Genomic DNA, 511,038 nt, shown 5'->3' on the forward strand with positions numbered 1-511,038 from the left:
ACAAAGAGGCCACACATGTACAAAATAATAATAAAAGGAAAGATTCCAAAAGAGTTCCTGACAGCAAAATGTAAAACTTAATTGTTTTTGGATATATTACTTCTTATATCCTTCATTCAAAAACTTAAGAAGGCTGTTAGTTTAGTGTCTTCAAGGCATAATGCTGTTTCATTGAGCATCGCAACAATCAAGTCTGAGATAGTAGTGTACTATGATACTACCTATGAAGAAATTGATGTACTGGATGTGAAGCGCTACCCAGCAGGTGTTCCAGAAGATGGCCCTGCACTGTTCTATATCATCATGAATATACCTATACATTAGTGATATTTTCATCACTGACTGAAAATTGAATAATCACATTTTTGCTTCAAGTTTCTGAAATGGCAGTTGATGAGATCATATCTGAAGAGACAGCTATCAACCCACACTTTCAGCATGAGGTAGGACTAGCAATTACCAGAATTCTGAAATGTGGATCTTGTAAACCTAGAGTTGCTCTAGGAAAACAAGTAAGATGTGACACGTGTTCCAGATCAAAGATGAGAAGTATTAGTTATAGCACACAAATATGCAGTGAATAAGAAGTGTGAAATGACTGTGTTCGTCGGCCGGGGTGGCCGAGCCGTTCTAGGCGCTACAGTCTGGAACCGCGCGACCACTACGTCGCAGGTTCAAATCCCGCCTTGGGCATGGATGTGTGTGATGTCCTTAGGTTAGTTAGGTTTATGTAGTTCTAAGTTCTAGGGGACTGATGACCTCAGAAGTTAAATCCCATAGTGCTCAGAGCCATTTGAACCAACCATTTTTTGGCTGTGTTCAAAGCTATGCAGACTTGTTTAATTCCTGGTTTAAGTAATTCACATTATTTCATTGCTGTTTCCTGCTGTCATCCATTAATACCTCAATGTCAACAACTACTTTGTTACTTTAAAACCTTCACCATGTTCACTGTGGCTGACACAAAGGTCAATAAGAGCTACTAACACCGTGCTTTTAAGTGTCATCTGCAGTGAATGTGCAAAACAAGAACATTTTTGCAATTTAATTGAAAGTCCTAATTCAGCTTCCTTTTTCAGGCATGTTTATTTTTAAATATTAAAACTGATGAGAGTTTCATTACTAGACCACGAATTTTGAAATCTGGATCATCCCAGCATTGTAACAAAATGTGCACCATACACAACAGGTTCAATACAATCTCTCCTCTCCACAAATTTGCACCTCAGATGTGTTGTATGTCATAATACTACAGTTAATTTTCCATATATCTGAGCAAAACCAGTTCTTGCGTGTCCAAGTTTATCTCATCTAGGCATTGCACCTTTCCCTTAACTTTAGTGTGCTTTACAATAAAACTTGTATGAAAAGTTTTCTGTGTAAATTACCTATTCTACAGCTAATGCTTGTATAACCCAGTGTGCCATTCAGGTGGGTTTACTTGTGTGTCAATATAATTGTCAGGTTTGGTATGAAAGGGTTTCTTGAAATATATTCCCACATAAATTTTTTAGTATCTATTCTCAGTTGCAAAATATATTACGCACTGTCAGTGCCATTTCAATGCAAAAATTTTAAATCATGCTGGGGAATATACCAATAACACAGTTCCAGGACACCTCAGAAATTTGATTTTAGTTGCTTCAACCAATGAGAATTACGGACCAAGTCTTGCACTGCCCTGTTTTGTGTATTAATCCATTGGCTGGCATGAATGTGCCGGTGGTCACAGCACTGGGGCCAGCAGTGATATGGTAACAACCAGGTATCAGCAATTTTACACTTTTATCTTACTGAGGAAAAATATTTACTTATATTTAATATTCCTTGCCATTTCCAGACTATTTTTGGGTCTGCAGTATTTTTATTTAAATGTCTTGGAAAACCAAACGATTAAATGACTACAAAGTTATTCATGAATTCATTTTTAGATACATATTTAACTGTGTAAAGGATAATTCCTGAAACAGTAATTAGCATTCTAGCTGTTCTTTTTAGCCACGACTGTACAGATGCATATACTTCACATTCAAAGTTCCTAAATGCCTGCTTAACACATTGACTACCATGCTGCCCACAGCATAGCAGAACACTTAATGCTGTATGCCTGACCTGGTGGTGAAACATCCATTACTAATCATGTCAGGGTCAAGAAATGCAGAAGATAATCTCTCAGGGAGTACTATAATCTAAAAACGTAAAATTATAACTGAAAAGGTCATTTCCAATTATGTCTACCAAGCAAATTATGCTTTCAGTCAGTGATTTCTTTTGCCATAAATGACTAGTGAACGCACATGCCAGAGGATGGTAAATATTCATACTTTGCCTCTGAGAAGCAGCAAAGCCATTAGAAACAGCTATGCTAATAGTCCAATTTATGTTGAAATTATCACCTGGGTATTTTAATTAAATTTGTTCTACTATAAGCAACATGATAAAGGAATCAAAAAAACACACACACACACTGAATTAATTTCTTTATTAACAACGCTCGGATTTCCACATCAACATAGAGGTACCAAGCTTGATGCGTTACTCGTTTTTTTACATGGCGAGTTTCCCCAGTAGGCCTATAAACCATGAAACAGACAAAAAGCTACTTCTCGCTGTCTTCTCTTCTTTGGATTTTCACTTCAGAAACTGAAACATCCATTACAAAAACAGATTACATCACTCACAAATCTGGATTCAGTCACTGCAATTCATACCTATTTTACTGTAAAAAAATACTGATTATGATGAATGATGTAATTTTGAACATTCAAAAGTTTTCAAATGTGCAGGTTACTGACGTTAGAATATAGTTACTACACAATTTTTGATCAGGAAAAAGTTAGTGTACGTTTACACTGCCTGCGATGCGATGCGACGCGACGTGACGCGATGCGAAGCATAGTGGCCAAAGCGATGCAATATGATGGAGCGTTCACACTGCACACGATACAGCGCGCACGCGTGCGATCTGGCCAGCAATTGAGCAGTCTCGGCACGATGTTATGTTTCCTAGACCCAGTAAATTCTTTTTTATTAGAAAACAGTGCTCTGAGAATTCAACGCAGTCGTGAATGGGTGCATGAAATCAATAAGGAGAGGAGGGCTTTAGGAGAATTTCATCATTTGTACAGTGACTTGGGAAAAGATGAGGATAAATTTTGGAGTTATCCAGAATGAGTACAGAGACATTTGATTATATAGTGTCGTCTGTTTCAAATAGATTACAGAAGCAAAACACAAATTTCAAAATGGCTATTACCCCTGAAAAAGTTATGATCACCATTAGGTGTTTCTTTCTTCCTCTCTTGTTAGGTCCGAATTGCAACTGCTCACATCATTTCAGGTTAGTTCTACCACCTGGTTATTAATATTATATTAATATTAAGTTTACAGCAATCATTTTATTATGAAAGATTTACAAATTGTATTAGATTCAAACTTTCTTTTAATAAATTTTGACATAGTTGACAAAGAGAAGTAAAATACGTCACAGTTCACTCACTTAAGTATCAAAGTTTTCAGAATCTTGGTGGCTTGAAATAACAATGTCATCTGGTTGAATTTCAGAAATGACTATTTCATTCAGCGGATTTCCAGCAATTACGATTTCAAAAAAATGTTCAAATGTGTGTGAAATCTTATGGGACTTAACTGCTAAGGTCATCAGTCCCTAAGCTTACACGCTACTTAACCTAAATTATCCTAAGGACAAACACACACACCCATGCCCGAGGGAGGACTCGAACCTCCGCCGAGACCAGCCGCACAGTCCATGACTGCAGCGCCCCTGACCGCTCGGCTAATCCCGCGCGGCAATTACGATTTCAACTGGATTTTCAGGTGCATATGGTGACATCAACGAATGTGCAGTGGAAGTGGTTGATTGTTCCAATTCTTCCAAAAGAACCTGCTGAATTTTTATCCTGGCTCTCAACTGAGCTGCTGGTGATAGTTTTCGCATTGCTGGCAGCAAACTCACTACAAACTGATAGCTGTCATCTTGCGTTTCTGATTTCGACATTTGTTGCTCAATTAGCTTCAACTTTTGCTTCTCTATATTTAGCAACTCAGAGTTTGTCGATTTCATGGATCTCTTGTTTTGGTTTGTGTCTAGGGTGGGTGAGGGAGGAGGCATCGAAACGCTACCCTCTGAACTTACAGACAATCTTGAAGACCTGGCTTGGTTGGTTTCATCAGGTGAAACACTCTCTTTCTCTGTAAGAGCTGGTGAAAATGGTACGTCGTCGTGTGCGTCGTCGTGTTGCGATACTGTTCTTTTACTGTGATGAATATTAGTCTTGGTCTTCCGTGGCGTCATTATGTCAGTCAGGAAGGTCATTAGCTCGTACCACGGCCATTTGGATTGGAAATGCGGCATGCCACCTTCGTCTCCTGAACGTTCAGCACGAGTTTTTTTGAGTTCAGAGCGGAAAGTGTCACGTAGGTTCTTCCATTTATTCTTCAGTACCTCGCCTGAAAATATAGACGGGAAATTCCAAAATGACAGAGCAAACAGTAGTGCTTCAAGAAGAGCGAGGAGTGTCAGAGAGGCCTTCAAAAACTATGTCAACAGTCATTAACGCAAATATATTTCATGCCGAAATTATCAAATACTGTAACTATTGTGAACGTCATTTCATTATCAAAATACTGTAATAGTATCTATACACAATTAAAATTAGAAAATAAACGAAGTTGTTTGTGTTACTTATTTCTTGGAGTCTTGTAGCTATTTATTTTACTTTTTTGTACTTACTGTCTGTTCCACAATCTTCAGCTATTTCATTACATGCTTGATGAACAAAATCCCTATTTTGGTAATATTTATTTTTCTGCTCCCACAACACGGAGCGTTCACGCACACTGTTAATTAGTCTTTCAATGTCCATTGCAAGTAAGTAATTACTTCAGACGCAAGTGCAAGCAAGCAATCGCTCCAAACACTCGCGCGAAACGCAAACTCGGTTGCGACTACAGCGGAGTCATCGCGTCGCACCGCATCACGTCGCTCGGCCCAGCCTGCAGTCTAAACGGGCACCGCTCTGTTGCCACTGTTAAACCAAGCCTGCCCATTGTCACGCGATTTCAGCGCTTCATCGCTCCGCTCGGCTCGGCATCGCATCGCATCGCATCGCGGGTAGTGTAAATTTAGCCTTACGATGATTGCAACTTAAATAGCGAAGCCATTTGTTATGAGAATACGCCATTACTACAAATAATCCACATAGATGCATTGAAAGAAACTTTACTGGGTAGCATAATGCATCAGAATACTATTGGCACAAAGAATGAAATTTCTGTAGATTTACCATACACTTTACTTTTCTTGAGCACTATAAGATTACTAATGGAAGTTACTTACCGTCCATTATCTGGAATATAAACTATCCTTTCTCCTCTGCAAACATCTGCTTTTGCAGCAAGTATTATCAATTTTTTTCCGTGATTGAAAAGCTTTAACGCACACAAATCACAAAACCCGTCATTATAAACACACACCCACAATGCATTAGCATGTCATGTTCAAAGTATATCCACGTTTCGAAAACTACCAGCGATATTGGCTAGCATGAGGGACGACGTCATGTCATGATGTGACGTCATGATTCCTCGGGGCCCGCGAGACGCTTCTCCTCTTTGACACACATAATTTTTATCATGGACGTATAAGGAGGGGAGATGCCATGACGTCACAAACTTGAAGCCGACAGAAACCGAGCTCCGCCATTGCAGTTTGGTCAGAAGACTCGTTTCCGATTGTGCTACTGTGTAGAGCTGCTGAAGGTTTTTTCATTTTAAAATGCCGGTTTGCGTTGTTTACGGGTGTACTAACCGTTGGAATAGTGCTACCAAGTTAAAAGGAATGACGTTCCATGCGTAAGTGGCCCCATTCGTAAAATAATGTCGTTTATATTCGTGAGATGTGCGGCCTTGTTTACGTTTTGTGAAACTATTTTCTTCTTATTTTATTTCAGATTTCTGATCAATGAAGCTCGTAGGGCTCTGTGGGTTCATATGCTTATTTTTCTTGACGAAGCACAAACGATGTTTGTATTTACAAATGAAATTTTGTATAAGTGTGTAAACGAGTAAGAAATATCATCCGGCATGTAAACTAGCATAGCTTTCGGGTTCTGCTTTCAGTTTACATCGACACAAATACAGTAAAAGGTAATTTGAGTTTGAAAAGAGCTTTGTACACTGTTATTTTTCATCATTCGAATTTCGTATCCAAAAGAAACACTTAAGTTAACGAGACCAAATCAGTTGTATTGCTGGGGCAAAAACGCATTAAAAACAAAACGAAAACACCTGAAAAAGCTATTCTGACGTTGTGTTATGCATGTAAACATTGTAACACTCATCATCTGAAATAATTTCGCAGACATAACGTTAAATATGAAGAACATGCAATTCTAACAAGAGCTCTGTCACTGTTTTGACCAATCAAACATGGCGGCCCACCGGCTTCAAACAGACGTACAGCAGACGGCCATAGTGCCATCTCGCCTCCTTATACCTCCATGATAAAAATCATGGAGGTATAAGGAGGGGAGATGGCACTATGGCCGTCAGCTGTACGTCTGTTTGAAGTCGGTGGTGATACTTTGGTGTAATTAATGGAAACCACCCTCTAGGTCACCAAATCATGGAGGTATAAGGAGGGCCGTCTGCTGTACTTCTGTTTGAAGCAGGTGGGCCGCCATGTTTGATTGGTCAAAACAGTGACAGAGCTCTTGTTAGAATTGCGTGTTCTTCATATTTAACGTTATGTCTGCGAAATTATTCCAGATGATGAGTGTTACAATGTTTACATGCATAACACAACGTCAGAATAGCTTTTTCAGGTGTTTTCGTTTTGTTTTTAATGCGTTTTTGCCCCAGCAATACAACTGATTTGGTCTCGTTAACTTAAGTGTTTCTTTTGGATACGAAATTCGAATGATGAAAAATAACAGTGTACAAAGCTCTTTTCAAACTCAAATTACCTTTTACTGTATTTGTGTCGATGTAAACTGAAAGCAGAACCCGAAAGCTATGCTAGTTTACATACCGGATGATATTTATTACTTGTTTACACACTTATACAAAATTTCATTTGTAAATACAAACATCGTTTGTGCTTTGTCAAGAAAAATAAGCATATGAACCCACAGAGCCCCACGAGCTTCATTGATCGGAAATCTGAAATAAAATAAGAAGAAAACAGTTTCACAAAACGTAAACAAGGCCGCACATCTCACGAATATAAACGACAATATTTTACAAACGGGGCCACTTACGCATGGAACGTCATTCCTTTTAACTTGGTAGCACTATTCCAACGGTTAGTACACCCGTAACCAACGCAAACCGGCATTTTAAAATGAAAAAACCTTCAGCAGCTCTACACAGTAGCACAATCTGAAACGAGTCTTCTGACCAAACTGCAATGGCGGAGCTCGGTTTCTGTCGGCTTCAAGTTTGTGACGTCATGGCATCTCCCCTCCTTATACCTCCATGATTTTTATATCACTGGAACAACTAATATCTTTGGTGACCTAGAGGGTGGTTTCCATTAGTTACACCAAAGTATCACTCGACAGCAAAGATGATTTGTTGAAACGGATACCGTGTTCCATTTCACCCCAGTAGTTCCAAATCATCCCAAGTGACGGTACATAACATAGATAAAAGACGCGAGGGCTTTTTAATTGTAATTACACCCTTTACTCCTCAACGAATATGTGATAACGATGATGTGGCGGGAGGAGTTTGCTACTGGAAAGCTGTGGTAGGGAATGCAAAACGGCACCCAGATGTTATGAGTGTGGACAGACTATAATTTTTCGGACACTGTACACCTATGAATGATGATCACGCTACATGTCAGGAATGTTACGCTGTTGGAACGTGAAGTTACTGTGGTCAGTGTTCCGCCATATCGCCAGACGTGTGTGGGAAGTGATGAGACTACTATTCCTGTAAAAAGTTATGCATGTCCAGCCATGAGGGGAAGGGGGGACGGCAGATTTCGTGTGGCGAATTGTGACTTCAATGCATTGACAAGCATATCCGATCAAAAGGGGTCATAGATTCACTTCCTAAATAGCTGCACAATATAGCACTGCAAGGATTCAACAGGGTCTGCTATAGTGTACTCAGACGGCAGCCAATACTGCTGTAACATCATGGATACACAGTACGTCCTCTCAACGGCTCCAATAAGCAGATTCTCACATATCCTGTGTCACACTATCGACTGCAATGTTTATTACCGAACACCAACACATACTGGTGATATCTTTCGAACCCCTTTACCAGTAGATCTGAGGAGCATCGAGACACCTAGCCTGTATAAGTGTGGACATTTTTTCAGACGCTATGCACATTTAAACGATAATTGCACTGTTTTTCTGAAATATGTATGTGTTAGAGTATAAAGTTCCTGCGGTCAGTGTTGCGAAGTGTGCAAAGAATATGGTGTGGGTAGCACTATATGCGGTCATAAGGGGGATATACATTTTATGTGAGAAACTGAAATTTCAGTGCATTGATAGCCATAAGGTGTATGCAAGATTTTATGTGGAAAATTATCTCGTCATAACGAGGGTATAGATTTATGTGATAAATTGATATTTCCAGAGCCACAGCCATCATGAGGAGGTATTTCATGTACATCGCTCATTGTCAAATGCCGTCAGATTGACGCTGCAGTTGTAATACTTAACTGTAATTACACTGATAAATATGTAGCTGGTTTCCTATGATGACTCAGCTTGGTATCTGAGCGAATGTCGAAGGTAGCCAGCGGCTGGAACGAATAGGCATTTCCTACATAAGGAACAGAACACCACTGAGCCTCTTGAAGCAGAAAGGTGGGTGTAAGAGCGTATAGTTGACATAACTGTGTCACCCTCAGAGTGGGTGAATAGCGCACTAATACTCTGTGTGTGTTGGACAGCCTTCACAATTGTGTATGTTTCAAGTATTCTGCGATTTTTATGTGGAAATTTGAGAAGTTTCAGCATGACAAGTGTTTGTGCTTGACGATTATTCCCCCGCTGCCCCAACGTAAATTGACTGGTTGACTGCTCGGTGGTCACAGTAACAGGCTCTGAGCTTCCAGAACAGCAGGCTTGTGGCTGCCAGGGAATGAGATGCATCTGCCAGCGTGGCCAGTGTGCAGCAGTGGCCTAAGGAAGATTGTGTTATCTCCAACATCTAATTGTAACAGCTACTATGGAATCGATCATGATTTAAGTGTATGTGAGTCCTGTCCGTTGAGGATAGCTGCTGTTCTTGGTGTTGAGTGCTTCTTACTACATCCCAGTCTACTCTGTCTAGTATCAGAAAGGTGGAGCGGTATTTGTTTAAATAAAGATGGATTTGTCTTTGTTACTATCCTATCATGCAGCAGACCCCTTCCACAGAGAGAACAAACCTGGGAATTTTGAAGTGCTTTAAAAAATACAGTTAGCAGACCTGTAGGTGATTGGGAATTACAAAACCGTGACAGCACATATTCTTGGCAAAATTTTAAATTACAACTAGCATTTTATATAGCACTGCCCCCAACCATGACATCAAATTCCCAATTGATAAATTTATTGTTTCTGATAGTTGAAATGTGAGGGCACTCCAGTCGTTTGACTGCTATGTCCCCTACAAATTGTTTAAGGAATAGCACAACTGAACTGAAATTTGAAATTCTCACTGCCATTTTCAGCTACCTTCAACGTAATAGATTTCCCACTAAACGACCTAATGTGTCAGTATCCACCAATAGGGGACAAGGAAAATCCAGAAGGGAGGAAGAGTGGGGTTTGGAAACCAGGCATTGTGTGGTCGAATCCTAGATAGCCCCAGAATTTCCTGCCAAATACGCCAATCCTAGTATCCACCAACAGCAAGCAAGGAAAAACTGTTCCACACAAAGAGTGTCAATTTAATTAATTAGTCAATCAATTTCATTGAGTGGAGTTAGCGCAAATGGACTATTTCTAATGTATTAGCAACCCAGCATTTTGGGGAGGACTGGGGATCTACCAGGTATCTGCTACTTTGTTTACAACAAAATAAGGGTTAATGTGGTTTCTGGTGGCATACAACAAATGTTCGCTGGTGAGGAAGTAACCTCTTGAGTGAGAGAGGGAGAAAGAGAGAGAGAAGGGGGGTAGGGAGAGAGGGAGGGAGAGAGAGAGAGAGAGAGACCATGTGTTCTGACAGAAATTTCCCAGGTATCAATATCAAAGATCCACCTGATGCTTTGTCTGGCAGGAAGTGAGCAGAGACACAAGGAGGTGGATGGGAGGAGGGGATTGGAGACAGGAGTAAGATGAGGTTGCTCATCCTGGCATCCTCTGCTGGTGGTATTGTAAACTAACTCAGTCACTATCTGCACAGTGGAACGAGCACTTAGAGCAGCTACTTCCACTGACCTGGTGTGGAAGGTGTGTGTGTTTTGGAGCAGAACAGTAAGTGAATCTGGTATCAAATTTCAAAGGAAATGACATCCAAAATCACGTATTTCTCCACAGGTGACCAGGGCCTCCCAGACCAGGGCTCAGGACTCGAACAGTTGCTGGCTGTCTGATTCGTGTGGTGGAGCAAGGTGTGTGTTAAGACATGATTGGGAAGTTTATTACCTGATTTGTAACAGAGTAATTACATGTGATGAGTTAAGTTGATGTCGATTTCATGGTGGTATTCCTTGTCTGAGCGGAAAAAAGCAATGTATTTACATATTTAATTACTTCCTTTCGATGTATTTTACAAGATCTGCATGTTCCAAAATTAAGTAAACAGCAGAGAATGATGAGCTTTCCCCACCAAATAAAGATATCCAACCCCTCTTAATTGGTATGCATACTGAAATTTATAAATAAATAAAATATTATTATGTCTTCTGCAGTGTAGTTGGCACCGATTTCTATTTCATATCATGAGATCCTTCCTCTCCAGTACAGATTGAGTCTTTCTCCCATCAATTTTTTCTGGGAGGGATAGGATGGGATGTTGTGAGTGGTGGATGGTGGAACATCCTCTGGTGATGGCATTGTGCACTAGTTCAGTCGATCCCTCCATGTCAATGTGAGCACACACATGACAGTACCGCCAAATGGCAGCATTGTAATTATGTAATTAGGACATCTAGTTGCTGGACAAGATAATAGTTGTATCTTCCAGTCCAACAGCTCATAACTGACTAAACACTTCCCACCATTTCTCCATGTAGAGGAAGTGTACTTGAGGGGAGGGGAGGGCTGACCTTTTCACACCAATTTCCAACAGGACAGCACAAAAAATAAAGAAAATAACCTACCCCATGCCATCCTCTCCAGCAGCTATGCACAGATTTTCCAGATGATGAGGGAGGACTGGGGGAGGGGAGGGCTGTGGGATCTGCAGTGGGGGAAGGGTTAATTAATTAATCAATTAAATTGATTTGTAAAATAATTTGATATCCAGAGTGTGTTTGTATTGACGAGGGGAAGGGTTTGGGGATTTTTCAGAGGGCTGGGGGAAATGGAGGAGAAGGGGAGGCTTGGAGTATTTCTCAGAAGGATGGATTATCCCAAGGGGGTCATAAATCAATTAACAATGATTTTGCACCTGAATATATGTTTGCTCCTGAATGTATGCTACCTGCACAAACAAAATGCACTAGAACTCTCTTTCACCTACTACTCACAGAAAACACAATAGGATACCTGCAGAGACTGTGACAGTGGAGAGTTAACATCACAACCTGTAGTGAATCAAATATCTTAATGGTTGTAAATTAGCAAGTTTTGTTTCTGGTGGTGGTTAGAATGTAATTAGAGATCATATCTAGTAATTTAATGTCAACAATTCACATTTAAATAGTGTTTTTGAACATGCTTTCTGTTTGTCATTAGGTAAAGTTTTTGTTTTAGAGATGCAGGGTGACAGTTATTAAACTATGTGGAATGAAATCTTCTGAACGTTTTTTGTTGGGATGTTGAAACTGCACAGTTGGTCACAGACATGATGAGAATTAGTATGCACATGCACAATGAAGCCCACTTTCATTTGGATGGGTTTGTCAATAAGCAAAACTGGCAGAATTGGGGACTGAGATACCGCATTTGACAATCATGAAGTCTCTTAACCCTCAACGGATGACTGTCTGGTGCGCAATGTCCAGTCATTGAATAATCAGAGCTATATCCTTTAATGGCATGGTGACCAACAAATGGTAAGTGAAGGTTTTAGAGGATGATTTCATCTCCATTATCCAAAGTGACCACGATTTTGACAAGACAGAGCTCGAACCCATAGAAGCAGAAGAGTGTTTGATGTCCTGGAGGAGTACTTTGGGGACCACATTTTGGCTCTGGAGTACCCAGAGGCCACTGGCATGGGTTGCTATTGGCCACCATATTCTCCAGATCTGAACACATTGAGTCTTTTTGTAGCACTATACTAAAGACAAGGTGTGCAACAATTACTGCAAAACCACTACTGAGCTGGAAACAGCCATTCAGGAGGTCACTCACAGCATCAATGTTCCTACACTTCAGTGGGTCATACAGAATTTCATTATTCTTCTGTGCCACACCATTGCCTAAATCCTAATATCTATACTGACATTTACATGTTGAATAAAGTATTAGCATGCAGTAGTTTGAAACTAATTTACGTTTTTTTTATGTAGTTTAATAATCGTCACCCTGTAGGTGGGTCCAGTACTTAAGTTACTTTATACAATGTTCAACCCATGATCGATCATGTGGTTAGGATCCAAGATACAATATCTTTTTAATTGTTTGTTCCATTATATTTTAATTATAAACATTTTACATTATCAGCAACTGTGTATTGTATTGTTTTATTTGTATGTTGATATTATCTTACATGAATATATCAACACTGTACTGTAAAAGCTTTAGTGAAAGAAACCAATGGGGAATCATTTAGCATTGTGCACATGGAGTGTAGCAATAGTGCACAATAGTCTGCAGGGCCGCCTTAGAAGGACTCTGGATATAAGATACAGCCCCTGGGGAGCAGAGGTGGAGCCATCAGCCTAACAGCTTATCAGCAACTCACCACATCACTTTCCCCCTAGAGGGATTAGCAGCATGTAGCTGCTGAGCAGCAGTGAGAATGGGCACACCACCATACTTGAGCCACATGTTCCCAGATTGGCTAGGACAAGGAGAAGCACCCTGCGGTGGCAGCTACAATGCTCATTAAGGCAATCTTGGCAGACAGCCTGGCACCCTGGTGGACATGTTGCTGGGCTGCCCCAGTGAGGCGACAGTGGCTGTCTGGTGGAAGAGCTTCATCCAGGGCAATGGCAGCATGGAGCAATGAAGAGAATGGTTCTAGTACCACACTAATGTTGGGCTTTAGCTCTAGTAACTTTTAAGTTCTTGCAACTCACAAAATGGGATGGACTGCCAGAAGGAACAACTGTGCACATGTGGATTTATCTTCTATCCTTTGTTGTTTGAGTACGGATGACTTCCACAAATCAATGGGGTCACTCTAACAATACCGACCAATCCTCATGTGCTTGGTCTGCGCAAGACTATCCTAACAGTCTTCTGACAGCCAGTAATTAGTCCTGCTGAAGAGCCCTGAAATTGGCAGTTCCCAAATACACTAAGAGCTAAGTATAATACCTACCACCCTGCCCAGCAGAGCTTTTCTTCCATGATGGGCTGTCACTCGACATCGGTATCCTCCTGGTCGAACAAACGACGCCTCTGCCTATTGGCAAAGATGTCTGGAGCTGTTCACTGTTGCTCTTCATCCACCTGTACTGAGGCACGTCAGCTTGGTGGCCTTTGCCACTGGTCAAAGCTTTCCCAACAGATATGATCATGCCTATGCTAGCCCACATTCTCTGCTCAACAGACTCCTGTGAAGGAGTCCATGTGTTGAGTGTTGTGAGAACTGAAGTACTAGAGTGGCATACTTTCCATACTACAGCTCTACTTAGGAAAGCCCACAGTCTTGGACCAGAAAACACCATCGCTCCCCAAGCTTGTGAACACATTTTCATATTTTAATTTTAACATCTTATATGTTATTTGTTGTTTAATAGTCTAGGGGACACTCTCATATAAATCTTATTTAGTCAGCTTACTTATTTATCCCAACGAATATGACATTTCTTTCATTGCTCCTATAACATTTTAAATGAGTTTCATCTAGGTAAATATTTCTGTGCACATATTTCATATTCTTCACATAAATTATTGTGTTTAATATGTTATACAATATCATTTTCCATTTCAAAACTTACCAAATGTCAGGCGAATTGTGTCACATTTAAAATAACTGTATTTATGTGTATGATGAAGGATGCCTGTTTCTACAAATTCATGATAATCGGTTGCATGTAAGATGAGAGGACCGTCAGTCATCTACTAACATTGAACAAGTCATATTCCTTGATCAGGGAAACAAAATGAGAGAGTGACATGGTTCAAACCCAAGATCTTAAAAAAATGTATAGTCCACCATTTCACTTCATGGGAGGGTGTGATTGTGTTTCAGATGGGCACCAGATACGGAATTTTTATTTTCTAAATCGTAAATATGAAGCTTGCAAAGTCCAAGTAGTCGAATTTCTAGCTGCTGTTACTGGAATGGCCCTCTGGCCTGTCTCCAGTGATTGTGTGAATGTATGATTGCCCCTGTGGATAACTGAGGGGTCCCTGAGTGGATTTCTGTGTTGTTTATCAGTGGGAATGAGAAGTTGGCATCACCGTAATCGATTTCCCCTATTTGCCATCAATACTCGATTCATACTTGTTCTATGTAGTGACATGTTGGCAACTACTAGTCAGATTTTTTTTTTTGAGTGATTGACAGACTATCCTTACTCTAAGTTAGTCAACCACTATCAAAGACAAATCGATTGTGATTGGGGGGGTTATGAAAGGTTACAAGCCTCTTGTGGCCTGCCCTGTCTATTTTTTTAATTTTATTATTTTCTATCTTTTTATTGATATGTCTCAGAGGCAGCAGACCGAGAAAGAGCATTGTTATAAGCTAAACTGGTAATGGGGACTCTGATTTTCATTCATGATATTTCAATTGGTGTATGGACATTGCTTGCTACTCTGTCTTTCTTGTATGGATCAGGTGGGGCTGGATGAGAGCCACCTGCATTGAGTGCTGTTGGACCAGTTGACTTTTCTGCGAATGAGGGGAAGTGGACAATGATGTGTGACGACTCTTCAGTGCAGCCGACCTCGTACGGCTATTGAGCATTTTATTAGGCATGTAACGAAGGCAAGTTCGAGATAATAGAGCCAGTGTTAAACGTACTACTGATGCTCCCCATTTGGGCTTCGCTTGGCCGATGCCAGGTGTTACTATTGCTTTCAGGTCTAAAGCTATAGGACGCCTGACATTGGCGGCTAGCGTCCAGGCGATATTTTGTTCGTTTTTGACAGTGGTTTTCATGGCTGCTTTCGCGCGTTCCACAACATGCAAGTAGTTGATTGGGCAACTCAAGAAGATGCAATGTGACATCAGAGAGCTCTGCTGAGAATGACGGCAACGACCACAATTGCTACAAAAATGTTGCTATCTAGCTTAGTGGCATTTTGCGGATTTGCGGAACAAAGATGATGGCGCGTTTTCCCGTGACCTCCAACGACTGGAAACATCCAAGAGTGGTTGTTCGTGTAGCACTAGTTTATGTTGATGCGCTGTGCACAAGAAGGGTGCAGGGCGAATAGACGTATTGATAGTGTCTCCTTCTGGAGATATTCTTGTGCAGACACAGCAGTATGAATGCCTCAGTGACCCGAACAGAGGTTTGGATTCTATCTGACAATTATCTCATCTGGTTTTCTCCACAGTCATCGATCGTCAGAGAGATCAGCAGTACAGAGGTCAGCAGCTGCACCATCCGACTACTATTTGCTATCTACCCGCTGCCGGAGATCTTGGTGGTAAAAAAACTGAGCACAGATCAATCGAGAAAACAGGAAGAAGTTGTGTGGAACTATGAAAAAAATTAGTAAAATATACAAACTGAGTAGTCCATGCGAAGATAGGCAACATCAGGGACACTGGAAGGCAAGCTGCTCTGTGGTCTCGTGGTCAGCGAGAGCAGCTACGGAACGAGAGATCCTAGGTTCAAGTCTTCCGTCGAGTGAAAATTTTAATTTTTTATTTTCAGTTTATATGACAAACTCTTACGTTTTCATCACTATTTTGGGGGTGATTATCACATCTACAAGAAAACCTAAATCGGGCAAGGTAGAAGAATCTTTTTACCCATTCGCCAAGTGTACAAGTTAGGTGGGTCGACAACATATTCCTGGCATGTGACGCACATGCCGTCACCAGTGTCGTGTAGCATGTATCAGACGTGTTTTCCCGTGGAGGAATCGGTTGACCTATGACCTTGCGATCAAATGTTTTCGGTTCCCATTGGAGAGGCACGTCCTTTCGTCTACTAATCGCATGGTTTTGTGGTGCGGTCGCAAAACACAAACGCTAAACTTATTGCAGTGAACAGAAACGTCAATGAACGAACGGACAGATCATAACTTTTCGAAAATAAAGCAAGTAAAATTTTCAGTCGAGGGAAGACTTGAACCAAGGACCTCTTTTTTTTTAACGTATATAGACTTTTATTTACAAAATAATAATTTCGTTTTACAAAATACAGTTTACATTTTACTTGTAAAGACGAGACAATCCATTCTTTGCTTTTATTTTTCTGTTACTGTACTGTCCAGGTAATTATTTCATTTGGTGTTTTTTTTATATTTTTATTTTTTTTAATATTTTTCGAAAGTCTGTCAGTCAGAGGTTTTTTAGTTGTTTCTTGCACCGTTTATTGTTGTAGTTTAGCAATTTAGCTTTTCTGAGCCTTTGTACGCTACATTTATACGTATGGCAGAGTGAATTTGGAATAAGCATTGATTGTACAATCTAGTTATTTACAGAGAATAATTAGTATATAAGAAAACAAAGTTATTTTATGGAATTTTACTTATTACTAGTTATGGTATTATTATTGTTATTATTTTTGTAGATGTTTTGAGTTGAGGATGTGCTCTATTCATTTTAAAATAACGTTGTGTTATTACTATCCTCTTATTAAATCTTCTCGGTCTGCAGCTACTCACACTAACCACGGGACCACGGCGCTGCTGAGCTCGCACTTTCCTTGATGTTGCCTATCTTGCCTATGGACTACTCAGTTTGTATATTTTACTAATTTTTTTCACAGTTCCACATAACTTTTCTAGATTGATCTGTGTTCAGTTTTTCAAGGCCTATCCACTGTGCCAACTTATAACTAAATCTGAGGGGGGTGCGATGGGGAGGTTCCCTTGCCAGCAGTGTATGCTCTCGTTCTGGAGCTACAGTACTCACGATTTTGAATGTGGATTTTTAACAGAATTCTCATTTCCGATCGGCATTCTGTCGCACAAGCGGGGTTATCATTAACTCTGTTGATTGACCTACTAATAATAGACTGCCATATTCAGTATTTCAGTGTAGGTTTCCCTTTAAAAAATCTGCCAACTACTAATTCTCAACAACATTATTTTGGGTCCTTGTTCTGCTGAAGCACAGTTCAATGAATCGCATATTTACATGTTTATTACAAAAAAATAAATCTTTTTGTGGTACTTAATGTGTTTATCATTTAGTAGTCAGATGACAAATTTCATTTCCTGCCCATTTTCGTAACTATTGAGCGTAAAGATTGCTTAGTGACTTTATTAAATTACATTGTGTGTGTGTAACGCTTCTTACTACTCATCTATAGGGTCTTTTTATTGGTTCCCTTAGCGTTCATTTCTCCATTGTGCATTAAGGTGCTAGTTAAAGGGACAGTTGAGTATGTGAGCAGCTTTCATCCAAATTGAGTTGAATCCAAGTGTTGGACACACACTTCTCCACCCTGGCACCTGGCATCCTGTCATTGAGAGCAAGTAAACGAACTGAGAACATATAAGTCACCAGGTCCAGATGGAATCATAGTTCAGTATTACAGAGATTACACTTTGGTTTTGACCCCTTACTTAGCTTGTAATTATCGTGGATCTCTCGCCCAACCCAAAGAGCCATAAGACTGGAAAAGTGCAGGTGACTCTTGTATATAATAAATAAATAGGATATATGGGCGATCTTGGCCCAGATCATATGTAAGAGGTCCACCCACCATTGCATGTACACAAAACACAAATAAACCTATATTATAGATGAATATCTGCTCCAATAATTATAATGCCAAATATTTATGGTGATCAGAGACTAAATAGCGCAAGTACCACACTAAGATTATCTTAAAACAGTGAGGATTATGCATAGTGAGTCACTCAGCGAATGATTGTCCATATCCCTCTTATGTCGCCCATAAAGGGTGTTCTAGTTACACCACTACGATAATCACAGTCAAGTAGGAAAAGTATGGAGGGAATGAATCCTTGGTACTGGATGCGAAAAAACATGGATGCCCTTATTACTTACTTGAACACCATGAACTTCATTCTTTCTAAGACCTACAGTTGGCAGGGAATAATTAACTCTCTCATTAATTCCTACTAAACAAGCTGGACACTTATAAATACTAATTTCTCTTGATCTTGCAAATTTAACGTTATTTTTCCCACAAAAAACCGGTCACTTATTAATACTACACACTCTGGACTCTATTTATTTGGTGGGAAACAGTTACCTTCCTTACTTTCTCTACAATAAAATAAGCTGAAGAGCCAAAGAAACTGGTACACCTGCCTAATATCGTGTAGGGCCCCCCTGAGCACGCAGAAGTGCCGCAACACGACATGGCATGGACTCGAGTAATGTCTGAAGTTGCGCAGGATGGCACCGATACCCTGAAACCTGCAGGGCAGTACGTAAATCAGTGAGAGTATGAGGGAGTTGAGATCTCTTCCAAACAGCACTTGTGTAAGGCATCCCTGATATGCTCACTAATGTTTATATCTGGGGAGTTTGGTGGCGAGTGGAAGTGTTTAAACTCAGAAGAGTGTTCCTGGAGCCACTCTGTAGCATCTCTGGACGTATGGGGTGTCCCATTGTCCTGCTGGAATTGTTCAAGACTGTCGGAATGCACTATGGACGTGAATGGATTCAGGTAATCAGACAGGATGCTAACATACATGTCACCTGTCAGAGTCATATCTAGACACATCAGGGGTCCCATATCATTCCAACTGCACACAGCCCACACCATTACAGAGCCTCTAACAGCTTGAACAGTTCCCTTCTGACATGCAGGGATCCTTGGATTCACGAGGTTGTCTCCATACCCATACAAGTCCATCCACTCGATATAATTTGAAACGAGTTTCATCTGACCAGGCAACATGTTTCCAGTCATCAACAGTCCAATGTTTGTGTTGACAGGCCCAGACAAGGCAAAAGCTTTGTGTCATGCTTTGTGTCATCAAGGGTATATGAGTGAGCCTTCGGCTTTGAAAGTTCATATCAATGATGTTTCGTTGAATGGTTCACACGCTAACACTTCCTGACAGCCTAGCACTGAAATCTGCAACAATTTGTGGAAGGGTTGCACTTCTGTCATGTTGATTGATTCTCTTCAGTCATTGTTGGCCCTGTTCTTGTAGGAAATTTTCCAGCCTCAGCAATGTCAGATATTTGATGTTTTACCAGGTTCCTGATATTCACTTTACACTCATGAAATGGTCATACGGGAAAATCCCCTGGACACACTGAGTTGCTGTTCGGTTTGAGACGACATGTTATGGATTGCGTGGCCCCTCCCACTGGAGGTTTGAGTCCTCCCTTGGGCATAAGTGTGCGCGTTGTTCTTAGCATAAGTTAGTTTAAGAAGTGTGTAAGTCTAGGGGCTGATGACCTTAGCAGATTGGTCCCTTAGGAATTCACACTCATTTTGAAAATCCCCACTTCATCACTACCTCAGAGCTGCTGTGTTCCATCGCTCATGCACCTACTATAAGACTACATTCAAACTCATTTAAATCTTGATAACATGGCATTTTGGCAGCAGTTACTGCTGTAACAACTGCACCAGCACTTTTAGTCTTATATAGGCGTTGGCACCTGCAGTGTCATATTATGCTTGTTTCTCTGTATTTCAATAAGCATGTGTATACCAGTTACTTTGATGCTTCAAGTAGATTCACTAAATGGTCTGTTAATTTACACATGGATCAAGGATAGGAGGTGCCCTCATTAATCATTCATACACAGGCAATGTCTAGCTCACTAGCCTTAATATACCCCATAGAGACTGGAATAACAGTGTAGGAAAGCGTAAACTCTCAGATCATCTCAATGTGTTAACCACAGATTTTATGATTTAGCCAGATCATTGATCAATGTAAGATAAGTTTTTATCTCAGCCTCAGTCCCCACCAATGCAAACACTTCCACATGCACATACTTAATTCAAGTTCAATAAACTATTTACCCTCCAAAATAAAATCTTCAAACAAGTTAGGCAAGTCATATGCTAGATATATTAACATAATTGCTCTCACATTAACCTGGACTGAAATCAGATCAAGCCTAATCTCTTCTCATTGTGTATGCACCCAGCAACCATGAGGACTACTAAAGACAGTGGTTATTCAGTGTACTCACTCTTCGTTTGTGCTTGTCCATACAAAAGAATTCACACAATTGTATTCTCAGCTTATCCCACACTGTAGAAGCTCAACTTAACTGTACACTTCAGACACATGTAATCTCAACTTAGTCTAGCACACACAGGAATATTTCAACTTTAAGTACCACATGCAGCAATCTTACGCCACCACAACTGCAAAGCTTGCTTGTTGCAAAAGACAAGGGCCCTAGTGTAATCAAGTTGTCTACCCAATTTAATTAATTAAATCTATGTAAAAAAAGTCTCCCTCTGGTCTAATAACAGATATCACCTGAAAAAACTGGATAAATGTGTACTTCAAGCTAAATATTTAACATACAATACCCTTGTCGAGGACATCATTCACGGAGCACAATCATTAGTCAGCCATCCACCTTCAGTGTCAGCATCTGAGTGCCAACATGATGGTAGCAAAGACCAAATCACACTTTCAAAAAGCAGTGGGGGAGCTACCAACCACGGCCCTCCAAACTTGCAGTTCCCACTCATCTTTGCTCCTCATGCCTGCTTTACTCCCCAGGAAAGAAAATTCAAGTTGGCCACAGCTTGAGATTGCACACAATATATATAAGAGGTACCTCAAACATCTGAGCAGATGACACACTTCATGCCATTCAAACTTACAGACCAGCCACCAGATGTATACATAAATGAATCACATAAATAAAACCACTTGAACATTGACACTTGTGAAAAAGGGAGGGGTGCACAATCAAAAATAACATAACACATTTCATCTGACTCTCCCCCATAGCTCATTGGCACAACTACTCCGGAAAACTATTAATGTTATAAACCACAGTGTGCAGGTCTGTCCCAAGTGAACAAAAGTTATAGAGGAGTTGTCGTATCCTTTCATTGTTCACAAACACATGGATGCATCAAGGTGTTATTAATGTCACAGATGGCCTCTACTGCCATGGAAGAGAAACGTCAAATCCATCGGCCTTTTTATCGACTCAAAATTAACTATGTAACAAAGAGAATCATCCCTTATTCCACCTGTAACCTCACACAAAAGATAACTCGCTTACGATAAAGATCAAGATGAAAATACTCAAACTTTTTCTACTACCAACATTGACTTATAGCTCCGATATTTGGTCAGTGGATACTGACATCAACTTAAAAAGGGTTCAGATCATCTGAAATAAATTCCTCTAAATAACTGCAGATGCACTCCATTATTTACCTAACTCGGTTATCCACAATGGCCTACAAATTCTGAAACTTCATGACATTATCAAACTCCAGGTCCGAAAATTCTAAACCAACGAAGCATTTTCACCCTGTCACCTCATCAATTCCCCCATATTCCATGACACAAAAATCCTTATCTGATCCTAGACAATCAATTCACTTTTTAATTACCATACTCTTCTGTCTCACCACATAAACGTATACCTAAACTGCAAAACTTATAAGTTTTCTAACTTTAAGTCAGAGAAGAACTTACTGTTCTCGACCTTTGACGCAGTGGTTCTTGAGGTCTTCATGTTATAAAACATCAGCAGTGTTAATGTCAAAGCTTTCTTCCGTAAAAAAAGTCAATGTTGCGTCAACTTTGTCGTGAATGGAAGGGAACGAGATGTCAAGCAATGTTACCATCAAATGGTGGCGTATTGACACTAGAAGGAACGTCAACATGACAGCAACTTACGTGGCACTGTACTGAACAGTGAGAAAGAGTTAATGAGATACTCTCCATGTTACAAAAAGTTATAAATTAATATCTCAATTAAGGACCTAATAATGACAAAGCTTGCTAAATGTCAAAAAGTAAATTTCGTAAAGGTTTTCCTTGATAAATTTTGTATGGCAAATGCTGTGAAGTGAAAAAACATTTAAAAACATCGACATTTAATTGCTAAAGAAACAATATATATACAAACACATCACAAATATTTACAAAGCATTAAAGAGAGCGTGTTTATCTTATACAGTGTATCTAAATTTAAGAATCAACTAATTTGAAAACAAGTATATTTTTATCCTTCAATACAGCTGACTTTTCCTTCTGAAAAACGTTATTTAATGGAAAATGGTCTATCAATTAATTTTTTCTTATACACAGTGTAGGCTGTGTCTCTATCCAGGCATTGCAAAACATAAATCACCATTCATTTTCAGATAACTGTACCACTCTTGTGTAAGAACACACAGTGTAAAAATATCCAAATTCAAATGAAACCTTTACAGTGTGGCACGAAAACAAAGACAGTAATAAAAAAATAAGGCCCAAAACACAATATTCACAACTATATCATGAGTGAGAATGACACAAAGTGATTAACTTCTGATGTTAGCAGAAAGCGACACCATTAAATTTGATTTATACATATTTATTACACACAATTTGCAAACAATTTGATCTGATGTTTGGGAGACATGTCAAGATTTAAAATAAGAACTTTTTTAAAAGATAAATAGAAACGTTACATCATTTTATATACACCTCTCAGATATTACTAAATAAATACATTATATAGTTTCCAGTGTGCAAAAAATAAATGTATAAATCTCTTGTTAAAACTTTGAAACTGTCCTCAAAGAATTCTTCAATAGAATAACATTTTTTCCACCAGAAAAACGAAGAGCAATATTTTAAATGAACCAAGCTCTGTGTTAAATATATTGCTGTTTCTTATTTTATTATGGATTTTTAACTCTATTTTGGTGTCTGAGTATAGAGTTTTAAAACATGGATGGGTAGTTTAAAGTTATCTCTTTGGTGAATGCCGTAGGTGAAGTGGAAACAGAAAGTTTCAAGTGTATGTTGCATTTTGTAAACGAACGATACCCCTCATATGTAAATGAAGGGGAAAGAAAGTATTTTTAAGTTTTTTAACAGTAGATGATAGGATACCCATTGTTTGGCAACACCCATCTTCGTAATTATTTTCTCCTGTTAAACTAAGAACTCTATGACATTTCCTGAATTTCCCGAGAAGATTATCCCATAGTAAAATACCAACTCAAAGTAGCAATGACAGACCAACTTTCTGATGTCTATGTTTATGGTACCTGACAAAATGCACATAGAAAACGCTGAGCAATTCAGTTACTTGCGAAATAGTCCACGTATATGTCGCAATTTGCATTTTTATTCAGATTGAGGCCTAAGAACTAGAAGCTGGTCGTTTACAGATCAAAGGACAGAAGAACTCATTCTTTTTCGAGTCGCGACTTGTTCCTCATTCCAATTCCACTTTCTTATAATTATATAACTTAAAATAAAAGTAAGTTGAGTGTAATATAAATATTTTTTTAGATAAAAAAAAGAGAAATCTGCATATCTCTTTATGATTTTGATCAACTGTAAAATGTATACTTGTTACAAGACAAGTTATTTTTTATTTATAGATTTTTAGGATTCATCTTGTTGCATTAATGATCAGTTTGCAGGATAACTTTCAATATTTTTGTAAAAAACATATTGTACAGTAGTTTCCACAAAAACTGCTATTTTGCAGTTCTTCCAATAATAAAACATGACACCTTTTTCAAGATTAGTTGTTTCTTTATGCTGACCTCTAGTTTGGTTTCTTTGCACAAAAGAAATGACTTTTGCCTCAGTAGGTAAAGGATACCTCTCCATTTGAAAAATGGCCAACTGATATAAAATCATATTCACTTTTTAATTTAAAACTAGCACTTTCCACTGAATTACTAATGGCATATTGCTACATCAACTTTAATAATGCAACCTATAAAGCTATTATTTTTTTAAATTGTGAGAGAAATATGATGAGAAAATCACCTACTATTTTAAAAGTAGTTATTCTTCTGTAAGTTTCTTTTTTTGCCCTGCAACATAACTAGGATACTCAGACACAACGTGGAGATATGTAGCTCCTGCTCCTCGTTTTCTTGTAAGTCATGTATTACATAGTTCCATGAGTTTCATGCCTATCTCAACTGGATAATTTATAACTTTTAGTTCAGTAACCAGGCATAGATTCTTGAGATGTCTTCATTTTCATTGCTGCTGTTAAGAATCCCTCTTAAGGAACCTGTCACTTTCATCAAATCCGTTTAAGGATATTCTTATTTCGTTAGAAAGAACTGTTTAATCCCATTATTTACACGGTGATTCAAAAAGAATACCACAACTTTAAAAATGTGTATTTAATGAAAGAAACATAATATAACCTTCTGTTATACATCATTACAAAGAGTATTTAAAAAGGTTTTTTTTTCACTCAAAAACAAGTTCAGAGATGTTCAATATGGCCCCCCCCCAGACACACGAGCAATATCAACCCGATACTCCAACTCGTTCCACACTCTCTGTAGCATATCAGGCGTAACAGTTTGGATGGCTGCTGTTATTTCTCGTTTCAAATCATCAATGGTGGCTGGGAGAGGTGGCCGAAACACCATATCCTTAACATACCCCCATAAGAAAAAATCGCAGGGGGTAAGATCAGGGCTTCTTGGAGGCCAGTGATGACGTGCTCTGTCACGGGCTGCGTGGCGGCCGATTCATCGCCTCGGGTAGTTGACGTTCAGGTAGTTACGGGCAGATAAGTGCCAATGTGGTGGCGCTCCATCCTGCTGTGCTTCTTGTTCGAGCTGAGGGAACAGCCAATTCTCTAACATCTCCAGATACTGTAGTCCAGTTAAAGTAGCACCTTCAAAGAAAAAGAGACCAAGAACTTTATTGGCTGAAATGGCGAACAAATGTACAACTAAATGAAACTTTATAGCTCCCTTAATTCGCCAACAGATAGTGCTTAGCTCTGCCTTTTGTCGTTGCAGAGTTTTAAATTCCTAAAGTTGTGGTATTCTTTTTGAATCACCCTGTATTATTTTTGGGATTTGATCGATTCCTACATGAATCGTTATATATATTAGTTTATTGGTTCTGCTTCATGATTCAATGTAGTGACTCTTCTCATTTTTGATTCAGACGATTAAGGCAGCAGGACAGGGGACAGGAACCATAAAGGAATTTTCAGTTTTTGTAAATTCACATGTAGGATACCACTGTCGGTAATCTGATATATAAGTTTTGAAAGAATTCTGAAATCAAAACGCATTGCTTTGGCTTCTGAAATGGCACAAGATCATTCTCTGACTTACACAGTGATAAGGAAAATACAAATAGAGAAAACTGCAGTATGGTCTTGTGATTGTAATTCAGCTTCATATTGGAGTATAAACTTTTTCTGTATACAAATGGCTTTTGCCATTCACCTTGTATGATTGATCAACGTGGAACATGAAAAGATACTCCATGAGATGGTTCTTTAAGAAAATAGTTTGCAGTTAATTCAAAAATTATCAATGTAATCCTCTCATTTATATTATGCTTGCAAGGTAAATACACAAGTCCTATTTCCAAAATCTTTTCAGTTGATGCATACACATCTCTAAAAGTGGCCATATTTGATACTGCTGTTAGAGAAACCAGTGACTTTCGTAAAAGCCATCTGACATGAGTTGCATTGACAACTTTTTCCTGCTATTTTCCATAGTATGGTATCTTAAATGATCGAAATATGGGTAAAATTATCAGCAATGAACAAGTCACTGATTTTTCTTTTCTTTTCTCTTCAAATATATATGTTTGTAAAATATATTTTTTAAGTATGTTAATGCAAAATTTACTGAATCGTTGAATTTTATTTCCATTCCTCATTGTGAATGGCTGCCTGTTTTGCTGAGAAGTTTTCTTTCTCAAATAACTGATTCCATGCATGAACCTTTGGTCTTCTTTCAACTGTTAACTGATCAAGAACTGGTTATAACGATCAGCTGTAAAGGTCTTCAAAACAAAGAAGTGTTTCATCTTGTCAATAATACTTTGACAATGGTGTTGGAAAAAAGGCTTGTTTCTTTGCACTCATAAATTTTCGAATATCTCCCAGCATTTTTATATTAATTACCATCATTCATGGTTCAACACTTCTAATTTTAGTACACAGTGTCTCAGTTACTTTGTTGGGACTCATGTTTTTTCCAAATAAATATTTGCTTCCCATACAGATAGTATGATTCTTCAATGCATAGTTAACTTACACACCCACAAATTTTAAAAGAAAACTATTAATGGTGTTTTGACAGAGGATAGTTTACTTCCAGTTACTTGATGTATGTAATGTTCGCACAAATACATATTATTTTCTGCAAACGAACTGGAAATGAAGACACTGTACTTGTTACAATTTTAAGCTTTCCTCAAAAGTGAATGACGATTTGGGTGATCTGCCAAGGTCATAAATAGGCTCTGTAATGCATATCTCTATTCACCTGCTCTGGCCTCTGTCTGGTTTAAAATCACAGATTTGTCGTATCATCCAAGTAATGTGATGCTCTATGAGAATGCATTCCACTAAGGAAGTGGAAGTAAAGAACATTTCTACATTAGACAACCAATGAATTTATCATGTGGAAGTAATACTGGACTTACTTCACATTTTTTCTGGAAATTATCTAAAATCCATATAGCATCCAAAATTAGATAAAAGAAGGAATGTGAACGAATAAAGATGAATGGTTCCCAGACAGGAGCGACTACCAGTAAACTAGTTCCCAAAGACAAACGAGTTTTTCCATTTCTGCTGAGTACTTTATATTCTTTGGTTCTATGCATATGGTGCATAGAGATATTTCTACTCTATGCTTCTGTGACATCTTGATCCCTGCAAGTTATTTATATTTCATTCCATTCTAATGATTTAACTTCAAATTGCATAATTTTGATTTTAGTTCATTAGTTTTGGTCAGTTTCGATGAAAACATAATTCATACTTTTCTACAGTATTTTTGATACTTTCTGGAATTCTTTCAAGGACCTCGATTTGATTGGAGCTATCATCAGTAAATAAAACTGAATGAACTTCTAATAAGTGTTAGGTCGTTTATGTAGAAAAACAGCAGATTCAAAATAATCGACAGTGGTTGGGGAATGGTATCACAAGCACCCTTGATTAGATATGTCGAAATTTCATAACACTCATATGATGCTTTGTTTTTAAAAACAACATATTTTCCACATTCCTAAGGATGTCTTTTCAGATTGTTTAAAAGATTTATCCCAGTTGTTTTCTGAACTTATGACATTTCCCTTGTCATGACAGTCTGCTACATATACATTTGTTCTTGCCACATTTAAGAAGAATTCCTTGACACAGTTTGACATTTGAACAGGGTTTACCACATATCATTTCCCATATCTCTTAACTTTTTATTTGGCTTCCTCATCCTGGCTATATAGTTGACCACAGTGCTTTTGTCATATTTCAGATTTGGAGAATGAATGCCTTATTTGCCATTTTTTTAGCTGACACTACAGCTTTTCTGAATACAGCTTTATAGCATTTATAATACATAACAAAATCAGGGCTTCTTTTTAATTTTAACTCTTTGTGGAGCTGTCTCTTTCTGGCACTAGAGATTTTTACTTCTAGTGTAATCCATTTAAGTTTACTGATTGCTTCACTTTGTCAAGGTCTATGAGGAAACGATTTATTAACTACATCTAAGAAACCACTTAAGAAATTTTCATAGATTCTGTTGCTTGAACGTGGTGGTCTACAGTCCAGGTCAAGGTACTTATATTACTGCGGATAATTTTCATAATACTTTTGCTGAAATTTCTTTTTGTATACATGAATGGAAGCCTTAGTTTATCTTTCATTAGGATCTCAATAAACAGAGCTCTATGATGCGAAGTACTTATCGTTTAAGCAGTACTTAATTCCTTCTGCAAACTGGTAGTTTGTAATAATATTATCTCTGCAGGTCACTGGTCTACTGTTTTCTCTAGTATCGTTTCACCCACTAACGTCAACGCCAATAGTTTCTGCTTCATGACAGCCCATTCCGTTCAATTGATGGCCTCTCACTCTGTTTACATGGGGCCTCCAAAGCGGGGTTTCGTAAACTGATTTCCCAATACTGCTCCCAATGGTCTTGTAAACACTTCAGGATCGATTCTGCAAATCCGCTTCTAGCTGCCGGTTTTCCAGTTGTGGCTTTCCCTCTCATCTCATATAATCGCAACAGGTTTTGAACTGTGCTTGGATTGTCAAGTTACATTTTGTTTTCCGAAAATACGATTAATATTGACTTACTGTGCAGTGAAGGAGTAGCAGAAATATTAGAGTGAGCATGGAGCTATCTACCTGTAATATTTAAGCGGAGAGAAATAACGAAGTTTGTGGGAGATGTAATATGCAATCAACACGGCGGAAAATCATAGTAACTACCTTGATGTAAGATGGCGGCAAGAGATGATAGCAGTTTATGTGAAAAGAGCAATAAATCAGTACAACACACGGACGTAAGTGTGATTTGTGGACTACGATGTGAGTACATTTTTCATATTGAATGTCTGGAGCTTACCAATAGTGAAGTTCGTATGGTAAATAGCTCAAAAGAACGAATTAAGTTCTGCTGTGCTGCATGTGAACTTAGGTTAAACGCCAAACTTTCAGAAATTGCACCTCCAATGAAACATCGGCAGCCTTATTAACAGCGAAAAACTGAAAGTAAGTGACGATACAGAAAAGTGTACTGATCACAAAGGTTCTGATATTCTAGACAACTCGCTAAAACAACCTTTTAAACTATGTGGAAATGAATTTAAAGAAATAAACGGTACTTGCAAGGTAAATAATCCGAAAATACATTCGAGATTAATCACCTCAGTAGAAGATTTAACTGAAGCCGGCCGGAGTGGCCTAGCTGTTCTAGGCGCTTCAGTCTGGAACCGCGCGACCGCTACGGTCGCAGGTTCGAATCCTGCCTCGGGCATGGATGTGTGTGATGTCCTTAGGTTAGTTAGGTTTAAGTAGTTCTAAGTTCTAGGGGGCCGCAGATGATAAGTCCCATAGTGCTCAGAGCCATTTGAACCATTTAAATAAAACAATAAATCATCTAATAAAAGACAAATCGAAAATCAGAATGCAGCTCGATACAGTGATGGTCACAAATTCTAGGTTAGAAAACCTAGCGTCTCGCCTGAGAAAATTATCTCGAAAAAAAGTAAGAAAGTGCAGAAAAACATTGTATTTACTGCTAAAAATGGACGTACTAAATGCTTAAATGCTAATCAAGAACCGAGTATTGAGTTTGTAACACACAGCTCTGATTCAAATATTAAAAAATCTAATAAGAGTAAAACACAACTTTCTACATGTGTTAAAAAACAAACTGAGGATGGTCAAGAAAACAACACTGCTGTAATTCTGGGAGGGTCAAAACACGTAAATAGTGATAATAAACAGTCAAGAATCCATGGAGCAACGCAACATCGATGTGTGAACAATACTTCCCTTGACAAAACGACAACAAAACAAGAAAATAACATTGCGACCATGACAGAGCAACGTAACATATCGGAAAAAAGTTAATCACAATAGTGAACCTACAATCCCTGAGGCAATACAGGATCCACATGTGAACACTATTTCATCTTTTAACAAAACAAAACTGACACCAGTAATGACCAAAATACTCTTCATGACTCTGTAATTTTTAGAAGCGATGTCTACACCCAATACAAATACAGAATGGCGTGAAGTTCATTATAGGAAAAGAACTGATAGTTTTAGAGATAAGCATTTCTCATCCGCTTCAGCAGAACAACAAACCAACAACATCCATGAAATGACTTAGAATGTACAAGAAAAACACAAAAATACTATATAATATTGCACTTAAGAAACATGTAGAGAAAAGAAGACCTAAATACAAATCATCTTCCATAGGGTCAGTCAGACGTTCAAGTGTGAAGGACAGCAAAAAATCTGATAATAGGCACAGGTGACGAGCAAGGAGTGCTATTTGGAGAGAAAAGGGCATGGTTTCTTTTAGGAAAAGTGAAAAATTGCACAAAAACTGAAAATGTAATGAGATTTCTGGATAAAATCTGTCCAGGTTACAACAACTTTCAAGTAGAGAAACTAGAAACTAAGAGTGTGAACAACAGCCTCAAAATTGGTGTTGACTTCCATCTAAAAGATAAGTTACTGGACACTGCCATATGTCCCAATAATATTGTAATAAGGCGTTTTTTATTCTGGAGATCAACCAATGCCCCAGTAAAATAGACTCTGAAATCAAACATTGGGACCATGGATTATCAGATAAGAAGAACGTTAGTGATAACAGTAATATCACATTAGTTATAGCAAGTGTAAATCTACAGTGCTTATGAAACAAGGTGGATCGTTCTTTGTAGAAGAAGTGAAACCATGTTTTTTATGTATCTATGAGCACTGCTTGACTGAAGCAGAGGGTGATTATTACAAATATGTTGAGTATTTGGATATGGTAAATGCATGGTATAGAACTACTGCAACTCACGGTGGTGTATGCGAGTATGCAAACAAAAATCTTAGTCTAAAGATAATTGATTCAAAAAAACTTTTGTACAGATGTGGATCTTGAACTAGCTGCATTAATGTTACCAAACATTGATCTCACTGCTATCTCTGTATATCATTCTCTTGATGATAACTTCGAAAATTTTATTGCATTGATGGATAACTGTTTATCTTACCTTACACGCCTTAAGTCTAAACTCGCATTGTGTTGTAACTTCAGCAGACATATAGAAAGTGGAAGTACTAAAGAGAGGATTTTCCTGAACAGCTCTGGCTTGTATGTAGCAAACCAGCTCCCAACAAGAGGTGTTCCCTGTCTAGACACAGCTGTCACCAACCTCAGTACTTGAGAATATAATGTCAGTGTAGTTGAAGTAATGATTGCACACCACAGTGCATTAGTAATGGAGCTCAGTATGGAGAGCAAAAGTATACTGCAACCAAGTACATGGCACTCAAATTACACATTCACAAATGGGTTATCAAAGAGCAGCAAGAGCAGCAATGTCTAGTATAAACTGGCAACAGAACCTTGCAGAAATGGGGTCTAGTGACTCGTCTGAATGTCTGTTCCAAGCCTTAAGAACAAAACTGGATGACATTTTCCCAGAAATCTCCAAGAAGAACCCTGCAGGCATATCACAAGGAAGGGAAAAGGCAATTAAAGGGAAGATATGGTATACAACTGAGCTACAGAAATTACAATGCATCACCAAAACACTCAGAGACCAAATAACAATAGCTGTAAATCTTCCAGCTAAAGACCTGCTGCAATGTAACTATTTTAGATTTAAAAAAATCTACAAAAAGGCAGTGGAGGATGTATAAAAGAAACACAATGAGAAGTTCATTAAAGAGGCTCATAATCCATGTAAAGCAGCATGGAATCTGGTAAATGAGCACAGAAAGAAGCCTACTTCTGTCTTAAATTTCGGTAGTCCTGATGCCTTCAACCAGTACTTTGTTAGTGTAGTGGAAAGTACAATAGTGAAATTCCAGTTTCAGGATTAGATCCCACAGCCAATATAAAAAATGTAAGATGGATATTTAAAATCTGGGAGGAAAGGCACTCTGAGGATCTTGTAAAAGTAGCAAAGTCCTATAAGCATTCAGAGTGTCCAGATATCTATGCTATGCCCTGCACAGTACTGAAGAAAATAATACCAGAGCTTGCTCAGTCATTAGCCACAGTAATTAACAAGTGTTTATCTTATAGTGTCTTCCCAGATTTCCTGAAGGTGACACGGCCAGTACCAGTCTACAAAAAAGGCGACCCATGTAAAGTGGCCAGCTTCAGACCCATTTCAATAATACCCACTTTTGCTAAGTCATGCAGTCCATAGCGAACATCAGATACAAAATTACTTTGAAAACAATAAACTCTTCCAGGACATACAACATAGTTTTCGCAAGGGAAAGTCAACAGTTACAACGGTACTGGACTTAATCATGGAGATATGGGAAGAGTTTGAAGATAGAGAGTGTGGCTCTGGCGCTCTGTGATCTGAGCAAGGCGTTTGATTGCATCTTACACAAGATAGTAATTAATAAACTCAAGTGTTATGGTACTGAAGGTGCGGTCCTAGTTACTCTTCAATCCTATATTGAAAACCGAAGACGAATATTATCAGTCCATGGAGCAACCTCCCAAGAGCAAATATTGGAGCATGGTGTACCCCAGGGATTTGTCATAGTACCTCAGGGATCTGTGATAGGACCTCTCCTGTTCCTTATCTATGTCAGTAATATAGATTGTATCTACGACATTCTACAGTTTGCTGATGATAACACACTCTTTGCCAAGGGAAAACGGATAAGCAAGCTCTGTTGGCAGAAGATGTACTCTTTGATAGCATTAAAGAGTGCTTCATCGAAAATAAAATGAAAATGAATTAAGAAAAAGCACAACACATGACATGCAATCTCAGCTACGTTGGCTGCCAGGATAACATTGAGGCTGTCAAACTACTAGGCTTCGTGGTGAACAAATTGACAACGAACAAGCACACAGAGTATCAGAGTGTAGGTGTTCCGAGTTCTCTCGTGTTATACAGGGTGTTACAAAAAGGTACGGCCAAACTTTCAGGAAACATTCCTCACACACAAATAAAGAAAAGATGTTATGTGGCGTTAATGCTCAAAAGAAAAAAAAAAAAAAAAAAAAAAAAAGGTGTCAGGAGCCCTGCAAACCTATATTTACCAAGTTAGGGATAAAGACAGTATTCAGCCAATATGTGTTTCTGTGCCTCAGAAGTGTAAAGGAACACCAAGACAAGACAATCATAATCACGACACCCACAACAAGAGGAACATTGAAGTACCAAGTTGTCGACTGACTTCAACGCAAGACAGTTTTCCAGTTTTCCCTAAAAATGTTCAATGCACTGGACCGAGAAGTGCAGTCTCTGCTGCTAGGACTATCGAAAAGGACAATTGCACAAGACTTGAAAGAACACCCATCATATTCTATTGGAGAATTTTTCAACAATGACCAAAGTGAATGTACAAAATAATATTGTCTTAATATGTTACGTCTGCCCTTAATGTGAATACTTTTCTGTGTGTTGTATAAAGTTGCAACCAAATCTTATATGTGGAACCCTGGCGCAGTCCGTCCAGTCACGACTGATAAATGACGCTAGTAATAAAGTAATAAAGATTAAATCAGAAACTGGGTCACCTGTTTTTCAGGCGCCGTACTTGACTGGACTAGCAAATTCGCTTCAGATCTTTACATGTAAACACAACATCGAAGAATGGTTTACGAAATTCGGTTTTCGTCTTTCGAAAGATTTGTCGCACGTAAACGTAGTTTCTGTCAAAACTTCAATTTTAACGCGTGTGGTACATTTATATACGATATATGTTCCGAAAGAAGAAAATCGAATTTCGGAAACGGTTCCTCGTTTCGTGTTTATATTTGAAGGTGTGAAGGGGATTTGCTAGTCCAGTTAAATGTGACATTTGGAAAACAGCTGTTCTAGTTTCTAATTTAGTTGGCACAGTCGCTATTTCTCTCCATTTAAATATTAGAGATAATTTAATGCTCAGTCTAGTATTTCTGCTTCTTCTTCGCTGCACAATAAGTCACTCCGTCCATATTAGTCGTATATTTTGAAACCAAGTCTAACCTGACAAGCCAAGCACATTTAAAAACGGTTGTGCGTGTACATGGGAGCGAAAATCGATTGTTGAAATGGAAAACTGGCAGCTAGAAGCAGACTTGAAAAATTGATTATGTATTGTTTACATGAACAAAGAAAACTGGCGTGCTACGGATCGGAGCGTGGAATGTCAGATCCCTTAATCGGGCAGGTAGGTTAGAAAATTTAAAAAGGGAAATGGATAGATTAAAGTTAGATATAGTGGGAATTAGTGAAGTTCGGTGGCAGGAGGAACAAGACTTTTGGTCAGGTGATTACAGGGTTATAAATACAAAATCAAATAGGGGTAATGCAGGAGTAGGTTTAATAATGAATAGGAAAATAGGAATGCGGGTAAGCTACTACAAACAGCATAGTGAACGCATTACTGTGGACAAGATAGATACGAAGCCCATGCCTACTACAGTAGTACAAGTATATATGCCAACTAGCTCTGCAGATGATGAAGAAATTGATGAAATGTATGACGAGATAAAAGAAATTATTCAGGTAGTGAAGGGAGACGAAAATTTAATAGTCATGGGTGACTGGAATTCGTCAATAGGAAAAGGGAAAGAAGAAAACATAGTAGGAGAATGTGGATTGGGGGGAAGAAATGAAAGAGGAAGCCGCCTCGTAGAATTTTGCACAGAGCATGACTTAATCATAGCTAACACTTGGTTCAAGAATCATAAAAGAAGGTTGTATACATGGAAGAATCCTGGAGATTCTAAAAGGTATCAGATAGATTATATAATGGTAAGACAGAGATTTAGGAACCAGGTTTTAAATTGTAAGACATTTCCAGGGGCAGATGTGGATTCTGACCACAATCTATTGGTTATGAACTGCAGATTGAAACTGAAGAAACTGCAAAAAGGTGGGAATTTAAGGAGTTGGGACCTGGATAAACTGAAAGAACCAGAGGTTGTAGAGAGTTTCAGGGAGAGCATAAGGGAACAATTGACAGGAATGGGGGAAAGAAATACAGTAGAAGAAGAATGGGTAGCTCTGAGGGATGAAGTAGTGAAGGCAGCAGACGATCAAGTAGGTAAAAAAACGAGGGCTTATAGAAATCCTTGGGTATCAGAAGAAATATTGAATTTAATTGATGAAAGGAGAAAATATAAAAATGCAGTAAATGAAGCAGGCAAAAAGGAATACAAATGTCTCAAAAATGAGATCGACAGGAAGTGCAAAATGGCTAAGCAGGGATGGCTAGAGGACAAATGTAATGATGTAGAGGCTTGTCTCACTAGGGGTAAGATAGATACTGCCTACAGGAAAATTAAAGAGACCTTTGGAGAGAAGAGAACCACTTGTATGAATATCAAGAACTCAGATGGAAACCCAGTTCTAAGCAAAGAAGGAAAGGCAGAAAGGTGGAAGGAGTATATAGAGGATCTATACAAGGGCGATGTGCTTGAGGACAATATTATGGAAATGGAAGAGGATGTAGATGAAGACGAAATGGGAGATAAGATACTGCGTGAAGAGTTTGACAGAGCACTGAAAGACCTGAGTCGAAACAAGGCCCCGGGAGTAGACAACATTCCATTAGAACTACTGATGGCCTTGGGAAAGCCAGTAATGACAAAACTCTACCATCTGGTGAGCAAGATGTATGAGACAGGCGAAATACCCACAGACTTCAAGAAGAATATAATAATTCCAATCCCAAAGAAAGCAGGTGTTGACAGATGTGAAAATTACCGAACTATCAGTTTAATAAGTCACAGCTGCAAAATACTAATGCGAATTCTTTACAGACGAATGGAAAAACTGGTAGAAGCGGACCTCGGGGAAGATCAGTTTGGATTCGGCAGAAATGTTGGAACACGTGAGGCAATACTAACCTTACGACTTATCTTAGAAGAAAGGTTATGGAAAGGCAAACGTACGTTTCTAGCATTTGTAGACTTAGAGAAAGCTTTTGACAATGTTAACTGGAATACTCTCTTTCAAATTCTGAAGGTGGTAGGGGTAAAATACAGGGAGCGAAAGGCTATTTACAATTTGTACAGAAACCAGATGGCAGTTATAAGAGTCGAGGGGCATGATAGGGAAGCAGTGGTTGGGAAAGGAGTGAGACAGGGTTGTAGCCTCTCCCCAATGTTATTCAATCTGTAAATTGAGCAAGCAGTAAAGGAAGCAAAATAAAAATTCGGAGTAGGTATTAAAATTCATGGAGAAGCAGTAAAAACTTTAAGGTTCGCCGATGACATTGTATTTCTGTCAGAGACAGCAAAGGACCTGGAAGAGCAGTTGAACGGAATGGACAGTGTCTTTAAAGGAGGATATAGGATGAACATCAACAAAAGCAAAACGTGGATAATGGAATGTAGTCAAATTAAATCGGGTGATGCTGAGGGAATTAGATTAGGAAATGTGACACTTAAAGTAGTAAAGGAGTTTTGCTATTTGGGGAGTAAAATAATTGATGATGGTCGAAGTAGAGAGGATATAAAATGTAGACTGGCAATGGCAAGGAAATCGTTTCTGAAGAAGAGAAATTTGTTAACGTCGAGTATAGGCTTAAGTGTCAGGAAGTCGTTTCTGAAAGTATTTGTATGGAGTGTAGCCATGTATGGAAGTGAAACATGGACGATAACTAGTTTGGACAAGAAGAGAATAGAAGCTTTTGAAATGTGGTGCTACAGAAGAATGCTGAAGATTAGATGGGGATTAGATGGGTAGATCACATAACTAATGAGGAGGTGTTGAATAGGTTCGGGGAGAAGTTTGTGGCACAACTTGACTAGAAGAAGGGATCGGTTGGTAGGACACGTTTTGAGGCATCAAGGGATCACAAATTTAGCATTGGAGGGCAGCGTGGAGGGTAAAAATCGTAGAGGGAGACCAAGAGATCAATACACTAAGCAGATTCAGAAGGATGTAGGTTGCAGTAGGTACTGGGAGATGAAGAAGCTTGCACAGGATAGAGTAGCATGGAGAGCTGCATCAAACCAGTCTCAGGACTGAAGACCACAACAACAACAACATGAACAACCATAAACGGTATTATGAAATCGGTTTGGGAAATCCGGTTTGGAGATCCCCATATGAACATAGTGAATGTGACGTGTTTTGATGTTTCGTTCCGTACAGGTAAGACCAAGGGTGAATCGACATGCAATCACACTGTTTGAATGGGGCGTACAAAACCGGATTTCGTAAACCGATTTCCCAATATCGCTTCTTGATGGTCATGTAAACCCTTCAAAATCGAGTCTGGAAATCCGCTTTTGGTTGCTGATTTTCCAGTTCCGCAATCGAGTTGCGCTCCCATGTAATCTGAACTTCGGCTCTCAGGTTTCGTCTTCTTCTTACAAATTTTCGTCTAATGTGGACGAAGTGGCTTTTCGTAAAGCGAAGAATAAGGATATTAGACTGAAGCTGTTTACAGCTCGGCTAACTGAAGAAAATAGCGAATGTGCGACTAAATCATAAACTGTAACAGCTGTTTTCCAGGCGCCTTACTTAGCTGGGCTTGCATATCTGCTTCAGGCCTTAACATGTAAAAACACAACATCAGAAAAAGGTTTCAGAAATTCGGGTTTCATATTTCGGAAGATGTGTGGCATGTGAACGCAGTGAGTCTTTGGTGGTCCGTGCCAATCTAGGAAGTTAGAAAATCTATGAATATTTCGATAGTCGATTGTGTCGACAGAGCTGTCGCACTCGCATGTTTGGGTAGTGTGGCTGATCGAATGATGGTGTCTAGTGTGTTTGTTGTTATTTTAGTTATTGACGTGGGTGGCGTGCGTTCAAACACAAAATGGTGCAGAAAACAATGTGTTGACTGACATCAGTACTAATACCGCATAACAAATGTCAGTGAAATTGATACGTAGACTCCTTTTAAAACGACACGGAAGATGGCATTCGTGAAACACAAGTGTTTATAGAGGATGATGAAGATTTCATAATAATATTGTACATAGCCAGTGGAGTTTACCATGGCTCATTCTGGAAGTTCAGATCATTCGACAAGTTTTCCAGCGCCGATTTGGGCGCCATCAATTCCACCTCCACCCTATGTTCCATCGGAATGGGCAACATCAGAGGCCGCAGTGTTCCAGCCTGCTGTAAACACGCTATTTTCTTTTCCACCTTGCAGCAACGCTCCACCTCCACCAGTACCGCCATGTCCTCCACATCAGCAGGTGACGATACCCTTCAATAATCCTGTAAACCAAGTTCCACCTCCTGGCGCTCCTTACCGTACTTACAGTCAAGCACATGGACAGCAAGATGGAGATTGTAATCGCTTCATTAGTTGTCAGAACCAGAAGATAGAAGGAAACTCTCAGTCTGTGTATGTGCCACCGTATCCACCACCAGTACCACCAGGAACTTCAAGTATTTCAGTGTCATATCCTGCAAATTTTTCTCAGGTTAGTAATGTACAGAGTAATTCTCAGTGGTCAAATGATGTTCCAGTTCCAGTAAATCCCTGGTACAGTAAGGATCTTCCTCAGAATTCTGTTTTAAACTGTTATGGTATTAATGACTCTGGTTCCCACCAAAATTTGCCTTTTGGACCAGATGCGACGAAGGCATGGGGGTTACTTCCCAAATCGTTGGGCAAAAATCCACACATTAACAGTGAAGCAGAGAAAAGTAATCGTAGGGAACGCCGTCATTCTCCAGGGAGATCAGATCGTAGTAAGCCAGAGAGGAGAAACAATCGTGATGAAAACAGTGAAAGGCGACGAACTCGTGAAAGAAGTGTATCCAGTCACCCTAGTCCGCGCAGAAAACGATCCTATAGTCCCGATCGTTCAAATAAAAGGCGTAGTCGAGAAAGGTCCCACAGTCGTAAATATGATAAGCGAACTAGTGAACCTGACTATAGATCTGGATCTTCATCTAGTGACTGGCTGTCGAAGCGCAGTGATAGAAGTAGGCACCACCCTCACAGAGAAAGCAGCCGACATTCGAAGTCACCAGACAAACGCTTATCAAATAGGTCGCAAAGGCGATATTCAAAAAGTCCTGGGAGAAAACGAAGTGTGGATAGGAGGCCTAGCGATAACCCAGTCATTAATTCTAGTGAGAAAGAACTCAGTGTGTCAGTTTTGTGCAGCAGTACGGAAGAGTCAGCCAGAAGATCATGTTCCCCGAAGTCAGACAACAAGCAGGAGAAATCGAAAGAAAAAATCAAGAAAGTATATTCGGAAAGAGATGCTCTTTTACGGAAGTGGAGGTGAGTAACATGCAAACAAATTTTCTTATAATACTGATTACATAGGCCTACAGAGAAACGTCATTCTGTTGACAGTTCTTAAATACAAGAATTCTTAAACCCAAGAATAATTTCGTGTAGGTAGTGAGGAAGACTAGTTCATGCTTCTTTTTTTTTTTTTTTTTTTTTTTTTTTTTTTTTTTTTTTTTTAATGTAATTTCATTTGAACACCAGCTCTTATAAATTGTCACAGAAGTCTTTAACATCTATTTTATAAGAAACAGACATAGTGTCTTATAACTTTAAATAGTCTTAATGGAGCATGTAAGAAAAAAGCGACAACACAGCCCGTTGGGGTTGGTGAGAAGTAAGATAAAAAAAGATATATGTAGCTTATTGGCTTCCACGATACTTGTGCTTGTGAAATGTCTGAAAATTGGTAAATAAATGTCAGCTGAAGATCCTGAGAAGAAAACCAACGGGCAGTATGTTAACAAGAGGCAACAAATGGCTCAACAATTTTGTAAAAACATTGTTTGTTTACTTAAATGACTGCTAGAAGGGAGTAATCAAGTTTATATGTTAAACTTTGTGTCTTTTTTGCAGTCTGAACAACCTACCTGAAGATTTTATTTCCTTGCATGGCACATAATGTTACAATTAAGAATTATAGAAGGCAGTATGGAATAATTTTACTGTATAAGCATAATCGTTAACTAGTGCAAGTATTTACCTTTCTCAGGAACATGTTTGAGCAGTTCAGTTTACAGTTTGTAACTTGAATTTGTTTACAGCATTAACATGGATCAAAAGGGATGTATTGTTCTAGGCAGGTCTCTGTTGACTTTTTTGTGCGGATTCCTCAGTTTTCTTATCCTTTTGTAACAGTCAGTTTTCAGTTGATTTTCCCAAGTAATTCTCTCCAGGCCTCTTAATTTATTGCTTTTATTGATTTTAGTATGTTGGTTTACGTTGTTACATATTTCATTTTTTCAACACAATATTAAGTGCTATTAGTAAGACTAGAGATTGGAGAGGAAGGCATAATTGTAACTGAAATGAAAATGAAATGAAAGTGTGCAGGACATGTATGGTTTTCTACACAAGTGGAAGGTAGACGGGCCAAGAATGTTCTTTGCTGGATTCCCATATATAATGAAACACTGAGATGGGGAGTGGATAGATTACATAACAAAACATGCAGGAGCAGCATATATGTGTATTGAAGGCAGTAATGTATTGAAACTTTTAAAGGAGATCATCCATTAGTGGTTGGGTATGACTTAAGTGCTATTAGCAGAGTTCTTGACATCACACAAATATGCCCTATAGTTGTAATTATTTAGATAATCCTGATTGGAACACTTAAATACTACAAATGGGAAAAGAAACCTTTGTTTTAAGAAAGGTAGAAAATATTCAAAGGAACAGTTGCGCATTTTCATATTTTTAATTTTCTAACATGCTACTAGGCACATAACATTTCAGGCTGAAGTCATTTCATTTGTTTTATTAATAGTTGTTGGTCTTCAGAGCCACAGTCCATTAACAGTCTGTCAGTTAGTAAAAATACTTTTATATTGCAGAATGAGTTTAATTTAAAACATTGTTGTTGAAATGTTACAGAATAAATATGTTTCCGGAAAATAACCATCCTGGAATTGCCTAAAATTGATTTTTTTTTTCTGTCCAAACTATTTTGATGTGCTTCACAAAACCAAAAGTGAATACCAAGGTACTGTCCATCATATATGCTATGATCTCACCAAGAACCCAGAAAGTTATCATGTGTCAGTAATGGGACTTCTGTTTTGTACTTTTCTTCTTTATTTGCTTTTTCTGCTTTCTGCTGCCATTACATTGATTTCTGTGTGGTGCAGTGATGATTATAGCTCTGCAAGTGAGGGACAGTTACCCATACATAGTCAGTAACATTATATGGCATATCTTGAAGGCCTATAAGGTCATATGAAGGGCTAGGTAACTGGGATCCATCTTTATGTAGGACATTGTCCCTCAACTGTGGGCATCTGTAGAAACAGGCAAGAAGAGCAGTTGAGACTCTAGAATTGCCATTTTTGATACTATAAAACTTGATAAATTCTCATTGGTTATTAACAAAAATAACCAGCAAAAACATCACTGGTTAAGAAACAGGAAATAAATTTTACAGTTGCTTTCTCAGTTTATGCCATCAATAACACTACTTGCTTACAAAAATACACATCTGATAATTAATTTATTGCAGTATTTGAATGCCTTCTATATTTTTTAAAGTTGACACGCTTAATTAAGTTTAATAATACGTGTTTTCACACTTTTTTCCTCTCAGCTAGTGCATAAAGTGGTATCTTTCCTTCTTGGTTGATGAGTTTGGGTCCATAGGCGAAGTACAGGAGGATACGACTGTGGTACAGTAGATTGTGTTCTTTAGAATCTACTGCAATGCTAAATGTGGTATCAGTAAACCATGGTGGGTCTTCTTTGACTATGGACAATTGGTGGACTATTGTTGTGATAAAGGTGTGCTGCAGGAGGATAAGATGTCTTTGAGGAAATTGGGGAAGGATGTTTAGCAGTCATGTTTATCTTATGCTGAAAACTGGCGTTGAACTCGCTCACCAGCATTGTAGAATCTTCTCTTTCTGGAGCTGAATAATAACTGTGAGAAGAAGGGACACAGGATGGATTGGGAACAATGTTTTCATAATTTTCTGTAAATCTCCACATTTGTCTTGAATGAAGTTGTTGTTGTGGTCTTCAGTCCTGAGACTGGTTTGATGCAGCTCTCCATGCTACTCTATCCTGTGCAAGCTTCTTCATCTCCCAGTACCTTCTGCAACCTACATCCTTCTGAATCTGCTTAGTGTATTGATCTCTTGGTCTCCCTCTACGATTTTTACCCTCCACGCTGCCCTCCAATGATAAATTTGTGATCCCTTGATGCCTCAAAACATGTCCTACCAACCGATCCCTTCTTCTAGTCAAGTTGTGCCACAAACTTCTCTTCTCCCCAATCCTCTTCAATACCTCCTCATTAGTTACGTGATCAACCCACCTTATCTTCAGCATTCTTCTGTAGCACCACATTTCGAAAGCTTCTATTCTCTTCTTGTCCAACCTGGTTATCGTCCATGTTTCACTTCCATACATGGCTACACTCCATACAAATACTTTCAGAAACGACTTCCTGACACTTAAATCTATACTCGATGTTAACAAATTTCTCTTCTTCAGAAACGATTTCCTTGCCATTGCCAGTCTACATTTTATATCCTCTCTACTTCGACCATCATCAGTTATTTTACTCCCTAAATAGCAAAACTCCTTTACTACTTTAAGTGTCTCATTTCCTAATCTAATCCCCTCAGCATCACCCGATTTCATTCGACTACATTCCATTATCCTCGTTTTGCTTTTGTTGATGTTCATCTCATATCCTCCTTTCAAGACACTGTCCATTCCGTTCAACTGCTCATCCAAGTCCTTTGCTGTCTCTGACAGAATTACAATGTCATCGGCGAACCTTAAAGTTTTTATTTCCTCTCCATGGATTTTAATACGTACTCCGAATTTTTCTTTTGTTTCCTTTACTGCTTGCTCAATATACAGATTGAATACCATCTGGGAGCGGCTGCAACCCTGTCTCACTACCTTCCCAACCACTGCTTCCCTTTCATGCCCCTCGACTCTTATAACTGCCATCTGGTTTCTGTACAAATTGTAAATAGCCTTTCGCTCCCTGTATTTTACCCCTGCCACCTTCAGAATTTGAAAGAGAGTATTCCAGTCAACATTGTCAAAAAGCTTTCTCTAAGTCTACAAATGCTAGAAACGTAGGTTTGCCTTTCCTTAACCTTCTTCTAAGATAAGTCGTAAGGTTAGTATTGCCTCATGTGTTCCAACATTTCTACGGAATCCAAACTGATCTTCCCTGAGGTCCGCTTCTACCAGTTCTTCCATCTGTCTGTAAAGAATTTGTGTTAGTATTTTGCAGCTGTGACTTATTAAACTGATAGTTCGGTAATTTTCACATCTGTCAACACCTGCTTTCTTTGGGATTGGAATTATTATATTCTTCTTGAAGTCTGTGGGTATTTCGCCTGTCTCATACATCTTGCTCACCAGATGGTAGAGTTTTGTCATGACTGGCTCTCCCAAGGCCATCAGGTGTTCTAATGGAATGTTGTCTACTCCCGGGGCCTTGTTTCGACTCAGGTCTTTCAGTGCTCTGTCAAACTCTTCACGCAGTATCTTATCTCCCATTTCGTCTTCATCTACATCCTCTTCCATTTCCATAATATTGTCCTCAAGTACATCGCCCTTGTATAAACCCTCTATATACTCCTTCCATCTTTCTGCCTTCCCTTCTTTGCTTAGAACTGGGTTGCCATCTGAGCTCTTGATATTCATACAAGTGGTTCTCTTCTCTCTAAAGGTCTCTTTAATTTTCCTGTAGGCAGTATCTATCTTACCCCTAGTGAGACAAGCCTCTACATCCTTACATTTGTCCTCTAGCCATCCCTGCTTAGCCATTTTGCACTTCCTGTCGATATCATTTTTGAGACGTTTGTATTCCTTTTTGCCTGCTTCATTTACTGCATTTTTATATTTTCTCCTTTAATCAATTAAATTCAATATTTCTTCTGTTACCCAAGGATTTCTATTAGCCCTCGTCTTTTTACCTACTTGATCGTCTGCTGCCTTCACTACTTCATCCCTCAGAGCTACCCATTCTTCTTCTACTGTATTTCTTTCCCCCATTCCTGTCAATTGTTCCCTTATGCTCTCCCTGAAACTCTCTACAACCTCTGGTTCTTTCAGTTTATCCAGGTCCCAACTCCTTAAATTCCCACCTTTTTGCAGTTTCTTCAGTTTCAATCTGCAGTTCATAACCAATAGATTGTGGTCAGAATCCACATCTGCCCCTGGAAATGTCTTACAATTTAAAACCTGGTTCCTAAATCTCTGTCTTACCATTATATAATCTATCTGATATCTTTTAGTATCTCCGTGATTCTTCCATGTATACAACCTTCTTTTATTATTCTTGAACCAAGTGTTAGCTATGATTATGTTATGCTCTGTGCAAAATTCTACGAGGCGGCTTCCTCTTTCATTTCTTCCCCCCAATCCATATCCACCTACTATGTTTCCTTCTCTCCCTTTTCCTACTGACGAATTCCAGTCACCCATGACTATTAAATTTTCGTCTCCCTTCACTACCTGAATAATTTCTTTTATCTCGTCATACATTTCATCAATTTCTTCATCATCTGCAGAGCTAGTTGGCATATCAACTTGTACTACTTTAGTAGGCATGGGCTTTGTGTCTATCTTGGCCACAATAATTCGTTCACTATGCTGTTTGTAGTAATTAACCCGCACTCCTATTTTTTTATTCATTATTAAACCTACTCCTGCATTACCCCTATTTGATTTTGTATTTATAACCCTGTAATCACCTGACCAAAAGTCTTGTTCCTCCTGCCACCGAACTTCACTAATTCCCACTATATCTAACTTTAACCTATCCATTTCCCTTTTTAAATTTTCTAACCTACCTGCCCGATTAAGGGATCTGACATTCCACACTCCGATGTAGGGCAGTGCTGAAATCTCCTCCATTGTAAGCACAAGACTGTTGAATGCAAGCATGCAAACTTGTAGGCATTATGTTGTACATGTGCCAGATGTCAGTTTGTGGGGTCGACCAAAGCGTCCGATCCCACCCGTCACGTTTGACCCGTGACGTAAGGCTGTTGTGGTGTGTGACATCACGATGGCGCGGAATTTAGTTTGTGAGAGAGGCGTGTTTGTAGGAGTCGTTTTGATGCGATAGGTGGTGCTCTCTGGTGGTGTGTTAGGTGATGTTTTTGGTTTAGTTTGCGAGTGTAGTGTCGTGTGTGAATTTTGGTAAATTGTTTTTTTTATGTCTTTGGTAGGTATGGATATGACTGACAGGGTCAACGGTTTTCAGTTGTCGGCTATGGTGGGGGACAGTGCATTGTCTCTAATAAAATTTCTTCAATTATTCGGATTTTTGGATGAAGTCGTGAAGTGCTCAGTATGTCGTGAAGAAATGAGGCTTACTGAAAGTTCCGGCGTCTCGGACCAGGGACGGCTGTATGTGGAGATGTCGTAAGGATAACAGGTCAAGGGAAGTGTTCGATCCCAATGTGTGGCTGTGAATGTTGGTATTGGTATCGGGAGATGTTTTTGAGCTATATAGGTCAAGGGAAGTGTTAGGTCCTAATTTATGGGATCAGGAGCTGCTGTTGAGCTATATAGGTCAATGAAAGTGTCCGATTCCAGATGATATTTTGTTTAGTGGTATTTGGGGAGTTTTGTGATGTCTGTTTTTTGTCATTTTGCGTGGTTTTGTATGGAGGTGGGTGTCTAAATTTGTTTATATTTAGTTTGTCCCCACCCAAAAAACCCCTATTTCCCGCACTTGCCCCCTTAGTGTCATTAGGCTTTTGTGGAACGTGTGTGTGTGTTTTTTGATGTATTTTCATCCTCATAATGTGTACGTAACGGCTTAATATGCGCCATATTGGAATTGTGGTTTATGGTTGTTTCTGCCATATTTGTGACGTCATGGGTCAAAGCAGACGGGCGGGATCAGATGCTTCCGTATTTCCAGTTTGTGGGATGGAGTTCCATGCCTGTTGCGCTCCCTCAGTCAATACAGGGACAGTTAATGCTGTTTGTAGATGACGTTGGAGCTGTTATCTGATGATGTCCCAAATGTGCTTGATTGGAGACAGAGTTGATGACGGAGCAGGCAAAGGCAACATACTGACACACTGTAGACTGTGTTGGATAATAACAGCAGTACAAGGGTGAGTGTTATCTTCTTGGAAAACACCCTGTGGAATGCTGTGGCACAACAGGTCAAATTGCTAGATTGACGTATGAATTTGCAGTCATGGTGCATGGGATAACCGTGACTGTGCTCCTTACTGTCATACAAACCTGCACTCTTGACCATAACCCCAGGTGTAGGTCCAGTGTGTCTAGCATGCAGACTGGTTGGTTGCAGGTCCTCAATTCGCCTCCTTTTAACCAACAAACAGCCATCACTGGCACCGAGCCAGATCCCACCTTCATCAGAAAACATAACAGACCTCAATCTTGTCCTCCAAGGAGCTCTCGCTTAACACCACTGAAGTTGCAGAGGGTGGTAAAGTGCATGCCAGAGGGAGTGTGGCTCAAAGCTGTTCTTGAAGTAATCAATTTGTAAAAGTTCATTGTGTCACTGTGGTGCCAAGTGGTGCTGAAATTTCTTCTGTAGATGAAATGCAATCTACCGGAGCCATTTCTCAAACACAGTGGTCTTGCCCGTTGGTAGTATTACATGATTATCTGGAGATTGGTTTTCTTGCGACCGTACAGTTTCGTGACCACCACTGCCAGCAATTATGTACAGTGACCACATTCACACAAAGACTTTCTGCAGTATCTTAGAAGGAACATCCAGCTTCTCGTAGTCCTATTACACAATCTTGTTCAAACTCAGTGAGGTGTTGTTAGTGACATCTTTGTCGCCCTAAAGGCATTCTTGACTGTCATCAACTCGCGATGTCCAATCTCAATGATAATTGATGCTCACAACCATTACAGCATCTATTTAAACCAAACCTAATTTGCATCCTCATAGTGGCACTACTAGTGCCACTCTTATGCAACTGGTGCGAAATTTGAATAAACGTAATCTTTCAAATATAGAAACACGCCTACCAACTTTCATTTATGTCACATAACTCCTCGTTGGCGTTGCATTTTTTCTGTCAGTATATGATCATTGACTGAATTGTAATTTGAAAAAGCTATCATAATCTGATCATTAAGAGGTATTATTTTATGTTAAAGGAAGACAAGTATTCCAGTTAGAAACTGTGTGTATGTCTTCTGGGAGCATAACTCACTGCACACAAATAGCCAAACTATAATCGTTCAGTCCGCAGCTCGTGGTCTCATGGTTGGGTTCCCGCTTCCAGAGCATGGGATCCCGGGTTCGATTCCCAGTGGGGTCAGGGATTTTCACCTGCCCCGAGATGACTGGGTGTCGTGTTCTCTTCATCATCATCATCATCATCATCATCATCATCATTCATCCGCATTATGGTTGGAGGAAGGCAACGGCAAACCACCTTCATTAGGACCTTGCCTAGTACGGCCGTGCGGGTCTCCCACATCGTTCCCCTACGCTCTGTAAAGTATTTGAAATAAGAGCATTTAGTGACTTGAAACAAACTTTACACATAATTTCAAGCATTCATGGAACTTTTCCTAACTGACGCTCACCACAAAATGATGAAATGCAAAATGTTTATCGTATACTACATTTTTACTGTCCATGCAATAAAACTTTCGCATCAGGCAAGACATTTCAGTATATTTTTTCCTTATTCATAACTCTCTTCACAACACATTTTGCAGACAACATCCACATAGCTCATTGAATTTATGAGCAAAATTATATCATTAAATGACACATAGTTCAGAAGATGTGACATCATAAACACTGAAATGTATGAAAAACCAGCTTTTTGTTAAAATGGAGTGGAAATTACCCAGACTATACTGATCCAGTGTTTGATAATGAAAGCACATAGCAATAGCCAACAAACTTGAAACATAATTTCAGACTTTTTCTCATTTACATCCTTAGCATCAAATATGTAACACATTTACTCATCTGCAAAGTAATCAGACATCTGATGCTGTTTTATACATGGGAGTCTGATTCTCTAAAGAATCAATGGTGGGTAGGTTTACTAGTCCTTCCATAGTCATTTGACAGTCATAGGAGCTCAACCAATACATGCAGGACATATTGATATTGTGGCATGCAGTGTTATATGCTTGCAAATGGAGGTAACACAATACTTATTTTACTTCTACATTAGTTCTTTGCTGTGTAGCGTGTGGTGACAAGGTGATTTGAGCATAGATGAAGATGTATATTTGGTTTGAAGATGATAGTTTGATTGTGCATTGGTGAAACCAACAAATGTGACTACATGAGAGTAACAAAAGTTGTTATGGCATGTACTTCATGCATACTGGATTTCAGTGGCTTGCTTTTGTTTGCCATTTTGATGGCAATATGGATTAAAGCAGATTGGTAATCATTGATAGGTTCAATATTTCATACCACTCTGTAACATTTTGTGTGTATCAGTGCTTTCCAGGTAAGTAGCTTCAAAATATTTGAATCATATGTATCCTGTAATAAATTTGTGTAAGTATTTAAGAGCTCATTGCAGTGCTTACAAAGCTAAATTATTGTGGCCATGAAGCATAGATTACTGTTAACATTCTTGTAACTTATAATTCTTTTAGGCAGAATTATTGCTCCAACATTGCAGAAATGCAAATGAAGCTGGAAGAGTTATCCAAGTTGAAACCTGAACAAATACTGGAACATGAGAAAAAAGTGTGGACACGCTCAGCACCAGCTGATCTTTATTATGCAAGAGATGAAAAGTAAGTGTTGTAGCATAGTATGGTGTTCTGTAAACTTTAGTCATTTGTGCTTGGCTTCGGATTTTTATACTGGCTTCTCATGTTAGAGGCGTATAATATTGTGTATTGAGTCATATACTCAGATAATGATCTCTAGCCAAAAAAGTTATATTCTAATAAGGAAAAAAATGCAGAATGATAGTCTGCCCAAAATGATCTTCAAATACCTGCCAAATTTAAAAAAAATAATGAAAATAACATAAAATAACAGAAAACCTTGTAATCACAGCCTCTTTGTAGAGCAGTCGATGGTGTGATTATCTTGTGCAATCTCAGACAGTTAATGTATGCAACTGAGTCAGCACTCTTTTTGGCTGGTTTAATTTTGCCTTCTGTCTATGCTGCATCAAACTCATCAAGTCTCCATAGTTGCTACTCTTACTGTTCTCAGTAACTTGTGTAAAAAATGTAGATTTTTCTCTGCCAAACACTCTCTCCTCCTCCATCGCCTTTTCCTAGTAGCTAGCTCACTACTGGTAAGTGTCTTAAGATATGTCCCACTCAAATATCTCTCTAGCAGTAGACCTTTCTCCTTCTCTAATCATCACAGTACTTATTTGTTTCTCACTGTCCACTTAGTTTCAACATATTTTTGTAGCACCACATTGAAATGTTTTTAAGTCATCCTTATTTTTGTCTAAGAACCAGCTATGGTTATACAAAATAGATTCTTATTCAAAACAATGTATTCCTCATACTCCTTCAAACATCCAATGTTTTATCCAGTTTTTTGGAAAGTGATTCTGCAGTTGTTATCTCCGTGTGATTTAGTCTGATATTTTCTTCATGAAGTTAATGAAATAATATGTTGCATACTTCAAACATGACAACTTTTTTAGTAATCAGATCAAATTAGTTGGCTATAAATGTTGAAGGATACTGCCTTATTCACTATCCTGCAGAATGGCTGTAAAATTGGACCTCTCTGGCATCTTCTTTGTGCAAGGGGTGATCAAAAAGTAAAGGGGATTTTTGTTTTGTAATTTTTCAAGTTTTGTACATTCAATTAAAAAAAAACTTGTTGGCACACATGTTCCTGAAGTATGTTTGCATTTTCAGCCATTTTGAATATTTAGTTTATTTTTGACAGTGAATTTTTACTTTTGAAAAGGATAAATAAAAAAAATTACATTAAATTTTGCTTGGCAAATGGAATAAAGTGCAGCAGCACTGAATTTTTGCCAAATCTACTATGAATAAACTAAGAATTCACAAGTGGTACAAACATTTCAAAGACGGTCGAGAAGATGACAACCACCCTGGACACCCTAGCGAGTCATTTAGTGATGACAATGTGGAAGAAGTAAGGAAGTGGTTATGTAAAATTGCCGAATTACCATCTGAATGGTTGCTGATGATGTCAGCATATCCTTTATCTCAAGCCAAGGGAGTTTTCGCATGTTTTGGGTGTGAATTGTGTAGAAGCAACGTTTTTCCTGAAATTATCAAATTTCAGCAAAACACAGTTTTGCATAGATATTGTTCAGGAACTGCTGAATGAAGTCAACAGTGATCCATAACTTCTAAAGAGTGGTATAATAGGTGACAAAGCGTGGGTATATGGCTATGATGTCAAAACCAAAGCCCAGTTGTCCCAATGGAAACTGCCTGAAGGGCCAAGCCTAAAAATATTTGACAAGTTCCATCACATGTTAAGGTCGTTCTCCCTGTTTTCTTTAATTACAATGGTATAGTGCGTCATGGATTCCTACCTAATGGTTGTGTGGTTAATATGGACCAATACACGGAAGTTATGTGGGGTTGTATGAAGCAATTCGAAGAAAATGTTCGAATTGTAGCAAACTCATGGAAATTGTTTCTGGATAATGCTCCCACTCACACCTCAGTGCTTGTTTGTGATTTTTTTGGCAAAACACAAAACTGTTTTGTTGCTTCACCCAGTGTATTCACTGGACATGGTCCCCTGCAACTTCTTTCTATTCCTGAGGCTGAAGAGAACTGTGAAAGGATGTCATTTGGCCACCATTGATGAGATAAAAGCAGAATCACTGCAGGAGGTGAACACCATAACAAAAAATCAGTTCTAGAAGAGTTTCCAAGATTGGAAAAACTGCTGGCACAAGTGTAATATATTTGAGGAATATTACTTAGAAAGGAACAAAGTTGATGTTCATGGATAAATAAAGATTCTTTAAGAAAAACAAAAATTCCTGTTACTTTTGGTCATACCTCATATGTCCTTATCTAGGTATTGTAAATAAGTGTTCCACACTCCCAGATAATTCATACAACTGTTGTATGATGATCATGCATCCGATTTCAGGTGAAACTGTATGTCCACTTATAATTGGGTAGTCGAACCAATTTTCAAGTTAGCTGGTGTAAGGACACGGTGTCTCTAATAGTACCAGGGCCAGTTCAGCACTGCAGTATTCAGATTAACCTTTGAGCTGATGGCAACTTTCATATTAAATTGCAAATACTTATTGTTAACAAAGTCTGTCCACTGTGATCAGGCATTGAATTCTTTGTGCCCCATTTTTATGAAGCAGACACCAGAATATAGTGTTACCTGATACTACCATCTCTAGTTCCTTAAATAATTTCATTATCACTTCTAAAATCAATTTGACATCCTTTTGTATGAACTCTGCCACTTTAGTATCAAATTAGCCAGATGTTAAGTTTGATTAATTCTTAGCAAGAGATTCGTCATTGGTTAATGTGTTCTGAATGGTGTTATTGTATATCTCCTGCATGAAAGTGGTATTTTCTTGTTCATTTTTGTTTTTGCTTAGCTCTGACTTCTTGCTGTATACAAAATTCCATCAATGTCTATACAACTCTTCATTGCTGTCTTTACACTCATAATGGACCCTTTTTTAATGGTGCTGAATTCATTTATTCATGTCACTAAAATTTTTGGTTTCTTCTTTTTGCCTTTTTTCCCCAGTAATGTAAAAGTTATGAGAGCCACTCCAAAACTGACAGCCTTGTGTGACAAATTTGAAGATGAGATTGTGAAGAGGGCACAAAAAGTGAGAGAGTCTCAGCCACCTTATGAACCACCACCACGGAAAAAGAGGCTGCGCTTGGCCAAGCACAAGTGTAAGTTTTTTTTGTGTTGATGTTGTAGTAATAAGAAAGATTTATGTACAGTATAGAAATAAATAGGACTAGAATATTAGTTACAAAGCATGACTTACAAGTGGAGAAAAAAACACACACACACACACACACACACACACACACACACACACACACACACAGAGAGAGAGAGAGAGAGAGAGAGAGAGAGAGAGAGAGAGAGAGAGAGAGAGATACTGCTGTTGAGGTATTATGAGAACAAAGGAAAATAAGGATTTTAAATCATGACCAGTAAACTGCTTATCATCACTAACTTAGAAACGCTATGTACTTGTAAACTGGGAAGAATCACTTCTGAATTAAAGCAGTCAGAAATACGTGCCAGTGGAACACAAAATAAGTTAAATGTAATGGCAGAGTCAATAAACACAGCAAGTAAATCAAACTGAGTGCCAAGTTCCAGTACCAAAACTGAGTACAGAGAGAAAATTCTTAAATACAGCAACTGTGTTGGCTTTACCCAGAATTTGTGAACTACTGTAAGTCCCCACCCATACATGCACACAAAGAGAGAGAGGGTGGAGGAGGTGGGGGGGGGGGGGGGGGGAGAGAGAGAGAGAGAGAGAGAGAGAGAGAGAGAGAGACCCCAGGTGTAACACAGACAAAGGAAAAACAGTAATCATAAGAAAAAAGACAAAACCGAGGTCACTGTTCCACCAGTGACTGTCCAAGCACCTTCATGCTACAGTGATAATACAAGAACATTTAACAAAAATACACATAGGTCTTAAAGTTGTTCTGGGTAGTCTTGGCATGTGCAGTAGTCATTCGGCAGTGAGAGAGAAGGGAAATTTAGTTCATACGGAGTGTGGTCTATTCTGTTGCCTCAATTGTTATGGCTTCTCGCGTATTGTTAACCACTTTCAAGGAACAGAAAACACGACATCACAATCAAGTCTACTGTTCAGTAGAAACAAGAGGGTGGTCAAAACAAAGCATGTTCCAATATAGCTATTGACGTGGAGATCCTGGTATTATCAATCACTTGCAGTGTTTTCTATACATCTTGCTGTCGTGTCTCCGATGTTTGTTGGTGAAATATATTACAATAAGAGAGAATGTGACAATTTTATGCAAAAAAATCACAGCATAAAAATTGTTTTAAAGAATTAAAAGGATTTTGCTTTTGGAACCCAAATTCATATAATATATTCTTAATTGTTACATATTTTTTGTTTTAATGGTGTTGAACAGAAGTTGGTGAAGAAATGTGAGTTCTTGAAACCTGTAATTTTGTTTACGGTCTTGTTTTCCACTTCTGGCCATGGATGCATATTTCCATTTCCTCCTAGATGTCCATTTTCCAGTTCGTCTTTAAAGTATGCAGTACTTCAAGATTATTGTCTATTGCAACATTGTGTCCTATGTCATTTATATGCTTCGCTATAACTACTGTCTTAGCTTCATCAAGTTTGAAACAGTCAATGTATTCTTCAAAACTGGTTGTAGAATTTCTGCCCATTTGAGGACTATATATTTCTTGCAATGATTGAAAGCTACTTTATAAATTCCTGATTTGACAATATGTAGATATCAAAACAATCTAGGCGCTTCAGTCTGGAACCGCGCGACCGCTATGGTCGCAGGTTCGAATCCTGCCTTGGGCATGGATATGTGTGATATCCTTAGGTTGGTTAGGTTTAAGTAGTTCTAAGTTCTAGGGGACAGATGAACTCAGCTGTTAAGTCCCATAGTATTCAGAGCCATTTGAGCCAAAACAATCTAGGATTGTAAATATTTGTTTTATTCAATAACTGGTATCAGTCATTATGAACACAGATTGAGCTAAAATAGAATGTGCATGTTTATGAGTAAGAGCAGTATGATAAATTAACTAACGGCCATTTCTTCTTGAAGTTAATAAAGGACACACATAAAAATTTATAGCCTTGATTGACATCATCATATGATATAGAAACATGATAAAATTGTAATAAACACTTATTGTTGGGGATGGAAGCCCTTCATTAGCATACTGCACTTACAGCTGCAATACAAACAGCTGAGGTGGCTTTGCCACTAGGCAATGGTAACTGTAACGACTGTGTACAGTGGTGTGCTACAATGCCAGTGATATGATGTGTAACATTCTATATGAATCAAATCAGGATAAAGTTTAAATGTAATTAAAAAAAGAACTAGAGCTTAAACACACACACACACACACACACACACACACACACCAGTCGAAAAATAAAAATGCACAAAGAACAATAGCAGACACTACCACTGCCAACATAAGATAAGACAGTTGCATCCTGCAATATCAAAATGAAGTACATTAGATGGAAAAAGACTCAATATAGTGTGAAACAAAAATGTATTTATACACAAAGGAATTACAGATATTGGCTGCAAGTGGGCAGTGATTTCAATCAATGAGGAAAGTTAAAAATTTGTTCCAGTTTGGGATTCGAACCCGGGTCTCTTGCTTATTAGGGAGATGCTGTGACCACTAAGCCATCCAGACACAGTCGAATTGCAGCTGCACAGCCTACCCTAGCACTCTTCCCACCAGACCCAAATTCTCAACTTATCCACAGACTACTAATGTAGTGCCCTTTGCCTGTCATACTCATTACTCATGGCACTTCGCCAATTTCTATTAAGAGTGCAAGCTTGGTGTGCATAAGCACTGAAGAGATCATTTGCTGTTTGAACATATCCAAAAGAACAGACATTCAGAACAGAATTCATAGTGGGTGCTGGGTCAAAAAGAACGTCCGAAAGAACAGATGACGGTGAGGATGGGCCATGATCTCTTCAGTACCGATGCCCACCAGGCTCAAACTCTTTACAGGAATCAGCGAAATGCCATGAGTAATGAGGATAATGGGCAAGAGGCACTACATTAGCAGTGTGTGGATAAGGTGAGAATTTTGAGCTGTGGGAAGTGTGCTAGGGTTTGCAGCCAAGGTCTGTAATTCCTTCGTGTCTTTAATTCGTAGTGGCTGCTGGATCAAAATGGTGTGTCTTCTTGGGACATGACCAAAAGAAGATGCACCACATATATGCAAATATCTTTCATGTCAGTGGGAGTGCTCTGTACAAAAATGTAACACACGTGTATAGAACTACTTTAAAAATTAAGTAATAAACAAAAAAAACTACGAGTACTGATATCAGTTTAATACTGTTTATGGCTGTAATTCAGAGTATGAGAACTGTTCCTAGCAAATACAATTGGAGGAAGAACCATATTGTTACAGAGACTACTGAAGATGCTTTAAAATGAAGCTAAATATCACTCTCTGAAAAACTTTTCCATATTTTTGAAACTGTCACAGTCAATTAACAGTCAAAATGACTTTAAATTGAGGTACTTTTGACTTTAAGTCTGACATTAGTGACTCATAGTCTGAAAGCTGGAATTGGCACAATACATGAAGAGTGACACTACTTGCTGATGTGTTTTGATGTATTCTTGCTATTGCCCATTGCTCTAAGATATAAAAAATAATAATTGATTTTTGGTTCATATCTTAGTTGCTAATAAACATGATTTTACTTCCTTCATGTTATGGATCCTAAAAGTACAGCATCTTTTGACCTCATCTTTAAACTGTTCTCTTTATATGTGGCCTTTATGTCATTTCAGCTGAAATACGTGACTCAAGTTGCAGCTCTAGTGAAGAAAGTTCAACTGATGAAGAAGATTGCACAATGGAAGAACTAGAAAGAAAGAGGCTACATCCATATCGTTTGCACCCAGAAATGTGGTTCAATGATCCAGGAGAGGTATGTCAGATGAGCATACAATCTCATACTTGAAAGTATAGTTGTATTTTTTTCCTCTCTTGATATTGTTAAGGTATTCTCATGCTGTAAGAATTGAAAATGGAATATTATTGTTGTAATTAGGTGCACTCATGTGGAAAGAAGTCTCTCATGCTTAATGCATCATTTCTTAGTCATCTAGTTTAAGAAAGATGTGTTCACATTACTGCCTGCTTTCAGAAACTGTGCTTCAGTTGAGAATGTACTGTGTGTTTGTAAGTATTTCAGAAAAAAAGCAGTGTATGCATAGTAGCATGTACATCATTGTGTCATGTGACAGAAAACAGGCTTCACATTTGACAGGGCTCTAAAGAGTTGACTAATGAGATAAGTGAGGGAAGGAAGAGTCCTCAGAAATATGCAGTAAGCCAACAAATCTGTTGTTAGACTCATGTTCAGAAAAAAATGGCGCAGTAAAAAAGTGTGTATGAAAATCCTTCCAAGGATAGATGGTGCAATTGAACTTGTGGTAAGAGTACTGAAGAGTACAAAAGAAGAAAGAAAGTGTAGGAACAAATGAAAAGTGGAATAGGTAATAAAGATTTCTATAAACATAACACAGATTCTTAAGCAAAGTGGTTTGGTATAGATTCAAAAGGAATCCGATTGATAAACTAATGAATATCATTTTTTAATTACAAAATTACTTTTTATCTACAGAAACATGTCACATACAGGTGATCTGGTCCTGTTTTACTGTTACACTGGTCACATTTGATTCCAAAGTAATGATAACCTATACAAACAAGAGTAACATTCATTAGAAGCATGTAACAAACTGAATGTACCAGACATTGTATGTAGTTTTATTGGCTGAGCATTTATTAAACCAACAGTATCTGCCTGAAACCATGCACATTACATTTATCTGTGTTTGCCTTTGGTTCAGAGTTGTTTTTCTCAGTTTGTACAGCTTTAAAAAAATTATCAACACTGCTATGTGTTTCATTCTCACTGTAATGACCAAATCATGAAAAGTTACTAGAAAAAAAGAGGAAAATCATCTAAGAATGAATGTTGGCTGTAAGCCTGATAACTCAGGTGGAAACGTAAAGTGTATGCTGCTTTCATTAGCCCGTTAAGAGGTTGCACACATTGAGAATTTGCTGATTCCTCACACACTGATTGCAAATTGGTGTCAAAAAGTGATGAAGTCATGTATTATCTGTAAGCAAACAGTCTTTTTGCCATACATAGAGGCCTTCAAGTTCAAAACGAGTTGGAATTCAGCAGAGTACAAGGGTTCCAGTCAACGACAGCAGTCTCATATGAACCAGCCGAAAGTGAGTAGTCAGGCTCAATTAACTTTGTGCACTTCTGCTTGTTCATTGCTAACCTATAAAGTAAAAATGAAAAGCAGACCAGTAAACCAACCAAGAGTCTCATTTCACTATCACACCATATCTACCTCCTTTAGCCTGACGAGACACGAAAAATCTCACCTTGACTCCATTGCTGTTTCACTCCTGTACGCAAGTACTTGTGTACTAACAAATAGGTGTCCTCAAACTTACAAGTCACATCTGATCTCAGTGTGAGCTTCTAAATTATGTTGTGATCCTCTTCAGGTTACAACATATAAAACAGGTGTCAAATTTAGTGTATTGACTTTGGTACATAGCTGCACATGTTTACTAAGAAGTAAGATGCCTTAGAGTACAGAAGATAGAATTTTACGTCAGGAGAACTAGCTAGCCCTGTTTTAGGATGAACCAGATTGAGCTTTCAAGGTGGACCGGATAGGGTGCCCAGGCAGAGCAGTCCTATTTAGTGTAGGCAATAGAGAAGCAAGGAAGAAGAAGAAGAAGGAGAAGTCACCCTCCCGTGTCGAAGAATTGAGAGACAGCATCCAGCAGCCTACAACGGTAAACAAGACAGAACACCTTTGCAGCAGTTATGAGAGCTGAGTTTGAGAATGCTGACACGTGAATCAGTGGCACATGTGTGCTGATCACACTGAATTCAACCTCACACGTGTACGAAATGTGAACAGAGCACTGCTACCTGACTGAGAAATGCAGCATAGTATGGAAATGAGGTCCACAGTTGTGGGGTAGAAAAGAAAAGAAAAAAAAAAAAAAACAATGTAATATGATGTGACTTCTGAAATTTTCCCGGCGTAATGTAATATGATTCTGGAATGTAGTGAGAAACGTGCTCTGCATGTAGTCTTGTCTAAAACATTTAACTTAGTCCTGAGAACTTTTGACGGAATTAAAAATGAACGTAGGGAATTTGTGGACAAGCACTTGTATTTAAACTAATGCTGAGCCATAGTCATAGTATGCTATTAAAATTTGTTAAAACTAGGTTCGTGGATGCAACTTGAACTTCACTACTCGTATGTGATTTGACAACAGCTGGAGCAAATATGAAGGGAATTTTACTGGAGAACTACGAGTCAAAACAGACATAGGATTACCATGTGTTTTTATTGTTCTCTGGTAGACATAAAAGGACCAAAAGTATGGCCAAAAGTGCGAGACAAGTTGCAACACCAATTTCAAGGAATCATCTAGGTTGTGATTAGGGCATCAGACATTCTGGTTAGCCATGATCTAATTGGGAAACTTGTACAGGCAATCTTCATACTGTGAAACAAACATGAGAGTCATAAAACAGTGGTGAGAGGAAGAGAAGAGGATTTAGAGGTAGCACAAGAAACATCCATCGTGTCTTGTAAAGGAAGGTTCAGTGAATCCAGTCACCCGAGAGATCACCCTTTCAGGTGCAAGAGATGCTATCATGCAAGCAACTGCACAATGGAGAAACACATCAGAAAAATAAACACCATGCAGCTGAGTTGATCAGAGAAACAAGCACCTTATTCTCCAAAACTACCTAGAAGAATAAAGGGAACACTATGTGAAGGTCATCACAGGGTAAACAGAAGCTAGCGGCCAATGGTGTGTCATCAGTGCAATCTTCAAGGGTATCCAGGGGCATGTGATCAGGCAAGACTCATGATATGTTATGTTTGTAAACAATCGGGACACTTAGCTTGATGGTGTAGTACTGATTCTAGGCTAGTGAATACAAAGAATCAGAAACAAGGAAACAAAAGAACAACATGAGTGTGCAGTCAACCTGTGCCAAAAAGCTGTAGTCAGTAGGTTGCAAGGGCAGGAATGATTTTGTAAACATAAGATGTGTGCCGGGAAGTGCAGGAACCACAAGTTTCATTGTAGATAGTGCCACTCGAGTGAGCATAATAAAGGAATCAGCATTGGAGTGTACGATGGGCAGTAACTCCTATGAAAAACATAAAACTTAAAGGGATCGCTAAAGAAGTAGTAGGGACATGCGGAGCCACGATGTTAACACTGAGGACAGATAAAGGTGAGTGCATGGAATACAAGTTTCATATAGTGGAGGATGAGTTGGATGCCCGGTATGAAGGAATTTAGTCAGAGATTTCTGTAAGGGTTTAAGAGTAATCATGGAATATGCAACAAAGATGCTATGGGTCAATGGCAGACTGGTAAGGTTATGGGTGGAACAGGAGCCAAATTTGGGTAGAATCGGACTTAAAGAGCCAAGAGAGAAGAGAGACCTGCAAAGCGAGGAACTAAAAGGTATAAAAAGTGATAAGATTAGGGTGACCAGATGCAATTGTTTAAAAAGGACAAACAGCTTCAAAAAGGAGGACAAAGGAAGAAAAAAGAGGACATATCCAACGGGTCAACTGCAAATGAGGATACCACTCGCCAGCTTTGGACAAGTCCCGTGACTGCCAGGAATTACCAGTAAAACTAGTAGTTAATTGTTGCTGATGGTCAGGTGGTGGTTAACTGAGCAATATAAAAAAAATTAAAACATTGATTGTGGTGACAGTGTGGCGCCAACTGTTTTGTTATGTCAACAACACAGAATTGTTTACAAACCGAAAAACGTAAGCCCATTCACCTCCCTTCATTTGACGCACCGCTACCAACATCTACAATTCAAGCAGCAGCTGACGACATGTAAACTGCACTTTAACCTTCCGAATACAAATAAATTGAATGGCTATGAAACAATGAAATAAAACCATGACAGTTAATCTGTCGAGTTATTTCTTACCTTTATTGGCCACTGAGACGTACGTTCCAGCTCCGCATATCTTACATTCCGCTTCAAATTCATTTCTCCCTTTCTTGAAAGCCGGATATTTGCAGGAAAGGACATCAGAAAATGTACACTTTCGTTTCGACATAGCCAAATATCTTACGTAACTCACTCAGTTAAAAATTACACTCACCAATCACACGTGCACTACAGGAAGCAAAGCGAAGATACGGAACGAAAATTTTAAATATTTGATATTTGCATTCATTTATAGGTCAATCAACGATAACATCGACGATCCTGATGCCACCTACTAACATCGCCTTCGTGCGTGTTTATCATGACTGCTGTGCCAATAGTTAAAGTATTTAAGAAAGCAGCAATAGAACGGGACGAATTGTAAATTTAACTGTATTACGTTCAACTTTGCAAAAAAACCGGACACTGTAAAAATCCGCCCGTACCCCGGACAAAGAGCTAAAAAGGAGGACATGTCCGGATTAATCCGGACATCTGGGGGGAGACAAGAAACAAAGATGAGCAATAGGCAGAAAGGAAAGGGTGTCTTTGCAATGTTACATGAGTGGATCTATGAGAAGAAAAGATTTTAGGAATTAAAGTCCAGAATACAGATCTGGAGAAACAAGAGTTGCAAACAGAAGTATATTTGCCTGCAGCCTTGTTGACCTCTCTGCAGAGAAGCACTTGTGCCATGAATATTTCGGATACCAGAGGAGAAGAAGAAGAAGTCATATTGGGATGTTGCAAAGGAAGGATAGAAGCAGTGCCTGACATAGGAGAAGGCAAGGAATGCTACATAATAGTTTCAGTGGACCAAGAGACAAGGTTGTAAGCAGACTAAAGGAAATGAATCTAAGAAGAAAGGACCCATATTATTGACTTGTGTATTGCATACCATGTTGTATTTCATCTGCCTGGAGATAGATTCATGTACACTGAGATGTTGAAGCATGAAATTAAATAGAAACCACAAGCACAAGGAACAGTGGCAAATATCTATCACCAGAGATGCGAAAGGAAGACCTTCGTAATGGGATAGGTGTGATATTAAGGAGGATATCATTACACTGAGCTCAAATAGGTGGAATTTCCCTTTATTGATGATTCTGAAGAAGATGGATGCTTTTGGATGGTGAAAGTGGAGAACAGTTGCGAACTACTAGAGATTAAATGATATCTGCATTAGTTATCCCGTACTGATGAGATTTTAGAGAATGTAGGAAACACCAAGTACTTCACCACTTTAGACTGTGCATTGGCTTACAACCAGATACTGTTGAATGCAGATGATAGAGAGAAAACAGTCTTCTTTATTCAAGAAGGGCATTATAAATACGAAAGGTTACCAAAGGGCATAGTAGATGGTGGATCCACTTTTCAGACACTGATGAATACGGTACTAACCAACCTTCAGGAACACAAGATGTTTGTATATTTAGATGATAGAGTCATGTTTGGAGCTATGTTACAAGAGTGTAATGTGAGACTTGGAGAAGCATTTGGAAGGTTCTGATTACATCATTTAAAATTGCTGGTTGGCAAGTGTGAGTTCTTACAGAAAGAAGTAACTTACCTGGCCCACATAATTACAACACAAGGATTAAAACCTGATCCACAGAAGGTGGGCATGCTAAAAACATATCCAAGACCTAGTGCTACGAAACAATTAAAGAGCTTTCTATGGATCATGTCATTTTATCAAGGATTTCAGTTGGGTAATGAAACTGTTACATCAATTATTGAAGACAGGAGCAAACTGTGAGTAGTTGACTCAGCAGGAAGCAGTTATCCTGGAATTGAAAGACAAAGTAGATAGCCTCCCCCCCCCCCCCCCTTGTGATCTTAAAATATCCTGATTTTATGAAGCAGTTCATAATTACAAAAGAAGCTAGCAAGCAGTCGATCAATGCCTTATTGAATCAAGGAAAATTCAGACAGAGTTTGCCAGTAACCATTGCATCCAGAATGCTGAAGTGCGCCGAGTGTAGGTATAGTATGTTTGAGTGAGAGTTCTTAGCTATTGTGTGCGGAGAGGAGCACTACCAACATTACATGTACAGCAGAAAATTCTGTGCATGTACTGATCACAAACCCTCGAAATGATTGGCACATATAAGTGATCCATCCTCGAGATTAATGAAATTCAGGATTAAACTGGCAGAATAAGACTCTGAGGTAATATACAAAAAGGGATCATAAAACACAGTAGCAGATAGATTGTCACAGTTACCAGAAGACCTAAATGTAGTCATTAGGAATGTGGAAGGGATCGACAAAGAAGAACGAAGTGATATGCAACCAGCGATTAGTGAAGATGAGAAGTGAGCTATTATGAAGCAATTTCACAATTGGCCAACAGGTGGACACTGTGGAATCAGCTGGACGTATGACTGTATTAAAAGATATAGATCATGGGGAGATATGAATAAAGACATAGGAGAATATATTCAGAGTTGCAAAAGTTGTCAGAAGAACAAGATTACTCTTTGTGGTATCAACATAGTTGGACCATTTCAGGTAATAGAGAAGGGGAAGAGACACATCCTAACATTTCTGGATGCCCTAACGAAATTCATTGTAGCAGAGCTTACAGCACATCAGGATAATGACGCAGTAGCACGAGTCTTAGTAAGGAGAATAATTAACAGATACATAGTACCGTCAGTGTTATTGAGTGACCACAGAACAAACTTCCTAAGCGATATCTTAAAGAGGGTTTGTGTACTGAAGATTGAGAAGATTCAGTACTGTGTGTACCATCCGCAAACAAACAGAGCACTTGAAAGGATACATAAATTGCTAACAAAATATTTATCCTATTGTGTGGGATCAAGGCAGGAAGACAGATGAATGGATGCATTTTGCCATTTTTGTATAGCACACCACGCTGCATTCATCAACTGGATTCACTTTATTTGATTTATTTTTTGGGAGAATATGCAACATACCTGGGATCCTACAGTCAGCTCTGGCCAAACTACAACACAACTACTATGCTTACATAACATAACAAATTAAAGGAGGAATGTGCCGGATGTGTCAGATGGCAAGGTGTTTCAATGAGGAATGTACAAGAAGAAAAAGGAATATTATGATCCTGTTCAAAACCCCAAGGAATTCAAGACAGGGGACAAAGTATTATTACATGACAAAAGTGTGAGAAGAGGGCAGTCAAAGAAGTTAACAAGACCATGGAGAGGACCTTTTCATATTGTAAGGGTTCATAGACCAAATGTAGTACTCCAATTAATGAACAAAAAGTTTATAACTGTACATGTGCACAGATTAAAGCAGTTCATTTAACTTCAGACATTTGAGGTTATGGTTAAGTCGAGTTGATGTTTTCTGAAATATAAAGGGGAAAGAATAGGCTACATTCTGTCTTAAAATCTATGTAAGAGGGACCTATGTAGAGGAATTCAAAAGGTGTAGGCGAGGGAGACATTGTGATCAGCCCTCACTCCAGGCAGACCCCTGGTCATTTTGCCATTATTAAGCCTAACCCAGGCAGCAGTAGTAAACAGGATGATAGGACAGAGAAGGAAGACATCAGTGAGCAATGTAAAAGTTAGATGTGTAGACATTTCAGATGCTGTACCCAGTGTAGAAAGTGGAAAGAAGTGTTATGACCACGTATGAGTGAATTATTATTCAGCCCATGGAAAAATCTCACAAGAAGTGCACCCCCCTAAGCGAAAATATTCCTAACCTCAGTGCTTCGTCACCAAGATCACAGTTGAAGATTGGAGAGGATGTGATTATGTATTGTTCATATTTGTGTTACAGGGATGTATTAATTGTTTCAATGGACAAATCTACGTATGTATCTTTACATATATCTAAAAACAAAGATGATGTGACTTACCAAACGAAAGCGCTGGCACGTCGATAGACACACAAACAAACACAAACATACACACAAAATACTAGCTTTCGCAACCAACGGTTGCTTCGTCAGGAAAGAGGGAAGGAAAGGGAAAGACGAAAGGATTTGGGTAAAGAGTCATTCCAATCCCGGGAGCGGAAAGACTTACCTTAGGGGGAAAAAAGGACGGGTATACACTCGCACACACACACATATCCATCCACACATATACAGACACAAGCAGACATATACAGAGGCAAAGAGTTTGGGCAGAGATGTCAGTCGAGGCGGAAGTGCAGAGGCAAAGATGTTGTTGAATGACAGATGAGGTATGAGTGGCAGCAACTTGAAATTAGCGGAGATTGAGGCCTGGTGGATTGCGGGAAGAGAGGATATATTGAAGAGCAAGTTCCCATCTCTGGAGTTCGGATAGGTTGGTGTTAGTGGGAAGTATTCAGATAACCCGGACGGTGTAACACTGTGCCAAGATGTGCTGCCCGTGCACCAAGGCATGTTTAGCCACAGGGTGGTCCTCATTACCAACAAACACTGTCTGCCTGTGTCCATTCATGCGAATGGATACTTCCCACTAACACCAACCTATCCGAACTCCAGAGATGGGAACTTGCTCTTCAATATATCCTCTCTTCTCGCTATCCACCAGGCCTCAATCTCCGCTAATTTCAAGTTTCCGCCACTCATACCTCACCTGTCATTCAACAACATATTTGCCTCTGCACTTCCGCCTCGACTGACATCTCTGCCCAAACTCTTTGTCTCTGTATATGTCTGCTTGTGTCTGTATATGTGTGGATGGATATGTGTGTGTGTGTGTGTGTGTGTGTGTGTGTGTGTGTGTGTGTGTGTGTGTGTGTGTGCGCGCGAGTGTATACCCGTCCTTTTTTCCCCCTAAGGTAAGTCTTTCCGTTCCTGGGATTGGAATGACTCCTTACCCTCTCCCTTAAAACCCAAATCCTTTTGTCTTTCCCTCTCCTTCCCTCTTTCCTGACGAAGCAACTGTTGGTTGCGAAAGCTAGTATTTTGTGTGTATGTTTGTGTTTGTTTGTGTGTCTATCGACGTGCCAGCGCTTTCGTTTGGCAAGTCACATCATCTTTGTTTTTAGATATATTTTTCCCATGTGGAATGTTTCCCTCTATTAATTAATATGTATCGTTACACATAAATAGAAAAGAGAAACTCGTGTATTCTTGCATGTATATGTACACACCAATGTCACTTGTAGAAGAAAGAACTGTACAATCAGGGTCTAAGATTCAAGGGCAAATCATCCCCTGGTAAGGTAAATGTAATGACCAAGGTCATTGCCAGAAAAAAAGAGAATAATCATGTAAGTACAAATACTAGTTGTAAGCCCAGTGACTTAGGTAGATATATACAGCGCAAGCCACTTTCATCAACCCGTTAAGAGGTTACACACATTGAGAATTTATTGAATTGAAGGTAAAAAGCATAAGCAACCGGCCTCAAACGCTGTATGTAGAGGCCCTCAAAATGCCAAGCGAGTTAAGAGTTTTAGAGTTCCAGAAACAACAGCACCCTCAAATGAACAATCCTACAGCAGATGCTATGTAAGTGAGCATTCAGGCTCAGTTAATTTTGTGCACTAAGAAGGACTTTCAAAGATTGCCTGTAAATACCTGCGGGCTGGTGTTATTGGTTTCTATTGTATGTTTGTCTACATGTACCTATGTCTGTATGTCGCTTACACTGTGATGAGTATTTGAACCTAAAGGTTCGATTAAAGCGATATAAACTGGCACTTCCATAGTTCATGTTCTGTAGTACCATACATTACTGTGTATACCGGAATCTCAAAAGTTACAGTTTTAGGTGACCATTTGTTCAGGTAACAGATTGGAGATTCTGGTAAGCCTCATCTGTGGTTTTATAAACCATTTTCTGTGCTCTTCTGCATTTTCATTGCTAACACATGAAGAAGCAATAAAAAGCAGAGCATTAAGCCAACCCAGAGTCGCATTTCACTGTCATCGGCAAATCTTCCTCATTCAGCCTGATGTCCAAGTCTTTCTGTACTGTCTCCAACTACGGAGACCTGAAAAATCTCAGCTTGTCCCTGTTCACTCCTCTACACGACCACTCGTATACCAAGAAATTGACACCCTCAAAATCCTGTCACCTATATCATGCCTCATATCTGGTTACGACAGCACTGTTCCAAGACTTATAGTGGAACAAGTTCCCTGTACTCCTGTAATGGCATGAAATTATATTAGAAAGCTAGAAAGCTTGGCAATATTTTATTATGCTGTACTATTTACCTGAAGAAAAACATGAGTAGATAAATGTGTATGCACACACAGATTCATTTTTTGTATGGTTAAATATCTGGAGACAAAGCTGTTAGGTGTCTATTTTTCCAGGCTATGGTATGTGCTCTTTTTATATCTTCAGTGAATAATTTTTTTGTTCCTCCAGATGAATGACGGTCCCTTGTGCCGGTGCAGTGCAAAAGCTCGACGAAGTGGTATACGACATGGAATATATGCTGGTGAAAGTCACTTACTGAAATGTGATATAAATACAAATAATGCTGATCGACTTTACCATTATCATATTACTATATCTCCACCAACAAATTTTTTGGTGAGTATTGGTGCATCAAGTTGTATCCTTTTTATTTCTTCATACAATTGTCTTTCGCAGTTTATATTTTAACACAACTATATTTTATTACATTTTTCAGACTAAAACGCCAACAATCATTAAACATGATGAACATGAGTTTATTTTTGAAGGCTTCTCAATGTTTTCTCACTTTCCTTTGCACAAGCTACCTACATGTAAAGTTATTCGCTTCAATATTGAATACACTATTCTTTACATTGAGGAAAAGCTTCCTGAGAACTTTACAATACGAGAGCTGGATCTTTTTTGTAAGTAACTACAATTTTCTACTTTTATGTACTACCAACATGCCAATTATTTTTAGTTAATTGTGTCTGTGCTTTTGTTTCTGTCTGTTATTAGATACATATCTCTTTAAGGAGATACTGGAACTTGTAGACATGGATTTTCATGCCCATTCTGATTCATCTGGCTGTGCTCAATTCCACTTTATGCCAAGATTTGTGCGAGATCTGCCAGGTATGTTTGCATGTCTCTTGAACATTTTGTTTTGTATTTTATCATACAAATCTTTTGCAAAACTAAGCTCATTTGGTAAACAAATTTTTCTTCCGAGACAGATGCAAGCAGCAGTAAGCTATTGGCTACTAGTTTTTTGGTCAGTTTAATTCTTCATAAGATATCTTGTGTGCATATATATATATATATATATATATATATATATATATATATATATATATATATATATATATATAGGGAAACATTCCACATGGAAAAATATATCTAAAAACAAAGATGATGTGACTTACCAAACGAAAGCGCTGGCACGTCGATAGACACACAAACAAACACAAACATACACACAAAATTCAAGCTTTCGCAACAAACTGTTGCCTCGTCAGGAAAGAGGGAAGGAGAGGGAAAGACGAAAGGAAGTGGGTTTTAAGGGAGAGGGGAAGGAGTCATTCCAATCCCGGGAGCGGAAAGACTTACCTTAGGGGGAAAAAAGGACGGGTATACACTCGCGCACACACACACACATATCCATCAACGTGTTTGTTTGCGTGTCTGTCGACCTGCCAGCACTTTCATTTGGTAATATATATAGTGAGAACCTGTCAGCTTTGTATCTTCAGTGACATCATCAGTTTACTTCGTGATGTTGACTGATTTACAGCACAGTGTGGTGATAAATGTTCCCACCTCCCTTACCACCAAATGGGCCTTTGACTTCCAAGACTATGTGGATGTTTAAATTTTCAGTCTGGAGACCACCCAATTCACTGTGTGCAGTTGTCCCATCTCTTTCTGTCTTGTACTAATCTTTCACCTCTACCTACATATACCTATACCAACAGCACATTTTACATGTTCTAATTTTTATCTGACCCTAGTGTTTTTCTCCTCTATTGAACATTCTAGTGCATAGTTAATTATCAGAGAACATTTCAGAAAAATTCTTCTATACATGGATGCTGCAAAAGTGGGGACTAAGAGCTCAAGCTAGGAATTTCCTCATGCATCCCCAATTCCGTGTTCTTCAGTCAGCAAAAATCATTAGGCTTCGCCCAAAAGTATGTATGCTTTAGCACCTGCTCACAAATAAAATTTCAGATGCATCATTGTTTTAGCAAAATAGCCAGCACAGATCCATCATTGAACCATAATGAGCCATGTAACCATGACAGTGGCACACATTTGTATGGTAATCATTATTTCTTTACTATGCCATCTGAACAGCCAATACATTTGTAGCGACAATGCGACAAGAATTTGTGTTTACAGAAACAAACCAAAGAAAAAAAGTTACAGTAGAAGGCAAAGCATGGATTAGGACAACTGATATTCCCCTTCCACATGGTACTTCGATTGCTCCGCTGTATGGCTTCATCATGGTTACACCCAGTAGAACAGTAGATAAATTTGTGGATTCCTTAGCATACGTGTCACTTACCTGACTCATGTTGTGGCAAGCATTTTCCATAAAATTTCTGTGCTCAACTCCTCTTTCTGACAGTCTTTCACATCATAACTTTTTCAGTAGAACTCTGGATGTTTTTCACATCAAGTCACATAAAAATTTGTTTATTTCTTCTCGACTTACTTGAATGAAAGCAAAGTGAATAAGTCCACATTACTCATTATTTTAGTGTAGTCTTAATTCCCAATAAACTGAATTTCTCGCATTTTTCTCACTTTCTCAAATATTGAATTTTGTATGTTCCTAACCAAGAGGGAATTTTATAGTTTCATCTGCGTGCTTTGGTAGTTTGTGTCTTTGAGTCTCTGTGTGTTAATTTAATATTTAATAGGCACACTTCTTGCACTTTCATTTGCATCAGAAAGTAAGCGGATTTTGTGACAAATTACAAGTTCCTAATCAGGAGTGGATTATTTAGTCTCACCTGTGTGATTTGGTAGGTCAGTTTTTGAGTCTCTCCATATTAATCCATTTTATTGGACACAGTTCTTGTGTTTCTCTGTGTGTCCACTGTAGTGCTCTGTAGTGCATGTTGATTGTCTTTGTTTGTCCATGTAGTGTAGTTTCCCATGGTCTTTAGTATGGATGGGAACTGTGATGGCTGTGTGCAGATGCGAGGCACTGTCAGCTCGAGGCTGTTATGGCTTCAGTTACACAGCTTGAAGCTGCAGTGGATGTGCATGACTGTTGTGCGCTGGCGGTGCAGATCCAACTAACTTCCAGTATGTCTGAGTCTACTGATCGGTCGGCACTGGTGACCAGCCCATTACTGCACGCACTGAGGTTGACTCACCCATAGTCGAGTGGGAAGTTGCCTTGAAGCATGGCAGGTGTCAAAAGACTTCTCAGGGGGCAACATGTAAGGCCTCCCTGGTTAGTCTGACTAACATTCCAGGTGCTGACTGTGGCTGACACTGTCACTCAACCGGATGCAGTCACTTGTCTTGTTTCAGAGGGAACCTCTCAGTCTGCAAGGTCTGGGCAGTCATAGAGGATGGGATAATTGGTAGATGGAGCACCAATGTTGGCACATATGGGCCCCCTTAGGGACATGGCTGCCAAGGAGGGGAGGAAAGCCATTGTGCACTCCATGTGCGTACCAGATGTAGTCATTCCAGATGTGGAAAGGATCCTTCCCTATGCCATGAAGAGCAAGGGTACAGCCAGCTGCAAGTGGTGGCTCATGTTGGCACCAGTGATGGGTGTCACTTTGGATCAGAAGAGATTCTCTGTGGTTTCAAGCGGCTAACAGAAGTGGTAAAGGCTGCGAGTCTTGTTTGAAAGATTAAAGCAGAGCTCACTATTTGCAGCATAGTCGACAGGACTGATTGTGGACTTTTGGTAAAGAGCCGAGTGGAGGGTCTGAATCAGTGGCTCAGATGGTTCTGCAACTGTGTAGATGGCAGATTCCTCAACTTGCGCCATAGGTTGATTGGGTTTCGGGTTCCGCTGAATAGGTCAGGAGTCCACTACACACAGGAGGCAGCTACATAGGTAGCAGAGGCTGTCTGGCAAGGACTGGGTGGCTTTTAGGCCAGAGGGTCTTGGGAAATACAAAAAGGGTTTCAGTCTCAAAGGATGCATGTCAAACATAGGAGGAACATAGATACAGAAACCATTGGTATAACTGTTATAAATTGTTGTAGCTGTGTTGGGAAAGTACCAGACCTCCAAACACTAATAGAAAGCACTGAAGCTCAAATAGTCATAGGCACTGAAAGCTGGATAGAAGTTCGGCCAAAATTTTTGCGGAGAATGTAACGGTGTTCCGAAAGGATAGGCTAAGGAGAATTGGTGGTGGCGTGTCTGTTGCTGTTAGAAGTAGTTAATCTTGTAGTAAAAGGGAAGCAAATAGTTCCTCTGAGTTACTATGGGCAGAGATCATTCTTGGCAACTGGAATAAAATAATAATTAGATCCTTTTATGGACCCCCAGACTCAGATGATACAATTGCTGAAAGGTTCAAAGAGAACTTGAGTTTAACTTCAAATATGTACCCAACACATACAGTTATAGTTGGTGGTGACTTTATTTACCCTCAGTATGTTGGTGAAAATACATGTTTAAATCCAGAGGTATGCATAAAATATCATCCGAAATTGTGCTAAACGCATTCTCCGAAAATTATTTCAAGCTGTTAGTTCATGAGCTCATGTGTATATTAGATGGTTGTGAAAACACACTTGACCTCTTAGCAGCAAATAATCCTGAGCTAATAATGAGCATCAAAATGGATACAGGGCTTGGTGAACACAGGGTTGTCACAGCGAGATTGAATATTGTAACCACCAGATCCTAAAAAATATACCTATTCAGAAAATCAGATAAAAAATTGCTTGACGCCTTCCCGAGAGACAATCTACATTCCTTCCAAATTAACAATGTAAGTGCAGACCAGATGTGGCTTGAATTCAGAGAAATAGTATCAACAGCAATTGGAGGATTACACCAAATAAAAAACAAATAAAATGACAGAGCTGATCCCCTTAGTACACTGTTGCAGAAACACAGAAAAAAGCATGCCAAATTTAAATGAACACCAGCTCTCCAAGATTAGCGATATTATACATAAGCTCAAAATTTTGTACGGGCATCAATGTGTGATGCTTATAATAATTCCCACAACAGAACTTTGTCTCGAAACCTGGCAGAAAATCCAGAGAGATTCTGGTCGTATGTAAAGTATGCTCTGCATGATAGCAATGGAAATACTATTAACGACAGTGCTGTGAAAGCAGAGTTACTAAACACGGCCTTTTGAAATTCATTCACCAAAGAAGATGAAGTAAATATTCCAGAATTCGAATCAAGAATTGCTGCCAACATGAGAAACTTAGAAGTGGATACCCTCCGAGCAGTAAAGCAACTTAAACCACTTAATGAAAGCAAATCTTCTGCTCCAGACTGTGTACCAATTAGATTCCTTTCAGAGTGTGTTTATGCAATAGCTCCATACTTAACAATCTTATACAAGTGCACACTCGATGAAAGATCCGTATCCAAAGACTGAAAAGTTGCACAGGTCACACCAATATTCAAGAGAAGCAGTAGGAGTAACCCACTAAATTACAGGCCCATATCATTAACGTCAATTTGCAGCAGGATTTTGGAACATATACTGTGTTCAAACATTATGAATTAGCTGGAAGAGAATGGTCTATTGACACACAGTCAGCACTGATTTATAAAACATTGTTATTGCGAAGCACAACAGCTCTTTAGACACACAAAGTGTGATTGGATTAATGATTTCCTGTTGGAGAGGTCACAGTTTGCAGTAACTGGCGAAAAGTTATCGAGCAAAACAGGAGTGATGTCTGGCTTTCTCCAAACTAGTGTTATAGGACCTTTGGTGTTCCTTATTTATATGTACGATTTAGGAGGCAATATGAGCAGCCATCTTAGATTGTTTGCAGGTGGTGCTGTCTTTTATCATCTAATAAACTGATCAGAAGATCAAAAGAAATTGCAAAGTGATTTAGCAAAGATATTTGCATGGTTCAGAAATTGGCAATTGATCCTAAATAATGAAAAGTGTGAGATCATCCACATGGGTGCTAAAAGGAATCCGTTAAACTGTGGTTACACGATAAATCAGTCAAATCTAAAGGCTGTATAATCAACTAAACACCTAAGAATTACAGTTACGAACAATTTAAATTGGGAAGAATGCTTAGAAAATGGGGGGAAGACCAGACTTGGCAGAATACTTAGAAAATGTAACAGATCTACTAAAGAGACTACCTACACTATGCTTGGCTGTCCTTTTTTTGGAGTACTGCAGCACAGTCTGGGATCCTTACCAGATAAGATTAACAAGAGTACATCGAGAAAGTTCAAAGAAGAGCAACATGTTTGGTATTTTTGCGAAATAGAGGAGAGAGTGTCACTGACATGATGCAGAATTTGGGGTGGACACCATTAAAACAAAGGCATTTTTCGTTGTGGCTGAATGTTCTCATGAAATTTCAATCACTAACTTTTTCCTCCAAATGCAAAAATATTTTGTTGGTGCTGAGGGAGAAATGACCATCATAATAAAATAAGGGAAATAAAAGCTTGCACAGAAAGATATGGGTGTTCGTTTTTTCCACGCGTTGTTCTAGATTGGAATAATAGATCATTAATGTCAAGGTGGTTCAGTGAACCCTCTGCCAGGCATGTAAGTGTGATTTTCTGGGTATCCATGTAGATGTAGATGTGATTTTCACTTTCAGTCTTGAGGAAAAAAACTTTAATCTTGTGTTTCATTAGAACTAAGATGTATACTTCGAACTGTGTTAAAAATCAGTGAGATATTCTCTTGTAATACCAGTTATGCTCACTGCATGATTGGTGGCAAACTGAAAGGGAATTTGTACTCTTGCATTACCTTGAAATTCTGAGGATAAAAAATGTGCCACAATTTTGTCCACATTTGTCCAAAATTATGTGCTCTTCATTTTAGTTTGCTTGTCTCTGAAGAATGTGTTGTGTGAACCAACAGATCAGAAGTATCACTTTCTTGATATGTTCATTGTGCTAATTAATGTATATGTAATTGTCATGATAAGGCTTAGCTTTGAAACAAAGTCCTTTATCAGAACTCACACACACACACACACACACACACACACACACACACACACACACACACACACACACCAGAGAGATAGAGAGAGAGAGAGAGAGAGAGAGAGAGAGAGATTGCAGCAACAAGTGCGTGTTTAATTTTTTTTAGGAGAAGGACTTCATCCAAATACAAAGCAGTCTGTTGGTCACATACCTGTTGGCAGTTCAACACATCTTCTATTTCACGAGTAGAGATTTATCATTATGTACACGTTATACTCAATCTTGAATTTTCTATGTGTCTGATTTAATCCTTATATTGTTCTTGTTAATTTGAGAGTAGAAATATATATATATATATATATTCATCCTGACCCACAACTTCTTCACTTTTGAGGGCCAGACATACCAACAATTAAAGGGAACAGCCATGGGCACCAGGATGGCCCCCTCGTACGCCAACCTATTCATGGGTCGCTTAGAGGAAGCCTTCTTGGTTACCCAAGTCTGCCAACCCAAAGTTTGGTACAGATTTATTGATGACATCTTCATGATCTGGACTCACAGTGAAGAAGAACTCCAGAACTTCCTCTCCAACCTCAACTCCTTTGGTTCCATCAGTTTCACCTGGTCCTACTCCAAATCCCATGCCACTTTCCTTGACGTTGACCTCCACCTGTCCAATGGCCAACTTCACACGTCCGTCCACATCAAACCCACCAACAAGCAACAGTACCTCCATTATGACAGCTGCCACCCATTCCACATCAAACGGTCCCTTCCCTACAGCCTAGGTCTTCGTGGCAAACGAATCTGCTCCAGTCCGGAATCCCTGAATCATTACACCAACAACCTGAAAACAGCTTTCGCATCCCGCAACTACCCTCCCGACCTGGTACAGAAGCAAATAATCAGAGCCACTTCCTCGTCCCCTCAAACCCAGAATCCCCCACAGAAGAACCACAAAAGTGCCCCACTTGTGACAGGATACTTTCCGGGACTGGACCAGACTCTGAATGTGGCTCTCCAGCAGGGATACGACTTCCTCAAATCCTGCCCTGAAATGAGATCCATCCTTCATGAAATCCTCCCCACTCCGCCAAGAGTGTCTTTCCGCCGTCCACCTAACCTTCGTAACCTGTTAGTTCATCCCTATGAAATCCCCAAACCACCTTCCCTACCCTCTGGCTCCTATCCTTGTAACCGCCCCCGATGCAAAACCTGTCCCATGCACCCTCCCACCACCACCTACTCCAGTCCTGTAACCCGGAAGGTGTACACGATCAGAGGCAGAGCCACGTGTGAAAGCACCCACGTGATTTACCAACTGACCTGCCTACACTGTGATGCATTCTATGTGGGAATGACCAGCAACAAACTGTCCATTCGCATGAATGGACACAGGCAGACAGTGTTTGTTGGTAATGAGGATCACCCTGTGGCTAAACGTGCCTTGGTGCACAGCCAGCACATCTTGGCACAGTGTTACACCGTCCGGGTTATCTGGATACTTCCCACCAACACCAACCTATCCGAACTCCGGAGATGGGAACTTGCCCTTCAGTATATCCTCTCTTCTCGTCATCCGCCAGGCCTCAATCTCCGCTAATTTCAAGTTGCCGCCACTCATACCTCACCTGTCTTTCAACAACTTCTTTGCCTCTACACTTCTGCCTCGACTGACATCTCTGCCCAAACTCTTTGTCTTTAAATATGTCTGCTTGTGTCTGTATGTGTGGATGGATATGTGCGTGTGTGCGAGTGTATACCTGTCCTTTTTCCCCCTAAGGTAAGTCTTTCCGCTCCCGGGATTGGAATGACTCCTTACCCTCTCCTTTAAAACCCACTTCCTTTTGTCTTCCCCTCTCCTTACCTCTTTCCTGATGAGGCAACAGTTTGTTGCGAAAGCTTGAATTTTGTGTGTGTGTTTGTGTTTGTTTGTGTGTCTATCGACCTGCCAGCGCTTTTGTTCGGTAAGTCACCTCATCTTTGTTTTTATATATAATTTTTCCCACGTGGAATGTTTCCTTACCAAACAAAAGCGCTGGCAGGTCGATAGACACACAAGCAAACACAAACATACACACAAAATTCTAGCTTTCGCAACCAATGGTTGCCTCGTCAGGAAAGAGGGAAGGAGAAGGAAAGACAAAAGGATATGGGTTTTAAGGGAGAGGGTAAGGAGTCATTCCAATCCCGGGAGCGGAAAGACTTACCTTAGGGGGAAAAAAGGACAGGTATACAGGTATACACTCGCGCACACACACACACATATCCATCCACACATACACATACACATATATATATATAATACTTATTTAAACAAAGGCTACCAACAGAATAAGTAATTTACATCGCATGTTGCAATTGCAAGATAAGAATCTGCCTTTGTGCCAACTAGCTGCAAGATGGACACAAATTTGAGATGACAGCAACACACATTTTGATGTGTATTCAGTTAGGCAGAAGGCATGAAATCCATCACTCGCTTAAGATTCACCATTAAATTTGTGAAGTGTACTGTAAAGGAAAAATGATGCATGTGATTGGGAACTCAGTGGACAACTGTCTTTGGAATCACAGAAATTGGTCTAGGCTCTTGAAGGAACAACAAATGCATAACTTTGTGTGGCACCAGCTGAATTTCTAGTAATTCTGCTTCCTCTGGATCCCATCTTTTGTAACAGAAGATAACATGAAGTAGATGTTTCACGTTTTTGGAAAAGGTACTGTGAGGAAGGAAGGAAGATTAGGTTTAACATCCTGTTGACATTGAGGTCATTAGAGATGGGGTATTGCCAGGAGGGTGGTGACCTTATGAATCACATTCTTACTCTAAGTGCGATGAGGACATGCATGAGACTCTGGAAGCAAAATGACTACCTATAGAAAGGATCCACATATCCACAGCATGGAAGATAAAAATCTGAGTTGTTCTGACCACTTGTAAGCTTCTGTGTATGTTGTTTCATCACAAAGTTTACTGCTGATTTGTTTGTTGGAAAACAGTGGAACCATCAGTGTAAATGCATATTGGAACACTGCAAATTCTGTTGTATAATCAAAATCAGGAGACATGGCATGTTAGGATGTGTAGTTGTTTTCATGCATGGCAATACTTGTGCCTGTACTGTGGCATCAACACAATTTTCCCCATATGCTTTTCACCTTGTTTTGCACCTAAGGGCTTTCCTTGTTGGCAAGAAATTCCATAATAATAATATTGTCAAGGAAGCTGTAGCTGCTTTGTATTTTACGTCATGTGTTGACATGAGGATACAAAATATGGTGCCTCATTATGACAAGTGTTCCAAGCAGAAGAGTAAAGATAACAACTCACAATATAATTGAGGTGGAAACATTGATAAGCTTCCACACAATGTCCCCCTTCAGATATAATTAGTACAGAATACACACATACACATGCACCTGCATGATTACATTGTTTCAGCTGACTACACTTTACCTGAGACACAGCTTAACTGGCCAAATGGCTGTGTCCGGTGTAGTGGGTGAGACGAGTATGGAGGGGAGTGGAGAAAGGAGTAGGAGGAGGAGATGGGGAAGAGGGAGAGTAAGTGTTGGAGGAAGGAGGAGGGCGGATGGTTGGAATGGAGATGCAGCAAGTGGATGGGAGAGGAATGTGGCACCAGTAAATTCACCCTGACCCAGTCAAGGAGAGTTGTAGTGTGCCACACAGTGTTGTGGAGTAATGGATTTGGAGGGGGAGATAAAACAGAGAAAGAGGGAGACTGTGGAGAAGATGGTGTGTTTGTAGAATGAGTGAAGTGAGGAGTTTGGTGACAAGAGTGGAAGTGTTTGTGTGACAGGGCTACTTGAGATTGAGGCCAGGAGCATTGTGATATTGAAGGGCATGTTATAATGACGATTCTCACATACATTATCCAGAGAAATTGGTATTGGGGAGGGGGAGGGAGGAGGTAGAGGAGTATCCACTTGGCACAGATTGTCAAGCGGCCATTGAAATCAGCCATGTTGCACTCAGTAGTGTGTCCTGCCTCTGCATGGTCAGCTGTGCTTTCATGCTGGTGGACAGTTGGTTACTGGTCAGTTCCACATAAAAATGTCAGCAGAACTTGCAGCAGAGATGTTATATGATACGAGCCCTTTTACAGGCAGCCCTGCCTCTTAATAGATTGTGCTTGTGATGGGAATGGAATAGGACAGTTGTTGCACATTGGTCTTTCTCTGTAGTATGACCAATGGGGCACAGGGTTATCAGTAGGTGTGGCTTAAGGTTTGACCAGAATATTTCTTGGATTGAATGGGCAGGGAATACCATTTTGAGAGAAGTGGGAAAGATTTTGAGTGGGTTGCTCCTCGTTTCTGGGTATGATGAATGGTAGTTAAAGCCTTGGCAAAAGATGTAGTAAAGCTGTTTTAGTCCCAATCCCTTACCTCATAGCTTATACCCCTGTAATAGACCTAGATGCAAGACCTGTCCCATACATCCTCCTACCATCACTTACTCCAGTCCAGTCACTAACATTACCTATCACATCAAAGGCAGGGCTACCTGTGAAACCAGTCATGTGATCTACAAGCTAAGCTGCAACCACTGTGCTGCATTCTATGTAGGCATGACAACCAACAAGCTGTCTGACCGCATGAAGGGCCACCGACAAACTGTGGCCAAAAAACAAGTGGACCACCCTGTTGCTGAGCATGCTGCCCAACACGACAGCCTTCATTTCAATGACTGCTTCACAGCTTGCGCCATATGGATCCTTCCCACCAACACCAGCTTTTCTGAATTGCGCAGGTGGGAACTTTCCCTGCAATACATCCTAAGTTTCCGTAACCCTCCTGGCCCCAACCTTCGTTAGTCACTGTCCTCACCCATCCAGCCCCCTCCCTGTTCCCACTCCAGCACTACACAGCCGTCATTTCACCTCCACTCCCAGTCTTTTAATTTCTTTTGTTTTTATTTCTCTCCTTTCCGCTACTTACCCCCTCCCCCTCCCGCCTCCGCAACTTCTCTCCTACCCTTCGTCTAAACTGCAACACTTCACTGTCCGCTACCCCCACCATACTATCCCTCTCCCTCCCCGCCCCAGCCTCCACCTTAACCCTACCCAGTCACCACTCCCATCATGCACTTGTGCTACTGCTCACAGTGTAATTTCAGCTCTCTGATACTGCAGATGTGTGTGCAAGTTGTGCTTGCGTGAGTGTGTGTGTGCATGTGTGTATGTGTGTCTACTGCTGACAAAGACCATAATGGCTGAAAGCTATGATTGTGTGAATCTTTTTATTGTGCCTATCGCGGCTCAGCATCTCTGCTATATGGTGAGTAGCAACTTTCCTTCTCTCATATTGTTACATTCCATCCTGGATTTTCCATGGTTAGATATTCCTGTTTTAGCTGGAAAGGGGTGGATCGTTAAGGCTAGAATGTTGCTTTTACAGTTCTGGTTGTGGTTAGAAAACACTAGTAGTTATTTTACATTGTTTGACTATAGTTACTTAAAAAAGAGATTGGTAATATCCATTATTCTCATTGAAATAGTGTCAGCATGTTCTTCCTACTAACTGTTAAATTGCACAATTTACAGATAATGGAAAAGAAATATTATCAATGAATGAAGTGCTGATATATCTTATGAATAACAGTCATCCGCTCATAGAAGATGAGAAGTTAGAGAAATTGCTTAGTATGTCTCAGTACAAGTGGCAGAATTTTGCTGATGAAGTGAAAGGTAAAGTTTTTTAGATTTCATTTCTTTTCATAAATATTTTTCTTTCTTGTTACATGATTAATTCTAAATTCAGAGGACCACTTCAGTTGTGTGCAGTACCTAGAATATATTTTGAATTCTGACACTTGTATAATAGCTCTTTATACTTTACATTTCAGTGATTTAACTACTGTGTGATGAGTGCTTTGGCTGATAACATTGCTTCACATTTACAGAATAAGAAAATATGTCAGTTTGTTTTACTTAGTTACATAGCAGACATCTCAAACTATCAGTTTTGAAATATTTAATAATTATGTGTACAAACTAATGATGATGATAATAATAATAATAATAATAATAATAATAATAAGCGATGGAAAAACAGATGCGTATAAATATCTAGGATGCAGGCAAAATATAGGAATAGATAATACAAATATTAAAGAAGAACTAAAAGAAAAATATAGACAAAGACTAACAAAAATACTGAAGACAAAATTGACAGCAAGAAACAAGGCAAAAGCTATAAATACTTATGCTATACCAATATTGACCTATTCATTTGGAGTAGTGAAATGGAGTAACACAGAACTAGAAGCACTCAATACACTTACACGATCACAATGCCACAAATATAGAATACATCACATACATTCAGCAACAGAAAGATTCACATTAAGCAGAAAGGAAGGAGGAAGGGGATTTATCAACATAAAAAAACCTACATTATGGGCAGGTAGTCAATTTAAGAAAATTCTTTATAGAACGAGCAGAAACTAGCAAAATACACAAAGCAATCGCTCATATAAATACATTGGCTATACCACTGCAATTTCATAACCACTTCTACAACCCTTTAGATCACATAACATAAGATACGAAGAAATTAAATTGGAAAAAGAAAACACTACATGGCAAGCACCCGTATCATCTAACACAGCCACACATCGATCAAGACGCATCCAATACATGGCTAAGAAAAGGCAATATATACAGTGAGACAGAAGGATTCATGATTGCAATACAGGATCAAACAACAAACACCAGATATTACAGCAAGCATATTACTAAAGATCCCAATACCACAACAGATAAATGCAGACTTTGCAAACAACAAATGGAAACAGCAGATCACATCACAAGCAGATGTACAATACTAGCAAAGACAGAATACCCCAGAAGACATGACAATGTAGCAAAAATAATACATCAACAACTTGCCATACAACATAAACTAATAAAACAACGCGTTCCCACATACAAGTATGCACCACAAAATGTACTGGAGAATGATGAATACAAATTATACTGGAACAGAACCATTATAACAGATAAAACAACACCACATAACAAACCTGACATCATACTCACCAATAAAAAGAAGAAATTAACACAACTAAACGAAATATCCATACCCAATACAACAAATATATAGAAGAAAACAGGAGAAGAAATTGAAAAATACATCCAACTGGCTGAGGAAGTCAAGGATATGTGGCATCAGGATAAAGTTGACATTATACCAATAATACTATCAATTACAGGAGTCATACCACACAGTATCCACCAGTACACCAACACAGTACAGCTACATCCAAATTTATATATACAACTACAGAAATCTGTAATTATTGATACATGTTCAATTACCCGAAAGTCCCTAAATGCAATGTAACATATACCGTACAGTTGTTGTTGTTGTTGTGGTGGTGGTGGTGGTGGTCTTGGTCTTCGGTCCAGAGACGGGTTTGATGCAGCTCTCCATGCTACTTTATCCTGTGCAAGCCTCTTCATCTCTGAATAACTACTGCAACCTACATCCTTCTGAATCAGCTTAGTGTTTTCATCTCTTGGTCCCCCTCTACAATTTTTACCCTCCACATTTCCCTCCAGTACTAAATTGGCGATCCCTTGATGCCTCAGAACATGTCCTACCAAATGATCCCTTCTTCTAGTTAAGTTGTGCCACAAATTCCTCTTTTCCCCAATTCTATTCAGTGTCTCCTCATCAGTTATGTGATCTATGCATCTATTCTTCAGCATTCTTCTGTAGCACCACATTTCTAAAGCTTTTATTCTCTTCTTGCCTGAACTGTTCATTGTCCATGTTTCATTTCCATACATGTCTATGCTCCATACAAATAATTTCAGAAAAGGCTTTCTAACACTTGAACCTATATTCGATGTTCACAAATTTATCTCCTTCAGAAGGATTTCCTTGCCATAGCCTGTCTACATTTTATATCCTCTCTGCTTCGGCCATCATCAGTTATTTTGCTCCCCAAACAGCGAAACTCATTTACTACTTCATGTGTCTCATTTTCCTAATATAACACTCTCAGCATCCCCAGATTTAATTCAACTACATTCCATTATCTTTGTTTTGCTTTTGTCTATGTTCATGTTACATTCTCCTTTCAAGACACTGTCCATTCCGTTCAGCTGCTCTTCCGGGTCCTATTCTGTCTCTGAAAGAATTACAATGTCGTTAGCAAACCTCGAAATTTTTATTTGTTGTTCATGGATTTTCATTCCTATTCCAAATTTCTCTTTTGTTTCCTTTACTGCTTGCTCAAAATCATATTGAATAACATTGGGGATAGGCTACAACCCTGTCACACTCCCTTCTCAATCACTGCTTCCCTATCATGCCCTTCGACTCTTATAACTGCCCTCTGGTTTCTATACAAATTGTAAGTAACCTTTTGCTCCGTGTATTTTACCCCTGCCACCTTCAGAATTTGAAAGAGAGTATTCCGGTCAACATTGTCAAAAGCTTTGTCCAAGTCCACAAATGCTATAAATGCAAGTTTGCCTTTCCTTAACCTGTCTTCTAAGATAAGTCATTGGGTCAGTATTGCCTCGCATGTTCCAACATTTCTAAGGTATCCAAACTGATCTTCCCTGAGGGCTCTTGAAGTCTGAGGGCATTTTGCCTGTCTCATACATCTTACTCACCATATGGAAGAATTTTGTCATGGCTGGCTCCCCTGAGGTATCTGTGGTTCTAACGGAATGTTATCTACTCCGAGGCCTTGTTTCGATTTAGGTTTTTCTGTGCTCTGCCAAATTCTTCATGCAGTATCATCTTGCATTTCATCTTCATCTATGTCCTCTTCCATTTCCATAATATTGCCCTCAAGTACATCGCTCTTGTATAGACCTTCTAGATACTCCTTCTATCTTTCTGCTTTCCCTTCTTTGCTTAGAACAGGTTTTCCATCTAAGCTCTTGATATTCATTTAGATGGTTCTCTTTTCTTCAAAGGTCTCATTAATTTTCCTGTAGGCAGTATCTATCTTACCCCTAGTAATACATGGTTCCACATCCTTACATTTGTCCTGTAGCCATCCCTGCTTAGCCATTTTGCACTTCCTGTCGATCTCATTTCTGAGACATTTGTATTCCTTTTCGCCTGTTTCATTTGCTGCATTTTTATACTTTCTCCTTTCATCAGTTAAATTCAGTATCTCTTCTGTTACCCAAGGATTTCTACTAGCCCTCGTCTTTTTACCTACTTGATCATCTGCTGCCTTTACTAATCCATCTCTCAAAGCTACCCATTCTTCTTCTATTTTATTTCTTTCCCCTGTTCTTGTCAATCATTCCGTAATACTTTCTCTCAAACTCCCTACAACTTCTGGTTTTTTCAGTTTATCCATCTTCTTAAATTCCTACCCTTTTGCAGTTTCTCCAGTTTTAATCTACATTTCATAACCAATAAATTGTGTTTAGAATCCACATCTGCCCCTGGAAATGTCTTACAATGTAAAACCTGGTTCCTAAATCTTTGTCTTACCATTATATAATCTATCTGAAACCTGTCAGTATCTCCAGGCTTCTTCCATGTATACAGCCTTCTTTTATGATTCTTGAACCAAGTGTTAGCTATGATTAAGTTGTGCTCTGTGCAGAATTCCACCAGGCGGCTTCCCCTTTCATTGCTTACCCCCAGTCCTTATTCACCTACAACTTTTCCATCTCTTCCTTTTCCTACAGTCGTATTCCAGTCCACCACGACTACTAAATTTTCGTCTCTCTTAACTATCTGAATAATTTCTTTTATTGCATTGTACATTTCTTCAATCTCTTCATCATCTGTGGAGCTAGTTGGCATATAAATTTGTACTACTGTGGTAGACTTTGGTTTTGTGTCTATCTTGGCTAAAATAATGCATTCACTATGCTGTTCATAGTAGCTTATCCATGTTCCTATTTTTTATTCATTATTAAATCCACTTCTATTTGATTTCGTATTTATAACCTTGTATTTGCGTGACCAGAAGTCTTATTCCTTCTGCCACTGAACTTCACTAATTCCCACTATATCTAACTTAAACCAATCCATTTTCCTTTTCAGATTTTCTAACTTATGTGCCCGATTAAGGTATGATGCTGACCCTCTTCAGGAACCACATGTGTCTGGCCTCTCAACAGATACCCCTCCGTTGCGGTTACACCTATGTTACGGCTATCTGTATCACTAAGGCACACAAGCCTCCCCACCACCAGCAAGATCCTTGGTTCATTGGGCGAAAGGGGGGGGGGAGGAGTAACTGTTATCTACTTCATTTAATGTGGTACTGTTTATGCATCACACTGTAAGGTACAAACAGCAACAGGGCCCCAATGAAGCAAAGTTTTTTCTTCTTCCACACACAAGCGAACATTGGTTCAGCACATACACACAAATATAGAAATAATCCAGGTACTGATACAAGCAGTTGCTGACAATAAGTATGAACACAATGTGAGAGCGATTGCCTGCTCCCCTGCGCTCATAAAGGGGAGGCCTCTAATAGACAGGTGGGGGATGCCGTGCTGTGTGCACGAGTTGTATGGCCCACTGCAGGCACCTTCTTGTGGCCGACCCGCACAGATGCTGTTGGTGGGATATTTGAAGTGTAGCATGCGAATGGCCTGGGGCCATGGCACATATTCAGGTATTACATACAGGATTATAACATACCTCCCACTTTGAGGAAAGGGCACTCTGCCGATGTGGATATTGGGGTGACTGTTGAAACATCTGTGGCTTCTGCAGTATACGCCACAAGCACTGAAGGCAGCTTTGGAAGTAGATTGTGGGCCAGAACCAGTGAGTAGGGTCAGAATTGGTGTGGCCATGGACTCAGGCAGCAGCCACTTCATCGCAAAATACCATTAGAGAGGACCGTTGACAGTGGCGCTGGTAGCATCTTGACTTCTGGTTCCTCGATGTGGTGGAACTGTACTGCTGGTGAAGGCGCCAGCCACCCACTCAGGGGCACCATGGACACCAGCATGAAAGGACCCAATGACGCCGACCGAACCAGTGGTGGGACAGTGAAGCATTGCGAGAAGGCCTGACAGCAGGGTGTGGACACCAGAGGAGAGTTGTGAGCTGACAATGTCAACAAGGAGGGCAGGTCCGGCCCTGCAGGAGCATGCTGACAACCTGGAGCATCTTGGCCAGACTCCGATTCCCCACCAGAATAAACCTATAAGAACTCAAGAAGCATGTCAAGGCATTGTCCGTCGAGGAGACAGCGATTTACTTCTTCATTTGAACCTTGAACATGAGGATGTTACATTCTGCTCATTGTTAGACTGGGTGATGAAAAGGAGGAGCAACTAAGTGGCAAATGCTGTGACAGGCACAGAAATTGTGGAAAGTCTGAGAGGTCTGGGCTGTTATACATCACAAGTGTATAAGACAGTCCTTCAGTGGAAATATTTTTGAAGAGAGCCTGAATCATAGCTACAGCTGACATCATAGGACAGCAGGTAATGTATGGAAATTTAAAGAAAGCAACAGCAACCAACAGTCAACAAGAATTTAGGTAAGGCACCGCGAAATCAACACAGCTGCTTTCCCGTGGATGCTGCAGTGTGGGCCACAGAGGAAGCATTGCCCACAACGCTGTCTGTTGGGTAACATGCTGAGAGCAGGCCACAAAAAGGCGCATAATGCCACCATTGATGCTGAACTAAAATATGTGCCAATGGTACGTAACTTGGTACATGTGACCCCTGATGTAGGAATTTGAGCACATCCTACCATAGGGCGGCCAGGATCACAAGCCTGGGCAACAACATTCCATCTGTAGCTAAGAGAACAACACTGTCAAATACCATAAGGCTGTGGTGGAGGGCAAAATAATAATGCAGTGGATCAAAAGCCCTGTCCAGATGCCTGTTTAGCCAACCATGCTGAATGAGGTGAACAGCTTGACCGAAAATCAGATCAGCAATGACAACAGTTGCAATCTGGGAGCCCATAATAGGAAACCCATCCACCATGAATTGTGCCTCAACATGTAAGTGGAAACAAAGGGGTTTATCCTGATCAAAAGTAGGATCTGGCTCCATTGCAAGCTGGGACAGCTAATTGGCATAGGCATGTTGCATGATAGGCTGAAAATGTATTTTATAGTTTCAGATAGGCAGAAACAACCTTAATGCTGGAAGCAATGCTGCTTTGTTGGCTAACAAGAAGGAGGATTAAACAACAAAACCAATGGCTTGTGCTCTGTGATAAGGTGGAACTTAGATCCATACATGAACACATGAAACCTATTGAGGGCATAGAAGATAGCAAGCACTTCCTTTTCAACTTGAGAGTTGCACTACTGAGTGTAGTGGAGCATTTTTGATGCATGAGCTAATGGATCACGCTGCACTCCAATACTAAATTGGTGATCCCTCGATGCCTCAGAACATGTCCTACCAACCGATCCCCTCTTCTAGTCAAGTTGTGCCACAAGCTCCTCTTCTCCCCAATTCTATTCAATACCTCCTCATTAGTTATGTGATCTACCCATCTAATCTTTAGCATTCTTCTGTAGCACCACATTTCAAAAGCTTCTATTCTCTTCTTGTCTAAACTATTTATCGTCCATGTTTCACTTCCATACATGGCTACACTCCATACAAATACTTTCAGAAATGACTTCCTGACACTTAAATCTACACTCGATGTTAACAAATTTTTCTTCTTCAGAAACGCTTTCCTTGCCATTGCCAGTCTACATTTTATATCCTCTCTACTTCGATCATCATCAGTTATTTTGCCCCCCAAATAGCAAAATTCCTTTACTACTTTAAGTGTCTCATTTCCTAATCTAATTCCCTCAGCATCACCCGATTTCATTCGACTACATTCCATTATCCTCGTTTTGCTTTTGTTGATGTTCATCTTATACCCTCCTTTCAAGACACTGTCCATTCCGTTCAACTGCTCTTCCAAGTCCTATGCTGTCTCTGACAGAATTACAATGTCATCGGTGAACCTCAAAGTTTTTATTTCTTCTCCATTGATTTTAATACCTACTCCAAACTTTTCTTTTGTTTCCTTTATTGCTTGCTCAATATACAGATTGAATAACATCGGGGAGAGGCTACAACCCTGTCTCACTCCCTTCCCAACCACTGTTTCCCTTTCATACCCCTCAGCTCCAGAATTTGAGAGAGAGTATTCCAATCAACATTGTCAAAAGCTTTCTCTAAGTCTACAAATGCTAGAAACGTAGGTTTGCCTTTCCTTAATCTTTCTTCTAAGATAAGTTGTAGGGTCAGTATTGCCTCGTGTGTTCCATTTTCAAGAGTAACAATACTCAATGTAACCCCCTTCGGCCGCACTGCCACCTCCAGTCTTGTTCTGAAGTGATCACACACATTCTTTAAAACAGCGCTGTCCATTGTCGCAAATGCTGTTTTGATAGCAGTACTTAGAGATGCAACATTAGAGTGTCTTATCTTATCGGTAACTCTTTCAACTACATTCCAAACATGGTAGTTGAGGGAGTTCAAATCCGGGCTTTTCGGGTCCAGAACTCCTTTGACCATAAAATGTCAACATTCTCCGAGAGCCAGTTTTGGACTAATGGCTCTTATGAGCTGGTGCACTGTCCTATTGAAAGACGTATTGTCTCCCAGAAGCAATAGTTACCATCCATGATTTCTCAACATTCATCAAAACTTGCAGATATACTTCTTTTGTGATAGTTTGTCACTTTTCAAAGAAATGTGGCAGTATGATATCACCCTCACTGACAAGACACCTGGAACTTGAACCCCAGACTTCTCCGATGCATTATACTTGGCCACAATATCGCAAACAGTTGATCTCGGGTACCCGAAGAATGAAGTATTCCAGTGGGCAAACATCCAGTTTGCAGACTGTCAATAATCACAGCTCTTCGGTTGTATTCTGCACTTGTCCATAACAGCACTGCCATTTTGAGCTTTTGACTGTTTACTAGATGCCCATGGCTTTCAAGACCATCAATCGCGACCTCCAGCGGAACTACGATGTGGCCTTTAGAGCCGCACACCCTGTATATTCTACAGTTTGTGGCTACATTCATAGCAATTTGATTCATGATTTTGGTAACTGTTTATAATTTGGTTGGTTACCATTTATTTTGTAGCACTTTCAATCTTAGTTCTTTCAAATTATTAATACATTGCTTAAAGTATTGGATGGAATAAAAATAATGGAGGCGTAAAAGTAGCAACTTACCATGTAGTTCAAGGGTTGATCAAATTACAGGCACATAAACAAGAACTTAAGTAATCGCATAGTTTTTGGACAATTTCCTGCCTCAGATTTAACAGACAAGAACACACAGATGGCTACATTATCCCATCCACAACATTATCCCAGCGAAGTTGGGCTGCAGTGCCAGAACAGTGTAACTGCATAGGTTTTTGTTGGTCTGTCAACTCTGAAGAAGGACATTGTTCAAAATCTGAACGACAGTTTCATTCTTGTTCGTAAGCCTGTCAGTTGTTCAATGCCTCAACCATATGACGAGTGGTTACCTTCACCCCCTCCATTATTTATATTACAATATTATTGCCAGAACATTTTTGATCCTACTGCTGGATGCCTTTAAAAATATCATTTTAGTTGTGTTAGACAAACTCAGTGTAATTTTTTAAATGGTTCACACATATTAATAAGTATAAAGTAATAGTGCATTATTTTTGTTTGTTTGTAGGTATGGTTGTAACATATCCTGGTATGAAACCATGCTCCGTAAGAGTTGACCAACTAGACAGGGACCAGCACAAGAAAGCTACTCCATCTTACCCAGAGATAGTGCATTTTGGAATAAGACCTCCACAGCTCAGTTATGCAGGAAATCCTGAGTAAGTATGTATGCACATGTAATTAATCTACACATAAGTCAAATAAAAGTGAGCCAAGCAGAGTTATTTATTATTTGTTTGCAGTATTTTTTTCCTAATTTTGACTAGACGAATGCACACTGTTGTTAAAAATGATAGGGAAACACCAATGTAAATCATATGTTTCGCATGGTGTTTTAAAGTAATTGACAAATCTTCTGAACTTCATGAAGTCCCAACCATACAACTTCATGAATTGAGTACTATTGTGGTTTTATGTCTTAGTCAGATCTGTTATTTCAGTGCTCATTCGTTTCAAATGGAATCTTTGCTCCTCCATCAGCAGCTCTTCTTATTATTTTCCATAACCTCCTTTAAGACTGAGACTCATTAATTTAAAGCATACACCTGAATTTGCATCTTTTGAAAAAAGTTGTGTTCATAAGTCTGTGTTTGCCTGCTGGTGATTTCTAAGTTTCTATACTTGATATATCACCCACATTCAGTCCAAGTGTGGGAAAAAGTTTGGATAGACTGCCCCACATAGCTGCTAGGTCCACCAGATTCACACAAAGTATTATAAATGACTGGAATTCTTTAGACTGTGGCTATTTGTTTGTGTCCTCTTAATGATTTGTCTATTTTACTACATATTGCTCCGCAGAACAGAACAACTACTGTAAGCTGCTCTTGTTGTGTTGGTTGAGTGAATGTGCAGCCATGCTGTCTATATAGTATTTAGAATATCAACAACTTCAATAAAGATACAAGGAAATATGAGTTACAGGGAAGTAAACACCACATTTTACTTCACTATGTGAACAATGATGCTACAGACATCGTCATCCTCCTAGCACCAATGTAATCACTAGTAAATGCCAGCACCACTATGTCAGTTTCATCTTTAGATGTCAATCATCTCCCTGACAGTTAGTTGACTGTCTCCCTATGAAGAAATTTAACACCTGTATATATTTAGATGATAGATATATACAGACTCATTCACAGCACTGTTCCAGTAACTTGTAGATGAAGTAAGCACATCCAATGCTGTGTTCTATACTTCATATACCTTGGAAAGGCAGTGTTCCAATATAGTGAATGTTCTGGAAGTAAACATTTTTGGAATCCTTGCATTGATTCATGACTGTTATGTTGTGTGGATGATGTACAGCATACCACATTCACAAGAAACATGACATCCACTTTGTCAGTGATAGCACAAATCATCCTTGAATACACAATCCCAGGCACAGGATTTGGCTGGAAAGATGGTGACACACTGTGGCTTTCCACCTTGTACTTATTGTAAGGAGTATCTGTGAAAGGTATCAATAATATCACTGTTACAATCAGATCTAGCAGTTGCACATGACAGCTAAATGTTTCACAGTGAGATCAACATTTTGATGCAGATACCTTGTTTCTGGAACAGCTTTATTGTCTAGTGACATGAGGCAGTCACAGAATTTAGTAAATAGGTTTTGGAGCTTCAGTTTAAGCAAAACATGGGGGTGTGGCACTCTGTCTATTCAGAAATCATCAGAAAGTATTCGTGTTTGAGTTTTTAAGAATTGATGGAAAGAATGTACATATTATCATTTTTCGCTCTCTGTTCCAGGTATTGAACAAAACACTTTGTTTATTATGTCATTTTCTTATTGGTGTCTAGACAATTAGCATTTTTTGATTGAAACCATAATTTGCAAAATGAAACTCGTAGACATTGTAAATAGCCCATTATTTTTACAGCATGCAGACTAGTGTTATTTTTAGGAATTCAGCAATGTAGTCAGTTAAATATTAAGCAAACAGTAGTTGATATCAGATATTCATTTTAACTGAGGAGTCGGTAACCCCCCTCCCCCCCACAGCCCCCTTTTCTAATTTGAAGTAGGAACTTCACTGCTAATTATATTAGCACAAATATATTGTAGTATATCAATGTTAATAATTTTAAGCACAATTACAACATAAAATGTTAAACAATTTCAGTGTTAATTTAACTTAGAAAAGATGCTCATTTCACAAAACCTTTTTTATTCTGTGACCAAAATTTCCTGAATGCTGTCACAACATCAGAAATTCTTGACATTTAACATTGGAACAGCATTCCCAGCACCATCTGAGGGAACTATCACAGCTGCTCCTGTTGTATGTCCGCATGGGATTACCTATAGCGAAGAAAGAAACTCTGGATAACATTGAACATGCTCTGGAAAGGCCTTCTAGAAAATCAGTTCGACATCTTTCTCAACAAATAGAAATTTATTATGGCTCTGTTCAAATGGCTACAAGGTTACCAAAGTCACTCTGATCCAAGCCACCTGTCAAACCCTCATCTTCCACATCCCCAAAAACTTCCCCTACTCTCCATGAAATATATAACTCCTGAATGCTCATCCTGTAACACTGTTGTCAACCTTTCAGCCAAAACTCTGGTGCCTGCAGAAGTCTCAGTACTTTCTAAAGACCTCACCTTTAGCCCATAACATAATTTCAGCCATACTCAACTTGCAAAGGACCTTCTTTCCTTTATTTGTTCTGTACAGTGAAAAAATTTCTTTGACACACCCCCGTTCACAACAGTCATCCAAAACCCCACATAGAACCTTGTTTAAAACAGTTCCAGACACACTCCAACCATAATCCTCCTTCCCCAACCACCAACAAGTGACACCATGCTAATCTTTCAAGAATTCCTCCTTCTAACCTGGCCCCACCATCCTTTCCCAAATGTCTCCCCAATGAGTCCAGCATCACTGCCATGGAACGGATAGCTACCTGCAATCTGAAAAACGATCCAGACCTTATCATCCTTCCCACAGACAAAAGCTGTAGCACAGTGGTCTTGAATCATAGTGACTATGCTACTGAGGGTCTCTGACAACCTTCAGATACCTCTGCATGCACACCTTCGATCACAGTCCCACCCCAAAAGTCCAAAAGGACCTCCAGCAGCTCCCCAAGGCCTTAGGTCCATCCCCAAGGCCTTAGGTCCATCCCCAAGACCTTAGGTCCATCCCCGAACCTAACATCTGAATCCATCTCCCTCCTCACACTAGCAACCCCAGGCACTCCCACCTTTGACCTACTGCTCAAACTCCACATACTCCACAGGTCTCCCTACTGGCCATCCTATTGTGGCCGAGTACAATGCTCCCACAGAACAAACCTCTGCCTTTGTTGACCAACACCTCCAAACTGTTGTCCGTAACCTCCATTGTACATTCAAGACACTACTCAGTTCCTTCACCACCTTTCCACACTTATTGTTTTGTTACCATCCGACTCTTTGTGGGCCACTGTGGATGCAATGTCCTTATACACCAACATCTCCTATGCCCATGGCATTGCGGACTTTGAATGCTGCCTTTCCCGATGTCCTCCTGATACCAAATGCACCACCTCTTTCCTAATCCTCCTTGCCAACCATGTCCTCACCCACAGCTATTTCACTTTTAATGGCCAAATCTATAAACAGATCTGTAGTACTGCCATGGGTACTCACATGGTACCATCTTATGCCAACTTACAACTATGGGTCATCTGGAGGAATCCTTCCTATCCACTCAACACCTAAAATCTCTTACCCATTTCAGACTCATTGATGAGATTTTCATGTTCTGGACTCATGACAGGGGCAATCTTTGCTCTTTCCTCCTTAATTGTTATTGTAGTTATGAAAAGTCTAATATAATGCCTGAGGCACCCCTTCGTGATCAAAAAATAGCAGTGTGGTGCATTATTTGAGGTGAGAGAATAGTAGGTTCTATTTTTTCTAGGAAACAACTGACAGTGAGGGGTATGTGGAAAACATTTTGTGGCCATTTTTTAGTCAGTTAAGTGAGAGAGAATGTGTCTTTGTGACTTTTTAGCAGGATTGTGTGAAGCACATGCAGCCAATCTTCTTGTTAGAGGAAATTCATGATGTGATGTGTTTCAAGACAGAGTTATTACGAACAACATATGGCCTCTTCTTTCCCCCAATTTAACCCCTCTGCAGTTTTTATTCCTATGGTGCTTTAAAACAGAAAGTGTACAAATCAAATCTACAAACTTTAAATGAACTTAAACCTAACATTCGTCAAGAAATTGGTGTCATTTCTTAGAAGGAACTGTAGAGTGTAATGAATGGTTTTCTAAGAAGCTGTCAGTAATGCTTGAGCATCTTCTAGCTTAATATAAGTGAGTAGTTTACTTTTATTTTTAAGTGTTTATGTTATGCATGTTATAAATAACTGTCATGACAAACCGTAGTACAATTACCGTGGACCTCCTGTCGCCCATGATATAGACATAGCAGCTGGCCTCGCCACTCCGCCGCATACTGTGAAAGTGGTTGCATTATTGATTGGTTGCCCTGTATATCAGCTATGCTGCAATTTCTGTACAGCATTCTGTGTGTGCATAAAAAATAACTGACTGTGTACTTGCACGAATGACCACAGCCAAACTGTGACAAACTGCAGACTTGACCATCCAGTTGCTGAACATGCTGAACTCGATGACACAAATACCTTCAACAGTGACTTCACTACATGAGCCATTTGGATACACCTTTCAAGCACTAGTTCTCTGGACTACACAAGCAGGAATTGCCTCTCGCATCCTCCCTGGCTCAAACCTCCACTAACCTTTTTCCTGCAGCCCCATCTTGTCTTTTCCATTCTCTAATCGACCACACCACTCTTTCTCCATCCAGATCATGTACTGACTTCTCCTGCCACTCTCCTACCCCCCCCCCCTCTCCCATGTGGACATTACCTCCCCCCCCCCCCTTTCTCTCTGAACACACACACACACACACACGAAAGGACACTTGACTTCCTTTTTTCCTGTTGTTCCTGTTGGATCATAGGGCAGCAGTAAAGAGACCTTCCATCTGGTTCTGTTGGCACCCAAACATTTCACTTCACTCCATGTTTTACCAGCTTTCAGAGTTTCTTCTTCCACCGTTCTTTTCCATGTCTTTTTCGGGCGGTCATATTTACATGTTCCTTGTGGGTTCCAATCCAGTGCCGCCTTTTCAACAGCTCCTTGTCTGCATATTGTGTGACCAATCCACCTCCATTTTCTTTCCTTTATTAGTTCACGGATTAGTCATTTGAGATAATATCTGGCCACCTCACATTTATAATTTGCTGAAGACAACAGTTTATGAAGACTTGCAGCTGGTTTACAGTCATGTTTGTTACCTCTCACATTTCGCAACTATACGGGAGGACTGACTTTACGTTACTATTGAACAAGTGCAGCTTGGTTCGTCTCGAGATGTTCTTATTATGCCAGACAGGTTACAATTGTGCAAAGGCTTCATTTGCCTTCCGTATCCATCTCTTTACATCGTCCTCGGCCCCTCCATCTTTACAGACAGTACTTCCTAGATATACGAAGGAGTCTACTTGTTCCAATTCCTGCCCATACACTGTTAGCTTTGCTTGTTTTTCAGATCACATTCTTATTTCCTTAGTTTCCTGAACATTTATTTTAAGTCCTGCAATTTCTGGTTCCTCTTTCAGTCTTTCCAGCTTTTCTTCCATGTCACGCAATCTTTGCGAAAGCAGACAGATATCAGCAGCAAAGTCAAGGTCTTCAAGCCTGTCTTGCATTCCCCACTGAATACCTTTTCTCCTATTTTATTACGCTGTTCAGTACCAACAAGAACAAGGTAGGTGACAGAATACATCCCTGCCTCAACCCAGCATTTGTTTGGATAGATTCAGAAAGTTTCCCATTGTGTAGCACCCTGCATTCATATCCATCAAACATGGCTTTAATAATATTTATTATCTTTGATGGTATTCCATATTCTTCCAAGGTATGCTACATAACTCTCCTATTAAGAGAATCAAATGCTTTTTCAAAATCAGTAAATGTAAGGTAGAATGTGTTTTGCCATTCTGCACTCTGCTCAAGTATTATACGCAGTGTGTTGATGAGATCGACACAACTTCTGTGCTCTCTAAACCCAGCTTGCTCTTTTGACAGTCGTGCCTCGACTGAGTCTCTGAAAGGATACGATGACTTCATTTTCTATCCTTCCCATTCAGTCTGAGCTTATGCTCCATCTCTAATATCTTGTCATTAAGTAAGTTCATTCTCTCTCTTTGGCTATAAAAGATGTGACATATTATGGTTCACTTACTGGAATTGAAAATTGAAATAGGATGGACAGCACATCTAGAAAATAGCGAACTTCTGATTATTAAACCTGTAACATTTTTTCTGCTTCTTAAGTCGTCATGCCTCCTTGTTTGCATTAGATAACCAGTAAACACACTGAGGCAAATGTTAGTTTTCTCTTACAACGGGCTAGCATATTACAAATTATGTGCTAGCTCAAATTTTCTCAGTGTAATTAAATGTGGTGATCAGCTGAGTACTTGATTAGGTGATCAGTTGAGTAGTTGATTCTATTTTTCTGCATGATATTTTGACAACCACTCTCCAGTCATCTTTTTCAGATGTTGCGGACAGAGTTATTACGTGTTCCCACTGCTTGAACTCATACCAGGTTAGTTGGAGTACGCATAGTAATACAGCTCACTGCAACAGATTAAGATCACTGTGTCAGTTGTCAAAATATGCAGAAAAATGGCATCAGCAACTCAGCTGAACGGTGAAGAGCACACCACTAATATTACAGGTTTTCAAGATGTGTATCCATTAAATGATATAATTCTCTGATAAATGTAAAACATTATACTATTTCAGATATCAGAAAGCTTGGAGGGAGTATGTAAAGTTTCGCCATCTTTTGGCTAACATGCCCAAGCCTTCTTTTGAGGATAAACGAAAACTTGAAGCCAAAGAAAATAGATTGCAGGAGATGCGTACTCAAAGCAAAATGAAGAGAGATGTTACAGTAGCTGTTTCTTCTAAAGGTTTCCATAGGACTGGCATCATGTGTGATATCATACAGGTATTTGTGCATGGTTTGAAATTTTTTCATTTATTGTAATCTAACAAGGATCCCCTTAAGCCACAAACAATGGAGTATGAAATTCTGTTAATATATATATTACTGTGAATAATGTATTAATGTAGAAATATTTTTATGAACAAACATGTTATTCACAATCTTACCTATTACTATTGGTATCATTCATAATAGAATGTTGCTATGCAAGAAATGCTACCTCAGTTAATATCACAGTTGCTTATTCTGCAAGATACTTTGTGTAAATAGACCAGAAAAATAATTTATAAATCAGATGTCTTGTTCATGTTACAGATATTTGTTACACTTCATGGATTTTGCCTTTTATTTGAAGGTTATGTTCAGCAAGTGTTTGTCGATTTTATATGTAAAGATTTCTGTTTTTCATTCTAAACGATCACAGGTGGATCATCACTATTTCAGACACTTTGTCACAATTATGTCAAAATTGTTTGTTTCCTGACTTTTCTGACCTTGTTCTTGTTTATTGGTTGATTTGTCAGCACAACTGACTTTTTTTTAATGAAACTTATACATATTTGGAGGTGCCCAGTTTATCATGATAGGGTGGTTTGCTTGGTTGATTATTGTACCGAGTCAGCTTCCATCCCACGTATCGCACATTAAACAGCAACTAAGTTTTATATACGATATTTGACCGAAAAGTAATTTCACCAAGTCCATAAAAATTAATTTATTGGTCAGAATGGCAAAATGCTTCAGAATTCTTCAAAATAGGACTCTCCTGCACCAGTACATTTTTGACAGTGAGATTTCAAAGTAGTGTAAGCGTCCTGGAAGAATTGGATTTTAATGTCCTACAGGACACACGGAACAGCAGCTTTCACATTGGCTGTGGGCTCGGATCTGTGTCCTTTCAAGGGTGTCTTGAGCCAGGGAAGCAAACAGCGTGTGCTGGTGCAAGATCAGAACTGGTGAGGGTAATGTGACTGGACGAATTGTCTTAGTGGAGCTTCCAGGAACCAGAAGTGTCTGGTCTGACTTGCACTCCCTTCCCCCCCCCCCCCCCACCCCCCCCCCACCCCCCTCCCCTGTGAACATTACCACATAAAAGACAGCATTGGCAATCTGTCCAGTAAACACTCGGTGACTAAAACCACTAGCTTATAAAAAGACAGTGAATGTTGCCTTCACTTTGAAGCTGTTCATGAGTGGTTTCTTGTGGTGTGATGACTACAGTGTGTACATCCTTTTAATGTGTGGTTTCTTTCGGTCTGGTGACTGTAGTGTGTACACTCTGGAGTTCCATCGCTGTCTCAGATTCGTGCTCGAAAACCCATGTCTCATATCCCATTATAACATTGTGCAGAAAGTAGCATTATTTCTACATAGTTCCTATAGCTCTTCACAAATGAGCACTCGATTGGACTTTTAGTCAGTGGTCAAAATTTTTGGGACTACCTTTGCACACACTTTCTTCATCTGCAGTTGTTCTGTTGCTGTCTCATTGAAATGGTCTTTGGTATATCCAGAGACTGAGCTATTAGATGAACACTCATACTCCAATCTGCTCAAACATTCTTGCTAACGAGATACACTGTCTTCACCTTCCAGTGTTGAAGGGTGATCAGAGCAAGTTTTGTCTTCAGAGTCATGCTGGCCTTCCAAAAAAAAACTTTGCACCACTGAAACACTTGCTGCTTTGACAGACATTCATTCCCAAATTCGTGCCTGATCATTGTAAATGTTTTGGCAATTGACTTCCCAAGTTTCACATAGAATTTGATTGTATATCATTGTTCAAGTGAACACTGCATCATGGCAGGAAATGTAATGACACATCCTTGCCCTTCAGAAGCTCGTGGGACACTGGGATTGGGAAGCTAACAACCATCACCAACTAGCCTGGGTGGACAGACCATGCTCTGACCAACAGGAGTGTCAGAATAGAAGTGGTGAAAATCCTCTCCAGACAAGCTTTGTATACCCAAATGTTTATATACTGGCATGTATTTTATTCAAGCACAGCTTCATTTCTTATCCATTTGACTTTCCTCTTTATTCTGTTGCAGCATGCCATGTTGATTCCAGTGCTTGTGTGTCATTTGCGGTTTCATAGATCATGTGATGTGCTGGAGGAAAGTATTGGCTATAAATTTGAAAATAGGTTCCTACTTCAGCTAGCTTTAACACATCCTTCATATAGGTAAGTTTATGGTTAGCGCTCTGACATTGTAGAATACGCCATCAGGTCAGTTGATATTCTGTAATGGAGAGGTAATGTCATGAGCACCCAAACTAATTCCTTTTTTTGGTTAGCCGTTTTTGGTTATCTCTAATTTTATAACTGCTGTCAGTAAATATGAGGAGTTTAAATAATTTCTACTTAAAGGAGAGCACTTTCTCCTTCATTTTTGTCTTCCTTCTTTCTCTCAACCTGAGATCTGAGTGATCTGCTTTCCAGCCTTCCCCAACCAATACCTCTTTCCTACCCAAGAAAGGAACACCCAAGACCTGAAAGTTAGGATTAGCATTTTCTGCTTGTAACTATTTGTATCAGCAAAGCTTGGAGTTTTACCTCCTGAAAGTAAGAATTGATCAGCTGTTTGGTCTGCTTGTAATTTGATAGTATTCTCAGTTGAATGCTCACTTTGATACAGTAAGTAGTAACATAAGCAGAAATGTTAAAATAATGGTACATGGATTATTATATTCCTTATTCAAATATTCTCATGTGTGTTTATGGCTTTCTTAATGTAATATTAAATAAAATCTTGCACTGTAACAATGAGCCACGAGTACAGTTCTATGAACCACATCCATTGCGACTCCACCGAGCGAGGTGGCGCAGTGGTTAGCACACTGGACTCGCATTTGGGAGGACGACGGTTCAATCCCGTCTCCGGCCATCCTGATTTAGGTTTTCCGTGATTTCCCTAAATGCTTTCAGGCAAATGCCGGGATGGTTCCTCTGAAAGGGCACGGCCGATTTCCTTCCCCGTCCTTCCCTAACCCAAGCTTGTGCTCCGTCTCTAATGACCTCATTGTCGACGGGACGTTAAACACTAATCTCCTCCTCCATTGCGACTGGATATTGAAAATTGCATCACAAAATGTTCATTTTGAGAAGTGAAGTATAATTTCTATGATAATTCTGGAAAAGAACATTTGTCATTTCATTCTTGTCTCACAAAGAAAAAGAATACTATTCATTATTTCTTTTTTGCCATAAGGAGTGATCCATCGTCTTTATGGTTGTGAATGTTGTAAAATGTATGCAAGAAGATGCATAGTTATGTCTTACACAATTTTTACTTGTTTGTCGTAATTAACTCTTGTAGCTTTATAAGCTCTTTTGCTACATATTAATATTACCTCCTGTCTACTACTCTACCCAGTGTTATTGTCTCGTGAACACAGCGTACATTTGCATTTGTTTGAGAGCAAACATTAAAATGGACATGCTTCGAGAGAAGTTAGAAAAGAAACTTAATTCGTCATCTTGTAAAAGGGAATGTACAATTTCATCAAAAAATTGTGTTAAGTATCATACCACATTGACCATAATCTTTATTTCATTTCGGTGGCTTGTTTTCCAGAGAAAATTTTGGTACAAATCCAGACCATGCTCGAAATTCCTTAACAAACTGCGGCATAAGGCAGCCAGAATATGGAGACAGAAGAATACATTACATGAATACACGTAAGAGAGGTAAGAAAAAATATTATCCTCTGTAATACAGAAGTAAAACAGTAAATTTCTTACAACTCATATAATGTGTTTGGAGTAACAATAATTTGATATTTGCATGTTGACCCTATAAGGGTTCTAAATGGCACCATGGCAACTTACCTGGCAGCATGGTCTACCTTACTTTTATTCATGTCAAGAACTTATTTTCTAATGAATAAAAAAAGAATGGTAGTGGTGAATACGTACACGAGAAGAGAAAAGGTAACAATTATAAATGTTGGTAGGTTTCTGTGAAATAGGCAAGTAGTAGAATTTAGATTGAGATTTATTTTAAATGATGAAGACTGATACAGAAAACAAGGGAAGAACTGACAACAGCAAAAAAAAGTAATGACCATTTAAACTAGGTTTGGCTTCTCAAGGATCCAAGGGAATTATACACTAAAGTAGCTACATTATCTAGCATCTGTATTGGCATATCTGCCTCTGCAACCAAGCACTGATAACCTCACCACTGAGCACCTGGAAACTGCTTCATCTGCAACCAAGTAATCAGTGCAATTGACTCTCTTGTGGAGGACCCAGGTTCAATTCCTGATACTGCCAGGGATGTTTTGTTGGTGGGGGGACTGGAAGGAAGTACACTCAGGCTCGAGATGTCAGTTGAGGAAATGCTTGAATGAGATGTAGTGGCTACGAGCTCTAGAAATTTGACAATGGCCAGGAGAGCATGGGGCTGGCCCCACGCCTCTCCTTACCACATCTGCATAACACCACATGGCAAAGGATGACATGGCCATCAGTCGACCTCATGTGGGCCACATGTTGGCAGACTGTTCTGTGTTCTAAATATGAGAATGACAGTAAGAATAAGATTTCAATCACTGCAGCTGCTTGTAGAATATGCAAAGTGTAAAAATTTTCTGGAGTGATTTTGATTTAAGTTTATCAAAACTGAGCTTCCAGTGTGTCTGAAGAGGGAAGTTTACAGTCAGTGTGCAGTACCAGCTTTTATTTTATTGCAGTGAGACATTGACTTTTTATATAAAAACCAATGAAAAACTTTGGAGAGATGCATATTGGGAATTATTAGGAGAGATAAAAACAAATTCATCCCATCTGTAGCACAGTAGTTGCTCATTTGTTTTGTTTTGAAAACAACTGTCCATTCGTTTAGTAAGCCAGTCAGGCAGGCTCCAGCTCTGGGCTGTTAAACATCTACAGAGTGACAAGTTAAATGTTTGTCATTTCCTGTGTTTTCCATGTAGCATATTTATTAAATTTCTTGCATGTTTCTCTGTTTAAGAGGGTTAATCTCGCATTTTTGTAAGTGTAATTCACTCAGTCTGTAGTGCAACAGTTGCTCAGTTAACAGCCAGCTACATAGCTTTTTAATGCATCAGAAGGGTAGCAAGTTGCATATCTAGGATTGTATGCTTTTATAGTTCACTTCTTACAGTTAATCTTGCTAGGATGGATAGGATCTGTTCATGCTGTGTGCAGATGCAGGAGGAGATGGCCGCAGTTTGCGAACAGCTGAATGTGCTGTTGACTATGGTCAGTCACCTTCAGGCTGCTGCGTCGTGGTGTAGTGGTGGCGGAGAATCTTGCACGTCGCACGGGACACCTCAGGTGTCACTTGTTTTGCCCACAGACTTTGCTTCCGAGGCACCTCCTAGTGCACCTTTGGTGGGTCCGCCCTCACAGCAGGGTGAGTGGTGGGTGGTGATGCATTCACGCTGCTCAAGGCAGAGGGCCAGTGTGGAGACTGGCCACCTGGCCTTGCCCATTCACCCTGTGAGTAGATAGATGGCCACTCCTTCAGCAGGGTCCGAGCAGGCACACAGAGGAGAGGGGAGGGGTCACTAGGTATTGGGAGCTCTAATGTTAGGCACATTATGGAGCACCTTAGGCAGATAGCGTTAAGGGCTGGAAAGAAAGCCAATGTGTGCTCGGTATGTCTACTGGGGGGGGGATGGGGCATTGTCTGCTATGTGGAAGCAGCCATAACTGTGGCTATCGAGTGTGCAGCGTGCAGTCATCTGCATGTGTGTGGCTCACCTCAGCACCACCAATGCTTATCGCTTGGGTTTTAAGGTGATCGTCAGTTCAGATTGTCAGTTTGCACAGGTGGCTGGCAGAGGTAATGAAGACTGCTGGCTCGCCCATGGGGTGAAAGCAGAGCTCTCAGTTTGCAACATTGTTCCCAGAGTTGACTGGGGTCTTGTGTTTTGGAACTGAGTGGAGGGTCTCAACCAAAGGCTTCGTTGACTCGGTGATGGTTTTGGCTGCAGATTTCTAGACCTGCGTTATCATGGAGGTATTTGTAGGACTTAGTTTTATAGGTCAGGGGTGCACTACACAAAGGAAGCAGCTGCTCAGGTAGCAGAGTACTTGAGGAGTGTACATGGTTTTTTTTATGCTAGGTGGTAGTTTGAAGTGCTCTGATGAACTCTCGCCAGTCAATTCACAGCAAGGGAAGTCAAATGGAGTTCATAATAAAGACACTTTGACTGTCACAAATTTATCAGTAAACTGTCGAAGTATTCGTAATAAAGTTCCTGAATTTACTGCTCTCTAGGTAAGCTCTCACACAAAAATTGTTCTGGGGTCTGAGAGCTGGCTGAAACACGAAGTGGAAGGCTCTGAGATATTTAGTGAGCTGTGGAACATATATCAAGAAAGACAGATTAGAGGCCATAGCAGGGAGAGTGTTCATTGCAGTTGACAAAAATATTCTGTCTATTGAGGTAGATGTTGAAAGTGAAGTTATGCGGTCGTGTATAACAGGTGTAGTTGAAACTAAGTTAATTGTTGTATTTTTTTTACCGGCCACCCAATTCTGCTGTGACAGTTCTAGAGTCATTCAAAGAGAGTCTGCTGTAGTATACAGAGAAGTTGCAGCATTAGAAAATTGTAGCGAAATGCAGGAAGATCTGCAGCAGATAGGCACTTGGTGCAGGGAGTGGCAACTGACCCTTAACATAGACAAATGTAATGTATTGCGAATACATAGAAAGAAGGATCCTTTATTGTATGATTATATGATAGCGGAACAAACACTGGTAGCAGTTACTTCTGTAAAATACCTGGGAGTATGCGTATGGAACGATTTGAAGTGGAATGATCATATAAAATTAATTGTTGGTAAGGTGGGTACCAGGTTGAGATTCATTGGGAGAGTCCTTAGAAAATGTAGTCCATCAACAAAGGAGGTGGCTTACAAAACACTCGTTCGACCTATACTTGAGTATTGCTCATCAGTGTGGGATCTGTACCAGATCGGGTTGACGGAGGAGATAGAGAAGATCCAAAGAAGAGCGGCGCGTTTCGTCACAGGGTTATTTGGTAACCGTGATAGCGTTACAGAGATGTTTAGCAAACTCAAGTGGCAGACTCTGTAAGAGAGGCGCTCTGCATCCCGGTGTAGCATGCTCGCCAGGTTTCGAGAGTGTGCGTTTCTGGATGAGGTATCGAATATATTGTTCCCCCTACTTATACCTCCCGAGGAGATCACGAATGTAAAATTAGAGAGATTCGAGTGTGCACGGAGGCTTTCCGACAGTCGTTCTTCCCGCGAACCATAAGCGATTAGAACAGAAAAGGGAGGTAATGACAGTGGCACGTAAAGTGCCCTTCGCGACACACTGTTGGGTGGCTTGTGGAGTATAGATGTAGATGTAGATGTAGAGTCTGCAGTCAATAGTGTGTAAATACCCAGGTAATGCAATACTATTTTGAGGCGGCTTTAACTTGTCGAGTATAGACTGGGACATCTATGGATTCATTGTGGGGGGGGGGGGGGGGGATACAGACAAACAGTCATGCAAAATACTTTTGAACACGTTTTCTGAAAATTGTCATGAACAGCTAGCTCGGCAGCCCACACACAATGGAAACATCTTAGACCTTGTAGCTACGAATAGGCCAGACCTTTTTGACAGTGTCAGTATAGAAACGGGGATTAGCGATCATGATGTCATTATAACAATTATGATTATGAAAGTTTATAAATTGGTCAAGAAGGCAAGGAGAGTGTTTCTGCTAGATAGAGCAGATAAGCAGTTATTAACACTTAACTCAGACAGTGAATTTGCATCACTTAGTTCCAGTAAGATGGTTATAGACGAATTATGGCCAAAGTTTAAGCATATAGTAAATTGGAGTAAATTGGTATGGAGAGTTACATGCCCAGTAAGTCGATAAAGGATGGAAACAACCCACCAGGATTTAATAACAAAATTTTGTGGATGCTGAGGAAGCAGAGGTTGTTTCACTCTCAGTTCAAAAGCGAACACACAAATGATGACAAGCAAAGGTTAGTAGGGATTCATATGTCTGTGAATAGATCTGTGTGCGAAGCTTACAACTACCACCATCACACCTAAGCAAAATATCTGGCAGAGAACCCGAGAAAATTCTTGTCATATGTGAAATTACTAAGCAGCTTTAAGGCTGCCATTCAGTCGCTTGTTGACCAGTCTGGTGTGGCAGTTGAAGATGATGAAATGAAAACCGAAGTTTTAAGTTTCACATTCAAGAAATCATTCACACAGGAATAAAACATTCTGTCATTTGATCATCAGACAGATTCCCTTATGGACAATACAGTAATCAGGGGGTGTATATGACCCAGGAAAACCAGGAGATTTGGGAGAAAACCGGGAAAAACCTAGGAATTTTTCAGAATTCTGGGACTTTTTCATTGTTTTAGTTTTCAGTTAAATTTTTGTAAGACCCAATACTTTAACAAAGGATATTACTGTATCCTGCTACTGCAGAATAATACTGCAGGAATAAAACATGAACGAGAGAAAAAAATGAAAACAAAACTTAAATTGCAAGAAAATGTGCCATATGCAACAACAATCACAGTGCTCATGCAAGTGTCTGCAAACAGCAGAATGTGTCAAACTCTTTAGGAGGTCTATGCAAAGCTTCATAACAACAAATTGTCTTCAATTAGCGTGACATCACAACTGTTTACGTTAGATTCGTTTTAGCAGTTAGGAGTGGGCTCATGGGCATGTGCAGTTGTGTCGCATATGAGTAGTACCTTCTCCCGCTTCCAGCTACAGAAATGTGGCTGTTGGCTGTGTAAGCAGTCACAGCAAGAAGCTAGATACTACCAGAAAAATTTTACTGGCACGTCCAAGCTGCCAGATTCACACATGCGCAACAGGCCCAGATCTTGGAGGGTGGCACTTTCAGAGGGGGGCGGGGCTAAATTCGAGGAAAAAAAACTAGTTTCACAAAGCGCCTAGCGTCCAGTGCACGTTGGTCTACCGATTATTCATATGGTTTTCAAACGCATCCCTGTTGGTTTTTGAACACATTGTAAGTTGATTTCTGAATGAATCATGAGTTGGTTTTTGAATGTGTGTATACTGTACTTGATGTCTCTGTTAGGGGAATCCTCATCATATCTAGAAATAAACTTTCCTGCAGACAAAAAGGGATGGGGCTATATGACCTGAGCAAAGTAAAGGCGAACAGATGAATGCCAATCACTGTCTAATTATGTAGTTGGTTGGGTTTGCGAATGATCAGCATGTTATAATCACTAGCGAAATCCGTAGATTTAGACTAGCAGAGTGGAAATAATGACTAGCAGGAATAACAGGTAAGAAAGATTACGTATTATCTTCTTGGTTAATCCAAGAAAATGAAATTTTGACAGTAAATTTTTGGCCAGATTGCAGCACTAATAAGGGCCAGTTGTACAGTCCCGGGCTAGCAGCTGCTAAGTTCTATTCTGGAAGTAGCCTGGGAAACGTGCTGTATGAACATGCACCAAGTTCTAACCGGAGAATAATTGCAGGATAACTAAACCAGTGATTCTGGCAGGGTTAGTGAAGTTAACGGGCAAATAGTTACAGAATTAGTGATGAAAGATTGTTTGTTAGAATGAGGAAGGAAAATAAACGGGGATGTCACACAAATTGTGGAAGAGTATAACGATTCCAAATTTATATAAAAATTTTGTACTACTACTGTATGAATGAAATGTGAAACTATTTCGTAGCATAAAGCTTTTTGCTTGTAGTAGGCCGAATAGGCATTTGATATTGGTACTTCGTGTATTATATTCTGTCGAGTTATAAAAATGACCATTTGTGCCAAAATAGTCTCGTTTATTTGGTGTGTGTTACAATTGCTGCAATATTAGAAAGGCCTATTTTGTTTCATCTAGCAGACAGTGACAACATAGACGTAATCAGATTGAGAAACTACACCAGTCTTGTGTACTATTTGTATTAACAGCTGTTTCAGTATTAGACAATATTTTGATTTTTCATGTAGCAAAACATTTGACGAACTTTGATGTGGTAGTAGATTCTTTCGCAGAAAAGAAAAACACGCCATGTAAAGCTGTAGTAAGATTTGAGGAAAAAAAATGCTAGGAACTAAGGATTGAAGAAATGTGTGCTGTCTTGCTTGTCTCTTGTCTTTACTGGTTTTATGTACCCTGTGCTTAATTTTATGTCACACAAAATAGCAAGTTATTAGCTAATAAGCAATAAAGAGTGCAAATTTTCTGAAGAGTTCTTGCTCTCCAGATTATAAATAATCTCATCCAGTTGCAAAGTTCTTTTTTTAAGAGGGACAGGATGTCAAACTGGCCAACTGGTAGGAGTAAAGGCACCACAGGACAGTTTAATTTCCACAGTCATGAATATAATTTGATGGCATCCATTACAAAAAATACACATCTCAATTCCACAAAGCGAAATACAGTGATGTGCGATAGAGGAATACTGTGTGAAGAGGCATGGCACTACACTTTGGCACACTTAAGACCAAGTAAGGTGTCTTCCATTTCGTCGAACACATACGTTTGTGGATCAGACTCTTCAGAAAGATGTGCACTACAAAATGCCCCAGTTTGGAAATATTGTAGATCCAGGACTGATGCACAGAGCAGTCTGAGTTCAAATGGCTCTGAGCACTATGGGACTTAACATCTGTGGTAATCAGTCCCCTAGAACTTAGAACTACTTAAACCTAACTAACCTAAGGACATCACACACATCCATGCCTGAGGCAGGATTGGAACCTGCGACCGTAGCAGTCGCACAGTTCCGGACTGAAGCGCCTAGAACTGCGAGACCACCACGGCCGGCTAGTCTGAGTTATAATGGGGAAGTGGGTCTCCCTGTGACCCACATTTACATTTAGTGCTTTTGCTGTTTCCTCTTCGTTTACTGCTCTCACTTCAAATGAAAACGCATTTCTGTGGCCAGGAGCTATCAAATGAATTAAAATACATTCACATAATTGCGGAGGGCTAAAATATGTTATTAGTTTCGGGTTTGATTTTATTTCCACCTTTCTGACAGTCAAACATTAATCGCCTTACGGAACAATGAAGTTATTTTTGTCGGTTTGCTAAAGAAAGCTGACTTTTATTAATCTTTTCTGCTGGGGCAGTCAATGTATTTTAAATGAAGTGTTTGATTCCACACAGTTGGCTTGTTTAAACTGTTCGCTGCATTTCAGGTGCACCTTTCCATCTTGTAGCATGTAAGGCATTATCCCATAGTATAGAACCAAATGTGAAATAATGCAGCACTGGTATTCCAAGAAAATTTACATCCCGAAAAACACACTGAAAAGCTTAATATTAGGTTGAGGCCTACTTCAGTGGGAATCTGGATATACAAATGTGCTCTTTAAGTATGCACTTTAACTGTACACATTTTAGTTAGTATTGCTTTGAAATTTCGATGCTCTTGAAGTATGTCTGGTGTCTCATTTCTTTCATGACATAATGTAAGATCTTTTCATGTTTTTACACGTACGAACATACAGGCTTCCTACGTCATTGTAGCTGCGCACGCAGGGTTGCACCTGTTATCTGGCGACTGCTGAAACAAACCCATTTGTAACAGGTCACAAGAAAATATTGCGAATAGTGGTTTGAAAAGCGTTACTTTCAAAGTAAATTTACTTTTACGCAAATTGAACTACGTGTGAGAATGTACGGTGAATTTCTTAAATCACAGAGAGTGTGACTCTCATTTAAAAATCAACTCTTTGATGACAAGTCATTTATGTGAATTTCGGGGCCAACAGATCAGACAATTTTATGCTGTTATTAAAACTTTCCTAGCATGTTCGTGTGATACATCTTAAAGTGTAACGCGCTCAAAAACAATCTGCGTTATATGTGAAAGTTTAGCTTCTCTTGCAGCTTATTAACCTTAGAGACCAATATTACATGTGAAATTGTTGCTTTTCTTGTAGCAACACTATGAATATTAATTTAAAACATTAACTTTTCCTGTTAGTGTGTTCGCGCTACTCAACAGTGATGTTGCTATTGGCTGACTACATCACATGTCCTATGCTCTGAATATCCGCTGTCCTCGATGACGAGATCACGTGACATGAGCTATGATTGGCTTACAAAAGTGGATCGCAATCTCGATTTCAATGCTTCAGAAAGTAACATGCAGATTTTGGTGGAATTTGAATTTATACTTTTGTAATACGAAAATATGTACAGGTTGCTGCACGTCAAAGATCGTTCCAAAATGTGTTTTTCCCCAGATTTTAGTTTTCTAAAGTGCTTGGAAATTCTACACCCGTGTATAAAAAGGGTTGACAAGTTTTACAGTTCTGAGGTAAAATATACTGTCACTTAACCCGAGTGTTTTTTCAGCTGGGAGAAAGTGTATTTTTAACCAGGAAATCTAGGAGAAATCCGGGAATTTTTTTTTTCCTTGTCCACGCATACACCCAGAATAAGCGTACCTGGTGTAGAGAAACAACTTAAAGATTTGAAAGCAAATAAATCACCAGGTCTGAATGGAATTCCACTTCAATTTTACAGAGAGTACTTTAAAGCATTGGCACCTTACCTAACTTGGATTTATTGTGAATCTTTCACCCAGCACAGAGTCCCAAGTGACTGGAAAAGAGTGCAGGTGACTTCACTATATAATAAAGGTAAAAGATTGGACTGGCAAAATTACGGATCAATATCACTAACTGCTGTTTGCTAGAATCCTTGATCATGTCTCAGTTTGAAAAATAAAGGATGGTTTTAGAAAGTATTGCTCATGCGAAACTCAGCTTGCCCTTTTTCTCACACAATATACTGAGAACTGTGGTTGAAGGGCAACAGGCAGATTCCATATTTCTATATTCCCAGAAAGCATTTGACATGGTGCTGCATTGCAGGCTGTTAACGAAGGTATGAGCATATGGAATAAGTTCACAGATATGTGAGTGGCTCGAGGACTTCTTAAATAATAAAACCCAGTATGTTGTCTATGTGTACCCGTGGTCTAGGGGTAGCGTCTTTGATTCATAATCAAAACGTCTTCGGTCCCGGGTTCGATCCCCGCCACTGCCTAAATTTTGATAAATAATCAGCATTGGTGGCCGAAGACTTCCGGCATAAGAAGTCAGCCTCGTTCTGCCAACGGCCTTGTCACAGAGGGCGGAGGAGTGGATAGAGGTGCAGGGCACTCTCTTGTCCTAGGGGTGGGAAATTGCCCCTAAAGGCGGAAGAATCAGCAATGATCAATGACATGAGGATGCAGAAGGCAATGGAAACCACTGCATTAAAGACACGTAACGTGTATCCACAGGACATGTGACCTGTAATTGAAGAAGTGTCATGATGATCTCTCCATTGGCAAAAGATTCCGGAATAGTCCCCCATTCGGATCTCTGGGAGGGGACTGCCAAGGGGGAGGTTACCATGAGAAAAAGATTGAATAATCTATGAAAGGATAACGTTCTACAAGTCGGGGCGTGGAATGTCAGAAGCTTGAATGTGGTAGGGAAACTAGAAAATCTGAAAAGGGAAATGCAAAGGCTCAATCTAGGTATAGTAGGGGTCAGTGAAGTGAAGTGGAAGGAAGACAAGGATTTCTGGTCAGATGAGTATCGGGTAATATCAACAGCAGCAGAAAATGGTATAACAGGTGTAGGATTCGTTATGAATAGGAAGGTAGGGCAGAGGGTGTGTTACTGCGAACAGTTCAGTGACCGGGTTGTTCTAATCAGAGTCGACAGCAGACCAACACCGACAACAATACTTCAAGTATACATGCCGACGTCGCAAGCTGAAGATGAACAGATAGAGAAAGTGTATGAGGATATTGAAAGGGTAATGCAGTATGTAAAGGGGGACGAAAATCTAATAGTCATGGGCGACTGGAATGCAGTTGTAGGGGAAGGAGTAGAAGAAAAGGTTACAGCAGAATATGGGCTTGGGACAAGGAATGAAAGAGGAGAAAGACTAATTGAGTTCTGTAACAAGTTTCAGCTAGTAATAGCGAATACTCTGTTCAAGAATAGAATCACAAGAGGAGGGGTATACTTGGAAAAGGCCGGGAGATACGGGAAGATTTCAATTAGATTACATCATGGTCAGACAGAGATTCCGAAATCAGATACTGGATTATAAGGCGTACCCAGGAGCAGATATAGACTCAGATCACAATATAGTAGTGATGAAGAGTAGGCTGAAGTTCAAGACATTAGTCAGGAAGAATCAATACGCAAAGAAGTGGGATACGGAAGTACTAAGGAATGACGAGATACGTTTGAAGTTCTCTAACGCTATAGATACAGCAATAAGGAATAGCGCAGTAGGCGGTACAGTTGAAGAGGAATGGACATCTCTAAAATGGGCCATCACAGAAGTTGGGAAGGAAAATGTAGGTACAAAGAAGGTAGCTGCGAAGAAACCATGGGTAACAGAAGAAATACTTCAGTTGATTGATGAAAGGAGGAAGTACAAACATGTTCCGGGAAAATCAGGAATACAGAAATACAAGTCACTGAGGAATGAAATAAATAGGAAGTGCAGGGAAGCTAAGACGAAATGGCTGCAGGAAAAATGTGAAGACATCGAAAAAGATATGATTGTCGGAAGGACAGACTCAGCATACAGGAAAGTCAAAACAACCTTTGGTGGCATTAAAAGCAACGGTGGTAACATTAAGAGTGCAACGGGAATTCCACTGTTAAATGCAGAGGAGAGAGCAGACTGGTGGAAAGAATACATTGAAAGCCTCTATGAGGGTGAAGATTTGTCTGATGTGATAGAAGAAGAAACAGGAGTCGATTTAGAAGAGATAGGGGATCCAGTATTAGAATCGGAATTTAAAAGAGCTTTGGAGGACTTACAGTCAAATAAGGCAGAAGGGATAGATAACATTCCATCAGAATTTCTAAAATCATTGGGGGAAGTGGCAACAAAACGACTATTCACGTTGGTGTGTAGAATATATGAGTCTGGCGATATACCATCTGACTTTCAGAAAAGCATCATCCACACAATTCCGAATACGGCAAGAGCTGACAAGTGCGAGAATTATCGCACAATCAGCTTAACAGCTCATGCATCGAAGCTGCTTACAAGAATAATATACAGAAGAATGTAAAAGAAAATTGAGAATGCGCTAGGTGACGATCAGTTTGGCTTTAGGAAAAGTAAAGGGACGAGAGAGGCAATTCTGACGTTACGGCTAATAATGGAAGCAAGGCTAAAGAAAAATCAAGACACTTTCATAGGATTTGTCGACCTGGAAAAAGCGTTCGACAATATAAAATGGTGCAAGCTGTTCGAGATTCTGAAAAAAGTAGGGGTAAGCTGTAGGGAGAGACGGGTCATATACAATATGTACAACAACCAAGAGGGAATAATAAGAGTGGATGATCAAGAACGAAGTGCTCGTATTAAGAAGCGTGTAAGACAAGGCTGTAGCCTTTCGCCCCTACTCTTCAATCTGTACATCGAGGAAGCAATGATGGAAATAGAAGAAAGGCTCAGGAGTGGAATTAAAATACAAGGTGAAAGGATATCAATGATACAATTCGCTGATGACATTGCTATCCTGAGTAAAAGTGAAGAAGAATTAAATGATCTGCTGAACGGAATGAACAGTCTAATGAGTACACAGTATGGTTTGAGAGTAAATCGGAGAAAGACGAAGGTAATGAGAACTAGTAGAAATGAGAACAGCGAGAAACTTAACATCAGGATTGATGGTCACGAAGTCAATGAAGTTAAGGAATTCTGCTACCTAGGCAGTAAAATAACCAATGACGGACGGAGCAAGGAGGACATCAAAAGCAGACTCGCTATGGCAAAAAAAGCATTTCTGGCCAAGAGAAGTCTACTAATATCAAATACCGGCCTTAATTTGAGGAAGAAATTTCTGAGGATGTACGTCTGGAGTACAGCATTGTATGGTAGTGAAACATGGACTGTGGGAAAACTGGAACAGAAGAGAATCGAAGCATTTGAGATTTGGTGCTATAGACGAATGTTGAAAATTAGGTGGACTGATAAGGTAAGGAATGAGGAGTTTCTACGCAGAATCGGAGAGGAAAGGAATATGTGGAAAATACTGATAAGGAGAAGGGACAGGATGATAGGACATCTGCTAAGACATGAGGGAATGACTTCCATGGTACTAGAGGGAGCTGTAGAGGGCAAAAACTGTAGAGGAAGACAGAGATTGGAATACGTCAAGCAAATACTTGAGGACGTAGGTTGCATGTGCGACTCTGAGATGAAGAGGTTAGCACAGGAAAGGAATTCATGGCGGGCCGCATCAAACCAGTCAGTAGACTGATGACCAAAAAAAAAAAGTTGTCTTTGACAGTGAGTGTTCATCAGGAACAGGGGTATCGTCAGAGCGCCCCAGGGTACTATGATAGGATCACTGCTGTTCTCTGTATCCATAAATGATTTGACAGACAGGGTGAGCAGCAATCTGCAGTTGTTTGCTGATGACGCTGTGGTGTACGGTAAGGTGTCAAAGTTGAGTGACTGTAGGAAGATGCGGGATGACTTAGACAAAATTTCCGGTTGTTGTGATGAATGGCAGCTAACCGTAAATGTGGAAAAATGTAAGTTAATGTGGATGAGTAGGAAGATCAAACCTGTAATGTTCTGATATAGTATTACTAGTGTCCTGCTTGACACAGTCATGTTGTTTAAATATTTAGGCGTAACATTGCAAAGTGATATGAGGTGGAACAAGTATGTGAGAACTGTAATAGGGAAGGCAAATGATCAACTTCGGTTTATTGGGATAATTTTAAGAAAAACTGGTTCACCTGTAAATGAGACTACTTATAGGATGCTGGTTCGATGTATTCTTGAGTACTGCTCGAATGTTTGGGTTCTGTACCAGGTCAGATCGAGGGAAGACATTGAAGCAATTCAGAGGTGGGCTGCTAGATTTTTTACCAGTAGGTTCGAACAGCATGGAAGTGTTATGGAGATGCTTCAGGAACTATAATGGGAGTCCCTGGAGGGAAGGCAACATTCTTTTTGAGAAACACTAATGAGAAAATTTAGAGAACCGACATTTGAAGCTGCAAACATACATTGCATGTAAGGACCACCAAGATAAGATACAAGAAATTAGGGTTCATACGGAGGTATACAAACAACCGTTTTTCTACATTTTTGGAAGGTGACTATCTACAACCATCAAGTAATGTATAAAATGCATGTTTGGCCGTCAGCTGCTTTTATTATAAACCCAAACCCATATACTTCACAGGTAAGGGTTTAGATGACTGAAACTGGTTGATATTTGGGTTTAAAATAAAAGCAGGTGATGGTCAAGCATGCATTTTATACAGTCATTTTTCCTTCGCTCTATTTGCAAGTGGAGCCAGAGGGGAAATTACAAGTTGTTGTACATGGTACCCTCCGCCGCACACTGTACTGTGGCTTGTGGAGTATCGATGTAGATGTAGGAATGTAACAGACTGAGGTTACAGATGTAATTATGACAATAATGAAAGTCAACTGTAGGTGGGGACATGTAGTCAGGTGAACCAAGGAAGTTATTTGTTGGATTTTAAGACGGTAGCCTAAAATATGGGTAAATGACAGCAAAAATATAAAATTCAGGTGCAGCGTTTATATGTATAGGCAGAGGCTGTAATGCTTGGAAGAGAGTAGGAGAAATCTGTATCCAATAGGGAATATCAAATGGCTGCTGCTTCTGATGATGATCATGATGATGATGGTTGTGGTGGTGGTGGTAGTGGTGGTGGTGGTGGTGAATATATCATAAAATTTCCTAATTGAAAGTAGCAATCTGTACAGTTGAGCTGCAGTGCCACTTCAATTTAGCTCACTGGGCATCATGCCTGGTGATCTAGTGATAAAGCACACTTCTGGAAACTTGAGGTTGCAGGATCAAATCCTGGTCAAACCACAAAAAATTTTTTGTTTATCTTATCTTTTCAATGCTGTGGATATTTTCAGGGATGAAAAACAGTCAGCAAAATCAGTAAAAGTCAGCATTTTTCAGATTTGTCAGTTGTAGTCAGTTTTGGTCTGTAAAGTCAGTTTTATTGAATTGCTTTTTTAAAAAAAATGTTTGTGTGATATGTGGCTGGTAAAGTAATATTTTATGTGGCAGATGAAGTGAAAAATGCCGTTGAGAAGGGTCCAATTTACAACTGTGTTAATAACGTTGTACACCTAAGTTGATCTCTATTTTCAGAACGTTTTCTAAGTGCAAAAAGATTAAGTCTCGGTAAACTTTCCTCTCCAGATATAGTAATTTAGTTTGGGGAAGAGTTGTGTGTGTGCATATATGAGGTGAGTGAGAAAAGTAAAGAGATTGACAACACTGCGAGCGATCTGGCAATGCCATGGTGTTATACTTGTGTAGACCGATGTGTTCATTCCTTCCAGATGTTCAGTTTGAGTTTCAGCTCCATACAGCTGTCAGGTGATTTTTGAGAGTGCCATCAGTGAAATTGTGTTTTTGTCATAAGTTATGAAAATTGAACATCGGAATTTATAACAATTCTATGCCATCAAATATTGTGTTACACTCAGGGAACCCACAAGCGTGACCTTTGGAAAGTTGAAACAGGCATATGGGAAACATTTCTTATCAAAAGCACAAGTTTTTTTCTGCCACAAATCATTGGAGACTGAAAACACATTGAAGATGAACCTTGTTCAGGGGGACCTTCAACTTCAAAAATTATGAAAACATTGAACATGTGCATGCTCTTGTGAGAACAGACTGATGTTTAACAATAAAGATAATACATTACCAGTTAAACATAAAAACTTTCACCGTACATAAAATTTTGATTGAGGTTTTGCTCATACAAAAAGGTTGTTCCAAAATGGTTCACAATTGAAGAAATTTGTGCACTGATCTTCTTGAGAGGATTGCCAATGACCACAAATGGTTCAGTCATGTGATCACAGGTGATGAATTATGGATTTATTTAGTGCAGTCCTGAGACAAGAGGCAAAGTGAGGAGTGGCACACTGAGATATCGCCTTGACCAGAAAAAGCTCGAATGGGCAAATTAAAGATCAGAACACTGCTGACTTGGTTTTTTGACAATAGGTGAAGAATTTGTTCCTCCAGGACAAACTGTCAACCTAGTGTTTTACAAAGATGTACTTGAAAGGCTCAGGAAAATGATAAATTTAGTGAAACCAGACATTGTAGACAAGTGAATGCTGCATCATGACAATGCCCCATGTCACAAGGCCACTTCTGTCACAGAATTTTTGACCTCAAAAGGCATTCCTGTTGTTCTCCAACCCCCTATTCACCTAATCTGAGGCCTTGTAATTTTGTTCTCTTCCTGAAATTGAAAAGGTCGTAAAATAATGTCATTTTGGGACTCCAGAGAACATTCAAAAGAACATGACCAACATGTTAAAGGCCCTACCAATTGTCCCCTCTCAGCACTTCTACCAAGACTGAGAATGATGACTTCATCAGGTGCTGAAGAGAACAATATTGTTGTTTAAAAAAATAGAGAAATTAAAACTTCGGTGGATAAAAAATCAGTCTCTTTACTGTTCTCACAAACCTCATATGCAAACAGTGCCTCTACCCGTCCTATGTCTTTTTTTATATTCTGTGCCTTTGTACTGTATTTCATATATTTTTTATTATTACTTTCTCATACTTTAGTATGAGTAAGATTGTAATTGTGAAAAAATTCAAATTTGAGATTTTAATGAAAATACATGAGATCACCATTTTTGAAGGGTCTGTCTGTCTTTCCATCTGTTAGTGTGTCTGTCTGTCTGTCTGTCCGTAGTTTGTGTACAATATTGACAGCTCCAAGTATTAACATAGTACTATGAAACATTCCCCTCTTGAATTTGTAGTACAAAAGGAAGACTGAGATATTACTATTATGAAACCTTTTCCCAGTATGTCAAGGCAAATAAAATACAGATTATTATGCAAGTCTGTGATGGATGACGGGCTGAGAGAAATGTACAAAGATGGCAAACCTGAGCAAAAAAACATAGATAAATTAAATTAATTATTATTTTCAAAAGATGTAAATTATGGAGTCATGTAATTATCAGGTTACTATCTATTAATATTAAGCCATAGAAATGACTGCTGATGCCATTGTTCAGAGGTAACTGAGCAGCAAACCTGATTATTATTTAAAAAATATTTGTAAGGAATGAAAAGAAATGATTGGCTGCTCACTTTAGGGCGGTTCTGATTAGTGATATTGGATAGGTAATGAGAGAACACGTAATGTGTTCGGTCGTTCTACCCTCGAACAACTCATCACCAGTCATTTCTTTATGGCCTCTAAATATTCATACAAAGTTATGGTTATTATCATAGGAGATTATCAGGTCTGATACTATAATTAAATTCTGCTTACACATTCCAAAATAATTTTAATCATAAGATGTATTTTTACATAGTTATGAAGTTACAAAGGGGCAATGTATATATGTATTTCATGCCTGCTTTATACAACATTATACAGCCCCCTTGTATGCATGGAATTATGAGATGAACAGAACTGACTTATGCTTTCAACCAATTAGTAACTAGTATTTTGGTCCATTTAAAATAGTTTGCAGGAGAACTTTAGTTTTTGATGAAGGAATCAAGTAACACTATCCAACAACAAATTACTTTCACGAATGCTTTCATTTTCTTTAGTGATCCAATAGATTTTCAGTGATTTTGTTTTTCATTGCTGTATCAATAAATTATCCGCCATTGTTGCAAAGTTTTCTTTTTATCTAGCACTGGATGAGAATTTTGATATAGTTACGCTTAATTTTATGAGGCCCAAGTAAACAGTTGTGTTTACATACATTTCATTTAATTACATCTCTCCTCATTTGCGTGCAGCTGACAGGAAAAAGCCCCAAAAAACTGTGGCAAGGGATAAAATCTCTATTGTTTTAATTCCCATAAAATTTTTGATTTAAATATGGAATATTTAGTGAAGTTACTGTTGCATGAAACAGATAAAGTTTCATATTTGACTGATTTACTTTGTACCATGTTAGTAAATGTATTAATTGTGAGATAAATAAATAAATAAATATGTAAATAATGTAGTTATGCTGTGGTAGTGTACCTGGTGTGGTACTGTTAGACCTTTCATAATATGTGAAACTAAAATTGGACATGCTTAGAAACTTCAGAATTGTGTGATGTTAATCAACATTAATGTTCATTCTTTAAAATTCCACTGTGTACAAACACAGTGTCAATTTGTGGTGATCAGATTGGCATCACAATGTGGCTGAGATCTTGCAATGATGGTTCATGACATATGGTTGGAGACCTTTGTTGTCTTATGAGGCGGCCACCCCCTGCCAGCTGGTGGACAGGAACAGATGTCTGCCTCTTGCATCAGGGTTGGCATAGTGTCTCTAGGTCGTACCTCTTCTTACAGTTCATCATCGGTATATATAAAACAAATTAAGCACAGCATCAGAGAGACAAAAACACATTTGTTAAACGTTATGGGGTCCTAAAGAGAGTTTTGACTTGTACATTTGTCTCATTAGAAGTATCATATAGTTGATATGTGGTTATTATTATGCATTGGATTTGTGTAGTGAGAACTCGTGTTTCTCACACTGTTACTGATCTGCTCTACATATGGCTTCCACAAACAGTCACTGTTAGCCTGTTGCATATAGTTCAGCTCTCAGCAAGCTGTGTTTACAAAAGTGTCCACCACAAACACACGTTGAACGTTCTTGTAGGACAGAGGAAATTTGTATATTGATTATGCAAGCACGATCACATGTGGCAACAATGGTGGCCATGTTAAGCACTGTTGCTGACTACCATTATGACAGACATGTTTTGGTGCAACACCAGTTTTTGAAGCCACATAGGATTAAAATGTTCATGGATACTACATGCTATTACTTCCATATCGTGTCGCAGCAGAGGTGAGTACAAATTCACATAGGGGCTACTTAAGTATTTCATTCCCATGGATTGTGAAACTTGTTATAGTGCTAAAACTATTTACATGTTTAATATTTTTCTCGGTTTTAAAAGTATAACTACGTATACAAGATTTTTATATTCGCTTACTATTTGACCATGTTCATAGTTACTTGGTTCAGTAGCCTGATGTGTATGTATGAATTGTGTTCCATGTCATAAAATCATGTTTTTCGTCGTACAGGAGACCATTGTCCTACACTTACATGAGCCTATGAACGAGTTGAAAAGCCCAAAACAGGAAAGTGGGCAAGAAATTGCCCACTGCACATGCGAATCAATATAGTGTATCCAAAGATGTATAAAGAGAAATTTTGACTAACTTCGAGATTGAGAAAACATCGCGATAAGCAGCTCATAGACAAATCCATAGACTATTACTATGAGCTTGCATCATTTACATATGAAAATTCACAAAGAAATTCTGTATTACTAGGTTCTTAACAGAACTGAACCATTACATACAAACTAATAAAATCAAACACAAGCCATAAGTATTTACATATTTGTATCCTGCTAGCATAGCTACTGCTTTGTATTTACATGCTCTTTGTGTTGCTTTTCACCCATACTGTGTGTCTTGAGAGCAAAATTGTCATTTTATTGTTCATATTCTAGTGTTCATTCATGTACTACATCTGTCATAGATCACTATTCTCAAATTATTGAACATGAATGCTAAGCTTTCTGTGACACATTTACAGTTTGTGTCTCTACGTGTCATTGCCTAGTTAGTCCATGGAGAAAGAAATTATTTCTGCAATTGCAAAGGATGTGTTTAAATTTCAGTCAGTGTTTATACAAATATATTCGCATATCATTAGCATAACTGCATATCCTTCTTTGAATTTTGAGACTTAAACAAAGTATGTACAGTTTATACTTAATTACAAAAGCTCTTTCATGTTACAAGAAGTGTTCTTCAGATTTGTAGTGTAGATGAACTGTGTTTATGTACAGGTACTAAATATTGCTCGTGTTTCACACCTTGCTATGAAACAAGTGCCATACTTAAATACTATCTTTGCTTTAATCAGTACACTATGTGGTGACTTTGCACACATATCCAGAATAAGAAAACACTTATTTTTGTGCAGTTTTACACCTCAACTAAAACATATTACATACAGAATCATTGTAGAGAATAATCTTTCTAGACCGAATACCCTTTGAGATCCTCCTGGTGATAGCATTCTTTGATTTTATTTGAAAAAGATAAGTTACCAGAAAGCATTCCACACGTGTAATTATCTTTCATTTTTTATTGTCTCCCAGGGAATGGAATAGGTTACATGACAATACATCTGATGGGGGATTCCTCCATGTATTAAAACAATATTATGAAAAAGGATAGTCACGACTCACCATACAGTGGAAATGCTGAGTCACAGATAGGCACAACAAAAGGACTGTCACAAAATGAGCTTTTGCCGAACAAGGCCTTTGTCAAAAAAAGATACACACACACACACACACACACACACACACACACACACACACACACACACAAACGCAACTCACACACAGCCTCTGGCAGCTGAAGCTGTAGCCTTATGCGAGAAGCTATTTATATATCAATATAATGGAAGGAAACATTCCACGTGGGAAAAATTATATATAAAAACAAAGATGAGGTGACTTACCGAACAAAAGCGCTGGCAGGTCGATAGACACACAAACAAACACAAACACACACACAAAATTCAAGCTTTCGCAACAAACTGTTGCCTCATCAGGAAAGAGGGAAGGAGAGGGGAAGACGAAAGGAAGTGGGTTTTAAGGGAGAGGGTAAGGAGTCATTCCAATCCCGGGAGCGGAAAGACTTACCTTAGGGGGAATATGTCTGCTTGTGTCTGTATGTGTGGATAGATATGTGCATGTGTGCGAGTGTATACCTGTCCTTTTTTCCCCCTAAGGTAAGTCTTTCCGCTCCCGGGATTGGAATGACTCCTTACCCTCTCCCTTAAAACCCACTTCCTTTCGTCTTCCCCTCTCCTTCCCTCTTTCCTGATGAGGCAACAGTTTGTTGCGAAAGCTTGAATTTTGTGTGTGTGTTTGTGTTTGTTTGTGTGTCTATCGACCTGCCAGCGCTTTTGTTCGGTAAGTCACCTCATCTTTGTTTTTATATATAAGCTATTTATATATTTACATAGCAAGTTGGCTAGTTCAGCTTTATCGTGGTCTGATAAACACTTCAATTATCCCATTTTTGTCTGAATGTGTGATAAAATACCCATGGCACGCCCATAATCTAACATCTCAGTGCATTGTGAGTACAGTACAGGTCTCCATTAGAGCACACTACCTTAGTAGTCTTTATTACATTGTCCCCCACCTTCTCACAGTACCTACCAATATGTGCCTTTGTCCATGGCAAATTCAAAATTATTTTGCCTACCACGTATTACTAACTGACATGTTCCACTTGGAAGGGTGAACTTCGCATACCCTCCTCGCAGAAACTCCATGTGTAACAGACAGGGCACCGACAAATTTTTTACAATTAGAAACATACATTCTACTGTTCTGCCTTCAAATTCCATAGCTATCTGCGCCTGGCGTTTAACTGATTGTCCCTTTGTTCCACTAACACCAGAGACCATGCAGTTCTGGATAAGCAATGTCAGCACTTAAGTTTATCGACTGTCCTTCTAAAACAATTGATCTCAGGGTCATTTACACTCACAGCTGTCTAATACAACTGTTCTGGATATACATCCCACTTCGTGGTTCACTGCTGCCTGAACTAGTTCTCCCTTAGGTTGTGTGCATGATTCGAAATCTCCACAAAACTCTTCTCGAATACTGGCGTCTTCACTGTATCATAGCATGTGAAGCTGTTCATGCTGGCTATTTCTTCTATTCCATCCCTGTCATCAGGGAGCGTGATGAGGGTGGTGTTAGACTTGCGGGCATTATTGGAGGGCCATTCCTTGGACACCTCTACAACTCATATCAAGTGCTTCTGCGAGATTGGCAACCAATTAGGTGGAGGCCCCATGTTTTTATAGGTACAACAGGGCCATTGTTATTATTATAATTATTCTGCAGCATGCGCAAAAAATCTAGCTGTCACTAGCTAGAATACTGTGGTTGCCATCTACCATTGTTTATGTTATTGTGACGGCCATTGCATCTGAGAGTAAAATGATGTCCATTATTTTGATTTTGTTGTCACCTGTCTTCGTGCAGTGCTGTCTGTTTTGGAGTATGTTTCCATGATACAACACTGCACTGTTGACACACTGCCCTGCTAAATGCACTTGATTGTTGTTGCAGCCGGAGGCTGCCCTCCACCATTGCCGTTGCAATTCATAGAGTCTTCCTGGATTAGATCTATGAAATCCAAGATGGATAAGAAATTTTCCAAAACATTGTCCAGCACATGAATGAGTTTTTCATGTACTGGTGAGGGCAGTTCACTAGGTGTTCATCCCAATAACGTGTTTTGCAACATAAGGCTCAGAGCACTTTCAAAGACTTTGCTGTTTCAGATTATAACCCTTTGCAATCTCCTGAGCACATGTTGATCAATACTTTGCGAGGAAAGTCTTTTCAGAGTCATAATATGTTGTACAAGTTTGTGCTGCAATGGTTGCCCATAAGGCAGCGTCACCCTGAATGTGAGAAGTGAGAAATAGAGAATTTTCTGTCTGTCATTCCAAGACTGTAGTAGTAATCCTCAGAAATATTTTATAAACACAATTGGGTAAGGATCTTGTGTGAAAACCTGAAACTGTTGGTGTTTTAGGAGGCTTTCCTCTAATAAAATGGTTGTCAGAGTTGGACGAACCCCACCAATTTGGTTGAGTAGTGGGCAATATAGACTAGCCGGCCTCAGCACATCTCTGTGAAAATGATTACACTGAGTTATGTTAACATACAAGTCATCTTCAATTGTTGGTGTTGGATACATTGTGTCCAGTACTCTTTATGGTAATGACTCGGGACACATGTCAGCGACGTGTGCGTTTACACTATCGCGCCAGTCCAGTAATTCACTCTTTAACATCTTTTTAATTTGTGATAAGTTGACTTGGACATTTTTGCACACAGCTCCTGCTACAAGTGATGCCCGAGCAGCTATAGACTGCACAGCAACACATAACTCAGTATCGAGTTTTGTATTGACTAAGATATCCTTCTCCCCTAACCAGCAATTGAAATCATCCACCAATTCTGTACTATGAATCTCTCACTAATTTTCAATTCTTGGCTGATGGTTAATTCATTCAGCTGCTTGGTAAGTTGAGTGACATTTCCCTGCAGTGTATCGTGCGCAATTTTTAGCATGCTGTCATTGTCCAATAACTTTTTTCTGTTTCAGGTATTCCCTGATAAGCACATTTTAAAGCTACCATTTCGGTACAGATCACATCAAATTCTTCAGTAATCTAATAGGTTTGCTGCTTTGCAAACTGTTCAAAATTGACCTTTAATTGTTCTTTCGCAATACGATCAAAATCAGTCCTCACGTGTTCTGAGCGTTCCCTGGAAACATGCTCAAGAGTTGAGTTAAACTGTTCTGCTCGGTGTTGAAACAGTTTATAAAAACTGGCCGTTAATGGTTTTTCACTTCTGTTGTGTGACTCACTCAAGAGTCATATTTATTTGTTCTGCTTGTTTCTATCCAGCACATTGGAAATTATCATTCATCAACTTATGGAGCTCTGCTCTGCATGGATTGTGAGCAGCACACTTTTGCAGAATGTTTTCTGTTAATTCAGATTGCATGTTTTTCTCATCTTGTACAGTATGTAAATCTACATCAGGTGTTGTTGGATTGACTACATTGTTCCCATCAACATTTGAACTATTTTCAACATTTTCTAAATCTTCCAGCTTCATAACTTTTCCGATTTTGTTGCACTACAGAATGATAGATTTTTTAAAAACACATCATTGCACAGCATATATAAATATTTTGTTATGCAGGTGCCCAGAAAAACTAAATTAAGACACAATAAAATGATGGGTGCCTCTAATTCAAACATAAGACAGACAATCTCCATCCATCTTGTTCGCAGACACCTTAAAAGTGGCCATGTTGCTTTGACTTCCAGTATTACCATAATGAATTCCACACATACTAATTTTCTTAGTTAAAAAATCTTCAATAATTACGACAGATGTTAACCATAAGGTGCTTACGACATTGTAAGAAAATTGTAGCAATGCAAAAAATGTAAATGTAGATCAGTGGTGCCCTTACCTGATTGTCTTCGCAATGTATAGGCAAACACACACACACACACACACACACACACACACACAAAGAAATGCTATAATTTGGATAAATTCTTCCTTTTGCAATTTTTTGCCACAGTTTTTGTTTACATCAATGGCTTCTATTCACATAGTTACATGCAAAGGAAAAGAACATATATGGACATATATAATACAGTTCTTCATTTATTGCACCCTATGTTAGTGCCATTGAAATGTTTGCCTCTTGAATTTATATTACAAGAGGAAGACCTGGGATATTACTATTATGAAAACTTTTCCCATAATATCATGGCAAATAGAAACTGATTATTATGCTACTCCATGACAGACGAGTGAAACATACTGGCATAATGGCATACTTAAAAAAAGAAAGATAAATGTAATTAATGATTATTGTTAAATCATGTAAGTTATATATTCTTGTAATTATCAGACCGCCATCTATTAATATCAAACCATCAAAGCACTTGTCGATGTCATTGTTTGAAGGTTATTGCCCAACCAATCTAACATGATTCTCAAGTAAATAAATATACATAAGAAATGAAACGAAATGATTGACCACACAATCTGAGGTTGGTTCTACTTAGTGGTTCTACTTAGCAGTATTGAATAGCTAACGAGAGAACACTTGATATGTTCTGTTATTCTATCTGTGAACAATTCGTCACCAGTTATGACCTCTAAATGTTCATTGAAAGTTATTGTTATTTTCCTGGGACATTATCAGGTGTAATACCATAATTAAATTCCACTTACACATTTACAAAAAATATCTTGTATTTCATTTATAGATATGGTACGTAGAGACAAGTGCTCACTGTACAACAGCCAGACAAATGAAGACACCTCAGAATGGCGAGAAGAAATTAAATGCCATATCATTTGTTTTACAGCAAAAGATACACAGAGTTCATTTCCATTTGGCCTCTTTAACAAAAATCTTTGACCAAACATTTTTATTAGAATTTAATTATAAGATATATTTGTACATATTTGTCTTCTGACTGAAGATCACAATAACATTTTTATGAAGTTACGTGGGGACATTGTTTATTTGTATTTCATGGCTAGTGTATATAACATTATAAAGTCCAAAAATGGCCAAATTGAGTTATGATGTTCACCAGTATTATTACATCAATCTTTTTCTCCTCTATAAAAATCACATCCCTAGCTACGCAATCTGTAGCAGCAATAGCAGTCTTCAGAATGTTGTAAGTCATCTAAGGAATTTATTCACTGATGAAAACAATCACAGGTTATGTTTTTCGTAGGAGAATGGTAACTCAATTGACATCATAACTGCAGTTATGACATTTGTGCAGGGAAAGTGTACTGTTTACAAGTGCACGATGGTTATCATTGTTGCTATTAAGTTGGGAGCATTGTCATCTAAGGTAGCTTGTTGCTAATAATATCTATGCTGATTATAGATGTGCTCATCAGTACGAGTATAACCAGTGATTCCGCATAGAATAAGAATTAGTATGGAGCTGTGTGAATGGGTTTTGATTTCGCTGCTTTTATAATTGGTGTCAGTAATTAAGTTCTTCACTAATTCTGTAATCAAGTCAAACATTGAAAATAATGAGCAAGGTTCTCAACCTAATGAATGCTGTTGAACGTAAGTACTAATTTTCTCTTGTATCAACAATGATAAAGAACAAAATTTTGTATAGAGAATTGGAAACCTGAAAAGAGCCCTGAAATTCTGTAGATAGTAGTAAATACTCATTTTGTATACAGATTAAGAATATTTTTCATAATTTGTTGGCTGCATAGTTCTATTTAGCACCAAAAATAATAATGTGTGTTGTCGCAGCAATAATTATTATTTGAAGCCACCCATTTCTTTCTATAGGAGACCGAACTGTAAATGACAGGGAATCGTCTCCTGAAGCTGGAGGCTGTAATACCTGGTCTCCAAAAGAACACCCGAATAGTAGCACAGATTTAGTATCAAAAGGCAAGCTTATTTATGTACGTTATGTGCATTATTGTATCAACATAATACCAATTCTTAGTTTTGTTGTACCAACTGATCTAAAGCCTGGTGTACATGTAACATTTTGTGCTCAGTCTTACCTGATCATGCCAGATTAGTCAAATAAAACGTTACGTGTGAATGGAAGTTTGACAGTCTTGCACGAACTGAATCAAGTTTGACAAAGTTGCAAAAGACTGATGGGCTGGAGCTTTGCGTATATGAAAGATTGCTGACAAGTCTGTGCATGTTGACACATGTCAGTCTTATTGCTCAAACTTAGCTCTGCTGCCAGCCCATTCTTGGTGATGCTAGTGGTTCCAACTGTTATTTTAGTGCGTGTAGTAGCGAAAGAAAATGGCAGACTTATGACACTGGACTCTCAGTATTTTGGACTCTCAGTATTTTCATGGAGTTCATAGAGCTGCATGATAGTTTTCCTTGCCTTGGGCAAGTGAAATCTGAGGTTTACAGCAACCGACAGAAGAAAAACCAGGCATACATCGCTTTAATTAATAATACAAGGAAGGGGATTGTAAAGCAGCAAAAGGACTGCTTACCAAAAAGATCAATTCATTTGGAACAGTTTACTGCAAACAGAATGCAAAAATGGAAGTGTCCATGTAATCTAGAGCTGGAACAGAATAAATTTGGAAATATTCTATGTGCTACTTTGATTTACTTCCCTTGCATGTTGAAGACCAGCTCCCAAGAAGATCATGGTCAAACATATAAGACCATTCATTCTAACAATGAATTTGATGCTTATGGAAAATATGTAGCGCATAAATTAAATTATATGATCTTACAGAGAACCAACATGTACTTGCGAGAAAGCTGATTAATGATGATATTTTTTTAAGCTGACCTGGAAGCATTAACAAAAGACTTTGCAGTTGTTAACTGTGCTGGTTATTCCAGGGGACTGAGTGTAATTCAAGACAATTTTGCTTATAATTATCAGGAAAATCTCCCCAGTAGCATCAAAGTTTCCCACAACCCAGTCATACCGTACAGGTAGTTCCATAATAAATATATGTAATTCCTCAAGCTTACCAAGAATTTCTAAATATTAATTGCTAATACTAAATGGTAATTTTGGGAATGATACATAAAATTGTACAGATCCTAATTTATGAATACAATATTTTTTGCAAATTCTAGCTCCAGCCAGTCACTAAAATCCTTAATGTTGCTGCAAGTCTCTTGTGGCAGCTGATAGTTACTCCCATGTCATTGTCTTTCTTTACAGTTTCTAGGGTTACAAGCTTTAACAGTTTACAGTACGTTTCTGTGTCCACACATAAGTAATAATTCCAGTCACCTGGTTCCTACTGTAGTTTTCGGATAAGGTCCATGTAGGAGAATGTCCCTCTCCTCAACAACCAATTCCAGGACGACCTGAACAACATGTAGACTTTGTTTTCATGCTCAGTTTAAGGGTAGATTCTGCAGCATTCTTCAGTACCATAACTGTTTTCCTCCATGATGATTTCAGAATGACTGAGCAAGAGACTGATCAAAAAACTGAGCAAATTAGCTGCACGATTTGTGTCGGTCTAGTCATCAGTCTTGTATGATCATGTGAGACTGACTATAAAACATTATGTGTAGACCTGGCTTTAGAGAAGCTTTGTTTTTGTACAGTTGAACTGGTGACAACAGGAAAATGGCCAAAAATTATTGATTCCTCACATTCTGAGAATAGTGGTGACTCTGTTGCCGAGCCTGATTTTTATTGTCACAACAGCTGACGGTTTATCAAGCAGCAATGATGAGAAGGAGCAAAAGAGAATGCGGTTGAAAGCGAATCATAAGAAAGACAAGGGTGGAAGTTTTTGTAGCACATGTATTTTGGGAAACAATGTAATTTAAGCATTTCATTTTAACAGTACACATTTTTATTGCAGGAGAGAACTCCTTACAAACTGATGGGCAGCCCTTAAGTGGTTCTCCATCCACCTCCACAGTGGAACATAATGCAACACGCTCCTCCCCAGACTATGTTAAAACACAGCAATGCTCAAGTAATAAAAGGAAGAGCCCTGAAAGAGGTAGGAATCCTTCCTCCTGTATAGTAAATAGAGTGAAGGAATCCCTCAACAGAGGTTTGGCACATAAAGACCAACAAAATTACAGAAATCCAAGCTAGATTAATGAAGCCTGGATGTGATCCCAGCTTCTGCCAACTGAAATGGCATGATGAGTTTACCCAAGAAAACAGGCAGGGTATTTTTGAACAGTTTTGGCAGATAGGAGATCATAGCAGACAGTGAGAATTCATCTTTCGACATGTGATAAATGTTAGTAGGAAAAAGATCTGAAATGTGACTGAATCAAGAAGAAACATTTCAGGACTTTATTCTCTAACACTTGATGGGAATAAGATTAACATATGTCGGAAAATGTTTTTGCATACCCTCTGTATTACAGGTATATGGGTGAGGACTGCCATCAAAAAACTGGGGCAGATAGTGTTTTGTCATTTGATATGAGAGTAAAGCATTCCAAAAGGGGGGAATACACTACAACCTGAAATGTAAACAGCTTTCCTTTTGTAGAGTCACATTACACAAGGAGAGAAATAACCCAAAAATACCTTGACACCGAACTGAGCATTGCAGAGATGCATAGAATGTACCAAGAATGGATCAAGGAAAGTGTGTACGTCTCCTTGAAACATGGCACATTATGGCAAAGCACTGATATATTCAACCAAGAACATAATTTGTCTTTCTTTTGGCCTAAAAAGAATTTGTGTGACCTGTGCGAACTTTACACTAGTTCTTCTGGAGAAGAGAAAGCAAAGTTGGCAAACAAATATGCCTTCCACAGAAGCTATTGTCAGGGAACTCAAAGAAGAAGCCAAAATTACTTCAATCTCAATGAAACCCATTATAATTGCAGTGCAGCATTGGATACTCCTCAGTTTGATGTAAACCTGTCTTACTACAAATGGAAACATTTCATCTTCAGTTTACTAGTATACGACATGGGGAACAAGAGAGGGCACTGTTATATCTGGCATAAGGCCATTACCCATTGTGGTCCAAGTGAAATAGCCAGCTGTGTTTACCATTTGTTACAGATGCAAGCCAGTAAATGTAACAAAACATTCAGACTCTTATTTGGATAGCTGTGGAGAGCAAAATAGGAACAGATTTCTATTTTCTATGTTTTTCATTGCATTACTAAAGTTGAAATATCAATCACACATCACTTTCTAGAAAAGGGGTACTCCCAGAATGAAGGTGACTGAGTGCATGCTCTGATCGAACCAATCTGTGCACATTCTGGATCAATAAGTCACTTTAAATTGAATGAGTAAGGTCACTGGCAAGCCATACACAGCTAACAAAATCAGTCAGGACTTAATATACGACTCAAAAAAATGTGGTGCAAAAGCAACAGTGGATGTATGACACCAGTAAATATAAAGTGATATGCAGTAAAGTACCCTGGGAAATAGCTGTCCGAGAACAAAGAGCATACAAAGTGTACTTTAAGTGCACCTACCAAGAAGAAACAAAGTGCGTCTTTGTCCAGAAGCGATCTAGAGGAAGGCTACTATCACCCTGCGAGATCCTGGCACAGACATTTTACGGGCTTCTGCTGATCAATAAACAGAAGTTGAAGGATCTCTTGTCCTTAAGCGACAGCAATTGTATCCCAACTGCTTATCATCATTTTTATTAAAGCCCGTTTCAAAATAAACCAGTACACCAGAATGTACTCATCGTGATGTACAAAGTACTGATGAATGAGGATCTCTTGTAGAAAATGCATAAGAACATCATAATATATTACTTTCTCAGTTTTTGTTATCATAAAGCTATTGGAACACAACTTAAGGAAATATGATGTAGATTTTTGCCAGAGAAAAACATCAGAAGTCTGCCAAGTCCATTTTTGAAAACAGGTAGAGCATTTTAGAATAGGATATTTAAAACCCTTCATTTGTATATGTTTATCTGTCAAAAAAATTGAAATGCGTTTGGATTATACTGTTCATTTTAAACTTCTTATGCTTCTCATGCAAAACTGGCAGTTTGGAGTTATGATGTGAATACTTGGAGCCGTCAATATTATCTGATTAATTGTGAAGTTTTTTAGCTAATTAGTGCTGATTATTTTTTTTAGTGTAACATAATATGGAGGTGAAATTTGAATATTTCCTGGTAGTCCTCCACTGTGTAGGATACGGTGGAACCCTGTACCAGCAAGAAAATTTTAACCTGGGAATAGACAGTAAATTTTACTGTAGAATTTAACAGACATGCACAAGTGACAGTGCATGTGACTGTGTTGATATTCATATAATGAGTCACATTGCAAATGGGTGCCCTGACATTCTTTTCCCTGGTGTTATCAAGAGTCTGCATGAAGCATCCAATGATGCGCTCCTCTGGATTGGGTTTTCAATTATTCATGTGTAATCTGGGCCATTTAATGTTATGTAGTATAAATAGTTGCATATGTGTATCTCTTTGTTTAAATGTTTATTGAATTTGTTGTTGTAATTGATGCATACGTTGATGATAATAATAAGTACAAATGCTGCTTAAAAGTAAAAATCTCTCTCTTTCTCTTTCTTTCTTCTTCCCCCCCCCCCCCTTTTCCCTCTCTCTCTGCATATGTATTTTTTCTTCACTTCATACTGTAATGAATAGTAATTCTAATTTTTTTATTGTTTTAGGTAATGTAGCTGTCTTTATAAAATCATATGCTTTTGGTCAACTGGATTACTTAAATAAAAGTATGGGAAATGTACTGTAAAATAGTTTTATAACTTGATTACAATCAAAACAATAAGTAGGTGTGAGTTGGCTGGCTGTGGGGTTGTGGTGATGGTGGTGGTGGTGGTGGTCGTGGTGGTGGTGGTGGGGGTGGTGGGATTAAAAAAAAATGCTTTTGAGACCCCTGGAACAACCAGGAAAAACTTGTGGTTTAGATTCCGTGTTAAACTGTAGATCCCCAATAAATAGTAGGATTACTAGGACACATGCCACTCAGTGACCTGGAAATCACTGAGTTGCATCAAATTAAAAGACTTGCACCAGCCCATTGTGCCCCATGAAATTATTATTATTATTTTTATTTTTATTTTTATTTTTATTTGTAGCCTGGGACAATGTAGCCATGTAGTCGTATATGTGTGTATTATGTGTCAGTCAGCCCTGAAGAAAGATATAGTATGAACATTTAGGAATGTTTTCAGTCTTATTTATGTGCCTCTGAACACCTCAAAGTTTACCTTTACTTCTTTTGTCATAAATTACTTTAAATTCAGTGTTGCTTTTTCCAGTTACATTAATTATACTCTTCAAAGTAGTGGACAGGAAGCTCATTATCTTTAAATGCAGCACTTACTTCCTGAACAATTTGTTGAAGTAGTGGTACGATATTTGTTAAATGAGTGCATCTGTGTTGACCATTCTTCACAAAGCCACTGCTCAGTCATTTACAGAGGCACCATTTCATTGTACGGAAGTGTGACTAACTATTTGCCTTTAGCAGCTCTTGATGTTGATCTCAGGACTTAAGAATACTGTTGTCAAAGAAGTCTCCTGCACTTTTCTTTTCTGTTACAACATAGTTAGATGAAAAATATATTTATGCAAAATTGATTGATGATTCAGTGTAAATGTAGTTGTTTTCCAACTCATATAATTTCTTTGAGGTGGCATCCCCGGTTCTCTAGAAGAATTAACTACAATTGCTCATGTTCAGCAATGGAATTAACCTGCTATTGTCAATTTTCATTAAGAGAGTAAATATAAACAATGTAAGGAAAAACTAGATTGCTATTTACCATAAATATGACATGTTAAGTTACAGACAGTAAAAGAAAAAGAAACACACCCACACAGTCACTCACACAAGCAAGCACACCTCATGCACACATGACTGCGTCTCCAACAACCTGGAACAGAATTCAGCTGTAACATGAATGAAAGCAGTGATCTGGAGGGGTGGGGAAGAGAAAGGAATGGCGTTGTACAGGTGGAGGGACAGAAGACCGCTATCTGGTAGAGAGTGCAGGGCTAGACTTCCAAGATGACAAGGTGCCTGTTAGGTGGAGAGAGTGGGAACAGTATGTTACTGTAGGTTGAGACCAAAATAATTTCAGGAGCAGATAACGTGTTGTAAGGATAACTCTCATCTTCACAGTTCAGAAAAGCTGGTGGTTGAGGCAGAATCCCAGTGGCTCAGGTAGTGAAGCAGCCATAACCAAACATGTGTTATGTTCAGCTACATGTTATGCAACACGGTGACCTACTTTGCTCTTGGGCATAGTTTGGTGGTGGCTGTTCATCCTGGTTGGCAGCTGGTTGGTAGTCATACTAATGTAAAAAGCTGTGCAATGTAGCAGAGCTGGTACATGACACAGCTGCTTCCACAGTTGGCCCAGCCTTTGTTGGGGTCGGATAAGCCTGTGACACAAGCGGACTAGGAAGTGCTGGGTGGCTGGAATGGGCAGATCTTGCACGTGGGTCTTCCACAGGGATATGGTCCTTGTGGCAAGGGGCTGGGATTGGGAGTGGCGTAAGGATGGTGTAGGATGTTGTGGAGGTTGGGTCAGCGATGGAACGCATTTTTAGAAGGAGTCGGGAGGTTCTGGCGTAGGATGTTCCTCATTTCAGAGCATGATGATAGGTTATCAAAGCCCTGATAAAGTATGTGGTTCAGTTATTCCAGTCTGGGGTGATATGTATTATGAAGGGGGCACTCCTATGTGGCTGGTTCTTGGGGTGGTAGGAGGATTGGAGGTGAGAGGGAAAACAGTATGGGAGATCTGTTTAGTGGACTAGGTATAGGGATAGCATCTGTCTGTGAAGGCCTTAGTGAGACCCTCAGCATACTGGGTAAGGGAGTTCTTGTTACTACAGATATGCCGTCCTTGGGTGACCGGGCTGTGTGGGAGGGATTTTTTGTTATGGGAGTAACGACAGCTGTTGAAATGCAAGTATTGTTGGAGATCAGTGGGTAATGTGGACAGAGGTGTGGACGGAGCCATCAGAGAGAGGGAGTGTAACATCCAGGAAGGTGCCACATTGGGTTGATGAGGCCCAGCTGAAGAGGATGGGAGAGAATGTGTTGCAGTTATGAAGGAATGAATATTGGGTATCTTGGCTCTTAATCCAGATTATGAAAACATCGATGAACCTGAGCTAGGCTAGAGTTTGTTGTTTTGGAAGGTCTCCTCTAGATGCCTGATAAACAGTTTAGCACAGGAGGGTGTCATGCGGGTTCTTATGGCTGTGCTGCGGATTTGTTTGTATACCATCCCATTAAAGGAGAAGGAGTTAGTATAAATTTAGTAAGGTGTTTGGGAATTAGGGAGTGGATTTATAGTTTGAAGCACATTACAAAAGATAGTGTTCAATAGTGGTAAGACTACGGGCATGATAGATATTGGTGTATAGGGAGGTGTTTCCAACACTGACAAGTAGGGATCCAGGACGTAAATGGGTGGGGATGGTGGAGAGTCAGTGAAGAAGATGGTTGGTATGTTTGATATGAGAGGCTAGATTATGGATAATTTGTTGGAGGTGTTGGGCAATGAGGGCCAAAATTCTTTCACTGGGGCACAATAACCAGCAACAACGGGCCGTCCAGGATTGTAGGGTTTGTGGATTTTGAGTTTGTGGGTATCTATATGCATACAAAAAGATTCACATTGAAACATCTTTTAATTCATTCAGAATTATGTGTCGAATTGCAGCCTCCCCCTACACAGTCTTTTGAATAGTCGTGGAAAGATACTTGTGAACTGTACAATTTGTGATCAGTGTTATTGTCAGCAGTCCGTGCGTGTGTGTGTGTGTGTGTGTGTGTGTGTGCACACGTGAAAGAGGGAGGAAGGGGGAGGGGGGAGAGAGACGGGGGGGGGGGAATGGATAAACAAACTAGTCGGGGGTTGCAGAGAAACTGCCTGAATATTAAAAACTATGTTTTTGTGTTCTAGGGATTAATACACTCATCAATATTATGTCACGTTTTGGGAAAAAGACAGAAACTGAGTCAAATATTACTCACAATGAAAGGCTGGAATTCTTGGGTGATGCTGTAGTGGAATTTTTGTCCTCTATTCATCTGTTCCACATGTTTCCTGACTTAGAAGAAGGAGGACTGGCAACTTACAGAGCAGCTATAGTCCAGAACCAGCACCTTGCTGTTTTGGCAAAGGTTTGTAGTTCATCATATCATACAAATAGAAATATGTAAAGAGTAATCTTCTGTTTTATGTAAGTGTTCAGGTATGTCATATTTTTGTTTTGGGCTTGACTCAAATGTCACTCACTACAATGCTTAGCTGTTGTCTCATCCCAATACTATCTTTCTCTCCTCTCTAATTAGAGATTTCCGTGACTGATAGCCATGATATTGAACATATTGCTCATAGTCTTGAAATTACCATTTTGGATTTTTGCCAGTAAGCTGTTACATTGTCAAGAACATGGGAGCATTCAAGGAAGAAGATACCTCAACATTCTAGTGTCAGTAATTTTAAAATAACTGTAATAATCAGTCTGAAACATCTGCAACAAAAAATATCTTTCCAAAGCATCAAATTAAATTTGACACTGCAGAACTTCCATGTTTTACTTTAATTTCTATAACAACCATTTCTTGCATCCTGCTATGAAGTGATAGCAGTGGTAAGAGTTTTGGAGAAATATCCTCACATACACAAACTCGTACTAATCAGCAAGACTTATAGAACTTACAGGCACATATTATAAGCAAAACGGGCAAAATTTAGTGTAGAATATGTCAGATTTGAAAACTAGACATTTTTATTTTTGGACTGCAGTAATGTTTGGTGGAGCCTTTGCTTAATTAATAAATGTATTTATGTTATGTTTTACTGGCCTCTGTGTGCACAAATACAGCCATTTCATCCTAAACTTTGTATTTTGAACAAATCATCAGAAATACACGTTTCAGTCACAACAAAGTCTTGAATGAATAATCGTGAGAGGTACACATTTGCAAATTGCTTATGTTTCAGAACAAATAATATATTCCATGTAGACATTGATGCTACCAAATTTAAAAACCATACATGATTGTCTTTGATATATTGATGATGGAGTTTACTACTATCTACAATACATGACTGTCTGTCAAAGGGAGCATTACTCATTACACAATTTGTGGAAATGCATTTCTGTACGGTATAGGGGGACATATTGTCTTAAAAACTAGATGAATTGTATGGGCCGGCTGGCTGAGGGTGCAGCTGAGTGGTGAGCCAGAGGGACCCAGTGACTGACTGGTGCTTGAGATGACATCTTGTTGCTTTTAATGACAACATTTCTCCATCATCAGTGGGAGGTGAACACTTCCCACTTCGGCACAGCGATCAGTGATAGACAGCAGGTAGCTGTCCCCCAGTCGAGATGGAGGATACATGCATCAGCATCCAGTGATTCTGACATCAGACTTGGGAAGTGAGCCAGGCACCCATCATAGGCCAAGGCTCAGACATCAGCAACACGCTTCTTCTCGCTGTGTCGGGTCTCTGATGTCATAACTTCGGTATCATGAAAGTACTGTTGAGCTCGGAATACCTTTGTCTCAAAATTGACAGTTATTGATACTGCCCTGGTGCACACTTATTGCAGTATTGCCTGGCTTCATCACATAGCTTATAACATAGCTATAGCTCTGGTGTGGTGACACTCTCCTATGCACTCTATTACCACTGTACAGTGCAGGTTTCCCAGAGCATGGCTAACACATCTCACAATCCTTTTGCATACATGTTTCTATAAACTGTGTGTTGTCACACTGTGCTTACTGGCTAGCGGTAGTTAACACAATGTTCCATGGCACCTACTTACAAATGTCACTTAAGACTAGGTAGCAATGCTACAGAATGTTCAGAGGGAATTTACACAATATGTATTGATAATGATGATTATGATGATGATGATGATGATGTCTAGTGGTTTTGGACAGTAAATGATGTCATCACCACCCAGAAAAAGGTTTTATTGTACTTACAAGAAAATTAGCACAGGGCATAGAAACTTACAATTAAATGGTGTGTACAAGCCACAGAGGACTGCCTAAGGTTCTCAACAAAGAATTGTTCACACAATATAATTTGTGGAGGTGGCATTGGAACACGTTGAATAATATTCAATAATAAGAACCCATCAGCTTGCCCATGAACTTCACAGTCCGAAGAATACAGTGTGAAGATTACTGGTAGAGTGCCAATTACACCTTAGTGATCAATAATGTGTTTTTTATGTCAATAAAAATGCGGTCAAATGATTTTGTTCTCAGTGTTTAGTTCTGTCAGTTGATTATTTAGCACAGTAATGCAGTATCGAACTTCATAAGAGTTTGCATTGTTCTTTAATGAGGCCTCCCTCAACTGCAGTGGTGGTTTCAGCTGCCATCTGTAGTAATGAAAATCAATATGCCATGCTTACCTCAGATCACTAACAGGTATTCACTCTATCACAAGCGTGAAAGATGGACCTTGTTTGCAGTTACCTGTAGTTCATTTGACATGTGTAGCCTTGGTTGTTAAAAAACGGTATCACTTCTTGTCCCCAATATGTTATTTCAGCATTGCAATGCATCATCCTATTTCAGCATTAATGAGAGTGAGCACCTGCACAACACATATTTTAAACATGGGATTGGAAAGGGAGGTCCTGTCCCATGGCCAGTGTAATCACCAGATCTTTCTCCAACAATTTCTTTGGGTATAGGAAATCATTGGTGTTTTAAACTCCAATAGAAGCAGAAGAGAAACTTATTAGTAGCGTTCTAGCTGCCTGTCTCATTAAACCACGGACAACAGGGATATTTTGAAAGAGTGCATCAAAATTTATGCATTGTTGTATGCATTGAAATTAGCAATTGTCATTTCGAACAGTTCCTGTGACTTAAAATCTTTGCAATAAAGTGTGAGTGATTTATATCAATAAACAACTAAATATTATTATTCCAAACTTTAGGTCCTTATCTAAGAGTACTTAGTTTGGGATCCTCCACCAACAGTATAATTTTGACCCTACAGACTTGGGGCATTCTGTATATCTTACACAAAAGGAGTTTTGTCTCACTCTTACTTGTTATTAAATATCACAGTTCCGTGCAATATCTAAACAAGTTTCATATTCAGATCAACCATGCTGAATAGAAAAAGCTTGTTATCACAATAAACTATGTGCTCAAAAGTAAACAAACACTCAACTCGTTACACTTGTGTGATTTTGTACAGTGCTTACAAGGTCATTTTAATGGAGACTCCATGCATCAACATCATAGAAATGTTTCTTGTAAGAATGAATCAATGGAGATATAATCACTGCTCACATCTGTTGGATTTAGCTTCAGACTGCTGTTCACGTGTCCACTAGATGGTCGCAAATAAGCAAGAGTAAGTGGTGGCCAATCAACCAACATTTGTTGATCTCATGACCACAACACACACTGAAAATATTTCAGATTAAGATAAGGCTCCTTTTCAGGACAATCTAACAATGGAAATAGGATGAAGCATCCAACTGAACAAAGAGGTCATAAGCAAATCTAAATACCAATATGTTTTAAACCTCTCATGTAAATATAAGGTGGGTTTACTACTTATCCAAGAATATCACTTAGAGAACAAAGATAAAACTGAAACAAGAGCAAAATTTTCGGATATGATATTTTACGAATAACCTGACATCAATTTTATGCAAGTGTAATGTATATGTGAACTGACAATCAAGAATTATTTGCATTAACAATGTCAACAGATGATGACATACACATAATAGCAATCAGAGGAGGAGGAATGACAATTGTAAATGTATACAGACTGCCCACAGTTCTTTGGTCTTCACTTGATGCTAAGTTAGTTAGTTAGCTGCATGTTCCATGAATCATAATTGCGACCTCTAGCTATAATATTCATCAGTAGCCATCAGTTCCCTTTTTTGACTTCAACAGTCATTATTCTGTTTGGGAGTACTGTTTCATATAGGGATAATGCAATGCCAGAAATAAAAAGGGCAGAAACCAGAAAAATGATTTCGCTTGAGAGTAAAAAGAGAATACCAGGTGTTCGTGTAGACATGGCCAATTGCCAAGGTGGAGCTCATATGGAATCACGTGAAGAAGCTGCTAAGTGTGGCAGGGCATTGTTGTTGTAGAATACTGACCATGTACACACACATCAGGCCTCATAGGACAGTGACCGGAAACACCTATATGTAAAGTGGAACATGGTCTGCCACACAGTATAAAGACAGAGGCAGAGGTGCGCGACAGAGTAGTTAGGAGTTCACATTTGTCTTAGATGGACCTGTGTCACTTAGAGAACAAAGATAAAACTGAAACAAGAGCAAAGTTCTGGGATATGATATTTTACGAATAACCTGCCATCAATTTTATGCATGGGGCCAGGACATACAGTATTCACTCTGGCTCTGCTCATGTTCAAACTTAGCCTCATACGTCCCTCCAGAGGAACTTTACAGTCAGGAATAGTGTACTTTCATTCATTCATTTAGTTTTGCTCAGACAAGGATTAGAGACTGTTGTTCAAGTGTTGGCTTTTGTTTGTATATATTTGCTGACTGTGTTCCATAATTCCTTCAAAACATTCAATTAGCCATCACCACATTATCTAACTGAACGGATCTTTCTCAGTATCTGTGTCATTTAGCATCTAGATCATTTGCTGGACTTGACATAAATATTTTGTGCTGTTATATGGTGGAGATGGTCATGGATTAGTGTGTTCTCGTTGCCTTGCCACGGGTTATTGCAATAGGTGATCCTTCTGGAATACCGAAACTACTCTGACCAATGTCAAGCAAAACAACAAAATGACTTTGAGAGTCCTTTGTAATACTTTAACAAGCAGTATGCAGACCAGCAGCAGAGCCAGGAAAGCAAGCATCCCTCTTGCCTAGAGAGCAAGAGAGGGATGGACAGTGCCCAGACAAGAGAGTAGAGGAGGCCAGGACTAGTCCAGTGGACAAACTGTGGACTGGTCTGCGAAGAAGGGTTTTAAGTTTCCTGCAGATAAGTGTGTCTGTGTTCATTTTAATCATTCTTGTCGTACTTTTAATTTACGTAACTTGCATTTGAAGGATGCCATTCTACATTTTAAAGACTCCAGTGAGGTTTCTGGGCTTGATTTTTTACTCCAAACCATCATGGTTACCACACTGAAAGCCAGAACCCACAAGGTATTGAATATTGTAAACTGCCTTAGCCACAGGTCTTGGGAAGTGGATAGGGAATATGTACTTGTGTTTTACAGGGCTTTTGTCCACTCACGGCTGAGCTCTTGATGCACAGTGTATGGATCAACAAGGTCTTCTTACCTGAAAATTATTGACAATATCCACATTGAAGTTATTAGGCTCACCACAGGTGCTTATAGGACCAGCCCCATATCCAGTTTTGTACTGAGGCTGGAGAACCACCGCTCACCAAAATTTCCTTGCAGCTCTGACCTCACCTACATACATATTGTTGCTCGTCCATGAGCAATACTGTTTCGGATCCACATACAGTGTGTGCTGGAGTCACTTGGTGCGAAGCATATACAACCCCAAATTCAGGGTTTTAACTGCCTGCCACCATGGATACTGCAGCAGCCCAGAGTAATTTTAGATTTGTTGCAATACAGGAGAGATTGCACTCCTGCTTCTGTATTAACATGATATTTTCTGACACTTTGAATGAGCACCGCAACTATGTAGCTGTCTTTATGGATGAGTTTAAAGAGGGGGACTCTGTTGGTAGCTTTGTTGTTTTGCCGGATCATGTTGTCAAGGTCCAATTGCCTGGAGACTTTACCGTCTGTGATGTGGAATTATATGCGATCTTGTGGGCACTGGAACAGATGAGATGTTCGTCAAGTGCTTAATATCTTGTCTGCTCCAATTTTCTGTGCTTGTACTCAGAAAATAAAGTAGTCTAAATATACAGGACACCCTCCTCCGACTACAAGGGCTGAATTGGTGGTGTCTTTCTGCTGGGTACCCAGGTACATGGCCATTATGGGGAACAAAAGAGCAGATCTGGCAGCCAAGGAGGCTTTTCATTATCCTCAGTTATTTCAGTGTGCCATGCCCCTTCGTGTGCTATAGCCTCACTGTTGAGGTACAGAATCTTGCATTGATGGGAGGATGAGTGACTATAAGTGACAAATAACAAGCTCAGACTAGTAAAGCCCATATTGCGGCCATGGCATACTTATTTCCAACCACGTTGATGGAACGAGGTCCTCCTTACTTGTCTTTGCAAAGGCAACAGCATGACTTTTTGTTCAGGTGAGAGGACCCTCCAATGTGTGGTGCTTGTGGCATACGGATTACTGTATGCCATATTGTATTACAAGATGTTTTATTTTGCTGACCATAGGGCAGCTGCAGATTTGCTGATAAATCTACCCTTTATTTTAAATTATGACCAAATGAATGTGATGAGAGTTTTAAGCTTCTGTGAATTGTCCAACTTGTTTCCTAAAATTTGAGGTAGATGTCCTTAATGTAAGTGGTTGGCCAGTCACATTACCTTGTGGCTTTGTTTTAGCTCTTCCGTGGTTTTACTTCTGCTTTAATCATATGTATTGCAACTTTCACCCTTTCTACATTGTCTGAAGACATGTGAGATGAGTGATTTTGTGAGTGAATGCGAATGAGGTGGGGGTGAGTGAATGCTTGTCAGTCTATATTCCTCTTTTTTCACTGTGTGACAACAGTTTTCCTCATTTGCTCCATATTTGTTTCTTTTCATGTATGTCAGGGTGATAATCTCAGTGTTGAGTGCCCGTAAGCTCCAAACACACACACACACACACACACACACACACACACACACACACGGACAAACAGTCCCTGGGGACAAGGCAGAGGCACTTCAGCCTCAGCAGCAGCAAATGGGCAATGTCTGAGATCAATGCAGACATCGTAGAAAGGTGGACAGTGCAAGGATAGCATTGTGAGGATACAGACAGTATACGCAGGTGGTGCAGCAACACTAGCAGCAGCAGATGGCAGCACCTATCGTAGATGGTGGAAGGCTTGTCAGCAGCAGGATAGCAGCAGTGGATGTCAGCCTGAGTTTGCAGACAATGTCCCACAGCAGAAGGCACATGTCAACAGCAGCAACATTAGCAGTGGTGGATGGCAATGCAGGGGAGGACAATGCTACATAGCAGAAGGCAGGCACCAGCCATGAAGTATTTTACTTGTGATAAGCCAAGCCACCTGGCATGAGACTGTCATACAGACTGAATAATAAGAAAGGTAGGGATGGTTGTATCAGGGAAACAGCCACATCATGGGTAATCAGATGCTTATGGTGTAACTGTCCAAGTTTTGGGTGCTCAATGTGTTTTAAATGCAAATTAACTGATCACTACATGAGAGACTGCACGAAGAGCAGTTGCCATGCACAGAAGGAAGCCCAAAGGAAAAGATTCATGCCTATTGGGAAACCAAGTAGTTTAAGGCCATGCCTAGAAAGATATTAACAGTTGACTGCAAAGACAGGGAAGACTATATAAATTGAAGTGCCAGGTAAGACACTAAGAATCATCTGAGATTTCTTGTGCATAGTAGGACAAAAATAAGCCTAGTTCAGAAAAATAGTTTGAGAGACAGTAGGAGGCATAATCTAGCTGATCGTATTATGATTCAGGGTGTCGCTAATATGGGACAGAGGGAACTTAACTTAGAGATTAGGAATGAAAAGTGGAATGCAAGCGAGGCTTTGTTTTCACATATTCAGGAACGATATGGATCTTCGATTCGACAGGCTGCTGGGTAGAGACTTCTTCAAGGAAAATGGTGTCATAATCAGTTGTGACACTGTAAATCTGTGGATACATGAGGAACACATCAAAATGAAGACGGGGCAAGTGTGTGAGCCCTGCGCAGTGCAATTAGGTATTAGGATTTGGGGAATTGCCAGTATGGTTGCGCAGGTACAGGAAAAGAGAAGGCTCTTGCAGAATAGGCTCAGAAACAGAAAGCGAAAGGCACGTAGAGAAATGAAGACAGAACCACAGGATGAACTTCGCACAATGCATGCAAGGGAAAAAGAAGGCTGTTTCACAAAAAGCTTAAGTGCAAAGTGAAAAGCAAATAGAACTATGAGGGTGACTACACCTAGAAATATGATGGTGAGTAGGGGCAAAAAGTGAACTGTTTAGTACAACAGAAGCAGGCAACAAAGATGCTAGAGAAATGTTCAAGAGACACAAGCAAGTTGAAAGAAGAGTAACAACAGGACCTTGAGAGGAACGGGTGTGACAGATAAGAATAAAAGTGAATGGAATGAGAAGGGCTATCATTCTGAAACAAATCACCAAGGGCATGTGTCTACCTGAGGTGTTAATGGAAGTGGAATCAGAAGAATGAATAACAAGTGTACTGAACTCTACAGATGAGAATGTGTCAGTGGAATTCCCATAGATGGTTGCCAAAGCAGTACTAGAGCAGCAATCATCCAGGGTGAGTCACGTCTGTAAAGAGAAGCCGCAGATGAAAGTGCAAATAAATACAAAAAGAGAGTATCCACATGAGTCATTTGAAAGTGGAAGTGGAACCAGCCTTTATGGAGCTATGCATCATGTTCAGTGACCTTTCCATTTGCTGGGAGACAGTTTATAGAAACAGTATTAGGGACGAATTTAAACTGCTACTGGAAGTGGAAGGCAGGGTAATTTGTTTGAAATTCTACAGTATACCGCAGTCCCAAAAAGAGATGCTCCAGCAATAGACTGAAAAGATGTTAAAGGATGATGTCATAGTATCAAGATGAACTGGACAGAACTTTCCATGGAAAATAATCCTGAAAAAGATGGATCCCTCTGGAATGCAAAAATGGCTTATAGTTGCAGACAATAGGCAACTGTGTGATATCTTCCTACATCCAGCTTATCCATTGCTGAGGGTAGGCAAAATTCTTGATGATCTGGAAAAGACAAAAGTAGTTCTCAGCACTCGATTTACTGAAGACTATTATTAGATCTTATGAGGCCAACAGAATGGGAAAAACACTACATTCAGTACACGGTATGAGCATTACAAATACAAACAAATCTCCATGGGCCTTAAAACAGCTCCAAATGCTTTTCAGGAATGGATGACCTCCATTTTAAAAGAATTACAAGGTATAAAATTGTACATTATCTTGGATGATGGATGATATTTGGCTTTTCCTTGTTGTTGTTGTTGTTGTTGTGGTCTTCAGTCCTGAGACTGGTTTGATGCAGCTCTCCATGCTACTCTATCCTGTGCAAGCTTCTTCATCTCCCAGTACCTACTGCAACCTACATCCTTCTGAATCTGCTTAGGGTATTCATCTCTTGGTCTCTCTCTACGATTTTTACCCTCCACGCTGCCCTCCAATACGAAATTGGTGATCCCTTGATGCCTCAGAACATGTCCTACCAACCGATCCCTTCTTCTAGTCAAGTTGTGCCGCAAACTTCTCTTCTCCGCAATCCTATTCAATACCTCCTCATTAGTTATGTGATCTACCCATCTAATTTTCAGCATTCTTCTGTAGCACCACATTTCGAAAGCTTCTATTCTCTTCTTGTCCAAACTATTTATCATCCATATTTCACTTCCATACATGGATACACTCCATACAAATACTTTCAGAAATGACTTCCTGACACTTAAATCTGTATTTGATGTTAACAAATTTCTCTTCTTCAGAAACGCTTTCCTTGCCATTGCCAGTCTACATTTTATATCCTCTCTACTTCGACCGTCATCAGTTATTTTGCTCCCCAAATAGCAAAACTCCTTTACTACTTTAAGTGTCTCATTTCCTAATCTAATTCCCTCAGCATCACCCGACTTAATTCAACTACATTCCATTATCCTCGTTTTGCTTTTGTTGATGTTCATCTTATATCCTCCTTTCAAGACACTATCCATCCCGTTCAACTGCTCTTCCAAGTCCTTTGCTGTCTCTGACAGAATTACAATGTCATCGGCAAACCTCAAAGCTTTTATTACTTCTCCATGGATTTTAATACCTACTCCTAATTTTTCTTTTGTTTCCTTCATTGCTTGTCCAATATAAAGATTGAATAACATCGGGGAAAGGCTACAACCCTGTCTCACTCCCTTCACAACCACTGCTTCCCTTTCATGTCTCTCGACTCTTACAAGTGCCATCTGGTTTCTGTACAAATTGTAAATAGCCTTTTGCTCCCTGTATTTTACCCCTGCCACCTTCAGAATTTGAAAGAGAGTATTCCAGTCAACATTGTCAAATGCTTTCTCTAAGTCTACAAATGCTAGAAACATAGGTTTGCCTTTCCTTAATCTAGCTTCTAAGATGAGTCGTAGTGTCAGTATTGCCTCACATGTTCCAATATTTCTACGGAATCCAAACTGATCCTCCCCGAGGTCGGCTTCTACCAGTTCTTCCATCTGTCTGTAAAGAATTTGTGTTAGTATTTTGCAGCTGTGACTTATTAAACTGATAATTCGGTAATTTTCACAACTGTCAACTCCTGCTTTCTTTGGGATTGGAATTATTATATTCTTCTTGAAGTCTGAGGGTATTTCGCGTGTCTCATACATCTTGCTCACCAGATGGTAGAGTTTTGTCAGGACTGGCTCTCCCAAGGCTGTCAGTAGTTCTAATGGAATGTTGTCTACTCCCAGGGCCTTGTTTCGACTTAGGTCTTTCAGTGCTCTGTCAAACTCTTCACGCAGTATCATATCTCCCATTTCATCTCCATCTACCTCCTCTTCCATTTCCATAATATTGTCCTCAAGAACATTGCCCCTGTATAGATCCTCTATATACTCCTTCCACCTTTCTGCTTTCCCTTCTTTGCTTAGAACTGGGTTTCCATCTGAACTCTTGATATTCATGCAAGTGGTCCTCTTTTCTCCAAAGGTCTCTTTAATTTTCCTGTAGGCAGTATCTATCTTACCCCTAGTGAGATAAGCCTCTACATCCTTACATTTGTCCGCTAGCCATCCCTGCTTAGCCATTTGGCACTTCCTGTCGATCTCATTTTTGAGACGTTTGTATTCCTTTTTGCCTCCTTCACTTACTGCATTTTTGTATTTTCTCCGTTCATCAATTAAATTCAGTATCTCTTCTGTTACCCAAGGATTTCTACTAGCCCTCGTCTGTTTACCTACTTGATCCTCTGCTACCTTCACTATTTCATTCCTCATAGCTACCCATTCTTCTTCTACTGTATTTCTTTCCCCCATTCCTGTCAATTGTTCCCTTATGCTCTCCCTGAAACTCTGTACAACCTCTGGTTCTTTCAGTTTATCCAGGTCCCATCTCCTTAAATTCCCACCTTTTTGCAGTTTCTTCAGTTTTAATCTACAGTTCATAACCAATAGATTGTGGTCAGAGTCCACATCTGCCCCTGGAAATGTCTTACAATTTAAAACCTGGTTCGTAAATCTCTGTCTTACCATTACATAATCTATCTGAAACCTGTCAGTATCTCCAGGCTTGTTCCATGTATACAGCCTTCTTTTATGATTCTTGAACCAAGTGTTAGCTATGATTAAGTTGTGCTCTGTGCAAAATTCTACCAGGCGGCTTCCTCTTTCATTTCTTAGCCCCAATCCATATTCACCTACTACGTTTCCTTCTCTCCCTTTTCCTACTACCGAATTCCAGTCACCCATCACTATTAATTTTCGTCTCCCTTCACTATCTGAATAATTTCTTTGATTTCATCATACATTTCTTCAATTTCTTCATCATCTGCAGAGATAGTTGGCATATAAACTTGTACTACTGTAGTAGGCGTGGGCTTCGTGTCTATCTTGGCCACAATAATGCGTTCACTATGCTGTTTTTAGTAGCTTACCTGCACTCATATTTTTTTTATTCATTATTAAACCTACTCCTGCATTACCCCTATATGATTTTGTATTTATAACCCTGTATTCACCTGACCAAAAGTCTTGTTTCTCCTGCCACCGACCGTCACTAATTCCCACTATATCTACTTTAATCTATCCATTTCCGTTTTTAAATTTTCTAACCTACCTGCCCGATTAAGGGATCTGACATTCCATGCTCCGATCCGTAGAACGCCAGTTTTCTTTCTCCTGATAACGACGTCCTCCTGAGTTGTCCCTGCCCGGAGATCCGAATGGGGGACTATTTTACATCCGGAATATTTTACCCAAGAGGACGCCATCATCATTTAACCATACAGTATAGATGCATGCCCTCAGGAAAAATTATGGCTGTAGTTTCCCCTTGCTTTCAGCTGTTCGCAGTACCAGCACGGCAAGGCCGTTTTGGTTAGTGTTACAAGGCCAGATCAGTCAATCATCCAGACTGTTGCCCCTGCAACTACTGAAAAGGCTGCTGCCCCTCTTCAGGAACCACGCATTTGTCTGGCCTCTCAACAGATACCCCTCCGTTGTGGTTGCACCTACGGTACGGCTATATGTATCGCTGAGGCATGATTTTCCTTAGAGACCCATAATGTGCAGCCGAAGGATGTCTTTGTGTATAATACAATAATTAAATGTGCAACAAGCTATACACCACATGAATTGTTCTTTGGAAGAATGTGTAACAGTCCCGGGGTACTATAGCAGCATCCAGCCAGACTGAGGTATAATTTTGACAGTTATGTGTCAGAGCTAAAAGAGCACATGCAAGAAATGCACTGATGTGCTAGAGAACAGAATGCATAATGTAAAATAAGATGAAAGGAGTATTATGGTAAGGCACAGGATCCAAAATAATTCTGTTTCAGTGATAAGTCCCTGTTGTTTGATGAGAGTGTGCAATGAGGCAAATATCGCAGTGACGAGGTCTGTACACTGTAGAACAAATGAAAGGAGCTAACATAGTAATCTGTCTGAAAAGAAACAAGTATCTTAAACCCTCGACCGTGTTCAAAAAGCTAAGCCTGGCATCGATTTCAGCACTGGCCCCATACTCAACAAACTGGGTTCGGGCAGCACCATTGCCTCACTTTGCGTGCTTGACAAACTGAATTCAGTCCACCTGTCTGTGTTGCACCACATGCTCAATGAGCTGATCGTGAACATGTATTCATCCACATTTGGCAGGCTCCATGAAATGCATTTCAATGTCTTCATCAGCTGCTATGTTTGCCCTACGTGGTTTAAAGATCTTCAAACAGATGTCACTGCTTTCTGTTGTGCAAAACAATAATTGTGTTAAGCAGTAGACAAAAAAGTGTAAACATGTGTAAGCGTGGATCTTCTTCGTCTTTGTGTGATGACACTGAAAGCTTATTAAGTATAAGTGATGATGAGGAGTCTAGTGACAGAACTTCGAGTTGTGATGAAGACAGCAGTGATGATAACTATAATGAAACTGACTCAGAAACATCAAGTGATGCAGGGGATGTCAAAGAAGAAGTGATGACTGCTGACAGTGTCTCTAGTTCATAGTCTGGTAATTGTAGCATCGATAGGAGTCCGTTTTCTTTCACAGGAATTCCAGGTGTAAAAAGTTGTTTTTGGGGTCCTCTAAATCCGCTTAAAAAGTTCACTCTTTTACATGACACCTTGCCAAGAAAGATAATGAGCAAAATGAACAAATATGCTGAATAGTTCATAAATGCAGGTGCTGATGAAATGAAACAGCGAGTGTGTGTGAAGAAATGGGTAAAAACAAACAATGGGGAATTGTATTCTGTGTTCACCTTGTTATTACTCCAAGGAGTTAGTCAAAAACTGTACTTTGAAATGTATTATTCGAGGAAAGAAGTTCTTCAAGCACCAATTTCCCGGAAAGTTATATTGGAAAGCAAATTTCGTCTTCTCATGAGCTTCCTTCATTTTAACAATAACAGTGCTTATTCGAAAGACTGTGGTTTTCCTGCTAAAGTATATAAATTAAAACGTTTCGTTGATCACCTACAAAAAAGTGAAGAGGCTTATTCTACTGAACGTGAACCATCCATTGATGGTTCACTGTTACTGTGGAAAGATAAACTCCCTACCAAGCACTACATACCAATGAAATGTGCTTGCTTTGGTATTAAATCGTTTTGCTTGTGTGAAGCAAGTTATGGGTATTTATATTGCTTTATAATTTACACTGGGAAAGACACTGAATTTGAGGCACAGTGTAGTGAATAACCTCTAGCATCTAAAGAGGTTTTGTCCTTTCTTTATGCATATTTTAACGAGGGATGTACTGTGTTTACCTCCAGGCTTTAAAATAGTCCTCAGCTGTTCGATTTTTTTATTTTGAAAGCACTGACTACATTGCACTGTTATGATTGACAGGAGAGAGATGTGAACCATAAGACCTGTCATAGAGGGAAATTGATGGCAATGTGAGGGTGAGATAAGAAAGATGTCTACACCCTTTCCAATGTTTACAGTGATGAGCTGCAGCAAATGGAGAAGAAAAAAACAGTTAAAGCAAACGGAAAGTAATACTGACATAAAATGACAGAATGGGTGGTGTTGATTTAGCTGGACAATACATGAACAGTTATTCGACCGTAAGGAAATGTCTCCAAAAACACTATATGAAACAATTTTGCCATTTCATGGATGTAGCAGCTCTGAAACCATATACCTGTTGTACAAGGAACTTGGTGGAAAATTCGGGAGTCTTAATATCATTGAAAGTTTGCTAGATGTCAGTTCATCATTTCAGCATAGGAAAGTTGGAAGATCTTGCCACGTGTCAGCCCCAACACATTTGGTGGGATGACATTTTCTGAAATGCATGCCATCTTCTGCAAACAAGCAGGTGCAGACACAAAAATTCTGAGTGTGTTGCAGCAAAAAGGATGCCAACGGGGAAAAAGTAAGGAGAGAAACATGTGTATTGTAAAGAGTGCAATGTTGGACTTTGTGCAATACCATTGCTTTAAATTATACCAAACAAAAACTAATTTCTAATAAAGTCATTCAAGAAAACTGTGTATGCACTGGCTCTATGTATGAAATCTTTCCTCAGAATATCGTAACCAATACAAAATAATTTTATCTTCATAATAATATTGTTATTCAGAAAGCTTTGAGTTGTTATTTAATTATTGTTGTATCAATCATTTGGCTTGAAAAACTTGCACAAAAGCACCAGTGTTGTGCGACGCTGCAAGTAATTGGGTGAGCCATGGAAATAGTTACCCGTGCAGGAACAGCTAGAGGCACTGGAAACTCCACGCATTAGCAGCACGGCAGCCACCGACACTAGCACAGCACCGGTCACTTATCTGCACAACAGACAGCACGGTCAAAGGATTATGTTTCATGCAAACATCCTTGCATGCGGGTGATGATACTCCAGTCATCACCTGGGCATTTATCATGGGAAAGTGAGAATTTGCATTGTAACTTGGGGAATAGAGTGCTGTTTCAATTTGAGAGCGAAACAGAAATTTGTTCAAAGTGAGATTCTTGCAAGGCAAGCAATCGAATTTTGTAACAGAAGATTGGCAGTGCTTAATGTGAGTGCATCAGAATGTAAAAGTGGAGAACTTGCCTTACATTGGCATGTAGGAAACATGAAGGTGCAAGGTCTAATTGGACAGTTGCCCCAGTATGAATCGCATATAAGTAAGCAAGGGATCTTAAACTTCGTAGCCGAGATCAGTAAAATCTTGTTCGGAACTTTAAGATGAGGATAGGTATTCCCTTTCTAGTAGCACAACTAGGAACAGAAACAGCTACTAAGTCTTTAAAGGAGCAAGTAATCAAAGTTAAAGCAAGTTTAACTAATTTTAATCAGATGGTAAGCTTCATAACAAAAAAGAAGAAGAGTTTATCATGCAGAGGGTGAAGCAGTTGAGTTGACTGATAGTAAAATGTGAGAACAGCACAGACAGATGGTTGCAGAGGGCAGTGATTTTGATCACTGTTAACAAACATTTAATACAACTCATGGCCATTTGCAGTGAATTAGAGTGGGAATGTGGCATTTTAATACCAGCAAAAGTCAGTGCTCAGATAGGTATTCTGGAGTTGCATGTGATCAGTCCAATTCAGATTGTAAAGTATCTAGAACTGATAAAGAATGGCATCAGGACAAATTGTTCCCTGTCACCTTTATGGCAGACGATGGTTACCAACTGATCAGAGTTATTGAGTGGGTGTTTTCATTGCCAGGAACATGTTAACATGTTAAATAACCTACTAATAGGAGACAATATGTAAAACTTGTATAGAATGTTACCATTGCCATCAGATGTTGCTGGAATGAGGCATTTATTTATGTATATCACCCCAGAAAACAAGCTACTTCTTATTGATGATATGAAGCAGCAATGTGCAAAGCTAAGTAGTGAGCAGCTACAGTGTAAAACAGCAGATCAGAGTCCCAAAATATGTAAGCAAGTATTTATACTTTTGTTCACATATGACCGTGATAGGTGTGAGGTTAAGATGCTGCAACCAGTGAAATATGTTCTGAAGGACTGATTGCAGAACCTAATACTGTTGAACAAAAGTCTGTGGACACCACTGAGTAATAATGAATGGCTGTTTAGTGCCCAACTGGATGAAGGCATTCACGTTATCTGTCACGAAGTTGAGCATACTGATACCATGCTTTGGAGGCACAGGAAAAATAAAATTCATAGGAATATATCATGAATATACTTTTAAAATAGTGATATAATCTGGGCACATAATACAAACAAATGTTACCTGAAGTAACGTTGTGTTGAACCTAAACATGGAAATAGACTGCTGCATAATAAATAACGAGAGGAAAAATATTAGTGAACTTAAGCTGGATTTGACAAAACAGCCTGCAGTTAGATAGTTTGAAGACCTAACAACTGCTGGGCATAAGCTCGTTGAATTGAAGAGTGAGATTGAGTGCCTGCAGCAACTTCTCAATAATTCATTTCTCTTTCTGGAGTAACATGGGCTCTGGCATAGTGATTGTATGTTATCCATGGAAATACAGTGTGCTTGAAAAAGAATGCCCAAGTTTAAATGTGTCCTAGATCTGTACAAAGTGACATACACTATTCTAGTTTGTAGTGTCTGATTCATCAACTCTCCAAGTTTAGCTACCCAGCAGTTGGAAGGTCTGCTTGACCTTGAGACGCCACCAGTGCTGTTTTTTTTTCCTTTATTCCCTCAGTTCAGTCCAGGCGTGCGTGCATGCAATGCAGTACAGAGCAACTCAGCAACAATGTGTACTCTGCAGCAGAAAGTGCAGTGTGTTATTTGGCTTGTGAAGAGTCAGTTATAATAGTGCAATGTAATTTTAGACGTCAGTGTGGTGGTGAACCACCTACAGCAAAAACTATCCCTCATTGGCTAAAGTCTTTCAAGGAAACCGGTAGTGTTTTAAAAGCAAAATCACCAGGTAGACAGAGAACTTCTGAAGATGTTGTTGAACAGATCCGTGTTTTGTGTGTTTTGAGCCTGAAGAAGTCATTGGCCAGACGTAGTCTACAGTTAGGAGTGCCTAAAGGTAATGTTTATGATGTTGTACATAAAAGACTTAAGTTGCATGCCTACAAACTAAAACTGTTACATGAAATAAAACCTACTGATAAAATTGAAAGGTGTGAGGTTACTGTTGACTTTCTGCACAGAATTGATGAGGATGTCAATTTTTTAAAAAAAGATTCTCTTTTCTGATGAGGCTTCGTTTTATGCCAGTGGAACAGTTAATCGTCATAACTGCAGAATTTGGGAGGCAGGGCATCCACATGAAGTTATTCAGCATCCACGTGACTCTCCCAAAGTTGATGTCTGGTGCAGTTTGATGGAAGATTGTGTGATTGGTCCTTTCATTTTTCTAGAAAAAACAATAAATGTGTATGTTTACTGTGACATGTTGACAGAGCACATATTTCCCCAAATGGATGATATTGTGGCGGAAAAGAGGCTTGTGTTTTTCCAACAAGATGGCGCCCCACCTCATTACAGTAACCATGTGCATGTAGCACTTGACACTTGCTATCCAGGAAGGTAGATAGGCAGAGCTGGCCCAATACGTTGGCCACCACGAACCCTAGACTTAACCCCCACTGGACTTTTTCTTTTGGGGCCACAGAAAATATGTTGTGTGCAGTGGGAAAATCAGAGACATCAATCATTTACAGGAAAGAATGGGCGCGTCAGTTGGGACAGTTACACCTGAAATGTTGGTGAATACACAGCGAGGAGTGGAATATCGTCTCAACATGTGCAGGGCAACAAATGGATCCCACGTTGAGTCAACTAACATCAAACAAAACTTGAAGGAATTCTCTTTCATGATATGTACTCACTGATGTAATTTTTGATTAATTTCCCCATTAAATACATTCTTAAAACTAGGGAGTTCTTTTTCAAACACCTGAACTGTAAGAGTTGTAGAGAGTGCTTTAAGTTTGTGTTCAAAACAATAAATGACAATTATAACAAATAGAGATGTCACTTCAGTTGTAGTTTCATGAGAGTAGTATTGTATGTTCCTTGCTTTCTTGCTTCTCCCAGAGTCTGGAGACAGCATGACAGCTGTACTCATACTGATAGATAGCTGGCTGTCAGTAAGCCAGCAGAGACATAACTCATCTTCTGTATGATGAACAGAGCATTCTGTTAATCGCTCTCCTAACATACAGTTATATAAAAAACTGAGTGACAGGAATTAATTTGCTTAGCAAACATCAAATGAAGTGTGGTAATCACATCACCAATATTACAAGGCATTTTGTATTGGGTTAATGGCACGTCCCCTATCCCTCCCCCCCCCCCCCCCCCCCCTCCCTTTCTGCATTCACATAAAGTGGAACCTCACAGGTTTATTAGGCACAAAGCACATTACCAGAACAATCCATCAGTATTGACATGATTTGTTACATGTCTGAGCTGCTGCTAGCAAGTTATTGATCCCAGTTAATTATGTCTTAAGAGTGGAAAACATTACTGTCGTAGATCTCTAGCTGAAGGTTTTATAAGAAGTGAGTCACAATTAGTACAGTATTGCAATATTCACACTTTTTAATGTTATCATTGTATGGCTTGTAGACCATTACATCTATATTTCGGTAGGAGAGATATTAGAAAAGTACAGGGTGACTATAATTAAAGTTAAACTTTCGAACCTCTGTAGGAATAACACCACTACTCAGAATGATGTCAAATTGCAATGGAATATTATCGGAGAAGGGGGAAAATGTATGGCAGAAGAAAAATGAATAGTTACAAAATATAGCAATAATGGCCTTGTAAGCATCATAATTTAATAGTGGTCAACTACAAATGACAAATGAATCATACAACAGTGCCTGAGGTGTACGTTTGACACTAAAACAAACTGCACTACTCAGTGTGCATGGGTGTACAGGTGTGATACTATTAGTTATGTAAGCCCATCTACCATGGCAAGATCACGTCACATCAGATGGGAGAAATCGGTTTTTAACTGTGCTGAGGCCAAAAACCGCATAAAAAGCATCAATCACGTCAGTTTTTAATTGTCCTGAAGCCAAAAACTGCATGAAAATCATCAATCAAAATCAAATCAAATTATTAATTTCCATGTGACTGACACAAAACATGTTCTATATGCTATCCACTGTTTTCTGCAACAAGTTGAAATTGAGAAACAGCATGTTCCACAACTGATCGAAGTGTTTCCAGGGTCGTGTTCGGAATGTGTTGCGCAATGCAATTTCCATGTGACTGGTGCAAAATATGTTCTACATGCTGTCCACCGTTTTCTGCAACAAGTTGAAATCAAGAAACAGCTTGTTCCACAACTGATCGAAGTGTTTCCTGGGTCACGTTCAGAATATGTTGTGCAATGCGTGCCTTCAGTGCAGCTAAGTTTGCAGTCAGAACGAACACATCATCTTTCACATAGCCCCACAGCCAGGGGTCACATGGATTAAGATCAGGTGATCAATACGTCCAGGCTGTAGGGAAATGGCGGCTCATAATTTTAGCATTTCCAAAATAGCGCTTCTGCAGCTGCTTAACTGGATTTGCAATGTGTGGAGGTGTGCCATCTTGCATAAAAATGATCCCATCCACATTGTTGGAGTGCTGGAATGACGTGGCTGTACAAAAGACACTCATAGGACTTACCAGTGATAGTACAGGTAACAGGACCAGAAGCACCTGTCTCTTTGAAAAAATATGGCCCTATGATAAACAACAAAAGCAAAACAAGGATAATGTAATGTAGTCAAATTAAATCGGGTTATGCTGAGGGGATTAGATTAGGAAATGAGACACTTAAAGTAGTAAAGGAGTTTTGCTATTTAGGGAGTAAAATAACTGATGATGGTCGAAGTAGAGAGGATATAAAATGTAGACTGGCAATGGCAAGGAAATCGTTTCTGAAGAAGAGAAATTTGTTAACATCGAGTATAGATTTAAGTGTCAGGAAGTCGTTTCTGAAAGTATTTGTATGGAGTGTAGCCATGTATGGAAGTGAAACATGGACGATAACCAGTTTGGACAAGAAGAGAATAGAAGCTTTTGAAATGTGGTGCTACAGAAGAATGCTGAAGATTAGATGGGTAGAGCACATAACTAATGAGGATGTATTGAATAGGATTGGGGAGAAGAGAAGTTTGTGGCACAACTTGACTAGAAGAAGGGATCGGTTGGTAGGACATGTTTTGAGGCATCAAGGGATCACAAATTTAGCATTGGAGGGCAGTGTGGAAGGTAAAAATCGTAGAGGGAGACCAAGAGATCAATACACTAATCAGATTCAGAAGGATGTAGGTTGCAGTAGGTACTGGGAGATGAAGAAGCTTGCACAGGATAGAGTAGCATGGAGAGCTGCATCAAACCAGTCTCAGGACTGAAGACCACGACCACAACAACAACAACAACAACAACAACAACAACGATAAACAATGCCGTAAACCTGTGCCACACAGTCACCTTTTCAGGATGAAGTGGTACTGGTTGATTTGCGTGTGGATTTTCCGTTGCCCATATTCAACAATTCTGTGTAATGACATTGTGACAAAGCAAGCTGGTGTATTTTTACTTCCTCTCTTGTTTTGCCATTTGACTCCTTAAAATTCATTTTTTCATGTCTGACTAATTACGATTAACATACGTGAGTATATTCTGCATTTTCATAAAAGAGAGAAGTTGGCCCTCAGTTTTCAAGAATATAACACCAGATCTAATTTTGTTCTTAGTTTTTGTATGTAATAGATTTTCTAATTTATTTTGACTATGCCTAGTTAGTAACATTTGTTATAGGGTGAAATCTGTTTGGCTCTATTCGAAAACATGTTAGCAAAGCGCACCCTTAATTAATTCCAAAGTAATTACCAGTTTTTTCAAAAGTATTGTTTGCATAACTATATCTGTTAATTTCATCGTTTAAACAAATATTTCGGCCTAACCCTTGCAGTAGAAGAAACTGTTAAAAAGATGCAATTTTTTTATGTATTCAGTTAATTTAATGAGTTAAGTTTTAATTGTAATTTCTGTAAATTAAACATCAAACAATGTGCAGTTTCAGTGCCTATTATTGTGATGATATATAAGAGCCCGATTTTTGGTCCCGAGACAGTCAGTCCATGAGCCAAGTTTCAGACGAGGAACATGTATTGGTTAGATCAACAACAATGCATCCACTTAACTGTGAAATAAGTGTAATAGGCCGTGTGCTAAAACAATGAGAGTGTCTGTTCAATACATACCTTATTATGTGACAAGGACTGTGTGGTTAGGTTTTAACTGCTCATAGCTGTTCAACAGTAAACTATTGTAGCAGTATGTTGATGTTTGCTGGCAACCTATTAATGAGACTAGTTAAACAATAGTGCACTGGCGTGTAACTGTGTATTATTGGGGGGGTTGTGAACAGTGAAAGTAAAGAACTGTGAAACGCAAATGTACACCTGTCGGCTACATCATTTAAAGTAGTCAGTTTTGAACTTCCACCTCCCCCCCCCCTTCCCCCCTACCATTTTTCTGCCAGTGTAGCAACGCAGTACCTCAACACCGAAGACAATCAACGAAGAAATAAAGCAGGCAAACGTCACAACATATCCTGTCAGATGGAAGGGGGCTTCATCTGTCCACATCTTCCACAGCCAATCATTGTCTACATCCATGCAAGCAAGAAATTCTAAAGCAAAGGTATTGCTTGGTGGCAGGTCAACAGGAAGAAACTCATGCACATGAGTAATTTTGAATGGATAGCAAATAAGGATGTTTCATAGGATTTGACGCACCGTGCTCACCGGTATGTCCAATTTTTGGGCAATTCTCCATGCAATACACATTCACACACCACCACTCATCTCCTCCTGCATTGCTGTGGCCACTGCTTCCACTGATGTTGAATCAATTCATTTCCTCCCTCTACCATGTTGCACATCAAAAGAACCCGTCTTTTCGAATATCCGAATCATTTTCACCAGACATTGGACCAATGCCTTTTTTCAAACCCTTCAGTGTCCAGAACTGCTGCAGAGCAGTGTGTGCACAGTCTTCATTGTCGTAACACAGCTTTATAAGCAAAGTGCGATCCTGCATTGAGACAGTAATGGCGAACGCCGCAGATGCGAAAGGAGGAAAAGCCATGTACCTGGCATGTTTATACAACTTCAGTGGGTTGTGCGCATGACGGGTGTTTTCATTTACACATTCTATCACATACAGCGCCATCTATTCGTCAATTTTCACATTTTTTTTTTTTTTTCCTCTGCCGTATGTTTTCCCCCTTCTGCGATAATATTCAATTGCAATTTGATGTCATTCTGACCATGGTCTTATTTCTATAACGTTTTGAAAGTTGAACTTCAATTATAATCACCCTATCCACTTCCATCAGAAGGAGAATTACTCTTGCAAGATAAAAAGTACTTATAGTGAACTCAAGAATTTTTCCCAATGCAGTATTCCACAAATCATTCTTTACTGCAGATTTACCAGGACACATTTGTGGAGAAAGGCTGATGATAATCAGTTCACTACAACACCCAACAAGTCAGAAAGTATAGCAACTGTACAGTTCATCGAAATACACTCCTGGAAATTGAAATAAGAACACCGTGAATTCATTGTCCCAGGAAGGGGAAACTTATTGACACATTCCTGGGGTCAGATGCATCACATGATCACACTGACAGAATCACAGGCACATAGACACAGGCAACAGAGCATGCACAATGTCGGCACTAGTACAGTGTATATCCACCTTTCGCAGCAATGCAGGCTGCTATTCTCCCATGGAGACGATCGTAGAGATGCTGGATGGTAGTCCTGTGGAACGGCTTGCCATGCCATTTCCACCTGGCGCCTCAGTTGGACCAGCGTTCGTGCTGGACGTGCAGACCACGTGAGACGACGTTTCATCCAGTCCCAAACATGCTCAATGGGGGACAGATCTGGAGATCTTGCTGGCCAGGGTAGTTGACTTACACCTTCTAGAGCACGTTGGGTGGCACGGGATACATGCGGACGTGCATTGTCCTGTTGGAACAGCAAGTTCCCTTGCCGCTCTAGGAATGGTAGAACGATGGGTTTGATGACGGTTTGGATGTACCGTGCACTATTCAGTGTCCCCTCGACGATCACCAGTGGTGTACGGCCAGTGTAGGAGATCGCTCCCCACACCATGATGCCGGGTGTTGGCCCTGTGTGCCTCGGTCGTATGCAGTCCTGATTGTGGCGCTCACCTGCACAGCTCCAAACACGCATACGACCATCATTGGCACCAAGGCAGAAGCGACTCTCATCGCTGAAGACGACACGTCTCCATTCGTCCCTCCATTCACGCCTGTCGCGACACCACTGGAGGCGGGCTGCACGATGTTGGGGCGTGAGCGGAAGACGGCCTAACGGTGTGCGGGACCGTAGCCCAGCTTCATGGAGACGGTTGCGAATGGTCCTCGCCGATACCCCAGGAGCAACAGTGTCCCTAATTTGCTGGGAAGTGGCGGTGCGGTCCCCTACGGCACTACGTAGGATCCTACGGTCTTGACGTGCATCCGTGCGTCGCTGCGGTCCGGTCCCAGGTCGACGGGCACGTGCACCTTCCGCCGACCACTGGCGACAACATCGATGTACTGTGGAGACCTCACGCCCCACGTGTTGAGCAATTCGGCGGTACGTCCACCCGGCCTCCCGCATGCCCACTATACGCCCTCGCTCAAAGTCCGTCAACTGCACATACGGTTCACGTCCACGCTGTCGCGGCATGCTACCAGTGTTAAAGACTGCGATGGAGCTCCGTATGCCACGGCAAACTGGCTGACACTGACAGCGGCGGTGCACAAATGCTGCGCAGCTAGCGCCATTCGACGGCCAACACCGCGGTTCCTGGTGTGTCCGCTGTGCCGTGCGTGTGATCATTGCTTGTACAGCCCTCTCGCAGTGTCCGGAGCAAGTATGGTGGGTCTGACACACCGGTGTCAATGTGTTCTTTTTTCCATTTCCAGGAGTGTATTTTCCTTTATCACTCATTTGCATAAAAGAAATTGCGTGTATGTGTTATTTGAATGAAATGTATTGAGATATGACATAGTGAGTCTAGATCCAAGTAGAAAAGTGAAAGTTCAATTATTTTTTTCTTTTGAATGCATTATGGGAACAGCAGTGATCAATGTCTTATAAATAATTACTATTAAAAACAGTCTTGACCACAATTTATTTAATAAGGTGACCGGTTTCGACCACTACTGTGGTCATCTTCAGACCATTGAGTAGGAACCTCTTTGTTGGAGAATCACTACTGATTCTCCAACAAAGAGGTTCCTACTCAATGGTCTGAAGATGACCACAGTAGTGGTCGAAACCGGTCACCTTATTAAATAAATTGTGGTCAAGACTGTTTTTAATAGTAATTAATTATTTTTTCATCTAAATAGCTTATAATTGAAAATTATATTTTTGTAATTTAAAACTATATTCTTTATTCTGCAGACTCTTAAATTGGAGGATTATATGCTGTATGCCCATGGTTCTGACCTGTGTCATGATTTGGAGCTTAGACATGCTATGGCTAACTGCTTTGAAGCCTTAATGGGGGCCCTGTTTCTGGATGGAGGAATTGGAGTGAGTTTCAAAGTTGTTGTTTTTCTGTTGCAATAAAAAGTAATGGTAACATGTAACTAAGTTACTTTGATGGAAGTAAGAATTTTAATGATCATATTTCTTCATCCAATGTATTGTATTTTGTTAAATTGTGTTTCTTATTTCAAATAAAAGAAAATAGGAGCATTTCTTGTAATAGTAAAGGAAAAACAGAGTCATTCTTCTTGTGCTGCTTACAAAAGTTAAATCACACTGAGACACATTAATTAATCAGTTGGAGAGCATGAGAGATTACAACTTTGCTATTTCTCTTTTCCTCACTGGAGAGCTGGAGTTATGATAACAAATATTAAGGCTTGGTCTCAGTGGACGATAAGTAGAAAGTAAAGGGGTAAAATGTATTTGCTTGAAACAGTGTGATTTGTGTTCATTTATCATTGTTTGTTCATGGGGGGTACCAGTGTTTCCTTAAAAATATGCTGCAAATCAGTTATCAATAGGTGTAGCCAGATATATCCATATTCTCCACTTTTTGTTCCAATTTCACGTAAGAAATTGCATTTCATTTGTACATTATGGTTTGTCTCTTCCTTCTGTCTTTCAGTTGCAGCTGTCGTATGCATTCCTACTTGTCAGATTTATTTTTTAAAGGAAGGATGTCTTCTCTGGACGCTTCATGTTCTTCTGCAGTCTTAGTTTTCATTCTCATTAAGATCTTCCCATTCAGAATAGATTTTGTTTTATATTCAATGATAGTAGCTTCCTTCTTTGTGTTTTACTGCAACATCAGTGCTTATTTAGATGTATAAGTAAAATATCTACCTAAAAATTTAACAGTTTCTTCTTCATTTTTAGGTGGCAGACAAGGTATTTTCAGAAACATTATTTAAGGAAGATCTGGATTTGTTAGATGTGTGGGTGAACTATCCTCCACATCCTCTGCAAGAACAAGAGCCAATGGGGGATAGAAAGTGGATACCAGCTTTTGAGCTTTTGCAAGTGAGCTGACAAACATTGTGTTTGAGACCTACTTTGTCACTTATCATTTGTGATATGTATGAGTTTTTGCATGGAGTAACTTTTTTAAGTATGCCATGTGTAATTTTCATTTTCTTTGTTTCCAATAATTCAAATTGTATAAAAATTTTAATGCCTCAAACATTTTTCAGATGTTACTCAAATGTAAATATTTTTCAGTATTGTTCTACTTTTTTTCCCCAGAAACTGACAAAATTTGAAGAATCTATTGGAGTTGAATTTAAACACATAAGGCTCCTGGCTCGAGCATTTACGGACCGAAGCATTGGTTACACCAACTTGACACTGTAAGCACTGTTCCTCCTGTAAAGAATATATTTTAAACTATAAAATAAAAACAGTGGAGAGCACATGCTTCCCTGTTCTTGTAATAGCTCTGTTTGGTGTTGGGCAGGCAAAAACAAATTTGTAAATGAAAGAATGGTTGAAACATTGGTAGCATGTGAATGGTAGACAAACGTAGCTCACAACTTTTGGGATACACTTTGAATGTTACAATGATCCAGCCATGGACAAACTCATTACCTGTTATTCTTTATGGTTAGTAATGGAGCTGGCTGTGATATTTTTGCCACATATTCTGTAGTGTTCTTATTGCTTCAGTCATATTGCATGGTTCCTGTAGTTGAAGTAAAGTCTTTTTCCGAAAACAATGTCTAGTTAAGCCCATCACTATGGTCTTTATTTTCGTACAACCATGCATTATAAAACTTACACTGTGATGTACTTAATGCGTTTTGATACTTTGCATGAACATGGTTTGAAATATTCATGCTCTTTTGGAATAACAGTGTAGAGGGTGCAGAAAAACTGCCATGAAATCTTAACACTAGATAGCTGATGCCAGTAGAAACCAAAATTACTAATGTTGTGTAGGTTGACAGTGCACAATTTTTAAACTATGGAAACTTGGTGCCACATGCTCTGATTGGCCACAGGATTGCCCTGTTGCCAGATGCTCTGGACAATGCATGACCACAAATCCCTTGCCTGCCAGAGATCACGATGTGTCTGAGGCGGTCCGCATGCTTGGTTGTAGTGCGCCAGCCTTCCACTCTGGAAGCCTGGGGGTGAATCCACAGGTGTCCCAACACATTCATTGTAGTTTCATGATAAGACGTACTGGGAACAAGCCCATCAACAGCTGCTAGTTCACTTACAGAAAGTCTTTTACAAATTGTGTCGGCCCTGAAAAGGTCCTTTTTTTGTAGCTAGGACATTGTTTACTTAAAGTATGCGCTCGGACTGGTGACCCTCGGATGCGACACGAGCTTGGTAACGTCGAATGGTGTTTTGCCGAACTCTTTCAAAGATTCCTGGCATTGTCCTGATGTCACTGGCAGCATGGTGAATGCGATCCATTAATTCGTCTTTGTTTCTAGGTTGTTCGCATCCAGGTGGATGAACTAGAACCTTGAAGAGTCGCCACAGGAAAAAGTCCGGTGGCGTGAGGTCTGGTGATAGCGGGGGCCATGTCCTGTGAGCACTTCTGCCAATTGCCCGGCCATCAAAGAGTTCATTTAAATATCCGCGCACAGCACAACTGTTACGTGCGGGCGCCCCATCATACTGCAACCATATGCGTAGCCATATGTCCAGGAGAACATCGTCCAGTAGGCTGGGTAGAGTTACTTGCAAAAAGTGAAGGTAATTTGCCCCCTAGGTCGAGGAGGCAGATGGACTGGCCCAATCAGATACTCACCCACAATGCCTGCCCAAATGTTGAGCGAAAATGGTTCCTGGTGTCCATGGACATACGTGATGTGAGAATTTGCCCTTGCCCAGTAATGAATGTTTCGAGTGTTGTAAAGGCCATCCCGATGGAAGGTGCACTCGTCGCTAGACAACACAATGGTGGGAAAGTCGGAATCTTGTGTAACACGTCGCAGAAACCACCAGCAAAAGCTTACCTCTGTTCATAGTCCGCCACAGGATTTAGGTCTTGGACAGAGTGGAAACTAAATGGATGCTGGCCGTCATCCCTCAAAACCTCCCAGGCTAATTGATAAGTGACCCCAACACTGTGTCCAATTGCTCAAGTACTTGTCATAGGTGCTTCCTCGAAGCGATTGAGAACAGTCTCTTTAAATGCAGCATCCTGTCGTGTTCGAGGTCTTCCTCCATCACCATGATATCCCACTAATGAGCCTGTTTCACCAAGTCGCTGGTGAATTGCTGTAAATGTTCATGGGTGTGGGTGGCATCTTGATGGGTACTGTTCCTCATACAACCATTGAGCTTCATGTGCATTACCGTCGGCTAGTCCATAAACAAAAACGAATACTGTGCTGCCATGCTTACTGTATGACTAAATCACAGGTGATGTGTGTGTGTGTGTGTGTGTGTGTGTGTGTGTGTGTGTGTGTGTGTGTGTGCTCCAAAGCGAAGCTTACGTGTTAATACATCTGATGTAAGGTGGAGATGAACAGCAAGACCTATTCGAGATGTGGACATATCATGTTAGGGCAGTGGCGGGGCAAGGGATGTTTTTATGTGTGAACTGACAACCATAGCACTGCCAGTCAACTGACGAATGGCAACAGGGCAATCCTACGACCAATCGGAGCATGTGGCGCCGAATTTCCTTAGTTTAAAAATGGTGCGTTGTCAACCTACACAACATTAGTAATTTTGGTTCTTACAGGCATCAGCTATCCAGGATTAAAATTTCGTGACACAAATTGTCTCCACCCTGTATTTGGCTTGCATAGTTTTAGTCTATTCCGTGTTTAGTGACAACAGTAAGTCATCACTTTTCCTTCAGTAGATGAACAGCAATATCTTAAAAATGTATTTTTCAAAATGTATAATTATATTTCTTTCAGTAGTATGACTGTGATATTTCTTTGTGTAAATTCTACAGGGGTTCAAATCAGAGGCTTGAGTTCCTTGGAGATACTGTCCTGCAGTTAATTGCTTCAGAGTATTTGTACAAATACTTTCCTGAACACCATGAAGGTCATTTGTCTGTAAGTATTCCACAGTTGTTATTCAGCACATGGTGTGTGTGTGTGTGTGTGTGTGTGTGTGTGAGAGAGAGAGAGAGAGAGAGAGAGAGAGAGAGAGAGAGAGAGAGAGAGAGAGAGAGCAGGAAGGGGGAGAACAAAATACCTGGTTTTCAGTAGGGTATAGTTGTGTGTAAATGAGTTAGTGTGGGAAAATTCAGAGTGGGATTGTGATTTTGAACAAGATACAAATCACAATCATCATAAAACTAGAGATCTGTTGGCAGACTACCAGCAGCTCAAAGATCTCAACAGAATTTGAACCAAATAAGTTTTACTTTCCATATTTTCCACGATCAGTTGTGATAAACTGCTACCCTGCCTTACACCGTTCATAACACTAACTTGTCTTTGTTGACCTTCCCCTTTTTACTTCTACTTGGATTTCGTAGATGATGTAGGGCATGAAAGCTGCCCGCTTCGTAAACTACCAGCACTGTGGACAGGCCAGTGCCTGCGATGCATGTCAGCCCATCTATTGCTCTCAGATTTAACCCACTCAGTTTTGAGGTATTTTAACACATTTTTAAACAATGGAAACTCTAGGATGGGATAACAAAAATATTATGGAAAGCATAGGCTGCTATTCACCACATAGAAGAGGCGTTGAGTCACAGACGGACACAATCAAAAGAATACTAAACATTTAAGCTTCTGGTCAAAAGGCATTTTTTGGAAATAGAAAGCGCGCGCGCACACACACACACACACACACACACACACACACACACACACACACACACACACATTGCCACTGTCTCCAGCTGCTGTGGCATGACTGCGTACTGGAGCTGCGGGTCTAAGGCTTCTATTCAGTCCCTTGTTGAGCAGTCTGGTGTGGCAGTTGAAGACAGCAAAACGAAAGCTAAAGTTTTAAAATTAACATTCAAGAAATTGTTCACACTGGAGAATCATTCAAACATACCATCATTTGACCATCGGACAGACTCCCATATGGATGACATAATAATAAGCATTCCTTGTGTAGAGAACAATTGAACGATTTGAAAGCAAATAAATCACTGGATCCAGATGAATCCCAGTTTAATTTTACAGAGTACTCTCCAGCATAGGCTCCTTACCTACCCAGCACAAAGTCCAAGCGACCGAAAAAGCACAGGTTATTCCAACATATAAGAAGGGTAAAATAACATACCCACAAAATTACAGACCAATATCCTTAACTTCTGCTTGCTACAGAAGCCTTGAAAATATTCTCAGTTTGAATATAATAAACTTTCTTGAGACTGAGAAGCTTATGTCCATGAATCAGCATGGTTTCAGAAAACATTGCTCGTGTGAAACTCAGCTTACCCTTTTCTCACATGGTTTACTGTGAATTATGGCTGAAGGGCAACATGCAGATTCCATATTTATAGAGTTCCAGAAAGTGTTTGACACTGTGCTGCAGTGCAGGCTGTTAATGAAGGTACGAGCATATGGAATAAGTTCACAGATATGTGAGTGGCTTCGAGACTTCATAAATAACACATCCAGTGAATTTTTTTTAAAAAAAACTTTTTTTACTTTGATAGCTCATCTTTAGATTCTTATGAGCTGAATCCAAATCTAGCCTTAGTTTTCTTGTATCACCCATAGTTTTTGAGCAATATGCTTTTTATTATATGGTATAAAAATCCTATGCTATTTGGTAAATGGGGAAATTAATGAAATGCTTTGTTACAACATAAGCATAGTTCGTTTTTACAGTAAGCTACTTAAAACAATGATATACGTTAATAGAGGTTTCACTTGTCAGCTAGAATTGGTTTGTATTTTCTTTCTGTTTTTTTCTGTGAAGCTTCTTGTGCAGCATTTTTTATGATGATCAGTTGCTTGCTGAACTTCTCGGTGAAGTGACCAACAGTAGTCCCCCATCATGTTGGTGTTACAGCGGCCTTGATAGCATTTTTCCATCACTTTAATGTCCTGGTGAAAATCTACAGCATGCCCTACAGGTCGGATGGCAGACAGAAGGTTAGGGTGGCTTATTACCTTCTTGTTTTTCGAATTATGACCAGTAATATCAACACTGCAAAAGTAGCAATCATCAAAATGATTTCATGGCTCTCTCCATATTGTAGGAACAGCAAATCTAAAGGCTTTTTTTTTCTCCTTTTTGGACCATTTTCTCAGATCTTCAACATACACATAACATACCTTATGCAGTGCCCAAGATTTATCTCCATCACCAAGTTTAGATCCAAAGTATGATATATAAACATTTTTCACTCCGCTGCAGAGTGAATTCTCATTCTGGAAACATCCCCCAGGCTGTGACTAAGACATGTCTCCCCTATATCCTTTCTTTCAGGAGTGCTAGTTCTGCAAGGTTCGCAGGAGAGCTTCTGTAAAGTTTGGAAGGTAGGAGACGAGATACTGGCAGAAATAAAGCTGTGAGTACCGGGCGTGAGTCGTGCTTCGGTATCTCAGATGGTAGAGCACTTGCCCGCGAAAGGCAAAAGTCCCGAGTTTGAGTCTCGGTCGGGCACACAGTTTTAATCTGCCAGGAAGTTTCAAAGTCTGTAATGTTTCTTTGGTGTTTTTTAATCATTAATTCACCACAAATGTAACAAAAACCGTCAGCAGACTTTTTACAACCGTGATTAGACATTGTACTGAGCACATGTAAAGGAAACGGGAAATGGGGTTAGGTTGACAGTAAACAAAACACCATCTGTTAACACAAAAATAGAATCGACATTTTTTTGCCAGAAAATGTTTTTCAGCGGTGCTACCAATATCATCTATATTCATTACACCTCCTTTTAAAATTATTTTACCTATATAAAAGCTGTTAAATTGTTTAAATTTAATAAATTTAACTGTAAAATGTAAAGAAATGGTGGGCAATACAGTTTTTTAAGTATTATATTTGGATTTCCCACCCTAAAAAACAAAATAATAAGGTATTTTCAGAAAAAAAAGTTTTTCCATCGTTGACCTGTGTAATAGAACCCAGTATGTTGTCCTCAATGCTGAATATTCATCAGAGACAAGGGTATCGTCAGGAGTGCCCAGGGAAGTGTGTCAGAGCTGCTGCTGTTCTCTATATACATAAATGATTTGGCAAACAGGATGATCAGCAGTCTGCAGTTGTTTGATGGTGATGCTGTGATGGATGGTAATGTGTCGAAGTTGCATAACTGAAGGAAGATACAAGGTGATAGACAAAATTTCCAGTTGTTGTGATGAATGACAGCTAGCTCTATGTGGAAAAATGTAAGTTAATGCAGATGAGTAGGAAGATCAAACCTGTAATGAGCGAATACAGTATTATTAGTTTCCTTCTTGACACAGTCAAAGCGATATGAGGTGGAATGAGCATGTGGGAACTGTGGTAGGGGAGGCAGTTGGTTGACTCTGATTTATTGGGAGAATTTTAGAAAGAGTGGTTCACCTGTAAAGGAGACTGCATATGGGATGCTGGTGCAACCTTTTCTTGAGTACATTATTGAGAAAATACAGAGAACCGGCATTTGAAGGTGATTGGTGAACAATTCTACTGCTGCCAATGTATGTTGCGCAAAAGGACCACAGAGATAAGATACGAGAAATTAGGCCTCATACGGAAGCATATAGGCAATCATTTTTCCCTCACTCTGTTTGTAAGTGGGACAGGGAAGGAAATGACTAGTAGTGGCACAGTGTACCCTCCGTCATGCACCATACAGTGGCTGGCAGAGTATTCTATGTAGCTATAGATGTAGAGTGGGTGCTGGGGATGGGGAGAGAGGGGAGGGGGGATAATGGAGAGGGGAGAGAAAAGAGGAGAAAAGTAGAAAAGGGGAGGAGACTGTTGAAGCCAGGGGGTTGAGAGAACAAACGATGTGTTGTAGGGAGAGTTCCCACCTTTACATTACAAAAAGCTGGTGTTGATAGGAAGGATCCAGATGGCACAGGCTGTGCATCATTCATTTAAGAGAAGCACATTGTGTTGGGCAGCATGTTCAGCAACAGGGTGGTTCGGTTTGCCAGTGGCCATTCATGTAGACAGACTGTTAGTTGTCAGGCCCACATAGAAAGCAGTGCAGTGGTTGCAGATTAGTTTATAGATCACATGGCTGCTTTCACAGGTAGATCCATCTTTGATGCAATATGAGATGCCTGTGATAGGACTGGAGTAGGTGGTGGTGGAAGGCTGTATGGGATAGGTATCACATCTACGTCTATTGCAGGAATATGAGCCGTGAGACAAGGGGTTGGGAGAAGGGATGGACAACAATATTGTGAAGGTTCTGTGGGCAGTGGAATACCACTGTGGGCAGGATAGTGGGTAGAATGTTCCTCATTTCAGGGCACAGTAAAAGGTAATTGACTACTTCTCTAGTGTAATATCAGTTTCTTGTGCATCTCTTTTGACCTCTTCTACCCACTTATAAGTGGACTTTAATGATATGACGTAGATGAAGATCTTTTTGGTCAGCTGCTTTTTGCCTATTATTGCCAGGTTTTCATAAAACTTCAACTGCCATTTCTGCATTGTGTCCATGACATTTAGAGCTCCTCATTTTTCCTTTTCTTTCAAATCCTATTCAAGTCTTCTGGCCCAGAATTTTCCTGAGAATCTTCCTTTTCTAACTTTGTAGTGCTTCCAACTTTTTGATTTTTAGTTAAAATAAGATCTTCTGAAGTGCAGAGTCCTATTTTTATAACTGAATTATAGTGCCTGATTTTGACCTTGTAGGAAATCACTTGTTTGTTATGCCACTTATGTCTGAGTTTGGAAGCTAGATGTAATTTTCTGGCTCTTTCTTTGACTGCTTCTTTATCTAGTCTATTGGGTTGGTTGGGTTGGGTTGTTTGGGGGAAGAGACCAAACAGCGATGTCATCGGTCTCATCGGATTAGGGAAGGAAGTCGGCCGTGCCCTTTCTATTGGGTTGGATCCATTCTCCTAAGTATTTGAATTTATTTGTCCTTTTAATTTCCCATATTTTACCTCCAAGTATTTCTCTTCTTGGTGTCTGTGTTCCATACAGTCAGTCTTTTCACACAAAATTTTGGGACCCATTTTTCCAGCGACTTGCTGCAAGATCTGCAGCATCCTTCCAGTTTCTGCCAGACAGCAAAAGGTCATTATTTACAGTGTTGAAAATGGTTGTGATATAGGGTGTGAGCAGGGCACAGTCAAATGGGTGGTGCCCCAGGGATCAGTGCTGGGGTCACACCTGTTCCTTATTTTTATAAACAATATGCCCTCTAGTATTACAGGTAATTCTAAAATATTTCTGTCTGCTGATGACACTAGCTTGGTAGTAAAGGATGTTGTGTGCATCATAAGCTCTGCTTCAAATAGTGCGGTTCATAACATAGTAATGAAATTGAGTGAGTGGTCATGAATTTTGTTTTGAGTTTGTCAGGTGCATACCCCCATAAATGTTGTATCCAGCCATCCATTCCATATTACTCACAGACTATAATTTGACATCTGTCGAGAGAGGGGGACAGAGGAGCACACAGTGTTTGCTGCGGGGAAAGGTGAAGTGCAGGATGTGTGTGTCCAAGTACTGTATGTACACTGTGTTGGCAACACAGACTTGTGTTTTGAGCTTCCACAAAAGCAGCAAAGTGCAGGGAAGGATATAATCATCAGTTAAATACCTTCTAATGTCAAAATTAAGATCTTTGTTTGTACTGTCATGTCAAACAATGAAAAACAATGGCAAAAGTGGATCAAAAACACAGATAACAACGACAGAGTTCAGTGACAGAGCTGACAACAAGCAGTCTACACCAGTTAATTTTATGCTGCACAGCTGGCAACAAACATTGTCATATCAATACTGCTTGAAGCCTTCCAACTGCTGCTGCCCCCCCCCCCCCCCCCTTTTTCATATCACAGAGATAACATTGTTTTACACAATACAAATAGTTTAACAGCATTAATTTACAGCAATTGAAAAGAGGGCTATAAGTAGTTTGATTAATAAACAATTTCCTGTTGGACATTAGATGAGGAAATGGAAATTAAAACATTGGAAGACCCAACACCTGCCATCAAGCAAACAATTTCAGTGAAAGGTAGGACCTACTATAGAATTTTCAGAATTAACATGTTTCATGAACATGATTGATTGTGCAGTAATGATGTAAAAATACTCTGTTTCATTTTCCATTTGTACTATTTTGAAAATTTATGGAGCTATTTTAGTATTCACATAACTAAAGTCCATATATATACAGGGTGTCCATAAGGTCCCTTTACAACTTCAAAATTTTATTACAACGGCAGTTGTTGAAATGTTTTAACAATATTTCTTTTATTGTAATCAGTGTTTATAAAAGTTTTTTTGAGAGTGTTTAATAGACATCTATATGGGCGGCTTTAGTTGCACGAAGCACATCAAGATGGTACTCAATTTCTTGCCATGTTCGCTGTAGCATAGCGTCATCAGTGGTGGTAATGGCATTACAAATTCTTTGCTTCAAGTCATCAATGTCCCATATCTGTGTTTGATACACAATATCTTTTACATACCCCCATATAAAAAGTCCAAGAAAGTTACATCTGGTGAACGTAGTGGCCAAGGAGTTGGCCCATCCCCCCCAATCCGTGTCCCTGGAAATGTTTCATTGAGGAACCGATGAACATGCAGTCCCCAATGTGGTGGTGCACCATCTTGCTGGAAAATGATAGCTGGTCGTAAATCAGTCAATTGTGGGGCTACGTGTTTGGTCAGAAGGTTGAGGTAAACATCTGCAGTAATTGTTGTCTTGTTGAAGAAAAATGGACCAATTATTCGGCTGCACATGATTCCACACCACACATTCACTTTTGGACTATCCTGGTGACGCTCCATAGTCACATGGCGGTGTTCAGATCCCCGGATTCTCACATTGTATCTGTTTAATGTCCCAGAAACATGAAAAGTTGCCTTGTCATAGAAACAAACTCGCTTGAGGAATGCTTCATCCTCCGAAAGGCGTTCCAGCATGTTGAGTGCAAACTCTGTCCATTTTGGCTTGTCATTTGGCGAAAGTGTCTGTTACAGTTGCACTTTGTAAGCGTACAACCGTAAGTTCTTGTTGAGGACCTTGTGCACTGTTGATCGTGGTAGTTGCATTTGTCTGGCAGCAGTGCAGATGGACTTCGTAGGTGAATGAGTGAAGATGTTTAAAACACGATCAATGTTTTCCTCGGATGTTCTTGGTCGCCCACTCCTCCCTTTATCCAACACTGTCCCTGTCTCCATAAATTTTTTGTGCCATGCGTGGATTGAAGGGCGCGATTATGGATCTCTTCCATACTTCGTTCTGAAGTTTCGTTGAATCCGTACATCCGATTTTGTCTCAATAAACCAGAACACACATTGTGTCTTCTCTTGAGGCATTTCCATTTTATAGAGGTTCAGTTCCTTCCACCAACAAAAAACTTCAGTAAACAGTGATTACAATAAAAGAAATTTTGTTAAAATATTTCAACATTCGTCTTTGTAATAAAATTTTGAAGTTGTAAAGGGGCTTTATGGACACCCTGTATTTTGGAAAGTTGGCACCTAAAAATTGCTGTGAAGAGTAATTTGAAATTAAAAATAGTCAAAGGTGTCTCATGTTTATCAACCCATTATGCAGAGCTCTATTTTGAAAAATTCTTGAGAGACAATTGCATTGGAGGAATGTGTGCAAAAAAATCATATCACTTCATCAACAGCTGACATAGTGAAGAGAGAATACTTAAATTTTGTGAATATTCTGCACAACAACTGAAATAATCCAGCACTAAGAAGGATAAACTTTATCACTTTCTGTTGAATTTATTGCAGAGTGTGAAGCATGGTTTCATCAAGTTCATGCAGAAGCTGTTATGAATGTTTAATAGAACTGCTGCAGTCGAAAGATGCTTTCCTGTTAACAAAGAAGTTTTAATTGAAAACTTAGACGAAGATACAATTGTTGCAGAAAAAAGTTTTATAATGCAATACAGTCATTAGGTGGTGTACACAATAGGGAGGAACAACTGAATCAATGATACTAGCTGTGAAGAATGGTTTATCAAAAGGAGTAGAAGCCTTAAAAAAGAAGAAATCTGATGAAAATGTTGTGACCAATCTTAAAATAAGGAAGTTCAAGAAATAAAAAAAGCTCAAAAATAAAAAAGAATGATTGTAGAAAAGGCAAAAGAAGAAGTCGAAGTTTTAGGTGCTGAAATTTCAAGTTTAGCTAAGAAACTGAAACACTGAATCTTTTGCTACGAAGTTTAACACTTCACATAAATTTTGTGCATTTGAAATTGTTATATTGTCTTGGAGAAAATTATAAGGCTTCAGTACATTACTATGTTAAAACAATTGGTATTTTAGTTGATGTGATGATAAATATATCAGAAAATAGACATACCCTACCATATGTGAGTCTTTATAGCATTTGATGAATGGCATACAAGTCTACACAGTTACATTGTTCTTGCTGACACACATTTAAGTGATATAAGAATTATTATACTCAGCTTTGTTTCAATCAGCTTTCAGGTTCATAAAAAAGTGTTTTTGTCATTGTACCAGGCATATTTTCGAGAGGTCATGAATGTAAATAAGAACGTAATGAGGAGGTAACGAATTTGATCGTCTAAAAGTATGTAGACAGCCTCTATAGAAGGGCTTTATACAAAGGACATGGGTAACATCTCTTTGTTTTTGTCCTCTTGATGAAAAGTCATAATCCTCAACTTGATGTGTGACATCCAGCAAGCAGTGAAGGATATGATGCACCCCAAAGTTGCGCTTTAGTAACTTTTCTGATAGTTCAACTTTCTGCACAGAGCCATCCATGACAAAACTATTCTATATGGTGAGAAAGATGTACGAGACAGGTGAAATACCCTCAGACTTCAAGAAGAATATAATAATCCCAGTTCCAAAGAAAGCAGGTGTGAAAATTACCAAGCTATCAGTTTAATAAGTCATGGCTGCAAAATACTAACACACTGAACTATCAGTTTAATAAGTCATGGCTGCAAAATACTAACACGAATCATTTACAGAAGAATGGAAAAACTCATAGAAGCCGACCTCGGGGAAGATCAGTTTGGATTCAGTTTGGATTCCGGAGAAATGTAGGAACACACGAGGCAATACTGACCCTATGACTTCTTATAGGAGATAGATTAAGGAATGGAAAACCTATGTTTATAGTATTTGTGGACTTAGAGAAAGGTTTTGGCAATGTTGACTGGAATATTCTCTTTTAAATTCTGAAGGTGGCAGGGGTAAAATACACTGAACAAAAGGTTACTTATAATTTGTACAGAAACCAGAAGGCAGTTATAAGAGTCAAAGGGCACGAAAGGAAAGCAGTGGTTGAGAAGGGAGTGAGACACGGTTGTAGCCTATCCCCGATGTTATTCAGTCTGTATATTGAGCAAGCAATAAAGGAAACAAAACAAAAAAATTGGAGTAGGAATTAAAGTCCAGGGAGAAAAAAATAAAAACTCTGAGGTTTGCTGATGACATTGCAATTTTGGCAGAGACAGCAAAGGACTTGGATGAGCAGTTGAAGGGAGTGGGCAGTATCTTGAAATTAGGATGTAAGATGAACATCAACAAAAGCCAAACAATGATAATGGCATATAATCAAATTAAATCAGGTGATGCTGAGGAGGGAATTAGACTAGGAAATGAGACACTTAAAGTAGTAAATGAATTTTGCAATTTGGGAAACAAAATAACTGATTATGGTCAAAGTAGGGAGGATATAAAATGCAGACTGGCAATGGCAAGAAAACCGTTTCTGAAGAACAGAAACTTGTTAACGCCGAGTATAGATTTAAATGTCAGGAAGTCCTTTCTGAAAGTAATTGTGTGGAGCGTAGCCATGTATGGAAGTGAAACATGGATGATATATAGTTTAGACAAGAAGAGAATAGAAGATTTTGAAATGTGGTGCTACAGAAGAATGCTGAAGATCAGATGGGTAGATCATGTAACTAATGAAGAGGTGCTGAATAGGATTGGGGAGAAGAGAAATTTGTGGTACAACCTGACCAAAAGAAGGGATTGGTTGGTAGGACACATTCTGAGACATCAAGGAATCACCAATTTAGTACTGGAGGGAAGTGTGTGGGGTAAAAATTATAAGAGGGAGACCACGAGGTGAATACAGAAAGCAGATTCAGAAGGATGTAGAGTGCAGTAGTTACTCAGAGATGAAAAGGCTTGCACAGGACAGAGTAGCATGGAGAGTTGCATCAAACCAGTCTTTGGACTGAAGACCACAACAATATGCTTCATCCATACATTTGTAGTCAAATGTTTTATAGGGATTACAGAAATAAGTAGATCATTGCTGTTCTGAAAAGATATCTAATTTGTTGTGTATGAGAGTATTATGACACAAACAGAATTTAAATTTTCAAGTGGTTACTTGTCTAGTAATACTTTCATTTGGTACACATTTGTTTGCTTATCATGTTTAAGAAATGCATATAGTGTCAGCTGTGGCCTTTGTTAATACATATTACATAATATTGTGTTCTGTGATTGTGTGTGCAGTACACAAAGGAAAAAAAAACTCTGTGTATGGTTAATATAATAGTTAGTTGATGTTACATATATATATTTTTCAGAGTAAAATTCAGTTGTCAGTTGGAAAAATATTTTTATTTTACAGTTTCAACAAATTAAAAATCCTTAATTTTATAGGCTTCTGAAAATGGCAAATTAATTAATAACAAAAGGAGGGTCAGCATTGGTCTTTGAGGGACAAATCTTTATTTTGAAATAAATGTGAAAGAAATAAAGTTTTCTACTTCAACGACTGATGCTGACTCTCGTTTTGCTATTAACACTAGTGTGGTGGTCATGGTGCATGCAGCTCCTGATGGAGCCCCTTAAAAAAAATATTGTCAAAGCCAGTAAGGCAAAATAAAAATATATTTGCAGCTGTCGGCCAAATTTTATTGTGAAATATAAAGTACAGTTGCTGAAAATTACATCTATGAATAAAATATTTATTTTTCTTTCTTTTCTTCACAGCTTCTCCGCAGTTCACTCGTGAACAACAGAACTCAGGCAGTAGTATGTGACGATTTGGGCATGACAAGTTATGCCCTCTATTCTAATCCAAAGGCTGAATTGAAGACAAAGGACAGAGCTGATCTGCTGGAAGCGTTCCTTGGTGCCCTTTACGTTGATAAGGTTTCTGTGTTTCCATCTTTTTAAATATTTGGTTCAGAGTGAATATGTGTATTAAGATGTGTGTGTCATAGATTAACATATTTGGATGAAGCTGAGAGTAAATAGCAAGATGATTTTACTGCCACCATTCACTAATTTTAATTAAGTCCAGCATTACTTGGTTGTACAAAATAACTGTATAACTGATGAAATTCATTTATATTATTTCAAAGTGAATGTGTGAAACAATAGAAAGTATTAGATAGAATAACAATATGGAAAGAACAGATTGCTACTCACTACATAGACGAGACATTGAGTCACAACAGGCACAGTGAAAAAGAATGTTAAATAGTCAGCTTTCAGACTACGTGCTTCATCAGAAGTAGAAAAGAGACACATCTTCACACAAAAACAAGTCACACTTATATATGGTCACTGTCTCCATGCACCCGGGAACGATAGTGGTCTTCTGGTAAAGAACTTAGTCGAAAAACTGATTATTTAGTTCTCTGTCCCCCACCCTGCCATTGTCCCCATCTGTGACTCAGTGACTGCTCACAACAGGCAAAAATTTAAAAGGCTAACATTCAAGAATTTTTTTCATCAAGAAATATGACCATTTCTGTCATGTTAGGTTTAGATGGTGTGTCACCTGATGAATATACAGAGACCTGAGAATGCTGGAAGAACATACACAGCCTTGTAATCAAAGGAACTTTTCCTAACACATTGCTGAAAGATCTTTTATAGGAAATGCTAGATAATGGAGTCATGCAAGAAGTTGAAGTAATGCAACATATCCAAGTAACTGATTACTTTCATACCACACCACACATTTATAGAGAAGTTTTCTTGAAAATATGTATTCAGTAAGGGCTATGGGAATTTGCAGCACCGCCAATGTCAGTTATGAATGTTATTGATTCCAGCATGAGTGGAAGCGGAGTGATCAGTAAACAGTAGTAATGGGATTGCAATTAGCTAATGACAAAATTCCAGTCATCTGTCTTCCTCTTCCTCTTGAAGGTGTTGAGTCTATTGTAAATATTAACGATGAAGGCTGTTCATGCATGAGATCTGCCACATTCTTGAAGGTGAAATACCAATAAAGTGGAAATTCATGTGCTTTTCGAATTTGTACATTTTGCCAACTAAATACTGTCTTCTACATCATTCACACCCTGTTTATTTATACATACAGCTAGGAAATATTGTCACACTGAAACCACAATCAGGTCTAAATCTGAAGGCAGGGTCATCCTGGACAGAGAGAGTAGATTAAATTAGATTCTGTTTTTGTGCCATAGACCCAAAAATGAGATGATTCTCGTGGGTGTGGAACAAATCAGAAAGTGTAATATAAAAATCATAAAACATCACTACCCTGATCATCTGTCAGGAGATTGTCAAAATATGTGAATACGGTTTACATAATTAATACACTGGCAGAATGAAACATAGTTATGCACTTTTAATAAATTTGCCATACACGGAATACCTATTCTTGACTGTTGTGATCAAGTGCTGTCAAAACTGAAATCTAACAGACATTTTTGCTTAAGCTGATCTAACAGTCCTTGTTAAGATATTCATCTATGGTGTAGAATGAGTTACCTATCAAAAAGTCTTTCAAACTCTGTTTAAAGTGGTTTTATTTGAAACCATGTTTTCAGCCACTAATACAGTCATTGAATATTTCAGACATGTGGTATTTATAAAAACAATGGATAGTCCAGAAAATAAAAGCATGAGAAAACAACTATTTCAAGAACCGCCCACAAATGATAAATACTAAATAACAAATAATAGCTGGTGGTCGAATTTGAATTGGCAACGCACAGTGCATCAAAGCACTGAAGCTAACTACTGCATCACACTGCTCTCACCACAGTTTGTGGCATGGCTCCGTCATCTCGAGAAACAGCAACCAGCTGTTTCAGAAGTTCCTGTTGGTGCCGAAACGAGCACTCTGGATCTAGAGCTTGTCAGTGATCCTCTGTACGGCAGCACTAGAGGACATTCACATTCTGGTCATGTTGTTACATCCTCTTTACTGTGATGTGCATCAATAATAGCCCCTCTTGGTGAAGCTTCGTGATCATAAAGTGTGTCTCCAGTTTCCGTGAACCCTACATTGTCAATTTGTGCCTTTGGACTGTACTAGGTCTTCATACAGAGAGCATGGATAATGTATCTGCACTTTTGTCTTCTTGATGAAGGGTCATAATCCTCAACAATGTATGAGGCATCCAACAAGCCATGAAGAATATGAACCCTCCAAAAGTGGCACTTTAGTAAATTTTCTGATAGTCTTTATTTCTGCACAGGTGTAAAAATCCAATCTGAGACTTATTGGTTCTATCTCACTGGACAGTGCTTCACATTGTAGTGCTTTTGTTCCTCGTGGTCATCCATGCCACGCTGCTGTCTTGCTTCTTCAGTCCTGATGATGAGGCATTTCATGTAGTCATCCTGAGTATCAGTTAGTTGGAATGGGAACAGTGTATCCGTTGTTTCGGCCTAACAACTATGGAGCAGATAGAATAGGGTGAAGCTTGCAGTGTCTTGCTTCGCTTTGTTTTATGGAACGTCCTGACGGGGAGTATTGTATTCCAATCCCCTCTTCACCACTGGTGTACATCCAAAGCATATTTACCGGTGCCTTATTGAAGCCGCCTGTGGGGCCATTCATCTGTGGATGTTAGTCAGTTGCACAACGTGAAAGTACCTCTGACACAAGTCTCAACTGGAAAACGTTTCTAAGATCATAGATCATCACATGAGGTACTCCTTACTTCAAAATGGAGGAACTTTGCAATTTCCGAAGCTTCGGCTATCAGCACAGCTTTAGGGGCAACATAGCACGTGAGGTAGTCAGTGCAGACTATTATCCATTAATTCTCATTTGTCGACTTTGGAAACTCCTTTAGAGGTTGATTACAATCTGATGGTATGTCGCAGCTGCAGATGGGATTGGTACCAGATGTCCCAGAGGTAACCGTGGCACGAGTTTGTCATTGACAATCCTTACAGTGGCTCAAATAGTGTGTTAACAGATCAGTATAGACTTGGCCATTGATACCTGTGTCTGACTCTGTGTAGAGTTTATTGTATTTCTACAACCTGACACAGATGTTATCAAACTGTATAAGTATGTTTGTATTGTTCACCAATTGGGATGAAGAAGCATTTTAACCTCGTTCTGTCCATTTAAATCCACCAGTGTTGCATCAGAGCTGAAATGCGCTAATCATAGTACATTAGCAAAAGCATTCCGTTTCCAGTTCTGCACCGTGATTTTAAGTAGAAGGGAATCTTAATTTGTGCCATTGCAGTGCTCTGCATGGAGGGTGACCGGTTTGTTAACTAGCTGTAGTTACAAAATGAGACTGTATAATCAGATGATTTGCTACAGAGGCAAAGACTGTGATGCAGGCTCTGTTTATCCCATCATCTGTCATCCATCCCCACAACTTGTCTAGAAATGAATCTTTAAACATGAATACCAAGGTTTAGAAAATTGCAAGAAAACACTGGACGCATAGCTGAAACTTAATACCATATATCCTTAAAATCAGTCATAACAATCCCTAACAATCACAGATCAAAACTCATCCACAATCAGACATAATTCTGTCAATTACAAATTTATCAAGATGGCTGCCAACAATAATATATTCTGGCAGTTGCATCCAAAACTGCCACAAAAGCTAGTTCTTCCTCCTTCAAGGTTTCTATGGTTTTCAGTGGTGCTGGATATTCCCTCTGTTCAGCAGTCATGTCAGTGTAATGATGACTGAGGTTTCATCTACACTGCTGCATTCCAACAGAGGATTCCATAAAAGGCAGTTGATATCTCTGTATGTGTGTGTGTCAGCTTTTGTATACCACTGTCACGTTGTACTCCTGATGGCAAGGTGCTCATCTTGCCCCTCGACTCTTTAGACCTTTCAGGTTAGTCAGCCTGTGTAGAGAATGGTGATCCATCACAACAGTGAATAATTTGGCAAATAAATACAACCTGAACTTGTTGATTGGCAGGACAACTGCAAACCACTCTTTCTGAATGCAGAGTAGTTCATTGCAGACTTTGAGAGTACTCTGGAAGTGTAAGTTATCACCTTTTCAGCACCTTCCTGAATCTGTACTAGAACTGCGCCTATTCCAAAACCAGTATCATAGCCTGTATGGATGACCATAGTTGATGATGTTACATCTAGGGTGCCCACAGTGAAAATACCCTGGTGTGTTGTCCTCCATCCTCCAATTTTCTGACCGAGCAGAATCACTCAGTGGTTAGCACACTGGACTTGCATTCGGTAGGACAACAGTTCAAACTCCAGTCTGGTTATCCTGATTTGAGTTTCCCATGATTTTCCTAATTCACTTGAGGCAAGTGATGGGATGATTACTTCAAAAGGGCATGGCCACTTTCCTTCTCCATCCTTCCTTAATCCGAGCTTGTGCTCCATCTCTAATGACCTCACTGTCGATGGGAAGTTAAATGCTAATCTCCACCTCCTCCAGTTGTCTGTTTTTCTGTGGGGCATTATACTTGGTGAAAAGGAGTTGGTTGTACCTTCATTTACTGTCATTTGACATTTGCAACAGAAGTTTGAGTTGTCCAAGTCCAATCTTCATGCCACATTTGACTACTGGCACGTCTTCTTGGGCATACTCTATTACTTTCTGACATTAAGGGTTGACATTCATGGTTTTTATCTCTTATGTACTCAGTCCGACATTTCTGGCTGCCATAGGCTGGTGTATCTCTTTCCTTACTACCTGACGTGTGAGAGAGTCAAGGTCATGGTGATCTTCCACAATATCCATAAGAATGACATTCAGCAGTCGGTCCCACCTCTTTCATCCAACTCTTTTCTGTTGTATTTTCTCAATTAAGTGGCTCCACATGATGAACTCCTCTGTAGTGGTGACATCCTTTACCAGAAGATGTTGCTTCATGTTTTCTGCAATTCCTGTCATTAAGTATGAGATTTTGTCTGCTTCTGTTGTATTTGGCTTCATGATATGGGATAGACCAAAACACTCTGTATGAATGACTGTGTCATTTCCCCATTACATTGAGACCTGTTCTTTAATTGTTTGCAGCTGATTGTTGCCGAATGTTTTCTTCTGATGTGGCGTGAAAGTTGTTCTAGCTATTGAGCATCTCTTCACTGTTCTTGAACCACTGCTATGCTGTCCAAGTAAAAGTAAAAATACTCATTTGCCAAACATCTCATGTCATCCCATTTGCTATTTGGCAACTCATTTGATTCCTTTCAGCCATTTCATTGGGTCCTGTCCAGTGTGTCCAACAAACAGTGTCATGTTGAAACCACAATTGAGTCCAAATCCAAAAAAAGGGTCATCAATGAAGTACACTGAGATTATGAATTGAAAGCACAGTTATTTATACAGACATTGAATATTCCAGATTGCTTATATTTATACAGACATTGAATATTCCAGAATATACAAGCATTACAAACATAAGATATTTCAAGAGTATTGCAGAAATGACAAATACTAAATAACAAATAATTGCTGGTGGTTGGGTTTGAACTTGTACCTCCAGAATGCCAGAGAGCGATGCTAACGATTACACCGCACTGCATGCACCACAGCCCATGGCAATATGACTGCTGAGCAAAGCACCAGTCCCATGAAGTTTAGTGAAAACACAATACAAATAGCAGCAGTGTCTCCCCAAAAAACCTGTAAACAGATACCATGTTGACATGTGCACAATTGCAGATACCTGCAGCATGCTGAAACAATACAGTAGAATTGCTCGACAAATCAGAGTCACAGTCGAAAAATTCAAATACGTGCGCACTAGCACAACTTTGCAACTTGAACTTAAAAACAAAAATGACAGTTGATAGATAAACCTGTAGCAACTGGAGTACCAGAACATGAAATGAAAATTTATCTCTGTGGACAATAAACATTGAATGCATGTTATATTGAATGTTTTATTCTAGTCAGTGTATAGTCTCATCTCCTAAAGTATTTACTATTACTCCTGAATATTCTGTTCTAGTTGTTGTTGTTGTTGTTGTTGTTGTTGTTGGTGGTGGTGGTTGTGGTCATCGTTGTCTTTAGTCCGGAGACTGGTTTGATGCTGCTCTCTGTGCTACTGTATTCTGTGCAAGCCTCTCTATCTCCAAATAACTACTGCAACTTACATCTGTTTGAACCTGCTTACAGTATTCATATCTTGGTCTCCCTCTACAATTTTTACTCCTCCCCCCTCCATCTCACTCTCTCCCCCCTCCCCCTCCCCCCCCATCTCACTCTCTCCCCCCTCCCCCCCCCCCTCTCTCTCTCTCTCTCTCTCTCTCTCTCTCTCTCTCTCTCTCCCCCCCCCCCTCCCCCTCTCCCTCTCCCTCTCCCTCTCCCTCCCCCTCCCCTTCCAGTATTAAGTTGGTTTTCCCTTGACATTTCAGAACATGTCCTATTAACCAAACCCATCTTTTAATAAAGTTATGACACAGATTTCTTTTCTCCTGTTTTCTTCAGTACCTCCTCATTAGTTACATGATCTACCCATTTAATCTTCAGTAGCCTTGTGTAGCACTACATTTTAAAAAACTTCTATTCTCTTCTTGTCTGATCTTTGTATATCACCCACATTTCACTTCCATACAAGACTAATTACTTCAGAAAAGACTTCCCAATGCTCAAATCTTTATTCGCTGGCAACAAATTTCTCTTCTTCAGAAACACTTTTCCTGCCATTGAGACTCTACATTTTATATCTTCTCTGCTTTGGTCATCATCAGTTATTTTACTGCCTAAAGAGCACAACTCATCTGCTACTTCTAGTGTCTCATTTCCTAATGTAATTCCCTTAGCTTCGCCAATTTAATTTGACTACATTCCATTATCATTGTTTTGCATCTGTTAATGTCCATCTTAGAGTCTCCTTTGAAGACACTGTTGATTCCATTCAACAGCTCTTCCAAGTCCTTTGCTGGCTCTGGCAGAATTACGATATCATTTGCAACCTCAAACTTTATTTCTTCTTCCTGAACTTTAATTCTTCTCCAAATTTTTCTTTGGTTTGCATCCCTGCTTGCTCATTGTACAGATTGAATAACATCAAGGACAGACTACAACCCTGTCTTACTCCCTTTTCAACCATGGCTTCCCGTACAACAGTTGTCTGGTTTCTGTACAAGTTGTAAATAGTCTTTCACTCCCTGTATTTTACCCCTTGTTTATTAAGGATTTCAAAGAGTACATTCCAGCTAATGTTGCCCAAGCTCTCTGTTAGTCTACAAATGATGTAAACATAGGTTTGCCTTTCCTTAACCTATCTTCTAAGACAAATCGTAGGGGTCAGTGTTACTCATGTGTTCTTCCATTTCTCTGGAATCCACACTGATCTTCACAGAGATCAGATTCTGCCAGTTTTTCCATTCTTCTGTAAAGAATTGTTTTGCAACCATGACTTATTAAACTGATACTTTGGTAATATTCATACCTTTCAGCACTTGCTTTCTGTGGAATTTGAATTATTACATGTGATGTCTGAGGATATTTCACCTCTCTCATACATCTTGCACAACAGGTGTAAATTTTTGCATCGCTGCTCTCCCCAGAATATCAGTTGTTCTGACGGGATGTTGTCTACTCCCGAGGCCTTGTTTCAACTTAGGTCTTTCAGTTATTCTAGCAGCATCATGTCTCCCATCTCATCTTCATCTATATCCTCTTCACTTTCTATTATATTGCCTCCAAGTTCAGTTGCTTTGTATAGCCCTTTTACATAATCTGACCACCTATCAGCTTTCCCTTCTTTGCCTACTACTGGTTTACCATCAAAGATCTTGGTTTTCATACAGCTGCTTCATTTTTCTCCAAAGATCTCTTTAGTTTTCCTATAGGTGGTGTCTACCTTTTCCGTAGTGATATGTGCTCCTACATCCTTACATTTATCTTCTAGCCATTCCCCTGCTTAACCATTCAGCACTTCTTGTCAGTCTCATTTTTTAGATAGTTGTATTGCCATTCGCCTGCTTTGTTTGCTGTCTTTTTTTTTTCTATTTTCTCCTTTCACCAGTTAAATACAACATCTCCTGTGATGATGATGTAGTAGAAGTAGTAGTAGTAGTAGTAGTAGTAGCTTTATTCATCCATAGATCTCTTTTTACAAGGATATAGGACATGTCAAAGTATTTACAAATTTATATCAATTTAAAATAAGCTAATTCGTATAGACATATATTTACAGACTTATAGTTAGAAACAATCATTAGATTTACTCCTGGTATACAATACTTTTTTTTTTTTTTTTTTTTTTTTTTTTTTTACAAATAACTTATTAAATAATGTAATGCCACAGTGTTCACTCGTGTCTAACTATCAGTCATCAGTCACTGCATGCACTATACACACATTGTTTCTTAAAACACACACACACACTCTATATCTCTCTCTCTCTCTGTCTCTGGTGATCTCGGGGCCATTTTCTGTACCGCAACTTCCCATTTGCTATCCTGAAAAACTGAGTCAGCATCCCTCCATAGTGAGATGTTAAGCTCAGAAAGAGGGAGAGGTGATAGTATTGTGCTATGCATAGCTTGGGGTAAGTATTTCTAGAAATGAAAAAAAGAAGGAAAAAGACATAAAGTGAAGGTGTTACTTGGAATGTTGGATGTTTTATTATTATTATTATTATTATTATTATTTATTTGTACAACAATTTTTATCAAACCGCTACTCTCTTTTATCTAAGTAATCCTTCAGTCTTCAATAAAATTCTTCAGGGTATCAGACCGCATCGTCATAATTTAAAATGCGCCAACGTTTCGGCCAGCGTTGCAGCTACCCTTCATCAGGGCCTTACGTTAACTGCTAAATGAACACACTTGGTCCCTTAAATAGCTGCACGAGAAAACCGGTTGTACAGTTTTATTCCTTGGTACAAAATGCTATTTTGAGTTTTATGTTTATTTTTTCTTGGTAAGTGTAAGTTGAGTCTATCTGTTGTTGCATGGTCATGGACAGAGCTGTTTGTGCAATGTTATTTTTGATATGTACAACTGACTGGTAAATGTATCCACATGGAGCAGTTAAAATCCCCAGTGTTTTGAACAGATCTTTACAATGAGCTCAACTAGTATTTTTGGTTATTATTCTTATGGTTCTTTTCTGGAGTTTGAAAATTGTGTTCATATTTTGTGCATTTGTTCCCAAAAACGAATGCCATAGCTAAGAATTGAGTGTACATATGAATAATATGTAACTAAAAGACACTGTATGCTACACACTGATGATAGGATTCTAAGGGTGTAACATGCTGATGACATTCTGTTTGCAAGTACCTCCGTATGTTGACACCACATCAACTGAGAATTAATATTCATTCCCAGAAATTTTTCATTTGTTACACTGTCTATAAAGGTTCCATCTACATTTAATTTAACATTGTCATTTTTCCTCTTCATACTGAAATTCATGACATTAGTTTTCTTTATGTTCAATGTCATTTTATTGCTTATTGACCAATCATAAACTTCGTCGAGAGTTTCATTTGCTTTCTCGGCAAGGAGTTCTCATGTTTTCTCAGTGACTATAATATTGCTGTCATCAGTGAAGAGAATTTTTTCACCATGAGTGACACCACTGGGAAAGTGATATTGATGTATATCAGGAACAGTATTGGTCCTAATATGTTACCTTGCGGAACCCCTATATTAATCTATTTTGGTTCTGATAAGTGTTTTACTAAATGTTTAGATCTATTTGAAGTATGTGTTATCTCTACTCTTTGTACCCTATCTGTTGGGTATGATCAAAACCAGTCATTAGCTACCCCTCTTATTCCTAATGCTTCTGGTTTATTTAATAGAATCTTGTAGTCGACTGTATCAAACGCCTTAAAAAGATCCAAAAATATGCCTGTGACACATTCATCTTTATCAAGAGCATCAGGTACAACTTTTGTGAATTCTACTATGGCTGATGCCGTATTTTTGCCACTTTTGAAACCAAACTGTTATTCGCTTAAAATATTGTATTTATTCAGGTAATTCATTAATCTGTCTTTCATAATCGCTTCTATTACTTTTGAGAATGGTGACAGCAGGGAATGGGCTGGCAATTTTCAGTGTCTTCTGTATTACCTTTCTTAACCAAAGGTACAACTCTTGCCTGTTTTAACTGCTCTGGAAATGTCCCTGATGTGAAGGATTCGTTTATTATATTTATTATGGAGCGTTGTATAATCTCTATGCATAGTTTCAGTACACACATTGGTACTTCATCAAAAACCTACTGACTTTTTATTTTTTAGTTTTTGTACAGTTTTATTGACTTCATTCTCTGTGGTTGGGAGTAACATCATTGTATTTAGTGCAACATTATTTACAGGTGTTATATTTTTGGGGGGGAATTTTTGCTGTAACTTCTCTGCAATACTAGAAAAATGCTCATTTACATATTTTGCTAAGTGTTGTGGATCTTTTATTACCTTATCCTTCTCCCTTAGCAGTATGTTATTCTGCATTTGTTTGCCTCTCCCCATTTCCTTTTTTATAACATCCCAGACTGCTTTGCTTTTATTCTCTGCATTATATGTTTTTTGTCATTAAATGACTTTTTTGCAGCAATCAGCACCTTCTTATAGATCTTTTTGTATCTGTGATAGAAATTTAAGAATTCTGGATCATTGCGGATCTTTTTCATGGAACTGAGGTGTTTAAGTGTTTGGGATGAGTTCTTAATACCTGCTGTTATCCATCTGTTTTTGTGAGATGTTGATACAGACATGCATACTTTTGGAAAATGCCTTTTCAGAGTTCAATTTAAACAATGTGGAGAATTTAGAGAATTTCATATTCACATTGGTTTCCTTATATTCTTCATTCCAGCTTTGTTTTTCTAGTTCTTTTGAAAAATCTTTTATTTTGATTTCTGATATATGTCATTTGTGGGCTTGTAGTTTAGGGAATGATTCAATGCCTGATTTTACTGTTGTTATTTGACAGTGATGGTCTGATAGTCCTAGACCTTTTATAGCTACATCATATTTTTCCCTGTCCATATTTGTGGCCACATGGTCAATTACTGATGAAGTCATCGTCGTAACCCTTGTTGCACTATTGACCAATAGGGACATGCCAAAACTTTGAAGGATGTTTATGAAGGTGCCGCTGGATTCATTTATGATATTAGTGTTGATGTTAATGTCCCCACACAGAATTATGTGACCTTTGTACTTGATGCTTTATCTAGAACTTCTGTTAACTTATTGAAAAAAGTGTCCACACTACCACTGGTAGTTCTGTACATACACAAAATGATTAATTTCTTACTAATATCAAGCCCTGTTAATTCAATAGCTGATATTTCAAAGTGTTTGTCTTCTGTTACTGTACTGAGGTCTTGTTTTGTTTGAACTGTGTTCGTTTTCTGATATAAGTGTATGATCCTCCACCACTTGAAGTAGTTCTGCAGTAAGAGTTTGCCTTTTTGTACAATGATAATACTACATGTTGGATTTTTGTGTCTCTGCACTAGTGCTCAGTAATACAAACTACACTGCAGTTCAGAGATTGGAGCTCAACTTCTAATAGCTATATTTTATTTTTTATTGATTGCATGTTTTGATGGAAGATTGTTAAGTCTGTGAAATGCCCCTTGTTACTCTTTCCAATGGTGTATTTTTCTTTGTGTCATCTGGTATATGTGATATTTGAGATGTTAAAATCTGTCTTGTGAGTGATTGTTTCAGTATTTTTTAAAGTGATGGAGATACTCTTTAGACAGGGGAACCTGCTGTCTGGATTTATCCTAAAAAAGTCCTACTTTTCCTACCTATGACAACAGGTATTTGACCATGTGTGGCCCGAGATCCACCCCGTATACTTTCATGAATCAGATGTACCAATCTTCCCTTCCCAGTCCTGTTTAGGTGTAGGCCATGCCTAGTGAAACCCCATCTGTTGATAGTCCAGACAGGCACCAGAGAAACCTGAGCAAAGGGGGCTGACCTCAGAGCCATCCCTAACCCCACATTGATTCACCTCACAGCTCCATCAAAGTGTGGTTGATCATGACGGGAACAGCTCGTTGGTGCCATGAGTCAGGGAAGCTATCTTGTCCGGGTTACCACTTATGTCATATGCCCAATCCCTGTCCAAAATGTTTCCCGCTCCACCCACTATCACTACATGGTCCTCTTTTGTAAAGTCCTTACATAAAGACCCTAGGTCTCCTATCACATGACTTAGCCCTGCATTTGGCTTGAAGATACTGGTGGCCTGGTATGCTGCCCCTAAACTTTCCTGTAACTGAGGGCCTACACCTCGCCCATGGCTACTACCTAGCAGCAGCACTTTTAGCTGCAGCACTTTCTTCTTCCTAAGACTAATAGATATTCAAGGATTTCTAGTAGGACTCATCTTTGTAACTTCTTGATTCTTTGCTCCTCTCACTATTTCATCTTCTAAGCTACCCATTCACTCTCCACAGTATTCCATTCCTCTATTGAAGTTAATAATTGCCTGATGCACCCTCTTAGACTCTCAACAACCTATGGTTCTTTCAACTTATCCAGGTCTCATCTACTTAATTTCCAAATTATTTGCAATAATCGATCTGAAACCTTCTGATGTCTCCAGGTATCTTCCATGTATACAACCTTCTTTTGTGATTCTTATACCACGTGTTAGCAGTTATTAAATTATGTTCTGTGGAAAATTCTACAGGCAGCTTCCTTTTTCATTCCTTTCTCCCAGTCCATATTCACCTACTGTTTTCTTCTCTTCCTTTTCTTACTATCGAATTCCAGTTCCACATCACAATTAAGTTTTTGTTTTTGTCTGCCTTAACTATCTGAATAATTTATCTCATCATACATTTCTTCAATCCCTTCATCTGCAGAACTAGTTTACATATAAACTGTAGGACTGTTGTGTGCATTGACTTTGTGTCTATCTCAGGTAAGATAATGTGTTCACTGTGCTGTTCATGGTAGTTACCCCATCTCTTTGATTTTGTATTTATAGCCCTGTACTCACCTGACCATAAGTCCTATTCCTCCTGCGACTGAACTTTGCTAATTCTAACTATATCTAACTCCACACTATCCATTTCGCTTTTTAAATTTTTATCCCACCGGCCCGATTAAGAGATTTAACATTCCCCAGCCCACCCTGTAGAATGCCAGATTTGTTTCTCCTATTGACAACATCCTCCTGACTAGTTCCCACCCGGAGATCTGAATGGGGACTATTTTATCTGTGGAATATTTTACCAAAGAAGATGCCATCAGCATTTAATCATACACTACAACTGCATACCCTCAGGAAAAAATATGGCTATAATTTCCTCTTGCTTTCAGCCCACCGGCACAGAAAGGCCATGTTGGTTGATATAGCAAAGGCCAGATCAGTCAGTCATCAAGACTTTTCCCACCAACTCAGTCATCCAGACTGTTGCTACTGCAGCTACTGAAAAGGCTGTTGCCCCTCCTCAGGAAATGCATGTTTCTCTGGCCTCTCAACAGATACCCATTCTTTGTGGTTGCACTTACGGTACGGCTATCTGTATCATTGAGTTGAGACATGCAGTTGACCCCATCATGGCAAGGTCCCTGGTTCTTGGGGGGGAGGTGGGGCAACACCCTTTATGTATTCATAGAATTTATCATTATGCAATGGTGCTGAACAGTCCTGTGTGGCCAAAAGAGTCTTCTAGTAGCATCCATATAAAAACTGACATGTGGCTAGCATTCACAACTTGTGTAGAATTCCAAACTTGCTGAGAACAATGTCCCATGAGAGGGTTCAACAGCTTTTCCAGATGTTTTCAGAAATCATACATTGGTGAACATATTGTGCTTTTGGACATAGTATGAGGCTCACATTTTCATAAGACTATAGAGCCCCAATCTTTTGGATAATATACTGAACATACTTTTGTCTAAGACTAAGAATTCAATAATTGAAAACTCTTTTTAACAGAATGACAAGAAATAGTGTTAACAATAAATATACCTAAGTTCTTTATGTTCATAAATGTAATTCTTATATGTTCCTCAAGCATAGTCATGTGATAATAAAAAAGTAGTAATAGATAAACAGCACCTACAACATTTAATATAAGTGAGGAAGTTGCAGATATTGTTTTAATATTACTGTCTGCTAATTTTATTACATTAATTTGAATAGGTGTAAGCAGAAATGAGATATAGCAATTTAGTGATAGTCAGTTGTTAACAAAATGTTCATAATTAGCTTATTCGGATTAAAGGAGACCGCTTACTGAAAATCAGAAGCATGGTTGTGGTCAGGCTAGTATTGGGTGGACTGTGTGGAGGGGGACAAATGTGAGAGGCAGGAGGACAGACTGGGATGGTTGGCTAGCAGCTTGGAGGGAGGAGGCCTATTTGCCAGCTACAGATTTGGGAAGATGGGGTGGCAAATATAGGGACTGTTACGATTGTAGCAGCCAGTGGAAGCATCATATACTGAAGGTGACATAAGTATCTGAAGTGAGAGGGGCTGGGTGGACAGTGGAAGAGGAAACTGTTGGTTGGATGGTGTGGGGATAGTGGATTACCTGAGATTAAGGCCAGGATAATGACGGGAGCAGAGGATATGTCTTAAGGATAACTCCCATCTGCATAGTTCAGAGAACTCGATGGTGGAGGGAAGGATCCAGATGGCTTGGGTTGTGAAGCAGCCATTCAAATTGAGACTATTGAGCTCAGCTGCAACTTCGCTCTGAACAACAGTGTGTCAGTGGCCATTCATCCGGTTGACAGATAGTTGGTAGTCATACCAACATAAAAAGCTGTGCAGTGTTTGTAGCATAGTTGTATATGACATGGCTTCTTACACAAGTGACCCAGCTTCCGATGGGGTAGGAGAAGCATGTGACAGCACTGGAATAGAAGGTACTGGGTGGGTAGACTGGGCAGGCCTCGAATCTTTGTGTGCCACAGGGCTATAATCCCTATGGCAAGAGTGTTGGGAGTGGGAATGGTAGGGGAATGGTCTAGAATGTTATGTAGGTTGGGTGGGTGACAGAACACCACTATAAGAGAGGTGGAAAGGAACTTGGGTAGGATGTGTCTCATTTTAGGGCAAGATGAGAGAAAATCAAAGCCATGGCGAAGGTATGGTTCAGTTCTTCCAGTCCAGTGTGATGAGGGGGCACTTTTTCTTAGCTGAATCATGGAGTAGTGGGAGGATTGGGTGCATATAGGATATGGCATGGGAAATCCGTTTGTGGATTAGGTTTGGAGGGTACTGCCTGTCTGTGAAGACCTCTGTGAGGCCTTCAGCATATTGGGCAAGGAAGTTCTCGACACAGTAGATAAGTCATCCAAGGGTAGCTACACTGTGTTACAGGGATTTTTTGATGTGGAAGGTATGGCAATTGTAAAAATGCAGATGCTGTTGGTGGTTAGTGAGTTTAATGTGGACAGAGATATGGATGGAGCCATCAGAGAGTGGAAGTGCCAGGAAGGTGGCAGGTTAGTTAGAGGAGGACTTCGTGAAGAGGATGGGAGTAAAGGTATTGAGGTTGTAAAGGTATGTGAATAGGTTGTTTTGATCCTGAGTCTAGATCATGAAGGTATCATCAGTGAACCTGAACCAGACTGAGGGTTGGGAGTTTTGGGAGGCTAGAAAGGTTTCCTCTAGATGGCCCATAAACAGGTTGGCATAGGAGAGTGCCATGTCCATTGCTGTGTCGCATCACCCAGTATCTCCCTGGACTGGAACAGTTGAACAATATCTTTCACCAGTGCTTTGATTATCTCTCAACTTCCACTGAAACGAGGGACATCCTTGCCAAAGACCCTTCCCTCCCCTCCTGAAGTGGTGCTGTGTCATTCATCCAACTGCACAACATCCTAGTCCACCCCTATGCCACCCCAACCTCAGCCCCTTATCGCAGGGATCATATCCCTGTGGCAGACCATGGTGCAGGACTTTTCTAACCCACCCATCCAGCATATCCTACTCCAATCCTGTCACAGAGTATATCCTATCCTATCAGAGGCTGAGTCACCTGTGAAATCAGCCATATCATATCCAACTCTGCTGCAAACACTGCATAGCTTTTTATGTTGGTATGACTACTAACCAACTGTCCACCAGGATGAATGACCACTGCCAAGCTGTTGTTAAGAACAAAGTTGATCACCCAGTGGCACAACATGTGGCTGAATACGACATGCTCAATTTCAATGGCTGCTTCACAACCTGAGCCATCTGGATCCTTCCCTCCAGCACCAGGTTCTCTGAACTACGCAGGTGGAAGTTATCTTTACAACACTTCCTCCACTATTGACAGCTCAATGCCTGTGCTTTTGGGTGAGTGGTCTCCTTTAGTCCAAAAGTATTTGCTTTCTACAAGAACTTTCATACAACATTTATTTCTCATTATTTCTTGTATACCTTGACTTGTTCCACATCTCTGGAGGTTGTCATCAATAGAGCAGTGGAGAAGTTGGTCTTCAGCAGCTTGGCTTTATTGAGGATTAAGCAGTTCTCCTTTTGTTCTTCGTTACTACTATTTGAGAGAGACTCTGAATGAATGGGTGCTCAACACCACTGGTGATTTGAGATTTTGATAATCATTTTCGCAGGTATTGTAAATTTGAGGCCATTGGAGAAGAATGATATTAATTCATTGAATGCATCCTTAAAGTTATTTTATATCCTTATGTTAAGTGTGTCAGTGCTTTCCACATCCATTTATGCAGTCGCTGGATTTGAATTAGCTGTCCATTTGACAAACTTAATGATTAGGAGTCGTTTCCATGTATCCATTTCTACATGTTGGCCAATAGGCTGCAGGTAAAGTGCAAGTGATGGGTGAAAAGGGTTCTTGTATTCATGTTAATCTCTTTCTGTTGCTTGCTGCCCCACATAACTGTTCCAAATCCCAATTTTGTGGTCAACCTTATTTAAGTTTTCTCTAGCTTTTCCAAACTCTTTCTGAGCAGATAGCAGAATGGCTCTTTCTGTAATGATGTGACTAGGTTTTTCTCCACTCTTTAAAAGCAAAATGACCGATGGCCTTTGTAGTCTGGTTCCTTCAACCCCCACAAACCAACCAACCTAAAAGCAAAACATGCTTTAAATTTCTGGAGCTATTCCTGCTAGTGTGAAGCTAGATAGTAATTTAAAAGAAAGATGCAAGAAGAATGTGACCTTGTTCCCCTGAAGCACCTTCTTCACTTTAAGTTCACCATCAGTGGTGTGCCCGTTTACAGTCTGATATTGTAGGCATGCATTGTGTTTTCCATCTGCTGAAGTAATTTTCAGTTCAAAAGTTGTGTTGCTGGCAGATGATGGAGGACAGTCGCTTTAATGATACCAATTTATATTCAGGTCAGTAAAGCTGTTCCTTTTGTCAAATAAAATCAGTCATCAGCTGCACAAAAATTTTTATTTCACTTTAGCCGGATTAGGTTTCAACAGATTAATCTGTCTTCTTTAGAAATTTGATACAGGCTTAAAGCATAAGTAAGCTGACATCAAATAAGAATCAGATGATAAAGATGAAGAATGTCTGAATTAATGAAACTATATGCAGACTGAGTTGGTCTGAATTGAGAAGTAATACAAATATCACTGCTCCTTAATTTTCTGAGCCAAAAAATTGAAATATAAAGCAGAAAATGGATTCGTCAGCCATTTAACTTCCCCTACTGGGTAAAAGCCTTCCGTTGACTCTCTCACATATTACAGTCTTCTGCTACACTTGTCCACATTACTTCTGATTTTGTTTTTCTTCTAATAATTCTTTTCATACATGTCTCCATATTTCATTGAGCAAAATTCAGTTAAAACTGGCAATGTGCAATGATTATAAAATTTCTGTTTGAGACACATGAGAAACTTACTATATTTGCCCAACTATAAGATGACCCATTTTTTAAGAGGCTCGTTGAATAAGTTTTATTTTTAACATATTTTTGACAAATCCAAATTACAGAATGTTTATTGATGTAAAGAATCTGCTTAAAAACTTAGCATTGTACCTACTCCAAACTTATGCCACTGATTGATTTTTTACATTTTGATACTAAAAAAAGAAAGACAATCAATAAAAATAAATGGTTTACTTTAATTTTTATCTTCACTTTTTGCTTATTATGTGTGCCAGTCTCATGCAGTATCATTCTTTTTAATCATCATCATTATTGTCATCATAATCTAAGCCTACTGACATTTTCTTCCTTCCTGACCTGTTCCCATATGTATGCCATCCTTTGAACCATCAGTAGCATTGAATATGCAGCCTTTTTTTTAATGGTCTTTTCATGATAGATTCACTTGAGATTCATCATATTGCCTAACTCATCTTTGAACGTGCCCTGTTGGAATTTTAAAAGCGAAAATCTCCTTAACACACGTCACCACTCTTATGCATCTGCCACTGGAGTTGGTTGAGTTTCTCCATAATGCTTTTACACTTATTAAACATGTCCCACTCCTCACTGGATCTTCAAAACATCTTCTATAAATCTACCTTATTAAGGGTCTCTGGGTGGCAAGCAGTATTCAAGAACCAGTTTTGCAAGTGTAAGTGTCTCTTGCTTCATGGATGAGATAAATTTTCTGAAGATTCTTCCAGTGGATCTCAGCCTGGCATTTGTTTGCTCTACAGTTAGTTTTATGTGGTCATTTCACTTTAGGTCTCTCTCGACAGTTACTCTTAGGTATTTTAGGGTTTTTATTGTTTCCATTGATTTTTTTGCAGTATGAAATCAAACAGTAATGTAGCTGTTTGCTAATTTATTCACAATGCATACATTGATTTACACATCAGCTGTCTGTCCCTGCATCAGTTATCGATCCTCTTTCCTGTCTCTCACTGCTGTTCTATGACATTACAAACTTCCTAATGACAGCAGCATTTTCTGTGAACAGCCACATGGAGCTTACGGTGCTGTCTGCTTAACCATTTATATATAGTGTAAACAATAACAACCCTACAGAACCTCCTGTGAGCACCCCCGAAATTACCCTTACATCTGTCAATTTCATCCCATTAAGAATAAGTTGACTTTTTTTTCCAGGAAGTCCTGACTCCAGTCACATATCTAGTCTGCTGCTTTGTAAGTTTGTATTTTATTCACTAAATTACAGTGTGAAACTGCATTTAATGCCTGCTGGAAGTCAAGGAACACAGTAATATCCTGGCCACTTTTTTCTACAGTGCTCTAGGTTTGAAAGATAAACGGTGAACTGTTTACCACAACATATCTGTTTGTGGAACCTGTGTTGATTTTTATAGAGGAAATTTTTGTTCTCCAAAAATGTCATAATGTGTGAGCATAAACCACATTCCATAATTCTACAATTGACTGCCATCAGTGATCTTGGCCTACAGTTATGTACATTTGTCTGACAACCTTTCTAGAAAATGACCTGAACTTTTTACAAATTGCTTGGTACCATTTGTTGCTCCAGTGACCTAAAGTTAATTACTTCTAGAAGTAAAGCAAATTCTTTTGTGTTATATCTATAGAAATCCCTAAGTATCTCATCCTATCCAGTGACATTCCCACTATTCAGCTAATTTGGTTTATTTCTATTCCACAATCCCTTATCTCAGTATTTATAGTAAGGACATTCTGGCAGAAAATATATAAATTAGGAGTAGCAAAAGTGTTGAGTTGTCAACAGGTACACACCAAAGGGAATGAAAACTTTGATAGCTTTTGGAAGAAACCCTTTAGTAAGCTAGTTCACACACACACACACACACACCCACACACACACACACACACACACACACACACACACACACACGCACGCACGCACACACACCTACACTGCCATCTATACACACAATACCAGATACCAGGATTTCTGTCCAGGCATGTGGTCTGGGGTGGGATAGGAGTTGTATCGGGGAAGGAGGGGGATGGGGAGATATAGCTATTAGTTAACAGCTCAAAGGGAGGCAGCAGGTGTGGTGGCTAGGAATGTGGGAGAGATGGCAGGTGCATGGGCTAGGCATGAGATACATGGGTACCAGAACCACTGAGATGCAGCACAGGAAAGGTGGCATGGACTGGGAAGCGGTGACAGGACAACCAACTGGGAAACTTAGATAGACGGTGGGGGACAGTTGTTTAGTGGACATTGAAGGCAGGAGAATTATGAGAGAAAAGGATGTCTTGCAAGGATAGTTCCCATGTACATAGTTTAGAAAAGATGGTGCTTGAAGGAAGGATCCAGGTGGCATAGATTGTCTAACAGTCATTGAACATGAGCTTGTTGTGCCACTGGGCGGTCAACTTTGTGCTTGGCAACAGTTTGGCTGTGGCCATTCATTCTGGTGAACAGATGGTTGACTGTCATGCTGACATAAAAGGTTTTGCAGTGATTGCAGCAGAGTTGGTAAGTGACATCGCGGCTTTCACAGATGGCCCTGCCTCTGATGAGTTGGTATAAGCATGTGATAGGACTGGAGGCAGAAGTGCTGGGTGGTTGAATTGGGCAGCCTTGCATCTTGGTCTTCCACAGGGATTTGACCACTGTGGTAAGGGCTTGGGAATGGGAGTGGCATAGGGATGGACAGAGTTTTCATTCTCTTTGGTTTGTGCCTGTCGATAACACTTTTGCTATTCACTGAGTGGTCTCCTTTACTACAACATTATCACAATATCAGTCATTTCAGCATTCTTGCAATGATTGAAAGGAGAACTAAATTACAATCTGCAGTGAAACAATTTCGGAAGTCCGAGTTCAGTACTTCTCCTTCTCTCTGTCATCTTCCATTTTGGAGGCAGTGTGGTTTGTCAGTGACTGACTATATGATTTTGATCTGCTTACTAATTGTACATACTACCAAAACTTCTTGGCATTTTTTAGTCAAATCAGTTATCATAATTTTACTTTTAGATTCATTTAACGCTTCTTCCATTGCACCCTTATGCCCACTTTGGCCTCATTCAGGTTTTATGTGTCAAATAGTTCATGACTTTCCTTAAATCTCTGATGCAATTGTGTTTTTTCTTTCATAGCAACTTTCTAAATTAACTACTGAGCCCCAGTGCTTTCCTGCTTCTGAATGTTGCTCAGCACATATTGTTCTAAGACCCATTGTATGATGACACTTTTGAATTTTACTGATTTTTGCTCTGCATCTTTGATTTCAGAGCTGAATATTTGCTGTTCACTACTTAGAGACTCTATGGTTTTTGTCCTGTCACTCTTACTGGGCAAGAATATTTTACTACCTTCTTTAACATTTCTTGTAACCCATTGATGCCATAACAGCTCTATGATCAATGATGCCCTCCTCTACATCAGCTGATTCAAAAAGCTTAGGTCTGTTAGTTATTTGGAGGTCTACAAGAAGAGGTTTTCTAACTATCTTCTTGAAAAACACTCTCATATGATCTCTGTCTCTGCCACCAATTTTAATTGCCTTACTTTCCTAGTCTATAACTGCAAAACTGAATCACCCACTATTACAACAGTGTGATCAGGAAACTTGATGGCAGTGTTCTGCCATTTTCTCCTAAGTGCTATGTTACTATAGCTCCTAAAGCAAGTGGTCTATAAAAATATACAATTATCAAGTTTCATTATGTCTCCTAGATCTGTTATCTAATGAATCAGTTGTAGTTTTATTGAGTGTTTTTAGAGGGTGCACTCTTAATGTTGAGTGTCAACAAGTTGTTAATCCTTCCATTACACTAACAATTACAAGTATTCATTGTTTTGATGAGCAGTAGTTTACATCTTCTGATGTGACTGCCCCTCTGTAACATTTAAAGGTTCAGCTCTAGCCATATTTTGTGCTGTCAAGTGAACAAGAAAAGCTCCAACAACAGAGTGCAAAAAGTCACATATGTTTAGGTAATTTTCAATTGTAAACCAATAGATGCCTGTGCTTGATAAGAAGCAGCAATTGTAAAAATATGGTTGGATTGTATAGTAGGTCTCAATTTCTGGATTATGACTACGTAAACATGTTGTTTCACAATTCATGTTACATACTTACACAGATTGTGGAGGAGACTTAGTAGCTCAAGTTTTGCATTGGATCCAGCGTCCAGAAATGTCATACAAAGACTCTACAGAGCATTGGAGTTATAGCCAGCAACGCTTGTAAATGTACTATCTACAAGGTAATTCTGTGATGATCTTACAGACTCTCAAAGATGATGGAGAAAGATAAATGTATCAATTTGAGATAAGGTTCTCCACACTGGGAACGAATGCATCAGAACTTATAAGCTAAAACCATTCTCACACCTCTGACAGTGGAATACGTGTACTGGTACTATTGTTGCTAAGACTTTAGGGTAGAACTTTCAGAGGTGGTAGTTTGGATCCAAACAAGAAAAAAATGTCTAGTAGTTATGGGCTTAAAATTGCGTACCTTAAATGTTACAAGAACTTGTTCAATAGAGGAGATGTGTTTCACACTAGCAAAGATGAACAAGTGCTCGTAGCTCTTCAGGTATGCTTTTTATAGACCATATTTACTATACATTTTTTCTTGTCGTGGTCCATACTACTACCTCTGAAAGTTGCATACCCTACATAATTAGCAACAACAGTACCGTTACAAGTACAGAGGTATCAAAATGTAGAATGTAACTTTCAATTTGTTCATTTCTGAACCAGGGACCCTTGCATCAAATTGATACATACAAATTTATCTGCAGGTTGACGGTTGTTTGATACCTGCCTGCCATTCACGTAACGTATCTGTGGTGTACAAGTGGCCACCTTTGGATTATACCCTTCTATTCATCCTGTTTGTAAAGCCTTTCTTTTGTGTTATCTGATAGACTTGTTGAAAAGGAAGGTTTAGGTTGTGGAGGAAAAAAGTATTTCCTGTCACACAGCCATGAGAAATTGGTCCAGATGGGAAAAAAGGCAGGCCACTTAACAGAGCTGGTATTTATAAATTAGTTATCGCAACCAAATATTGCGAAGAGTAAATGTAGCAACTTACCAAACAATGAGGCATTCAATGGTTCATAGTCACACATACAAGACTGAAAAAATTACTAAGATCTCTCTCTCTCTCTCTCTCTCTCTCTCTGTGTGTGTGTGTGTGTGTGTGTGTGTGTGTGTGTGTGTGTGTGTGTGTGTGCGCGCGCGCGCGCGCTTGCACTGTTTATATCTGACCCAGGGTTTTCCAGTATAATAGTCACCATACTTCAGATATGTTGACATTCACGTTGCTTCCACCATAAAAGTAATAATGTTTCCATTTCATTGAGCACATCACTCATAGTAAACAGTAAATAATATATAGTTCATGTTGATTAATTCGAAGAAATAAGTGTGTTTTGCACAAAGCAATGAACAAACTTAAGGCTGCCATGCAAACATGATAAAATGAAGTCAGTTATTTTGTGAGAATTTCTGTGACGGTATTTGTGACATCTTCTTTGTGAAATGTTCTTACTGTTATTTTTGCAATAATCAGTTAAAAAATGAAACCTCCAGCTAGGAATGCATGCACCAGCCCTTTCATTCAGGGGTACTACTCAATATTGAATATGTATAAGTACCATCAAATGGGGTCAAATTGGCAGGTTTTGTACTTTAAACATAAGTGTTTCTGAAACCAATAAAATTAATATATTTATTTTTCTTTCAGAGCATGGATATTGAGCTATAATAATAAAATTTTTGGTCTTTATTACCTTTTGCTCTGACAGGTTGGAAAATGTGAAAAAAACTGCATTTGGCCGATTGTCTGTTATATGATAATTGTGAATTGTTTATGACTCTGGTGACTTTAATTGTTCTTAAGCTGTATCAGTAATTGAGCAAAAAATATAGCATAATAATGAAATGTTAGTACTAATTTCGGAGTAACACACAAAGAAAGTGTAAGGACGCAAAAAATGTGATCCCAACTCTGCTTTTGAAATTCTGAAAAAACTGTGTCTTCATTGTACGCTAAATCATGACATTTCAACTTCAGAAGAAAAATCCCCCCTTCATCCAAGTATTGGGTTTGATATTTTTTTACATCAACTGAAATCTCAGTAGTGTCTGTATTTTCATATACAGGCTACACAAAATGCGACTCATTTCTATAAAGGAATGTATCATCTAGCTGCCATTAACATTTCATAAGAACTTTCTCCCCATGGTGTTTCACTGTCTTCTTGGAGCAGTATTGAACTAGCACCCATTCAGATTGATTTGGAGTTTTGATCTGGAAAGACTAGAGAAGGAGAATGAAAATCTAATGAAATTTTTATAAGCAAAGATAAGACTGTTACATACAGCCACCTCTCATACTTCATTATCAGTTTCATCATCTCCGCCAGAGCTGGAAGACTAGCCCTGACACAAGTTCCTTCGACCCTTCTCAGTAGCTGAAGTACCACCTTTGGACTCATGGAACCGTTTTCCACTGGAGTGTCCTTATTTGCAATAGATCTTTCTGGAATTATATTCAGTTTCTTCTGTTTCACTGATGTGGTGCTCCTCCTGTTACTCTGTCTCAGTTCCTTCACTCTTCAACTAGTGTAGTGTTAACTACATTCTTTTCATCTACATCATTGTTATTAGGATCAGTGCCAAGTAGTGCTGGAAATCTCTGTATTAAGTGGGTGAATACCACAAACTGAAAACCCACTTATGGCATTCTTCTTAATTCTGGTTTCTCCTGCATGCAAAAGTCCCTTTTCAGTGACCAGTAAAGCTAGACTTAATTTGTTCCAGTCTGTTACTCTTGCTCTCCAGCATTTCGTGAGAGATACAAAGAACAAAATGTCCAGAGGTTGACAGAGATGTGTTGCATTAGGTGGCAAACATGCAAATACTACATTATGTTCTTCGTAGGATTTCTACATATCACCAATAAAATTTGATGACAGATTATTAAAACTTTTCATCCCTCAATTAATTTTGCATGAGGCAAAAATACTTTCTGAAACCAGTGAATGAAAGTGAGAGTTAAACTAACAATGATTGGAATGAAAAGTAACATGACCCTTTTGAGCAGCATTGCTTTGTGCAGAATACAGCACCTTTTGGACTTCCTTCACGCTGGGAATCCCACATATTGGCTGCCTTATATACACCGTGAGGCAGCAATGTTTCACCTGCTGCTAATATGCACGTCATAATAGTTACCAAGCTCTGAGTGGTTCACTAGATTGTCGGGATATTTGACAGCTCTTCTGAAAATAAGTTTCTTTTTTCTGGGGTCATAATTCTCAACATAGTTAAAAATGGCATTGGAACTTACCCCATCCAGTGTTTCTGTAAGTTTGTCATGGAAATCTGACAATGACTGGTCCACTCCAGCTGTAGCCCTCTTTTCCTCAGGTTGCAAAATTGTGAAATCCCATCAGTAGAGCCTCCACTTCTTTTGCTCTAGAAACTGGCTGACAATCTTCTGTTCTATCAGAGTTCTTTTGGAAATTTTATACACTATGCTAGCCTAGTTAATATTTATTTTTCCATTTAAAATTTCTGTGAGAGACAGTTCTAAGATTTCCATGCTATATTTCTTCAATTTACATGATTTACATTTGGACATACACGGCATTTTCTCACTATAAACTCTTACAATGCCAATTGTTTGTGGCAAATTCATAACTTAACACACAGACAATTGCAACAATGTCTTCCTCACTCCACCACTAGGCTGTTATAGACAGTTGTTATTGCATCCACTGTGCGACATTGTTGCTACATTTGTTATGTTACATTCTTGACACATTCATGAATGTTTCTTCACAAAAGACCAGCTTGAGAAAAGATGGTCAAATTCATCGCGTTTCTCATGTGATCAACTTCACCCTGATTTCACCAAGAATTTGCTAAGTTTTATTTATGTGACTATAAAAGGGTAAGTATAATAGATTAACCTTTATTATTACTCTACTTGCCATTGACAAGGGTCAAAGCACAACATACATACCATGAGAAACATCATGAGTTATTTTGTGTCAGTCACATGCATAAAAATCTCCAGTCATTAAAAAAGTTTAAAAAAACAATCCATCTGCCAACAATTAGTATTCAGAAAGAGGTTAGGAATGCTATATGTTTAGCCACTGCACAATTACGAACTTTTGAACAGTAAGTATAATAACTAAAATAAAAGAATTTTCATTACCAATATGTAGTTGTTTAAAATAAAATATTTTTGAACTTTTCGGTCAACTTCATGCCAGTGATCAACTTCACTGTGGCAATAAAAGTGTGTTACATATTGTATAGTGTGTGTTCACAGGCACAGTTTCATAAAGATCATATTCACAAAATGTAACAAATATTCTTTGTTAGATCATAATGAGTATATTCAAAGATAACTGGAAAGCTCAAAATGACATGTGCAAAGTGACCCAGCATGCACAGGAACTGGAATATTGTTTGTGATTAATGTACCTTCTTTTCTTTCTCTGTGCCGCCCCCCCCCCCCCCTTTTCCACCAACACCAGTTCATTTTCTCCTCAAAATTAATGTTATTAAGTAAATCAAATGTTTTGTGTGTCACACAGCACTACACAATATATTATATCGACCATAGTTTCTGATCATTGTTTATTTCCTGTGTATATTCAATGATGATCAGATTCTCATGCCTCATTTCTATGTATTTTGTTGTCTAAGGCCCCTTATAGTGAACCTTTATCTTAGCTTGCTGGTAGATAGATCATTGATGATTTTCTTTGTTGTGCCATGTATATATTTTCACCAAGCATTTAATTTTTTCTTGTTAATAGTTTATATGTTAGTAGGTAGTTACATCCCAAAGCTAATTTTTAATAAGATGATCATTTGAGCAATTTGTATGTTAACAGGGGCTTCAGTACTGCCAAGTGTTTTGCCATGTGTGTTTCTTTCCTCGTCTGCAAGACTTCATTATGAACCAGGACTGGAATGATCCAAAGTCTAAGCTACAACAGTGTTGTCTCACCTTACGCACCATGGAGGGAGGGGAGCCTGATATTCCTCTTTACAAGTAATAATATTTTATTATTTTGCTTAGAAAAATTATTTTTGTGTACAACAAGTTTTAGTGCCCTTTTTATCCTCATGATCTTTTGTTTCTCTACTGCTTTCATTTCATATGTGTCTACTGAACAATTTGATTATTCCATAATAAATGGCACAGTGCTTCAGCTGAAATGGCCATTTTTAAAAAAGCTGTTTCCTTAGTTAATTTTGGCACATGTTGAAATCAGATATTGAAAATAGCTGCACAGTAAGGGAAGATTTAGCTGTTTTAGAAAGCTTTAGCTCAAGTCAAGAAAGGATGAGAAGTGAAGTCCATTAAAATTCATGAGTCAGAATATAAGATAGTGGTTAGCTATTATGGTTAGTAATATAACAGAAAATTTCTTTTGAGCTTGAAGAAATATTATGTGAGGACACAACAGTCCATCACAGATAAAGAGGAAAATAAAAGTATCATAATGATAGGCATAGTGCAGTGTCTTTGATTAAAAAACCAAAAGTTACGGATTCAGTGTTCAAACCCAGCACTGCTTACATTCCAAATAAATGTTATCAGCTACGGCAGCTAAAGATGTCTGGTATAAGGAGTCACCCTGATTCTGCCAACAATCATCTCTAAAGAGGGTGGAGAAGTGAACAGAGGTTAAGTGCACATTCTTGTCCAGGTGGGAAACTGTCCCTAAAGGCAGAAGAATTGACAGAAGGCAATGGAAACCAGTGCATTAAAGAGACATCATGTGTATTCACAGGAAATGTGGCCTTTAACTTAGAAAGTATTATGTTGATCCTTCCATTGGCAAAAGATTCCAGATTAGTACTATGTTAGAATCCCTAAGTGAGGACTGATGAGGGGAAGTTTGAAAGCATCGCAAAGAAGTTATTTGGAGTTTTCTTTATGCTGAATCTCTTTTACCACCAATCATTTCTGTGTGTTGCAAAGTGGAATGTCATAAATCTGAAAATGGTAGGAAAAACAGAAAATCCGGAAACAGAAATGGAAAGGTTAAAGTTAAATGTACGATGAGTCAGAAAAGTGAAACAGAAAAAATATATCTGCGGAGATAAACAGAGTAATATACGTAGTATCAGAAAATGATATAAGGGTAATATAATTCGTTATTAATAGAAATGTAGAGCAAAGGGTGAATTAATGTGAGCAATTCAATTATAGGATTATTCAAATGAGAATTGAAACCAGTCAACATCAATTATACTGTAGTAACAAACAGAAGATGATGAGAGAGTATAGAAAGGAGCTAAACAAGTAACTTAGTATGTAAAGGGAGATGAGACTCCAGGTATCAAGGGGGATTGGAATGCTATAGTGAGTGAAGGAATAGAATACTATATTATGGGGGAATAGGGGATCAGCAATAGAAATGAGAGAGGAGAAAGACTCCTTGAGTTCTGCAATAAAGTTCAGCAAGTAACAGCAAATACACTGTTCAAAAACCATGGGAGGTGGTGTACTTAGACTCAGAGAGACATAAAAATACCTGCTAGATGAGATCCTGTTGAGACAGATATTATGAAATCAGATATTACGTTGCAAGGCTTACCCAGTAGCTGAAGCAAACTCAGATATTAATTTGATAATAATGAAGAGAAGGCTGAAGGATAAGAGACTCATCAAGAACAATGAACACACAAATAAGTGCAATACTGAATTACTGAGTAGCGATTCTGTGTGTTCATAGTTCTTGGAGGCTGTGGACACTGTTATGCTGACTACCATAATAGTTCAGTTGAGAAGTAATGGATATCTCTAAAAAGGGTAAACACAGAAGTGGAGTTGACAGATATAAGCATGGTAATGATAACTGCGAAAAAACTGTTCAGGAAAAGAAAGGAGTACAGTAAGACAAGAAACTTAGGAATAAAATCAATAGAAAGTGCAAGGAAGCTGAAGTGAAACGGGTGGGGGGGGGGGGGGGGGGGGAAGGTTCGGAAATCAGAAGGGAAATGATTGGTGGTAAAAGAGATTCAGCATATAGAAAACTCCAAATAACTTCCAGAGAATTCAAAAGAAAAGCACCAACATTAAGAATGCAAAAGGAATTCCGCTGTTACATTATACTCACAGAAGGCGGTATCAGTTGATGAAAAGAGTGCTCTGAAGAAAAAAAGCAAAAGCAGATAAACATGAGAAATATCATATTATCAGCACCATAATTCATGCATCCAACTATCTAATGAAAGTAATATACAGTAGGTACTAATCTGAGATGAATACACTGACACAGGAGAGGAATTGTGGCGTGTTGCATCAAACTTGTCAGCAGAATGATGATCCCCTCCACTCACCAATGTGAAAATGGGATGGAGGTGAGTGACACATGAAGCCTGGCAAATAGGTAGAGAATGGACCGTAAAAGTTCTTTCCTGGATTCCAAGAGGTAAAAAGAGACACAGCTGATGATCGAATGAAAGATGGTAGGTGATATTTGAAAACCTGCAGAATTGAAGCCGAACTGTATGGCTGTAGACAATAATGCATGGAAATACCTAGAGAACACCTTTATCGAACACTGGATGTCAAGCAGCTCACAGTGGCAATTAGTATGATAAAAATGAGAGGATACCAAATGAACAAATTGAAAGTCAAACTAGACATCTGAGCCAGGAACATATTGCTAGAGTGTATTGATGAATGTTAGCAAAGGTGTAATAGGCACTTCTTTTACATCAGGCAGCTTTAGTTCCTGGTGCCTTATCTGTCGAAGCTGTCATAGGTCTTGCAAATATCTACAGTTCTCAGAATGCATTGACATTTACCACATAGTGTTTGACTGGCTATCCATGTACTTTCTCGTTTCAGGCAAATTCCGGGATGGTTCCTTTGAAAGGGCACGGCCGATTTCCTTCCCAATCCTTCCCTAACCCGAGCTTGCGCTCCGTCTCTAATGACCTCGTTGTCGACGGGACGTTAAACACTAACCACCACCACCATGTACTTTCACTCATTTCAGAAATGTCAATAATCATAGATGTGTGTGTGTGTGTGTGTGTGTGTGTGTGTGTGTGTGTGTGTGTGTGTGTGTGTGTTTTCCCACACTATCCTGGCTTTTTGTCCCCAAAGGCTATGAGTAGCTCATAAAATTCTGTAATTCATTTATATTTTAATAATATTATGATATTTTAAAGAAATTTGCTGGTTTTGTTGTTTTATGCTGTCTTCATTTCATTGTGATAAGTTTACCATAAACATCTGCATTATCTCACACGTATGACAAGCATTACAAAACAATATCAGAAAAAAATTCTGTTGAAATGAATGATCATTTATAACAATTAGATTTGTTGTCTGCTCAATTTTGAGTGACAAGAGGAAGAAAAATGGATAAGCAACCTCTGGCACAGAATATACTTTCATTGTCATGGTTATGCTATGCCATTGTCAAGTACACTAAAGTCCATTTTATTTAATTTATAGTAAACATTTTCCATATCTGTGAGCAAGTAAATTAGTAACCTTTAAAGTTTTTGAGATTATCCGATGTTAAAAACGATTACATTTAGAAACCAGTATACATCTGGAAGATTTTTGAGCTGATGGAAAAACCACACAAGTTGTGAAGATGATCTTGGACACAAGAGTGAAAGAAGCAAACCAGTTGAGATATGTAGGAGCACTAACTAAGGGGAAAACTTCAGACGAAAAAAAGAATTTAATAAAAAATTTAAGAATGATCTCTAGTAGTCACTTTTCTTGTACAAATAAAGAAAGATGAACTCAAGAAATTAGAGTTACGAGCTGTTAAAAGAACTGATGGCATTCAGTGTCATAATACTTTGTGTTCTACGAATGGGTTCAGCTACTGTGTTTGCACCTCACCTGTCTGTAGATACTGCAATTGTAAAATTGCTCCAGTCATTGTAAAATATATCTATAACCAGCACGTGATATGCTTGAAGGACCAACTCTATCCAAACACTGTTTTGGCTGTTTTTTAATTCAAGAGGAATTTGCGTTCACTTGTTCATTTGACATTATGGACACTTCTTTCAGTACTCTTCTCATCATACTACATTTCACACCATAGCCTGTACAGGTTGATCCTCTGCAATGTCCTATGCATGCCTTGTGGTGCCCTGCCGATGTATTATTAAGCATTTCTTTCGAAATACTTTTCTTCTTTTGGAGACTTATTTTGTTTTCAGTATTTGTGTTATTTTGTCTTCATTATTTGCCTAACATCTGGAGGTATTTAAGTCTGTCACTCATGGGATTATCTTTGTGTTGCTCTCACTTTCTTCATTATAGACTGCTCCTCTGGTTGTACATCAATATCCTCTGCATATATTATTGCAAACAGTTCTTTTCCTGGGGCACTGTTGTTTAATTCTGCTTTATTCAATGAGCTGGATGTATATTCAACTAGCAAGTCTTCACCAACTTTCTTCCTTGCGAAAAGTCTGCCCCCAAATGAATAGCTTAATAAATCTGGATACTGAAAGTAATGTAATATTTATCAGCTTCTCCCTTAGTTTCTCAAGTGCATTATTTAGTAATTCTCCTCATACATATTCTACATCTTTCTTTAAAAGTTTGTGGTGTGATTTTGTAATTTTACGATAAATTTTTGGTAATAACAAACCAAACTAAGGAAACCTTTACATTTCCTGATCATCTTAGGATGTAGGAAGATTTCACCCTTCCCGTGTCTGGTGATATTGCTTTGTCTGTAATATAAAGAGCCAGAGAGATTACATCCTACCATAACAACTCACACTTCCCTAGTTGCAGCATTTAGTTTCAGCACTTTAATCATTGCAGACCTGTAAATACTGTTCATGAGCCCTGTAAGCAAAGGGGTTCACTTCGGTTCCTTAGTACATTAGTCTGTACTCAAAGTGTTGGTGGTTCAATCTCAATGCCATTTCCCCTTGCTTTCTTGACTGTCAATATTTGATGGTACATGCTTATAAGATGAAGCATAGGTAAATACTCAGCTCTAATTGGTCCAGGATTTCAGGGATGTGCTGTAGTGAAAACGTATTGCCTACTGCAATATATTTAACCATCTTCAATCCACTATTACTCTCCACTTCTGTTTGCCTTTGGCATCTATGTTTTGTGAATGTTCCACATGCTTCTATTTTGTCCAGTTAATCATGCTTCAGCACCTGCTATATTTACTTCCGTAAGCTTGCTTTTTGAGCATTCAAAATATGGTAAATTTTGATAATTACTATATTTCCTTCATTCCCTGGTGCTATTGGATACTACACTTCACTACAGATGCGTATGATGATTTGTCCCTTGGAAAATGGAATATGTCTCTGTATTTTGTACAGATCTGCAGTACTGAGTTTGCACTATACTAAAACATTTCCCACTGAGTGATAGTACTTTCTTAGCACTCTTAACTTCATGTACTTTCATTACTGTCTGTCTGTCTCTCTCTCTCTCTCTCTCTCTCTCTCTCTCTCTCTCTCTCTCTCTCTCTCTCTCTCTGTCTATATATATATAAAAACAAAGATGAGGTGACTTACCGAACGAAAGCGCTGGCAGGTCGATAGACACACAAACAAACACAAACATACACACAAAATTCAAGCTTTCGCAACACACTGTTGCCTCATCAGGAAAGAGGGAAGGAGAGGGGAAGACGAAAAGAAGTGGGTTTTAAGGGAGAGGGTAAGGAGTCATTCCAATCCCGGGAGCGGAAAGACTTACCTTTGGGGGAAAAAAGGACAGGTATACACTCGCACACACGCACATATCCATCCACACATACAGACACAAGCAGACATATTTAGGTCTAAAAACAAAGATGATGTGACTTACCAAACGAAAGTGCTGGCAGGTCGAGAGACACACAAACATACACACAAAATTCAAGCTTTCGTAACAAACGGTTGCTTCATCAGGAAAGAGGGAAGGAGAGGGAAAGACGAAAGGATGTGGGTTTTAAGGGAGAGGGTAAGGAGTCATTCCAATCCCGGGAGCGGAAAGACTTACCTTAGGGAGAAAAAAGGACAGGTATACACTCGCACACACCTACATATCCATCCGCACATACACAGACATTGTCTGCTTGTGTCTGTGTATGTGCAGATGGATATGTATGTGTATGCAAGTGTATACCTGTCCTTTTCTTCCCCTAAGGTAAGTCTTTCCGCTCCCGGGATTGGAATGACTCCTTACCCTCTCCCTTAAAACCCACATCCTTTCGTCTTTCCCTCTCCTTCCCTCTTTCCTGATGAAGCAACCATTTAAGGAGTCATTCCAATCCCGGGAGCGGAAAGACCTACCTTAGGGGTCAAAAAGGACAGGTATACACTCGCGCACACACACACACACACACATATCCATCTGCACATATACAGAGATAAAACATGCTTTACACCACATCCTGCACCCCATGTAACTAAAACCAGTGAGGATTATCGTTTCCATTTGTTTGTTGTGCAGAACCTTACGGTCTACTTTCTGTAACATTATTTTATCCTCTCACTGTTGTATTTCTACCTTGAATTCACGATCCTCAGGTTCCTTTTTTACACATAAAGGAGCTTCTTGCCCTCGTACCTACCATACTAAACAGGCATAACCCAATTTCATTCTGTTGTCTCAAAAAAGTCACCTAAACAATCGAAACTCCAGGTTGCAATATGAACGATATAAGGAAAGGTAGATTGACAGTATTGTGGAAAGTTTGGTTGCTACTTGCCATATAGTGGAGATGTTGAGTCACAGACAGGCTCAAGAAAAACACTGCTAAATAACTAAGCTTTCAACCAAAAGGCTGTCTTCTGAGTTAGGCAACATACCCACTCACATTCATGTGAACATGGCTCACGCACACGACCACTGTCTCTGGCTGCCGAGGCCAGACTGCAAGCAACTGCACATGCTGGGAGAAGCATTGTGGGTGGTGGGATAAGGGGGAGGCTGGGGCTATGGGGGAGGCATAGCAGGGTAAGGGGAGCATACAGGGACAAGGTAGAGAGAGGGTAGGGCAGCTAGATGCTGTCTGGAGGTTAGATGGAGAGAAGGGGATGGGAGTGCGGCAGTGGGGGTGAGAGAACTAAAAAACCTGTGAGTGCGTTGATGGAAAAGAAAGCTGTGTAGTGCTGGAATTGGAACAGGGTAGGGGGTAGATGAGTAAAGGCCAATGACTAACAAAAGTTGAGGCCAAGAGGGTTGTGGGAACACAGGATATATTGCAGGGTGAGTTCTCACCAACACAATTCAGAACATCTGGTGTTGGTAGAAAGGATCCAGATGGCACAGGCTGTGAAGCAGTCATTCAAAGAGGAAAGTTGTGTTGACAGCGTGTTCAGCAACTGTTTCTTCACATCATTTTATTGGTGGTCATTCTTGTGAACAGACAGCATGTTTTTTGTCATACCCATGTAGAATGCAGCACAGTGGTTGCAGCTTAGCTAATAGATCACATGACTGGTTTCAGAGGTAGCCCTGCCTTTGACGGGATAGGTAATGCTTTTGACAAGACTGGAGTAGGTGGTGGTGGTAGGATCTATGGGACAGGTCTTGCATCTGGGTCTATTACAGGGATATGAGCCATAAGACAAGAGGTTAGAAGCAAGGGTTGAGTAGGAATGGACGAGGATATTGTGTAAGTCCAGTGGGTGGTGTAATACCACTGTGGGAGTAGTGGAAAGGATAGTGGATAGGACATTCCTCATTTCAGGGCGAAACTGTGGCAAAGAATGTGAGTCAGTTGCTCTGTGGTACTGAGTCACAAGGAGACTGCCAGATGGTAGGACTTTGGGAGGTGGTGAGTGACTGGAGAGATAAGGCATAGGAGATCTGTTTCTGTATAAGGCTGTGAGTAAACTATGGTTTATGAAGGCCTCAGTGAGACTATTGGTATATTTTGAGAGGGCTGCCTGTCACTAAAGATGTAATGGCCAGTAGTGGCCAGGCTGTACGGAAGGGACTTCATGATATGCAGTGGATGGCAGCTGTCAAAGTGGAGATATTGCTGGTGTTTGGTGGGTTTGATATGGACAGAGGTACTGATGTAGTGATACAGACGGAGGTACTGATGTAGCCATCCTTGAGGTGGAAGTCAACATCAAGGGAGGTGACATGTGTTGAGAAGGACCATGTGAAGGGAGTGGGGGAGAAGATGTTGAGGTTCTGGAGGAATGTGAATAGGGTGTCCTCACCCTCAATGCAGATTACTGAATCGAGAGGGAGGGGGGAGGAGAGGGGTTATGTTCTGGGTGGTCAGGAAGGATTCCTGTAGATGGCCCATGAATAGGTTGGCTTGGATGGTGCCATGCAGTTGCCCATTGCCATACCCTGGATTTGTATGTAGGTAATGCCTTCAAAGGAGAAGTAATTGTGGTTAACAGTGTAGTTGATCATGCTTATAAGGAAGAGGCTGTAAATTTGGAATCCGTTGGGCGTTGGGACAGGTAATTCTCAATTGCGACAAAGCCATAGGCATTAGAGATGTTAGCATAAAGGGAGGTGGCATCAGTAGTAACGAGCAGGGCACTGTGTAGTAAAGAAACAGGAATTGTGGAGAATCAGTAAAGTAAATGATTTGTATCTTTTATTTTGAGGGTAGGTTGCAGGTAAAGGATTAGAGGTGTTGGTCTGTTAGAGCAGAGACTCTCTCAGTGGGGGCATGGTAATGGGCCACAGTGGGGCGTTTTGAGGGATTGGGAATATGTACTTAAGGAAACATGTAGAAGGTAGGTGTGTGGGAAGTGGTAGGGGTGAGGAGAGAGATGGTCTCCAGATAGAGGTTTTGGGATGGGCCTAAGGATTTGAGGAGAGACTGTAGATCCTCCTGGATTTCTGGCGTGGGATCACTGTGGCAGGTTTTGTTGGTGTACTAATCTGATAGCTGACGAAGCCCTTTTGCCAGGTAATACTTGTGGTTAAAAATGACAGTGGTGTAGCCTTTGTCAGCACATAATATTGTAAGGTTGGAAACAGTTTATAAGTAGTGGATTGAAGTTATTTCTGCGGACATGAGGTTAGCTAGCATGCTGAGGGATTTGTGCTAGCTGGATGCTGGTAGCACTTTATAACTCATGAGTGATTCCCTCCACTGATTTCATGCAATTGTTTACAATCAACCTTCAGAATGTTCAGCAGTTCATCTCCTTCAGTACATTGTGTCTACCTGGTCTTGGTTTAGCTGTGGTTATTCCTTCACATTTCCACATCACAATCATGTAACCACCGGCCATTGTGGCAGAGCTGTTCTAGACGCTTCAGTCTGGAATTGCGCGACCGCTACAGTTGCAGGTTCGAATCCTGCCTCAGGCATGGACGTGTGTGATGTCCTTAGGTTGGTTAGGTTTAAGTAGTTCTAAGTTCTTGGGGACTGATGACCTCAGATGTTAAGTCCCATAGTGCTCAGAGCCATTTGAACCATTTGTTGAATCATGTAACCAACAGCTACTTTGGGCAGCTCTAGAAGGATTGAAATGCCCCTAAGGGATTTGTTGCTCAGGTGATATCCAGTAGTTCGAAGTCACTGAGCTCCTCTGACCAGCACATTCTGCTATTACTGCTTCTCTACTAACAGCACAATACTCCCTACCTCCTACTGATGAGTCCATAACTCATGAAATCTAATGGTCAGTTCTTCATTACATACTTCATCAACAAAAATAATATAGACAGCCTTTACATATGACAAAAACTTCTTAGGGTTTTGAGACAAAATACAACAAACTACAAAAGGTTCTACAGGCTTTCTTATCTTGTAGTCAGATTCAGTTAACATTTGTTTATGTATATTTGTTGCTTTATTCCTATAGTGCAGCAGGCATTATTTTAAAAGAAGTTGAGTTTCCCATTACTGTTTCTATACAAAGGAGTCTCCACTGTTCTCTGTTTTCCTTTGGTGCATAAACATTTTTCTAGGGCTTCATGATCATTGATCCCAGTCTCTACATAAACTTCCTCAGAGCGATCAGGCCTGTCACCTGCACGTTAAATATATTTCTGTCATGAACAAGCTTCTGACTTTAGTGACAAGAGTGGAAAGTGTTATGCCATGAATCACCAGCCTTATATTTATCAAATTTTGTTCACATAATAGGTATTGAATGATTGAATGTTCATTCCACTTGGAAGTTGTATGAAATATGACCCCAAAGGCGTAAATACACTCGATGGCATGGAACAAACATTCTCCAAACAGTCTCTGAAACAGATGCTGTGTCAGTTCATGAAGCTTGCAAGCTGGTGGCTGGTATGAAAGTATATGTCTTCCCTTCACATCCCAGATATGCTTTACAGGTGACAGATCAGGAGAATGAGCAGGCTACCAATGATCTGAAAATTCCTTGAAGCATCAGCTTTGAACAGTAGTATTAATTCTTGTATTATCTTGCTGGAATATAACACATAGTACCCTAATCATGAAAAGTATGACAGCAGGGTTTACCATGCTTACAATACACTGGCAAGCATTCAGTGTCACTTCAGTGATTATCAAATCAGTCCTCTCGCCACATCCAATAGCATCTCACACCATGATTCTGGGAATTGGAGAGGTATGAGTTTCGAGAATAAAAGCTGCCTCCTGTGACTTTTCACCAGTTCATCCTCAGACATGTTGGCATCGACCTGACCATCACACACTGAAGCGGGACACCACAGAATGCTACACAGTGTTCCAGTTGACACACTGGCTCTGCACCACCCAAGTCTCTGTTGTCTCTATTGTGGTGCTGGTGATAAATGACGCATACTAAATCAAATGACGCTTACTAACTCAAGATCTCAACACAGCTGCCAGTAATCTGTCTCCAAATGTTCACTTCGATGCACTGTAAGTAGTCTCTGGATGGATTTCACCTATTGTCATCAGTCTAATCATCAGAGCTGGTCGAACAATCCTGTAATGTTGTTGTGGTGTAATCCTCCATCAAGGATCTTTGCATACTCTTCTTGCCATACTTTCATTCTGAGCAAAACTCACCATGTTTGGTCTGCAGTCATTGCACGATGACCAGTTGAAGGACCAGTAATATTAGACACATCCAGTAGTCATGACATACTAACATCACTCTTCACCTGTAGGAATGATTTTTTTTTTCTTTTTTTTCCCCCCTCTGTGCCGAAAATGTGCTTCCATAAAAGTGAAATTTTGATCAACATATACCATGACAAAGATATACTAACAGTATGAGTTTGTTAGTGCTCCATCGAGGTGTTTATGATGTAACAGTTCCCATTTCCAGCAATATACAAATGTGAGCTGAGTAGTAAGTGCTTTTAGAGAAAAATACTTAATAACTGAAAGTTAGTATATCAAATGAAGGAATCCATTCCCATTTTAAACTGTTCTGTGATTCTAGTAAAGAAAAGAGGTCTTTTATTGCCATGCCTTTCACATGTAGAGGCATATCCTGGACTCTCTTTTTTGGTGGCAACAGGAGAATTGCGTTTATTGATATACAGGGTGTCCATAAAGGCCCATTACAGCTTCAAAATTTTATTACAACGGCAGTTGTTGAAATATTTTAACAACATTTCTTTTATTGTAATCAGTGTTTATAAAAGTTTTTTGATGGTGTTTAATAGACATCTATATGGGCACCTTTAGTTGCAGAAAGCACATCAGGACAGTACTTGATTTCTTGCCATGTTCACTGTATCATAGTGTCATCAGTGGTTGCAATGGCATTACGAAACCTTTGCTTCAAGTCAGCAATGTCCCGTATCTTTGTTTGATACACATATCTTTTACATACCCCCATAAAAAAAGTCCAAAGGAGTGATATCTGGGGAACGGGTGGCCAAGGAATTGGCCCATCCCTCCCAATCCATGTGCCAGGAAATGTTTCATTGAGGAACCAACGAACATGCAGTCCCCAATATGGTGCTGCACCATCTTGCTGGGAAATGATGGTTGGTTGTAAGTCAATCAATTGTGGTGCTACTATTTGGTCAGAACGTCAAGGTAAACATGTGCAGTAATTGTCTCGTTGGTGAAAAATGGACCAATTATTTGGTTGCACATAATTCCACACCACACATCCACTTTTGGACTATCCCGGTGAAGCTCCCTACTCACTTGAGAGTGTTTAGATCCCCAGATTGTGTCTGTTTAATGTCCCAGAAACATGAAAAGTTGCCTTGTCACTGAAGCAAACTCACTTGAGGAATGCTTCATCCTCCGAAAGGCATTCCAGTATATTGAGTGTAAACTCTGTCTGTTTCGGCTTGTCATTTGGCTCAAGTGTCTGTAACAGTTGCACTTTGTAAGCATACAACCATAAGTTCTTATGGAGGACCTTATGCACAGTTGAACATGATAGTTGCAACTGCCTGGCAGCAGTGCAGATAGACTTCATAGGTGAATGAGTGAAGCCGTTTGAAATGCAATCGGTGTTTTCCTCAGATGTTCTTGGTTGCCCGCTCATCCCTTTATCCAGCACTGTTCCTGTCTCCCAAAATTTTTTGTGCCATGCACGGATTGAAGGGCATGATGATGGATCTCTTCCATACTTCGTTCTGAAGTTTCGTTGAGTCTGTATATCCGATTTTGTCTCAATAAACCAGGACACACATTGTGCCTTCTCTTGAGGAGTTGCTATTTTATAGAGGTTCAGTTCCTTCCCTCAACAGAGTATCTGAAACACAAAATTTTAGTATGTGTAAAAACTTTAAACAGTGATTACAATAAAAGAAATTTTGTTAAAATATTTCAACAACTGCCATTGTAATAAAATTTTGAAGTTGTAAAGGGACTTTATGGACAGCCTGTATGTCACAGTGACAATAGTCAACAAGTTGTTTTATTATGTAATTGAAGCTGGGAAAAGGGGGTGGGGGAAGAAAGGAAATGAAAGGACATAGAAGGAACTAATGATATCAGCTGCATCAGGACTTTGTGCGGAATGAGCAGTGACGAGTGAAAATGTGTGGCGGAGTGGGACTCAAACCCGGGATCTCCTGCTTACTACACAGTTGCGTTAACCACTGCACCATGTGGACACAGTGTTTTATCGCAAATGCGCGGACTATCCCAGCACGCTTCCTTGCCGACCCCCATTCCCACCTAGCGTCACGTATCCACATTCCCCATAGATGTAATCTGTGCTCGTTAATTGTTACATTCCTTCTGGAGTTTGAACAAAGTGTGCATCCACACTGAAGATTGTAGATTTGTTGTGCATCTAGGTGAATCAATTATGTCTGTTCTTTTGGACATGCCCAAAAGAATAGACATCACACATTCATATAAGTTGTTTTATATCTCATCAAGATGTTTAATTTGGATGAGGTGCTTAAAATCTATGAGATGCATGTTTTGCCTTTGCTGCATGTCTTACTCTGAGAGAGATAATATGTTTAAGCTTGATTTAAAAGATAATGATAAAATTGCAGCAGTTAGTAAATGTAGTGTTTGTTCATTTTCATACCTGAAGATTTTTGTTGTTGAAGTAATTGTTGAGTCTGTTTTTAACTTGCAGTTTGCACATGTTCTGAAGGTTTGCTATTAGTTAAATTATCAAAAATGTTGTTAGTTTGTTGTATTTTCATTAAGGCTGTGTAATTATAAGACTATTTCACATCGTGAAACAGTGCGATTCTGAAACTTAGAAATATTGTGGAACATTTCACACGCTAGAGCCATTGTAGAATTATTATGATACATCGCAGTTTGTATACAGAAAAATAAATTCTGTGTTCAAAAGAACAAGACACTCACATACTGCTCCAAATAGTATCATATCTCACGTTATTTTGAGCACACAAATTAATAATGTAATTCTGACAGAGGCACTGACAGAAGTAAAGCTGTGGAGATGGGTCATGAGTTGTGCTTAGATAGCTCAGTCGGTAGAGCAACTGCCCATGAAAGTTAAAGATCTCACATTCAAGTCCTGGTTTGGCATATAGTTTTAATCTGTTAGGAAGTTCCATGTGTGTGGCATATGCCTAATCTGTTAGGAAATAAATTAATTGGATAGAAAAAAATATACTCACCAAGCAGTGGAAGAACACACACATAAAAGAAGGTTATAATTATCCAAGCTTTCAGAACCAGTGGCTCCTCTTTCATGCTGAAAGATTGAAAGGGAAGGAAGAGGGGTGAAGGAAAAGGACTGGAGAGGTCTAGGAAGAGGGGTAGATTTCGGGAAAGTCGCCAGAACTGCGAGTCAGGGGAGATCTACCAAATGGGATGAGAAGGAAGGACTGATTGTAGGGGACTGCATCAAATGAGATTTGAAAACCAGAGAGCTTAAAGATGGAAGACAGGGTAATACGCAAAACAGAGATTACTGCTTAATCATTGTGCAAGAATCAATAAGAGTGAAGAGATATGTGCATTGTACGTAACAGAGATGGGAGGGGGGCGGTGAAAAATGGATGGGTAAGACAATGAAAGATGCAGAAAACTAAAAGGGAGTGAAGAAAAGAGTAATTACTATTAGTAAATGCTAAGACAGAAGAAATTATCATAAGTTAAGGCCAAATGGGTGGCGAGAACCGAGGATATGTTATAGTGATAGTTCCCACCTATGGAGTTCTGAGAAACTGGTGTCTGGAGGAAGAATCCGGATGGTGCATGTGGTGAAACAGGCACCAAGGTCACAATTATCATGTTGTAAAGTATGCTCTGCAACAGGATATTGTGTGTTGCCAGTATACACCCCCTGCCTATGCCCATTTATCCTAATTGAAAATATGGTGGTAGTCATGCTGACGTAAAAGGCTGAACAGTGTTTACATAACACCTGGTATATGACATATGACATGTATCATTTCACAGGTGGCTCTCCCATCCTACTCACCTTAATTGACTTTATACTTGCCAACAGCTACTTCACCTTTGAGGGGCAGACATACAAACAGTGCAGGGTACAGCCATGGGAACCAGGATGGCTCCTTGCTATGCCAACTTGTTCATGGATCGCTTGGAGGCAGCTTTCCTAGGATCCATAAGTCTTCAGACCCTGGTTTGGCTTAGATACATTGATGACATCTTTACCACATGTGCTCATGGTGAGACTAACCTGTTACAATTTCCAAAACCTCTGAATACCTTCTTCCAATTAAATTACACACTGTCCTATGCCAAATCCCGTGCCACTTTCGTTGTAGTTGATATCCTCATCGAAGGATAGCTACACACTTCTGTCTATATTAAACCTACTAACAAACAACTGTACTTACATTTTGACAGTTGCCATCCTTTCCATGTCAAACATTCTCTCCCATGCAGCCTTGGCATTCGAGGCAAACACATTTGTTTGGATGCAGACTATTTACAGCAATGCACCACCATTCTTACCTCAGCCTTCACTGGATGTAATTACCCCACCATCCTAGTTCAAAAGCAGATTTCCAGGGCCATCACATCCAATCCCGGTCCTACTGACCTTTACAAAAAACAGCTTCAGAGCACACCACTGGTCTCTCAGTATTATCCTGGTCTGTAATTTGTTAATCAGTTACTTTGACAAGGCCATGACTTCCTAAAATCATGCCCTGAAACAAGATCCATTCTCGGAAGGAGAATCAGCATTGATTGTATTTTTTGTTTTATTATCCGCAAAATCGATTTTCAGTCACCTAGTGACCATCCACAGTGCTAGAAGTTAAAAATTTCACATAACGATCAGAGAGTATAAAACAGAAATCACAACTACACTTGCATATGAACATAACAGTTGGTAGGAACATACCTGTAATATACAATTAAAATTGGTAGGCACTGGTATCAACAAGCTTAGAGCAATCACATAAGCTGAGGCCGCTGTTTACATGCACCTGTTGAGCAGACCTCGGTGTGACAGGGCTTGGAACGCCCTCTATAGGGGGGGGTGGGGGGGGGGGGGGACAGATCGATAATAAGTTGTCAGAGTGCAGGACAAGTAAAAGAGAAAAAGACAATGAAAAGAGTAATATATGAATAACATGAAATGAGGTATAACACAGGTTTTTTAAAAAACATAATACCCACCATCTGGCGTGGGAAGTTAGAAGTACAACGTTCATGATTTACGTCAAATGTTACTTTAAGACTAAGGAGTCAAATATATAAAAATAGTAATAGCACTAAGGATGGTCACTAAGTGACCGAAGATCGATTTTGCGGATAATAAAACAAAAAGTATGACCAATACTGATTCTCCTTCCAATTCTATCCACTATTTGGTCGTGGTGCACAGAACACTCCAAGGAGTCGCCAGTCAATAAGATCCATTCTGTCTGAGATTTTGCCCACCACACCTAGAACAGGTTTTTGTCGTCCTCCCAATCTCGGAAATAATCTTGTCAAACCCTATACACCATCTGCACCCATCTCCTTACCCTGTGGCTCCTACCCCTGTGACCATCCCTGGTACAAGACTTGCTCTATGCACCCTCCTACCACCATCTGTACCATCCCTTTAACTGGCAAAACATATACTATCAAAGAGAGAGCCACCTGCGAAACAACACATATCATATACCAGCTTTTATGTAAACACGGTTCGGCCGGCCGCTGTGGCCGAGCGGTTCTAGGCACTTCAGTCTGGAATCACCCTGTTGCTACGGTTGCAGGTTCGAATCCTGCCTCAGGCATGGATGTGTGTGATGTCCTTTGGTTAGTTAGGTTTAAGTAGTTCTAAGTCTAGGGGACTGATGACCTCAGATGTTAAGTCCCATAGTGCTTAGAGCCATTTGAACCATTTTTGTAAACACTTTTCGGCCTTTTACATCACATGACTACCACCAAATTATCAATTAGGATGAATGGGCATAGGCAGAGGATGCATACTGGCAATGTGCAATATCCTATTGCAGGGCATGCTCTACAACATGACAATCATGACCTCAGAGCCTGTTTCATCACACACACCAGTTGGATTCTTCCCCAAGACACCAGTTTCTCGGTACTCTGCAGGTGGGAACTACCGCTACAACATGTCCTTGGCTCTTGCCACCTATGATGTTAATTTCTTCCATCTCTGACTTTCTTCACAATAACTACTCTTTTCTTCACTCCATTTTAGTTTTCTGCATCTCTTATTGTCTTACCCATCTATTTTTCACCGCCTCGTCCTGCCTCTGTTACGTACAATACACTTAGCTTCTCACTCTTACTAACTCATTGTTTAAGTAATTATTCCTGTTTTGGATATTGCCCTTTCTTCTACCTTTAACCTTTCAAGTTTTCAAATATCATCCGATACAGTCCCCAACACAGTCTTTCCTTCTCATCCAACCTGGTAAATTCCTGACCAGCAGTTCTGGGTGACTTTCCCAAAATCTACCCCTTTTCCTAGACCTCTCCAGTCCGTTTCCTTCACCCCTCTTCCTTCCCCTTCAACCCAAAGAAGGAGCCACTGGTGCCGAAAGCTTGCCTGATTATAGCCTTCTTTTATGTGTATGTTCTTCTGTTGCTGAGTGAGTAGACTTTTATCCATCCAATTAATTTATTTTGTCAAAAACTGATTGTTTTCATTGTTATAATCTGTTAGGAAGCTTTATATTTCCGACACTTTGCCATGACAGTTAAAATGGTCAATGCTTATATATTAAGAAGTGTCTAGAGAACAAATAATTTTCCACTTGAACAAAACTAAATGTTATAACATGAGTGAAACATAAGCACTTTAGGTAATGAATATCCAGTGCAAGCTGAAATCTCAAAAATATTTTGTTTAGTGAATTGTTTTATATAGCAGTAAGTATGAAGAATGTCCAAATAGTAAGAGTACTCATTTGTTTAAAAATCGAAAAGCAGTATATTTCTGCTAAACTTGAATTTCAAATATCTACAGTAAACATTATTTTTTGACATACCTGTATTCATTCCCAGTGCACTGTGTGCGCCAAAGTTTGGCTTCTGATGCCTTCACCAAAGAAGTCATCCACAACCTCTGTGGCCCATTGTTTGACAGCAGTCCGTACCTCATCGTCAGTAGAGAAAAACTTTTTCCCCATTTAAACAACTTCTGAGTGTTGAAAAGACAAACAAATGCTGCAAGTTCAGTGCTGTGGTCAGGCTAGTTGTTGTTGTTGTTGTGGTCTTCAGTCCTGAGACTGGTTTGATGCAGCTCTCCCTGCTACTCTATCCTGTGCAAGCTTCTTCATCTCCCAGTACTTACTGCAACCTACGTCCTTCTGAATCTGCTTAGTGTATTCATCTCTAGGTCTCCCTCTATGATTTTTACCCTCCATGCTGCCCTCCAATACTAAATAGGTGATCACTTGATGCCTCAGAACATGTCCTACCAACCGGTCCCTTCTTCTTGTCAAGTTGTGCCACAAACTCCTTTTCTCCCCAATTCTATTCAATACCTCCTCATTAGTTATGTGATCTACCCATCTAAACTTCAGCATTCTTCTGTAACACCACATTTTGAAAGCTTCTACTCTCTTCTTGTCCAAACTATTTATCATCCATGTTTCACTTCCATACATGGCTACACTCCATACAAATATCCTCTCTACTTCGACCATCATCAGTTGTTTTGCTCCCCAAAAAACAAAACTCCTTTACTACTTTAAGTGTCTCATTTCCTAATCTAATTCCCTCAGCGTCACCCGACTTAATTCGACTACATTCCATTATCCTCGTTTTGCTTTTGTTAATGTTCATCCTATATCCTCCTTTCAAGACACTGTCCATTCCGTTCAACTGCTCTTCCAAGTCCTTTGCTGTCTCTGACAGAATTACAATGTCATTGGCGAACCTCAGTGTTTTTATTTCTTCTCCATGGATTTTAATACCTACTCCAAATTTTTCTTTTGTTTCCTTTACTGCTTGCTCAATATACAGATTGAGTAACATCGGGAAGAGGCTAGAACCCTGTCTCACTCCCTTCCCAACCACTGCTTCCCTTTCATGCCCCTCGACTCTTATAACTGACATCTGGTTTCTGTACAAATTGTAAATAGCCTTTCGCTCCCTGTGTTTTACCCCTGCCACACTTAGAATTGGAAAGAGAGTATTCCAGTCAACATTGTCAAAAGCTTTCTCTAAGTCTGTAAATGCTAGAAACATAGGTTTGCCTTTCCTTAATCTTTCCTCTGAGATAAGCCATAGAGTCAGTATTGCCTAACGTGTTCCAATATTTCTACGGAATCCAAACTGACCTTACCCGAGGTCGGCTTCTACCAGTTTTTCCATTCGTCTGTAAAGAATTCGCGTTTGTATTTTGCAGCTGTGACTTATTAAACTGATAGTTTGGTAATTTCCACATCTGTCAACACCTACTTTCTTTGGGATTGGAATTATTATATTCTTCTTGAAGTCTGAGGGTATTTCGCCTGTCTCATACATCTTGCTCACCAAATGGTAGAGTTTTGTCAGGACTGACTCTCCCAAGGCTGTCAGTAGTTCTAATGGAATGTTGTCTACTCCCGGGGCCTTGTTTCGACTTAGGTCTTTCAGTGCTCTGTCAAACTCTTCACGCAGTATCATATCTCCCATTTCATCTTCATCTTCATCTACATCCTCTTCCATTTCCATAATATTGTCCTGAAATACATCGCCCATGTATAGACCCTCTATAACCTTCTTCCACCTTTCTGCTTTCCCTTCTTTGCTTAGAACTGGGTTTCCATCTGAGCTCTTGATATTCATACAAGTGTTTCTCTTTTCTCCAAAGGTCTCTTTAATTTTCCTGTAGGCAGTATCTATCTTACCCCTAGTGAGATAAGCCTCTACAGCCTTACATTTGTCCTCTAGCCATCCCTGCTTAGCCATTTAGCACTTCCTGTCAATCTCATTTTTGAGATGTTTGTGTTCCTTTTTGCGTGCTTCATTTACTGCATTTTTAAATTTTCTCCTTTCATCAATTAAATTCAATATTTCTTCTGTTACTCAAGGATTTCTACTACCCCTCCTCTTTTTAACTACTTGAGCCTCTGCTGCCTTCACTACTTCATCCCTCAGAGCTACCCATTCTTCTTCTACTGTATTTCTTTCCACCATTCGTGACAATTGTTCCCTTATGCTCACTTTGAAACTCTGTACAACCTCTGGTTTAGTCAGTTTATCCAGGTCCCATCTTCTTAAGTTCCCACTTTTTTGCAGTTTCTTCAGTTTTAATCTATAGTTCATAACCAATAGATTGTGTCAGAGTCCACATTTGTCCCTGGAAATATCTTACAATTTAAAACCTGGTTCCTAAATCTCTGTCTTACCATTATATAATCTATCTGATACTTTCTAGTATCTCCAGGATTCTTCCATGTGTACAACCTTCTTTTATGATTCTTGAACCAAGTGTTAGCTATGATTAAGTTATGCTCTGTGCAAAATTCTACCAGATGGCTTCCTTTTTCATTTCTTACCCCCAATCCATATTCACCTACTATGCTTCCTTCTCTCCCTTTTCCTACTCTTGAATTCCAGTCACCCATGACTATTAAATTTTTGTCTCCCTTCACTACCTGAATAATTTCTTTTATCTCATCATACATTTCATCAATTTTTTCATCATCTGCAGAGCTAGTTGGCATATAAACTTGTACTACTGTAGTAGGTGTGGGCTTCATGTCTATCTTGGTCACAATAATGTGTTCACTATGCTGTTTGTAGTAGCTTACCCACTCTCGTATTTTTTTATTCATTATTAAACCTAATCCTGCATTACCCCTATTTGATTTTGTATTTACAACCCTGTATTCACCTGACTGAAAGTGTTGTTCCTCCTGCCACTGAACTTCACTAATTCCCACTATATCTAACTTTAACCTATCCATTTCCCTTTTTAAATTTTCTAAACTACCTGCCCAATTAAGGAATCTGACATTCTATGCTCCGATCCGTAGAACGCCAATTTTCTTTCTCCTGATAATGATGTCCTCTTGAGTAGTCCCCACCTGGAGATCCAAATGGGGGACTATTTTACCTCCGGAGTATTTTACCCAAGAGGACGCCATCATCATTTAGCCATCCAGTTAAGCTGCATGCCCTCGGGAAAAATTACGACTGTAGTTTCCGCTTGCTTTCAGCCGTTCGCAGTACCAGCACAGCAAGGCCGTTTTGGTTAGTGTTACAAGGCCATATCAGTCAATCATCCAGACTGTTGCCCCTGCAACTACTGAAAAGACTGCTGCCCCTCTTCAGGAACCACACGTTTGTCTGGCCTCTCAACAGATACCCCTCCATTGTGGTTGCACCTACGGTACGGCCATCTGTATCGCTGAGGCACGCAAGCCTCCCCACCAACGGCAAGGTCCATGGTTCATGATATCCCAAAAAACGAATCCAAGAATAACTTTATGACACTGCTGTTTTATGGGCTTTAGGCCATGGTCCAAGACATAATTCTCCACCTAATGTTTATTCTTCCAATGCTTCATCAGAGGCTTTAATGTCTCAGAAAGCTAAGTAGGCCAAAACTGTGAATGTATGCATTCTGAGATGAACTTTGTGGTGATGGATGTGCATTGTCATGCAGCAAGCACACTCCCTCTGTCAACATTCCCCTTCTTTTGTACTGTATCATTTTCCATACTTTTTTAGAGTTTCATAGTACTGCACAGCATTGTTTCCCCCTGGCACAAAAATTCAATGTAGAATCTCATCAGTCACACATGAGAGATGCCCACTCCTTGTTCATCATGAATATCTATTTCACCACTTCTAAACCCACAACAACATTTGTACGTGTTAATATTATTTATCCCAATAAAAAGTTTTGATTTTGCTAATAATCTGGAATGAGACACATTTTCCTTTGCAAGAAGAAATTGAATTATGCTTCATGCGTTGCAGGTGAAGGGATTTTGAATACACACAATCATGTCAGCATAGCACTAATGACAAGAGTTTCCAATCGACTGAGACAAACAAGCATACATTCTGTTGCCAATACCTTGTCCATGAACTCAATGCTGCTAACTTTGATGGAAGAAAAGAAGCACTTTGAGCATTAGAGACTCAGTGCTCTTACTTTCTGGACACGCTTTGTATAATGATAGATGAATATACTGGGAAAAAATTAAGTTATTGAATAGGGTTATCAGTTACAAAAAATAATAGTTGGTGTAACTCATTGTTTTGGCTTATAGCTTGAATGTTAAGTCTTTTGTTCTTTCTGTGAACCACATTTAATAAAGTTTATGGACAACAAAACAATTTTCTGCTGCAATTGTGAACTTTTCATTCACAGAATTGAATGTTTCAAATATATCACACTGTTTTGTTTGATCTGCTTAACAAGAAATCTTATTTTTGCATATGTATTGTTTTTTAAGAGAAGCAGTGGTCATATATTCTATTATACTCTTCCTTTTTCAGAGTAATTGAATGCAAAGGCCCAACTAATACTCGAGTTTATACAGTAGCTGTTTATTTTCGAGGCGAGCGGCTTGCCAAGGCTTCTGGACATAGTATTCAACAGGCTGAGATGAGTGCAGCCAAAGAGGCTTTGGAGCTTTCACATGGTACGTTGGCTAAAAGAAGAAAACAAAATAAATTTCATAATTGTTGATCATGTGTAGCTACATTTTTAAATTTATTTTGTGAGAATCCCATGAAGAGCTCACAGCTTCACAAATGTATGTATTAATGTTGGTATACTTAGAGACAATCATGTGTATAAAATAAGTGAAGCATTTCCACTTACACTTGGTGCTGTTTAACTTTTAAACAAAAATACTAATATGTATCTTCATTGTCAGTACCCTTCATATATGACAGTTCAGGAATACTCAGTTCAGAGAAATAATTTAACTGGATAGATAAAAAATCTACTCACCAAGCGGTGGCAGAACACACACATAAAAGGCGGTTGCAATTGGCAAGCTTTCAGAGCCAGTGGCTCCTTCTTCAGAAGAAAGGTTGAAGAGGAAGAAAGAGGGGGGTGAAGGAAAAGGACTGGAGAGATCTAGGAAAAGGCGTAGATTTCAGGAAAGTCACTCATAACCACTGGTCAAGGGAGACTTACCGCACGGGATGAGAGGGAACGTCTTTCTGCTCCGAAAGTTGGCCCCTCTGTCAGACTTTGTTGTGCTCTTTTTTGCCAGAGATCTGCATTCTGTTGATTAATTACTATTCCCACGGGTATCATGTGGTTGCCTCCAGACTCAAGTTCCAGCAATAATATAAACAACTGGGACAGTCACACACACATCTGAGTCACTGACATGCAAGGTCTCAACTGCAGAACCTTGCACAAGATCCGGAGGTCTGCACTGCAGTGCTGAAACTAGATAACCCCTTGTTGGAAGACATTTTGCACATTGCACACACATTTAAAATCACACAGGCAGCTAATGAACGACTCATGGCAAGGCTACATTTTGCGGCGATCGACGCAACTCCACACGCTTTACTCTTTGCACCACAGGTGTAGGACAGCTCCCAGGCAGCATCTTCGTGATTTGTCGTGTCTGACATTTCTGTGGCATCTGAGCCTCTGGTCATGCCTCGCCACAGATCATGAGGGCTGCTCCTTTCGGCCGCACAGTGTTTTCCCGCTTACTTCCAGGCAGACTGTCCACATTGCTGGAAGTCCTGTATGCTTCGTGGCAAAGAGGAGCAGCTTCAGTCAGTGTGTCATGCCCACACAATCTGCTCCTATCACACCCCATGATGGTATTAGGACACTGTACATGTGCTGCAGTTAGTAGTCCTGCTGGATGACCCTTTCATGCAGATGTTATTTCTCAAGGTTCCACATTTATAATGAGGATGTCTATTTTTAGGCGGACACAGGGGTGACCATCTCATTGACCGGTCTCTCAACGTATGCACAACTGGGCATGCTTGAGTCGTCTCCATCCTTCTGGCATTTGGTGACCTAAGATGACAGTTATATTCCCCTTCATGGGCAGTTCTTGGTCATGACAGCCTACAAAAATGTTACAGGGCTCATTACATTACTTGTTGTCGGCCACCCATTGGCTAATAATATTTTTGGTCTCAACACCTTTACACTGTTTGGATTTTTCACCTCTGGCAAAGTCAAGGTTGTATCTAATGCAGTCCCTTTACAGGAACTAGACAATATTTCCTCGACTTTTGCATCTTTATTAAAGCTGGAGTTGAACTGAGCCTCAGATTTTCAGAAGCACATCACATGTTGGCTGAATGCCGTGCATCATTTCTACCATGTCAGATGCACTTCAGTGGGCTTATGTACTATAATGAAGCAGGAACTGGACATATACATGCTGCTGGAGTTATTGAACTATGAAATCTGGGCCACTTCACTTGTAAAAATCAGAGGATGACTCTGAGCAGCCAATTGCATGTGTGCCCAAGACAGTGACTTCTGCACAGTGCAACTACTCACAGATCGAAAAGGAGGCACTGGCAGTTGTGTTTGGGTTAAAATATTTCATGTCTACCTCTTTGAGGTGAATTTCTCTCTAATTAAGGATTTAAGCCCTTGGTTACATTATTCGAGCCACAATCCACCGTCCTGGAGTGAACGGCTGGACACTTCTGGTACTGGGCATTGCTCCTGAGTGCATATAATTATACCATCCGGTTCAATTCTGCAGCACAACATTCCAACTCTGATGCCATGTTGAGCCTACGCTCTGGCCTGGTCCCTGTTTTCTACAACGTGAGGGCCTCTGCAACCAAGTTGATACTGCATGACAACATATGTTGGACAGTTTCACCATTACATCCACACGTGTCGCCACTGCCACATGCTGCAATCCCACACTGCGGCAGGTTCTATGACATGTGACCCATGGCTGGTTACCCTGCCTCACCTGCCGATTGTCAACCGAGTTCAAACCCTGGAATGACATTTCTCATAGGTGTTCAGTTGTCGATGACATCATTCTCTTGAATACTGAGACTGACATGCATTAGGTTGTGATTCCAGCCAAATTGCAGTGACACATCTTGAGCTTGCTGCACCGTGATGTCCCACATTAAGGAATTGGCTAGCCAGTATGTGAATTGGCCAGCTATTGATAGTGACGTTGAGAGAATGGCAGCATGGTGTGTGCTCGGCACCAAGCAGCGTCCTCACAGTTATTTACACCCTGGCCTTTACCCCATCGTCCCTCAAACTGTATCCACCTTGACTTTACAAGCCTATTTATTGGGTCCATTGGGGTTTACTCTTCCTGACACTCATTTTTCCCTATTCATTGGATATACGAATAGTGAACAAGTAAAGAATCTCACAGTCTGAGAGTAGTCCGGGTCCAAGTTGGTAGTTCTCATCACATGGCAGCCAATGTAATATGTGGATCATACGGAGCACCAACGAGAACAGCTGTTCCTGGCAGAACGCTCACTTATACTGAGCAGGACAGCCATGAGACCCCACCAGACGATGTGGCAATCGCTTCGAGGCCATAGCTTCGTCCCGGCATTTGTCTCGTGGCTACCACTCACAGTGCCATCACCGGTGGGGCGCAATTATGGATCAATTTCAGACAGTTGTGATAACTTGCTGTCTGAGTTGGTTACATTAGGGTTGATGTGATAGCTCTTCGTGGATGCCTACTCAGAGTAACCGTATGTTGTACGCATGGCGTCTACTACGGCCGACGCCACCCTCACAGCCTTGGCTCGTTACATCTTTCCTCAAAAGGTAAAGCAGAGCATATCATTTGGAACTTTAAGCAACAGATGAAGAAGGCTGTCTGATCCTCTGCCACTGCCTTGGCCCTCGCTTGTGCAGTTCTTAAAACTGGCAGATCTGCATTAAGCACACCATATCACATATGTACTCACTGCTATATTACATAGTGGGAAATCTAGGATGAAATGTAACAATATTATAAAAAAGAAAGTTGCTACTCACCACATAGCGAAGATGCGGAGTCACAGATAAGCACAACAGACTGTCACAATATAAGCTTTCGGTCAACAAGGCCTTTGTCAAAAATAGACACACACACACACACACACACACACACACACACACACACACACACACACACACGCTTGCAGCCTCTGCCAGCTGAAGCCACACTGCGAGCAGCAGTGCATGATGGGAGTGGCAACTGGGGGGGGGGGGGGGGGAGGGGGGGGGGGGTAAGGAGGAGGGCAGGGTTGGGAAACAGTTAAGTGCTGCTCGGGAGCTCACAGGGATGAGGTGAGAGAGGGTAGGGCAGCTAGCTGCAGTTGGTAGGTTAGATGGAGGGCAGGGGAGAGTTGCGGGATGTGGGGGAGAGAGTAGCGAAAAAGGAGATAAGTAAAAAGACTGGGTGCATTGGTGGAATGAGGGCTACGCAGTTCTGGAATGGGAATAGGGAAGGGGCTGGATGGGTGAGAATTAGGACTGAGGACAGGACAATTATGGGAATGTAGGATATATTGCAGGGAGAGTTCTGACCTGCGAAATTCAGAAAAGCTCGTATTGGTGGGAAGGATCCATATGGTGCAGCATGCTCAGCAACAGGGTGGTCCACTTGTTAGTTGGCCATAGTTTGCCAGTGGTCATTCATGCAGACAGACAGCTTGTTGGTTGCAGCACACGGGTTGCAGGTTAGCTTGTAGATCACATGACTGGTTTCACAGGTAGCCCTGCATTTGATGGGATAGGTGATATTTGTGACCGGACAGGAGTAGGTGGTGTTGGGAGGATGCATGGGGCAGATCTTTAACTAGGTCTGTTACAGGGATATGAGCCATGAAGTAAGGGGTTGTGTAAGGATGGATAAATATATTGTATAGGTTTGGTGGACGGCAGAATACCACTGTGGAAGCTATGGGAAGGATAGTGGACAGGATATTTCCCATTTCAGGGCGCGACTAGAGGTGGTCGAAATCCTGGCGGAGAATGAAATTCAGTTGCTCCAGTGCTGGGTGATACTGAGTTACGAGGGGAGTGCTCCTATGTGGCTGGACAGTGAAACTGTGGGAGGTGGTGGGAAACTGGAAAGATAAGGCATGGGAGATTTGTTTTTGTACAAGGTTGGGAGGATAATTACAGTCCATGTAAGTCTCATGATGCCTCATGGTATATTTCGAGAGCGACTGCCCATCACTGCAGATGCAACAACTACAGGTAGGTAAGCTGTATGGAAGGAACTTCTTGGTACGGAACGGATGGGAGCTGTCAATGTGGAGATATTGCTAGTAGTTAGTAGGTTTGATATGGACAGAGGTACTGATGTAGCCATCTTTGAGGTGGAGGACAACATCTAGGTAGGTGCTTTGTTTGTTGAATAGGACCAGGTGAAGCAAATGGGGGAGAAGTTGTTGAGCTTTTGGAAGAATGTGGATGGGGTGTCCTCATCCTCAATGCAGATTACAAAGGTGTCATCAGTGCATCTGAACCAGGTGAGGGGTTAAAGTTTCTGGGTGTTTAGGAAGGATTCCTCTAAATGGCCCATGAATAGATTGGCATAGGATGGTGCCGTGCGGGTGCCCATAGCTGTACCTTGGATTTGTTTGTAGGTAATGCCTTCAAAAGAGAAGTCGTTGTGGGTTGGTCATGGTGACTAGGAAGGAAGTTGTTTGTTCGGAATCCATTGGGCATTGGGAAAGGTTTGATTTTTGCCTGATGGGTTTTCTTCGATCCTAACCCAGTGCTGTTTTCCTTTGTTACTATTTTGTAATGCATTATTATACTCAGTGTCCATCCTTCTTTCTCTTCTTTTCTGTGTTTCTCTTGTCGCCTTATAAACCGCACTGCAAGCTCTACTTACAAGCCAACCTGTATCAACGGTCTCGGCCACTCACAGCAGATGGCTACAAGACCACGCTCATTGTTGGTGCAGTATCTTACTTTCCACATTATTCCCATCAATATCATTAATTATATATCTTCAGATTGACCACTCTCCCATATTTTTGCGTGTTACGTCCCGCATCTTTCCAGTTCCACATGATCTTGTATCTCATCCAAAGAACACCTCCCCCCCCCCCCCCCACCCCCCCCACTCTTTCTCTGTTCTATCTCAGTTCCCACCCACTAATTTCACCTCATCCAGTCTCATCTGCCGACCCCCTTCTTCACACTTATCCACCCTCAGACCTGCTACACACAGTAAAATATATACTTTTTAATAATTATTTTAATCTTTTGCTCTCATTGTGACTTCACGCCAATTTTAGTGAGTTTTCGCCTTTCGCTATCGTCGGCTCCCTCAGATTTTGTCCTGTTTCCTCCTTTTTCATCCATTTCTTCCTTCTCGTGATTTTTTCTCACATATTTGAGTGTATTTTTGTGAATTTTTTTTCCACACCATGAATCCTTGCTCCTTCCATCTGTGTCAATACAGAAGAGTTTCCTTATCCTTAGCCAGAACCCAGTCACACATACTGTTCCTGCGTTGTGGCTTGGCTCATGGAATCCCCTCAAATGGCCTTACCATCAAATCATCCATCTCCGGCTGCTGCCCCTCCTTCCATGATGAGATCCATCCACTAATAATCCACCAATCCATAGCCCTCACCAATGTAGTTCTGCAAAACCATCTCAACCAAACCCAAAACTTCTTGCAGTACCTTCTCTCCATTTGTAAACTTCTCCTGCTATGCAATCCCAAATTCCTGGATTCTGCATCACACATTGAAACCCTTGCCCTCCAGGAACTAGAGCAACATGCTTAACACAACCTCAAATAACTCTCCATCCTGTTCACTTCCTACTCTCACCATGGACTGCCACTATCCACTACCTCTGCAACAACCACCAAACCTCCACATCTCCTCATACCTGCCAAAGCCTGGCTCCCAGACCTACTGCATTTACCTCACCTTAAAACTCCCTCCTGCCACTATTCAGAATCCATAACCTAAACAGACCTGAAACACAGTCATGAACCTTTTCTCCAAAAGCCTTAGCCCCACAGAAGTATCAGTCCTTTCCAAAGGCTTCACCTTTTGCTTCACTCCCAAATTCAATTATTCAGGATTTATTAAAAACTCTCTTTTCATCTCCCAGTCACGACAGTGGAAACACTTTTCCACCACCAACCTCACCAATAAGACTCAACCAAAGACCAATGTTGAACCCTGCCTGACTCAGTTCACTCATCTATCCAACTGTGATCCACCTCCATTGACCCTGAATCACCCCATTAACTTTCCAGAATTTCTTAACCCCGAACCTTGCCTCACCATCATTCCCCAAATCCCGTAACATGCAAACTAATCTTACACCCACAGAAAGATCTGCAATCCACCACCTAAAAACTGATCCCGACCTTATAATCCTACCTGCTGGAAAGGCTCCACCACTGTTGTTTAGAACCGCAAGGATTACCTGGTGAAAGGACTCCGCCAGCTGTCAGATACATCCACCTAAAAACATGGCCACAGTGACCCCATTCCAGAAATCCAGAAGGATCTTCAGTATCTCCTCAAATCCTTGGGCTCATACCAGAACCTCTCCCCTGAATCTGTCCCTCTCTTTCCTGATCCCTGCCACACCCTTTACTCTTACCTTCTACATGCTTCCTAATGCCTGGAAACCCAACCACCTAGGATGCCCTGTTGTGGCCAGTTACTGTGCCCCCACAGAGAATCTCTGCTCTCGTAGACCAACACCTTCAGCCTATTACCTGGAACCTACCCTTCTATGTAAAAGATACCAACCATTTTCTCCACCAACTCTCCACAGTTCCTGTCCCTTTACCACATAGAGCTTGTCACTAAGATGCCACCTCCCTGTATACCAACATCCCTAATGCCCGTCGCCTTACTGCTGTTGAACACTACCTCTCCCAACGCCCAACAGATCCCAAAGCAACAACCTCCTTCCTAGTCGCCAGGACCAACTATAACTTCACCCTCAATTATGTCTTCTTTGAAGACATTATCTACAAACAAACCTGGGTATGGCTATGGGCACCCACATAGCACCATCTTATGCCAATCTATTCATGGGCCGTTTAGAGGAATCTTTCTTAAACACCCAGAGTCGTAAACCCCTCACCTGGTTCAGATTCAATAATAAAATCTTTGCAATCTGGATCGAGGGTGAAGACACCCTATCCACATTCTTCCAGAACAACAGCTTCTCCCCCATTTTCTTCACCTGGTCCTCCGCAACCCAACAATCCACCTTCCTAGATGTTGACCTCCACATCAAAGATGGCTACATCAGTACCTCTGTCCATATCAAATGCACTAACCACCAGCAATACCTCCACTTCAACAGCTGCTACCCATTCCGTACTAAGAAGTCCCTTCCATACAGTCTAGCCACCCGTGGTCATCACATCTACAGTGACGAGTGATCCCTCTCTAAATATACCAAGGGTCTCACTGAGGCCTTCACAGACGGTAATTATCCACCCAACCTTGTACAAAAACAAATCTCCCATGCCTTATCTTTCCAGTTTCCCACCACCTCCCAAAGTCTCACCGTCCAGCCACAGAGGAGCATTCCCTCATAACTCAGTACCACCAAGAACTGGAGCAACTGAATTACATTCTCCACCAGAGTTTGCCCTGGAATGAGAAATATACTGCCCACTATCATTTCTACGCCTCCTACAGCAATAGTCCACCGTCCACCGAATCTACACTATGTACTCGTTCATCCATACACAATCCCTGCTCCCAACCCCTTATCTCATAGCTCATATCCATGTAATAGACCTAGATGCAAGACCTATCCCATTTGTCCTCCCACCACCACCAACTCCAGTCCAGTAAAAAAATCACCTATCCCATCAAAGGCAGGGCTACCTGTGTAACTGGTCATGCGATCTACAAGCTAAGCTGTAACCCCTGTGCTGCATTCTATGTACGCGTGACAAACAAGCTGTCTGTCCACATGAATGGCTGCTGACAAACTGTGGCCAATCAACAAGTGGACCACCCTGTTGCTGAGCATGCTGACCAACACGATGTCCTTCATTTCAATGACTGCTTCACAGCCTATGCCATGTAGATCCTTCCCACTATCACCAGCTTTTTTGAACTGCGCAGATGGAACTCTCCCTGCAAAATATCGTGCGTTCCCGTAACCCTCCTGGCCTCAATCTTTGTTAATCATTGTTCTCACCTATCCAGTCCCTTCCCTGTTTCCATTCCAGCACTGCATAGTCCTTCTTCTCTTTCCCGCATTGCCCCCCCCCCCCCCCCCCTCCTTCTCTTTCCACAACCTCTCCCCTGTACTCAGTCTAACCTGCCGACTGCACCTAGCTTCCCCACCCTCTCTCCACCCCATCCCAGCAGCACTTCACTGTCCCCCACCCTTACCGTGCTATCCCTCCCCTCCGCACCCCAGCCTCCTCCTTACCCCCACCCAGTTGCCACTCCCGTCATGCACTGTTGCTGCTGCTCACAGTGTGGCTTCAGCTTCAGAGGCTGCAGTTGTGTGTGTGTGTGTGTGTGTGTGTGTGTGTGTGTGTATGTGTGTCAGTCATCGCTTTGTTGGCCAAAAGCTTATTTTGTGACAGTCTTTTTGTTGTGCCTTTCTGCGACTCAGCATCTCCGCTGTATGGTGAGTAGCAACTGTCTTTTTCATAATATTGCTCTGTTACACAGTATGATTCGCTTACTCCATCATATTATGATTTACTAATTTAGAGATTAATGCCACATTCATGCTGCATTCCACCCACTCACTCACTGACATAATAGCAGACAGAAGTAATTATTTCGAACAGCTGAAAAGCATAATCACTGATTAAGAATGGAACATCCCATAACTACACAGTTCTGAACAAAATATTGTTTAATTAACTGTTCAGCGACTGAGTGTTGATTGTGTTATCTTCTGATGCATTTAAAAAAACATATCAGTATGTCAGGACATTGTTTTCAATGGGAATTTATAAAATTTAGTGTTTTGGTTAATTTTAAACATCTGCAAAGTTATTTCAGGTACGGAACTGAAACTTGTACAGCAGTTCACTGTTGATATTCTGAAAGTTTCTGTAAATTTCCTCTTAATTGGAGTACATTAAATGGCTTCATTAATTCATTAATCGCTGGGACCACAATTAATGCTGACAGGTACTGTGAGACTCTGAAAAAACTCAAAGGGCAATTCTGAACCGGAGAAGAGGAATGTTGAGCAAGGGCGTACACATTTTCCATAACAACGCTCACCCACACATTACTCGGCAAACCATTGCTCTCCTGCAACACTTTCACTGGAACATAATCACCCACTCACACTATAGTCCTGATTGGAGCCCAGTGACTATCACCTGTTTCCTAGATAAAAGAACATTTGGCCAGAAAAAGCAATTTAGCTCCGATGACGAGGTGAAAGAAGAGGTTCATAACTTTCTGAACAGCATGGCGGCGAGCTGGTATGACATGGGCATACAAAAACTACCACTGCGTCTACAAAAATGCACTGACAGAAATGGTTATTATGTCAAAAAATAGCTAAATGTTCAAGCTGTAAACTGATGTAAACCGTTGTAGAAATAAACAGGTCTATGTACTTAAAAAAAAGAGAGAGACCTTTCTTTTGGGATTACCCTCGTATTATTGTAGCCAAGACAGATGCGAAGCTAAGACCCACCACAGTAGTACAGATTTATATGCCAACCAATTCTGCAGATGATGAAGATATTGAAAGAATTTGTGCTAAGACGATGGAAATTATTTAGATACTTAAGGGAGGCAAAAATTTAATTTTGATATGTAAATGAAACTCAGCAGTCGCAAACAGTAAGAAGAAAAAATAGGTGAATATTTGGGAGAAATGAAAGAGGAAACCACCTGCTATAATTCTGCACAGAGCGCAGATTAATCATCGCGATAACTTGGTTTAAGAATCGTGAAAGAAGGTTGTATGTGTGAAAGAGACCTCAGGACACTGGGAGGTTCCACATTGATTTTATAAATGAAAGATAGAGACTTCCAAACTTGATTTTAAACTGCAATTCACTTATGGGCAGATGGAACTCTGACCACAATTTATCGGTTAGGAACTGCACATTAAAACAGAAGAAATTGCAAAAACATAGGAAATTAGAGAGACAGGATCTGTATAAATTGATAAAACTGAAAATTGTTTTAGAGTGTCAGAGAGAGTGTTCGGCAACATTAGACTGAAACAGGAGAAAGGAGTACAATAGAAGACAAATGGACAATTTTGAGAGATGAAATAGGGAAGGCAACAGAGGATCACATACGTAAAAAGACAAGACCTAGTAGAAAGCTCTCGATAACACAGGAGATACTGAAATCAACTGACAAAAGGGGAAAATACAATGATGTAGTAAATGAAGCAGGCAAAAGGGAATACAGGTTTTTAAAAAATGAGATTGACAGAGAGTTCAAAATGGCTAAGCAGGAAAAACTTAAGGAAAATGCAAAGCAGTAGAAGTATGCATGACTAGGGGTAAAACAGATGTTGCCTACAGGAAAATTAAAAAAGACTGTTGGAGAAAAGAGAAGAAGACATATGAATATCAAAAGCTCAGATGACAAGCCAATACCAAACAAAGGTGGGAATATATAGGTCTATATAGGGGAGACAAACTTGAGGACAGCAGAAGAGGAGGAGGTTTGTGAAGACGAGATTGGAGATATGATACTGCTAGAAGAATTTGTCAACATACTGAAATATCTGAATGGAAACAAGACCCTGAAGAGGGTGACATTCCTTCAGAATTATTGAGATCCTTGGGAAAGCGAAATATGAAAAAACTGTTCCACATGGTATGCAAGATATATGAGAAAAATATAAATACTCTCTCACATCGAGGAAGAATGTAATAATTATAATTCCAAAGAAGGCAAGTGCTGACAGGATAGGTGTGTGTACTACTGAACCATCAGTTTAACAAGTCATGGTTGCAAAAAAAGGACACAAATTATTTATGGTTGATTGGTAAAACTGACAGAAGCCGACCTCGGAGAAGATCTGGAGAAATGTAGAAACACATCAGTCAAAACTGACCATACTTATCCTTGGAGATAAACTGAAGAAAAGCAAACCTACATTTATAGCATTTGTAGATTTAGAGAAGACTTTTGACAGTGTTTACTGACCTACACACTTTCAAACTTTGAAGATAACTTGGATAAAATAAATGGAGCGAAAGGTTATTTACAGCTTGTACAGAAACCAGACTCCAGTTATAAGAGTCGAAGGGTTTGACAGGGAAGCCATAGTTGAGAAGGAAGTGAAACAGGGTCGTGTTCTATCCCCAATGTTATTCAGTCTGTGCTCTTAGGAAACAAGGACAAATCTTGAAAGCCAATTAAAGTTCAGGGAGAAGAAATAAAAACTTTCAAGTTTGCCAATGTCATATTATTCTGTCAGAGACAGAAAGGAATTTGGAAGAGCAATTGAACAGAAAAGATACAAAGAGATCATAAGATGAACACCATTAAAAATAAAACAAGAATAATGCAATGTAGCTGAACTAAATCAGCCAATGCTGAGGGAATCAGATTAGAAAATGAAATGCTAGACGTGGTAGATGACTTTTATTTTTTGGGTAGAAAAAAATCTGATGATGGCCAGAGTAGAAGGGATGGAAAGAATGCAAACTAGAAATAGCAAGAAAATTATTTCTGGAAAAGAGGTAGGAAGTCTTTTCTGAAGGTATTTGTCTGAAGTGTAGCCTACTATGGATGTGAAACATTGAATGACAAGCACTTCAGACAAGAAGAGAATAGAATCTTTCAAAATGCGGTAATATACAGGAATCCCGAAGATTAGACAGGTAGAACAAATAAAAAATAGAGGGAGACTGAATTGAATTGGGGTAAAAGAAATTTATGGCACAACTTGGTTAAAAGAAGGGGTCAGTTGGTAGATCATATCCTGAGGCATCAAGGAATTGTTGATTTGGTAATGGAGGGAAATGTGTGTGTGTGGGATGGGGGACGATGACACTGTAGTGGAGGACTAAGGCTCAAATACAATTAACAGGTATAAGTCGATACAGGTTGCAGTAGTTAAACACAGATGAAAAGATGTGCACAGGATAGAATAGCATGGAGAGCTGCATCAAACCAGTCTTCAGACTGATGACTACAACAAGTATGTAAAATCTTTTTCACACTTCTGCTAAAACTCAATATTGCAGCTACAGTCATTCCATTGCTAAAGGTTGTAACTGACAAGTTGACATCTAATTCAAAGAAATTTATCTGTGCAACCTAATAGAAACTTATATAATAGTACAAAATACTGACTTCAGTGCAGTGCTTAGAATACACATCAAAATTTAATTCGCTCAAGGTGATACTTCGAAGTACCCACGTCGCAAGACCAGCTACATTACACTGTTGTTTCTCTGGTGAGACAACACTAAAGACATTGGTCCTCTGTTTCTTTTAACTATGAATTATATCTTCTTGTTCAGAATAATAAATACTGCAGTTTTTTTCTACTGTTGTCAGAACATGTTGAGAAAGGTAAACATCTAGGTATCACAGATTATACATTTACAAAAGAAATAGGCAAATATGTGATACAAAAATGAGGGGGTAAAAGAAGTGCAAGAAGTCAAACTGAACATCATAAACTGAAGAGACAAAGGAACTGGTACACCTGCCTAATACCATGTAGGGCCCCCACGAGCACGCAGAAGTGCCCGCAACACGACATGGCATGGACTCAACTAATATCTGAAGTAGTGCTGGAGGGAATTGACACCATGAATCCTGCAGGGCTGTCCATAAATCCATGAGTATGAGGGGGTGGAGATCTCTTCTGAACAGCACGTTGCAAGGCCTCCCAGATGTGCTCAATAATGTTTATGTCTGGGAAGTGTTTAAACTTGAAGTGTGTTCCTGGAGCCACTCTGTAGCAATTCTGGAAGTGTGGGGTGTCGCATTGTCCTGTTTGAATTGTCCAAGTCCATTGGAATGCACAATGGACATGAATGCATGCAGGTGATCAGACAGCATGCTTACACACGTGTTATCTGTTAGAGTCATATCTAGAAGTATCACGGGTCCCATATCACTCCAACTGGCTACGCGCCTCACCATTACAGAGCCACCACTATCTTGAACAGTCCCCTGCTTATGTACAGGGTCCATGGATTCATGAGGTTGTCTCCATACCTGTACACATCCATCTGCTCGTTACAATTTGAAATGAGACTCATCCGACCAGGCAACATGTTTCCAGTCACCAGCAGTCCAAAGTCAGTGTTGACAGGCCCATATGAGGTGTAAAGCTTTGTGTCGTGTAGTCATCAAGGGTACACGAGTGGGCCTTCTGCTCTGAAAGCCCGTATCAATGATGTTTCGTTGAATGGTTCACACGCTGACATTTGTTGACAGCCCAGCATTGAAATCTGCAGCAGTTTGCAGAAGGGTTGCACTTCTGTCACATTGGACAGTTCTCTTCAGCCGTCATTGGTCCCGTTCTCGCAGGATCTTTTTCCAGCCACAGCGATGTTGGAGGTTTGATGTTTTACCGGATTCCTGATATTCAAAGTACACTCGTGAAATGTTCGTATGGGGAAATCCCAACTTCATCACTACCTTAGACATACTGTGTCCCATCGCTCGTGCACCGACTATAACACCACTTTCGAACACATGTAAGTCTTGATAAAATGCCATTGTAGCAGCAGTAGACAATCTAACAAATGTTCTAGACACTTGTTGTCTTATATAGGCATTGCCTACCGCAGTGCTGTATTCTGCCTGTTTACATATATCTGTACATGCCTATACCAGTTTCTTTGATGCTTCAGTGTATTTGATTTGTTTATTACTAAAATGGGATAACTCCTCAAAAACTGAAAGTGCAGATTTTGTTGGTATTGGTTTCTCAAAACATAGATTTGAATTAAAAAGGGAGACCATGATTGTCTTGCTGCTTGTAGAGAGCATGTTTAATTCTGCATTTGTTTCTAATAGGGGTCAAATCTAGGAGTTGCATGTTTTAAAAATAAATTTGTGGCTGGCCTGGAATTATGCTGAACCAGTTGGTGATTTTTGTTGTAAACTTTGACTAACTATCCCAATTATAATATGGAGAGTTTGCAGTTTCAAATCAGAAAAAAAGCAATAGAAGTGTAAGCATGATTATTTTTTTAAGTATGAAATGGGTCTTTCATTTTGAGATACACAACAATGAGTACTTTGCCTCCAAAAGAAAACTCTTGCATGCAGAGGCCAAAATTGTAATCATACAGTTGTATGAATGTTATTGTTCTTAACAGAGAGTGACAGTTCCACAAAATCTACCATTGTTTCCCCATTGGAGGACTTAGATATAGTGAAAAAGAACTTACGAGGACTATGTGCTTATTGTATTTGTCACTTAGCATCAAATCCACCCACCTTGATCGCTTTAAGGTGTATGCAGCAAAAGTAAATGAAATAGTGAATTTTAAAACATGATAGTCCCCTTGATACAAAAAGATCATCTTGGCTGAAACAGTGTTAACAAGCACTAGAAAACAGGACAGAACATCATTTGTTCCCCATTAGTTTGTGTACTATGAGTACAGTTCAGAAAAGAAAAGGCAAGTCCTATATCGAAGGACTCGAAGTCTGAATCTTTACATTAGTCAAAGCCAGGACATATTTTCCTAACAAGAACACAGCTTCCACAAACCAAAGCTTTTGATGGAAGTGTTCCCATACACAAGAAGAAGAAAGACGGAATGAGAAACTGTTGTTGTTGTTGTTGTTGTTGTTGTTGTGGTCGTGGTCTTCAGTCCTGAGACTGGTTTGATGCAGCTCTCCATGCTACTCTATCCTGTGCAAGCTTCTTCATCTCCCAGTACCTACTGCAACCTACATCCTTCTGAATCTGCTTAGTGTATTCATCTCTTGGTCTCCCCCTATGATTTTTACCCTCCACGCTTCCCTCCAATACTAAATTGGTGATCCCTTGATGCCTCAGAACATGTCCTACCAACCGATCCCTTCTTCTGGTCAAGTTGTGCCACAAACTTCTCTTCTCCCCAATCCTATTCAATACTTCCTCATTAGTTATGTGATCTACCCATCTAATCTTCAGCATTCTTCTGTAGCACCACATTTCAAAAGCTTCTATTCTCTTCTTGTCCAAACTATTTACCGTCCATGTTTCACTTCCATACATGGCTACACTCCATACAAATACTTTCAGAAATAACTTCCTGACACTTAAATCTATACTCGATGTTAACAAATTTCTCTTCTTCAGAAACGCTTTCCTTGGCATTGCCAGTCTACATTTTATATCCTCTCTACTTCGTCCATCATCAGTTATTTTGCTCCCCAAATAGCAAAACTCCTTTACTACTTTAAGTGTCACATTTCCTAATCTAATTCCCTCAGCATCACCCGACTTAACTCGACTACATTCCATTATCCTCGTTTTGCTTTTGTTGATGTTCATCTTATACCCTCCCTTCAAGACACCATCCATTCTGTTCAACTGCTCTTCCAAGTCCTTTGCTGTCTCTGACAGAATTACAATGTCATCGGTGAACCTCAAAGTTTTTATTTCTTCTCCATGGATTTTAATACCTACTCCAAATTTTTCTTTTGTTTCCTTTACTGCTTGCTCAATATAGAGATTGAATAACATCGGGGAGAGGCTACAACCCTGTCTTACTCCCTTCCCAACCACTGCTTCCCTTTCATGTCCCTCAACTCTTATAACTGCCATCTGGTTTCTGTACAAGTTGTAAATAGCTATTCGCTCCCTGTATTTTACCCCTGCCACCTTTAGAATCTGAAAGAGAGTATTCCAGTCAACATTGTCAAAAGCTTTCTCTAAGTCTACAAATGCTAGAAACGTAGGTTTGCCTTTCCTTAATCTTTCTTCTAAGATAAGTCGTAAGGTCAGTATTGCCTCACGTGTTCCAGTATTTCTACGGAATCCAAACTGATCTTCCCCGAGGTCGGCTTCTACTAGTCTTTCCATTCGTCTGTAAAGAATTTGTGTTAGTACTTTGCAGCTGTGGCTTATTAAACTGATTGTTCGGTAATTTTCACATCTGTCAACACCTGCTTGCTTTGGGATTGGAATTATTATATTCTTCTTGAAGTCTGAGGGTATTTCGCCTGTTTCATACATCTTGCTCACCAGATGGTAGAGTTTTGTCAGGACTGGCTCTCCCAATGAGAAACTACGGAAGTATATTACATGTAGACAGTATCAAGTTCTTATAATCGGTTGGAAACATGCCTACAACAGAAGTGTACAAAGATGACTGAAAAATGAGATAGACAATATCAATTTATTATAATCAGTTGAAGACATAGCCTACAACAGAAGTGGACAAAGATAACTGGAAAGTAACTAGAACCAGTCATTTTTTGTAACATGTTTTGCACTCATTTGTACAGAAACCTGCGAACAAGCAGCCAGTCATAATTTGTGACACTTGTTGTATTAATTTTTTTATGTATTTACAGCACTTTTATGAAGAGTTAGAGTTATAAAGATGATAGTAAACATATTTTCATTGCTTTAGGTTCAGAAACATTTAGAAACAAAAATTTATTTGCCCATAAAATTGTTCAGGGTGTATGATCTCATTGTCAGCTCTGGTTATGCTTCAGCGCTACCGTGTGGCGCGGTGGTGGAATGTTGTGTGTCTTATGGAATGGTGACCTTCGCTTGACTGCCCGAATCGCGAAGATGGACTAAACCTCTTAAAAAAAATTCTCAATCTCAAGGTGTGCTGCGTGCTAATAAGGTGCATGGCTGTTGAGGTGGAACAGTCATTAGCAGACAACCTCTGGAGAACCTGCCACACCTCAGTTGTATAAGGCTTACTCAGGCATGCGGGGCTCTGTCTGAGTGGACCCTTACTTCCATGGCTGCCCGTGGGACCGAAATGGATCCTCCAAAATCTTCTTTTCCTCCTCCCAGCAGAAAGGGTGGGCCACTGGAAGGTACTAACCCAGTCTAACAAGAGGGCTCATGTAGTCAGTCCCCCCCAGCACTTGTTTGAAAAGTACAGTCTCTAGTAACAGAATGCATGCTGGTCCTCAGAATGTGTTTCTCATAGTGAAACGGAAGGAGGGTAGTTTTGAGAAGGTTTTGCCCTTCTATATACAAAAGGGTTTGGAGGGAATCTGTGGCTCCTTAAAATCGGTGAAGCGCTTGGGCAATGGGACCCTGCTTGTGGAACTGGAAGGTATAGTTGACATGCAACATATCATGAAGAGGGTTAATGGCAATCTTATCAAATCCGACTCCTTTATCCTGACCTTCAGTAGCACGAAACTTCCTGAGCATGTTAAGACTGTCTTCATTCGCCTTAGTGTGAGGCCTTATTTCCCAACCCCAATGCGCCATTTTAAATGCCAACATTTTGGGCATACCACCTTAGGGTGTAAAGGCGAAGCGACTTGTGGGAACTGCGGTAAGGCGGCTCATGGAGGAGTTGGTTGACTGTCTCCAGCCAGATGTATCAATTCTCTGGGAACCACTCTGGAGTAGGGACTGCCGAATCTTTTTAGAGGAACGTAAAGTACAGGAAATAAAAACTACCAGGCACATCCCATATGGTGAGCTGAAAAGATCTACAAGTCCGTGCAGCCTCCCACATTTGCAACGTCTTTTACGTCAATGGTTCAGAAGCCTACTCCAAAAGTGGATGCCTCTATGCAGGTGGAGGTGGTGAGTGTTGGCACTAACACCTACACATGTTCAGAGCACTTACAAGGCAGCAAGTGTTTCAGAGCCTGTAGCCATTATTCGAACAGCAGACAAAGGTACAGTGGCCAACTTGGGCGAACCCCTGGCACCTCCAACACCTGAGGCTGTTCAGAAGCCCAGCAAAGCCATTACCACTCCCATGTTGACTCCACCAAAGCCCACAAAATTACGAAAGTCTCCTATAAAGCAGCTACAGCAGGTAAAATCAAGTAGTAAACCATCTGACCATGTTGATGTGATTTTACCTGATACTTCATCTGACTCATCCCCAAAGCTGATGGAGTGTGAGGTGTGCATGGGGCAATCGTCTCACCCCAAGACTGCCCCTCCACCTGCTGCACTCTCCCCAACTCATCGGAAAGACAGGATGAAGGTGCTACCCCCATCATAGATGGCTCCCATACTTCAGTGGAACCTGCAGGGATTCAGGATGCATGTGGAGGAACTTCGTCTCCTATCTCAGGGTAGACCATTGTGTCTGTGTCTCCAGGAGACTTATTTCCATCAATCATACCCCCCTGATCCACAAGGCTATGCACTCCACATAAAGGACAACCTGCGTGGCGAGTGAGCTAGAGGAGGTGTAGGTATTTTCATTAGGACTGACTACCACTCCTCGCCTTTCTCACTTACAATGACTTTACAAGCCATTGCTATATCCGTGCATGTGCGTCATCCATTGACAATATGTTCCCTTTACTTGCCCCCACATGGTGCACTTGATGAAGAGGCCTTCACCAACTTTATTACACAGCTCCTTCACCCCTTCATCCTCTGTGGTGATTTAAATGCCCACAGTATGCTTTAGGGCTCTGCAACTACCTGCCCCAGGGGCAGAGCAAGACTAGGTCATTCTGTGCCATTGATCTCTCGCTTTGCTCTCCAGCTCTTGCCCACAGTGCTCAATGGGAAGTGGTCGATGACTTGCACAGAAGTGATCACTTCCCAATCTGGATTCACCTGCCAGATGGCATGGACCTCGAAAGGACACCACTGCAGTGGGTGCTCAGTAGAGCTGACTGGACACTTTATAGCCAGTTGGCACAGTTCGAACACGGCGCGAATATCGAGACATGGGTGGATCATATTACCAAAATGGTCCACGTCGCTGCTGCAGCATCCATTCCACAGTCCACGGCCCAACAGAAGAGGCAACCTGCCCCTTGATGGAGTGCTGAATGCTGCAAAAATCAGACAAATTTTTGGGAGAGGAGGGAGGTGCCCCATGGCTGCTGTAATGAATAACGGAAGTCTCAAAACGGAACTGCAAGACATTGCCCAGACTATGGCAGTGTATTTTGTCACTGTAACTGCAACAGCTAGTCAGGATCCACGTTTCCAGTGCCATAGATGTGTTTCTGAGAGATGTAGTTTGGACTTCCAGTCCGTCTCTAATGAAGTTTACAACTGCCTGTTCTCCAAGTGGGAGCTGGATTGCATTGTCTGTGGCTCATAACACATCCCCTGGCCATGACAGGATCCATTACAGTATGCTGCAGCACCTCACAAGGCAAAAAAAAGATTTCCTCCTCGCACATTTCAACACCATTTGGGCGTCAGCTCACTTTTCTGACTTGGGGCGTGAGGCAGTTTTCATTCCTCTTTTAAAACCTGGGAAAGACCGCACATGCCCAAGTAGTTACCATAGTGTTGCCCTCACTAGTTGCGTGGGGAAGATCTTGGAGCAGATGTTCAACCGCCGCCTTGTCTGGATCTTAGAATCCCAGCGACTCCTTAGTCGCTTTCAGTGTGGGTTCAGGAGGTATCGCTCAACCTTTGATAACCTTGCCCTCCTAGAGGTGGCTATACAACAAGCTTTCCTATGCTGGCATCACCTTCTAAGTGTATTTTTTGACACTGAGAAAGCCTACTATGCTACTTGGAGGTATCTCATCTTGGAGCAGTTTCATGAATGGGGCTCTCGTGGTTGTATTCCCATTTTTATTCATTCCTTCCTCTTGCCACGATATTTTAGATACTTAGACAGTGACATCCTGTCTGATCGCTTTGAGCAAGAAATAGTGCCCCTCCAGGTACCGTTTTAAGTGTGACTGTCTTTGACATAGCTATTAATAGCATTATGTCCATAGTTGAAAGATCTGTCCAGTTTTCTTTGTTTGTGAATGACTTCACTGTGTTTTGTTCCTCTTCAAGCCTCACAACGACAACGCGTCATTTGCAACTCACTCTTAGACATTCGGATGAATAGGCGCAGACAAGTGGTCTTAAGTTTTCCAACAAGAACTCCGTATGTGTTCTTTTTCACCGTTCTAGTTCGATTTTAACCTTTCCTGTGTTGAGGATGAGGGACACTGTCCTTACTTTTAAAGACACATTGAGGTTTCTGGGCCTCATATTTGACTCTAAGCTTACGTGGTTACCACATCTTAGGGACCCGAAACAATGGTCACTTAAGGCTTTAAGAATTTTAAAATGTCTTAACCACATTACATGGGGAACAGACAGGACTTGTCTGCTCCAGTTTTACAGGGCATTTGTCTGATCTCGGCTTGATTATAGGTGCATGGTGTATGGGTCTGCAAGATCTTCTTATTTAAAGATGTTGTACATGCACCATGAAGGGCTTTGGTTGGCCACTGGGGCATTCAGAACAAGCCCCATACCAAGCCTTTGTGCAGAGGCTGGTGAACCGCCACTTCATGTGAGGTGATGTTTACTTATGGTGCACTAGGCATATACAACAATGTCCACATCATACATACCTGCATACCATACTGTTGCTCAGCTTCCACAGGGACAGCTTTTTCATAACCAGCAACAAGCAACAAGGCCCCACAGGATTCACACACAGGATTGCCTTTTCGAGATGGATATTGCTGGTCATAATGTTCTACATGAAGGTTTGAGGAATTCCCACCTTGGCTCCTTGAGAGACCTAGACTTATTTTAGATTTGACTAATTTTAAGAAAGATAGAGCACCAGATTTTACATTCCAATCTCTATTTTTTCCACATTTTAGATGTGCATTACGGTTTCACTGTTGTTTACACTAATGGCTCCAAACAGGGGAATTCCCATGGTGGCTGTTCTGTAGGTTTGCCTGATCATGTCAACAGGTTTCACACGCCTGACAAACATACCATCTTAGCAGTGTAGCTTCACGCAGTCCTGAAGGCACTGGAGCAGATGCATCGTATTCAGGGCTGTTGGTTTCTCATCTGCTCCAATTCCCGTAGTGCTTTACAGTTGTTGCAGAATCTGTACCCAGCTGAGAAGTTGGTCCAGATGATATATGACCAACTGTACTTGCTCCAGTGGCAGGGTAGGCAGGTGTCATTCTGCTGGGTGCCAGGTCAAGTCGGCATATGACTCAGTGAACAGGCCGACCGGGCTGAGCTTTGTATTACAGCGGGAGGATCACTCATTTTGTGATGCTTATGGTGTGCACATCTCTATCCACCACATTTTAATGGAGTGCATTTTATACCATGATGCAAGGGCAGCAGCAGAAATTGGTGCGTATCTGCCCTCTATTTCAGCAGATGATGAGACAAGTGTATCTAGGGTTTTAAAGTTTTGCGATTTGTCTGAACTGTGGCCTAAACTTTTAGGCTGGAGGTTTTAGTGTGTTGCAGAGTGGCTGGCTCCTACCTTTCTTCCTTGCGGTCAGCCAGCCACATCCATCTTCTGTATTGTTTCAGCCCCTTCTACCACTTTCTTCCTGTGCCATTCGTGTTTTATTACTGACGCAATGCTTCATCCCATGCTTTGGTGTGGGGCCGCACGTAGTTTTCCAATCTTTTTTACCTCTGTCTTACATTCTGTTTTATCTTTCTGTACTCTGTATTTTCCTGACAATTGTCTCAGTCTCTTTTTGCGCAGGCACTAAAGACCTAGCCATTGTACACCCATACCAGACTCTCCATCCATCCATCCATCCTGTAAAATTTCTCCAACATTTTGGCCCACTATTGCAAATGGTTTTCCCCAGTAAGCCAAACACCCTACGAAATGTTGGAGGAATCTTACATATTGACAATGTATTTACATACCCTGAAGAATTTTATGGACAGTAACAATGTCCATGAAAATCTAAATGTACAAATAAGTTGTTTCCTTATCATTTAAATGTATTTCATATCATAATAATGTGCAATAGTTATTTTGCACTCAAAATACGAGGGTGGTTTGTAAAGTTCTCGGAATGGAATAGCAAAAAAGTACCTACACTGAATCTTTTTTTATATTCTTGGTCCAGTGATGTTCCATTGCCTTGATCCCATCTCGAAAATGAGTTTCCTCCAGGCCTGCAAAATAGTTGTCAACTTCGGCTATCAATTCTTCATTTGAAGTGAATCTTCGTCCACCAAGTAAAATTTTCAGTTTTGGAAAGAGATGGAAGTCTAACGAAGCCATATCAGGTGAATAAAGCAGGTATGGCAACAATTCATATTTTAGTTCGTGTAATTTTGCCATGGCGATCTCATGTGTGTGGGCGCGCATTGTCTTGATGGAAGGTGACTTTCTTCCTTGCTAAACTTGGCCTTTTATCATGTATCTTTTGTTGCAAGTTGTCCAGTAATTGTTTGCCTAGTGGGTAGGTAATCTACAAACAGAGTCTCTGTCACATCCCAGAACACTGATGATATGAACTTTCCCGCCAAAGGAATTGGTTTTGCTTTCTTTGGTGGTGGAGAATCAGCATGTTTCCACTGCTTTGACTGTTGTTTTGTCTCTGGGGCATGATAGTGCACCAAAGTTTCATCTGTGGTCACAAACCGGCGCAAAAAATCTTGTTCGTTTCTCCTAAAATGGGCCAAACATTTTTTCGATATGTCCATTCTCATTCATTTTTGATCCAGCATCAAGAGTTGCGGCACCCATCCTACAGATAATTTTTTCATTTCTGATTCTTCAGTTAAAATGTGATACACCCTTTCAGATGACATTTGGCAAGCGTGAGCAATTTCATGCACTTTCAATCAGCGATCCTCCATGACCATTTTGTGCACTTTTGCAATGATTTCTGGAGTAGTGACACATCTTGGCCAACCACTGTGCAGATTATCTGAGCTTTCCCGGCCAAATTTAAATTCATTTGTCCACTTGGCAACAGTTGAATATGAAGGAGCAGAGCCCCCAGTGCAATCTGTAAATCAACTTGAATGTCCTTTGCTTTCATACCTTTGTTTACGAAGTACTTAATCACTGCTCGAATCTCGTTTTTTTTTTTTTTTTTTTTGCCCCCCATCTTCACAAATCATTACATGGGATCAACAACAGAGCCACATCACCGCCACAGCTCTCTTCCAAGAGCACTGATGTGGGACGTGTTTACAGGCAACAGTCCAATGAATATCACATGAACAACTTGTTGCAATGGTGCTGACCTCTCGTGGAGATTCTGAGAACTTTTCAAACCGCCCTCGTACTGTCATTCATTAAAAATAAGTTTTCACTTTCATGTAATTTAAATAAGTGCCGTAAAATACATTGTCATCCTCATTTATTACTGTAAGCGGATTACTGCATGTGAGAAAAATCATCATGCTAGCCACAAGTATTTTCCAAACTACGAGTAGTTAATATCAGCTTGTGGGAATTCGGTTGGGTTGTAGCCCCAAGGAAAAAACACTTAATACTGTAAGACTCAATATATTTTGTATCGGTAAGTACAAATGTCCACATTACAGCGAGTCATACAGTGAACTGAATAGGCAAGATGGTGTGGGGCATTAGGTTAAAGACTCAAAGATCCTGCGATGGCGGAGGTATATTGTTCTTACTTGTCAACACCCCCACAGTGTAGAGCACAGTTTGAGTGCAGTGGAGGTGGAACTCCTGTAGGTTGTTGTGGGTGGACGTTGAGGTGGGATGTTGGTTTGCAGAGCCAGTAGAGGGGATAGCATTTAGGAGGTAGAGACAGAGGGCGAGAACGCAAGGAATGGCGTTGATGGTTATGCAGATGCATTTTTGGGTGAGGACTGCGGCGGAAGCTCTGAGGAGTCATAGCTTGAGCACGAGTCCTCAGGGCTGGGAGGCTACATGACGTCTTCGGGCATGAAAGATGCTGCGTCGAGGTGTTCCAGTTTCACACAGTGGAGAGAAACAGTGAGTAGCAAACCTTGAACCTGGGTGTCCATCGTGTTAGCATTGCGGTTTATGACATTGTATGGGCCTGAGTGTGGTGGGGCAAGTGGGGCCTGGACACTGTCATTGCAGAGAAAAACAAACTTGCGTGAATGGAGATTGGAGAGCACGTAGGAGTGGGGGGAGTATGGCTAGAAGGGGGGTCAGGGAAATGTTTGCAAAATGCTTTCGGATCTGGCTTTACAGTGTCAGGAATAGGAGAGGGAGCATCAGGGGGAGTAGGTTGTAACAGCTCCCCAGGGAGGACAGGGTTTTCACCATAGACAAACTCACTCGTGGTGCCCTCAGTATCTGGTGTGTATGATGACTGTAGGCCGAGGAGTACCCACAGGAGGTCCTCAGTCCAAAGACTGTCATGACACCACAGTGCTGTCTTGAAAGTGCGGTGCCACCGTTCTACCTGGCCATTTCCTGGGCGTGGTAGGCAGTTGTGCAACATTTGTTTGTACCACACAGCTGGCAGAATTGGGCAAAGGGTGCTGATTCAAACTGCCGACCCTGGTTGGTGGTGACGGTAGCGGGGCAGCTGAAGCGAGAAATCCAAGAAGAAACAAAAGCCTTAGCCACGGTTACGGCAGTTATGTTGGTGAGAGGTACGGCCTCTTCCCACCGAGATAAACGATTGATACAAGAAAGAACATAATGGATGCCCACTGAATGGGAAGGGGACCGATGACGTCCAGGTGTACATGGTGAGAGCAGCCAGATGGAATGTCAAATTTGCTGAGTGGTGGAACAGTGTGCCTGGTGACATTGTTGCGCTGGCAGGTGATGCAGTTCCGGGCCCAGGTCTGACAATCGCACTTCATGTCTCGCCACACGAAGACTTAATTCCGGGATGTGCTCGAGAATGTAGTGCGTCCAACACTGAACGGCAGAGGGGAGTGGGGATAGGGGGTGGAGGAGTCGCACCAGACCACCTCTCAGATCCTGGCGAATTTTACTTTGGTGAAAGACAGCGAAATGGAAGTTGTAGGGACACAAGGTTGGAAAGGTCAACAGCCATTATGAGGTGGCACTAATGCAGGAAAGAAAATCTGCAATGATGTCATCGGCGCCTTTGATATGGCCGATGTTAATAGAGAATTGAGAGATGAAATCGAAATGCCAAAAGAGACAGGGGAGAGAGTCGAGAGGGGGGGGTTTGTGTATGGCATCTGCTACTGGCTTATGATCAGTCAGGATGTGGAAAGGTTGCCCCTTGACATTAAGGAAGAACTGTTTCACTGCCTCATAAACTGGTAGAAGTTCACACTGGAAGGCTGAGTATTTTTGTTGGGCATGTGAAAGCTTCTTTAAGAACAACTAAAGTGGTATGACGACGTCGCTGTGGCATTGTTGTAGGACCATGCCTACTGTGGAGTCACTGGCATCCATGGTGATGAAGAGTTCAGCATCCTTGAATGAATGAGTGAGGGTGTCAGAGTCTTTCAGAGCCTGGAAGGCTGCACACATTGGTTCGGTCCACAGAACGGGGCACGTGCCTGAAGTTTGCTTGCCGGTGAGGGTGATAGTGAGGGCGGCCTGGGTGTCGGCTGCTGCAGACAAATGACGATGCTAGTAGTTTATTGTTCCCAGGAACCGACGAAGCTCTTTGTATGTGGTTGGGAGTGGCATGGATAAAATTGATTGCATCTTTGATTCAGGGGGTGTATACTGGCAGCCAAGACTGTATACCCCAAGAATTGGACAGATTGTTGGTGTAGTTGCAGTTTGTCGGTGTTAATCTCGACTAAGTTAGATGAGAGAGTGTCCTTTGCTGTAGCGATGTGGCATTCATGATCTTGTGTGGATCTGCTGAAGATCAGGATATCATCGAGATATACGAAACAGAAGTTGAACTGGAGTGAGAGAGAGTCAATAAAGCATTGCCACGTCTGGGCAGCATTTATAACCTGAATGGCATGAAATGGTAATCGTACAACCCAACAGGGGTGATAATCGCTATTTTCAGAATGTCCTCGGTGCGACTGGGATTTGGTGATAAGCGCATTTGCAATCCAGTATGCTGAAAATTGTAGCACCCACAAGAAGGTGAGAGAAGTCGGATTTGTTCAGTACAGGATAGTTGTTCATCGCAGTTCCAGCGTTCAACCGTCTGCAGTCGCCACACATACAAAAGGAGCCATCCTGTTTAGGGTTGAGGTGTATGGGTAACAACCAGTTAGTATCGGAAGGCTGTAAAATTTCCACCTCAAGAAGTACCTGTATTTGTAGGTGAGCTGAGTTTAACTTGGGTGGGTTAAGGCGGCAAGCCTTGTGGCGAATGGGTGGGCCCTTGGACGTTACAATGCAGAGAACAATTCCGTTTGTGATGTTGGAAACTGAATGTTCAGTGACTGTGTGGAAGCGGGACATGGTGTTGGTTGAATTTTTAGAGACACATGGCTTGGAAGTAGCATAGTTGTCTGCTCAAGAGGGAAATGGCAGTGAGAAAGTCCCATGTTTGTTATGTTTATGTTGGCACAGGCGGCAGTTTGAGAGTGCTGAGCATGTGGCAGGTGCTAGCGGCACGTGTAGAGACTGTCTATTATCCGTAGTGCATGAGAGAGGTGTGCTCGGCAGTGGCGGCATTGCTGGCACACATGGAGCTCTCGAGCAAGCCGTGCGAGGAGGCACGAGAGGTGGGGAATGTTTATCAACACACTGGGCGGGACGTGCGGATGGTGGTGGGGGGTGTGGTCGGAGACCAGAAGAATGTTTTTCATGAGGCACACGAGTGTCAGTTTGCGAAACAGGTGAGAGAGATGTCGAGCGGAACGCACTTGATGAGGTTGGGGGAGGCAGGGGTAACACTGTGAGGTTGAGACTGGATTCACACGAGATAGGTGTGGTATTTTTAACCTGTGTGCTGCTGTCATCGAAGCTGTCAGGTGTGGCGGATGAAGGCTCAGGTGTCAGCGCTGCCAGGTAGTGTGAATTGTGTGCGGTGATCGCGGCAAGCTCATCCTCGGTGCGTGCAATGCAATTTTCCAAAACGTCGTTCTCACAGTGGAGGGCACACGTCTTGACACTTTCCACCAGGATGTGATTCACAGCTGCACAAGTCCTGCTCATGAGACCCACGCACTGATGCACTAAACACACAACAGCATTTACACTCGGAGAAGGTAGCAGAGCATGTTCACACGGGATGTGAGAGTTAGAAGTGTGGTGAAACAGAGAACCTTGAACGACATTTGGAGACAGGTAGTGGTATGATGAGAAGTCGATTTCCAGCATCAGTCGTGCGACGTCCGCCACGTGGAAGATCGAGGGAAGGGAGAGGTCATTAGAGAGGCAGAGTTGAAGTTGAAGCTCGACGGAGTCGCAGGTCTGGAGTGTAGGTGAGTTCACGGCAGGAGAGAGCATGTGCATAAGAGAGGACGTGTGAGCATCAACCTAGATACAATTGAGAAGTCAGCCCTGGTGTCCATGCTGAAGCTAGAGATCCGTAGGCAGTTTTGATAGCCACACCGACCACTGGGTTTCATCTGAGATCATCTGCTCGCTGACCAGAAAGCGTAACCGGCGCCAAAGCTGGGACAGGTGCAGTCACCGAGATGTTCCTTATACAGTATTCGCAGAATAACCTCTTGTGGGGAACATGAGAGGCACTCAGTGATTGTCTGTTTTGCAAAATCATACTTCGAAGTTAGTGGCAGCATCAGGTCGCAGATGAGGTCTGTGTGCTCGTGCAGATGTGTCATGAGGTGCAGGAATTTTGGATTTGTCGTAGGTTACGTGGTACAGTTCAAACAAGTTCTCCACCAGTGCAAACCACATTTGTGGTGGGCTGGGTCAGTAAGCAGCCTCATGGTGGCAACAAAGGCACAGCTAGTTCTGTATCTGAGTCCCTCGTATCACTTGTGTGATGTGGGTGCTGGATTGACACAGACGGCACTGCATAGGGCATGAGCAGGCAGTTTGTCAGAGCTGATGAGAACGGGCACCGAAGCACTAGAAAATGATGCTGTAGAACTGTCCGATGCAACATTCGTGGTGTGGAAGTCCAACGCGGAAGTCATGGCTGGTGCCATGTGGAAAGCGAGCGGGTGAACAGCTGCAGCCAAAACCCCCTGACAGTTTACCTGCTGTGGCATTGAATTGGGGGGGGGGGGGGGGACATGTATGGAGGAGCACAGTGAAATGCTCCCATCGAGCTGTTGACCTGATGAGTCGGGGCATGTTCGGAGGTGCGGAAACCACAGTTAGTATCACTATGCGGCACATTGTTCACGTTAGGTGGGGGCCTGTAAAGTGCACTGAGGGACTGAACGGTCACTGGGGGCAGAAACATACCTGGCAATGTTCTTGATATGTTGCCCACTTTGTAAACCAATGAACCAGTAAACCACTCGCGCGTCGTGGGATCACGATCGGTGCACATGGTCTGTCCTAACAAAGGTGAGGTTGCACATGGCGCTGTTGTAACGGTCGCTCTGGAGGCCAGCGTGTGGTGCGTAGTTTGTGCACGAAGTGCAGAATCCTTGTTAGCATGATGAAATGCAGGAACTTTGCTCACTTCGTTATTGTTTTCGAAATGCGCATGTCAGTGCACACTTGCTGGAGAGGCAAAGCCTGAGCCTATAGTCACATGTTACACTGTCGAGTGGCAAATGTGTTGAGGCAACGAAACTGCAGAAAACATGTTGTAGAATCCATGTGGTGGTGAAGCGACGAAATGTCCCATTGTAGGTGCAGGAGCTTCGATATCCACCTGCTGCGTGGCAGGATACATGGCCAAGCGGAACAAACGAAGGCATAAACAAAGCCGGCGCAGTAGATGCGAAAATACTTGCACTACGAGGAAACAGTGCATGAATTCTTACTTGGGGTCACCACTACGGGAATTCAATTGGGTTGTAGCCCGAGGAAAATGCACTTAATGCTGTAAGACTCAATATATTTCATATCGATAAGTACAAATGTCCACATTACATCAAGTCATACAGTGAACTGAATAAGCAAGATGGTGCAGGCCATTAGGTTAAAGAGTCAAAGATCTTGTGATGGCAGAGACATGTTGTTCATACTTGTCGATGCCACAAGCCTTACATATTCCAGAAAATGAATTGTTTCACACAGCGGAAAGAAATTCTCCATTAAATTGTTAAATAAAGTTGTGGACTGTTTCTTCGACATCCTGAATAACTCGTCAATTATGAGTTGCCCCGTTTTAGAAATGGGTGATTCATTTGTCATATTCTCCTGACACAACATATTTTGATGATGAATTTCAAGCAAGCAGTAAGATGATGAATTGTAAGTAAGAAATTAGTGATAAATCGAATGACCTGAATGCACGCTGCCTGTCTGAAGGATCTTTTGTTGGCATGTGTGATGCATTGCTATATGTGGTTTTTGTTGTAAATCACATGTATACCATCTGTCAGGCAACTTGATTCCGTGGTTTGAGGTGTTCCTGTGCCCATGCAGTCTCTATATCATTGATGAAATCTGCAATAGTTTGTTGTAACCAATCATCAGTATGTCGTTGCACACAGCTGTTGAATATGGCACCAACAGTTCTCCCTGAATTGAGGTATTTATGGTACACTTCAGGCATTGTAGCATGTAAAGTGCCTAGTTCCTGCATGAACTTGGGATGGAGTTCCTACACTTCAGGTAGCCACATCTGGTGTGATCAAATGCTTGTGTATTGCACATGTTGCCTGTCCTACACTTGGCTCACATACCAGCAGCCAGAATAATGCCTGTTGGCCTACTAATATCCATTTCATAATGATTGATCCCTCACTTTCAGCTTGTATTCTGGCTACATCACATGACCAACATCAATGTGTTGTACCTTGGCTGAATCAAGAAAAAGTCTACTTTTATGTGCTGTATGAATATTACATTTTAGTTTAAATGTTGGCAACATACACTATTACGTTTAAGAGAAAGTGTGCTGTTTGGAACATTTCTTTGTGAGTGTCAACTTTGAGGAGTCATGGAAGTCAGACTGTAAGTAAGATAAAAATTTCCTTTGCACAGATTAAACATATAACCTTGTTCTATTTTCAGACAGATTTCTGTTATTTTCTGATTGACCATTGTGTCATTACAATATCAAGTGCAAGACTCTGCGATTGAGCTTACAATTGCAAGTATTGCAGCAGAGAAAGCACGGGTGTAAAGCATGAAGTTTTGTTGTTGCAGCGTAAGTCATTACCAGCAAATACCCCTTGTGTTTGTCAGTTAAGAGTTTGCAAAAAAAATTGCATTAGTAGCTGCAATATATATGCGTGGCTGTGGTGAAACATAGTTGTCATACCAGTGTGATGCCACTGTTGTAATGTGCGATAGGTGCCTATTTACCAGCAGAGAATGGCAACTTTATAGTTGCATTCCAATACAGCAGTGCCATGTTCAGTTTTTGTTACGAGTAGAGAGCAGTAATATGGGAAACTGCAAGTGATTGCTCGATATACAAGCAGCTCTCAGTAAATGAGCAATGAAAGGTATTGTAAATTTTAACAGTAAATGAAAAATCGATTGGCTTGAATAAATTTTGCAGGAAAGAATGATGAATGAAATAAAACCTGCCTTAATTGCTTTTGCTGCTGGCTGAGGCCTTGCTGCTGTTATTGCAGCTGCCTGCTTGTATCGGCAATGGTTCTGTTGCTATGTCAGTGCAATGGGCTCTTTGTGCGTAACTCAAGTTTGTGATTATGACTCATTGAATTCTACAAGATAGTTTGGGGAACGCATTTCAGAACAATGTGACACAACTGTAAAGTATCATTTATCTTAAAATTATTGTTCTCCTTTGCTACCTCATTCATAACAAATGGTCAGATAAGTTCAATTCTGTTGAATTCATAATGTGCCCACAGGCAACCACAGACATTTAAATTTCTTTTCCTTTGAGCACAGTACACTTTCTGAAGAATCATTCTAGTGATCTCAAGTGTGCTCGCATGTGTTCCAGTAGGTCAGTTTTAATAAATTCTGGAAGCTCTGCATTATTGCTTTCATCCATTCAATAATAGAATCCTTTCTCCATTTCATGGATGGATTTCATGATATTGGATTTATCATTGTGTGATATGGAGCCTAATATAAAGCAACCACAGATCTATATGTTAATTATTCAAGAACACTCCTAAAGCAGTCTTCATAGTGTTTGACATTCATCTCAAAATTATCTGCACCCACTTTTGCCCATTAAAACATAAGCCAGCATTTTGCACAAACCCTTCATCGTTCTCAGTTTGGCACATTATAATCATTTTTCTAGAACCAGACAGTGTTTGGATTCCTCCTTTCCACCCATTCCACTCTTAAACACTTCCTCTGTGATAATCATTTACATTTCCTGATTCTTAAGGCATTTTTTGTTCCTGTGTTTCTAACTTTCTGGAATGATTTACACCACACCAACTCTCAACATTTTAATAAATAGTTCATCCAGTGTTTCACAAGTGCCTTATTTATGCGAGAACTTGTCTCTTTTTCCTGCTAATCAGTTATTTTCTATCAGCACAGTTTATTTGTTAAACTTTGTCTGTCTGAAGCCCAATTTTTTAATAGCTTGCCAAAGGGTTATTTGGCTCATATCAGGTAAGTCTTCCACTTCAGTCTTCAACTTTTCTAATATGACTGCTACCATTGGAAACTACTTTTCCACATAGAAATCATGTATTGTCCTTCTTATGATAACCTGTGTAAATTCATACAGTGCAAACTTCTGTCACCTTCTGGAATTCTTTTTGCTGATACAAGACATAAAGTTTCTCTCTATCCTCTCAAAATTCGTCTCATTGTACTTTCACTAAAACCAACACATTTAAAAGTTCTCTTTATTGGTCGTGATACGGAACTGCTCGCAGCCTGTTCTTTTTCGGTCTCGAAGAAAGCACGTGCACTAATCATCATAGACTTTTCACAACTCCGTAAATGATGCATGGTTTCACACAAGTACAAGGCAACTAATTATGTTGCAAGGACTGTCTAACATGAGTACACTACAACATATGGGAGCATGGTTGTTTCCTATCTGATGGGAAGCTCAGAGGTAAACACTGCAGCAATGAATAAAGAACTGGAAATACAGTTCAGAAGTCTGGCAACAAAGCAAATGTGAGCACATGGCACATAAAGATGCAAAAGCAAATAATTAAAGATGTAATATTAGTACTTTATATAGATTTATGTGCATAAAAATGCAACAGCTGTGAAAGGCATCAACAGAGCTTGCATTAACACGTTTTGTCTTGTTAATATGAATCACTAATAGGTAACTGCAGCAATCTACATCCACCATTATTAGGACAAAATGACTAATCAGAAAACAACAATAATGTGCCTACAAAGAGAGAATGGTTGTGTCTTGAAATAGGGAAGAGGAAAGTTTTCTCCTAATTACAGTCTGACTTATATGACTATTCAAAGTTGACACTCGCCAAATAATGCTCAAAAGAGCACACTTTATTTTAAATACGCCGCCCCCCCCCCCCCATTGCAACTAAAATGTAATATTCGTACACCAATTAACAGTAAATATTTTCAAGATATTTTCACAATTCTGGCAAGGAACAACACATCGATGTTTCTTGTGTGATATAACCAGAATAAGAGTTCAAAGTCAGGAATGAGTCATCATGAAATGGATAATACATCACATGATGCATGGAATTTTACATTTGCTGTGGCGTCAGAAGTACTCTCCCACAAATGCAGCAGATATGTCTAATGTGTGCTAGCTTTGTGTGTGTGTGTGTGTGTGTGTGTGTGTGTGTGTGTGTGTGTACTGCTAGACAATGCTGCTCCCAACAACTGGTTCATAGCTCTAATCAAAATAATGGCAGATACAGTTTATCCCAAAAGTGATTACACAAAGCTGATAATTTAAAATCCCTAGAGGAAAGCCGTATGATTTCTAGTTTGTTAAACCAATTTTTACTTCCTGATGCACTTACATTTAGACTCAAAATTCCTTGAGGAAAGCCTTGTAATTCATTGTCTGTTTAAAAACAATTTTTTCTTTGTGGTTCAATCACATTTAAATGCAAAAACCTCAATGTGATTGTACCAGGAAATAAATGCTGTCTTAACAAATCATGGGCACCTCCACATAATCAAAATGTCATACTTCATAACAATATTTTTTTCTGTAACTAATTTTATATTCCAATAACCAAAAATTAAATGCAATGGTGCTTAATAGTTCTTCAGTACTACCTGGGCTATCATTGTCTAGTTACAGTTTTGTGTGGAGGACTGTTCTTGTAATTACTGTAGCATTTCTCTGTGGTACACCATTTTTTGCTCTACTGTATTTTTTACTCAACCAGTGAATCCAAAACTAGAGAGAAACAGGGAAACAGTGCTATTGATTCATGTATAGTTTACATTTGAATTCTTTCACAAAAATGATTCATCAGATGTTTTTGAACCTTTTCCTCCCAATTGAAAATAAGAATGAAGAAAAACCTGTGAAAACTTTTACTTTATTGAACCATATCACAACAGCAAAAATGAAGCCAATCCAGAAACACTAAAAGTTGACCTTACTTTTATAGTAAAGGACTGTTTGTTAACTTCTCTGTGGCATCTAATATTCTTACTGGATTTGCTGGTGTGGTAACGAACTACATATCTTAGGTAAAAGGCTCATATAACACTATGGAGTGATGTTGCACAATGGTTGAACACTGGTATCACATTGAGGAGGACAGCTGTTCAGTTATACCCATTGAGCTGTTCAGATTTAGGTTTCTCATGGTTTCCCCAAATTGCTTAAGGCAAATTCCTTTGTGCCATTAAAGAGATGTTTTAAGCCACAATCTTTCTTCCTTCATATAATACTTCACTGCCCGGAATGAATTTTCACTCTGCAGTGGTCTGTGCACTGATATAAACATCTTAGTATATTAATACTTTTTGCTGGACCAGGACTCAAATGTGGGACCAAGCGCTGTACCGACTGAGCTATCCAAGCATTACTCACAACCAACCTTCACGTGCCTTACTGCTGCTGGAACCTCTTCCCCTACCTTCCAAACTCTGCAGAAGTTCTCCTGCATACCTATCAGGACTAGCACTCCTGGAAAGAAAGGCAACTGTTGAGAAATGGTGTAGTCATAGCCTAAGGGATTGTTGCCAGGATGAATTTCCACTGTGCAGCAGAGTCCCACTGGGTATGCAAGAGAACTTCTGTGAAGTGTGTGAAATAAGAGAAGAGGTACTGGTAGAAGTTAGCCTGTTAGGTTGGATCACGTGTTGTGCTTGGATAGCTCTGTAGGTAGAGCACTTGCCCACGAAAGACAAAGGTCCCAGGGTTTGAGTTTCAGTCTAGTACACAATTTTAGTCCACCCAGAAGTTTCATATCAGTGCACACTCCACTACTGAGTGAAACTTCATTCAGGAAAAAAATCCCCTAGGCTTTCTTCTAAGAATGCTAGTCCCTCTAGATATTCAAGAAAATTTATGTGAAGTTTTGAAGGTAGGAAAAGTACTAGTGGAAGTAAGCCTGGGAAGGCAGGTCATGAGTAGTGCTTGGGTAGCTCAGTCAGTAGCGCAAATGCCTGTGAAAGGCAAAGGTCACATGTTCAAGCCCCAAGCCACCACTTAGTTTTAATCTACCAGGAAGTTTCATTTCACTGCCCAATCACAGGTTGAGTACCTACATTCTGTTTCAGTATTAATTTCAACTAAGACTACCATCAGTCTTCCACAAAATGATCATTTTCAGTATACTCTGCACATGATGTTTATGTTCGCTCACCATCAAACAGAAACTCCTACTATACTTCTCATGGACACCTTATTGATCTGGATTACCTCTGATACCCTCTATGTGTCACTACTACTTAACATAATGCCTTTCCCCTTGTTTAATTAGTTAATTATTCTTTTAGAGAGACGCGTCACATACATGAAGTGCAAAAGTACTTATAACAAGTTTAGTATTTGTCACAATACCATGTCTTAAAATACAGCAAACAACTAGCACCACTAGCCATTCTCAAAAGATTTTCTGTCTCTTCCTACCATGCAGTATAATTTTAAATGGTAAGTCTTCCTTTATCTTCCCAGAGTTTTTTAATCATGTCTATTGTAATATCATTGTGCCACTAGCTTTCCCATTTGTAAGCTTTTTACTAGCTTTTCATGTTACATTTAATTCTGGATGTTCTTCAGCATCTCTTCCTTCTTCACTTACTCTCGTATGTGCAGTTGCCTTTTGCACATGTTCAGTATTCAGTGGAGATATCTCCATTATTTCTGTCCCTTTTTGTTAAAAAAATTTACAGCTCTTGTTTGCTGTGTTAATTGCTAAATACAGTTGTTTTCTTTCACATTTTTTTAACATTCAGTATAATAACTTATAATTTTCTGTATAAAATGTTTTCTTTTCCTCTTCAAATTCTACACATGACCTGGATTTTATTTAATTTACAGTGTTTTTCACTTACCATCCGGCTCAATATCTATAATCAATTTTGGAAATATTTTCCCCTGTTCCCCTTTAATTGTACCTTCCTCTCGTTTCTTCTTGTTACCAAGCCTGTATTGCTATTCCCTCGTATTTATTGTAATTTTGTTTCAATTTGACCCTTTTATTATACCAGACCTGCGATGAGCTATAATGTATGCATGCATGCTTATATTTCCATACTGTAACCTCTCATACTGGGGAATCAATCATACAACTGATAACCAAACCTCCACTAGTTAAATACCTCTGTTTATATCTATTAAGTAATTTGACCACTTCCAATTTCATGACATTCTACCTACCTTCACTCTTCTTATTATACAAGGGTCTGTTGTTATTTTAGTATTATTTACCACTACTAATCCCTTATGGGAGAGTATATGTCCACATATTCTAATAAACCAGAAATTTAACCATATTGTAGCTAGGACTAACACTAATAATTGGCTCACATACCTTGACAGTTTATTTTAGAACACTGACGTGAGCAGTATCAGCAGCATGGCAGCATGCAAGGTATCCTTATCATTGCCCTTCTGTATCCACAACTGACAAAAAGCCTTCGTACCACTTCTCGGCAAGTCATGCATTCCTCCTCCTCAAAATTCATTTGAATTGAAGCTCTATCTTTTCAAACCAATACTCACAGGATTTTGAGGGCTTTTCCATTTGTAGTGGTATCCAGCATCTGACTATTTATCCACTACATGTGTTTTCTAACTCAGAAGTGGAGTGCTTTTTGCACAGATTTAAGATCTGAATGAAGAAGATTGTGTCTGTTGCTTCCCATGACAATGCATTGTCAAGCTTTCTGACTACATAGCAGGCGACACTGGTCAATGAATGCAGTTCGACTGACACGGATACAAAAGTCTTCAAACTCTAGCAACACAAACAGCCTACTGTTATCAAACCCAATGGTCCTCGGGGTCCTTCAGAAGCAGTAGCAACTGACAACATGTGAACAGTGGCAGTTGATGACCTTGACAACTGGTTGGCTACGTATGAAAAATTTCACAAGGCATTGACCACCAACAACCACATTACTGCCCAAAATGGACTCGCAAAATTTTCTTGCACCTAGTCCCACGGGTGCTCTGGTACCGACCATGGAGAGATTTGGTATGGCATGCACCCTGGTTCTGCGCACAGGCCATGCAAGACTGCAACCACGTGTTCAGTGTTATGATCAGTTGCCGGCCACTAGATGTGATGTCACACCATCACTTTCATCTGAGTCATACCGCAGTGCAGTGCATGCAGTAACTGGAGAAAGTAATGACACAAAGCACAGCACTGGGGGGGCAACTTCACAGTGTTCTGCTCCATGGCAAGCATAAGAACCCTCTGAACAGTGTTGAACCCATGTTGGAGGAAAAGCATTTTCAGTTTGGCTATATACGGGAAACTGCACAATGCATTGACTGCCAACAACCACGTGCTGCCCAAAGAAGGACCAGTGAAACTAACACACAGTATGTCTCATGGGTGTTCTGGGACTGGCCAAGGAGAGAACTAGCGCAGTGGTGCTCCTTGGTTTTGTGAACAAAGAACATACTAGATATTCAATGTCGTGATAAATCATTGGCCAATAAACATGAAATTGTGCCAGTGCCTTCACAAGTGTCATACCCCAGTGCAAAGCATGCACCAGAAGAGATGAGTTCTGGGCAATCCATCTGGACCTCTGAAACAATATTCCAGAAAAGTGTGTCAGCGACTGTGGTGATCATGACTTCACATGACATCAACAGAAAGTCTGATGTGGTTTGCTGCAAGGTATCATCACGTGAACACAAGAGCCTCCTGCTGATCAAACTTGGGGTTGCCCCCACCCCCCTTCCCCAGTAGCCATGATAGTGCATCAGCATTGACATTGAGGTGGTGGAGTCGTAATGAATGCCAGAATGGTAGTTTGTGGGAAAGAGGGTCCACTACTGCAACTGGTGGGTAGTCAGTCGGGCAGCTTGGAACAAGGGCCAAATAAGAAAATCAATGGCTTGTCGTTGGAGACGAGGTCTTGGCTCGTACAGAAAGACATGGAAATTTTTAACTCGAAAATAATAGCTAGTGTCATCTTTTCACCTGTGAATAATTAAGCTGTGCAGCAGAAAGTGTCTTTGATGCATAAGCATTGGGCTGTTCGGTGTCATTCATGTTCTGTGGAACAGGATGGCACCAGTGCCATACTGGGATGGGGAACAGGTCCATTGACAATTTGCAGACCAGACAAATTTAATGATCTTTCTTGTAAAGCTGGTAAAGAGGCTGGAAGATGTGCGTGGTCTGGGAAAAGGACTGAGCATAATATGAAATCGTACACAGATAAGACAGGAGCTCCTTCAGGTCCTTGGGTGCTGGTAACTTGACAATGGTCTTGATATGGTTGTACGAAGGGATGAAACTATCTTTACTAAGCACATGACCTAAAAAATGCACGTGTAAGGAGGAAAATATGCACATTTCTCCAGCTTACAATGAAGGCCATTCTCCAGGAAGCATTGGAAAACCGACTGAAGATTTCGTAAAAGCACCTCCTGACTGTGACCCATGACTCAGATGTCATGAAGATGCTATGGAGAATATTATTAATCAACGGCTCCAAATATTGTTGGTAAATTCCCATTGCAGGTGAGTTTCCAAAAAGGCAAGCAATTAATCTGGCAAAGACCCAAGGAGGTGTTGAGGACCAGGAAAGCCCAAGAAACTGTGTCCAACAGCAGCTGCAAGGAAGCACTGTGCAAGTTGATGGAAAAATACAATACTGCCCCCTCCCCCCCACCCCCGCCATCCTACACAACGCGTGCTGACTGTCTGTTTAAAATCACTGCAGAGGCCCATGGCACCATCGAGCTTCTGAATCACCACCAAAAGGGTGACCTGTTGCTCAATGAAATAGGAGAAACAATGCCCTGATCCTGCCATTGCTGCAACTCAGACCCTACCTAGTCATGTAAAGCAAAGGGAATGTGGTAGGGATGATAAAATATGGGTGCTGCTAATGGCTTATGAGAAACGTGTGCCTCAAAATTTGCTGCTCGGTCAAAGGTGCTCTTGTACAGCAGTAAGGAGTCTAAATCATGAAAAGGAATAGGCTGAGACACTGAATGCACTTCATCAATGATCTGGAAGCCAAAAACAGAAAATGTTTTATGGGCCAAAGATATTTTGCGCCAATGGTAAATTGACCACTAACAAGGTCTTGTAGCGTGCAAAAATGGAGAGTTTTCCTCGTAAAGGAATGCACTGCTTACTATAAGACAAAAGCTGGTGGAGTGACCAATGTAACTCAGGAACCCCAAGAACTTGTCGTGTCAAAGTTAATTAGACTGACCGTTGCTCCCTTTGTCTACCTGAAATTCAACCAGCTACCCCTCCATTACCATCGTCAGCTAAATATGCAGGGCAACATGTGTGAAACATCAGAGGTAGCCCAGGGTGCAGTGAAAACACAAAGGCACCTGATGACTGCCTCATGGCCCATTTACTGTCACAAGCAGTTGCCACATGGCCCCCATGTGTGGACAGTAGGAGTGGACATGTAGCACATGACAGTCAGGGCAGGACTGCTGGCTCGCCCAATGAGTGGAAAGAGAAAGACACCGAGGACCCAAAAACACCAGTGACAGGAATTACGTCACTGTAAGTGGTGCAGTCCTGCTGAGCTCAGCACAGGCCAAGACAGGCAATGCCACAACTCCACTGCACCAGAATAATCAATGGTGGCAACCCACAGTGACTTGGCAGGAGGTGAGACCACCTGGGGTATCCCGAAGGGCTCTGGGGGCTCTTCACTACACACACTCAACTGAGTCACCTGCTTATCAGAAAGGACATCCCTTGCTGCCACATAAGCTCACAAAATTCTGTAATTTGAGCAACTTCGGCTAAAGAAGTGGGCAGACAAGGCAAACACCCTAGTCTGAATCTCTTGATGAGGAGCCAACAAGATGGTAACATCCTGAATTAGTGACTCTGCATAAGATGTAGAACATTTGAGACACTCTAAATGACAGTTGCATGAAAAGCCCCACAAATCAGCAATCCAGGCTGCATATGACTGCCCAGAGTACTTGTGGTGGTAAAACTGCAACTGTGCTGTCATCACATGGATTTGATGTCCAAAATACTGCATAAACAATGACAAAGCTCACCAAAAGGAAGTTACTCAAGCTCAGTGGAGGGCATCAAATTTTGGACAACTTCATATAAACGTGTGTTGCTGGACAACAAGGCAGCCTTACCAACTGCCTTACCAGGCAGTTCAGCAACAACCAGCACAGGCAATTCTCCCACCTTTTCATTGATTCATCAAAACCTGCAAACAACGTCAGGGGAGATGCAGAAAATGGGACAGCAGGTGCCTGGGCTGCTGCCAGAAATGCAAGGGTGTGCAGGAAGTCCGCATTCTGGTTTATCAGCACCTGTTGCTGCAGCTCCTTGTAGAGGCACAACTTTTCCTACCAGCATTACAGAAATGCTGAGTCCATGGTGGTCCAAATGAACACTGGGAAAAGGGGATAGAAAATATAGAGGCATCACACACACAAGAATGTCCATTGTTGCCACTTTAGTATCTACACAGACATGACTGCGCTGCTTCACTACACAGTGAGTTCGGATAGTTCACAGGCCAACAGTGGTGTGATAATAGCTGGGGAACAGAATCCCTAACAAGCAGCTAGAATGGATGACTAGTGGCTAAGAACTCAGTACAACACACAGCACAGTAAGTTAGATGAGGTCTACGCTGGTGAAACTTCGAGTAAGCAGGGCCCGTCGAGCCTACTGCCATCTGCAGGTAATCACCTCTGCCAGTGGGTCCACCCATAATGTGTGTTGCATGCACTCCCCGGACATTCTTCTGACTTTCCTGCTGCACTACCCACGCCAACTCATCTGCCACCATCCTATGCAGGTGGGGATACTAAAAATGTTATAAGCAAATGTCCCTCTGATACCACTGACAGTGGAATACATGTACTGGTATTTATTTTTTCTAAGATTATAGGATAGGCAACTTACAGAGCTGGTAGTGTGGACCAAAATGAGACAAAAATGTCTAGTAAACATAGGCTCTAAAATGCATACCTTAAGAGCTATGGGCACTTGTTCAGTAGTAGATATGTGTTTCGTACTAGCAAAGATGAACAAGTGCTCATAGCTCTTAAGGAATGCATTTTAGAGTCCATTTTGACTAGACATTATGGTCTTGTTTTCTGGTCCACTTTACTAACCTTATTGTAGAAAGATTTGACATGTTTTCTTCCAGTCCCTGGGTACAGTTTTTTGTTTGAGTGGTCTGTAGTGCATTACGATTCATATGGCGGTTAATTCTGCTGAAAGTTCTATATAGAATCCAATAAGGATTCCATCTGGCCTAGGTCCCATTCAGTTTGAGAGATTTTAACTGTTTGTTAAAATTTCAATTTTTTTTAATTGTGAAGATTGCATACATAATAAAACAATAATATGTGATGACTAGCTTCACTTAACTAAGCAACCATCTTCAGATCACTCATGGTAAAATAAATCTCACAGTTCAGCATACTAACAAACACTGCATCATCTATATAGCTTGGATGTTCTTATTTTGATGCTTTCAATGGAAAACTGAATAACCAGCTATTTCAAAACCATGTTAATGAGATTGCAATCAATTATAAAATGTACATACTGCAGTCACATTGAGCATGGTTTTGAAATAGTTGGTTTTACATAGCTGGTTATTCAGTTTTGCCTCGAAAATGCTCCAAAGCTACGTAGAAGAGGAGGGGTTTGTCAGTAAGCTGTATGCTGACATTTGTTTTATCATGAGTGATATGAAGATGGCTGGTTTGTCAATGAAACTAATCGTCACATTTTAATGTTTTATGTTTACAATCTAGTCAGTTATATACAAAAAATAATATTTTAAATTTTGAGAAATCTGTATGTGATTGCTTTCTCCTTTTCTGACAATGTCAAAGATAACAATTTCAGCTGTTTCTCAATGCCACTGACACTAATATTTGTATCTGTCTTCTTTGCCTTTTGCATAAATTAAGTTGTGCTGCTATTCCTGGATTCTCTTTTGTAAAGAAACATTTGAATGTGATTTCTGCTTTTACATTGCTACCCTAATTCCTGTGTCAACCATTAATGACTGATGCTAACTTTTGTGCCACTGACAGCATTTACATCTGACTACAATTTCTTTGGGCTTTGTTAGAGGTGTTTCAAAAATATTCTGCTACAGCAGTTACTGGAGGTTTCATAAATTGCATTTTTGATCACCAAATCTCTCTCTCTCTCTCTCTCTCTCTCTCTCTCTCTCTCTCTCTGTCTCTCTCTCCTGATAGGTTTTACATGTACTGTATAGTATAGAGGGTCTACCACATCACAAATTGCTCTATTAGTTACATAAACCGTGATTGCAGCTCTGTTTGCTGTGTGGTTGAGTATGATGGGATAAGCTGAGTTTTTATCACTATACATTTTAACCAAATTTGCTTGTGATTATTGATTACACTGTTGTACAAAAAAAAACTTTTTTATTTTTGAAAAAATACATTGTGATCCCAGTTGTACTTCGAGTGCTAAATTCAAAACTGTTTTTAGTTTTTTTCTGTCAGGGATGGTTTATGAATAATGACAATTTTATTTCTCTTTTCCGTTTCTGATATAGTGCAGGTGAAATTCGATAAACAAATTCATGTTTTCCCCCCTGCGGTTTCAGGGGTAAGAATAGGCCTGCAGTATTCCTGCTTGTCATAAGAGGCAACTAAAAGGAGTCTCAAATGTTTTGGCTTTTATGTGATGGTCCCCTCTCGAGTTTGACCTCCATCGTTCAAAATTCTTCCGAAGAGCGAGCCAGTTGGGGAAGGGCACCTTACGAGGTGCATTGTGTCCATTGTGCACTAGATCTTTAGCCCACTTTCTCGTCGTTGCATCACAGTCCCGCTCACTCTCCAGCTCTTGCGCGTGGACACATTCCTGGTTGCAGTTTCCGCCATCCACTATGCTGTGTCGCTTTCTGCGCCGACGACTACCATGGACTACTTGTCACCTGGTATCCAGCATGGTAGACAGTCCGTTGTGGTGGGGCCGCCATGTACACTGTTGGTTGTAGCCCCCTGACAACACAGGGATTGCTCTGGTGATGCCTGTGCCGTTAACTCCCCACGTATGCCAAGGAGTAAATGCCTATCTCCCTGAGGCATCGGAACTCCCGGCAATGGCCATCCCGCCAGGTGGCCCTTGCAGTGGGTGGCATCAGGGCAGATGACCCGCAATGAAGCATGGCACATCTTCTCTTATTGGTGGCCAGCCACCTAAGCGTTCGAGGGCTCACTTCAATGCGAACATGTATGACCCCAAATCGTTACCCTCCCTGACCACAACATGGGAGGAACGAAAGGCTATGAATGACTGCGAGACGTATTCGCCATGGTATCTAGTATGTACGAGACCTGATGGGGAATCCTTTGTGTCCCTGAAGCTTCAGTTCTTTGTATAACATTTAGAGGACAAGTTTGGGGAGATGGAGGGCTTGTCAAAAATGCGGTCTGGGTCAGTCTTGATAAAAGCAGCATCCTCTGCCCAGTCATGGGCATTACTTGCTTGTAAGAAGCTGGGGGATGTTTCTGTTACTATCACGCCCCATAAAAGTTTAAATCTTCCACAGGGATCATCTTTTACAGTCCGATGATGAGCTGCACGCCTAACTTAGAGCGACGAGGTGTCCATTTCCTCCGGCGCATCCATCAGCGTCCGAGGGATAATCAGGTTGCCACCGGTGCCTTCGTCTTGGTCTTCGAGGGTGACACATTACCCGAGAAGGTGAAGGTGATGGTCTACTGCTGTGATGTCAAGCCATGTATCCCTCCCCCAATGCTGTGCTTCAAGTGTTGGAAGTTCGGCCATACGTCTTCCCGCTGTGCTTCCAGCCTCATATGTCACGATTGTGGTCATCCGTCACATCCTGATGCTCCATGTGCCCTGCCTCCCATCTGTGTTAACTGGCTTGCCGGACTGTAAGATTCTACAGAAGGAAAGGAAAATAATGGAATACAAGACCCTAGACCGACTGACCTAAACGGAAATTTGAATGGCTTCATCCTGTGTGCATGACAACATGACAACTTCTTGCACCACCACTGTCACACCTGTTACAGCTCCATCCTTTGGACAAAATAAAGTCAGCTCTCAGAGCCGAAAGGCCACACCTAGCCCCTTGATAGTGGGGGCCACTTCCCTCCCCGTTGCTCCCGCACCGCCTACCTCGGGAGCAGCACCCCCCTCCCCCTCCCCCCAGCCATCGGGGACATCCATCCCCACTTCTAAGCCAGAGAAGCATAAGTCTTCTTCGGCTTCTCTCGCTAGGAAGGGGTCCCTGGGGTCTCTTCCCTTCCCATGTTCCCACCAGTGGCAAACCAGACACCCGCCAGTGGTTAAAAAAGCCCCAGGTTGCTGGTCGTAGGGCTTTGCAGTCCTCTTAGGTCCCGGCGACTGAATCAAAGAAGTCCTCCCAGCTAGAGCAACCCAAGGAACAGCGCGAGAAATCAAAACCGACGACCCCTAAGACCAAGAAAATTGTGATGGCACCCACTCCACCGCTACCTACAAGCTCTGCGTTTGAGGATGAGGTGGAGATTCTGGCGTCCGCTGAGGACCTAGATCTCGCCGGTCCCTCAGACATGATGGATGTCGCTTCCGTTGGTATTCAATCGGTGGCAGCAGGTGACACAGCTGCGTAATCTACCTCCTCGGTCCCTTCACGCCTTTCTCGGCCATAGACAATGTCATCCTCCAGTGGAACTGCAACGGTTTTTTCCACCATCTTGCTGAGCTCTGACAACTTCTCAGCCTTCACCCTTTCCTCTGCATTGTTCTTCAGGAAGCTTGGTTTCTGGCAATGTGAACCTCCACCCTCCATGGCTATTGGGGTTATCGAAATGAAATGTCGTGTGGCTAGGGCCTTCCGTCGGGTAGACCGTTCGCCTGGTGCAGATCTTTCGATTTGACGCCACTTTGGCGACCTGCGTGTCGATGGGAATGAAATGATGATGATGATGACAACACAACACCCAGTCCCTGAGCGGAGAAAATCTCCAACCCAGCCGGGAATTGAACCCAGGCCCTTAGGGTTGTCAGTCTGTCACGCTGACCACTCAGCTACCGGGGCGGAAATTGGGGTTATTATAAGAACCGGGCAGCTTATGAGATGGTATCTGGTGGCATTTGCATCTACGTCCTTCACTCTCTTTACAGCAAGTCTGTCGCTCTACAAACACCTTTGTCACTGTTCGGGTGTGGACACCTCAGGCTGTTACTGTTTGTGGGCGACTTCAATGCCCATAACCCTCTGTCGGGTGGATCAGTGGCAGCGGGCTGAGGCAGCATCTTTGAGCAAGTATTGGCACAGCTCAACCTTTTTGTTTTAAATAATGGTGCCTTCACACATTTCAGTGTGGTGCATGGCACGTACTCATCCATCGACCTTTCGATCTGCAGCCCTAGCCTATTACCATCTGTCCAATGGAGTGTGCATGACGATTTTTGCGGTAGTTACCACTTTCCGATCTTTCTGTCACTGCCACAGCGTCACTCTTCTGGGCGCCCCTGTAGATGGGCTATGAATAAGGCTGACTGGGACTTGTTCACCTCCACTGCCACTGTTGAGCCTCTTTCCAATGACACCATTGATGCGGTAGTTCACTCGGTCACCACCGGCATCGTTACTGCCGCAGAATCTGCCATTCCCTGTTCTTCTGGGTCCCCTCGGTGGCGGACTGTGCCTTGGTGGTCGCCCGAGATCACTGAGGTGATTAAAGATCGCAGGCAGGCCCTCCAATGTCACAAGCGGCATCCCTCATTGGAACACCTCATTGCCTTTAAACAGCTCAGTGCACGAGCCCGCCGCCTCATTCGCCGATGGAAGCAGGAGTGCTGGGAAAGGTATGTCTCCACCATTGGTGTCTGTACCTCTCCATCGCAGGTTTGGGCCAAGATTAGGCGACTCTATGGCTATTGGACCCCCGTCAGCGTACCTGCGCTTTCACTGAGCGGAGCATTTTGCTCAGAGTTCCGCTTCTGCGAATTACCCACTGGCCTTCCGCTCCCTCCGAGAGCAGTTGGAACGTCGGAGCCACCCTGAATCATACAATGCTCCATCCAGTGAGTGGGAATTCCAAAGTGCCCTAGTTGCTTGCCCTGACATGGCTCCCGGGCCAGATCGCATCCACTGTCAGATGCTCAAACACCTCTTGGTGGAATGCCAGTGACGCCTCCTAGACCTTGTTAACTGTATCTGGGTGGTGAAAGGCCACATGAGAGATGAGTCCTTCGGGCCCTGTGCCAAATTGAGCCGAAGGGGTGAGTTCTCGTTGCAATGGCAGGAAAGCATCGTAATCCCCTTGTTGAAACCTGGCAAGGACCCACTGGAGGTGGACAGCTACTGCCCCATTAGCCTCACCAACGTTCTTTGCAAGTTGCTCGAACGCATGGTGAGCCAGAGATTGAGTTGGCTATTTGAGTCTCGGGGCCTTCTGGCTCCGTCTCAGGGTGGGTTCTGTAAGGGCCACTCTGCTGCCGATAATCTGGTGTGCCTGGAGTCTGCCATCCATACGGCCTTTGCCCACCATCAGCATCTGGTCGCCATCTTTTTTGACATGCGGAAGTCATACGATATGACATGGCGACATCACATCCTCTCTATGCTTCATGGTTGGGGTCTTCGGGGTCCGCACCCAATTTCCATACAAAATTTTCTGTTGCTTTGTTCCTACTGCATGCAAGTTGCGGCCTCCCATAGTTTCTCCTCGGTTCAGGAGAATGGGGTACTGCAAGGATCTGTCTTAAGAGTCTGCCTCTTTTTAATTGCAATTAATGGGCTCGCTGCGGTGGTGGGAACGTCTGTCTCAGCTTCCTTGTATGCTTATGACTTCTGCCTATATTATAGCTCCACTGGAATTGCAGCTACTGAACGGCAGCTGCAGAGCACTATTCACAAGGCGCAGTCTTGTGCTGTAGTGCATGGCTTCCAGTTTTTGGCTGCCAAGACCTGCGTTATGCACTTCTGCCAGCGACACACTGTTCACCTTGAGCCACAGCTTTATCTTGATGGCAAACTTCTTGCTGTGGTGGAGACGCATTGGTTTTTGGGATTGGTTTTTGATACCCAGTTGACTAGGCTCCCTCATATTCGGCAACGTAAACAGACGTGCTGGCGGCATCTTAACGCTCTTCGTTGCTTGAGTCACACCAGCTGGGGTGCCGATCGGTCTACCCTTCTACGGCTGTACCAGACGTTAATTCAGTCCCGTCTAGATTATGGGAGCCTTGCTTACTGTTCGGCATCCCCTTCTGCGTTGCAGTTGCTGGACCCCATTCTTCACAGCGTGATCCGACTCGCCACTGGAGCTTTCTGGACAAGCTGTGTCAACAGCATACTTGTGGAGGCAGGTATCCCTCCATTGTGGTTCTGGCACCAATAATTACTGGCCGCTTATGCTACACACGTTTGTAGCTTGCCCAGACATCCGAATTATCGTCTCCTGTTCCCTCAGTCGGTCGTCCATCTCCCGGAACGGCAGCCCCGGTCAGGGTGTACGATCGCGGTTTGCGTCAGAGCTCTTCTCTCTGGGCTTGAGGTTTTCCCTCTTCCACCTCTTTTCCGGGCCCCTTGGTGTGTGCCCCGCCTATGCCTTCAGCTCAGTTTGGCACAGGGCCCGAAGGACTCAGTCCCTCATGAAGCCTTTCACCACCACTTTCTTTCAATCCTTGCCGCGTTTGAAGGCTCTGACGTGGTCTATACCGACTGTTCTATGGTCGTTGGTTGAGTCGGTTATGCTCTTACTCTAGGGGATCATAACGAATAACACTCATTGCCGGCTGGCTGCAGTGCCTTCACTACAGAGCTGGTCGCCATCTCTCGCGCCCTAGAGCATATCTGCTCTTGCTCAGGTGAGTCCTTCATTATCTGTAGTGACTCCCTGTGAATGGTTTATGAGCTATCGACCAGTGTTTTCCTCACTCTCGTCTGGTGATGGGCTATCCAGGAGTCCATCCATACCCTTGCCCGTTGCGGCTGCTCCGTCATTTTTCTGTGGACCCTGGGTCGTGTTGGCATCCCGGGTAATTAACGTGTTGACACGCTGGCAAAACAAGCTGTCAGTGCATCAGCCTTGGAGATTGGCCTTTTGGAGTGTGATCTCCAGTCAGTTTTGCGGCAGAAGGTACTTGGTACCTGGGGTGAAGAATGGCGCACCCTGCCTTCACCCAACTAACTTCGAGTCATCAAGGAGACTACAGGTGTGTGGTGCTCCTCCTTGCGAGCCTCCCACAAGGACTCAGTTGTTCTCTACCGGCTATGCATTGGCCACACCTGGCTGATGCACAGTCATCTCTTGCGCCGTGAGGACCCACCTCTCTGTCGCTGTGGATTAGTGTTGGCAGTGGTCCACATCTTGTTGGCCTGTCTTAACCACACTGAGGCAGATGTTTGCACTGCCTGATACGCTCCCTGCACTTTTATCGGATGATGCTGCCATGGCAGATTTAGTTTTGAGCTTTATTCGTGCAGGGGGCTTTTATAGATCAATCTAAGGGTTTATGTCCTTTTTAATGTTGAGTCTGGCCTTTGGCCTCTGGTTTTAGATTGTGGTTTTTAGTGTGTTTCTTGGTGGTTGGCTTTTCGTGGTCGGCCAAACACAGTCACACTCTGTGTGATTTTAATTCCTTTTGTATGGTCTTTGTCTGTGTCTTTCTGGTTCTGTGTCATCACTTGTCCTCTCAATTACCTTTTTTTTTCCATGTAGGGTTTTATGGCCGTGGACCAAGGGTCTGATGGCCTTTGTAGTCTGGTCCCTTCAACCCCCACAAACCAACCAACCTAATTCACGTTTTTATGATAAGTTCATCACATTAATGGAGGGTGAGATCTACCATATAAGGCAGTAAAATTTGTCTATACGCTTTGTAGCATTTATTGGACGTGAGAAATGACAGAAAATTGACAAAAAACGAGCCACTATATTGTAATACACATCACTTTTTTTTCTCTTGTACTGTGAATCTTTCTTCCCTCGAATGATATTCCAGCAATACTCTGCTAACATAGAAGGTACCCACTTCCCTTCATAACGCATTTCTATGGTAGAAATGTCTTTATGGAATCTTTTGCCATATTTATCCGATACGTCACTACAACTTTCTGTGAAGTAGTCCTGGTGAGAGTGCATCATATGTACCTTCAGAGACGTATTGTACCCCAGATCTTGATATGCTTTGATCATGTCATTCACCATTGCTTTGTTGTCAGTGGCTCCTCTTCTTCCAAGGAAGTTTCCCGACACTATCTTGAAACAATCCCGTGCTGTCTTTTCTTTGTCAGTTAAACATGCTTAAAAATTTGCATCTTTCTGCAGCTCCTTGATTTATTGGTCCACAAATACACCTTCCTTTATTTTTGCAGCTGAAAGATGGGGGAATCTGGTAGCTAGACATGCAAACCCACTGCCTGTTGGGTCCATGGACTTTACGAATTGTTTCATTAGGTCAAGTTTGATGTGAAACTGTGGAAGTAGTATATCTTCAGGAGCTACCAGGCTTTCACGTTGTACATTCTTTTTGCCCACTTTCCATCTCCGCCTAGCCCATTTCTTTTTCATGTAGTGAGAATTTCTGTTTCGACTATCCCACTCGCAAAGAAAACAGGCATACTTTGTGTAGCCTTGTTGCACTCCCAGTACCTAGCAATTACTTTGAAATCTGCACATTTTCCATTTGTATTCATTGGATTGTAATGAATTTAGCATCCTTTGTACACATTTGTAATTCTCTTTGGTACAGCTGGTGTAAGCTTCTGGAACAGAGGGTATTTTATTTCGGTTATGGACCAAAAACCCTTGAGACTTGTTTTCGACACATCTATGAAAGGTCTCCACTCCTGTGAAAAATAAGTGAAGTTCAGCACTTTCATTAGGACAGAAATGTCATTGCAAAATGTCAATGCTCCATCAGTTGGAAAATAGGAAGTAAAGCCATGTTCTCTATGCCTGAACACACTGATTTTAGTACTTTGGTGGAGTAGATTATACTCTTGGCATCTTGAACCAAGCAGCTGCACCTTTTGTTTACTTAGTCCTAGATCTCATACTAAAACATTTAAATCTGCTTGTGTTAACAAATGTGGCGATGACTCACTTGTGCAGTGATATAAAGGCTCATCATCCATGATTTATTCAGTACTGCTTACTTCACTGTCACTCCGAATTTGTCCTGGACCTCTCGAAGGTTCTGGAAGGTTGTCAGAATGTTGCACTGGCATTCTTGCTGAAGACAGATCTGGGTAAACAATGTGCCTCTTTGATTTTTTGTTTGTAAGACCCTGAATTTTTGTTAGGCAGAAATAACAATCGGTAATGTAGCCCTTGGGCTCTCTCCACACCATGGCCACAGCGAACAACTCCACCTTCTCTTTACCTTTCCACCACTGAATTAGTTTGCAGTAACATGTTGCACAACAGAAATGTGGTGCCCATTCTTTATCTTGGTCTCCTACCTCTACTCCAAAGTAGTGTTTGAATGCTTTCTTTATGACTGTTGAAATTTTCTTCCTATTTCTGACAAAGGTGAAGTTCCCACAGATATAGCAGAAGTTGTCTTATATCGACATCCACTATGAAGTGGCATTTCTGAAAATTTAAAAATACCTCTTCAGTAATACACCTGTACTACATTAATACTAGGGAACTAGAGAAACACTGATATGTACAAACAAGCAGTCAGTTTACCTTCGAAACCAGGCTAAATCAGTTTTAGCACCGGAACTTATTAGTTAAACTGTGCTCAGAAATATGACAGAGATGGTTACTTGTCAGCCAAAATACCCACTCGTTAAGATTGACACAAACTACGGCTAACATCACTGGTGTAAACTCATTGCACCTGTCTCTGGGAAGGGTGAAGTTTTACTGCCGAGGCAGCAACCAGCTGTTGCCCTTCGAGTTAATGAGCTATTCCAGGTGGTCTTAATGACGTAATTGTGGCGGGGGATGACCCAATGATGTCTGATTCTTCCCACCTCCTGTTGAACAAGAAATTGTCATATTCCATCACTACTGGATGCAGCAACATACTCTTATTTCTCTGTAACATCCCTGTTTTTGACATGAATTGTGAATATACATATATATGTATACATATTACATAAAAAGTATCCCTGACAATGATATTTTCACCCTGCAGTGGAGTGTGCGCTGATATGAAACTTCCTGGCAGATTAAAAATGTGTGCCGGGCCGAGGCTCGAACTCGAGACCTGTGAACCTTTGCCTTTCGCAGGCAAGTGCTCTATCATCCGAGCTACCCAAGCACGACTCACGCCCCGTCCTCACAGCTTCACTTCTGCCAGTATCTTGTCTCCTGCCGAGTTTGAGTCTCGGTCCGGCACACAGTTTTAATCTGCCAGGAAGTTTCAATGATATTTTCTTTACATATTTGAATTTCCCATGGTAAACTGGTTTAAAAGCACGCACTTTAATATGAGAAACAGAACCCTTGTCGAACAGTGTTATTTGAGTACAGATGCCAAGAACTGTGTTGCTACATTCCTTACGTGTGTTGTAAACCCCTCCCCTGCACCCTGTGTCACTATCCACTCTCGCTCAGTGTACCTTTTGTCTTATACATTCAAATGCATTCTCCAACTTGTACCATTCCTTCTGTTGTCCAGTTAACTTAAGATGTAAGGTAAACATGAACCCAGGCCATCACACAATTTGTCCTTCACCGACTATTGTACTTTGTTTCATAACTTTTATTTTACCTTTCTCCTCATTCATAATTCAAACAATGGAAAATCCAGGGTGGAATGTAACGATCAACATATCCCCTGTATTGTTTTATTTATAATTCAGTGTGACTTAATACTTAAATTCTGTAGCCTGGTGCATGAACTTGATAACTCACAGAATTTTACTTCTGAAATATGTAATAAAATGCTAACTGGTAATATTTTACAGTTTATGAGTAAATTTTTTTTATTTATATTTCCACTTTCAATGTTAATAATATAGAGCAATTTTTGGTAGCATACCTTAATGTTTGGTCCACAAAATAAATATAAATACACCAACTACAGTTTAATTATTTCACTTCATGAACCTGATAAACCACAATACTTTTTTTTTTACCCATAATCTTCATCGTCCCATGAATTTTATGACTCACTTTCAGTTTCAGAGTGTTGTTGTTGCTGCTCATGTATTTGTTGATCTGTCACTTGTCTACCCTTTAGTTTGCATTGTAAAGACACTTTGCTTCTCAGTCCAGCGTAAAATTTTTGGCGTTCTTCAGGTATGAATTGGCACAGATTGCTCAGGTTTTCCTGTCTATCCTCATTAATTGGTAGGTAGTATTGGTGGAGAATTGATAGACATGTGTTGGATATCTTGCCTTACTTTGCTGTGTTTACTTCTTTGTATTGTTCCATTTCTTGTGTTTTCCTCATAAACATTGGGTAATCATGATGCTTGCAGCTTTTTGTATTCTGACATTGGTGTTAACAGTGTCTTTATTTCTAAATATTAGATAGTTCGTCATATTTTCAGTTGACACAAAGTCTTTCTGTACCATCCGTTTCACATGAAAAGGCTTTTTCATCTTGCATGTGTTTCTACTACTTTGTACCAACCTTCTGGTATATAGCAGGGATTTTTCTTTTCTTCTTTTCCATAACAAGCAAGCATGGTAGCGCAGTGGTTAGCACATTGGACTCGCATTTGTGATGCAAATGCCAGGGTGACTCCTTCAAAAGAGCACAGCCAAACTTCCCTAATCTGAGCTTGTGCTCCATCTCACTTCATTGTCAGTGATCCATTAAATACTAATCTTCTGCTTCTTTTCTATAACACCAAACTTGTGGTCACAAGATAAGAATGCATGTCCAGGTATAGGAAATTTATTTCCGCTGTTTCAAATAATTTCCATACATGAACATCATAGTGCCAAAAGTATACCAAATTCATATTTTTGTTTTGTCTTCCATGGGAGTCTGACCAAGGGATCAAGTGTTTGGCTTCTGTTGACTCTTCCAGTTGTTTGAGGTAAGCATATAAACGTGATAGTACATCCTATGATTCCCATCCAACAATATCATCTGACAACATATGAATATTGGATTCTCCTTTAGAGTCGTGGACTCCAGGATTTTGTGTTCACAATTGCCTGGACTAAAACGTAACAGTGGTATGTATTTGTGGAGTTGGTTGGCTTTGCTGTATACAAAATCTATTGTGAAAAATCTTTCACTTCCAGCAGCATTCCCAAATTCATTTTTCATTTGCATCTGGCTTTTTCAGCTGTCCAAAGGTGCAGGTCTTTGTCTCTTAGCTTTCACCTTTTCTCTCATTCTGATTCTGTACTTCTTAGAGACATTTGTAGCAAGTCATACTGTTTACATGTCTCCAAACTACATTCTCCAAAATGTAAATTAAATTCTGATCTGAAAACGTGTGTGAGAAGGTGAATGTTTTTGGTTCATATATATATGTATATATATCTAAAAAGAAAGATGATGAAACTTACCAAACAAAAGCGCTGGCAGGTCGATAGACACACAAACAAACACAAACATACACACAAAATTCTAGCTTTCGCAACCAATGGTTGCCTCGTCAGGAAAGAGGGAGTTTTGTTTTTTTTTTTTTTTTTTTTTTAAAAACAGAGATGGGAACTTTAAGTGTGAGGCCTTTGGGGGTGATGTCAGACAAGCCTGAGAAAATAAAATATGGGAGTGTAATCTGGCTAGGGCGAAGGCATGTTTGCGGAGGGAATGTAAATAAAACTTAATGGGGTCGTTGTGAAGGTGTTGTGAGGGTGACATGGTACTAGAAGGTGGAAAGTGGAACACGAGGCTGAAATGAAAATGAAAATAAATATGAAAAAACATATGGGGAGAGATAAAGGTAAAATTAGAAAGCAAATGGAGATCTGGTGTGAAAAAAGGCGAAAAAGGGTTGGTTAGGGCTGGGCTATGTTGATCCTGTGGTGAACTTGTGTAGGTAGATAATGATGTGCATAAAGGTTAGGTGGTTGTGTTGCCGCCAAAACACGTTAAAGGGTGGAGAAATTCGGGAAAATTTCGAAAAAACTACGTGAGGATGTATTAAAAGGAGTGGTTTGGTGGTGGCAGATTATGGAAATGAAGCTAACAATTGTTTGATGAAGAAATAATGACGTTAAAACCTGTGGGAAGCGGCTAAAAATGATCGGTGATGTGAGAAAAACGGAAATGGAAATAAAGCAAAAGTTATTAAAACTGCCGAAAGGGTTGTTTAATAGCTAAAAGGAACTGTTTGTGGACTGGAAACGGTGGATTTTATAGCAGCAAAGCGGAAAAAAAAAAAATTTTTTGGTTATGGTTTCGAAGTGATTTACGTATTATTACGTATTATTGAGTGTATATCGACGGGATAAAATTGTATACTGGATTACGGTAAAAAAGGAGAAGGTGAATAGAAAGTGAAACTGCTGGCAAAAACAGAAGGAGGAAATAAGACGACAGAAAAGACTTCGAAATGTAACAGTGACAATAACAATAACGATAACAATAACAAACGTGATTGTTGGCTTCAAATTAATGATATGAATATAATAGAGGGAAACATTCCACGTGGGAAAAATATATCTAAAAAGAAAGATGATGAAACTTACCAAACAAAAGCGCTGGCAGGTCGATAGACACACAAACAAACACAAACATACACACAAAATTCTAGCTTTCGCAACCAATGGTTGCCTCATCAACCATTGGTTGCGAAAGCTAGAATTTTGTGTGTATGTTTGTGTTTGTTTGTGTGTCTATCGACCTGCCAGCGCTTTTGTTTGGTAAGTTTCATCATCTTTCTTTTTAGATATATTTTTCCCACGTGGAATGTTTCCCTCTATTATATTCATATATATGTATATATATATAAATATAATAGAGGGAAACATTCCACGTGGGAAAAATATATCTAAAAACAAAGATGATGTGACTTACCAAACGAAAGCGCTGGCAGGTCGATAGACACACAAAATTCAGGCTTTCGCAACCAACGGTTTCTTCATCAGGAAAGAGGGAAGGAGAGGGAAAGACGAAAGGATGTGGGTTTTAAGGGAGAGGGTAAGGAGTCATTCCAATCCCAGGAGTGGAAAGACTTACCTTAGGGGGAAAAAAGGACAGGTATACACACGCACACACACTCATATCCAACCGCACATACAGACATTCTGTCTGCTTGTGTCTGTGTATGTGCGGTTGGATATGGGTGTGTGTGCAAGTGTATACCAGACATTCTGTCTGCTTGTGTCTGTGTATGTGCGGTTGGATATGGGTGTGTGTGCGAGTGTATACCTGTCCTTTTTTCCCCCTAAGGTAAGTCTTTCTGCTCCCGAGATTGGAATGACTCCTTACCCTCTCCCTTAAAACCCACATCCTTTCGTCTTTCCCTCTCCTTCCCTCTTTCCTGATGAAGCAACCGTTTGTTGCGAAAGATTGAATTTTGTGTGTATGTTTGTGTTTGTTTGTGTGTCTATCGACCCGCCAGCGCTTTTGTTTGGTAAGTCTCATCATCTTTGTTTTTAGATATATGTACGTATATATCATGTGGCTTCTTTCAGAGAGTTCAGGAGACAGTATTATGTCACCTTGTGTAATGATTCCTGTATTTTCGTATTCCATTAATGAAAACTCTCTTTGCATATTTATAACTATCTCAGTATTAAATTTCATATGTAAATTAAGGTTTCAGCACCTGTAAACAATAATTGAATATGTTGAAATTGTTAGCATATTATTCATATGTTTATCCTGTTAATAATATATTAGGTAATAATATACCTATCCAATTAAATAATTTTATCAATAATTGATTGTTTTCATTGTTATAATAATATATTTCAACATTTTAAATCAAAATTACATTACCTGGGTTATTAGACCCCAAAATTGAAGCTCTCTTGTAGCAGAAAATCTCTTGTTCTTTTATTTAGTCTAAAGTTTATTAGGTTTTTGCACTCGAGACTGCTTGGTTACAAATACACCCTACTACTAGTGGTCTCTGTGGGATGAGAATGGAAACAGATATAAGCTCCATTATTTAGCAAATTATAACAGATGGCATTAGCAGTCACCTCAGTTGTACTAACTCATAATTCAGTGAAAATGTAGGATTTTGACCAGTTTTAATCATTACTTCTGTTAAATGAATATACATTCCTAAAATGAGTTCTAATTTGAGTATTTTCTACGATTGAATGATTGCAATACAATAAACCATTATTGAAAGCATGTAAACTCATGTAATCCTTTATTACTCTTGTAGGGCTGTTCCCACAGTTGGACCATCAGAAACGGGTTATTGCTAAAAGCATGAAAAGACAAACTTGGCCCAAGCGCGCCTCAATGCCACACAAATCAAGAGCTTCTCGTACTCCATCTGAAGGAAACAGGCGCCTGAGTGCAGATCGAACTCCACGAAAGGAATAATGTATGTTTGAATCATTTGCTTGTGACTACTCAAGATAACCAACAAAAAGTCGCTTGTCGGTGTTATTTTATAAAAAACGTATCATGTTCACCATTGACCTCTGTTTAAAGTGAGTCATATATTATTGTCGGGTATTGTACATATGTTTCTGTAAAGTAAAGTGTGGCGATCATAGTGAGTCATGTATTCTGGTTGAGTAGTGTACATATATTTCTTTAAAGTAAGATGTGTAAGTCACAGTGCACATAATAATATCCAGAAAACTAGACTGATGCATTCAAAATGTGATATGTTAACATGCAACACTGCCTGACATTATCCTCTTCTGTCTTAAGGGAGAAAACCTACAATGTTAATAAAACAAATAATGCCTGTTTAAAAGAGCTGTGACCTTTGTACTTGATGTGGTTGTAAAGAAGTCAATGAAATGTTGTTTGTTGTTTTCCAGTATGTGTAATTTTTATCACACTTCTCCCGTTCCATATAAAAATACTGTAAATTATGCTTTTGTCATAATGAAACCTAGAAATTATCTACCTAGATTATAAAAATGTAGGAAAAGATACATTGCTACCTACCATAAAGATAACACAGTAAGTTGCAGACAGGTACAGTTAAAAGACACTTGCATATAAGCTTTTAGCCAGAACTTTTCCCGTAATAAAAGAAACATTCACTATTCATTCACACAAATAACCACACCTCACACACACGTGACAGCCAACTCCGCTGGAGTTGGTGGTTGTATGTGCATGAGGTGTGCTTGCTTGTGTGAATGAATGGTGTCTCTCTCTTTTTCTGAAGAAGGCTGTGGCTGAAAGCTTATGTGTAAGTGTGTCTGTCTGCAATTTCACATGTTATCTTTACAGTAAGTAGCAATCTATCTTTTCCTGCATTGTTGATATTCCTACCAGGAGTTCCCATTGTTTGATTCTACCTAGATTATGGTTTGGTGCCTTAGTGATCAAGTTTGATCTTGCACTGCATTAATTTTGTTCTCATTCATCAAATATTTCACAAATGTGTGTAACTGCATCTTAAACAAGGACTTAAAATATAATTTTATTGATGTGTTTTACATATGGCATTCAGAGGGCAGAGTATATGTGGTACGTTGTTGCACAGTTTTCAAAAACCCTTATGTGATACACAAAACAGGTATAGAAATGAGAATTACATGTCTCTGTGAAACAGTTCAAATTTTGTGATTTTGTGGGCTATTTTGCATTTTGAAATAATGTGGTGATATATGTCAGCATATAGTTAAAACACAAAAGAGGGGATAAAAAAATGCATGTAACACATATGTGATGAGAAAATGCAGAAGCAGCAAGTAAAACACAACATACAGAGCTTAGAAAGTATTTTCTGAGTTCAATAATTTGTTGATTATAAATAAAAGAAAAGATTGAAGATAACTATTCATGTACCAGACTGAAAAAGGTGCTAGCTTCCAAATGACGCCCTTATTCAGAGCTAATTAACAAACAAACAAACTACACACACACACACAGTTACACTGAATTGATCAACACACTTTGCGAGACTAAGGTGTATAACACCTCATCTAAAGCATTACTGCCTACAGTCAGCTGCGCACATAATTTCTTAGGCGCAATCCACCTCTTTTCATGGATAAGTTAATCAAGACACTGTTCATTATAAGAAATGGCTGCTGATCAGAGTCAAGCGCATTCTTTTCACAACAAGTGATATGTAGTACCCACTGCCTCTCATTACTCACATCTATTGCGAAGTGATATGAAATGCAGCAAACAAGTAAGAAATCACTTGTGCGACCCATTATTGAATATTTCTAAAGTGTTGGGAATCCACACCAAATCAGACATAAAGAAGTTATCAAGTCAGTTCAGAGGCTTGCTGCTAGATTTGTTTCCATTACATTCAGTCAATGCGCAAGCTTACAGAAATACTCTCTGAACTTAAATGCAAATCCCTGTTTCTTTTTGCGAAACTCTACTGAGAGAGTTTGGAGAACAAGCATTTACAACAGATTAAAGACCGATTATAATGCCACCAACGTACATCTCACATAATGACTGCAAAAGACAAGATAAGATGAATAGGAGCTCATACAGAAGCATATAAACAGTGCTTTCTCCCTCACTCTAAGTGGAACAGTTAAGGGAATGACTAGCAGAGATGGTGGTGAGTCGTGTATGTATGCAGATGTACCGTATTGACTTCACACATCTGTAGCATGGATTGATGGATTTAAATTGAAGCAATTCGAACAGCAGTGAAGAATTCAGTAGCACATCTCTGCTTTGTTTGCACCTCAATGTCAGACACCATTTTGGAGTGCTACCCTGCTGCTGCTATTCTGGTTCAGGACAATGAACCCAACAGGATTATTACTGGGAAGACAGAAATTAGTACTATGTCAACATAATCTGACCCAAACACTCAGAGTCAGCACAAAAACTAGAAGCATCAGCTTCGAATTGAACCTCATACCATGCGAGGTCTGTTTGTGAACTAGTTTTGGAGGATAGTGCCTAGCTCGAAGGCTTTAATAACACCTTCAGCACACTGCAGATGCACCATCCATGGGTGCCCATGCAGTATCGAAGAGACTTTTTAAAATGGAAAGCAAGTAGCTATCAGAGTGAAGGTATTGCCGACAAATAGTGGACTTGACACAGACAGAGTTTCTATAAAGCCACCAGAGAGGTGAAGTTAAATGCTCAAGAAGGACGGTGTACTGAGCAGAGGAGGACCAGGTGAAGCAGGTTGGAGATAATGTATTGACGATGTGGAGGAGTAAAGTACAATATCTTGATCCTGGGTCCAGATCATGAAAATACCATCAATCAACCTGATTTATGATCTTGAGTAACAATGTACAGGGCTATTACAAATGATTGAAGCGATTTCATAAATTCACTGTAGCTCCATTCATTGACATATGGTCACGACACACTACAGATACGTAGAAAAACTCAAAGTTTTGTTCGGCTGAAGCCGCACTTCAGGTTTCTGCCGCCAGAGTGCTCGAGAGCGCAGTGAGACGAAATGGCGACAGGAGCCGAGAAAGTGTATGTCGTGCTTGAAATGCAGTCACATCAGTCAGTCATAACAGTGCAAGGACTCTTCAGGACGAAGTTCAACAAAGATCCACCAACTGCTAACTCCATTCGGCAATGGTATGCGCAGTTTAAAGCTTCTGGATGCCTCTGTAGTAGCATTGCAGTTGGAGCTGATGGAGACATGGGTCGTGTGTGTGTGTGTGTGTGTGTGTGTGTGTGTGTGTGTGTTGTTTTCTGAAGAAGGCCTTGACTGAAAGCTGAATGTATAACAGTCTTTTTGTTGTGTCTATCTGCACCTCAGTGTGTCATCTTTATTATGTGTAGCAATCTATCCTTTTCAAAATGATTAATGGAAAATCTCATATAAGATGTGAAACAAATACTAACAAAGAGATAGAGGGGCTGGCCAGTACTTACCTCAGCTCAGTACAGCCGATAGATACACATAAAACAGAACTGAAAATTTACATTCCTAGCTTTCGGAACTTTGTTCCTTCATCAGGGAGGGGAGAGGGGAAAAAAAGGGAAGAAGGGAAAGTGGATTCAGTTACTCACAACCCAGGTTATGAAGCAACAGGGAAAGGTAAACAGGGAGGGTAGCAAGGATGGAGGCATGGTTGTCAGAGGGAAGCCAAAGATATTCTACTGTAAGTACTGTGCCAGCTTCAAACCAAAGAGGATGCATACAGAAGTAAAGTATAAACACAACTATGTAGGATGAAAAGATGCGTGAATGGCTAAAGAGGAAAGGGAAAGAGGAGAAGACTGAAGAGTGAATGGGAGTGAGGTTCTTTAACGTAGGTTCAGTCCAGGGGGATGGCGGGATGAAAGGATGTGTTGGAGTGCAAGTTCCCATCTCCGCAGTTCAGAGGGACTGGTGTTGGGTGGGAGAAGCCAAATGGCACATACGGTGTAGCAGGTTCCTAGGTCCCTAGAATTATGCTGGAGGGCATGCTCCGCTACTGGGTATTGGGCATCTCCTAGGCGGACAGTTCGTCTGTGTCCGTTCATTCGCTCAGCCAGTTTGGTTGTTGTCATGCCGATGTAAAAGGCTGTGCAGTGCAGGCACGTCAGTTGATAAATGACATGTGTAGTTTCACACGTAGCCCTGCCTTGAATTGTGTATGTTTTACCAGTAGCGGGGCTGGAGTAGGTGGTTGTGGGCGGATGCATGGGGCAGGTTTTGCAGCGGGGTCGGTTACAGGGGTAGGAACCGCTGGGTAGAGAAGGTAGTCTGGGAATATTGTAGGGTTTAACAAGGATGTTACGGAGGTTAGGGGGGCGACGAAAGGCAACTCTGGGTGGTGTGGGGAGAATTTTGTCAAGGGACGATCTCATTTCAGGGGTTGACTTGAGAAAGTCATATCCCTGGCGGAGTAATTTGTTGATGTTTTCGAGGCCAGGATAATACTGGGTGACAAGGGGGATGCTTCTGTGTGGTCTGGGGGTAGGAACATTGTTGTTGGACGGGGAGGAATGTATTGCTCGGGAAATCTGTTTGTGGACAAGGTCTGCAGGATAGTTGCGGGAGAGGAAAGCACTGGTCAGGTTATTGGTGTAGTTGTTGAGGGATTCGTCACTGGAGCAGATACGTTTGCCACGAATACCTAGGCTGTAGGGAAGGGAGCGTTTGATGTGGAAAGGATGGCAGCTATCAAAGTGAAGGTACTGTTGTTTGTTTGTGGGTTTGATATGGACTGAGGTGTGGATGTGAGCTTCAACAAGATGAAGGTCAACATCCAGGAAGGTGGCTTGGGTTTTGGAGAAGGACCAGGTGAAATTCAGATTCGAAAAGGAGTTGAGGTTATGGAGGAAATTAAGGAGTGTTTCTTCACCATGAGTCCAGACCACAAAGATGTCATCTATAAACCTATACCAGGCCAGGGGAAGCAGCTGTTGGGTCTTCAGGAAAGCCTCCTCCATGCGGCCCATGAAGAGGTTGGCATAGGAGGGAGCCATCCTGGTTCCCATGGCCGTTCCCCTGATTTGTTTGTAGGTCTGGCCTTCAAAAGTGAAGTAATTATGGGTGAGGATGAAGTTGGTAAGTGTGATAAGGAACGAGGTTTTTGGAAGATCTTCGGGTGGGCGTTGGGAGAGGTAGTGCTCAAGGGCAGAGAGACCATGGGTATGTGGGATGTTTGTGTAAAGGGATGTAGCATCTATGGTGACAAGAAAGGTTTCAGGTGGGAGAGGAGTGGGAATGGATTTGAGGCGTTCTAGGAAGTGGTTTGTGTCTTTGATGTAGGATGGGAGTCTGCGGGTGATAGGTTGTAGGTGCTGGTCTACCAGAGCTGAGATACGTTCGGTTGGGGATTTGAAGCCTGCTACAATGGGACGGCCAGGATGGTTCTCTTTGTGGATTTTGGGTAATAGGTAGAAGGTAGGGGTACGTGGCTCAGGTGGAGTGAGTAAGTCTATGGAAGCCGTTGTGAGGCCTTGTGAGGGACCTTGGATTTTTAGGATTTTTTGCAGCTCAGTCTGGATGGAGGGAATGGGATCCTGGGTAACAGCTTTGTAGGTCGAGGTGTCAGAGAGTTGACGCAGTCCTTCTGCCACATACTCCACACGGTCAAGTACGACAGTTGTGGAGCCTTTATCCGCCGGGAGGATGACAATAGAGTGGTCTATTTTCAGCTCTTTAATGGCACGGGATTCAGCTGGGGTGATGTTGGGGGTTGTCGGGATGTTCTTCAAGAAGGACTGGGAGGCAACACTGGATGTGAGGAATTCCTGAAATGTCTGCAAGGGATGGTTTTGGGGGAGGGGAGGAGGATCCCTTTGAGAAGGCAGTCGAAACTGTTCTAGACAGGGTTCAACACTGGGTCTAGTGCTTGGGGGCTGTGTTTGGGTAGTGAAGTGATATTTCCAGTTGAGGTTCCGGGTGAATGAGAGGAGATCTTTAACCAGGGCAGTGTGGTTGAATTTAGGTGTGGGGCTAAAGGTTAAGCCTTTTGATAGAACAGATGTCTCTGGAGGAGAGAGGGATCTGGATGAGAGGTTTAGGACTGAATTGGGACTGGTGATATGTGGCATTTGACTGTGGTTATAGTTGAGATTTGGTCTGTGTGGGGTATGTGCTGGGATGGGGAGATTGAGTAGGGTGGCTAGGCTAGGTTTGTTGGCTATGAGGGGGGTTTGTTGAAGGTTCTGTTGTGGTTGGTGTTTGTGAGGGATAGGGAGAGGGACCCCACTTCTTAGGTGTTGCACTAGCACTGTGGATAGTTTTTTCAGGTGTTGTGTGGCATGGAACTCAAGTTTGCAGCTGGCTTCTAGGATGATGTTCCTCAGTGTGTTCTCCAAGCAAGGGTTTGAGAGGTGGAGGACTTTGAAGAGAGATAGGAGCTGTTGGGAGTGGTGGTTACATGAAGTAGTGTAGAGATTCAGGACAAGTTGGGTAAGGGCTAAGGATTGAAGGTTCTGGAAGTCCAGGAGAGACTGGCGGAAGGAGGAATTGCACCCAGAGATGGGAACTTTTAAGGTAAGCCCTTTAGGGGTAATTCCAAAGGTTAAGCAGGACTGGAGGAAAAGTATGTGGGATTGCAGTTTGGCTACAGTGAATGCATGTTTCCGGAATGAATGTAAATAATGTGGTATAGGATTAGGGTACATAGTGGGTAACTGGTGGATAGGGAAATTAGATAACTAAAGTTGAGATAGTAATCATAAGAAGGAGTAAAACACGGAGGGAAGGACGAGAAGGAAAGAAATTGTGTTGGTAATGTTCAATACCAAAGGAAGACCAGTAAATAAGAAAAATACGGAAAAAGTTAACCAGACCAAGCAAGTATGTCCAGATCAGGGGAAAAAGAACACACGTAGCTCAAAAACAGAGATAGCGAGTGGCGAAAAAGGATCGCGCGTGCCGCAAAAGCGATCGCGCGTGCCGCAAAGGCGATCGCGCGTGCCGCAAAAAAGATCGCGCGTGCCGCAAAAAAGATCGCGCGTGCCGCAAAAAAGATCGCGGGTGGGGCAGAAATGTCCCAAAAAATTTTTCTTGTGGCAGAGAAAGATAGCCAATGGCACAAAAATATCGCCAGCAACAAGAAATCGACGGAAATGGATGATACTGGTAGGTGTGGAAGAGATTGTTGGCAGTGATTGTTGGCTGGGAAACAGCGAATAACGAACGTTAAAACTATGGAATGTTGAATAAATAAATCAATAAATAAAAAAGAGAAGAGGACTATAAACGGAACAAGATAATAGGAGGAAGATGAAACTAGCACAGTTGGTGACGAAAATATTTATTTATGTATATATAAAACACTGAAGAAGAGAAAGTGTTAAGATAACAGACGTAAGTGATAGCTAACAAAAGGGACAAAACAATGAAGGATGTGGACCATATAGGTGATCTAAATGATTAATGGAAAATCTCATATAAGATGTGAAACAAATACTAACAAAGAGATAGAGGGGCTGGCCAGTACTTACCTCAGCTCAGTACAGCCGATAGATACACATAAAACAGAACTGAAAATTTACATTCCTAGCTTTCGGAACTTTGTTCCTTCATCAGGGAGGAGAGAGGGGAAAAAAAGGGAAGAAGGGAAAGTGGATTCAGTTACTCACAACCCAGGTTATGAAGCAACAGGGAAAGGTAAACAGGGAGGGTAGCAAGGATGGAGGCATGGTTGTCAGAGGGAAGCCAAAGATATTCTACTGTAAGTACTGTGCCAGCTTCAAACCAAAGAGGATGCATACAGAAGTAAAGTATAAACACAACTATGTAGGATGAAAAGATGCGTGAATGGCTAAAGAGGAAAGGGAAAGAGGAGAAGACTGAAGAGTGAATGGGAGTGAGGTTCTTTAACGTAGGTTCAGTCCAGGGGGATGGCGGGATGAAAGGATGTGTTGGAGTGCAAGTTCCCATCTCCGCAGTTCAGAGGGACTGGTGTTGGGTGGGAGAAGCCAAATGGCACATACGGTGTAGCAGGTTCCTAGGTCCCTAGAATTATGCTGGAGGGCATGCTCCGCTACTGGGTATTGGGCATCTCCTAGGCGGACAGTTCGTCTGTGTCCGTTCATTCGCTCAGCCAGTTTGGTTGTTGTCATGCCGATGTAAAAGGCTGTGCAGTGCAGGCACGTCAGTTGATAAATGACATGTGTAGTTTCACACGTAGCCCTGCCTTGAATTGTGTATGTTTTACCAGTAGCGGGGCTGGAGTAGGTGGTTGTGGGCGGATGCATGGGGCAGGTTTTGCAGCGGGGTCGGTTACAGGGGTAGGAACCGCTGGGTAGAGAAGGTAGTCTGGGAATATTGTAGGGTTTAACAAGGATGTTACGGAGGTTAGGGGGGCGACGAAAGGCAACTCTGGGTGGTGTGGGGAGAATTTTGTCAAGGGACGATCTCATTTCAGGGGTTGACTTGAGAAAGTCATATCCCTGGCGGAGTAATTTGTTGATGTTTTCGAGGCCAGGATAATACTGGGTGACAAGGGGGATGCTTCTGTGTGGTCTGGGGGTAGGAACATTGTTGTTGGACGGGGAGGAATGTATTGCTCGGGAAATCTGTTTGTGGACAAGGTCTGCAGGATAGTTGCGGGAGAGGAAAGCACTGGTCAGGTTATTGGTGTAGTTGTTGAGGGATTCGTCACTGGAGCAGATACGTTTGCCACGAATACCTAGGCTGTAGGGAAGGGAGCGTTTGATGTGGAAAGGATGGCAGCTATCAAAGTGAAGGTACTGTTGTTTGTTTGTGGGTTTGATATGGACTGAGGTGTGGATGTGAGCTTCAACAAGATGAAGGTCAACATCCAGGAAGGTGGCTTGGGTTTTGGAGAAGGACCAGGTGAAATTCAGATTCGAAAAGGAGTTGAGGTTATGGAGGAAATTAAGGAGTGTTTCTTCACCATGAGTCCAGACCACAAAGATGTCATCTATAAACCTATACCAGGCCAGGGGAAGCAGCTGTTGGGTCTTCAGGAAAGCCTCCTCCATGCGGCCCATGAAGAGGTTGGCATAGGAGGGAGCCATCCTGGTTCCCATGGCCGTTCCCCTGATTTGTTTGTAGGTCTGGCCTTCAAAAGTGAAGTAATTATGGGTGAGGATGAAGTTGGTAAGTGTGATAAGGAACGAGGTTTTTGGAAGATCTTCGGGTGGGCGTTGGGAGAGGTAGTGCTCAAGGGCAGAGAGACCATGGGTATGTGGGATGTTTGTGTAAAGGGATGTAGCATCTATGGTGACAAGAAAGGTTTCAGGTGGGAGAGGAGTGGGAATGGATTTGAGGCGTTCTAGGAAGTGGTTTGTGTCTTTGATGTAGGATGGGAGTCTGCGGGTGATAGGTTGTAGGTGCTGGTCTACCAGAGCTGAGATACGTTCGGTTGGGGATTTGAAGCCTGCTACAATGGGACGGCCAGGATGGTTCTCTTTGTGGATTTTGGGTAATAGGTAGAAGGTAGGGGTACGTGGCTCAGGTGGAGTGAGTAAGTCTATGGAAGCCGTTGTGAGGCCTTGTGAGGGACCTTGGATTTTTAGGATTTTTTGCAGCTCAGTCTGGATGGAGGGAATGGGATCCTGGGTAACAGCTTTGTAGGTCGAGGTGTCAGAGAGTTGACGCAGTCCTTCTGCCACATACTCCACACGGTCAAGTACGACAGTTGTGGAGCCTTTATCCGCCGGGAGGATGACAATAGAGTGGTCTATTTTCAGCTCTTTAACGGCACGGGATTCAGCTGGGGTGATGTTGGGGGTTGTCGGGATGTTCTTCAAGAAGGACTGGGAGGCAACACTGGATGTGAGGAATTCCTGAAATGTCTGCAAGGGATGGTTTTGGGGGAGGGGAGGAGGATCCCTTTGAGAAGGCAGTCGAAACTGTTCTAGACAGGGTTCAACACTGGGTCTAGTGCTTGGGGGCTGTGTTTGGGTAGTGAAGTGATATTTCCAGTTGAGGTTCCGGGTGAATGAGAGGAGATCTTTAACCAGGGCAGTGTGGTTGAATTTAGGTGTGGGGCTAAAGGTTAAGCCTTTTGATAGAACAGATGTCTCTGGAGGAGAGAGGGATCTGGATGAGAGGTTTAGGACTGAATTGGGACTGGTGATATGTGGCATTTGACTGTGGTTATAGTTGAGATTTGGTCTGTGTGGGGTATGTGCTGGGATGGGGAGATTGAGTAGGGTGGCTAGGCTAGGTTTGTTGGCTATGAGGGGGGTTTGTTGAAGGTTCTGTTGTGGTTGGTGTTTGTGAGGGATAGGGAGAGGGACCCCACTTCTTAGGTGTTGCACTAGCACTGTGGATAGTTTTTTCAGGTGTTGTGTGGCATGGAACTCAAGTTTGCAGCTGGCTTCTAGGATGATGTTCCTCAGTGTGTTCTCCAAGCAAGGGTTTGAGAGGTGGAGGACTTTGAAGAGAGATAGGAGCTGTTGGGAGTGGTGGTTACATGAAGTAGTGTAGAGATTCAGGACAAGTTGGGTAAGGGCTAAGGATTGAAGGTTCTGGAAGTCCAGGAGAGACTGGCGGAAGGAGGAATTGCACCCAGAGATGGGAACTTTTAAGGTAAGCCCTTTAGGGGTAATTCCAAAGGTTAAGCAGGACTGGAGGAAAAGTATGTGGGATTGCAGTTTGGCTACAGTGAATGCATGTTTCCGGAATGAATGTAAATAATGTGGTATAGGATTAGGGTACATAGTGGGTAACTGGTGGATAGGGAAATTAGATAACTAAAGTTGAGATAGTAATCATAAGAAGGAGTAAAACACGGAGGGAAGGACGAGAAGGAAAGAAATTGTGTTGGTAATGTTCAATACCAAAGGAAGACCAGTAAATAAGAAAAATACGGAAAAAGTTAACCAGACCAAGCAAGTATGTCCAGATCAGGGGAAAAAGAACACACGTAGCTCAAAAACAGAGATAGCGAGTGGCGAAAAAGGATCGCGCGTGCCGCAAAAGCGATCGCGCGTGCCGCAAAAAAGATCGCGCGTGCCGCAAAAAAGATCGCGCGTGCCGCAAAACAGATCGCGCGTGCCGCAAAAAAGATCGCGGGTGGGGCAGAAATGTCCCAAAAAATTTTTCTTGTGGCAGAGAAAGATAGCCAATGGCACAAAAATATCGCCAGCAACAAGAAATCGACGGAAATGGATGATACTGGTAGGTGTGGAAGAGATTGTTGGCAGTGATTGTTGGCTGGGAAACAGCGAATAACGAACGTTAAAACTATGGAATGTTGAATAAATAAATCAATAAATAAAAAAGAGAAGAGGACTATAAACGGAACAAGATAATAGGAGGAAGATGAAACTAGCACAGTTGGTGACGAAAATATTTATTTATGTATATATAAAACACTGAAGAAGAGAAAGTGTTAAGATAACAGACGTAAGTGATAGCTAACAAAAGGGACAAAACAATGAAGGATGTGGACCATATAGGTGATCTAAATGATTAATGGAAAATCTCATATAAGATGTGAAACAAATACTAACAAAGAGATAGAGGGGCTGGCCAGTACTTACCTCAGCTCAGTACAGCCGATAGATACACATAAAACAGAACTGAAAATTTACATTCCTAGCTTTCGGAACTTTGTTCCTTCATCAGGGAGGGGAGAGGGGAAAAAAAGGGAAGAAGGGAAAGTGGATTCAGTTACTCACAACCCAGGTTATGAAGCAACAGGGAAAGGTAAACAGGGAGGGTAGCAAGGATGGAGGCATGGTTGTCAGAGGGAAGCCAAAGATATTCTACTGTAAGTACTGTGCCAGCTTCAAACCAAAGAGGATGCATACAGAAGTAAAGTATAAACACAACTATGTAGGATGAAAAGATGCGTGAATGGCTAAAGAGGAAAGGGAAAGAGGAGAAGACTGAAGAGTGAATGGGAGTGAGGTTCTTTAACGTAGGTTCAGTCCAGGGGGATGGCGGGATGAAAGGATGTGTTGGAGTGCAAGTTCCCATCTCCGCAGTTCAGAGGGACTGGTGTTGGGTGGGAGAAGCCAAATGGCACATACGGTGTAGCAGGTTCCTAGGTCCCTAGAATTATGCTGGAGGGCATGCTCCGCTACTGGGTATTGGGCATCTCCTAGGCGGACAGTTCGTCTGTGTCCGTTCATTCGCTCAGCCAGTTTGGTTGTTGTCATGCCGATGTAAAAGGCTGTGCAGTGCAGGCACGTCAGTTGATAAATGACATGTGTAGTTTCACACGTAGCCCTGCCTTGAATTGTGTATGTTTTACCAGTAGCGGGGCTGGAGTAGGTGGTTGTGGGCGGATGCATGGGGCAGGTTTTGCAGCGGGGTCGGTTACAGGGGTAGGAACCGCTGGGTAGAGAAGGTAGTCTGGGAATATTGTAGGGTTTAACAAGGATGTTACGGAGGTTAGGGGGGCGACGAAAGGCAACTCTGGGTGGTGTGGGGAGAATTTTGTCAAGGGACGATCTCATTTCAGGGGTTGACTTGAGAAAGTCATATCCCTGGCGGAGTAATTTGTTGATGTTTTCGAGGCCAGGATAATACTGGGTGACAAGGGGGATGCTTCTGTGTGGTCTGGGGGTAGGAACATTGTTGTTGGACGGGGAGGAATGTATTGCTCGGGAAATCTGTTTGTGGACAAGGTCTGCAGGATAGTTGCGGGAGAGGAAAGCACTGGTCAGGTTATTGGTGTAGTTGTTGAGGGATTCGTCACTGGAGCAGATACGTTTGCCACGAATACCTAGGCTGTAGGGAAGGGAGCGTTTGATGTGGAAAGGATGGCAGCTATCAAAGTGAAGGTACTGTTGTTTGTTTGTGGGTTTGATATGGACTGAGGTGTGGATGTGAGCTTCAACAAGATGAAGGTCAACATCCAGGAAGGTGGCTTGGGTTTTGGAGAAGGACCAGGTGAAATTCAGATTCGAAAAGGAGTTGAGGTTATGGAGGAAATTAAGGAGTGTTTCTTCACCATGAGTCCAGACCACAAAGATGTCATCTATAAACCTATACCAGGCCAGGGGAAGCAGCTGTTGGGTCTTCAGGAAAGCCTCCTCCATGCGGCCCATGAAGAGGTTGGCATAGGAGGGAGCCATCCTGGTTCCCATGGCCGTTCCCCTGATTTGTTTGTAGGTCTGGCCTTCAAAAGTGAAGTAATTATGGGTGAGGATGAAGTTGGTAAGTGTGATAAGGAACGAGGTTTTTGGAAGATCTTCGGGTGGGCGTTGGGAGAGGTAGTGCTCAAGGGCAGAGAGACCATGGGTATGTGGGATGTTTGTGTAAAGGGATGTAGCATCTATGGTGACAAGAAAGGTTTCAGGTGGGAGAGGAGTGGGAATGGATTTGAGGCGTTCTAGGAAGTGGTTTGTGTCTTTGATGTAGGATGGGAGTCTGCGGGTGATAGGTTGTAGGTGCTGGTCTACCAGAGCTGAGATACGTTCGGTTGGGGATTTGAAGCCTGCTACAATGGGACGGCCAGGATGGTTCTCTTTGTGGATTTTGGGTAATAGGTAGAAGGTAGGGGTACGTGGCTCAGGTGGAGTGAGTAAGTCTATGGAAGCCGTTGTGAGGCCTTGTGAGGGACCTTGGATTTTTAGGATTTTTTGCAGCTCAGTCTGGATGGAGGGAATGGGATCCTGGGTAACAGCTTTGTAGGTCGAGGTGTCAGAGAGTTGACGCAGTCCTTCTGCCACATACTCCACACGGTCAAGTACGACAGTTGTGGAGCCTTTATCCGCCGGGAGGATGACAATAGAGTGGTCTATTTTCAGCTCTTTAATGGCACGGGATTCAGCTGGGGTGATGTTGGGGGTTGTCGGGATGTTCTTCAAGAAGGACTGGGAGGCAACACTGGATGTGAGGAATTCCTGAAATGTCTGCAAGGGATGGTTTTGGGGGAGGGGAGGAGGATCCCTTTGAGAAGGCAGTCGAAACTGTTCTAGACAGGGTTCAACACTGGGTCTAGTGCTTGGGGGCTGTGTTTGGGTAGTGAAGTGATATTTCCAGTTGAGGTTCCGGGTGAATGAGAGGAGATCTTTAACCAGGGCAGTGTGGTTGAATTTAGGTGTGGGGCTAAAGGTTAAGCCTTTTGATAGAACAGATGTCTCTGGAGGAGAGAGGGATCTGGATGAGAGGTTTAGGACTGAATTGGGACTGGTGATATGTGGCATTTGACTGTGGTTATAGTTGAGATTTGGTCTGTGTGGGGTATGTGCTGGGATGGGGAGATTGAGTAGGGTGGCTAGGCTAGGTTTGTTGGCTATGAGGGGGGTTTGTTGAAGGTTCTGTTGTGGTTGGTGTTTGTGAGGGATAGGGAGAGGGACCCCACTTCTTAGGTGTTGCACTAGCACTGTGGATAGTTTTTTCAGGTGTTGTGTGGCATGGAACTCAAGTTTGCAGCTGGCTTCTAGGATGATGTTCCTCAGTGTGTTCTCCAAGCAAGGGTTTGAGAGGTGGAGGACTTTGAAGAGAGATAGGAGCTGTTGGGAGTGGTGGTTACATGAAGTAGTGTAGAGATTCAGGACAAGTTGGGTAAGGGCTAAGGATTGAAGGTTCTGGAAGTCCAGGAGAGACTGGCGGAAGGAGGAATTGCACCCAGAGATGGGAACTTTTAAGGTAAGCCCTTTAGGGGTAATTCCAAAGGTTAAGCAGGACTGGAGGAAAAGTATGTGGGATTGCAGTTTGGCTACAGTGAATGCATGTTTCCGGAATGAATGTAAATAATGTGGTATAGGATTAGGGTACATAGTGGGTAACTGGTGGATAGGGAAATTAGATAACTAAAGTTGAGATAGTAATCATAAGAAGGAGTAAAACACGGAGGGAAGGACGAGAAGGAAAGAAATTGTGTTGGTAATGTTCAATACCAAAGGAAGACCAGTAAATAAGAAAAATACGGAAAAAGTTAACCAGACCAAGCAAGTATGTCCAGATCAGGGGAAAAAGAACACACGTAGCTCAAAAACAGAGATAGCGAGTGGCGAAAAAGGATCGCGCGTGCCGCAAAAGCGATCGCGCGTGCCGCAAAAAAGATCGCGCGTGCCGCAAAAAAGATCGCGCGTGCCGCAAAAAAGATCGCGCGTGCCGCAAAAAAGATCGCGGGTGGGGCAGAAATGTCCCAAAAAATTTTTCTTGTGGCAGAGAAAGATAGCCAATGGCACAAAAATATCGCCAGCAACAAGAAATCGACGGAAATGGATGATACTGGTAGGTGTGGAAGAGATTGTTGGCAGTGATTGTTGGCTGGGAAACAGCGAATAACGAACGTTAAAACTATGGAATGTTGAATAAATAAATCAATAAATAAAAAAGAGAAGAGGACTATAAACGGAACAAGATAATAGGAGGAAGATGAAACTAGCACAGTTGGTGACGAAAATATTTATTTATGTATATATAAAACACTGAAGAAGAGAAAGTGTTAAGATAACAGACGTAAGTGATAGCTAACAAAAGGGACAAAACAATGAAGGATGTGGACCATATAGGTGATCTAAATGATTAATGGAAAATCTCATATAAGATGTGAAACAAATACTAACAAAGAGATAGAGGGGCTGGCCAGTACTTACCTCAGCTCAGTACAGCCGATAGATACACATAAAACAGAACTGAAAATTTACATTCCTAGCTTTCGGAACTTTGTTCCTTCATCAGGGAGGAGAGAGGGGAAAAAAAGGGAAGAAGGGAAAGTGGATTCAGTTACTCACAACCCAGGTTATGAAGCAACAGGGAAAGGTAAACAGGGAGGGTAGCAAGGATGGAGGCATGGTTGTCAGAGGGAAGCCAAAGATATTCTACTGTAAGTACTGTGCCAGCTTCAAACCAAAGAGGATGCATACAGAAGTAAAGTATAAACACAACTATGTAGGATGAAAAGATGCGTGAATGGCTAAAGAGGAAAGGGAAAGAGGAGAAGACTGAAGAGTGAATGGGAGTGAGGTTCTTTAACGTAGGTTCAGTCCAGGGGGATGGCGGGATGAAAGGATGTGTTGGAGTGCAAGTTCCCATCTCCGCAGTTCAGAGGGACTGGTGTTGGGTGGGAGAAGCCAAATGGCACATACGGTGTAGCAGGTTCCTAGGTCCCTAGAATTATGCTGGAGGGCATGCTCCGCTACTGGGTATTGGGCATCTCCTAGGCGGACAGTTCGTCTGTGTCCGTTCATTCGCTCAGCCAGTTTGGTTGTTGTCATGCCGATGTAAAAGGCTGTGCAGTGCAGGCACGTCAGTTGATAAATGACATGTGTAGTTTCACACGTAGCCCTGCCTTGAATTGTGTATGTTTTACCAGTAGCGGGGCTGGAGTAGGTGGTTGTGGGCGGATGCATGGGGCAGGTTTTGCAGCGGGGTCGGTTACAGGGGTAGGAACCGCTGGGTAGAGAAGGTAGTCTGGGAATATTGTAGGGTTTAACAAGGATGTTACGGAGGTTAGGGGGGCGACGAAAGGCAACTCTGGGTGGTGTGGGGAGAATTTTGTCAAGGGACGATCTCATTTCAGGGGTTGACTTGAGAAAGTCATATCCCTGGCGGAGTAATTTGTTGATGTTTTCGAGGCCAGGATAATACTGGGTGACAAGGGGGATGCTTCTGTGTGGTCTGGGGGTAGGAACATTGTTGTTGGACGGGGAGGAATGTATTGCTCGGGAAATCTGTTTGTGGACAAGGTCTGCAGGATAGTTGCGGGAGAGGAAAGCACTGGTCAGGTTATTGGTGTAGTTGTTGAGGGATTCGTCACTGGAGCAGATACGTTTGCCACGAATACCTAGGCTGTAGGGAAGGGAGCGTTTGATGTGGAAAGGATGGCAGCTATCAAAGTGAAGGTACTGTTGTTTGTTTGTGGGTTTGATATGGACTGAGGTGTGGATGTGAGCTTCAACAAGATGAAGGTCAACATCCAGGAAGGTGGCTTGGGTTTTGGAGAAGGACCAGGTGAAATTCAGATTCGAAAAGGAGTTGAGGTTATGGAGGAAATTAAGGAGTGTTTCTTCACCATGAGTCCAGACCACAAAGATGTCATCTATAAACCTATACCAGGCCAGGGGAAGCAGCTGTTGGGTCTTCAGGAAAGCCTCCTCCATGCGGCCCATGAAGAGGTTGGCATAGGAGGGAGCCATCCTGGTTCCCATGGCCGTTCCCCTGATTTGTTTGTAGGTCTGGCCTTCAAAAGTGAAGTAATTATGGGTGAGGATGAAGTTGGTAAGTGTGATAAGGAACGAGGTTTTTGGAAGATCTTCGGGTGGGCGTTGGGAGAGGTAGTGCTCAAGGGCAGAGAGACCATGGGTATGTGGGATGTTTGTGTAAAGGGATGTAGCATCTATGGTGACAAGAAAGGTTTCAGGTGGGAGAGGAGTGGGAATGGATTTGAGGCGTTCTAGGAAGTGGTTTGTGTCTTTGATGTAGGATGGGAGTCTGCGGGTGATAGGTTGTAGGTGCTGGTCTACCAGAGCTGAGATACGTTCGGTTGGGGATTTGAAGCCTGCTACAATGGGACGGCCAGGATGGTTCTCTTTGTGGATTTTGGGTAATAGGTAGAAGGTAGGGGTACGTGGCTCAGGTGGAGTGAGTAAGTCTATGGAAGCCGTTGTGAGGCCTTGTGAGGGACCTTGGATTTTTAGGATTTTTTGCAGCTCAGTCTGGATGGAGGGAATGGGATCCTGGGTAACAGCTTTGTAGGTCGAGGTGTCAGAGAGTTGACGCAGTCCTTCTGCCACATACTCCACACGGTCAAGTACGACAGTTGTGGAGCCTTTATCCGCCGGGAGGATGACAATAGAGTGGTCTATTTTCAGCTCTTTAATGGCACGGGATTCAGCTGGGGTGATGTTGGGGGTTGTCGGGATGTTCTTCAAGAAGGACTGGGAGGCAACACTGGATGTGAGGAATTCCTGAAATGTCTGCAAGGGATGGTTTTGGGGGAGGGGAGGAGGATCCCTTTGAGAAGGCAGTCGAAACTGTTCTAGACAGGGTTCAACACTGGGTCTAGTGCTTGGGGGCTGTGTTTGGGTAGTGAAGTGATATTTCCAGTTGAGGTTCCGGGTGAATGAGAGGAGATCTTTAACCAGGGCAGTGTGGTTGAATTTAGGTGTGGGGCTAAAGGTTAAGCCTTTTGATAGAACAGATGTCTCTGGAGGAGAGAGGGATCTGGATGAGAGGTTTAGGACTGAATTGGGACTGGTGATATGTGGCATTTGACTGTGGTTATAGTTGAGATTTGGTCTGTGTGGGGTATGTGCTGGGATGGGGAGATTGAGTAGGGTGGCTAGGCTAGGTTTGTTGGCTATGAGGGGGGTTTGTTGAAGGTTCTGTTGTGGTTGGTGTTTGTGAGGGATAGGGAGAGGGACCCCACTTCTTAGGTGTTGCACTAGCACTGTGGATAGTTTTTTCAGGTGTTGTGTGGCATGGAACTCAAGTTTGCAGCTGGCTTCTAGGATGATGTTCCTCAGTGTGTTCTCCAAGCAAGGGTTTGAGAGGTGGAGGACTTTGAAGAGAGATAGGAGCTGTTGGGAGTGGTGGTTACATGAAGTAGTGTAGAGATTCAGGACAAGTTGGGTAAGGGCTAAGGATTGAAGGTTCTGGAAGTCCAGGAGAGACTGGCGGAAGGAGGAATTGCACCCAGAGATGGGAACTTTTAAGGTAAGCCCTTTAGGGGTAATTCCAAAGGTTAAGCAGGACTGGAGGAAAAGTATGTGGGATTGCAGTTTGGCTACAGTGAATGCATGTTTCCGGAATGAATGTAAATAATGTGGTATAGGATTAGGGTACATAGTGGGTAACTGGTGGATAGGGAAATTAGATAACTAAAGTTGAGATAGTAATCATAAGAAGGAGTAAAACACGGAGGGAAGGACGAGAAGGAAAGAAATTGTGTTGGTAATGTTCAATACCAAAGGAAGACCAGTAAATAAGAAAAATACGGAAAAAGTTAACCAGACCAAGCAAGTATGTCCAGATCAGGGGAAAAAGAACACACGTAGCTCAAAAACAGAGATAGCGAGTGGCGAAAAAGGATCGCGCGTGCCGCAAAAGCGATCGCGCGTGCCGCAAAAAAGATCGCGCGTGCCGCAAAAAAGATCGCGCGTGCCGCAAAAAAGATCGCGCGTGCCGCAAAAAAGATCGCGGGTGGGGCAGAAATGTCCCAAAAAATTTTTCTTGTGGCAGAGAAAGATAGCCAATGGCACAAAAATATCGCCAGCAACAAGAAATCGACGGAAATGGATGATACTGGTAGGTGTGGAAGAGATTGTTGGCAGTGATTGTTGGCTGGGAAACAGCGAATAACGAACGTTAAAACTATGGAATGTTGAATAAATAAATCAATAAATAAAAAAGAGAAGAGGACTATAAACGGAACAAGATAATAGGAGGAAGATGAAACTAGCACAGTTGGTGACGAAAATATTTATTTATGTATATATAAAACACTGAAGAAGAGAAAGTGTTAAGATAACAGACGTAAGTGATAGCTAACAAAAGGGACAAAACAATGAAGGATGTGGACCATATAGGTGATCTAAATGATTAATGGAAAATCTCATATAAGATGTGAAACAAATACTAACAAAGAGATAGAGGGGCTGGCCAGTACTTACCTCAGCTCAGTACAGCCGATAGATACACATAAAACAGAACTGAAAATTTACATTCCTAGCTTTCGGAACTTTGTTCCTTCATCAGGGAGGAGAGAGGGGAAAAAAAGGGAAGAAGGGAAAGTGGATTCAGTTACTCACAACCCAGGTTATGAAGCAACAGGGAAAGGTAAACAGGGAGGGTAGCAAGGATGGAGGCATGGTTGTCAGAGGGAAGCCAAAGATATTCTACTGTAAGTACTGTGCCAGCTTCAAACCAAAGAGGATGCATACAGAAGTAAAGTATAAACACAACTATGTAGGATGAAAAGATGCGTGAATGGCTAAAGAGGAAAGGGAAAGAGGAGAAGACTGAAGAGTGAATGGGAGTGAGGTTCTTTAACGTAGGTTCAGTCCAGGGGGATGGCGGGATGAAAGGATGTGTTGGAGTGCAAGTTCCCATCTCCGCAGTTCAGAGGGACTGGTGTTGGGTGGGAGAAGCCAAATGGCACATACGGTGTAGCAGGTTCCTAGGTCCCTAGAATTATGCTGGAGGGCATGCTCCGCTACTGGGTATTGGGCATCTCCTAGGCGGACAGTTCGTCTGTGTCCGTTCATTCGCTCAGCCAGTTTGGTTGTTGTCATGCCGATGTAAAAGGCTGTGCAGTGCAGGCACGTCAGTTGATAAATGACATGTGTAGTTTCACACGTAGCCCTGCCTTGAATTGTGTATGTTTTACCAGTAGCGGGGCTGGAGTAGGTGGTTGTGGGCGGATGCATGGGGCAGGTTTTGCAGCGGGGTCGGTTACAGGGGTAGGAACCGCTGGGTAGAGAAGGTAGTCTGGGAATATTGTAGGGTTTAACAAGGATGTTACGGAGGTTAGGGGGGCGACGAAAGGCAACTCTGGGTGGTGTGGGGAGAATTTTGTCAAGGGACGATCTCATTTCAGGGGTTGACTTGAGAAAGTCATATCCCTGGCGGAGTAATTTGTTGATGTTTTCGAGGCCAGGATAATACTGGGTGACAAGGGGGATGCTTCTGTGTGGTCTGGGGGTAGGAACATTGTTGTTGGACGGGGAGGAATGTATTGCTCGGGAAATCTGTTTGTGGACAAGGTCTGCAGGATAGTTGCGGGAGAGGAAAGCACTGGTCAGGTTATTGGTGTAGTTGTTGAGGGATTCGTCACTGGAGCAGATACGTTTGCCACGAATACCTAGGCTGTAGGGAAGGGAGCGTTTGATGTGGAAAGGATGGCAGCTATCAAAGTGAAGGTACTGTTGTTTGTTTGTGGGTTTGATATGGACTGAGGTGTGGATGTGAGCTTCAACAAGATGAAGGTCAACATCCAGGAAGGTGGCTTGGGTTTTGGAGAAGGACCAGGTGAAATTCAGATTCGAAAAGGAGTTGAGGTTATGGAGGAAATTAAGGAGTGTTTCTTCACCATGAGTCCAGACCACAAAGATGTCATCTATAAACCTATACCAGGCCAGGGGAAGCAGCTGTTGGGTCTTCAGGAAAGCCTCCTCCATGCGGCCCATGAAGAGGTTGGCATAGGAGGGAGCCATCCTGGTTCCCATGGCCGTTCCCCTGATTTGTTTGTAGGTCTGGCCTTCAAAAGTGAAGTAATTATGGGTGAGGATGAAGTTGGTAAGTGTGATAAGGAACGAGGTTTTTGGAAGATCTTCGGGTGGGCGTTGGGAGAGGTAGTGCTCAAGGGCAGAGAGACCATGGGTATGTGGGATGTTTGTGTAAAGGGCTGTAGCATCTATGGTGACAAGAAAGGTTTCAGGTGGGAGAGGAGTGGGAATGGATTTGAGGCGTTCTAGGAAGTGGTTTGTGTCTTTGATGTAGGATGGGAGTCTGCGGGTGATAGGTTGTAGGTGCTGGTCTACCAGAGCTGAGATACGTTCGGTTGGGGATTTGAAGCCTGCTACAATGGGACGGCCAGGATGGTTCTCTTTGTGGATTTTGGGTAATAGGTAGAAGGTAGGGGTACGTGGCTCAGGTGGAGTGAGTAAGTCTATGGAAGCCGTTGTGAGGCCTTGTGAGGGACCTTGGATTTTTAGGATTTTTTGCAGCTCAGTCTGGATGGAGGGAATGGGATCCTGGGTAACAGCTTTGTAGGTCGAGGTGTCAGAGAGTTGACGCAGTCCTTCTGCCACATACTCCACACGGTCAAGTACGACAGTTGTGGAGCCTTTATCCGCCGGGAGGATGACAATAGAGTGGTCTATTTTCAGCTCTTTAATGGCACGGGATTCAGCTGGGGTGATGTTGGGGGTTGTCGGGATGTTCTTCAAGAAGGACTGGGAGGCAACACTGGATGTGAGGAATTCCTGAAATGTCTGCAAGGGATGGTTTTGGGGGAGGGGAGGAGGATCCCTTTGAGAAGGCAGTCGAAACTGTTCTAGACAGGGTTCAACACTGGGTCTAGTGCTTGGGGGCTGTGTTTGGGTAGTGAAGTGATATTTCCAGTTGAGGTTCCGGGTGAATGAGAGGAGATCTTTAACCAGGGCAGTGTGGTTGAATTTAGGTGTGGGGCTAAAGGTTAAGCCTTTTGATAGAACAGATGTCTCTGGAGGAGAGAGGGATCTGGATGAGAGGTTTAGGACTGAATTGGGACTGGTGATATGTGGCATTTGACTGTGGTTATAGTTGAGATTTGGTCTGTGTGGGGTATGTGCTGGGATGGGGAGATTGAGTAGGGTGGCTAGGCTAGGTTTGTTGGCTATGAGGGGGGTTTGTTGAAGGTTCTGTTGTGGTTGGTGTTTGTGAGGGATAGGGAGAGGGACCCCACTTCTTAGGTGTTGCACTAGCACTGTGGATAGTTTTTTCAGGTGTTGTGTGGCATGGAACTCAAGTTTGCAGCTGGCTTCTAGGATGATGTTCCTCAGTGTGTTCTCCAAGCAAGGGTTTGAGAGGTGGAGGACTTTGAAGAGAGATAGGAGCTGTTGGGAGTGGTGGTTACATGAAGTAGTGTAGAGATTCAGGACAAGTTGGGTAAGGGCTAAGGATTGAAGGTTCTGGAAGTCCAGGAGAGACTGGCGGAAGGAGGAATTGCACCCAGAGATGGGAACTTTTAAGGTAAGCCCTTTAGGGGTAATTCCAAAGGTTAAGCAGGACTGGAGGAAAAGTATGTGGGATTGCAGTTTGGCTACAGTGAATGCATGTTTCCGGAATGAATGTAAATAATGTGGTATAGGATTAGGGTACATAGTGGGTAACTGGTGGATAGGGAAATTAGATAACTAAAGTTGAGATAGTAATCATAAGAAGGAGTAAAACACGGAGGGAAGGACGAGAAGGAAAGAAATTGTGTTGGTAATGTTCAATACCAAAGGAAGACCAGTAAATAAGAAAAATACGGAAAAAGTTAACCAGACCAAGCAAGTATGTCCAGATCAGGGGAAAAAGAACACACGTAGCTCAAAAACAGAGATAGCGAGTGGCGAAAAAGGATCGCGCGTGCCGCAAAAGCGATCGCGCGTGCCGCAAAGGCGATCGCGCGTGCCGCAAAAAAGATCGCGCGTGCCGCAAAAAAGATCGCGCGTGCCGCAAAAAAGATCGCGGGTGGGGCAGAAATGTCCCAAAAAATTTTTCTTGTGGCAGAGAAAGATAGCCAATGGCACAAAAATATCGCTAGCAACAAGAAATCGACGGAAATGGATGATACTGGTAGGTGTGGAAGAGATTGTTGGCAGTGATTGTTGGCTGGGAAACAGCGAATAACGAACGTTAAAACTATGGAATGTTGAATAAATAAATCAATAAATAAAAAAGAGAAGAGGACTATAAACGGAACAAGATAATAGGAGGAAGATGAAACTAGCACAGTTGGTGACGAAAATATTTATTTATGTATATATAAAACACTGAAGAAGAGAAAGTGTTAAGATAACAGACGTAAGTGATAGCTAACAAAAGGGACAAAACAATGAAGGATGTGGACCATATAGGTGATCTAAATGATTAATGGAAAATCTCATATAAGATGTGAAACAAATACTAACAAAGAGATAGAGGGGCTGGCCAGTACTTACCTCAGCTCAGTACAGCCGATAGATACACATAAAACAGAACTGAAAATTTACATTCCTAGCTTTCGGAACTTTGTTCCTTCATCAGGGAGGAGAGAGGGGAAAAAAAGGGAAGAAGGGAAAGTGGATTCAGTTACTCACAACCCAGGTTATGAAGCAACAGGGAAAGGTAAACAGGGAGGGTAGCAAGGATGGAGGCATGGTTGTCAGAGGGAAGCCAAAGATATTCTACTGTAAGTACTGTGCCAGCTTCAAACCAAAGAGGATGCATACAGAAGTAAAGTATAAACACAACTATGTAGGATGAAAAGATGCGTGAATGGCTAAAGAGGAAAGGGAAAGAGGAGAAGACTGAAGAGTGAATGGGAGTGAGGTTCTTTAACGTAGGTTCAGTCCAGGGGGATGGCGGGATGAAAGGATGTGTTGGAGTGCAAGTTCCCATCTCCGCAGTTCAGAGGGACTGGTGTTGGGTGGGAGAAGCCAAATGGCACATACGGTGTAGCAGGTTCCTAGGTCCCTAGAATTATGCTGGAGGGCATGCTCCGCTACTGGGTATTGGGCATCTCCTAGGCGGACAGTTCGTCTGTGTCCGTTCATTCGCTCAGCCAGTTTGGTTGTTGTCATGCCGATGTAAAAGGCTGTGCAGTGCAGGCACGTCAGTTGATAAATGACATGTGTAGTTTCACACGTAGCCCTGCCTTGAATTGTGTATGTTTTACCAGTAGCGGGGCTGGAGTAGGTGGTTGTGGGCGGATGCATGGGGCAGGTTTTGCAGCGGGGTCGGTTACAGGGGTAGGAACCGCTGGGTAGAGAAGGTAGTCTGGGAATATTGTAGGGTTTAACAAGGATGTTACGGAGGTTAGGGGGGCGACGAAAGGCAACTCTGGGTGGTGTGGGGAGAATTTTGTCAAGGGACGATCTCATTTCAGGGGTTGACTTGAGAAAGTCATATCCCTGGCGGAGTAATTTGTTGATGTTTTCGAGGCCAGGATAATACTGGGTGACAAGGGGGATGCTTCTGTGTGGTCTGGGGGTAGGAACATTGTTGTTGGACGGGGAGGAATGTATTGCTCGGGAAATCTGTTTGTGGACAAGGTCTGCAGGATAGTTGCGGGAGAGGAAAGCACTGGTCAGGTTATTGGTGTAGTTGTTGAGGGATTCGTCACTGGAGCAGATACGTTTGCCACGAATACCTAGGCTGTAGGGAAGGGAGCGTTTGATGTGGAAAGGATGGCAGCTATCAAAGTGAAGGTACTGTTGTTTGTTTGTGGGTTTGATATGGACTGAGGTGTGGATGTGAGCTTCAACAAGATGAAGGTCAACATCCAGGAAGGTGGCTTGGGTTTTGGAGAAGGACCAGGTGAAATTCAGATTCGAAAAGGAGTTGAGGTTATGGAGGAAATTAAGGAGTGTTTCTTCACCATGAGTCCAGACCACAAAGATGTCATCTATAAACCTATACCAGGCCAGGGGAAGCAGCTGTTGGGTCTTCAGGAAAGCCTCCTCCATGCGGCCCATGAAGAGGTTGGCATAGGAGGGAGCCATCCTCTTTAGCCATTCACGCATCTTTTCATCCTACATAGTTGTGTTTATACTTTACTTCTGTATGCATCCTCTTTGGTTTGAAGCTGGCACAGTACTTACAGTAGAATATCTTTGGCTTCCCTCTGACAACCATGCCTCCATCCTTGCTACCCTCCCTGTTTACCTTTCCCTGTTGCTTCATAACCTGGGTTGTGAGTAACTGAATCCACTTTCCCTTCTTCCCTTTTTTTCCCCTCTCTCCTCCCTGATGAAGGAACAAAGTTCCGAAAGCTAGGAATGTAAATTTTCAGTTCTGTTTTATGTGTATCTATCGGCTGTACTGAGCTGAGGTAAGTACTGGCCAGCCCCTCTATCTCTTTGTTAATCTATCCTTTTCCTAATATTATTGATATTCCACACTGGACTTACATTATTTGAATGTTTGTTGGTTACTCCACCTGTCATTAATAATCAGTAACACCCTTGTTTGTAAGTTAAGACTTTTTAAATCAGTTGCATTACTAAATCCAATTTATACAAGGTATTTAGTTGTCATACCAGTACATTTCCACCATCGTTGTGCTTGATAGGCGCCTATTCCATCAACAAAAAGCAGCAACTTTGTTTTCATTTTTATGTTCCAATACAGCAATGCCATTTCCAGTGGCTAGCATGTGTAGAGGCACGAGTCCGATTTTCAGCAATAGTAAAATGTGAAATTACTTATGAACATTCAGTATGTAAGTTTCAAGAAATAAACAATGAAATGTGTTACGCGCTTGTAGCAGTAAATTAAAACTAGATCTATGAATGCAGTAATAAGCTGGAATAAATTTTCCAGGACAGAATAATAAAGTACAAAAAAAATATTGTAGAACAAAAGCAAACTGGTGCTTTTCATTTATTATAAATAAAAAATTGTTTTTGCTGGAGAATTCTTTGTAGAGTGGAGCAATACAGCTGCAGAGAATCATTTATCTTGAAAAGACTTGTTCTATCTTGTTTTTGATAAAGCCTCAACTGGCACAGAATTCACAGTATACTACAGACAACATTTAAGTTTAATTTCATTGCAAATGGAATCCTTGTGACCTGAAGTTTACTGTTTGTGTTTTTGTAAATCCATAAATTTTTCTGATGTGTGACATTATATAGGCTCAACACACATCCAGGATTAGCCCGGATAGTCCTGGTTTTTTGTGCTGTCCGGAGTAATGTTCATGTTTGCAAAAGTGTCCAGAAAGTGAGAAGTTTATGACTGGCAAGTACTTCTTTAATTTTAGACCAATATGTTCCACACGTTTTTAAAGGTTCTCGTTTGGCAGTGCATCTGTCAGCTGACATTGGAGCAAGAGCTGACGTAGAATGGGAGTTGTGACTAACAGTATTCGAAAAGTTGTGGCAGAATTGGTAGTCACCTGGCAACAGAAAGAGGGCAATGTGTTTATGTTGTATTCATGAGTGAAGTAACTCATCTGTATGTCTTTGATCATTTTATATCTATTCATTTTTTGTTTCATCATTTAGCAATGGACAAAAGAAAGTGTGCGTTTAATGTTAATGTGCAACAGGAAAACAAATTTTTGAAATTGTGTTGTGACATTAACAATGAAAGTGTATTGGTGAATTTTCTGTTTGAAATAAAGAAGTGGTGATATGTAAGACATGTGAAAGGAATTAAAACTAGGAGTGATGTTAATGCTATACTGCTTCACTAAACATAAAAGATTTTTTAAGCTAAAGAGTGCAGTTATGATCTGGAGTGTGCTGCAAAAGAGGCTACATTTCAATAACAGACTGCTAGACATGAACTCCGTTTCCAAATGTCATGCTACATATCTAAATTGATTACCTAAACTTTTATCTCCTGGAACCAAAACTGAGGCTATTATTGTTAACTGTTTGATGGAGGGTGTGGGGCAGTATGTTACCCTCCCATAATTATCCTGGCCTCACCTTAAGGAAACATTCTGTCCCAATACCCTCCACCCAACAATTTCTACTCCCTCTGCCTTATCACCTTCTCCCCATCCTCACCTCACACCCTCTTTTGTTTGCCACACTCTGCAAATTCACCCTCCCATCTTTTCTGTCCCTCTCATTTTCACTCCATTTTCCACACTTCCCTGCACCACAACCTCCTGATGCAGCACGCCTTTTGTCAGTCTAGTGCCTGTACACTCTGCCAGACAGCGCTCCTCTCTCCCGCCACATGTTCATTGCTATCCCTTCCCTTTCCCTGCCCCCTCCAGATTGCTGCTTAAATTTCACGTGATTGTTGCATTCTGGTCTGAGCTGCCAGAGTTGCCAGCCACATGTGTGAGGTGCGCTTGCTTATGTGAATGAATGGTGTGTGTTTCTCTTTCTTTTTCTGCCAAAGGCTGTGGCCAAAAGCTTATGTGTAAGTGTCTTTTAATTGTGTAATAACTTCAAGGAAGACACAATACATGAAAGTCACAGATCAAGTAAACAGAGTAAGACGTGTGTTCACTTTAACAGTCAAATCATAACTGAGTTCAAGTCTAGCAGCCGCTGGCTGGCTGGCCGCTTAGGTGGTGGTGCTACTGCTGCATGGCTGGCAGAGAGGACACGTGTAACTGCGCAGCGGCACTTTGAAAGATCGGCGAGTCACAACAGTAACAGTTCATAAAATTTTTAAAAGTAGACAGCTCATCACTTGTAAAGAAACTGATATTAAAATCACCCTTGATGGTTTTCCTTTTACCACTTTTGCTGACACTGGTGTGAAACTTCTATAAAAGGAACACAAGCAGCCCAAAGGAGATATACAAACTGATGGTACATAAACATTGATATCTTTGATTTCTATACCTGACAGTTTTATGTCTTTTTCAATAGTGTGTGAGTTGAATATGTCTAGTAGTGAAGCTGCAACACTGATTTTTACAAATGTGCAACTTCCTCCACCTCTGAAGACTTTCTTTGAAAAGTGATGCACCAGTCTGAATTGTGATAACTCAACTTCATTTAGTAAGACCTCATCAAGTGTTGAGTAATACACAGTATTTTGGCATCTGACAGTTCGTTGTTGATATTCATTAAAAGTTCTAATTCATTTAGCTTATACTTAATTCCTTGTACATTAAAAACAGATTTTTGAGGCAGACAAATATTTCTAAATCTACTATGTCTACATCTATACTCTTCAAACCACTGTGAGGTGCATGGCAGAGGGTACATCCCACTGTACCAGTTATTAGGGTTCTTCCCGTTCCATTCACATATTGAGTGCGGGAAGAATGAGTGTTTGAATGCCTCTGAGCACACAGTAATTATTCTAATCTTATCATTATGATACCTATGTGAGCAATATTTAGGGAGTTGTTGTATATTCCTAGAATAACCCTTTAAACCAGTTCTTGAAACTTTGTTAATAGAATTCATTAATAGTTTACATCTATCTTCAAGAGTCTTCCAGTTCTGTAACTCCGTGACACTCTCCAATGGATCAAACAAACCTGTGACCATTCGTGCTGCCCTTCATTGTATACATTCAATATCATCCGTCAAGCCTATTTGGTATGGGTCACACACACTAGAGCAAAATTCTAGAACTGATCACACTAGTGATTTGCAAGCAATCTCCTTTGTAGACTGACTGCACTTCCCCAGTATTCTACAAATAAACTGAACTCTACCATCTGCTTTATCCAGGAATGGATCATTATATTTCATATCATTGTGATCATTATGTGATCATTATATTTCATATCCCTACAAGGTATTATACCCAGGTACTTGTATGAGCTGGCTGATTCCAACAATGACTCATTGATATTATAGTCATAGGATACTATGTTTTTCTCATTTTGTGAAGTGCACAATTTTACATTCCTGAAGATTGAAAGCAAGCTGACAATCTTTGCACCACTTTGAAATCTTATTGAGATCTCACTGAATATTTATCTTCTTTCAGATAGTACTTCATTATAGATAACTGCAAAGTGTCTGGTTACTAGTAATATTGTCTGCAAGGTCATAGATGTACAAAATGAACAGCAAGGGTCCCAGCACAATTCCCTGGGGCACACCTGCAGTTACTCCTACATCTGGTGACTACTCTCCATCCAAAATAACATGTTGTGTCCTTCCTACCAACAAGTACTCGCTCCAGCCACAAATTTAACATGATAAGCATAGAGGTGGTAACGAGTCAAATGTTTTTCAGAAATCAAGAAATATTGCATTTATCTGTCCACCTTGATCCAAAGCTTTCAGTATGTTATATGAGAAAAATGTGAGTGGGTTTTGTATGATCATTGTATTTGGAATCCATGCTGGTTGGCATGGAGTAGGTCATTATGTTCCAGCTCAGAATATTTTCTAAGTTTCTACAACAAACTGATGCCAAAGATATTGGGCAGTAGCTTTGTGCATCACTTGTACCACCCTTCTTGTAGACGTGTGTGACCTGTGCTTTTTTTTCCAAGAACTGGGCATGGTGTTTTGTACGATAGGTTATAGTTAGAAGAGGGGCTAACTCAACCACAAGTTCAGTATAGAATCTGACAGCAATTCCATGGGGCCATGGATATTTGTTCAACTTTAATGATTTCAGCTGTTTCTCAACACCACTGACACTACACTTATTTCATTCATCCTGTCAGTGGTATGATTAAATTGGAGCAATTCTTCTGGATTTTCATTTGTAAAGGAGCATTTCTGCTTTTGTTTTGCTATCTTCAATTTCTGTTCCGTCTTATTTGCTAGGGACTGGACACTAACAGCCTTTACATATACCAAAATTTCTTTGGGTTTTGTGAAAAATTATTTGATAATATTCTGCTACAGTAGTCACTGACGGCCTTACACATTGCTCTTGACAGCCAAATACATTTCATTCAACATCTCTCTATCTATAGCCTTAAGCTCTGATTTACACCTCTTATGTAGTAATTTTTGTTTCTTCAGGAGTTTTTTTACAGTGACTATATACCATGGAGGTTCCCTCCTATTATGAACTTTTCTGTTGAGTACATATCTATCCAGTGGATGGTCAGCTACACCTTTAAACTTGAGCCATAGTTCCTCTACATGATCCTCCCTTGTGCTGAAAGTTTGAACTTCCTCACTGAGAAATGACACTACTGATTTTTATCTAGTTTACTGAACATCCTGTGTACTTTGGTAATCCCTGTTGCCACAATTGAATCATGATCACTAATACCAGTTTCAACATGGACATCCTTAAAGATGTCAGGTCTCTTTGTTGCTATTAGATCTAATATATTTTTATCATGAGTGGGGTTCCTAACTAACTGTTCTAGGTAGTTTCCAGAGAAGAAATTTAGGAATTTTTCACAAGATGTCTTTATCATGCCCACCACTAACAACTGATTGGTTGATCAATAAAGTATCCACTGGCAATCACAGTATGATTGGGGAAGTTACATACAAGCAAACTAAAGTTTCTCTAAATTTTTTGGTGACAGCAGTAGATGAATCTGGTGGGTGACAGAAGGATCCAGTTATCATTTTATATCCACCCCTGATACTGAGTCTTGCTCAAACAATCTCGTATGGAGCTTCAATTTCTATCTGGATGGATTTGGGTTTTTTGCCTACTGCAACAAATACACTACATCCATTTACCATTTGCCTATCCTATCGACATACACTTAAATTTTGCTCAATAATCTCACTGCTATCAGTTTCATGTTTCAACCACCTTTCTGTATCTAGTACCTCACTGCTTTTCATGAGAGCTTCAAAGTCTGTCACTTTGTTGTGAATGCTTTGGAAGTTTACTGTTAGGATTGTAATACTCTCACCTGTGGGAGGCATTTCTTTCAATCTTACACTGAGGCTTCTGGGTTTCCTAAGCTGTCATTATCTGGATTGAATGGAGAGTTGCCCAATCTAAAAAACTCCTGTGTGCACCTCACAAACAGTCAGCTACCAGAGTAACAGCTTCTGATGTCTAGTGCACACCAGACCCATTTAGGGGAACATACATTTCTCAACCCTATGGTGCAAATCCAGGAAGCACAGCCTAGCTTGTCAAAGAACCTTCAAAGTTTCTGATTCAATCCTTCCACTCAACACAGAACCAAAGGGCCAAGCTCATATCTGTGTACAGTCAGTTCTGCACACCAATCAATGCATTTCTATGAAAAAGTAATGAAAGTTATTTTAGTTTGTATTTACCATGCCCCTGACTCAGATGAAAATACTTTTTAGGTAGGCCTAACTTACAGACTATACTTTGCTGCATAACAAAGTGGAAAGAACATGCAACTATAACTGGTGGAGACATAAATTAAAACTTTTATATAACATGTAACAAACCTAGTGTAAAAAAAGTTACCAAATATCCTGAGGCAGCATAATTTCCATAGTGTGAATTCAGAACCTACGAGACTAAAAGCATGTTTGGATAATGTTTTTATTAACTGTCCTCATGATGTGTTCTACCAAGGTAAAAGAAATTATTTTCTCACATCACTGCATATTGCATGTTAATAGTAGTGTTAAAACATTTAATATTTAAAAGAAACAAGACCGTAGAAATTTCTCAAAGTCCAAAAGTATCTTAATAATATCAAAATACATTTTGAGAAGACTAACACAATGGTTGATCACAAGTGACTGGGGCTGATTGCTTCTAATATGTGGCACCAGTGACCAGTTAGTTTATGAAACCTTTCACAATTATTTAACAAGAATGCCAGATGCTTATCTTGTTCCAAAAAACAAGAAATAGTAAACTGTGGTACATCACAAAAATTGGAGAATCTAAAAAATAAATTACTGCTGTTAAAAAGACTTAGCAAAGATAATAATTCTAACAAAATTAAGGATTTGCAACACATCACTGAGAAACTAGACAAGAAACATATACAGTTGACTAAACAAAGATATAACACTAACTTAATAAAAAGCAGTAAAAGCCAGTGCAAAGAGCCTGGTCAATGATCAATACTATTAGAGGTGGAGTCATAAATTCTGATAACACATTTCCAATACCAGCAGATACTTTCAACAAATGCTTTGTAAACTATATAGAGGAAATCAAAATGTTAATAGATAAACATATAAATATAACAACAACAAAAATCAATTATTTAATTGGATAGATACAAAAAATCTACTCACCAAGCAGCAGGAGAACACACAAATAAGACTGTTGTAATTGGCAAGCTTTTGGAGCCAGTGGCTCCTTCTTCAGACAGAAGGGTTGAAGGGGAAAGAAGGATGTAGGAAACGGACTGGAGAGGTCTAGGAAAAGGGACAGATTTCATAAAAGTCACCCACAACCACGGGTCAGGGGAGACTTACCATAAGATAAACATATAAATAAACATATATCAATAATCTTAATAATACAAACCATAATCATAAGCAGTCCAGATCTTCATTAAGCAACTTTATGGAGGTGTGTCAAGAGGAAGTTCTTAAAATTGCTAAGGAAATGAAAAATTCATAAAAAAAATATTTTTACTAAGTCACGAACCTACTGAAAGATATAACACAAACTTGTGTTTCACAGAAGATGTTTCTCCTGATCCCCTCAAACTATCCAAAATGTCTCCAGTCTTTAATAAATGTAGCAAATACAAGCCTGCAAACTACAGGCCAATTCACTAATCCTTGACAGCATCACCTATCAGCTAATGTATGAGTACACAGAAGTGAATATGTTAAGTACCACACAGTTTGGTTGCAGAAAGGAAAGACCAGCTTTGCATGCCATAGAACTCTTAGCGATAGACATTTTATTAAATTTTGAGCATCATAATAACACACAGGTGATTTCTGTGATCTGAGTGAGAGCTTCAACTGTGTTGACCACTCTGTTTTGCTCTCTAAACCTGATACTGTTGAATTTGTGGCAAAACTTTAATAACTATAAAAGAAAGCAGAAGGTGTATTCAGGAAGTCAGCTGCCAAACACACTTGAGGTGCAAGATGACGTGCCACTGGAAAGCACAGACGTAAAGACATGTACGCATGCAGATGACAACTTTTCTGTCTGTAAACCATGTATTTGAAAATCTTATCAGCAGTATGAATTTGGTGGAAGAAAGTGCAACATCATAGTTTAACATAAATGGTTTACTACAAAATGTGAACAAGATCCTGAATGCATGGTTCAGTCTATCAAAGACAGAAAAAATGTAAAAATTTTAGGCATTATACTTGGCAATAAACTAATACTGAACTCCCATGTTGAACATGTAACAGCTAGATTGTAAATTATGTATAATCAGAGTAATGGCAAGGATAGGGAGTGAGTGCACTGAAAACCACTGTTCATTAAGTATAAGATTTTTACTGTACCTGAGCTACTTACAGTACCTGAACAGAATTACACTGCAACAAATCAAATACATGATTACAATAGAACAATCTGTATATCTCTGCCTTTACCATATAATACCAGCTATTGCAATCAAAATGTATAAAAATTGTGTAAACACACCCCAAGCATAGCAGTCAAATTATTTAAGAAAAAGTTGCACAGCTTCTTATTAACAAACCCATTTTTTCCAGTAGAAGAATTTTTGGAAATGACAAATATGAACATAAAATTGCAAAAATGTAATTTTGTAAAATTGGTAAATTGAGTGTACTGAGAAAGTCAATTGTATGTAGTGCTACTGAATGACTGATAAAGAACCTGTATGTGAATCTAATGCTTAACTCTTTCATCTCAATTTTTTTATGTCAAGGATACTTCCTTTTTTTTGCCCCCCCTGGAAGAAAAGTGACAAAGACAAACACTGCCCCAGAAGATAATTTCATAAAACAGTAAGGATTGGAAATATGAAAAACAAACCAAAACTTGCCTTTAGGTTAATACAGTGAGAGATACTTCCAAGTGTAGAACAAACTGAAATGAGTTTCTTGATTAGTTTACCTATTGTTGACTCCATTTTAACTTGTTTCTCAAATGGGCACCAGAGAATCTGCCACACAATTTTTCATTTACTGTATAACAATTACTGTCTACTTCTCATGCTAGCAAATTATTTTTTTCTTGTTCGAAATTGCGTAATGTGAGTCTTTGTGGGATTAAGGCTTACTGTGTTAGCTATGAACTAGGCCTATTTGTACACCTGTTCATCCATCATCTGGGCTGTCTCTCTTAAGACTGAGTTTGGACTGTAGATTAGTTTGCTATTAGTAATGGCCCTTTAAAGTAATTGAATATAATTTATGTAGATGCTGATCCTCGTGGGAGGTTACTTCCATGCCTGAGACACAATCATGAACAGAGCTGCACTGAGGTGATCCTTCACCTTTGGCAGAAATGACAAGGCCAGTCACCCCCCTCCCCATACCTCCCATAAAAATTAATTTTCTGCAATTTTTTCTACATATATTTAGAAAATCTTGCAAAATGTTGGGCAGGTTCAACAAAAATGAAGCATTATTGAAAAATGTTACTTAAATGAGCTGTATAGTAGGGTCATTCAAAAGGAAATGAGCCCGAGGCTGTAAAAAGAGAACTTCTGAAAGGATTGTAATGCTATTGTTTATGGAAGAATATGTAGTCCCTATAAAAGTGATGCAGCCCCAAACTCACTGCTAGAGGGAGACTGGTGCAAACCCACATGACAACAGAGCAAACACATTCACACATCAACCATCCACTTCACTCAGTAGTGCTGACAACAGAGAAATGGAGACTTCAAAAGGAGAGCAAAGAAGTGTAGTGAATTTCCTTGCAGTGAATGGAGTGCAGGAAATAGAAAGTCATTGAAAAATAGCACATGCATAAGGAGATCACTCAAAGTTTGTTGCAATTCTGACATTCATCCTGACCTCTAAGGCAATGGCTACCACTATAACTTTCCAGTATTCAATAATTAAGGCACCCATCTGCTGGACGATAGTGCTGGTAATTCAGTGTGGCATTCCAGATTGTGTATCACTGGCCAACAGCACCCATCCTTTCTTGAATTGCTTGTGCCACATTGACCCTTGCAACAGACATGCAGTGCTCTCCAGTGTTTCTTCCATTCTTCGATGAATTTCTGCTCACCGCATTCCTTCCATTGTAAGGAAATGCACTACACCCCTTTGCTCTTCTTTTGAAGTCTCCATTTCTCTGTTTTCAGCACTACTGACTGCAATGGACAGTAAATGTAGGCACATGCTCATTATGTTGTTCCATGGGTATGTGCCAATGATCCTCTAGCAGTGAGAGGCTCAGTGCTCTTACAGGGACCTCACCTTCTTCTGTAAACAATGGCTACAATCACTTCAGTGGTTTTTGTTTTACAGCTTCTGGCTAGTTACTTTTTGAATGACTCTAACACATGAAACAATACAGAAAAAACATACCACATGTGCCAACCACAATGGAGGAGCATCTGTGAAGTGGCCAGATTAATCTGTGGTTCCTAAAGAGAGGCAGCTGTCTTTTCAGCAGTTGCAGAGCAACAGTCTGCACGATTGACTAATCTGACCTTATAACATTAACCAACATGATGTTGCTCTTTTGGCACTGCGAATGGCTGAAAACAAAGAGGAACTACAGCCATGACTTTTTCCTGAGGACATGCTGATCTACTGTATGATTACATGATGGTGGCATTCTCTCAGGTAAAATATTCCAGAGGTAAACTAGTACCCCATTCACATTTTGGATGGGGACTGTTCAGCAGTAAGTCATCATCAGACTAAACAAAACTGGCATTCTATGGGTCAGAGCATGGAATGTTACATCCCTTAATTGGGTAGGTACATTAGAGAACTTGGAAATGGATAGGTCGATGATAGATAGTGTGGGAATTAGTAAAGTGTATTAGCAGGAAGAACATGACTTTTGGTCAGGTCAACATAAAATTATCAACACAGAATCAGAGAGGGGTAATGCAGGAGTACATCTACTAATGAATAAGAAAGCAGATATGCAGATACAGTATGATGAACACATTATTGTACCCATGATAGACACAAAGCCAACAGCTACCACAGTAGTATAAGTTCATGTGCCAACTAGCTTCACAGATGATTGGCAGAGTGTATGAGGAGATTAAGGAAATTATTCATATAGTTATAGCACATGTAGAATGAATTGTGATGGGTGACTGGAAATTGAAAATAGGAAATGGAAGAGAAGGAAAATAGTAGAACATGAACTGGGGAAAGTGAATGTAAGAGGCTACCTCCTAGTAGAATTTTGCACAAAGCATAATTTAATTATCACCAACACTTAGTTTAAGGATCATGTAAGAAGGTTGTGTACATGGAAGATACCTGGGGTACTGGAATGTTTCAAATTGATTATATAATTGTAAGACATAGATTTAAGAACCAGATTTTAAACTGTAAGATGCTTCCAGAAGCAGGTGTGGACACTGACCATAATTTTCAAATAACTTCCGGGAATTCAGCCAGGTAACACTTTCAGCGACCGCCGATATTTCGGCGGCAGAACACCCCACCATTTTCAAGGCAAACTGCAATGGACAGGCGGCGTACATGCAAATTTAATACCTCGGTTCTCCGACAGAAGCAGGAAAGATAACACACACACACTGAACACTAGTGCCACCAAAGATGACCAAAGTCAGAGCTATCGATAGTGAGACTATGAATTCGCAGGTGAGGCTGCATTGACTCTGTTCCTCTGGTTTTTGACAAGGGAGAGAGCCGTATTCCAAACAGAGTTTAAACAGAAACCTCCATCCCTCTTAACGAGGTTGCTCGTTAATTTAATCTCAACTGCCTCTCTAATGACACTGTCCCAATAGCTGGACGTGCATGCCAATATCTCGGTGTTATTATATAACATGGGGTGACCAGTATCCAAGCAATGTTCGGCAATAGCAGATCTATTTGGCTGCTGTAATCGTGTGTGCCGTTCATGCTCAGTACATCTGTCCTCCACGGTCCTGATAGATTGACCAATATATGCCATGCCGCAGCTACAAGGAATACGATATACACCTGCCTTGCGCAGTCCAAGATCATCCTTAACGGAACTCAAAAGTGCTCTAATTTTAGATGGAGGTCGGAAAACACATTTCACATTGTATTTCCGTAAAATACGACCGATCTTATTGGACGTGTTTCCTACGTAAGGCTAAAAGGCAGTAGACTTAGGTGTTGACTCAGAATTATCATCAATCACCCGATGTACAGTTGGTCGATAGCGCAACGCACGTTCAATATGTCTATCACTATAACCATTTTGACGAAATGTAACTTCAAGATGGGACAGCTCAGCGGGCAAAGTCTCAACGTCAGAAACGACATGTGCCCTGTGTACCAAGGTACGAAGTACCCCTTCACGCTGAGCCGAATGGTGACAACTATTAGCTTGTAAGTACAAGTCGGTGTGAGTACGTTTCCTGTAGACTGCATGTCCCAATGATCCATCATCCTTCCTCCTAACCAACACGTCAAGAAAGGGAAGGCAACCATCCTCTTCCACCTCCATCGTAAAACGAATGTTCGGGTGGATCGAGTTCAGATGTTCTAGAAAGACATTCAAATTCTCCCTACCATGAGGCCAAACAACGAAGGTATTGTCAACGTATCTAAAGAAACAGGCGGGTTTATTTGCGATCACAGGAGACAACAGACTACCCATCGCAACTCCATCTGTCTGCTCGTAATACTGGTCATTAAATAAAAAGTAAGTGGATGTCAACACATGCCTAAAGAGATTAGTTAAATCAGCACCAAACCTGGCTTCAATCAACCGCAACGAATCAGACAGAGGAACACGAGTGAAGAGAGGGACCACATCGAAACTCACTAAAATATCAGAGTCATTCAGCCTCAGTCTCTCCAAACGACGTAAAAAATCAGCTGAGTTTCTGATATGATGTTCACACCGTCCTACTTGTGGACTCAACAGAGAAGCAAGATGCTTGGATACACGATATGTCGCCGATGTTACTCACTGTAGGACGGAAAGGAACCCCTTCCTTATGAACCTTTGGAAGGCCATATAACCTAGGGGGAACGGCACTATAGGTGTATAGCCTCTTGATTGTGTCCTGCGACAAACCTCTTTTCTTCAGGAGGCTGTTGGTCTTTCTCTCAACACTTTTCGTGGGGTCAGCATCGATTCTGCGATACGCTGAATCAGATAGTAAACGTTGCATATTTTGTACATAATCATGTTTATTTAAAACAACGGTGGCATTGCCCTTGTCAGCAGGTAAAATAACAATACTGGGATCAACTTTGAGAGAGCGTAAAGCAGCCCTCTCTGCTGCTGTTACATTACTCATGGGTGGACGAGCCCTAGTCAAAACACGGCATGCCTCCATCCTAACTTCCTCTGCAGCGTCAGGAGGTAGTTTGCAAACTGCCTGTTCAATTGAACTAATAAAATCAACTACCGGCAAATTCTTCGGAGTGGGTGCAAAATTTAAACCCTTCCCTATAAGGGAAGGGTTTAACTACCGGCAAATTCTTCGGAGTGGGTGCAAAATTTAAAGGGGTTCCTTTCCATCCTATAGTGAGTAACATCGGCGCTCCGACATATCGTGTATCCAAGCATCTTGCTTCTCTGTTGAGTCCACAAGTAGGACGGTGTGAACATCATATCAGGAACTCAGCTGATTTTTTACGTCGTTTGGAGGGACTGAGGCTGAATGACTCTGATATTTTAGTGAGTTTCGATGTGGTCTCTCTCTTCACTCGTGTTCCTCTGTCTGATTCGTTGCGGTTGATTGAAGCCAGGTTTGGTGCTGATTTAACTAATCTCTTTAGGCATGTGTTGACATCCACTTACTTTTTATTTAATGACCAGTATTATGAGCAGACAGATGGAGTTGCGATGGGTAGTCCGTTGTCTCCTGTGATCACAAATTTATTTATGGAAGACTTCGAGGAACGTGCACTGGAGTCGGCGCCTTTAAAACCCGCCTGTTTCTTTAGATACATTGACAATACCTTCGTTGTTTGGCCTCATGGTAGGGAGAATTTGAATGTCTTTCTAGAACATCTGAACTCGATCCACCCGAACATTCGTTTTACGATGGAGGTGGAAGAGGATGGTTGCCTTCCCTTTCTCGACGTGTTGGTTAGGAGGAAGGATGATGGATCATTGGGACATGCATTCTACAGGAAACGTACTCACACCGACTTGTACTTACAAGCTAATAGTTGTCACCATTCGGCTCAGCGTGAAGGGGTACTTCGTACCTTGGTACACAGGGCACATGTCGTTTCTGACACTGAGACTTTGCCAGCTGAGCTGTCCCATCTTGAAGTTACATTTCGTCAGAATGGTTATAGTGATAGACAGATTGAATGTGCATTGCGCTATCGACCAACTGTACATCGGGTGATTGATGATAATTCTGAGTCGACACCTAAGTCTACTGCCTTTTTGCCTTACGTAGGAAACACATCCAATAAGATCAGTCGTATTTTACGGAAATACGATGTGAAATGTGTTTTCCGACCTCCATCTAAAATTAGAGCACTTTTGAGTTCCCTTAAGGATGATCTTGGACTGCGTAAGGTGGGTGTATATCGTATTCCTTGTAGCTGCGGCATGGCGTATATTGGTCAAACTGTCAGGACCGTGGAGGACAGATGTACTGAGCATAAACGGCACACACGATTACAGCAGCCAAATAGATCTGCTATTGCCGAACATTGCTTGGATACTGGTCACCCCATGTTATATAATAACACCTAGATATTGGCATGCACGTCCAGCTATTGGGACAGTGTCATTAGAGAGGCAGTTGAGATTAAATTAACGAGCAACCTCGTTAAGAGGGATGGAGGTTTCTGTTTAAACTCTGTTTGGAATACGGCTCTCTCCCTTGTCAAAAACCAGAGGAACAGAGTCAATGCAGCCTCACCTGCGAATTCATAGTCTCACTATCGATAGCTCTGACTTTGGTCATCTTTGGTGGCACTAGTGTTCAGTGTGTGTGTGTTATCTTTCCTGCTTCTGTCGGAGAACCGAGGTATTAAATTTGCATGTACGCCACCTGTCCGTTGCAGTTTGCCTTGAAAATGGCGGGGTGTTCTCCCGCCAAAATATCGGCGGTCGCTGAAAGTGTTACCTGGCTGAATTCCCGGAAGTTATTTGAAAGTTGTATACGCCAGGAGAAACTCAGGTCTCACTGACCATAATGTATTGCTCATGAACAACAGACAAAAACTGCAAAATAGTAGGGAATTACAGAGATGGGAAATGGATAAATTGAAACAATCAGAAGATGTTGAGAGTTTTAAGATGGAGCATGGGAAATGGTTGACTTAAACAAGGAAAGGAATACAACAGAAAATAAATGAAATCAAACAATGGAAAATCCACGTTGGAATATCAACAATTATGAAAAGGATAGATTGTTACTTACCATAGAGGTGAGACATTGAGTTGGAGACAGACACAACCGAAAGACTGTTACACAGTAAGCTTTCATCCAAAGCCTTCTTCAGAAAAGAAAGGAAAAAACACACATATTCACACAGGCGGCACACCTCATGCACACATGTCCGCTACCTCTGGTCACTTTAGCTAGAGTGTAACTGTAATGTTAAATGAAAGCACCAATCGGGAATGTGGAAGGGTGTACAGGTGGGGGGAGAGAAGAGTGCTGTCTGGCAGAGCATGCATGGACTACTGCAGAAAGTAGTAGGACAGGGCACAGACAGTGTCAGGAGGCTGTGGGAGAGAGAGAAAGGGGGGGGGGGGGGGGAGGAGCATAAAAGGCAAGGAGCAGAGAGGGGAAAAGACTGTTGGGTGCACTGGCAGAGAGTGAAAACAATGAGAGTGAGGGGACACGAATTTGGAGGAGGTTGTAGGATAGAGGGCAGGAAATTTTGGGTAGAGAGTGTGGGACAGAAGGTTATCACTGGGTGAGGGTGGGATAATTTCTGGAATAGAGAATGTGTTGTAAGGATAACTCCCATCTTCACAGTTCAGAAAAGCTGGTGGTTGAGGGAGGATTCAGATGGCCCAGGTTGTAAAGCAGCCATTAAAATCAAGCATATTATGTCTAGCTGCATGTTGCACTGCAGGGTGATCCACTTTGTTCTTGGCCACAGTTCAGGGTTGGCCATTCATACTCGTAGACAGGTGGTTGGTAGTCATACCAATATAAAAAGTTGTGCAATGGTTGCAACAGAGCTAGTATATCACATTTATGCTTTTGGGGGTGGCCTGACCTCTGATAGAATAGGTCAAGTCGTGACAGGACTGGAACAGAAAGTGCTGGATGGGTGGATTGGGCAGGTCTTACATCTGGGCCTTCCATGGAGGGCTCTTTTTTTTTTTTTTTTCGTGGAAGGGATAGCAGCTGTTGACGTGGTTATGAAGGAATGAGGATAGAGTGTTTTGGCTCTGAGTCCACCAGATCATGAAGATGTCATCAATGAACCTAAACCAGACCTGAGGTTTGGGGTTTTGGGAGGTTAGGAAGGTTTCCTCTAGATGTCCCATAAACAGCTTGGCATAAGAGGGTGCCATATGGGTGCCCATGACTGTGCTGTGAAATTGTTTGTATATGTTCCCTTTCAAAGGAGAAGTTTCTGTGTAGTTAGTGGGGTTAGTAACATATATGAGGAAAGAGGTAGTGGGTTTGGAGTCTGAAGGACATTGAGGTAGGCAGTGGGGTTAGTAACATATATGAGGAAAGAGGTAGTGGGTTTGGAGTCTGAAGGACATTGAGGTAGACAGTGTTTAATTGTGGCAAGATCATGGACATGAGGAATGTTGCTAGAAGAATTTGACAGCATACTGAAAGATCCAAGTGGAAACAAAGCCCCTAGAGTAAATTACATTCTGCAGAAATTTTAAGATTCTTTGGAAAGCCAGTTATGACAAAATTATTCCATGTGGCATGCAAGATAAATGATACAGGTGAAATACCCTCAGACTTCAGAAAGAATATAATACTTCTAGTTCCAAAGAAGGCAGGTGTTGACAAGTGTGAATACTACCTGGTTGTAAGTCATAGTTGCAAAATATTGACACCAATTATTTAGAGAAAAATAGAGAAACTGGCAGAGACTGACGGGGAAGATCATTTCAAGTCCTGGAGAAATGTAGAAATATATGAGGCAAAGCTGACACAGCAGCTTATCACAGAAGATAAGTCGAAGAAAGGTACATAACATTTGTAGATCTAGACAAAGCTTTTGACAATGTGGATTAGTCTACAAACATTGAAATTTTAAAGGTGTTCAAATGGTTCAAATGGCTCTGAGCACTATGGGACTTAACATCTATGGTCATCAGTCCCCTAGAACTTAGAACTACTTAAACCTAACTAACCTAAGGACAACACACAACACCCAGCCATCACGAGGCAGAGAAAATCCCTGACCCCGCCGGGAATCGAACCCGGGCGTGGGAAGCGAGAACGCTACCGCACGACCACGAGATGCGGGCTTTAAAGGTGTCAGTGATAAAATACAGGGACTGAATAAAATATAGGGACTGAAAGTTATATACAGTTTGTACTGAAGCCATACTTCAGTTGTAAGAACTGATGGAAATGAAAGGGAAGCTGTAGTTGAGAAAGGAGTAAGAGAAGGTTGTAGCCTATCTTCGGTGTTATCCATTCTGTACATCGAGCTACAGTCAATCAGGGTAACTTTTTACCAGTCAGGATATCTTTGTACCACTTAATACCATTGCTTCAAATGGCTCCACCTACTCTTATTATTATTTATTAAAAGTAACAGTTTTATTACCTCTGTGGTTTCTAGTTAGTATTTCAGTTATCTTTCCACTTCCTTACAAGTTCTCAGGCTTGCGATTTTGTGTTAATTGCATTGGCTGTGAAGAGAGCTTCTGGCAACAGTGATTTAAGTTGAAGAATGCCATGTCGATACAAATATCTTGATGTTTCAAAGTAAACCTGCAATACTGAATGAACACTGTGTTTACTTTTTATTAACACCTAATTTCCTTCTGGTATAATCAAAACTTACCCAGAACATCAGATACAGGAAAAAAAACTATGTTTTATAAGACTGGTCTAAAGTTACCCTAAATACCTGTGTAACTTAATACGTGTATTAAAATAGAAATTTTACTCTAATGGAGCCTAGTTAGTGTACATTTTCACTTTCCCAAGGACTCAGTAACTATAGATGTAAAATGTTACAATGTCTGTTGTGATCTGTAACTTTTCTTGTGTCCAGTATTTTCAAAAAATAGAAGAATGTGGTACAAAGTCACCCCAGCTGACTGTAGCTGTGAAGGTAACAAAAAGACTCATTTTGGAAAGAGAACTGAAAGTCCGGAGGAAGAAAGAAGAAACTCCCTGGCAGATTAAAACTGTGTGCCAAACCAAGACTCAAACTCAGGACCTTCACCTTTCACTGGCAAGTGCTTTCCCAACTGAGATACCCAAGCATGACTCATGACCCATCCTCACAGCTTTACTTCCACCTGCACTTCATCTTCTACTTTCCAAACTCCACAGAAGTTCTCTTGCAAAACTTGCAGCACTAGCACTCCTGAAAGAAAGGATATTGTGGAGATATGGCTTAGCTACAGCCTTGGGATTGTTACCTTCCAAAGCTGTGAGGACAGGTTGTGTGTTGTGCTTGGTTAGCTCTTAAGTTTTTGTAATATTTCTCACAGGTACAACAGTTTAGTAGCTATGCTGGACATGGAAATGGATGTACTGACATGCACAATGCCACCCATGTCCAGCGAGGGCACCAGCCACTGGCTGGTCAAATATGTTTCCATTATGGGCAAATATCAAACAACTTGGCAGCAGTTTTTTACTCAGCTGCTGTTATCCGATCTTGCCTCTACCATGGACAGTGTCCACTGCTGCTGTTTACCTGGCATTTGTGTGCCTAGTGCTTTGACCTACGAACACGTGCTTTCCTATGTTATCATGTTTAATGGAATTTTGTTTAGTGTCATGTACATAATGTGAAATATATAACAATATTTACCTACATGTTTAACTGTATTATGTTACTAACATTCAAAGGGTCTTTTCACCCCTCCTGCATATTGGCTGTACATAGATAGGGTCACTGAAAATATTGCAGGAAGCGTGCAGAAGATGATACAACTCTTGCAAGATTTTTGTCCCCTGACATACACCGTGTAAAATCTTGGAACAGTATCTACAAGAAGACTATTAAAAATTTTTGGGCATTGAAGTCCCACCTCACACTACGACAAATATCTACAGCTCTCAGGTCTACTCACAGCTGAGTAGCAATTCTGCAAGTACAATGATGTCACCATTCCATCCTTAGTCAAATGGAGAGTGTGATTAAGACATTCAAACAATAGACGTAGAAACAATGGACGAAATCTCTACAGAGGCGGGGATGACACTCCCTATAACATATTAGACAACATTGGTCAAATCCTCACCATGCACCAGCACCCACACAGCCAGCAACCCCATGCATTGAAAGGTGTATTATATCTAGTGTCCTGTTTCAGCTGCTAGTCAGTTTCAGCCAGCTTGAAATGTAAGTGACACACCAGTTTAGACACAATATAGGCAATATGGACACCAGCAATAATGTAATGGTGGCTTGCAGGATAAAAATGTATGTTTTCATGAAATGGTGGTCACCCACAGAAACAACTAGAGGTTTGTTATTACTTCTGAGATATGTAAGCTAGTGTGGCTCAATGGCTGGTTCATTAGTGACAATGTATGCAGCTCCCAACTCCACAACCACTTGCCACTTCCTTGGCAAACTGCCAGCCCACAGACAGGCTATGCCCTGATTGTCTATCAATGTGCTGCATACACCACTAGCAAACTTTTCAACTTTAAATCCATTTCGTCCACTTCATTGACACATCTCCTATCTGTCACAGTCATTATCCTGCACCACGAGAGATTTGCGCTTAAACTTACTCCATACTAAAAAGAGATGTCTCCATATCTCTCTTCCAGGACTGCTAGGCATTCAGTTTGGTTTATGCAACTGTCCTGTGCCATAGCCTACATCTTCCTGTCTTCCCCTACAGTTATTGACCTCCAGTATCATAGAAGTTATTCTTTGATGTCTTAACCCATGTCCCACATTCCTGACCCTTCTTCTACTCAGTATTTTTCACGTATTCCTTTCCTCTCTGATTCTGCAGAAAACCTTGTCATTTCTTAACTGATCAGCCCACTTAAATTTTCAGTACTCTTCTGTAATGCCACATCTCAGATACTTTGATTGTCAGTTTTTCCAATTTTACCGGAGTCCATGATCCACTTTCACCCAATAAATGCCTTCCTTAAATTAAGGGCTATGTTCCATACTATTAGACCACTTTTATGAAGTATTGCCCACTTTGCCTGTACTATTATGCTTCTTATGTTCTTGCTTCATCCGTGATGCATTATCTTGCTTCCAAGGTTGCAGAACTATCTCACTTCATCTACTACATGGTCCCCATTTTTATGTTAAGTTTGTTGTTAATCTCATTTTTGTTACCCCTCAGTACTTTCATCTTCCTTTGATTTACTCTCAAGCCATATTCCTTGGTCAGTAAACTATTCTTTCGATTTAACAGATGCTGTAATTCTTCCTCACTTTCATGGAAGATAGTAACATTCAGTGAATCCTATCATTAATATCTTTCATCATGCACTTTAATCCAGATCCTGAACCTGTCCTTTATTTCCTTCATTGCCTCTTTGACTTACATATTGAGCAGTATGGGAGAAAAACTGCACTCCTGCCTTTCCACTCATTTTAATCTGAACATTGCCTCTTGATCTTCCACTCTTCCTGTTCCCTCTTCAGTCATATACCAATATGTATTGTATATTACCAATCTAATATACCAATTTCCCCCCCCCCCCCCCCCCAAGAACCATAGACCTTGCTGTTGGTTGGGAGGCTTGCGTGCCTCAGTGATACAGATAGCCGTACTGTAGGTGCAACCACAACAGAGGGGTATCTCTGTTGAGAGGCCAGACAAACCTGTGGCTCCTGAAGAGGGGCAGCAGTGTTTTCAGAACTTGCAGGAGCAACAGTCTGGATGATTGACTGATCTGGCCTTGTAACACTAACCAAAACGGCCTTTCTGTGCCGGTACTGCGAACGGCTGAAAGCAAGGGGAAACTACAGCTGTAATTTTTCCTGAGGGCATGCAGATTTACTGTATGGTTAAATGATGATGGTGTCCTCTTGGGTAAAATATTCCGGAGGTAAAATAGTCCCCCATTCGGATCTGTGGGTGGGGACGACTCAGGTGGCCGTCATTATCAGGAGAAAGAAAACCAGCATTCTACGAATCGGAGCGTGGAATGTCAGATCCCTTAATTGGACAGGTTGGTTAGAAAATTTAAAAAGGGAAATGGATTGGTTAAAGTTAGATATAGTGGGAATTAGTGAAGTTCGGTGGCAGGAGGAACAAGACTTCTGGACAGGTGAGTACAGGGTTATAAATAAAAAATCAAATAGGGGTAATGCAGGAGTAGGTACAATAATGAATAAAAAATAGGAGCAGGTAAGCTACTACAAACAGCATAGTGAACACATTATTGTGGCCAAGATAGACACGAAGCCCACGCCTACCACAGTAGTACAAGTTTATATGACAACTAGCTCTGCAGATGACGAAGAGATTGATGAAATGTATGATGAGATAAAAGAAATTATTCAGATAGTGAAGAGAGATGAAAATTTAATAGTCATGGGTGACTGGAATTCGGTAGTAGGAAAAGGAAGAGAAGGAAACATAGTAGGTGAATATGAAATGGGGGTAAGAAATGAAAGAGGAAGCCGCCTGGTAGAACTTTGCACAGAGCATACCTTAAGCATAGCTAACACTTGGTTCAAGAACCATAAAAGAAGGTTGTATACATGGAAGAGGCCTGGAGATACTCGAAGGTTTCAGATAGATCATATAATGGTAAGACAAGAGATTTAGGAACCAGGTTTTAAATTGTAAGACATTTCCAGGGACAGATGTGGACTCTGACCACAATCTGTTGGTTATGAACTGTAGATTAAAACTGAAGAAACTGCAAAAAGGTGGGAATTTAAGGAGATGGGATCTGGATAAACTGACAGAACCAGAGGTTGTACAGAGTTTCAGGGAGAGCATTAGGGAATGATTGAGAGTAATGGGGCCAAGAAATACAGTAGAAGAAGAATGGGTAGCTTTGAGGGTTGAAATAATGAAAGCAGCAGAGGATCAAGTAGGTAAAAAGACAAGGGCTAATAGAAATCCTTGGGTAACAGAAGATATATTAAGTTTAATTGATGAAAGGAGAAAATATAAAAATGCAGTAAACGAAGCAGGCAAAAAGGAATACAGATGTCTCAAAAATGAGATCGACGGGAAGTGCTAAATGGCTAAGCAGGGATGGCTAGAGGACAAATGTAAGGATGTAGAGGCATATCTCACTAGAGGAAAAATAGATATTACCTGCAGGAACATTAAAGAGACTTTTGGAGAAAAGAGAACCACTTGCATGAATGTCAATAGTTCAGATGGAAACCCAGTTCTAACCCAAGAAGAGAAAGCAGAAAGGTGAAAGGAGTATATAGTGGGTCTGTACAAGGGTGATGTACCTGAGGACAATATTATGGAAATGGAAGAGGATGTAGATGAAGATGAAATGGAAGATATGATACTGAGTGAAGAGTTTGACAGAGCACTGAAAGACCTAAGCCAAAACAAGGCCCCGGGAGTAGACAACATTCCATTAGAACTACTGATAGCCTTGGGAGAGCCAGCCCTGACAAAACTCTACCATTTGGTGAGCAAGATGTATGAGACAGGTGAAATACCCTCCAACTTCAAGAAGAATATAATAATTCCAATCCCAAAGAAAGCAGGTGTTGACAGATGTGAAAATTACCGAACTATCAGTTTAATAAGCCACGCCTGCAAAATACTAACACGAATTCTTTACAGACGAATGGGAAAACTGGTAGAAGCCATCCTCAGTGAAGATCACTTTGGATTCCATAGAAATGTTAGAACATGTGAGGCAATACTGATCCTACAACTTATCTTAGAAAATAGATTGAGGAAAGGCAAACCCACATTTCTAGAATTTGTAGACTTAGAGAAAGCTTTTGACCATGTTGACTGGAATACTCTCTTTCAAATTCTGAAGGCAGCAGCGGTAAAATACAGGGAGCAAAAAGCTACTTACAATTTGTACAGAAACCAGACAGCAGTTATAAGAGTCGAGGGGCATGAAAGGGAAGCAGTGGTTGGGAAGGGAGTGAGATAGGGTTGTAGTCTATCCTCTATGTTATTCAATCTGTATTTTGAGCAAGCAGTAAAGGAAACAAAAGAAAAATTCAGAGTAGGAATTAAAATCCATGGAGAAGAAATAAAATCTTTGAGGTTCGCCGATGACATTGTAATTCTGTCAGAGACAGCAAGGGACCTGGAAGAGCAGCTGAACGGAATGGACAGTGTCTTGAAAGGAGGATATAAGATGATCATCATCAAAAGCAAAATGAGGATAATGGAATATAGTCGAATTAAATCAGATGATGCTGAGGGTATTAGATTAGGAAATGAGACGCTTAAAGTAGTAAATGAGTTTTGCTATTTGGGGAACAAAATAACTGATGATGGTCGAAGTAGAGAGGATATAAAATGAAGTGTCAGGAAGACATTTCTGGAAGTATTTGTATGGAGCGTGGCCATGTATGGAAGGGAAACATGGACAATAAATAGTTTGGACAAGAAGAGAATAGAATCTTTCGAAATGTGGTGCTGCAGAAGAATGCTGAAGATTAGATGGGCAGATCACGTAACTAATGAGGAGGTATTGAATAGAATTAGGGAGGAGAGAAATTTGTGGCACACCTTGACTAGAGGAAGGGATCGGTTGGTAGGACATGTTCTGAGGCATCAAGTGATCACCAATTTAGTATTGGAGGGCAGCATGGAGGGTAAAAATCATAGAGGGAGACCTAGAGATGAATACACTAAGCAGATTCAGAAGGATGTAGGTTGCAGTAGGTACTGGGAGATGAAGAAGCTTGCACAGGGTAGAGTAGCAAAGAGAGCTGCATCAAACCAGGCTCTGGACTGAAGACCACAACAACAACACATTACCAATCTTCCCCTTTATCTTATACCTGTTTTTCTAAAGATTTGGAACATCTTGCACCATTTTACATTGTTAAACTTTTTTTTTAAGTGGCCTGAAGGTGTCTTGATTTTTCTTAAATTTTGCCTCCATTATCAAATGCAATATCAGAACTGAGGTCCACTTCACTACTCTGCAAACCATCATGAAGTCCACGGCAAAGGACACTTTCCAAAGTACCATGAATTAGGGTTTCTTCCTGTTCCATTTGTATGTGGGGAATGGGAGGAACAACTACTTAAATGCCCCTGTGTGCAATGTAATGACTCTAATCTTGTCTTCACTGCCCCCAGGTGGCTGTAGTATTTTCCTGGATTCCTCACTTAATATTAGTTCTTGAAATTTTGTGAGTAACTTTCACAGGTTTGTTGTATCTATTTTCAAGTGTCTACCAGTTATGTTTTTCAACATTTCTGTGATACCAAGGACAAACAAACCTGTGGCCATTTGTACCGACCTTCTTTCAATACATTCAATAATTCCTGTTAGTTCTATCTGATATCACTCCCACACCCTTTAGCAATACTCTAGGATGGGTTACATGGTTATTTTGTAAGCAACGATGGTTTGCAGGCTGACTGCATTTTCCTAGTATCTTGCAAATAAACTGAAGTCTGAAACCTGAATTATGTATGACCAAGCCTATGTCATCATTCCATTTCATATGTCTACACATTAGTACTCCCAGGTGTTTGCATGAATTGACTGATTCCAGTTGTGATCCATTGATGATACAATCACAGGATGCATTTTGCGCATTGTGCACTTATACATTTTTTAACATTTAAAGCATGATACCAATCTTTTTACAACTTTGAAACTTTATCATAATCTGACTAAATAAATGTGCAGCTTGTTTTAGGCACTACTTCATAACTGTAAACCTCCAAAAAGTTCCACTCAGACTTGTTCCAGTAATGAAGTATCATAATACACTTCCCTGAAGCATACTTGGAAGTTAATTCTATATTTTTCAATAAGTCTGTATTCAAGATAACACGCGGTGCCTTTGCACCCAAGAAATCTCAACGCAGTCTCAAATTGTGTTTGATAGCCTATATGACTGTCTTTTTGCTCATAAGTGTTGGTGTGGTATTGAGTCAATTTCTTTTTGGAAAAGAAATGTTGCATTTGCCCGATTACCTCAGTCTGTCCAGTTTTCAAGATGTCATACATGGAAAATACAAGTTGGGTTTTACATAATGTTTTTGAAATCCATACTGGATGGCATGAAGGTGGTCTTTTTCTCATTTACACTCAGAATATGCTCTAAGATTCTACATCAGATGGATGTCAATGATATTGGGTGGTAGTTTTGAGGATCCCTTCTGCAATCCTTTTTGTGGATAGAAATGATTTAGGCTTTCTTCCAACAATTGGTCAAAGTTGTTTTGTCTGTGGGACGTACAGTATATTATGGTTAAGAGATGAGATGTCTCAGCTGCAAATTCTTTTATAGCATCTGATAGGTATTCCATTGGATCATGGGTCCTTGTTCAGTTTCAGTGATTTCAGCTGTTTCTCAACTCCACAGCTTCCGTATACTGGAAATTGATAATATTTTTGTGCCTTATCAAAATGAATCAAATAAATTAACTGAAGCTCATTACGATGATGAAAGAACTGAATGTAGCTTATTATAATTGATTCTTACATAACCAAAAAAGTTTGGAGTAAAAGGTTTACATAATCATTATTTCAGTTCAGAACATGTAGCATCTTCTGTTTAGTACATAATTAGTGAAAATCAGATACTAGTATCTCTTAAAGTTTTACACCATAATGTGCAGTTAATATTTAATAAGTTATTAGAACTAGAGCTATTCCTGAACACTAATTTACAATTAGATGTTTTCTGTATCACAGAGCACTGTCTAACAAAAGGGAAAATTGAAGAAACACTAGTTGGAGAATATAATCTATCTAGTTTTTCTTGTCAAAATGAAAGTAAGGTTGATGGTACAGCTATCTATGTTAAGAAGAATGTGAATTACAAATGCATCACAGTAATACTGAATGTATATAGATCTGCTACTGGAAATTTCAGACTTTCAATCACTCTCTTGAAGTACTGCTAAATAAACTTTATACACTCAATAAAATTTTAATAATATGTGGAGATTTAATATTGACCTCCTTAAACCTGGGAAAAACAAAGATGTGTATTTATTTTTTAGCATTTTTATAGCCATAAGCACTTCAGTGTTTGAGGCATTGTGAAGAAACACTAATGCGTCCAAGTGTGTTGAGTGTTGAGCACTGGCTCTATGATAGCTCTTCATTATCAGGTTTCCAGCTATTTTACGGAAGCAGTCATTAAAAGTATTTACTGTTTTTTCTGGTTCTGATGTCAACTAATCATTTAGATTTAGTTTTGTTTATACTATGTTGCTTGTCATTAGTTACATTTTTCACAATTTTATAAATGCCTTTCCTCTCCCTTAATACCTTTCTCCTTTCATCTTTCCCTCTGCTTCCCTCTTTCCTGAAGAAGCAACCTTGGATTGCGAAAGCTTGAAATTTGTGTTTGTGTGTTTTTTATTGTGTCTATCTACCAGCGCCTTCTCGTTTGGTAAGTCACAGCATCATGTTTTATGAAAGGAATTAAAATTGCTGTTAATGTCCTTTTCTTCATACACCTCAGTCCAGTCCTCAGTCCTTAATAGTTAATTAAAAAGCTTTACATTTTTATCATTAAATTGCCTTTGCATTGCAATTTTTTATAGGACATTGCTTTTTGTAGTTTAAATTCGCTGTTAACATCTGGGCTTTGTAGTCCCTGTAACCTGTGTTAATGATTTCATTTGACTTGTAGTGCTTATCTAAATTTATGAAACAGATTTAATTGCAATGAAATGTAGGGAATACATTGTAGAACCACTTGAAATGTGGGGAATACATTGTAGAAGCACAAACTCATATGTAGTATGAGGGCAGTTTGAAAAGTTCTTGTTATCACCACAAGAGATCAGTGCTAGCACAACAAGTTGTTCACATGATAGTCATTGGACTGTTGCCTATAAACACGTGCTATGTCAGTGCTCTTGGAAGAGAGCTGTGGCATTGACATGGCTCGGTTGTTGTTCCTGCGTAGTGATTTGCGAAGATGGAAAAAATCAAGATTCGAACAGTGATTAAGTATTTCGTAAAGAAAGGTACAAAAGCAAAGAACATGCATGTTGATTTCCAGAATACACTGGGGGACTCTGTTCCTTCATGTTCAACTGTTGCCAAGTGGACAAATGAATTTAAATTTGGACGTGAGAGCTTAGATGATGATCTGCGCAGTGATCGACCAAGATGTGTCACTACTCCAGAAATCATTGCAAAAGTGCACAAAATGGTCATGGAGGATCGCCGATTGAAAGTGCGTGAAATTGCACATGCTTGCCAGATGTCATCTGAAAGGGTATATCAAATTTTAACTGAAGAATTAGAAATGTAAAAATTATGTGCAATATGCGTGCCACAACTCTTGATGTGTGCCTGCACACATGTGCCATTGCTGTGGCAAAATTACATGAACTAAGGTATGAAATGTTGCTACATCCGCCTTATTCACCTGGAATGGCTCTGTCACACTTCCATCTCTTCCCAAAACTGAAAATTTTTCTTGGTGGATGAAGATTCACTTCAGATGAAGAACTGATAGCCAAGGTTGACACCTATTTTGCAGGCCGGGAGGAAACTCATTTTCGGGCTCAGTCATGAGGCCCATACTGTTTATGCTATATATTGATGACCTAAACATGAAGCTTACTTTGGGGCATACTACATTATTTGCTGATGACACATGTATTCATGTAATAGGTTCAGACAAATCTGACCATGACCAGAATATTAAACCAATTATGTCATCAGTGAGTGAGCGGTTGAGTGAGAACAATCTCATTATAGACATACAAAAAACAACTCACATTAGTTTCAGCCTCTCATCTCAAAAATGAGAAATCCATGGCATACTCCTAAACAACCAAGAGCTGTCCAGCATTAGCTGCATTAAGTTTCTTGGCATACGGCTTGGAGAAAATCTTAAATGGAACATTCATGTGAACTATATTTCAAATAAGCTGTCAACTGGGTTTTATACTCTAAGGGTACACTGAAAATCAGTCACCAAATTAGCCCTTATACAAGTATATTATTCTTACTTTGGAATCATATTTTTTGAGAACTCACCCTGCAGCAGAAATATCTTCAAAATGCAAAAAAAGGTAATATGTTAATATGCAACATGAGCTAAATAAAGACAGCTCATTAATATTAAATGAATAAATTCATAACTATGAAACAATACAGCAGTCAGACCTATATATGATTCTTTCCAGAACAACTGGCTACCAGAAAAGTGTCCTAATTGTTGGGATACTGATGTAGTATATTATAGCAGATGGAAATTTAAAAACCAGAAATGCCAAGAGCTTTCACATGTAAATTTAAAAAAATTCTTTTGGAGCAGAACTTTTACACAGTAAATGATATTTTTTTAAAGTTTTACAAACATATAAATATTAACTAATTTCTTAATAAAAGATCACTTATGCCTGATAATTATACACATTATGTAATGTACTGGTCTTGATTGATTCCAATTTTCCTCCCACCATGTTCCATTGCATTTCATAATATTGTAAAAAGAAGTTACAACCCACCTAACAAGTGAAAGTTCAATGTGATGTCCATTACCTTATTATAATATTGTACAGTATTTCATGTAATAAATTAAAACCATAACAAATAAATTGTAAAAAAATGAGTTATCCAATATATCCAATTGACTTATCCAGTATCATATCTACAAACTGTACAATATTGATTTCTTGTGCCAATCACACACAATACAATATAATGAATATGTAAACTTGAACTAAGATAAATCAACTTTTTCCAAAATGATTTTATATTGTGAGTTTGCACATTGTGACACATGAGGCTTAGAACTGTGATACCTACAGATTTAATGAGTTCAGTGGATACATTTATAACAAAAGTAATTTAATGGAGTTAAAAAATGGGCTTTTGTAATGAGTCTTGAGACATGTACATGAGATCACCACCACTTTGAATTTCACTGGTATTCTAAAATTTTTGCTCTACATTTTCCTTAACGCACCAATCACTGTTACAGGAAGAAGAGGTTTCAGAGCATCTAGAATAACCTGTAGGAACCAACAGAAAGTTTGACCAGTACACTCAAGTATTCATCCAGTAAGGTACTGCAAAATTTAAGGGGGAATACTCAGCATCTGTAGCAGTTGGTGAGCTGTGTTATTTTGTGGATGGTGTGATATTACAAGTACCACAGAGTGATCAGTCAGCAATAAATGATAAATTATAGCACTAAAATAGCCAATATACACTCCTGGAAATTGAAATAAGAACACCGTGAATTCATTGTCCCAGGAAGGGGAAACTTTATTGACACATTCCTGGGGTCAGATACATCACATGATCACACTGACAGAACCACAGGCACATAGACACAGGCAACAGAGCATGCACAATGTCGGCACTAGTACAGTATATATCCACCTTTCGCAGCAATGCAGGCTGCTATTCTCTCATGGAGACGATCGTAGAGATGCTGGATGTAGTCCTGTGGAACGGCTTGCCATGCCATTTCCACCTGGCGCCTCAGTTGGACCAGCGTTTGTGCTGGACGTGCAGATCGCGTGAGACGACGCTTCATCCAGTCCCAAACATGCTCAATGGGGGACAGATCCGGAGATCTTGCTGGCCAGGGTAGTTGACTTACACCTTCTAGAGCACGTTGGGTGGCACGGGATACATGCGGACGTGCATTGTCCTGTTGGAACAGCAAGTTCCCTTGCCGGTCTAGGAATGGTAGAACGATGGGTTCGATGACGGTTTGGATGTACCATGCACTATTCAGTGTCCCCTCGACGATCACCAGTGGTGTACGGCCAGTGTAGGATATCGCTCCCCACACCATGATGCCGGGTGTTGGCCCTGCGTGCCTCGGTCGTATGCAGTCCTGATTGTGGCGCTCACCTACACGGCGCCAAACACGCATACGACCATCATTGGCACCAAGGCAGAAGCGACTCTCATCGCTGAAGACGACACGTCTCCATTCGTCCCTCCATTCACGCCTGTGGCGACACCACTGGAGGCGGGCTGCACGATGTTGGGGCGTGAGCGGAAGACGGCCTAACGGTGTGCGGGACCGTAGCCCAGCTTCATGGAGACGGTTGCGAATGGTCCTCGCCGATACCCCAGGAGCAACAGTGTCCCTAATTTGCTGGGAAGTGGCGGTGCGGTCCCCTACGGCACTGCGTAGGATCCTACGGTCTTGGCGTGCATCCGTGCGTTGCTGCGGTCCGGTCCCAGGTCGACGGGCACGTGCACCTTCCGCCGACCACTGGCGACAACATCGATGTACTGTGGAGACCTCACGCCCCACGTGTTGAGCAATTCGGCGGTACGTCCACCCGGCCTCCCGCATGCCCACTATACGCCCTCGCTCAAAGTCCGTCAACTGCACATACGGTTCATGTCCACGCTGTCGCGGCATGCTACCAGTGTTAAAGACTGCGATGGAGCTCCGTATGCCACGGCAAACTGGCTGACACTGACGGCGGCGGTGCACTAATGCTGCGCAGCTAGCGCCATTCGACGGCCAACACCGCGGTTCCTGGTGTGTCCGCTGTGCCGTGCGTGTGATCATTGCTTGTACAGCCCTCTCGCAGTGTCCGGAGCAAGTATGGTGGGTCTGACACACCGGTGTCAATGTGTTCTTTTTTCCATTTCCAGGAGTGTATTTAACAATATTATGAAAAGAATAGTTACTACTCACCATATAGCAGAAATGCTGTCACAGAAAGGCTTAACAAAAAGACTGTCAGAAAATGAGCTCTCAGCCAATAAGGCCTTTGTCAACAGTAGATAACACACACACACACACACACACACACACACACACACACACACACACACACACACACACACTCTCCCTGGCAGCTGGAGCTAGACTGTGAACAACAGCGTGTTATGGGAGAGGTAATTGGGAGGGGGTAAGGAGGAGGCCATGTTGGGGAGGGGGAACGACAGCAGGATAGGGGTGGGGGATGGTAAAGTGCTTCTGGGAGTGTGCAGAGGTGAGGTGGAGAGTAAGGGCAGCTAGGTAAAGTTGGGAGGTTAGATGGGGGGTGGGACGGAGAGGGTGGGGGTAGCAGATAAGGAGAGAAGTAAAAAGACTGGGTATGTCAGTGGAATAGAGGACTGTGGTAGTACTGGAATGGGATCAGGGAAGGGGCTGGATGGGTAAGAACAGGGGTTGGAGCCAACTGCCATGATCCACCTCCATTGCCCCAAATCACTCCCTGTTAACTTTCCAGAATTTCTTAATCTCAGACCTTGCCTCACTATCATTCCCCAAATCCCTCAATATGGCAACTAACCTTACACCCACAGAAATATCCGTCACCTAAAAACTGATCCCGACCTTATAATCCTGCCTACTGAGAACGGCTCCACCACTGTTGCGTTGAACCGCAAGGATTACCTGGTGGAAGGACTCCACCAGCTGTCAGATTCATCCACCCGCAAACCCTGCCACAGTGATCCCATTCCAGAAATCCAGCAGGGTCTCTAGTCTCTCCTCAAATCCTTAAGTCCATCCCAGAACCTCTCCCCAGTGTCCATCTCTCTCCTCACCGCACTCCTACCTTCTACATGCTTCCTAAAGACCACGAACTCAACCACCCAGGACACCACACTGTGGATGGTTTCTGTGCCCCACTGATATAATCTCTGCTCTTGTAGATCAACACCTTCAGCCTATTACCCACAACCTATCCTCCTATATAAAAGGTACCAACCATTTCCTCCACTGACTTCTCACAGTTGTTGTTCCTTTACCACAGTGTGCCCTGCTCATCACTATGATGTCACCTCCCTTTACACTAACATCCCTAATGCCCATGGCCTTACTGCTGTTGAACATTACCTTTCCCAGTGCCTGATGGACTCCAAACCAACAACCTCCTTCCTAGTCGCCATATCTTCACTCACAATTACTTCTCCTTTGAAGACATTACCTGCAAACAACTCCGGGATACAGCCACGGACATCTGCATGGCACCATCCTATGCCACACTGTTCACGGGCCATCTAAAGGAATCATTCCTAAACATCCAGAAACCCAAACCCCTCACCTGTTTCAGATTCATTGTTGACATCTTCGTGATCTGGGTTGAGGATGTGAGTACACCCTCTCGCCATTTCTCCACCTCAAAGATGGCTACATCAGTATCTCTGTCCATATCAAACCTACCAGCCACCAGCAATACCTCCACTTTGACAGCTGTCACCCATTCCATGCCAAGAAGTCCCTTCCATACAGCCTAGCTACATGTCGCCATCACATCTGCAGTGACGGGACATCCCTCTCGAAATATACTGAGGATCTCACTGAGGCCTTTGCAGATGGTAATTACCCTCCCCCTCTTGTACAAAAGCAGATCACCTGTGCGTTATCTTTACAGTCAGCCACTAACTCCCAAAGTCCCACTGTCCGGCCACAGAGGAACATTCCCCTCGAGATCAGTACCACCCAAGACTGGAGCAGCTGAATAACATTCTCTGCTGGGGTTTCGACTACCTTTCGCCTTGGGGTATTCCACTGCCCACTGAACCTACATAATATCCTCGTCCATCCCTACACAACCTCTGCTCCTAATGCCTTGCCTCTTGGCTCATATCCCCGTAAAAGAACTAGATGCAAGGCCTGTCCCATACATTCTCCCACCACCGCCTACTCCAGTCTGGTCACAAATATCACCTATCCCATCAAAAGCAGGGCTACCTGTGAACTGGTCATGTGACCTACAACTACACTGCAACTACTGTTCTACATTCTATGTGGCCATGACAACCAACAAGCTGTCTGTGTGCATGAATGGCTACTGACAAACTGTGGCCAAGAAACAACTGGACCACACTGTTGATGAGCATGCCACCCAACACTATGTTCTTCATTTCAATGACTGCTTCACAGCCTGTGTGGTCTGGATACTTCCTACCAGCATCAGCTTTTCTAAATTGAGCAGGTGGGAACTCCCCCTGCAATATGAAGAAAACAAAGGCTGAGTCTCATCAAATGCTCTCAAGTACAAATGGTAAGGATGCTATTAGTGAAAGAATGTGTCACGAGTGGTTTCAATGCTTCAAGAATGGTGATTTTAACATCGTAGCCCGGCATAGTGGTGGAAGAGAGAATGTTTTCGAAGATGCGTGTAAGGTTTGTGTTTGTGTGTGTGTGTGTGTGTGTGTGTGTGTGTGTGTGTGTGTGTGTATCTATTACTGACAAAGGCCTTGTTGGGCAAAAAGTCACTTTCCGACAGTCTTTTTGTTGTGCCATTCTGCGACAGCATCTCTGCTATATGGCTAGTAGGAACTATCCTTTTCATATTATTGGTATATTGGTAGAGTCTATCCTGGATTTTCCATTGTTTAATACACTTAATATCCCGAATAACCAGACCACTGATGTGATCAGTTCCAGTGATAAATCAATAGCGTACATGCAAGGAGAAATGTCTCATATGTAGAGGCAAATCACAATTATTCCATGCTCTTGCAAAGAAATTTGTGATACACTCACCCAGAACCAAAAACTGTGAGATAGTTGACAATATTTCGAGTAAAATACTAAAATCACAATGTATTCAGTTACATATGCAGTGCACCACTATCATGTGGGACAATTCCAGATAGACTGAAATATGCTATTGTAAGACCACTTCACAAGAAAGGTAGTACAACAGATATTAATAATCACTGGCTAATTTCACTACTTACCTCCTCCTCAAAGATACTGCAAAAGAGTAACTACATAAGAAACATGACACACCCTAGGGTGTAGATAGAAGGCTGCTGCAGTACAGCTGAAACATCAGACATTTTATTAGCATCTTGTAACATAATGTGGCAGTATACTCAGCAGAACATGTGGCTTCTCCACAACACATGCTGTCTGGACCCCTGCCTCAATATCAAATTCTAAAAATTACATACATGGGAGTTGTCCTAGCAACATATTCTGCAAACCTCTAATGTTCCAGGCCTCAGTCTCCTCTAGCCCCCATTCCCGATGCATGTCCATATCTCCCCCCAGGACTCCAACATCACTCATACCACATCCACACTCTCCTCTCACAGACTTCTCCTTCCTGTGTTTTACTTCCCCATCCTAATCAATTCCTCTTCATAATTGTGCATTGTGCCCAACTGTCCCTGCCTGAGCCAGAATGAGCTCACTGATGCCACATTCCTATCCTGTGCAGCTGGTGCCTCTCCCTCTCAGCTGCCAACCACCTTCACCAACCACCCCCCCACCCCTCCTCCCCCCCCCCCCACCATAACTTTTTTCTCCCTTTGTCCACTCGACTCTTTTCCCCAACTGAGCTGCCGCACTGGCCCAATGAAGTCAGCTGGGATAATGCAGCCATACACGTGTGTGTGTGTGTGTGTGTGTGTGTGTGTTTTTTTGTGTATTTTATAGCTCTGAATAAGGATTTGTCAAATTTAGCAATGTTCTCAGCATTGTGCCTGTAAACAATTCAGCTCCTAACTACTCAACAAGCATTACCTCTAACCATTAAATTAAGAGAGTAGTGTTTTATAGCCAGCAACATCGCTACAGCACAATTAGAATCAGTCAGCTCATATAAATAACTAAGTGTAGCAATGTCTCAGAGGTTGGTCGGTTGGTTAATTAGTTAACTATATGTTCCATGGCTTATCATGCACAATAGATCATAATGATATGGAATGAGTCATTTTACATTCACACTGCAAATTAATTTGTATGAATGGTTATATTCTGAACATTTCCAAGTTATTTTCATTTTTTGTTTCAAAAAGAAAAAATATATACAGATGTGAGTTAGTAATTCCTACCCACCATCTTTTACACATAACAGTAATGAAAATTACTCTACAGAGCAGTCAGCAAGAAATTTTCTCAGCTTGTTCTCAAATTTTACTTTTCTGTCTGTCAAACATTTACATCACTGGGCAAGTGATCAAAAATTTTTGTTGCAGCACTGTGTGCCCTTTTTGTGCTAAAGACAACCTTAATGTGGAGTAATGAACATCATTTTTCCTATTGGTATTTTAATTATTTATTGAACTATAGTGGATTATTTACAACAAACTTCACAAGGGAATAAATATACTGTGAAGCAGTAACCAGAATGTCCAACTCCTTAAACAAATATCTACAAGATGGCTGTGAGTGAGCACCACATACTATTCTTACAGCATGCTTTTGCACAATAAAGACTTTCTTTCCCAGTTACCTCAGAACATTATCCCACAAGACATTATTGAAAGAAAATATGCAAACTATGTCAACTTACTGTTTTGTCTCTCCCCTAGATATGCTATGATTCTAAGTGGACATGTGGCTGAACTTAGGAGTTGCAAAATGTGGTTTTTTCGGTTTAAATTCTCATCTGTATGGACCCTTAAGAATTTTGAAGTTTCCATCCTATTTTTGATTTCCTCACCATGTGTTACACTTATCTTTGGCATGGTACCCATAGGTGTGCAGAATTGAATATGTTGTGAATTTTGAAAATTGAGGGTGAGACAACTCTCAAAAAACAGTCAATGAGACTTTTAAGAACATTGTTTACCACTTCTTCTGTTTTTGTATGTATACTTGAACTTATTACTTTAGTGTCATCTGCAAAAAGAACTAATTCGGGTTGTTGTACATTAGACAGAAGATCATTTACATAGATGAGCAACTGTAGTGGATCTGAGGTTGAACCTTGCAGAACCCCATACATGATTTCTTCCTAATCATAATTGAGCCCCTGGATTATATTGCTTGAATTACTAAGTAAAACTTCTGCAATTTTTTTTTTTTTGTCAGATATGACATTATCCATTGGGTGGCTATACCATCAATCCCATATGAAATGGAAAAATTGTATGGGCTCAGGAGTAGGTAAAGTAGGTGGCAAACTTTGGGAAAAGTAGGATGCTGGGAAAATACTATCACTCTGCAAAGTGACTGCTTACAAAACATTCCTACAGATCAGTCTAAAATGTTCCTGAAAAGTGTGGGACCCATATTAAATATAAATAAATGAGGATACTGAATGCAAACAAAGAAGAGCAGCATGATTAGTCACAAATTTGTTTGGTCCATGTGAGAGACAGAGAAAGATAATCACCAAATAGTGGAAAACCTGGCTGGCAGACACCTGACCATGCCTAATAACTATCCTGTGAAAGCCTACTTACAAAATTTCAATAACCAGTATTAAATGAGGAATCTTAAAACATACTACAGTCTTCTTCAACTCACTCCTGTGGGCACTACAAAGGCAAAATTATATTGCCTAATTTCAGCAAAAACAGAGGCATTTAAGCAGTCATTCTTCCCATCCTCCACATGTGAGTGAAACAAGAAAGCCAAATATATGATACAATGGGAAGTGATTTTTTTAAGTATATGGTAGAGAGAGAGAGAGAGAGAGAGAGTTTTCTGATAGAGAAAGAGAGAGAGAGAGAGAGAGAGAGAGAGTTTTCTGAGAGACTGCTTACCATGAAAGTCAACTCTGCTCTACACATGCATGCTATTAGAATGTGTCTGGTAGCTTAAAGAAAATTAACTGCATGCCTAGTTATCTGTGAGGAACATTAAAATTAATGGCATAACTAACTGTAACTTAACTTCATTTCATCAACTGAAGGCTTTCATGTTTAATATAAACAGAGGACATCTCTTAACTAGGTTTCTTAATTCAGATTAAATGTAGACAATGTTGGTAAATTATTTCATAATATTCTTTCAACATCGTATGCCTGTGTCCCAGTTCTTTGCAGTTGAGTGCAAATTAGCTGTAGTATCTCTCACTGCTGCAATACCATACCTGTCTGTTGTTCATGTGGGTCTAATCAGTCAAGCCATGTGGGTCCAAGGTTATTTGCCTGCTACTACTCTGCTGATTTATTAGTGTTAAGTGTGTGCCCTGGGGATACAGTACAGAGCCCTGGGGATACAGTACAGAAAACATATGTTGGTGCAGCACAATATGAAACTTCTAAGCATCATTTTGATATGTGTTATATTTCACAGGACTACAGAAGAAGTACAAACAGGGGAAAAACTACAGAGAGGTGTGTGAATTCACCACGTTTTCTTACAAATATTGACCACTTTTCCAAACTAAATATTGTCAGTAAGCACAATCTTGTACAAATTAATGCATTTTGTGTGGCAAATCTAAAATATTAAGGCATTTTCTTCATACAAACAAACCTTTTATGTTAGTTATGCTGCTGTAACCTAGAGCAGAATTTTTTAAATTTTTTTTTAATTAATCTTTCTTACACAACTTTGTTTTTGTTGCCTGTGTACTGAACAGAACCTTGTAGAGACAACATTTCATAATGGCTACAGTTTCATTAATGTACCACGTGTTTTACTTGCTGGATATTGTAACGTGTTACTGTAGCTGTTCTTTCTTCTTGAGAAAGAAGGCAATGATTCAACCTGTGTTAGTATACTCTAGAATATACATCTGAATGCTACAAGTTCCAGTAGACTTCATCAATATTGCGGGAAATTCATAACTGAATGAGGAATCGAAGGAGAAGATTCCATAACTTCCCCCAAAATCAAAGCAGCCTTAAAGGAAGTTTTCAGGTCCATAAACTGAGAAAACAAAGAAGGCATACATAATAACAGGACATGTCTGAACCACCTTCGCTTTGTTGTGACATTGTATTGTTTGCCTCAATTGCAGTTAAACTTCAACAACTAATGGAAAGGTAAAGAAATTTGGAAGCAGGGCTCAAAATTAGTTATAACGCGACATATTAAAAAGGAGGTAGTATAAATTAACAATGAAGATACAGAACCAATCGAGGAGTCTTGTGTTTCAGCCAGTTCAGGACAGCATCTGGATGGGCACGTAATGAGATACACTAAAGAGTACAAATAGCCTGCTGTACTTTTGGTACACTAAATAGGATTTTCAAAAATGAGCTTCTGATGTGTTTGAACATCAGCTTCCATTCAGGGTGTATTGGTAGTTTTGACTTTTGACTTATCTGACAGTAAGACATGAAAGCGAAAACCATTCAAAAACTGCAGGATCCTCAGTAAGCACTGGAGATATGCATGTTGGTAATTACTATGAATGACATTAAAGCAAATGGATGACGGAAGAGTTTGAAGACATAATTGTGAATATATTGAAAATGAAACAGAAGTTATCATGTCGTGTAGCTAGTGGATGAATGGAGTATATGGGCCAGAAAAGTTCTTTGGTCAATTCAAAGAAGTAAGAAAACTGAGATGAAGAGCCAAATGGAAGAGACCCATGACATTAGATAATATACATAAGCCTCATGGATGCGTATAGCTGAAGACTTTAATGCTCGAGAACATACAGAAAAGGCCTTTACCCAACAGCAGATATCAAATGGGTGGCAACGATAATACAAAATATGGTTAAATGTATCCAGTAACTTTTGGTTACAGTTTAGTTTTCAGTTCACTGTTGTACACCAAACTAAGCACTCTTGGTCATAAGAACTCAGTGACTGTTTCACATAATTCTTGAATACACTTACAGGAATGAATGTGGACAGTCACTACTTCTTGTACAGTTAACATAATGAGCATATGTAAACAGTTGGACACTAGTTCAGATTTCCATCTTGCATCTTTTCAGAGAGTTAAAATACACATAGCTATAATCTCATCATGATGTGTTTCAGCTGGGTACTCCTTGTAACTTTAGACTGTCATTAAAATTATTTTGCTGTTATCACATAAAAGATACCAATATTCTTTCACTTATTTTTAACTCTTACAGATTTGCAAGGGCGAATGCTGTGGATGCCTGTCTGCAGTGATATCTACCGGCAACTGAGGCTTGACTCCATTTTCTGCAACATTCTTTGTCTTAAAGGAGGCTTCAACAGAACATCAGAATGCAGTGAAGGATATTGCATTTGTTATGCATGAAAATATAGTATCAATGGAAACAACTGAGTTATATCTCTGCAATGTGAAATAAACTGTTATGTGTATCCTCCTCTATTTTGGTTTCTTGCACGGTAACACGTCAATGGATTACTTTGCAACATGTCTTATCTCCAGAACAAAAAATTATGTGTAAGATATAGTTATTATACATGAAACATTATTATGAATGTTTCTGGGTTAGAAGACAACATATTCAAGTGTACCAATACAAATATTTTTGCTCTTTTTTTCCATTTTTCTCTCCTATGTAAAAGTTTTCTCTCTTCCCCTTATCCAAAATCCCCCGTGACTGAATTATTACTGAATTTCACCTCCTGAAAATGAGATTTTATTAACATTGTGATCTTGTATACTAACCCATAAGAGGCCTATCAGTGAGTTACACTGTTATGCAGAAACACTTCTCTTTCATTGTCGACCAGCTGTGTAGGTAATTTGGACTATATAGTAACATAAAAGATATGTTCAAATACCACAGAGCATCTTTTTCTGGTGATAAATATGATTTCCACCTCTAGTATATCTCTGCACAACCGACAATAGCTAAGCCAAGTTTGGGACAGATTACATTTGAAAGAGCAAGTATGTAAGTTAGGGACAGGGTAGGAGGCAGGTAAGAACACACTGTCATTTTTCTAATCTACCACTTATAGACTAAAACCTATATTTTCATTTTCTCATCAGATTTCTACTTTTCATAGTGTTCACAAAGCAGAATGTATATCCTTGGCACTAATGTGAGTAAAACAAATGAAAAATACTTGAGAGTTGGATAAAAGACAAACAGTACACAGAAAGTACCGGTATTAGGAGCAGTGGTAGTGAAATAGGAAGTTGATATTCTGCTACATAGGGATCATGTATGACAGAAATATTGCTAATAAAGACCAAGCACTCTGTCTTAGGAAATAACAGTGAGCATCCTGTAAAAACAAAGTTTCAGCCCAAGGCCACTCATGTTTTAGCATTACAGGTTTCAGTTTATTTCAAGATTTCATCATCAGGTGATTTTAATATGTTACATAGTGACTTGTCAACTGAAGTGATCTGAAGAGACACTAACAGTGTAAGTGTATCTGTGCTCTGATTGTTGAAACAGTTCAAAAGTTACTGTGTCATATATTCAAATCATCTAATGATGGCTTGTCAATTTCGAAACTCATAATAATACAACTTGTGTGACCTGAGGGTGAAATGTGCAATTTAAAAAATCACTTTTTCTGATAATTAATAAAAAACTGTGTTGAATATTGAGGCTTGCACAACAACTAAATAAGAAATGAACTTTGTGTCCACTCTGATCTCTGCTACCATCTTTGCATTTGGGCAAAAATTACACCGTTTTTACAAATGTTTTTAAGAAATAATAGACGTTAGGTCCAGAAGATAGATTCCAATATCAATGAAAACTAAGCTGTTCTAATTCATAACACTATACCTTATTACAAGGAAGTTATTTACAACCACAATCTGACATTTAAAACTTCTTTTGCAGTTACAAATATCTAAAGAACTAGTACTAGTCATTATAACAGCGTAACATTCTGCACATCAATTGGAACATCAACAGATCATTCTCAAGGTGCAATTACAGCAATAATACTGAACTGTATATCAACAAAAAATTGTAAAGAACATTTTCCTTTGATCACGGATTACGATTTTCATAAATTTTTTCTTCCATATTTCATGAATGTCATGCCCCCCACCACAAGCTTTTAAAAAAACAGAGAGAGAGACAGACATACTGATTATTACTGGCGAACAAATGTGATATGTGACACACTTGAGCTCTGGAGCTAAGGAACTGTTGCGGCACATTATCATTCTGCTGAAAGAAATTTAGTGAAAATGCATCCAAAAATACCACTTACAGAATATCGCTGTTGCAAACTAAGTATTGTAATGTGCACTAATTTTGCAACCCTCTATGAATTTCTGGATGTTCAAAAAGAGGAACCACGTAAGTGAAAACAAAGAAAGTGCATGGAAGAAAGAATCATGGTTTCAGAGCTGAAGAATAAACAGACCTTAAATACTGGCTCTGGCAACATAAATTTTGGGTGGCAGAACCTTCATTTGTTCATCAAATTCATTAACTAGTGAGAACATGGTATATAATATCACACAACAATATTCAGATGTGGGATTTATGAACAGCAGGTACAGGAAAACCACAAAAATGTCAGTAATAATGGTTGGTTGGTTGCTCGATTTTGTGGGAAGGGAGTAAACAGTGAGGTCATCGTTCCCATCAGAATACAGAAGGATTGAGAAGAAAGTCAGCCGCATCCTTTCAAAGAAACCATCCCAACATCTGTCTGAAGCGATTTACGGAAATAACAAAAAATCTAAATCTGGATGACCGGATGCGGATTTGAACAGCCTTCCTTCCGACTGCACCACCTCCCTCAATCAGTGATAATGAATTATGTACAGTAAAAAGGTTGCAACTTTGAAAACAATTTTTATTTTCAACAAAACATAAAATTTTCAGTTTATAATCCAAACTCATTATATATACAACACTGTAAGTTGGAAATAGAGCAGCACACCTTATCTAAAATTTTGCCTTGCGAGTTCTGGATTAAACTGAGAATTGTACTTCTGTTTTACAGGCACTGCTATGGTTTCAGTCTTTTCTTCTTCAACAGTTTCACCTCGTAACCTAGCTAGCAGTGCTTCAGCTTTTCGTTTTTCTTCAGCCTCACGTTTCAAGCGTTCAGCTCGTAACTGCTCTAAGTTAGGCTTTTGGTCATGTTGATCTTCATCACTGCTAACTTCACTGTTCACTTCAGAGCTCTCATCACTGCTAATTCTCTTTGACTTCCGATGCTTTTTATGTTTCTTCTTCACTTTTTTGTTCTTTTTATGCTTCTTCTTTCTGTCTTTATGTTTCTTGTAAGTGTCTAAATTGTTATCTATTATGCTTGTATGAGCACTTACTTCCTTGTTAGCATCTGCTGTTTTGTTTTTCTTATTCAAATATTGTTCTTCCTTAACACGTAAATATTTCCTTATATCTCGTAAAGGATCATTAAGTAATTTGCTCTTTGTAGATACTTCTGCATCCATTCCCATTAATGGTTCTGCTTTCTTTCTGTCAGGAACTTTATCATACCAAGGAATTTTCCCAGTGGCTTCAACAGTGTCCTGGCCTAGGTATGTTAAATAACCAATTTGTTTTTCATATTTCTCTTTTTCTTCTTTTATTTCACGTTCATGCTCTTCATTCTTAAGTGATGATACAATTTTGCCCTCTTCCAGATCATCAAAGAGATTGACATGTTGTGCTTTATTTGTAATTTGAATTCCACCTTCATCAGGAGACTGACCACCATCCTTTCTTGCTTTTTTACGGAGCAAAGCAGTGCGGGCCTCTTGTTCCTGAAACAATCAGAATGATAGTCTAAAATGAGCTGTCTCTAAACCAAGACATCAACAGAAGTGTAGTAAGGTTTTATTTTTGTTATTCAATAAGAGTTAGGTGAGCCCTCTTTTTATTTAATATGTCATACTTCATATTTGTACATTAAATATGTTTGAAACTGAAGTCTTCAATAATCAATATGTTATGCCATAGAGGTTCTGAGTACAAACGTTGTGATCTTTGGTCGCCTGTGCATTGTCATTGACAATGTATCATTCAGTGAGAAGTAATGAGTTGGGTGTTGGTCCCACTGCTGAGTAGTCTGTAAATAGCTAGCATAACATACAGTTGCAAACACAAAGGATGTTCCTTTTTGAAATATGATTTTGTAAAGACGGATTGAGAACCGTGAAGATGTTCAGGTAATGTCGTTGCTGCATTGCTTACTCGTGCGAAATTTATCATGAGTTTGAGAAAAGCAAATATTTAACACAATCTTTCTTTATTGATTTGGGTCAGTTAGTTTGACTGACTGCTGAGATGCTGGCATAGCTTGGACTCCAGAGTTATGATTCACTACTCTTTTGCCATTTCATTAACTAATTTCATGGTAGAGTCATATTTTTTACAAGAAGTGATTTTTGTAAAGGTGGTTGTAATAGTTAAGGAGTCAAGTTCCTCACACAGTTATGAATGCTAGTCTCTTTTCAATCATTCACTAAGCTGTGTTTCTTCCCCCATCTTCTCATGAACGTTCAATTTCGTAACTATGTGTCATTACAGTGCACTGAGCAGAACAGTCACTCAAGACAAAAAGGCATGGTGTGAATAGCGTAACTACGTTTCCTTGCACTGAACTTGACGAGGTGTTTAGTTAGTCGGTTTGCTGCTGTGCTGCATTTAAATATGTACCACTTTCGAGCAGTACTGAATTTCCATTGCGAGGTAGGTCATGAAAATTGGTTAGGGACAGTCAAATAATTCAAAGTCAAGTTTTGGATTTCAAAATGATTATCAGGTCCAGCTCAGTAAAGTTTAGTTCAGATCTCATTTACTTTTACAGACAATCTTATTTTTACAGTGCAGGTTTAAATATGCACCTGAGTGTCAGTTAGCATTCAGGATTTTACTTAGTTTTGGTACATAAATCTGCAGGACAATTTTCACAGAAGCATTTTGGCTAATTATTCTTTCAATGTTTGGTTTGCAATTTTATGCAGAATTTTTACTCTCTTAGATTTCATGTGATAGAATTGCAAGTCACGTACTGTGATGTCACACATTATAGCACTGCCCACTGCACTGCATGATACAGAATTTCGAAGGACAATTTCTTGAGTAGCCTACACAAATTTTTGTTTTCTAGTTATTTCTGGTACAAATTAATTGCAATACAATTACACAGTTTCAGATCGGTTTAGCAACTCATGTCACCAGAGAGAGTTTACGTAAGCATCTCCTTGCATTGGAAATTCACATTACAACACAGACATACATCAAAGTTTAAGAATAAGAAACCAATTTACATATACAACAACAACACTATAAAACAAAACAGTTACACAGAACAGGATGTTAACAATAAAAACTGCAGCAGATGTTAGTATAAAATTGTTGAGGCTTTTGTGGGTAGGTGTTAACATACTGCCTATTGGCTTCTGTCTCAGGTTCTTCAGCCAAAGCTTCTTTGACGACTTCTCTGACAATTCACCACCATAAGTAGCTGATATTGTCGAAGTGTCCCCCTCCTTTGACAATGCAAGCCACTTATGTTGGTGAAAGGTCAGAAAATTGTCAAACAAATGTCAGCTGAAGCACCCAAGACAGAAGCCAAAAGCAATATGTCAGTAGATGTTAGCACTGGATAGACATCCTAAACTACAGTACAATGCATGGCAGTGGGTGCACTGTGCCAATATTAACTACTCTTCATTGAAGTTCACTCACGAGGGGAAAATGACTGACTGTATGCCTTTAACATCCACCATAATCTAATAAAAGATATATGATGGTAATGGTAGAATTACCATACAACCTACTTTTGAAAGTCACCTCTCAGAGTGTGCTCAACAGAATTTCCTGAGGAAAAAGTCATTTCTTTCAGTGATTCCCATTTAAGTTTCCTGAGAATTGTTTTCCTATGGGTTATATTGACCTGTCACAAACGTGGCAGCATGTGTTTGGATTTCTTCAATGTCCTTCGTCAAGTCAACTTCATAAGGCACCAAACAGCGCAACAGTAGTATAAACCAGAGTCATGTAAGGGCAAAAGCAAGTCTTCCATTTACCATTATTACTACTGATTTTATGAAGTTGTTCCAATTAATGATTTTTTCACATTTTCAGATATTTATCTCATTATAAAATTTGCAATTTTCTGAATACAATGATACATATATCACTTATAAACTCACATGGGAAGTATTTTATTTTTTTAAATATAATCTACACCGGTTGAAAATGTTAAAATTTTTACATGCATTACTTCAACATCTAATAGAATTGGTAATTTTTTTATACAGAAGGCTGTGGATTGCTGTGTTATAAAGGTCTTGTCCAGAACATGATGGGCACTAGGTTGAAGAAGTTGAAACAAAGTTTGAAAGACAAGAAACTTTCTGATGGTAAAACCATAAGAGGCAGGCTGACAGACAAAATTATTGATGAACTACAGCAGTATTGTGGGATGGCCAAAACAAATAATACTGAGGATTTGTTGAAAATGAAGCAGGCAGTATAGGCTACCTTCTTCCACAGACTGTCAACAGATGAAAAACCAGTACACCACCTTTGCCCTCCTGGACCTGATTCATGGTGCAATTACTGCAGTGGTGGGAAGGGGGGGGGGGGGGGGTCAGTGATGCTGTTATTGCTTTTAATGAGGGCAACATTGGTAGGGTGAAAGTGCTGCAGCATATGGGAATTAATCCTGGACAAGGTTCGCATTGATAAAGCAGAGTATGCAGCACAGTTGGCCACTAAGGAGTCCAGAGGGAGAAAAAAAAAAAACTTGGAAAAAGGTAAAGAGGATGATATACAGCATGGTGCAGGGTGCTTCTGAGTGACTAAAAATAAAAAATTAAGCATACATTAAGTGAGTTACAGTCTTCTGAAACTTTAGAAACTGTTCCCGAAAATTTACATTTTCTGTTGCATTTTTCCCTAAATCTCAGAAACCACTTCAAGTGGGGAGTAATAACATACATATCCTGAGTCTACTGAACTAAAAGAAGAACATAATGTTAAGTATAAAATTATTTAGGATAATATACAAAAAAGTACACAAAATTTTAACCGCGTAGTTAAAAAATTGTATTTCTGAAAGCAGTGGCTGAAATGCAATTATTGTAATTCAGTAGACTCAGAACATACAGTTTAATGTCCTCCAAAAGTTTCATGTCAAAGGCTCACCTGAAATACAGAGAAGCCAAGTCACTAAATTTAACATTGTCGGGATAGGGCGTGCCAACTCCCCTTAACTCTGTATTTAAACAATGTGGCATGTTGAAAAGCTTTTATTGGCTTACAAACTTATGATGTTTTCACAGTGTTTTTATAAAATTGTCACCCAAACCGCTCAATCATCACAACGAGAGTGTCATGAGAGAGCATAATTTATGCAAGACGTCACTAATGGTGGCAAATCTCAACTCAAATTTTAGAGTTAACCAACCATATTACTTTCAAATAAAAATATTTTGTAAGAGCAGCAAATGCATTAAGTAAACTCTCCTTCAGTCAGGGTATCACATAGAAGAGGAGTTGGTTGTATTTGCTAGATGTTTTTGACAGGTTGTTGTGATCTACAGCCACAATTAACATATTAAATACAACTACTTTGGAGTAGGAACTTACAGTCTTGGAAGTAATCCTGAACCAGTGAAAGCTTTGGAATGCCAGGAACAACAAGGACAGTCAATACACGCACATCTTAAGTACAACAAAGATGATGTACTATTTTACTCAACAATACTGTACATTACAAAAGGTTTTCAAAATGGCGACCACCACTTTTAATATAGGCATCTTCATAGGATAGACTAGTGCACTCTACCAAGTACACCAGGCACCACACAAACCTCATCAGTTGCTAAAAGTATCCTGTGAGAAGTGTTTCTTCATCAGCAACTGGTGTCTCATTCATGAGGCTTTAGATATACACATTTTTCTGTGAAGTAAGTAAGTAACATACCCAGAGTCAATATCCCAGGTGTCTGACTGGAAGGGGGTTGTCACCTTGATTCCCTGATCTGATGTCGCTTGACTTTTTGTTTTTTTTTTTTGGGAGGGAGGGGGGGGGGGCATATCAAAAGTCTCATGTACATGATACCAATTCCTCACCTGGATACTTGCAGTGACTGTCGAGGTCCCGTGCAATGCTTGGTGTGCTTGGTAAAATGCGCCAGAATTTCTGTGAAGAGTGTTATGCCTACACTGAACGTGGTGGTCACCATTATGAACAGTTTCTGTAACATACAACATTGCCGCGTAAACAGTACATTACCTTTGCTGAACTTAACGTGCGTTTGCATTCATTATCCTTGTATGTTCTTGACATTTCAAAGGTTTCACTGGCTCACGATTACTTCCAAGACCATAAGTTCCTATTCTGAAGTAGTTTGCAGTCTGATTCCTCTATCAGCTTCTTAAATTTGTGAACACACTTTTAAATCCCACTGTAATAATTGCTGATCTGGCGTATGACATAAACATTTAATTGAGGGACACCTTATAGACATAGGGTCAGGTAACATGTGATACAACATAGCCATCTTCGAACACAGACCCACTAATTTTGTTGAAGGATAAAAATAAGGTTTAGGCAACCACAACTTCCATCGATGTAGCGACAGCTGGTAGCAACATGCACATTGGGAGATCAACAAGAAAATGAATTCCATATTCATTTGACAGACTACAATGTCTGCAGAATCCACAATAGTCAGATATTATGTTTTGGGTCTATTTTATGCCAAGATAAGTGAGTTTTTGTTTAATTCAAACCGCTTTGGTGTGTCAAACTCAGTCTTACTTCAGTGCAATATTGCCATTAAATTCTGCCAAAGGACAGCATTCAACTGTGTAGTGCCTAGAATTTCCATGCTTTATTTTCAGAATATACTTCCTGCCTCACAGTCTGCTTGCAGCAGCTGCTGGACACTCATGATAATTGTCTCACAGACAGCAGACAACTGGACTCATTAGTGCTAATAAAATGTGGACTTTGATCAAAGCAGCACGGCAAAAAAATAACTCAAAAACACATCTATCACTTGAACAGTTCAACCAGAAGTCCTTTATTTTACATCTCAGTAGCTCAAACAATACTGTATCTGTAACAGCGTTTCTGTTGTAATATGTGAAATTTCAATGGTCTAAAAACGAAAAAAAAGGATGGGAATTCATTAAATTCGAGAAACATATCTCATATTGGCAACTGGTAAACTATCATTATGATTACCTGAAGCATATCTTATATTGGGCACTTGTAAATTATCATTATTATTACCTCATTTCTACTCATTCTAATCACTGGGCAAATGTTTCCTTCCTGAATATACAAAAGTATTCTCTTCAATAAGCTACTATTTCCCTTATAAATATAAAGGAAAAGGATCTCCAAGTTAAATTATAGATGAACAAAAAAACCGACCTGCTACTTACAAATGGTATTGGAGGTCTTTGTATTTTTAAACATTGTGCAGAACACTAGTCTCTGGTTATGATCCGAATAAATTAATGTGTGCCAAATTCGGAATTGCATTTGACTGGCAAATCTGCCTAATGCGATGTATTGCAAAATGTCTATAATTTTGTCTTTTATTTTCAATAACTATTTCTTATAACATTCATAAACAGTTTGCCCCAGCCCCAATACCTACATGGAATATGTTTTATTAAGTGTACTGACTTTTTCAAATACTTTATATATTCCTCCACGAAAGTGCAAAATAAGTTACTGCTGTGTCAGTTTGTTTAAGTTATAGATGTTTTCTTGCCCACTCAACTGTAGCTTATCCCTGTGAGGTGTTTTGTGTTTATAATCTTCTTCCTTTCACATGTGGAGATCTTCCTTGTGGAGCAGGCTGAAAGTTAACACCTTGGTTCACACTACCAGCTAGATAAGTGGGCCTTTCCACAGAACGGTTGAACACATGGGACCTAACTGAATACTGAATCAAAAGCTTATAGGTGACAATACAGGAAAGAGCCCGAAGACAATATATAAGCAACCATAACAGGATTGAATCACACCACAATTCTTTATCAACAATGATAGCTGAGAAAACAAAGTTATCTGCCCAAATACATCACCGTAATTAATATTTAAGAGGTCAATTTAAAACTAATAAAACATCTTAGTCCTTTAATATTTTGGCAAAATAAAAGCAACAAATACGGAAGATGATGCCAATTTGCAGGCATTAAGTCAGATGGTCACTAGCACAATATTTTCATGACAACTATTTGCCAGTATTTGGTGCAACTGATATCTTAAGAAGATATTTTGTTGCTTATATATTGTCTTCAGGCTCTTTCCTGTATTGTCACCTATAAGCTTTTGATTCAGTATTCAGTTAGGTCCCATGTGTTCAACCGTTCTGTGGAAGGCCCCACTTATCTAGCTGGTAGTGTGAACCAAGGTGTTAACTTACAGCCTGCTCCACAAAAAAGATCTCCACATGTGAAAGGAAGAAGATTATAAATGCAAAAACACCTCACAGGGATAAGCTACAGTTGAGTGGGCAAGAAAACATCTATAACTTAACAAACTGAGACAGCAGTAACTTACTTTGCACTTTCGTGGAGGAATATATAAAGTATTTGTAAAAGTTTTAATGGAAAACGGCCTGCAGTCAAACTGAGGCATCTTCATCAGCAGCAGAACGAGTCACAATACAGATGGCCATGCAGCAAAGCAATATAACTCATTTCATGAGTTTTAAAGGTTCAAGCAACAGAACATGAACAATTATCCTGAATTTTATTTACATGTCAAGTTCTGTAGGACCAAATTGAGGAACAAATCTCCAAGGGTCATGGAACACGCCAGTACATGAAATTACAACATTACAACATAAAAGCAATAACAGATAAAATAAAATGTTTATGAACCCAAAAAGAAGTCAAGCCAAAAGTTTAAGCAAACACAATCAACAATATAACATAAGAATCAGCTTAATTTTTCAAGGAACTCCTCAACTGAGCAGAAGGAGTGACCCATGAGGGAAACTCTTCAGTTTCGGTTTGAAAGCACGTGGATTACTGCTACGATTTTTGAGTTCTTGTGATGTAGCTTACTGAAAATAGAATGCAGCAGTGTACTGCACATCTTTCTGTGCAAGAGTTAAGGAAGTCCGATTTAAATGCAGATTGGATTTCTGCCAAGTATTAAGTAAATGAAAGCTTTTTATTCTTGGGAATAAGCTGATATTGTTAACAAGAAATGACAATAATGAATATACATATATTGAAGAGGGCCAATGTCAAAATACTCAGACTAGCGAAAAGGGCCAAAAAGAGGTTCACAAACTTACACCACTTATTGCCCGTTTCTGAGCCAAAAATATCCTTTTAGAATGGGAAGAGTAACCCAAAATATAATATCATATGACATAAGCGAAGGAAAATAAGTCAAGTAGACCAATTTTCGTGTCAAACAATCACTCACTTCAGATACCATTCGAATAGTAAAAATAGCAGCATTAAGTCTTTGAACAAGATCCTGAACATGGGCTTACCAAGACAGTTTACTATCTATCTGATCAGCCAGAAATTTGGACTGGTCAGTTTCACTAATCATATATACATTCTGTGAAATTAAAACATCGGAGTCCTATTGTGATTTAGTGTTAGTTTATTTTCTACAAGTCACAAACTTATTTCATGAACTGCAATATTTGAAACTGAGCCAATATTGCACACAACATCCTTTGCTACCAAGCTAGCGTCATCAGCAAACAGAAATATTTTACAGTTACCCGTAATACAAGAGGGCATATCATTTATATAAATAAGGAACAAGAGTGGCCGTAACAATGATCCCTGGGGCACCCCCCCCCCCCCCCCGCCATTTGACCGTACCCCATTCATATCCCACTTCACAGTCATTCTCAGCACTGTGAATAATGACCTTTTGCTGTCTGTTGTTAACCCTTTGAATGTCAAGGTAAAGATGTATCGTCACCCCCTAATGATGCTAATACTGTCAGGGTGCCGATTTGTCGGTACTCTGCTTCGTCTTGTTTATCTTACAGAATCGGGTGCTAGATGGTTTTGGCGTGCTGATTACAGATGCTCTTTGACTCGAGCTACGTGTAGGTCGATAGCTATCGACAATTGAGCATCGTTTCAGTGAAATATTAGCGTTCGATTATTCCGCTTTTGCATCGTATGTTTATTGACGTCTAGTTTCGCAGTACATGTTTACATTCTGTTATTGCATTCTACATTCTTGTTTTTGCACAGTACAGTTAGTTATCATTGTTTCTGTGTGTTTTCTTCACGTTAAGCATTTACTGTTTGTTTATTTTCTCCACTTTTTATGAAAAATGTGGCCTACACCAGGCCACAGCAAAGGACTTACAGACAAAGAAATTTGTGAACTTTTACATTTTACTAGTGATACAGAGTGTTTTAGTGAATGTAGCAACACTTCAGAAAGTAACAGTGATGTACTTGACAATATTGTGAATGAAAGTGAAGACGAAGTGGAAGATGTACAATACACTGAAGTAATTGCGCCCGAAACACTACAGCCATTACCACATCCATTTCAAGAGTTGCCAGGGCCAAAACATATGCCACCAGCAGGATCTCCTGTGATAGAATATTTCAATATATTCTTTACTACAACGTTCCTGCAACTTATTGTAACTGAAACAAATCGTTCAGCTAAACAGTTTGTAACTAAACATGCTACATTGTCCAAACCATATAAGAAATGGAAGAATGTGACAAGTACCGAGGTAAGAGGTTTTATTGCTTGCTTACTAAATATCGGACTCAATAAAAGGCCCACAATGCTCTCATACTGGAGCACAAAACTGTCACAGGCATTTCCGTGGTTTGGTAAAATATTTTCTGCCCACCGATTTAGGTATCTTATGAAATTCTTTCATCTTGTGGATAGTGAGAAATGTCCAGCACCAGCCATCCTGATTATGTCCCATGTATCAGGTACCAGCCATGGGTAGATCATGCTAATAATATATTTAGACATCATTACACACCTCATGAACAACTTAGTATTGATGAGAGTCTAGTTGCCACTAAATGTCACACTTCCCTATTACAGTATTTGCAACTGATGATCCTCGTGGTTCTCCGGGTTTGAGAAAACTTCCAGAGAAGAAAGAGTCAAGATGCTGTGTGTGTTCTAGTGAGGAAAGGAAAAGAAGGTCAAGAATTGTTTGCAATAGATGTAATAAGGGTTTGCACAGTGAATGTTTTCCTAAACACAAATGCTAAGTCATACAGTAGACACGGAAATCCTGTAATGTTCTCTTCAAATAAATGATTATTAACTTTCTGAATAATAACACAAATTTTATGTCCGTCATGTCATTTTACTCACAAATGTGTGTAGATTCTATGGACTGTACTTGGCCTTCTTAAACTGAAGCACAGTGTTGGATATATGGAAACAAAGTCAAATTTATAATATCAAAAATAAAAAAAATATTTTATCTGGACTGTCACAATCAAATTCATTTGAAACATTATAATAATCTGTGTAAGCCATAATATTCTACAAACTTTTATGGATAAGTGGTGATTTTTTCATATTTTTAAAGTGAATACTGAATGATATATGGCAGTTTAAATAGAATGTAGCAAAACAATATAAATACGCATGACATTTTTAGCACACACCACTCCAAATCGGGTGACTGCAAAAGGGTTAAAGTAAGAGGTGAACCAATTGTTACTCTCCGTATTCCATAAGGGTTAAACTTCTGGAGCAATATTTTGTGGTCAACACAATCAAATGCCTTAATTAAATCAAAAAATATGCCTAGCGTTCAAAACCTTTAGTTTAACCCATCCAGTACCTCACAGAGAAAAGAGAATATAGCATTTTCAGTTACTAAATGACTTCTAAAGCTGAACTGTATATCTGATGGCAAATTATGTGATATAAAATGATCAACTATCCTTACATACACAGTCTTTTCAATAGCTTTAGCAAACACTGATGGCATAGAAATAGGTCTAAAACTATCCCTTTCTCTCTTTTTATAATGCAGCTTTACTACTGAGTACTTTAATCACTGTTCAGGAAACTGACCATTCCTAATGAAAAAATTACAAATATGGCTAAGTATACGGCTAACATGTGCAGCACAGTACTTTAATATTCTGCTACGTACTCCATCATATCTATGAGAGTCCTTAGTCTTCAGTGATTTAATTATTGACTCAATCTCCTCCTTGTCTGTATCACAGAGGAGTATTTCAGATATCTATCTTGGAAAGGCATTTGTCAAGAGAGTTATATGATTCCCTGGAGAAACTAAATTTTTATTTAATTCACCAGCAATGCTCAGAAAATGATTGTTAAATACTGTACATATATGTGATTTATCATAACAGAAATATTTTTACTACAAACTGACTTTATACCGTCAACCTTGTGCTGCTGACCAAACGCTTCCTTCACCACTTACCATAATGTTTTAATTTTATCCTGTGAATTAGCTATTCTATTTGCGCACCATATACTCTTTGCCTTCGTAATAACATTTTGTAAGCACCTTACAATAGTGTTTGTAATGGGCTACTGTAGCTTGATTGTGAATACTTCTAACATTTTGATATAATACCCACTTTGTTCTACATAATATCCTTATCCCACTAGTCAGCCAACCAGGCTGTCTTTTACTGCTAGTATCCCATCTAGAACATACTAATGGAAAGCAACTCTCAAAGAGCATGAGAAACGTATCCAGGAAAGCATTATATCTGTCATCTATGTTATCAGCACTGTAAGCATCCTGCCACTCTTGTTCCTTCGCGAGGTTTAAAACACTCTTTATTGCCATTGGATTAACTTCCCTACATAATTTGTAATTATATGTGACTGTTGTTTGAGTAGAAAAGCCTTTTAGTGTTAAAATATGTGCATCATGGTCTGAAAGGCCATCCACCCTTTTACTAACAGGTTGCCCATCTAGTAATGAAGAATGAATAAAAATATTGTCTATGGCTGTGCTACTGTTCCCCTGCACCCTAGTTGGAAAGAAAACACAGTCTGTATCAGATCATATGAATTTAGGAGAGCTACCAACATGCTTTTTCTTGCACAATCATATATAAAATTTATACTGAAGTCACCACATATAACTAATTTCTGGTATTTCCTATAAAGTGAATCAAGAATCTTCTGTAGTTTGAGCAGAAATGCTCTAAAGTCAGAGTTAGGGGACCTATAAACAACAAAAATTAGAAGTTGAGTTTCACAAAATTCAACTGCCCTGTACAACATTCAAATATTTGTTCAATGCAGTGCCATGATATGTCTATGGACTCAAATGGAATACAGTTTTTTTACATACATGGCCACTCCCCCATTCCACAAGGAACTCCTTGAAAAACAGCCAGCTAATCTGTATCCTGGTAAAGGAAGCCTCTGAACTGTCAAATTATTTAATTGGTGCTCTGATATACCAATAATTTCCTCTTGCATTTTGACGAAATATGCTAATTCGTTATCTACTTGGAAACATGATGACCTCTGAAGGTGATTCCTTAGTTAGAGGGACCTCCGTTAAGCAGGTATACCTATCACCTGACTTCAATATACAAATGACGCAACTCTAACACCAACTACAACAGGAATTTTTCAGTCAGTGATCCCACCACAACCCACTAGACAGTCACCTATAAGCTTTGCCAGCCTCCCCTTCCCATACCTATTGAGATGCAGGCCATGCCTAGTGAAACCCAATCTCTGATACAAAAATAAGAAAACAATAATGATTCAGATTGTATTGCAATTGCAGCAACTAGTTACATACATTGGAAGAGCTTTATTTCTGCAGTAGGGAAGTTCTGGTAGAAAGCAAATACTTCAGGAGTAAAGGAGACCACTCATCCAAAAGCAGAAGCCTTCAGTCATTGATGACTCAACACTTCTGCTTTTCAGTAAAAGTGGCCTCCTTTACAGATGAAAAGCTTTATTTCTTTAGACCACAACAGTTTCAAACATTTCCTGCTCATCTTTTCATGGTCTACAATCAATATGTACATTTTATGTGGATAGTGCACACATTGGCTGCAGTACACATGAAATGCTGGGAAACAGACACAACTTTAAGAAATAAAGACTTCAGCAGATGTGACGGATGCTGTCATTCCAATACAATTTGTAATTTTTGTACATCTACAATGGGCAAATATTATTAATAAGAGCTCATCAATAAGGTGTACCAGGATGTTGTTACACGTCTCTGTCTCCCAAGAAAAAATACTTACAGCCAATAAAGCCCTCCTCTGCCTTTCTTTTTCTTCCTCAGCAGCTTTTGCTTCATCTCTTCGGACTCTGGCTATGTTCTCTTTGGTGCGGACATGCCATCTAAATACAAAACAGTTAAAGCATACTCATGAAACAAAACAAAAAATATCACATATACAACACAGTATAATGATTTAGTTACTGACTGGCAACAGATCACGAGCAAACAGCCCAGTCCCATTTTCATGCTTGGTTAAGTAAATAAATTCAAGGAATGGACAATTTATCTTTTTTATGAGAGTCTCCTCAAATTTTCTTTCTGTTAGGCCTATATTGTAAGTAACTCTATGCTATGGTGGAGGCGACATGAAATGAGTTTTTCCACGTTTAAAACCCAACTTAGTATCTCTCTGAGAGATAGAATCTCTCCGAGAACACTATTTTTCTCTATTAATAATGTGCAGGAAGTTCTGGTTGAAAATTATGAGGGATGGGGCTTGGCTAGCTTTTGGAATGTACTTCATTTTTCTAGCTGTAGGAAAAACATGCACACAAACACACACACACACACACTCGCTCACATGTGCATATGTACTCCCTACATTGTGCTCAATCAACTGACAGCTCCACAGGAGTATGATCCATGTGGCAGGGGATTGGGAGTGGGAGTGGCCACTCCCACAGAGACCATAAATGGTGGAACATCCAGATGCAAGACCTGCACAATTCACTCACCCAGTACCACCTACTCCAATCCCGTCACAGGCTCATCCTGCACCATCAGAAGCAGGGCCACTTGTGAAAGCAACCATGTTACATACCAGCCCTGCTGTAACCACTGCACAGTGTTTTACATTGGTATGACAACCAAGCAGCTGTCGAATAGAATTAATGGCCATCACCAAACTGTTGCCAAAAACAAGGTGGACCACCCAATGGTAAAACGTGCAGCAGAGCACATGTGAGATTTCAATGCCTGCTTCACAACCCATGCCATCTGGATCATCCCCACCACCACCAGCTTTTCTGAGGTGCACAGATGGAAGCTGTCCTTACAGCACCTTCACTCCCATAACCCTCCTGACCTAAATCTAAGGTGCCCCCCCCCCCCCCCAATAGAGTTTTGTGTGTGTGTGTGGGTATCACCCCTGCCCCAGTACCCCCACCCAATTTGTGTCCCTACATCAGCTACTTGTGTGCTGTTATATAACGCCCAAGTCTACATGCTTGCCCTCAACTCCTTCCTTGCCTCCTGCCTCACTCCATCCCCCTCACCCCATCCCATATACTCACCATGGGACAGTAAAGAGCTGGCAGTTGACTGATCTCAGTGTAGGGAGCCAATCATGTGCATGTGAGTGAATGTGCATTTGTGTGCACATTTTTCTATAGCTAGAAACAGGAAGTGCTTTCCAAAAGCTAGCCAAGCTCCATACCCTTTGTGTGCCTATCGATGATGCAGTCCTTCTGCCTTTCAGTGAGTCATCTTAATATTCCAAAATAATTCATAATTTTTTCTACTTAATACCATGCTACAACTTCATTTCTTTTTTCTTTGTTTTAGGTTTCCCTTAGCTCCAGTATTTCTACTAGTGCCTGTCGGTTGGTCTACTGTTCTGTACGTGCTCATCCATTTCTTTTAGTTCTTTCATGTTGAAATAATTTCACAGTTTGTGCACTGCTCTTAAGTGTACTTATTTTTAACACTCAGAATTTGAGATTCAAAACTTTTCTAGTCCTTTCGTAACTCCCTTAACTCACACCATAATGGTTCTTTTCTTTCAGAAGAGTTATTCACATCTTTTGTTATATGTAAGTTTCCACAATTGCTGTCAGCTTCAATGAAACTTTTCTATGTACACTACCACATCATTATGTTACAATACTCAGCAATCTTTGGCAATTATTGCAAGTGGTGTTCATCAAGGGGATGTATTTATTAAAACAGTGTGCCACGAACATTATATAACTCAGTTTCTGTTTAGATGAAAGGAGTGAAGAGGAGAGAACTGATGACCTTTATTCATAACAAATTTTATTGACTGATGTTGTTGAATGTGGAGCATACCAAGACAAGACTAAAACATTTGGGTAAATCCATGAACCTGCCACAGTCACACTCCTACAAGAGGAATACAATAAACATTATGACTGAGATTTCAAAAAAACCTGCCAATATGAATTGGGATGATGGATACAGGCTTGTGTCATCTTGGCTGGTTGTGGTAGCTGGCCCACTGTGTTTAAGAGGCTGGACTATTAGAAATGGTTATAAATATAGTGGGAATAGGCACACACCTCACTGTGTTGCCTTAGCTGTCTTCATGCATAACAGGAATGGTACTTATTATGTCACTTCTGTGGTTTTTACCTGCTCCTCATTCAGCAATATTACACAACCCTGGAGGAAGTCATTCACAACAGTGTCCAAAACATCGGTGAATATCAGAAACTGATGCCATGGTCACATAATCGCATAAATTTTACTGAATTTGTTTGATTAAACTGTTTTCATTAATTCTGTACAGGGGTCTGACAAAATGTCTAGCTCATTATTTTTATTATTGAAAACCATTGTCTTTTCAGTTTATATGTGGGTGAATTACCAACAACATCAACTTATGAACAAAAAAACACTAAAGAACTAAATATGCTCAAAATCAGTAAGCAGTCAATTAATAGATACGATTCAGAAAAGTAAATAAATACACACATCAAAAAAAGTTTTGCATCACCTCAGTTCCAAGAGTTCCAAAACCTGTACAGAAAATTGGAATAGAGATCAACATAAACATCATTCCTGCCCTTTTTATTGCTCATGAAAACCACACATCGCATGTTGTGCCACCATACAGCGAGACTTTCAGAGTTGGTGGTCCAGATAGCTTTACACACCGGTACCTCTGATACCCAGTAGCACGTCTTCTTGCATTGATGCATTCCTGTATTCATTGTGGCATACTATTCACAAGTTCATCAAGGCACTGTTGGTCCAGATTGTCCCACTCCCCAAAGGCGATTCAGCGTACGTCCCTCAGAGTGGTTGGTGGGTCACGTCGTCCATAAACAGCCCTTTTCTGTCTATCGCAGGCATGTTCGAAAGGGTTCATTTCTGGAGAACGTGCTGGCCACTCTAGTTGAGTGATGTTGTTATCTTGAAGGAAGTCTTTCACAAGATGTGTACGATGGGGACACGAATTGTCGTCCATGAAGACGAATGCCTCACTAATATGCTGCTGATATGGTTGCACTACCGATCGGAGGATTGCATTCACATATCGTACAGCCATTACGGTGCCTTCCATGACCACCAGCGGTGTACGTCGGTCCCAGATAATGCTACCCCAGAACAGCAGGGAATCTCCACCTTGCTGGACAGTGTGTCTAAGGCGTTCAGCCTGACCAGGTTGCCTCCAAACATGTCTCCGACGATTGTCTGGTAGAAGGCATATGCGAAACTCACTGGTGAAGAGAACGTGATGCCAATCCTGAGCAGTCCATTTGGCACACTGTTGGACCCATCTGTACTGCACTGCATGGTGTTGTAGTTGCAAAGATGGACCTCACCATGGACATCGGGAGTGAAGTAACACATCATGCAGCCTATTATGCACAGTTTGAGTCATAACACAACGTCCTGTGGCTGCACAAAAAGCATTATTCAACATGGTGGTGTTGCTTTCAGGATTCCTCCGAGCCATAATCCGTAGGTAGCAGTCATCCACTGCAGTAGTAGACCTTGGGCGGCCTGAGTGAGGCATATCATCGACAGTTCCTGCCTTGCTTTAGCTCACTCTGAGACGCCTGGACACTTCCCTTGTTGAGAGCCCTTCCTGGCACAAAGTAACAATGAGGACGCGACCGAACCGCAGTACTGACCATCTGGGCATGGTTAACTACAGACAACACAAGCCGTGTACCTCCTTCCTGGTGGAATGACTGGAACTGATCAGCTGTCAGACCCTCTCCATCTAGTAGGCGCTGCTCATGCAAAGTTGTTTACATCTATGGGGGGGGGGGGGGGGGGGGGGGTTAGTGACATCTCTGAACAGTCAAAGGGACTGTGTCTGTGATACAATATCCACAGTGATCATCCATATTCAGTTCTGGGAACTGGGGTGATGCAAAACTTTTTCTGATGTGTGTAACTTATCAACAGAAGTGTCTCACTTTCATTGTTTCTCACTACCAGAGTGTTCAGTAACCTATGTGCACTATATGCCATCACGGCTGTGGAAACTTTTTATACTATCCATCAAAGGACATCGTGGTCCGGCAATTAGGTTGTACTTAAAATACTCTCAAATGTTGCAGGTACCATATGAAGCAACAGTTTCAATTCTTCTCAAATTTCACTGCATGTTGTGAGTTACATATAATACCAGAACAAGTCTTGAACACTCATATACAGGATTTGTAAGCTTAACTCCTGACAGTCAATTTACACTAATGTACAAAACTTAAGGATGAAAGTAACTTTTGTATGATGTGTCACTGCCTAGTAATGCAGCTCAATGATACTTTGACAATGATACATAGAAAGAACTGCTACAGTATAGTACAGTGTCACAATAACATTAAATTGTGTGTGTACCGTGTTCGAAGATTTGGAGGTTAGAAAGCCCATGAAACATTATGCCTCCCCACACCTCAACACCTGGATTTCCAAAACGGCCATATTCGACAATGCTGGATGTACACTCATATGGCTAGAGGTGAGAAAACGTAATGCACACTTTGGTGGTTCAGGTGTTGTGTGGGGAGATATAATGTTATATGGGTGTACTGACCTCCAAATCTTTGAACACAGTACACCCAGCTGTCAACAATATTGTGACACTGAACTCTTCTCCTGTGTACATGTTTTTGGGGGTGCATTTGGCCCTGACTTCATTTTTATGGATGAAGATGCGTGACTGCATCGAACGGTGCATGTGGATGAGCTCTTGGAATGAGAGTATATCTGGCAAGTATACTGCCCACTGGTTTCCCCAACTTAATGTTCAGGGAAATGTACTGCAGCAATTCCACATGCACAATGACCTTCCACCAGTTGCCAACCATGCTCATGGAGAAATGGAACACCCTACCATAAGAACTTACTAACCTTGTGGTCAGCATCGCAGCACCTTACAGAACATGCATTGCCATCTTCGGTGCTCACAAATCCTGTTACAAACACTTTCCCACCTACTGTTAAGTCCAAAGGACTATCATTACTCATGGTGACTCAGTGTAATTATTGTCTTTGAATAAAAGTGTCATTTTTGTCACCTCATTGTGTATTTCTGTCTGTTACCTTCTGTGCTATGCTGTAGCACTTCTTTCTCTGTATGGTCAAAGTTTCATTGAGGTGTTACTTGATAGCGACACATCATGCAAAAGTTATTTTCATCCTTAAGTTTTGCACACCTGTTTATATGAAAGTATACATACACACAAAACAAACTGCAGGATTGGAAAAATTCAGAATGTTGATCCTTTCCTTTTTCCTAAAATTCTTAGTAAACTTTGGATGAGAGATCATTTCATGGGACAAAAGGCATTACATCCAATTCCACCTGTCTGCTTTGACCCGTGACATCATCAATACGGCAGAAACGGTTACTTTCAGCGTATCCAATATGGTGACTATGATGTCACTACATACACATGCCAACAAATGCAAAAACCCATCAATAACAGAATAACTCCAAAAATAAAATGAAACTAAGGGGACAACACAGGAAATGGGGGGTTTCGGGGTGGGGACAAGCTAAATGTAACAACAATATAAAAACACCAACCACTCCAAAAACAAACACTACACAAAAAAATAATAATACAGCATTCCAATACACCAACAAAAAACCACAGGAATCGAAGACTTCCTTTGACCTGCATAGCTCAACCACAACGATCGATATCGAAAAACCAAAACCTACAATTATGAAAAACAGAACCAAAACCCCAACACCTCAAACAACCCCAACAATCAGACATCACTACATCAATTAACACACATCAAGTCTACCATAAATACAAAAAATGTTACAATTCCTATAGAATAAACCTAAAATAAAAAATACTTACCACAAACAGAATCCCGCAACACAATCTAGATAGGCCACTTCAAACACACGTGCATACACACATCCAAATGCATGGACACAAAGAAACACAAACAAAAAAAACTCCTAAATCAACCACAACCTACCACCAATAAACCAACCCCAAACACCTACATCACACTCCACTCCCCCCCCCCCCCCCCCCCCAAAAAAACCTCCAACAAACAAAAAACACAGAGTAAACCAAAATCAATCACCAGCTTACAAATAAAAAAAACTGCAACTTGGCAAGCCCTCTACAACATAATCATAAAACAATCCCCCCTTCTCATCCACGCACAACCCGCCCCATTAAGTCAACAACCAATACCCCCCCCCACCCCCTCAACCCACCACCCTAGCCCACAGCCCTATAAAAAAAAAAGTACAATAATCCCCATGGACGCTCTTCTGGCAGCAATACTCATCTAAATGACATTGCAGGTTGGAAGAGCAACTCTTCCCCCTCTCTATGACTTATTTAATCATCCTCCCCCAAAAACCCCTCTATTATATTAGTGCACACCCCAGTTTTGTAATTTTTATACTCAAGCCTGTGATTAACAATTTAAATGCTCATAACCCCTCTTCCCCAAACCCATATATGACAAAAATGCATCTGAAACTAAAGTACTCCCCTCCTCAATATATTCTTCAATCAAACCCAACAATTCCTTCTTAGTACGGACCTCCAGACCCCAAGAAACGCAATCAGCAAACCCACCCCCTGAAATCACAGTCCCCCCCCCCCCTCCCCCACACTCACAAACTATCTCGAAAACTACTACTCTCATACTTCCTCTCACTAAACTGAGATTCATTGATCTTAACAACCACGCAAGGCCCACGCAACTTACCCCCATACACAGAACAAACCCCTCGGCAAAAAGAAATCTAACACCCTTCTCTCATGCACAGGAGTCTCATGCGCACAAAAATTGAGAGAAGACCTATAACAAAAATAATGTCAACAAAACAATCTTTCTCATGGCCAACCTAGATTTCTCAAACCAGGTACTGTGTCTATGCGACTGCCAGATGTTATCCCACAGATACAAGCAATTATATGCTTCCCTGGTCCAAGGTGCCGAAACTCTCGTCAGCCTCTTATTATCACCAAAAGTGCTGCACCTGACATACTCTACAACCAGCCCAAATAGCTGCAAGAACTTAATAACTGACAGCATATCCTTACCCATCTCAGCATACAATGAAGAACCATTAAATTTCATGGTCATATTCATACATACCAACAGAAACCATACAGTGAATTAAATTTCTTACAACACAACAAACACCAAACCAATAAAACCTAACAAAAGCCCAAACACACAAACAAACAAAAACCTTAATAACTCACAGAAAACACTTCCAACCTACATTAGGCACCAGCTATAAACACTCAGAGCTACGTTGCAACTGTCAAAACTGTACCTCAAATGAACCAATACAATGTTACACTCAGCACACACATCATCACAGGGCATCATCAAACACACCATCTACAAATACAATCAACTCAAAAACTCCACGCCGTAATGACGCCACACACCACAAAGCAGATGGGAGGAATCAGTTGCTTCCGAATCAACTCATTCACACTGTTCCAGAATTCCGAACAAAGTTAATATGTTAGGTGTCACTGCCCTTTTGGTGTGGCCACGCCATACATTCTCAGGATACGCAAAACTTTCATTAACTATACTGAATTTCACATTTAAAGTATTCTAATGTGAAATTTTTATACCAGTGAGCCTTTCTTATGCATCCTGGACTTACAAGCCCCCTCCTTGACATGTCTGCTCCATAACTGCCTATGGTGGATCTTCATCATTTGGTAGTACAACAGTTTTTTTAAAGTAGCTTTGAAACAAGAGTTCAGAGGGCAGATTATAATGTGTTTTCACCTATTTAAATAAACTATTTGATATAACTAAAAATGTGACACTTCATTCACTTTACGTAGTGGACATTTCCACTCATATGCCAAGTAAAAGCAATTGACTTGAAGGGAATTGAGTGACAAACCACCCCATCATACCAAAACAGTGTGTGTGGTTCTTAAGAATCATTAGATAAAATGTACTAGGCTTACAGAGTAAATGGATACCTTACAGTATGAACATTATAAAGACTATTTAAATATTCTCGATTCGCATATGTTAAATGTTTGTTTGACAATGCTTCCATGCCATCATCACACAACATGCCACTCCATCATTTTATAAAAGGTTTCTCAGCATGTTCATAAAATTGCTAATTGACTTGTGCAGCATCATACTTTTTGTATTACACATCATGTCATTAAAATGACTGATAAAGATAAAAAGTCAGAAAACACCTTATGACTACTAAAATATGATTATTACTGTCCTCAGTAAACAGTATTAAGAAGATGAAATGTAACCCCATGAAGATGCAGAATATAAATGAATGAGAATATGGAAATGTGAACCTATATGTTAAAATTTTAATTTATGATGGAAGTGATACATCAGGTGCTGTATGAAAACAACTATCAAAGGGCAGCACACTCACTAGGTAAGCAGATATGACTTGAAAGATACAAGAAACTGCAGAGATTTCACAAAGGAATGTATACTGAATAGTAAATATATAACAATGGAAAAGGGAAAATACTGTAAGCAATTTGTGGGTTGTCAACCACATAAAAATAAAATAATGTATGGAACTAGCTGCTCCACAAAATGTTAATCCCTTCTCCTTTTCCATCCAGTATTATGATAAACTCTGTGACAAAACAAAACTTCAAAATATCTTGAGCATTGCTCAATCACCAGAAGACTGCTTGACAGCTGTACCGAAAGTCATGCTTTCAGCTGGATATGAATAACATTCAATTAAAATATGCTGTACAGAAAATAAAATAATTGCTGTGCATCTGTGAATTGCCTCATCAAAGGCACATATTGAATGAATGAGGATCACATTTTACTGCAGACTGAATAATCACTAATTACATTGTGATTCTGGTTGGATGGTCATTTTGAAGCACTCAAAAGTGAAGTAATCCTTGTTGAGATACTAAAATAATTACATACCTAAATGCAGTGAAGAATATGATAAACCCCATCAACTTTGACCTGTGATGCTTTGAACCAATATTATGACTGTGACATGAAATCAAGCTCATTTCAACATTCAAAGCTGATCCCTGCAGGAAAACTTTTTTTTTTTGTGTGATGTTCTGGTTAAAAATATCTTCGAACACACAAAAGTATTGAAAATATCAGACTTTTGAGGAAATAAAGGGTTCATCACAGAAGTTAGCGTGACTACGGAATGCACAATGTTTACGAAAAAATTTATAACATATTTATTGCTTCACCAACTCATAACCTAGTCTTCACCTTTCAACATAACCTAGACCTCGGTCTACACTATCGGTCAGTCTGTCACCATGAAGTACTTTAAAATAATACTGATTGGAATGTCATTGGCCAAAGCAGAACAGCGGTATTATAATCTTCATCTTGAACCCCTACATGACCTCTACGCTCAATCGTTCCACATAATGTCGACAAAAATTGTGAAAATGTCATACGGATTATGAAACTGGCTATTTAGTCACACACAATAATTCCATTAACCATATTTGTCCAGATAAAAGATATAAACGCTGGCAGCAACATATATTGTGCGAAATTTGAGCACACAATCATATATATCTGTGCAGTATTTCTTTTTCGTAAATGTGGATAACGTAATGCGTTAGAACAGGTTCCTGATCACTACTGCAACTTAAATTCGCTATAGAAATTAGTATACAGAGAGAAAACTTCTAATGAACATCGAGGACACCAATAAACACCCACCACCTTTTCTTCGGAAGAATGTTCATTGTTCCACTATGAAGCCACTAATAATTCCTATGGCAATGTTGATTCTTGGAGACTCACTTATCCTTCCTTTCGTTACATAAATGGCACAATTATTAAATTTTAGCCGTCAATTGTTAAACTATCAATCGCTGATGACTCATTATTTAGAGCGTCCCGTTTCAGTACTGGATACTACAGCTCTCCGCCACTGACAAGTCGCCACAATATTTACAACCAAAGCTGCAAAACACAAACGCGTTTGTTTACGAGTGTTATAGAATCTCTGAATGTTCTATCGATAGGTTACAGTGATCACCAGTGATCTCTATACCTTCGACCATAGATTGCAATAGACTGGGCAACCAGTGCAGCGGCTATACATCAGGAGTGGCTGCAACATAGAATCACGTGACTGTTGGCAGAACGTCGGCGGGAGTTCAAGGCAAGCATTCTGATTCCTGATTTCACTTCCAGTATTTCTCAGTGGATTTCCTGCTAACTTCACCACATTAAATGTAGCTTATGTAAACACAGCTAGAAGTGATAAATTATTGCGTAACCACTGTACAAATTTAGTTTTACAGCCATTACTTCACAATGAACTTTGTGAACTGCTGAAACACTTTCGATGTTCGGCACTATATTCGCTGCGAATATTTTAGTGTTACCAATTATGAGATGCATTCTCTACTAACAATACGCGTTATGCACTGCATAAAATGTAAATATTGCGTGTGTGTGTTTTAGTGCCTTGGTTGTAGAAAGTGTTATAGACTTCATAAATCGGCCATAAACAACGAAACCTGTAACGTAAACACACGTGTTCACATCGAATGTAACGAACTCAATTGTGTCGTTCACTCACAAAACGTAAAGCAGTTTCATTTGAAAGCTCGTTTTTGGTTTAAACAGTTTGTTTCGTAGGTGTATCAAATAAGATATCTACAAAATCAGTGCTTACTTATATGAATACTTGTTCCACAGATCATGAATACGATACTTCGCAATGATGTGTCAGTGTAATGAAAGGTAGACCTATCATTACATGACAATTCTTCAATCACTTATTTATAGATAAAAAATCGTCTACTGAGTAGGAGCTGTCATTCATAGATTCTTTTAGTTTGATTTTAAATGCTGGTTGGCTATCTGTCAGGCTTTTAATGCTTTTTGGTAAATGACCAAAGATTTTTGTAGCAGCATATTATTTATCCCATACATTACAGCTTATTATCTGGAAACTAACAACTACCTTTTTGCAAATGGTATTCAGTATCTGTTTCTGATATTCGTATGTTTTGTAACTGGGAAGTACAAAATAAAACTAAACACTGATGAGAAATCAAACCCCTAACTTGTTTTTGCAAATTGTTCTTTAAAATAATACCAGCATAATTCACCCCTTTTTGTACCAAAGTCAGATTTAATCTAGGATAGTAAAAATCATCCTTTCTTCTTATGTAGTAGCAATGCACATTGCCATTGCTTTTGGAGTCGGAAGGGTTATTGGTAATAAATATCTCTCTCTCTCTCTCTCTCACACACACACACACACAATATATATATATATATATATATATATATATATATAATATATATATATATATATATATATATCTTCTTCAAAGTGCTTCGAACAGATGTGTGTGTGCGCAGTAGGCTTGAAATCTTTTCGTTTCACTGCCTTTATCCACATCTGCCTGCGCCCTTCATCCTTTGGAAACCTATACGAAAGAGAAAAAGCAGCTTTGTAGCCTACCATTTCAAGAAATATATACGATTGCAAAGTGCGCCTGGAAACACACACAGCACTTCAATTTACGTAACTGTGGCGTTCCGGGTAAGGATATGATACACACAATAGCTTATCAGTATTCAAGAAATGCCGCTAAATTAAACTAATAATACTTACACGTGAAATTTAATGTTACTTCCCTTCACAAAACGCTCGGTACAACCATAAGCACAACAGGATACCACCATTGTTTTGCCAATAGTCACGTGGTATAGCAGTAGAGATGTTGGTGCCACGAAATATACGTCATGACCAGTCTACCAATATCTATGGTCGAAGCTCTATACTAACATGGAGATCACTGGTGATCCTTCGACCATAGATACTAGGTTCGAAGTGGTGATCATACTTGTTGGTGATCACTGCCATAGAGTAGAAACATATCTGAAGTGTACATAAAGTTCTGCGAACTTTGTCAACATTAGCTCGAATTGTCTCGTGATCTCGGGAGCACGCTGTTCGTTTAACGCCAATTCACACCAGCCGCTACGCTACGTCTCGTCACTTCAAAACAGTCCACAGTATATATCAAATGGCGGCATTCACATAGGTCGTCAACGAACCGTCAAGCCGGACCATATCTCTCTCGTCTATTACGTTTGTTTTGTTTGCAGATGATACAAACATTGCAATAAATAGAAAGTCAAGTACAGATTTAGAAATAGCTGCTAATCAATTTTTCATTGGCACTAAACTTTGCGAAGACCCACTACAGTTCTGTAAGAGATTTCCTTCCAGCATGTGTGTAACACATGAAGGTATGAAGATAGAAGGGGTTCAAAGATTACACTTCTGGGATTGCAACTCGATAATAAATTCAGCGAGGAGGGGCATACGACTGAATCCTGAAGTGCCTAAACAAGTCCGTATTTGCAATGCGAATGATGTCTGATGAAGGAGAAATAAACATAAAAAACCTTGTATACTTCGCTTACTTTCATTCTTTTATGTCATATAGGATCATATCTTGGCATAACTCGCCGAACCGAGCATATGTTTTTAGAATGCAAAAGCATGTAATAAGACTCATTTGTGGTGTAAATTCAAGAACGTCATGTAGAAACCTGTTCAAGGAACTGGGTATTCTAACCACTGCTTTTCAGTATATTTATTCCTTAGTGAAATTTGTTGCAAATAATAGCTCTCTATTTCCTGCCAATAGCTCAATACAGAATATAAATCCTAGGAATAAGAACAATTTACATAAATATATAAAATCGCCTACCTTTCTCCAAAAAGGAGTTCAGTATTCAGGGACATTTATTCTCAATAAACAGCTAGCAATCATCAGTAACTTGGTTTCAGATAAAGCACAGTTTAAGCAGGGTTTGTAAGACTTTTTGGTAGGAACTCCTTCCACTCTATAGGGCGTGTTAGACTTGCTTAAGTAAAAATATCTTTTAGATTTCAGTTTTGACAGCACTTGATCACAACCCTCAAGATTAGGTATTTTGTATGTGATAAATTTATTGAAAGTGCATAACTATGTTTTATTCTGATAGTGTATTGATTCTGTAAATATTAGCAATTCCAGTTTACTACAATGTATTCACAGAATCTTGACAATCTCCTGGAAAATGATCAGAGAAGTGTGAGCATTATATTCAGATGTTCTATGTTTTTAAGTTATACTTCCTGACATGTACCTCACCCATGAGAATCATCTCATTTATTAGTCTATGGAACGAAAACTGCATGTAATTTAATCTGACCTAATTGATCAAGAACATATATTGTGAAGTTTGCTTTGACTATTAGTAAGCTTCGTCATTATTGGCTACTCATTTCGATACTTTTTGTATCATCATATGCATACAATCATGACACTCTCTGGTGCAAACGTTGTTACCTTTTGATGGTTGGAGTGACAATAGAGCTCCAAGCAGTGAGAAAGAAATACTTTCCAGTATTTGTATATTTGCATCTAATACCACTGAAAGCAAGAGAATATAAACATGTATTTCTAGCATGAGAAATGTGTGTTTCTATTGTTGCCTGTTGTTATTATCGTACACACTTTCCTTGAAGCTTAAATATTTTGAGGACTCTACATTCCAAGGTCCTTTGTAGATTACTTTAAATACATTTATAGAGATATTATGAATGTAATTATTACTCTGTGCACATAAATTTTATTGATGACCTATAACTGTCTAAATCAAGTAAAACCCGTCAAATTTCAGAAACACTTTCCTGTTGGCGATTAACATTGGACACCAAACTCTCATATTTTGCTAGGCATCTGTATTCAGTGGTAAAGTTGTTTATTGACATCTTCGCTGCAGCAAAGTTAAAACTATTAAGAGCTATTCAGTCTAAAAGCAAAATCTAGATTACTACCATACATAGGATCATGTCTTTGCACACCACGTCTTTGTGATAATGACTCACCCAACTCTCGAATAAGGCATTTCTTTTGGCATACAATGGTAATACAATTAATGTTGCAAATTAATGTGATAGGTGCCCTACATTATTTAGTCATGTATGGTATCAAATATTGCTTTGACAGTTCTTTTTTTCCACAGGAATACTGTTAGTGTACAGTACAGTTTCCACAGAGAGTAATACAAGGAATAAAACGTTAACAGGAGAAAGCATAATATATATGCAGTATATTTTGGTAATGTCCCTGTTTCTTCTCCTTCCTCATTCTAACAAACAATCTTGTCATCATTAATTCTGTAACTATTCCTACACCAGTTGACTTTGCTAACACTGTGAGAATCATCGGTTCAGTTATCCTGCATTTATCCTCCAGTTAGGCATTATTATATGTTCTTACAATTCGTCATTAGCGCCATTGCGAGAACAGAACATAAGTGGCTGCTAATCAGGGACTGTACAAATGGCTGTTTAGTAGCGTAGCAATCTGGCAAAAAAATTCTCTGTAAATTTTATTTTCTTGGATACACCAAGAAGATAATATGTTATAATTCTTATTTGTTATTGCGGTTAGTCGTTTATTTCCACTCTGGTAGTCTGAATCTATGGATTTTGCTAATAATTATAACAATGCTTATCGCTTGCACGCCAAATGAACCACATAAACAAACAGCGATTGGTATTCACACATTCAGGTTTATTCAGCTCAGCTCGAATAGCCCAGTCCCCTTCTGTCTGCAGGAAAGTTTCCTGTTTCTTGATTCCCCTGACAGACATATCATGTACGCTATGCACACATTCATAACTCCTTATGATTCGTTCAGAAATCAGTCTAGAATATGTTTAAAAATGTTCAAAAACTAGCAGGGATGTGTTTCAAAATCATGAATAATCGATAGACCAACGTGTGCTGGATGCTAGGCACTTTGTGAAACAAAGTTTTTTTCTTCAAGAATATGAATTTGGCGCACCTGAAATTGCTGCCTGGGCCAGATACCCCGGTTTGCGCCCCCCCTGCCCCCCCTCCCCCCCAGGCTTCCTAGATCTGAGACAGTACCTGGTGTTCTTACCATGTCAAATTGAGATCTAGGTGCATGACTAGCCATCTGATTGGGCACACTCAAACTTTGTCACCGAGTCGTCATGGAAACTGAGAATAGCATTTAAAATATTGATGTCACATGAAAATTTTAAAAGTACCTATTATGCCTACTTTATTTCGCACCTTAAAATGGGGTTATATCCTGGGTAATTTAGCAGTAGCTAAGCATGGTTTGAGAATGTAAAAAAAATTAGAATGCAAGAAAGGCCATTAGAATCATAATAAAGACTTCTGTTTATTTTACCTTTACCATGTATTTACATTATGGAGAATCTCGCATTTTAAAATTAATGTAATGCCCAATAAATAGCAACAGTGGCAGTCATCACCATAGCAGTGTTGTTGTCGTTTTTTTGTTGTTGTTGTGGTGATCTAGAAACGAAAGACCAGTTTGATGCAGCTCTCAGTGCTACTACAAACCACTCAAGCCTCATTATTTCTGGATAACTACTGTTATCTGTATCCTTTTGAGCCCTGCTCAGCAAATATAAGACAACAGAAACAAAAACAAAAATAACAAAGAAATCTAGTGAAGTGAGAATAAGCATGCAATATGAGAGTACAACTAAATAAATGTTCTGCGCTATTATGCTGTGGTCGAATGGATTCCACCTTAAAACCCAACGTTTCGTGCCCATCTGGGGAGGTCATTTTCAAGAGGGGACCATAGCTTTGCTGAATATCCGATCCACACCGTGGCTCGCTACTGGTCTCATCAAAATTGCACTCTCGCAAGCTTCCTCACAATGGCGTGACGTCACATGTTTTGAATACATGGGTTGCAATTGGCCGCTGTTGACTGCTGTCGCCGCTGTTGTTATCATCCCATGGTGGAAGACTGGTACACATTTTCTTCAGCACTGGAATCCAAATTTCATTCAGTATCATTGCCCTCCTCCTTCATGCTGAAATTCCTGGGATGTTTTACTATCTCTATGGCCTCTCTGTGTAGTCTTTCATGGTATGTGCTTGTGGCTGCCAGTACTTGAGTCCTGTCAAAATGAATGTTGTGGACTCCTGGCTGTAAAGGCATGTCCCACAACAGCTTATCTGTCAGGAAACCACCACATTCATTTTGATAGGATTCAAGTGCAGGCAGCCATAAGTGGATACCATGAAAGGCTAAACAGAGAGGCCACAGAGATTGTAAAACACTCCAGGAACTTCAACAAGAAGAATGAGGGAGTGAAACTGAATGAAATTTGGATTTCGGTGCTGAAGAAGATGGGTACCAATCTTCCATCAATGGACGATAGCAACAGCGGACGATGGCACTCGAACAACGTGCAATTGTGCTCGCATATTGAAAACGAGGCCCACGAAAAGACAGACTATGGCGTCTACGTCACGAAGGTAGGCCTGAACTCGTTCACGTCCGCTCGGCTCCGCAGACAAAATGCGTTTCTAAACCTGTTAACTAGCACCTGAGCGTGTGTGTACTAATGAGAGTTGCATCTTTTACTGGAATCTGCCATTATGAAGTCTTACTGATTAACAGTACTACAACAAAATTTAATTTAAGATCACAACTCGATATAAATGTTGTAACGACTTTTTTATAGCATTTAGTCCTTCTGCGCAAACAGTCCTCATATCACACAAAAAGTGGTGCCTTATGCAACTGATAATCATTTTGATTTAATTTTAATTTTATTGTACCCCAGTACAGCAGTAACAAAATATAAGTAGGCCTACGGACTTCCAACAGATATAGGACTAATAACGATAAGACTCCATAATAGTGGATTCCAGTAGAAGATGCAATTCTTGTTTGTAAGTACACACCTATAAGCGAATTAACATGTGTAGAAACTTAATTCGTCTGCTGAGTTGAGCGAGCGAGCATGAGCCTACCTTCTTGACATACGCACTGCAGCCTGTGTTTCTCGTAGGCCTCAGTATTAAGGTGAAATCCATTCAACCATGTCTTAATAAATGTGAACGTGTTATTAATTGTGACATTTCCAGCAGAGAAAATTTACATTTTACAATTAGACGCCTCTATCGGGCAAAAGGTCTGGTATTCTGGTGTTTACTAGCATTTTTTTTGCTATTTAAGGAAAATTACATTATTTAGTAAACGTCTGTATGTTACAAGAGAATGCCCTGTAATGCATCATTTCATATCTCTCCCAGGGGCATTAGGAAACTAAATAATCAAGAATGTGATGTAATATCTTAATTACTGTCGATTTTTTATGGCCGTACTATACACAAACTATTGTAAAAACTACATTGCTAATCAATATAAAAGTTAGTATTCTCACTCATCCGATATATAATCAAAACTTGCTGGCCGCTCGGGGCACTGCTATCGCTGGGGATAACAAAAAACGAGGCGTAGTGTCGCCACTGTTATGTTAAACTGACACCATACTGGATTCTGTACTTTCGTATTGTAATTTGCCTGATATGAAAGTATGCTGTTTCAAGACAATGGCACACCACAGGTTTATAAAAACACATCGTCTTGGTCTAAATTGTTGTAACTAAATGTTACATAATGATGGATGGTGTGGAGCAAAAAACTTGATAAGCTCCATTACTGTATAAAAGGCAAGCTTCCACTAGTTCATCGTGGTGTAGTTGTTATAAGTGTTGAGTCACAGGTATAGTGTAGCTATAAAGAAGGTTTGCTTCCTGCCGTATGTCACGTTTTTTTCGCCATCAAGTATCAAAAAGGTTATGGACTAAAATATTAAGTTAAAGGAAGTATACTGATGTTATGTGTATGTAACAATGCTCTATCTCTCTCTCTCTCTCTCTCTCTCTCTCGAAGTGGATTGTCATTGTCAATAATTTACGCATTAAACATGAAACAGGCAATCTCGAATAAGTATTCAAGACAAACTATTACTCACAATAAAAAAACATAGCAAAGACTGATGTATTTGCAAAAGAACTAAAAGGTAACTTAGTCTCAGCAGTCTATAAAGTTGTAAAGGACAATGTATGAGGTAGTTCTTTCAGGACGCTTTCTTGTCAAACAAAAACGTCTTCCACTAAAGTACACCTTTTACCACCAATATGACGTATTTGTAATTTTATTACAACAAATTTTACCAGTAGCGAAGCGTTTTCGAGATATCCTCAATATTTTCGTATTTTGAAACAGTATTTATTCATTAGACATAAGATAAATGAGCTGCTGTTTTAATATTTCTGCTAGAATGGCTACCCCATTCTTTATACTTATAGACCCGATCCTGAAACAAGTTTTCAGAGTTTCAAAGAATAAGCTCATTTCGTTCTTAATGAACAGTGTTGAATATATACGTTATTAGATTCAATGATGACTGGCTTCAACATTGTTTTGCTTGAAAATCAGTAAATCATCTCTGTTTTGGGGTGGTGGGTGTGTATTAGGCAAAATAGTACAACTTTTTCAGCAAGTTTCGGATTTAATTCCTACCAACTCTTTAATGTTTCGCTCCATCAAAGCCCAGTCCACATGAATGCAGAACTTTACATATTTATAAACGATGATGTCAATGTACCCTGCAATAAAGGAAAAGCATAACATACGGTTCTCTCTACCTGAGGTGAACGTTATTGTTCTGAACGTTATTTTCGCCTTGTGTGTTGTGAACTGAACGGTCACGAAAGTCGATAGACAGCTGTTTTCATCTTCGATATAACGTGTTACCACAGTCTAATATAACTGTCGCTATACTCACTGCTGTAAAAGTTGTTTCCGTTTGACAGCTGGAGCGACACTAGCGTTCCAAGCGGCGAGAAAGAAATTCGGATGCGTCGTGAGCATAACGTTTGTTTTGCATCCCTTTCCTAGGTGATTTGCGAAAGATTTGAAATATTTTTTTGCCTCCAAGAGTTTGTGTATAATCAGAAGACATAGATGTTTCTAAAAATGATTCTAAAATGAGCGCAACTAGGGATAAAAAACATGAATCGAGTGGAAAGTAACAAAAGAGTCGTGAAGAAACACCTGTGACATTTGATAGAACTGCAGCTTACCGCGTTGATAGCAACGGAATATAATCACACAGATTCACACAGAAGCAGCACTGACATGTACCTCCACATGGAAAAAGGGATCAAAGTCCCGTTTGTTGTTCTGTAGGCCTACTGTGTTTTAGTCATTGTATCCTGTTCCCACAAGTACGACCTTTATCTTTATATTTAAGTGGGACAAGCAATTGCAAAATAGTGGGAGAAATATACAGTGCATGTTAGCCCCAAGTCCTCAAAGCCAATTAACACTGTCAGAAGTGCTGTGATATGTTCAATTTGCCATTACAGACTTTTCATCCAATGACATATGCACTAGTTTATCAGTATCGGAGAAATGCTGTACTTTCTGCATAAAAGGTGGAACATATTGTCACTTATCCCACAGTTAATATCTATGCCTTCCTCATACCTCTGAAATGTCTGCACTGTCAGAAATATAACACAACAACCAGCTTATTTTAGTCTTTCCACCATGCAGATAGGATGCTAAAATGGTTTAACAATAAGTCGAGAGCATCTTTCTTTAAATATCGGGATCCTATAGTCTTCAAAATTTGTTTGTTCTTCTTCATTTGATCCTTCTCATACAGTTTCTGTTGCTGTCTGTACTTAAAATGATAGGCACTTTCTTTGTCCCATAGCAGTTTTGCATGAAGTCGCACAATCTGCACATTCTGATACTCCACACGCTTTTTCTAGACACAAATAACTGCACTTTATTTTACCTCTTCATAGTCAAAGCAGGTCTGTGACGACGATTCGGATGAATCTGACACTTGTAACATTACATGAGTATGTCCTACATAGTCGGATCTACTTTGCGTCACGTGAGTGTAGGGGAATCGGAACCGGTAGTAACCCATTACGTCATATCAACTTGAGATTTTTTTTATACATGTCATTCACTTCTAAATTTTATTATTTGTGGAGTAAAGAATTTAATTATGTACAACATTTAATAGGTAATGAGTTTTAATGAGATAGACATAAATATGTTTTGATATAGCAAATCACCATGTTGCATTATGCATGATATGTTCTCTCTTTGTAAGAACAAAAACTTCCGTGTTGCTCGAGTGCGCGATCAAGTAGTCTTTGAGTGCGGATCTGCTGTAACTTTCATGAATGGGCACAGAATTGTTAATTTACAACCCGCAATTGATTTAAAAATTATTCTAGGGAACCACAGCCCGATTTTGACGCAATCAAATCGAGCGCGAATTCTCAAATATGGGCGCGGAGTTTAAGATGCATGGCTGGATATCGAGCGTTATCATTGCGTGTGTGATTCAGTAACATTACCCGCAATTTACGTACATTAGCTTGATAATAACTATCAAAGACTTATATGAGCGCCATAGTAATCGTCTTGATGTTTAAAGCAAGCGAGAAGCGATTTACTGTCGGGATACGACGAATATTAATCATTGCATAGTCAGCTTGTTGATATGTTGCTTAGCAACTCATAAACGGACAGTGATAGAATTATCGAAACGACCTTTTAAGTATCAATGACCACTACATACGCGTCATAAAATAATTACTCTAACTATAAGTGACTTCTGGATTGGATGAGTTTTTGTTTATTTCAGTTAACTGGTATTAATAAACTTCATTTGAGGTTGAACTTTCATCAATGGTGTTGCGCTCATTCTGTTTAGTAGAACAATAGATAGTACTAGCCTCTCTACAATTTATAGTTTTAAAAGAAAAGAGAGCATGTATCTGTTTTCCTTTTGAGAAATGTTCGTACTTCAGTCATCAGTATTCTCAAACCAGAGGCACGACTGATGCTCCCTCATAGCACTACGATATCGTGAACCACCACACACATGTGCCCCCTTCTCACTACATTTCTGTATTGAAAACCCTGAGGTACAGCCGCGGTATGAAGAAGGAAGAGAGAAGAGGAAAGATCTGCGAAAGAAGAGAGAAGGGGAGGTCACACACTGATATATGAAGCTGCTTCTGTGCCATAGAATGTTTTAAAGCTTTACACGGATTGTCGAACCTTTGTGGGAGTTTCCTCTTCATCGTCAGTTGAGGTGGCTTATTTGGAATGCCAAACAGTGCGGTTAACTGCATTTACGCGGGTTTATTATTGTCTGCTTTCACGAACTGGTTTTGTTCGACGTGTAGCATATAAAACATTATTATGAAGTTAAACGAGGTTTTTTTTGATAAGATGTTCTCGCTTGCTATTCACTATCCATTTTCTACTCCTGAAACGAAATGTTAACCATCAGTACGCATGTTGTGTGCAAGCGAATCCTGATGATACAGTTTAGTACCATGATAGTATATACCACTGACGGTCTTTGGGAAACCTTAAGGAAAGACAGATGTGGTATCTTCTTGTTGTTGGTGCAATTTATTGCGCTACGCTACGTTTCCATTTGTAAAAACCATTGTACAAACCAAATAAACAAGTACTATTCGCTTTGCCGGCCGAAGTGGCCGTGCGGTTAAAGGCGCTGCAGTCTGGAACCGCAAGACCGCAACGGTCGCAGGTTCGAATCCTGCCTCGGGCGTGGATGTTTGTGATGTCCTTAGGTTAGTTAGGTTTAACTAGTTCTAAGTTCTAGGGGACTAATGACCTCAGCAGTTGAGTCCCATAGTGCTCAGAGCCATTTGAACCATTTTTGAACTATTCGCTTTAGTTTTCACGTTCGCGCTGAACTCAACAGTTTAATTTACTGGCCACTTGCCGTGCTGTTGGCGCAGTCAGAAACAAAATCGAGGCGAAGTGTCGCGACTGTTATGTTAGACTGTGGTGTTACCTCAAAATGACGTCACGTTTGCACAAAGCCTGTGAAATGTAGGTTACCCTGTGAATGGTCACTCCAGAGATATTTCTACTCTGTGATAACTACTACAGATGACTTTAGACGAGTTAGAGTCTTGAGAAGACGCGACGCTATGAAGGCATTTTACTATCGGTGCGGTACTGACACACTCAGGGCACCCTTGTTCATTTTCGTTACTGTATACTCTGCGACAGCAGCGTTCCAAATAGCCTGCCGGCTACACTTCTGAGTACGATATCAGATGAGTGCAAATAGTATTGTTTATATTGGTTTGGAACATGGCTTGTACAATCGGGAGAGTATGTAGTGCCATAAAAATCGACAATAACTAAAAGTGACATCACATTTGTCTTTCTTTACTTTTCTAAGGACCCTGGAATGTATGAAACAGAACATTACAAGACAGTTTATTTACGGTTCTCTTGTAACCTGCAGATATTGGTTGAAGAATGTCGTTTTCTTTTAATGACAAAAATGGATGCCAAACAACAAAAGACCTAACCTATTGCAGAAAGACATCCTGTACCTACTCAGTAACATGAAGTTTTGTTCACAATACTTCCAGTCAAATCAGTGAATATGGAATTCAGTACCTACCATTTTTAACGCGTCAAGTAAGTCATCACAACTGCAACTTGAGGGAGAACCACACAGATGTGATAATGAAACTACAAAAAGATTGAAACTGTTTCCGAACAAGAAAGAAACCAATTCCACAATTTTTCTTACAAATTAGGCACAAATGGTAAGAATCTTCATCATATTCGCTTTTGAAGCGAAGGTAGTTATGTTTACAGAAATAACAGTGCATTGGAAAATCGAATGAAGTGTAAGAAAGTGAGAATTATTAGACTCCATACAAAATTGTTATGTGTCAAGAAAAGTGCCTATCGTAATAAGTGTAGACAACAACAGTAATATATGCTTCCTGGAAATAAATATGTGTTCATATTTCTTGATTTCAAGAACACACATTTTCGAAAGTATTTCTTCATGAATGAGTTGTAGCTAATGGCAGAGAATCTGTGAGATTTGCCTGTTTCTACATTTGTTTCATTACTATTCGTGTCTCTCTATAATTTAGTAATTCTTAGAACATAAAAATGTAATAACTACTTCGTTAATTAAGTCGAAAAGTAACTAAAAATAATCGTTAATCTTAAAGCTGCTTTCTTGCCACTAAGACCACTAGTGTGATTCCAACTGTCAGATGGTAACAACTTTTACATCAGTGAGTGTCATGACTGACTATATTAGATTGTGGCACTGTGTGCAGGCAAATAGTAATTGTGAACGTTTTGACTTCAGTTGCTGCGAAATGTGCAACGTCTTGTAAACTATTTCTTTATACATCTAATGGCTGTAGATATAAAGGCGAGTATTCTTATTGATTTGTTGTTAGAGAGACGACATTTGAATCTAGTGTGGAAGTGTGAAGCCACATAATAAAATGCATAGACGAAACACGTTAGTAAAAAGTAGTGTGTTATTTACACTGAGGGAAGGAAAGTCGTAGGATACCTCCTAATATCGTGTCAGACCTCCTTGCAGCAGTTCAGCGTGGCACGGACTCAATATGTCTTTGGAAGTCCCTGAAGAAATATTGAGCCAAGCTGTCTCTATAGCAGTCCATAACAGCGGAAGTGTTGCCGGTGCAGGAGTCTGTGTGTGAAGTGATCTCTCGATTATGCCCCACAAATGCTCAATGGGATTCATATCTGGCGATCTGTGTGGTCAAGTCATTTGCTCGAATTGTCCAGAATGTTCTTCAGACCAATCAAACACAACTGTGGCGTGGCGACATGGTGCATTGTCATCCATAGAAATCGCATCGTTGTTTGTGAACATTAAGTCTGTGAATGGCTGCAGATGATCTCCAAGTAACTGAACATAACTATTTCCAGTTAATGATAGGTTCAGTTGGATCAGAGAACCCAGTCCATTTCATATAAACACAGCCCACTCTATTGTGGAGTTGGCACCAACTTGCACAGTGCCTTGAGTCCATGGCAACTGAATCCTAGAATCAGCTCTTACCAACTGAAATCGGGACTCATCTGACCAGGCCACTGTTTTCCAGTTATCTAGGGTTGAACCAATATATTCATGAGCACAGGAGAGACGCTGCAGGCGATGTCGTCCTGTTAGCAAAGGCACTTACGTCAGTTGTCTGCTGCCAACGCCCATTAACTTCAAATTTCGCCACACAGTGCAAAAGATACAATGGTCGTACATCCCACTTTGATCTCTGCATTTACTTCAAGCAGTGTTGCTTGTCTGTTAGCATTGACGACTCTATGTAAACCCCACTGTTCTCAGTCGTTAAGTGAAGGCCGTCGACCACTGAGTTGTCCCTGAGAAGAGGTAATATCTGAAAGTTGACATTCTTTGCACACTCTCGACACTGTGGATCTCAGATTGCTGAATTCCCTAACGATTACTGAAATGTAATATCCCACACATTTGGTTCCAACTAACATTCCATGTTCAGTGTGTTTATTCTCGTCGTGCAGCCCAAACTCACACTGGAAACCTTTTCACATGAATCACCTGAGTACAAATGATAGCTCCACCAATGCACTGCCCATTTATATCATGTGTATATGATACTATCACCATCTATATTTGTGGTTAGTGGTGTCATATCAGGGTATAATAAATGTGAATTATTGTTGATGAAATACCATTTTTGAGATGCCAGACAAATGCTGTCCCAGGATGTGCAAGCAGTTACAGTACCAGTGGCGATAGGAGCTACACCATTGTATTCAGGCTCGCTACAGATATATACACGTTTGACAACACAACAATTCTGAGAAATTGCTGGTTGATTTCCATGAGATCCACTATCTATGCGAAGCGTTTTGAAGAAGAGGGCTATTAGCAATTGATACTTCTACGTATTTGGCAGTAAATGAGATGAGATACCAGCAAACTCGACCAAAATTATGTGAAGATACAATTCCAAGATTTTTCCTCAATCTATTACATTAGTTGACATTCTTTGCACACTCTCGACACTGTGGATCTCAGATTGCTGAATTCCCTAACGATTACTGAAATGTAATATCCCACACATTTGGTTCCAACTAACATTCCATGTTCAGTGTGTTTATTCTCGTTGACATTCTTTGCACACTCTCGACACTGTGGATCTCAGATTGCTGAATTCCCTAACGATTACTGAAATGTAATATCCCACACATTTGGTTCCAACTAACATTCCATGTTCAGTGCATGTTCAGTGTAGCATGGAGAGCTGCATCAAACCAGTCTCAGGACTGAAGACCACAACAACAACAACAACAACATTACATTAGTTAAGAAAACCAATTAAATCCGAGCCTGGGAAAAATCTAAATGAAACAAGACGAGAGAGGAAGATCTTCATAAGAGAAATAAAGAGTGCCATACAGAAAATGTAACTATAAACATTACAGATATGTATGAAAATAAAGAAATTCACAAATGGTTTCATAACGTAATAAACGATTTGCAGGAATGGCATAATCAGTACCTGTCTTGATGTCACGTTCTTTGTTATTTCCTGTTCTGCTTTGTTCGCTATAGTTTATACATGTACATTTGGTGGCAGTGTACAATAAAATGGAATTTACTACACTGTTAGCCTGCTTGTGTATATTATTTGTAGCGATAGGTCCCTACATAATTGAAGAAATTGTGCTCTCATGTAGAGGTTATCTGTCACGATTCACATCGATGTATGTCGCCATGACAAGCATGCATAACCTACTGCACGCCACTGACAGTGCCATCCAGGACACTAAAAACAAGATCGAGGTTCTACAACATCTGTTTCCTGCGCTTTAGAGGCTGGATTCTATACCACACACCCATCCAACGTAGATCATCATGGTGTACACTACACCTGTCGTGCCATTGGATACAGGGGTGCAATCAGAGAACAATGCATTGCACAGTCATATCACAGTGTCATGTGATATTAAACCCTATGTGAACACGCTCCCTGGTCCTTTCATGCACCAGTACCGCTTCTGAGGGCACCAAACTTCCCACTTGTCAGCTCTCGCGGTTCTTCCACATCATGTTTACAAATTTGGGCCCTGCATTTAAGCCAAATAACCAGACTTTTGGTTTATAATAATAGAGAACATTTACATCCTGCAGCAAATTAGTGACTTGTCTAAACAGTTTACCTTAGTGATCACTAATCATACTCAATGAGCTGCTTTAGCTCCCAGTTTTAATGTATTTGTTTGACAACCATAAAATCGTCTCTTCAATTCGATGCTTCGACAGTTTTCATTTTTTAAGTTTTTTATAATCTGCTGAGTTAATCCAATCACAATTCCACATCTCCACTAAATTATATCCAGCATTTCGTATTTCTGAATTTCTTATCAATGTCTCCTGACACAGCATACAACTAAAAACTAGTCCAAAGTTTCAAATTTTCCTTTTTTTGAGTCACTCTTTGCCTGTAACTATTTTATTGCATATGAAGCACTGTGAAGATAACAGTCTTTAAATTCTCTTTTACCATGACAGCCATTTTACTGCATTTTCTGACGACCTTTGACTATATATTTCTCACTAAATTTTATTTTACATAAACTACCTTTTTGTATTTGGCATTTCATGTAATATTTACGATTTTTAATTTCTATGTCTAGAGTGCAAAGCTACATTACTTTTCAAAGCTAGATTACTAGGGTACTAATTTTCACAATATATCTCATTTTCCACAATATTGTATTCTGTGCAATTGCATAATACAAATTTTTTTCTTTCTATCTTGGATTCATGATCGTTCTTCTTACCATGTGTTTTGTTACATTTGTCATAGTCATATGATGATATTAAGAATGATGACATACTATTAATTGCAACAAAATGGTAGCAATTTTTATACAGGTATATTGTTATTGAATTCTCAGGACTACGATAGCTAACTGAATTGAAATTTTCAGCACATACAACATTTGTTTGAATATCCATAGTTGCTCGACATTTTTAATATCGCCCAGAGTTAATTCTTCTTTCTTTGTATTCGCCAAACTGGTTACATAACATACTTGATAACTCTTTTCATAATTTGAATTTATCTCCTTCTCAAATTTTCTTATTTTACCAGTAGTTAGTTCTCTACCTAAGATGTAAACCAGTGATATGTTAATGTAACTATTATTGCTCTAGGAAAACACAAGTTATCACCATTATTAATTCTAGCAATGTATCTTTTAGTCTTTTTATCATCAGCTAAATTTATTGCTTGTAATAAAGCAATTGGAAATTCTAACATTTGAATATCAAATGTAACATTTGCTATATCAGTAGACTAATCAGATGTTAATATGTTAATATATCTCCATAAAACTTGAACATATTCTGTAACATTATTTGATGATTTATATCCTGTAGAAATTGGATAAAACATTTTTAGATTTGCTGTTGTTATGTTGGACTTATCTTATTTTCTAAAATTAGTTCTCGTTTTAGCTATTTCTAGCTTAGAATTAAGTGCTTTCATTACATAACCTGTTTTCTCACGAATAGTATGAGTTTACTAATATCAGCATCGTTAAAGACAATTTTATAGTCAACAGATCAAGCTTTAAATTTAGGTTTTGTTTCTCTAATCTAAAATAAATCATTTTTTGTCAGTTTGTTCCTTCCTTCTTCCTCAAATAGTGCTGAATGGATAAATTTTATCAAGTCTAACTCTTTTTTCTTGTCTTGGTGGTCGAGTTTTTTCAAAAAAATCATCGTCAAATCTGCAAAAATAATATATATAAGGAGCACGTTTTTGTCTTCTTGTAGTCTTTTAAAATAATTCTTGTTTAAAATGGAAAATCTTGTAAAATAATTTAATTAATTAATTCTGATTTCTTTGATTTACTGTAGCCTCTAATGAAAAGTTTTTAACTCTAGTTTTGGGTTCAGCAACTCTCGAATTACTGAGAGTCCTTGTAGGAATAGGTAAAATATGTGATATAATTAACTTAATTCATTTTTTCTTAATCTGATGTAATTAGTTGTATTATTTTGTCTACCATAATCATGAAGTTTGGCAATCGTGAATTACTTCATTGTAGTCTCTTATTTTATATAAAAAATTTTATTATGAATTTTAAACAAGGGTCAGCCAGATTTATTATTTTTGATATATTCTCGAGAACATTTTGTACATCTTGTATGTTCGTGTTTACATGCTGGATATGAGTAAAAACGTTATTCGATTTCTTTAATCTCTTGACAATCAACATCTGTCTCAGTGTGTTGTTAATCGGTTTCCATCGACAATATCTTCAAATTTTCTGTGCTCGGAATAAGTTGTAAGTGATGTTTATAATAATATGTAGAACCGTTTTTTCCACATGCACAAACACACACACACAAACACACACACACACACACACACACACACAAGGGTTTCCCCTAATACTGTATACTTTTATAGGCTGTTCTAAATTATCATTTATTGAGATTTTCCTCTATACAAAGCTTCTTCTCCAGAGTAACAAATACTCAGAAATTATTACATTTGTTGTGCATACAATCTTAATTTATCGCTTTAGGAGTTCCCTCCCGGTGTTTCTTCTCATTGTTAACTGTACATTTTGGAGCCAGGTGGTCATAGGGCACCATTTTCGTTCCTTTCGCTGCATTTCCCATTCCAGCATCATTTTTGGTATTCTGGCTTCCTCCATTCTTTTTATATGTCCTTCTTGCCGCTCTTCTCGAAAAGCCTATTTCTACTGCTTGTAGTTTTTTTAAAATGTTTCAGATTAGTAGTCCAAGTCTCCACTCCATACGTAAGTATGCTCTCTAGTATTGATTTATATATAATTCCTTTGGTTCAGTTTATTACATTGCTGCTCTATATGATTAAGCTGAGCATACCATTGACTGTCCTTCCACTGCGAATTCTTTTATTAATTTTTACCTCTGTTTCATCCTCCCAAATAATAGGAGGCATTGACCTTTTCAGTTTTCTTTCCCTCTATATATAAGTCATCTGGATCATTGGTGAGATTGTCTGTTTTCTGATAATTGATGTTCAATCCCCAGTTCCTATATTCAATTGCTAACTGTTACATATACAATGTGCATCCTCCTCGTCTTGTGCTGTAACTATTTCATCTTCAGCAAACAGTAGATGATGTAAATAAACTCCATCTTTAATTTATAGCCCCACCCCATTACATTTACAAGGCCATGTCTTCAGACTAATGTCTATATGGATTTTTAATAATACGGGTGACAGGGGGTCAGCATTGTAAGACACCCTTGCTTGATCTAAAATTCTGTGAATGTGTTTACCAATTAGCACTTGGTATATGTTATTTTATATAGTTCTTATATTATTTTCATTAAAGAGCCTTTATATTCACCATATGTAATGCTCTCCAATGTAGTTTTCTCAGAACAATCACATATGCTTTTCCTAGATCTATTAAAATTAATCCTATATTTTTTATTTTTCTGTATGTTTCTCTATGATTTGTTGTAATGTGAAAATATGGTCTGGCATGCTCTACCAGCGGTGAACCCACATTGTTCTTTCTAGCTTTCAAAATTTATTTCCAGCTTACTTTTATTATTTTTGAAAAAATTCTCATTAATATCTTAATAACACAAATTCCTCGAATGTTTAAGCAGTTTTTGTGACTTCCTTTCTCAAATATTGTATTAATATAGCCTAGCTTCATTTTCCTTGGGTACTGAATCTCCATGTAACATTTTTTGGGATAACCATGTTATTTGTTTCACAATTTTGTCACCATCATATTTGAAGAGCTCCAGATTGACACTGCCAGGTGATTTACCATTCTGCCCAGTTCTTATTACCTTATTCACCTCACTATATAAAATTTGGATCTCCTTCCTGTCCTGCTCGTTTTCTTCCATTGTTCCTTCCTATATATAATCTTCTTTGTCCTCATTCAATAATTTCTGGAAATATTCGTCTCATTCTTTTGGTGTTACCAGTTGAACATTGGTTTTGGCTTTTGTCCCTTGTTGAAGTTCTTTTGATACAGACCATCCTTCTTTCGCTCTACCAAATCGTAGTCTGCTATTGACATTGTTCCATGTCCTTTCCCATGCTTCATTTGTTGCTTCCCTTATTTTTTAATTGGTTCATCCTTCTTTTCCTTATAGATTGCTCCTGTCACTTCTGATTTATCTTCAACCACTGGTTGAATTCATTTCTCTTTTCTTTTACTGCCATCTCTATTTCCTCCAATCACCATTCTGCTGTACGGCTGTAGTTGTTTAACTTATGTCCAGTTCCTCTGCTGCTATATTTATAACAATGGATTTTATGTATTCATATATTTCCTTCAAATGATTCTTCCAATGTCCTTTCCATTCTGGTAGCAAAGAATGTTTGCGTGCTTTCACCTTGTAGGCTGTCAATATTGATGTGTTGATTTTGAGCTTTCTCAGTATAATCCATTTTAGTGTCACTACAACCATTCTTTGCATTCTTCTATGGCCAAATGCTCTTCATTTTTCTCAGATAACAGTCTGATCCTTGTATGGCTTCTCTATAAGGTCCAACATGTAATGCCTTGAAACCATTTGTCTCTCTAATGACAATATAATCTATTAAAGTTCTGTAGTGTTCCTTTGCCAACTATATTTATGAGTATCCTTGTGTTTAAAAAATGTGGTGGTTATTTTCATTTCAAAATGTTTACAAATTTCAATCAATTGTTCTCCACTGTCATTATATTATGGTTTTCCATGCTTTCCCACTATCATATATGATTCTCTAATATCTACTCTTCCGTTCATATCCCCCATGATTATCAGTTCCTTTCTCCTTGGATTTTTTTATAGTCTTCCTAAAGTTTGTCCAGAAAGTATCTTTCTGCTGTTCTCTTGCGTCATTTATGGGTGCATATACTTCAATAATTACAATTTCCCTGGCTAATGGAGCCACTTATACCACAATAAGACGTTCATTAATATATCTCAAATTCCTGAATCTCTTTTTCCATGCTTTCTTTATCATAATGGACACCCCTGCTTTGGTTCTTACCACTTGGGACACCACACTCCAGATATGAACACAATTACCAAGTTCATCTCCTTTACCTTTCCTTTTAGTGCCAGAGAATATGACAACATCCGTTTTGAACCTGACAAGGTCTGCTGGTAATATATTCAAGTTTGTGGAGATACCTTGCACATTCCAGTATCCAGATGTCATTTTCCTTTTTCCTACGTCAATTCATAGTTCGAGATTCCAGTTTTCTAGGGTATTTTATTAGGTTTTGAGCATTTTAATTTTTCATAAGATTAGGGAGATGGCCCACTGCACAAACCCCAACCTGGGGGACCAGGTAATTTATTCTCAAAGCTTTCTTCCTTTAGCCTTTGATAAGCCAATATACTCCTACAAGGCAGCAGCGACTAGTTTTGGTCCTGCCGAAGTGTTTTATTTCCCAGTTTCCCACCATATCACCTGAGCATTCTTGTATCCACCACCAGGGCAAGAGCTTGTTGGAAGACTACCAACTCTGCATGGGAGAGATATGATATTTATACATTACCTACACACTGTCCACACTGCCTTGTAAGAATCTTTTGTATATTTCTGTGAAGTAAAATCATGAATTATCTTCTCAGTTTTACAATATTTGCACAGTTTAGGTCGAACTTGCTTAATTCATATAGAAAAAAATTATTAGAAAAAATTAAAATTTTCTACTTTTTGCAATGTAACTTTTCATATGTTTATTGCCTTGGAAACTAGCACTGATGGTTTATTGCAATGAATAGCAAACAAAGACAAATCAGATGCACCAGCTCTTTTTTTTGTGAATTTATGATATTCACAAATGTCTTACCCTTGAAAAATACAGTGATACATTAATGTACCTAAAAGCAAAATTTATTCCAGTAGCACTACTCGGAATTCTCTAGTTATAACACCTTGTCTTTAATATTTATTTGTCACCATTTGGGAAAGTTAATTAAAGAAAAAAAGTTTTTAGTATGTAATTACTAATGCATTTAATTTAAAATCTTGACATAATCCCATATTAGATTCGGCTTAAGAACCCTGGTATTAATTATAATTCATCACATATCACACTGTCAACAAATAAAATAATGTCACTACCTGGTCTTTGTGTATTCCATCTATTTTTTTGTAAATCTTGTGGTAAAAATGTTAACTAATCAATCATTAGTTGTGATTTCATATTACTACCTATCCACACCCAGTTTTGACAAAAGATATATAAAATTCCATTCAGAAATAATGAGTGATCGAACTTCTTAGTTTGACATATAGATTCAGTTGGCTTAGACGAAGCAGCTGGTGTTGATTTAGGTGGCTGTGTGTTTGTATCGATACTTTTTTACCAAACAAGCCTTGAATAGCACAAATGTTATCTTGAGATAATTATAAATGTGAACTATTATTGTATGGATACATTACTGCTCCATCATCTTCTGTGTGTTCGAAGTATAATGCATGACTAATTTCATGGGTGAAAACTTCAAATAGATCTGATATCTTTGGGTGTATTCCCATAAATCTCAAAGTACAACTCTACATCATTCTTATGTATTTCTACTGGATCGTTATTCATAGTTCGAAAAAATATATGATCTAACACATTACTATTTCCGTCTAGATCCTTTAGACAGCTGTGACCATATATTTCATAACTATGCACACGTTTTGTTTGTAATTAAAATATCAGGATTATGTTACCTTGATGAAATTGAATTCAATATTCTTTTTCCATAAATGAAATGCTGCCTTTGTTACCCATAATAGTTTTTCAGCTGAAATATCATTGTATATTTTTCTTATTCCATTTATACATACTAGTTCTATAGTTGGTATTTATCTCTTCTACACTGCACATAGACTTATTCATGCAATTTAGAGTTTCTTCACTTAATTCATAATATATGTGAAGACCATGTTTGTCCTGATATACTATTAATGTTTCTCTAATTACATCATTCACTTAGGTAAGTCTTGTATCATCCTGAATATCTCAGTAACCACAATCATTCAAATATTTCATTGCTTTGTTCTTTTCATCTGAAACTACTATTTTCACAAACAACAATACTAAAAGTAGCTTCATTTACATAGACATAAAATATTATAAGATTAATTTAATCCCTCAAGACTGGTACTATTGAAAGGAAATGAAAAAACCGACTATATTTATTAACGAACTTGATTTATATATAATTACTTTTATCAATAAAAATAAAAATCTAATAAAAATTATTTTTATTAAATGGAGTCAGTCTTCAACCATAGGAACAACGATCTCATACATAATAATAAGCAAGTGTTTATGGTTATTGATGAAAAGAATAAACCATGGTTTGAAGCTGATGAAGTGGCAAAACTTTTAGAATTTACAAATGCAAGAAAGGCAATAACAGACCATGTTAGAGAAAAATATAGAAAAAAGTACAAGGATTTGCAGGGGAACGTTTCACTCCTCTTGTATCCGAACACAAATTTTGTTAATAAACCTGGTCTACATTCATTAATCATGAAATCAAATATTAGATTACCAGAAAATGTCTAAGATTGGGTTTATGAAGAAGTTTTATAATCAATTCGGAAACATGGAGATGACGAAAATAAAGAGATAAAGAGATGTATGGAGGTCAAATAACTCACTTGGAAAGCAAAAACAAAATGAATGATGAACATATAGAAAATTTAAATGGAATAATTGATAATGCAATGGGAACAACACAAGAAATACACAGAAAAATGGCTGCTTTATTACCTCATGTTGTTCCACAAACATTCGATCAAAATTGAAACCAACTTTTCTTTTTTTAAAATTACTTGATTAAAACTTTGAGTATAATTATTATGTCATTAGGGTGCAAGAAACAAATTAACAAAGGCAACTGTATACAGGGTGTTACAAAAAGTTATGGCCAAACTTTCGGGAAACATTCCTCACACTCAAAGAAAGAAAATATGTTATGTAGACATGTGTCTGGAAACGTTTACTTTCCATGTTAGAGCTCATTTTATTACTTCTCTTCAAATCACATTAATCATGGAATGGAAACACACAGCAACAGAACGTACCAGCATGACTTCAAACACTTTGTTACAGGAAATGTTCAAAATGTCCTCTGTTAGCGAGGATACATGCATCCACCCTCCGTCGCATGGAATCCCTGATTCGCTTATGCAGCCCTAGGGAATGGCGTATTCTATCACAGCAGTCCACAATATGAGCACGAAGAGTCTCTACATTTGGTACCGGGGTTGCTAGACAAGAGCTTTCAAATGCCCCCATAAATGAAAGTCAACAGGGTTGAAGTCAGGAGAGCGTGGAGGCCATGGAATTGGTCCGCCTCTACCAATACATCAGTCGACGAATCTGTTGTTGAGAAGCGTACGAACACTTCGACTGAAATGTGCAGGAGCTCCATCGTGCATGAACCACATGTTGCGTTGTACTTGTAAAGGCACATGTTCTAGCAGCACAGGTAGAGTATCCCATATGAAATCATGATAACGTGCTCCATTGAGCGTAGGTGGACGACGAAACTAAAATGAGCTCTAACATGGAAATTGAGCATTTCCGGACCCATGCCGACATAGCATCTTTTCTTTATTTGTGTGAGAGGAATGTTTCCTGAAAGTTTGGCTGTACCTTTTTGTAACACCCTGTATAGTCGAAGAAAGACATCCAAACTGTAAATAAATTATAAGACTTAACTTTAATCCTAATGCAGTAAATTTATACCAAAGATTGAATAATGATTAAGAACTGTTTATTGGCAAAATTATTTTAATATTCTGTATAACTATATATATAAGAACAACGGATTAATGGTGTATTATCTTTTCATCAGGTGCAAATTTTATAATATCATTTCTACTCATTGGACAAGTTGTATCATCTGGATCTGTTAATAATTTATTAATATCTGCTTTATGAAAAATATGATTACATTTAGTTTTTACAAACTGATAATCTTGGAAATTTAATCACATAGAACATTCTTCTTCTGAAGTAAATAATATTTCATAAGGATTTATTATTCTTTGTCTGAATGACTCAGATAATTTTTGTCACCTTAAAATATTCTTCCACTTAGCTTTATCTTACATTTTTACTAAAAAATTTTCAGATAATTTCGTGTATATGTATTTCATCCCAGTTTAGTGCATCCTGAAATTCTCTCATTAAATATTCATATAATTTTTGGTTACTGGCCAATAAACACAAATCAGTTACGAGAGTTCCAGAATACAGATCAACATAAAAACCATTTCTGCCCTTTTCATTGCCCATGAAAACCACACATTAAATGTTGTACCACCATACAGTAAGACCATCAGAAGTGGTGGTCCAGATTGCTGTGCAAACCGGTACCTCTAATATCCAGTAGCACATCTTTTTGAATTGATGCATGCCTGTATTTGTCATGGCTTTCTATTCACAAGTTCATCTTGGCACTGCTGGTCCAAACTGGCCCACTCCTCAATGGTGATTTTGCATACATCCCTCAGAGTTGTTGGTGGCTCACGTCATCCATAAAAAGCTCTTTTAGATCTATCCAGGCATGTTCGATAGCGTGCATACCTGGAGAACATGCTGGCCACTCTAGTCGAATGATGTCGTTATCCTGAAGGAAGTCATTCACAAGAAGTGCACGATAGAGCCATGAATTGTCGTCTATGAAGACGAATGCCCCGCCAATATGCTGAAGTTATGGTTGCACTATTGATTGGAGGTTGGCATTCATGTATCATACAGCCTTTATGGCGCCTTCCATGAGCACCAGTGGCAATTTCGACCCCATGTAATGCCACCCCAAAACAGCAGGGAACCTCCACCTTGCTGCACTTGCTGGATAGCGTGTCTCAGGCGTTCAGCCTCACTGAGTTGCCTCCAAACAAGTCTCTGACGATTGTCTGGTGGAAGTTATATGTGATACTCACCAGTGAAGAGAACGTGATGCGAATCTTGAGTGGTCCATTCATCATGTTGTTGGGTCCATCTGTACCATGCTACATGTTGTCGTGGTTCCAAAGATGGACCTAGGCATGGACGTCGGTAGTGAAGCTGCATATCCTGCAGTCTATTGCATACAGTTTGAGTCGTAACACGACATTCTGTGGCTGCACAAAAAGCATTACTGAACATGGTAGCGTTGCTGTCAGAGTTCCTCTGAGCCATAATCCGTAGGTAGCGGTCATCCCCTGCAATAGTTGCCCTTAGGCGACCTGAGTGAGGCGTGTCATCTACAGTTCCTCCTCTCTGTATCTCCTCCATGTCCGAACAACATTGCTTTCCTTCACTCCGAGACACCTGGACACTTCCCTTGTTGAGAGCCCTTCCTGACACAAAGTAACAATGCGGACATGATCGAACCGCGGTATTGACCGTCTAGGCATGGTTGAACCACAGACAACACGAGCTGTGTACCTTCTTTCTGGTGGAATGACTGTCGGACCCCCTCCATCTAATAGGTGCTGCTCATGCATGGTTGTTTACATCTTTGGATGGGTTTAGTGATATCGCTGAACAATCAAAGGGACTGTGTCTAATATACAATATCTACAGTCAACATCTATCTTCAGGAGTTATTGGAACTGGGGTGATGCAAAGCTTTGTTTGATGTAAGAAATGTGTCTTGATATTCCCATATAAGGTCTTCAGATAATACTTGATATGTCAATATATTATTCCAATCTGCTTCATTCTGATATTCTCTTGTAAATTTTTCAGATAATATTTGTTTCTCCAATATATAAGAAGTTTAATTTGTCTTGAAACTCTCTTATGAAATTTATAGTCAATTTAAATTTCAATATTTCATTCCAATTTATTCTATACTCTATTTCTATATAGAAATACTCTAATAAGATCTACAAATAGTTTTTCTTTATTTGATATAATACTCCAACCTAATTTATTTTGAAATTTTCGCATATAGCATTCAGTTAAGTTTCGATATGACATTATGTTTCAGTCTAATTTGTTTTGACTTCTCTTATAAAGTTTTTCGGTAAATTTCGTGTCCGTGATAAGGAATACCAATTAATTTTATCTTGAACTTTTCTAATAAAATCTTAAGCTAAATTTCGTCACAGTATAAGTTCCCAGTGTAATTTATGTTGAAATTCTCTTCTAAAATCTTCATTAATGCAAAATGTTCTGATACATTTTTCCAGCCTGTATTATTATATGCATTATTCTTTTTAATATAAACAACAATTTTATTTTTATACATTTCAGTTCTTGTTGAATACAATTTACATAATTTCTCAAAGCACAAATTTTCAGAATTATAATTAATCAATGCAATAAATTTTTCCTTTTCTGGTCTAGAATATCCTTTAATCCCTAATTCTTTCACTTTAGCTTTTAGTTCCTTTATAGCAAAATCAGTCTCTGCAATGCATGTAGTCTCTGGACTGTTTATGTTATTGAGTATAAGATCAATAAGTTGTTGTTTTCTAAGTTTAGAATATCCCCTTATTCCTAATCTTTTTCTCTTGCTATTAATACACTGACTTTTAGGCTATTCATTTATCTGAAATATTTTTTATTACAAAAACATAAAACCGTTTATTTATTATCTGGAAAAAATTGTATTGATTACTGTAAGATAAGCAGACAATTAATTTTGCTAAAGAAATATTTTGGAATGGAATGGAATATAAATTTTAGTTCTGTTTTCTAAACTTTTCATACAATATACATTTCTTCTCCATTTAAACTGTATAAATAATTTACATTCTCATTGGTTAATCGATCTATAAATGTAGGTACATCATTACCAGGATAACACACAGACAGAAAATATTAAAGCATTAATTTTCTCATTTTTATCATGTGATACATTTATATATACAAATTTTTTATTAATAAAACTATTTTTCTACTGGGCCTAACTTATAAAAGAACCATATAAGATGGATAAGGTGAGTGATTCATTCTTCTCACAAAATCAAATGATTTATTTACTGAACTATTGTGTGCATTATCAAATCCCAACCATTTAACATAAATTTTATCTTGTTTCACTCTTAGAACTTTGTCAACTAGATATATTTCTAGATATTTTGTCTTCTGTATTTCATATTAATAAAAATTTCCTTTTATTTTTTTCTTCATCCAATGCTTTTAATTTATGTATGATTGGATTTTAATTAATACAATTTCAGTTTCAAAAATTTCTGTTGACCAATAAGATGTCTAACATTTTATCAAAAATTCCTTTAAGTTTTCTAATTCTGATTTTATGGCCAGCTTTATTTTGAGGCTTGGCATTAGGTGCAAAGACGGTGGCTTATAATTTTTTCCATTAACTTCTACTGGCTTTATTTTTATTGTTGAGTACTTTGTATTATTGTATTCATCATTCATCAACTAGTTCAATATATTTATAATTACCTTGAAGATCAAACTTTTTCCGTATATTTTCTCTAAGCATTCTACTAAATCTTTCTGCAACAAGTGCTTTTATTTCAGTAAAAGTTGAACAATGATTAATATTATATTTTTTCATAAATTCTTGAAAAATCCATGTTATAGAACTCTTTACCATAACCTGTTTGTAAAATCCTCGGAATTCTCTCACTAAATAGTTTTTCAAAACCTTAAACTACATTTTTACCAATTTCATGTTTACCTAGAATAGACCAACCAATTTTGGAAAAAACATCAATTACAGTTATTAAATATTTACATCATTTATTTATTTTTGAAATTCCTTTAAATTTACCAGGGTCCACTTCTACTAGAGCAGCTTGTAATAAATGATGCATACCAAGAGAGACAACAACCCTTCTTTTCAAATATTTTCCCATTGGTCCATGTAGTTTATTAAGAATTACTCCACAAATACTACGAGTGAGAGATTTGCTCACAGGTTCAGCTACAATTTTTTAAATGGATTTCCTCTTTTTAGTTTTATGTATTGCACAGATTCGTTCAATATTTTGTCTTCAATTTTTTGCTGTTGTTCTATTTAGATGATATGTGTCAGCAAATTTTTTATATTTTAGATATGCAGTAGAATCCATTTATACAGATCAAAATTCATTAAATTTTAAATTATTTCAGCAAATAAATTTATTTTTAGATCCATGGGTAGTGCTTTAATTACATCCTGCAGTTAGAAAATGTGATTTATTTACTATTATTGACTGATTGCTATTAATTATGTCACACTGTTCATCACCACTTACTGAAAAATAAAAATGATTAAATGTTAATTCTCTGTCTACATCTATTCCAATACCATCATTTTTTGAGGGTGTAAACATACTGAAATCCACCTTTGTGTACTTCATTTCCTAAGTTAAATGTAAAGTCAAATATTTGTGTACCCTGTTCTTTCTCTCATGTACACCACATCTGTTTACAGCAGAATTTTGAGTTGTATTGATCTCACATATCCTTTTATGACAAATTTCCAAAGTACAATCATAAACTGTATTTCATTTACTGAACTTTGTTAGAATATTTTTGTATTCAGCTTTTGTAGAATGATTACTTAATCACAGACTAAGTTGTTGAGTAGAGTCAGTGATAGCTGAATTGAAATTCTGCTTTAGCTAAAGCAAACTCGTTTTGTAAATATTGTTTGGTAATTGTATTGCAACCCTTTACAGGATATTTTATATCTACCTGTCCTCTACTTTTAAAATCAATATAGCTTTTAGATGCTTTAAAAATGTTACTTACTTCACTTTGAATTACATTCTCTACTTTTCAGTCATCTAATGTTTTTAATTATGCACATGTATTATAAACATCACTTAGGTTGTCAGTGAAATTTTTAATTCAATTTTTGAGTTTGCTTCTTTTCTGATACTGGATTGAAAATTTTCTGTTTTTGATTCCAATTTGTCTTTGAGTTTCCTCAGTTTATTTGTTCATTGATATTGCAGCTGTCTTTAGGTCATGCCTTAGTATCAAAAAGTGCATTTATTAAACTCAAAGTATCATTTAACTTACCTGACAACTATTTTAAAACAAATATACAGACATGGCCACAAATTACTTCATTAATGTTTTATATACTTTGTCTGATATCGTAGAACTCTGAAGCCAAGATATTTAACAGCTTCTATAGAAATATTTCCATCAAATTAATCACATAAAGTTTTTATGTTTGTTCTTATAACATCAGATCCAATGTGATCCAGAATGACCAGATGTATCTAAATTAAGTATTCCAGATTTACATTCTCTGGGACAATTCGATAACTCATCAATCATAAAAACACCATGAATGTATTTGATTTTTAATTGTTTAGCGTTTTTCTATATCAAAATTATTTATTGCCATAGGACACATGATTTTTTACTAATTTTTTTATTTCAGTGCCAGCTGTCTTCTTCATTGCAAAATTGTCTGTTTTGTTCTTCTAATTGTGCATCACCTTTTTTCTTGTCCATTACTGCTTTTGCAATACCAGCTGCTTCACCACCTAGTCATCCAGTAATTGTTAAATATGTTAATACTGCCAAATATATAGGAAAAAGTCCTCATTTATGTTTTGCTACTCCTGAACCCTTTTTCTTTTTTGTTAGGTACTAGATATTTTTTTTTACCATAGGGATACCTAGTGTTATGTAAACTACAACCAGTTTCTAATCTCTCTTCCTTTTTTGTGGATTAGTTAAAAAATTTCAGTACTTAATTACTGATCATTATTGAGATAAATTTTAATTGATTTTGGTTTAGTTTAACACTAGGTAATAAAGTATAACCAATACTGAAGTTAATTATTTATATAGACAAAAATTTATAAGGATTAATATTTTTTATAGTCCCCAACCATTATCATCAAGTTCCAGGCCCATACCTAATTTTCTCTTCCCACACACTATACCTCTAGCTTCAGTTGCTGCTAGTTTTTCGCCAACTGAAGCATCAGAAGTATGCACACTTTCTTTTGCAACTATTTGAAATTTTTTGTCTGCTTCATGTCTTTTTTTCTAAATCTCTATAAGCGATATCATATTTATTGCTTGTTCGCCACTAGCTTATCTCCCTTCTAATCATGTTCCTGGACCACAATAACTATAACCAGGGACGAATATTTCGAATGACAACTTATTAATTGAAGTATTAACTAATACTTTTCCATATTTTTCATTTTCTCAAAGCATGTGTGGCAAGTTATCCAAAAATCTAATCAAATATAGAATTCCTTTTGAGTTGTTGATAATAAAATCTCTAAATTTATTTGCTAATATTTATGTTATTCCAAATTTTTCATTACGATAATTTATATTTCCAGCTAATTCTTCTCCAAGAATAAATGCTAATCTGTCGATTAAATCTCTAACATCTTTCATCTAAACATATTACATTGTTTTTCCGCATAGTTATTATTAAGCCTTCACCTAGTTTCTCATCTGCTTCTGAAGAATCAACATTTGACTGCAATCATTTGAATTTTGGGAAATGCTCATCAACAATTTTTTATCAAACTAGTGTATTTAATACCTCTACTTGATTTTATTGTATTAGGATTCTTTTCAGAATATAATGCATTTGAATGACATATTTGCATAATTTGATAAATCAACACATCAAATTTATCACCCTGTCATCTATAGTAATGTTTTTTAGTTAAGAGATTCATTAGGCCATCTGTATCTTCATATTCCTTTCCATTGATCATTAATTAGTATCCACAAATTTTACTGATTTATTGCTAATATATTAAATGTACGACAGTTCTTAATCGAAAAACTGTGTGTTTACAATGGTTGATACATTTTAAGATTCTTATGCTTACATTTATTTTTCTGACATCACCCTCCCTTATTTTTTTGACAGCACTCTGAGCTTTAGTTATATTTCTCCCGTTTGTAACTTCTTCATCATATATTGTCAATAACTCTTGTATTTCTGATTTACTTAATGTATAATCACAATGAGGACCATCACATTGTTTAATTTTTGGTATATCTACAAATTCTTCTTGATGACAGTGAGTGTACAGAACAATTTGATTTTAAGCTTTCCTATTTCTTCTGTAACTTTCAGCACTTTATCGCCTAATCCTTTCATTTGCTTTTTAACTTTTTCGATTGCATCAATAACAATTTAACTTTCTTTTTAATATTTTCATAATCTGTTCTTGGCTGCTTTTTTCCAAAACTTGAATCTTTCTTTCAGTTCTTCAATTTCTTTCTACTTTTTAACTACCTCTGGATAATATTTCGAAAACATATACCAAGTATAAAAAACATTATTGAAATCTATTTTTATGTATCGATTTATAAAAATTTAAATATTTTACACATTCTGCTTTTGCCCTTACCAAAAAATAACAACCAACTATATCTGGCCCACATTCAGCTTCTTTACTAGGCCATGAATAATTAGTGTAATTCTAATTTTTCATATACTTTTATATAGTCATGAGCTTCTTGAAATTCAATTATATGCTCATGAAAAATACTATCTGCACAGTTTTCTAATATATATGCAGTATCATGTTGTACAGGCTCATTTAATAAAGAAATCTTTTGTATGATACCTGTATTTCCCTTCATTAGCTTTCTATTGTAAAAAATGCAAATTGATCAATCCAACATTTTATACACATTCCTCTAAAATCATCAAATTTTGAATTGCCACCAAAAACACATGGTAGATATAATTTAAATTTGTAGCATCTTGTCTAAAACTATTTAAATCCCTTACTGATTGTTTTGCTATTTCTAAAAATCTCTGAGATCAATAAAAACAACCTATTCCTTTATGCCTTCCTCTTGAAAATATCCTATAACTACATCTTGATTTTCTTGAAAGAAATCGTCGAATACTACAAGTGACTTGTCTTGACATTGGTCTAGATGTATAATTTCATTGTTTTCAATAAATATAATAATCTTCTCATTATTTTTATCTTCAACTTTGCTACACATTTGTATAAATTCTTGATATTTCGGTTGATCTAAGCTTTTTGAATAAACATAGAAGTGATTTATGGTATTCCTATTTAACCAGCCTGGAGTGTTCATAAAGAAACTAGCTGGAGGCATAATTATAGAAACCAGTACCTATGTGTCAGAAGTATTGACCCTGGCTGTTGAGACACATGCCGCACTGTGACACAAGGCGGTGAATGGCTGTCTCATAAAATTCCCATGGCTGGAATGTTAACCAGTTCCATACATCGTCCACGGTGAACCGTTTGCCCCTCAGAGCCCTCTTAAGGAGACCAAAAATGTCATAATCACAGGAATGAGTTCTGGACTTAATGGAGGGTGGCCGAGAACCTCCCATTTGAATCTCTCCAGGAGTGCTGTGACAGTGTTGGCCGTATGAGGCTATGCATTGTTGGGCAGCAGAATGACCTCATGGGTGAGATTGCCTGGTCATTTTGATTTCATCGCTTGACAAAGGGTGGTCAAGGTTTGGGAGTAACGCTGGGCATTCACTGTTGTCCCATGCTGCAGGAATTAAATCAGAATGAGGCCATCTTGGTCGAAGCAGAACGCCAGCATAACCTTTCCTGCACTCATGCGGATGGCCTTGGCTTTTTTGGTGGTGGTCACCTTGTATGCTTCCACTGGAGACTTCGTTGTTTTGATTCTGGTTTGAAGTGATGATACCATGACTCATCTCCAGCCACCAGTTGTGCCAGGAACACACTCTCTTCCCGAGCATAGCGCTGCAGATGAGCAAGGCAATGGTCTATTCGACATGATTCCTGGTGTGGTTGAAGACTGTGGGGCACCTATTACTTACACACTTTGCGAATGTACAGTCATTCCTTCATGATCGTGTGAACACTTCCAATGCTCAATCTGACCACGGCAGCTATAGCTTTCACTGTCACTCGGCGGTCCTGGGTAATGAGTGCATCCACCATCTGGACGATGTGATCGGTAATGCAGTGTGGTGCTCCAGTGTGGTGGTCCTGCCCTGCCACTCGACCCTTGGAAGGGACATGTAGTGTTCGCCGTACACTTGTGAAATTCTTTGATGAATTTCCATTCCTCCTACTCGTTCCATTGTCAGAAATCGAACACCTCTTTGCTCTTCTGTTGATGCCTCCATGTCACTGTTTGCAATGCGATTGGCAGTCTTGGACGATTGATGCATGCTGCTGCTAGGTCTATATGGTCACGTGATGTGCACATGTGCTCTCTAGCGACTGGCTGTGAAATTTCATGCTCTGGTCAGAACTGCACCTCCTTACACATGACATGATATTACCCTCCTGTTACCAGTTTGCGTATTCCAGACTCTTGCTGGTTTCTTCTTGAACGATCCTTATATATAACTGTCAGTCAGATGTGTTGTTCTTCTGCAACCACTTGGACCTATTACAGCTCATCAAATAGATTTTGTCAGAGCTTACCATGTTTATATTCTGATTTCTTCTCTGGAATTCCTATTTTTGGTTCCCAATCTGTTTTCATTGAATTAAATAAAATTTCATGAATATTAAATGAGTCACCTACTTCAATCAAATGCTAAGTCATCGGTTCTCAAAGGCAGTTGACTGTACCTATACAAGGAAGTGTTAATAATGTTGCTTTAATATTTCCAATACCAAATGTTACATGAAAAATAATAAGCTATATTGTGATGGAGAAGCAACAGATATTCCTGTTGGTCAATATAGTTTGAAAAGCTTGGAAAAATTTATTCATACAAAAAAGCCAAATATTCACATTGAAGCAGGTTAAGTTTGAAACCAAATCATTATTGAGAGTGCTGTTAAATTATATTTGGATATAAAAGATAGTATTGGAAATGTTCTTGGATTTAGCAACAAAATTATTGAAGCTGATAGAAAACTGTTGCTAATAATGTCCCTCAACTTATTCCATCAGACTTAATCAATTTTAATTTTAATCTAGCTGATGGAATGTTTGTGAAGCATACTGATCATTTTCATTGAGAAACTAATATTATTGCTTTGTTCAAGCCCAATGCTGAATATGGTGGATCAATAATTTATGAACCACATTCCAATTTTTAATACTGTACAAAAATTCCAAATAACTATAACTGATGAAAATGATAATCTGATTGACTTCAGTGGTGCTACTGGAAGTTATTTTTGAAATGGTTTAATAAATTTGTATCTTTAATAAATAATACACAAACTGGAGAACCATCTGTTCTACTCATTTTCTATAAATGAGAAAACAAAAAATAATATAAATATTCCTAACAAGGATACAGACATTAACATAAGTATAGGAGATGGATGGCTTCATCTTAATCAAGCTCAATTGTATATGAGCTTCAGTATTATTGGTGCTATGGTACAGATCATCCAACTTATGATGGAAATTCTAATAAAAAATTAGTTGATAATTATGTGGCAGAGCTATTTGATTTTATGGCCATAAAGAAAGGAAATAATGTTAAGTCTAGAATATGGCATCCTTTTATTTCATCATCAGTTTTGTTATATTTGATTTCATCTTTTAATCATAAAATAAGTATTGAAGGACATATATTTAATAATAGTAAAGTAAGGACCAAGGAAACTGAAGCACCTTTTCCATTGAATATGTTTGATTGTTTCTTTAGTGAATATAAAGAAATTTTATGAGAATGGAATCCTACTATAATTTTCAGTTGGAATTCCAGAGCTCGTCATAGATATCCTGACTACAATAACATCAGAGTTGAAACAAAAGCTACACTTCCAAAAGAAGGTAAAATTGCACTAGGATCTATGGAAATTTGTGGCCTATTGTTAAATCTGAACCGAATTATGAGCTTGAACAACGAGAAAATAATTGAAAAGTCCTAAAATTTCAATATTTTCTATATGAACTACAAACAGTTGAGGTAGTGGGATTAAGTGGGAAGAAAATATTCCAGCTAGATATCACAATTACCATAATTCAGTAGAGTTTTATATGTCATGTGTTTCAAACTAACTGAACAAATAATCAGTTGATTGATTCTTTTTATATGATCACATTAAACTTCAGAATATTTATATTAAAATTAAAGGAATGAAATATTTCCTCAATAAATGTGGAATTTGGATCCTCAAAATAATTATCTGAAGGCATATGATGCATTTCTTGACTTTAAATGAGTCACACAGTTGAAGGGCGATGTAGCTATAAGTCTATTTAACTTCGTAATAATGTGTCCTATCTATGTGATTAACATGACTTGTGGGAAGAATATAGTTACTCCTCAGAGGTGTACTATGAAATGCGACAAAGGGAACAATCGCCTACATAATTATGCACAGGAAGAGGAATCTTATATTTGATGCACAACACAGAATACAAACGGAGAATTTTTAAACTCAAAAATTGAGTATCTAGTGATTTCCGATTTTATTCCTTATTATCATGAATAGCTCTTTTTTATCTAGATTAGGTCAGTATTTTGAATTTTTAAAATCAGTTAATATTTAGCTGAGAAATTAACAAAAATCGATCTGTCCACCAGGCCAGGCAGCAGGAAATATTGTGTAGCTCCTGCCTCCAGAGTTGCTCACAGGTGACTGAAGTATCACTGTCGTACTGTTCTATAAAACCACAGTAACCTGCAAGGCTGTAGCAGCCGGAGCTGTTTCAGGAAACTGCTAACAGATGCCTCATTTTTGTTCTCGAATCAACTTTGTTCCTCAAATACCAACTACACTTACTATGTGGGGAAGAGCTTAATATAGGATTGATTCAGCAAGCCAGTTCTATTGTTATTTGCTTTTGTCATCTACTATTCGAGTCCATCGAGGAGAAGACGAAGATGGCCGCCAGAAGCAGCTTTTCCAGTGCACTGGCCAAGACAGCAGGAGAAGATGTGTGGATGACAGTTATCATCCAAGTCACAGTCCAACAGTGACATTCAGCAAAATAACCTGGTAGGTGAAATGAAATAAAGAAAATAACATCAGAAAAAATCCCACCAGATTTCCTTGCAAAAGGTACCAAAACGTTCTGCTGGAATTTTGCGTCTCAAACAATTTTTTTGAATTAATTCTAGTGTACTCAAAAAGTCTATTATTTTCAACCAAACCTTTATATAATTATATATAGATTTTCATTAGAGCACTCAAATTTGCTTTGATTTCTATGTATAGTGGCTTATATATAGTGGTTTTAAAAAACAATGTTGAGAAAATTTAGAGAACCAACATCTGAAGCTGGCTGCTGAATGACTCTACTGTTGCCAACATACATTAAGCATAAGGACCACAAAAATAAGATACGAGAAATTAGGGCTCATACAGAGGTTACAGGCAGTCATTTTTCCATTGTACTGTTTGTGAATGGAACAGGAAAGGGAATGACTAATAGTGATGCAGATTATCCTCCACCACGCGCCATATGGTAGCTCACAGAGTATCTACTTAGAAGTATATATAGATGTAGTGGCTATGTCCACAGCACTTGACATTATTTTACTGCATAACCATTTTTACAAATTAATTAAATTAAGTATCAAAGACTTTTTATCTTATAGAAAAGTTCGTGTAATATAATGTAATATAAAAAATTAATTTAAATAATCTTAGAAACAGATTGTGTGTTAAAAACATGCCAAATGCGCTCAAAGTATCCACTTACCACTTTTTAATTACAGACCAACTCCTGAAACTAATTTTCAGAGTTTCTAAACATAAGCTCATTTTGTTCTTTGTGAACACTGTTGAATATATATGTTATTGGACTCAATTCTACCTGGCTTCTACTATTTTTGTTTGTGAATCAATAGGTCGTCTCATTTTTGTGGTTGATGAATGCATATTAGGAAAAAAACTACAACTTTTTCAGTAACTTTTTCAATTCATTCTTGCCAACACTTTAATTTCTCACTTATCCACATCCCAATCCATTATGATGGTGGCGATTTCTACTTGCACAAAACCAACAAGTCAAAGACTCATGCTAACTCTGAACCACGAGAGGCATGGCGACAAGACCTCACCTGAATTGTGCAAACATTTGTTGATGATTAATGCCAGTATCATTTTAGACGCTTTGTTGCTACTCTGGTAGCTTTGTTGTTCAGGAAGAGCAACATTTATGCAATTTGCTTCAATTGCCGATAGAAGGCACACCTTGCTCAACTAGCACGCCATGATAGCTGCCACGACGATTTTCGCTCATTCTGAAGAGAGCCAAACCATCACAGACTGCCCTGTTGCGGCGCTGCTTTACTGTAACGCTGCCTCTTCCCAAAGACCTTCGAGCATTCTCGAGAACCTACGAATTCCAAGCACCACCAGCGAGAAGCTGGCTAAGCAGTTAGAAACATCATTAACTACAGACCATGGCAGCTGAAAGTGAGAATGCCCATCGCTGCTCCCCTATTCTCATAGCCATGAGACCACTTAGGCGAATGTTTGTTGTTTCCACAGACATTTCAGTCACATGGCACTGGAGTACATGAAGCCACATTCACACTCAAATGCCAAACATGACCCATGTAGACCCGAGTTAGTGTTTGAATATGGATCCACCATGTGTTATATCCGGAGTAAAGTTGGGATGCAAATCCATAATACACCACATTTGCGACAGGATCTGAATGAGGATATGCCGTGCATTATATCCAGAGCGATGTTCGGAGGCAGATCCACAACATGTCACATCTGGGATAGATCTCGAAGGTGGACCAATCGTGCGTTACGGGTCGTGCAGCGACGTCTCGATCCCTGAGTCAACAGATGGGGACGTTTGCAAGACAACAACCATCTGCATGAACAGTTCGACGACGTTTGCAGCAGCATGGACTATCAGCTCGGAGACCATGGCTGCAGTTACCCTTGACGCTGCATCACAGACAGGAGCGTCTGCGATGGTGTACTCAACGACGGATCTGGGTGCACGAATGGCAAAACGTCAATTTTTTTATGAATCCAGGTTCTGTTTACAGCATCATGATGGTAGCATCTGTGTTTGGCGACATCGGGGTGAACGCACATTGGAAGCATGTATTCGTCATCGTCATACTGGCGTATCACCTGGCTTGATTGTATGGGGTGCCAATGGTTACACGTCTCGGTCACCTCTTGTTCACATTGACGGCACTTTGAACAGTGATGTTACGACCAGTGTCTCTACGCTTCATTTGATCTCTGCGAAACCCTACATTTCAGCAGGATAATGCACGACTGCATGTTGCAGGTCCTGTACGGACCTTTCTGGATACAGAAAATGTTCGACTGCTACCCTGGCCAGCACATTCTCCAGATCTCTCACCAATTGTAGACGTCTGGTCAATGGTGGCTCGTCACAATGCACCAGTCACTGTATGAACTGTGGTATCGTGTTGAAGCTGCATGGGCAGCTGTACCTGTACACGCCATCCAAGCTTTGTTTGACTCAATGCCCAGGCGTATCAAGGCCGTTATTACGGCCAGAGGTTGTTCTGGGTACTGATTTCTCATGATCAATGCATCCAAATTGCGTGAAAATGTAATCCCATGTCAGTTCTAGTATAATATATTTGTCCAATGAATACCCCTTCATCATCTGCATTTCTTCTTGGTGCAGCAATTTTAATGGCCAGTAGTGTAGTATCAAACGCCCTCGTCTGTTCAACGCAAGCTGACATCTCCTTGTGTGCACTGTCACCAAATAGTCCTGCCCCATAATGATACTGGAACTGAGTATAGTTGTTCCGGTTGGGCTGTAATTTTGCGTCCGTGTGCTTCCTGGGCTGCTGTGTGCGCTTCGCTGTGCGCTTGCACTGAGCCAGTGCATGGTGGGCCGCTGTCTGACGCCACACTTCCATGTCCGCCGTTTGTCGCCTTCGACGCAATGTACCAATTTACTGGCGTTCCAGGTGTGCTACACGTTCTTCTCCGCTTTCGCACCTTTGGGTGGTACCCGCAACGCATTCTTCAACGCTTTCCATTCTTTGCATTGTACTCGCAAGTGCTTCCTTCCCCTGGGATTCTATTGCAGCAATTCCTACCGCACTGACGTGTCCAATTCGCCTAGCGATTCTTGCACGGCTATTTTTTTGTTGATGTACCGTAAATGAATGGTCACTCGTAGCAGGACACGACTGTTGTCGAACGCATCTCAAATGAACAGACTGCACACGATGGAGCAAGATCAGGGTAGTAACAGGGCTGAACGAGATGAAGAAGAGTTGAGTTTTCCCATGGGAGGGGAGGTGTGGAACACAGACGATAGACGCGAAACAGGGGCAGACCGAGAACGCGAGGATATGAGCGGTGAAATCAATGAGAAAGAAGGGGTCGAAGTGAATAGGCATGTGGAGGCTATTGTTTATATAAATAAGACCACAGATGAGAACAGACCGAGGATAATTCGGCCACGACAGTATAACAGTGCTCAACTTTCTAGAGTAACATCACCAACTGGTAAAGATGGGCCCAGTCACTATAGACAGTATTGGGGCAACACCTGTTTTGGAACACTCTGCATTGTTGCCAGATGTATCCAACATGGCGGCGATGACGTCGTCCAAGATGGCGGCCATGACGTCAGCTCATGACGCAAGTACCATTATCCAAGATGGCTGCTTTTGGAGGGAAAATGCCATGCTCCCCTCCCCCAGAAAATTGGCCGTAAGATCAAATTTCAACAGGATAATTCACTACACCACGGTTATCTCTACTAAACAAAACAATCTCGGGAAGATAGGCCACTTGGGCTACCTCCATTAACCTAAGTCACCTGATCGCCACTTCCTCCAGTGAATTGGCGCCAAGTTTGAATTTTGGCGGTAAACAATGGTCAATTCGCATATCTCTACTAAGCTAAGAAAATGGCGAGAGAGAAAGCACACTTTTACTAGCCTCAGTCACCCAACCACCACCTCCTCCTGAGGATTCGTGGGGAAAGGACTTGGACATAAGTCTTTATTTAATCATTTTCATGCAGTATGACCATCCAGTGTGTTCACCACAAAGCCAAGTACAAATTGACACCACTAGAGAGCACTACTGTGGACTTGGAATGAATTTTCGCGAATTCCACACTCACCTGGATTTGGAAGGAACTATTTAAACTCACCACCACGATCCTCAATCGACCGCCATGTCCCCTTACCAACCCATGTTGTTGGGATAACGTGCACTAATGTGCACAGTGACGTCATCCAACATGGTGGGGGAAATGGCGGGAAAACGACTCCGCCTATGATGGACATTAGTTTTTATTTTGCAAGCAATGACTCCACCACAAGATCTAGACTCCAACTGACCTAGTACACTTTACTACCACCAGAGGATACTGTCATCCCTCGTGTGACCTAATCCCAGATGATGGTCTGTAGGGGTAAAAAGATGCGAAAATGACTCAGGCTCGGCTGGGCTGCTAGGGAGAGTAAGGAAGCAGTGCACTCTATTTATTTTGGAACATTTTATTTGGGGATGGAGTATATTTATCACACTGACACAAAACACTCGCCCATATGTGCTTGGGGTCACAATACACAGTCTACAGATACACAAACAACTCCTCATGGATTCTAGAGAAGGAGAAGTTGCTGCAGGTCAATTTTTTCCCAGTGTTCTATCTGGATGCATCAGTCGCATGACGTAACTTGCGTTCTACTCGTATACAGCCACGTGTTCTGAATGTAGTTTAAAGCAGTGTCGCTTGCGATCGTTAATGGTAAACCTGTCGGTCATCAAAGGACTTCCACCTCATGTGTGATAAAACTTGACACATTCCTCTAAAGGGACTTTGATTTATGCGATCCCCCCTTTCGCATCTTGTGTGTAAAATCGAGACTTCAGCGTCATAACTAAGTTAGCGATAGGAGCTTGTGAGGTGCTGCAATCCCTGTGTAAACATTTGCCCCACAGATGTGCTGTTTTCATAGTAACGTAATAACTTGTAATTTTCACATGTCGGAGGCTACTGCTATGCATTTATCCGTTTCCTTGTAGGAGGTAACCCCCGCTACTAACGATCATTTTATATAGGTCTGATGCAATTTCTGAACCGTGGTCAGATGCGAACATTGGACACTATACGTCTCCGGAAAGCTATATTGTGCTCATATCACGCAGAGCAAATTTTTTATGGAAGTAGTTTTTCCTTTTGCGGTTTGATGACATACTTTATCTTAGAGAAACTGGGAAGAAGGATGTATGTCATATACTTGAAACATATTTCTTACATTGGATTATTAACAGCGCTACATTCCATATGACTGATAGGTTGGAGATGCAGGCGATCTAACATTACAGCCTGTTTTAGGTGCAGAACTTTGTAGCATTAGGAGTGTGTGTGTTTATGTTTTCTCTTACCGATACTTACCAGGTAACAATCCTAGACAATACTTCAGAGTTGATACCTTGGTTGATTTTCGTAAATGCGTCGAACTCCAGCCGTCACGATCTCTATCGTGGATAAAGATCAATTGATTATTGTTGTTCTTAACCGCCTGTTATTACATGGCGATACTTTGCAGTCCATTACTATACATCGATAAGGAGTGCTAAGCTCCTCGACATGGGCGCATCTCGATAAATATCATGCACTTGGATCGGTGAGCACTGTTAAAGCTCAATTCATGCAAGAGACGTGGAGTGTAGGTCTTCTTTTGGACGGTTGGAGATTAATTCGGTAATGGTGCTGCATGCCTGGTTGGTCAATGACAGTGTGAGGAGGGTCTTTCGCTCTCTAATTTTACCCTAAGACAGCAAGAATGCTCTGTGACTCCCATACGCATAAAGACAGATCGTAAATTAATCACTATGCTCCAGGTGCTAGAAATATGTGGAGAGTTGTCTGGTATACTTTGATGATTTATGTGTTCGAGAATTAACACTGAATGGAATTACTGCACAGTCATCTATCCTTGTTCGCAATGATACTCGCAGAGTGGAGAGGGGTTGGTCTAGCTATGATACTGAAATTTGGGAGACATGCTGTCACATCATTGGCCAGTGTTGAAGTTACTGTAAAATTGCTAAAATTGTTCGTGATATCAACTGTGATGCTTATTATTACAGTACATCGGCGTTGTCTTTTCCGTCCCATCTGTGCATTGGCACGCTGTTGGCTACCATATAATGACTGACTGACAGCGCTTGTCTGAGTTGGGGAAAAGAGTTTTGTGGATGGGTGACACCTTCTGAGGACTACTAGCAGCGAAACAGTGCTCGCGTACATGACTGCAATATGAGTAATCAGTCGCAATGGAACATATAGTTATCAGCTATTCCGTCAGTGTGAGAGACGAGTCTAAATGTAGAGCTCGTGAATGACCTTCAGACTGTAGTTTGGGGCTCTGCACAAAGCGAGAAAACTCTTCCAGTTTCCTTATGTTGTGTCTTTTATTTAAAATGAGCCGATGTGTGGCGTGTTCTGGTACTCACCGTAAGACACAGGAGACAGTAGCAGCAGCAGTTTGAGGGACTGTGTATACCGTTAGGACTGCTTGGATGTCTGCACACTGCGTTATTCTGGGGATTATTGTGAAATTTCTTTCTCCCCGATAGAGCCCAACTGCAACTTTGCATCATTGTGCCAGCATCGGTGCCCAGGTGACTTCTATATCGGATGAAGTTAGTTGAGCTTTTATAGTTCGTAATTTTTCTCTGTAGGGGGATAGACAATAACGATGATAGCATGTTGGGCTGACTGATTTGAATGGGCACGGATCTGTTTGGCGATGTACTACACTGCGCGCATTTCCACCGAATGGTCAAAACACAGTCCTGTTGCAGTAACTCAGGTCATCCTGTTTCTACATGGGTTGCAGAAGGTGGTGGATATGTCTTTCTCCGACTTACGCTCAGTTCCGACATAAATTGGAACGATCACATGGGGAAAGCTGTAGGAATGGGAGCAGTTGCAAGATGCGTAGGGGGGTGACTAAAACCATGTTGGAATTCTACTGTAGCAGCTGACTCGTTGCAAGACATTAGAGAGCCAGAAATATGATTGAGTAGTAGTTCTAATAATTAAAGAAATTGTCAAGAGGATCCAACGCAGGTATGTGCCTGAATGGAAAGACCCGATTCCAAATCATGGACATCATTTCTAGCAGATAACGTAACACTAGAGATCTGAGAAGCTGAGAGCACATCATGCTCAGTTCCGATTTAAACTACTACTTTACGAACTACTGCTTGTGTTCCTTCTCAATCAGTCATCGACTATAGCTCAGTGGATATGTCATGGAAGCAATGATATGGTCTTGAGAAAGAATGCACTAGAAATATTGTAGAATTATCGGTTTGAGAGAGTGGCAAATACCGATTACATACCACGTTCAATAGCCGAATCACTTTTAAAATGCGGTAATTTTATCACGAGGTTGCATCATGGTCTGATAATAGACATTCCTACGACACAGTACTTGTCCAGAAAAAAGCACCTCATTCAGAGGTAATGTCGTACCTTGATTTGTAAAGTGGGTATAGTTTTTAACAAAGATACTTGTATGTACCTGTAGAACCAAGACCGCTTATGACAGTAACATGCAGTAGTTGTTGAGATCGAGTTTTTTTTTAACATCTGGTCGATTATGTCTCTCTTTACATGGTGGGAGGACTCGCAAGGAAAAAATGTAAGAGAGATGTCCACCCATCGTTGATTTTCGGTCTGTATTATTTTGTATCATGGGCAATCAGCTATTGACGAAGTATTATACTTAGTAGTGAATGATTTGGAATTTGTTACATCACCGACTTCGGTATTCGAGAGCGGAAATATCACTTTCCTCTATTTGTTTCTAGTTACTAGGTGGTTTACAGCACGCTGCACCTCGTTTAAGTTTGGGCTTTGTATAGAAATAATTTCCAGTCAATATCTTGGGAATTATGTTGCGCTAGCGATCGGTGGGATGCTGCCTAGTACTTGATATCGAGAAGTACCGCGAAAATGGTACAATATTATAGTGAAAATACGTGTGTTCTTGTAATCGCTGAGTCTGGAGATGTGTGTAGAAAAACGAGCAAGCAGGCAAGCAGGTATGGATCAGAAACAGTAACGCATTTGTGCAGAGTGGTGACGATCGCGAATTTGTAGAACAGATCTGAGTGCGACTTCTGTCCATTGAGGGTGCTCTGATATAAAAGGGATGATTTTGTTTGGCAGAGGATATGAATTGTATGTTTACTACATCAGCATGGTACGCACTGATACATCGCTGGGTTGGAGCTCGGTTTCACACATTAATATTCAAGCTCCTGTCCACAGTGGGGGAGCACTGTAATTGAGTAGGAGTCTTTATGTATTTGATGTTATGTAGGGTACGCAGTGATATATTGCTGGGTTGCAGGTCAGTTTCAAGTTCTAATATTCAAGCTCCTGTCCTCAATGGGAGATGGTTCAAATGGCTCTGAGCACTATGGGGCTCAACATCTTAGGTCATAAGTCCCCTAGAACTTAGAACTACTTAAACCTAACTAACCTAAGGATATCACACACACCCATGCCCGAGGCAGGATTCGAACCTGCGACCGTAGCAGTCCCGCGGTTCCGGACTGCAGCGCCAGAACCGCTAGACCACCGCGGCCGGCCCTCAGTGGGAGAGCAGTGTGTTTGAGTAAGAGTCTTTCCGTATTTGACAATATGTATGGCACTTTGCTAGGTTTAGTTGTCCTATCAAAATACAGATCTGTGTAAAATAACCGCAGTAAGTCTCATCTGTGTGAGGAAGAAAAAGGCTGACGGTGCTTCGATACCAGTGGCATCAGTAATTCGGCATGTAAATTCGATAAGAGCCAATCATAACGCTCAAATCATTCACATGCTTTGTGCTGGGATATAGGAGCTTCTACATAGCGGTGAGAACATTTGTGTATGTTGAGAGCATGAAGGCTATCACGTTAAGAGCACTGGGAAGAGTGCATTCGGCGTTATTTCTGTTAGGCAAGAATTTCCTTGCATACAAGCTAAGACATCAACAAAGCGAGCGTTAACTATTTCTGGGACACTATACAATTCCCGAGAGGTCGACTTGGCTGTTATTTTTTACAAAGCCTTGTGACGTAAGAATAACATTGAGAACATTTTAGATGGCGAGTCGCCACGCGGACGTTTCACGGGTATGCATTGCTGAACACAGCTGGTATGTTCCATTAGGAGGAACTTTCACCTGTGTCCGGCATTGGCTCTCGGCTGTGCACGCCCCGGGACCGTCTGCACCGGTGTCTAGGTGAACATGTATTTGGATAGGAATTTGTCAGGTGTCAAGTATGAAAGGGATGACACCACCTCATGCTCGAGGGCACCTGTGCGTGGTTTGACAGCTGACAGCTGCATCGCTTGGCAGGGGTTGCCGCAAACCTCCTGTGTGCTCTACTGGACAGGAGGTGGCAGAGGGTGCTTGCGCACGTTGATTGCACTATTTTGTGGTCAGGTCTATAGGTTGTGCTGTGTATTATCTGGACAATTTACGAGTACTAAGCGTGTCTACACAACACCGTGATGCATTATTTAGGACCAGTTTGCAGGTCTGTACTGAAATTATTTGGGAAAATTAGAAATTATTTGTGTGTCTGCAGACTGTGTATTGTGATCCCAAGCACATATGGGCGAGTGTTTTGTGTCAGTGTGATAAGTACACTCCATCCCCAAATAAAATGTTCCAAAATAAATAGAGTCCACTGCTTCCTTACTCTCCCCAGCAGCCCAGCGGAACCTATTTTCGCACCATTTTACCCCTACAGGCCATCATCTGGGATCAGGTCACACGAGGGATGACAGTATCCTCTGGTGGCAGTAAAGTGTACTAGGTCTGTTGGAGTCTAGATCTTGTGGTCGAATCATTCTGTATCCAGAACGGCCCATGCAAGACCTGCAACACGTGGTCGTGCATTGTCCTGCTTAAATGTAGGGTTTCACAAGGATCAAATGAAGGGTTCTGGTGCAGTCTGTACTCAGCATGTTCATACAATCACATATAATGGCCTGATTTAATCTCACTGCAAGGAAGCTATTACATTTCCCTACGTCATATGGATAGAAATAATTCTCTTTTCATTCTCATTTAATTTTAGTCCTTATTAACCTTTTTTGAATATGACTATGTCGCAAAAAAGTATTTTTAGTTGAACAAATAACTGTTTCAAGGGTGCTCATTTGGAATTCGTATTAAACGTTCCTACAGCTCATTTTTGTACAGTGAAAACTGTTTGAGATTTATTGTACTGTGCCCTAGGGATGTGATCTTACACATAATTAAAAAGCAGAAATATGAAAAATAGGTAAGCTGGGTACATTCTATGATGCCGATAAAACATAAAATCAAGCAAACTGAATCCATTTCATTTGAGAGATGTAGAAAATGCGCTTTCCAGTTTGGGTTTTCGTTAAGATACAATCCCAAGAATTTAGTAGTATAGCCTGAGATGATGTATTTTCATACCGCCACATCTCGTCACATAAACCACCGATATGAGCAACGAAAGAGGCCAAGAGCCATTTACTTGTCAATTTATAATATTTAACTACGCATTGTGAACTACTTAAACCTAACTAACCTAAGGACATCACTCACATCCATGCCAGAGGCAGGATTCGAACCTGCGACCGTAGCGGTCGCGCGGTTCCAGACTGTAGCGCCTAGAACCGCCCGGCCACTCCGGCCGGCCCCGAGTTCGAGTCTCGGTCCGGCACACAGATTTAATCTGCCAGGAAGTTTCATATCAGCGCACACTCCGCTGCAGAGTGAAAATCTCATTCTATTTTGTGATTGTTGACTAAGAATGATTTTTTGCTGAGACTTCGTTTTAATGAAATAAATGATTTTCTGAAAGATCCATTGTTGTCAGGGTTGCTGCTGTTGTTTTCAGTCTCAAAAATCACTGGTGTAAATGTTACTTGGCAAAGACTTACCTTCGCTCCTCAATGTTGCGTTGTAAATAAATTTTATGAATATCTACTCCACCAAAATATGCAGAAACTTGCTGGTTTATTGACAGTGTACTAATGATTTGATAGAACCAAGAGAAATTTTAATAAAATCAGGTTGACATGATATTCTCTTTCAGAATTACATATTCACTGCATAAAACTTCACTTCCAAATCCTTTACTCTCTGACTGAATTACAACGTCGTTGGCAAATAGTAAAATTTTATTTCTTCTCCCTGAACTTTAATTCCGTTTCCAAATGTTTCCTTACTTTTCTTCACGGCTTGCTCAGTGTACAGATTGAATAACATAGACTACAGCCCTGGCTCACCCTCTTTTCAACCACTGCTTCCCTTTCATGCACTTCGACTCTTGTGACTGCCATTTAGTTTCTGTACAACTTGTAAATAGTCTTTCAGTCACTGTATTTTACCCCTTCTACCTTCAGATTTAAAGAGTGTATTGCAGTCAACATAATCAAAATCTTTCTAAATAACTACAAATGCTATAAACATGGACTTGCTTTTCCTTAACATATCTTCTAAGACAAGTCGTAGGGTAAGCATTACCTCGTGGATTCCAACATTTCTCCAGAACCCAAAGTGGTTGTTCCTGGGTTGGCTTCTACCAGTTTTTCTGTTCTTCTGTAAGTCTGTGTCAGTACTTTGCAACCATGACCTATTAAACTGATAATTTGGTAATACACCTGTCAACATTTGCTTTCTTTGGAAGCTTAATCTACTATCTTTCCCTTTCCTATAATATTGCTTCAGTTACATTTCCCTTGCATATTTCCTCTACACATTCCTTCCACCTTCCAGCTACCCCTTCTTTGCTTAGTACTGGCTTCCCATCTGTGTTCGTGATATTCACACCTCTGCTTCTCTTTTCTCCAAAAGCCTCATTAATTTTGCTGTAGGCAGTGCCATTTTGCAAATCCTTTCAGTCTCGTTTTTAGGCGTTTGTATGCCCTTTCACTTTCTCCATTGCCTGCATTTTTATAATTTCTCCTTTCACCATTTCTGTTCGGTATCTCTTGTGATATGCATGGATATGTATTACGTCTTGGGTTTTACCCAAGTGGTCCTCTTCTGCCTTCACTATTTCATCTCTGAAAGTTATCTATTCATCTTCTATTGTATTACCTTCCCCTGTTGCAGTTAATCGTTGCCTAATACTCCCTCTCATACTCTCAACAACCTCTGGTTCTTTAAAAGTACCCTCGTCCAACTCCTTAATTTCCTAATGCTCTTCCATTTCTTCAGTTTTAATCAATAGTTCATGAACAATAAATTATGGTCAGAACCCACATCTGCTCCTGGAAATGTCTTACGTTTAAAATGTGGTTCTGATATCTCTTTCTTGCCATTATATAATCAATTTGAAACATTCCAGTGTCTCCAGGTCTCTTCCACACACACACACACACACACACACACACACACACACACACACACACACACACACACACCATTCTTTCATGATTCTTAAATCAAGTACCAGTAATGACTGCATTATGGTCTGTGCCCAATTCTAGTTGGCAGCTTCCTCTTTCTTTCATTGACCCCAGTCCATATTCTCCTTCTATTTTTCCTTCTCTTCCTCTTCCTATTGCCGGCCGGGGTGGCCGAGCGGTTCTAGATGCTACAGTCTGGAACCGCACGACCGCTACGGCGCAGGTTCGATTCCTGCCTCGGGCATGGGTGTGTGATGTCCTTAGGTTAGTTGGGTTTAAGTAGTTCTAAGTTCTAGGAGACTGATGACCTCAGAAGTTAAGTCCCATAGTGCTCAGAGCCATTTGAACCATTTTTGAACCTCTTCTTATTACCTAATTCCCGTCACTCAACCAAATTAAATGTTCCTCTGCCTTAACTTTCTGAATAATTTATTTCATCAGCATGCTTTCAGTTTCTTCTTCATTTGGGGAGCTCTCTGGCATTTGAACTAGTACTTCTGTGATGAGTGTCGGCTTTGTTTTTATCTTGGCGACGATAATACATTCACCATACTGCTCGTAGTAGCTTACCTGATTCCCATTTTCTTATTCATTATTAGACCTGCACCTGCATTATCTCTATTTAATTTTCTATTTATAAGCCTTGCAATTGTATTTATAAACTCACCAGAAGTCCTGTTCATCCTGCCACTGAACTTCATTAATCCCCGTTATATCTAACTTCAACCTACCGATTTTCCTATTCAAATTTTCTGACCTACCTACCCGATTAACGGCCCTTACATTCCACGCTCTGTTCCATAGAATGTCAATATTGTTTTCTGATGACAGCTTCCTCCTGAGTACTCCCCACTCAAAGATACTATTGGGGGACTATTTTACTTCTGAAATATTTTATCCAATAGGATGCCATCATCATTTAACCACACAGTTGTGCTGCATGTCCTCGGGAAAATTAATGGTTATAGTTCCCCCTTGCTTTCAGCTGCCTGCAGTCCCAACACAACAAGGCTATGTTGACTGATGTTCCAAGGCTAGATCAGTCAATCATCCAAACAGCTGCCCCTATAACTACTGAAAAAGCTGCTGCCCATCTTCAGAAGCCACATATTTGTCTGGCATCTCCACAGATACGTATAGTTTGCAAGCCGCATCATTTTGGCAGTGTCTGTGGTTCATGGGCCAACAAAACTAGATAGCACTGAGAAAAGCAGGGATACTGTTGAGGATATGATGGAGATATTATTTTGCTAAGGGAAGGGTTGTTATGAGATGGAAGCTATGTCAAGGATAAAGCTTTAATTTCCCCTTGAATGCAGCGTTTTTCTGTACCAAACACAACTTACTGCGTAATTTGTTGCAAAACTGTATGACTGGAATGGAGAAGAAGTTGAAAGAAAAATTTAGTGCTTTGCATAGGTGCAACCAAACCTTGGGTGAAATGTTCCGGAGATAAAATAGTTCTCCCCCTCCCCCATTCTGATCTATGAGTGCGGCTTAAAGATCTAAAGTTAGTAAATCTGAGTCAAACCAAATTATGTGTCCACTGCAGAATTCTGATTATAGTGTTTGGCAGTGCCTGATCTACATCCCTTATCACAACGTTTGTGTTGTAATAAAATATGTAATTTTAGCGTCATTTCTAGCGACACTAAAGTCGTAAACATAAAGAAGGAGTGAATTTAATTTTTTGTTTGTGAGTTGAGAATGCTCCTACTGTTTAGCACCTACTTCTAAGATAAGACTGAAACCATTTTTTACTGCTCCCCTTATACCAGCTTCAACTACTTTTTTCCAATAAGATATTGCACTACACTGTATCAAATGCGTTTGACAAACCAAAATTGATTATTGTAGTGGTATTATTGCGGACCAGTCTGCTCAAAATGTTTCATATGATTGAGTTACAGCTGTTACAGTATCCCTACCTTCAAGGAAATTGTGTGAGTTGGAGGAATGAGGATTAATATCCCAAGAAAATTTTTGTTCTGCATCCATTGCATTCAAGGAAGCAGGTAGTAATTATATGGACCTGTAGGACAATACTAAAATAGTATCTCTCTTTTTACATAAAATTTGTTTAAGTAATTTTAATTTGTTTGTAATAATGCGTTCTAAAATGACATACTAGAGTTGTGAGAGTGAGAATAAAGGCAGGTTTATGAACTGTTCTGTGTAGAGAAAGATGATGAAAGTAAATTAGATCACCAGTTCTGTAGCAGTTTATTTACTTCAACCTTATGAATGGTTTGTGACCCTATAACCATTTCCCCTCTAGCACACCTCTAGACAATTCCCGTGTGCATAGATGTCAGTCTGTTATCCTATTGTCTGAGGCACAGACAAGGCTTCATATTTATGACCTTTATCCTTATCGCTATAATTTGTTATCCAGTTAGTGTAATTTTTTACCCTTACCTTATAGCTGGCTTAATTGGGATAATCTGTGATCCAGTATGGCGGTCAAAGATGGTTGCCCCAGTGATTTCACAGTGGACATAGCCCAGTGTAAAATGGTGGGAAATTAAAAAATCCAAGTGAGATAGCTTGTCTGACAGTTGAATATTGTGTGCTCTATTTAGGGCTTATGGGACCCTCACAGTCATGTGTGTAGCAGTATTACGTTATAAATATGCTTCAGTCCACACAACATATCGCAAGTATTGTGCACAGAATGTCTAGAGCACCTGTGGGATGTTCAGGATGATTTATTATTGTTATTACCGGCAGTTTTTGAATAAGTATTGAAAGGGTACAGTACCGCCCGACATGGAAAATAGGTACAACATACTTCATTATTCTTGTCAGAACAACACTTTTTTTGTAAAAATAACTCAATTTCAATTGATACAGCGAAGCCAGATACCAGTGTGGGAAAGAATGACAATTTATTTATTTAATTGATCACATGTGCTCTCCCACAAAATAAATCCCTACATCCAGTTTGGTGAGATCTGTGAAATGAATGAATGTATGGTCGTCTGCTAACCGCAGATAGTGAATGTGAATATATGATCATCTTTGAGTCGATCCTTTGGCCACCTTTGGTGGGACCAAAGAGATGAAATTTACCTGAGCTTTGAGTGCCTGAAATGTGGCTGACCAATACGGTAGCAAGGTGCTCCCCCACTTCGACAGAAGTGTGAGAGGACCTGGAGAAAGGCCTTGTTTCAGCACTCTGCCGCTGGATCTTGTGCTGTTAAGACCTGTTTTAGTTGTGCTCCATAATGACAAAAGAGTGGAGACATGGTATGCATGTGGAATATTTAAGAGTAGTTTGAAATAATAATTTCTCTATTTCAGGAACATTTGTGGGGAGAATTAAATGTCAGGCAGGTAATATTAATGGGATTGTAGTAATCTTCGGAAGTGACCAACGGTCACAATGAAACCACGTGTAGCAATAAGTTGAAATACTTCCATGTGCTTAAGTTAAGTTGAATTACTAGCGTGTGTACAATAAGTTGAAATATTTAAGAAATAGCGTGTGTACCATAAGTTGAAATATTTAAGAAATGGCGTGTGCAGGACTTGAAATTAGAGACGAGTACTTCCACGTGGTGAGTACTGTGTGAGTCTCAATCTGTGTATGAGACAAAGGATAAAGAGAAGTACTCGTCCATGGTATCAGTTGAGGACTCGCGTGTGTGATGAATATGTTCTTAATATTACTTTGCGTGATATGATTCCGTGTGACGCTAATTTCAAACTCTGAGAGAGAAGCAAGGTGAGTCGGCCGTCTATCCAGCAACGCCACTTGGCTTGCATTGCGCAGGGAGACTTGCAAATATCTCCAGAGTTCATAGTAGGAAAGTAGAATTGTAAAGTGGGAAAGCTGAAAGTGATAGTGTTGTGACTATTTAGTGTTTTGTATTTCGTATTGTAGTGTGATGTGTGTCATGTAATTTGGGTATGTGTGGTTTGCATGGGAGAGTAGCAAGGTAGTTTCAAAAGATTAGTGGGTTATGCTTGTTCCTTCTGTACTGCTCGGTCTGGAGGATAGTTTTGTGATGACGATCGTGAGAGTCAAAGTGTGAGGTATAATAAAAGATCCACCATCCTATCCAGAAAGTGCACCGTAGCGTTAAATAATTACGAGACCATAATATAGAGATTCACCAATGTAAAGCCATGCCCACTGGGCGGAATTTCTCATGTGTTATTGTTGTAGGTTATAGAATTTGTGTGTTTAGGTTAGAGAATTTATCGGAATAAATAAGATAGTGAAAAGAAAAAGATTGGTGGACTTTTCCTTCGAATTGTATGTTGTCATAATGTCCCGAATTTATAATGTGTGCGCCATTCATATTTAGTGCGGTGGGCCACGTGTTGACAAAAGCCGTTAAATAAAAAAAAGAAAGAAAATGTGGTATTGCCAGTGCGTAGTGTACAGTCAGAGTTCTATTACTGATAGTCAGATGCGTGTTTCCGTTGCGTATTAATCATATAGGAGGATAACTCGTAACTTAAGTGTGAGTACTAGGGTTCATGTTACTCGATAAATAAGAATGAATCCACTCGCTTGGCAGACCACCCATCTTGCAGGCCTGACTGCTTGATGCCACAGTATGAGCAAGGCATGTGGGTGCCTCTCGGTATAAACAAGATGGCTGATGTAACCCACTTGAATATGTGGGAGACTTCTTTAAAAATAAAGTAGACTCTTGTTACATAACAATTGCACTGTAGAACTGTTTAGGTTCATTTTTAAGCAAAGTACACATTTGCTACGTAATAGTCAACTGTCAGAGAAGTGCACTCTTCCTACTTAATAATTACACTATAGAGGTGTTGGGGATCATTTTTTACACAAAGTACACACTTGCTACGTAACCGTTACACTGTGGAAGTGCAGGGTTCATTTTTTAAATAAATTGTGTTGACATCGCCCAGTTCTGTGTTTAACAATTACTGTCGATGGTTTTTATGTGGTCACAGTGTAGCGCCTAGTGTAGTAGGTGGGAAGGGAACAATTATGACGTTTGCATTATTAACATTCACAGCATCCTGCATACCAATAGTGACCGGTGAGCGCATATACCTGTTATGCTGTGATGCAGTGGCCATGAGTGATCCTGCATGTTTACAGTGTGAGTGGTATGTCAGTGCTGGGTACTTCTCATCCCTAACCACACGACTCAGATCACATAGATGCGTTTTTTAGGATGCACACTGGTGCGTGAAGAATGTGGAAAACATACTATAACAGCTAGTGTTTGTGAACCATGACATCACCCGCCTGAAGGAGCTATGAAGCACTGGACCAATCGCAGGCAGTCACGCGCTGCGCTGTGTATGCAGCCACATCATTATGCAGGTATCCGTGTCTTCTACTAGTGTGCTTACACTTTATTGAAGCATAGTACAGTCGATAGCAGTTACTACACAAGCTTAGATGTTATAACTAGTGGTCGCACAACATCCATTTCGCCTCGTTTTTTTATGCACAGGCACATCGACGTTTCAGCTGTAATGATATAACACTTTTTATTACATCCACAAGCTAACACCGACGGCAAGGTACCAAATGGGATGAGATCTATAACACACATTTCTTCTATTCCATTAAAAGTGTGTCCTGTTGTTATGTATAGTATCTTACCCTGTTTAAGTTAGTAATAATTATACATTCCTAAGTATCGAATCTGCAGACCTGCATTATTTTGTACAACATTCTCCCACAAGGTGGCAGCACAATGAAGAGTTACATTAAGAGAACACAAAGATTTAGGAGTTTTAACACATGTACTGTTCATTTCCCCTGTGCTATTTGAGATATAGCTGACGATTTCTACGATCAAGGCAACTGCAGGAAAAAGACGCTGAAAAGATGCAAACGTGTGGCAAGTAGTATGTGCTCATTTTTTTTCTAATTTTCTGCCTGCCCATACAGATTAGCATCCAGCTCATTATGTCTGAAGACAAGAAGAGAGGGTTCGACGAGACACGTACATGGGATTTGCTACCATTTGTCTGGTACATGTGTCACCCTGAGAGTTGTTTTGTGTGGTTTCTGACCTCCCCATATGCCATTTCTACGCTGGTTTATCATATGTTGTATTACGTGTGTTGTAAGTGTTTCGTTTAGAGGAAGTGTAATGTAATACTCTCGGTGATTGTCTTGGAATTCTATCACAATGCGACAGTAGCACTCCATTGTACAGAAAGTTGTCTCAGCACCAACCTATCGCTGGCTGTATAGAACTCTATCACAACGAGAAAATAACCACTAAAAAGACATAGAAAATTCACACTCATGCCAGATTTCCTATCACAACTCCATAAACACGACACACTGCACATCCCTATAAAAAACCTATAAAAAATGGAAGCTAAATAAATGCGGATACTTCTAGAATGACAGTTAATGCGTAAGAAAACCTAGTCAAATTTAAGCAGTGTAACAAATGGATGGTGTAAACGACTTAGGTATAATTAGTGTCATTGTAATGATAATAACTTCACAACCACGTGAGAATTCCTACAACACATACTTAGGAGCTAAAAAAACTTGTCGCACACACACTATGTGATCAAAAGTATCCGGACAACTGGCTGAAAATGACATAATCGCCATCCCCCAATTGCTCTTCAACAATGGGAAGCACGAAGGTGCTTAAAACATCAATGCAGGCTGTGCTGTGATAGTGCCACGCAAAACAAGTGGTGGAAGCCCCCTCTATGAAATACACGACCACACCATAACAACACCGCCTCCGAATTTTACTGTTGGCACACGTTCACCGGGCATTTGCCATACCCACACCCTGCCATCGGATCGCCACATTGTGTACCGTGATTCGTCACTCCACACAACGTTTTGCCAATGTTTAATCGCTCGGTGTTTACGCTCATTACACCCAACGAGGCGTCGTTTGGCATTTACCGGCGTGATGTTTGGCTTATGAGCAGCCGCTCGGACATGGAATCCAAGTTTTCTCACCTTCCGCCTAACTGTCACAGTATTTGCAGTGGATCCTGATGCAGTTTGGAATTCTTGTATGATGGTCTGGACAGATGTCTGCCTATTACACATTACGAGCCTCTTCAACTGTCGGCAGTCTCTGTCAATCAACAGACGAGGTCGGCCTCTATCCTTTAGTACTGTATGTGTCCATGTTTCCACTTCACTATCACACCGGAAAGAGTGGACCTAGGGATGTTTAGGAGTGTGGAAATTGTGGTGTCACCGCCAGACACCACACTTGCTAGGTGGTAGCCTTTAAATCGGCCGCGGTCCGTTAGTATACGTCGGACCCGAGTGTCGCCACTATCAGTGATTGCAGACCGAGCGCCGCCACACGGCAGGTCTAGTCTAGAGACACTTCCTAGCACTCGCCCCAGTTGTACAGCCGACTTTGCTAGCGATGGTTCACTGTCTACAACCTTTCTCATTAGCCGAGACGACAGTTTAGCTTAGCCTTCAGCTACTTCATTTACTACGACCTAGCAAGGCGCCATATTCAGTTACTGTAATCTGAACAGATAATATTGTGAATCATGTACCGTCAAGAGCGACGTTCATCATTAATGGATTAAAGTTAAGTGTGAAACTAATTACGTCCACATTCTGAATTCTAATTCCTTGTCATGTGCCAGACCTCACGTCAGTATAGTTCTTCCCTCCTCACGCCAGCCTGCGTCAGCTAAACGCGTGCATTTCGGCCTCCAATAGTAACATGGTGTTGGCTCTTCAGCCAACACAACAGATATCTCGCGTACAGACGTATGACACGAGTGACACCCAATCACCTGACCACGTTCGAAGTCCGTGAGTTCTGTGGAGCGCCCCATTCTGCTCTCTCACGATGTCTAATGACTACTGTGGTCGCTGATATGGAGTTCTCGGCAGTAGGTAGCAGCACAATGCACCTAATATGAAAATCGTATGTTTTTGTGGGTGTCTGGATACTTTTTATCACGTAGTGTACGTGCCTCCCTCACACAGGAATCGTTGAGAGACTGATGAAGTGCCTCCAGATGGTGCAAATACTTTGTCGAATGTTTTGGGCCGCAGATCAGTGTTCTGGACTATGAATCGCACCTAAAAAACTGTAGTGTTGAATACTTTTTCTTTGCAAGAATCGAAGTAAACCATTCCACTATTTTATTTACGGAATATTGTAAAAGAACCATTTCTAGGACGCGATCGTTAGCTATTGCTGGTCGTCATTATGAGCCATACTGCTGGTTTTCCAGTTTCTGTGGGACTTCGGCTATTCTCCAGCCTGGAGATAAAGGGCTGGTATCTCCTAATCCAGATAAAGGGCAATGGCCCGGCCAGATGGATGGTTTTCAAGGCGAGTGTCTTTCCCACAGAATGTTTGGCATTTTCTAGTACCCTTCGGGAGATCAACTTCGGCAAGTGTTGACCGTCAACAGCGCTTTACAGTAGTTCTATGAGCGTTAAAAGAAAATGCCAGTCACATTGCCTAATTTCTGCTCTGGGAGAGTGATTGGCCAAAATGTCTGCATCTGAAAAGTATCTCGTAGAGCTGTGGGCAGCTCGCGAAATGGAGGAGTCAGTCGATGGCCCTGGTGGGGTGCTGTAGGCGAGTCGGAGCCCTCTGGGAAGGAGATGGTGTGGAGGCATATTTAAAGAGTTTGGAGTAAGGAATCAGTGAAGCTGTTCTCTAAGTGTGGAAAGATCGGAAAGAATACGGAAGTGGATTCCCTTGCATGGATGTGGGAAATGTCAGCCTATTGTCTGCTTCAAGGTATGTGTTGCTGTTTAGTGAGCATGCACGAAATGTTTAGGAAGAGTCATCCTAACATAACATGGAGCAGCTGTCTAATTGTAGACGTCATCTAACGACCAAGAAGGATGTTACAGACAATATACAGCGTTTTGCTTCAATGGAAATCTGGACTGTGGAATTTTTGTGTATCTCCTTATGTTCTTTAAATTTATATTGCATTTCTGTTTTGTTTGCAGAGAAGATGGTAGAAACTGGTTGGCGGCTGTGTAATGACTAATTGCAGTCTTCGTTGCCCAATCCAATGGTCGGGTTTGAGAACTTGTGGAAGTAGTCACGTGGCTACATGGCACTGAGCAGTAATACGGAGGAAATGACTATTTCAACCCTGTCTTACACGTCGAAGCATAGCTGGCGACCCTGATTTAGCTTGATAGAATATGTGGAATAGTGCATAGGAATTATTCATGTCCACCAAAAAGGATTTAGAAGGAAATCTATGAAGAAATACGCCATGCAGTTTGTCTCACGCGCCGTAAGGCGCTAAGACTGGGGATATTTCACCAGGAGCTGCGGAATACTCGAGATGACGGAAGAGGAAAAACGTTTCACAAGGTCAAGCCTGCCAGGATTGGAACCACTGCGCAAAATTTCATCTATACTAGCTGGAGCATCTACCGTCGACTGCACAACGGAGAAAATTGTGCTAGGTAAAACCTACAGCTCAGCGAATGTCTGTTTTGAGCAGTCGTTGGGCGCTATTCCTCTCTTTTTCGTTTGAGTCGGCTGTTTCTCTTTAATGCGTCAGACTGCTAGAATTTGTTGCACGTACATGCCATTTAAATGAGAAATGTGTGATTAAATAACTAGGGGTACCTATGTCAGTTGTTCTTGGGGAGTGAAACAGAAGAAAATTGAAAGAAATCAGTGCAGGTAAAAATGGATCTACTAAATCCGAAATTGTTAACACAGTTGGAGATAGATAAGAACGTAAAGGAAGCAGAAAAGAAAGAAGCTAAGACAGCACAGAAGTTGGACACAAAGAAAATGACAGATATTAGAAAAGGGCCAAGAAAGAGCGTAAGATGAAGGAATGGGAGGAAAAAAGAAAAAAACCGTTTGAGGCTATATCAGAGCAGTTCAGATTAGTGCATCAAGCATGTAAGAGTGTACTAAAGGAACAAACAGGACTGGAAGGAGAGGAATTAGAAGTCGATAAGTTAACAGCACTACATGTGAAAGATGACCATGATGGTGACTAAGATATTTATCTTTCTCAGAGTAAGGGGTGGGGGTGGGTAGATAGTGTTCTGTCCATTCAAGAAATGGATGAGGCTTTGCCACTTGGCTCTAATAGCAAACGGTGAGAAATGAAGGAAGAGAGAGTTTTAATTGAACTAGAAGATGCATCTGAACAGAGGAGATCAGGTTTTGAAAGAGTTTGGCAAATATAGTTGATAATCAGCTCTCAGAAATAAGTTCTCCGCAAAAGCTGGAACTGTAAGATAAATCGGAGTTCTGGAATGGAAAAACCGTTAACCACTTATCAAGTGACGTAGGTTTTTACGTAAATATTTCACAGCAAAACACTAGTGGGAAGGAGAAAGAAGAAAACTAATGGAAAGAGATCGAGAATTTTTCGGTAATGTGGATACGAGAAGAAAGCAAAACGAAACTCAGAAATCGGTACAGTTCCAGTGGTGTGAGGCTATTGAGAGCAGCTAACAGCAAGTGCAGTTGCGGGCGGCAGAGCGAAATGCTCAGTTTTTGGAGCACCTACCAGGGAGGCGACTAAGGGAGTGGAGATCGCGGGAGTAGCCGGTGCTGAAGGGCAGACGAACCTGGAGGAACACCAGATTCCCATCGGTGCATCATCGATCAACGAAACCATACAGTGAAGAATCAAATCTGTCTCGGCGGCATTTGTAACCTCCACTAAATCAGACGCTGCGCCCGCTTGGAGCTTTCTCAGAGATCTCGTCAGTGTACCAAACTATGCGCTCCAAACACGGAGACGATTCGTATTTAAAGCGTTCCGTGACAATGCTCTTGGGTAACTGATATCATGGGTGTTAAGGTGGCGTTAACAGGGTCGCCATCTATCCCATATTTCCCGGGAAATCCTTTATTTTGGCTACTTTTCTTTGTCAGATTCCGTATCTTATATGATTTGGAATTTATCCAGTATTTTTGTAACTTTTGCAATGATAGTTAAAATACACTTCTGGCCATTAAAATTGCTACACCAAGAAGAAATGCAGACGATAAACGGGTATTCATTGGACGTATATATTATACTAGAACTGAAATGTGATTACATTTTCACGCAATTTCGGTGCATAGATCCTGAGAAATCAGTACCCAGAACAACCACCTCTGGCCGTAATAACGGCCTTGATACGCCTGGGCATTGAGTCAAACAGAGCTTGGATGGCGTCTACAGGTACAGCTGCCCATGCAGCTTCAACACGATACCACAGTTCATCAAGAGTAGTGACTGGTGTATTGTGACGAGCCAGTTGCTCGGCCACCATTGACCAGACGTTTTCAGTTGGTGAGAGATCTGGAGAACGTGCTGGCCAGGGCAGCAGTCGAACATTTTCTGTATCCAGAAAGGCCCATACAGGACCTCCAACATGCAGTCGTGCATTATCCTGCTGAAATGTAGGGTTTCGCAGAGATCAAATGAAGCGTAGAGACACTGGTCGTAACACATCTGAAATGTAACGTCCAATGTTCAAAGTGCCGTCAATGCGAACAAGAGGTGACCGAGACGTGTAACCAATGGCACCCCATACCATCACGCCGGGTGATACACCAGTATGGCGATGACGAATACACGCTTCCAATGTGCGTTCACCGCGATGTCGCCAAACACGGACGCGACCATCATGATGCTGTAAACAGAACCTGGATTCATCCGAAAAAATGACGTTTTGCCATTCGTGCAACCAGGTTCGTCGTTGAGTACACCATCGCAGGCGCTCCTGTCTGTGATGCAGCGTCAAGGGTAACCGCAGCCATGGTCTCCGAGCTCATAGTCCATACTGCTGCAAACGTCGTCGAACTGCTCGTGCAGATGGTTGTTATCTTGCAAACGTCCCCATCTGTTGACTCAGGGATCGAGACGTGGCTGCACGATCCGTTACCGCCATGCTAGTGATACGAGGCCGTTGGGATCCAGGACGGCGTTACGTATTACGCTCCTGAACCCACCGATTCCATATTCTGCTAACAGTCATTGGATCTCGACCAACGCGAGTAGCAATGTCGCGATACGACAAACTGCAATCGCGATAGGCTACAATCCGACCTTTATCAAAGTCGGAAACGTGATGGTACGCATTTCTCCTCCTTACACGAGGCATCACAACAACGTTTCACCAGGCAACGCCTGTCAACTGTTGTTTGTGTATGAGAAATGGGTTGGAAATTTTCCTCATGTCAACACGTTGTAGGTGTCGCCAACGGCGCCAACCTTGTGTGAATGCTCTGAAAAGCTAATCATTTGCATATCACAGCATCTTCTTCCTGTCGGTTAAGTTTCGCGTCTGTAGCACGTCATCTTCGTGGTGTAGCAATTTTAATGGCCAGTAGTGTAGTATGTTTCGCCTGACACGCCACGGCTTTCCCACAATCTCTGATCCTGTGGTGAACAACTAAACCGGCATCAGCACTTACGTTACTAGATTGCTCTGCCGGTTGGCGACTAGGAAACTGGAGGAAGGAGGACATTACGCTACGCTAGAGGACGTTAGCACTGTTCGGGTCTGGCTGGAGTTTGCGATTTCTTGTTTTAATAGAAATGCCGATGAAGATAGGATGAAATCACCCTCCCACCCATCTTCGACGCCCCTACTAAGGGAAAAAAATGTAAACTCCCGTGCATTTACCGTTCATGTTGGGAGCAAGTATATTCCTGGTTCCGTTCTGTGAAAGCTGATTGTTTCAAAGTCTTCTGTGCTATCTGAAAACCGGAATTTTGTGTGGCACATGGCGGCAATACCGAGCTCAGCATGGAAAAACTACAGGTAAGCTGTAAGCTAATTTTCTAGTACCATTATTTTATTTTGTATGGTCCAGTTTGAAATAAGGTAAATATGAATTTAATTTAGTAATAAATATTTTTAATATCATTAGTTCACACAAACGAGGAGGACATAAAGTAGTCTTCCAAGACTTCCAACTTCTTTTCTGCACTGGAGGAGAATTAATTTTTGTAAGTTTATTTAAAATTTTTCCCATTCTTTTGAGGTAGCGAAGACTTTGGTAGCAAAATTGAGCAAAGTATAAGTGGCCCACCCTGCTACCCGCACAGTCTAACGTGCTGCTTCCCGAGCGGGAAGGCGTGCCGGTCCCCAACACGAATCCGCACAGCGGATTAGTGTCGAGGTCCGGTGTGCCGGCCAGTCTGAGGATCGTCTTTAAGGCGGTTTTAAATTTTCCTCGGCGAATGCGGGCTGGTCCCCCTTATTCCGCCTCAGTTACACTGTCGGCGATTGCTGCGCAAGCACTTTCTCCACATAAGCGTACGCCAGTTACTCTACCACGCAAACGTTTGGGGTTACACTCGTCTGGTTTGAGATGTTCCCAGGGTGGTCCACTGGGGTCCGAGCCGCACAATACCCTGGGTTCAGTGTGGGACGGCGGTGGGGTGGGTGAACTGCTGTGACATGTTGTGGGATTGTGAACCACAGAGGGCTAGCCGGCCGGGGTGGACGAGCGGTTCTCGGCGCTACAGTCTGGAACCGCGCGACCGTTACGGTCGCAGGTTCGAATCCTGCCTCGGGCATGGATGTGTGTGATGTCCTTAGGTTAGTTAGGTTTAAGTAGTTCTAAGTTCTAGGGGACTGATGACCTCAGCAGTTAAGTCCCATAGTGCTCAGAGCCATTGATAAAATTTCCGTCTGTTCGTGAAGCATACGATGTCCCGTGTCCAGGCACTGCTAGGCTACCGCTGATTTATCAGGTTGCCCCAGGCGTGTATGACGATGGTGTTCGACGCAACGTTCTTGCACGGTTCGGCATGTCTGTCCAATATAAGATTTTCCACATTGGCATGGGATTTTATACACGCCACGTTGCCTGTGGCCAAGGTCGTCTTTGACCGATAACAACAAATTCCTCAGTTTTGCTGGTGGCCGAAAGACACACTTAACGTCGTGCTTTTTAAGGATTCTTTCTATTCTCGAAGACATGCCGCCAAAATAGGGCAAGAACGCCGTTGCAGTGGGTGCCTCTGTATCTTCATTTACATCCCTGCTTTGAGTTTGCTTGGAACGGAATGCATTGCGTACCTACCTATCGGAATAGCCATTCTGTTGGAATACCGTTCTCAGCTGTTGTAGCTCACCAGGTAGACAGTTGTCATCTGAGACTACGTGTGCTCAATGCACCAAAGAGCGTAGGACACTACCGCGTCGCGCAGGAGGATGGCAACTTGTGGCCTGCCAATATAGATTGCAACAGATCCGTCGGGAAAGCATGAAAAGTCCCAATTGTGTAACGTTAAGCGGTTCCGCGCACTAACGCAAGAATGTTTCCGCCATCTTGTGAAACATTTACGTAATAAAAAAATCTACGCATAGCGCACAGTCGATCTCGTAAAAAATCTGTTCTACTCCCACAGTTCACTTTAAAAAGCGCTGTGAGTGTGTACTGATGTTCTTTACCTGACGTGCTGTTTTGCTGCCGTTGGGTGTTATTAAGGAGGCCATACGTATCCCCACGGTGGACAATCTTATCAACAGGGATGCAGGTTTTCAACTGAGCGCCGCCTGGAATCCAGACTGGCTGCCATTAAATCAAAAACAAGGAAAACAAGAACTTCTGTTTCCTCATGTGACGCAACGCGTAGTTGAGATTTAGTTCAGACTTTAACCGCAGGAGCGTCCGGCAGCACAGTCACCTGCCCATAGCGCACGCGCGGATGGCCTTTCTGCGGCTAACACAGGGAGCACCAGGAGCGCCGCTTTCCTCCAACTACGAGCGTCTTCCCGCACACGCGTATTGCCTGCTCCCGTCATGATAAATTCCGACGCCGCCGCGCGATTATCATCTCACAGAGACAAATCGGACCATCCGAGAATGGCAGCTCACTCGGAACCCGACAACCAAGCGCCTCATCAATAGATTACAGTGCCAAATCAAGGCTGCGGTGCAAGACCACCGCTATCAGGCATGGGAGAACAAAATCTCTGCCATTGACCTGAATGACCCGTCTGCTTGGCGGCTCACAAAAAGCCTTCTGAGACGAGGGCAACGGATCCCCCCCCCCCCCCCCCAGGTCGGCAATGACTTTGTGTCCGAACCAGACTCCAAGGCTAATGCCCTGGCTGACGTCTTCGCGCACAACTTCACCCAAGTCGATGACCCCGTCGACCCCGACCCTGGTAACGGCACGCCTCCCTCAACTCATTGCCGTCCTGGACCCTGAGGATGAAATCACCCCTATCAATGAAGACGAGGTTGAACTGCAATTGCGGTACCTCAAATCCAAGAAAGCTGGCGGCCCCGATAAGCTGACGAACGCCCTCCTCAAGCAGCTACCCCCAGCTTCTATTCCCATACTGACGGCCACCTTCAACAACATCCTCACAACCAGGCAATACCCCACTGCCTGGAAACATGCCGAAGTGGTCGCCATCCCCAAGGCTGGGAAGGATCTTCGTTCCCCTGCCAGCTACCGTCCCATCAGCCTCTTGCCCGCCATCTCCAAGGTGTTCGAGAGGCTATACCTTAAACGACTGCTCATGCATGTTGCCCGAGAACGAGTCCTCCCTGATGAGCAGTTTGGCTTCAGGCAGGGACACGCAACCACTCACCAACTCCTGCCCCTTGTAGAAGAGACACTGGACGCCATTGAACGTAGGGAGTATTTTGAAGCTATACTCCTCAACGTGTCCAGGGCGTTTGATTCGGTCTGGCACGAAGGGCTGCTATACGAATTATTCTCACTCGGCTTTCCAGTGTCCCATGTACGGCTAATAGCCACATATCTGAAAGGTCGCACCTTCCATGTTAGGATCCCTGATGGGAAATCTATGCGACTACGCATCAGGGCCGGAGTACCACAAGGCAGTGTACTTGGACCGCTACTCTACTCCCTCTTCACAGCCGATCTGCCCTCTGCGCCGAGAGTACACTTAGCTCTCTACGCAGATGACACTGCGCTCTTCTCTTGTTCTCGGAGCGCGGCAGGTCTCCAACAGCGGCTCCAGGGGGCTACAGTTCCCTAACCGATTGGGCTAGGACCTGGCGTCTGGCATTTAATCCCTCCAAAACCCAAGCCCTTATCATCTGCCGACGCCATATTCCCATTCGGCTCCCACAGGTGGTGGTCGTTGGTACCCCAGTCCCTTGGACTCGTACTGCGAAGTACTTGGGCGTTACCCTGGATCAGCACCTCACCTGGCGCCCCCATATCGATGATGTGCGTCGTAAGGCAATAGGGCGGCTATGCCTGCTCTACCCTCTCCTCGCCAATCCAACCTCTTCACTCCCTACACACCTTTCTGTCAGATTGTACACCTCCCTTGTTCTCCCCGTCCTTGAATATGCGGTGGTGGTGTGGGGCAATGCTGCCCCCACCCACCTCCGCCGACTCCAAACTGTCCAGAACCGGGCTCTCCGGCGTGCCCTCCGCCTCCCCTTCGACTTCCCTACCCAAGAACTCTACATCCTGGCCGAGGTGCCTCTCCTTCGAACCCGCATCCTCTCTGCAGCCACTTCCTTTTACCAACAAACTCGACACTCTCCCAATTCTTTAATCCTTTCCTTGGGCACCCGAGTCCATCGTCTAGCCACCACTCGATGGCCTGACCTTCTCTTCCGCCCCCCATGACCCCACATTCACTAGCCACCTCATTTCATGCCAACTACTCTCTCTCACATCATCGATTCATCTCCCCACCATGTCATGCCATTCACCCCACCCCCCGCCCCAGCACGCCACCCCCATCACCCCCACACCCTCCCCAATGCCGGCCTAATCATGACAGGCTCTTCTTTTTCCACTTCTCCATCTGTCACTCTCTGACTTCTTTCTCTTCGCCCCCCCCTCCCCCCACTCCACCACCTCAAGATTGTCTGCCGCCACCATCAAAGACGCCGCCACGAAGAAGAAGAGGCCAGGATAATGGCCTTTCTCTTTCATTTAACTCATATTGTTCCTCCTCCCCTCCTTTAATCTGTCACTTAGCTGTAATTCCCGGCCAGCCAATGGGCCGTTCGTTTTCCTTCCTCACACTTCTGCTGTCCCTTCTACTGTCCTGTCATCTTTCAAAAAATCACGCTGGCCAGTCAATTGGGCCGTTCGTTTTTCCTACCTCTTCTGCTATCGCTCTAACTATCCTTTCAACTTAACAAAAATAAAAATGAAATAACAGCACAAAAGTCAAGTAAAGACCAAACCATCATGTAACTCCACACCACCACATCATGTAAGAAGGAGAAGCGCCTCAGTAGCGCTAAGACTTCGCCCACTGCAGAGGGTACAACCCTCCGTTATGTGCGTCTGCGTCTGCGATTATCATCAGTCGCGCCTTGCAGCAATGACAGCAGCAGCTACCACTACCTGATGATGTCAAGCAGCTGCATCGAAGAAATATTGTGCGATTTACACAATACGATCCGGCGGCAAACCCGAGAAGCGTATTTGTTACACAATTGCTTTACAAAGAAATGTTTTTGAGTAGCAGAAGTAAGCTACAGCTAAGCGTCATCTGTGCACTGTTTACTTTGTAAAAATAAGACGAATAAGAAAGACAAGGTTATTTAATTTCGGAAATTCACAGATGTTGTTATGAATGAAACTAAGTTTGAAACAACAACCGTGGAAAATTCAGAGAAAGAGAACACTTTAGATACTAAATCCGAGAGTAGTGTTGAAAATGTTCATGTTGGTGGTAGCAATGTTGTCGCACCACCAAGTGATGCAAATTCACAGCCAGTTCAAACGTTCAAACGTGTGTGATTTCCTAAGTGACCAAACGTCTACGGTCATCGGTTCCTAGACTTACACACTATTTAAACTAACTTATGCTAAGAACGACACACACGCCCATGACCCATGGAGGACTCGAACCTCCGGCGGGAGAGGCCGCGCAATCCGTGTCGTGGCCTCTAGACCGCGCGGCCACTCCGCGCGGCTCACAGCCAGTGAGTAGTGCTAGTTCCGAAGTAGCAAATCCTACACCTGACCCTTCTGTACAGTCATATCAAAGGATAGAAGCTTTACTCAACCAAAAACTTGATGAAAACAATCAAAAAATTTGATAAAAGATTTGACAAAAACAATCGAAAACAGGATAACACTGCAGCAAAATTAGAGGCATTTACTAGCGATATTAATGGTTCAAATGGCTCTGAGCACTATGGGACTTAACATCTGAGGTCATCAGTCCCCTAGAAGTTAGACCGAGCGAGGTGGCGCAGTCGTTAGCACACTGGACTCGCATTCGGGAGGACGACGGTTCAATCCCGTCTCCAGCCATCCTGATTTAGGTTTTCCGTGATTTCCCTAAATCGTTTCAGGCAAATGCCGGGATGGTTCCTTTGAAAGGGCACGGCCGATTTCCTTCCCCATCCTTCCCTAACCCGAGCTTCCGCTCCGTGTCTAATGACCTCGTTGTCGACGGGACGTTAAACAACACTAACCTAACCTAACCTAGAACTTAGAACTACTTAAACCTAACTAACCTAAGGACATCACACACATCCATGCCCGAGGCAGGATTCAAACCTGCGACCGTAGACGGTCGCGCGGTTCCGGACTGAAGCGCCTAGAACCGCTCGGCAACACCGTCCGGCAGCGATATTAGTAATTTTACTCAGATGCAGAACACTTTGAAAGCAGATGTTGCGAGTTACGTCATTGGAGTGATTTGCGCCAATTTGGAAGGAATAACTTATGACATTTCAACACTCAAAACAACTGTAAAAGTCATACCAGAACAGATTAAAAAACTGACAAATGATTTTGATACAATGCAGTTAGGACACACAACACCACAGTCCACAGATCAACAGGTAGCCAAACAAGTAAATGACATGGCAACAAAACTTGAAAATCAAATTGATGTTTTTTTCATGAGAAAGAGACTTTAACTGATGACAGGTTACAGGTAGGGATGGGCTATGATCGCAGAAACGCGCGACGCGAAGTCGATTTCTCTAGAATTTCCTGGATACGCTCGAGAAGTTGACAGCGCTGTGCTCTCTGAGAAATTGCGCAAACCTTCAGTACACGAACCACTGAGCCGCAGCGGTCGTACTCGTCGTACGTACGTGCTCGTAAAACTTTGAAATTCTATGACTGATATCAACTGTACTACCGTTATTAATGTGTACTGAAGTATTAGTATATGTCTCATAAGACAAAAATCATAGAATTGTTGTTTAAAGCAAAGCACAGAATTCGCATAAAACAGAAGCTTTATTCTTACAAAATAAATTACCTTGTACATTCTGCATGTATGCATGCATGCTTAAACGTAAAAGAGAAGTGCTATAGCCTTTTATATACAGAAACTGTGTACATGTGTTTACTTACTGAAGAAAGAAAGGAAACAAAAGTTGTCCAGCAGAAGGCATTTTTACATCCCATTGCTACACTGCCGTCGATTTTTGTTTAGAAATATGATTTTATTAACCAAATGGCCTTTTAGTCTGCTTCTTTGTTTGTTTATAAGTAGTCCTGTTTTCGAAAATATTCTTCCACTGGGAACAGAAGTTGCAGGTATTGCAAGATATTTTTTTGCCACGACAGCTAGACCTGGGTAACTGTTTTCATTTATTTTTTTTTGCATTAGTGTAAAAAAGGATTATCCGTGCGTTGTAGGTACGGTTCTTCCAAATATTGTTGTACCTCCAGGTCTATTCTATCACAACCGCTTTTCATTAGATTTTTATTGGAAACCTCTTCATCGAAGGAAGCCTATAAGGAACTACTGGCGTTTTGTACGAAATGGTACTCGTGGCTAGTGTCGTTACCAGCCGAATGACTAGATCGTACGGTCTCTACCACGCTTGTGCACTCTGCAATTAGGCTTGCAACGGCATGTTTTGAATGAATGGGATTCGTAAATGGTAACGTTTTGAATCTTGGGTCGAGAACTGTGGCAACGGCATGTACTTTGTTTGTTTCTATTAATCCTAGCCGGGATATTAGTGAGTTGTGCAGATGTTGCTGTAGCTCTTGCGCTGTCGTGGTAGCCCACTTCCCATTGCATACGGTTATGATTAGCTGTCTGATTATTGGAATAGCTTTAGAAAGAGAGGTATAGTTTTCAGTTGAGATTTCACTTGTTACCACTTCAAATGGCTGTATTATACATAAACATTCGCTCAAAATTCGCCACTCGTCAGCTGTGAGGTTCTCTACACCTGAATACAAAGTTGATAAACAGGCTGTAATGCATTCCTTTTGCTCCACTAGACGTTGTAGCATATAAAACGTACTGTTCCATCGGGTTTCGGTGTCCTGAATCAATTTATGAACAGGTTTTTTCATTAGATCCTGGATCTCATGGAGTTTTTCATTAGCATTGCAACTTGTTTTAAAATAGCTAATAATTTTTCTGGCCTTTGCGCGCATTATGCAGAGCTCACTGTTACTGTTCAAAGAACTTTTCACAACTAAATTGATGGTGTGTGCTAAACAAGGCACATGTTGCATATCTGTGTTGCCGCTGTGAATAAGTTGTACGGCTGCTGTCATGTTACTGGCGTTGTCGTTGTGATGGTTACAACTTTGTTTTCAATGTTCCATTTTGAAATCACGTTATCTAACGCCTCACTAATATTTAGCGCTGTATGCTTTTCCGGGAAACGGAATGTCTCGAGAGCTAAAGCATTCAGGCACCAATTAGTGTTAATGAAATGACCAGTTACAGCAATATATGCCTCACTATTGAGTCAGGTCCAAATATTGGTCGTTAAAGAAACACAAGTAGAGTCTTCCACGGCCAAGTTTACAGCCTCTTTCTGTTTATGGTAATCGTCCTCAATCATGAGGCGTAACTTTTTCGATTTGGTATCGAGTATTGTGGGTCCAACAGTGAAACAAAACGTCGAAAACCAGTGTCCTCGACGATTGAAAGCGGTTGAAAATCGTCTGTTATCATGGCCACTAGCGCTTCATCTAGCTGTTGTTGCCGTTTATTTCCCTCTATGAAGAGAAACGTAAGATTTAGATCAGTGCTCCTGCGAGGGGATACGTTATGCTCGACAACTAGTCCAATAAAATTACATATCGTATCGCGCAAAAGCTAGGATAGTATAGGTTTGATTTTGGGGTATGTTGTAGATTATAGGAGTACGATTAAAAATCTATATTTTTTAAGCGTGGCGGACCGCTTCGGACACTATCCGAACTTTTGCACGGAATTCACCTTTTGTACCATACGTACCTGGATATTTTGTCTGCCTCGCACTATTGGAAGAATGAGCCTCTGTATCCACGGACGTCGCTGTTTTATTGCTCGATAAATTGTGCAGATGTCTAATCATGCCCGTTGTATTTTTTGACACATTACGGAGATTTTTACGACAAATGTTGCAAGTAACGTTATCTCCATCCACCGTAAAGTATTGCCAGCACCATGACGTTCGTTTTCGAGTATCCATATTGATTTGAATAACACCTTTACTGGAATGAAAGCTCAGACATACTAGATACGAGCACAGCGAGCGTGTTTGTCTAGCGGCGGCATTCAGTTCATAAAACAACAGCGGCGCGGCGTATGTTGCAGCCAACTGGCGCGCAGTGGCACACGCCGCCGAGCCATTTCTCGTGAGCTTCTCGAGAATTGCTTGAGAACTAGAGGCTCGAGAAATTCTCGGTGCGCTCGAGTCGCCGCACCTCGCCATCCCATCACTAGTTACAGGCAGAGCTACAGAAGGCTGTTGAGCAAACTGAGTTAGGTCCGATCCAAAGAACACTTACACAGGATCTGCCTAAGTGAAAGGATCATGTGCAAATACAAAAATAGGAACACAACTGAAGAAATTTGAACAACAATGGGATTACATTAAGGTGCAAGCAAAGAATGATAGTAGCTACACGGGTAAGACTAATGATAAATGTCTTAGTCCAGTTTCTCATACAAATGTATGTGCACAAGGAACAGTGGCTTGCAGAAACAAAACGTTGTTACACGAAATGTGGGGGCAAATACCACACTTTCATCAGTAATACTACGAGAAGGTATTCTAAAAAAAAAAAAAAAACGACAATTCCAGGTGTTCATCGCATAAAAGAAATCTGTTCATCCAGTTATTTTGGTAAAAGCTTTTAGAAGCTTGGTCTGACCAATAGAAGATCCCGATGTATTAGGTTTTATACAACGTGAGGCCGCGCTTTATGCATCCGAGGTGGCAGAGAGCTGTCACACGTTAGCACAATTTGAAAATGCATTTCTTGTCGAATATTGGTCGCGCTGTGTGCAGGGAAGACAACATCAGTCAGGGATCATTATGTAAATATTTCGAGAAGTAAATAAATAAGACTCGTTTCTGAGGTGAACGTGTGGCTCCTAGTGATGTTCTACACATTTCTGAAGGACAGCTTCCATTTCACATCAGAGAAAAACTGGTACAGGCGCGAGACACTAACTTACAATACTTTTTGTCGGTCCTAGATTCTATTGACCTTATATACGAAGATACGAAGGCTAGTAATACCACTAATGTGTATCGTAATGGAGGGGGCGAAGGACAGACTACACCCACGCCCAACTGGCCGCAGTATGTCAAAAATCATGGGCGAGCACCTGTGCAGATGTTAGTGTCTGGTGCAACCAATGGCAGCTCTCTGAATCATAAAAGGAGACGTAGGAATGATGATAGGTATCACCCTTGTTATTCGAACCATGGTAACAACAACTGGAATGCTCATTGCAATAGAAGACAGCAGGGGCCACAACCAAATACTCACCACCACCAAATACTCAGCCAAAGTATAGTACAAACAGGAATTTCCAGAAGCCACAATGGCAATAGCACCAGGGAAACCAGCCACAGTTTAATCAGGGAAGAAACAGTTACCAACAATCTGATCCGGGCCTGAATCCGAAGGTGGAGCTGCAACAGAGAAATCCAGATCCAGTAGTGAATATAGTCAAGGTCATCAATAATACACGTTTGGTGGCTATGAATACGTCAAACTAGAATGGCCGCATTACCTTCCCCCCCCCCCCCCTCCCGGTGCTCACCATGGAAGGGAGAGAGGGGAGGACCCCACATGCGAAGAGTAACCTGTTAAGGTATAATATTAGAAGAGAGTTGACAAACAAATATCGCGACTGTTCAGTGAAGTCAGGGAGAACTGCACATGCCAGCATTAAAGCAGTAGTAGGGAATATGTCCACTATCACTTTGCTCAACACAGGAACAATGGAGAATGTGATGACTACTTCTTCAAAGAAATTAATGAAATTAAAAAGTAGACTATGAACCCAGTACAGAATTGTCATGTGGCAGGAGCAGTAGGAGGGAAACCAAACTCGTTAAAATTCAGACTCCTCGAAATTCAGTTTCAAGGGATGGTGTTTGAACATATCTTCTTTGTAGTTTTTGTGTGAAAAAAGAGTGAAGATTAACCTGCAAACAGGGGAATGCCATTTAGATGTTAATGGGCTTGAATGTACTGTGGACCTGATATAAGTAAACGGAATATATGGGAAATTCTGTCATAGTACATAAAAGCAAAGCAACCCAACTTCCGTGAGGCACCTGAACACTTTCGTTAAGAAATAAGCGTTGGTGGTATTGATAAGAGTAACCTGTTGAGGTATAACAATAATGTCTATATTAGAAAAGAGTTGACAAACAAATATCGCGACTGTTCAGTGAAGTCAGGGAGAACTGCACATGCCAGCATTAAAGCAGTAGTAGGGAATATGTCCATTATCACTTTGCTCAACACAGGAACAATGCAGAATGTGATCTCACACTACTTCTTCAAAGAAATTAATGAAATTAAAAAGTAGACTATGAACCCAGTACAGAATTGTCATGTGGCAGGAGCAGTAGGAGGGAAACCAAACTCATTAAAATTCAGACTCGTTGAAATTCAGTTTCAAGGGATGGTGTTTGAACGTATCTTCTTTCTAGTTTTTGTGTGAAAAAAGAGTGAAGATTAACCTCCAAACTGGGGAATGCCATTTAGATGTTAATGGGCTCGAATGCACTGTAGAACTGATCAAAGTAAACGGAATATATGGGAAATTCTGTCATAGTACATAAAAGCAAAGCAACCCAACCTCAGTGAGGCACCTGAACACTTTTGTTAAGAAATAAGCGTTGGTGGCATTGATAAGATATCGAAATATACAGAAATTTCACAAGAACAGAAGTGCCAGTTTTGTAAAATACAAGTATTTTTGAAGTACAAACGGGTGTTCAATAAGAAACCCGGAATAATCAAAACATATCAATATCAGACGGAGGATAAAACCCTATGAAACATATTGTAAGAGCACAAACTCAATTCCATGGGCTAAGCAGAACATGGTAGTCAAAGACATTAAACCCATGTTAGCATGGAATATTACACAGACATCACTATCTCCATACTACAGTCCGCTGCCAGCCATACACAAAGCAGACAGAATGGTATGTCTTGTGCTCGATGCATGGGAGATTAACAGAATCATAATACCATATGTATTGGAGGGCAGCGTGGAGGGTAAAAATCGTAGGGGGAGACCAAGAGATGAATACACTAAGCAGATTCAGAAGGATGTAGGTTGCAGTAGGTATTGGGAGATGAAAAAGCTTGCACAGGATAGAGTAGCATGGAGAGCTGCATCAAACCAGTCTCAGGACTGAAGACCACAACAACAACAACAACAATACCATATGTCCACGGCCGAACAATCTAGAACAACAATTGCAGAAATTCCATGGAGTACAATACATGTCTAGTATAGATCTTGAAGTATCCTAGCCGGCCGGAGTGACCGTGTGGTTCTAGGCGCTACAGTCTGGAGCCGAGCGACCGCTACGGTTGCAGGTTCGAATCCTGCCTCGTGCATGAATGTGTGTGATGTCCTTAGGTTAGTTAGGTTTAATTAGTTCCAAGTTCTAGGCGACTGATGACCTCAGAAGTTAAGTCGCATAGTGCTGAGAGCCATTTGAACCATTTTTGAAGTATCCTACTGGCAAATACCTCTGACATTGGCCCTTAGGGGTTCGCCGGCTCTTTCTAGATCTAATGGGTCCGCGTCCACCTTTCACCAAGTCGTGTAAAATAATGAGTAAAATTATTGAATAAAAATGTGAAAATCAAATTCATCACTATTTTTTCGTGTGAAAAACGTGTACTTTTACGTCAGGTCGTATTCCCAAGCAGCTTTTGCCGTTCCTAAGTGAGAATGCATACACAGTTTAGTGCCGGAGAATGCGGCTTCTCTGATCGACTGTTTCGCAACAATACGTTTGTGCTCCTGCTCATGGCGCTAGATGCGCTGAAACCTTTTACGCATGCGCGGAACGAGCCTTGTCGACCAATCACAGCGCTCGCTGGCACGGATGTAGCCCCAGGCACCATTAAATGTTAAACTTGCTTTGCCAGTGCACTACCTATTTCATAAGTCGATTTTTGGCCAGTTTATTACTTCTAACATGGATCGGTGGCTGAAGTCAGGCTCATTGAAGAAGGGAGCAGTTTCTCCATCGCCTTCACAACAAGGGAAGTTTCCAGTTGAAATGAATGAAGAGGCACGACAGCCAAAGGAAGAACAATCACAAGAAGCTCCACAGCCGGATTTATTATGTGAAAATGCTGCAAGTACTCCATTGGTTGCAATATCCTGTGGAAGTGGAATAACCAAGAGGCGTAAGTACAACAAAAGCTATTTAGAAATGGGCTTTAAGGAGACAAAGGAGTGTAAAGCACAGTGTGTAATTTGTGCGCGAGTCCTTCCGAACAGTTCAATGGTTCCAGTTAAATTGCGCCGTCATTTTGAAGGTACTCACCCAGATTTCCAGGCTAAAGACATCGATTTTTTCAAAAGAAAGTACTGAACTAGCTGCTTCTCAGCATTGCATGAAAACTCATGCAAAAACAATTAATGAAAATTCATTAAAAACTTCTTTCTTGGTTAGCTATCGAGTGGCAAAAACAGGCAAAGCTCATACCATTGCAGAAAATCTCATAAAGCCGTGTGTTAATGATATTGTTTCTTGCATGCTAGACGAAAAGGCAGTAAAGCTTGTATCCTCGGTGCCATTGTCAGATAATACTGTCAAGAGACACATTGTTGACATGTCAAATGATGTGAAAGACAGTCTTGTTCCTCGCATTCAACACAACTCATTTTCTCTGCAGGTAGATGAATCCACTGATGTTACAGGATTAGCGATTTTATTGGCTTTTGTCCGTTATGAATATTCTGGATGTTTTGAGGAGGACCTCTTATTGTGCAGACCACTACCCGCCAACACAACAGGTGCTCATGTTTTGAGGAGGTCCTCTTATTGTGCAGAACACTATCTGCCAACACAACAGGTGCTGAAATATTCCGTCTATTGGACTAACGAAGTTTCATGGTCTAATTGCATAGATGTGTGCACAGATGGTGCAAAAGCTATGATGGGTCCTACAGTCGGAGCAATAACGAGAATAAAATAAAACGCCAAGAATTGCAGCAGTAGTCATTGTGCTCTCCACAGATACACTTTAGCTAGAAAACAAATGCCTGTTTCGTTCAAGAAAGCTTTAGACGAATCCATTCAAATCATTAACTACATAAAATCAAGGCCGTTGAAGTCAAGACACTTCACAATACTGTGTGAAGATATGGGAAGCCTTCATCGTTTCCTGCTTCTCCACACAAAAGTGAGGTGGCTCTCACGTGGGAATGCACTCTCTCGGTTGTACGAATTAAGATTGGAAGTCTTAGCTTTCCGTTTGGAGCATAACACCAAATTAGTAGACCTTATTAATGACGAAAATTGGCAGTGTATACTTGCCTATTTGTCAGATATTTTCTCCAAAATGAACGGAATGAATATTTCACTCCAAGAGCAAAGTGAAACACTGCTATCGACAAAGTTCGAGCATTCAAGAGGAAGATCAATATTTGGGAAGAGAGTGTCGAGGAGGGGCAGTTCGAGTGTTTTCCTCTTCTCAAGGAGTTTTTGAAAAACAAAACATCGGCGCTTAGGAAAAATTTGTTTCATCAAATCCTGGAACATCTCCGAAGCTTGATGTCATTGTTGGAGCATTATTTCCCAACAACTGAAGATGAGAAGCTGCTGAAATACGAATGGGTGGTCAACCCATTCACTGTATCCAAAAAGCCGAACATTCTGTCATCAAATGAATATGAGTTGTTGATAGAAATTGCCACAGACCCTACCTTGAAATCAAGTTTTGACATAGACGGTTACTCATAGTATTGGATCCGTTTGGATAACAAGAAATACTACCCCCTTGTTGAAAAGGCAAAACGTTTACTTCTTCCATTTGCCACAACATACATGTGTGAATCTGGATTCTCGATCTATGCTGCCCACAAAACTATGTATTGAAGCTGTCTAGATGGGGAACCAAACATCCATCTCCAGTTGTCAAGAACTGAACTCAACTTTTCAAAATTGTGTCAGCAGAAGCACCCTCAACCATCACATTAGGATTTCATTATTATTCCTACATAGTAAAGAAGAAAGCATTTTCCTTCGTAGATGCTCAGTGAAAGTACCTGAACTATAACTCTGCAGGAATTTTGTTTCTGTCTTCTATCATTTACAAAATAATTATTAATTGAATTCTGTTGGCATTAATATCTTTGTTACAAAAATTAAAATGATCTCTAAAGCTAATTTCTTTTCTTTATAATATATTCCGTCCTCTCAGTAAAAAAATATGGCCTGCGTATACTTCAATTACAATTACTTACTATTACCCTGACACTATATTGTGGCAACTGGCTGCGAGCATAAACAAATGAGGACTTTTCACGTGTCACCTTGTAAAAGGTAAACATCCTCTGCCAGAATTGTTTTCTTTGAGAAAAAAAGTCTTACGTTCTGTGAAATGCTTTGTCTTCTTATATAGAAATGAGAGAGTCTGATTGTTTTCCTAATTTGTTTACAATCGAGGCTGACTGACATGATATAGTGTCCAAGTAGTAGTTGAAGTTGTCAGCTGTGGCTAAACTGTTGCCACGCTGCCTGCCAGTTGCCATCTACCAACTGACAGTACACCGTTGCAACGCCACCTGCTAGCTGCCGGCTATGGACTGACAGCTGCCAATCAGTAGATACGCAAAGACGTAAAAATGACTAGACTTTCCGAGCTGTTTACATGGGCACGAAAATCGATTGTGGAACTGGAAAATGGCTTTATAAAAGCAGATTTCCAGAATCGGTTTTGAAGTGTTTACCTGACCAACCAAAAGCGGAACTGGGACATTGGCTTATGTAACCCGGTTTTGGAAGACGCATGTGAACTGGGTGAATGTATTCCCACACATTGAACAACAGATGTTACAACAGTCCTTTAAAGGTAATTCCTTGGCCTCTCTTCTTTCGTAATGTGTTTGTATCCCGAATCATGGGTCTGCCTCTTTTCTTCACAGCCGCGCGGAATGGCCGCGCAATCTAAGGCGCCATGTCGTGGATTGCGCGGCCGCTCCCGCCGGAGGTTCGATTCCTCCTTCGGTCATGTGTGTGTGTGTGTGTGTGTGTGTGTGTGTGTGTGTGTTGTCCTTAGGGGAAGTTAAACTTAGGTTAATAGTGTATAAGACTGGGGACTGATGACCTTAGCAGTTAAGTCCCATAGACTTTACATACATTTAACATTTTTCTTTAGATTTCACGAAAAACCACACACACAAACGACTGTTACGAAATATGTATGCTCCTTACACAACAGTAGCCAAACAGTGGAAGTGAACAGACCACAAGCGGCAGCTTGTCAACAGCGAACAGTTTGGACGTGACGTTGATTGCTCTTGGAGGAAGGCAGCTACAACGTGTGAAATGTCAATTACCAAGTAATTTTAATCAGGCTATAGTGTGTTGAGCAAAGGGAGTAAATCCACTAGTAAGTGTCTGGATACAGTGGGAATTCAAATTAGATCGTTAATTTCCAAGTTGTTTTAATTCATCTCTAAACCAAAGACTATTGATACTTCAGGTGGGGTGGGGGAGTCATTGGGAACATGGCACTTGCATTAAAGACCTTTCAGTTCCCATGGGTTTCAAAATGGTTCAAATGGCTCTGAGCACTATGGGACTCAACTGCTGTGGTCATAAGTCCCCTAGAACTTAGAACGACTTAAACCTAACTAACCTAAGGACAGCACACAACACCCAGCCATCACGAGGCAGAGAAAATCCCTGACCCCGCCGGGAATCGCCCATGGGTTTCGCTCTGAAATTTAAAGTTACTGTGCTCTTGACTGACTAGGGATCTGCCATGGATTTTCGACTGAAGAAGGGGTCCGCCAGCTGAAAAGGTTGGGAAGCCCTGCTCAACATGGTGTGTGGCCCAGATCTACTTGACTGTATCATGGTTTACGAAGATGATATCTTAGTAGCTATGTACATTTCACAAATTGCTGGAAATGACTCTGGGAAAATTTTCATTGGCAGGTGAAACAGCTAATTTTGCAAAAACAGATTTTTGTAAAGGGCAATAAAAAATTTCTTCAACATGTTGCCTCGTTGGAAGGAATAACACCTGATCTGGATAAGATAATTGCAATTAGGAACTTTGCAGTCCCACTTAAGAGAAAACAACTCAAGATTTCCTGGGATTACACTCATTTTTTCGAAATTTCGTCCCAGACCAATCGTTAAACAGCGATGCCCTATTGGGATCACTGAAAAAGGACAAAGAATGGTTTCAGTCAACACAATGCTAGGAGGATTTTGAGGATATAAAATATGCACTGGTGCATGCAGGAATCTTGAACCACGCTGTCAGGGCACAAGATTTTTGTGCGGTATCTGATGTGTCATTTTCTGGACTGGGGGCTTAACTGTCCCAATCCCTGAAGGAGGGGCTTAAAATGGTTCAAATGGCTCTGAGCACTAGGGGACTTGACATCTGAGGTCATCAGTCCCCTAGAACTTAGAACCACTTAAACCTAACTAACCTAAGGACATCACACACATCCATGCCCGAGGCAGGATTCGAACCTGTGACCGTAGCAGTGGCGCGGTTCCAGACTGAAGCGCCTAGATCCGCTCGGCCACACCGGCCAATGAAGGAGGAAGTGTGGAAGATATTAGAGTTATTAGTTTTGCCAGTAAAACACTGCTGGAATGCGAGAGAGGTTATTCTGCAGCTGAACTTGAAGCATTAGCCATCATCTGGGCATTCAAGAAATTTAATTACTATTTCTTTGGGAAAAGTGTTAAGGTATACTGTGACCATCAGGCCTTAAGCTTCTTATTATCGCGCACACTGTAACACAACTGGTTGGCACGATGCAATATGTTCCTCTAATCATATGATTTTGAAATAATTCATGTGAGAGTCAAAGATGATGGATTAGACGACACATTGTTGCAGTTATCGCAAAGACTACCTAAATTCAAGGAATTGGCAGAACAAACATAAGGGCTGAGAACTATGTTAATGAAAGACACAAAGCACTGACAACATATTTTAGACATGTGTTGGAACGTGGCTCATCTGCAAAAACAGGTTCTCTGATGGAAGAAGATAAGATCGATCATGAAGGAGAAGAATCATCCAAAAATTTCACAATATTACACAGTATATTGGGATATACCGATTTGTAGAAATAATCCAACTAATGATCTTTGGTGTGCACGTATACTGGCATATTGCAAGGATACACCAATCTGGTACACACACTACACTTGGGTACACTATGGTGCTCAGAAATGCTGTCAAAAGATTAGTGTTTACTGTTACTTCCAAAATATGTTTTGGCGTACACTGCAAACTTTTAAAACCTGCGTCTGCTGCCGAAAGGCTAAGCTGTCAAATCAGAACTTTAAAACGGAGCTACATCCAATCATACCAAAACCCCTGCCATCTGCACGAGGAGGAGTGAAATATATAGTTGGATTACGCGATGTATTCTCTAAATATGTTAAATTATATGCTACAAAATCTGTTGCTGCAGCATCCATAGCGAGGCGCATTGCAAGTGATTACTTCCCTATGGTTGACAAGACTGTGACTAAGTTGTAATATAATGTGTCACATTTTACCTACAAGACATGGAAAAATTTTTTGCGTGACCAGAAAATTGAGCAAATTTTAATCTCAAAATTTAGCTCTTAGTCCAACCGAATCGCGGGAATTTTCCGTGAATTCAGTAGATTTATGAGAAAGTATGCAGCCACCAAACAGACTAAGTGGGTGAAGTTTCTTGACATGTTTGAGCAAATCGTTAACAGCATTCCATTGTATAATACACCACATACACCATCAGATCAATACACAAAAACAAAGGAAAAGAACGAATGCCGCGCGGGGTTGCCATGCGGCCTGAAGTGTCTTGTCACGGTTCGCGCGGCTCCCCCCGTCTGAGGTTCGAGTCCTCCCTCTGGCGTGGGTGTTTGTGTTGCCCTTAGCGTAAGTTAGTTAGAGTTAGATTAAGTAGTGCGTAAGCCTAGGGATTGATGACCTCAGCACTTTGGTCCCATAGTCCTTACCATAAATTTCCAAAAGAACGAGTGGGCTACACTGATTCCGCATGTACCTAGATAGGAAGTATCCTTCGAAGAAAAGGTACGCCAATTATTAATATCTTTAACAGACAGTGCCAAGGTGGGAAAGATTCATTGTGACTAGAAGGTGCCTAGTGATAATCAATTCTCTGTTGGGGAAAGTATACTGCTAAAGACCCACTGTAAACCATCATTGTTACAGAAGAAAAATGAGAAATGGTAATTGATGTACACCAGTCGTTTTGGGATTGTGGAAATACTGCATGATGGAAGCTATTTACTCGCATACCCACAGAGTGGGAAGATGAAAGGTTTGTACGCACATCGCGACCTGAAGAAGTAGCTCCAGCAAGAAAACATAAGGAAAACTAACAGCAGAGACAATGCTTATGTAGGTAAAACTAAGATAAAAAATAGTGAGAAGAAAGTAAGGCTATAGATCACAGCGCAAGATTAAAGAACAGAATCACAACAACACGGACATACTGGTACTGTTCTATCCTTTACACAGTACTGAAGTAAAACAAAAAATTAGTACACTTATGTGGCAAATGATGCTGGATTGTTGTTGTTGTGGTCTTCAGTCCTGAGACTGGTTTGATGCAGCTCTCCTTGCTATTCTATCCTGTGCAAGCTTCTTCATCTCCCAGTACCTACTGCAACCTACATCCTTCAGAATCTGCTTAGTGTATTCATCTCTTGGTCTCCCTCTACGATTTTTACCCTCCACGCTGCCCTCCAATACTAAATTGGTGATCCCTTGATGCCTCAGAACATGTCCTACCAACCGATCACGTCTTCTAGTCAACTTGTGCCAGAAACTTCTCTTTTCCCCAATCCTATCCAATACATTCTCATTAGTTATATGATCTACCCATCTAATCTTCAGAATTCTTCTGTAGCACCACATTTCAAAAGCTTCTATTCTCTTCTTGTCCAAACTAGTTATCGTCCATGTTTCACTTCCATACATAGCTACGCTCCATACAAATACTTTCAGAAACGGCTTCCTGACACTTAAATCTACACTCGATGTTAACAAATTTCTCTTCTTCAGAAACGCTTTCCTTGCCATTGCCAGTCTACATTTTATATCCTCTCTACTTCGACCATCATCAGTTATTTTGCTCCCCAAATAGCAAAACTCCTTTACTACTTTAAGTGTCTCATTTCCTAATCTAATTCCCTCAGCATCACCCGACTTAATTCGACTACATTCCATTATCCTCGTTTTGCTTTTTTTGATGTTCATCTTATACCCTCCTTTCATGACACTGTCCATTCCGTTCAACTGCTCTTCCAAGTCCTTTGCTGTCTCTGACAGAATTACAATGTCATCGGCAAACCTCAAAGTTTTTATTTCTTCTCCATGGATTTTAATACCATAAAAACGAAATTGGGCTACGACATTTGTGACTAGCAGATAAGGAGCAAGGTAACGTACTTGTAACCGTCAGGAAAGATAGTATATTGATCACTGAAGATTAGGTTAAGTAATAGAGGAATCCAGAGTCAATCGTCATGGACCTCGCAAAATATTTTACTACAGGTTGATCAAGATGAGTGGACAAAGGATGGAACAAAAAACTGACCTTCTTCAAGGAATGGAATAGAGGAATTGATACACATATATTTTTCTTTGTGTTTGCATAAATATGCATAACCCATGCAACTCTCAATTCTAATATCACTCCTGACGCCAATAAGGGCTAACTGTTCGGAACACATAGAAAAGTACAAATACTATTAAGCACAGTAATTTAATTTTACCTTTATTATTAAGAGAATTGTATGAGTGCTCAGGTCTACATTTTGTAACTGGAGAGCAAAACCACATCCAACCTACAGAAGAGTAGAAGTCAAACCACTTGAGAAGAAGCAGCAAAGTGTTTTGTAGTGATGGGCAGGACCAAAACGTTTATACATCTTTAGTATACGCTAGTGCTCTGTGTGACGTACCTTCCCTCCTCCTTCACTCACCGGAAAGAAACGCGACTCGTAACGATGTTCGTCCCCGTCGGTGTGACGTGGAACAGCACCTGTAACTCTCGTAAGAACACTACTCCTCGCGTGGTTCAGAAAATTCTGTTATCTGTCCGCAGCAGTCTTCTCAGCTTGTGCGAACTGGTAAACTGCAAACGTTTATTTTTATTTTTATGCCCGGTTAGTTCCGTGATGAAATAAAATCTTCATTCTTGATTTCATCATTACGGTCGTTTTTCACATCATACATATCGAGGATGAAATTTTGAGGTCTACTATTCCGTTACTACGTCCAGTTATGAACAACGGTCCGACGTAACTCCAGAGATAACTTACGTTGGAGTAAATGTTTTTTTTTTTTTTTTAATACGCCGTAATACTGGTTTACACTAATCACTCTTCACTGTCCATTATTCATGTACTCACTTCACTTAAAATGTTTAAAGAGTCAATCAACTTGCATTAATACACATTGTATTGTCTGTTTAATGAGTTACGCGACACGTAAGATTTACCTTTTGACTCAGATTTTATTGTTCTTTCTGTAATTAATTGTTTGCCCCTATAACACACGCACACCGATATGTCATTCAAGATTAACTTAAGTTCAGTTCAGTAATCGTGACGCCGGCGACAACTTTTGACTAATCGGCGTACTTGTCTTTCTTCGTGTCTTCGTTTTATTGTGTCCCACTCAAGACTACGAATTGTTTTTCTGTCGTTGACCCATTGCTCTCAAGGTCTGTAACTGTTCATCAGTCCGATAAACTAACATCACTCAATTGAAGTCTAACACTCGTCTTACTATTACCGTCGCATTGAGAACAGTAAAGATTAACTTTCTTCAGTCGAGTGACTGAGCAATACTTCAATCTCTATCTCACGAATTATCAAACTTCCAAAAACTGAAACAATCTAATAGAGTTTGCATCCAAACAACTATCGCAAAAGTATTCTAGAGCGACTCAAGAGCAACTAACTAACGGAACATTTCCATATTCGAGTTGCATTGTAGTCGTATTGAATTTCCTTTTCGATGCGGCTACAACTCTCTTCAATGGTAAATGTTATCTTTGACTGAATTACTTTCTTGGATTTAACCTTCGTTCATATGATTTTGAATTTATTCTATAGATGTTTAATAAAGAATCTATGATAATCCTCTCCTTTTATCTCCCCTTTTTGTTTGCTATTCTCAGTATTTGAATGATATAGGTATTAATCAGAATACTACCAGTGCAGATTTTATCGTCAATACTTGCCGTCACTGTCAAGATGACTCACTTCCCTACTTTAAGTTTCCACTAAATTTGTTGACTGGATTTTTCTGTCCTTGGAGGCGTTACATCTGACAGAAGCATGGGAACGATTGAGGAGACATAAATAAATATAGCAGCTCGACAAAGGCTCACATTGTTTTTATGTAATAGGTATTACACGCAGCAAGCCGCAGAAAGTGAGTTATCATGAAGGAAAGTAAAAGATACAATGAAATGAACATGAACCACAAACATAAGTGGCACAACCAAAATCAGTGAAGAACATAGATACGGCGAACCTAGTTGGAGAATAACAAATGGTACACACTTGGATGTAAAGCTATCTATGTGAATAACTAAGAAGGAATAAAAAAGAAAAGTTGAATAATATTCTCTATTTTCGAACTGTCTACTGTATCTTCGTTGATCCATTATGGATCGCGGGACGACGGCTGGCATGAACTTCTTGATGCAATAATTTACTAACAGCCGTATGTATTGTAGAAATTTATTTTATTTTATGAACTTCTATGTGCTACCAGTTTCGGCATTACATTGATGTCATCTTCAGGCCCCACTCGTCGTAGTCGTAAAATCGCTATACACGGAAGGAGCCATATAACTGGATCCGTGAATCAATTCGTCCTGCAACAGCTCTTGGTGGCCACCTGGCTGCTTCCGTGTATAGCGATTTTACGACTATGACGAGTAGGGCCTGAAGATGGCATCAATATAATGCCGAAACTGGTAGCACATAGAAGTTCATAAAATAAAATAAATATCTACAATATATGCAGCTGTTGGTAAATTATTGCATCAAGATGTCTATTTTATTCTTATTAGTGTTTGTTTTAAGATTTGAAACTATCAGTTGGTAATTACCGCGAAGTTCCGCTCTGGATCTCGTTGAAATGAAATTCTTCCCCCCTCCCCCCTTCCTCCGCCACAGTAAACTAGCGGTAAAACCAGTGATTCAAATGGCTCTGAGCACTATGGGACTTAACATCTGAGGTCATCAGTCCCCTAGAACTTAGAACTACTTAAACCTAACTACCCTAGGGGCATCTCACACACCCATGCCCGAGGCAGGATTCGAACCTGCGACAGTAGCGGTCGAGCGGTTCCAGACTGAAGCGCCTAGAACCGCGCCGCCACTTCGGCCGGCAGCAGTGATTCACAGCTTAAATTTGAGACTATTCCGAGCGCTTGATGGTGGTCCGAAATTGATGCGAAAGTAACCAAACGATTAAGCAAAGCGTATCTACCACGAGGAAAAAGAGTGCTGTAACTTTAAAAGACGTGCTTTCCAGACAATCCGCGTATACACACGATTCGCGTTTATGTATGCTGGAAGCACAAGACAGTCTCATGTAATCTGTTTTTGCTTGCGCCCTGAATAATAATGAGAGGGAGGAATACCTTAAACAAATATCTTATAAATAATAAATTGTAAATAAATGTAATATTTTTTTCATAATGCGGAGACACGGTCATAATATATTTCTTTAAATTCAGTACTGCCATTAGACTTGTTTATTTACAGTGCTACATTTACACTTACACAATCATGATTTCGGCTTCAAAAATGGCTCAAATGGCTCTAATCACTATGGGACTTAACATCTGAGGTCATCAGTCCCCTAGACTTCGAACTACTTAAACTAACTAACCTAAGGACATCACACACATCCATGCCCGAGGCAGGATTCGAACCTGCGACCGTAGCAGCAGCGCGGCTCCGAACTGAAGCGCCTAGAACCGCTCGGCCACAGCGGCCGGCTCGGCTTCAAAGTGCCATTGTCAAGGGTTTTAAGTGTTATAAATTGCCTAAGATGGCATACTGTCGTATTAAAATACACTATTAGACACATTGTCTAAGAGTCGATATTTCTTGCAGAGCCTACTGCTTTGTTTCATTGCTGAGTACACCATCTTGACTAAATAAATGTGTATGCTTCTGGTGATATTCTCAAATTGGTAAGAATTGTGCTCATGAGCGAGGGCGGTATAAAGGAAGATTGTCATGAAGTTAAATTAAAAATGACTACTATATAAACTGAGTGACTACGTTGGAGTAGCGCAAATATACTGAAGTGAAAACTGAGGTTTAAGGAAGTTTTGTTCCTGCTGTCGAGAAAAAAACGTTGCGGTCTTGCAACAGGGATAGCAAAAGTATCTAAAGGTAGCATATCGCATGCATATAAACATTAAACTGTGTTACTTACTGGGATCTAGAAGTAAGGAAGGGAACATCAACTTCAAGAACCTTGCTAATCTTCTCTGGGTTTGGTGGAGCCTGGTGAACGTAAAACCACGATGAAGCAAAGCATTCGGCAACCCAGGCTCGTAATGCACGTACGGTTGGTTATAAGGTATGCCGCACAGCTCAACAGTGGTGGATAAGACCAGCATGCGCGCTGCAGTATCGTACTGCTTGTTGCGTACGCACTCATGTACGCGCCAGCATTGTTGCCGTCCATAGGACGAAGGGACAATGTGTATTTAAAAATAGTAAGCGAACTTCGCAAAGACTATTATACAAGCGCATATTGAAGGAACTTGTAGAGAAAGGAATAAATGTATCCTCACTAAAAGCTCATAAGTTTACACAAAAGGAGAAGTCTCGAGACACCCATGACCTAAGATTACCAAGAATGAAATTACGATGCAATAAAAGAGAACGTAATATCTTTATGTATATCTATGTAGTGTAAGATGTTATCTAATGTCTGTTAAAATATTTATTCCATGTGAATTATCATTTGAGAAAGCATCGGGTCCCATGGGGAGTCTCTGATACCAAAAAACTACCCTTTGAATGCCTTTTGACGGATGAATCAAAGGGCGGTCTAAATACCCAACCCATTCCCGATTCAGTATGCGACTTCAACATCCAATAAGTCACCCGAAGAAAACATATAATGATGTATCAATCTTGCCTTGTATTTTTTTCTTGTATCAGTTTCAGGTTCGAGGAACTGTACATTGTTTTACTGGAAAACATTTGTTTATTATATTATTGAAATATGAATGTATAAAATATGTACAAAAAGGGAAATCAATCACCTTGTAACGAAGCTAATGTGATAAGAGATAAGATCTCCGATTTAATTAAATACGTTAGAATGATTTTTTGTATGTAAAGTAACTGTAGTTGAAATAACAGATCGAAGGACCGTTTCATATTACTGTAAAAATTGATATGTGAAGAAACCACATACGAGGCCACCAACCTCAGGGCGACATGGACGATAATGAATACTAAGATTTTAAGATACCCGAGAATACTCTGGCACAAGTGAAAGACAGTACGTAACAAAGATTTTGTGAAGTGAATCATTGGGGTCGTGTGAACTGCAAGGCTTCGCCCAAGGGGCAGGTGAACGCGACGCGACGTTACCACTGTATGTATCAACTGCCATTTTCGAATTTGAAGTTCTAGTTATCATCTTGCAGTTAAGCATTCAATTTTGCATACTTGAAAAATCATGAACTACTGTTAAGCGTTGTAAAATTGGGCACAAGTGGAAAAATGTGTAACATCCGCAACACAATATTTACTTATGGTATAATATAGGGGTGAATGCAGAGGAGGCAGCTCGTAAGATTTGAACTGTGTGTGGAATGAGTGCTTTTGGGAAAAATACGACAGAAAAAGATATTTTTGTTTCAACAAAGATCGTTCCGGCGTGAATTAAGGAAGTTTCGACTACGGATATAAGTGCTGCATTACCATTTAACCATCATGCGACATTTACATTCAAGAGACAAGGTCCAGAAGTCTGGTGTAGGTGTACTGCATGCACTAATTTGAAACAACAAAAATCAACTGAGTGACTATTATTGCAATTTTGCTTCAACGTCATCAGGTCGCTCATTGAGCATTCCTACGCAATACTGTTACCGGTGACGAGTTATGATGCCTTTATCGTTAACATCCAAAGAAGAAATGAAAGACTGAGCACTACCAAAAGACGTAAACTCGAGCAAAGAATAGTGTGGACACAATACTTTTCATCTGATAGCTCCAGATATGTGTTTTGCACTACGAAGCCTTCCCCAAGGGTTTGTCCATCACAGCTGGAATTTGTTGCCAACAATTGAGACACCTTTCGGTCGCAGTGAAAAAATTCAAAAATGGTTCAAATGGCTCTGAGCACTATGCGACTTAACTTCTGAGGTCATCAGTCGCCTAGAACTTAGAACTAATTAAACCTAACTAACCTAAGGACATCACACACATCCATGCCCGAGGCAGGATTCGAACCTGCAACCCTAGCGGTCGTGCGGTTCCAGATTGTAGCACCTAGAACCGCACGGCCACTCCGGCCGGCGTAAAAAATTCGACCGACAAAACTACATCATGTGTGCTACTGCATGATAACGCACTCTGTTGATTAGAGAAACAAAACTATTCAGGAGCTTGATAGGGAACTCATCTTTCAGGCATTTGTATTGATAGGGAAGTCATGTCTCAGGCACTTGTCCCTCTGATCGTTTACTCGTATCCTTTTGCCTTTCCCGCTCTTGATCGATCAACAGTCAAGGTAATTCATTTCTAGACGAAAATGCTCTTCAAACTACACTGGTTTAATGACATCGGTAGATCCACTAGGTTTCTACAGGCGTAGAATTGGTAAACTACTTTAGCATTGTCAGATTGTTTTCCATATTGTGGAAGAAGATACTGCTGCTAATTAATTTCTCTTTGATGATTACTGTTCAGTAAACTAATGGAAAACCGCAATTAAAATATTCGCTCTACTAAAACAAATTAAATTCAACTTACTACAAAAACATCTCTACTTTAATAAAGCATTAAGTGTATGTAACACGATTGTGCCTATTTTAACACGAATTGGTAGGATATTACCGACTTTTGACTTCGAAAATGTGTGTATTTACTTCATGTCCGGTATCATACTCAAGTATTATGAAAATGTGGCACTTCATAGATAAAATTACGTATTCACAACAACAATAAATATGTCGGCAGAAAACAAAAGAGGCATTATGAATATTTGCAGTACCACAAGGTTTTCGCTCTGACACTAACGAGTACTGAAAGTAGGAAGACGACTGTTGCTCGAGCATTATCTTACGATTGCCTTACTGAGTTTCTAGCTGCCTGCTTGTAGCTCTGCTACAAGAAGAATTAAAAACATGCCTCAGCGAATCTCGAAAGACGAACGAAAGCAACTTGCACCTGGTAGGCAAGCACTTTACCTTTTTTTGCGTTTGTTCGCTGCGGACGTCACATGACATCCGTTCAAGTTCGTTGTTAATCCTTTCACTCTGTTTTTTATTACAGAGACCAATCAGCTCAGAGCTCTTATTTATTGGCCCATTAGCCTGTATGACGAATAAATCGCAACACAAGAGACGAGAGTAGTTGTATTTCCCGTGTGGAACGACGTTCGTGGACTCAAAAGCATTAATTGATGTCCTTTTATCACATCTCAAGAGAAAATCACTCATATTATTCATCTGAAATTACATGATAATATCAAGTGAATTTAGCAGGATAGTTCTGTACCATCAGGGAAGTAACTCGTCGGTCACAGAGTTGCCATACATATTATGCGTAGTTGCAGTTATCTTACTTGGAAGGATACCAGCTGATGTGTTCTGTAAGTGACCTCGAAGTGACTGTAGCTTAGTCTCAAAGCTGTGGGTGGCAGGGGCCGGAATATGCTCATTATATGTCAATGAGTCCTATTCGCATTTCTCTAACTATGTTTAGGGGCTAGAGTGTAATTACTTGTAACACATGAAACTCTGAGTGCAAACGAAGCGTCATAACTGCGAAATTATTTATGTTTTACTGTCTTAATCGGACCGAAACCTTGAAAGCGTGTTCACCAGACACGATTGACAATTTTGGAGCTTCTCCAGTGGTTGAGTTGGCAATGTATCTTTGCTATACAATATTGTTATTGAAATCACTGTCATTGGGACGCTCGCCAGAAGACGGGCATGACCTGGCTTCTTGTTGTCAGCTTTTCTGACGGATATTCTGCCGTTGCTCGAAACGTGAAGATGTACGTTGAATTCGAATATTGCATATGCGAAAATGTGATGTTTCTATTCTTGCAGCTCTAACATTCAAAAGATAGTTACAGTTGGCGGCAGAAAAGCGCCTGAGAACCAACAATTGATAAAGCAGTCATAATTAGTGGTATCTGACGAACTCCATCTGAAATATGACTTTTGTGAAAAACTACTTTTTTTCATCTGCACAGCACCGCAGTATGAACTTAAGGGTTTCGTAGAATTCCTACACCTAATTTCTTTGTCATCCTTTTCAATTACAGTAGAGGAGGAGTAAAACCTTCTGACTTGAAATATATTTTTCCAGCGGGATTTGAATCTTTGGTTGCAGGTGCAGTAAGTAGTACATCCAGGGAGGTATCAAGAATGTGAACGTTCACTCATTGCTGTAGTATAGGCTGAGGCAGAAATATGCAGGTTTTTTACAAAGTAAACGGTGAGAGACACCGTAATTATCGCATAGAGTAACCATCTCGCAAACGTAAATTTTCCAAATCGCTGTCACTTATTAAACATGAATTGTTCAGAAAATTACTATATCTAGTGAAATGAGTAGGTTAATGCAGCTCCAGTCCGTCACTGAGTTGCCAAACACTTTCCGAATAGCACTTAAGATAGTATATATATATATATGTGTGTGTGTGAGGCGGGAAGGAGGGGGGAAGGGGACAGAGGGCATCTGTTTTTTCGGACACTACGATTAGACTGCCTTCTTAATCAATTAAATGTCGAAGGAAGGATGTCCAGGCTGTCACAGGGCGTTAAAATTATAGCTACTTCGGCAGATGAAAATTTTTGCCTGACCAGGTTCGAACCGGGTTTCATGGTGTCTTTTCTTTCGGACATGTCCGAAAGAACAGACACCACACAAATATGCATATACAGGGTGTTTAAGGAGGAATAGTTGATATTTTAGCAGGTGGTGGTATAAACGAATTGCACAAAAAATCCCATATAAATGTGTCCACTTTTTATTGAGTACAGAGATACAGCTGTTAGCACGTAACCTTAAAAAACTCAAAGAAAAGGCAAATAGGTAGTTGAAAGGTTATTTTCAAAAATTCACCCAACAGCTTCAATACCCTTTTGACTTCCCTAGATAACACCACGTGTAGCTCTTCTGAGGTCGTCCTTGCGTTCTTTTATGAGGGCTGCAATATTCATAACCCGAACGATCAAATCGGCTCTTGGGTTTACTTTTTCTTTGTAAAATTCGCCTTTCAACCATCCACATAGGCAAAAATCCAAAGGGATAAGGTCCGGAGACCTTGGTGACCAAGAAAAATATCCATCTCTACTGATCCATCTTCCCTAAAATGTTAGGTTTGGATGAAGTGTCACCTGACGACAAGAATGTGCAGGAGCCCCGTCATGCTGGGGGAACATACGTTTTCCTGTAGCCAAAGGAACCTTTTCCAATAATACTGGAAGCTCATTTTCAAGGCCTGTAAGGGCCAACAAACGAAACGAAAATGCATTGAACCTAGCTGTACGTACTCGATAAAAATTGGACACATGTTATATGACATTTTTTCTGCAATTTGTCTATACTACCACCTCCTACAATATTTAATACTACTACTGAAACAGCCTGTATAATTATTCAGGTCCCGATGGACCGTCGAAAGTTTTTAATGCTAGACGTACGTCATCGTCCAAACCCTGGAGGTAATACAGGGTGGCTGCAAGCGGGTGGAGTAATGGACGGTGGGGTACCGCGTATGTGATATGTGGAAAAAATGGGAATTTGCGTCTGACTAGGAGCGTGTGTAGATAGGTCCTGCAGACAAGTTGGTCGTTGTGTCCCGATAGTACAATGGTCAGCGCGTCCGCCTAGTAAGCACGATGTCCAGGTTTGAACCCCGGTCGGGCACAAATTTTCTTCAGCCACCGTTACTGTATTTCAACGCCCTATAACAGTGTGGAAGTCTGTCTACCGATATTTACGATGCAATTGTTTTCTGAGGCAATGCGGGTGATTTGCGAACATTTATCTTGCCACCAATACAACGGGACTTCAATGGCATCCATTTCTTAGTCATTGCTTTGTGATGGTGCTAACCCATGGCGCTAGCCCATGTCATATACAAGCGAATCGCCGGCCGGAGTGGCCGAGCTACGGTCGCAGGTTCGAATCCTGCCTCGGGCATGGATGTGTGTGATACCCTTAGTTTAGTTAGATTTAAGTAGTTCTAAATTCTAGGGGACTGATGACTTCAGCAGTTAAGTCTCATGGTGCTCAGAGCCATTTGAACCATTTTTGAACAAGCGAATCAGATTCTAGCGCATATTTAGTCGAATAACGAATGGTCATTATACAAGTAGAGTAGAGCGTCGATTATCCGAAGTAATTGGGGGACATGGGTGTTCGGAAAACTGGTTTATTCGGATAATCGAACTGTACATGGGTATTTGCCAAAAAGAAGTACTGTGGAGTAAATTTATTCATAAAAACAGGCATCTCTTTTAGTATTACAAAGTAACATACCAAGGCAACTTCAGTAGGAATATATGGTATGTGGCAAAGTTTATCAAACAAAATATATACATATTACATACGCATTTTGCATGAACAATACACACAGTATACAAAATTAACGTTTAAAAAAAATCCTTTATTTTGGTCTGTCTAAGCAAGCCTACACGCTTACGAGCAGCTAAGTCAAGTACTTTTTCATTACAGATATCTGAAACTGGTCACTTTCATCTTGGGCTTCAAACCATCGCAAGGCAGTATCTAAACAAGTGAACGCCTCAGAAGCTGTTAGTATACTTTCATCTTCACTTTCTGGAGCACTGATTGATGAGATGCTGGCGGCGTCATCTTTATCAGTGACGACGTTTACAATCTCGCTGTCCTGCATGATTTGGTGTCCTGGATCTGTATCATCGATATTCATCCATTCATGAACGTCTTCTTCATCACATTCGTGGCAATCTATTTCTTTTAGCATACCGAGAATTTTTAACATATCATTCTGTTCGTCATTTTCAATCATACCTTGGTAATTTTCTTCTGTGTCCAAAATTTTATTCCAGGCTTTCTTCAAATTATCTTCCTTTACACTATTCCATGGTGCGCTGATCATGTAGGACGCGTCTTTCAAGTCAATATTCTTATGATTTCTTAAGAGACTTTCTTCTCCATCCTCTTCTCTTTCTAACAATAACTTACGCAACTATTCTTTCCTGTAATATCGCTTGAAAGTCTCAATAACGCCTTGATCCATGGGCTGTAATAAGGAGGTTACGTTAGGTGGAAGAAATATTACCTTTATGAACTCGTCATTTTCGTTTAAAATATCACATGACAGATGAGTTGGTGCATTGTCAAGGAGAAGTAGTGTTTTCTCCCTCTTCCCACTCTTTAGCTGATGAGCTTTTACAGAGGGTACAAAAACATCTTGTGAAGGCCCCATTAGAAGCAATGTTCCGCCAGCAGTGGCCCAGTGCGGCGAATAGTGTGGGAAACTTGGTTTGGGAGTGAGGGGGATGATGGACGGTAGGGTGGGAGAGTAACAGGTGCGAGCGAGTACACAGTTCGGTTAAGCGGTTGTTCGGTTGACCGACGTTCGGATAATCGACGCTCTACTGTATTTACGAACAGTAGGAGCAGGATTGCAGCGAGTTGATCGTTTAACCAAGTGCAACGTGGAGTACCTGTGTTGAGTCATTTCAGCTGCGTAGCCGACGGTAATACTTGTCTAGCAATTCACTGCAGAATTAATGTAATACCCGCACGATGATCTCTTTAGTCGTACTGTATCATTAGCAGCTCGTGAATGGAGTACTATGTTCGTTAAATCAGATTACTCAAGCTGATGCCAAATAAAGAGGAGAGGCGACATCACCTCACTATCTTTACTTAGATATTCAGCGCTAGATTATGTGCGCCATCATTAACGTTTCTGTAAGCAGTTTGACGGCATAACACCACCACATCCACTGACAACCTGTACCATTATCGTCACACAGTTGTTACTCGCAGTGATTACAAGTTGCTAATGTTTGTCAAGAATAGCGGAAAGCGCCTTATGAATAGTTCGATTTGCGTCACGCTTAGGACAGAGAGAATCGTAAATAACAGTAAGGGGTTACGCAGCGATTGGAAGATCCACGTATTGTCTCGAGTTCTTGCAGTTTCATAGTAATGTTGATCCTGGTGGTTTCACACTAACGGTTCTTTTGGCTATCGGAATACTCACATGGGCATTATCAAAGTGTAATTGCTAGAACACTAAACTACCTTAATATCACCTCATTTTCGATTGAATATGACTCGGAAAGCGACGATAGATTGACGTTTCCGTTTGTGTCCTACGACTTACTGACTGAAGTCTGAAGTGCACTCACAGTTGTTGCCTGACACGAATTCTGTAAAGTGTTGTGGCAACAGGCAGTCATTGCTGAGTACAGACATGTGCAAGTATCTTCACTGCTCTATGGGAATTCGTGTTTGTTGCATTTTTTCCATACCATAATAACATAAGGCTCATTCTGCTGAAGAACTTGATGCCCGCAAGTCCTTAAATAAGAATTTGCTAGCGGTAGTAATGCATGAAAGGAAACATAATGTTGGACAAAAGAATGCCGAGCTCCCTGCTTTTTACGTTTCCATTCGGCCTACGATAAGAATCTGCTGTCATATCATGCTTCAGAACCCTGAACTGTTTATTTTTCACTTCATACTGAAACAAAAGCTATGACATGAGAAGAGGAAATGACTTATATGCTTCTCGGAAACTTTGGTTTCTTTGTGTTTATTTTCTCACGTCATATTACAGCAATGAGTGAATGCTCACATTCTTGATACCTCACTGGATGTACTACTGCAGCTGCAGCAAAAGATTCAAATCCCGCTGGTAAAGCATATTTCAAATCAGATTGTTTTGCTCCTCCTCTACTGTCACTGAAAACGATGACAAAGAAATTAAATATAGGAATCCTACGAAACCCTTAAGTTCATACTGTGGTGCTGTGCAGATGAAAAAAGTAGTTTTTCACAATTGTCAGATTTCAGATGGAGTTCGTCAGATACCACTAATTATGACTTTTATTAATTGTTGCTTCTCAGGCGCTTTTCTGCCGCTAACTGTAACTATCTTTTGAATGTTAGAGCTGGAAGAATAGAAACATCACATTTTCGCATATGGAATATTCGAATTCAACTTAAGTCTTCACGTATCGAGCAACGGCAGAATATCCGTCAGAAAAGCTGACAACGAGAAGCCAGGTCATGCCTGTCTCATGGCGGGTGTGCCAATGACAGTGATTTCAATAATGATATTGTATAGCAAAGATACGCTGCCAACTCAACCACTGGAGAAGCTCCAAAATTGTCAATCATGTCTGGTGAACACGCTTTCAAGGTTTCGGTCCGATTAAGACAGTAAAACATAAATAATTTCGCAGTTACGACGTTCCGTTTGCACTCAGAGCTTCATGTGTTACAAGTAATTACACTCTAGCCCCTAAACTTAGTTAGAGAAATGCGAATAAGACTCACTGACATATAAAGAGGATATTCCGGCCCCTGCCACCAACAGCTTTGAGACGAAGCCATAGTCACTTCCGAGGTCACTCACAGAACAAATCAGCTAGTATCCTTCCTAGTAGGATAACTGAAACACTGCGACTACGCAGAATATGTATGGCAACTTTGTGAGCGACGAGTTACTTCCCTGATGGTACAGACTATCCTGCTAAATTCACTTGATATTATTACGTCATTTCAATTGAATAATATGAGTGATTTTCTCTTGAGATATGATAAAAGTGCATCAGTTAATGCTTTTGAGTCCACGAACGTCGTTCCACACGGGAAATACAACTACTCTCGTCTCTTGTGTTGCGATTTATTCGTCATACAGGCTAATGGGCCAATAAATAAGACACATATGCCGCACCTTTCCGCGAGCTCCGAGCTGATTGGCCGCTGTAATAAAAAAACAGAGTGAAAGGATCAACAACGAACTTGCACGGATATCATGTGACGTCCGCAACGAACAAACACAAAAAAAGGTCAAGTGCTTGCTTACCAGGTGCAAGATGCTTTCGTTCGTCTTTCGAAATTCGCTGAAACCCATGTTTTTAATTCTTTTTGTAGCAGAGCTACAAGCAGGCAGCTAGAAACTCAGTAAGGCAATCGTAAGATATGCTCGAGCAACAGTCGTCTTCCTACTTTCAGTACCCCTTAGTGTCAGAGCGAAAACCTTATGGTACTGTAAATATTCATAGTGCACTCCGTCTTCAGGCTATAAGTGGTCCATCTGGACCATCCGACCGCCGTGTCATCCTCACTGAGGATGTGGATAGGAGGGGCGTGTGGTCAGCACACCGTTCTCCCAGTCTTTATGATGGTTTTCTTGAATGGAGCCTCTACTATTCGGTCGCATAGCTCCTCAGTTGGCATCACGAAGCTGAGTGCACCCCGAAAAATAGCAACGGCGCATGGCGGCCTGGATGGTCACCCATCCAACTGCCGACCACGCCCGACAGCGCTTAACTTCTCTGATCCGACAGGAACCGGTGTATCCACTGCAGCAAGGCCGTTGCCCTTAAATATTCATAATGCCACTTTTGTTTTATGCCGACATATTTTTTGTTGTTGTGAATACGTAATTTTATCTCTGAAGTGCAACATTTTCATAATGCTTGAGTATGATACAGGATATGAAGTAAATGCATACCTTTTCGAAGTCAGAAGTCGGTAATATCATACCAATTCGAGTTAAAATAGGCACAATCGTGTTACAGGCACTTAATGCTTTATTAAGGTAGAGATGTTTTTGTAGTAAGTTGAATTTAATTTGTTTTAGTACAGTGAATATTTTAATTGAGTTCTCCATTAGTTTATTGAATACAACAGTAATCATCAAAGGGAAATTAATCAGCAACAGTATGTTCTTCCACAATATGTAAAACAATCTGACAATGCTAAAGTAGTTTACCAATTCTACGCCTGTAGAAACCTACTGGATCTACCGATGCCATTAAACCAGTGTAGTTTGAAGAGCATTTTCGTCTAGAAATGAATTGCCTTGACTGTTGATCGATCAAGAGCGGGAAAGGCAAAAGGATACGAGTAAACGATCAGAGGGACAAGTGCCTGAGAGATGACTTCCTTATCAATACAAATGCCTGAAAGATGACTTCCGTATCAAGCTCCAGGATAGTTTTATTTCTCTAATCAACAGAGTGCGTTATCATGCAGTAGCACACGTGATGTAGTTTTGTCGGTCGAATTTTTTACACTGCGACCGAAAGGTGCCTCAGTTGTTGGCAACTAATTCCAGCTGTCATGGACAAACCCTTTGGGAAGGCCTCGTAGTGCAAAACACACATTTGGAGCTATCAGATGGAAAGGATTGTGTCCACACTACTCTTTGCTCGAGTTTACGTCTTTTGGTAGGGCTCAACCTTTCATTTCTTATTAGGAAGTTAACGATAAAGGCATCAAGGCATCATAACTCGTCGCCAGTAACAGTATTGCTTAGGAATGCTCAATGAGCGACCTGATGACGTTGAAGCAAAACTGCAATAATAGTCACTCCGTTGATTTTTGTTGTTTCAAATTAGTGCATGCAGTACAGAACGATCTTTGTTGAAACAAGAATATCTTTTTCTGTCGTATTTTCCCCAAAAGCACTCATTCCACACACAGTTCAAATGTTACGAGCTGCCTCCTCTGCATTCACCCCTCTGTTATACCAAAAGTAAATATTGTGTTGCGGATGTTACACATTTTTCCACTTGCGCCCAATTTTACAACGCTTAACAGTAGTTCATGATTTTTCAAGTATGCAAAATTGAATGCTTAACTGCAAGATGATAACTAGAACTTCAAATTCGAAAATGGCAGTTGATACAAACAGTGGCAGTGTCGCGCCGCATTCACCTGGGCGGCACCTGATTTCAGGCGGCGGGTGGCGTCTGGCTGGTGGTTGTTGTGGTCTTCAGTCCTGAGACTGGTTTGATTCAGCTCTCCATGCTGCTCTATCCTGTGCAAGCTTTTTCATCTCCCAGTACCTACTGCATCTGTTTAGTGCATTCATCTCTTGGTCTCCCTCTACGATTTTTACCCTCCACGATGCCCTCCAATACCAAATTGGTGACCCCTTGATGCCTCAGAACATGTCCTACCAACCGATCACTTCTTCTAGTCAAGTTGTGCCACAAACTTCTCTTCTCCCCAATCCCATTCAATACCCCCTCATTAGTTATGTGATCTACCCATCTAATCTTCAGCATTCTTCTGTAGCACCACATTTCGAAAGCTTCTATTCTCTTCTTGTCTAAATTATTTATCGTCCATGTTTTACTTCCATACATGGCTACACTCCATACAAATACTTTCGAAAGGACTTCCTGACAAATCTATACTCGATGTTAACAAATTTCTCTTCTTCAGAAACGCTTTCCTTGCCATTGCCAGTCTACATTTGATATCCTCTCTACTTCGACCATCATTAGTTATTTTGCTCCCCAAATAGCAAAACTCCTTTACTACTTTAAGTGTCTCACTTTCCAATCTAATTCCCTCAGCATCACCCGACTTAATTCGACTACATTCCATTATCCTAGTTTTGCTTTTGTTGATGTTCATCTTATATCCTCCTTTCAAGACATTATCCATTCCGTTCAACTGCCCTTCCAACTCCTTTGCTGTCTCTGACAGAATTACAATGTCGTCGGCGAACCTCAAAGTTTTTATTTCTTCTCCTTGGATTTTAACACCTACTCCGAATTTTTCTTTTGTTTCCTTCACTGCTTGCTCAATATACAGATTTAATAACATTGAGGAGAGGCTACAACCCTGTCTCACTCCGTTCCCAACCACTGCTTCCCTTTCATGTCCCTCGACTCTTATAACTGCCATGCGATTTCTGTACAAATTGTAAATAGCCTTTCGCTCCCTGTATTTTACCCCTGCCACCTTTAGAATTTTAAACAGAGTATTCCAGTCAACATTGTCAAAAGCTTTCTCTAAGTCTACAAATGCTAGAAACGTAGGTTTGCCTTTCCTTAATCTAGCTTCTAAGATAAGTCGTAGTGTCAGTATTGCCTCACGTGTTCCAGTATTTCTACGGAATGTAAACTGATCTTCCCCGAGGTCGGCTTCTACTAGTTTTTCCATTCGTCTGTAAAGAATTCGCGTTAGTGTTTTGCAGCCGTGACTTATTAAACTGATAGTTCGGTAATTTTCACATCTGTCAACACCTGATTTCTTTGGGATTGGAATTATTATATTCTTCTTGAAGTCTGAGGGTATTTCGCCTGTCTCATACATCTTGCGCATAAGATGGTAGAGTTTTGTCGGGACTGGCTCTCCCAAGGCCGTCATTAGTTCTAATGGAATGTTGTCTGCTCCGGGGCCTTGTTTCAACTCAGGCCTTTCAGTGCTCTGTCAAACTCTTCACGCAGTATCATATCTCCCATTTCATCTTCATCTATTTCCTCTTCCATTTCCATAATATTATCCTCAAGTACATCGCCCTTGTATAGACCCTCTATATACTCCTTCCATCTTTCTGCTTTCCCTTCTTTGCTTAGAACTGGGTTTCCATCTGAGCTCTTGATATTCATACAAGTGGTTCTCTTTTCTCCAAAGGTCTCTTTAATTTTCCTGTAGGCAGTATCTATCTTACCCCTAGTGAGATAAGCCTCTACATCCTTACATTTGTCCTCTAGCCATTCCTGCTTAGCCATTTTGCACTTCCTGTCGATCTCCTTTTTGAGACGTTTGTATTCCTTTTTGCCTGCTTCATTTACTGCATTTTTATAATTTCTCCTTTCATCAATTAAATTCAACATACCTTCTGTTACCCAAGGATTTCTACTAGCCCTCGTCTTTTTACCTACTTGATCGTATGCTGCCTTCACTATTCCATCCCTCAAAGCTACCCATTCTCCTTCTACTGTATTTCTTTCCCCCATTTCTGTCAATTTTTCCCTTATCCTCTCCCTGAAACTCTGTATCACCTCTGGTTTAGTCAGTTTATCCAGGTCCAATCTCCTTAAATTCCCACCTTTTTGCAGTTTCTTCAGTTTTAATCTACAGTTCATAACCAATAGATTGTGGTTAGAGTCCACATCTGCCCCTGGAAATGTCTTACAATTTAAAACCTGGTTCCTAAATCTCTGTCTTACCATTATATAATCTATCTGAAACCTGTCAGTATCTCCAGGCTTCTTCCATGTATACAACCTTCTTTTATGATTCTTCAACAAAGTGTTAGTTATGATTAAGTTATGCTCTGTGCAAAATTCTACCAGGCAGCTTCCTCTTTCATTTCTTACCCCCAATCCATATTCACGTATTATGTTTCCTTCTCTCCCTTTTCCTGCTACCGAATTCTAGTCACCCATGACTATTAAATTTTCGTCTCACTTCACTACCTGAATAATTTCTTTTATTTCATCATACATTTCTTCAATTTCTACGTCATCTGCAGAGCTAGTTGGCATATAAACTTCTACTACTGCAATAGGCATGGGCTTCGTGTCTTATCTTGGCCACAATAATGCGTTCACTATGCTGTTTGTAATGCCTTACCCGCACTCCTATTTTTTTATTCATTATTAAACCTACTTCTGCATTACCCCTATTTGATTTTGGATTTATAACCCTGTATTCGCCTGACCAACAGTCTTGTTCCTCCTGCCACCGAACTTCACTAATTCCCACTATATCTAAGTTTAACCTATCCATTTGCCTTTTTAAATTTTCTGGCCTACCTGCCCGATTAAGGGATCTGACATTCCACGCTCCGATCCGTAGTACGCCAGTTTTCTTCTCCTGATAACGACGTCCTCTTGAGTAGTCCCCACCCGGAGATCCGAATGGGGGACTATTTTACCTCCGGAATATTTTACTCAAGAGGACGCCATCATCATTTAACCATACACTAAAGCTGCATGCCCTCGGGAAAAATTACGGCTGTAGTTTCCCCTTGCTTTCAGCCGTTCGCAGTACCATCACAGCAAGCTCGTTTTGGTTAGTGTTGCAAGGCCAGATCAGTCAATCATCCATACTGTTGCCCCTGCAACTACTGAAAAGGCTGCTGCCCCTCATCAGGAACCACACGTTTGTCTGGCCTCTCAACAGATACCCCTCCGTTGTGGTTGCACCTACGGCACGGCTATCTGTATCGCTGAGGCACGCAAGCCTCCACACCAACGGCAAGGTCCACGGTTCATGGGAGGGGGGGTAGCCGCTGGAACGCGAGGAAATACTCGAGCGCAAGCTGTTGTGGCGGCGACGCAGTCACGAGCTGTCCTGCGGAATTGTTTCTGGAAGCATTAGTTATTACTGATGGGTAGAATGTGAAGCCAATAATCTTCGATGTTCAATCAGACTCATAACTTTAGACAAGGTCCGAAAAGTGACCAAAAAAAATATACAGTTGGACGCGGACACGCGGCCGTAAGTTTGGAATTGGAATTCGTGACGATTACCACTTTTCCTTTTTTTGTGGACCTCTCTTCTCATGCAGACAAGTTTGATCTCCAAAAAAAAAAAAAAAAAAACAATATCATATCAACCCGTGCCTCGCACCGCCACTTTAACTCTGCCATAAAAAAAGAAATGAACTAACCCTTTTCAGGCATTGCCTCTAACTATTCCCTCACTTTTTTATTTTTATTATTTTATTTTTTATTTATTTATTTTACATGATTACATTTAGGAATCGTGTACAAATGGTAATTCTAGTTACTGAGTGTTACAACAACAAAGGTGGCATTCAAATAGTAAACAAAAAAAAAACAAAAAAAAAATTTAAATCACTAATGCAATTCCAGCTAAATAAGTTCTTCAGTAAACGTAACTGGTTCCATTTGGCACTTCGCCATCGTTGTCTGATATCACCAACAGCGCCTTTGAAGGGTATCTGCAGCGTGGGCATTCTACTTCGCTAGTGCCTAAAGGAAAAGAGCAATCCTTTAAGTAGTCTGTCTCTTCCTTCTCTCGTCGCTGACAAGGCAGGACGTTCAGCTGTAATTGTGATGCGGCACAGAACATTAACCGCAGCTTGGAACTCCTCAACTGTGTGTGTGGGAGGGGGGTGGGGTGGGGGTGGGGGGGGGAGGTTTACGAAAACGCTGCGTAAATAATTTGCGAAGAGCGTACGGGGTATCACGGTGTGCGTTCGAGGGCATTGTGAACATTTTGTAGGAACCACCAGTAATCAAGCTGCTCTCTCTCTCTCCGTCGCTAAAGATATAGGCGACGGTAATTCCTTTGAACCATGTAAGCGTATGATATTTTGCGGCGGGAAAGACAGAGGAGGGTCTGAGGGCCAATCATATCAGGCGTTAGTCGCCAAACTCCGGACGACGATACGCATGTACAACGATGTTCATCGGTATCCAAGAGGTGACAATCTAGGCAATAAGGTGAGTCTGCCAGTCCAATAGCGTGAAGTCGCTTTGGTGTCGCATATTGTTTATTGGCTATCTGATACCACTTCAGACGCAACGTGGACGACAGAAAGCTGTGGTGTATCGTTTTCCACACTCTTGGCCAATGAACTGTAGGGTATTTGTTTTCCATCACGTTATGGGGGACAGCCAGTAGAAGGTTGGTATAAAAATCTTTCGTCTTTGGTGGACGTGTGGTGGGGACGTTCGAGCTGACATAGCTGTAACCAAGAAAGAAGGTCGACACATGGGAGAGCTGTAGTGCGACGTGCGCAACCAACACTGGCGGGACGTGAGAGACTGGCATCAGAACCTGTAGTAAACGACCCGTGAGAGAGGTATGTTGACTTTTCCATCGTTTCCTCATGTTGCTCATGTAAAGGGCAGCTGCTCTCGCCCTGACCAATCGTAGCCCCCCTTTGTGCACTGGGAGGGTAATAGTGTCGTATCGTACTTTGAATATATGACCTGCAGAAACGTAGTAACTGAAGGCCGCCTGAAGCCGGTAACCCCTCTGCAGCGGTAGTGGGAGGATTTGTGCTACATGGTTGAGTTTTGATGACACGTAGAGATTCAAGTATTCAACACGTTGTAGCTGATTCAAGTCCCGGATTAGGTTCTGGCACACCATTGTGCGCATGATCTGTAGTAACCGTCGATAGTTTACTGCAGCCGTTTTGCGTACATCGTTCGTGAACATGATTCCCAAATATCGCAGATCAGAAACTGGTGGGAGGGGAGTGAGGGCTTCTGGTCCGAGACCACGTCCAATATCCAACTCCGCTGGCTTGTTGATGTTCAGAAGACTGCCTGCAGCTTTGAACTTTGTCACTGGAACGAACCAGCAGTAGCAGGTCGTCAGCGTATGCCCTGTAGCGAAAGGTGACATCCCGCAGCGTGATACCTGATAGCCGGTGGTTAAGGCTCCCGAGGAGTGACTCTGACTCACCCAACACAACAATGTCTCGGAAGTAGACAACACTTCCTCCTGACACTTCCGCATCTGACACTGTTGTCAGATTGTGTAGATGGCCGAACTTAGTGTTGTCAAGGGTGGTCAGTTTTATTGGCCACCTTAAGTGAACGACTTGGACTTAGTCTCTGTGGAGGCCAGGTGGCGGTCAGTTTTTATGTCTGAGACTGTACATTATTCATAACTTTGTGTTCCATTTTGTTGTTTCTTTTATTCATTTTTTATTTGATGGTCCCAGAAACATTTTATATTGTTTAGTTTGTATTATTTTTTTGGAACATGTTCGTGTTGCTTTCCCTATGAGATGTGCCTTGAATTTTTGGCTGCAAACTTGGTTTTTCTTGTGCACTTATGTGATTTGTTTTATTTGTTAATGGTACTTCATTGATAAAAGGACTAATTCAAAGAGCAGTTGCAGAACTCCCGTCATCCTGCTACCTTTGTTTCCCTTGACCTCCAGAATGCCTACCAGACTGTCTGGCATCCCGGGGTCCTCTCCAAATTCCTGACCTATGCTCTCCCTAACAATTTCGTCTGTCTCGTTGCTTCCTTCCTCTCCTGTCGTCCCGCCTATGTCACTATCCACAACTCCAACTCTCGTACCATCTATCCCTCCAACGGCGTGCCCAAAGGCTCCATCCTTTCCCCTCTCCTCTATCTCCTGTACACTGATAATATGCCCAAACCTCCCTAGCCTGTTCATCTCCTCCAATTTCTTGATGACGCCACCTTCCTAGCCCTTTAGCCTACCCATCAACGGTCCCAACGTACCCTCCAAACACACCTTGACCGGTTCACCACTTGATGCAACCAATGGTTCCTTCGTATCAACCCCTCCAATACCCAGGTGATCATCATAGGCCACACCATGTGCTCCTTCTTTCTCCATGATTTCTACCTAACCATTTATGGCCGTCCTATCCACCTCACTCCTACCCTCAAATACCTTGGCTTCACCCTCAAACGCCACCTCACCTGGACTCCCCATCTCCTTAAAATCCAACTAAAAGCCCACAACAGACTCCGCCTCCTGAAACTCCTGTCCAGCTGGACATGGGGACTGCATCCTTCCGCCATCCTTCACACCTACAAATCTTTGATTCGCCCCATTCTTTTTATGCCAGTGTCGCTTGGATTTCCGCCCTTCCCAGGTTTTATAAAGCCCTCCAAATCCTAGGACGCCATGCACTCCACCTCGCCTTCCGTATCCGCCTTCCATCCCCCATGCACATCCTCTACAACCTCATCCCCCCCCCACCTTCTCCTTTCCCTTGAACACATCCTCACCCAGTATATGGTCCGCCAACTAGATCCCCCCCCCCCTGGTGTCCCCCTTCCTCTACACCCCCACCCCATTGCCGTGCCTTTACTGTTGTGTCTTGTCCTCTCTCCATTTCCACGTCCTCCATCTCCTTTCCCAATGCAACTTCCAGCACCTACCCCTCCCGGATAATGAGCTTTGCCATGACATCTACCCCTCCTACTGACTCTAACCCCACCTTGCTTCTCCCTCTTCCTCAGGGCTCCCTCTCCTCCCCCTCCCTTCCCCTGAGCAGCTTTCCCCCTCCTACACCCCCACCCTCTCCCGTGCTCCCCTTCTGTGTCTCTGCACTCCCTCCTGCCTTGTCTTCCCTCTTCATCTCTCGCCCTGCCTGTCTCCTGCCTCTTGGTGCTCGCCCTGCCCCCCCTTTTTCCTCTTCCTCCCCCCCCCCCTTTTTCCCTCCTCTCCGACCTCCAGTCTCCTGGCAGGTCCCTACCAGTGGTTTTTATTCTTTGTTAGTGTTCCGTCATTTCAAGTGGTTTTGTTTTATAAGTGTCTCCCTCTGTGTGATTTTTATAATGTGGCCAACTTTTAACTTGTGTTTGACTCCTGTGATTTTAAGTGGGCACCAAATTGCTTGTTGTTTTTTTTAACTTTATGTCAACTTTTTAACTGTCCCCCCTGTGCATGTCCCCATATTAGTGTATATTTTAACCCCCATCATCTCCATTTGCTGTGTTTTCTATGCCTCCCTTTTATCACCCCCTTTTTTTGTAAGTGCTCCCATTTCATGTGTTTTGTGCAACTGTTTGGCTAAAGAGAGGTGAGCTGTGCCACAAAGAAGAAAAAAAATGCAGCTGCGATAGAATCTATGTGGCAGATAGTCTAGGTTGTGGCAGCCGTGTCTCCAGGGACCTGGCAAATCCTTCACGTGAGGATGGGCTGTAAGCCTTCTACGTAAAACAATTTGTCAATATATTTGGCAGTATGTGGCTTTGTTTCACATGTTTGTTAAATGAGGGTTGTGTTTGGTGTGTTAGAGAAATTTTGAAGGACGCCCGATTTGACAATATGTTGGTCATTATTCGTGCTGAAATTTTGTCGCATACGTTTGGTGATAAAGGGTTTTTATTAAAATCTACCTCACTGTATCAATAAAGTATATTGAAAAAGACCAAAAGAGTACTGGCAACTGCCAAAATGGCAAAGCTGTTGCGTTAAAATAAGAAACTGTGATATATTTCTCATGTTTAACTTAGACTCTTCTTCGTTTCCCAAACCCCTCCCCAGTGACTATAACATCACTCCTACAGAACAAAACAGCTATACATAGCCTGGAACGCAATCCATATTTTATCATCCTTCCCACAGACAAATGCTCCACCATATTCATCACGAATCAGAGGGACTATGTGGATGAAGATCTCCATCAATAATTCTGACACCCCCTCATTTGAATTTCACAACAGTATCCCCATCTCAGAATTCCAACAGGAACCCCAGCACCTCTTCAAGGTCATAGGTTCATCCCAAAACCTCACACCAGCAACCCTTCACACTCCAACCTTTTGCCTCCTCAAACCCAACAATACAGGTCTCCCTACTGGTAGTCCCAATGTGGCTGGGTACAATGCTCCCATAGAACAAAACTCCACCATTGTTGACCAACACCTCCAAACTGTTGTCCATAACATCCCATACTACCTTAACATTCTCCATTGCTTTTCTACACTTCCTGCCTCATTTCCTTCATACTTCCTGCTGGTCAGTGTGGGTGCCACATCTTTATACACCGACATGGCCTTGCAGCTATGGAACACTACCTATCACAATGCCCTTCTAATGCTAAACCCACCATCTCTTTCCTAGTCCTCATAGCCAACCACCTTCTCACCCACAATTATTTCACTTTTAAACGCCAAATCTATAAACAAATTTGTATCAACTTTTTTATGGGTCATCCCTACTCCAGTCCTCCTTCCAACCCTTCACCCAAGGAGTCAAGTGCAAGACCAGTCCCATGCACCCACCCACCATCTCCTATCACAATCCAGTCACAGGTATTCCCTACTGTATAAAAGGCAGGACCAAATGTGAAAGCAGCTATGTTGTATATCAGCTACGTTGCAGCTACTGCGCAGCATCCTGTGTGAGCATGACAGGAAACCAACTGTCTACTCATGGGAATGGACACTACCAACTGCTGGCTATCTGCAAACTGGGGCATCCAGATGCTGAACACGACAAATTACTTCAACAGCTCCTTCACTATGCGAACCATATGGATACTTCCTTTCTGTACAAGTTCATATCCTGGCTTAACCTCTGATAACCTGTTTCCACTGACTCACCTTACTTTTTCACTTCACGCTGCTATCTCCACCACTTCTTCCTCATCCACAATATGTACTGACTTCCCCCCCCCCCCCTCCCCATGTGAGCATATTCTCTGTCTGTCTGTCTGTCTCTCTCTCTCTCTCTCTCTCTCTCTCTCTCTCTCTCTCTCCTCCCCCCATCTGTTTCCCCATCTACCTCTCCTCTTTCCCAACCCTCAACCTTTTCCTCTTCCCTCCCTGTCTCCTCCTTCATCTCCATGCTCAGCTCCTTTCCTTGCCATACTTTCACCCCTCCCTCTCTCTACCTCTTGTATGCTCTACCCTCTGAACTCCTTTCATCTTGATGTACAGCCAGTGATTTATCTGTTGAAAGACCTGCCTCACACCATCCCAGTAAACTCTCCTAGCCTCATGCATGTTTCCCCACCCTCTCCCCAACTCTGTCTACCCAGGCAACTGCCCTCAAAGATCAATAACCAACAGCCAGTCTTGCCAGAGGTGTTAGCATCTGTGTGTCTGTGTGGTTGCGAATGTGAATGTGGACATTTGTACTTTTGCTAGAGAAAACTAGTGTAAATACTATATTCTCCATATAAAACAATGAAAAATTCAAGAAGTAATAATGACAATGTTATTCAAAGGAATAGATTGCTACTCACCATACAAAGGAGATGTTGAGTCATGGACAGATATAACAAAAGGACTGTTATACATTCGAACTTGTGGCCAAAAGGGCTTCTTCTAAATTAGGTAGAATGTTCACACAAGTACAATTCACGTGCACATGACCTCTGACTCATGTCTGTGAGTTGTGCTTGTACTGGTGTGAATGTGTTTGTGTGTTCTTCACTAGATCTTTCAGCCAAAAGCTCAAATGTATAGCAGTCTTTTTGTTGTACCTGTCTGCGACACAGTGTCTCTTTGTATATTGAATCCTCCATATATGTTTACTTCTTTTATTGTGATTGGATGGGTTGCAGTTTATCCTAGAATGATTTTTCTCATTATCCAGAAATTTGATTACAGGGTACACTTTCTTGGAAGTATGGTCTTGGAAGAGTCCTCTCTCTGCCAAAATGTTTGGTTATTTTCTTGACATAATATGTTTCTCATTCACACCTAGAGAATAAATATAGTATTCACTTCTGCTGAGTTATTGCAGGAGGCACTAAAAAGAAAACAGGACAGCGCCTTAATGAAAAGAAGACGGGAGAATCCCTTGCCCTTAGATAAAACTTACTTAATCATTGTGTAGTAATATGTGCATGATATTTTTCGGTAGGTTTCCCAGAAAAATGAAAACCTAGGGCAACAAACTACAAATTCAAAGAAATACAGATATAAATTAAATAAAAATAGGTGTCATTTATGTCTATATTCCTACACAGGAAGTGTTCTTCTTACAATAAACTCTCTTTATCATGTTGGTAGCTGTTTATTCCCTTTTGACATGTTACTCATTTGCAAAAGAAAATCATGTAGATTTATTATGTGATTAATGGTGTTTAGTGTTACTTCTGATAACTGCGTATTATTGGTATTTTTTGAAGTTGCTTTCCACCTGGAAACAGTCAGATCATTGGCTGTATATGTTTGAGGTCATTATTTAATTTGCTTTTGTCATCTGCGGATATCACAGTTTTCAAGAAGTTATTTAATGTGTTTGGTGAGTCTTATAAGAAAGTCATGAATAATAAGACAGAGCACAAATGCTCATCACATGCCTTATTTAACATCCATGTATTGTAAATTATTTTTACTCTGCTATGAAGCGTGTTAAGGTTAATCCTAGATTCTGAAGTGGGTGAAGACTTCATCATCACCAAAGCATACCAGCAATGCCATAACATTTCAGTTTCTTTATCATAGATGTATAATCTCTACAATTAAAGTCCTTTGAAAGATCATTGAATATCAATAGTACAATTTTTAGCATTCCTCTCTGCTGGACTCATTTGTGATATGAGCATAAAAGAGTCAAAGTCAACAATAGCAGACAAAGCAATAGCCCAGCAAGTCTGTAACTGCTTCAGAGAAAACAGTTTAAATCTTACACATACAAAAGGACACAAAATCTGATTAATTCAAAAGTAATGAAATTGATTCTTAGCTTGGAGGATAATATTTTTAACCCTTTCACAAGTCATGGGGGACATACTCCCCACTCAATGTATTTCTGTTCAGCTTTTAAGGGAGTTTGTGTTACCACTTCTGTACACTCCTGGCATCTAGTGACAGTGTGCTGCACCAGCTGTAGTTTCTGTTTGTTGTGAAATATAGCATTCAGAACTGTGAGAAGTATATATTGCACCAAATAATGGTGTTTTAATGGTTGTTGGGAAGCATGATTACCACCAAAGTAATTTCTGGAGGGGACCTGGGAAGTATACGAACTACAAAATTAATCTCTCATTTGTGGTTCTCAGGAAGCGTGCTTATCACTGACTTAATGGTATCCAAAAGCTTTTGGGGATACATCTTACCACCTCTGTCTATGCCTGACATCGTGTGGTAGTACAGTGCACCAGATGTATGAAAACTGCTACAACAATCAGTTTCTGTTTGCTGTGGGATCACTACTGTTGTCAGAACACATTGCTTCGCTTCTGCAATATACATTACTTGACCTGTATCAGCATGTACCTCTGTTGTGTGATAAAGTTTCAAGGTTTGTTTTCACATTGTGGTAAGTAAACTTTAGTACTGGTGACAAATATTTTTAAATAAAGTAACAGAAAACAGAAAATAAAAATAGAAAACACAGTTCATTATTTTTTTACATGTAATAGCAACATTTAACAGCTCATGAAAGGGAAGTGGGAAATCCATCTGTTATAACTTCAGGTTGAACAAATATATTTCAAGGACGACACAATACATGAAAGTCACAGATCAAGTAAACAGAGTAAGACGCGTGTCACTTTAACAGTCAAATCATAACTGAGTCCGAGTCTAGCAGCTGCTGGCTGGCTGGCCGCTTAGGTGGCGCTGCTGCTGCATGGCTGGCAGACAGCGCCGCATGTAGAGGACACGCGTAACTGCTCGGTGGCACTTTGAATGATCGGCGAGTCACAACACTTTTCCCCCCCTTTGAAGTTTTTGGACAGATCTTGATTGAGGTGGCCTGTAGATTGCTAACATCCATAGGTGTTGTTTGACTGGCCGTAAAGTCTCGAGGAGGAGGCTTCCCATACGGACGGAAGTGTCCCCGATGATAACGGGTCGAGATGATAGGAGACGTGGGGGTCGAATCTGCTGGGGCCCCATGCCCGTTGCAGCAAGTATGGTTGTTATGACCGGGCAATGTGTCTGCGTCCATAGGAGAAGCAGGCGAGTACAGTTGCTCCGACAGATGGTGGTCATCTGGTTCCTGCATGGGCACGTCTCCTGTTGGCATCAGTTCTTGTGCTCGCACCAATGTGATGGTGAGAAGACTGCATTGTGAGTAATGAGAGATTCCAGGATCCTGAGCGTCAGGTAGAGCCGAAGGTGGTGTAGGAGCATCCGGAACAAGTGCTGCCGACACACGAGGCCGAAGCTGGTCCGAGTGACGCACTGCAACACCCGTGTCTGTCTGGATTTCATACAGGCGTCAGCCACGGTGTCGTAAGATGTGGCCAGGACTCCATTTTGGCCACCTGCCATATCCCCATACCCATACAAGGTCGCCGGCCGTGAACCAGCCGAGGAAAGGCACCCGCAGCCGTGAGATGGAAGGCCACAGAAGATGAAGTAGCGTGCGGGGCTGTTGGCCATGTAAGAGCTCAGCTGGGCTGTGGTCGCCCATGGGGGTGAAACGGTAAGAAACCAGAAATTGGAGAAGCGCATCATTCTGGGCCTTAAATGTGCGGATCAGTTGTTCAGCCTCACCGTTTGACTGTGGATGGAACGGAGGGGCCGTGACATGCATGACACCGTGATGGGCACAAAAATCCACAAAATCGGAAGAGGCAAATTACGGACCATTATCAGTAACAAGAGTAGAGGGAAGGCCTTTCAAAGAGAAAATGCAAGCTAGAGCATTGGTGGTTGCCACGGTGGTAGGCGACGTGCAACGGGCAATGAAAGGAAAGTTAGAATAGGCATCAATAACGAGAAGCCAATAAGCACCTAAAAAAGGTCCCGCAAAGTCAGCATGAATATGCTCCCAGGGCTTCTCAGGCAAAGGCCACGGTAACAAAGATGACTTCGGGGCGGCGGCCTGTGACGCACAAGGGCCACAGGCAGCAACCATGTGTGCGATTTCAGAGTCGATGTCGGGCCAGTACACATGACGGCGCGCCAGAGATTTTGTGCGAGAGACACCCCAGTGCCCTTGGTGAAGGAGGCACAAGACTGAAGCACGCAAAGACGCAGGTACCACAACACACAGCGAAGCATTTTCGGTGGAAAGGAGGATAACACCATCCCTAGCTGTTAGGCAGTAAAGCAAAGCGTAGTAGCTCTGCAACGGATCAGAAGTCTTAGTGGATGGATGATCTGGCCAACCCTTCTGAATACAGCGTAAAACCTGGGAGAGGGTAGGGTCAGAACCCGTAGCAGCTGCCAGCCAGTCCCCGGTGATGGGGAATCCGTCCACAACCCGCTGCTTGGCAACATCCAGGTGGAAACACAAAAGTTCGTCCCTATTGAATGCCAGATCAGGACCCATGGGAATGCGAGACAGTGCATCAGCATTCATATGTTGAGCTGTCGTCCAGAAATGAATCTTATAATTGAAACAAGACAAGTAAAGAGCCCAACGCTGGAGGCAGTGTGCAGCCTTGTCGGGAAGTGATGTTGATGGATGAAACAAGTGGTAGTGATCCGTAAAAGATGAAATTTGGATCCATAGAGAAAAACACCAAATTTATGAAGAGCATAAATAATGGCCAAATCTTCTTTTTCAATTTGAGAATACTTTTGTTGGGTATCCGTGAGCGTTTTGGAGGCATAAGCAATGGGTTGTTCAGAACCGTCAGAAAAACGGTGCGTTCGTGGCAAGAACAAGATGTTGGCCAGGTCAATAAGTAGCCAGGCATGGGGCCTGTTTCAGCATAGTCTTCAATTTCTGGAAAGCCACATCGCATGATGCAGACTAGTGAAAAGGTATGTTTTTATGCAACAGCTGAGCTACCGAAGCAGCAGACGGTAAAAACCTGTGATAGTATGCTATTTTCCCCAAGAAGGCCTGCAGTTCCTTAACAGATGTAGGGTGAGGAAGAGCATTGATCGGAGCAACAGTTTGCTGAAGCAGACGAATACCATCCCGAGAGAGTTGAAACCCCAAGTACGTGATAGATGCCTGAAAAAATTTTGATTTCTGAAGATTACACTTAAGACCGGCAGTCTGTAAGACATGAAAAAGTGTGCAGAGATTCTGAAGATGTTCTTCAGCGGTGGAACCAGTGACAACAATGTCGTCCATGTAATTTATACACCCAGGGACAGTGAGCAATAATTGTCCCAAGAATCGCTGAAAGAGAGCAGGGGTGCTGGCAACCCCGAATGGCAATCGTTGGTATTGATAGAGGCCGAAAGGCATTTTTAAGGACCAGAAACTGCCGGGGAGCAGCGTCAAGAGGAAGTTGATGATAAGCTTCTGACAGGTCAAGTTTAGAAAAATACTGGCCTCCAGCAAGTTTAGTAAACAATTCTTCAAGTCGAGGCATAGGGTAAGTGTCGATAAGGCATTGAGCATTTACAGTGGCCTTGAAATCGCCACAGAGATGATATCACCATTTGGCTTAGCAATGAGAACGACAGGAGAGGACCACTCACTGGAAGTGACAGGAAGCAAGACCCCTGAAGCAGTGTGATGATCCAGCTCCCATTTGACCTGATCACGAAGGGCCACAGGAATGGGCCGAGCCCGAAAAAACTTAGGCCGAGCAGTGGGTTTGAAAGTGATATGAGCTTCAAAGTTGTTTGCACGGCCTAACCCAGGAGAAAAAAGGGATGAAAATGTCGTTGACAAGGAATTCAATTGAGCATAAGGAATAGCATCAGAGACAATATTGACAGAGTCATCTATGGAGAACCCAAAAATGCGAAAGGCATCGAAACCAAAAAGATTCTCCACATTACTATGGTCAACCACAAATATGGGAACAGTGCGAACGACAGATTTGTAAGATACCTCAGCATCGAATTGTCCCAAGAGAGAAATCTTCTGTTTATTGTAAGTCCGTAATTGCCTAGTGACAGGTGACAGGATTGGAGAACCCAACTGAAGATACATCTGAGAATTGATGATAGTGGCAGCAGGACCAGTAACCACCTGCATGCGAACATCTCAACCAAGTATTTGGACAGTGAGGAATAACTTCCCTGAAACGGAAGAAGTGCAATTGACAGACAACACAGAATCGGAATCAGAGCCATGTTCATGAACATCATGTATGCGGAAGGATTTGCAAACGGATGACACATGACCCTTTTTTTTTGCATTTGTGCCACACGGCCCAACGTTGTGGACAATCCTCTCATGAATGTTTCGTAAAACACCGCAGACATGAAGGAAGTTGCCATGGGTTTTGCTGCAGTTTCGTAGAGGTTTGTTTACGGTTAGGCCGAGGCTGCGCTTGGGAGCGTACTGCGGCCATGTCGGCTGGCGGGGACATGCCGCACGCTTCGTCAACAGCGCACAGAGGTTGTACTTCCCCAACATCACCCCATGCCCCTATTTGCACTCCAGCAGTGCGAGAAAATTCAAAAGACTGAGCGATGGATAGGACTTCATCTAGAGTCGGATTTGCCAACTGAAGAGCACGTTGCCTAACTTCTTTGTTGGGTGCTGACCAGATAATAGCATCCCATACCATGGAATTGGCATAGGATTCTTTGTGAACTTCAGTAACAAATTGACACTTTCTACTGAGGCCATGAAGTTCAGCAGCCCAAGTGTGATAGGATTGATTCGGTTGTTTTTGACAATGATAAAAGGCAACACGGGAGGCTACCACATGTGTATGCTTTTGAACATAAACGGACAGAAGTGAGCACATTTCAGCAAAGGACAAAGACGCAGGATCTTTCAAAGGAGCCAATTGCGACAACAACCGATACATTTGAGGTGAAACCCATGAAAGGAACAGAGACTTACATGTTTCGTTGTCCACAACATGAAATGCCAAGAAGTGCTGTCGAAGACGTTTTTCATAATCAGACCAGTCTTCTGCCATCTCATCATAAGGAGGAAAAGGAGGTAGAGACAACGACAAGAGATGCCCCGCATTTGATGCCACGACGAAATCACGAATCGCGTTTGTGAGAAGCGTTTGCTGTTCTATGAGACCTTGCAATAGTTGCTCTAAAGTAGCCATGGAAACATGTAGGTCAACAATGAAAAAGAAAAATTTACTACCTCATCGCCAATTGTTATAACTTCAGGTTGAACAAATATATTTAAAGGACGACGCAATACATGAAAGTCACAGATCAAGTAAACAGAGTAAGACATGTGTTACTTTCACAGTCAAATAATAACTGAGTCCGAGTCTAGCGGCCGCTGGCTAGCTGGCTGCTTAGGTGGCACTGCTGCTGCATGGCTGGCAGACAGCGCCACATGTAGAGGACACGTGTAACTGCACGGTGGCACTTTGAAAGATCAGCGAGTCACAACTCCATCCACCACAACAGTTTAAAAACCTCACAAAGATGCCTTGGTGATACATATACCGCCAGTTTTTGGTCCTGAATCACAAAAATAAAACTATCAAAAAATGAATATAGTCAGTTGATCACAATTCTAATAGGACAGCAAAAAAAATATCTTTGTTGAGGTGCAACAAAACATGGGCCCACAGAAGGGTTCATCCATCAGTCTCTTGGATGAACTTTGCTGTCCTCCCCTCCTTCATCTCTCTTTGTTTCTTTGTGCAACCATATGTAATGCCTTCAGTAATCTTGCCATGTGCTCCAAGTTTGTCTCCTTGAACAGATTTTTCCCATCATTGTTTCCTCTTGTCCAAGTTATTTCCTACTACAACAATTAGTATTTTACACATAGATTTTCTCCTATGCTAATTTTATAATACTTCTGATATTCAGTGTGTTTTTCCATTATTCCTCTCCAGATTTTCTACAATTGACTTCCATAATATCCTGCACAGTTTCAGAAACTTCATTGGGTTTAGGGTATTTCGTTTGTTAAATGTTCCTTACAACACATGAACAGTTTTTATTTACTAAACGATGTGAAATGAGTCGGTTTACAAGATATATATACATCACTAGTTTTAACATTAAAGATCATATTATCTTTCAGTCCTTCTCATGCAAATATGCCTAAAAACTAGGTTTTTTAATTTGTACATCTTAAAAGGCTACTGATTTTTAAATAAATATTTTACTATGGAATAGAAAGAGTTGTCATGGATACCGGGTTTCAATTCTCATTTAAAACTTAAGTTGGCTACCTGTAAGACATTTTGTGTTATCTGCATCTACATCTATATGCTGCAAACCACCATGAGTTGCATGGCAGAGGGTATGTTCTATTGTAACAGTTATTAGGGTTTCTTCCTGTTCCATTCACATATGGAGCAGAGAAGAATGATTGTTTGAATGTCTCTGCATGTGCAGTAATTATTCTGATCTTATTCTCATGATTCCTATGTGAGCAATACATAGGGGAATGTTGTATATTCCTTGAGTCACTACTTAAAGTCGGCTCTTGAAACTTTGTTAATAGACTTTCTTGAGATAGTTTACATTTATCTTCAAGAGCCCTGCAGTTCAGTTCCTTTAGTATCTCTGTGACACTCTCCCATGGATTAAACAAACCTGTGACCATTTGTACTGCCCTTCTCTATATACTTTCAGTATCCCCTGTTAGTCGTATTTGGAATGGGTGCCACACACTTGAGCAATATTCTAGAACCCGTCACACGAGTGATTTGTAAGCAATCTCCTTTGTAGATTGATTGCACTTCTCCAGTATTCTACCAATAAACCGAAGTGTACCACCTGCTTTACCCATGACTGTTTGCATGATCAAAGATTTTTGTTAATGGATAGTGGAACTCCTTTCTGAGCTCCTGACAGCCTTAATAAAGGTAATAATAGCAATTTTTTCTTCTAGTGTTGTACTGTGGTTATCAGTATTCTTCTCAAGTTATGAATGATTAATTATAATAAATTCCATTACCAAATAAATGTATTGTGGAGGTGCAATTAAATTAATGCCTAACTCCTTGAAGAGATATCTACAAGATGACTATGGCTGGACACCAAATATTATTATTCTTAATGCTTGCTTTTGTGCAAGCAATACTTTCTTTTAAGTGATGAATTACTCAAGAAAATTTCTCCCAGAGACATTATCATGTGGAAATGAGCAAAATGAGTTACAAGATTGATTTGTTTGTTTCCAAGAGTAGCAATTATACAAAGAGCAAAAGTAGCTGCACTAACTACATGAACATCTCAGTGTTATGATTCTTCCAGTTCAAATTTTTATCAGTATGTACTCCCAAAAATTGGGAGCATTCTGCCCTGTTTACTGACTCCTGTTCATGCACTACATCAATTTTAGCATGACTCTATCTACATCTACAGGGGTACTCTGCAAATCATACTCAAGTGCCTGACAGAGGGTTCATGGAACCACCTTCACAATAATTCTCTATTTTTCCACACTCGAACTGTGAGCAGAAAAAATGAATCCCTGTATATTTCCGCGCAAGCTCTGATGTCCTGTATTTTATTATGATAATTGTTTCTCTCTATGCAGATTGGTATCAACAAAATGATTTCACTTTCTGAGGAGAAAGTTGATGACTGAAATTTTGTGAGAAGGTTCCACTGCAACGAAAAAGGCCTTTATTTTAATGGTATCCATCCCAAATCTTGTATCATGTCCATAACATTCTCTCCCCTATTTTGCAATAATATAAAATGTGCTGCTCTTCATTGAACTTTGTCAATATACTCCATTAATCCTATCTGGTAAGGATCCCAGACAATGCAGCAGTAATCCAAAAGAGGATGGACAAGCATAGTGTAGGCAGTCTCTTTGGTAGATCTGTTATATTTTCAAAGTGTTTTGCCAGTAAAACACAGTCTTTGGCTTGCCTTCCCCACAAAATTTTTATGTGTTCTTTCCTATTTAAATTGTTTGTAATTGTAATTCCTAGGTATTTAGTCCAACTTACAGCCTTTAGATTAGACTGATTTATCATGTAACTGAAGTTTAATGGATTCCTTTTAGCACTCATGTGGATGAACATGCTTTTCATTATTTACAGTCAATTGCCAATTTTTGCACCATTCAGATATCTTTTCTAAATCATTTTACAATTTTTTATCTTCTGATGAGTTTATTAGATGATAAATGACAGCATCATCTGCAAACAACCTAAGACAGCTAATTAGATTGTCTCCTAAATCATTTGTATAGATAGGGAACAGCAGAGGGCCAATAATACTACCTTGGAGGAACGCCAGAAATTAATTACATTTTACTCAATGACTTTCCATCAATTGCTACAGACTGTGACCTCTCTGACAGGAAATCATGAATCCAGTCACATAACTGAGATGATATTCCATAAGAATGAAATTTCAAATAAAAGCTGCTTGTGTGATACAGTGTCAAAAGCCTTTTGGAAATCTAGAAAGATGGAATCAATTTGAAATCTCTTGTCAATAGCACTCAACATTTCATGTGTGAAGAGCTAGTTGGATTTCACAAGAACGATGTTTTCTAAACCCGTGTTGACTGTGTGTCAGTAGACCGTTCTGTTTGAGGTAATTCATAATGTTCAGACACAATATATGTTCCAAAATCCTGCTGCATATTGATGTTTATGATGTGGGTCTGTAATTTAGTGGATTACTTCTACTACTTATCTTGAATATTGGTGTGACCTGTGCAACTTTCCAGTCTGTGGGTATGGATCTTTCGTCGAGCGAGCAGTTGTATAAGATCGTTAATGTTGTTGTATATTACTGAATATAATGTGTTTTCTCAAAATTCAGGTGGTAGTCTGGTCCTAGTGTCTTCCCCACTTCATTCACCTAGCAATATTGCAATTCTTACATATAATGACTTCTGAAAGTCAACTACCCAGGTGTTTAGCCAGGATTTCATCCTCACTGCCAACTATATTTGGTGTTTCATACGAGTGTTTATTTCCTGTAGTGTTCTCTAATATCTCTGTGCTCTCAGGATTTTGTGATTCTGATAGATGGTAGGGTCATAAAAAAATATTAACAAATCAAGTGGCAGCTGCATAGCTTTCAGATCACTGCCCCAGTTTATTATGGATACTGTTGTCAAACTCCAGAAACTACTAGGCCAAGACTGAGCTTCTTGACTGCTTCAGTCAGATGAGTGATTAGCAATCCTTTGAACTATTTTACTTCTTACACTATGTGTTTGATAAGGTAGTTTAGCAAGTTTTCAGCAGATTTTATCCCATTTCTTGCATAAAATAAAAAATAAAGAAAAGAAAGAAAAACCCGTAGTCGATCAATACCTAAAATGGATTGAAAATGCAGCTGAGTCTTACAGCATTGTCTTTCTTTAGAGTTAACACAAAACACACATACTGTTTGTTAGCTCTGAAGGATGTTGTCCAAAAGCTCAGTAACATTTTCAATCTTGCTTGTGTGCCTATCAATTGATCAACGTCTCAACTATATGGTGAATTTCTACCTTCCATTAACCCAAGACTTTCCATTATCGTACTTGCAAGAAAATTGTGTCAGTCACTTGTGAGATGCATGTAGGGATAGTGGAGTCCTTATTTTCTTTACGATAGGGACAAAACTGGCTTGACAGTATTAGACACACCCAACATATTAAAATGGAAAGTCTAATTATTTCATCTTTATGTTAAATTTATTTTGGACATTTCCAGCTGTGCACATGGAAGAATTACCTTGGAAGATTCAGTCTCCGAATGGAGAAATGTCTCGTTCCTTGAATGAGCATGGTCATCAAAATGTTTTCATAGACCTCATCAGTTAGCTTTCTTTTCCATGAAACCTCATGATCTGTAGGAAACGTAATACAACTGGCCATATTCTACAGCTGGAGGAAGACTGTCTGGATGTTGATTACACATAAACACATTCTACAGCTGAACACAATATAAAAGTAGACTTATCACACTATGTAACAATTTTATTTGTTGGCAGTCTACACCTCTTGCCAATTGCACCACTGAAACACCTTTGCATTCCAGAATGAGATTTTCACTCTGCAGCGGAGTGTGCACTGATATGAAACTTCCTGGCAGATTAAAACTGTGTGCCAGACCGAGACTCGAACTCGGGACCTTTGCCTTTTGCGGACAAGTGCTCTACCATCAAAGCTACCCAAACACTACTCAAGATGTGCTTAGGTAGCTCAGTTGGTAGAGTACTTGCCCACAAAAGGCAAAGGTCCTAAGTTTGAGTTTCGGTCTGGCACACAGTATTAATCTGCCACGAAGTTTCATCTTTGCATTCATTTGATTTGTTAAAAGTTTAAACATAGAAAGTTTTCACATGTGTGCTGCCATAATGTTAGATACAACACCTATACACAGTGCTCCATTTAAAATAATAATAATAATAATATGTTCAGTGCTGTCACTTTCCAGGAGGGCGTTTTCGAAATTTAGATTTTTTAAAACGTTATTTTAATGCTTTTTTAAGCATTTTGAAAGTGTGAGTACAACATTTGTACTGGTAAAAATAAAATTCCCATGTTATTACATGTTTTATTAACCAAGTTAAATTTTATTTCTCAGTTTATGATTTCATAGCAAAACGAAATTACAGTACGGTGAACACATGTAAATTTGAACTATAAGATACTGAAAAATGGAAAAATCATAAATGTTTTAACTCACAGTTTACAAAACTGTCCAAAGTTTAAAAAGGTTTTTGTTGCACATCCCTCTTCTCTCTCTTTCCTTGCTATTGGTGTCTATAGCAGAGTGCAGTCCACAAAGCAGCTAAGATTCCACGTACTTTGAAGAGTCAAACTGAGTCACTGGCAAGACATTCAACTTCAGAAAAAGTAGTGAAGAAACAGTTTTTGTTGACGCAAAGACTCTGCTGACAGTAATGATCATAGTCATTTGGAAAAATCCTCTCTCACATTCACTAGATGACACTGGAATTGTCTTACTGGTAGTTGCCAACAGAAGTAAACTTGTGGGATACACTTGTTTTATTTTTGCAATTTCCACTGAAGTTTTTCAATTAATATTTTAAATAAATTGATATTCGTAATTTTCTTTAGTATATCACTCACACAAAGTTCAAGACTATGATTACAGCAACGTCAAACAATAAAGGATGGAAATTTGTCTTTTAAAAAAGCCCCATTTCCATATTTTTGTTCAGTGATCACTGTCGCAGCATTAGATGCCACAGAAATCAATCTACTCTTTAAAATTTTTCACGTGATTTCCTTCAAGACAATGAACCACAGCAAGAAAAATGCCAAGAGAAGTCACAGTTTCAAGTTCAGCTCGGTCTAAAAATAAATTTACATAGGATTCTATACTCAGTTCTGTAAGACAATTGCAGTGTATAAAATTAGAGTTAATTTTTTGCTTAAAGTAGTTGATTCATTTATGATGATCACAAACTAATCGCCCACTTGTACTATTTCCTGTATAATATGTTGTCTCATTTTTGCACTGATATGATTATTCAAATGTAGAAGTTGACCCATATTTAATCCATTGAGCTCTTGAAAATCAGTTTCTGATTCAAAGTTGTTGAAAGCTTGCTTCTCTTTTGCAACCTTATAGGCAGTACAAAAGATTCTTTCCCTTACTTCTTTCTCTTTTGGTATGGTTTACAAACAAATGTTTTCCAGTGTTTCTTGTTGGGTCTCTGCTAAAATTTTTACAACTGCTCCATACCCAGCTTTGTCTTTGTGATCAAATATCTATTTTCTTGACATTGTTTGTTGCTGGGCTTTGGTTTCCCTAAAACTAATGGTATCACATCCTGTCCGCTGCTTAGATATTTTCATACCAGTTTTTTTCCCAACATCCTGAGTGAGCCAACTTTTTGACAAACCTCACAGCCAAATTTTTTATTGTGTACAAGAAGCCAACTGTATTTTTAAGAAAAAACTCACTCTTTTGTTCAAAAGTCCAACATTCTGGTCACTATCACCTTATTTGAAATCCTCAATAGAAGCAAATAAAGTGATGCTGGATGAAGCAGGCAGTGGTGAGTTTGGGTGTGACATTCAGATGTAACAGTAGACAGATAGGCTGTCTTATCAATGACATTACTTGTTGCGATCAGTTTGCCTTTCATGTACAAATCTATCTGTGCCTTTTGGCACCATGTTGTACAACTAGTTATACAAGGTGGGCAGTTTGAGAATGGATTAGTCAGCCCAAAATCAGTAACCACTGCTGCAATAAATTGTATATTCATGCAAATGAGATGGACAAAATAAAAATTTATCAAATTTTCCTGAATACTATACAGTTATGGACCTACCATCCCAACGCAGCATGCCTTGAATCAGCAAAAACGGTGATTCCATTTCAATAGTTTCTGTTGGCTGTGGCAGGCATTTTTCATCTACTTCACCTAGTTTTTGTTTTTTAGGTTTTTTACTGAAATAACTGGTTACTTTATCCATTGTAAATGATGAACGAAAACTTCACATGCTTTAATTTTAGAATGTTACTTGAGAGAACTGAGCAAGCACAACAGAACACTGATGGGCACTTGACACACCAAATCAAGTTGAATCAATACTGACTGTAGTGGCTTATGGTAGTATAGTCTAACCCATAAAGAGAGATGGACCAGGCAGAGAGAAAGAAGAAGAATCAGTTGGCCACAGCCATCTCCCACTGCCTGCCACTGGGTATGTCTAGATAAAATACAGTCTAGTCTTGCACCAAATAGACACAGTTTTACATTGTTTCAACCAAAACAAATGTTTTATCGTACTACACCCCAAAAATCTTCGGTTCTGGTTTTATTTCATCAGAGGTACCTCTACAGCGCAATGGTGTGTATCATTACAAATCAAGCACTGCCTATATATACCATTAGTAAATTTGTAACTATTAACACAAAGCCGTCAACTAAATGGGCCCGTACAAATTGCCTTTGTTGGAAGTCTGTAAGATCCAACAACAAGAGTACACCCAGGATTTAAGGAAGGAGTATGGAGGCAAGGGGGTGGGGGGTGAGAAAACGTCAGAACACTCATATTAGTACTGTGATGAGTGGTGAAATAGGTTTGAGATTTTGCAACTCTGTATGCATTTCCTACTAATCAATATTCTAAGTAATACTGTACTGATGTGCCTGTCTGTTTGGTGGGACAAGATGTGAGTTTATTTTGAGAAAAAGTTTCTACTGAAAGGGGAGTGGGGGGGGGGGGGGGGGGGGGGAGAGATGAGGTGCAGCTAGCCTCTCCTGCCTCTCTAACTCACTGTATAACATGCTAACAGATTTATGTAACAACACCACAAGACTGCAGATGTCCTACCAGTACATAACACTTCTAGAGATATTATAGAAGAAGAGGAAAATGAAAGACAATATCAGTATATTGCAGGGAAGTTGGGTAAAAAGCACAATAAAGATATTTTTGGGAAAAATGACATACTGTCTTGGAAATTAAGTGAGTAACTTATATCCTTTCATATTCAAACTTCACATCACAAATGCATGATTCACAATATTATAAGCACATTTGATCAGCTAATGGTCAGCTTCAGAAGAAAGGTACATGCTGCAAACAGTTTCAGTTGCATTCCAAACAGTACTCTGGTCACATTCAAGCAACTGCTTAGAGAATATAATTTTAGACTGATGCTGACCACCAGCTGGTCAAAACTGGTTACGGCATTGCAAAATGTTCATATGATTGTGTCAGAAATATGAATATAGTAGAAAAAAGATGTATCTATACCAAGGAGAACATATTATTTTGGCTGGCCCCTCTGTCATCTCCTACCTTTAATGCTTTTTATTCTAGCATTCCTTATATTGCAGTCTACTGTCAAATTTGTCTTGATGATAATTACTGGTTTTGCTCAAATTTTGAATGTCTTCTGATCAAATGTAGTTGCAGAGCATCCTATCAGTTCTGTGCACTGTGCACAGCCTCCATAAGCCAATTAATATTTATAATTTTTCCCAATAAATCTTTTACAATATTCCAATTTTTATGCATTTCATATGCTGTCTGGCAACAAGTCTGACAGGAGCAATGGTGAAGATTTTCAACCCTGTCTTACACTCTTTTAAAATTGAATTTGTCTTTCCTGATTTTTCCATTCTTTTTATTCCCAGTTATGTAAATGATGTTATTCATCTTCAGTCCAAAAACTGGTTTAATGCAGCTCTCCATGCTAGTCTATACCATTCAGGTCTATTCACCTCTGCTTAATTAACTATTGTAATCCACATGCATTTGAATCTGCTTGCTGTAATCAAGCTTTGGTTTCCTCTACAATTTTTACACCCTGCACTTTCCTCCATTACCAAATTAATAATTACTTAATTCTGCATGATGTGTCCTATCAACTAATCTCTTTTTTACTCAATTTGTGCCATAAATTTCTTTTCTCCCAAATTCAATTCAACATGTGCTCATTAGTAATCTGATCTACCCATTGAATCTTTAGCATTCTTTTGTGGTACCACATTTCAAAAGGTTCTTATTCTCTTCTTGTCTGTAGTGTAGTTTCATATAAGGGTACATTTCACACCAATATTTTCAGAAAATACTTCCCAACCTACAAATTAATGTTAGATATTTACTTACTGTCTTTTTCAGAAACACTTTCCTTTCTACTGTCATTCTGTCTTTTGTATCATCTCTACCTCAGCCATCATCAGTTATTCTGCTACTGATACTGCAAATTTCATCCATTAGTCTTAGTGTCTCATTTCCTAATCTAATTCTCTTGGCATTGCCAGATTTCATTCGAGTACACTCCTTTAATATCGTTACACCTCAGTCGACGTTCACCATAAAACCTCTTGCAAAACACAATCCATACTGTTCAACTGATCCTGGATGTTCTTTGGCATTGCTAATAGAATTATAATGTCACTGGCAAACTTTAAATATTTTATTTCTGAACCTTCATCTCAACATTAATTCCTTTCCAAATTTGGCTTTAGTTTCCTTTACTGCTTGTTTAGTGTGCAGAAAGTATAACATTGGGGATAGGCTACAATTCTTTCTCCCTGCCTTCCCAACTACTGTCTTCTGTTCATGTCCTTTGACTCTTATAAATGCAATCTAGTTTCTGTACAAGCTGCTGACAGCCTTTCACTCCCTGTATTTTGTTTCTGCTACCTTCAGAATTTTGAAGAGTTTATACCAGTCAATATTGTCAGACACTTTATGAAAATCCACAAATGTTACGAACATAGGTTTGTCTTTCTTAGCTAAATAACTTACAGCATCTACAACTGTCCTCTCAGTACTTCATTCCCTTCAAGGTTTTGAACATCTTACACAATTTTACACTGTAACAAATTTCTCAAGGCTCATGAATGGCATGAAAGCATCCCGAATTTTGTTAAGTGTGTTTCCTTTTGACAAATATAGTCCACAATTGTTTCTTGGTTTATTTTACTTCTCTGAAGTCAAACTGCTGTTTACGCAGTATGACTTCAGTTGTTTCTGTTTATTTGTATTTTATGCCAGCTGATAAGTCACAAGTATTAGAAAGCAAGCCAACTGTAAATAGTCCTCACATCTGTCTGCCCATGTCTTTATTGACAATGTGTTTGATGTTAATGCATTCTTGATATCTGATAATGTCTCTCATTTGTTACATATTCTGGTTGTTAGGCCAGACAAACTGGTTTCTAAATCTCCAATTGATTATAGTAGCTCTGTAGGTACGATATCAACTAGTACTGACATGTTTCACATTGAGACATTCAGATCTTTGAAACTTAATTTATCACCTATTTCTTCCATTGAAACTTTCTTGTCTTTTCCTGGAATTTTCAACAGAAAACAACTGGAACTATTAGAAAAAGGCCTAGGAAAGTCGTCCTGCTAAAACTACGCTCAGAGATAATCTGCACTCTATAAAAGCAGTCCTTCACAATCAGTAACACCATACAGTTGAAATGCAATGAGCTTAGTGAACAGCAACATCACATGCTATATCAACTGAAAATCTCCTCCCAGGCACCATTATAAAGATGAATTTTATGCACGCTTACCTAGAAACATCTCATTAATAACTCCGTATTCTAGTGCTGTAAGATACCAAGTGGAACTGAACCAAACATTGGTACTGGGATGCACACATGCTCTATTTGTAGGCATATATAGTGCACATCCCTGATTTGTTTAACAACTGCAGAAACAACCAGTCATTGGCTAGCAATCGACAATTGAATATGTGAAAGTGGATTTTTGTGTTGTGTGCAAAATGACAGGAAAAGTGGAACAACATTACTGCATCACATTTTGTTTTAAGTGTGGTGATTCTCAAGTTGAAACAATTTACAAGATTCAACAAGTGTTTGAAAATGAAGCAATGTGTATCACACAGTTAAAGGAGTAGTACAATCACTTCAAAGATGGCAGCCCATCAGTGAAGAAAGAAGTGCATTCAGATAGGCCTTCAACATTAGTTGTTATTGATCACATAATGACCCTGATGGTCCATGATCAGAGAACTTGCAGACAAAGTTAAAATTAGTATTAGATCCATACATTTCATTTTAAATGAACACTTGGATTTCAGGAGGCTCTCAGGAAAATTTGTGCCAAAGTTGCTAACAACTGAGTAGAAGCAACTCCATTCGGAGGTAGCACAGGATATGCCAGATACTTTCTTAACACAGTGATCACTGCTGATGAGTCCAGGTGTTCGTTCCTGCGACCAAAGAAAGTGAGGCAGGTCCGCAGCAATGTGAAACTCATCTGTCTGTCTTTTTTTTTACTCCAGCAGCATGGTCCATCACAAGTACACTCCAGAAGATAATGTCAATGTGGTGTCACCGCCAGACACCACACTTGCTAGGTGGTAGCTTAAATCGGCCGCGGTCCATTTAGTACATGTCGGACCCGCGTGTCGCCACTGTGTGATCGCAGACCGAGCGCCACCACAAGGCAGGTCTTGAGATACGGACGAGCACTCGCCCCAGTTGTACGGACGACATTGCTAGCGACAATACGGACGAAGCCTTCCTCTCATTTGCCGAGAGACAGTTAGAATAGCCTTCTGCTAAGTCCATGGCTACGACCTAGCAAGGCGCCATTAGCCTTATCTAGTTTGAGAGTTATCGAATAAATGTCTCAAGAAGAACGTTGTAAACCAACAAAGATTAAAAGTTAAGTATATTCCAAAGCTACGTATTTTCTTGATAGCAGTCATAACGTATCCTGTTCCAGACTTGACGCCAGTCGGTGTGTGTGTACGCGTGCCTTTCGGCTCCCTTCTCAGTGTGGCGTAACTAGCTTGTTACGCCACAACAGTCAATAAGGAATACTACTGAGAGGTTCTGCATCACCTTCATGAAGCAGTGAGATGCACACAGCCAGATTTGTGGGCAGTAGGAAGTTTGCACATTCGCCAAGTAACACACTAATTCATTATTCTCAATTAATTCAGTTTTTTGGCCAAACTCAACACAGCTGTGGTTTTTCAGGCTCTCTATTCCCCTGACTTAGCACCAAATGATTTATCACTTTTCCCTAAAGTGAAAAAGACTTAAAAAGCCACCAGATTTCATAACAGGGAAGATATTATTCAGAATCTGATGTAGCAGCTGCATACTAAAAGAGGCTTTCCAGTGATGCTACAGCAGTGGCAGTAGCATTGGGAGGTGTGTGGAAATTGAGGTGAATAGTGTCAAACAATTGTATCTGAATAAAGACTGATTTTATAAATAAAATTTGGATACTTTTTGAACAGCCCTTGTTTTAATACACCAGATAGAAGTGTTTTTAATTCTGTGTTGGGCCAGGTAGTTTCTCTGGATCAACTAACACATTTTAACTGATGGGAACATCTGGCAGGGAATAACAGCATAGTGATGCACATGAAATCCTAATATGACAGTGGAGCATAGAAATCACTATTGGCAAACATAGACATTTGTACAATAGGAGAACGACTTTGGCCAAGCTTGAGAAGGTTAAGTTCTTAATATTTCTGACATACACATATAAAAGCACAAGAAACCAGCCTGGTTTTTGGAACAAATAGTTCCTTCCTCTGCAAGAACAGCAGGATAGGCTGGGGAAGCTTATAAAATGGAGGTACAGATCCCTCAGATCCCCGAACGAGAGGAGCTCACAGGCCATGTGGACAGGTGGATCCCTTTCATTTCAGGCTCTGAGTGGCCTGCTTTCCCTTTTTAGCCTTCAATAATTTACCCCTTTTCCTCCTCAAGGAAACACATAATACATCTGAAAGTTAGGACAGTTCCTTACACTTTTCGCCATACACAGGTATACATAAATTCCGGGAACACTTTCAATTATTTATTGCATAAGAACCAAATGTTGTACAAATATCATACATATGTCATTTTGAAGGGAAACCCTGAAAGGTTTTTTTCATGTATACCACCACAGTGTAGTTTGGTAATTTGCCAATAGTCAGCACTAGTCGCAAACAGGGCGAGTTCAGCTGCGGAACGTGTTGGAGTTCGAAAAAAACGTGCTACAGCTGTTCAATGGATGTTTAGAACCAAGTACGGTAAGATGCCACCAACAAAGAAGGCCATTTACCACTGGCACAACAAATTCATTATGACGTGTTGCTTGTGTCTGGCAAAGAGAAGCGGACATCCCAGTGCGAGTGAAGTGAATGTGTAGCATGTACAAGACACATTCATAAGGAGTCCAAAGAAATTGGTGCATCATGCATTCTGTGAACTCAAAATGGCTCCACTGACAGTGTGGAAAGTCCTGTGACAGAAGCTGTCTATGAAACTATTCAAATTGGAGCTAGTGCAAAAGCTCAATAACGATGGCAAAGACAAGTGTTTTGAGGTTGTTTTTTTTTTGTTTCCCCCCCCCCCCCCCCCTCCCGACAAAGCCACTTTTCACACTAATGGGATTGTGAACAGGCATAATTGTCGAATCTGGGATACAAAGTATCCACATGAATGCATTGAATTTGACTGTGATTCCCCAAAGGTGACTTGTCATGTTGAAAACTGTACGGACCACTCTTCTTCACTGAGAGCAGCACTGTCACTGGATATTCCTACCTGGACATTTTGCAGCAATGGCTGATGCCTCAAATGCAATTGGATTCTCCATTCATCTTTTAGCAGGCTGGGGCTCCACCCCATTTTCATCATGAAGTTCGTGGGTACCTGAACATGGAGCTGCTGCATCAATGGATCGGCCGTGCTACAGAAGGGGCAGCTGTTTCATGAAATGGCCTCCCCAATCACCAGATCTCACTCCCTGTGACTGTTTTTCTGTGGGGAAACATTAAATATCTGGTGGATGTACCGCCTCTACCATATGATACAGCAGAGCTCTGGGAGAGAATATGGGAAGCAACTGCCGTAGTCGACGATGCCATGCTGGGACAGGTATGGCAAGAATTCGATTACTATATTGACATCTGGCAGGTCACTCATGGTTCGCATATCGAATGTATGTAAAAAAAAGTTTCAGTATTCCTGGAGTTTATGTACATCCTGTATATGCTTATGTATAATTCAACACCTTTCTTTCTTATACAGTTCGCATTCCAACAAGGTCTTTCCAGTATTCAGTTACTGTTCCATGTAAATCAGTCGAGGCTATACACCATTGTGCTTACATGCTGATGAAACTGCACTGATATATCAGACATGACAGAGGTCATAACTCACTAAAATTTGCTGAGAAGAACAGCATATTTCCTTGACCAAATTCTTCCATAAGAAAACAAATATAAAAAGACTAACTAATTAATTAAAAAAAACTGGCTATATTTTATCAAAAAATAAAGAAATTGTGCAGAATATGGTGATCCCAAGTAACTTTCAAACTGTAAGAAATTATAGACTACTAAGAAGTGAAGTAAATATAGATACAACACTAGAACCACACTCATAAGCCAGGGAGTCAGAAATGTAGATTACGGAAATTTATTTAAGAACAGAGAGGAATGTAAAATTAAATTAACCTTCAAGTACAACATCATAGAAAATGGAGGTTATACAGAATAATCTTAAAATGACAGTTGTTTAACAAAGGTACTAATGCAAACAACAAAATAAACTGCAATTATGAAGAAAGTAAAAGAGCAAAATCTTAAATGGAACAAGGCAGCTATTAAAGGTAGGATGAGGATTCTAAATATATAAGAAGAATATTCAAAATTAAACAAAAAACTCAGAACAACTTCAAGAGTATGTGAAGATATACTGAAAATTTGCTAAGAGAAACAATAGGAAACAATAACAGTATGAAAAACACAAAACAGTAACTTATGGTGGATATGTCATATGACACCATATGTCATCAGTTAAGATAGCAGATGGCATGGTGTGTACTAATAGAGAAAAAAATTGTACGCACATTCCAAGACATTGTAAAAAGTTTATACAGTTTAAGAAATGAATCAGAAACACAGATAGTCATTCAGGGTACGTAGAAAGGGATGGCAACTAGAAATGATGGTGTTTCTGTACAAATTATTAAAGCTGGAAGAAAAGTTATACAACAGGAACTTGCAGATTTAGTGTACAGTACAGCATGTTTACAAAAGAAGACAATTTTCAAAAAGAATTTAGGAAAAAGTCTGAATTTTAATAAGGCAAAGGAATAAGCTAGGTTTAGAAGTAGTGAGTATGAACTACTACTTTTTATGGAAGTCATAGTTTAAAAAAAAAGCCTTTTGATTCAGAGTCAGTAGAATGTGTATTAACAGCTCATATGAAATTGATTCAGACTACTTTTATAAGGTTCAGTTCCATGTGGGATGGGCGTGCTAGTGACTGTATTTATTTGAAGCTGAGAAAATGACCAACAGTCAGTCACTAATAATCTGTTTATTGCAGATCTAGATTTCAACCACTATGTAGCTATTATCAGTGCAGTAAGATGAAAGTCAGATTATCAGTATTGCTTGTCTATATGAAAATGAAATGATCGTATGGCATTGTTGTAGGGCTCGGCTGCGAAGTGCAAGTCTTATTTCAGTTGGCGGCACATTGGACGACTTGTCGCTGATGATGAGGATGAAATGATGATGAAGACAACATAACACCCAGCCCCAAGTGGAGAAAATCTCCAACCCGGCCGGGAATCGAACCCAGGCCCACTCCATGGGAGGTAACCACGTTACCACCCAGCTAAGCAGGTGGACGATTGTCTATATGAGTATCCCTTGCTGGACTATCACATCAGTACTTCAGTTAACTCTCAAGTCCTATTCCTTGATGTCTCAGGATGTATACTACCAACTAATCCCTTCTTTAGTCAAGTGTGAACTGAAATACTGACATGGATTGTCTAGTAGGGGCTATTTGTATAGACAAGTGATAAAGATAATTTGACTTGCATTGTACCACACTGATGATAGCCACACAGTGGTTGAAATCTAGATCTGCAATAAGCAGATCATTAGCGACATTGCTGCACATTTTCTCAATTTTAGTTTCAGATAATGTTAATGAACTGAAGAGTGTACACACCAATGCCACAGTTGCTATTAAACTTAATCAAGGCAGTGGGAAATTAAAAACTAAAAGAGGAGAGAGGAAAGAAGATACCATATCACCAAAACTGTTCTCAGCGCTCCTACAGAAAGTTAACAAAATCTTGATCTGGGAAAATGAAGAAGGAATGCATTTTAATGGAACGTGTCTGTTAATGGTAATGTACTATTTGGCACTAGTGCAAATATATTTCAACAATGAATGCAAGAACTTAATAGAGCAAGTTGAAATAAGCCTGAAATTGCTTATAATATGACAAAAATGATGTACAACCAACATGTTGATCTTGTGGTCTTCAGTGTGAATACTGGCTTGATACAGTTCTCCACACTACTCAATTCTGTCTTAGTCTCCTCATTTCCTCAAAAATACTGCAACCTGCATCCACTTTAACCTTTTACCATAGACATTTCTTTGTCTTCCTCTATAATTCTTATCAGCCAGACTTCCCTCCATTACCAAATTAACTTTTCTTGATGCTCAGGATATATACCATTAACTAATCCCTCCTTTTAATCAAGTTGTGCCATAAATTTCTTTTTATTCTAGATTGATTTAGTACATCGCCATTTCAGTCATTAGTTATCCTATTTACCAAGCAACACCATATTTCAAAAGCTTTAGCTCCCTTCTTGTCTGTACTGTTCATATTCACATTTCACTTCCACACAAGGTTACACTTCAGAAAAAAGTTTTCAGAAAATACTGTTTATATTTTAAGTTTAAATATTTTCTCTTTATCACCAACACTTTTCTTGCTACTGCCAGTTTGCATTTTATACCCTCCTCTTCTCAACTTATCTACTTTTTTTAAGTATCTCATTTCCTAATCTAATTCCTTCAGCATCGCCTAACAAAATTAGATTCAAATCAGTTAATACAGTCTTTATTTCTTCCGCATGAACTTTAATTCCCTTTTCAAATTTCTCTTTGGTTTCCTTTATTGCTTGCTCAACATACAGATTGAATACTGCCTCACACGCTTGTACATTTCTCAGGAAACATCTTAGCCCCATCTCAGCTTCAGTCAGTCATTCCATTCTTCTGTGGATAATTCATGTTTTGTTATTTTTTTTTATTTTATTTATTTATTTTTGCAACCATGACTTATGGAACTGATGATTTGGTAACACTCACACCTATCACCACCTTGCTTCTTTGCCACTTTTCTTGAGTCTAATGGTTGCTTGCCTGTTTCATATATCCTACATACCACATAGAACAGTTCTATCATGGTTGGTTCTTTCAAGGATCTTAATCATTCTGAGGGAATGTCATCTATGCCAGATGTCTTGTTTAGACTTAGGTCTCCCAGTGCTCTGTTTAGTTTTTCTCACAGGACCGCATCCCCATCTCGTACTCTTCCAGTTCTCTTCCTTCATAGTGACATTATCTTCAGATTTGTCTTGTTTATAGAACTTTCTTCTTTATGCCTTTCATTCTTCAGATTTTTCTTCTCTGTTTAGTATTGATTTAGTGCCTGTGCTCTTGTTGTTATACAGCTGCTTCTCTTTTGTCCCAATGTTTCTTAACTTTTCCTGTAAGTGACACTCCTTCCTTCCTTTCTTTCCAGTGTCTTTCATATGGCCATTGCTGGGTCAGGACTGGCATGGTGTGTCTCCAGTTTCATGGGGAATCCACCATACCTATTTACAGGCTATTATTTTGAAGTGGTCACCACACCCAAAGAATTTTAAAGCTACCGCCATCTCTCTCATGGGTAGGAATATGTATACCTCTTTCTACCTGCATCTAGTGTAAGCAAAAGGTTAAATGTGCCACCAGTTTCCACAGTGCTCACACATCACGTATCTAAGGTGGGGCATGGCAACCAGCCTGGTATTTTACTCAGTGGATGTAGAAAACCATATCCAGGCTGGCCAGCATGCCGGGTGGATTTGATCCAGTGCCAGTGCGCCTCCACTTGCCCAGAAGCGGGTAGTGGTTTTTTACACTCGGCTCTCTGGATGGATTGTATGTGACATCTACCTTTAATCTTGTCTTGCTTGCTCCTATCACTTAACATTTCATTTTTAGCCTTTTATGCTTTGCCACTCTATACTTCCTGCCAATATAATCTGTATACCCTTTTGCTTGTTTTGTTTTTGAATTTTCTTCTTTCACTGATTAAATTTCATGTCTCATGTCATCTAATGATTCCTGCTAAAACTCTTTTTTTTGCCAAGTTGTTTCTCTGCTGCTTTCACTATTTCATATCTCAAAGTTGCCCAATCTTTATTATTTTATTTCTTTCACCCATTTCAGTTAGTTGTTGCTTAAAGTTCCACTTGAAAGCTCAACAACCTCTAGTTGTTTAAACTCATCCATATCCCATGTTTTTTTAATATATTACTTTTCTGAAACTTATTAATTAATAATTATTGCAGGAGTCCAATTCAGTCCTGAAAAAGTTCTGCAGTTTACATTCTGGTTTTCTAAATCTCTGTCTTACCATTACACAGTCTGTTTGAAACCTTCCAGTATCTCAATATCTCCTCTGCACACATAACCTTCTTTCATAAGTTATAAACTTGGTGCTCTGTGTAAAATTAGACCAGAATGTACTTAATATATTATTTTATTGTGCTATATGTTTTTCAATCCCTTCCTGTCCTGCAAAGCTATTAGGTGTACTACTGTGATGCATTGTGATTATGTCTCTCTCTTGGCTGTGATAATTCATTCATTATGTTGGTTTTAGTAACATAAATGTACTAAATAGAAAATAGTACAAATTAAGTATGAAATTATGGAACTCTTTAATGAGTTTCTGTATTAAGCTATTTAGCATGGTTGTAGGCTATTACTGAATGAACAAATAAATAAACTCAAGAGCAAAAATGGCTTGGAGTGCTTTTGATAAAATGAGTAGGGTTTACAAATGGCTTCTAATGTGTCTTAAAAGAAAGGTTTACAATCAATGTGTATAATCAGTTCTGGCTTATGGCTGAGAGACATGTACTTTTAATATAAAAAACAGTTCAAAAACGGATAGTTACTCTCCAAGCAATTCAAAGATACATGCTTGGAACCATCAGGACAGACAAGGACACAAACAAATTTATGAGGTAACAGACTGGAGTGGAGGATATATTATGACCACAATTAATATGAATTGGAGGTGTAACCACATGCACCCACACAAACAGATGATTGATAGAGAGGAAGTCCTTAGCTAGATTTGAAGGGATAAAAGAAGGAAGACTGAAACAGTAACCTAGTAGAAGATGGAAGTTGGGGTGGTGACATTAGTAGGTATGCAGAGGCAATTTATGTCCAAAAAGCTAAAAACTGTAATACACTTAAAGGTCTAGAAGAGGCCTTTATCAAGTAGTGAATGTCAAATGCCTGGTGATAATAATTTTTATTAAATATATTCAACAAGAAATCAAGTTTTTCATTGTACTGAATAGGGCTATATGATGAAACTCTTTTTAACAGTCTTCAGCTCTGAAGGGCCTCATTCAGAAATTAAGATCTTTTTTCTGCAGCAGCCACTTGGTCCTATGCCTCTTCTATTGGGTAAGTGATTATCTCTCTTCAGTTAAGTATTATATACAGTCCTGGATTTGACATTAGCTATAAGACACTCGGTAATTAACTGGATCAAAAGGAAAATCTACTTGGTAAAATGGTAAATATTTAAGGAGACAGAATATCTGGTCAGTACTTACCCTTAGCAGACAGAATTCTATGTAGTGCTGACAGATACATATAAAAAGATGTCCCTCCATGTCTACATAACATGAGTCCCCCTCAACCTGAGGTTCATTGCTATTTCACCCCTGAAGAAGAAACTAATTCTTCCAAAAGTTATGATAATTGTTTGTAGTTTTATAAGAACCTATTAGGAATGAAAAATATTGTTGTGGAATCCACCAAACACAACAGAAATAAGTAAAGGGTACCTTGCCAGGCACTGAAAGCGAGCCATTGACATGCTTACTTTACGATAGCTGTCCTATGACAACGAAGATCTGCAGTTCTTAAAATATTGACAGTAAATAGCTCTATGATGTCCCTACCTTTAGCAGCTCTCATCAGAAACAGCCAATATGCTGAATACACAAAAGTGTCAAAAATTATAGCAGCTTTCACACTGTGACAAGTTCATCATGGTGCTTGTGTGTGTGTGTGTGTGTGTGTGTGTGTGTGTGTGCACGCACGCGTGCATCTGGGGGGGGGGGGGCAGCAGGGGGGGAGGGGGGGAGTGTGGTAGCTGGCAAGTGTGGTTAATTTCATTTGGAAATTTTTGAGAGTGCTATGTCAGAAAATTCATAACTTTCACTTACCTATCTGATCAGAACATTCACAGATATGCTGCTCTGAAATCAAACTATCCCTCTCCTCATTTCTTTACCCTCTACTGATTTAAGAACAAAAGTGCATAATGAGATTTAGTTTATTAAATGAGTATGTAATACAAATGTTAAAATTGAGTAATGTTGTTCATCTTACGATGAGAAGTGAACACTACTTCCTTCAAGTTAACATAAACAGTAAACACAGGGTAGCACAAGAAAAAAGGATATTTCATAAATTTTGTTTAAAGCTAGTAACCTATAAAACATCTCTCTCGGCATTATTGTATCATGCTGAAGAAGAAGAAGAATATTCAAACTCAGGAATATAACAGAGAATAGAAATTTAATAACTGGCAGATTATGCAGCAAGAATTTAAACTAACAAAAAAATAATGTATGAGAATAATTATCAGCAGTCACACACAACGAGCAACCAGAATTAGTATCTCATATTCATCAAGTGATATAAAATGGTAACTGAAAGAAACAATATATGCAGCTTTAATGAAGGAAAGTAAGGAATGTTTGATGAATATTTTCTGCACAGCTGTTTTTTGTGGCTTTCATTAAGGTGTGAGGTTTGGCAGTGTAGCTTCTACTGAGTACCTTGCCAGCATTTGAACAGATTTTAGGATTGCAGCCAGTTGTCATAAACTTCATTCCATGATATTTCAACTTGCCAGTCATCTTCAGGTGAGCCATCGAAGACTCTTCGATGGTTCACCTGAAGATGACTGGCAGGTGTCCATTTGTGGAATAAAGTTTATGACAAACAGCTGCAATCCTGAAATCTCTTTGAACATTTAATTCACCAGGAAAATTTTAAATTTTGCACACAGTATCTGTAATAAGTTGTAACAATGACTGTGGGATCTACAAGTCCCATCAACTGTGAAATATGAGGAGTAATTTGTTTATGCAATTGGAAATGTTAGACCTGTGGTATTTATTGCACCTTTGCTACATTTTATGGTGAATTACGAATGCAAACCAATGGCTGGGAGTAGTTTCATCACAGATAAGCAGAAATAAAGATACATCACTTTATTAAACAGCCACTGCTTCACCATTAGCAAAATGACCACAATACATGTAAAAGTTAAATTATTATCAGATCACACAATATGAGTCTACTTATAGCAGAGTCAAACTGCTAGAATGCATCATTTTTCAAATTGTCTGTGTGGAGAAGCAGATGATGTGTATTATGTTCTTGTAGAATAGTAAATTAAACTTTTTATGCCAAATTCTTTGCATTTTCTGAGTGATCCTCACACATACGTTAGTGAACAGCTGGAATTTTTGACGTATACAAGTGAAATAAAAAGGAAAATTTTGTACTCCTTAATACAAATTGAAACAATATTGATATCTTTTTTCTGTTGTATCAACTAACTTCAGCAAATGGGACAACTCAGGACAATATACACCAAGTATGCTTTCTCTTGCTGTGTTTGGTTAAACACATTTTCTTTCATGTTTTTCTGAACGAATATTGGTGTACAGAAATGTGAATGTCATGTATTTCTGCTTCTAACCAATATTAATTTTAAGTAATTGTAAGAGTCAGAAAACAAATCAACTACTTTTGAATAAAAAAAAAAAAAAAAAAAAAAAAAAGAAAGAAAGAAAAAGAAAAAGAAAGAAACACAAGTGTATTACAGCACTTGTGGAGGTTCTCTCTCCTTGCTGATTTTTTTGAACTCATTCTCTACATTAAGATTTTATGTAATCAACTGCAAACAAAAAACTAATTGCATTGACAGCATTCAAGTTTCATGTTCTGTATAAAACTTGACGAAAATGGGTGATGTAGTGTATCACAGCTTTGAAATACAGCTTACTTTGAAGAACAGTAAGGAAATGTGTTATTTAGCCTAGTAGTGGAGCTAACAATGAGTGGGTGATCTTATCCCAGTGGTAATCAACCTAGGAATGGAACAACGAATTCACCATGAAACTTGCACTTTTAAAGTTAATATGGTAACATCAGCTCACATCTCTGTTAACCTCTTTTTTTTAGGTATGGATTGCATGATACTTATTTTATGTAATACATTAATTAAGACTATCCATTTTATATTTAAGATTATGATGTTTTGCAGTGAAGTGCAGTGGTGTACACTGAAGTGTTGAATAACATTATGCATATAACATAAAAATAAGTGTTATATTGAAAATATGAAGCGAAAATCCAATTTTTGCTACACAGATTACATGTGGATGAGAACAATAATGTAACTGTGAAGGAGTACTGCAATCACAGTGTGATTTTTGTATAATAGAGAAATATGGTGCTTATTATTGCATGATTATTATTAACTTAAAATCACGCAACCTGTAAAGATAATAGGATAGTTGTTAGTTTAAGCCCCAAGGCAGTCAAGTCCCCAGTCAGTCCACTGGCAAATATTTTCCAAGAAAAATTGGATAATTTATCTTGTACAGCTTCAAATTATTTTTTTTACAACTACTGGTACACCTGATTAAAATTTCATAATTACTGAGCATTTATTCCATATGTAACACCAAACAATTCGAAAATACATCTTGGGGATTGCAAGAATGAAGAAAATGCCTATCTGTCTGCTCCCCTTCACTGAAAGTGGAAAATGTGAAAGAAAATTTAAATGAAAACATCATTAGTATTGAGATAATATATTATGCCTAAGATATTCCTGAATGCATCAGCAAGAAAGAGCATTTTCTACATGAAAAAAATTCTAATAAATTAATTGAATTGAAAATGCTTTATGAGACCTAGACTTTTCTTTGAATAACCCCAAAGACAAATGGGCAGGCCTATTCTTCTTTAATGAACCTTTCAATACCTGCTGCCTTGAGAACAAGAGAAAATAAATGCACTCTCCATGAAAGAGAAAAGTTCAGCAGAAACATACAAGAACCCTTTACTAATGTTACTGACAGTTTTGCAAACAAGGGAAGTCCATTAAATAATGAGTTTTTAATTTTTGCTGATTTAATGGATCACTACCTGTGTAGTATGCATCTCATTAAATGAAACTGGGTGTGGAGAGGGATGTTATCACTTACAGAACACAGTTTTTTTTACCTGATGCCAAATGATGCACAAGCAAGCCTCTCATCAATAACAATTACAACATCTGAATTGCAATTCATTTACATTGGCACAACTTTCTTTCATTCAAGGTCAAAGTATCAAACATTATGTATTCTCTGTACCTCAATTAATTGGTGATTGTTCACAAATTTCTGTTTCTCCCCTTCTTCTTATGTAAAGCCACCAAAAGAAACATACAACAACAAATGACAAAGCGAAAATTTAAGCCACAAGATGCACAAAAGTCACTCTTGTGAGATATTTTTCATTCATTATGAAAGACTGAGGAGATTATCATTTGTTTATTTAATAAAGTGTGACAGGGGCATTATACTATTGTGATTAGTAACATGAAAGCCCACCTTCGCAGATGTGTGAATTGAGCTGCCAGCACTGCAAGTTGCAGGGAATAAATGAAAGAGTGATCAAGTAATACAAGGGGACATGGATGAGAGCATGTCAAGATTTTAAGCCAAATGTAGTTTCTTTCTTTCTTACTCAAATGATGACAGACCCAATAAGAGATACATAGTTGCTTGGGACTGACTGACAGTAACACAATGCTTTTAGAGTAATGGAAATCGTTACATTTAATGGGTAATGAGGCGAAAGAGATGATGAGTGACCACTAAAAATACCATGACTGACCAGGGATTGAACTCAGACCTTTGGATCTGTAGTCTGCCACTTAATCACTCAAGAGCACATAAAATTTTGTGAACAATTTAAGTGCATGAAAGAAAAGCTGAAAGCAATGAAAGAGTAACTACCACAAAAGAATAAGAATCAGAACCTGAAAGAAATGAACAGTAAAATTAAAGAGACTATTATACTACCACAGCATCATCTCCATCCCTCAAATCTGTCTCATTAAACTGTCTTCTCCACCACCACTGACAGAACCTATATTATGGAAATGAAGAACACACTTTGTATGCTGTGATGACAGTATAGAAACTTTTACTGTTCCAAGATGACTGATTTTAGCTATCTTATGCTGGCATCATCTGATCTTATGGAACTTGTTATAAAAATGCCATGTTACATTACGAGGAGTCAAAGCACAAAAGGCACTCCACACATATACATAGCTTAATAAAAATCACAGAGTTGATAAAATGCACTTTTTTAAATCAAGATATGTATGTCTGTCTGCCTTCTGTGTTTTGACTTCACGTAATGTAACATGGCACTTTTATAACAAGTTCCATAAGATCAGATGATGGCAACATAAGACTGTGGAAACCAGTCATCTAAGAACAATAAAAGATTTGTACTGCGGGCATAGTGTACAAAGTGTGTTCTTCATTTTCAACCATACAGATCGCCATAAAGCACAACATGTGTACTTTACCTATGACAGACACACCCATGGAAAACCTGTCATGTTTGAATTGATGTGTTACTGCACAGCTTTCTATGTGGATACAACCATCACAACGCTTTGGTGTGTATGGACACACTAAGAGTACAAAATGGGAAAACTTTTACACAGCAACTGAACATTCATTATGAATTACTCACATGCTGCACCAAATATGCTATTTATATATTCCCATCCTCTTACTGGCTTACCATCTTTCCTTTGTTTTCACTCTATGTCAAGTTTCTAGGCAGTTCAATGAATAAATTTACAGAAAATTTTAAGTAAGTTTTTTGTGCTGGGAAAAACACAGAAAAAATTAAACATCAAAATGACAACTAGTGCGTCAAACTGCTGTTCACCACTCTGATTTTCAAATCATACCTATCTTCATCTTGTTTTGCTGTATCTACCAAGAAATCAAATCCTGAAGGAACCACACAACTTCCTCCAATCTTTCCCTGTTTTACTGCTTGGTCAAACCCCTGGTTTAAAAGCTACTGTTTCAGTCAAGACTTGTTTATATGTCTCAGTCTGGTAGCAAGCAGTTTTTCATCTTTGTTTGGTCAAGTTTTTTCTCATAGAAATATCTAATATATGGAACTAAAATTCTGCTCTCATAAATTACTGGATCGTTTCATGTGCTCATCAGTGCAAAATGAAGGGGTTTGGTTTCAAAACAAAATTTCCAGTTGTATAAAATGCTGGGAATCATCACATAAAAATTTAAACACACATTCTTCTGAAAAAGCACATATACAATGCGACATAGCATTTGTGTAAACTGCTCCTGTAGTTACAAAACTTTTGCACCTAATTTCAGCATGAAATACATACTACATGATCAATCATAATTACTATATTAATTGTAAGACCGATTCGACGAAGCTTCCCCTGCTAGTCTATCCTCTGCATGCCTCATCATCTCTGTGCAACTGGCACAACATACATCCATTTGCAGTGCACTTGCTTCATGCAATCAACCTTTGATCTGCCTCTACAATTTTCACTAACCACACGTCTCTCCATTACCAAACGGATGACTCCATGATGCCTCAGGATCTGCTCTATCAACAAATTCCCTTATTTAGTCAATTTTCTTCCGTAAATCACTTTTTGCCCCCGGTTCAGTTCATAACCTCCTCATTAGTTAACCTAATCTTTCCATTTAATCTTCAGCATTCTTCTGTAGCACTGCATTTCAGAAGGTGGCCTGTATTTCAAGAAGGTACTCTCTTCTTGTCTGAACTGTTCACAGTCCTCGTTTCACTTTTTCTCTGCCATACAATGCTACATTAAAAATTTTGGCAATAATTTCCATTCTGCATTTTGGCCACCATCAGTGATTCTGCTACCCAAATAGCAAAAGTAATCTACTTTTTGCATCTCATTTCCTAACCTAATTCCCTCAGTATTACATAATTTAATTCAACTACACTCCACAACTTTTGCTTTACCTCAGTAGGTTTATGTTACTCTTCTCACCTCATTTCAAGATACAGTCCATTCTGCTCAATTTATCTTCCATGATTCAATGCCACCTCTGAGAGACTTTGTTATCAGAAAATAAAAGTTTTTCTTTATTCTCTATTAACATTAATTTGCTCTTTTCTTAACTGCTTGCTTAGTGGTATAGATTGGAAAACATTGGGGATATGCTATAACTCCATTATGAATTACTGTTTCCCTTTCATGTCCTTAGACTCACAATCACAGTTTGAGTTCGATGCAAGTTTTAGATAACCTATCGCTCTCTACATTTTATCTTTCTACTTTAAGTATTTCAAACGGTACACTCCAGTCAACAATGCCAAAAGTTCTCTCTAAATCTATATAGACTGTACGCATAGGTTCGCCTTTCTTCGACATTACATTGTAGGGTCAGTATTGCCTCATGTGTTTCTAAATTTTTCCAGAACCCAAACTGTTGTTCCCTGAAATCAGCATCTGTCAGTCTTTAAATAATTCCTATCAGTATTTTGCAACCACAAAATGTGGTGCAAAGATTGGTAACTTTCTCTAAATGTTTAGAAATGTAAAATTTTTGCACTCCAAAAACTGAAATAACTTAGTATCCTATGAATATAATATCAATGAGTCACTATTGGAATCAGCCGACTCATACAAATACCTTGGTTTAACACTTTGCAGGGACATGAAATGGAATGATCACATAGGTCTAGTCATGAGTAAAGCAGGTGGTAGACTTCAGTTTACTGATAGAAAACGGGGGAAATGGAATCAGTCTACAAAGGAGATTGCATACAAATCATTCATAAAACCGGTTCTAGGATATTACTCAAGTGTGTGGGACCTTTACCAGATAGGACTAACAGGGGATATTGAACATATACAAAGAAGGGCAGCACAGATGGTAACGGGTTTGTTTAATCTGTGGGAAGAGTGTCACAGAGATACTGAACTAGAAGACTAAGATAGATGTAAACTATCCTGAGAAAGACTGTTAAAGTTTCTAGAACTGGCTTTAAACGATTATTCTAGGCATATACTACAATCCGCTATGTATCACTCACAGATCGTGAGGATAATTTTAGAATAATTACTGCATGCACAGAGGCATTTAAACAATCATTCTCCCCACACGCAATACGTTAATTGAAGGGAAAGAAACCCTAATAACTGGTATAATTGGACATACCCTCCGCCATTCACCTCACGGTGGTTTGCAGAGTATAAATGTAGATCATTGGTAATATTCACGTATCAGCAAAGACTTTCTCTGGAACTGAAATTATTACATTTTTCTTGCATGTCTGAAGATATTTCATCTGTCTCATAACTTGCATACCATGTGGAATCTGTTTGCCATGTATGTTCTTCCAACGTTCTCAATAATTCTTACAAAAATGTCATCTAATACAATTGCTTTGTTTCACGTTTGGTACTTCAGTGCTCCATTAAATGACTAGTATATTATCCACACATAATATAGACCAAGAATGTATTTCCCTATGTGCTCATTCCAATCTGTTATGGAGTGTCGTACCCTTGGCTTAAGTGAAGTAGCTAGTTTTTCTGTATCTAAAAAGAGAATCAGGTTGCCAGAGCCCTGATAATTTTTAAACTCAAGGCAACAATAGCAATGGTACTCTCCTTTCCCAATATTGTTCTGTATTAACTTCTTATGTGATCGGTGCTGTTAGCTAACTTGTTTCCATCTACAGCGATTCTCCACAAACTATTCAATCTATTCCATCAACTGCTATAGGCTTCACACAGCAACTTCTGCCACAATGGTTTTATATCATCATCTATTGCCAGTAAATGTACAAGCATTCCCAAATGAAAGCATGTTACATTATTTTGAAATTTTGTGCTGCTATTTACAAAAATAAATATCCAAGCACATACCAATGAAATGTATCAACCATCAAAGTCACTGCAACTCTAAAAACAACAAGGTAATAACTTATTATAAATTATGCTCTTGAAACGTCATGTGCCTTTATGATCAGAAATATGTAAGTTATATTTAAGATATTATTATTATTACATGGATGAAAAATTGTTTCCTAAGTGCAGAATACACATTACTTTCTAAAGAAGAACGTGAGCAAGCAATCATAAGTTTCCATGTAGTATAATCTCACTATGTGGAAATCAAGGTGTTATTCTTCTCTGCAATAAAAGATGTCAAATCACGAGGAGACTGAGCAGTACTGGTATTCCGCTCCAAGGGGTGAAATCTTTAGTACTGTCAGTAAACAATTTAAAAGTAGAAAACACAAAATTAACTTTTGTAAATGTTAAGTTTCTTCCTGAAAGAAGAAAATAAGGACAGTGTTGGAAAGGAGGGCTATCTGTTATTAGAGATGGGCTGCTCTTAATGTGTGGTTCACATGACTTACCCTGCATTCCCAACCTTTACCAACCTACTCCCTTCCCTCTGTTGGGTAAGGATCTGAAAGTTTTTCTTTCTAGATTTTCAGCAGTACTGTTAATGTGTTGGCTGCTGCATGCTCAGTGACTGATGTTTCACCACAGGCCAAGCTAGGCACATGGCGTTGTGCACGAGGATTTGCTGTGGCTGTTGGCGGTCACACGGCGTCAAGCATGTAGTCCTGTTGTGGCAGCCAGTGGCCCCAAGGCAGTCAACGTGTTGGTTTTTTCTTCTAAAGTGCTGCCTAACCATTCTGTCTCCTTGCAATTCTACAATTCTTTATAGTGAATTATTCTTTTGACAGAATATGTCTCTGTTAGCAGTCTGCTTTTCTTTTCTTGTGAAAATGATAACTTCTGAATTTGTACGGTGGAACAATGTTTTACCATGATGACAGATGTTTAAATAATCAGGACCACAAACCTCTCCATTCCAGGTTGTAGTATGGTGGCCATATTCAAAAGAAAGGTAATTTATATATGTTGTCTGCTGTCAATGAATACTGGTATTACACTGCTGTTTTGTTGTAACCTGCATATTACTCTTAAGATATTCTAAATAAAAATTGCTTTCAGTAAGGTAGTTTTGTCAGTTCATGCCAATAAGAAAAAAGAAAAAAAGTCAGAAAAACTTACGACTATCTCTGCAAAGCTGTTGATGAGCCAAATTCTTCTTTCAACAAACATAGAAAAGTAATTGCACAAGATTTATTCATTCATTTATTTATTTCATTTTAGTCTGAAATTTCTTGAGTCATTCAGT

The 511,038-nt window shown here is 40.1% G+C and overlaps 3 protein-coding genes across 4 annotated transcripts; 1 reads left to right on the forward strand and 2 right to left on the reverse strand.

Moving 5' to 3' along the window:
* Positions 1-3,515: 3,515 nt before the first annotated feature.
* Positions 3,516-4,886, reverse strand: LOC124788545. The gene is made up of 3 exons (XM_047255816.1): positions 4,754-4,886; positions 3,818-4,470; positions 3,516-3,530 (listed from the first exon to the last, which is right to left on the reverse strand). Exons 1-3 carry the CDS (start codon positions 4,884-4,886, stop codon positions 3,516-3,518), a joined length of 801 nt encoding a protein of 266 aa, XP_047111772.1.
* A 32,896-nt stretch (positions 4,887-37,782) lies between these two features.
* On the forward strand, positions 37,783-277,625 carry LOC124788152 (ribonuclease 3). 2 transcript variants are annotated; one of them, XM_047255299.1, is made up of 22 exons: positions 37,783-39,297; positions 48,628-48,771; positions 51,725-51,879; positions 55,517-55,656; positions 66,087-66,254; positions 66,355-66,544; positions 66,639-66,755; positions 78,345-78,488; positions 87,455-87,605; positions 94,302-94,509; positions 96,561-96,694; positions 98,088-98,200; positions 125,578-125,721; positions 131,637-131,857; positions 156,520-156,651; positions 157,486-157,629; positions 157,852-157,955; positions 160,532-160,637; positions 171,646-171,807; positions 198,581-198,741; positions 220,943-221,088; positions 277,018-277,625. In XM_047255299.1, the coding sequence occupies exons 1-22, from the start codon at positions 38,048-38,050 to the stop codon at positions 277,179-277,181; spliced, it is 4,398 nt and encodes a 1,465-aa protein (XP_047111255.1). In that variant the 5' UTR covers positions 37,783-38,047; the 3' UTR covers positions 277,182-277,625. The 2 variants fall into 2 exon arrangements, with proteins under 2 accessions (XP_047111255.1, XP_047111257.1); XM_047255301.1 differs by lacking the exon at positions 125,578-125,721.
* Positions 277,626-343,757: 66,132 nt separating this feature from the next.
* LOC124789442 (leukocyte receptor cluster member 1 homolog) lies at positions 343,758-367,354 on the reverse strand. The gene is made up of 3 exons (XM_047256792.1): positions 367,062-367,354; positions 357,154-357,253; positions 343,758-344,693 (listed from the first exon to the last, which is right to left on the reverse strand). The coding sequence occupies exons 1-3, from the start codon at positions 367,082-367,084 to the stop codon at positions 343,863-343,865; spliced, it is 954 nt and encodes a 317-aa protein (XP_047112748.1). The 5' UTR covers positions 367,085-367,354; the 3' UTR covers positions 343,758-343,862.
* Between the last annotated feature and the right edge of the window lie 143,684 nt (positions 367,355-511,038).

The sequence above is a fragment of the Schistocerca piceifrons genome, chromosome 3 (genome assembly GCF_021461385.2).
Source record: "Schistocerca piceifrons isolate TAMUIC-IGC-003096 chromosome 3, iqSchPice1.1, whole genome shotgun sequence".
NCBI classification, from domain to species: domain Eukaryota; kingdom Metazoa; phylum Arthropoda; class Insecta; order Orthoptera; family Acrididae; genus Schistocerca; species Schistocerca piceifrons.

Coding starts and splice junctions, on each gene's coding strand:
- LOC124788152 (XM_047255299.1), top strand. CDS start 38,048: ATGGCTCATTCTGGAAGTTCAGATCATTCGACAAGTTTTCCAGCGCCG. Junction 39,298..48,627: donor GCTCTTTTACGGAAGTGGAG/GTGAGTAACATG, acceptor TAATTCTTTTAG/GCAGAATTATTGCTCCAACA. Junction 157,956..160,531: donor GGTTACACCAACTTGACACT/GTAAGCACTGTT, acceptor TAAATTCTACAG/GGGTTCAAATCAGAGGCTTG.
- LOC124788545 (XM_047255816.1), bottom strand. CDS start 4,886: ATGGACATTGAAAGACTAATTAACAGTGTGCGTGAACGCTCCGTGTTG. Junction 4,471..4,753: donor TGAAGATTGTGGAACAGACA/GTAAGTACAAAA, acceptor CTATATTTTCAG/GCGAGGTACTGAAGAATAAA.
- LOC124789442 (XM_047256792.1), bottom strand. CDS start 367,084: ATGAACATTCTTCCGAAGAAAAG. Junction 357,254..367,061: donor AACATTCTTCCGAAGAAAAG/GTGGTGGGTGTT, acceptor TTTTGTATTTAG/ATGGCATGTCCGCACCAAAG. Junction 344,694..357,153: donor AGAGGAGGGCTTTATTGGCT/GTAAGTATTTTT, acceptor TGATTGTTTCAG/GAACAAGAGGCCCGCACTGC.